A 498,389-nucleotide genomic window follows, 5' to 3' on the forward strand; every position below is an offset into this window, starting at 1 on the left:
GTTGCAGTGATGGACTGGTGAAATTAAAAGCCTGGGGGGAAGAGAAAAGTTAAAGGCTCCACATTACGGTCGATTGTGACACCACGTCGGTTCCAATATAAGTGGGAAGATGGAAAAGATGTCCACCCACCCCCCTCAAGCCAAGTCAATCCACACCAAAGATGTTCGTTTACGGGCAAAACGAATGCACTGAAGGGTGAAGCCACAGCAGAGATATAGAGTTTCCCAAGGCACAGGAAAATACTTCCAAAGGCTTCTGTCTGGGCAAATGTTCTCAAAATGAACCGATTTACTATTAAAGGAATAGTCCACTCAGAACTCTTTTACTCTGACCATGTCCATACTAATATGTTTTAGTTGAAAAATACTCATGTTTTCCCTCAAACAATTCACCATAAACATATTCAAAACTGGATAAAAACAATGACTGGTTTACACTGGCTATTCAAACTTTGCGACTATTAAATATTTGGTATAATATGAATGTGTGTAGTATGAATGTAATCTGGGTGTACATCAGCCATGTTGGTTTTGTCATGTGACCTACAGCATCTGTTGCATTTCTTCACTGTCATTCACATCTCTTTCGTGGCCTCATGGGATAAAGTGTCCATCAGATGCACACTTCTTGCAATAAATTAGTAGGTAATTTGAGTTCTTTTCACCCACTGTTTTATGAATTCTCCGAATCCTATTATTTCACACTTTTCACCTACTATGTATGTAGTAGGGAACTAGGCAAATTCAATCTATTTCTTACACGCATCTATGCAGGAGTGAGATTATACAAACACTGCGAACAAGCTTTTAAACAGTTTAGGCAATGCTGATGCATATTTTCCATTATTTTGGATCTGATTTGTTGTGTTTGTGTGTTGAAGACATCATGGTAATAATTAGGAACTGGGATTGTATATATGATAAGTGAGAGCCAATCACAATATGCCGACGTCATTGATGTTTAAAATTTTCTGTTTGTGGTGGAGGTGAACAGCACTCCAGTGTGGAAAAGATGCATAAATGTAGCAAAACCAAATGTATTGATGTGGAAGTGGCTTTAAGGAAAGGGAAAAAATGGGTTCACAGAATGACCACAGGCTTTCAACACAATTAAAAACTTTACAAAAAAATAAATACATAAAATATTTTTATAAATATAAAAATACAAATATAATATTTACCTTTGTCTTTAACACTCTAAACGCTAATAATTTAATAAACACTGTTAAATGTATCACCAAAAAGAATATCTATTTTTGAAATGGATGAAAACGTGAAAATAATTTGGCATATTCGAATAACCCAAATTTTTATATCAGTGCATCCCTTTTCAATCACACTTGGAGTTTGATAGTCTGCGGTCACAACTGCCCCAAAAAATATAAAAGAATACAAATAATTATTTCATTGTGTTCCACAGAAAGAATAACAGCATATGGGTTTGGAATAACTTACACTAAAGGTTAAGAAAGAACAGAATTTACATTTTCAAATCACCTGGGCTGGCCCTTTAAAATGATGTGACAGCCTATGTAACTGCAGGAAGACTGTGTACTGTATCCAGTGCTATGACAATGAATCATGTACCTTTGGAGAAAAGCCAAGTATACTAAGGGGGGAAAAAAATCCAGAAAATGCTTATGTAATACAAGTGACCCAATGACAATGTGCGACCTAAATTTCCTAAAAGCCACAGTATATATTACCTGTAAGGTAATATGCTGATGCCTTCTTTTATGACCTTCTTTTATGAAAAGCAAACATAAATAACACAGATAACTTCACAACACAGTCATCTCTCTCCCTCCATTTTTATCCAGCAAACCTGCACCATACGCGACAGCCCCTCGCCCCTTTGATCATGTATAAGTGCAGCACTTCCCCCTTCAAATACATCCCTCCCTCCGCACACATGGCTCACCAAAGCCGTCTGTCATCCAGCCCTGTAACCGCCTGCACTGCTCACTAAATTAGATATCTCCTGAGCAAGTCCTGCTGCTCGCCTGAGCCTCATTGAGGAGATTGGTGGGCCTCTATCTTCTGAAAGATCTTCCCCCTGTTGAATAAGCAATGCGGCGTCCTTCTGGCCTGCCCAGGGCAACCCTCATCTGCGTTCTCCTCCGCTCCCCACCCCCAACAGATTGCCTTCCCAGCTACTCTCAGTCAACGCAGCCACGCTGATGCACAAAGAGTGGATGGGCTTAGCCGCCGGGTGATGGATGCATTTTCATGGCCATCTCTGTTATCTCCCTCAAACAGGTCCCTGACTTCATTCTCTTCCCTTTTCTGCCCCTTCTACCCTCTCCGCCCCCAAGCCTTTTATTTTGCCCCATTTTCTGAAGGTCAGTCATTAATACAACTGTGCATTAGCGCTGACCTCATGAACCCTTAACCTAAAAGCCTCAAACTTGAATATTGAGCATTCGAATCTTTGTTTCAGGCTTTCTCAGCTCAGGCTATATGCAGGGACCAAGTCTTCAAGGTCAAGGACTGAATGACCTGGACCCCAAATAATGCGGAAGGGCCCCAACTCATCATTGTCTCCATGGACACGGTTCAGCAAGGCCCCATGCACTGATTGGTTATGCGGTGCATCTTCGAGTTAATCAATGAGCTTCACTCAGGAAAAACCATGAAAATCTATAAGAAACTGACACTTGGGGCCCCACTGCTTTTTCACTCTTTAATCTATTTTAAAAACAAAGCAAAGAAAAACATGCACATTTTCTAAGAGATACAAACACAAATGGTCAAATTTAAGGTTATAAAAAACTGTAGAACTGCAAACGGGCCAACAACACGGAATGTCCACAATAACAGGAAATGTAAAAAATGTATTCATGTTTCATAGTTTTGAAAATCAATTAAAAAAAAAAACGTTTAGGCCTACATTAAAAAACATCATGTGGTGTAACCATTATAAATGTCATACAATTTTTGGGGAGTCACGCCACATGACATTTTACAACCTGAACTAACCTGGCCTTGTTAAATTACAGATATCTGAAATAAAGAGACTAACTAATTTTGTTGGTCGCACCACATGACTCGGCGCAGGCAAATGGCTGTTACACCAGGACGGTTACAGTATCTCCCTGACATTATACCAAAATATAAAATCAATTTTAATTCAGAAATTTAAAAAATGCTATTCAAAGAGGTATATTCAAGTCATTGTATGCATGCATGAGCCACAGAGCAGTTGAACACAGGGGCCCTGAAGCTTAATCCCAGCAGCAGACTAAACACAATAAATAAGTTGGAAACTGTTTTAACCGAGCTTGAATGTAGGTTCAAATATAAATTCTTAACGATCTTACTATCTAGAATTATGCCAAACATAACTCTTTTCACAGTATTGGCGACATTTTGTTTAACGTGTCCTCATTCATTATTAATGAATAAGTACATTGGATTCTTAATTAGTCAACCGAAAGACACTTCACAGTGTTATATTGTGTCCTAAAACAAAGAAATAAGGACCTGGGGGCTTTCATTGTTTCAGCCTTTTAAAAATGAAGAGTGCACAGAGCAGTGCCATCACAACCAAAGACTCAGAAACATACCAGAACACGTTCATTCTGGACAAGCTTCTTCATCACAAGCAATGGTGTTTGGCCCCAAACAAAACCCTCCTTCATTCCTGCAAACTCGGCATTTCGGGCCTCCCTCTCACAGCTCTGGAGTTTCACCAGAGCCTTGATGTATCACATATCTCTGTGTTTTTCCTGCATGGCCGTGTCTGAGAGCCAAGGGTCAAAGGGTGAAATAAAGCAGAAGCTATTTAAAGTATGACAGGGCCTTGAAAGTCAGAACTCGCTGCTGTCCCTGCAGCCATACTGAGGCCCCATCCAACAAAGGTGCGGTTTGTTACAAACTCTAAAAAAAACAAAAAGAAGAAAACAAAGATGCATGAGGGAGGATTATTGGGGTTCTCTTGACCCTTTAAGCCCCTGGAGAAGTAAATGTTTTAAATTTTTAACAGCTGGCCAAGTCTTCACACACAGGGAGTACGTGCAAGCGCCTGACATGCTCTAAAAACACACGAATATTACTGCAGTGTGCAGGCCATCGACATGCTCACAACATATACAGATCATAAATCACTTATTTGGATCACACATCATTTAATGGAAAAAAACCCCGGACACCATGCATGCATACAGAGACTGATCTTAAACAGATTAAATCTATATGCCATGTTAAATCATTTAAACTTGAGTCCCAGGCAAGATTTGCAATATTGCTTGAAGCAGCATTTTTTTCCCCCAATTGAAAGATAGGCTATTTTTCATTTACAGCAGGAGATCGAGAAATGTAGGCTGTGCGCCGTTTGCTAAACAGATCATCAAATCTTGTAAAGCCTGCTTAATATTTAAAGTCCTGGCTATCCAAGCTAATGGCACAGGGCAAGAATAAGCTATTATAAAGTCAATAGTTTTATTAAGACAAATGATGGCATGGAGAAGAGGTTATTCTGATTAGTGTGGTTCATGCTTTTTAAAGGGGCAGATGTACAATCACCTTTTATATCAGAAGAGCTTTCAAGTGTGCATTTCAATGCATTTCTCAATTTTAGTGATGTTGAATTTACAAACCAATCTTTTTTTCTTTCCTTTTTTTAAATCAGTTCCAAACAATTCCTTTGAAATGATTCACAAAGTGTTTATAAACCATTTGATATTGAAATGATAATTCAACATTCTGGAGAAATTAAACAAAAACTACAGTGATTAACATATTAAAATACTTTTCAATGTATTTCAATGTATAGTAATCAATTGGGTCTGCATAATGATTCAAAATTTTGAACTAGTTAAAACAAACTCTCTAAATACATTGATTTGAATGAACTGGAGGCTATGTTTGTAATTGAATAGCTTACTTTGTGCTGGATCCACAGTGTACAGTATACTGCCTACTATATTAACTCTTTCCCTGGCATTGACATAGAATATAAATCAAAACATTACCGAATTAAATGTCGACCCAGGACGAGCTATAGGACTGTGAAGCTTTGGAGGTTGATGGACTCAATCTACTCGTTGTGAATCGGATCCAGATGTAGTCTTTGACAAAAAAGTGATTTTCTCAGCTTTTTGCCTTTTTTTTTACGTTTTTTTTTTATTAAACACCCACATTCAAATGTTGATGAAAAAAAAAATCCATGAAGCTAGAATTAAACCTTTTTTTTGTTTTGTTTTTTTAATCAGAGGGTCTGTTCTTTCTTTTGATATATTAAATGTTAAAATATTCATACAACAAAATATTCTGGGGGCTATGAAACTATTGTGAAAATATCAAAAATGCTGGTACTGGCTGGCAACTTGTTTTCCAAAAACCACAGCGGGGAAAGAGTTAAATGAATGATTCAATGACTCACTCATAAAGACTTCACTCGGTTCATTATGGATCAGCATTTTTTAACAAATCTCTTCAATGATTCAATGACAAATACATTTTTTACTTTCACTTTCATCTACTGGTGTAACAATGTAATTGATGCAACCTTTATTTGAAGCGTCCAGTTAATTTCAAAGGGTGATTTACTATATTTTGATCACTACCGTAGACATCAGTGTTTATATCCCAATTCCGTTCTTTTATTTTATTTTGGCTGCTAACAACAGTAAAGTTCAGATTAAGAAACAAAGTGCAAAGAGTCATGCAGACAATACGGCAGCAATAAAACTGCATTCAGACAAATTATGTGACTTTTATACACATTAAATTAGTATTTTTACCATGTTTTGTGAGTCCATCCAAGCCACTGAGACTGAAGAGCATGAATAACCCAGCTGCCTCTCTTACAGTGAGTAAGCATGATACAGCATGTAGCCAAAGCTGTAGACTAAACAGCACATTAGCATCTCCAAAATCTTATGATCATGTAGGCGTTAATTGCTTTGACGCCCTAAATCTGGCAATAATCCTTATTAAACTCAACTTGCATGTGATTTAAAGAGCACACAAGCACATCTGGCTCACATCAGAGGTCATCATCAACCAGAATAGCAACCGGCTGCTAAAACATGGGGTGTTGCTTGAGCAATTCAACAGCAATCTACAACACTAAAGATCAACATTAATTTTTGGAGAATCCAAAGTTTCTTATTCTTTTGCATATTTATATCAAAGGTTAACTGATTTATACACAATTATGATTTCACATACTGAATAGAGAAAAGCTTTATCTAAGAGAAAGATAACAATATCCAAAGCAAACACTTCTAATGGACCATCTACTCTTGCCTTGCTTCTCTTTATTTTTGTCATTTTCCACAACAAAATTTATGCAGATCGAGTCTTGGAGGGCAATTCCAAATCTTCAAAACAACACAGGCCCCTTTCAACTTTGGTCTTTTCCCTCTAAAACACACGCTCGCATGCACTCTGACACATTGACAGGCAGGCGGCAGGAGTCAATGCTGAGGTTGACCTCCATGGCCAATGGTTTGGTTCACTGAGTGTGAGGCTCCACAACAAAGAGCAGCGAACTCAGCTGGCCTGACCTTCCGTACCTCTCCTCTTCATACAGTATTTGGCCAACCAAGCGGGCAACACGAAAACAGAGCAAATGGACACAGAGCAACCCACTTTCACTTGCATGAGCTTTAATTGAGGTAGGGGCTACCTGATGTACTCTAAGAGTATATTTAACAATGTACTAAAAACGGAAACGTTTTTCCATTGCATTTTTGAAAAGTTTTGCATAGAGGCAACAACGTTGTTGAAACAATCCCCATTCACACGGATCTACAAAAAAGACTAAAAACGCTGTATTATGCATGCGGCTGTGCACATTCGCACTCACAGAGCGGTGAATACAAACAATCAAGATAAAGGTAAATAGTACATCTCCGCTGGTCGTAGTAGTGGTGCAGTAAATCTACACTTTGCTAGAGAAGCGTTAATAAGCTCAGTATCAAGCAACACAAACACAGTCGTCCGCCATTGTTGTTTTGGTCAAGTACTCGCGCACACCTATAGACTGAACACACAACACGCATGCGCATGACGTCACTGTTTTCACAAATTCGAGTTTTTGTAGTTTACACTGACGTCTTTAAAAACTTGTACTTTGAAACCTGTTTTCAAAATTTTGCGTTTTCAGGCCTCCAAAACACCATTGTCATGTAAATGAAAGGCAAAAAGGCATAAAAAGTTTTCTGTTTTTAGTGTCAAAGATACAGGTTTTCAAATGCAATGCGAAAGACCACCAAATATGATTATTCACATGAATAAAAACAAAAACACATAAAAAGGTCAGCTATATATTTCATTCTAAATACAAAATAAATAGCATAAAATCCTGATATTATGCAAAATTATAGGGCAATAAAAATAGTTGGCAACATCATTAAAATATCACCCGGAAAATGCTAGTTTCTATTAAATGCATGTATCCTTTTATTTGTATTATTGATGCAGAGAAGTTTTACAGAGAAGTTTTACAGTTAACCACAACAGCCTTTTAAAAAAAAAAAAAAATTAAATTGCAGATAATATAGAGCCAGTTTGATAACCTCCAAACTGGAAAAAATCTGTATATACATTGGAACGAGAGTCTACAGAGCAGTGATGATGCTAGAAAATTTCGTTAAGAAAAAAAAAGAAAGTGTAAACTAAAAATATGCGTTGAGGTTCTAAGGTAGAGTACATCTACATAAAAGTACCAATTAAGGAGGAGAATTTTAGTAATTTGTCTATTCAAGCTGGTCTGATAAATCAAGCATGGAATCAAATCAGAATATTTGAGAATATAAAAATACTTGAAGTAGTTATGGCCATAATAAATGGGCCACTGACAAAAGTGGGGGATGCACAATGAAAGAGCTAGTTATCATGCTACTGTTAGAAGTTCATGTTTGAAATCATCAACATTAACTAGCATAGCTAATGCTAACATCCTTGAAGTGGATAACAAAGTTTCAGATGACCTACTATAGGGGGATAAAACAGTTTGGGCTGCTTTTAAGCTTGTGTTGACACTAGGAGCTTTGACAGAAAGGAGTAGGAATTCCTCCCCAAACTTAAAGTGGATTTTCTCTGACCAGCAAAGGAGTATGCGGCTCTCAAGGAAGGCCCACTTGATAAAAGTTGAAAGACCCGTCAAAGAAACACTCAATAAATCGAGAGAACATTTGTTCTGCAGAATTGCATTTAAGGGAAACCTTGATGCCTCCAACTCTACTGATTCCATCTCTTGCTGTTGTCTTGTGTAAAGATATATCTGCCATTATGCACCAAAGAAGACAGTGGAAATATGAAATTTGCCAAATATGAAATAATAAAGCTAGTTCTGTGGTGCTCCCATAAGAAAATAATACAATCCCCCTAAGATTGTACAATTGCCAGGCCTAATTATATTATCAAAAAACTACACACTATGAAAATAATACTCATGATACAATGATGCAGCAAATAATAATGATGATGATGACTTCATAATTTATACTACAAAAGTATTTTCAAAAAGTAACTTGCGCTATGTTTCGTATTTTCTGGATCCACTGATGGCTGATGAGCGGCCCACATCTGCATGGTCCGTCAGTTCTCTGACGGTCTGTGTGAGGTGGATGAAAACCATGACCAAATAAACTGACAGAGCCAAACCTTTACCTCCATTCACCTGCTCTCCTCTCAGCCTGAACCTACAGGCTCTCTCCCATGTGTCTCTGTTTCAGTGCCAGAGCATTTGTATCAAATCACCTAATACGGACTAGACCTCACAGACAAACTCTCTTGTACTGTCATTTGCTTGGATTCAGACCAGCGCCCATATGACTGGATAGAAAGAGAAAAGAAATGAAATCTGCAGCCAAATCCCAATACATGTAACTTCTGCATTAAAGTCCATTTGGGAATCTAACTTCTAGGTAAGGCTGCACGATTAATCCATCAGCCGATTAACCAATCCAATCGAAATTGCAGCATGGCTTAGTGCAATTATCAAGTGGCAAAGGCTGTGATTTAATTAAATAGTTTAATGAATTAATGAATGTAGTTTTCTGACAAAGAAAAGCTTGGTTTAATGTTTCAAAATGAAGAAATTTAGATAAATATTAGTAGTAGTATTGTAATTTTACTGCTGTGAATTAAAATGATTATTATTATTAGTCAATGTTTTCAATACTCTTTATTTTACAATAAAAATATTACAAGAGTAATCTTTCTTATTCTTATATCAGAAAAACATGAATTCTTCTTACTTCTAAGGTGTCATTTAAGAAATGTAGTTGTAGAAAGAGAAAAAGATAAACCAGTCTTTTTATTTATTTTTCACAGATGAGATCGATTTTGTTTCTCGCACTCTATAGAGAAATGATAGACAATGAGATTATCGTTGTTTGTATTCTTAAATTTAAAATGGCACTTCAATCATACCAACGTCTGTTAATGTCTGTAACATATGCGACGACATGCCTTAATACCTCTCTGCAACATAAAAACACATCTAGTGCCATTACAGCAGATTCAGCTGCATACGACCCAGTTTACTGCTCAGCCTGCTGTTTTGTAGCATTTCAACCATTCAATTATGCTAATGTGAAGGTGCTGGTGCACAATGCTGAAAACATATCATTATTTAAGCCAGCTTGGGTAAAGAGCACTACTCCTGGATCAGACAAGCGAATGTCATTTCTCTGACGTAATGAACAAAATACTCAGGGAACATAGGGTGCTTAGTTTGAAGTAGTTTGAAAGCCTCTTGTACACCAAGTGCACGCATTCACTGTGGGGTTTTATAATGAGTTCCTCTCCTTTTTTGCTCATTCTGAAGGCACTGATAGGCACTGAATGCGGGCGAAATTGCTCTGACAGGAGCCGATCCAGCTCTTGCCTTTCGTTCATTATTTGTTTCAGATCAGAGAGAGATGTGGAGAGTCTATAGATCACAGTGTAAGCTCTACATATGCGTCCCTCTATCTCCAAGGCACACAGACACAGAGAGAGTGCAATTTACTAAGGCTGCTCTGAAGGATCAACATCACTTCAAAGAGGCCCTGGCTGAGTGCGCTGCCGCGTACGCCAATGTGGGTCTTGTAAGTGTGGGTAAACACGAGGAGATCACAAGCCTTCTAATAGCAGCCTGGATCTGAAGAGGTCCCCACCTTCTGCCTGCCTTTTAAATGTCGTAAGAGCTCGAGACACAGAAAGCCTCCGCTCTCATGTACATGAAGTACTTATATGCGACATTACTCTGAGTGCGGGCTAAATGTACGTGCGAACACCTAGGCATCACTGATAATGCATTTTGATAACCATACAGTATGACTTATCTGGAGATGAGTCGGGACCGGTTTTTGACATAAATATACTGTACACATACTTAACCATTCAAATGATTGGGGTCAGAGAGATTTGTTTTTATTAGGAAAGGATCGATTCAATTGATAAAAAGTAACAGTGAAGACTTGATGCTGTCACAGAAGTTTTCTAGTTTTTATAAATACTGTTCTTTTGAACTTTCTATAGATCAAAGAATCCTTAAAAATCACATTTTCCACAAACATATTAAGCAACTGTTTTCAATACTGATGATAATAAGAAATGTTTCTTGAAATGTAAGAAACGAAATAAGAAAAAAAAAATCAGCTTTGCAGTAATATTTCACAATATAACCATTTAACTGTTTTTTTATATCATTCTTGCTGATTAAGAGACTTCTTTCAAAAAAAATTTTTTTTTTAATCTTACCAACCCCAAAGTTTTGAACAGTTTTGTGTGTGTATATATATATATATATATATATATATATATATATATATGTGTGTGTGTGTGTGTGTGTGTGTGTGTGTGTATACACTCTAGTAATGTATTTACCATGCACATACGGTTTATTTAATTAAGGCCTACATTTCTTATATGGCGGTATTAATTTTCCAATCTGACGTCATTATTTCTACAGTCTAATTCTAAACTAAATATAAAATTGCAATCATCATACTACAGTATATATATATATATATATATATTCCTTTTCTTTAGTTTTCAGTGTTTACTTTTGTACATGTCTAAGGAGTCCGACCCCTGTCTTGTAAGCTGTACCTTTTAAAAAGGTCTATTTTCAATAAAATATTTTCAAATCAGTTTGGGCAAGTCTACCACATGGAGAAGGAAAGTGATTTCTTCACTGATTAGCTTAATAAACCATCAAACAGTGGCTTAGATGCATATGCTGTGAAAAACAACCCTGGGATTACTGGGAGGGATTGATAGCCTTGGATGTGATGATTCTTTCAAGCCATGCCACCTGATACACTTGACTTCCCCCAAAATCCCTGAGAGGAAGTGTAGTAAATAAACCCCTGCTTTAAAGCCAAACATCCAGATTAATTCAGCACATCCAGCAAAAATAATGATCGTATACCACTTGCCTTTTGTTTCTTGTGTTATGCTGATTTGGGAAATCCTGATAGGCTGATGCTCTCAGTTGTACTATAACCTTGTAAGAATCCAAAATGAGATGAACAACAACAACAGGCCTCAGAGTGGGTGGCAAAGTATTCCTCCATTGCATACATCAAGGTTCTCAATCCTAACATCTAAAGACTCAGGAACACTGACATCTATTGGCTCAGAGGGTTAACTACATGTGTTTAGGACAAACACTTTTATGTGACATCCATTCCTATTCTTCCTATTCCATACATTCACATTTACATTCCATTTCATTTTGTCTTCTGTTTTTGGGGGGTTATTATTATTATTATTATTATTATTATTATTATTATTATTATTATTATTATTATTATTATTATTATTATTATTATTCACCACCCTCATATTAATAAAATACAAGACTAAATAATAAATATACTACTGTCCAAATTTTTGGAGTCAGAAAGATTTTTTCATCAAGGAAAGTCAAGGATTCATCAAGAAGTATAATTAAATATAAGATACTTCTTATATTGATAGAATAATATATATTTAATCAATTATATTTTTATTTATATACACACACATACACACACACACACACACATACATATATATATATATATATATATATATAAAACCACATTAGATCACATTAGCCAGATCACATTAGCCAGACATAAAATTTTGTCTCTTGAAACTTCTGTAATCTGGCAGAACATTTTATATTCAAATAAAAACTGTGATGGAACTTGATTTTATCTACGCTTTTATCTACGCTGGATGCTACATACCAGAGCCAGGTGGTGGAAAAAGTAAGTGGAATTTGTCAGGCCAGCAAAAGTCTCTGAAGTATAGGAGTGCACGAAGGATAACTAAATAAGAGTCGCATATATGCATCCTCAGGCAAAGTAAATAAACACTGCAGATGGGACATTCGGAAAAGGGAGAAAAGGGAGAGCTGACAATTATAGGTTTGTCAGAAGTTTGCTTCATTGACATTGATCTCCATCTGTGGGCTTTTTACACCAGTGGCTGGAAGTGAAGCACTGAAGCCATGGTCGTTCTTGAACATGACACCATCTATCCCTCCCTCCCAGCTGTGAGTGCCCCTCAGTGCGGGTACTGTGGCGCTGGCAAAACCCCACCAGATGTTCCAGCTCTCCAGGGACTGATGGCAGGGCCTCCGATGAGGATAAGCAAATTGTCATTAGAGTCATTACGGCAAACGGGGCTTCATTTCCAAAGGCAGGTCACAAAGTTTGCGCTGCGCTTTGTCTCGCATGCCCAGAGTGGGCGTTGATGGATTTGTTGCCCGTGAAAACAGAAGGCCAAAATGTCCTCCGCTGCTGTGCTGGACTCACTGTGATACTGTATAGGGCTGAGGCCGCTCTGAACACAAACAAAGCATTGTGGGCCTGTCATACGAGAATTTGTGATTGCATTTCACACTTTTTGCTTTCTCTTTCACTCACTTTGTTTGTCTTTTTTATAGTTTTTGATTAAAGTCCTTTGCCTTAGCCAGCCTCATGCAGTGTCTCATGTACTAACAGGCATAACAAATACACTGTACACAAAAATACTGGAAAATAGAGACATGCACTAATGCTTTAGGATTTGGCTGACAATAGAAGGCAGCATAATGTTGCTACAGTACCTATTGGAACAGCTTTCAAATCTGGAGTGTATCTATTGTCAAATTTACATTTCAAAAGTGGCACAGAAGCGCTTCTGAAGCGGCATTTAGGCGTGTTTAATGCTGCTCAGAAGTGGCATAAATGCATTTACACAACAATTGTAACTGTATACTTTGATACTAGGGGATAAGGTGGGTCAGAGCAGTCATAATTTAGTGTGACTTTTATGCAGCATTGCATCCTTACAGTGAATTTTGAGCTGGCACAGAGTAGCCTTAACTTAACTGTGTAAAGATGCCTTACGGTGTCTTAAAATGCTGTCTAGGTAGGCAGCTCACTAGGTTTCGGAAGATAGCTGATGTTTGTTGACTCATCTCTGAGCCCCACACACCAACACAACCACCACACACACACTTTCTTTCTCCTAACTCTTTGATCTCTTTTTTTAAGCAGTTTGTGGTTGGTTGAAAAAAGGTCTTTGTTTGTGTGTGTTTGGGGTCGGGAAGCATAAATCTCAACTTTGTTAGGTGTTATCAGCGCAACTCCACTTTTGTCCTTCCCCGCTCCATCACTCTGCAATCTCTGCATTTATTATCAAAGCAGAGTCGATAAGAACAAACACAGAGCAGTTTGTCGCCACCCGAGACGGTTTCCATTGGAGGAGATGAGAGGAATACTTATCTTGTGGGGTAGATGAGATAAAAAAGAGAATATTCCTAGAGGAGATCAATAATGGTTATTCAGTCCAGGGTTCTACCATTGAAAGCAATGACGCTGTCCCAAGCCACTGCTGGGATATTGATTTCAATTTATTTTTAACTTAGTGATGGATATGGGACAAGCTGATAGAAAGGTATTGGTTGGATAATTACTAACATCTATTAATTGGAGGATGAGATGCAGCACTCAGTTTTTATTTAGCATAACAGCAAATGCAGACAGACTAGTCAATATGATGCAATTTAGCCGCTCTCACGTTCGTTGGATTAAAGAAGATAAAGAAGATCCCTGAGATATTTACATTCTAAAAAGGCTAGAAGTAAAAATCAGGACCCGCTGCTATTTAATCATAGCTCATTATGATAATGAGTATGGCTATATATACACTAACACTACCATTCAAAAGTTTGGGGTTAGTAAGATTTAATGGTTTTGAAAGAAGTCTCTTATTCTCATAGGCTGACTAAAACGCAGCAATATTGTGAAATGTTATTACTTTTCAAAAGAACAGTTTTCTGTTTTAATTTATTTTAAAATGTCATTATTCCTGTGATGGCAAAGCTGAATTTTCAGCATCATTACTAAAAGAGAACGTAATAAAACGAGAATCAACACTGGCTTGGCTGTTCGGAGGTGGCGAGAATGTTGTAAAAGCGACGTGGAGATGACTTTTTTTATGCAATTAAAGCATTATCTATTGTGAAGGATAATTTCATTAAAGGAGAATTTATTTTCAAGGAAGTAGCTTGCCTATTAATGGGTAAAGCCAAAGTAACGTCTTCAGCTAGTCAGCGTCTCTATAGCACGCATTGTGTTTATCGTGCAATTTATACGCAAAAATTTGTTTTTGCGTTCATACGCACTGTAAACCCCTTGGGTAGGATTAGCAGAGTGGGGTTCATGCGTATTATACGTTTGGGTAGGATTAGTGGTGTGGGGTAAGTGGGTGTAATGTGCGTATCATATGCACGCGAAAACTGCGAATTATTATGGACGTAAAAACTCATTTTCGCGTATAAATTGCACGATAAATACAGTACAATGAGTGCTATAGAGATGCATTTCATGAGTTTCGGCTGCAGCTTGAGATCCTTTCCATCTAAACTGGTTATATCTCTTAAGTCCAGTAGTGAATGTTTTATGAGAAGTAGGATAACCATATTCATCCGCACACTCACGCAGAGCGGAAGCACAACCAAAACAATGTTTCTCTGCAAATGCATACATTACATAGTTTACCTTTAATTATCAAAAGTAAAAAAAAAAATCCTCAACTCTTCAACCACACACACACACACACAAATAATCACATAAAGGTTTGAAACGGCATGAGATTGAGTAAATAAAGACAGTTTAAAAAAAAAAAAATTTAAAGGTGAACTGTCACTTTAAAGATTCACGATTTTCTTGTTTACAGATTTCTTTTAGGATAAATCAAATCCCATGTATCTACTCCAGAATCCCATTCCATGCTCGGCGGATTAACCATTTGTTTGTTCTTTTTGTGATGTATTTGGGCAGGTGAGTAGAGGAGCAGCAACAGATGGTGTTTATGAAGATAATCACCGACAGCCTCATCTGAATGCATGTCAGACCAGCACTTGCCTTTTGTGGGGAGAGAAACGGGTAACCATGACTGCTTTGACTGCGGTACATCAGGGACTTGGATAATCACTCCACCCCCAGCATCATTTTGCAACAGTCAGATAGACGGAGCAAAGCAATCGAGGAGCGACCGGCTCTTGAACGCAAGCATACAGTCGAGCCATTAAATTTAGATGGTAAGGATCTGCCCTTCAGGAGTGTAACTATCAAACACCTGCCTGTCATGCAGCTAATCTCCTCGCCTCATTGGCTTTGCTCGGCGGTTAATAATTCAGTAACTGAAAGATTAATTGTTGCTCATTCAATTAACTTAGCCTCTTTTTAGTAGTTTTATCATTCTGGTAAATGCAAATGCTCTGCATGACTGAGGGGCACAATGCACTCCATGCTGAGTTCAGTGCAGTCTGTCACAAACAAGTTCCTTGCAGTACTGGTGACAGAACAATAAGTTCATGAATTGTTGAATTATTTACAGTCATTATTTCTTAAAAGTGAAGATGCATTTCCTACCACTTGTGTTTTCACACTAACCTACTTTACACTAAACTTTCAGTGACACAATGAAGATTACTTGAACATGTGTTGCATTTTAGCATAGATACATAACATTTGTTTTTGATATTCCCTCAAGTCAAGTTTTTTGGATTAATTTGAACTCATTTTTAACATTTTGATTTTGTAAACATTCTACAGTATATACACACACAGTCTGTTATGATCAGCTACATACCAAAGAACCCAATTCAATTCTAAGACAAATAGGGTGAATCTTACGAAAACCCTGGTCACATTTCAAAACAAAAATCAAAAGACAAAAACATGCATAATTATAGTTGCATGAACAAACCTTTTTTTGAACAAAACAGGACCTTTTTTTTCATTGTGACATTATTTTACATAATTATGGATGTTTCCCCTCAAATTCCCTAAACTGTAATTTGTAATTTAATTTATTTTATTTTTTTATTCCAATTATTCTTAATGGTGATTCTCATTAGATTAAATTCATTGTAATACATTTATGTTTATATATGATTGATATTTGATTGAATCTGCATAAAATTGGCACTGGCAGTACAAATGAATTTTATAACCATGATGTTTAAATATTTATGCAATATCTTTTTCTTTTTTTTTACATTGGGATAAAATGTATTCAGGACATATTCATGTTCATAATAATTAATGTTATTGAACATATTCTTAATAATTCATGCAGGTATAAAAAAAACCTCTAAATACATTAGGATTAATAAAGACAAATTGCAATGCGTGTTTTTGTTTATTTATTTATTTTTGAATTCCCATTATTCTTAATGGTACTTCTCATTAGATTCAATTTACTGTAATACAATTATTTTTTATATTAAATGTGATTTGGTTAAATCTGCATAAATCAACAGTACAACAGATATTACTATGTTGTTTATAGATAAATTGAAGATTGTAATAAGATTGTAACACTCGTTGTGTTCATCGAGGTACTGTATGTTTAAGTATGCCTTGTTCATATTCAGTCCCTTAGGAATAAAGTATGCATGTTTACGATGTTGACCTGTCAACAACACATCAGTGGCCTTTTCTGCTACCAGACAACACCCTGGGAGTCACAAGAGCAAACTTCATTTTCTTACACAGTTTGACAGCATAATCACTTGATTGAAGAAAATCTCACTTCACTGTGGGAGATGCATAAAATAAAAGCACCACGATCCTGTTTCCTCCCCCTCTCACCTACAGTATATGCAGCAAACTCAGAGGCAACTCTGTGCAGCCAGAGTGCTGTGGTTTTTTAGGTTTAGTCTTATTCGCTTAGGGTATTAAGTTCCAAATTCTATCCAGCTGGAGAGGGGAAACCAACTCATCTACCTCCCTTGGTTCCCCCTAAATAACATTAAAAATATCCCACACCACTCCCTGCCTTCCACTCCACACGCTATTCAGGGCTTAAGTAATCGTCCATCCTGGACGGTAGAAAAGATTTGGAGGTCATTCGGCTAGTACGGCTCACATAGAGAGTGAAAAAGCGAATGAAAGAATGAAAGAAAGAGATTGAACGAGGGGGAACGAGAAAAACAAGGGGATAGATTGCAGGCAGGCAGGTGCAATCCACACACATACGAGGTGGCGATTAGGGAGTGTGGGGCCCTGTGTGGGGCGAGGGGAACATCTGTGCCTATACCAGCCCACACAAAAGAGGTGGAGGGCCTCTCCACTCTCTCCATTCCCCAAAACCAGCCAGGCCTTCTCCAAATAGGCCAGTCTCAATCACACAGACTAATTTAGAGCACTCAGCCCCACAGCTCATTAGCATATGAAAAACTGCAAGGCAGAGTGCATTATGGGTGTAATACACAACATTTGACTATATATGCAGGCATGTGATCGCAAAGTGCTGTGTCAAATCCTCTTTTCCTCAGTCTAGAATTTATTTCAGTTTATAAATTAAGAAAAAAACTATTTTGAAAATCTTGCTCACCATAATAATACTGTAATTGTTTAGTTAGTTCAAATGAAATCGTGAAACAAACTGAAAAATGCTGATATAAACCATATTAGTCGATGGAAGAATTTATTATTATTATTATTTAAGATTAATATTATTAATACTGTAAATGTTTTTAGTGTGTTTTATCATACTGCTACTGCCACTGCAGTCACAAGAAGCAGTGTGTCACAGTAATTTTACAATATTTAAGAGAAAAGGGTTTCATATTGTGCATTAACCATGGTAAAAATCACTGTAACACATGAGCTCTTGTGGTTTTAACAGATTCATGTCAGTATTTTTAAGTATGTTCACTTTTTTGATTTTGTAAGATCACTCCCTGTTTAAATGAGACAAAAAAAAAATGCCAACATCTATGAGCAAATGGATGGATACCTTCAATATTATATTAAATGAACGGCATTTAAATTAAATAATTCTGTGATTTAAAAAAGTCTTTGCACAATTTTTCTCCTTGAATTTATGGTGTGTTGGATTTTGATGTGTATCTGATTTAAAACCAGGGTCCCTTGTGGAAAACATTGGGAAACAGATAGGTCTTATAATCAGTACTGATATAACCTATGCAGTCTAGTCATTTTTTGACATTGAGGTAGATATGTGCAGACATAGCAATGCATTATGCATAAATCTATGGTAATGTGTTTCAAAAAAGAAAGGTTTACATGGATAGAGGATAATTTCTCTTCTATAAATGTGGCCTTAACAGCATGAAATACCAAAGTTACTAAAACATTTAAAAGGCTCTTCCAAACTACTGACACCAGAGCACAATAACAGACAAATATGTCAGGAGAATCAAGCCTTTATCATAAAACTTGCATACATACATACATACATGTTCCATAAGTCAGAAAAGACTAGAAAAGATAAAACTGTAAAGACTCTCTAACACATCTCACTGAGAAAACAATGTCTTTTTTGTATACTAGCTTGTTTGTGTGATTCCAGATCAGGCTAAACTGATAACTATTTGGTCTTCTAGGATTTAAATCATATTAACCAAGATACTGAGATTGCATCATTATGTTTAAACTGACAAAATATTTGTGTGAGAGACAGTAAGACAGTGTTTACCTGTCCAGTAGCTAAGCTAACATAATGCAGAACTGTTAATGATGGGACATGCTAACAGCTAAAGCTATAATCAGCTAGATCTCACCATACTGACATTTCCTATTTTCTTTGTCTGTTGGCGTGATGAAAACATATCTCACAAACACACTGTTATGACCCCAGATCTCCCCCATCATATTCATAGTGGGTTTCTGTTACCGTCTTTTATTTTCTCATGCTCGCTCTCGAAATGCGAATGTGTGTTCTTCAAAATATCGATATAAGCTGGGCCTAATCCTTCCACTCTGACGGCTTCAATGACAGAGGCACACCATCAGATAAAGAGGTCAATGAACTGAAGCCGCCATCCCTTCATTCTGAATAAATGGGGTGCAGAGAGAGTGCACCTTCAGCATGAGCCACACTACTCTGCTCATAATGAAAACCTAATGCATTTTGGATCCTACGGCTGAATCTTATGGGAATATTGAGCCATGATATTGTCTAGTGACATACACTGCTATAATTCGTACGTCAATTGGAAATTGGCGAAAAATGAAAACATTTTCAGTGCCCATATAAACACCACGATGCAGCACATTTTTTAGCATTATAGTCTACAGGAGAAATTATTTGTGGTCTTGCGTAGATAAATGAGAATTACTGGAGACTAAAGCTGATTCACAGGGTCCCGAGACTTAAAATGCACTGCAATGTCATAAAACACAGTCAACAATTAAATCTCCCACATAAAATCCGATCTTCTTTGATGCGTTTATGGACTGGCAGTTGTCGACGAGTGAGAAAGTTGACATGGTACACTTTAAATCTCAAAACAAAACGCCGAACAGAGGAGAGTCTGCTGGCAAAAAAATAGAACAGGACAGAGCTAAATTGCCATATTGCTATCTAACAGAGTTCATTGTAAAGCATTATGTATTGTGAAGGGTCAAATTCATTCGAAGTCACGCTAAGCAAAACGTCCTTCAGCAAAATACATGCAGTTTTGTTTTTTAAACGCTAGAGGGCCAAAAGTTTTGTAGTGTAGGCCTAAACCTTTAAATAAATATACTATATACAATACATTTTTATTGATCAAATATACAAATATTTAGCCTATATGTCGGACAATTGGAATGTACCTTGAGCATGCAAAGAATGTGTAAAAATGCAGACATCAATTTATTCTCTCAATGTTTTTGTAAATCAGCTCTGCGAGAGGCATGGCAGCTTTCATCATTTTTAAAACAGCAGGAGCTCATGATTTTCCGTAACAAGCGCTGGCAAACCTACTAGGTTTAAGGGAAACAAGTGAGGGGTATGTCTTCAGAAATCTGATGAAAGAGTCACTTTTTTGGCATTTCCTGCAGCTAATTCCACTGGGATGACATCAAAAGTTTAGTCATAACATTATGGATGTGGCATGAGGCATAGCTGAAATATGCAGATGATATCATTTGGTTGTGGTTGCGAGAATGCTTACTGGGAAACATAATTTGATTTACTCATGCATGGTGTCACTCGGCATGGAGCATCACAACAAGGAACTCGGTCATGCACTCCTCAAATGAGCGTCTGGTGCTAGGCAATTACTGGAATCAAGAGACAGGATTTGTACGAGGAAAGCATGTTTACCTTACATTTACATTTAATCATTTAGCAGACGCTTTTATCCAAAGCAACTTACAAATGAACCTTGGTACAGAACTTTTAAACAAAACATGCCGCTTTGAACATTCCACTCATTATTGTTTATAAAAGTTCATCTGGATCAGCTTCAGACTGAATTGAATCACATCAACATTCTACTGAACATAAAGATCAGTATTAGCCTACTCAGCCAACAAAAAAAATGTTCTAAGAATGTTTTGCTATACTGTTCCTATTAAGTTATGAAAACGTTATATTTTTGAATATCAATTAATAACACTTAATAAACTGGACTAACATTCAAAAATCATTTTGCAAACATTATGGGAATGTTACTTTTGAATGTTCTCAAGAATTTGTAACTGTCACGGGTGGTTGCAGGTAAACAGGCAAAGATAAAGAAAAAGATTCCAACACGAGTTTAATATCAATAATCCTCAGAACAGGCAAACAGATGGGAGCAACACACAATGACAGACTGTGAAGACAGAACTTAAATAGTGACTCAAACAAGATGATTAATAGAACACAGCTGAACCAAAGAAACTCATAATGACGGTGACCATGGAAACAAAGGAGTGGCAGGAAAGCAAAGGAACACATTAGAATGAATGAAAACAAACTAAAAGTCCATGATAAAAGTCGAATAAAAGTCCTAAGGGCACGTTTACACGACAACGATATGCTTAAAACTAAGAAGTTTGTCCTTTGAGTTTTCCATGCACAGACGACACAATTGTAAAAACGATCCCCATTCACACGGATCTGGAAAAACGACTAAAAACCATGTATTCTGCTGTCAGACCATTAGATGGCGACGAAACACTATAGACCAGTGTTACTCATTGCGCGGCTCGCTTTAATTTGTGGCTCGCATGGCGGTAAATATAATACGTTGATATGATAATGCATTCACTAGAGATATTTCATAAAACCATTAATAACAAGTAGGGTTTTAACATAACCCTTTAAAAACTAAAAGTGTCAGCTCTATTACAAATAATTTCGATCGGATTGAAAGGGGTGGTTTATCGAGAGAACGTGAAAAAACTTGATCGACTGAAAACCGAAACTGAAAGGACGACGTATGACGCGCTGAACGTGCTGTTCTCCTGATGAATAAAGTGTCCCATAAATGAGTGTCCTGTCATTCTATAATTCTCCTTTCACTCAGCATCTGTGAAGTGAAGCAGGACAACGGCTCACCAGTCCTTGTTTCAGATTATCATACAGACGACTTTGGGCATTTTTACTGCGTGATAAATACAAACAGCACGGCACAACGGTTCATATGTTCATATTCCGATTTGAATCTTTTTACTTATAAACACGCACATCAACCCGATCATGTATCACATCACGATGTTTAGCGTTCATGTAAACTACAATACATTCAGATTCATCAATCGGAATGAATTCAGTCCGACTGAAACAAAAGTTGTGCATGTAAATATCCAGTCTCTGCAGAGATGCCAGTTATATGGCGATCTTTCCAGCTCTTAACGCTGTCGCTGCATGTGCTCTTGGTTGGTTAGATAGGCCTACAAGATATGCTAATGTAGAAAAAAATAACTTAAGGTCATTCTGGGATGAATATTTTCTGGAAATCCCTTTTTTTGTTTTCTTTTTTTTTTCATTAAAGGAAATCATCTTGTCTCAGTTACAAATGTGACTGATAAATCATAAATAATGTTGTTGTTTTTTTCACCCTTTTGTATTTATTGCATTGCATATTGTATTGTTCAGGGGTGACAGATTGATAGGCAGACATGGTATTTATGACTGGATGTAACTTTTTATACTTTGCGGTAAAATGGCTCTCCTACTGACTTTGTCCTATCAGTGCGGCTCGCATGAAAAATATAGTGAAGACCACTGCTATAGACTGAACACGTAATATGCATGTGCATGACGTCATCGTCTTCAGAGAATCGCGTTTTTGTTGTTTACATGGAGACCATTTCAAAAACTTTCACTTTGAAACCCGTTTTCAAAAGTTCAGGTACCCAAAACGCTGTTGTCGTGTAAAATAACCCCAACAAATAACATTTGTGTGCTAAAGTTTTGAGAACATTATTAAGACCAGATAACTTTAAATTAATTTTCTATTAATTTTACTGGAAGTAGAGCTGCAAGATTCTGGATAAATTGAGATTAAATTGAGGATAAATTCTGGATAAATTGAGATTCTGGATAAATTTTAAAAGTACGTTTCTCCCGCGATTCTGAATAGACAACTAAACAAAATAACATATAATTTACTAGGTTCTGACAAAATGTTAACTGCTGCAGTCTATTTATAAATATATATATTTAAATATATTTAAAAATGAATAAATAAATAAAAATGTTTAAATGAAAGATTCAATGACTCACTCATACGTCACTTGTTTCATTACAGGATGAATCAGCATTTTTGAACTAATCTCTTGAATGAATGATTCAATGACAAATCAGTTTTTTAACAGTAACTTGTAAAGATAGTTATTTGAAGCCCAAAGTTACTTTCAAATGGTGATTGCTTCTACATCAGTTTATATCCGAGCTACACAGAAATAATGAAACTGTGTGGTTGAAAAGACTTTGAAGCTGTTTCATACCTTTACATGAACTGCTTTCTCTGGGTCAGCGACAGCGCAAGCGCAGATCTGAATGCTCCGATATGATTTAGTCAAAGGTTTAATAGACACAGGCGAATCATTGTCATTTAGGATCGAGATCGCGTGGGTTACTGAATCAAGACTGCGATCTTTTAACGATTAATCATGCAGCTCTAACTGGAAAAATGTTTGTTCATGTCCTGTTAGCTTAGGGAAACTAAGCTAGGCAACCTAGTACTTAAATGCAACATTTTGTTACAGTAAGAAAGGATTAAAAACAATAAACATTTATGAAACTAATGAATGCATTTAAATAAATGTATTGATTGTCTTAAATATTCATTCTTGAAAAAATTCAACTTTAATAAAGGCATAAAAGTATAGAGCCATAATATTAATGTGAAGAGCAATATTTTTTTTGATTGTTTTTTTTTTTTTTTTTTTTTGAAACACACTTATTTTGATCCCATAAAACAATTCTGTGTTCCATAAGAAATGTTACAGAATATATAAATATTGCGTTGAAAATGGAGTCGGGCTGAGCTGCTTTTTTGCGCCACGTTTTGGTAAATACATGTCACCAACCCATCAAGATAATTCAAAACACAGTTGGTGGGCTAAACTTTTAAATAAAACTTTAACTGGCTAGTTCAAATAAATGGGTGAATGTTGTATGACTATTTGTGCTGATAGAGGCAATCAGAACAAGCTAGCTTGAGTGAGATGGATGTTTTGGTTTCGGCAACAGCACAAGGAACAGAAAAGGCAGCTTGGCATTGGAGGTGCAATCACTCAACTGAGACTTTACTTACAGATCAATACATTCAAGCTGGAGGTCATCAGAGGTATTGCTGTTAGCCTGACCGCAAATGCAACACAGTCAAAGGAAGGCAACAACAAGTAGTCTATCCATCCCCCTTTCAGGTGATCTACAGTCCAATTTCTTTTTTCCCTCACAGTATTTCATCATATGGGTGGTCTCATAGAATGCTGAACTCACTTAAAGATGTCCTTCAGTTTGCTAAATGTGTGCTCAGTAATTTTTACTTTCTTTAGACTTTAGACTTTAGACTCTTTCGCTGAGGTTTTTCTGAAAGCCACAATTTTGACATTGATACCATGGGAAAAAACTGCCATATAGATTTTTTTATTTTTTATGATCTGATCATTTAGCAGCAGGTAACCAATTTTATGCTGCTGTCACTTTAAGACATGACACACGGATCCATTATACTGTTACATACTGTATGCATTTTCTTTCTCAACTGGTCATGTTCACTCAAAACATACTGTAACTGATGAATACTCTCCAAGACCGGCATTTTGACATTATTTTTTGTATTTGAATGTTTAAGCGCAATAAGCAGCGGAAAAACTCAATTTTAAACTGAGAGGTGGCTTTATGTGCGCGCACCTGTGAGCACGAAATCTGCGGGAATGAGTAAAATTATGCGCAATCCCACGCCGAAATTCAAGCCCTGTAACACGAACAATATTCATCCAGAGCAAATGAAACGAGTGAGTGTGGGAGGCAGGCTTGTGTGTCAAATCGCTGTCGGAGAGATGAGAGCGCGCAACTACTCTGCACTTGGTTTATTATTTCAGATGCCTTTTTAAAAGACTTCAATTGAAAAATGTATGTATTATATATAAAATTCATCCCGCCAAAGTGGCAAAGTGACTGCGTCACACACCACTGCTGAAATGCACCCGCATTTGTTTGGTGTTAATGTCAAGCTCTGGTTGTTTTCTACATTCTGGTACTCATGTAAATTACTCAATGTAAAGCATCTTGTATTCAGCACAATAACAGCCTGATATTGCTTTTGACAGCCTCTTCGCTTCCCTTCTACTCTACATCCACTGTGCAGTTTTGTTAGCTTACAGATACAACGCTGACAGCATGGCCCGCCTGTACCTCATTCTGCATATTTCCTAGCTTCACTAATTAATAGGAAAGCCTGGGATTACAGGAATGATAGATGGCACAGTTTTGCAGGAGAACTGTTGTAAGTGGTTCCAAAACCCTCAGGGAAGATGGAAAACTAGGGTAACATCCAATTTGATCTTTTCAAAAAATCATGCTGTTTCCAAGGAGAAAAAATATTCAAGAGTATGATATTCATAGAGTCAAAAGAACATGCAATAAACTCGAAGTCTAACAATGTTTTATATATATAGATATTTTCATGTGGCATGACAGGAAATCCTGTGTGCATTCAAATAAATCTATCTGATAACATCACAGAATTGCATTTCCCCCTTTGTTTCAAGCTGTTCAGATGTGGGAACCAGAAATTCCCTGTCTTTTATTCTGGGCACAAACCTTTCTTTCATGATCCAGGCGGCAGTGGAAGGTCTTGACCCCTCTTCCACAGCCCTCGTCTCCTCAATACCTGACGCTTGGCTTGCCTCCGCGTGGATTATTGCAACACTCCATGCAGGCACTTTGATGTAATAACTATGTGCAACTTGAAGGTAGAATGAAATCTCACCTGATGGAACACAGAATCGACAGACAGATGGGTGGAACATTTCACCACAATACCTGCAACCATCATGCAACAGCCGCTTCGTTTACAGAAAATAGAAGATTGTGCAGATCGTGATTTCCACTTTTTGCCTTTGGATAACATTTGAAACAACTGTACTTTTGCATGTTAAGAGTATATTTTTCCGCCAAAAACAAGATAAACTTTTTTAAAGATATAAAAAAAAAAACGTTCAGAAACATGGATGGATTCAATCGTGACAAACAGAAATATTAGGATGTGCTACCAATGACAACATCAAGGTTAGGGGTAATTCTTAGTACAGTAGTTATGTATAGGCAATCTGCACTGTGATTGACATGACCAATGAAATTGTTAGAACCGGCTTGGACCGGTTTGAGGGAAGAAAAAACAGTAAAAAGCATTTTTCTCCATTCACATATAATCAAAATAAAACTTCTTTGTGTTCAAACTTTTTTTTCCCCAAATAATTTTGAAATATTGAAATAAATATCTAAATATTTCATTTATTTTCATTAAAAATGATTGTAGTGTCTATTATTTCTTTATTATAGTGTCATGTGTGTTACCATGATGGTGTTTTGGGTTTGTGTGCATAACACGGTGTGCACCTTCTATACTGCATATTAGTATTTACCTCAGCTTGTTGAAAAGTTACTTGTGACAAACTTTGATTCCCTCTTTTCCAGCAGTTTTATTATAATGGATGTCAGTATGTAAAAAGTATACAAAACAGATTTTAGCAGCATGGCCTTGCTAGCAGAAAATAGCTGTTGTTGTTGTTGTTGTTGTTTTTATCAATATATCCAGAATTATTACAACCACATCTGTAAAAACGACAAGATTTTAGCACTGCCTATTTTGTTTTTGGAGGGATCTTAAAATGTTAAATGGACTATTTTTCCCAATCTGCTGTCTTCCGTTTATTGTACAATCAATGTGAGGTCTTGTTGTGAACATTACATTAAAGTAATCTGGAATCCTCACATACCAATCAATAAAAAGTATATGACATTGAATTTACATGACATATGTATATGTTTTACCTTTGTCTTTAGAAGCTGGAACTTTTTATTCAACCACCTGGACTAGTGTGGAAATTGTGCTGTCTAGAGAAATTACTATTATACAAGAAAGTGATGGCATGGGGGAAAAGGAAACCAGACGAAGAAGGTAAGAAAAAAACAGCAAAGCTTTCCTCTTGATGGAACACTGTGTTCCAGCTCTTCAGAAGTGGTCAATTGACTTTGAGATCAGTTTTTTCTATTGTCTAAAATGGGTAAAACCACATCACAGTCCACAAGTCCATATGTGTCTGTCTGCCTTTGGAGGTTTTCGGCACTAAATAATATTTGACTTTTCTTCTGTGGAACTTTCCAATAGAGGTAATTCTTCAGTCAATCTTATTGGAGCCGAGAATAAACCCTGGCTTTGGTTTATTGATCCCTTAGAACTATCAATAAAATAAATGAGGTAATTTTGTTCGGAAATCCACAAAAATGTGTTGTCTTTAACAACTTCATCTTTACAACAGGCAATTAATGTTAGCTGTCCTAGCAGGCTCCACTTACACACTTTGATCTGTTTGCGAGTGTCTAAGTGTCACCTACTGATGGATTCAATGGATCAGGTTTAGCTGATGGCAGCAACAAACAAATGGACGAACACAAAGTCTGAAGACGATGGGTAATTCACTAAGAATGGATTGCAACGACTGATAGTGTCATTTATTTGCACCAAATCCACTAAAGGAATTGACCACAATGCAAATTACCCAAATGCGTTGTGCTGAACATAATTTGCAAGGTACAATTATCAATCTTGTTGCTCCGCTCTGAGTGCTAGGTTTGGTAATAGAGCATGCAGCAGACTAGCATGATCTGGCATACTTTACTGAGGCCATATGGAATCCCATCACATGAATGCCTCTTTAAACGCTGAAAGTGTGCTCAACCAGACCTGGAATCTGAATATATACTGTTTTTTAATGTATAATAAGAAGCCTCTTATTCTCACCAAGGCTGGATTTAATTTATTAAAATACAATAAAACAGCAATATTGTGAACTATTATTGCAAATAACTGCTTTCTATTTAAATATATTGTATTATTTATTTTATAAATATATATTTCTATACTATAGAGTTAATATATTAATCTTATTCTACTAAAGTAAACACAAACAGCTGAGTTTAAGATGCTGTGTGGTTTTAACACTTCACAGCTGTAGATTTTCAGATTAATTCGGTTAAAGATCAATTAACTTCATTGCAAGCCTTATACAATATGACTTGCTCTTGGTCTGCCATCCCAGCCACTGCACTATTTATTGTAGTGCAATAGTCTTTGCTAACGATGAGAAAATAACCCATAAACACCTTTGAAATCAGTTGTCTTGAAAATGATGCAAGCGGTGTATTAGGGCTCCTTAAATGGAGTCCAGAACGAGTCCTGAACAGCCAAATACCACTTGGGAAATAAACATCTTGAAATAGGCATGGGGCCAGGAAATGGATTTCATTGCAGAACTAATCAACAGGGCCATTTTAAGAGGGAACGATTTGGATTGGATCTTTACTGACATTAGAGTTATCAATCTGTCTCATGCCAGCCAGTGTAATTTGATCCTTGATGTCCACACCAAAGCCTGACAGATGTCAACGGATCCAGCTAGGACTTGTGAAGCAAGTTTGTCATGCATGCGGGCTAACCAGAGCTAGTCGTTTATCCAGTGATGTGGTTTGATTGGAATTCAGATGATCTTTCACTAGTATCATAAGCAATCTGTCAGCACATTCAAACACATGTCATGAGTGAAGCTGGATTCTGTTTAGACTTCTTCACAATGCAGAAACTTAAGCCATTTATTCCATTGGCAGCTAAAGAGAGTTATGCCTCTTGTAAAGCCGCTGCATCAGAAAAGGGATACCCCATAGTGTGAGAGTGAATCCGTAGGCTGAACTGAATTTGAGGAGATCTGAAGACTTGGGTGAATGCATGTCTTGCCAGTACATGTCAAACTTCAAGACTGTCCCATGATTACATGGTAACAATCTCAAAGCTTTTCTCTCCTCCTTTGGTTTCTCATTGCGCAACTTTTCTCTGTGCATGCTGAGACACACAGGGAAATATGAATTATCCATTTTAAAAGCCATGGATTAACTTAAATATTGTATAACAGGGTTTTGAATGAACAACTGGGTGAACACATTAAACCTGAAGAGGTAAATGAACCATAAAAAGACTACTATTTCCAAAAACTAGAATACACCCTAATTTATATAACCAAATTTAAAACATTGCAATGAAAAGCTGTTTTAATAAATATTCCTTTATAACAAAGACACACATGAACTAGAACAATGAACATATGGATCAATTGGAGTTTTTGTTGGCTGATCTCTCATTCACTTGTCTGCTTTATTTCAGCAATCACACGTAATGAAAGACTTTCATTGCGTTTTGCATCTGGTCTTTTGGCAGCAGTTGCTGAACCTGAACCTCGTGTTGGACTTTTCTCAAGTTGGCGTGAAAAGTGTTAGCATTTACTGTTATCATGGCACATCACAGTTACTTTAAGCTCGTAATACTATTGATCATTCACAGATTTGGATTTGAAAACACTCATTCAGACCGAACAGTGTGATATTCTCATTATTCACACATTTCTGTAAGGAAAACTGGTGTTTTTAATAGATTATTTGAGGAAAAAGGGGGCAGGTGCACACTGAAACTCCTCATGTTTTATGCTTCTTTGACAAAGAAAACCCCCTGAATATCCTGTTGTACTGAGATCAAGAGCCGTACTTTTTAATGTGCCACATTCTAATCTTATTTATGCAGCGGCCAAAATTTCCTGGTGCCAACTACCATCAAAACCAGCAGCTTTGATGCTTGAGCCAAAGCATTAAAAAAACTGGATTGTGGTAGTGCCTGTGGAAGTGCCAGGTGTATATCACACTGTAATTAGGCCTGAAATTAATTAAATCTGGGTGTACAATACTGTGTGCATATTAAGCTAATATTGTAATGCCAGCATCACAAGTTTCATAATGCTATCTGACCAGAGCAACTACATGAAAAACAACATTTTATGGACAGGTGTGATTCTTAGATGATTTTTCTCTACATCAAAAAGAGTGCTTCAAATCTCTTACCCCTTGCAGGCGATCCCTGAAAATGAAAGACCCACTTTTATCATCTGCACATGTTTTGGTGTGTCAAAGTATCCCATTTTCTTCCAGCGTGTAATAAGTTGGCGTTTGGCACTCAGCAGGAACAGCTCTGAGGTACATGAAAATGACCTTATTATTTCCCCTTCAATGACATCATTGCTCATCTGCAAGGTGTTAATTTGAATTTGTGGAAGTTTGTGCGACTGAGCCGTTTCCTTAAAATGACTTTAACTGTTCTTAGGCTCTGTTATAACAGGCCCACGGTGCGTTATCTTGAAAACAGACGATACATCTTAACTAGAATTTCCAAAAGAAAAAGAAAAATAATTACAAAACACCAGATTAAATTGGCCTCATGTCAGTATGACAGTGGAAAAACAAAATATTAATCTTTGAAGAGATGAAACGGAGATAATTACAAGCTTTGTTTTGTGAAAATTGCAACATTCAACATTAAAAGCTCTCATTAATGACAACAGCTGATATATTGATACTGTGCAATTACAATACAGAACAGCCAAAAGAAAGAAAGAAAGAAAAAAAGTATTGCCTAATTTACATACTATGAAATAATCATAGTTTGCAGCCTTAAGAGGGCTGTCAGTATAAAACCCTTTAGAGAATGATGCCTCATCTAATGCTTACATGTAATTCAGAGCAGTGCAGAACACAAAAAGAGAAGATCCATAATGCACAAAAGTCTAATATTCATTCTGCATTATTAAGGTGGTTTTATATTAAATATTAAAATGATAATATGCTGTTTTAATATTCATAGGACTGAACTTTTACTGAAATATTGGTGAAATGCTTTTATGTGCGCTTGGCTGCAGAGCTGGTCTGATTAAATTTCATTGTTTGATCACCTTCTCGTGCAATGAGGGTGAATGAGTTGAATTGAGTCCAGGTCTCTGTCTTCATACAAGCTGACCTTTGATCATGAATCTAAAAATGCTTTTTTTTTTATGTTCTATTATAATTTATTGTGTATACAGTACAATCACACCAAGGATGGTAACTATAACGACAACGATAAGATGCAGTTTTAAAAATCGTTTAAGTCCACACCACAACTAAAATGATAACGGTACAGAGGAATGATATAGTCGGACTCACTTTTAAAATGATTTTTCCCAGCTGATGAACAATGAAAGCTTTGACAGCCAATCAGAATCCATCCTGCTTTAAAGAGCTTGAGCATTTAAAGTGGCAGACGACAAAACTGCAGCAGGCACGTAGAATAAATAGAATGTTAGCATGCGTTCATGTGGACGCTAACATAGTTATCATTATGGTTATCTTTATAGTTATTGTCACGTGCTCTTCTTAAACAAATAAGAACTTAAATATGAAAGTAACTTTAAATACTTCCATTACTTTGCCTATTTTTCTCCAACGGTGAAAATAATTCCATAGATTCCAAATGAAGCCAAAACAGAATCAACCTTGAGCAACAAACTGTACAGAGTTTGTTCAAACTTCATTCGTGAATCAGTGTTTTGAAAGCATCGGTTGAGTGATCGATTCAATGACTCACTAATTAAGGCTTAATCCCTGAATGAATCAGTGTTTTGAGCAAAACTTTTTGAACAAATGATTCAATGATTCGATCACTTGTCGATATCTATTGACAATGTAATTTGCAAAGAGAGTCACATAAAATCCTTTTAATTAATATTATGGACTTAATATCAGCACATATTCTTATAATAATCTCATCTCATTGAATCAATAATGGTTTATTGAAACCTACCAACTGGCAACTACTTTCGGGCCAAATAAAAATGAGGGCTTTAAAATTGCAGTGATGATCTATGTGTCTATCTATCTTTATTACAATGAACTAAAACAAAAGATAATGAAGACAACGAACAAAAAATAATCGACGAGGAAAACTAAAACGTGACAGGTGAGGAACATAATCGGTAACTGTGGAAACAAATGAGAACCTAATCAAAAACTATGACAACCAAGGAACAGACACAGAAACCGTGAGCTGTGTCTCCCAGAGGTCGCATCAAGGATGTCTAATTTCAGGATAGTAACCTTTACATTCCAAAGTCAATTTATGCTTCACAAGGAACAATGGTCAATTTTATAATAGTTACTTTTCTTTTTCTTTTTTCTTCTTTTTTTTATTACCATATTCCACCCTCTCTCTGGCATTTAAAATGAAATGACATTTGTTTTGGTATAAGAACTTTTAGGGTCAGAGTGAAATGATCAGGCACTTATTAAAAAATAAATTTAAATAAATGCTGGGGTCGTCCTTGGATATGTGGATTTCTAAATAATCTGGTCCTATTATATAAAAAGGCCTCATGTTTCTGTTATAATAAGTACCAACATGAAGACGTGGGTCAGCACAACACCCCTGTGTTACTATAGTAAAGATCAAGCCTTTTTTTTTACTGCGCTTATCACGAGAAGCCTTTCCTTAAGCCAATGTGTTCACAAAGTAACTTTTGCATTCAGAAAGGGTGAACCTCTGTTTTGGGTCTTGAGAGAGTGCTCTAATTGGATTATAGAGGGGGTTGAAGCCCGCTTTATTGCCTCATTGTGATATTTTAGAGTCAAATGAAGCTTAGGACTAACTGCTGGGTTACAGGGTTGAATGGATTACTGTGAAACACCTTGACCAATTAGAACAAGGGCAGGTATAATGCTGGTTCTTTTCCCAAAAAAAACGACTTAACACGAGACTGCTCTTGGCATCTGACTAATACGCCCTCATTAACTGACAGCGACTCTCATTTGCCATAGAGCAAACTCTTCTTGATCTTCTTTCCCTCATGAAGGTAACGTGATCTGCCTTAACCTTGACCTCTTCTCCACTGAGAGCTAATCAGGCTCACCTGTGAGCTTTTCCCAACGGCTAGAGAGCGCTAACTCAGCAACACATGATAAGGTTTCGATCCCTCAGGTAAATATCAGAGGCCAAGGACCCTCCTCAAGATGGTCTTGGAGCCTGAGTGAGGCTTGTGGGATGCAATGAGGAGAGCTGTTGTTCTGCTCTCTCGCTCATGAAAGGCTCTGGGGGGAAAAACATTAGCCATGCTCTCTAACATCCATAATGTTGTCTATTGCAGCTGAAAGGAACCAGTATGGGTTACTGAATGAATAGTAGAATCCAGTTGAGGGTAGTTAAATGTCATTGTAGTAAGAAACATCTCTGACACATATTTATATGCACACATTTGATCCAGAGAGCAAATACAGAGAGAATTTTTAATAACAAAAACTGAAAGGATTAAATATAAATAAATAAATGTAAAAAAAAAACCAAATAAATCTTTGTAATTTAATTGTGTTTACTTAAGTGAAATGAATAACAAAGTCCTTCCATTTGTCATCATATCTCATTGACCAGAGAAACCCTAAAAGAAAAAGTGAAGGACTGACATAAAATAATGAATAAAAATATAATATAATTTTACTACTGTAAGTTGAGGACTACATTCATGATCATTCAGTTGTTAAATAAATCTGAACATATTGTATAAATCATAACTATAATGTATTGTTAAAATATAACACGCAGAGAAAACAAAAACACATTCATTGGTTGACTTCCAAACCAATAGCGTGAGTCTGGATGTGAGACTACCAGTTTGATCAAACAATTAAAGACACGTTTGAAATAATTGTTTAGAAATCAATGGCTGAATTTGAAATTGTATATTAGCAAATGGAGTGGTGCAGGGATGACGTCAAAACCTGATGACATCAATTAGCTAATGGTTCCTCCTCGAGATTTTCCAATGGGTTTTTATAATGGAGTTTTCCAGTTTATGAGTGAAATAAGGTCTGTGGTAAACAACTTGACGTTACTTGAACATGTTGCTCTACATTGTAAATTACACACACCCATATCAAAAACACATTTTTTTAAACTGTTGTGTTCATTTAAAAAAAAAAAAAAAAAATGTTTCTAATAAGTAACTACAGTAGATAAGAACATTTGGGGTGTGAGTGTGTGTGCTGTTTACATTGTAGAGCAAAACATTCAAGTATAGTTAAGTTATGTTTACCACAGACCTTATTAGATTACTCATACATTAAAAAACAGCATTATTAAAAAAAAAAAAAAACATTATAAAATCTTTAAAAAATAAACATTTTATATGTATGTAGAGTTGGGTGTCGTCTGTGTAACAGTGGTACGGCACACCAAATCTATTAAAAATTGACCCCATGGGTACCATGTACTGTATAATGAAAATAATAGTGGTGCAAAGATGGATCCCTGGGGTACACCACAATTGAGATGGGCCGCCGAGGATGAGTGGACACCTAAACTAATGGAAAAACTTCTATTTGACAGGGAAGACTGGAACCATTTATGATGCCAAAAGAAAGTTCCAGGCAAGATAAAATAATCCTATAGTCAAAAGCCATAGTGTTGCCGGCGTCTGTAGTCACTAAAATGTCATTTAAAACTTTTAGAAGGGCAGATTCAATGCTATCTACCTCCTCATTGTTTTTTATATATATTTTAGGCTGAAATAGTAAGAGTAGTAGTGTGCTACTCCAACTTAGGTCAGTATTTTTATAACTTCAGTTTGCCACCACTAAAGCACATAAATCGCATTCTTTACCTTTGAATTAGAGGAGACAAGCCTGACAAGGACAATTTACAATACTGTACGTTACCAGAGCAATATTCTCCTGAGAGGGTTTTTGGCCTATTTTTCAAAAAACAATAATGATAATGACTTTCTCCTGATTTTGAGATGTTAAATAATTATGATTTTGCCAAAGGTCAATAATAACACAACTGCTGACATTCTCATTTGGTATATTCTAAATTGTTAAACATTGATCTATGGTTTAATATTTGCCATCCAACAGGCACGCCAAAGGTTTTTTTTTTTCTTCCTTTGACAGAGAACCATAATGCGTTCTGACATGCAAGTGATTATTTAAATAAGGAATGACAGTAAACGCATATATGAGCACAGAAAATGGGGCTCAGCCAGTTGAGATGAATTGCTAGATTAGGATTCACAACGAGATCGAATAAGAGAGAACATGAATAATATCAAGGCAGAATTAAGGAGATGCACCCATTAAAGTAGTTATGAGGTTACATAAGCAAGCTAATTTACAATATGGCTGCCAGAGAAATTGAATACAAAGGAAATAGTAAATTATGATGCCAAGAGACGCCCAAAGGTGAATGCATTTGCTCGGTGAAAGAAATGAAACAACTTCATCCTGCTGTTTAATGTGAGAACATATCCGCAATATATATATATATATAGATGAGAACCCTGCTGAAAAATCCAGCATTGCTGGTCACCAGCATAAGGTATGTTTTGCACGCTGGTCTCAGCATGGAATACTGGTTTCTGGTGGACCAGCGTACTTTGTCTTTTGGGTGCTGATATGATCCCAGCAAGATCACAACAAAACTTGCATATGTGTTACATATCATGTTCCTTAGAGTGTGTTTTCATTTTCCATATTAATTTTAATAAATTACTTAATAAAGAAAAACACATGTTGTTGGTTACATATATACAGAGTAAAAATCCTCAGTGTTAAACAAACACTGCTCAGTTTTCATATGGTCCCAATCTATAGAGAGTAAAAGTAACACTAAAGCATAAACCTGCGGTTATCAAGCAGAATCACTGAAGATAAGAGGAACACAAGAACAGAAGAAATGAGAAGAAACACAACACCTGACTTGCAGCCACACAGCCTTAGATGAAATCAACTGCAAATAAAATGAATATCTCACCAGAGGATGATTGAACCACTCGAAAAACAGCATTAACATATTCACTTATTACAAACCAGTTTGGCTTTATTTATTTCATATACACGTACAAAGGTTGTTGAAGCCCTTTAGTTGCATCATTGCATGGGAACTTGGCCATTTAGTTTGGTTACATTAATTCTGTTTCAGCAATTGTTTAAAGTGCATGCTATCACTATTGACGACAATATTTCATGTCCCTGACTGCAATGACATACTTTGTGCACTTTTTTTGGAATCAGTGACTGACAGATGGATTTTGACACATGAGTTCCCAAATGAGTACGAGTCTTTAAAAACAGCAACTTTCAGTTTTTAACTTTCATGTCCCATTGAAAGAGCTCTTCTCATAACCCCTGTTTTAAAAAAAAAAAAAAAAAAAAAACTATTTATGATTATGCTTTTATTAGGCTTTTTTCTTGGTTTTCATATCTCCCAATGTTTTTGATTTGGATTTGTGTACAGATCTTTTGAAACAGGAGACAATTCCTTTGATGCTTTTACCAAACGTTTACCAAACGTGAAACGTTTTACCAGTATACCTGTGACATTGATTAATAATGTAATCATATAACTAAAACAATAAAAAAATCAGTTCTACTTTCAGCAGAGGGAGTAAAAGAAATTGCAAAGTTATAATCATATAATTCAATAAATCATACGTTTTAACCTTATTTTGTTTTTCCTTTACATCACTATGTTACATGTAAAAATATGCAAGCAAAAAACAATGCTTGTCCCCACAACACTGCTTGCATACAGACAGCTGGCCTGCTCACACTCAACCCTGCAAGACCATGCTGGTGAACCAGCTTCACCAACTCCGTTTTGCTTGAGAACAGCATGAATATGCTTGCCCACCAGCTGGACCAGCACAATACCTGCAATATAACTGCACTAACCAGCATAAACCAGTCTGGACAAGCATGGAATCTATGCTGGTTAATGCTGGATTTTTTGTTTTTAGCAGGGAAGGCTTACATTGAATGTATAGAACGATGCTAATCACACTGCATTATAAAACTAGATATCTTTTTTCTGTGCTTAATACAGTCTTAATGTTTCATTAAACTCTTAAAAGTGCTTTATTTCTCAACGATTAAAATTAATATATTAAGCATAATTCATTTCCCATAATGCATTGCTGATGGGATATGAGGTCAGATCAGGGAAACTCTGAATCACCTTCCATTAAGATCAAAGAGAAGACACACTTTGGCCATAGTACCCACAATCCCACCTGCTTCTCCTCCTCCTCTCCGCTCAGAAGCTGTTGCTTTGTCACTGAGCCATGGTATCCCAGCATTCCCTAATGAGATTAGATGGCCACTAATGAGCGCTATAGTGGGTAAAAGCAGCTGTGTTGTGAAGGTCAAACATTTCGCTACAGATTGTGCTGTTGGACTTCAAGAATCATTAACTAATAACCAACAAATGATTTATGAGAGAAACGGAATTTTTGTTGGCCTTTAGGCAGGGTTTCCCTTTCTTCATCCTATTTTTAATGAGCATGAAAATATGGAAGTGATACTGAGATCTGGTGCAATAACATGCAGTGAGCTGTATTGATTAAGAAACTTGATATTATTTTGGCATATGTTCACACGGCATGCATTAGATAAATCAGTTCAGGTCTGGATTCACCTTGAGTAAGTAAATGTTTAACAATATAAGGCAAATATGTTACCTATGAGAAAAAAGAACTTCTTTTATCCTGTTGTTTTTTTTATGATGGAACATAATATTTGCTTTTCCAGACTGATCCTTCCAGTTCGACTGCTCAAAAGTCACTGTGTATACACTATCGATGTGAGGTCATACCATTTTTACCACGGGATGGAAATGCAATGAACTGTTGACCTATATTGGATTCAAGACGAGAATTCATCTAAGATTTCCCCCTGTTCAAACACTCATGTTTAACCCCACTGACCTTTCATCAAGAGAAATTAATTTGCTTTACTGTCACAGGGAAAAAGTTGCATTGCTGGTGAAATGTTCACCCGAGAATCAGCGATTTTTTATATTGACATTCATTTTTGATTCTGAAAGAGTGTAAATCCCCTGTTAGCCAGTAACCTCACAGTGCAATTTCAGTGAAATATAATCAACATGCAATTTGCTAAGTGGACAGAACTATCATTTTTGTTAAATGCGCATATTAGCAAGGCAAATATTGCTTGTCACAGTGTTTCAACTGAAAGCGTCCAATACATCTCCCTATCAGAGCTGAAAGATGCTTGTCGCAGCTAATGTTTTCTGTCCACAATTGTTGCTTGAGTGAGACCACAGAGATGTTGCATAAAAGCCAAGACTGTGCAACATTAACGGTCTTTATATTCAAACAATGAGTTTTTTTAGAAAAAAACATGAGAAAAAAAACACGTTTTTTTTTTAAAACGTGAGAAACGCAGAAAATCATTTTTTGAAAAACACAGAAAATCGAACCTGATCCGAATTTTTTTATGACAGTTTTGGAGGCAGTGTGCAAGCGTGATTGACAAAACATGAGGTCGTATTTATTTTTTAACGTGCGAAAATTTCGGATGCGAATTTCGGACTCAGTGTGCAAGGGCCTTTACCCTTAAACGCATAAATGTGTTGCCAGCATCATAGCGTAAAAATACAGTGTGTTACTGTTTTTGAAATTAACAGCTAAATACCGTTTTGTCAGCTACAGCTATATGCTGTTAAATTACAGTTTTATACTGTAGCTGACAAAACGGTATTTAGCTGTTAATTTCAAAAACAGTAACACGCCATATTTTTATGGTATGATGCTGGCAACCACAGCTGCCAGTAGTTTACCGGTTTTTTTTACAGGATTATTTTTTACAGTGAAGAAATCATGAGGTAATTATAATTATTTTGCTCTACTGACATCCCTAATGATAAAGAGCAAGAAATAAATATATTAAAAGAAATTTAACATTAGTACACCTAAAATTACTCTTATAGTTGGCAGTTCCGCTTATAGTTGAACAAAATATTAATGTTCATAATAAATATAATACATTTATTATTAATATTTATTATTAGCATTACAAGTAAATCATATTATGTATTAACTTATTACTACAAAATAAATATTCCCTAGATAATACTTTTTGGAAACCAAATTAAATAATTGGCTTGTCTCAGACTGTAAAGCCGTAGCCAAAATCATTGTATAGTCTGCAGTCTAAAGAAAATGGAGATGGAGGTGACTAATTATTCAACCGTTATTTAATCCTGAGTCTGATGTTTGATTGCTCCTTTGAGCACATGCATTTTTTAACAGACTCTCTCTTAACTTCGCTATTCAATCACTGTTCAACTCTTTCTCACACACACACACATTATCAAGTGTGTATCCATTTAGCTCCAGGTTCAAAGCATCTCATGAAACAAAATTAGTTTCAAACACGGGACGCTGGCCTTTAAAGATGTGTTTCACAGGGCTGCTAAGACTTACTACTAGCTTTTCCTCTGACTTGGAGAACTTTGACGTATGGGCTGTGCAAGGTTTTGTGAAGCTAATGAAAGTATGGGCTCCTCTATTAACCTCAAAGAGGAAATGGGAGGTAGTTTGATGCATTCAGATTGGCAATAGCCAATATTTCACCACGACAGGCATTACCAATGAATAATTAAGTGTTTAATATAATGTTCGCGAAGAGAGGGAGATAAAAGAGGGTAGCATGGAAAGGGGAATGATTAAACTATAATTGATTATCCTTAAAACCAATGCACTATTACAGAGTTCTCGATAGTGAAAGTGTTTGTGTGTTTGTGTTCAGAAAAAAATGGCTTTTTGATGGCACTGTCAGGGCAGTTGCAGTCATTAGCTTTGAAAACTCTTATATGTGGAATTCAGAGGCCTGGCTTGTTGAGATCATGAAACTTTAAGTGGGAAATTTATACCGGAGAGACCGCCCACCCTGGCAGTGACTCGTGAATGCCTGGGGACACGTGTTTTCACAGGGCGCAACACTGGACTGATGTGGCTGGTGATAAATAGTTAAGAATCTAGGGTTGTTTGCACTCTGACAGCTGCGAGAGCGCTGCTCAGTGGCATCACATACTTGAAAAGGCAGTTTGTAGATACGATAAATTCATATTAAATTACGACTGTGGGCTAAATCAGTATAGTGTGAAGTTATAGGTGGTAGGACCACATCAATTATTTATATATTTTAAAGATATGCACTACCTATGTTTACAAAACTTGTGTCCTGTTTTAAAATGTACAATTTGATCTTCAAATAAAAAAAAGGAAGGAAGAAGTTTTGTGGAACATAATATCGGGAACAGATGTCATGTCTCCGTGAATGCTAGATGTTAAACATTTCAAGAATGTTAGATTATAATTTTGATTATTTATGACTAACAGTCTGCTCTTCAACATATTATGTCATATATGCAGCTTAGTCAAGGATATTTCATTAATTAAGAAAATAAAATGTTGTCTCAGATTAAACATCAGCTTCGGCTTCTGTGACTTTACATGGTAATTTAAAACATATGTGGTCTATTACAGCTAAACCAGTCTAAAAATATCGACAGGTTCCCTGCTAGGAATCAGTCCACTGTCTCATGGAATATACGTCGTCACACAGACAGAGGTCAGCAATTTCCATACCTCAAATTAGTGACCTATGGCTTCCTGTCCTGCATATATGTCCTTCTTGTTAACCAGCTGACAGATTTTCATGCATATTCATAGATGCATATGGTCTGCCAGAACGAAAGCGTCTCATCTCCTCAGATTCCGCCGAGTAGCAATGTATGAAGACACTTCATTAATGGATGTACTAAACGAAGCGTTGTCTTCAATTTCTTGCTTTTGTGTTTGCATAAACAACGGCTGATTTGAGTGTACGCTGCAAATATACATTTCTTAATCACTATTTGTGTCATTTTACAGTGAAAAATGATCCACAATTCAACCAATAAGCAATTGAGAAGGCAATTTTGATATAATATGACTTGCTTTTAGAGAATATATCTTGCATTTAAAATGCTGGTAACACTTTACTTTGATGGTCCACTTTAGACATTCTACTAACTACGTAGCCAAACCTTGCTACTTTCTGTTATCTGCTAACACTTTATTTTGATGCTCCCCAAACAGACATTCAACTGATAAGTAACTTTGCAACCACACTACAAACCTGAACCCTAACATAACAGTCTACTAATACTCTAATGAGAGGTAGTTGAAATCCATTTGCAAAATGACTTAGTTAGTAGAATGTCTAAAGTTGACCATTGAAATAAAGCGTAATCTTGTATTTCCTTTGTTAAACCTCACAAAATTTTGATAGATTTTCACTAGAACAACAAGTCTGAATATGTTACACAATGTTAATTTTAATGTAAACTGATCTTTTTTTATGGATTTCTTTGCGGGGGAAAAAAAACTCTTAAACACAGAGAGAGAGAAAAACCCTGACAGGTAACAGCTGCTGGGCTGAATGGAAAGCACATGCGAGAATGCCATTGCTAAGACATGGTACTTTGTTTCCTCAGGGCTAATCAGACATAGTACATAATCATTCAATAAAGACAGGGCAGGATGCGGCAAACTAATTGCACTGTTGTATTTTGGAATCCAGGGCTGAATGGCATAGAAAGATATGTTTATCCACAAGCCTTAAAGGGTACATAACATGCACAGTTTCACCTAATCTCATGTTAATCTTGAGTACCTATAGAGTAGTAGTGCATCCTTAATATCTCAAAAAAGTGTTTAGTTTTATTATATTTAGAAAAGAAAAATACAGCTTTCCGATTCTCTCCGGAAAAAGCCGAGGTCCTGGAGGCGGAGCTATAGAGTCAAGCGGTAGTTCTTGATTTCCAGCAAAAGACAGAAATCTGATCCAGTTGTACTTACATGAATGGGGTCTTTTATCACTGGGACCGCTCCACGTTTTAATAGCAAACGATTTGCAAATCCAGCGTCGACCTGAGCCTTGTTAATAAAACATTCGTCACTGAAACGACCAGAACACACAACCGCACTTCCTACACTCCGTTGCTGCCCCGGAAAAACAAACTGCATCCACTGTTCCTGTAACACTGGGTTCTTTGGAAAACTGAACACGGTAAGCTTTCCCTCACATCCAAATACACACTTTTTTGGAGACATTCTTGAACAAATCCTATGCAGCGCTGCCGATGATTTCCTGTTGAAGCGCGCGGTCTCGCTCTCCTCTAGTCGACGTGCTCGCGGGCGAGATTTTCCGAGAGAAATGCTCATATAAGGAGTTCCACTCTTATCTACGTCATTAGATCCACGATCTAAAAAAAAACAGCCGAAACTTGTACCAACCCGGAAGTAAGATTTTCAGCATAGAAATTCTCCGTTATTCGTCCAAAATATTTTTTAAAAACTTTGCCCATGTTTAGCATAGCATAGCATCTCTTTAACACTGTAAACAACTCTGAATACATGAAACACCATTGTACCCCCCCTTTAACCCTGTGATGACTTGTTAACTGATAATGAATCCGCATGGTTTGCTTGATATGCTTTGTAGCTTCACAGTCCTTTAACTTCATAGTCTTTGACAAAACTGCCATTTTATTTTTGTTCAAAATGTTACTTTTTTTATTCACCTTAACCACACTTAAAGGGTTAGTTCACCCAAAAATAAAAAATTTCTCCCATAATTTACTCACCCTCAACTAACCCTTTAAAGGAGAACTCCGGTCAATTTTAACATTGAGCTCATTTTTTTGTAAATTTGGAGTGCTGTCAGTACAGAGAACAACGACAAAAATCGGTGTTGCCTACACCGTGTCATCCTCTTTTTAAAATTTGCACCCTGTTGACTTCAATGGGGCAAGTTTTAAACCTGCTTTTAGCCTCTTAACATCCTTGATGTGTCATTACAAGTGCACAGGTCATGTGAGTGATTCCTTCGGAGTTAACACGGGTGAATCTGACTGCTGTAGATGTGAAAGATATGAATAAAAATGATGTTTATTCAGCCAGCGCACATACCTGTATTTACATCCTGTTTTCGGTCGAAGTCCATAGTAATCGATTGTCGAGTTCACGCGCATGATCATAGGTACTAAACCAATGAGCGTGAACTCGACAATCGATTACTTTGACCGAAAACAGGATGTAAATACAGGTATGAGCGCTGGCTAAATAAATATCATTTTTATTCATATCTTTCACATCTACTGCACTCAGATTCACCCGCGTTCACTCTGAAGGAATCACTCACATGACCTGTGCACTTGTAATGACACATCAAGGATGTTAAGAGGCTAAAAGCAGGTTTAAAACTTGCCCCATTGAAGTCAACAGGGTGCAAATTTTAAAAAGAGGATAACACGGTGTAGGCAACACCGATTTTTGTCGTTGTTCTCTGTATTGACAGCACTCCAAATGTACAAAAAAATTAGCTCAATGTTAAAATTGACCGGAGTTCTCCTTTAAGTGTTGATTAAAAAAGAATGCATGAAGAATGCAGAGGCCCTGTTCTTTCTTTTTATATATTGTATGTTCAGATATTCATATAACAAAATATTCTGGGGGCCATGTAAGTTTTGTGAAAGTAATCAAAGAAGCTGGCGCTGGCTGACAACTTTTAAAAAAACACTGGTGGGGAAAGAGTTCATGTAGCTACTGTACTGTACATCAGGTTGTTTATGCAGTCAACACTAATAATTTAGGATGTGATGTCTTTTAACTCAAATAAATTAATGTGAGATTGTATGGTTCACAGGCACATTTCAATTACTATTAGCGAGCATTAGTAAGGTTCAGTCACATTAACAAAGAAGGTCCATTGTCGATTATCAATAGCGTAGCAATGCATGAATCACCGCTTTCACTTCCAAACTAAGCAGCTTTATATTGGTAAATGCAGGGAAATTGCAAGTTTAAAGTTTAAAACCTCATGCGAATGATTGTGCAGATGCTTATAGAGATGACTGCATTTCCACATTCTTCTGTAGAATACAAAGAAATTGCGAGCAAACGCAAAGTTTCTTGAGGGAACGCAAAACATTTGTGAAAGAACGCAAACGTTTTGCGTTGGACACAAAGTTCCCTTTTGTGGTAGAATTTTGACGCTGCGCCATCTTATATTGTTTTCCATCATAATGTCCCTTTAGAGGTAGGCCTTCAATAAACATGCTTTCATTCATACACGTAATTTTTTGTTTGTGTACAAAATGTCATCTTTTTTGCAAGTACAGTACAATATGTAAAAGGTACCCAAAAAAAACAGTTTCATGTTATTTGCAGTTTCATGTTATTTACATTTGGTAACATATCGCAGGATGTATGTGTCCTTCCAGTGACTAGTCTTACACAGGACGTCAGTGGCATGGATATTTATGTCTCTATGACTGATTCTCTCCACCAACAGAGTTACCCGAGACAGGTTCAAAACCTGTTTGACCAAGGTCGCGAACTGTGTCATTCCGGTGCTCAAGGTCCACGAAAGCGTCCTAGAGCACATATGTGCTTGTCTGTGGCATCGCTGCCTTCATCTTGTTGCGGTCACATTCAGCATGCACTGTGCCGTGAGCTCCTCTGCCAAACAGGTGTTCCATCCCGGCTAGGCCATCAATCTGCCCACGGCCCATCTCTGTAGGATTCAGGGTTAATTATCATCAAATAAGCCATTAGAAAGAGTGATGAAAGGGAAGGGTAAGGATCCTGGGTTTGATAGGAAACAATGGTGTATAGATAAGTGGAGATAGATATTACTCCATGTTGTCGTGTTAACTGGATCAAGAGCTAATGCGGTTCTCTGAAAGAAAATGATAGGATCTTCTAGCCCTTTCTTAAATGGATCCCATCCATTAAAGGTAATTGCAGTTCAAATGTAAGCACATAACACATTTCCCAGCGCCTTCTTCCAGATCTTGACACGGGGTCTTATCGTTCTCATTCCAAATAATTTCACAATCTGCAACTGGTAAATGCCATTATGATTCTTTAATGTGCGTAATGTATTAATTGGCATTAGCCTTACATTAAGATCGCGTAGTAAATTATTCTGTGGCATTAGATGACACCTGACCTATTGTAAATTTTACACTGTGCTTAGGACTTCATTTATCTATGCAGTATCCCTGTGAATATTTTAAGCACCCAATTAAATACCAACTGACCTGAAGGTCTAAAGCAGCCCGAGAAAATTGAGCTGTCTGGCTGGTTTGGGTGCTATGGTTGTGTTTAATCACGGTGGTCTTTGGAAGTTGGAAGAAGCTTGTTAGGTGTCCTGGCCTTTCAATACCATCAAAACAATTCTCTCACTTTCATTGGGTTCACTTAAAAATACAGAGCACTAAAAAATAAAAATTAATTTACTCACCCTCATGTCGATCCAAACCTGTATGACTTTCTTTCTGTAGAACACAGATACAATGAAAGTCAATGGGGATCAGTTTTGAATTTCATTGTATGGTCAAAAACAGTTTAAAAATGTAGTGTTGTGAAGAAATAGTCAAACAAGTTTTGAATGACATGAGCAGTGTTAGGGGTAACACATTAAAAGTAATGTGAGTTATGTAATCAGATTAAAATTTACAATTAAAATATCTGAGTTAAATTTTCGAATAAGTAACGAGAATGACTTTTCCCCCTCATGGATTGACTGACAGAGGTGTTGATGCAGAGGTGTTGATGGTTGTTGTAGTTCTGAATCTAGACTAAACGTGAGCAGGCATTTACCCATCTCACTTGCTCAAAAACAGATTCAGTATTCCTCAAAATAACAATAAAAAACAGTAAAATGCAAACTCGGAATATTCAACGCATTCTCATCCTAGGGCGTCATATACTGACGCTTTTGACATTTCATCTACATCGAACGCACATGGCACCCTTTAGCATCAATATGACACGCACAGAGCTTTGTTCGGTTATGGGTAGGTTTAGGTCTGGTGTAGGGTTAGGGTTAGACCGCTAGGAGGCGCCTTCTGGCCCATATCTATCTGCGTCTCATATTGACGCTAAAGGGTGCCATGTGCGTTCGATGTAGACGAAATGTCAAAAGCGTCAGTATATGACGCCTTGGGATGAGAACGGGCTGGAATATTACGCAAACCAGTAATAACTACATTTTAAATAACACAAAAATACTTTATACTTTTAGGGCCCTATTCAACCTGATCTCACGGCAATTCGTAACAATTCAACAAGGTGGCTAATTCGTACGAATTCATACGACCTCACTCGTACGAATTAGTACGATTTTTGCTAAATCGTATTGCCCAATTCGTATGAATTCATACGAATGACCTACCCCTGACCCCGCCCCTAAACCTACCCATCACGTGGGTTTAGACAAATTGTACAAATTCGTACGAGTGAGGTTATACGAATTCGTACGAATTGGTCGTGATATAGTGTTGGCCCTATCCTACACCCGCGCGACGCAAGTGTTTTTTGCTAGTTTCAGCCTGACGCAGTTATCATTTTCACGTCCTGCGCCACGTTGTTTAAATAGCAAATGAATTTGCACCCATCTGTTCGCCCATGGGCGTGCTGGTCTGAAAACAGGGTGTGTTCTAGCGCATTGTTGGTGCGTTGCTATTTTGAGACAACTGAAATAGACTGCGCCATTGACCAACTGAAACCTGGTCTAAATTCAATGGATAAAAACACCTAATCTTATTTCAGTTAAATTCTTCATTTTATGCAATTTTAGCACTTTATTTAAGTCATTTAAAAAAAAAACATAAATATTTTTTTTTTTATCATTTCATTTTAAGTCATTTTGCGGTCCCTATTTGACCCCGGCCCCCTAGTTGAGAACCACTCTAAAGCTTCACCTCCTCAGTTAATTGGAGTGTTTTATGATAAATTCTACATTAAGAAAGAAAGATTTATATAGTTTCGAGCTGATGATGTGATTTAACATATAGATTTGCACAATTACCCTCTCTCGCCTGTGTTTTCTGACATCCACGGCTTCACTTCACTGTTAAAAGCATGCCATTTTACAAGACAGATTCCTTTGTGCCATTCTCATTAAAGAAATGATATGGCTACTTCCTAAAGAAATGTGCTATTTGTGTAAATCTCAGCTCATAAATACATTCGCATGTAGTCATAATGAAGAACGGCTATAACCTCCTGTTTAGCTTTAAAAATATATCAAAGGGTAACAAGTCGCTGTGAATTATAGGTCACCCTGCATTGTATGAGACACAATAAAAATAAATCAAAGCATTTATGTTTAATCACCACTTGCCGTAATGCAATACCTGCTTCATAGATGCTAATTTTAGCTGTCAAGAAAATGTGCTAGCTATTCACCAAATGTGAATGTTGTGAAAACCGCATTCGAAATCTCCCAATCGCAACGTTTCAAATCCATGCCAAACGTTATCATTCAGCGGCCAGCTCTTGTGGCGAACTCGATTACCTTAAACCTCTAAAGAACACAAGGAGTGATTTAGAGCGAAACATTTTCACAAATTGTGCAGGACTTCACATGCGCTCGGCCAATGGACTGCCGTTCACCCTCCTTTCAAATCAGGCCCACTTCCAAGTTTCCAGTTATGAAAAATGCCTGGGTAGGGGACTATCATTACAGCAATCATTCCTGTCTGTTGTATCCATTTTGCTTTAAATGTACCTCTAAAGCTCATACAGGCATTTCCAAAAGCACTATCATTTCAGTCAGACTGTGATCTCCACTGGCAATCTGCATTTCGTTGAACGTGCGTGTGGATGGAATAGAAACCAGACACCTGTCTCTCCACAGTGGGACATTAAAGAAAAAAAGAAAAAGAAAAAAAAAGCCGCACTTAATTCTCCGACAAGCCGAGCATATCAAAGCAGTGTGCGCTCAGACCTCAGATTGCAATAGGGATATCATTTTAAAAAGGGGGGACAAACCATACCTTCCAGGCCTCAGGGCCTGATAATCATCATGTCACCCATCGCTGTGGTCTGCAACAGTAATCTTACTTTCAGTTGATTGGCTGATGCCATGACAGCTATTGGACGACTGGCATATGGACAAACACAATATGGCTCTGTGAAACGGAAAGCTGTCAGTGAGCTGTTCGGCAGGGTAATGTTTTTTTTAAATAGATCTGAACCTGAAGTTTCAGGCTAATTTTCAACTAGAAGCCTTAAAAGTCATGCAAGCTTAAACTCAATCTTCTGAAGTGGTATAAATGATATCTCGAGAAGGAAAAAGGGAAGGTCTTAGTGGTCAACTACTTTCTTTTGAAGTCTAGAACAAGCTCTATGTGTTCAATTGGAGACATTTGGAGTTTCTTACCATTAGTCATTTAAAACTCATCTGGATCTTGAGAAATGGGTAGTTGATGTGAAATGCTTTAGGAAAAAGTTGACATGTCATGCAGTGTGGCATGCTGTGCTGCATCTGAAATGAATTCTTATGTAATTATTATGCATGACCTTATTTTAATTGAGACTACATGGAATATTAATGTATGCAATTAATGTAGTTTTAAAAATGCATTTGTCACAGCACAACCATGATGGATAGTTCAGTAAAGAAAAAAAAAAAAAAGAACTTTCTGTCATCATTGCCTTAAATTTTTTTCTGTTTCTTAAATCAAGTCGTCATTGTTTCTATACTCTGTATAAATAGACATATAATACTATATTCATAAGGACGTTTATGGTGCTTTTTCATCATTTTGGAGCTGGACGAGTGCAGTCCCCATTCCCTTTGATTGTATGGAAAAGATTGGCCAGAAAGAATGAGAAAGAAAGTCATACAGGTTTAAAATGATATGAGGCTAGGTAAATAATGATACAAATTTAAATTGGGGGTGAATGTGTCCTTTGAAATGACTAGTGAAGGTAAAAAGGTTTTGAGAAAAAAAATAAATAAACAACAAGTTAATAAAAAAATATACTATTTATTTTATTCAAATAAAACACGTTTCCCCTTACCAATACACTACTGTTCTGATTTCCAATTTTTTATGTTATGGAAAGAATATCTTATGCTCACCAAAGCAGCAAAATACAGTAAAAACAATAATATTGTGAAATATTATTGCAATTTAAAATAACTGTTTTCTATTGTAATATATTTTCAAATGTAATATGTATCTGTCATGGCGAAATTGAATTTTCAGCATCATTACTCCAGTCTTCAGTGTCACATGACCCTTCAGAAGTCATGGCGCTAATGTAACATTATTATCAATTAATTATCAATGTCGAAAACATTTGTGCTGCAATTTAATGCATCCTTGCTAATTAAAAGTAATTTTCTTTCCATAAACTGACCCCATACTTTTGAACACTAGTGTGTGCATATATACAGGTGCTGGTCATAAAATTAGAATATCATCAAAAAGTTGATTTATTTCAAGAATTCAACTTAACAGGTGAAACAAATATGTTATATAGACACATTACATGAAAAGTGAGATATTTCAAGCCTTTATTTGTTATAATTTTGATGATTATGGCTTACAGCTTATGAAACCCACGAAATCAAAATCCCAGAAAATTAGAATATTACATGAAATCACACAGTAATTACACAGTGATACCATGGTCATTGAACCAGGTTTTGGTTCTTTTGGCAGTGTGGGCCGGTGCAAATCCTGCTGGAAAATGAAGGAAGCATGAAGTGCTCTAGAAATGTCCTGGTAGACGGCTGCGTTGACTCTGGATTTAATAAAGCACAGTGGACCAAAGTCCTCTTTTCTGATGAGAGCAAATTTTGCATCTCATTTGGAAACCAAGGTCCCAGAGTCTGGAGGAAGAATGGAGAGGCACACAATCCAAGATGCTTGAAGTCCAGTGTGAAGTTTCCACAGTCTGTGTTGGTTTGGGGAGCCGTGTCATCGGCTGGTGTTGGTCCACTGTGCTGTCCACTCAACGCAGCCGTCTACCAGGACATTTCCAGAGCACTTCATGCTTTCTTCAGTAGACAAGCTTTATGGAGATGCTTCCTTCATTTTCCAGCAGGATTTGCACTGGCCCACACTGCCAAAATAACCAAAACCTGGTTCAATGACCATGGTATCACTGTGTAATTACTGTGTGATTTCATGTAATATTCTAATTTTCTGAGATTTTGATTTCGTGGTTTTCACAAGCTGTAAGCCATAATCATCAAAATTATAACAAATAAAGGCTTGAAATATCTCACTTTGCATGTAATGAGTCTATATAATATATTAGTTTCACCTGTGAAGTTGAATTCTTGAAATAAATCAACTTTTTGATGATATTCTAATTTTATGACCAGCACCTGTATATATATATATATATATATATATATATATATATATATATATATATTGTATTGTATTTTTTTTTTTTTTTATTCATTGACACAAACATTCATGGATGTTAATATCCAAACAAAAAAGCTACAAGTGAGATTATGTGATTAACTCATAAGGGACTCATAAGAACACTTTAAAACAACATCCAAGCTCACAAACCCACATCATACAGTCGTTGCTTGAATCTGTAGCTTTATCCAACTGGTTGTTTGTCATTGCCTCTCAATTAGAGAGCATCTGTGAGCTCCCGTCACCATGCTCAAGCCTGGAAATTCATAAGGAGCGTTCAAAGCATAGCCAAAACATGAAGTCTACAGCCCGACAGCCAGCAAAGTTCACAGACGTGCTGTGAGTTTTGTGTGGCCATGTTCTCCCACAGAACCACTAAACTAGAGGGAAATATGAGGTATAAGCTCCTTGGATACTCCCGGAGAGAATATAGCTTGTGTGAGATTTTAAGACGACTTCATTTTCAAAGTCTTGCTATTATATGGGAACATAATTAACATTTCCCCATCAATTACAGTGGAGTGGAAGCACAGGGATCCAGGCGGATATGCTTAAATCAGCCTTGAATTACTCTCCGCTAACTTCTTATTTCAGCTGAATTTTGATGAGCCTGTCTGGTCATTTATTCAAAAAGGCTACAGAGCACTTGTTTTGAGTGCGACCTGGCAATAGCCACATGAAGGGAACCTTTGATCAGGGTCCTTGTTGCTTATAACAGTCGATGCTTGCGGTATATGTAATATGTCTTTTTAATTTCACTAATCTGAATGAGTCATAATTAGTTTGTGACAGAAAGACAAGATGATCAAGAAAAGACATTTGTTTCCTGGTATATTTTCTTTCTGATGTGTGCTTGATTTGAAGTGAAATGTGCAGCCAACCCCCTCTAGTGGCCGCTTGTGCATTATATCATCACCTTCCTAAAATAATTGCCCAAGTCATTTTGATGATCATTTTATTTTAGGAAGGTGACGATATGTAGCAATTCTCAAATTTAAGCAGTTGCAAATCATTCACTCCTCGGATACATCGAGTAATCATCAAGAATGCCCTCTAGGGATTGTTCTGTCCTTGTCTCACTAAATCTTGCTCTGTTTCTTCTCATCAATGTCCGGAATACATGCTGTGCCATGTGCCGGGGATAATAAGAGGGTGTGATTGGCTGAAGGGTCCGGCGTGCTGCAGGAAGTGACTGAAACTACATCTAAAACATCAATTCATACTTAAAGCTGTGATGAATCCCATCTATAGTTTCAAATTAAATTTCATTCTGTTTCTCATCCATTTTAAAGATGGATACTGATGCTGGCAACATGTGTGGGCAGACCCAGCTCCAATTTGATCATTTTATCTTATTGTGAGGAAAACAGTTGGGTGATGGATACCATCTCATTACGATGGGAAAGTGAGAGTTTAATTTCCTGTACATGTTCCATCTTTATTAATGTCAAGAACAGCGGGTTGTCAATTGCATTAGTGCTCTGTTCTTGTGCTAGGCATTGTGCATGACACAAACAATGTATTCGCACTGAGCTCTGACACACACACACACACTAAGCAGCCGTGACATATTTCACCATCAGTTGTGGAACAATTGATTCACTTTTACTGCAGTCCCCTTTCTTACTATATTTAGATATTCTCAGTGAAACATCTCCAACTGACCTGAACTGAACCCAGAAATCTGAAAAAAAAAAATATTTATTACAGTGTTAATGAAAGGAAAGACAGAAATGCCAGCGTCTTCATCATTATGAGGGTTACTTAAAATATATTCCAGTAAAAATTATTCATACTAAGTATTATTAATACAATATTTAAAATGTTAATAATAACAATAACAAAAATCAAATAAAATAATGATATACTGTAATCCAGAGTTGCCCAAACGCTATACAAAGAGGGCTGTGGACTGAAAGTAAATTCTGTATTAGGGACCATTTACACCCAAAAAATGGGAAACGTTTTATGTGTTTTGCCATTCATTTACACGACAATGGTGTTTTGGGGGACTGAAAATGGGTTTCAAAGTGCAAGCTTTTGAAACCGATAGCGTTATCGACAAAAATGCTAATTTGTGAATACGTTGACATTACATGCACGTTCAGTCTGTAGGCACGCAGTGTTTCTTTACAAAGTGACATCGCCATCTACTGACCTAGCAGCACAATAGTCGTTTCCGTTGATCTGATCAAAAAAACCTTCTGTTTTTAGTACATCGTTGTCAGTAAACGCACCCTTACATCCAATATTATATTAAAATGTCATGGCGAAAACACAACATTTATTCCCTAACTGGCAAAAATCTTAACTGACATTCACTCTATATTTAAATGACCAAACAATGCTACCAGCAAGTAAAATTACACAGTTTTTCTTCAAATATCTTTGAAAATCGCACTCAATGAAAGCATTTTTGTATTGGCCATTACAATGATTCAGTTTGCTAACCGTTTCAAAAGCATGAGCGTATTTGACCCATGTTACTCCCCAGCCTGACTAAAACGTGCAACGCTCAGAGTGTTTTTCTTGTTTTGTGAAACCTAAAGTGTAAGGGACAGGACTGAGCGCATAAGAGAGTGAGAGCGTGAATGAGAAAATTAGAGAGAGAGAAAGAGAGAGCAGAGTAGTAGTAGTTGTTCTCCTTCACTGGCTGCCTGCAGCAGCTTGTATCAGGGACTCAGGGGGCCTGCAGAACTATACCCAGTGTGCCTGATTATTACCATGCTAAATTTATATTGATTGCTGTAGCTTAAGAGCTAAATTCGAGCTATTCCCTAGACGCAGTCACAATATATGGTCTGAAGTGATCTGGTAATCCAACTACAAGACATGCAATGTGTTTGTCATGTAATAAACTGAGCTACGGTCCCGAACCTCAACCTCAAAGAATCGTGCCGGTTGAGAGTCGGGACAATGGGCCGAGGGAGGTAAGTTTTCCTCAGCACTTGAAGTGAGGTTATAACTGTCCTCCTGCAGACACTTTTCATCACTTCTATGCATATGTGTTTGCCCTTGACATTATCAGCAGATTTATGATGCCCTGAGGTAGCTAAATAGTGCTGAGATAGTGAAGACAGCGGCCTGCAGTTGTCCGTCGGCTATATTTGCACTCGTAGAGGAAGGAAAAAGCTCTGTAACAGAGCATGCCCTCGGGGAAAGCCCCTAATTAAACAGTGATTAAATTAAGGGCCAATGCGAGTGAAATGCACATTGATTGACAGGCAGCTCCTCTCGCATTCACTTTCTCCTGGGTTTAGATGGAGTGTGCGGAGTCGCCAGTAACTTCTCTGGCTTTGGTCTCTGAAGACGTTCAATTAATCCATTTTAGCATATAAATGTGCATGATTGTGATTCTTTGAAACTGTTTTCAACCTGTTTGGGACTGAAACTTATTAACATATCTGAAAGAAACATTTCCAGGTCATCTTTATGCATGCTTGAGGCGAGTCACACAATCAATGTGTGGAAATCACCTCTAAAAATCTCATTTAGCAAAAAAACTGTGGCCTTGAAATTGGTTTAGGAGTCAAATAGGTGCCCGGTTTTCATAGTAAATTCTCCCTTTATTTGTACACCGATTTAGATATTTCGTAAAAAGTGTGGGTTCAGAATCAAAAGCTATCAAAAGCAAGAAATGTTTGACCTTAAACGTTTTAAGTTGAGTAATGGTAAGAATGTCCTCTCCTGGTGTCAAACAAATTCAAATTGTGGTTTATTGATATGGATAGCAGCTTTGCCTGTTTCTTGCGATATAACTCCATGCCAGGTTTCGAGCTCAATAGTGCTGATATGGATTCTGAGACCAAATGGCACATCTGCACAGCTCATAAAGGAATCATAGCCAGGATTTATACAGAGATACATTTACACTGTCTTAAATTGAAATCTAGGTCCCAGTACATTTGTACACTTATAGTCTTGGGCTCTCAAAGATTGAGGAACAAATATGATCTGAGAATCCTTCTGGGTTCTGGGGGGAAAGTGTACACCAAGGTGCTTATGATTTAACAATAAAACACTCAATGTTTGAAGAACTTAAAAGAAAATTGTGATTAATCGTGATTAATCACATAAGTTTGTAAATGTGTGTGTGTGTGTATAATCTTGATTAATCTATTTGACAGCACTAGTTTTAAGTGAACTTAAATGGCAATATGCCATGACTTTGTCAATATTTTATATATTTTATATATTATTATATATATTTTATATTATTTTATGTATAACTACTTACATTACCAACGCTATCTCACGACCAATTCGTACGAATTCGTACGAGTGTTAAAAAAGTGGCTAATTCGTACGAATTCGTACGACCTCACTCGTACGAATTTGTACGATTTGTCTAAACCCACGTGATGGGTAGGTTTAGGGGCGGGGTCAGGGGTAGGTCATTCGTATGAATTCATACGAATTGGGCAATTCGTAAAATATGTACGATTTAGCAAAAATCGTACGAATTCGTACGAGTGAGGTCGTATGAATTTGTACGAATTAGCCACCTCGTAGAATTCGTACGAATTGCCGTGAGATCAGGCTGACATTACCATTCAAAAGTTTGTCTTTTATAATGTTAGAAAAGATTTAGATTTCAAATAAATGCTTTTGAACCGTATATTCATCAAAGAAATCAGAAAAAAATGTACGGTTTTCACGGTTTTTACAAAAAAATTAAGCAAGCACATCTGTTTAAAACACTGATAATAATAAGAAATGTTTGTTGGGCAGCAAATCAGTATATTAGAATGATTTCTGAAGGATCATGTGACACTGAAGACTGGAGTAATGATGCTGTCAGCTTTGATCACAGGAATAAATTACATTTTAAAATGTATTCAAATAGATAACAGTTATTTTAAATTGTAATAATATCTTTTTATAATCTTTCTACAGACCTCAGATTTGTAAATAAAGTGTATTAGCTTCATGCAAACTCTTGCCTTTATTTATTGCTCATGGTCAAAAGTAATGCCTACCATAAAATTACAAGAATCAAACTCACTTTCTATACTTAAAATCTGATATATCAGTACAATCATAGAAAAGCTGCATCAAGATGCATTACTTCTGCTTTTGAAACCTGAACTTCAGAATAGTAAACAAAACACAATCTTGTATTCCTAATTTTTGTTGCGTTATTAACTTAATGTAAGAGTCATTTTATATTGCAGACTTACTCCTATTTGCTATGCTGGTGTTAGAGGATAAATGTGCATATCCCAGAAGATTGCTCAGGAAATGAATCTAATATTCCTCAAACTCAGGAAGCGTTCTGAAAGCGGAATTGCTGATGTAGTGCGCACTGCAGCGGGGAGCATGAGACAATGCTTTGCATGTGCTGGCCTAATGGTGAGAGTGATGCCAGGCCTACTGACCTCATCAACCATGACATTTACTACAGCGCCTACTGCTGCGTTCCTCCTTCCTCCCACAGCGCATAGCAAACAAACACCACTAACCTGATGTCCATGTACGCATCATGTACAGCACCCAGCCGGTAATGCCTCAGACTCTGAGAGCAGGCAGCGAGAAAAAAAAAAAAAAGGAGAAGAAAAAAAAAAAAACCTACAGACTGCAATCTAGCCGCGAAACTGAAAACTAATCTCTAAGGAAGGCTGTCAAGTCTGCGCGCATAACGCTCTAGTGGAATTGAGGCTTAAATGCTTCATAAAGCTTTCATAAATATGCAATCGGTGGGCTAATAGCTGTTGCTAAAACCTGCCTCAGCCCTCATTATCCAGTGGGAGCCCATTGGGAGCCTCTGTGGTGCAAGGTACAGGGGAATATGTTTTGCATTTGCCCCTGCTGAATTCAGCTCCCCCTTAACAAATTCCTTTTGATCTGGTACCCAAGTCATAGCAAGAGAAGATATAATTTCAAGAAACTGTGCCAGTTACGGTGAAACACTGCAAGACTTGCACTTTTAATATATAAAAATAAGTTCGGTATACAGTTACTCACAAGGCAGTTATAATATAACCTTATTTTATTACGCATCTGCCTGGAATGCTTAATTCTGATTGGTCGGTCGCAACATTCTGCAGTCAAATATTTTTGTATAATGATTGTTAAAGTGTATAATTGACACAGCAACTGGAAAAAAATATGCTTTTGGGATTCAGATGGTGTAGTTACTACTTCTACCAACTAACTAGACCATGCTGCTAACTTAGGAAAACCTTGAGCCATTGTGATATTTTGAAATATATGGGGGGTTAGGACTGGTAAAGCATTAAAAATATATTACTTATCAGGGCTAAATGTTATAAAATTATGCTCCTAAAATTTCCTTCTAAACCACTAAAAGTAAAATTTCTTAAAGACTACACAAATGTTTGAATGGTTACAGAGAAAAACTGTGAATCGTACACAAATATGGTGTATTAAGACAGCTTTGCTAAGACAGCAAACTCATGCAGAAACACATGCCTCGATGCTAGGAGATTCGTGATAAATGAATGGTATAGCTTTCAACAGACCGATGGCCACCAAAGCGCTTTACATATTGCCTAAAGCGCTATGAAAACAATGTGTCCTAAAATCTTTGGTTGTCTGACTGCATAGAATAATAAAGTTGGAGTATAAAGTAAAAAGTTGGAGTCTGTGCCCATCATACACAAGCGATTTTTTGTGTGTGAAGTATATCAACTCCGACTGGCCAAAATCTGCAGACTGGCTCTGACTTTTGGTGATTAGCATTCGATTCGTCCAGACTTTAAATCGGGGCATAAATATGTCCAAACGTCATGTAGTGCATTCCATTCATAGTAAATATGATGTTTACAATATTTACAAATGGCAGTATGTAAGAAACAAGATTATGAACCACAAATTTAAATGCTAAACTAAAAGTTGCAACAGACTTTCATTACCTGTTTGTCTGTCTCCAAGCACTCACCAATTAAAATATTGGCCACGTGTTTCAAAGACCCGCCGCTTTGCAATCAGAAGAAGGTGGACCAACCAGTGATTGAAAGCCAACTGTCCAATGAATAATTAGATGACATTTTGCAATGCAAATTCCATGTATTAAGTTTTTACAGCATGACATCCGAGCTGGACCCAAAATGACATGTTTAGAGGTTGTAATCACTTTTGCAGTAATAAAAGTATTACGACATAAAAGTAATAAACCTGACCCTCAATAAGAACTTAATTTTTACTGCAAACTGGTGCATCAAATAGAGTGATACTATATTGGACATTATAATTTGTTTGGAATGTGAATAAAACAGGGGTAGAAGACTTGTACCTTGGCGCTCGTCTCATCTGACAGTAGATCAGCGTGCCCTTGGTTTCCAGTGAGTAATGCTCATCAAAATGGTTGTATTCCTCCATAAACCTTAAGTCTCATACACAATGAGAAACGTTGAGGTATAGGTTGAGAGACCATTTCTCTTGACATTCACAATGGCAGGCTCATCAGTCATGCTGTCAGAGGCTAGTTTGGAATTTATGAGGAATAACGATGGGTTGAAAATAGACGAAAGCCTTGCTCGTACTTCTGTATGGAGTGTTGTATGCTTTGCTTGACCCGGTCTGAAACTCTATTTCTTTCCTCCACTGACCCCCTTGGGCTGATTTTTCATTCAGAGTGATTCCAGAGTTTGGTGTCATATTAAAGTTATGGGTTTGTGAGTGCCAGTAGGGTCTGGCTGTTGTCGTCCGGAAAAGGTTGAGACATTTCACAGGGTGATTTGGAAAATGTTTTTACTTAAAGCTGCACACAGACATAAAGGCCTGGTTTCACAAACAAGGCTTAGATTAAGCCAGGATTAAGCCTTTGATCAATTAGTCGATTTTATAAAGTGCACTAGAAAACAACATCACTGGAGTGCATCTTGAGACAAAACAATATCCATGACATAATTTAATTGCTTTCAGTTAAAACAGCTGACATTGACAAACATGTACATTGAATTTAGAGATAATTGTCTATATATTTTCTGAGAGTGTCTAGGGTAATTTCAAGCCTATTTGCCAGTGGTTCTAAATCAGGAGCCCTAAAGGTGACTTAATGAATTAAAATGAGCTAAAAATCAAGATATTCATTTTAAGATATCATTTTAACTAGTCTCCTCAACAAACTGAGTTTCCACTGTCTTGAAAACTTGGATGTGTGAGGTAGCCTAAATTTAAAAGCTTGATTTCTAGACATGAAAAATTGCAAATCCTTATCCTTAATCCTAATCCAGTAAATTATGAACAGCTGAAAAAGTCCATGGTCATTTGAATATTGTTGTGGACAATGGGATCTTGAGACATTTGATTAACGTGGAAATTGGAGCGTGTTGCATTGTGGGAGAGAACTACATCAATTGCGTTTTGTTCTATTGCCAGTTTACAAGTGATGAGAATCACTGACTCAAACAACTGATTTAAGATTCAAGAAAGAGTCAAGGTTCATTTAAAAGCTTTTTTTTTTCTTTAAAACCAATGAAAGATTCTCATTTTGTAAGGATTTTTATGCCACTTTCAATCAAACTCAACTTAACTTGACTAACTCAACTTCCCGAACATCTACGTATTACATAAAGAAATTGGTTGTTTTCGGTCCGGTCCCCTGTGTTGGGTTGTTGTGGGAAAGAAAAAGGAGACCAAAATTCAAAATGTGTCTTGTAAGACTTAGCTGAAGGGCAAAAATTGTACTCCCCATCCAATCGCCTAGTTTACTAGACTTTATTGCAGAGAGCTAGAGATTTACTTTCACTGTTTTTTTCTAACAACGAAATAGTGAACATTCGAGTCAAACTAAGATTGATGGACCAATGCCACAGACATGATGGAGGACTTGTCATATGTTCCAATAAGAACTCACTGTGCAAATGCCCCTCCAGAAGCTCTGCCATTTGCTTCTGCGGTAGTTGTTTTTCTCCTGTTGTTTTCTCCAGAGTTCAGGGACACTACATTGTCTGGCCGCAAACAAACCTTAATGTAGACAGAGCCAAGTCGGCAAATCTCGGTGAGTACACACAGCCAGACCCCCCTCGCCTTTTCAGCTGGAAGTACACAGGAGAGTGAGGCATTTTTCAATGCATTTAGATGAGACCTTTAACAAAGGTCTCTAATGCAGATATCAATGATCCCTGAGAGAGGCTATTGGAGTGAAATTGGCTGACGGGGATGTCACTGCTTGCATGAAAAATGATGGATCCAATTTGTCCGCTTCTCTGCTCCATTCCCGCAGCCTCGGTGCAAGGCTACATGAAGAGTCTTTAGAGGAGGAAGAGAACCAATAACAGGGCCTGTAGAGTTGCCTAACAAGTTAACTACTTGAATTGCCACTTTACCTCCAAATTTATCAGGCTGTCAGTGGGACCGTAGCAAAATATGATGAGTCAATGATCGCATCCATGGAAATAATAACAGCCTTTGGTTTCAGCCAGGCGACAGAGGGAGTGTTTCCATCAGGGCAAACATTTCTGATAATTCTGCTAGAAAGAAACTCTCAGTGCCCTAAAACACTATCCCTTGAACTCCTAGAACACGTCCGGAAGGGGTTCACCACTGACATGGTTATTTTAATGGAGCGACTCCAGGAAGCCCAGTGATAGAGTGCTCAGCATTGCGCCCTTGAGGGGAAAGGTAAATTTGTGAAGTTAATCACTTAATGAGGCTAATTAAACATGGAGAGCTCAGGTGTAATGAGTGCCACCTCTGTGCCTGCAGCAAATGAGTGTGATTTCTCTCTCTGGGCAAGAGGACGACAGCAGGGTCTTCTCTGTTATTTACCCCACAACCAAGAATGACCCACTTAGGTCATTCAAATAGAGATCCCAAACACCAACTGTGTTTTGGGCAAGTATGGGCCTTCAGGCTACAAAATCAGCCATAAAACAGCAACATGTGGTTATCATCACTTAAACCCTCTCACATTTTGAAAGAACTATATGCTGAAGCTAGAACTATGCTAGCGCTAGGCTAATGCTAAATTCTAAGCACAAACAAGCCTTTTCGAGTTTTCACAGCAAAGTGATCTTATAGAAAACACCTAATCCACATTGGTTTACCTTGATATGTAGAACGGCTCATACATTTATGCAGCCTATATGTGACCCTGGACCACAAACACTTTTTTAAAAATTGAGATTTATACATCACCTGAAAGCTGAATAGATAATTTGTTTTATCCCAAAAAAAAAAAAAATTTTTTTTTTTTTTATCCTTTCCATTGATGTATGGTTTGTTAGGATAGGACAGTATTTGGCCGAAATATAACTATTTGAAAATCTGGAATCTGAGGGTTTAAAAGAATCGAAACATTGATAAAAATCGCCTTTAAAGTTGTCCATTTATGTTCGCGATTGCTGCATTCACTCACAAAAATAAATGTTTTATATACACTCACCTAAAGGATTATTAGGAACACCATACTAATACTGTGTTTGACCCCCTTTCGCCTTCAGAACTGCCTTAATTCTACGTGGCATTGATTCAACAAGGTGCTGAAAGCATTCTTTAGAAATGTTGGCCCATATTGATAGGATAGCATCTTGCAGTTGATGGAGATTTGTGGGATGCACATCCAGGGCACGAAGCTCCCGTTCCACCAGATCCCAAAGATGCTCTATTGGGTTGAGATCTGGTGACTGTGGGGGCCATTTTAGTACAGTGAACTCATTGTCATGTTCAAGAAACCAATTTGAAATGATTCGAGCTTTGTGACATGGTGCATTATCCTGCTGGAAGTAGCCATCAGAGGATGGGTACATGGTGGTCATAAAGGGATGGACATGGTCAGAAACAATGCTCAGGTAGGCCGTGGCATTTAAACGATGCCCAATTGGCACTAAGGGGCCTAAAGTGTGCCAAGAAAACATCCCCCACACCATTACACCACCACCACCAGCCTGCACAGTGGTAACAAGGCATGATGGATCCATGTTCTCATTCTGTGTACACCAAATTCTGACTCTACCATCTGAATGTCTCAACAGAAATCGAGACTCATCAGACCAGGCAACATTTTTCCAGTCTTCAACTGTCCAATTTTGGTGAGCTTGTGCAAATTGTAGCCTCTTTTTCCTATTTGTAGTGGAGATGAGTGGTACCCGGTGGGGTCTTCTGCTGTTGTAGCCCATCCGCCTCAAGGTTGTGCGTGTTGTGGCTTCACAAATGCTTTGCTGCATACCTCGGTTGTAACAAGTGGTTATTTCAGTCAAAGTTGCTCTTCTATCAGCTTGAATCAGTCGGCCCATTCTCCTCTGACCTCTAGCATCAACAAGGCATTTTCGCCCACAGGACTGCCGCATACTGGATGTTTTTCCCTTTTCACACCATTCGTTGTAAACCCTAGAAATGGTTGTGCGTAAAAATCCCAGTAACTGCAGATTGTGAAATACTCAGACCGGCCCGTCTGGCACCAACAACCATGCCACGCTCAGAATTGCTTATATCACCTTTCTTTCCCATTCTGACATTCAGTTTGGAGTTCAGGAGATTGTCTTGACCAGGACCACACCCCTAAATGCATTGAAGCAACTGCCATGTGATTGGTTGATTAGATAATTGCATTAATGAGAAATTGAACAGGTGTTCCTAATAATCCTTTAGGTAAGTGTATTTACTGTAGGAAATTTACTAAATATCTTCATGGAACATGATCTTTACTTAATATCCTAATGATTTTTGCCATAGAAAAATCGATCATTTTGACCCATACAATGTATTGTTGGCTATTGCCACAAATATACCAGTGCTACTTGTGACTGGTTTTGTGATCCAGGGTCACATATAATCTATCAGTCAAATTTGATGTGATTCTGGACAAAGATTTAGCCTCAAGCTTGTAGGCCAAAGTAGGCGAACAGCATTTAAATGCTTTTTCCCCCTCATATTCCTTACAAAAAGTAATACCATGTTAGTCCAAAAGTGATGCTAGCAAATGGTAAAGTCATGGAACTTTCATATATACTATGGTAATGAATGTTTACCAAAGTAAAAAAAAAAAAAAGAAGATATATAGTTATAAATATATATCTATATTTTAGGCTATTGATAATGCTACTCCTTAATTTATCATAGACTATTATTTGTAATACTCTCTGTCTCTGATGATTCTGATCCCAATCACAGCATCAAGTACATTTTGATAATGAGGCAGATAAAGCACAAAAAAAAGCTGAAGCAAATAGGGTAAAACAACCCTTGCCCTCATTCACCCCATAAAGCATTGCAAATAAAAGGTTTTTCATCAGACAATAATACACCTCTTCATAATATGGCAGGTGACCGTGTATTGTAAGGTTGTGACTAAAATATCTCTTTGATTTACACTTATTCCATTATTAGCCTGTCTTTGAAGTGACCTGAGAGCACTCGCTAACTCCTCATTACGCAGACAGAAATTAAACTCTATAGCTGTAGAGGACTTTGATGTTTCCAGACACCCGTGAACCTGGGAGCAAAACATTGTACTCCCTTACATCAGATACAGTGTTCGTCCCTTGGGGCGGTACATTCATTAAATGTGATAGGAACAGATAAAAGACAATGTCCTTCCCCTTGTCAAGATTAGGTTGAGGCATTGGGTGATGTTGCAGTGTGACTGAGATTGTGATTTTACAGACCAAAACATCCCCTGGGTAGATTTACATATGCATACATAAAATTCATAGAGCAATTATTGACAACGCTGCTGTCTGATGAGATTTATTAGATTGCGATTCACTTAAATCTGACATATCTTGGAAACAGGGCAGTATGCATGACAGGAAAATGATGGCCTTCATAAAACATTATATTACTGCAATGAAATGGCATTAATCTTTCATAACATGGGTCATCGTTGTATGCTAAACAGATTTCACTCTGGCAGGACGTTCAGAGGAAGGGCGGGACATGGGCATGTAGAGACATTAGTATACATGTAAGCTAAATGCACAAAAGGTGAAGCGGGTTCGTTTTCGATGCAGCCATAACTATGAGTCAGAAAATTCAAGAAATTTCCCAAAAACAATGTAAAACAAAGAGTCTGAGTATTGGATCCCTTAGGAGTGATGCTTTTACATGACATTACTTGTGATGTTGTACAGTTCTCAAAATCTGTTAAAGTAATCAGTGACATTTTCACATTTTAAATCAATACAACCACTGCACTGTATTCCATTAAAATGATATGCTAACATTTGTATCACCATGATTTTGCCAAAAGACATGTCCCTGGATCAACACATTTTGTCCGGAAATTTTGTCCTAACCCTATCCTTACCCCTAAACCTACCCCTACCCCATAAGTTATCCCTAAAATCAGAGGGAAATGATAGGTGAAAAAAAATGATGTAGAAGCACCTAACCCCGGTTGTAAGCCTAATCTTGACATAAACTATAAACTTGTCACTCAAATCTGATGTTACATTAACATTTATGCATTTGGCAGACGCTTTTATCCAGAGCGACTTACATTACATTTCAAGGTACACATTTACATTCTTATCAGTTCTTGATGATGTTGATCCAGGAACATACTGTATACTTGATGAAATAACATTCAACCATTTGCAATAACACTTAATGACTTTGTAAATTAAATGTAAAAGTCAGCTTTGAATATTCAAATTAGTATGCATTAAAATGACCTCTCCTATAGGAAAACTACATTGAAGTAGTCCTGAGGGTTACACTCCGAAACATGTTTTTGTTCAGGATTCACCCTTTGACATTAAGCGTGAGAAGCAGCGTGGCCATCCATGCAGCTAAGCAGTAAAGCTCAAATGCAAATGGCACAACACTCTGCTCCAGTGCTGCCTCATCAGTTCTGACACCCTGCCGGAGTGGTAATCTGTGAGCCATATGCATAGCAAAGCATCATGGCCATCTGCCCTGGGAACACACGCATCCATCTTCCTGCATGAGGGACACAGGTTTGTATACATGTAGGTCCTGAGGATATCGGGAGGGTGAGAAAGACAAAACAGGAGAGTGAATGTGAATACCACTGCATGGCTCCCTCTGCTGTGCTAAATACTGTTCACTAATAACAATCAATATTCAAAGCTGGGAATTAAAGGCGTAGTCACTCATATCGGTCCAAACCTGTATGATATTTCAGTCTTTACCATATAGATTTCAAATGACAAATAAGCACCAAAACGGCAAAATAAAAGTGGTCCTTATGCTCTTGTGCTCTTAATGTCAAGTCTTCTGAAGGTGTATGCTGGCGTTGTAAGGTTTAATACATCATTAAGTCTAATTTTGTGAATCACTCAAAAGAGTGACTCTCAACTGTCTCAAAATAATGACTTGTTTATTGATCCAGTTAAGTTGAAATTTAGTGACTCGATTCAAATAATGATACTAAGCACCAGTTACAGAGCAAGTTGATGGTGAATAAACAATCAGAGCATAATTGTTTTTAGGGATAGTATTTCTTTAATGAGGACAATGTAGGTTAGAATACATCTCACAACATTCCCATTCCCCTTATTATCCCATAATTTCTCAAACAGACCAAGAAAGGTAAAAGAAATAATTACTAAAATTAAGACCAGCAATATTATTGATTTGACTGTACTGAGACAATTGGAATGAGAACTAAACTGAGCTGGACAATGACATCACAGTTTTCTACAGAATTGAACTCTGTTTGCATCATTATTTTCCTGTTTATCCATTTTAAGCTGCATTAAAGTGCTAAATAAATAAAAGTGACTTGACCTGACTATAATAGTTCATGTTTTATTAATATAATATAAATAAATGTAAAGGGTGTTAACACAGGTCCATACCTAATGCCTACATGTCTACTTGAGAATGATGCAGTAAACCTTACCAGACCAAGCTAAGAATGATATCACCACAGGCCAATCTGATCTCTTTTATTTTTAGAATATTTCCTCAGAGCATCTAATCAGTGCGCAAGGCCCAGCAACACCAACGTCTCCCTGCCTGGAATCTTATCATACACTAGGGGCTTTTATCCCTTCTTCCAGTCATTAACAAGGAATAAGCAGATAGCAGTCTAGGAAAATAAATAAATAAATAAATCCATCCATGATGTCAGTGCTAAAAGGGGTTTTAAGGAGACCTGTAAGTTTCCAACAGTTCCCGAGATTCATGGTATTTCAATTAAGGAAACACTTTTTTAACCAAAGGAACAGAGTGCTTTCAGTTCAGCTGTGATCAATTTGAGGACTTACATAACTCTAAAATGTCTGCATATTTCAAAGACTCTGCTCAAGGTGAGCGAACACAAACTGGGGTTTGATACTTTTGGTTAGGCCTTTAATTAACTGAAAGTGAAGCTGTAAAGTAGGTTTAAGATGACAGCTACACAATGCTCTGAGAAAGGTTGCCTGAACTCCTGCTAATAAGTGGAGAATATATACCAAAGGTGTGTGACATGATCCTCTACCATCTGGCAGTCATCATAATAAAACTTTTAGGCAAACTTGACATGATGACTCTTTTTTTTAATGAACCAAGTTAGAACTTTGCACAACATCAGGTATTTATTATTTCATTACTGACAACAATTTTAGTCAAATATTAGGGCTACATTTGACAAGTTTTGCTGCCAGATGATAGTTATGACACCTACTTCATCTGATTATAAATATGGTGATTATCTCTAAGGTGGACACCCGACTTGATATATTTACCATCTGAATCTAACCACGTCATGTCAACAAATAGAAAGGTCAGCCCCAAATACCATACTTTTACATATTCTTACGTTATTTAAAAACTATTGCTTTAATTACCTTGAACAAAACTGAAACTGGGGGCATGGCCTAATGGTTGGAGAGTCAGAAAAGTAACCCGAAGGTTGTGGTTTCGATTCTCAATACCGGCAGGAAATGACTGAGGACACCGAACCCCCAATCGCTCACCCGGACGCCGCAGTGAATGGCTACCCACTGCTCCGGGTGTGTGTGTCCATGATTTTCAGTGTGTGTTCTTTACATACTGCTCCTAATGTATGTGTACTAACTTGGATGGGTTAAATGCAGAAGACAAATTCCGAGTATGGTTTACCCTACTTGGCCTTCATGTGTCTCTTTCACTTGAAAAACAAGACCTTTGTCTCAAAATATAGTCAATAATTTTATTGGTTCTCATTTGCTACATAAATCTACAACATTTAAAAAAACATAAAATATTAGATCATATTAGCGCAGAATCAACTTTGAGTTGCTGTCCGGGATCGTGTCAAGGATCAGCCAAATTTCCACGTGCATCGTCAAAAGCGGTTGTTAAGAAAAGTGCTGAGCTGAAGTTGTATGCCATCTAGTGGTTTAAAAGAGAATAAAGTCAAATGAGCCTTTTACCCCGGTGCACCTTTAAGGCCAAAGTACTCTTCACTTTTTACGAGTATGTGAGGGTCAGCGTACAGTGCTCATGACGCGAATTTCATCATCAGAAGAGTACACAAGTACTGTACCGGATTTTTGTAACCGTGGGTACTTTTTTTTGCAGTAATTAGCTTATCCACAAGGTGGCAACCGGGTCCTGGGGGCGTCGATTCACAAGGTAGTCGAAGAAAAACTGCATAAACAGAACAGACCAGAACGCAGGCAAGCTACAGTGACAGCTACATAGACGAGAGATTGTGCGAAGAGGTTTGAAAGTACCCTCATTTTTACAACTCTAACATGAAAGAATACAAAGATATTTGCATGGGTTGTAACTCGTGGTGAGAGATTGCTCAAAACTATGCATGCGTCAAACACCTGTGTACTGAGTATAAGTCAAAAGAAGTATACTTTCTGCTTTAGTCCCATGGTACCCTAATATTATCTGAGATCAATTTTGGTCTTAGTTGAGCTGATGTTCAAACTACTAAAAGCAACAACTTGATACAAAAGCAATTTTTCATGTCCAAAAAACTCAAGGCATATCAAGTTAAATTAAATATGTCTGTGCGCATCATGATATCATACACAATAACCATTGATCTTAGAGCAGACGGCATGTGACATGTCAGACTATGTGACAAAATAAAGTATGTTGTCCTTGCAATGCCAATGCAGAGCTTGTATGATGTCATAGTCCACTCTGACAATGATGTGTCAGAACGTTTTATCAATCACAGAGTAAGTTATCCATACACCCATTTCACAAATGAACAAAGCAAATTAAACCTCAGCTTCTGGCCCATTAACACAGGGGTGAACCCAAGGATTTAGGAAGGATGTGTGTCCCTACACTTCATCAAAGTGCTTTTAATAAGAGCATTCCGTTGAAGGCCAAGCATTGTCCTTCTAAAAGTGCCACATTTACATACTACAATTACGGAGCCGAGAGCCAAGACAGCCTGAGAAATTATTTTGCATTCCCCATTGTTGCGATGACGTTAAACAATGATATAAACCATGACCTGCAGGTCAATCATTAGTCCCTGTTCTATACTTGTCTGATGCTTTGCAAGCCACATGTTTAATTTGTTGATTCATGGCATTGTGGTCCATTCAAGGGATTAAAACCTCAAGCAAGAACCCTCTTATTAAAATACTGGTTTCATATAACCTCCCAACCTCCAAAAAAAGTTAATGCGATTAAAAACTAAAATAATTTATCAAAAGTGCCACGATGGTTCCAGCACAAGACCTCTTTTTAACTATTAATTCTTGCAATTAGGCAACTTATGAGTGTGAGGGCCCATCAAATATTCATAGTGATGCATAATTATGTATTACATTCCAGACATAAGAAGTTATATATCCACAGTGGGCTTGTCAAGATAAAGACATTTTTATTTGCTTTATAAGACTGTTTCATCTCCAACAGGGTCTTGGTGGATAAAAGAGCCTTCTCTGACACAACTGCAGGGGTTCTTAGTGACCTCCCATAATAATTCTATCAAGCATAAGACACATGAACACTGGTAAAGTATTCAACACAACAGGCAATCCCAGTATCAAAGTGCAGAGAATGCATCAAAGGTTTACCTTAAAAAAAAAAAAAAAAATGAACCACTGAGCCTGTCAACAAGGGGACAAATAGAGCCCCAGAATGAAGCTGTAGAACGCATTGTGTGATAAATTATATATTATGGTTATGCCAGTATTGGAAGTTATTGAAGGTCTCAATTGTGCCAGAAGCAAATATGGAACTCCAACTACAATGGACTTGCTGAAGAAGTTTGGCTTTCATCTTGAGATATGCTTCAAAGCTTGCTTCGAACAGAGCAAACTGGCAATCAAACTAATGTGTAACCAGGCAGTTGTGCACTTCACCAAGCCCATCATCAGAACAGCAATGGATCATACAGAGACAGTGCCGTCTCCTCATATCAAGCATTCAAGGTCTTTGGAACATGTTATTTTTTCCATGTTGAAAGCTATGGGGAGATGATTTGAGAATCTTTAATGTCTTGCATGTGACATGTGAAAGAACATCCTCTTACTTAAAGATCCATCTATCTGAAGTCTTTAATATATAGAAATAAAACAGAATTCTTCAGTATTATTCCTGCGTCTTGTTCAACTCTTCGTCTTGGATTTCTAATTTATAAGGACCAGTGTTGGCGAAAGTTACTTTTAAGAGTAATATGTTACAATATTGTGTTTCTCCCTTAAAAAGTAACTAATTGAGTTACTTAGTTACTTTTTGGAAAGTAATGAATTATGATACTTTTGCGTTACTTTTTCTCACCTGACCTGGGCTTGCTTCTTTGTTTTTTAATAACCCCCACAAAAATTACATTGGCAAATGTAAAGTACCTTTCACACCGAAAGGCTGGAGGAAATGCACATTAACACCTGCAGTGTACAGTAGAGGGCGCAGCGCAAACAAACCTTTCAGCTGTGCTGTGTCATTCTGGATTGAAGAAGAATAGGATGCAGGAGAAACAAGTTCATCACTCTTACTTCAGCAATAAATAAATAAAAGAAACACAAATGTGATGTTTATCTAAAGTCATTTTTGCTTATTCATATGGTTGAACTGGATCATTAAAGATCAACAGCTAAGACATTTTAATAAAGTGAGATTAAATACATAGTGTTTTTGTGTTTTTTTGACATAATTATTGCAGGTTCTTCTAAATGCTCAATGACTTTTGATTCAGTACATATCTGTTATTTAAAGGCCATTAGGTCCGCAGTTCAAAGTCACTTTTTTCTTTTCTGAACAAATGCAAAAATGTGAAATATAAGGTCTGAGCGACAAGTTCTAAGTCATAAACAGATAGCTCCATAGACTACTGATATGACATTGTGCATTAATTATTTATTATTAAAAATGTAGAAACTTTTTAAATGAAGAAGAAGAAAAAAAGAAGAAAACAAGGTTAAATCATTCAAAAATCATTTGGGGTTAATTGTTTGATAGGACATGGAAAGTGACACCACAACATATGATACACCTCTACACATTTGATTGCCCATATATTGCATGATTGGTGTTAATTATTCCTGTTACATGAAAGAAGATACAAAATGGTGTGGTACACATTGCAGGTAATACTACACTAAATGAGCTCTAGGCCCTGGCCCCAATCAAAAATCCAAAGAAAACATGGATGTACTTTTACATCTGTCAAGAGTTTCCTGTTTCCAATGGTCACTGGAGGGCTGCCATCCATTTTGAGGTCTGGTATGGATTAGACATTTTGATATTAAACAGGCAGGTTTCAGAAGTCTTCCTCTTGAGTAGAATAGCAGATTTTATTTTAGCTTGAGGGAAAACTATTCTAAATTGCTCTTTAAGTCTTTGTAAATAAAATTCTAAAACCATTATTTATTTGTTAATCTGAAAAGATTTTATGTTAACAAAAAAAAAAAAAAATTATTCTTGGCCCCAGACCTCATTCAAAATCATTATGGATTATATTATATGGATATACTGTATATTTTGGCCAGAATATTCACGCAAGAATTTCCCTTTAGTGTCCCACTGAAAAAAAAAAAAAGAGATAATGATAATAATAGAATAAAGGTTTGAGACAACATGAGAGTGAGTACATTTTTATGTCAGGGGTAACTGAAAAAAAAAAAAAAGACTACAGAGATACTAGAAATCACAGCTGTGAAATGTCGGGCGGGCACAAACAAAATATCTCGCCTCTATAGTGTCATTCAGATGTTTATGCTACCATAGCTTGCCATGAAAACATCTAAATGACTTTATATCTCCAAGTTATTGCATGAGAGATAAAGCTATTAAAGGAATGGAGAACAAATGGCAGTTAAAGGCTAAATTTACATAGAGTGGAGAGGAAGCATGCTGAGATGGTGTTTGGTGTCCATCAAATGCTGGATAAGAGTGTTGTTATATCCACCCAGGAGGCCATGCCTGCATTTGCTATGCTTATGGCTTCAGCCTATAGATTTCTGGCATGGACAATATGAACTGGATAAGTCTGATGGCTCCTCAGCTCCCATGGACTTATGGGCTTGTAAGTGTCTACACTTGCATCCCAGCGTATGCAGTATGAAATCTTAGTATCGTTGAAAACAATGTCATTTTAGTATTATTGAGCTACTATTATAGTTTTGTATTAATAGTTTGAATTAGTTTTTATTATTATATTTTATTTAACATTTATTTCATTTCATTTCAAATAACAAAAATGTTCAAATGGTTTTAGTTTTAGTTACCTTTCAAAGTTTGGTACATGTTCAATATTTAATGAATATCAATGTGAATATTAATAAATAATCTTAAATCTTAAATCTTCTTAAAAAGACTAAAATATACAATAAAAAAATCCAATCCAACATGAAAAATTATCTCATACAGCATCAGTAGCTGAATGGTGTCGAAAATACTATTTAGTGATCAAGACCTATGTGACATTTGTGGAATGTTAATTAGTAATGTGGAGCTTATTAGTGGTCTCTTTATAAGTGTATCATGTACACTTGCTTCCAAGGAATTTTGGCTGTGGTTTGACCAGGCATTTAGGAACTTACCCTTTAAAAACTAAGACATGTGCGATCATATTCCACACTTCTTTGAGGACATCTCCTCCCCCTTGGTATCCTGAAAACATAAATCAGAATCTTATCCTTTGATCTAATTACATTTCAATGCAGTATGATCCTCATTTAGTGAAGCTGTCAAGTTATGCCTTAAAATGATATATTAAAGTCAAGCTAAAGCGGCTTTTGAAGTGAAAGGAAAGAAATATGGATTTTACTCATGCACTACCATATGAGTACTATATGAATGATAATCAGCTCATTTGAGATGTTTAACAAAGTTATTTTTTGTGTTTCTTCTATTTGGATTACATTTTATGAATGCACTAATGAGGACGTTAAATGCTTGCAACTAAAATGAAATGAGTTTAGATCATTTTCACAACTATTGAAAGACACTGTGTATTTGGTTGGTATGTTAAAGGGATAGTTCCCCCGTAAATGTAAACTCTAACATTATTTACTCAACCTCATGTTGTTCCAAACTCATATGATCTTCCTTTTTCTGTAAAACACAAAGTTTTGATGAATATTCTGCTGATTTGTTTTTCTTTTCAAAATGCATGGGGACCAATATTATCAAGCTATAGAAATGATAAAACAACAGAGTGCACGTAAAAAGTGGTCTATTAATTTTAGGTCACTATTCACTATAAATGTAGCTTGACAGCTATGGTTTCATAGTATGGAAAAGAGCAGCTTGAACATTCTTCTAAACATCTTCTTTTGTGTTCTACACCAGAAAGAACCTAATAGAGGTTTCAAAAGACAAGTATTTTTTATGAAAAAAAGTATTTTTGTAACAGGGATTCAAGATAGAGGCAGGGTTTTCTTAAGTGGTCCAACGGCCAACTGGACCAAACCTGTGCATCTTCATCCGATTAATGACCATCCTCTGTCTAATAAACAGTAATTGAATGGTCTACTGCAGAGGACCTGTAAGCCTGGGAGAGCTGATCGCAGCCCGTTCTATCGTCTGGGGGTTGATTATGGTTGACCTTGTGTGAAGCGCACTTTGAAACAGTGAGTCTAGGCTGGGAAACTGTAGCTAGAGAGCAAAGCAGAAGATAAATGAACAGATATTGTATTGACACGGCAAAAGGAGATCAATAACGTGATCAATATCTATTTGATTTTTATCAGAAAACTCTGTGGAGGAGGAAGACGATTGATCAAACGTGCCAGGGCACATCGGCATATCTAACAATATTAATTAAGAAAAACTGCTTAGGTGACTGATTGCTAAATCAGTCAATATTGTTAAAATCAAAACTAACGATTGCTGCATTCAGATGTGTAGCCTTATTCTTTCTCAGGATGGATTTACTGTAAGCTTTGTACTATAGTAGTTGTCTTAACATGCTAAATGAGTCCATAAGCATAGTTATGATGATAAAAGTTATTAGAAGGTATAATAATTACTTTTTAATATTATGTTGTAAATTATTGTGATTGAATCGAGTCAGAGTTCTTCATTGTAATGAAAAAAAAAAAAACTCATTCAAAATATTAATAAATAATTTAATGGTATATAATGATAATTAAAATTAATAGAATTATTCATTTCATAACAGGGGCTCAGCTTTTTTCTTCTTTTTTTTAAACAGCAACCATATGTAAAATGAAATTGGACAGACAAAACTTACTTCCTCTGATTTATGTGTAAGTTAGCTTAGCTTTTCTTTTATCTATGGGCTGGGGTTCAGTGTGTGTTAATGCAAATCAAAAATGGCATCATTTCTGTTAAGAAGGCTGTTCTGACTAAAACACTATCATATAATTGAATCTGTTCATCAATAAAAAAGGCGCAACTCTAGTAACAATAGCAGGGGGAGATATAATTCAAAGGCCCGTCAACGATGAGGTAATATTTATTTTGACGCATGACTCATATGTAGTGAATGAAATGTTTAAGAAGCTTTCAAATATATCATGCTTTTAAGAAGCCTTCTTATTTTACATGCTTTTAAACATCAGAGGGTCTAAAAGGATATGAGCACTTTCTCAGCAAAGCAGCACTTTTACATTATGATTGCTTACTTAGCTCAGGTTCCAGCACAACAAGATACTTGTTATGCTTTGTTCTCATGTGAACACAATGCAGCTCCCATTGTAAAATATATCAACTGGATGACAGCGGATTAATACCGTCACCTCGATAAGCCTCATAATAACTCATTATCACAAAATATCTACGCCATAATATACACGTTACTGTCAGATTTTTATTAAATAGATCTCTCCGAGGGTCATAATCAAGCGTTATGATGCAGGATAATAAACACGGCTGGACAGGAAAAGAAGAGCGTGTCGCAGCTATGTGTGCAATGGGAATACAAGCCTTCAGCGTGAGAATATTTATTGGACATTGTTGAGTGCTGGGGAACATGGTTAATGGTTAACATTACGCAGTCCTTCCGAGCAAGAGCAAGATTAGCACTTACATGTCTTTAGTGCCGGCACTGTGAACGGTCATAAAAAGGACCCCTCATCTGCTCTTGTAAATCAAATCATTTTTGAGCGGTGATGATGGTTCTGCCAATTAACTGAGGCCGGACTGGTGAAAATTACCACTCACTAATACACATGATCCACTCCTGAGATCTATAGCCTTCCTCGATTTGGCAATCTCCATACAGGACTAAATGTGATAAGAAATGAATTATTCTATTGATGAGGTCCTTAACAAGGTAATAACCGCACTCCCCAGTCAATAATTATTTCGATAAGAATATCTCTATTATGAAAATGCAGACTGCAGCAGAAAGTCACAGCACCAAAACAATACCCGGTGGTGTAATTGCCTTTGTCTGAAATTATAGTTTTCATTAAATGGAATGCTGCATGTTATTGATTGTTTAAATAAGACTCGATATCTTCCTGTTTCAAAGCACTGTGAAATTGCATGGCATTGTAATATTCCAAAGCATTGTTGTGTCTGTTCATCAATGTTATGAGATTAACACTTTAACGAGTCAAGGACTATTGGCCACAGTAACTGCTGTATCTAAATGGACTAATTTTATGGGGTTAGAACACAGACAAAAAAAAAGCAAATCACTACCTCTGTCATCGTGACCACATCTACTGTGTGAACAGAACGGAGAATGGAATAAGATAGACTTATGCTGTGTTCCATTCATAGTCGATGTGGGCTATTCCTATTAAAGCCATAACCTAGCTAACAGGAAATGGTCTCAGAACATTGGCTATTGTTCTGGCAAGATTTTTCTCAAAATTCTGAACAAAGATTCTTCCAGTAACGTTAAAAGGAACATTTGTTCAATGTTAACTGGTCTTTAATAATGTTCCACGAGTCATGAGCTCCATACCTTTGGTTCTGGTTGATCTAATGACTCGTCCCTGCACTCTCCCTGGCTGTTGAGTTGGAGGTCTCCTTCTGACTCCTTCACACTTAAAGGGATAGTTCACTTTGAAATTAAATTTTGGTATGTTTTAGCTTACCTCAAGGGCATCCAAGATGTAGGTGTCTTTGTTTCCGCAGTAGTTTCAATTTTGATATTTTTAGGTCAAACCGTTCTTGTCTGTCAGTCGTATAATGCAGGTCTATGGTCACTATCTGAAAGAGCATGCACAGAGAAGTCCAAATTAAACAATTCCCCATCGTAAGTACACATTGATGGCCTAAGACACGAAACGAGCGGTTTGTGTGAGAAAACGAACAGTATTTATATAGTTTTTACCTCTACACAACCACGTCCAAGTGATCTGAGGGCGCGCGCGCTTCCTGCTGTGTGACGTGTGCGCGCGTTCTGGCTTAGTCTGCGCAAGCGCCGGAAAGTGTAAAAGCGGTAAAAACGCTTTTTTAAATACTGTTCGTTTTCTCACACAAACCTCTCGTTTCGTGTCTTAGGCCATCAATGTGTACTTACGATGGGGAATTGTTTAATTTGGACTTCTCTGTGCATGCTCTTTCAGATAGTGACCATAGACCTGCATTATACGACTGACAGACAAGAACGGTTTGACCTGAAAATATCAAAATTGAAACTACTGCGGAAACAAAGACACCTACATCTTGGATGCCCTTGAGGTAAGCTAAAACATACCAAAATTTTATTTCAAAGTGAACTATCCTTTTAAAGTATGTTCTGAGATCTATTGATGGGCATTGAGTTTAGGTTTACTAAAGTACCTTCTTAGAGACTGGTCAAAGCACAATAAAGAACACTAAAAGTTAGAATAGGCTGATCTGACATTCAGATCCTATGCTGAGAAGGCATTGCGCAAACTAAATTGTCTTTGACCTTGTTGGTTTTGGAAGGGTATGACCTTGATGTAGCAGTTGAATTTGGATGGGTTGGGAAGTTTTTGGCAGGGCTGTCACCACCACATTCTGGTCGGGGGTCTTTGTAAGAGTTTTGTTCCTCCTCAACTTCTTTTACTTCCATCTGTGGGAGAATAAAGTATTCAGCTTTTTTATTGCTGCATCCTAGTTTTGGTATTCAGTAAGTATATTGTATATTGGTTGTCATCTTCACCTGTTCTATGGGAAGATCCACCTTCATATTTTCATCTTCAAGGACTTCAGATGCTATTACTGCCTCCATCATTTTGTTGGTGGCTCTGAAGACACTTTTTTCTGGAGAGGGTGATAAATCCTGATTACATGCTGATCATATGTTGGATGCATCCATCAGTATAAACAACAAATGCAACCGTATGCACTGTAAATTGAAGCAAATTTTTTAAAGTTTGAATAAAACAAAGATTATTGGAGTACATTTTACAAGTCTTTCTAATCATTTCATGTTTAATTTAAGTTTAGTTTAAGTTACTTGCTGTTTCTTCAAAAAAAAAAAAAATGATTAGCTGTCTGAGTGAAAATTGTTCAAAATCCTTGATGACAGAAAACATTTATAATCAGAAGATTAGAGACAGCAGCAAAAAGCAGGATCAGGTTGATCCATTAGAAAGAACCTTGAGACACTGTTTCCACAACTGAGTTTCACTGTTCACAGCGCACATAACAAAATGACATTGTAAATGGCCAGGCTGTTGGGGCTAACTACAAATCAATTAATGTTTGTTACAAAACGATCAATATCTTCTCTCAAAAAGCAGAAGATTAACACAGACAAAGAAAAAACCTGTCTATAGATGGACCGTCTTGTTTCGGCAGACAAGACATGAGGGTTCAAGTGATAAACACTCTTCAGCATTACCCAAAACACTTCGCATCAAATCAAGTTCGTCTGAGCTCAGCACTTCACAAAGCATTTAATGGGCTTTCTTGATCCTGAGATGCAAACTGCATTGGCTGGTGCCTTTGATATTCAAAGGTAAGACAATCTTGGCTAATGATAGGCTGACAGCAGATGCACTCCTCCTCCAGTAGGTGATGGGAATGGCACTCGCAGTCATGGCATGTTTGATTACCCCTCGGCAGTGATTGATGTAGTTAAAAGGAGCTTTCTTGTTTTATTTTTTTTCGTTTCTGCCATTAGGAATGGCATTATGTGGATCTTCTGCCCCATGGGACATGATCAAGTGTCCAGAGTAGGTATGAGCCTTCATCGGGGGGCTTTTATAAGCATGGCTGCAGACATACCGTCCGAGGCTAATGCGAGATCTGCATGAGTGAGGGAAACTCAACTCCATCACAAGGACTGCTGGCTCGGCTCTTACGAGTAAAGTGATGGCAGCTCCGGAGCGCCTGCAATTATTCACTGAATGATCTCATGGCATGTAAAAGACACAATGCACTTGCTCAGTCAAAGTCTTGTTCAATTCACGCAGTTTACAAAAGTGTCATGCTCATTCACATGCACCCCCTCATATTTGTGAGCCAAATGGATTTTGAATAGAACAAAAAACAAAAAAGGTATAAACAACAAATAAGAAAAAAAAAATACACTTTAAATATATACCTTTTGATTAAAAAAATATAAAGATTAACAATTATTTAAATAAATTATTGAAGTGATTAAATAATAAATTATATTATATTATAAAAAGTATCTTATGCTCACACAGCTGCATTTATCATTTATTTGATAAAAAACTACAGTAAAATAAGTGTTTTCCACTTTAATATATTTTAAAATGTAATTTATTTAAAAAATATGAATTACTTTAAACATATTGTATAATTTATTATGCAACACACTATCACTAAACAAATAAAGGTAGCCAAAAAAACCACTAGTTACAATATAAGTCTCTATGCAACAGAGTGAGAGAGACTTGGTGAATGAAAGCAAAAGAACAGAAACCAATATAGAGAAAAATTCTGAGAGAATGAGAGAGAGATTTCTAATGAATAACTTATGAACATTTTGATTACCTATCAGAAAAAATGGAAACATTTTGTTTTCCCAGCCAGAGCTAACAAGGCACTTGCATACATTTTAAACAAAATGGCCTGATTGAATTTATCTATGATTTAAAGCCCTTTGCAGCATTTGAATCTATGCTGAGCTTTAATATTCCTCTCACAGGATGGCATTCTATCCAAGAATGAGAGCGTATTTCCCTAATGTAGGTGGGCTTTAGAGAACAGCCTGTCAATTCAAAGCAATTTGTGGCGCGCACACACGCCTGCGCTCGCTGTATTGCGCCGCACACATGCAAGAGTACAAGATCCCTCTTTTTTGCCACTCTCTCTCATTCCCTTAATCATAAATGCATCACAATCACACAGCAGAGATGGTAAAGAGAAAGATGGAGAGAAGGGAGGAAAAAATAACACTTCTACAAAAACAACAGCCACAGCGCCTATCAGCAATTATGTAAAACGCCTGTATCTGGCGAAGGAAGAGCAGGGAAATGGAACTCCAGGGAGACCGAAGGAAACGACTTGCCACACTCACCCGGCGTAGCGAAGAGATCTGGGATTTTCGAGCCCTGCCGGGGCAGTTTGCCGTAAAAAACGACGGAGCCGGCTATGTCCACTCCTTGTTTTGCGAACTAAGGGTAGAAAGCAATCTTCTTTCAGACCATACATGGCTTTGATTTGATCTGATGCTTAAAGTGTGTCTACAACCCGCTGATAACAAGAAACAACTGTGTTACGAGCACAGCTCGTTCTTCCTCTTTTACTCTCTTTTTCACATTTTCCATTGACCTCAATTTTTCATGAGCTGATATGCTTTGTAGCTCCCCAGCGACCGGCACGGTATTGAATTCATCTGGTTCCAATACATCCCATGCACAACCTATCAATCACCAGAGAGCACAGCAAACTAATCATTTATTGATGAAACAGGGCAGCCATGAATTTCTAACTGCGATAGTCTTATTTATCAAGCCAGATCAAACAATGAGGATCCAAACAAGCTTTAAAAAAGAAACTTGAGGGGGAATAACTTATTCTTCAGCAGACAGCAGACAGTTATTGATGATGAAAAAAGAAGACTGGGGCACTGGAGACAGAGAGAGACAGAACAGTGGGAAGAGGGGTTTAGAGTGATGCTTTGACAGCAGGATGCATGTCTGAATTAATACTCCCACAAAAGGTAATTTTCTTCCAGCAGGCAGTGCATACCGGATCTACCATTGGGAGCAAGGTGAGCCATTTCTGGCACAGTGAGGGAAAGAGAAGGCTTAATACATTTTTCTCCTGCTCTTGCCACTGTTAGTTGGCTCCATAGAGAGGCAGCATGGGGGTACTTCACTGATCTCCGTCTTCCACTGCTACACACTTCGGGCAATGGTGTTTGCAAGCCCACTAACATGGGGCCTGGGGAATACAGTAGCTGAATATTTGTTCTACACACTTGCTTTTTTAAAGCAAACTCTGCCTGACATCCTTTTGAATTTGAACAGCTGTTGGTGGGCAAAGGAGACATAGCACTGCCAAAAGTTCTGCTGCAATTCAGTAAGTCAGAATTCATTCAGAATTCAAGTTCATCAATGAAACTTTCAGGATGAACATGCGGAATTCCCAATCTGAAAACTTTGGGGGAAAACATGATATAAACTCAAGAGGTTGTTGTGAAAAATAAGCTATACAACTATATTACTGACAGTAAGTGAGTTTTTGAAGAGTTCAAGGTCAATTTTCATTTAATCCCAGCTTCAGACAGCCTCCCAATGGACCATCTGATTCATGTTGAACAAAACTGCCAACACCACTCAAAAACTGGCAGTTCCAATCTGATTGGCTGGCTACGCAATTTCACTATTCCATTGAGATTCACAAGTCCGCCTGGAAACAAAGACATGTTTGGAAGGTGCTGGGTTAATACAATGAGTGCTTTTGCAGAAGAAATGACTGGATTTGCCTGGATGTGATGCCAGGTTTATGCCATCCAATCTTTGGAAAATATACTCAAGAGTTTTGTTTGAAGTACTCAGTGGAAGATAAACCAGATACTCACGAGCAGAACTGTATATTGTGCTTTGTATATATTTAATGGACACAAGTTTCATAGTCCAAAAACATATTTGGTATCTTTGAAGTTTTTTGTACAGCAGTTTGCAGACTTACAGTGCAGTATAATTTTTTGAATGAATGAGTTTCTATCTATTATTGTGCCATCTATGGTATCTATTTCAGATAAAGCCACATCTAAAAAGCATGAAAAAACTAAATAAACTGTGGTTGGTCACTTTACATGTTGGTCTGACTGACTCTTCACATCTCAGAACGCGTTTCTGCTTTGAGACGAGGGCAGTGGAATGGGGGAAAAACGTCTCGAGACGCGTTTTTGAAAAGTTGAACTGATTTTAACTTGAGCACCGCGTTTTTAGAACGTGTGTCATCCGCGAGACGCTGCAAAAGACACAAGACACGAGCGCAACGTTTATACGTGTCCATCCAGCGCGTTTACATAGAAAAACAATGGAAAAGTAGCGCACTGGAATGGAACAACGCGTTCTGTGTGAACGGACAGCTAAGTGTGCGATTCTTGACCAGACTAATGCCGCCTTCACACGCCATCAAAGTTTTTTTAATTTTTACTTCTCAAGTCGTAATTGAGTTTTTCACGTTCAGATGCTTTGTTGTTGGAAAGAATATGAATCATGGAGGCAGGGCCATAGCTAGCGTATCCGGTGCACTAGATAGCCATTTTGCAGACAATTCTTGAATTTCGGTCCAATAAATGCTGTATTCAATGTGCACCAAATGGATATTTGTATACGTAAATATACATGACTGTAACGCCAAGAAATCAATGCAGATGTTGTGTTCTCTCCTCCATGTTTAAGGTTTATTGCCCATCCTTACTTGGAAACTTGGTAATCAAAATTATCTCCGAGTTACCCAGTCATAAATATGACTTGAGAGGCCGATCATGTCCAATTTCTGGCTAGGAAACTTGCATTTATGATAATTGTGATGCACATGACGGAAGACAGACAAAAGTTTGGCTAAAGATGGTTGCACACTGTATGATTTATAATAGTCCTTTAAGACTTTTTCTTGTCAGACTGTCGACGAACATGTCAAACTAGCGATCAAAGACTTCAGCTTTTGGCCTAGGAATCTTTTAGGATTCTCAACATTTGTCTCAGACGGCAAAATCTTACAGTTTGAAAGTAAGTGAGATTTAAGTAAGGTGGAAAGTCTCAGTTCAGTTTGTAAGGTTAAAAGTATGTAAAGCCAATATTGTACCTTTGATAGACAAACAAGACTAATCTAAGGCCCATTTTAAACATTTTAAACAGGACGACACCAAAACCAGGAGTAAACAGGGTGGAAAACGGTTTGATACATCTGCATGAAAGTGTTAGGTATAAAAAGCAAAAGGTCTCAGGTGACCACTTGTGATGGGATCTGCTGATACGGATCTTGATACCAGGCTTACACAAGAACAGGTTGTAGTTTCCTTTATACTAACTGAATTATGAAAGTACAGCATGGGGGATTGTATCTTCAATCCAGAGCTATGTAATAATGACTCTGAAGCCAGGCGTGGAAGACCCCCTGATGTTTCAGCGAAACACTCCCCCTGCCTGCGTAGGACATGCCTGACAGAGAGCAGCTGGATGGGTGTCTCCACCAATCCCCTTGAGAAAGCAATGTTTCTTCAAAACAGGAAGCCTCCACAGGGACAGCAGCGGGTCTGACTTGAGCAAGTCTTCGGAGATATGAGACAGCTTCGCCCTGCAGTGTCACAGAAAGGGTCTGGGACAGCTTTACTGCCTCTGCATGTCACAGTCATGGATTTGTGGCCGCTAGTACAAGGGGGTGTGATCATCTCGGTCGCTGTTGCACTTTTCCACCCATGTCAACTTTGCTGACACCTAGCTCAACATCTGTTAGGCCAGTTGGAGAATAAACACCAAATGCTGTGCTACTGCTTTCATCTGCCGGTGCAGTGCCAGCTCTGTCACATGGAGAAAAAAACCCAACGGAGATTTCTAATAATACACAGGCCCCTCCATGCTGTTTACATGACAATAAAATATAGGCTTAAATATATTGTATCGACTGCTTAAAAATGAGACAGATTCTTCCGTGTTCAATTTCATAATCAAAATATTTATGTTAGAATGACATCATAGGATAATGTAAGCAGCCAGACGGATAAAGAAAGGTGTTTTGGTAGAGGTGGTTGATGGAGACCAGAGATGAGTCTTTGTCTCCCTCATGTGGAAAATACAAGATCTGTAGAGAGGATGCTACCAAGAGGAAATATCACGTTTTCTATTGAAAGAAAGCATGCATAACTTGCGTTTCTTTTTTTTACAAATATCTTTTCATAAACTTTACATGCTTTTTAGTATAAAATATTCAAACTTTTTAATTTTATATGTATATATGCTACCTTTCAATGTTTTAATGTATCTTATGTTCACCAAAGCTGCATTTATTTGACTGATTACAATTTATAATGAAAATTTGAGAATTATTGAGAATTATTATTCTTTCATGAATAGAAAGCTCTAAAGAACAGCATTAATTTGAAATTCATTTGTTTTCTATTTTAATATACATTTTAAAATGTTATATATTCCTGTGAGACTTCAGTGTCACATGATCCTCCAGAAATCATTCTAATATGCTGATTTGGTGATCCGGTAACATTTATTATTATTATTATTATTATTATTATTATTATCAATGGTGAAAACATTTTTGTGGAAACAATGATACCATTCAAACATTTGTGGTAAGATTAAAAAAGAGATATTAATGCTTTTATTCATCAAGGATGCAGCTCAAAAGTGACAGTGAAGACATTTATAATGCTACAAAAGATTTATATTTAATAAATGCTTTTATAAATTTAATAAATAAATTTAATACATTTAATAAATGCTGTTCATTAAACTTTCTATTCATCAAAGAATCCTGAAAAAAGTATCACCATTTCCACAAAAACGTTAAGCAGCAAAACTGTTTTCAGCATTAATAATAATAATAAATGTTACTTGAGTACCAAATCGGCATATTGTGATTTCTGAAGGATCACGTGACACTGAAGACTGGAGAAATGATGCTGAAAATTCAGCTTTCACATCACAGGAATAAATTACATTTTAAAATATATTCAAATAGAAAACAGTTATTTTAATTTGAAATAACATTTCACAATATTACTGTTTTTACTGTATTTTTGATTAAATAAATGCAGCCTTGGTGAGCGTAAGAGACTTCTTTAAAAACAATAGTAATGTTTCCAAACTTTTGGACAGGTTCTGTATATTTTAATTGTTATTAAAAATGTTTTGTAAAGAAATTTAAACTATAAAATATAAAATACAATTTTTTCAAACATGCAAACATAAGACGCTAGATTTAAATCCACCCAAGCTCTAAATGTTCTTAAGATCATGAGAAACAAATGAAATAAAATGCATCAAATCATTTATCTGGTAGTGTTTGAATTACCATTACATTCTCTGAAGGGAAAACTAATATGTATTCAATTGTTTGTTTTCCTCTCAACAAATACAGATTACGGGTAAATGTAAACAGATTATGGAACAACACCTTGGAATGTAATGACACTTTGATGAGACTTTGATTGCTATTCCATCTTCATTGTATCAAAGATAATTGGCCACTTTCTTCAAATTATTTCCTCCACTCAATGAAGCTGATGAAGCATGAGAAATCAATTAGACAAGTTCTTTCCCTTCTAACATCAACAGGCAAACAGTTTGCTGTCATTTCTCTTATTCACAATAACCAGATGTCTCAAACTTTACTTTGGAGAGCTCCGGGTCCCAGTCCACTAAGTGTGTATTTTTTCTCCATCACTTATTTGCCAGGTCTGGCTCTTATTGTAGTCTGGACCATCCCAAAAGCATCAAGTCAACACGCGCACTATCACAAAACAATTTATCCTCATTCTGTGGGTACAGGGGAGGGTTTCAGCGCCTTCCCCCGGTGAGGGAATTCGGCTCTCACTTGATCAAGTAACACAAACTCTGAGCGTTGGGACAGTTTGAAAAAGGAGAGGTGAGAAGAACTCAATACCTCCTACAGACAGTGATTGATGAGGGGAATGCACCCGAGCCCAACTCGCACGGACACAGATCAGCCTGATTGGAGACATGGAGATCCTGTGACGGTAACATTTTTCTCAAGTATCTGATCTTCAGAACTAATGAACAGTGGTCAATTTATATCTGGTCCGAATTGAAATTTTCTCACTAACTGGGTTCAGTCAGAGTGGAAAGAGATGGGTGATCATCAAGATTGGTGTCTTGTAAACTAGTTCAGGACATTAGCTTGGTTCTATATTTAATCTCCATATAACTGTTTAAGACAGCAAATAATACTAATGTGGAAGTCTACTAATGTGGCAAAAACACACTCGTTTTCCCTGTGTTCATCCCTGCCTTCTGAAGAATGAGCCTATTAGACACTGACAGGCAAAATCAATGCCAGCGTTTTCATTAGATATTTAAATAATATAACATCACACGCCCATGCCATAACATGCGTATTTTATCTATGAAACAGTTTGATAATATTATTTCACTATCCTTACCAAAGTTCTGTCTTGGTTTCCTTTTTTTAGCACTGGAAGAATGCCATTGTTGATCCTAAAAAAAATGGGGAAATGGTCACTTAAAGAAATAGTTTTTATAAAAAAATCTGTTATCACATTCTCATCCTCTGGTTGTTCCACACCTGTTTGCTTTCTTTGTTTCATGGAAAACAATAAAATATTTTAAAAACCAGAATTCTGTTTTATCATGTCAGTTCTGGCATTTTTTATTAATTCTATGGTTTATTAGTGCAATTTAAACAATGTATTTGTAATGTTAATTTAATTAGCAATTTACAAATAAGTTTACTTTATCTCTAGATTCTAGATTTATTGTCTTTTTTCTATTTAATATAACCTACCATTCAAGTTTGGCGTCAGTAAGATTTTTTTTAAAGAATAAAATACTTTTATTCAGCAAAAGTGAGAGTGTGTTACAAATTATTTTTATTTCAAATCAATCTTGTTCTTTTGAACTTTCTATTCATCAACGAATAATGAAAAAATGTCAGTTTCCACAAAAAAAAAAAAAAAAAAAAAAAAAATATATACTATTGAGCAGCAAATCAGTGTATTCGAATGATTTAAGGGTCATGTGACACTGAAGACTGGGGTAATGATGCTGAAAATTCGAAATGCATTTTAAAATATATTAAAATTCCAATTTCACTACATTAATGTTTTTTACTGTATTTTTGATCAAATAAATGCAGCCTTTGTGAGCGAGTGACTTCTTTCAAAAACATTACAAAATCTTCCCAGCTCCAACCTCAAACAGTAGCCTCATTTCTTCACATTTCTGCATAGAATCAATCGCATGGCTTCAGAAGTGGAATATTTTCCATAGTCTTTCTCCTTTCGTACTCCACGGAAGAAAGAAAGTCAAACAGGTTATGAACATCAAAAGGTGATTGCAAATTGAACTACAAGAAAGTGCACTAAAAGGGCATTATACACCAGCCATTGCAATTATCTTGTCTTATAATCTTCCTTACACGTCAGTGAGGCTGTGAATTACTCCTTTGCATGGAACCAGATGATAAGGCAAAGACCTGAACCTCTCTGCCCCTACAGCAACATAACAGTGGTTGTCCTTCAGCTCATACGCTCCACGTAAAGGCTTCCCATTCAGCATGCACAACCTGCAAGGATTGAAACCGCTCAACATTCTCTTTCATTTTACACATGTACATTTCATGAATGAAGCACATACCTGCGCACAGCTCCAGTGCGAAGGTGAACTTTCTCGGTCACCATGGCCAATACGTTTTCCCAGCTGGCGAGCGTGTGTTTTGGAATCAGCACCCGTGCTGGAGGAACCAAGATATCTCCATTGGTAAAAACACTACAAAATATAACCAGATTTGGAACTCACTCCACACATTTGTGCTTCACTGATAATTAACAACATTTGAGAAAATGAGATGCCATTAGACATAAATAATGAAATAAAGCAGAGAACATTGGTCTGATTTTATACCATTAGACGGTATTATAGACCGTTCTAAAGAATTAAACTATGCCGTATTGCCTGAGGGTTTGCCATTGAAGACTTCCAATAGGGACACATTAAAAGCAGGGCTCACTTGATGGTGCACGACTCATTACTGATTCTCTTCCATCGAGCTGGGACAATTATTCTGCTGTGAACTACAGGTTGGATCTGCAGTGGAGACAAATGAACAGGACCCCGCTGAGCATCACTGACAATAACTGTTCCACTACTCATTTAGGGCACTTACACATCTGGTTTTCTTCAATTAAATGCTATGTTGGTTGTTGTGCAGACGGAAACAAGGAGCTAAAAGGGTGACAGACAGTGACATATAGTGCCATAACCTCAAGCAAAGTCACTCTAAGTGGGTATTTTTATGATTATTGCTCTATTATGGTCCACTGCATTTTGGTCTCTGAGGAAGGTTGTAAAAACTATTAGCTTAATAAGTCACTTCAAATTGTCCAAACTTTTGAATAGCACCAAGCCTGCGTCTTCTTGAACTGCTGAGTGTCTTAACTGTTTTTATGCCTGAGACCTCAGTGATGAACATGTAAAAATCATCCATTTGGATTATACAGTTTTAAGTTAACATAAATTAATAAACTCAATGTGATGTATATTTGTCAGTCATATGGAAAAGAAACAGGACAGATTTCTGCACTCAAAAAAATCATGGCATAGTTTATTATTAATTATTTGCATCTATTTGATTTGACTTAAATAATCATATTTTAAAATGCATTTACTCAAAAAGCTTAAAATCTTTTAGTGGCCGTTCACACGACATCATGTAAAACTTTATATGCGTTTTAGCCGTTTACATGACAACGGCGTTTCAGGGGCTTGAAAACAAAAACATTTGAAAAAGGGTTTCAAAGTGCTAGTTTTAAAAAACTATAGTTATTGTCTGTAAACTACAAAAATGTGCTCCTACCTGAGACGCGAGAAAAGGAAAAGAGGATGCACAAATAAGAAATGAGAAATGTGTTCAGTCTATAGGCGCGTAGTTTCTTTACAAAGTGACATCGCCAACCACTGGCCTGGCAGCAGAATACAGCGTTTTTAGTCATTTTCATGGATTTGTGTGAATAGGGATCGTTTTGTAGCCTGGGAAAACCCAGACAACTTCCGGCAAATTCAGATTTAGAGCTAATTCAAGCCCATTTCCATGGCCTAGAAATCGAGGCACCAATCAGAAACGTTGAGGCGGGCTTTACACGATGACGATCGCTCTGATTGGTTTTAGGTCTATCCAATTGCGCCCAGAGGCATTTGAGCGACGTCCGTTCAACTTTTAAATACATTATTATATTCAAATTGCAAACACATGAGGACAGTCTCCATGAAAGACCCACTGGCAGATGAACGTGCTACTACATTTCTCTCCGAAACGGTAGGAAATTAAATTAGATTTAATAGAGGATTTGAACTGTGACACGATGATTGACAGGGCAGTTTAAGTGACAGGATGCACGCGACAGATCCGTCCGATAAAGATGACGAAGTAGTATGTCCCAAAGCTTGCCTACTTTTTTGCTACACATTCAAAAGTAAATACCTTTTCTTCACAAAAAGAGTACATACTTTTATGGCGTAGTGTAACTTAGGCGAATTGGGACGCAGCATATGTCTTTACACGATGACGATCGCTCTGATTGGTTTTAGGTCTATCCAACTGCGCCCAGAGGCATTTGAGCGACGTCCGTTGGTGACGCCCCTTTGGAAATGATTTGTCTATGGAGCTTTGCCAGACCATAACTCAGTTACTACTGAGAATGTTCTGGTTTTAACCAGGCTAATCGTTTTGACAATGTTGCTGACTGTATGCGAAAAATACAAAGGAAAACTTTGACATTTTTAGTTGTCTTGTAGCACCCTAAAATATAAAAACGTTTAATTTGTTTTGGTCGTTCATTTACACGACAACGGCATTTTGGGGGCCTGAAAACGCAAACTTATGAAAACAGCTTTCAAAGTACATAATACAGTGTTTTTAGTCATTTTCGCGGATCCGTGTGAACTGGGATTGTTTTGACAATGTTCTCATCTGTACACGAAAAACGCAAAGGAAAACCTTTCCCGTTTTTAGTACATTGATTTCGTGTAAACGTACCCTTAGATAACAAATATACTATTTTAGTATTGTGGTGCTTATACTATGCTACTGCTCATTATAGTACACCTTCCTGCAGAGTTTTGCTCAAACTTCAACGAAAAGCACCTGAACCAGGGTTTGTATGAAAATTACAAGCAGGTGTATGAGCAGGAAATGAAAATTGCAGGAAGATAGAACTCCAGAGCAGGTCTGAGCACACTTGTGCTAAATTGTGGCATTGGTAATTATCCAACAGATAAATTGTTCAACAGCTGTAACCACTTTTCATTAATACATCATATAAATAGTCACTGCATTTAGTATAGGAGTGAAAAGAACAATTTGTTTCTTTACTTCAAAAAACCTGTGAGGCACATTTATTGACCGAATAAAGATTGTAAGCAAAGCGAAGCAAAGATAGCTTGTAGAAAAGGAAAGGAAGCAATTTGGAATATGACATTACTGTATACATTAGAAAATTAAAAAAAATCAGAGGGGAGAGCTTAAGTAGCACAAATCATTTGCAAAGAACATGTAGTGAATGTTGACTAAATCATTTTGTAAAATAATTTTATGAGCAGTCTGCCCCATACATAGGCTCCCTGATAGTTTAAAATGGAGTGAAACAGCTGACTCAAATGGAGATATCAACACACGTTCACTTTATGGTTTTCAGCAACAAAAGGAATGAAATCAGTCATCCGCTACAGTCTGGAGAAACCTTTCTGTCTGAGAGATGTAGCAGAGTCAATAATGATGTAGAACTGCAGTAATGATCATACTGCAAAAATGTTATGATTCGCCTCAGATATTTGCTTTCCCTTTACCGTTCTGATTTATTTACTCAGACAAACTCACTGAAAAGAAAAATGATTTAGATTATATTTCAAATATAGTATGATAAAATGCTATGAACACTGTAGCTTCCAAGACTCTTACCGGTTCACTTTTCTTTTTTGACGGTTTCTGTGGTATGTGATGATAGCTATAAAAGAGATAAAATATATAGTTAACATAATAAAAAAACATAATATTGTTAATATAAATATAATATATCAAGTACTTAAAAAGTAATATTATTTCCATGCTTTGAAATGTAATTTAATAATAAAGTAAATGTATGTGTAAGGCACTATTACACTATTACAAATTACACAAGAAAGTACATCTGATTGAAAAAAAGTTCATCCATTTAGAAACTAAAATAAGCATTATATTTCCAGGTTTAAGGCTGTTGTAAATTCCATATTTTTCGATATGAGGAAGCTGTACAATCAGGGAAAGCTTCATGAGGATTGCAATAAATCACATGCTTTATTGAAAACAATAGCCTTGATACAAGGTTTCATTGGAAGTTATGCTGTGTACCCATTACATGCATAAACCCAAACTAGGGCCATCGGTCCAAAGTCGGCCTGTCATGACTTTTGATTTGGCCCATCATACTAAGATAAAAAAAAAAAAAAAAAATTTTTAAAAAACCTTATTGGCCTATATGTTACGCCTATTAATTTAGTCTCTCTCTCTCTCTCTCTATTTATATAAATCTAAAACTCATCTGTACAAGTGACCAGTTTTTGATTCAAAACCAGATGTTCACTGAAAGATGATGCTTCTCTGTTGGCAAAGACCGTATTAGCCTACTATAAACCCTGTATTAAACTGCTAAAATTATAATTTAATTCATAGTTTAATGACAATTATTGATATTAGCCTACAGATTCAAAACCTAAAAGTAATTTATTTAACCCCAAACCACATCAGTTTGCTTACTCTGTAATAGTTTCCGTACTTATTATAATAATTGCGCCATTACCATGTGAATAAAGTGAACTTACTCCAGTTGTTTCAGTCTCTCTGCTCCGGCTGCTACATATCTCTCTCCGTGCACCAGCTGCTCCAGACCCAACACCCTGTGACCCTTGTTAGGGGTGTAAATGTTTCGCACTGCCCCAAATGGAGCGGTGATGCCTCGAGTGACAGTGTTCAGAAAGCTGTCAAAAGTGAAAGACTGGCGTTGACTGATGACAAACCTTCGGCCGGGGTAAAAAGCATCTCCGTTCCGGAACACAGTAACCGTTTTGGTTGGCGGAAGCTGTGAATAAAACCCGCGTCCAGACATTATGAACCAAACCAATCCTGCTGTAACCCACGAGGAGGTGCTGAAAACAAAATATGCAGTTGTAAAATAAGAGTTTTTTTTTTTTTTTTTTTTTTCGTGTTCTTGAGTCAGTAGCCTAGATGTTGTTTTGACGAGATTTAGAAAATGCCAAAACGCAAGAATTTCCAACTAAATTCCCTTTCAAACTAAAAGGAAGCGCCATAACTGTTTCTTTTTCATTTGTTGACTCTTTTTTTTTTTTTTTTTTTTAATTGTTCTAGTTGAGTCTGTGAGGTAACTGGAGATTTAACGGCGGCGGTCAGGCATTACCTAAACCACACAACCTTACAACCACCAAACAATTGGTTAAATTTTAATTAGCATATTACTTACTCATGTCGTAGCAGACACTGCATTGCAGGACATCTTTTCAAAAATATCAGTTTCATCTATAGGTGTCAACCAGATTTTTCCTGTTTTGGTGGGTTAATAGCCTAACCTATTTAAATTAGGTAAAAATAAAAATAAAATAAAAAGTTAAGGCACTAACACGAGTGATATTCTCACAATAGAACATTATACAATGTCAGTGACAATAAGTGGGGGGGAAATGACCTGCTACTAACCTAGCCTATAGTATTAATGTTTTTTGGGGAATCGTGAATATTTTGGACGTCCTCTTCATCCTCTGAACTTTGACCTTTTTAAGTAGCCTACTTTCACCTTTTGAATGTGCTATTAGCGTGTGATACATGCATTCCCTGTGATCTTTGTTCAATAAAAAAAAGGGATCATGCCATAGTGGTTGCAATGGCATGAAATAAATGGACACATTTGTATTATCCTGATGAAAGGGACAAACATTTCATAGGCATCTGGTAAATTAAAGTAAATAATAATATAATTAAAGCTGAACCCTTTCATATTATTCATTAGGTTAGAATTTGTATAGGGTTTCTTAAAAAAAAAAATCTTTTACTGAAATGACAAAGGAAATTGTCACCATTTAAATGAAAATTCTGTCATCATTTACTCACCTTCTAGTTGTTCCAAACCTGTATGAATTCATACAGGTTTGGAACAACATGAGGGTGAGTAAATGATGACAGAATTTTCATTTTTGTGTGGACTATCTCTTTAAGAATGACTGCCATTTCTGGTCAAGCTGATTTAAACTAATTAGCATATTTAAGTTTTTTTTTTTTTTTTTACAGTCTATGGTCACAATATATAGTTTAGCAGAATATGTTCCTTGTGCCATTGTTTGATCTGACAGGCAGTGTAATATAACAGATAAGTTTACACAAGCATGTCGCCTGATTATGTTTTTAAAGTTCATTCATTCTAAAGGGGAGGGGGGGATGGTAGCCTATACAGTTAGCCACTTTGCCACAAATTAATCAGATTTCCTGCCTTCTGTTATATTTTCATGCATAGTTAATTCCAGGACAGCTTGACCTTGTCATTGGCAGCACACACAGTAAGTGCAGAACGGCAATGAGAGTGTGTAGAGCCAGACGTGACCACTAGAGAGCGCCAGATTACAACTCTATCAAAATAACTCCACAGCCTCAAGAAAAACAGCAAACCTTAAAAGGAGTAGGCTACTGAAATTTTATTAGTGCCTCAGAAAAACACACATTGAAAATACACAAAAACTTACTACTAGACAAAGAATATATTAGAAAAAAAATTTTGTTCATGATATACAGATACAAGTGTTTATTTATTGTTTATTTACTAAAATAACAGACATATAAAATATATGCCGTATAATGAATCCCTAATGTATCTATTATGTTTTAGAAATAACTTACCATATTAATTAAGATTACACAGATTTAGTAGGACTAGGAGCAGTATAAAAAAAAAAATCTCAAGAAACTAAACAGTGTTACTAATTATGATATAATATCATAATTAAAGCAGTATGGGGAAGTTGACAAGAAGTATGGACATAAACGTTATCATTACAGTATGTGTATATTCTTCCATTCATATTTTTTTTTAAATTAAATTCATCCCAAAGTACTGAGGGAGGAAACAAATGGACTTCTTTAGTTCTACCATAATTTCAGGGGACGTTTAATACCACTTTAACACAAAGCAAATAATGTATATAAATCAGCTTAATATGATAGGCCGTTTGTGATGGTGTTATTTTTTATTTCTTAAAATAAGAAATGGTGATGGTGATCTTATTTATTTCATTTATTATAATAGATAATTAAGAGAGAGAGATTAAATCCGTGGAATATAAAATTGTAAATATAATAAGATAAAGAAAGTCTTGTTTGTCCATTTAATTGATGACATTTATACTTTAATGTAGTTTAGTAAACTAGATGTCCAACTATCATAATAAAGTTGTCCGAGTCTGCAATAACACCTGGAAAATTGTAATTGTCTGCATGTGTTTATTGATCTGTATAATGTATATACCTGTTGTGTGACAAATACATTTTAAAAGTAAAAAAATTCCAGATAGTCTCTTAGTTGCGGTTTTTAAAAGGCATGTGCAGTATTGTTCACCCGCTTTGAGGTCATTCATTAGTTTATTTTTTTATTTATTTTTTTTAAAGAAATGAATACTTTTATTCAGCAAGGACATTAAATTGATCAAATGTGCCAGTAAAGACATTTTACAATGTTATAAAAGATATCTATTTCAAATAAATGCTGTCCTTTTAAAGGTTATATTCATCCGTTATATTCATTCAACTGGTTTCAACAATGATAATAATAAGAAATGTTTCTTGAGCAGCATATTAGTATGATTTCTGAAGGATCACGTGACACTGAAGACTGGGGTAATGATGCTGAAAATTCAGCTTTACCATCACAGGAAAAAAATATAATTTATTTGTAATATTATTTCTGTTTTTACTGTTTTACCTTGGTGAGCATAAGAGGCTTCTTTCAGAAACATTCAGAATTCTTACCCAACTCCAAACTATGTGTATAACCACATTAACTAAAGTCATTAACACTTTATTTTGACATTCTACTAACTATAAGTAACTTTGCAACTACATGTCAACTAACTCTCATTAGAGTATTAGTAAACTGTCTCCATAATTTACATTTATGCATTTGGCAGACGCTTTTATACAAATCGACTTACATTGCATTTCAAGATAGACATTTTACATTCTTATCAGTTCTTGCTATCCCTGGGAATCAAACCCATGACCTTGGCATTGCAAGCGCCAATGCTCTACTGTTTGAATTACAGGAAAGCTTACAAATAAAAATTAAATTCTGCTAATGCTTTATTTGGATGGTCCTCCAACAGACATTTTATTCTGCTAACATGAACCCTAACACCTAACTCTAACCTACTGACACTCTGATGAGAGTTAGTTGACATGGAATTGCAAAGTTACGTATAGAATGTCTAAAGTGGACCATTGAGATAAAATATAACCTAACTGGATGTTGTTTTAAACAGTTTTACATCAAATATTGCATGTCACACTTCTAAAATGAGAAAAGCTATAAATGCTGTACCTTTTTCATTGAAATTTCAGCCTTTTTTATGCTTAAGTATTTAAACACTTCTGATTGACTTTCCGCCCAATAGATGCTCCATGAAGTCATACTGCGTCCTTGTCAAACTCACACACAAAGTACATGGTGAGGTGACAAGCTACATCAATCCACTCGCCTGAAGACACCATCTCGACGCAGTCCTCGTCATCGTAAGCGTTGTTTGGCTCGCCCTCCCTCCACTTGCTGAAAGTGGTCATGGGTGAACGCTCCACATACACAAAGTGGCCTTCCCGCTCTAGGTCGTTGATGCCGATGTACACTCGACTGAGGCCAGCTTCGGTGACGTAGGCAGCGATGGCTCTGTTAGACGCCTCATCCTTGGGCATGGCTAGGTGTCCACCTCGCCCCTGACAAAACACCTCCGCATCCCTGGAGCGCTTTTCCTCCTTCACCAGCAGATAGACCTTGCTGTCTGTCTCTTTGATGCCAGCGACAGCTGCAGGGGAGGGCAGTGCTGAAAAATGAGGATCTGAAATTCTATAATCACACCGCAGCAGCCAGCATTCACATAAGTGCATTCTGACAGTCAAACAAAAGAGCTTCTGGCGAGTGGCTAAATACTTTTGTCTAGGCGTATTCACCCTGCACATCAAAACGAACAACTGTGTGAATCAACTTCACGTTATTGTAATCTCATGAACGCTGGTTGAGAGAGCAAACGGTTCATTCTTTCTTTTGGGCATACCTTTTTTAATGAACTTCAGCTCACTGGTTAATTGTGCCACTTGATTATCCATTTCACCAATCATTTTCCGTAAGGGTGCACACTCACAGGGGACACCTGGGGAGACAAATTAAATATGAGACCATCCACACGAGCTCTCCAAGCATTAAACCGATTCCTATTTTATTCAAACCAATTATAAACTGATATGAACTTAATACTATTTTAGCAACGGTTACCTGGCTCTCCATTTGGGCCCTTAGGTCCTGGATCTCCCATATCACCTTTTAAACCTAGAAATATGTACCATTATTAAGCAGTTAGACCAAGCCTGATTAGTTTCAGATTTGTAGTTTTTTCACAAGCTTGCCTTTGAATCCAGAGGGACCCATCTTCCCATAATGTCCAGGACTACCTTTTTGGCCTTTGACTCCAGGGAGACCTGAAAAATAACATATTTACTTAATACGTACAAAAATAAAACGCATAGATACGAACCAAAGAATATCCCTAGAGTTTGATTCCCTTGTTTATCAGTGTGTTGAATCATTAAAGGCATTTATAAACACAAGTCATGATCCTGGCTCACATGAGCTCAACTATGTAAAAGCAAGATAAGGGAAGTTTTAGGGGCTCCTGAAAGTGTACACATTTGGCAGCTCCCCTCACTTGGTTTGAAAATTTTGCAATTTCTTCTGCCATCAAAAACTTCCTTACGAGTTCATATAGAACTTGAATCATGTAAGTGGATAGTAATTAAAAAGCATGAGATTGAATTTGATGAACCTCTCAAAACAGTTTAGTATTACCTGGCTCTCCAGATGGCCCTAATCTCCCAGGTTTCCCAGGTGCTCCTTTCTCTCCTTTCTCTCCTGCTTCACCTACATGACAACAGGAACATTTTGAACAGTAACAGACAAACCTGTTCAGAATAGCATATATATTTGCACTGTTGTTGCAGTCGTGCACATTTTCTGTATGCACTGAAAACGCTACCATTATGACCTAGTACTTATATATATACAAATATGCAGTATCCAAGAGATTAATCCACACAATTTGAGCTTCCATGTCCAGTGTGATGAATAGATTGCCAAGAATTAATGGTGCGTTCAAGTCATCCTGGGAAGTTCGTACGTATGAGGTGGGAAGTCGTGTTTACGACGGCAGGAGCGTTCAAGTCACTTTCGTCTGAGTAAGATGGCGGTGCACTTTCTCTTAATTAATCACAAAAAAATACAGCAAAGTTCTTAAACTCTAGTTCTAGAAAATGGAGAACAAAGAAATGTGCATCAGGTGTGCTTTGCTTTTTTATGTTTTTAATTCATTTATGAAGCCACTGCAAACTTTATCGTTACATATTACATTGTTAATGCCATCATATTCTGTGCAGGCAATTAGCTTACTTCGCTGTAAATAGAAAAGCCTGATAATATCACTGTTAAATACCTTTAAGTATTGTGGTATTCCACCATGTTTCTCACTGACACGCCCCCAACTCGTAAAGATCGGGGCTTAGAGAAAATCCCGAGCTTCCCACTCGTATTTACGACATTGTGGTGGCGTTTATGTGCGTTCAACTAAATACGATCTTTACGAGATGACTTGAACGCACCATAAGTCATTTTCATACAAAATCCTAATTATAAATCCCAGTAAAACGATAGTAGGCCTATTATAGGCCTACTGCCTTTTTTGAAAGAAAGAAATTTTATTCAGCTAGTATGCATTAAATGGATCAAAAGTGACAGTAAAAACATATCCGTCAAAAAATCCTAAAAAAAAAAAAAAATTCCAAAAAAATATTAAGCATCAGAACTGTTTTCAACATTAATAATAATAAGAAATATTTCTTGAGCAGAAAATCAGCATATTAGAATGATTTCTGAAGGATCATGTGACACTGAAGACTGGAGTAATGATGCTGAAAATTCAGCTATACGCCACCACAGGAACAGAAAGAGTTATTTTGGTAACACTTTATTTTGATGGTCCCTTCTGTTCATTCCGTTAAAGGAGAACTCCGGTCAATTTTAACATTGAGCTCACTTTTTTGTAAATTTGGAGTGCTGTCAATACAGAGAACAACGACAAAAATCGGTGTTGCCTACATCGTGTTATCCTCTTTTTAAAATTTGCACCCTGTTGACTTCAATGGTTGATCATGGTTTAGTTACCTATGATCACGCGCGTGAACTCGACAATCGATTACTGTGGACTTCGACCGAAAACAGGAAATAAATACAGGTATGAGCGCTGGCTGAATTAACATCACTTTTATTCATATCTTTCACATCTACTGCAGTCAGATTCACCCGTGTTCACTCTGAAGCAATCACTCAACATGGCTGGGCACTTGTAATGACACATCAAGGATGTTAAGAGGCTAAAAGCGGGTTTAAAACTTGCCCCATTGAAGTCAACAGGGTGCAAATTTTAAAAAGAGGATAACACGGTGTAGGCAACACCGATTTTTGTCGTTGTTCTCTGTACTGACAGCACTCCAAATTTACAAAAAAATGAGCTCAATGTTAAAATTGACCGGAGTTCTCCTTTAACTATAAGTAACTTTGCAACTACATGTCAACTTATTCTAACCCTAATCCTACCAGTCTACTAATACTCAACTAACACTCTAATGAGAAACCGTTATTTTAAATTGCAATAATATTTCACATTTTACTGTTTTTACTGTATATTTGATCAAATAAATGTATTACATTTGATTAAATTAGTTAGCGTTATTAGTGTAGATGGCATAATGTGGTGTCATTTATTTGTAGTACCTTTGAGTCCAGGGACGAGGATCTGAACTGAGCATGGTTCTTCTGGCATGTGCTGACCATAAACTGACCTCATTAGTGTCAAACTTACCATGCAAGCCACCAGCTTCTCTCCACCCATACTGGAAACAGAACATTCATGTTCGTCTACAGTCAAATACTAACACAAACGTCAATGCCATGTTGATTGGAAAATGTAGTAGCAGATTATTGGATTCACAAATGCTTCAGTGCTCATAAAATGGAACAAGTGGGACTCAATAGACGATGTCTCCACAGTCAATTAATCTTGTGATAGACATACAAGCACAAACAAGTCATACTAACAGCATTTGCAAAGCAAATACACAAAAGAGCACAAAAAAATATATATTTTCCCCAAACTATCTCACCGGCCACCTTCATTTCAAAGTCGACACTCGAGAGTAAACAGTCACACCAAGACGTCTCCTGTAACTACCAACTTTAACATCTATGTTGTCTCGTTGTTGCATACCACCTGCAGGACAACGTATTGCTTATGAAATGGACTTACTTTGTGTTGAATTTCAAAGCCCACTATATAAAATGCAGCAGTCCCCGCCAGTATATGGATCCAAGTGAGCTAATGGAGGTTTGCTCACTGGTGGTCTCTCTGAAATTTTTCATCACACACCCTGCAAGAAACAGGCCTGAGAGTGAGCAAGAACGTGTAAACACAAAGATAAGAGCGGCTCTGCAACACTCCTCTCTGATATGGGAAATTTCCATGGGAAAATATCAGGGTCAGTGACAGAACGACTCTTAACACATTCCTCACAAATTAAGCATCAAAAGCATTCCCAACTGTCACAAGTTTTAGTTAAGATAGCGTTAAAGGAAATAAATTAAATGTATTATTTATATAGGTATTATATTTTTAGATGCTAAAGCCAATCATAATTTTATCTTCACATAATGTATTACAATTTAAAAGAGCAGAAAACATGGAAGTTACAAAGAAGCATGTTTAATTTGAGGTCACGCATGATGAGAAAAGCTTGGGAACAGAAATGCTGCAGTTTGTGCATTGGTGCACAGGGAGGCAGTAAATATTTGCCGGAATTCCATCTGGAAAAATCCAGAAAAATGAATGGACTCGTTCCTTGTGCTGCAGGTGCAAAATAATAATAATAAAATAAAATAAAGTGTATTGGCAAAGCCATTATCAGACAGTTTTATATTATATTATATTATATTATATTATATTATATTATATTATATTATATTATATTATATTATATTATATTATATTATATTATATTATATTATATTATATTACACACTGCCCGGCCCAAAAGAAAGTCACTGTTTGGATTTAAAAAGGCAAATGCTTAAGAGTCTATGATTGGATCATTATTGCAGTGATTATTATGTTTCTAGCATGTTATATGTTTGGCAACAGTTCTTCTATCCCTAACTTATGGAGTGTGTAGCTTTTCATTTCTTAATCAACCATGTAGGAAGACACATCATGGCAAATCTTGATGGAAATAACATGTAATATAAGAGATAACATTTCCACTAAGAGGTGCATCAATTTTTGGTCAAGATGTTTTATTGACAATGCAAGAGTTTAGCACTCTGTAAAGTCTCGTCCAGCACATCCTCGAGACTTTCAATGAATTCAAGGTCTGGACTCAGAGGTGTCAGTTCATGTGTGAAAATGATTCTTCATGCTCCCTCACGATCATTCTTTCACAATTTGAGCCTGAAGAATCTTGGCTTTGTCATCCTGGAATATGGCCATGATGTGTCTTCCTAGTTCCTACATGGTTGTTTAATAAATGAAAAGCTATACACACCATCATGTTAAAGAACTGTTGCCAAACATATAAAATGCTAGGAACATAATAATCACTGCAATAATGATCAGTGACTCTTAAGTATTTGCCTATTTAAATCCAAAAAGCTACCTTTTGTTTGGCCGGGCAGTAGGCTATATTATATTATATTATATTATATTATATTATATTATATTATATTATATTATATTATATTATATTATATTATATTATAACTTCTAATGTTTTCATTTATTTTTGTTGTAATTATTTAGCTTTTATTTATTTTTCTTCCGAATATTAATGAATTCTGTTTTGTAGTTGTTGTAAAATGTTTATTTTCTCGGTTGCACTATAAACCCCAAAATTCATTTTCTATTGCACTGTACTTACATATGAGTCACATGTCAGTAACTGACAATGAGGATCAGAACTACATGTGCTGCTATTTATATTCACAGTAAACAAACTTAATAAAACCATTTAGATGTCATTCACCTCCAGAGCTCTATTGTGCTCTTGTGTGTTGCTAAGGAATATCCTTCCCTTGGTAACCAAAACTAACATAACGGGATGAGGAGGAGGAGGAGGGGGATGGGGATGGGGAGGGGGAGGGGGAGGGGGAGGGGGAGGGGGAGGGGGGATCGATCCCTTGAAATTGTGCTGCAGCAGTTCTCACTCTGACACATTGCACTACAGTGACATTGCATGCTGAGGAAACGCATCTTATTTTTGTTTATAGGGTTATAGGGTTATACTGTCCACTGCATATACTCTACCGCTCAAAAGTTTGGCGCCAGTAGGATTTTTTTATGTTTTTGAAAGAAATTTCTGATGCTTACCAAGGCTGCATTTATTTGATCAAAAATAACTTTTCTATTTTAAAATGTTTTAAAAATGTAATTTATTCCTGTGATCAAAGCATCACAAAGCATTTTTAGCACCATTACTCCAGTCTTCAGTGTCACATGATCCTTCAGAAATCATTCTAATATGCTGATTTGGTGCTTAAAAAAACATTTCTTACAATTATCAATGTTGACAACAGTTGTCCAGCTTAATATTTTTGTGGAAACCATGATAAAAAATGTTTTGGATTCTTTGAAGAAAATAAAATTAAAAAGAACAGCATTTGTTAGATTTTTTTTTTTTTTTTTTTTTTTTGGTAACGCAATTCATTTCTTTACTGTCTTATCATTGATCAGTTTAATGGTCCTTGCTAAATAAAAGTATTCATTTCTTTAAAAAAAATTGACTGAAAAAAAACTTTTAAACAGCAGTGTACAGAACTACGGAGCCCCTAAAGCAGGGGTGGGGAACGTTGATCCTGGAGGGCCATTGTCCTGCAGAGTTTAGCTCCAACCCTAATCAAACACACCTGAAGCTAATCAATGTCTTCAGGATTACTGAAGTTGCAGGCAGCCAAATGTTTTTTTTCAGGGTTGGAGCTAAACTCTGCAGGACAATGGCCCTCCAGGATCAACGTTCCCCACCCCTGCCCTAAAGGGACATGCTGATGGGAAAAAACTGTATTACAATGGTTTTGTGTTTGCTTGAAAAATGTTTGCGTTTCCTCGCAAAACCTTTGCATTACCCCAAGAATCTTTGCGTTCGCTCTCAAAAACCTTATGAGCTCTTTGCGGGCGAATGCAAAGTTTCTCTGGGGAACGCAAAACATTTGCGTGGGAACACAAAAGCATTGACAAATCTCATTTTTCTTTCCATCACCATGTCCCTTTAGGGGCTCTGTACTGACATTAGCACATATGTATGTAAGTAAATAAATAAATGTTCAGTAATCTTTCTGTAACTATCTAAATGCTGACAATAGATTTAAATTCTCCTTAAATGGGACATTTTTATTTTCCTTCAATGATAGCTTAACCCCCTCTGTTTTGTCTGACTTTGTCTTGACTCTGAACCGGATAAATTCTGAATTTAAAAAGTGTGCTGTTGGATGTTTTGCTCTTGAATTCTGCTCCACTAAGGCTAAAAGCCTTCTGTGGAAGAGAGCCCGGAGAGGACAAACCTTGACCAGCGGAGCATGACAGTCATAGAGGCCTGTCTGACTTAAGGGCACCTTCAGAAAGATGGCACTTTGTGCTGTGTCAGGATCAGGAGGTTGGCAGGCGGCTAAGCCGCCGGATGTAATGCCCATTCAACCATCTCATTAAACTTATTTTCTTGAAAGATGAGTGAATAAATCACGCTGTGCAAGGGTGTCAACCTGAACTTCTTAATCAAGGGATGCATTGCAACCTACGAGCTCAATAACCTGCATGGAAATAGCACTTTCAGAAACTCTGTACTGACTAAAAAATAATAATAATCTTATATAATCAGTTATGAATCATCAACATATTTTGTTCACTTTTTCTATATTTAACTTTTTTAATTTAATATTCAAATACATATGCATGATATGATTTAAAAAATGATATATCTAGGGTTTTAATAATGCTTTAAGTTTCTTGGCTCATCTAGATGTTTCTTTTTCCTACACTTTCACATTATGCAGGCCTCTTCATCACAATATGCCTTGTGTTCACAGTTTACACGTTTATATTATGTGTGCTATGAGGGCTATTTTAAGCACAAGAGGAAAACAAAAGCCATTATGAAAGACAGTGAGCAATAAGACAATAACTCAATAATAGTTATTAATTCATGAGATCATATCATGAGATCGTATGTGTCAAATTAAAGTAGATAAATGTTTTACATAAGGGTAGTTAATCATAATGTCCATGGGTCAAGATTTTTGGTTAAAATATTGATATACAATTTTTTTCTTTTTTCTTTATTCGGATCCCCATTAGCTTCCACAAAGTGGTTGCTATCTTCCTGGGGTTCACACAGCCATACAAGACAAACATATACAGATAAAATAAAACCAAGAAATAATTACACTAATCAAATCATCAATGCATCTTAGCAGTAGCAGCACATCAAACATACAACATATATTTACATATTTGTAAGCATATCTTTACGTTGTCTTCTAAATACATACATGCTTTTACGTTATTGTAACCATATTCCAAGCAACAAAACCTCAATAAAGGACATTTTTTTTCATGAAATTTGTGTGTATAAACCCACATATACAAGTTTTTCAAAGAAGAAACAGGCTGTATGATACTTGATTAGCAGTTGTAAATGTAGTTTATCCTTCACTAACAGCCATGATAATTTTCTATAACAGTGGCCTGAAATGGCTGATGAAGCACTAACCTAGCTGCTCTGTTCTGAGCCACCTCAAGTTTTTCTCAAATGCGCTTGACGATATAATTGGGCAGTACTCAAGATGTGATAGCTAACGATTGCACCACATCTTTTAAAACCAAAGATGGAAGAAACACAGAACATTTCCTGGCCACAGCTATACCTTTTTCCCATATTGCTTACTATATAATCTGTTCAGACCAAGACAGCACACTAAGTTTCACGCCCAGCATCTTAACACTTGTTCCACTGGAGTTCCACCAATATATAAATTCAAGTCATCAACCTCAGTAATATTATTTTTGTTACCAAAAATGAAAAAAAAAAAAAATTCTGTGTTTAAAATATATTTATTAGTTCTAACCCAGTTCGTAATTGTTTGCAACTCCTCATTTAAGTTCTTCTGAAGCCGATGTATGTGCTGCAGTAAACAGTCGAGTCATCTGCATACATAACTAAATTAGCATTATCAACAACACACAGTAAATCATTTATAAAAATAGAAAATAAAAGTGGACCTAAACAACTTCCCTGTGGAACACCGCAGTAAGTATTTTTGGTCTCAGAAAAAGATCCATTATAAAATACATTCTGTTTCCTATTAGAAAGATAATTTCTGATCCAGGCAAGGGCTGTACATGAAAAACCATAACATTTCAGTTTGGCAACAAGAATATCATGGTCAATAACATCAAAAGCTGCTGTAAAATCTAAAAGAACAGCACCCACCAGTTTCTAATCATCTAGACATGCTAACCATTCATCTGTCATGTGTATACGAGCAGTACAAGAAGAGTGCCCTGGTCTATAAGCAAGCAATCCATTTATACTAAAATAATGTAAAATTTTGCTTAAAAGTAATCTTCTCTAAAATCTTACTCAAAATAGGAAGTATACTAATATACTAATCCTAAAACTATTGACTATACATAGATTTATATTAATTTAATCAATTATAAATAATTTGTTTTGTATTATAAAACAGTGAGTGTCAGTCCTGTTTTCTGATTGGTCAATACAGCATTCCGGAATTGAAAATGAAAAGTTCCAACTAAGATATATGACACACCTGTCAACCAAATCAATGGATAATTTATTAACATTAACAAATTGACAAAAAAAAATTGTTGGTAAGATATATATATTTTTTTTTAATAAAAATGTTTTCTGCCTTCAATATTCAATACTGAATGTTTTTGCAGTATGACTTTTTTTTTTTTAAAGGAAAAATTTTCCATGCGCTTTGTCAACTAATATGAAGTCTGCATAGTAATGATAATATACATAGGGCCTACATACATAAACACACATATACTCAAATAGGATTTACGTGTGTGTGCGTGCGTGTTGTATGTCTCATCGACTACCTATAAATGTTTTTTTCTCTTCAGTTACTTTCATTATTTTGATGATTAACTGCGATGTGCAATGGCACGTGAAACACTATATGACGTGTAAGTGTGTGCGATCACTGTGGCGTGTGTGTGCACAGAAAGCGATGTATTTGGTCTTGATATAAAAGATGATTACTCACTGCATTTTCATATTACTCAGACACGCTGTAAAAATCATCAGAATATCAATGAAGTCGGAGTCCAACAACCTCACACCTGCCACAATGTGTGCCACGAGCCATTACATTCTCACACAGAAACATCCATTTATTTGAAGCAAAGGAAAAGGACTCTTTCATCTAAAAGCGTTACCTCAGAAGCATACCCTCCCGTTCATGAAAACGACATGCAGTGAATTCTGATGCCTTGAGGAATTGATCATCAGCCCGGGTTTATTTCCCTCCGACATGATAATGGTGCTTTATTGCTGCATTGTAAACTTTTCATAGAGACCATAGCGCTTATCTTTCATCTGATGACTCGACACAAAATTACTTTGCAGTGTAGACACAATGCCTAAATCGGGAGCCAGGATATTAGCTGCTGGTGAGCCGGTGACAGATCTGGGGGACCATGCGTTTGATATATCATTTCAGCAAAAACCTTCAGGTGAAGCTGTGCCTTGATGAGTCATCATATAAATAAAGAACAGAGAAAGAATGAGGGAGAGGGACAGACAACGAAAGAGGGCAAACAACATCAGGCACCATGAACATATGGAAAAGATGACTTTCATTCTGGGTTCAATACAAGTTATGCTCAATCAGCAGTATTTGTGGCATAATGGTAACACAAGGTCACAATAAGGCACTTACAATGGAAGTAAACAGGGCCAATTTCTGGATCATTTAAAAACAAATTTGAAGCACATCATTTTATAAAAGCACTTACATTAATTAATCTGTGAAAACTTGTGTAAAATTTGAGCTGTAAAACTGTTCTTGATATTTTTTAGTCATTTTAATGTTTTAGGCATTATGTTGTCATGGCAAGTCATACAATTGGGTATAAATAATACACATAAAAGGTTAGTAATCTTTTTTTCCACTAAAATCATGTCAACACATACTGTTTATGTCTTGTAGAAAAACTACAGAAGCCCTAAAAGGTCATTGGAGGAAAAATTATATTGCAATGCTTTTGCGTTCCCCCGAGAAACTTTGGTAAATTTCTATTTTAAGATGTCATTGTTACAGTGTAATTATATATTTAAGTACTAAGTAATAATAATGAACAACATGTAGCCTACTTACTATAGGGTTAGGGTAGGATTAGGGTTTGGTTAAGGGTTAGTTGCATGTAACTATGCATCATTTACTGTTATTACTATACATGTGACATATGTAACAAGGACACTGTAAAATAAAGTGTTACCGAAACTTTTCACTTGCTCGCTAAACCTTTTGCGATAGGAATAATATGAGGTGGGAGGAAAAAAAGTCAATTTCAGTGCTTCTGCAATCAAACGCAAAGTTTCTCAGGAGAACACACTAGTTTTAAGAGAACGCAAACGCTTTGCGAGCGAACGCGTTCTTGGGGGAACGCAATACTTTTTGCAAAACAACGGACATTTTTAGCTGGCAAACACAAACGTTTTTCAAGTAAATGGAAAGTTTCTCAGATGAATGCAAATGTTCTGTGAGTAAACGCAAAGTTTCGTGGGGACGCTCAAAATGGGGAGCTCATGAGCAACATAATACCACAAATTTTACTGAACGTAACTTGTATTGAACCCGATACATTCTTTTAATAGGCAAATGCCCATTTCCCGACTTCAATGGACATTAAATCAGCAGTGTGACATCTCACTCTGAAAATAACCAGACCAACCACCATCAATCACCATTGACACACACCAGGAAAAACAGACCTTTTGGAACCTTAAGTGCCACCAGGGTGAATAAACATAATTATAATGTCAAAATGGGAACACAGTGTAAATACAAACTCCCTTGTACTCTCTTTTCAGTTGGAAAGGGTTTAACTAGATCATCATCTGGCATCCAATCGAGTGCTATCCGAACCCCAAACCCTATCATTGGCTCTTATATCTGTAATCTCCACTTCAGAGGTAACAATTTTAGCAAGGGGATTGGAAATGAGTGGCTGACCCAGTATCAGCTGTCCTCTGTGTCTTTCCTTCACTCACGTGTCAAAGCAACGAACAGCACTCTATTAACATGAATCTTTCCAGCATCGTGCATCACCTCTCCAACTGCTGGAGATCATTTCTCTCACCGAGCGGCACATATTGCAGATTACGGTTGCCAGGTTACTTCGCACCAACATTCTAAATGTGGGCACATGCTTCAACCCAGAAATAGAGAAAAATATATCAGATGCAGTCTAGTTAGAGATCACTCCTTTGACTTATCGTAATGGATCGGTAGGGAGGGGGCAGTGATGCAGAACTCTTTGCAGTTATATAGGTCAACACCCTGAGGATGGCTTTTACAATTTGGGGAATATATACAGTATCATTCGAAAGTACATTGCTTTAAGAAACTTAGGCTTATGTAACCATTTACAACTGAGATCTGCATTTCCATACATCCCGCTTTAAAAGTGTAATTAAATAAGGCTATCAACACATGAAATAATGTGGCGCTACTAAAGAAATGTGCAAGTGTATGAATGCAAAAATTGAAACAATTGACTTTTTTTTTTACCAAAGGACACTGCGCTTCATGGAGCTTTAAGATTTTCCAGAGAAATTTGCAGACCGAAGCGAGATAATATGGCTTCTCTGTCCCTTCTTTTGCGAGCTCTCAGTGGAAAGAAGCAGAGACGGAAGGGGGTGGACACTGGAATCTGTTCACTGGCTTGTGGGAGCTTGAGATTTCTCTCCTTAGCTTGAGGCTGGTTGGGTGGTGGTGGAATATCATCAGCTCCAGAAGGCTGGCAACGCTCTCAGCTTGGTGTAGGCATCGAATCTACAATCTAACAGATCTAGGACTGACTCACAAAACACAAGCCTGAGTGAAATCGTTTGCGTAGTATGGTGGAGAATGCGGGCAGCGCCAATGGCTCACAAACTGCCGTTCGTATCCAACACAGTAAAACAATTCAATATCTAAGTGTGTAGTTTTTCACAAAACAGCTTTATCAGATTGGTGGAGAATCTGTTGAAGCCAAAGGCCAGTGGAAGAAGAGTGCCCCCGTTCCTCGATGGGTTAACTAATTCATCCAAATTGAATTCCACTCTCTGAACAATGTTAAAGCCAGAAACAGATCAGAATTCCATCTGACCGGTTAACGGTAATTCATTTAAGTCTCTCCCGTCCCGTGGAGCTTTACTCAGTCTGTGGAGAGCGTTCTGCTAATGCATCCATCTGAGAGTGCTTTGACATGATGGATCAGACGTGTGCTGATAGCTTATTTTTCAAACACAGAGCTAAACAAAATGCATGATGTACTGTACAGATGTACTGTATGTGCATCTAAATATTTCCAATGAAAATGATTCAAATTTGAATGCTCAGTATTATAAGACAATTCACAGAAAAACTTTTCTACCAAAATGCAACTTGCAAAGCGATTAGGTTTGACTTTGAAAAGGATGGTGATACATGTTTATTTAAATGTGTAGACTGTATATAGAAAAATCTGTATTTAGTTTCATAGCAGTTTCCTTGGAGAATAAGACTAAAAACTATAAAGAACACAGTAAGTCATCAGATATGACTACTCTTTCTCTCCAAACCTCAAGATATGTTCAGCATCTGATCCACACTACAGTATGAGTTATTAAAGAAACAAGCTGTCACAACAAGCTGTTCAGCAGTCTAATTGGCAAACATGCTTATTTCTCAGTACTCATATTCTGTCACACGAATTTTGTTGTTTATAAGCATCACTTGTATTTACATGTAAACTTCTGGAAATCAAACTGCTTTGAAAACAGAGGTCACCCAGAGGGTTTGTGGCACTGAGCTGTCATGAAGATTTGATCAAATTCTGTCATTATTTATTCGCCCTCAGGTTGTTTCATGTAATTGTTTTTCAGTGGAAAAAAGAGCATTTGTACATCTCTTTCCCATACAACAGGGTTTCCCAGACATGTGTTTGTGAGAGTTTTTTTTATTAAATCATTATTGAAAAAAATAGAATAAATTAAACACTTATTTAAAAAAAATTGTCACGGTCGGGTGCAGCAGAGATAAAGCAGGATATAAGTGCAGCAGTCCTTATTTACAAGTAAACTCAAATCTTTCCAAAACAGATTCTCAGGAACAGGAACAAGATCAGGGACATGAGCAGAACAACAAACCTCGTAACAATGTAGAACTGACAGAGAACTGAAAGAAATGCAAGAGTTAAATAGACAGCAAACAGAGGAACTAAAGAGACTAATTAACGAGACACACCTGAACTGAAACTCAAATCAAATCAGTTACCATGGATACAAACAGGCAGGGGACGGAGAAAGACTGAATTCAACACACTGACAGCAATACAAACATGAATCAAAACACACACAACATGTGGCAAAAATAATGGTAACACTTTACAATAAGGTTTCATTAGTTAACATTAACAAAGAATGAACAACACTTCTACAGCATTTATTAATTAATGTTAATTTCTACATTTACTGATGCATTATTGTTGTATTTGTTAACATTAGTTAATGCTTTGTGAACTAACATAAACAAATATTAGCTATAGCTCTATTAATATTAACAAAGATTAATAAATATACTGTAACAAATAAATTGCAAATTTTTAGTTCATGTTAATTTATGCATTTACTACTGTTAACAAATTGGACCTTATTGTAAAGTATTACCAAAATAAAACACAAAAAAGATTCAATATTTTGTTTACCTGCAGGTCATATGGCCATTAAAAACATCAGAGAGCTGTGGACATGCAAATGCATTGTTAAATTATTGAAATATACAGTAAACCTAAAATCTTAGGAGGTACTTCAAATAAGTATATTAGGACAAAGGTGTTTAGCAGACCAACATTTTGGGAATACCTTCCATACAATGACAGTTAGTGACCCTGCCTGTTAAGCTCCAAAAAATTACATAAAACACCAAAAAAAGTACCAAAATAGTATCATAACAGTAGATCATATGACTCAACCACTATTTTTTTTCTTACATATTTCTCTTGCATAGAACAACCTCCTGGACAACAACCAGTCTGGTTTCAAAAGCGGACACTCAACTGAGACGGCTATTGAAGCTCGGAGACTGGCAAGAGCAGCTTCCAAATCCTCAGTTCTCATCCTGCTGGATCTGTCTACTGTGTGTGACACAGATCCGCCAGTCAATCCTAAAGACAAAGGGCATCTCTGGAACCGCACTCCAATGGTTCAAGTCTTACCTATCCGACGCATCTCATCCTGCCTGACAGACATTTCTTGCTAGATGAAGGAGCACCACCTTCAACTAAATCTTGTGAAGTCAGAGCTGCTTGTGGTCCCGGCACACCCAACACTACACCACAACTTCTCCATTCAGCTAGGTTCATCATCCATAACTCCATCAAGGTCAGCCAGGAACCTTGGAGTTGTGATTGATGATCAATTTAACTTCATAGACCACATTGCTAGATCTGCCAGGTCCTGCAGATTTGCCTTATACAACATTAGGAGGATTAGGCCCTTCCTATCAGAGCATGCTACACAACTCCTTGTCCAAGCGCTTGTTCTATCCAGACTGGACTATTGTAATTCTCTCTTGGCTGGTCTTCCAGCTTGCACTGTCAAACCTCTGCAACTGATCCAAAATGCTGCAGCCAGAGTGGTCTTTAATGAGCCGAAGAGAGCATGTCACACCTCTCCACACAAAATTACACTGGTTGCCAATTGCCGCTCGCATCAAATTCAAGGCACTGATGCTTGCCTACAGAACAACCACTGGCTCTGCTCCCTTTTACCTAAACTCATTATTTCAGACTAACGTGCCGTCCAGAAGCTCGCGTTCTGCAAGTGAACGTCACCTCGTGGTTTTCTCTGACCTTTACCTTGACTGTTCCCTGCTGGTGGAATGATCTGCCAAACTCAACCAGAGCTGTTGAGTCTGTAGCCATTTTCAAGAAACCACTGAAGACACATCTTTTCGGCAACATTTGATCCATTAATACTAACACTTTCTTTTCTCTTCTCTTCTACTTTATGGCTATAAAAAAAAACATTTTTTACATATACTACGTTAGACTAAACTGGGAAGGGTCACAGCACTTACATATTGGTGTCCTATTGTGAGTTTAACTGCTTCTATTGCTCTCCTCATTTGTAAGTTGCTTTGGATAAAAGCGTCTGCTAAATGATTAAATGTAAATGTTAAATGTAAATTTTCAAAATCCTCTGAAGCAAATATTACCCACATTTACATTCTTCAAAATTTGTATTAATTTAATTATTTATAAAATTGTTTATTTATTTCTTTTTTGTTCCATAGATGAAAGAAATTCATGAAACAAAATGAGGATGACAAAAAAAAAAGGACAGAAATTTCATTTTTGGGGTCAAGTAAATTTACTTTTTCAAACAAATGTACTAGAGACAAGTATAGAGATACATCCTGCCTTGGGTCGATATTTCTACATTGCATACAGTAGATAGATGAACTGGTGTGAAGTTCATGTGTGAGGAGAGAAAAAAAAAAAAAAAACCTGCAATGTTGTTAGTTCCGACTGAGGAAACAGCCTGAAGGTGGAAATGGCAAGAGGAGGATGATGAGGTGAGGAAGGAGACACAGCATTGTCTGATGGCATCATTCTTACAACACTGTGGTGGAATAAGGTGGCAGTTAAAGGAGCTCCAAGCACAAGATGTCTGGAATAGTTTATAATGGATCCAAATTTCGACATCCTTCTCTTTCATGCCACTGCTGAGAGTTTTAGAGTAACACATAGAGTACCATGTTATCTGTCCATTCTATTTTGCTGGACTTCCAGCGACCTTGCGTTTTAGTGTTTCCCTCTTTATACACTGAGAAAATTGCTCTGAAAACAGTCAACAGTGCATCACATTACCTTTGCCCTCAATTTATTCACTGTGAAACACCTGCAGAACACAATATGACACCTTGCAAATGTGTTGGGAGAAGCAGATTCACTCTTCCTCGTGATACGATTCCCAATCATCTGGATGAAAATCACACATTCGTACATGTCCTGACACCGGCATCTTGCTCACTTTGACTAAGTACAAATGACAACAAGAATGTGATGAAAGTGCTGGGTCAGATGGCTGTATGCGCTTTATGGTCCTCGAAGTGTCGGAATGATTACTTGAATTTTGATCATGCATTTAAATGCAAAGTATGGCCATTGATCTTTGCTAAAGATGACTTTGGGATGGTTTCCCTAATGCAGGCCGGATTTAATCTGTGTTTGGGAAACTTTCATGGCTGTTTTCCCAGATGCAAATTAGCCAATGTCCAAGGTTAAGTTTCACAGACAACAGTGATTCTTCATTCATGGTTTTTAGCCCAGAACCAGCGCTTAATCTGTGTCTGGGAAATTGGCCCACATTGTCAAGTCACATAATATCTTATTGGCATCTTTAGAACGAAAAAGAAGTCAGTGAATACTTGTGTTCAGATGCCATTGTCTCACCCTTTTGGGCCAAGATTTTGAGAGCATCATTACATTACAGTTGTGCTGACAAAACTGCACCAATCAAGATATAGATCAGGCTTAATTGCTTGCATTGACAGTAAACTAAACAGAGGCTATTTTCATAATTCATCAGAGCCCATTAATGTACAAAGATTTACCACTGCCTGATGATTTATGAAGCTCTCAGCTCAAGTCATTTTAAGGTGTAAACTAGCCTACTGATGGCAGACCAGTGAAGTTGAGCCTCCAAACCACATTTCCAATGCTTCTGGACAAAAACAGACTCGCCTTCAAGCCAGGGACTTTCAAACTGGAGTCAAGGGACACCCAGGGGGGTGTATATATTATTACTGTTGCTGCTGTTGTTGTAGTTGATGAATAGGGTTGGGAATAGAAAATTGATTCCAATTGCATACTTAAGGTCAGGAATCGGATACTTGTTATAAAATAAAAAATTAGATTCAGCTGCGACAGAATGCTTTGCAAGAACACACAGAATAAATGTTTGATATAAAAAAATCATACTTAAATTTTCTTACCATGTTATATTGATCATTTTTGACACAGCATTGATCAAAAGTCACAGTAAAGACTTTTACATTGTTACAAAAAAAAACAACTATATTTCAAATTTCTATTCATCACCGAATCCAGAATTTTTTTTTATCATGGTTTCCACAAAAATAATAATCAGCACAAGAATTTTAAACTAATAATAATTACAATTGTTACTTGAGCACCAATCAGGATATCAGAATGATTTCTGAAGGATCATGTGACACTGAAGACTGGAATAATGATGCTGAAAATTCAGCTTTGCGGGCACAGGAATATATTACATTTTAAAATGTAATCAAATAGAAAAAAGTAATTTTAAATTGCAATAATATTACTGTTTTTACTTTACTGCAAGAAGCCTTGGTGAGCATAAGAGACTCATTTCAACCCCAACCCCTTTGACCCCCCTAGCTGTTCCTTGTATATTTGGGTATCCTTGAAATGAAAGGCATGAAAAGGTATAAAAACCCTTGTTCTGGGCGATATAACGTAAATCTTGTGGTATGAAAACCGGCAGATTGTAACTACAACAAATCTAAAGTTACATCATATGTACTGATGCAGCGTCTAGACGAGAACAAATCAATAGAATATACAAGTTTCACTGCAGAATACTTGATATTTGACTACAGAGGACAAAGGATTGAAGGTGCCTTCATAGTGTCAAATGGCATAATGTCTTACTGTACTTCCTGTTGTATGTGGTGGCAGACGGCCAGAAGGGAAACAAATTATATAAAGGCCGAATTTAGATAGGGAAGAAATAAAATCGTTGACAAAGAAGAGTTTATTTTAGCTGAATCAAATGATTGCTGAGGGTCAGATGTTGGAGGGCATGTCAAAAAATTGATTTTCAACTTGGACTATGTATTTCTGTGACCTTGGGAAAACTATAGCTCTTATTCTGTTTTCCACTCTCAAGACTCATACGTTTATGCATTTTATAGATCTTCAAAGGTGTTCTCGTGATTGAACACCACACAGCGTTTTCAATCCTTCAAGCCTACTATTACGTCTGCAAACAAATTATAGAACTGTTACAACAGTAGAAAAAAGGATGAGGGGGGGGGGGGGGGGGTGAAAGTGTTAAGTCAAATAGATGTTTGGGAAAAACACATATTTACACAGAATCTGAAACTTTTTTATTCAATTTTGTCCATACGGCTGTCAAGGGAAGAACACAGAAGCATTGTTCATATTCACAGCGTGGCTGCAGCTGGAATCTAGGACAATAAACTGATAATGCTCCAGCTTCAAGCCAGGCCTTCAACCCACTCCAACTGTCCCATAAATACATCTGTGATCTTCAGTTTTAACTGTGGTATATAATACTTGACCTTCGAGGGCGTAATTTCAATAGGCCATGGGGCAGACCGCTCTGTTTGATAACTGATAATCAAATTTCAGATTCTATGACTACATATGAACATGAGAAAATGCAATCATGTTAACCAGAGGTAGGGAATGAGCAGCGGAAATGTTTATCACGACTACAGCAAGGCAACACACTGTATCAGACATCAGCCGAAGCCTTTCAGAAATAAGATTCTCTTCAGCTACAGAGCAGTTTCTTTTAAAAGACTGCAGCTTTTATAGGATTCGTATAAAACATCCACCATCTTCAAAAATCCCATTGAATTACCGTCTCAGTGTTCAACAACATTTAAAATTTAAAGACGTTGTAAAAAAAAAAAAAGAATCTTCCGATGATGAGGTGCATAACAGGATGACTGTGAAGGCAAATCCTTGAAAATGGGAAACTCTTTTTTGTAGAGTCATAAAGCTTTCAAATTACAGATGGGACTTTCTATAAGAAACTGAAAACATGTGACCTAATGTGATATTTTGAGAAAATAATTTTGAATGTTATCATTTTATATGTAGACCTATATATAATATTTATTTCGTCAATATTGCTCAATATTTCATATATTTGGCAATATTCGTCTGTAATTTAGATTACCTTTGGTAACACGTTAACACATGTACCAAACATTTTTTTTTTGCATGTACAGATGACAAAGTTGTCAAAATGATCCCCGTTCACACGGATTCACGAAAATGACAACAAAAAAAAAAGCTGTATTACGCATGCCAGGCCAGTAGTTGGCGATGTCCCTTTGTAAAGAAACACTACTGATCTGCGCACATATGCATTCTTTTACGATTGTAAATAATGCGTCTCTGCTGGTAGTAGTAGTGGTGAAGTAAATCTACTTTATAAATTCATTATCTTGAGCAGCACAAACACAGTCCTGTGGTCCGTTCTTCATACCTCACATAATACATCTGAGATGGTTTGACAGATGCCAGATCTTTTAATCGTGATAACTGATCTCTGGATAATTTGGTTCTTCAAACGAATTTGCGGATTGAATTAAAATTTGGATTAAGTTGTCTGAGATTACAATGTGATCTTGTGTTCAATGGAAAGGGCAGATCATCGATACTAGAACCCATGATCAGCAATGCAGCGATTGGCTGATGGCAAGACAGCAACGTACCGACATCATATTAAAAAAACAACATCATACACCTGACGAAAAACTTGACGAATTTCTGAACTTTTGTAAGAAAACAGCCAAATGACCAAATATAAAAGTTATAATTGTTAAATGAAATGTGTACTGTTTGTAACATGATTCCCAATGATTTCTAGAATTTGTACAAGCTTTAGATTTGTTATGTGACAGCAGAAATAAAAGTTTGAAAGCACAGCATCAAGCCACTCCCATAATAGCTGTCACTGTACAAAGTAATGCACAGCTTATGCACGAAGAACCTAACAATCCTCGATCATGTAAAATCCTCAACAGTAAAATCCAGATAACCATGTACGAAGAACAGGTCCCTGTAGTCCACCATTGTTGTTTTGGTTGTCAAGTACTCGTGCATCCGTAATACGTAAGCACATGACATCACCATTTACACAAATTCACGTTTTTATAGTTTACATAGAGACGGTCAAGGTATCATTCTCAAAAACTTGCACTTTGAAACCCGTTTTGCGTTTTTAGGCCCCAAAACTATGTTGTTGAGTAAATGAATGGCCAAAAAGCTAAAAGTTTTCAGTTGAAAACGGTGTCATGTTAATGCCCACTTAATTCTCAGACACTTATAAAATAAAGAGTTACACTTTATTTTAGTGTCTTTGTTACACTGTAATTATATATTTAAGTACTGAGTAATATCAAGTAACTACATGTACTTACTATAGGGTTAGGTTAGGGTTTGTTTTTGTTTAGCATTAGTTGCATGTAATTTATAGTTATTAATATAGTAACTGCATGTAACATTTGTAACAATGACACTGTAAAATAAAGTGTAACCAAATTAATTAATAAACAGTCAAAAGATAATCTTTACATACATACATTTACATTATGTGATGCCTAAATTCACTTTAAAATGACTTCATTTTTAGTATATTATGTTTGATTTTATTTAGACAAAATTAGCCATTCAGCAGTTTTTGGCAATAACATGAAAATAATTGTTGACATAAAATAATTATTGCCAATGTTAATATGACACTTTAATAGTGCTGCATTTTCAAATGTGTTTTTGAGCATTCAGTGTTCTGCTGCTAAGTCACAAGTAGTTTGGTGAGCACATATTTAGTTGGTTTGGTAAGCATATGTATATTTAGATTGCCCTCCTCTTTTCACTTTTTCTACATGCAGACATTATATAACCAGACAACCTTTGCTTCAGTTTTATAGTATACTTAACTTACGCCCACCTATAGGCGCACATTCCAATATGAAGTGTTCAAAGCACTCGAGCTGCGACAAATGTGGCTTTCCTGAAGATAATTGGCAGCATTAGGTTTTGTACTAGGGAAACCAAAATGATTTTTTTGATGAACCACTGTGCTCAACAGGGCATTGTGGAAAGCAATGAAAAGAACATAATGAGGTATATGTATATAAAAGAGAATAATTGAGTCTCCTGAAAGTCTTTTGATGTGGGAATAAAGTGTACATCACAAGATTAAACCACAAAATGAGGGGAAATTAGTACAACACAATAGCGTCAGCAGGGACAGTATTGACAAAAGCTCTCAATACTTTATAATTCACTCCAGTACACTGCTTACTCAGTGATTACATAATGAAGGTCACGTAATTGTTTCGGTTCACTTCTACTGTAAAGATCACTTTTGATGACAGACAGTTGTCTCCTTTGAAAACTTATTTTTTCCATCTTCGTAATATTGCACGTCTTCGATCTCACCTCCACCAGGCGTTCTGGCTATCCGTGGCATCACGTATTCACTTTACGGTTTTACTTCTAATGTTTAAGGCATTAAATGGTCTTGCACCTCCATATCTGTCTGATCTACTTTACTCTTACCGCCCTGCCCAGTCCCTTAGATCAGCTGAACTTGGTTTATTGTCCATCCCTCGTTTCTGGTTGTCTACTGTATAGGTGGAAGGTCATTTTGTGTTAATTCTCTTAAATTATGGAATTCACTACCCCTTACACTTCGTAATATCTTATCTGTGGCTACATTCAAGACTCAGCTAAAAACATGTATTTTGGATAATGTGTCCTTATGTGATTGTAATGTGTGTGCGGGTGTGTAAATGTATTGTTATGTACAATGTAAAGCAACCTTGAGCTACGGAAAGGCGCTATATAAATAAAACTACTTCTTCCTTTCTAGATGCCTTGCAAGACGAGTGACTGGTTTGATAGTTTATATTTATGGTTTGGCTGATTTTATTATCAGTAATTATCAGAGCAGTCAAACACATTTACTGTAGTTTAAGAAAAATTGATTATCACGTCACCTCCCGCTTAATATTTCCTCTGTCAGGGCTATTTTAATTAAGAGGTGTGTAGGTGTACATACTGTAACTACATGAAAATCAATAAACTTGTCTAGGAAATTAAGGGCATTCACTCAAGAGGCCAGAGCTGAACACCTTTTCATATAAAGGAAGACATTATTTCTGTGCTTGCATTCACAATACCAGTTCTGGTGAAACTAAACATCAAGTAAGTTGTAGAACCTTAACCCTACTATTTTAGGAGAAAAAAAAAAAAAAAAAAAAGAAATAATAAATTCTGAAGCATTTACTAACCCTCATGAGGTTTCAAACCCATATGCTGTGAAAGATGAAAGGAGATTTTTTTTTGTGTGAGAATCTTCACACAGTACTTCCATACAAGCCTTCATAGGGAGACATTTTTCAAGCTCTAAAAAAAACACAAGAACTGTAAATGCATCATAAAAGTGGCCCATATGGCACGTGCGCTATATTTGAAGTCTTCTGAAGCAATATGATTTGTTTTTAACGATTCCAGTTCCTTTTAAAGTCAGCATGAAATGAAATTTGCGAGTCTTTTCTTCCCTATTGTGAAGTATATCAGAGTGAAATGGCTTCTTGAACAAATAAAAGTGCAGGGATCAGAGATGAGATGTCGCTGCAAGAGGTTATTTTAAAGATATGTTAAAGATTATGACGGCAAAGGAATAAAAAAAAAAAATGCTGTGCACTGATACAATTATTTATAATAAACATTGCAATATTTCATAAAAAAGAAGAATTGTCCATTTTAATTTCATGGTGACTTTTAACGGTTCCATTAGTGGTTCTTTTAATAGGCCTAGCCTACTTGTTAGGAATATATATTTGTGAAAAATAATTTAAATTCCCTTGTCAAATGATGGTACAGTATAATGTCAATGATGAATAAATGTAAAACAATTCTTGAAAAGGGTGTATTTATAAATGTGTGATTCGCTTGTCATAGAAGCTCTACTGAATAAGTGCATCTTTACACATTGTCGTATGAACAACTAGTCTGTAATTACACTGAATTATGTATCACATTTAATTAGTTAGTAGTTTAATTCACACACAAAAACATCTCAGATTTATTCCTTCTCGGACTACTCTGGTTGCAATGTATATGTTTGATTCATTAAAAATACATTTATGTTGTCTTATTTGGATCTTAATCTTATGTTGTAAAGATCTGCCAATTTTTTTATAAATAAATCTAATTATAGAGGAAGAAGAAAAACAACAACAGCATAAGGGTTTGCAACAAGCAGAGGGTGAATTTATTTTTTAGATGAATTAAAAGGATGATAAAGGTATGGAGGCACTAAGACCCAGAGGACAGCACTCAAACTAAGATCATGGTTATCAAAGCTCCAACTTTTGCATCAGAGCCCTATAAAAAGCAAGAACCCTGCGACCGCCTATCAGTGAAACCTAAGAAAAACTGCCGCTGCTTGCAGGCAAACTATCAGCCTTGTGAAGATGACTCGAGTGTGGACGTGAAGAAAGAGCAGCACTGAAGACTGATGCAGGGATGTTCTCACACAACTTCTGGGATGCTTTATATTGTGCAACTGTTGTGTTCGAAGCTGATTTTTATTTTTCTTATAGACCGAAGTTTGAGAATTAAAGAAGCAGAAAGATATCTTTGATTGTCAGAACAAAAACACCAACGAGCGTTTGACTGCACCTGATGATAGAGCTGACAGAAATCATGAAGCGAAGAAAATATTGCTTTATTTTCAAAATATGAAAACATATGTCTTCAGGGATGGAGCGCAGCGGTCAATTCAAGCCAACACCTGCCCAATTCGAGGTTTTAAACAGCTCGACCGGCACAAATGTGACTTTAACACCTAAAACGGACGAAAAACAAGAAAGTTTCGCTTTCCAAGTCACCTTGGCATCAGTTCTCGGTCTCATCACTATTGCAACGATATTAAGCAATGCATTTGTCATCGCCACCATTTCCCAGTCCAGAAAGCTCCAGACCCCGGCGAACTTCTTGATCGCATCCCTGGCCGTCACGGACCTTCTGGTGTCGGTGCTCGTGATGCCCATTTGCGTGCTGTACACGGTCACTCGCGAGTGGACGCTCGGACAGGTTATCTGTGACATTTGGCTGTCCTCAGATATAACCTGTTGCACCGCTTCCATACTTCACCTCTGCGTAATCGCCTTGGATCGATACTGGGCAATAACGGACGCGGTCGAGTACGCCAAGAAACGCACCCAAGCGCGCGCCGCGGGGATGGTGGCGACCGCCTGGGTCATCGCCATCTCCATCTCCCTGCCGCCTTTCTTCTGGAGACAGGTGAAGGCAGGGGAGCTGACCACCTGCTCGGTCAACACGGACCACATCTTCTACACTATCTACTCAACTTTCGGAGCTTTCTACATCCCTACGCTGTTGCTCATCGCCCTGTACGGGCGGATTTACGTGGAGGCGAGGAAGCGCATTTTGAAGCAGTCTCCCAAAAAAGCGGGGAAAAGACTCACTTCGGCACATCTCAGCACTAATTCACCCGCTTCGGTGGCTTCGACCTCTCCTTTGCACTGTGGAAGGCATGACCTCTGCTCGGACACTGGGTCTCTAGGCAGTGACAATCAAATTAGAGTAACTGTGTCCGATTCACTATTGGAGAAAAAGAGAATATCGGCTGCGCGCGAGAGGAAAGCCACCAAAACCCTGGGCGTTATTTTAGGAGCTTATATTGTGTGCTGGTTGCCGTTTTTCATTTACACATTGCTGGTTCCCCTCTGTCCATCCTGCTTTTCCCCAGAACTCTTTGACTTTTTCACATGGCTTGGCTACGTCAATTCACTGATCAATCCAATAATATACACCATGTCGAATGATGATTTTAAAAAAGCTTTTCACAAACTCATAAGATTTAGATGTTGCAGACGATAGTAAAATAAATAAGTATAAGGGATCATGGTTAGTCAGTCGGTCATTAACGCAAGTGTTATCACGGAATGCTTGATTCTGATGCTGCTATAGCCTACGTTTAAAAGGGATGGTTCACCCTAAAATGAAAATTCTGTCATTATTCAACTCACCCTTATGTTGTTCCAAACCTCTATGGTTTCTTTCTTATGTTGAACACACAATAAGATATTTTGAAGAATGTTGGTAACCAAACAGTTGACGGTAGCCATGACGTCCATAGTAGGAAAAAAATACTATGGAAGTCAATGGTAGTGTCAACTGTTTGATTACCAACATTCTTTAAAATATATTCTTTTGTTTTCAACAGAAGAAAGAAAATTTCATATTTGGGTAAACTATGCCTTTAAGCTGGTGATTGTTGCTCTTTTCCTGCAGGGCTATGAAGCAGAGCAGTTCCATGTCACTAGTCCCACATCACTTTGCCACATTAGTATTTTTTTTCAAAGAGCCATACAGCATAGAATATTAAAAGAAGCAGACAACAAATACCCAACCAAGCATATAAATGACAGACAACAGGATAAAAATAACAAATTATTCCCATGTTTGTAATTATGCTGTTGCCTATTAACACGACCGAGAGCCACAGCAGATGCGAGTAATCACACTCCCTCCCTCTCGCTGCTTAGAATCAGCACAGTTCTAGTTCTACTACTTCAAATAGTGATCCTATTTTAATTAATAACAATGGCATGGGTTGTTTCTAAACAAGGTAAATGAAAAAAAATAATAATAATGTGTTTTAAGGATGAAAACTTGAAAAAATGGAGAGGTAAAAATCTTCAAAAATTGTAACTTGGTAGCGACGGTATAAGCGAAACAATTGACTCCGGATCTTTGAATTATTGGAAATTCACGACATGCCATATTATAATCCTAATAATGACCGTCTGACTGCACATTATCACTTGTTATACACGACTACTTAAATTAATAAATAAATGGATATTGAATAATTACTGAGTTGATATTTTATTCGTTTACTTGTAAAGATGGCAGAGACAAAACACAAGCACAGTTATGTAGGAAACAGGTTTCAGTCAATCAGACTGAAATCAGAATCAAGAATCTCAGAGAGCCATGTAATAATCTGTTAAATGGGCCTCGTTTAACATAGTAGACATAGGCTATATTCCTTCAAACAGAATGTACAATGACTTTGGATTTCTGAACAATGCTTTGACAGCTTGTGGTCAACCAGTCACTTATTAATAATGCAAAAATTGTGTAAAAAAAAAAAAAAAAGCTTCATTGTCTTTATTCTTTATTAAATGTGCAATTAAAATGCTCTTATGTGGTCACTGCCTATTGCTGCTGACTGGTCTTAAGCGTAATAAATAAGATGGGTAATCCATTTTCTTGTGCTCACATCCAGTACCTCTTTCTTCCTGTCTTGGTTGATTAAACAGTACGAATATGTGTTGCTTGACTAATGAAAACAGGCCTATTAATGATTCATTTTTACACCTGTTCTTGCTATTTCTTCCCTTGTCCAAGCTCCCAAAAATGTGGGCGTTTTGGTCCTTCATTTCCACTCAATGTGCATTCTGAGATCAAACCAAGTAAGCAGAGGGAATAAGGTCAAGTCTTCACTGTACAAACAGAAGCAGTACAAAAAGAGTTCAAGTGCATTGGACACAGTTAAACTGACCGAGGCTCTTAAGATTTAGATATGAATTGAGTATTTCTAACCCAAATTGATTTACCTTCTCCTCAATATGCTCATAAGTTATATTATCTGTCACTTGACAGTATGAGAGATCACAGAGTAACTGAGAATGACACGTCTACCGCAGGAGGTGAGTAATACGTCAAAGACGTGCCAGAACAGGGCAGAGGAGGAGATATCGACCTATTAAGCCCATATGGAGGTGACAGTGCAAAGTCGCAGCATTTCATGAAAAGGCATGTTTGATATTTCCCACAATTCTGCTTTTTTCACACTAAGCCTGTGCTTCCTTCAACCCTGTTTTCAATGTGTAGTCATGTTGGATATTGATTTAGTTATCATGCTTCAAAACCTCCAACATCAGCAGCCACTGAAATCGGGGACATATTTAAGCAGGGGGCCAATGGACTAGAAACTGACATATTAGCATGCTTTTTTTGGACTTCCAGAGCGCAGACCCTTTTAATGCCTACGAATTTGATGTGAAGTGAGTTTTAAAGACCTAATTTTGTACTGTTACAGCTTGAATTTTTAACAACATGCAAACACCCGCAATAAGTGTAAGCTGTCCTGTCAGAGCCGTTTAACAGTGAATCACAAATCAGCTCTCAGAAAGCAATGGTGATGGGAAAGCAAGCAACATGATGGCATAAATATTTGTTTTTAAACATATTGGTCTTTTTTGAGTATGCTGATTAATATGCCTTTTATCATGAGTAGTATTAGTATAAAATGATTTGGAGGCTTGGAGGAGCCGTTAATTATTCGTTTGCTGGTTTAATTAATTTGAATTTAATCTCTTGTCTTTGTCATTTATCTTTTCTCCTGAGCCCATTAAAAGTCGTAGGTTTAATACTATGCAAAATCAACCTTGCATTTCTGTCTTAAATCGTTGTTGTTAATGAATGTTTGTTTTTTTATATAACTAAAATTGAAATATTTATAGCATATGACTCATCTGAAGTTTAAGTTTATTGAAGTCCCCCCCTCCCCCTTTATCCTTAATGTCCTCCAGGGATGGAACATTAATCACGAGCAAACAGAGAAGCACTCATTTGCAGGCATATGATGAACACTTGACTTTGATAATATATGACCTTGATATAATCAACATACAAATCATTCTGACATATGTTACACACATGACCTGCATATGCAGTATGTCTGAGCATGCCTTGCTAAAAATCCATGCTAATTACCAGAAACAGTCATCAATCATTAAACTTATGTTTTTAGCTTTTCTGGAGGTTTATCTCTAAAGGTTTCATCTATGGGGGATATTTTTTCACGTCCGCTATTAAACACCAACTGTTCCCTCACAATTTAAACACGCCAAGCTGCTTTGCAATTACACTTTACCTTAATTGTGCTAAATGGACCATATGTGTGTATGTAATGACATTAACATGTGTTCTCAGCTTAATGTTCAAATTAGTCTAACTGTGCATACTTATTAACAGTGTTGTGTAATGTTGAGCAACCCATAATCAGATTACTCACCCTCATGTCGTTCCAAACCTGTATCACTATCTTATGTGAAAACAAAATTATTTTACATTTATTTTACATTTTTTATTCAAACGGAAATGTACGATTTTCAGAAGAAGAAAAAAGTAAGCATAAGCAAATAACACAAAAACATACAAATTAGATTACACGAAGTAGCCACCAATTTGCCACAAATGTAAAATACGATTGCCATGAGAGTGTTAGAGTTTCTTTCTTTCACTGAACACTAAGAAAGAAGTTTTGCAGAATGTCCTGGCTGCTCTTTTCTTTACAGTGGATGTGAAAGATTAACTTTCAAAATTAGCAAAAGAAGGACAATAAAAGGTGACCATAAAACTCATGTGCTGCATTTCAGGTCAACCAGAGTGGTGAATGTGATTTCACCAAGAACAATATGTTCCTGGATCAACATCTTTGTAGATCCTGGAACAACATTCCAATGAACCAATCAGATTTGAGTGACAAGTTTACAGTTTATATCAAGTTTAGGCTTACAACCGGGGTTAGGTGCTTCTACATCAGTGTTATTCACCTATCATTTCCCTCTGATTTTAACTTGTGGTTAGGGTCAGGTTTAGGGGTAGGGATAGGGTTAGGACTATGTTTTCAGACAGGAATGTTGATCCAGGATGAACAAAATCCCAAAATTTGGCAAAATCCCGGTGACCCATCTGAAGCCCTGCAATAGCTTTGTGTGAACAACATAGCACTACTTACTAGACATTTCACTTTGAAAGTGTCGCAAAATGTGCAAGAGGTAACATAATATAATTTAGCAGAAATGTCGCCACAGGAATTGTTTTCCGATGAGCCTGGGATGAAAGAACTGATCTAAATATCAGTTGATTGCTAAAAAATCTCTTTCATGTTCATTTACATTCACAAATGGCATCAAGACACATGACGCCAAAGCTTAAATATTGGTTGCTTCCTCACACAGAGCTAGCATATCGCTTGAAAAAACTATTATATTTTTAGAGTTATTACACTGACAAGAGTAAATGACAACACAATTGTCATTTTTGGGTGAACTATCCCTTTAAGAACATGTGTAATTTTCCATTTCTCATACTCTCTGCTCAACAACAGCTACAGATCATGTCTGTACGTCAAACATGCGTCATGCCTATTACATTCTTTACTAAATATCTTTTTTTCCCTGAGCATATCTGCTTAGAGTCAACATTTCACAGTTCAAACATCAGAACTGTCACTCACGGAAGGTTCTGTCCCTCTTTCCTGCAGTCTTGGGTCTAGTTGTGCCTTTATTCCTGCAAAAAGAAAAATGCACCAGCACACTGCATTCAATGTCTGAGATGGTCCTTTGCAAAATATATACTACTGCTCATTTTATGCTCACTTAAGTAATATTAATGCCTAAAAGTCTGCACTTTTTTTTTTTTTTTAACCTTTTCTTTAAATGTCATTCCTTGAGATTGACAAATACCTAGGTTTACTTGTTGGCGTGGCTTATTATCAGCCTAATACTTCATGGCTTTATATCTTTGCTGCGCCTCTGCATTATTCACCTCAGGATTACTAATTAAATATGAAAATCACTATGTTCAAAAACAAGACATTATGTCAGGAAACATTTAGTCTTATAAATGCTATCCAGATAATGAGTTTACCACAGGGCATTAATCCATTATATTTCTACATGGTCCATAACAGACAGCAATCATCAGTTCAGAAAATGTCAAGACAAAAAGTCATTAATTTTGCTCCAAACACTCACTCAGATTCAGAGGAAACATACCTCTCTGAAAGAGGTCTTCATCTTGACTTCTGACATTCATACGCCTTAGGGAAGAAGTCCGCTCCGTAACGTCAGCATCTTTGAAGCGACACGTCTTGAATGCCACGTTATTCCAGCGCCTTTAATGACAATTCCACTTTTAAGCATTCAGTATAGCATCCGTCTTATCTTTCTCAAGGATATTTTGACATTTGAAATGGCAAAATCTTGTCTCAAAGGAGCAGAGACTTTGCAAATAATGCGTTATATAATCTGCAAGGGTCTGGCCTGCTGTCTCACCGTTCAGAGAGATTTTAGTCGTTTCAGTTCTGTTAGCGAATTAGCGCTTTCTTATGCAATGTCACTTATTAACAATTGAAGACATAATACAGTAAAAGCAGATCTGCTGAGGGAAATGCTCACACAGAAAGTCGTGGATGGATAAAACATGATGAATATCTGCTCTTCATTTACAAACATTTACATATAAAATGTAGAGGTCATCTTTATGATCACACGATAATCCCTTCACATCGGTGGTTTGGCGGTGTCAGCAATTCTGATTGTGCCTGTGCGTCACTGCATAGCAAAGAGACTTGACTTTCAACGTGGTTAGCATAAGCGAGTGGATCAAATGTGAAATGGTCGTAATCGCTATAGACGATATTTAGATTAGATGTTGACCGTTTTTTAAGTGGTTGATTCTTAAATTATTACATTTGGACCCCACATGGCTTGCTGAAAAATGGAAGAACTTTGCAAATAATGACATCAGACAAAATTGACATCAAGATATGACAAATGGGATGACATTTAATGGCACATGTTGAGTGTAATTAAAGTAGATGGGGTCTATTTTACAACACAACCATCTTTTTTTATTATTTAAAAAAAAAAAAAAAAAAAGGGGAGGGGGGGTGTTTTGTTCCAGCAGGGTCATTTGTTATATAAATCTATGAAATAAAAATGTCTATACTTGCATTGTATGGTTGGAAAAATGTCCCCTAATGCATCTCAGTAATTGTAAGAGCTTTTTCGAATCATGTCCATGGGGATATTGTGTTTTCTCTTATCAGGACAAATGACGGTGGCATTCATGGATAAAACCACATATAATTTCTCTCAGATATGAAGCATGCTCATTTATTGTAAGCTGTTTTCCTATGTACCTTAGCAAGCATTCAGCATCAGGGGAAATATGTTTGTCTATTCGTCCATTTCAGTGCTGACATGCTGCAACACAACCAGCACTGAACACTGCTATTCTGAGAGGACTGACTCGTATGCAGGCGTGTAAAGTACTTGAGTAATTGCACTTTATTTCTATACTTTTACATTATGGCATTCAGACGCTCTTATGCAGAGCGCCTTACAAAAGTGCTTTAGCATTGCATACGAGACCACTGTGATTAACAGATGGCAAGCAAGCAATTTGGAACACTATAAGCTAAAAAGCATGGACAAATAAACAAGCACTATTAGAACAATAGTCCTGTGAGTTATAATTTGAAGGTAATCTTTTACCCAAGTTGAGGGTGAAAAGTATGTTTAACTCATTACAATTTCCTTTAGTAAAATTTAAATATTATATATACACTATATATGGTGGTATCATGATCTAGAAAATAATATTTAAGCAGTACACACTAATCTTCAAAAGTTTGGGGTCAGTAGTTAAAAAAAGAAGAAATTGACAGTAAAGACATTTATAAATGTAACAAAAGATTTATATTTCAAGTAAATTCAGAAAATTAGAAGTTTCTATTCATCAAAGAATCCTAAAAAAAAAGTTTTCCACAAACATAATAAAATTAAGCATCACAACTATTTTCAACATTGATAATAATGAGAAATATTTCTTGTACACCAAATCAGCATATTAGAATGATTTCTGAATGATTATGTGACACTGAAGACTGGAGTAATGATGCTGAAAATTCAGCTTTGCATCAGAGAAATAGGTTAAAATATAAAACACACACACACACACACACACACACACATATACATACTACAAAATTCAACTGTAACATAACCTAACACAATTGTAAACACAGTAAATGATTAATCTATAAACTACTATATTAAACAGTCAAACTATACTACTGTATAAAGCACATTCTGTTATTTAATATTCACCAGTTTCAGGTAGGCAGGTGTGCCCTTGAGCTATAGCACAATGAGAAAACCCAGACTGAACAGGTTTCTTTCAGTGCATCAAAGTTACTTTGATATGAAAATCTCTACTGTCTCTTAATTTCATCAGTCAGTTTCAAACTATTTTAACTTTTAAATCCCTACGTACAATGAAGTGAGTAAACTGTTTTTGCTTTTACTCAAGTATGTTTTGGCTAGATACTTAGACTTTTAATTTCCCATTTACTTTTTGAAAAATGATGTCAGTTCAGCCTAACTTTCTGTTTATAATAAAGAAAACCGCAATGGCAAAGCAACCGGAACGATGGTATTAAAATAAATTAAATTTGATTGGCCTCGGTAAACGCTTCGCTGTTATTATGTCACACCAGCATGTGGAAGCGTTATTTGGTCAATGACTTGCATTAGTTCTGAGAATGCTTTCATTTCAACATGACATCAAATCTTCAAGGACGCTGCATTCGGTCTGCTAGGAGCGAGAGTCAAATTTGAAATTCTTCTCTCCATAGCACAGAGTCATTACTCTGGTCTGCTGAAGTTTCCTGGGGGCAGCGCATCTCAGCTCTTCATAGCACATATAGATTTAGATTTGGCTTCACTGGGCACAGTCATAAATATACTTCTGGAAAAAGCATTTTGCAAGGCTGTGTGACGCTTGTTTGAAAAGGGGGATTTCTGTGATTTCAGTGCCTCCGTTTTGAGTCATGCTGATGTCAGCCAATGGTCACTGTAACCATCTATTATGCTTCTCATTTTCAGAACAGATGGCCATATTCAGGGCAATTTCCACTGTTTACAATTCACCTTGCATGTACTCTAGACAGCCGGCCATTTATCAAAGCAATCAGAGTTGCTGTTCGCTAATGGCTCGAGTGAAAGTGCGCTTCAATGACTTCTTTCCTCAGATAAAACCGGATTGAATATGGTATATTACAAATGCCCTGTATTCACTGTATGATTATATGCTTATATAGCTGCTTATGATATACAGTCATGGTCAAAATTGATGGCACCCCTGGTAAATATGATAAAAAATGGCTGTAAAAAATAAATCTGCATTGTTTATCCTTTTGATCTTTCCTTCAAAAAATTCGCAAAAATCTAACCTTTCATTTAAGTAAAATAATTGAAATTGGGGGGTAAATCACATTATGAAATAAATGTTTTTCTCCAAAACACGCTGGCCATAATTGTTGGCACCCCTAGAATTTTTTACGAGTAAAATATCTCTGAAGTATATTCCCATTAATATTTATCTTTTTAAGCACACCAGGGTGACTAGGAACATGAAACTGTTCAGCTATGACTTCGTGTTTCACAGGAGTTTAAATATGAGGAAACACAAAGGCCAAATTCCCTTGCTCATCCATCACAATGAGGAAAACCAAAGAATGTAGTTCTGATGTGCAGCAAAAGATTGTTGAGCTTCACAAAATAGAAAGTGGCTGTAAGAAAATATCTAAAGAATTGAAAATCCCCATTTTGACCATCAGGGCAATAATTAAGAAGTTCCAATCAACTAAAGATGTTACGAATCTGCCAGGAAGAGGACGTGTGTCTATATTGTATTAATGGACGGTGAGGAGGATAGTTTGAGTGGCCAAAGACTCTCCAAGGATCACAGATGGAGAATTGCAGAGATTAGTTGAGTCTTGGAGGTCAGAAAGCCTAAAAAAAATTATCAAACAACCCCTACATCACCACATGTTGTTTGGGAGGGTTTCAAGAAAAATCCTCCTCGCTCCTCCAAAAATAAACTCCAGCATATTCAGTTGTCAGACACGACTGGATCTTCAAAAGGGACAGGATTCTATGGTCAGATGAAACAAAAAAAGGGCTTTTTGGCAGCAAACCCAGCAGATGTGTTTGGTGCAAACAGGGATAAAAAGTACCCCATGCCTACGGTTAAATATACTGCTGAATCTTATATGTTGTGGGCCTATTTATTTGCTGGAGGTCCTGGACATCTTGTTCAGATACATGGTATTATGGATTCTAGCAAATACCAACAGATAAAAAATCAAAACCTGACGGCCTTCTGCTAGAAATCTTATAATGGGCCGTGGTTGGATCTTCATTCAGGACAACGATCCAAAACAAACATCAAAATCAACACAAAAATGGGTAACTGAGCACAAAATGAAGCTTCTGCCATGACCGTCCCAGTCCCCTAAACTGAACACTATAGAAAATGAGTGGGCTGAACTGAAGAGGAGAAGCACCAACATGAACTTGTGAAACTGAAGGATCTGGAGAGATCCTGTATGGAGGAATGGTCTCTGATCTCTTGTCAGTTATTCTCCAAACTCATCAGGCATTATAGAAGAAAACTCAGATCAGTTATCTTGGCAAAAGGAGGTTGCAAAAAGTATTTAATAACAGGGTGCCAACAATTATGGCCAGCGTGTTTTGGAGAAAAATATTTATTTTATAATGTGATTTACCCCCCACTTTCAATTCTTTTACTTCAATGAAAGGTTAGATTTTTGTGAATTTTTTGAATGAAAGATCAAAAGGATAAACAATGCAGATTTATTTTTTACAGCCATTTTTTATCCTATTTATCAGGGGTGCCATCAATTTTGACCACCACTGTATATGGTATATGATATATATATATATATATATATATATATATATATATATATATATATATATATATATATATATATATATATATATATATATATATATATATGGTGTTGAACAACAACCATGAATCAATCTATTGTTCAATAATGGAAACATACAAAAATCAAGAATGTATACTAAAGGGTTTGATGATTTTCTGTTTTGTGCACACACACACACACACACACACACACACACAAAAAAAAAAAAAAAAGGTTTAATTTAATTAAAGTTTGCCCCCTGGTGGTTTCAAAGCAGGCCCGATTTATAAAACCAGACCTAAATCTCACAAACTTGTGTTCTGTGTGGTCTTTTCATTGCATGTTTGAAATATTGAGCTCAGTAACATTATTGATTTTCTTCGTCTCGCCCACTTTTTCCGTCAACAAGGTCTCAATCAATCACAGAGTATCTGAAAACATGGGTGAATGACCATTGCAAAATAAGTAGGTTGAGTTTGATAACTCAGTCATGACATGAGCTGAATCTCCAGGCAAAGCAATACCCAAGATCGCCCATAGGAGAAGCCTGGAGCTGCAAAAGCTCAACCTATGAGAGAATCGGCCGGTTGCTTAAGAATCGGCCACATCTGTCAGAAAAGCTGTCCATCACACAATATAACACAATTATAATATAATCATTTTCCTAAAATGAGCCCGAAGGAGATTTTCTCATTTGGTACTGCTTTCCTTTTAGATTAAACCACAGCTGGAGATCATAATTATCATAGTAATGCACACATTACCTTACATCCTAAGTAGCAGATGATTATCTTCAACATGCAGTTCCAAAAAAAATAAAATAATAATAACAATAATTAAAGAAAAAGTTATGTTAAAGGGATATTTCACCGCTGGAAATATGAATGTGTATTTAAATTGGGTAATTTATGTAGTAGAAATGTGAAATTATTTTAGAAGTTGGTGCCTTCTAGACTTAGTCTCGCTATCACCAGACAAGCTCAATCTTTTAAGATTGAACATTGGTCTGGGGAGTCTGCTATGTATTTTGACTCTGTACGCAATTGGATAGTCCTTCAACCAATCAGACCAACGATCCGGGTAACTCCAGGCAGGAAATGTGTAACCAGACGTGTTGATCAGCGGTTTGCAGAAGCAGCAATGGAATCAAGCGATTTTTGCAAGTTATGCAAAAAAACATGCAAGTCAGTGATATTTACACCCACTCGAGCGATTTGTTTGCTAAAAAGAAGCCATTGAGCATCATCGAGAGGATAAAAGGAATTGGACAGAGCCGAAACGGCTCTGGAATTGGATTGGATTAAACCCGCCAATAGCACGCCAGGTGGACAAGCCAGTTTGTGATTGGTTCCCGCAAATTTGTAAAGGAAGCAGCAGAGATAAATGTACAGGTTTCCAACCTGAGCTGCAGGGCGAAATCAAATCGCTATTATAGACTGAGAAAAGCCAAAAAAATTATTTTTGGCTCATGTGGATGAAAGACAACAACTCCTAGAATGCACTTGCTTCGCTGTTCTTCCCTTAAAGGTCCCGTATTATGCCCCTTTTCACAAGATGTAAAATAAGTCTCTGATGTCCCCAGAGTGTGTATGTGAAGTTTCAGCTCAAAATACCCAACAGATCATTTTTTACAGCATGTTTAAATTGTCATTTTTTTGGGCTCAGAAAAACGCGCTGTTTTAGTGTGTGCCCTTTAAATGCAAATGAGCTGCTGCTGGACGACCCAGGGGGCGGAGCTTCATGAGCTCGGGCTCAGTCTCTCAGGACAATTTCATCTCACGGAATGATGATAATATCAGAAACTCTCAGTAACGGTGTTCATTTCGAGTCGGACAATAATGCCTACAGAGTCAGAGTGCTGTATAGAGATGAAACAGGTATAGTTTAGTAGTTTAATTACGGTTATTATAACGTATTTGTCATCTGCTTGTATGTATCCATTATTTATTAATAGCCTACAAGTCTGCTGTCTGAATGATGATCAAACATATACTGATGAGTTTAATAAAGTTTATTGTACATCACACAAAAGATGAAGCGTCAGTTTTACTTCAGAAAATCACCGTAAGAGCTGAGTAAACACAGTAAGTTATAAGAAGTGCGCAAGTACATAAACGAATTTCGGTAGAGTTGAGGGAGCATTCCTGTGGGTGGAGGTTAGTCAAAAAACTGTTCTACTGACGTCATTAAAGAAGGAAGTAGAGGGATGTAGTCCAAACGGGCCGTTCGATGTAGTCAACTTCTGTTAAATAAAATATCTCGCTTGGCATTGAACTTTGAGCTTTATAATTTTACAGATATTATTTATGCTCTAACAGCAACATTACACACTAACTAAAGTTTGAAACATGGAATCACGAAGAACGGGACCTTTAATATCCCTTATTCCCTTATCCCTTCCCTTATTCTTTTAATAAAAAGAAATAAATAAATGAAACCATATAGTTACTATTATCATTTTTATTCATATTTTGAATGTTTTCATATTTACTGTTTTAATTTTAATTAAAGTTATTACTATTTAATATGTCTATATAGTTTAAGATTATGTTTATGTTGTAAGATTAACATCAAAAATTTCCTGGGCTATAACTATAGCGAAGCCTACATTAGAAAGGCATGTATCTATAAATATCTATATATTATACAAATCATCTAATCTAAGGGATTTAGGTGGAACAACTTTCGAAGATCTCACATGCAAAGATGAAGGGATCATATGTATGTCACCCAGCATGGGGCGAAATAATGAGAGCTGTATCCTGGGATTATGACAGTGAAGACTCAGTCAGTCACTGTCATCCATCAATATAAAGCTTTGTCAGAGGACGCACGGAAGAGAGTGTTCTGTCGCAGCAGAGATGTGCTGACTCCAGACAGTCACTCACACCAGGTTAATTGAAGTTCACCCTTTTGATTGGTCAGTGATGGAACTCATTAGCATAGGTGAGAAGGTCAGCCTGCTTTGCATTTGAGCTCATTTTTACCGCTCTTAATAGAATCAGGTTCCCGAAGACAATTAAACGTAGAAAGGTCGGTCGACTGATTTTCCTGACTTTCAGTGCAAGTCTGCTTGCATTAGCGCACAAGTATTGCCGGTATATCCCTGGACTTTTCCTGTCACCTAATTATCTCTACTATTAGACAGGTGAATTTAAAAGCCGCATTGCAGGGATCTGCCATTGAGCCGAGCTTCTTAGTCAGAATAGGATTTTCCTCTGATTCTGATTTAAAAGCAGAAAATAAGAGCAGGTTAGGGTGTCATGATTGTTTAGTGGAATCCAAAAATCTTATTTAATAAGTCACAGCCCATTCTGAAAAGCTGGGATCTAATTTGAAAATTGAATGAATTTCAAAAGCTAATTTAAACAGGAAATACATGGAAAGGCAAAAAATAATGTTGGCACATAAATTAGTCTAAAATAAAAAAACTGTAAAGTATAGGGGCAGATTTACTAACAGCTTGCGCCAGTGCAAACCCTCTTTTGGTGTTAAAAAACTACTGTCAGGTTTTACTAAAGAAACGCAGTGAAAAATTTGTGCTGACATTATTTTTTGCGGGATTATTTATCTATTTATCTATAAATTATTTATCTTATTGCATATGCATTTGTAGGAGTATCCCTTTCAGACACAAAATTTATAGGAGGAGAGTATTTAAATGAATAATGAAGGGTGATTTACTAAGTCAATTTACTAGTATTAGCGTCATTATCCATTCTGAAAGCATACATGGTTTCAAGATCTTATTTGAACTGATTTAGATTTTTTTTATATTATATTATATGACTGAACATAAAACCAAATAAAACAAACATTATGTTTGCTAAAAGCAATTAAATAAATTCCAATAAGTAACAGAAATAATTTCTATATGGAAAATAAAACATTTAAAATCATTTACTATGATTTTACAGTAAGGTGTAGCTAAATTGGCAAAAACCTGTTTATTGTAAATTTTTGTACATTAACTTTTATTGGAACCTAAACTTTACAAATAGGCTACAGCAGATTAGAAACTATCCTGTTTGTTGCTATTTATTTATTTATTTAATATACATCTATACATATTATTAGTAGTCTAAGTTATTAGGACAATCATGATCATCATTATTTCTTTTTAGAATAAACACTTCAACTTCACACTTCAAGATGCAGTGCAGAAGAGAGTTTTTCCCCCCTCAGGCCACAAGTGAAATGAGCAGCAATTATTCATAGCCCTAACTAGATAAAAAAAAAAATACTAATAATAATAATTAAAATTCTCATTTCCAGCAGGGGTTTCAGCTGGTTACAAATGGCCACCAGCCTGTTCTCATTATCTCTTGAAAGTTGGAATTTCAACTTGCACGGTCCAGCGACGTGGCAGGTCTTGAATGGATTTTGAGCTGCGGAGACTTATTTATGGCTGTGAAATTTAATAAGCAGGGTGTGTGTAATCCTCTTCCCAGCTCAAGCAGTAGGCCTGGGGACTAACATGCATCACAAGGGTACGACAACACACGCTCAGTACACAGATCTGGCCCCATGATCAATGGGCAGAGCCTGCTGTCTCGAACAGGGGGAGTAGAATACTGCGTTTCGGCTTGGCAGCCACAAAAGCTGGCAGAGGGCTGAGAAACTTGTGTCGAGTGGGCCTGACTGAGAGAGACGGGGCGTCGGGCGGACTGGGAAGAGAGCAAGTACGCTAGTCGAGTGGCTTGTGACCGAAGCACGGAGGCTAGCAGATGCTGGTCCAGAAGGCTACTAACAGGATGAAGATAGTCCACCACGTGGGCCCACAGGGATTAGGAGTCAGTGAGAGGTAAACAGATTAGTCCAGGAAAAGAGGCAACGCTTTTAACCTCATCACTCCCCTCACACCCTGAAGAGCATCTTCCACCCACACGCACACTTGAGACTAAATCGTACCCGAGAACCTGTACCATCTGTCAGGAATACCACCCAACCTACAGTAGTGCCCACACACAGCCCCGTCCATGGAAACCTGGACACATAGTCGATGGAAATTAACTCTTTCTCCCTTGGATGTCAGATAAGTCAATACTGTCTTTTCTGTCCAAATGAGCAACTTTACATCCAAAAGGACATAATCTACTGCAACATGCCATTGAAAACAGGATTATTCCTCATTCTGTTCTTGTTTACCCTCCAAGCCACCAGAATCAAAGGTAAGTCGGTGTTTGAACGCCGTTTGAATGCTATTTGCTTGTTTTATTCAAAGAAAGTCTTAGAATTCAGCAAAAACAGTGCTTTTGGTAATGTACAACGCCTCAGAGCTGCAACAGCCTATGCGATTCCTCACACAATAGCCTCTTTCCGCCCTCAGTGATCGAATGAGCTTTTAAATATTTTAGGAGCCAATTTGTGAGGACATAAAAGAAACCCAAAGATTTTTCTTATGCAAAACAAAGCCTTATGACAAATCATTTGATAACATTTTTGTGGCACGCACGCCATTAGCGCTTCCTTTTCGGTGCAATATGCTTGTGTTTTGCTAACATTTCATGCGAGTTCTGAATGCCTCCAGTCTGGCTGCAGTGTTCAGAAGCTCCATTCATTAGGAGAGGGAAACAAAAGGCATTCTGTTTGTGGCCGTGTGGAACGCTAATCTTTTCTGGCTTGTAGCTTTGCTGTGGGGCCTCGCTCATCGCTTCAGAAGTACAGCTCAATTAGCATCGCCGCCCCTCATGTCTGCACATGTGTTCGGCAGGCTCACAGACAGCAGCGGGACACATGATCAAATCACTCACCCTGGTTTATCTCTGAGAAATTGCAACAGTGGCCCAACATCTGCTCATTTGCTAATTAACAGATGTGGTCAGATGTTCTCTGACCCTGAAACACATTGTTGAGACCCTTGTATCTCGGAGTGATCTGCTAACTGTCTTCCACTGTAAACATCTTTTAATAAGGCCACATGTGGCTCTAGAACAGGACATCTTTTGTGTCAGATCAAAATAATTAGACTGAAGGTCCAATCTGATCTGACACCAAAGTCTCAGATGAATTACGACAATAATTCCTATACATACAATTCACTACTGTTTCCAGTTTAAATGAACACGAGTTGCAGTAAAACACCAACTTGTATTCCCTTTGGGATAGATTATCCATTAATTAAGACTTATTTTCGCACAGTTCCTTGCACAATACCATGTTATGACCTTAAAACACTTTTACCAGCTCCATACGTATGGTTTTTCAGACATAGTAAATTTGCTCAGTAGCTCACCTAGTACAGTAGCCTGGGAAAACCCAGACAACTTCCGGCAAATTCAGATTTGCTCGAGAAGTAGTCTGGCAAAGAGCTCATTCAAACCCATTTCCATGGCCGAGAAATCGAGGCACCAATCAGAAACGTTGAGACGGGCTTTACACGATGACTGGTTTTAGGTCTATCCAATTGAGCCCAGAGGCATTTGAACGACGTCCGTTCAATTTTTAAATGCATTATTATATTCAAATTGCAAACACATGAAGACAGTCTCCATGAAAGACCCACTGGCAGATGAACGTGCTACTACATTTCTCTCCGAAACGGTAGGAAATTAAATTAGATTTAATAGAGGATTTTAACTGTGACAAGATGATTGACAGGGCAGTTTACGTGACAGGATGCACGCGACAGATCCGTCCGATAAAGATGACGAAGTAGTATGTCCCAAAGCTTGCCTACTTTTTTGCTACACATTCAAAAGTAAATACCTTTTCTTCACAAAAAGAGTACATACTTTTATGGCGTAGTGTAACTTAGGTGAATTGGGACGCAGCATATGTCTTTGCACGATGCCGATCGCTCTGATTGGTTTTAGGTCTATCCAACTGCGCCCAGAGGCATTTGAGCGACGTCCGTTGGTGACGCCCCTTTGGAAATGATTTGTCTATGGAGCTTTGCCAGACCATAACTCAGTTACTACTGAGAATGTTCTGGTTTTAACCAGGCTGCTAGTACAGCTTTGCACTTGCGATACTCGAGTATCCGTGAAACGTTAGTCATGATAAACAAGCTCAAAGAGTAATAGAGCCCAATTAAAATGGCATGGTTTCATCAGCAAATTGATTATCTCACGTTTGCTTTTGTTAACACTATCAGTTAGGTTTACGATAAAGGTTAGTGTAGGTAGTACGTTATTTTCAAACACAGAGCTATTGCAGCTTTGAGTCCAAGATAAATTTCCTGAAAAGGACAAAGTATAATTTTGCAGAAATGTCGCCACAGGCATGTTTTTTTTCCAAAGAGCCTGAGCTGAGATTGCTACAGTTACTGAATACAATTTTCTTTTTTTGGTATCCAAATTTGTTTAGCCCAGGCTATTTTATGCTAGTTAAAGGTAGGGGCTAGCAATAACAAGTTACCTTTGAAAACATTAGATCTCACCCTCCCTTCAGAGCGTCTCCAAATCTACGCCTCCTTCAAAACACATGAACGCACACACTCTAAAAAATGATGTGTTGGATTTACTTAAAATATATATGCACCATTTTTGCATCATACTTTTTAAGTAATCCTAACTTGTAATAATTTTACTTAAAGTTAATAAGAAAACCTTTGTTATATGTACTTAAATATTTGAGTTCATGCAACATTCTTTACTTAAAAATATAAATACGTATAACAAAGGTTTTCTTGTTAATTTTAAGTAAAATTATTCCAAGTTGGGATTACTTAAAAAGTGTGATGCAAAAATGGTGCATATACATTTTAAGTAAATCCAACACATATACATTTTAAGTAAATCCAACACAGTGCAGGCCATGTGAGATCAAAATAAATCTTAGTTGTGTTAACTTAACATTTAAGCTCATTTATAAATAAAAATAAGACAATTAAATGAATTAACATTTTTACTTAACATTTTTAACTTATTTTAGATCTTCAGCTATTGGTCTGCTTACTGCACTGCTTTCAATTGTTTTAAAATAAATAAAACATGCAAATCACACACAATAAAGCGTTTTCACTTTATTTTTTTGCCACAGGCTGCAAAGCCTGAAACCACACATCATGAAATATACAACAACATATGGCAAATTGACAAATGGAAGTTCACTTACAACAGGTCACTTTTTCACCCTTTGCAACACTTAAAAAGATTTTCTGTTGAGCCACCTTTCATGATGATCCTCAATGTGAGCTGTTCCAGTTCCTCTTCGTTCCCATGAGTATCCTTAAAAACAAAACAAAAAAAACAGCAAATCTGCATTTACTTGCAACATCACCTGCTATTGTTCAGATTGTCGCGAAAAATACATTGCATTGAAAATACATTGTATTGAATCACAAAATTAGAAAGAAATTTATAGAATTTCTATAATGTAAGTATAATGCATACTTGCTGAATAAAAGTATTCATTTTGTTTCTTTAAAAAAAAAATAAAATAAAAAAAAAATCGAACTGACCCTAAACTTTTAAATTGCATCTTAAAATATATTCAAATAGAAAACAGTTACTTTAAATTGTAAAAGAAATTCACAATATTACAGTTTTTGCTGTATTTTGGATCAAATAAATTAAGCCTTGCGAACAGATGGAACTTCTTTTATAAACATTAAAAAAATCTTACTGGTTGTGTGTGTGTGTGTGTGTGTGTGTGTGTGTGTGTGTGTGTGTGTATCTATATCTATATAATTATTATTTTGTCTGTTGATGAAAAATCTATCTAAAAATAAAAAAAATAATAATTAAATGTTACAAATTAGTCCATTATTAAATGCCTATAAATATAAAAAATTAGTCTATTCAATAATATTGATTAATATATATATATATATATATATATATATATATATATATTTTTACATTTTTACATTTATTCATTTAGCTGACGCTTTTATCCAAAGCGACTTACAATTGCTATATGTCAGAGGTCGCACGCCTCTGGAGCAACTAGGGGTTAAGTGTCTTGCTCAAGGACACATTGGTGTCTCACAGTGGATTCGAACCCAGGTCTCTCACACCAGAGGCATGTGTCTTTGATAATAATTTCGAAGGTTTAATAGACAGTCGTCGTTGTCATTTAGGAATAATATTGTGCTTGAATCAAGATCGCCATTTTTTTATGATAAATAGTGCACACATATGGAGCTGTAGCCAATGTGTTTTCGAATTTAATATTTATACAGTACGTTAACGTTACCAAAAGTAACCCGCGCAAGGCCACAGGCCGCCCCCATTTCCCGCGATCCATAGAGAATATGGGAATATGTAAACATGCAAAGAACAACTTATATGCATATATAATAAATGACAACTACATTTACTTAAAAAATACTGAAGTATAAGCTACGTGACAACTCGTTAATGTAAAGTACGAATTTCTCCGTGCGGGAGAGCAAGCCTCCCAATAACGCCGTCTGAATAGTCATCTTAATGCAATCTTAATGCATACGTGCCAATGCGATGCATGGTCATATCCCACGAAATAAACAATAAATACTCTGACTACTATAAACACTTATCCCTACATTCGATGGAAGCTCACTCGCTTAATAATTCAAATAAAATATAGCCTATGTTTTTGAATACTCGCACACAGTCACTCATTTCATAGGCTACATCAACTAATATGTCTACAAACGTTTTCATAAGTATTCGTAAGTAACACGTTTCTTGTTGAAAATTCATAGCAATTCTGAAATTCAGTTTAAAAGTTAATTTCTTGACCAAAAATGCAATAATCTAGTGTAGCCTACCTTAAGTGAAAAAAGTTAAGCTTACCTCTTTTCAGTGTCTTCATCACGTTGCGTTTCAGAAAATCTTCACCCACTAACACAATAAACAATAAACAAGTGTTTAGCCTATTAATGTTAAAACGTCAAAATCTAATATTTTACTAAGTTTATAGAAAGTTAAGCTTACCTTTTCACCATCCTCATGTGCTTCACAAAATGGCTCCAATTTTTTGGCTGGAAAGGCATCACGGGAAATTGCATATCACGTGGCTCGTATAGTTACTTAAAATGTTATGCTAGATTTACTTAATTTTGACGCAATTGTTATAGTAGTTGATTTGACTTGTGTTTTTTCATTTTATTTATGCATACATTTAAGTTCACCTGGTAACTTATATTTTTGTGTTACACACACTATATATGTTAAGTAGAGGTTGAAAAGTTATGAATACTACGTTTTTTTGTGTTTAATCTAATTACTTTTATAAGTAATGGTTGTTCAGCCAACGAAGCGTTTTTTAGAGTGCACAGTCCGCAAAGCATCACAAGAGACGGAGTTAAATTACCTCATGTCTCAAAAATAATAATGAACGTAAACAACTTACAGAACTCTTACTTGTACCAGTCTTAGTTGACTGCTGCAGATTCATTTCAGCGTTGATAGTGTTGACATAGAAATGCATAAAACCAAGTCTGAGGACATGAACAGCTTCAGGTAGAACTTCACAGGTTGCCAACTCGTAATTACAGTTACGACATGGCATGAATGAAGCATAAGCTCGTTGTTTTGGTTCAGGTGGAACTGTAAAAGGCGGCTGCTGTTTGTTTTTGGCACTTGGTGACTGTCTGTGTACAACTCAACGTGCGGATGACGTGTGATGTCTGCGCGAGCAGGGTGCGCGGAGATATGGAAACACATATGTTGAGACTTCCACAGAAGATATATGTATAGGCTACATATTTTGATATTTAGACTACTTCTATTATTGATTGCTATCAGGATGTGAAGAGAGTTTCAAAAGTGTTTATAAAACAAATTGCCTACCCTACCTTTAAGTGCTAGTTCAGTGGTTATGCAATTCACCAGCAGATAAGCCTGGTCAACAAAGGACATTAACATCCAAAACACTATTTACAGGTAGCGTATACCTAGCTATGCTGTGCTATGCTATTCAGAGAAATCTGCTAATGTACATGATAAATCCTGTCTTAGTGAGGACTGATCGCATGCTTTAAAAGATTCTGTAAAGCAAGATTACACATTAGGCTTTAAAAGTTATCAGCAGAATGTTAAAAACAGAGGTATGTGTTTAGCCTCTACTATACTTATATCGCTAACGCTATTACTTGACTACTAACTAAGCTTATGCTAATCTGCGAGTGGTAAACAGAGGTCCAGCGAAGTCTGAGGGACCCCCTTGCTGAGCCTGGCTTAATGTTTTAAGAAGCTCTCTGAAGTTTACCAGCTGGTCACACAACACTCCATTTTGAAAACAATAGAGGCCATAAATCCTATAATCCCTCATGGTATGACATTGCTTTGATTTGAACTAATATGATCTCAGTTTCTCAAGATTTGTTGAAGTGTCTCAGATCTTGGAGGGGACAAACAATTTGTCTGTTTTTTAATGGATCTGTGAATGTAGCATCTAAGAGGAAATTATATGCCATAACTGCTGACGAGACAAGCCATTAAACTAGCCAAAACTGTCTTCATTTGATGTAAAAACGTCCAGATGTTTTTTTTTATATGAGCTATTAACTGTATAATTGTTCGATGCTTCATTACTAAAGCAGGTAATTAAATGCATCGTTGTCATTATGCAGTGCATATGTTCACCGTGACAATGATATGAACTGAAGTTAATGTAGTGAGCTTTGCTGTCGTTCTAATTTCAGGACCATCCATCCTAAACTTCACTGTTATGTAAATACCAGTAAAACACCAGGTGCAAGTATATATGTGGCCAATGACCGCAGGTGCTGGTTAACTCGAACAGCTCTGGCCATACCTGATTAGGTAACAGGTCAGAAGATGGGTCACCTTGAGTTACTTTAATACTCTTAGATGTCAGCATGAGTCTTCAACCTGAGGGTCTTTAGCAAGTAAGATCTTTGAATGAAACATCACTGTAAAAAATGTATTTACTGACCTTAATATTGTTCCAAAAATACTTGACTTCTGTGGAACACAAAAGGAGATATTTTGAAAAATGTCTTTTGTCCATACAATGAAAGTCAACAAGGTCCAACATTGTCACCCCACTGACTTTCATTATCAACAAAAACAGTTGACCTATCCAGTTTAATTGCAGTAGTAAACTCAGTACATACACATGTACCAAGCATTTTTTTTTTTGAAGACTTTCTTTCAGCTTTGAATTTATGTAAAACTTTATGTGGTTCCAATCAAATGCAATTAGATTAATACAAATAGAGAGCAGACCTTTGCAACTCTTATCTAGTGAAAGCACTTAACATCTGCCTGGATGGCGTTATAACCAACTGCTTGACTTAGGCTTAATCCAATTAAATGTTCATTCAGCATACTAATCATAGACTTAAAAGGTTTCAAATGGTCTCTGGGCTAGCGTAATTACATGAAGTGTAATTATATGATCCATCGGCTTACTATCCTTAGGTAAAGTCAATCCAACTCTTCTGAAACAATGAACACACGCTGTTGTTGTGACATTTGCAGAACTCACGGCTGACGACTTGATTCTCAGGATCAGAAATGTGAAGTACAGGCACTTCCTGGAGACTCCACAGCCAATCAAACAGTCGACAGATGGCAGAGATTCACTTTCTCTAGACAGGCATCGAGCAAAGAGATCAGCGCTGTTTAGTACGGGGGTGAAAGTCTGTCCTCAGGAGAGCATGGCGGAGATCATCACCAGCCATAAAGCCTACTACAAACTAAGAGGTAGGACAACTTCTACCCTAAACACCACAGGGGACGGAGCCTTGAACATCAGTGCCAAATTTGCCTACAACACCTCAGATCCTCATAAATCATAATTAACTTCCCAATCATTTTGCAGCCTTCTGGGAGATTAAGGATCAAGCCGAGCCAGAAAAAAAGTGGCTCTGAGCCAAGAAGTAGTGTCCCTACTTTTTTTTAGACTTTTTTAACTTTTTTTAGACTTCTTTTAGTGTTTCAGTGTATTTTTTTGTATTTATACAGTAAAATAAGGCAAGGAATGTAAAAATAAAAGTTAAAAATTAACTTGAAAATATTGTTTGTTTTAATATCTAATCTAATTCTCAACTTTATACACTAGAGTTCAAAAGACTGGGGTCAGTGACATTTGTTAAAGATTTCAAATAAGATCTATTTCAAATCAACTTTCTATTTATCAAAAATGTAACATGGTTTCCATAAAAATATCAAGTGGCATGTTTTCAACTTTGACGATAATAAGAAATGTTTCTTGAGCACCAAATCAGCATATTAGAATGATTTCTGAAGGATCATGTGACACTGATGACTGGAGTAATGATGCTGAAAATGTGGCTTTGCCATCACAGAAATGACTGTTTTACTGTATTATGTGGTGAGCATAGGATAGCCATGTTCAAGTGACCATAAGATATAAGCAAGAGGCTAATGTTCAAAAACATCTCACCAAGCCCAAACCTTTGAATGGTAGTGTTTATGAAACTAGTTACATTAAAACTGTGAGCTGATCAATAAACAAATCCAGTAATCATTTACTAAAAATCATGTCGTTCCAAACTTGTATGAATTCTGTGGAACACAACACTAGAAGTTATGAATAATGTGCTACTTGTTTTTGCCATGTGATAACAATGAATGTGGACAGAAGCTTTCAAAAGGATGCAAATCCAGCATAAAATTATCATAAAATTAGTCAACATGAAGTCAAATGTGTTTGGAATGAAATGATAGCGAGTAAATAGGACGAAGTGGCAATTTATGCTTGATCTGACCATTAAAAATGACTTTCACTGGTGTATTCTAATGCTGTCAGGTTGATTTAGTCATATTAAATAATATTTTTGGCTTGAATAAAACCAGTTAATTAAGATAAAACCACATGAATCACTATTTTTGGTTACCTGACAAAACATTTTAAGCAGATAGCATGATATTAAATTACTGGAACAAACAAGCTAAAGGTGAGGCTTATTTATTTGTCAGATGCAGTTAAGAGATACTCTCAATTAGATGTCCATAATAACTGTGTTGGCAAAATGAGATAATGGCAGAAAATGGCTGCATACTAAATACTATTAAGTATGTTATGCCTCTGTCAGCGGTGCATATAATTAATTTTAGGTGTCCTGGCCTGTTTTTATCAGGTCTTTTCTGTTAGTCCTCTCAGTCGTCTCAACACAATTCTCTAACAGCCTTCTCTAAATAATTCCCATGCTATTTAACAGTTTGTCAAGAAGCTGTGTGGGAGGCCTTCCGGATCTTTCTTGACAGAGTTCCTGACACCATGGAGTACCAGCAGTGGGTGTACGCCTGTCAGAGAGACTCGCTTTGCATGGAGGATCTGGCCCGAAATTTTAGTAGCACACGGGAGCATCTTGACATGGTAGCCAGTGTAAGTAGCTTCTTGTGTCCGACTGCCAATTCAGTTCAATCGTCTTGCCAATACAGCCCAAATGTGCCAATATCATTCAATTGAAAAAAATGTTTTTCTTTCTGTAAATTCTCAAAGAGATTTATATAATTTACAGAGAGTGGATGCTCAAGATGAACAGGAGAGGTAAGAATCCCGAAGATGATCTTGAATTCAAGGGCCTCTTGGTTTCAGTATTCATGGTATGGCGATTTACTTGTCTTCATTTTTAGGGCCCAAACCCTTCAGAATATCTAGAATGAGGTCACCTGACTAGTGGGAGATGAGAAAATCTCAGTCTGTCCTTTAAAAAACAAAGTTTGTTCATATTTGGTGACCTAGCTAAACACTGCTCTCTGACCTGATCCACTTTAATAAGAGGGATCTGTGCCCAGACATATTACGCTTGGGTGTTAGAGCCACACAAACATACCCGGGCTTATATGCAGTAAACCCTTTTATCGGGGACAATGAATTTTATTGCATTTATCATTCTCGGATTGATTCATCCCTTCTCAACATGTTTTCAATTATTTTTAGGGCTCTCACACCTGCACCAGGCGAGAAATGTAAGTCCTCACCGTCCGAAAGAGAAAAAAATATTGGTTGATCTTATAAAAACACGACTGATTGATGGCTTTTTATGCTTCAGGTTCAAAGAGTCCTGCTGAACTTTTCATCATTGAATCTGACAGCGTATGGCCACTAACTTGTGCTTTTTAGAATATGCGCTTAACATACTGATGAAGTTAGAAACAAACAAATTGACTATTCTCTGATCTGATAGGAAACTGGGGCACCAGATGCTGTCCCTCAGAGGATGGAGGAGCACATTGTGGAGTTCAGCGTGACTGTAGTAGACCCCGTCTACAGCGCACTACTGAGGGATCCAGGCAGCCCTCAATATGAAGACCTCACTCGCAATCTTCACGAGCAGGTTAGGCTAAATGATTATTAACTATTAAACAAATGCCATTTAACTTGGATTTTCTGATGTTTTTCGAGGTACAAACAGAACCTAATGAACTAATTATGAGAACATTTATCTAAAAATCTCAAACAAATCTATCAGCTATGTCATATAATTACACAGGAAACAGGAGCATAATGACTTAAAATGTTTTTTAAAAGATCTAGGCTATACATCTCACCAGAGCCTGCATGATGTTGTTGAACTCAAAGCAGGTGAAATATGTAAACAGGAACATTGGAACAAGAACACAGCTATGAAAACTAATAAAAGACATAAAAAGACCTTTGATCACCAAAATGACATTTTATCTTTGGAAAAAAAAATCGTCATGCTTTAAAATAGCTTGAATGTAACTCTACACCCTTGCCTCATTTAGAATATGCGGTTCAATGAATATGCAAATTAGCCCTACCTCCAATCACTCACACCAGACCAGAGCAAGCGTGCCGCAAAAGTGCTAAAAAAAGTGAAGCCAAAGCGCCTCGATCGCCCCCCCAGTGGCTGGTCCCAGTATAGGTTATAAACCCCGCCTCTCCATGAAGTCTACTGGACGTGATGGAAACTAAACAATCAAATTACACTTCAGATAGATTTTTTTCAAACATGTTTTCTGTCATTTTAGGTAGTTTTTATCACGTTGATCTAAGTTTAAGTGTTCGGGTATTTTTTTTATATTAGTTTGGTATTAATTATTTGATGCTATAAAAACGGGAATGTGACGTCATGATTGATAGCTGTGATTGACAGCTTCTCTAAACGAAGTAGCCACTAAGGCACCAACAAACTTTTTGGGGGGATTTTCAGGAGGAGATTGGAGCTTAAACTTTAATTTCTACATGTCCATAACTGTATATTTCACACAGTAAATTTTGTATTAAGTGAGGGCAGGACCTTAATATCGCAGCTTTACTTCCTGGTCACTACTGCGCAGAATCAGGTCCCAAATCTGCACAAGATGTCAGTGCCATATTAGGACTTTGGCGGCTTCACTTTTTACCAATGGAAGAGAGTGAAGGGGCGTCGTCCATCTTTTTTTACAGTCTATGGTCCAGAGATCCACTCTTTGATGATCACACAATGATGTGACAAGGTAGTTTGTGACATCAGAAACACCAGCGATCTCAAACCGCGTTTTTGAGACTGTCTTTTTGTCATTGCAGTTTTAAGGAGAAATACTTAGTAACGGTGTTGACTTATGAATTTGCACATGGTTTGTCTTAAAGGTGCAGTGTGTGATTTTTAGCGGCATCTAGTGGTGAGGTTGCGAATTGCAACCAACAAAAGTTACGGTGGCCGACAGGAAAAGATGTCATCGTCTGAGACAGCAGAGAGTAGCCAGTTAAGCAATGAGGTTTCATTACAAAGATAAATAAAGAAATTATGTTTGCTTTATTATTCAGTAAAACGATAAGTTATTGCGAATATTATTGTTACTTGTTCATCATTGTGTCATGTTTTATTCGCTGACTTTAGCTAGCTTCTTTGCACGAAGAACAGCAATAGTGACAGATCCTCCTAAATATTACACAATGCACCTTTAAAGCATATTAAAATCACCACATTAAAACAACATTAAAAGCTTGATTTTCACCACAGGGGGACTTTAACTTAATATATAGTTTAATCTAAATGAAGTACTGAATTATTGTCAAGGAACAGCTAGTTTCATGGGTAGTGAGTGATAACTGTAATTACATAATTCTGAGAAAATAAGCAGAAATAGTGCAATTGTGTTAAGAACATTCTAGAAAACATCTCAAAGTGTTTTTGTTGGTTGCCATTTTAAAAACAAATAAATAATAAGCCCCAGTGGTTGTCTATTTCTCAAACTACATAGACAAGGCAAAGACAAAGTTATATAGTACATTTGAAAGTAGCTTACCGTAAAAGATCAAATTACAGGAAATCCAAACAAGAATTGAGTAACTTCAGAAGGTAGCATGAGATTAGTTTAAAAAAAGACTAGAGCCATGGCACATGATTTTACAGCGTGGCAGCATGTCTGACAATCCATAATCTGAGGTTTTGACCTACCATACAAAGATTACTGAATATTGAAATAAAAAAAGAGATGTCTAAAAATATTTTTCATTTACACTTCTGCAGATGCTGCATGTATTCGACAAACTTCCTGGGTTTAAAGAGATTCGAGTGCTGGGATTTCGGTAGGTTGATGTTGGAACTGTGGGATTCACAGATATATTGCAGTCCATTGAACTTGAAAATTGTATTTTTGGATGGGTAATTCTCTCACAGGGGCAACTTGGGGTAAGTATTTGAAGAAATACTTTGCAAATTGTGTTCAGAACAACTGTGTTTCAATTACTGTACCATTATGTTGTGTTGAACTGTAGACTGAGTAGTATACTTTTGAAAATTAACCCTCATGTTTTGTTGAGATTGACTTTAGAGTTCCAGAAACCACAAATGCTTTTAAATATAAAATACATTCAAATAGAGGGAACATACAATGTGTACAATCAGTTCTCATAAGATTTGAAAAAGTCTCAACCTCAAATGTCAGTGATAATTATGATTATTGAGATTTTATATGGGCATTGAGGTCCTTTAAAGAGAACAAGAGTGCTAAGGTGAATAACAAACCTCTTACAATTCCCTTCATAACATTGGTCAGAGCTGGAGGTGTTGCAGCGAGCTATGCTGTAGTGTTTGAGACTGATGGGACACAGGCCATAGGTGACACAGACTCCACAGATGAATATGGCATAGAGGGAGTCCTAAAGAGCATGGTGGTCAAGGCGCTAAGTGAGGACACATCACTTCCAGTGGACGTGCTTTCCCTAACTTTCGAACCAGGTACACAAAATCAATATAATCAATATAAAGGCCCTAGACAGACTACAAATATTTAACCTTACCTAAATCGCCCTGTACAGACTCTTCAACAGCAGACAAGCATGAAAACACAAGATCCAGTACTGAAATGAGTAAAGAATCGAGATTTATACCTGGGGAAATGAGTACACAGTCCACAAATGTCACCTCGGAGGAAACTATTGCACCTTCTGGAAATGTGGGCAACTTTTTTGGGGATCTAGGCCCTGATAGGACTCAAACAGTTTCGGGTGAGGGTACAGAAAGGAGTGATGTACATAAAGTACAGGTACTTGATACATCGTCCCATGTCCCCACACTAGCAGTAGCCACAGAGCTAATCAGCAACTCCCAACTTGAGGGTTTTAAGACGGCAAGTCAAATCACTGAAGACACTTTAGCTATCAAAGGTACATTTCTCATTTGTAGTGAGTAGTGCACAAGAGCACCTACTTCCCTACTAAGACCCTTAAGCTATGAATGAGAAAATTAATTTTAATTTCACATTAGATTCCAAGCACTTTAAAATACACTCTCTGAAAACGGTTCTTTGTTTTCCAGGTTTGCCAAGAACCACTACAGTGGATTTCCTATCAAAGTTGTCTGATGTCCAAGAGACTGTAGGAAATGAAATTGTTGCCACGGCTCCACCACTGGACTTTGAATCTTTTGAAGTAGCAAAAGTATCTACTTCAGCTCAACCTGATATGGATTTTGATATGACACCAGAGGCCATTCCTGCAGAGGCAACATCATCAATCTTGACATCCCTAACCCCTACTAAGCGAACTCAAGATTCTGTATTTCAAGAAGATGACACAATTGGTCCCTCCAAACCTTTAGAGACCTCTACTGAAGGACTTCCTTCATACCCTACCAGTTCAGTTGATAGCCCGGAGTTGTCCCCTTCAATTGACCTTAGTGACCACATCAAGTCTCCATCTGTCACTGCCACTGTAGATACACTCCATCATGTTGGACCTACCAGTCCAGAACCAATTCTCCCTGAAGCTATTCCCTCTGCGCTAACGCCCACAGAAGACCTCATTTCACACCTGACCCCGGACAATTTCCTGGAGGAAGGGGGACAGACTCTCTGGACAGTTTCACATCCCCCACAAGAAGGTAGTACAGATAATGGCAGAGACACACAAGAAGATGTAGAGCAGTCTGATGAGGACGAGATTCTGGACTTTGGGAGTGGATTCCCCTCAGAGATCGACGAGAATCCACAATCCTCGGCTCATCCTCTAGGTTACGTTACCACTCCTTCGATGATGGCTTCTAACCAGGCCAAAGAGTTAGTGGTGTTTTTTAGTTTACGTGTGACTAATTTGATGTTTTCTGAGGATCTTTTCAACAAGAGTTCCCCCGAGTACAAATCACTGGAGAACACGTTTCTTGAACTGGTAGGTAAACACACTTCTGTCTTTGACTTTCTCTTGATACAAGCCTTTTTATCCTCCCTTTGTTGTTAGCTTTACTTTTTTTTTTTTTTTTTTTTGTGCCACAGTGCATGCTGGGAAACTGAATAGATAAAGTGTGTAATTTGTCTACAGTGTTTTGACAGATGGCATCTGAGAACAGTGTTGTTCGAAATGTAATATGCATTTTTCTATAAAGCCAATGTAAAAAGGATTTGGGTGACTGACAGAAAAACTGAATTACATTTCTGTACATTTTGTGCAAGGATACTTACTTTGTCACTTCAAATGTTTTTCTATGAACTTTTGTTTACCTTACTTTTCAATTTCAACAGAAAAACACAGGGTGAAATCATGTATGGTCATTTCAAAACATAATTATGCAATCTCACACAAGCAAGAGTGGTGTAATACTGAATATCGGCACAGCTACAATTAGGTAATTACAATTGTGCCAATATACCGATAGATTGTTAGTGTGATATTGCTTTCATACATTAGTTCACTAAACTAGAAGTAAAAACTGAGTAGCTTAAATTTCAGACAAAATTTTGCCAGTTGTTCCAAAACAAACCAAAGCATTAAGCTTTGCATATCACCAAGCAACATAGACTTGAACAGCATATGAGTGGAGCCATTTTTCCTCCCAGTTCAAAATGATGTGTAATCACTCCGCTCCAGCTCCACATCCTTTTTTCCATTTTCTGCACCCCGGTCACTCTATGCTCACTGGAGAGAAAACCTGCCCAGAACAATCCAATTGCAACTTTTGCTTCAACTTAAAAAAAAAAAAAAACTACTCACCCAAGGAGAAACACTCCACTTCCACTCGACACCACTCATATACACTCGCATACAATGTGGACAAGAGTATTACAAACATGGAACTTTTAGAACAGCTCTTAGCCAATCTTACTGCATTTTCACATCTAAGTGTTGTTGTTTTTATTCAGATTATATCTTATAATATCCTGTTTTCTCAACTAGAGACAATTCTCTGAACCAAGCGACTCGCCAAACCCTGAGGCCTCTAGTCAAGAGACTGAGAGAGAACAGAAGATATTAGCCACAATACCGGTACATCTATATCCAAGCTTGAAAAAGCATAATCAATCACTTTTTGGCACTAGATTCTGCACCTTCGTCTAATAACTTTCCACATCTGATCTTACTGATCAAAATAACCATGTTTAATAACTGCTGATTAATGAGCTCTCTAACCAGCATTAACCAATGCTAAATGCTTACTCTATGGCTTATCTGCCCAACCTGCAACATATTTTTGGTACTTGTTTAATTCTTGGGTGTTGCCTTATTGCTCTGTGCATATTTTGGTTTCTCAGGATCTGTGCAAACTTTATTTGTGCATAGAATATGTGCATTTAAGCATTATAAGAGTATGTGCTCATATCAAATGCTAAACCTGTATATCTGTGAATAAAGTTTTTTTTTTTTTCTTCTTCTTATTTGTGTAAAACACAGAGGAAATCATTTCAAAATCCTGTTGAATTAAACAACCAAAAACAGAGCATGCCAAGAAAAAAAAAAAAAAAAAATTCCCTCATGGGACTTGCTGTCTAGTTTTGTTTCTCAGAACTGATTTTAGTTGGTTACGCAGCCTAATGGTTTAGAATTGTTCTTCGGTGAGATGTGTCCTTGAATGTAATCAGTCTCCAAATGTTATTTATTAGAGTGTTACATCAATGACAAAGCACTTTTGTGGATTTTGAAATTAACAGCTCAATGAATTATCTATCGATAAATTACAGAAACGTCTGTTTGTCTGTATGTCTGTCTGTCTGTCTGTTATTCGCATATCTCTCGAACCGTTAGTCTGATGGATTTCAAACTTGACAGGTGTCTTGCTACGGGCACGAGTAAGTGCAGTGCCAAGTTTGACGTTGTTTGGATGAGAAATGCAAAAGATATCGTTAAAAATACCAGTAAAAGAAGCACTTAGAAGGTTGTGGTTTAAAAAGAAACATTCTGATATAAACACTCTGTCAGCTACACTGTTTACTTCTGAATATTATATTTTATTCACGGCCATCATTTGTAGTAACCTATTCACAAACTGTTTGCTCAAGCGTAGCATTTTTTCGGAGTTCACTGTGTAGCCTGCCCCCTGAATCATTGCGTTTACTTCTGTATATTATATGTAAGGGATAATAGGGAGGCGGTTGTTATAGCGAATAGAGCATCACAGTCCCGCCCACAGCCGGTTCCGGTTCCGGTTCCGGACAGGCTGAACGGGACCCCGACGCGAAGCGGAGGGGTCTTGAATCAGCTTGAAGGGGTATTTATTCGCTATAACAACCGCCTCCCTATACATTATCCCGCTTATTACATGGCTACCTACCAAATAAATCAATAATTTGACACAAAATATTGATTTAAAAAGGAGTTTATTAATTTAAAAACGATTGTATTCCTTCCGTTAAAGAAAATAGTCCGTTCCGTCTCTACGGTTGCGTCCATAGCAACGCTCTGTTTTTCATGGCAACGGTCTGTTATACTTCGCAGCGGTCTGTTATCAAGAAATAACAGACCGCATTCTACATTGGAATTCAACCAAGCCATGTAATAACTATGTATAAATTGCGGGAACGTCTTTCTGTCTGTGTGTGTGTGTGTGTGTGTGTGTGTGTGTCTGTGTGTGTTATTCGCATATCTCTCGAACCGTTAGTCTGATGGATTTCAAACTTGACTGGTGTCTTACTACGGGCATGAGTAAGTGCAGTGCCAAGTTTGACGTTGTTTGGATTAGAAATGCAAAAGATCTTGTTAAATATATATCGATAAAAGAAGCACATAAGTAGCATTTTCTCGGAGTTCCCTGTGTATCCTGCTCCCTGAATCGTGTAGTTCAATTTTCCACATTTATTGTATGTCATTATGTCAGTATCAGTATTTGCTTTCTACCATGCACAAATAAAAATGTCAGTGAACTTTTGCTGTGTAATTGTAACAATGAGCACTCAAACACACCAAACCAACAATTACTAAAAACACACACAAAAACTGATTTTGCACGGGCATTTTGCACTGCTCCCTGATTCGACGCGCTTATTCATTTGTGGATGTTAACTGAATCTGTAAGTCAGCTATGCTGTTTACTTCTGAATATTATATTTCATTCTGGTGCACTTAACGTTATCGCTACTGTGTAATAGTAGCCTATGCTATTCACCAACTAAACATATCCCATTCAATGCATTCACAGTCTCTTTCACGGGCACCAAACCAACAATTACTAAAAACACACACAAAAACTGATTTTGCACGGGCATTTTGCACTAGTTTGTAATAGAAGCAAAACACAGAGAAACAGTAGCTACTTTTTTGGCTCGTTTGTGAATGGTTCTGGGTGAATGCAATCTCTTTTAAGATACATATTTAAAATATTTTTTAATAGTCAATCTAGAGTGGCCCAGACTGGTTTTCATGTGTGTTAAAGACTATAATAATGACTATTCCTAACTGTTTTAGTCTGCAGTTTTATATGTTCATAAAGCACAGTTCTAAAGGGGACTACTGTACAATTTATCATTCTGTTCCATAAGATATTGTTTTACTTTTTTTTTTTATTATTTGTGTGAATCCTAAGATACAAAACTCCATTTCCCAAAATAAGTGGTTGCCCAAACTAGTATTGTGTTGTAGTTTGTCGTGACTAGCCTAACGCCAGTACTATGAGACCTTTTGGATTATCACATGAACTACTAAAAATCTGGTCAGGAACTACTCTGGTAAGTATCTGGGTGAAATGGCCATCAAATTGGTTTATTGATTCATAAATGGGCTTTCAAAGGGTAATTTGATAATCGCTAGATATTTATGTTCTTGCAATTTCTGCAAAAAATAGATTTTTCACTGTACACATCAATTTCGCCCATTTATAATTCAACGTTTTTGTCGCTTTTGTAGAGACAACTGTAATATGTTAGTCCTATACTAGGTTTGCATTGATTTTAGCCTCTCGACCTTGTAGGATGCTCATTTACTCCTGTCTCTACTGGTTTGTGTAGCAACCATCTCCATTGGCCATGGAGACCAAAAAAATAGTTTTCATTTAAATTTTAATGTTTTAAAAAATATATTCATAAGTATTAAACATATTTTAAAATTATAATAAAAATAAAGAACAGAACAGCACTGAAAGAGATCCCTATAAACCAGTAGATACAAGGCACCATGCTATAGAGTGTTAGAATCAGTATTCAAAAATAGGGATACACTACAATTCTGCTGCTGCCTGTGATAATTCATTAATTTATTAACCTATTTGGAAAGGAACACTACTGTATATATTAGCTGATTCCTTCTGTCCTGTGATGACAACAAAATGTCACGACACTGGCATCAGCCAGACAGTAACATTGATTGAGACTAAGCTGTGAGTCAAAGCCTGCCCTGTGGGGAAGAATAACACCTGCTCTGCCCTGGCACTTAGCCGAGAGGTGAGAGGTTGATTATGACTGGCAGATAAGGTCTACCTTTTAATACAGATTATCTCCTGTTACACATGCACTTAGTTAAATACAACATCATCTCAGGCCTTCAGGCCTTTTGTTCTCCTACTTGCATTTGTATTTATTTATCTTTTTTTTAAATACAACAGAAGCCTTTTCTCCTTTAACTATGAAATGCTTAATAATATTTTAAAATAAATCAAATTTAAATTAAATAATTAAACAAAAACATTTTTAATATTTAAATATAAAATATGAATTATATTTTGAAGTGAAAACATTTGTTTTTTAATTCAAAATTGTAAGGTTAAATATTTAAAAAGGCTTTTCGACTTTCAGAATTGTTAATTCCTCATTATCTATTAACTAATTAATTAATAAGGTTTTCATTTTAATACATTAAACAAAATATCCCATTAAACAAAAATACCAAGGTGAAAATGGTGAATTATTGAGTAACATTTTCAAAACGCTAATAATCTATAAGACTCTTGTGCAAATGTCATATCCTCAAGACTTCTATCTTTTGTTTGACTGGTGCAATCAATCTCTTGAAATCTTGAGCTTGAGATGAATGACTGAGCTGCTATGCCCTATTTCTCCTGAACAACTGTCTTTATCTCTAACTGGCCCTCCTCATGCGGAATGAAATGAGCATTGAGAAGATTTTGCATATTGTAATAGGATGAGAGACAGACACTAGCCAAAATCGTTTAGTTTCGAGGAATTGAGGAGAATTGCTTTAGAATTGACAATCCCAAAAGTTTTGCATCTGAGTTGCATTACGTTCATGCACAATTAACCATTCTGCACTAGTCAGCAATGATGAAAGAGAAGTCGTAACTCACTCAATTTCACTTTTATCTCTACTTTCCCACAGCTCCTGCCGTATCTACAGTCCAACCTGACTGGATTTAAGGAGCTGCAGATTCTGAACTTTAAGAATGGCAGTGTGGTGGTAAACAGCAAGATGAAATTAAACAAACCAGTTCCGTACAATGTTACGGAGAGGGTGCAGTGCGTGCTTGAGGACTTCTGCAATGCAGCGTCTAAGAGATTGGATATGGAAATTGACTCCCAATCAGTGGATGTGGAAGCAGGTAAGGACGGTGTTGAAAAGAGAAAACAGGTAGTTCCTCTAAAGCAGAGGTGTCCAATCCTGCTCCTGGAGGGCCACTGTCCAGCAGAGTTCAGCTCCAATCCCAATTAAACACACCTGAACCAGCTAATCAAGGCCTTACTAGGCAATCTAGAAACTTCCAGGCAGGTGTGTTGTTTGAGTTAGAGCTCAACTCTACAGGACAGTGGCCCTCCAGGACCGAGTTTGGACACCCTTGATCTAAAGGGATAGGTCACCCAAAAATGGAAATTCTGTAATGTACTGACCCTCATGTCGTTCCAAATATCTATGACTTTCTTTCTACTGTGGAACAAAAAGAAGATAATTTATTTTAGTGTGTTTTAGGTCACACTTTAGATTAGGGTCCAAATCTCACTACTAACTAACTATTAACTATGATCTTTGCCTCAATACACTCCTAATTACTGCTTATTAATAGTTAGTAAGGTAGTTGTTAAGTTTAGGTATGGAGTAGCCAGGATAAAAGTCCTTTTCAAGAAAAGTCTGTTAACTCGGCGGCCATATTTGCAACATCTCCGAGCATCTATTTCAGGCATCCAAGACCAAGTCCTATCTATTCAAATGGGGGAATCCTTAAATCTCAAAAACTGCTTGCCGAACTCACAATTAAATGACATATTTCAAATTAGCAACAAAATCTGATATGAACTGTCCCCTTTACCAATCAGCGATTGGCTCTTTAACTTAGAAGGCAGGACGTTTTCCCCCATTTTGCGAGTTGCAGATTCTCCCATTCATAAGTAATAGGAGTGAACCATCTTTCCATATCTATAGTCTTTGGTAGGATTAAGGGATGTAGAATATGGTCATGCAAAATAAGGCATTAATATGTGCTTTATAAGTACTAATAAACAGCCAATATCCTACTAATATGCATGCTAATAATTGGACCCTAAACTAAAATGTTCCTTTTTTTTGTCCATACAATGAAAGTTAATTGGGGTCCAAATGTTCTTCAAAATCTTCTTTTGTGTTCTGCAGAAGAAACTAAGTCATACAGGTTTTGGAAGGACATGAGGGTGAGTAAATGATTTTCTAAAATGATTTTAATTTTTAGGTGAACTATCCTTTTAAGAAAGTTCTGTTCACACTGACTGCGATTTGCTGTAAAAAAAAAAAAAAAAAGGCCCAGAAGTCATTAAATTTCAATGAGACTTGCCAATTTCACCAGACCACATGTTAATTATTAGCAACAACTGATTCCTTGTCAAATTAAAATCTCATCTTATTTTTATTTAAAGGGATAGTTCACCCAAAAATGAAAATTCTGTCATCATTTCCTCACCCTCAAGTTGTTCCAAACCTGTATGAATTTCTTTTTTCTGCTGAACACAAAAGAAGATATTTTGAAAAATGTCTGTAACCAGTTGATGGACCCCATTGACTTCCATAGTATTTTTTTTTCCCTACTATGGAAGTCAATGGGGTCCATCAACTGTTTGGTTACAGACATTTTTCAAAATATCTTCTTTTGTGTTCAGCAGAAAAAAGAAATTCATAAAGGTTTGGAACAACTTGAGGGTGAGGAAATGATGACAGAATTTTCATTTTTAGGTGAACTATCCCTTTAACAACGCATCTAATTTTTAATGAGATTTTCGAATGTTATTGGCATCTACAAATTCCACCAATTATATTAGGGCATCCAGACCTTAAACATCCAGCAATAAAAATGCTGTCAGTGCGAATGGGGCAGAACAGTAAACAAAATCATCCACATTAACGTAAAGGGATACCAACACCTGTATTAAGTCTTTAATCGTCTTTGTCTGTCTGGCTGCAAGTATTCCAATCCAATTAGTTCTCATTGTCTAATCCAGCCGATCACGTCGATCCATGTAAGTTTACGGCGTGTAACGAGTTCTCCCGCTGCGTGGTGAACACGTTAACCACAGAGCCCGAGTGTCTGTGCGATCCGGGCTACAGCACAGTAAACGGCCAGCCCTGTACGAGCATCTGTGACCTACAGCCGGAATACTGCCTGAACGGAGGCCAGTGTGAAATTATACCAGGACACGGAGCGACCTGCAGGTACGTTAACATGATGACCTCTGAAAGAGAAAATTGATGTCGACGAACTGCTGCTTTCCTTAGAATTCATTTCAATGGAGATTACAAGGATGTAGGGGAAAACCAAAACCACTTGAGCATACAAAGTTCTTCACCTGCACAGCCAGAAAAAAAATTTGCATAAAGTATAGGGATACAACAGCTTGTCAGTGAGGAAGTACCTTTAAAATGTACACATTTGTACATTTTGTGCTTTTTACAGTTTTTCTCGATTGCTTAAACACATTTCTTGAAACTATGCCTTCGTATTCTTAAACCAGTAAACACAATAACGTCTCACCCAACTCCCCAAACATCCTATTTTCAGGTCAAAATGAAGCTCTACACTTAAAACCATTCACTCTTGCAGAAAAACCAAACTTTGCCCCTCAGACATCACACACAAGCCCTCACAAACACACACTACAACATAGTCTTACACACTGATGCAATACATTTAAAACAACATTTCCAAAACTGGTAAGTTATGTTGCTTGTGGTTTCCCCCCCTCACAAACTTTTTCACATGATGAACACAAAAGACACAACCAATAGATACATTGGCACATTTTTATTCATTCATGTACTAACACAGTACAACACACACACACACAAAAAAGTGGTCTTTGGTCTGGGTCAGGCCAGAGAATCTCGTCCACATCACAGGCTATATTGGCCCTAGCCAGGCAGCAGGGGTAAAATCCTTTTGCATGCCTGTTCCCCGCTGGCACACATCAACTGAAACATTTGGCAGGCTTCTTCCATTTCATCGTCTCTGTGTCCTAGAAAAATAGAAGTACTGATTACTGCAACTGTAACACATCATTTTTACAAAATGGAAGCATTCAGAAAACTCTATCTGTATGTGAAGCAATTTGATGCATTTCTTTTTATTACTGTATAGTGCAACCACTACAGTACATGTATGTGTTGTAACAGCACAAAGTACAGCTCTCAAAAGACACAGAGCAGTCTGAAGCACTGTACCTGTTTTTCTCCCGGAAGGTTCTTATGATTGAGGCGACGGTGAAGCGACTCAAATTTGGCCTTACTCGTAGCCCAGCCTCCCTCATAGTCATACCATGGACAAAGACATGGACAACTAGAATGTCTTGTCTCCTTGCCCTTCACCTTCCTCCTCCTCCTCCACTCCAGTGTCCTCGACCTCTTCCTTCATGTCTTTCTGGATCCATTGTTCCAAAACTGAATGAACTGACTCTGGCCCTTTCATCTATCTATTGAAGGTTCTGATTTGTGTGTGATGAATTTTGACTCTTAGTGTTTCCACTTGGGTAATTGTATGCTAATTTAGCTGAAGCTGTGCTGACTGAAATTGAACATTGAAAGTGAACAATATTGAATGCTAATGCTTTCTAAATGACATCATGGTGTAGGCAATGAGAAATGTGAGAATTTGTGTGTAGAGTTTTGCAGTGACAGTTCAACAAATCTGACTTGTGTCAAAACAGGGGAATAGTGTTAATAGTTTAGGGAAATAGGTGTGCTTTTTGATAAATGGCGTTATGGTTTTGAAATTTTAGTTCAAATGCCTGGTTAAGCAATCAAGAAACACTGTAATACCTTAGAGCATATTAGTATGGAAGCTTGTTTCCGCCACTAAATATAAAATAAAAAAAGTAATTGCAACTTTTTATCTCACAAATATGACTTTTTTTTTTTCTCGCAATTGCGAGTTTATATCTCACAATTATGACTTTTATCTCAGAATTGCGTTATATAAACTCGCAATTGTGAGTTATAAAGTCAGAATTGTGAGATATAAACTTGAAATTCTGAGAAAAAAAGTCAAAATTACAAGATAAAAAGTCTTTTACAATTATCTTTTAAATTGTTTTATTCCGTGGCGGAAACAAGCTTCCATAGTAATACGTACCCTTAAGGTACTATTATGAAGTTCCTTTATAGGCACTGACCCAGTGACAGGTTGTGGTCCATTCATAAATCCGAAAGATCTTACCTTCATGCTGTGGACATGCATTACAAACCAGAAGAAAGAACACAAGGAGTGCAGCGCTGAAAAGGGGCGGGGCTACATAAGGTCTATATGTTGGACGTTTTGCAAATTTTAGAATTTTCCGAAAATTTCTGAAACTTTCAAGTTCCTGGTCTCCTTGTCCCTTTTCACTATGATATTTAGTTATTTGTGTATATATCAAAACAATATTTGTTTTGCTGAAGCTGATTTTTTTTTTTCCATTATTAATAATTTTTTTAAACAATTTATTTGTCTTTGGTGTTAATTGTCACTGTTAAAAATATGTATTGAAGTGCCCCTATTATGCTATTTCAAAGGTTCCTAATTTTGGTCTCCAACAAAATCTTTACATGCATCCAAGGTCAAAAAACACTTAAATTTTTTCATAATATACATTGCATATAGACTCATGTCTCAAAGAGTCTTAAAACAGTTGTTCAAAGATTCAGTCTCTCTAAACCCCTCCTTTCCAAGAGCCTACTCCGTTCTGATTGGTCAGACGACCCAGTCAGTTGTGATTGGTCTACCGCTTACAGCTCGTGTTGGAAATGAAATGCCTATTATCACCATATCTGAATTTCAGCTCCGGAGGCTTCCTCTGCGCTTGTTAACACAGCGATACGAACAGAAACGAAGGCGTCGGCTTTTCCATATTAATTCCAGTGCGAGTCCTCAATCCTTTTGAAGTAGATTTGCAGTGCTAAAAAAATCTTATTCTCGCCATGTCGACAAAACAAACCTTCCAGGCCTCAGCTATAACTACAGTGTTTGAGGACAGGTCAAAGTATACGTTGTTCGCGGGCAGTCAATGAAGACCATAGGCTGCCATTAAGCAAATTTGTTACATTATTACGTAGGTATGTAACAGGAAGTGAGACAGAATTGCTGCCGATTCGTTTCAGCAGCTCAGAATCGATTCTTTCTTTCAGAAGACAATAACTTTATTTGTTGTGCACTTTGATCTTCAAAGCATTGCAGAGCTCTTACATTTACAAAAAGCTATATTACACACTGCATGAAAGGTAATAATCGAAAAAGCATAATAGGGGCACTTTGGAAAAAACTGCCACATTCCTATGCATGCACACTTCTCTAACATGTTTTCTATCAACCACTTTTAGATGTCCCGTAGGCAAATTCTGGCACTACCACGGAGAACGCTGCAATGAATTGGTGTCTGTGCCCATTGACCCTCTCCTTCTCGTAGCCTGCATGGTGGGAAGCCTCTCAGTGGTTTGTGCTGTGATAGGCATCTTGATTTTCATTAACAAGAAATGTATACGGACCAGAAAGAGCTTGAGACTTGTGTAAGAAAGGTTTTCTTTTTATTTAGACATTTGATTTTTCTTTTCAGATTTGGATTTGCAGTGCTGACCCATTTTAAACTTGTTGGTGTTAAGACCTGATTTCCTTTGCATTGTAGGCGTTCACAATCTGCATTCCCCTTTGGTAATACTATGAGAGTAAATCCAGTTTTTGAGAATGACGATGGGGTCTTAACACATGTGTCGAGCATCCTCTGTCCCATGAGCTCTGACTCAGCCTCCTTACAACACTCAGGCCAAGGCACATTTCGATCACTTGAAAGTATACAACTTAGTATTGAGGTAAAGTTTACAACCAAGAAGGTATTCTTAATGATTTATTTATTTAAATCGATGTCATGACCGCTACTAACATCCATAATCAACCCATGATTAAATCATATCTATGTCCTTCGTTTGAGATTCTAATCTGACAGATTTTTTGTTGTTGGCATATCTGACTCAAATCGACTTCGTTTTTTGGTATCAGAATAGCAAAAACACTAAATCTGATCCTTACAAATACGATCCAAAACACATCCATATGGAAACTGAAATCGATTTGAAAACCAAACCAAATTTGTGTGCAGTTTGGCAAAGGGAAGTATTATACAGAATATACATTAACTTCAGCAAAAAATATGTTGCTTTTGGTGAATCAGCTATTTTTTGAGGGTTTCTTTGTCTAGAAGAAACTAAAGGCTATAGTAAAATCCATGCATCAGTATCCTCACCAGTGTTAACACACTATGTATTCATAATAAAATAGATTAAGAACAGTGATATATTTTCTTCTATAACAAGTTACAGACACAATGTATTCAAAACAGACATACAAAAGAAATCCACTATTATTCTTCCGAGCCCTTCAAAGACACAACATTAAGGAATGATTTTCCTAAGAGGACACTAGAAATTATGGACAGCATGCATGGGTTTTGCATCTCATTTAGACTAGTGCATCTGTAGTTGTCTAAATTAATGATATTATGAATATTAAACTTTTTTTTTCCAGCAACAGATGTTTTGCTCATCAAAATATTGACCGATGGATATAGTGCTAAAAATGTACCTTGCTTCGTCGCTTAACAAGACTTTGTCTCCACGGCAAAAAAAGGTTCAAGGTTGATTGTGGTCTGTCATTCCTTTCCCAGATCCCCAGACAACTCTACACCAGAAGATCAGAAAAGTTAACATCAGAAATGGTTGACTTACATCAGTGTACACCTAATGAGGTAAGCTGGTGTGAAAACAACCAATTTGATTCAAACAGCAACCGTAAATAATCACGACAGCTTGATTGATTCTATCAAGATGATAAATCTTTCCCATCAAAATGTCACCTATCAAGAAGAGGAAATAATATTGATAAAACTAGATGTTTTGCGTCCTTCCCATCACCAACGTTCAGTTCCAATTACATTTTTCTTCTACAATCTCAGAACCCAAATAAATATGTCTATGTATTTCAAACAAGTTATTAAATATATAAATATCTTGTAATGTAATGAAAAGCAGAAGCAGCATTATTTGGTCTAGTAGGCTTAAATATTTGTCATGGATGAGAGTTGATGCAAGATTTGTATTCATTCAAGTGTGACTTAATATAATAGGCCACGTTGATTATTCCTGAAAGTAATCCTCTAGTCCTCAAGTGGAATTGTTAAATTAGCAGTGTAAACTATGAAGGATTTGTAAACAATAGAATATTAAACAAAGTATCAGCTTTACAACTAAAATATTAAGGCAATATTGCTTTGTTTATCAATGAACGGACTCACCTGAGTAACTTAATGTAAGTTAGGCTATTTTCCGTTCGAATAATTACTTTCTTGTGGATTCTGACAGTTTGATAAGCTCACAAATCTTTAACTACTAGTACTAAGCACAAACAAATATAAAATAACCTACTAGTTTAAATTATGAACTTTAAATTACATATTAGAAACATTTCATACTGAGTGATATTTACCTCCAGCGAGTAAAACCGTATCAGCGATATTGTCTTGACGCTCACATTTCGATCGTTGTCTGCTGAACTCGCAAATGCACTGTGGAAGCAGTACGAACGAAAAAATAAATAGAAATCATACTTCTTGTTGTTGTTTTTCTTTCATTGTACCACAAATTATGGCAAGAAAACATGTCTTTCTACTGAGTTGTCCTCCTGCACGCTGAAACAGACACACAGCGACTATTAGCCTACCGTACGTTGATTTAGCATTAGCAACAAATTACCCTAAATGAGGGATAGGTCGTCACTCTAAAATAAAAATGAAGTCATTATCGACCATAAAAGGATAATTTTTAAAAATGTCTCGCTCATGCTCGTCCATATAACGTTAATGGCAGTGAATAGCGACCAAAAAAAAAATAAAAATAAAATAAAATAAAAAAAAACCTATGATTCTTCAGACTGCTAACGTTAATTAAACCAGACACATCCAAATAACTTAGCCTGTCTTCTTGTCTTGAGCATATTTGTGACGCCTGTTGTCTAGGTAGGGAGTTTGTTAGGCTTGTGGACTCATTTGGAATTTACCTAGAGTTCACCACCTAAACATTTAATTGAATGAATTAATGAAACTTTTAAATATGTATTTTATTGGATCTAATTTGGACACATTGGCGATTCTGGTGAGCTGCTCACTTTGCCCTTAAAGGGATAGTTCACCCACCCAAAATTGAAAATGTACTTACCACCCTCAAGTTATTCCATACCTGTGTGTGTGTTTTTTTGTTTTTCATTGAACACAAAATATATATTTTGAAGAATGTTGGTAATCAAACAGTTGACGGCCGCCATTGACTTTCCATAGTTGGAAAAAAAAATACTATGGAAGTCAATGGCTACAGTCAACTGTCTGGTTACCAACATTCTTCAAAATATCTTATTTTGTGTTCAGCAGAAGAAAGAAACTCAAAAAGGTTTGGATATACATTAGTGTGAGTAAATTATATAAAAAATTGTCATTTTTGGGCGAATTATGCCTTTAAAGTAGTCACAGGAAGGTGTTCTGCATTGCCATTGTACATAACACATCTGCTGATGATTTTGTGTTTTTCTTAGCTTCTTGAATGACCAGGTTGTTTTTCTTCATGTTGTATTACAGACGTGGCAGATGTCCAGCAGGTCCTCTTGCTGTGTTTTGAGAAGTCCTGATAGTGAAGGCTTTGAAGTGACTGTTTTATGATGTCCACACACTTTTTTTTAAGCTAAGCATGGCACCAAAGCTCTTCACTGCTATTCAAGCAACTCAACTTTGCTGGTTTCTCGTAGACATTTGGTGAGTTTGATACAACCACTCTACTCAAGAATCAGACATATTCTTGGACAACTGAAGGAATACCTCCAGGAATGGGGACATATGATTTAGATCACTCCTTAAGTTATTTTTAATTGTACCTGGAAAAAAAATGTAAATTGTATATGAGACATGTAATGTGTTGGATGCTTTGAATACTTGTCAAAGGTTTGTTTCCTTCCTCACAATGAGGTATTTATTTACAATTGATACATTGGGTTGTATCTTAAATAGAAAATAGATTCTAATCATCTTTTCTAGTCTATCCTCAGTGTCCCAAAAAAAGAAATTGAATGTTAAGTATTTCTGTAACTCTTAATGGTATCACTTGGGGAAAAAAGACAAAAGTACAGGTATGTGGGGATGATATAATTGTTTTTACAATAAACCGAAAAAAGTATTGTAGAATATTTCAGCTGTAAAATAAATACAGTAATTTCTATTTAAACTTTAATGTGCGAATCATTCATGTTGACTTCAAAAGATAATAGTCAGTGTCCCTCAGTAAAGCCTTCTACTCCTAATAACCATTATAAATGCAAAGATCTAAACATAACACGTTTTATATGGAATGTATTTATTTTGGTCTAGTAAAGTGATTAGAGCAACAGTGGCCAGTCAAAAATAAGAAAATCGGAGTATATTTAACCCAGACACATCAAAGATAAATTGACAGATAAGAAACAAATATCGATAGTTTGAGATGACACGATTTCAGTTACAAAGGGTTCAATGGAGAAAAACATTAGCAAATGAAAACACAAAGTCTGGGAATAATGACAGCAAGTTGATCAAATGCAGCAATTTGGTCTGTGCCAAAGTTTTCCCAACGTTTAGAATGTTATTGCATTTCCCATTACTTCTGTTCTTCAGGCAGTTATTATGACCAAATGAGAAAAAGGGGTCAGAGAAGCACATAATGAGACACTCCGTAGTACAAGCTCATTTAAACGAAATATTTCCTTGAATTGGTACATACATAAATGTAAAAATGAGAGAAATCTACCACACACGCCGACAGAATTCACAGCAAATCATTAACAAAGGTGCCATTATCACTTCACTGAACAGAAATGAATATGCCCTTTAGCATATCACCATGATTTAAGTACAAAATTGCTGAGCAAAACCATGCACGACAGCAGTGACTATCCTTTTTTTGAACTGAAGCCGCTTCAGTTCTGATAAATTTCTGATGGTGCATTGAAACCGCATTTACAAAGGTGAGACAAAATATTACAAGCTAATGTATTCCAGTGCATGTTCCTCATTAGCCTTTCCCAACATCATCTGATAAGATTAAAGATACTTTGACTAGTTATTCAATGTATTCAAATATTAAATGTTGCTCCACAATAATGACCATTTAAGTCCTATAATAGAATTTTATTTTAAAAGGTGAAGTGTGTAATTTCTGCGGCACTAGATAACAGAACTGTGGAAAAAGGTCTGAACACCTGCCATTTGTCGAACAAACAGATGGTCCCACCCCTAAACCCACGACATTGGTTGAGCCAATGTTGCTCGAGCTGAACATGGAGCAGTGTTATGTCTGATCACTGTTATCTTATTTTAAAATGCAACAAATGACACCCATCACAGAACTGTCTATCGCTGCACACTGAAATGTGTCCCTTTGTAAAGATTACACCTAGTGTATTTATGAGCAGGTTTACATGAGTGTAACATTTTAATAACATCCCTATCAAATGAGACATGAATTAGGTCTGAAAATCTTAAGGCATCTCTGAGCAACAGGTTCAAGAAAGGCTCAGATTTGTATGAAAACTGGTTTCTACGCTCACAGCAAAATGAAGAACAAACTACAAACAAAAAGTAAATTAGACAGTAATTGCTTCCACTAGAGTTGTACAGCCCTTTGTTTTAGCTACACCACGTTACCATCTACATCTACACATGTATAGATAATGTGGTCCAGGAGGAGAAACGGGCGATGTTCACTTGAGAAGGTTCTGGAGCATGGCGGTCGCGTAGGTCGGTCTGGCCTGCTTGCTTTCGATGGCGTTCCTAAGGTATTGGATTCCGCCGCAGCGCTCCCAGATCTCCTCAAACTGGCGGGGGAGGATCTCCGCTCCACGTTTTCGCGTGAGCCCGGTCTCCTCCAGACTCAGCTCGCACATCTCCATATCGTCCTTACCTGGATACAGCAAAAGATAAAAGGCACCACGCTATGCTTAGGTGCACACCTCCCATCCGCAGATAAGAGTCATATTTTCCAGTGAAGCTTTCAGCTATTTTATCTTTCAATTCTGAAGAATTCATTGTTCACAGTAGTGGAAAATTATTGTTTTATCTTATCAAAACATTAGGTAGTACTGAGGAAGGCCTTTGGTACCTGCTACCAAGAGGATCGGCTGCTTGTCTGGATGAAGCTCCATCTGCCTGGCGATCCAGGGGCCGTCAAAGTGAGCGTACCACCAGCCTTTCTTCTTGTTCTGGGGGTCTTTGTACTGATCCGCAGGCCTTATGAAGGGAATGCGGAAGTAACGTTGCTGTCGGTTCATTGCGATCTCTTGCTGCCGGGCTGGGACAGGTGGAGCAGGGTTCTGCTGGGCTGAAGAAATATAACAGAAAATATTACAATATTAACGATATTATAACTCTTTCTAAACTAATTCTGATAGTGGAGCTTGTCCATTCAAATTGTGTCGCCATGATTCTAGAGTGTTGGGATAAAGTAATTTTTAGCATGTTGCTATGCACTTGTTCTGAACGGTCCAACTAGAGATCTGCACGGGATGGATTGTTTTTAGTCCCGCTCCATCAAAAAAATGGACCTACCCACAACTTTCAAGTTTTGTCCCACTCCTGTTGCAAAAGCCTGGTAGAGATCTACGCACATGGACTTTCAGTGTCACTCTGGTGCCCTTATTCTATTTTTTTCCAATTTCCCCCACACACAACAATTCAGACATCACCTTGTTGCAGCAGGCAAGGTCTCCTATATGCCGTGTACAATATAAAAAAACACTGATAATATCCAACCCTGCACCAGTAAACCATTTATTTTTGTAGCTAAATAAAGGAATATGATACAAACCAATAACATTCTGTACCTTAAATTACTCCTTACCCACTGCAATGGTTTTTGGTTCTTGTGCCAGACCTTGCTCGAGGTGATCTGAGAGCCTGTCACGAACCGGCCTAACTTGAGAACTGAACGGTGACATAAGTTCCGTGGCTTTGGTTGATCTTGGTTGATCAAGCTCCACTATTTTCATAACTCTGTATTACAGTCATAATGTTTCCTTAGGTACCATTAGTCTTTTGCATCTGACCTTTACTTCAACTGCCCACCTTCTATGCTGTCAGTAAATAGTTTTGTTTTTTGTTTGTTTTTGTTTCTGTTTGTATTCCAAATGTAATGCGATATGCAACTGCAATCACTCATTTCTTGGACTGGGCAAATGTCTATTGTCCATTTATGTATGAACTGATTATTTGTTCTTTACTGTCATTGTGAAGCGTCCTTGAGCTTGGGAAAGGCGCTATATAAATTAAACATATTATTATCTTGATTCCATAATTCAGCATTTTCTGCCATATCTCCTCAGTCTCTTTTCCATTGCAAGCTCTCCATAGAAGACCATGTTGCATAAGACATTCCCGGTCTCTATATTAAACTCAAGTCCTTCGTTGATGGGACTCCATTCACAAATCTCCTCAATGTGACGCATGCTTTGAGGGATCATTCATGTACTTAGCACAAATGGTACGGTATGAGTTACACACCAAATGAGGGTTTGTTCAAATCAAATCTTCATATCAGACCATCTATTAATACTGTATGCTCAAAATACATACCAAGTACGTCATAAACTGAAGTAGGCATTTTAAATCCATCATCCCTAAGGATCCCTAAGGAGCAGATTGAGAGGTTGGCATAATGTCAAGAAAGTTCTCAGAGAGGTTCTCTGCACTTTAATATTGACTTTGTAAAGCCAGAAGCCTGATTTCATCTCTCGGAGTGAGGCAGCATAAGCCCCATGCACCTGATACAAACACTCCACTGTTTGAAGCTAAGACACATCTGAGGATTTGACAACAAGAGAGGCTGGGAGTTTGAAGTGAATCTGCAGGTCACGCAACTCTAAATCTTCTGTTTGTTCTGCACGAGCAAACACTTTAAAAAGCACTAAAGTCTTCCAGCAACCAAACACAGTGATGTGCCTTTCAAGCAGGGAAATAAGCAAGAAGTTTGATTTCCTTGAAACGGCTGTGGGTGCCTTTAGATGTGCTTCTAGCTGTCTGCATTATGTGCATCACAATTCTAACGCTAATCACAAAATGTGCTGCAAGGAACTTGAAAAGAACATCAAACAATAGTGCACACTCAACCTTGAGAAACAACTGCAACACACACACACACACACACACACACACACACACACACACACACACACACACACACACACACACTCACATAAGAAAGAAGTTCAGAGTATCGGTCCAGAATAAATATTATGCTGAATCACATTTTGCCATTACAAATGAAATCATCAGCTACACACGACTGCACAGAGCAATCTGTATTCTGTTGTTCCACCACCATGCAGACCGTTCTCTTGGGGAAACGGATCATGTCTTACCATAGTCAGTGACCGATTTGGGAGCCCTCATCTCTGTGTCTGTATTTCGTTTCTTGTTCTTTGATTTCCAGGCATGGTACACCTTCAGACGACGATGAAATTCTTCTCGACATGCCGCCAGCAACTCTATATCTACATGGGTGAGAGATCATACAGTCAGTACTGCATTGCATTGTCACGCACAGGCTGTGAATTACACAATGGCCTTCGGGGGCGGGGGGCGGGCACATACTATATATATATATATATATATATATATATATATATATATATATATATATATATATATATATATATATATATATATATATATATATACACACACACACACACACTACAATAGTAAATGAACGAAACCTTCACTAAATAAACTGTGTGCTCCTATTTCAGTGCTGTTGTTAAGTTGAGGATATTTTCAACAAAGTTTTCTTCATACATTCAGTTTAACAGCATTTAAGAGGGCAAATTTTATCATTCAGCTGTGTATATGCATTTTAAACACATGATGTTCTTAGTCCATGCAATAAATGCACAGTTTTATAGCCTTCATCTTTATGTAATTCAACAGCTCAGGTAAAGTTAATGACCCATTTCAGAGGTGGCCAAAATTACGATTTAAAATCAGTCAAAGCTAGAAACGTATCTTGTAAAGCTTACTGGTAAAGCTTCATATTACAGGTCGACTAATGTCAGATGGCACTGCCATCCACAAACTAGATTGTGGATAGTTATTGCATTGAATGCATTTATTTGTATACTTGTTGATTATTTTTCTGTTTTTAAAAGTAAAATACCTGGCCACTAGAATGCAATAATTATAAATGAATATGAATAAAATACACAACCACAAAATAGCAACTTGAAACTTGTTTAAGTGCATTGTTCCTTGACTAAAAAAATATGCATTACACGCATGAAAATATATTTTTTATAAAATTATAGGATTTGTAGATTTACAATTTAAATTTAAAATTTAAAATCTTAAATATTTAATATATATAAGATTTTTAATCTAATTAAAGATTTTTAATTTATGCCTTTTTAGAAGCTTTGTCAATAAGCTGCTGTTTTCCATACAACAAAAGTGAATTTTTATAGGGAATGTCAAGCTCAATGGACAAAAAAGCACCATAATATTATCATAAAAGTTGTCCATACGACTTGTGCATTAGATTCACTGTAGTTACCATCAAGTCTTCTGAAGCTATACGATAGATGAGTAATCTTGCCCTCCGCCATTAGTTCTCAAATCTCGTTAGTGAATGCACATATTCAAGCTTTGAATGTTCATGACCAGAAATTATTTGAGAGCTACAACAGAGTGAGGCTTCACAGAGGTTTTCAGTGAATAGTGACTTTGAATCCAGACTAATTTCTGAAAACTTAAAATATAGTCCACAAGAAGATTTATGGTGGTTTTTGGTCATTTTTGGAACTTGATGGCCCGTGAGTGAACACTATATATTTTTTCTTGTGAAAAGGAACATTCTGCCAAGCATCTTGTGTTTCATAGAAGAAAGAAAATCATATGTGTTTAGAATGACATGAGGGTGAATAAATAGACAGAATTTTCATTTTAGAGTAAACTATTCCTTCGAGTCTATAAACACCTGAAAATTAAAGCAACATGACAGACCAGAAAGTAAAAAAGGAGTGAAGTCCTTGTGTTTTATGGTTCATAAATAAATAAATAAACAAACAAAGAGATCTCCAAATAAAAAGTTAGCATTTATAATTCATTAATTCTTAAATAAATAAATAATGGAGTGAGAGCAAGCTGCAAAATCAGTCACTTTGAAAAAGCCGTACTGCTGCAATCTCTAATCATCATGCTAGTTCCTAATCTTCAAAATATCACATGCTAGTCCCTCCATCTTACAAAAGAATACATGTTAGTCTCCAAAATTACATGTTTTTTGACATGAACAGCTTCAGGTAAGCAGGAAGTTCTGAGATCAGATTGAGGGGACTGATTGCTCCTACCACAGGAGGTGTTGATGGCGTCTCGCAGCTCAGCGTACTTCCACTTGCTCAGGTCGTACTTCTTCACCCCAGCTGCCACCTTGTTGGCCTGCACCTGCGCACCCCTGATATAGCACAGAGGAAGAACAATTTTGAGTTTTTCTTAGCTTCATATCTCTCCATAGGCAAAGATTCTGATCGTTCTCCTACGCTCCTGTTACCAGCTGCTAAACGTTCCCTAGGCTACAGCACAATCAGATGATTAATTGGCCTTCTACTTACCTGGAGATACATTCTCTCTGAAACTTGTAATGACATGGAAATAGCACGGATCATGCCAAATTAACACCTCACTGAGCAAATTAGATACAGCCTTGGCAACACTGTGCTGCAACAGTTAGGGTGGTTAATGGCGGTTAACGACGGTTAATGGTGAGCGAGGGAAAGGCCACATGCGAGCTTTGCGAGGGTTTTTGCAGTCCTGACTCCCACGGTGCAGGGAGCTCCAATCAGAGCAGGGATTGTCTTTTTCTTTACTAAAGGCGCACAAGGTCTGTGAGGATCTATGGGACGATGGCCAAAACATCACCACCCAAGAGCTATGACTCTAATCACTAAATCAAACATCATTAAATCCAACAATTTCAAAGCTTGTGTACTATGTGATCATGACTGTGAGCATGTGGATTTTTGATATGGTTTCAGGTGGTCCTGGGTGGCCAAAGAAAAAGTAAACAGCTGGTGATACCAATGGCACTTTTAGTAGAATGTTATGTGGTTGCTAAGGTGTTCTGAATGGTTATCATCATATAAGGTAGTTGATAAATGTCCTTAGAGATCGTTGGCTTGTTGCTAGAGTGTTCTAGGTAGCTGCTCAGGTATTGCTACTGTAGGTGGTCATTGTGTTTATTAATGTGTCGCTAGGGTGCTAAAGGCTGAAATACACTACATGACGTTTAACATCTGTTTTAAAAACAGATTTTAAAACACTGGGTATCATACACTTGCGGACTTTGTAAAGTTACAAACAGGGCCCTAAAACTAACTTTTTACCATACCTGCTAATGGCCTGTGACTTAAGATTTACCAGCCATAAATATTTTTTTACCAGCCATGAAACTGTTTTCGCATACAGCAGCCAGTTTTCAGGTACAGACATTTAATAAAGTAATCAAATGTAAAATAATCACAGCATATAATAATCCCTTTCGAGTCTTCTTGCACTTAAATGTTTAAATTGGCAAGGCTTAAATTTTTGTGACGGCACAGCACTGGCCCGTCAACTGTTCCGAGCGTCATTCACGTTTGTTCACGTTCATGTTCTCACAAAATTGGTTTGTTAGATTTCATAAAAATGTTGGCAATTGACACCGTTTCATTTACTCGCCAACACCGATTTTTACTCGCATTTGGCACTTGGCGAGTGTTAATTTTAGGTCTTGGTCACAGAGGAAAAACTGAGCATGATACACTAAACGACTGAGGATCACACACTACCAAACTTTCAAGTCATTACGAACAGAACAAATTCACACAGAAACACGTGCCTTGTTGCTAGGAGATGTGTGTCAAATGAAAACAATATGTGTTCTAAAATCGGCTCAAAATATCAAACATGTTTAATATCTTCCGACTGGATGGCATCAAACTTTAAAGCTAAAAAAAAACAAAAAAAAACACGGAGTTTGTGACCATCACTAGACGATTTTCTGTGAAATCTGTCAACTCAAATCTGCAGACTGGCTCTGACTTTCGGCAACTAGCGTCAACTTGTCCAGACTGTAAATCGGGGCAAAAGTTGTGTAGAGTATTCAAGCCTTGAGTGTTCTAAGTGGTTGTTCTAGAAAGAACTTAAGGGTTTTATGTTAGAACGGTGTTGTGTTAGCGGCCAATAGTTTAGCTGGACAATAACTTTATTCTAGAGCTGCTGTAAAGCCAAAACAATCTCTGTAACTTTAATTTCCTATTATCACTGTAAAGCCACTTTGAAACAATCTATGTTGTTAAAAGCGCTATATAAATGAAGGTGACTTGACTTGACTTGTTGCTAGGGTGTTGTGTGTTGTTACCAGTATATGGTATAATGGTATGAGTAATAATAACGATCATATAATAAAGCACCACGAATGATGAACTCTGATAACCATATGAGAGATTGTTGTTTGTTTAGGTGACTTCAATAACAAGCTCATCATTCCCAACCAACTTAAGAAAGACATGTGATCTCCTGAACCAAAGCATTACCACAGAAGACAATTATTCCAGTACCTGAGGCCAAGATTTAAAGTCATAAAGTGATGAATGATGATGTCACTCTACAGTCTTAAAGCAAACTTTCTCATATAAAAGCAGTGACAGGTGTCCCAGAAGAGGCTGAGGGTTGTCAGTGTGAGCAGTGAGTCTGGGAGGAGCTCTTGCATGGCTGAACATGGTGACACTGGATGTAGGGACACTCTGTCGACTCTGACAGCTGTGAAGAGCAAAGCTGCTTAACGGAGACCCTGTGAGAGAAGTCACTGAACCAGCAACCCTGCTGATTAACTCACTCATACAGGTGTAAGTGGAGTGCTAACACACACACACACACACACACACACACACACACACACAGGAACAGAAGAGAAATGTTAACACTAGCGCTGGAGATGCTACTCATAATTCAAAATAGTCCAACTACACTCAAGCAAACATTTTTAAAAAGTAGTTACTACACTACAAATTACAAACAAAAAGCATTGAACAACATTAAAGCTATTTAAGGGGAAACACCTTTAAAAATATACAGTGGCCCAAAAAAATATGAGTCAATGTTATTGAATGACATATAACAAAATTTCAGGCCAAATGGCATTTATTTTTAAGAAAGCATTAACATATTTTACAAACATTATATTATATTTATATTATATTATATTAAATTATATTATACTTTGGGTTGTTAAGACTTTTTTTTTAAAGAAATTAATAATTTTATTCAGCAAGGACACATTAAATTGATCAACAGTAAAGACATTTACAATGTTACAAAATATTTCTAATTTAAATTAATGCTGTTCTTTTGAACAAACATATTTTCCACAAAAAAATATTAAGCAACACAACCATTTTTTTAACATTAATAATAATAAGAATTTTTTCTTAAGCACCAAATCAGCATATCAGAATGATTTTTGAAGGATCATGTCACACTGAAGACTGTAGTAATGCTGCTGAAAATTCATCTTTGCCATCACAGGGATGAATTCCATTTATATATATATATATATATATATATATATATATATATATATATATATATATATATATATATATATATATATATATATATATATATATATATAATTTTTTTTTTTTTTTTACTGTATTTTTGATCAAATATGCAGCCTTGGTGAGCATAAGAGAACACATTAAATTTTTTTAACAAATCTTGCCAACCCCAAACTTGCTTGTATAAAGTAAACAAATGTGTTTGAGACTTATTTTTTACCATAATTTGTTTGCAGATGTCACTTGGTTTGATATGTTATGTAAAGCAATGACATTCATACATTTTAAGCATTGCTTAATTCTTGTGCTGTGTTGAAAACCCTATGACACGTGATGCTCCCCATCAAAAATGACTAGCCTGCAAAAAAATGCTTATAAATCTCTCGTTATGCTACCAGCTCTCGCGTGAACTCACATCAGAGGCCCACACTGAAGAAAATTATTAGTTGAATAAAGTTTTTTTTTGCACACAAAAAGTATTCTCATCGCTTGATAAACTTAAGGTTGAGCCGCTGTAGTCACTTGGACTATTTTAACGATGTCTTCACTAACTTTTCTGGGCTGGCAGATGCAATTACCTAGCAGCCTATGGAGGAGTGATCCAGCTTTCAGATTTCATTAAAAATATCTTAATTTGTGTTCCGAAGATGAACGAAAGTCTTATGGGGTTGGAACAACATGAGGGTGAGTAATTACTGACAGAATTTTCATTTTTGGGAGAACTAAGCCTTTAAGACAGTTAAGACAGGTTTTGTATTTATTTTTGAAACTGTTTGATCGTACGCCTCGTTGATCTGAGCCTCACCGATTTGAGGATAAAGTTCATCTCTGTGAAAAAGAAAGCCTGCAATACTCAAAATAGTTTGTATTTGTGTACATGAACGTGTGTGTGCGTGTGTGTGTGTGAGAATGTGCGCGGATGCAGGAGTGTGCATGTATCCAAGCATGCACAGGTCCGAGGCCTTTATTTTTGCAAGCCCACATGTACATATGTGAACATGAACATGATGAACAAAACCATCTTTCCTCTTTAAAGCAACCGTTCTCAGTAAACACTAAACACTATAAAAGTTTCTTTCTTGAGTGCCATCATCCAGAACTGAAAATGTCCATGCTGAGAGCTTGCATTCAATTCCTATGAGCAGGTGCTGTGCTTGATGCATATATCCAACATCTATTTTGAGGCAACAGAAGTAAATGGAAATAGGGTTGTTGAGGTCCCAAGGAAATAAGATTGAAATGGACCTATACGAGACCTTTAGAAGCTCCCAAAGACTCATAATTTCTTGGTATTTCTTTTTTTCTTCTTCTTTTTTTTTTTTGAGAAACCAATCTACAACAAATTTGTAACATTTTCTGAGGAAAATGTGAGTGGAGTTTGACTGTAAAAGAAATTGCTGCCACAAAAGTGTTCTGAGTGTTTGCCAGGTCATTGCTAAATATGACTTTTTTTTGTGAATTTTTGTGCCCGTTTTATCATTTATCAAACAAGATAATTGTAAATCTGTTATTTAGAAAAGTTTCTCAAAAGCTATACAATTTGAGTTATCATTCCTCAAAAATATTGCAGGCTGAGTTGCACACCAAAGTGTAATATGTAGTGTTAGGGGCTTTTTCAAAGTATGAACAACAAACACCTGTAAGAAAAACCTAACAAAAAAAAAAAACTCCCAAGGACTACATTTGTGTGTCCTTGATTTCATTGGTAGGCAAAAACAATATTAATTCTACAAATATAACCACGTGCTAAGTCTCTATTTAATCCAAGAATTCATTCATGTATGAAGTATTTAGGTTAATTTCAAAACTAAGAATTAGCCCATTGTTTACTGTGACTTTCTATGAGTAATCCTCTATCTAGGTTGTGCTGAGATTACGGGGACAGGACGTGACTGTGGGTGAGTGTGGTTAGACTGAATGAAGCGGAAAATCAGGGGAAAAAAGGGCCTGTTCTATGTCTTACATCTCTGTGAAGAACCAAACACCTGTGGTACCATCACTGGAGGGGAGAGGAAGCACAAAAAAAAAAAGGTTTGGATGACAACATGGTCTTCTTAGCATCAAGTTAGCATGTGTAATAACATCAAAAGAGCCTTTTATTTTATTATACATAAAGCAGGAACAGGCGACAGTTCTTTGTCCACTTCCATTAACTAAATGAAATATGACTCCCGAGTGCTGCACCACAGGCATCTCGTGTTTCTGTTTACCTGCTTTTGTAGAAACACGAGTTGGCCGCATTAAAAATGATTCATGGCATTTATGTAACGCTGTCTGGCAGAACCTTGTTCTTTGTTTGTTGTTCTGTCGCGGCTCGGGACCATACAGGCTCTTTTCAGATGGAAATCCCCATATAAAAACATCGCTGATTTATGTGCGTTTTATGAATGGCAACATTCCGGCGTGGAGTCTTTCTTTGTATGATTTCACCCGGTGACGCTGTTTGTCGACTTTATTATTATTATGTTGCGCGTGTGTGTTCGTGCATACCTGCGCAAGCTGGGGTCCATTTGGGCTTCATCCTGGATGAGTTCTGCCTCGCTCTGAGCGATCCTCATGGCCAACTCTCTGTCCCTCCTCTCCTGCTCCAACATGGCCTGTGTCTGAGTCTCTTCCTCTCGATCCAATGCCAGCTGCATCTCAAGTTCAGCCTGGAACAACATACATTCCCACAAATCAATAATACGCACACACAATCTCAACACCTTTGGCGTTTACCACACCTGTGCCTTCGTTCTGTTCCAACTCGATGGAAACACAGAGACATGAATTTAAATGGGTGCCAGTGGGGGTGCCAACAGTAATGACCACATATTTGAGCTCAGAGTGTTGAACTGTGGTGGGCCAAAGAATCCGAATGAAGCTGACATTATTCCAGTTTTAAAACAAGGCTTTTGGATGCCTGTTTTTTGTGTGTCCTCAAGCAAAAACTTGTTTGTGAGCCAGTTTCACTACACAGATGCTGATTGATTAGCTTCATCTACATTTTGCTGACAAGCAGCCAGCTTGACCAGCACTAAACAAGGACTCATCAGCATAACCCAGCCTGGACCAACATGGAAATTCAAGACCCAAGTCAGACAGGACATGTTGAAGAACTTGTCCCCTTTCTTAAAATAGCCAATATATGTTTTTTACATCCATGAAACATAACATGCTACCAGTGACATTCGGCACACAAATTTGGATATGCCCATGAGTGCTAGAAGACTTTTTTTTTTTTCGTTTCCGTTTTCCTGAAAGAGAAAGTCATTTTAAAAGCCTATACCTGCTAAATCCCTGATGTTGCTGACTTTCAGGAGGGCTGCGGAAGCTTTTTGGTTATAACATTTCACTGTCAAATCAACATGATGATGTTTAAGGCAGGCTACAGAATTCCCTCAATCTCCCCATCCAGTGGCGTCTGGTACATTTGAGGGAAGAGAGATTAGCAAGGTGGCCCTGCCCTAGACACACTGTGACCCATCTATAGCACTGCCCACTGAAAGGAAATTAAGTCATTACACTGCTGCTGTGTGCTAAGGTCTGATTAGGCATATAATCGAAGCTGTACTGCAGCCAGCCGGCCTGGGATTCTATGTCTAGACTGTGTTAAATGAAATAAATGAAAAAAAAAAAGAAGAAAAAGATTAAAAACAAATAAAATGAAAAGCATGGTTTTAGATGTGTAAGAACAGTCTGGGAGAGAGTCCAGCAGCTTGGTCCAAAAGCATAGGTATAAAACAGCAAATGAGTGGTAGAAGAGGAAAGCTTAGATGGAACATTTTCATCAGAGAAAACCTCGGAGAGAAAGAAGTATGATGCAGGCACTATTCTGAGGAAAAAGCAAGCTGAGGAGTAATGCCCATTTATACAAAGACATATATATATATATAGAGAGAGAGAGAGAGAGGGTTACTGCACACACTGGTCATGATAAATCTGAGCTATGAATCAAACTGCAAAAAGCAGGAGAGACGTGGTGGAAAACAGAGTGATATATTATGGCCGAAAATAACAGTGATAAAGATTTTATAAACAATGTGACAACAGTCTTTGAGTGAATTGCAAATGTTTTCTGTTGCAAAGGTATTCAATTTATTCAAGGATTCAAAAACAATTGTATTTTCAGGTGATAGAATAAACATTGATTTTTTTTATGCTTCTATTCTATTCTGACTGAGGCATTATCTGTTCCATTTTCTGTAAACAAACAAATAAATATATATATATCTCTTTTTACAGAAAATGGAACAGATAATGCCTCAGAATAGAATCATAATAAAATAGACAATTTTAATAAAAAAGATCACAGTAGCAGACTTTTAATAGAAGTGGCACAGAAAAAAAATATTTAAAAGAAAATACTTCTTAAAAGACTTATATAAGGTCTCATTCATTAATATTAGTTCATGCTTTATCTAGCTTTATCTATCTAACACTATTTTTGATTAATCGTAGTTGATAAAAATATAATTGTTCATTCTTATGAGTTCAAAATGCCTTAATATTAACAAATTGATTTATTGTGAAACAATGTTAACAAATACAACTTTTCATTTATTGAAATGTTATTTAATTAAATTAACTTACATTATAAATACTGTGGAATAATGTGTATGTTTGTATGTGTGTGTCTCAAAATAAATCTGAATAAAATGAATTGTAATAGTAAAGGTCACAGTAAAAGTTAATAGAATAGAATAGAATAGAATAGAATAGAATAGAATAGAATAGAATAGAATAGAAAGTAGCACAGAAGCTTTTTATAGTGTGCAACAGTTTTCGGTCAGCATGGGCACAAAGCGTCTCTGCAGGGCGATTCAACAGAGGAAGCAGTGCAAGGGAAGTCAGCCAAGCCCCCAAACACAGCATCACCATCAGGAGAGAAGGGACATAGAACTTTCCCTCCGCAGACACAGCATAATCCAGCCCCAGGAGGTAGGCAGGGGCTGATGAATAAACCCATAGGCCGCTGTGACAGCTCAATACAGTCATGATTATGCCTGTAGAACAGCCAGTCCCGGTCAGCTCCGAACATGCCAGCGTGAGACGGAGTGGGCATTTGGTTTGCCGAAGGAGACGCAGAGGAGAGGAATCAATACACAGAGGGAGCACGTATACACATACACACCTGCATGACTCGCTCTTCCTCTTCTCTTTTCTTTCTCTCCTCTTCCTCCTGTTTCCTTTTCTGCTCCATCTCGGATTTCCTGATGGAAGAAAGATTGAGGGAGGACCGTTAATGAGTTACTCCGGTCTTCGGGGAACTATTCCTCCTGAATGACCCACAGGAAGGGATTTGAAAACACCCACATGTGGATTCACAATTGTCACACAGAGAAAGTGGACCGCATCTAGTCTTTGTAATGCGAGCAAGGCCCTTCAATAGCAGCTGAAAATGAATAGTGCGTGGTGAGCGTTGCTATTAAGTGTTGCTATTGTCATTTTCATAACAAAAGACCTATATATATATATATAATCTCACAAACAGCAAACCAAATCTACTGCGATTTTCTTTGTACTATGTTAATCATGGATTCGGGTATTTACATATGCATCCTTGGGAACCCTAAGACCTTGAAAATAGGGAGATTTGAGTGGAATTGGGGGCACAGTAATGATACAATTTCCGTTGAATGTTTAGCAGCTCACAGTAAAGGTGTGTGATTTGCATTACACTGGGCGAAAACACAGAAAGTCTCAGAGCGCTAGAGAATTTTTTTGCATTTATCATTTGTAATTTACATCTTTAATTACAATTGATATGATTTACATGATTCTTCAGAAATCATTCTAATATGCTGCAATCTGCATCCCCAAGGATTCGGACTAAGGACGGGGCTACGCCAAAGAACTTTTCTATACAACTAAACACAAATCATTGTAGCTCGCTACCATCTGTTAATACTTTACGGAATAAATACCATGCAAACTTCACCTGCCCTCTGATCCCAAATAAATCCCAAATTTTCAATGTGGTTTCAGAGTTTTGGACCCCACTGTATAAAATTTCAAAATGTATCTGGTAAGTTTGTGTAATGGCATCTAAAAGTTAGCTTTAAAAGCTTCTACTGAAAGCTTGAAACAAAGGAAATCACAATATATTTTATAAGGAGTAGGTTCAATTTTATACTGGCATGGCAGACAGCATTCTTAAAAAGTTCTCCACATAGAAAGTGCAAAGAACTTAAGGTAATGCAAACTTGTACTGTAGTTGTTAATGCAAGCCGACTGGAGTTGTACAGTCAGCTAATATTGGCTCCTATAAATGTACGAGGTAAAAGCAGTACCTTTCAATCAGTAAAACATGACGTGACAGTCCATCTCATGTACATGGGATTCAGGCTCTTATTATGATTATATACAATATTAGTGTTATATGAAATTATCATTAAAGCTCTTGCAGGGTGTTCTTGCAAGAATGGAGCAGCAACTTAGTATATCACCACCACTACTTATCAAGCTGTGATCTAATCCCATTTACGATAAATAAAAGCTGGTTTCAAAGGTTTGAAATTTTTAACCTGTTGCTTAAAGGGCTATATGTAGAATTCAGAAACCCTTGTTATTAGCAACACCGTACAAGAGACTGAACGTGATTCAAGTTCTTTTTCGTTCTTCGTGTAGAAGTAAAAAGAAATTCACTCTGCTGAGAGTGACGGTTAGATGAATATGTAAAGATGTGCTGTGCGCTTTGATCTCAATAACAAAATAAACGCAACAAAAATGACAGCAGTGAGAAAGAGGCAGTTAAGAAATCTTCTGATCATAGGGAATGTGGATATGTTTGCACAAGCTCTGCAATTGACCGGCATCATGTCGACAGATGAGGTGATTTAATTACACTGTTATGGTAGTTTGATTATAAAGTATATATTTGAGATTATAGACTATACAGATTGGGCTATGTGAGACCATGGTTTGAATTAATTCCTTTTCTTTGCATGACACATTGACTTTACAGTATAGAGTCCGGAACATTGTATAAGCATTCATGTCATGTGTTATTGAACGGAAGAGAGGCTCTCAAGAGCACGAGTAAACATCAAAAAAAATAAAATAAAAAAAAAAGTCATCCTTCACATAAAAATCAGTCTACAGGCTTTCATAAACAACCTAGGAAGTCAGGAAAGATCTTGTTTTTTAAGTTTCATTACAAGCTGTTCACATATTGGCAACAAAAAAAAGCCATTCATACATGAAAATTCTTACATATAGCCCCTTTAAATGAACAGGAATGTTTAAAATCGTCCACAATTAAATCCAGACAATAAAGTAATCCATACGAATGGGCTCCAGGGTGGACGGGCCACACCAAACATTAAATAACAGAAGTTGCTATTGTTGCTTCTGTTGGTGTGGAACTAGATATTTTTTTGACAAGATAAACATAGAAACATAGTTTTTTTTTCTATAAACATAGAAATATCATCATGACCTGATTCATGAAATGATGACAGATGCTATCCATGACAGCAGGCTCTGGAGAATGCATAAGAGAGAGCAGGTCAAGCCGAACCCTCCAGTGATGTATTAATCTTTCTGCCAATCCCCTCCTACACCCTTTTTTTTTCAGCTCCTGTTCTTCTTTCAAATGTACTGGGACTCTGACCTAATGTACGGGTTACTCTGTTTGAAACTTGTGACGTGACTCACATGCGGCGGTCTTCTTCCTCCTGTTTGCGTAACTGCTCCTCCTCTTCGCGTCTCTTCCGCTCTCTCTCCATCTCCTCCTGGATGCGCTTGAGTCTCTCCGTCTCCTCCTGCTCCTGCTTTTTCTTCTGCATTGAGGAAAGGAGATGCTCCGAGCGTTTCACCAGGCCCTCATATTCTTGCTCGATCTCCTTGCGACTCATCACCGTGGACTGAGAGACAGAAAGAGTGTTAAAATTGATTCGATTTGATTTATTTGAGTATATTTTAGTTATAATGTCTGCTTTGCCTCCATATGAAAGAAATTTTATAGGGCAGTGTTTCGGCAGACCCATGATTCAAACCGGTAACTTGTCTTTTTGAGCTATTCATTACAAGAACAGGCTCATGAGAGTCATTCTTTTCAGAAATAAGTCAACTGGTTAAACTGGATGTTTTTGATTCACTAAAAAAGAAGGGGCTCTTAAGAGTTACTTGTTCAGACTTCACTGGTTACATTGTATGCTGAACTCAATAGAAAGACAAACCTATGAGAGCTTCAGTTTTTGATAGAATGAAAGTAGATGTAAATTTATACTGCCAAGCTCCAATTGGGCAAAAAAAGGTCAAAAATGAATCATAAAAGCATTTCATACAATTAAACGACAGCGATTAACTTAGCACGGCCACAGCTTTTCAGGGGTGGATATTCTATCTATGTCTATCAAAAACAGGCAACGTTCCAAATGGGATGAATCTGCATTCGTCATGGGTCATGGCCACCATTATAGAAGAGTCATTCCAAACTGAAGTGCTCAAAACTGGCCACTTCAAAGGGCCGTTCGAAATTAAGGATTTCGAAGGGTACAACTGGTGGACACTTCGCTCCTATGTTTCTTTGTACAGGTTTAATTTGTTTGGCACGAAAAAAATGGCTTTTCTACTGTCAAACAGCATAAACAATTGTGCAACGATAGCTCCTCCTTAATTGGCTCGGCAAGGTGACGCAGAAGTGCTTTCCAATGAACAGTGTTTTGGTCCGCTACACCCTTCATCCCTTTGATTGCTCTCACTCTAGAGGGTAAACACTTCGAAGGGATTAGGGCATAGGGATGAGCCCTTCAGAATGGAACGCCGGAACAATGTCGTTGAGAGTCAGCTCGCTTGCAGATGATTTGGGAATTAATTACTTAAAAATGCATGAAACGAAATGCTGAAACACAAAATACAACAGTAGAAGATGAGTAAATAGTGAAATTACACAGGGCCAATCTACCCAAGTGTAAAAAAAGTCAGACAGTCGATTTGTCATAAATATTGAAAAGAAAGGGAAAAAAGTGTAACAGATGCTTTCTCCATATGCAAACTGGCTAAATAATGTATTTTTTGTATTTAATGGAGAAAACAAATCATGGAAGTTCAATGTCATGAAAAATAACAAGCGCTATTTAGACTATTTCCGATTCAGAGAGATTCAGAGATAATTCGAGATATTTTGCTTTTGGACAATCATTCAGAAGTTTAGTTGTTCATGTGGTCCACCACAGAATCTGATTCAACGCTTGCATTTTGAGATTACTAGCAAATGAAACTCCATTCACTCTCTGCCTGAATACCTAGTATCCGAATTGCATGTGCCATAACAAGACTTTTTTTTACTATAATGTTAGGAATTTACCAAAAAAGGAGGTTTGTATGTCACAAAACAGTTTAGTAAGTTTGACGGACAGTATTACAGATAAAAACAAGACAGAGCAGCATATTCCCTGCTGGTGGAATGACCTGCCTAACTCAGCACGAGTAACTGAGTCTGTAGCCATTTTCAAGAAACAGCTAAAGATGCATCTTTTTCTTCTACACTTGACCGATTACTAAGAACACTTTCTAATATTTCTGTTTTCTATATTTAAAGTAATAGCAATAAAAAACCTTGCTACGTGTACTGTGCTAGACTAACTGGGACTTGTCGTATCATTGTGCTTGTTTTCAACTAAAAAATTATGCACTGATGATGCAAAAATGGTAAAAATCCATGTATATTTAAAAATGAGATTTTAACTGACAGAAAGTGTTTCTGTGAATTACCTAAATTTGATCGATTTCTCATGTTTATTATAAGAAGACTTAGAATATAGTGTGTCAGTCATATATTTTACATTTATGATGCTTTTGTATACTTTTTGAAGCTTGACTGTATAAATCACTATACACTTTAATTGTATGGAAAACAAAAACTTGGACATTCTACTTAAAATACTTAATAATTTACTTAGTAATTCTACAGAATAATTTTGTTTATAAAGAAAAAAAGTAAATAATAGGAGGTTGAAACAACATTAGAGTGAGTAAAATATGACAAATGAGGATGGGCCAATTGGTTGCACTCTAGTGGTAGTGGCTTTGCCTCCTGTGCTTCGTTAAAAAAATATGAACAGTTTCGCATTTCAAAGTGTAGAAAGTGGCAGCAACTCAGTGGTAACTCGTCATCTCGACGACAGTGGCAACGCTGGGCCACATGCACCGCAGTTGTATTAATATCCTGCAGATATTCATTAAACCTGGATGTGGATTTTGTGCCATCTGGCAGAGCACCAGAGGAGCGTGGAGGGATGCGAGCATTGTGAATGATCATTGTACCGCAGGGGGGCAGGTTCTCAATGACAAGGTCCGTCTCACCCCCTAACGCTAGATGAGTTAGCGCTAGCGTTTTGAATGACAGCCATTGACACAATCTGCATTATTAGCCAGGGAGGCCACAGTAATCTCCAGTCCAGATGGTAAGGTAATAGAAGGCATTGCCAATCAAAAGCCAGATGCTAATCAAAAAGTGCTATGCTAATAACAAAGAGGGCTATCACGGGTGCAGAAGTGCACAGTGCATCTCATTTAGAGGGAGGAATGAAGTGTTCAGGTAGAAAAGTTTCAGCTCTTGTACCAGCTATCTATCAAGGAGAGGGCGCAATGTCTCTCGAGCTCCCTGTCAATAATGCACTCTGCGAGTCTCGAGTCTGACAGATGAGGTTGGGCTCCACATAGAGAATACAACAATGCATATACTGCATTCAATCAGCCGCAGCTGAAAGTTCGGGGAAGGCAAGAAATGAACACTAGAAACGGCATAATGCGGCAAAACCTTGAAAATAGTCTTGACAGCATGTGGTGCGAATGTCAATGATGATCTGCAGACTCAGAAAACTCATTGTCAGACTGTCGAATTGCATACTTTGTATTTATTTACTCCGCTGTGAACGCTAGATTTTCTGCTGAATTAAATTAAGTGTCGGCTATCTTTCTTTTTGTCCCTAGAAAGAGACAACTCTAGAGACTCGAAGCTGGCAGACAATTCTAGCCACAGCTTTAGACCGCCTTCATCAGGACATGGAAAAACACACACCTGTTGAATTATGCATGGAAACTGATACACGAACGAAGGCTAAGAAAAGAGCTACACCGCGTAACATCATTGAGCTTTGTAAGCTGGAGGAGGTGAAAGGGGGTTTGTCAACCTTGGGCGGTTTTCCAGTGGAAAACCTCACCTTGATCTTGGCAATGAGGGCGTCGGTGGAGGCGGCCAGTTCCTCGACCTGTTTGCTCACTTCCTGTTTACTCTCTTTGAGTCCATTCACAGCCTCGTTGAACTTCTCCATCCTTTTCTTCAAATTTTTCACCTTCACCAGGCCATCAATACTGCCATGAGAATAGAGACAATGGTGTTCAATTTTTTGTCCAGTCTATTATTTATTAAAAAATATATATAATTTTGTATACTTTAGCATGTTTTTTAACTTCTTTATTAAATTCCATCTCGATATTTTGCGTGCAAATGTCAAATAAGTAAATAAATACAACCTATATTTTTTTTTTCAAGGTGTAATAAAAGTATAGGTAAAATAAGTAATATTTTCACAATATATGAGGTAAAGGTTTTAAGATCTTTTCAAGGTGTAATGCTGGTGCGTGTATACCGAGTCTTGTGTCTTTTCTTGCACAGCCACATGCGAACCGTCTTCTGAATCTTGATGCAAGCACTGGCCCTGAATCTCATTTTGTTCCTCACTGTGGCAAGTGAAAGAGAGAGGAAGAAGATACTTACTCATCAACAGCATCAAACTGTAACATTGCAAAGGTGAATGGGAGGGAGTAGGATGCTACTAATTGCTTTTTTGAAAGGCAGTTTGCTGGGGTTATGAAGGGTGACGTACATTTAATAACTGACAGTGTGCACCACTGGACCTTCTTCCAGCGGCTGCACACCAGCCACTTATTGACCCGTTTTACAAGCTCGGCCAGGTGCTCCGGATCAGACTTCATGATCTGGTCGAACTCTGCAAACTGAGGCAAACACACACACGTTGAGATTTATGTAGCGGCATTCTGGTTTACGAGGTTGAGCGCCAGTTTAATGAAACAGTATAGCGGTTTTAACAGTCTTGTATTATTCCAATCCTCATGAGAAATATTGTGAGAAATGATCACCTTCCCGGGGCGGAAGAAAACCCTGGTCAAGCCAAACTTGTAATCGTTCTCGTTGAGGCCCAGCGCTTTAAACAGAGCCTGCAGAAGGAGACAATACAATCAGACAGTGGAACACATGCTTTATTAAATGACATTTAGAGATCAACAAGAATGGCATTACGGCTTCGGGCCAGTGCTTACGCTATTACGTTTCAGAGTATGTTTTAATTTTTTTTAATGCCTTGCAAACTTAAACATTTGATTTTCTGTGCTGTTTTTTTAACATTATTGTGAGAGTGACTTGTGAGTAATCAATTAGAATGATTTGAAAACTATCAAATCAGTAATGTTTTGCAATGTATGCCACTTCTCAGCAAAGATTTCCATCACAGTGGACCAAATTTTCCAGCTGTTAGTGAAAATTGTCATTTTAGGGTTGTTTGGGAGGAAAAAACAACATTTAATGAAAAATACAAATATGCTCCTAATATGTACTTGAATGAAAATCTGTCCTAAAGGCCTGGCAGAGAAAGCAGAAGAAAAAAAACATTTTGTTGAGCCTTGATTATTCTCTAGACATTGCATTACAAGCATGATGCTATAATTAATTTTCAATAATTGCCATCAATCATTAATTGCAGCCTGCTCATATACTGTATTAGCGTGGAATCCAATTTTACATTTTATGATGAAGTAAATACTTTATATTTAACCGCGGGGTGTATGATTAAAATGCAATTTGACTTCCAAATGTATCTGTAACTACTGATGACAAACCACCATAATTTATCATGGAAATCAATGAGGGATTACTCTGTGCGTGCTTTGGAAAAATAATATGAAAGGTCATATAGTCTTTTCTAAAAATAATCCAGCAAGCTATCATCGATCATACTAATCCTAATTACATACACAAGAATAACAGCTGAAAAACAATCAGAATAGAATGAGATGTAATGATAAAGATCAAAATAAACAATAAAGGTTTACTTTGCAAAAGAGTCGAGGATCAAGCCTTGTAAGCTTGTTGGGCATGTACTGCTTGTACATGTTGTAGAGCTCATGAAACGGAGCTCGGGAAGGGAAGCCACCCTGCATCAGGTCCAGCACTGATACCATGCCTGAGAGGAGAGAATAAGTACAGATAATGTAGCCAGTAAGGATACAGGATTTGCTGCATTGAAGGCTGGAGCTAAAGCATCAACCAAGTGTAAAGGAAGATTCAACATCTTATTCTTGTGCAGTCAACCTGTACCTGAACACTGTGAGCTTGCCTTTGTCAACAAAACTCACAGATTGAGCAGTATAAATTAGGACATGAGTACTTAGTTGCTAGTAGGCAAGTAATTGACAAGTTGATGAGTCTACATTTACCTCATGTAATGCACAACTAGTCAACAAAGGTATCAAACTAATTGGCTAAACAACATGTCAGTGCAATTTCTAGGCTATACTCTTTTTATGTCTCTTGCTTGAAAGTTTATTTCTAAAACTTTGCTAACATCCTATTAAACACAATAACACAAACCTTCAAAACACCCTTGTGGTAACGCCACCTCAAAAGATAATGAAAAATCAGTGGAGCTCACATTTAATATGGCCACTCCATAGGCAACATCGGGATTTGTAAAAAAAAAAAAAAAAAAGGCACTTCCAATTGATGATTGCTGGGTATTTGTGGAGGGTTTTCTTCAATTGAAATATTTGAAGCATTACCACAAGGGCTGCGAGATGAATTGGATAGTGAAAAAAATACACCTATATAATCATATACACACCCGAGCACTGCAGTTGAGACAGAATTTGAGCTCCTTCAAACTGGTGGCTCACCATCTTCAGATTAGGCTTCACGCAACGGATGAAACTAGAGCCCTTTACAAAGCACGAGACGTTATTACATGTGAACAGAGAACAAACAACAATATTATATGTATAGTCAGCATGACAAGACCATTGGCTAAATGTCCATAGGGTCTGGTCTAGAATGGACCTTTTTCACATATCCAGGATTGGAACATAAAAGTCAAGTTTTTTTTAGAGGTACACGTTGAAAAGTTTGGGGTTGGTAAGGTTTTTTTAAATGTTGTTCACCACTTATGCTCACCAAAGGTGCATTTTTCCCCTCCCAAAAAAATACAGTATACAACAGTAATACTGTGAAATATCACTACAATTTAAAATAACAGTTTTCTATTTTAATATGTTTTCAAATATAATTTATTCCTGTAAATTATTCCTGTAAATTCAGCAAAACTGAATTTCAGCAGCCATCACTCCAGTCTTCAGTGTCACATGATTCTCCAGAAACTATTCTAATATGCTGATTTGGTACTTAATGTTTTTGTGGAAATGGTGATGCATGTTTTTTCAGGATTCTTTGATAATGAAAATTCAAAAGAATAGCATTTATTTGAAATAGCATATAAATCTTTTGTAACATTATGCATGTTTTTACTGTTAATTTGAAACAAATTAATGCATCCTTGCTGAATAAATGTTGAAACTTTTGAACAGTAGTACAAATAGGAGAACATAGTAAACATTATTTGTGTTTCCACTATTGGATTTCTACAACTTTCCAAAAGAGGAAAGGAATATGGCAAAAAAAATAAAATATTTTTTTTTTACACCACAGCCGCCTTGACTAGTTTATTTGTATTTAATGCCAGAATAATATAACATTAATTGAACAAAATAAAATATAAAATGTTATGTATAATGTATAATGATTTACTTTTTTTGCATCATTGCAGTCTGTGAAAAAGTCCATACAGCTTCTGGCCAACTTAGACAGGTAGATACAGTCATGCGAAGTAAACAACCACTTTTTTTTTCTTTTTGCTTTAATGTTTCATTTACCAGTGCCATATATCAGCAACTGTCATTTTGCATTTTTTGCTGTGCCGCCTGGTTTGCGGCATGCATTAGACACACTCAGTAATAATCAAAACAAGTGGCTAACATTTTAAAATAACAAATGAATAACATTAAACTCATTACTCACTGTACTGCGAAGCTTTTCCAGTAGAAGATTCAGTTGGGTCTATGAAATTTGATCAGAAAAGAAATGTGAGAGTGAATCCTGTAAATTTTAATTAAGAGCATCTTTTTTTTTTTTTTTATAATAATTTTAAAACACACAATTGTAGAGTTGTACTGCCATGCAAATGGTATTACACATTTTGGCACATATAGGAAGTAAAAGACATGCATTATACTGGTGATTGGTCCAGTTACAAAGATCTTTTATCTTATCGTGATGGTGACATAAATGACATGGTGATGTGTTTACAGTGAGAGCTCCCTAACAGTATGAATTCCTTGTGTGTGATTTCTTCAGCAATGACATGAGAAAAAACTACAGCAGAGACTAAAAATGTGGCAGCCACGTTCACACAAAGGCATGGCAATGGACCAAGTGGGTGAAGGAGAAGGGTGGGAGAAACTTAAGATCAACATTTGTTTATGAGGTTGCAGGTTACCCTGTGGTGCTGGCACTGAATATTTCAGCCAGGCTTACCCTACAGAAGCTTCAGTTTTTTTCTCTCTTTCTACATTTATTTCAGCACCAGAACTTTTCACAGGGAAAGGTTGAAGAAACAGGAGAAGGTCTAAGAAAGGAGGATTGAGAAAGGGCAAAAGTTAGAAGGAAAGGAATTAGATCACCAGGTAAAATATCAATTGTCTCTCACAAAAGCTTTTAAAACCTACAACTGTCAAGAAGAAGAACAAAAAGAAAACATATAGCCCTGTAAAACAAAATCTACAGCGGTCCAAATACAAAACCTTGAGGAACTCCTGATCTGAGGAAAGCCTGTAGTCTTGAGGGCTTAATTTTTTTTTGTCATATCTTCAGACTTATTAATGCCTTTGACAATGTGTGTTTTCTGGCTATCAGGAGAATATAAGCTAAAGGGTAGATTCACCTTGAATTTGTTTCCCACACTGATAAAGCTGAGTTTGCCAGCCTTCTGCTTTGAGTCCTTGGAATTGGAGTTGTTCTCAAAGAGATCCCGCACAAACTTGTCCTTCGACTCACACACCAGGCTCTCCAAAGACATGTGGAGGGCGTCATTATTCTTCTCCACAAACTGGGTCTGCTCACACACATACACAAATCCCACAGGGCATAGAAATAAACACAAAGTCAGCCACACACACAAAAAAACAACTTTACCAAAGGGATTCCCCCAAGTCCCCAATTGTTTTTACAGTGTGGAAGAAATTAATTAACCAATGTTAAAGACTATCACATTACAGAAATAAAACAACACAATGGTTTCTATACATAAAATAATTCAGAATGAACTGAGTGAATTGGGAACTTACAGTCTCATAGCACACGGCACCAGCGAAATGTCTTACGATGAAACCTTCATCATCTCTCAAATTCCTGTGGACTGTAAGCTTTGACTTCCTAGGCACCTGAAAAAACAGCCCACAGAGAATCCTTAATTGCAGCTGTATGGTTATGATTTCCCTCATTTTTGGGTCTTGACATTGATGGAAGGTCAGGGTGAATCACATAAAAACTAGAAATGCCCAGGTCATATATAAATCACATATATTAAAATAAATAAAATAAGAAATAATATTTTACATGAAGAAAATGGAGTCTAATTATGCATCATGACATATTTTTAATAAACATATGCACATTAATTACTCCAAAAGCTCTGTAGCCTAATATAATGGCAAAAAAAGTATATGTATATTTGTATTTATTAAATACAAAAACAACTAAAACAAACTAAAACAAACTAAAAAAGTACAAAAAGGCCTGTTTGCTGTAATAAGTCATGTTGAAATACACAGTTAGATGAGGGATGATGTCTCCCTTAAGAACAGTGTGAATTTTTAATTTTATTATGTTAGCCAATAATGATGCTTCATCCAATATATTGTTAAGGTAAATTAGCAATAATAACAAATTGAACTCTTTTAAAACAAAATTGAAAATCATGAAAAAGGGCCATCTTTTCCAACTATAGAAAGTTGACTCCCTACCCAGGTCATAATATGTAAATTACATTTACAATTTTTTAAAACCGTAAATAATTTGAAATACTGTTTTGAAAGAACAATGACAAATCAAATGAATCCCAAAAAAAGAGATACATCGGAATTGAACAATATAATTTTATAGATACGGTCTATTATTTTCAATTATCCAGCAGGTTATGATGAAAAATTAGGATGTTTGAAATATACATCAAAAATTATTAAACCTAGGGTCTAACTTTAACTTTCCACTTCAAATCAAAACGCAATACATACATTAACAATGTTCTGATGTTCAAGATTAATAAGAGAATCGCTATTAAATAAATGTGCTAAGATGAGATTCAGTGACAGCTACAGTCAAAAGGAAAATTAAACGTGTGTGTAGGGTTCATCTTACTCCATCTTCCACTACATATTAGGCAACTATTTTTAACAATATTTTCAGATAACTTCAGAATGACACTGAAGGCCCAGTCAAATTGCAGAAAGTGAAAATTGATTGGGTGCTCAGAACTAAAGATATTTTTATTTATTTATAAATAAATATTTTACTCTGAGATGCTGTACAATACTATCCTGCAGACTTTCCAGCTTTCCTTTGCTATATATACAGTAGACTTGGCTATTGAAAACAACCAAACCATAGCTTACAGTGAGACGGAAGTGAACTTTGTGCTTGCTGTGAACTGTCTCTGCAAAGTGCTGATCACTGGGCTGGGGAAGACGGTTCTCCTCATCCAGAATATCCAAGATACCCACCAGCTTTGCCTCAACCAGATCTGCAAAACAAAGTCACAGAGACGAGTTCTGGAATGACGACACAAAGTTTCATGCGAACGAAAACGAGGTGAATAGTGATTTAATATATTCAATCTCCCAGCAGAAGGTATTATACAAAATGAAGTAGAACTCAGGAAGTTTAATGGACGAATGCAAAGTCGGTGGGCACACATGGACCTTTTTGATAATCAGTGTGAAGGCATACGTCGTATGCATAATTCATCTGAGACGTGCACAGGTGAGAGAGGTGCGGATGCAAGCGCAGTCATGTATTTGCATGAGCAGACACCCGAGGATAAATGTGAGGTGATTGATGAGGAGACGTGCAGGGAAAGGAGCGGCGTGTCCATTTGGAAGTCACAAGGACATGTGTTGCATCACTATCAGGAGAATTAGTAAAAGCAGAGCTCATAAATGGAAAGCAAGTCTTTCCCCTCGGAACAGAAGTGACATCTGCGGTGCAGGTGTCGCGTTCCTACTTTTTGCACAGCAGACACCACATCAGAGGCGAGATGTTGTGTCAAGCCACCTGCATACTGTGCAAACTCACACAAGCTGTTGAGTTGTGACGGCTTGGGCAAAAAAAACATAGGTGGTTTCTTTTGGCATGCATAGGAAGATCTTCGATAAATCATTTGGGTTAAAATGTAGGTCGACTTAAAAGATAAAAGGTATTGGTTCTGAATCTGATACCTTCGGACAGCAGACTTCGCTCTGGTGATGGTATTTGCATTCAGTGAACCGGGGGAAGATTTCACAGTGTGTCCTGAGTTTGAACTGACTTTCTGTTACTGATGGGTGATTTGATTCGGACTGCATTGCTCGAGAGATCACTTTTAGAGCCGACATCAAAAAACTAAAACAGTGTGACCTCTTCATCTTATCTACTAAACCCTCCAGTGGGTTCAAGAGTGAGAGAGGTCATTCCCAGGATTCAATCCTGTGTTAGTTATCTCAAGCACCCAGCATGCATTTCTGCTGGAATATTAATCTTCGGCATGTTTTGTCAAGAGATTAACAGACATGGCAATGTATACAAATAACTATGTTATCATCATTTGAAGGCCATAATTTGAGAAGAAATTACATTTGCATTGTAACACATTTTGGATTTAGAGACCCTAGCATTTCCGCGTATGGAGGACTTTATATTGCCATGTATGGGCCGTAGCGCATCCAGTAATGATTGAAATGGAGGAAGATCATTATTCAGTGCCGAAGGGACACTCACCTATGCAGTCCTGATTATCAACATAATGAACTTCATTCACTCCCAGTCCTTCTTTCTGATACAGCTCTTGCTCCTGGGAAGGAAGAGGAAAAACAAAAACTAAGTAAATGTGCATTGGTTTTTGCTAAAAGTGAGAAAATGCTTAACTTAATCTGCTGGAACAAGAGCATTTCAAAAGAAGTTAAACTGGAACTGTTAAATCGGAAGAGTAATATGCTTGCAATTGAAAAAAAGATACATACAGATGAAATAGCTTCATTTGTTAGTTTTAAGGAGGGCATATTTATGATTCACTGATCGATACAAAAAATCCCAATAACATTCATGACTCACCTCTTTCAGTATACGTTCATTAAAAAACTGCTGCAGCTTTTCATTACAGTAGTTGATGCAGAACTGCTCGAAGCTGTTGTGCTCGAAATACTCTGAACAGGAATATTAAAAAAAGCATTTTATGATTCATGCGCTTGGTATGTCTCTAAAGGCATTTAACATTTACACTATTACAGAAACACTGTTAATGAGAAGCAATTATCGTTAATCTTAGCACATATTCTCAACCTTATTTCTGCATAAGACATGCTAATAACTAGTGAATCACTACGTCTTCTATATATTCAATCAGTCATATTCCATGCTGTTTATTTTAAAGTTTAACATTAATGGAATATTTCAAGTCACAGTTACAGTAGCTAAACTCTATTGACAGACAGCATCTGTTATCGTGGGAAGTAATTCCAGTTTGTATAAACAAAAAAACAAAAACGGACAGTTATGCACTTAAAATGGAGATACGCAATTCCCATAGATGTCTATTGTACAGCATGCTTACCCAGTAATTAATTACTAGCTACTAATTAACATCTTCAACAGTGTAATTAGATTACTGTACTAATTACTCTCTCTAAAAAGTATTGCATTACTTATAAAACTGCTCTTTTAATTCATTCAAATAAATAATATAAAATTGCATAAATAATTCTTGAACTGACCAAAGTATTCATAGAGAGAAGGTTCCATTAAAAACAAACATTTTAAGATTAGATGTTAAATTTTGATGTTAAATCCACTATTGTTTTATATAGAATTTTTCTATAGTCCATAAAGTATTTAATGCAATCACATGAGAAGTAACTGTAATTAAATTACAGAAAAAAACCTTTACAACAATCCCTTACTTTGTTACTTTGGAAAAGTACTTAAATTAAATACAGTAATTAATTACTTTATAAATATGTTTTATAATTTTTGACAAATTATTTCGACATCTTAATTTATATTTAACCAAGGATATTTTTAAGTGTTTTAAGATAGTCAAAATAGCTCAGAAAGAACTCTGACATTACATATAGTAGGGTCAATAAGTCTGAGACAACACGGAAAATAAGGGAATCACAATCTAACTTAAACATGAAAATAAAGGATTAAAAATTTTAAAAAAATAAAAATTTAACTAAAAATCATTGAAACATAAAATGAACAAGAAATATTTAAGATTCTGCACTACTTCAGTTCCCAATCAAAATTAATAATACCAGATGTTTCGCAAGTGGTCTCAAATGTTTGGAGCTCACTGTATTGAAGACTAGGTTGTCTCATTTCTCAGATGCATAATTTCTTAGGTTGACATGTTTGAAAATTGAAGAGCCACTGAGATTCAGTGTAAGACAACGTGACCCGTCCATTGCGGCTATCTCAAAAGCTCACCAAAGCCAGCGATGTCCAGCACGCCGATGAAGTTGGAGGACGTATCAAAGGGAAAGCACTGGTTGACCCGTTTGACCACATGATCAAAGAGCCGGCTGTAAACGGCTTTGGCGAGAGCATCGCGGGCATTGTTGGCCTGTTCCACCTTCAGAGGCACCCTGGAGAGGAGCAAAGTGGGACAGGAGGAGTCAAAATCTGGGCCAAGGCTTCTGCTAATGTCGCCTCATCAATACATGTCCATTCTGTTTTACTCCGTCCAACTTTGCACTCTTAAGATAGTTGCTGTTTAAGCATTCCAAGCAAGATATGTAAAAACACTTCAGGGGAAAGCAGAATTCCAACGAGAAATAATTTTGACTCAAAATTTAATTTATTCTATTCAATTCCATTATGATAGCAGATGCTCAAGGCTGCTGAAAAAAAAATCACCTCTGTTTTACAGTCTAAACACATTATTGTCGGGTCATATAAAGTCAGAGGACAAACGAATATAAATGAGGTCTTTTTTGTGTCAGTGAAATTGTTTGGTAACAGTATAAGAGAGAAAATTAGTGTTGTGTGTATGTGCCTTGTATTTATAGGGACAAAGGTAAATTGGGACAATTTTCTGCTTTTCTGAGTGCTAACGGCAAATTTTTTCTTGTTTCCAAAAATGACAATTACATAAATTCTTAAGACTATGCAAGAAAATATGTTTATATTTGGCAAATAACTGGGTGTAAAAGGCCCAAACTACTTTTAACGCAGAAATATATATATATATATCATCATCAAATGTATAAAAACCAATTAATTGGTCCTTCAGAAGATTAATTACATAATTAAACTGAAAACTGTACAGGGAAAAGGTTCAATTCAAACATATTTTGCAGTGGATGCTTTGATAAATGTATATACGCAATACAAACAGCACTTGAAATCCCGGTGTAGCTTAAAGGGCTCGAAATGCAACAGCCAAGCGATATTACATGAAAACACAATAAATCTCAATAACACACGCCTGTTAAAGCAAAGCAGCTCATAATCACAAGCCACAGTGGCTCCCCGCAATCCTCAGGAGGTGTAGGGATACCGGCAACTATCTGAAACTTCAGAACTGGATGATAAAAACCTTCTTGCTCTCTTGAAGATGCTGTCCCGCTGTGGGAATACCTGCTGTGTGACTCTTATTGCCTGCACAGTTAATAAAAGCTGGTCTTGGCTCACAATAATCTCTTCGATCTCGAGTCTGCGAGATTGCTTTTCATTAACTCGCTTTTATGCTATTAATGTATTCCCTCTGTAGCGTGTGAGTCAAGAAGCTGCTGTACTCTTTCTTCTCAATGTCACCTGCTTTTGTTGCATTTAACAGATTTTTAAAAATCACAATGCGGCTCTGAAATGAAGCTCTGTCAGGCACAAGCTGCTGCCCTCTCCGGTGTCTATCGATGTGAATTGCAGGGGTCACCGTAGCCTTGTTTGAATACAGTCTCCATAATTTTCCATGAAATGCATATTGCATATGTACGTGGTTGTGCATCTGTTCCCAGTCAAATGAGGAGGGTAAAACCTCCTGTGACTTTGATTCTCATCATACCTAAAAGACCCTAGGCCACTCCCTCAGACAAACATCCATTATTCATGCAGTGCAAACACTCCCAGTCCGGCATCTGTGCTTGGTTAAATATTAATCCACCGAGCGCTGCCCTATCATTCAGACGCCACAGAATATAAAACCCCACCTGGGCAACAGAGAACGGAGCATACGATTCAATCGAGGCAATCAAGTTTTTCCAATTCCTCTCCCCTTTGACAATTGGTGTGTGCAGTAATTGGACTGTGGGTTTTACATGTTGAAAGCTGAGAAGAATTGGGCTTTTGTTTCACAAACTTGCAAACCTGAGTCTTATCTTTGACCATTAGGAGAAGAAGTGGTGTGGAAAAAGCTCATTGATACCTTCAAGGCCTCCTCTCTTACGTAATCAAAAAAAAAAATACTTCCGTTTAAATTCAGAAGACTTTCGATGGCAACTAGACTATTACGGCCCCTCAGCCAATTTAGTCTCTGCCACATTTGATTAAACTGACCATATCTCTAATGGAAAAGCTGCGATTAGCTATTTTCAGCTTTCCTCTCGTCTGTGAGCGGGCGACCAGAGGATTCATTTAGTTATGTGAATGCAAATTGGGCGAAATGATGAAATGTAATACTAGAAGACGTTTTGCATCGCAGGGAGATTAAGATGTGAGGAGAGTGTGTCAAATACCAAGCAGGGATCTGTGCTGACTTTTGATTTGTCTTTTGATCATCATTTGGATTCAACTACAGATCTAAAACAAAACAAGCTACCCCCGGGCCACTGGCTGAGCCAGATGTTAAGGTAAACATATGGGGTCACTCACTTGATGACTGTGCCTTTGGCGCCCCCTGCAGTGGTGAGCATGACCCTGGTGGTGAGGCTGACTCTCAGGTCGTCCTGGTCCAGGCCGAGCAGCTCAGCGCAGTATTCCAGAGTCTGACTGGACTGGTTCTTCAAAATGCAGCCACCTGAGATCAGATCCAAATTCTAATGGTATCTTAAAACTTTGTCTCATTATTTTTCTTATGCAACGTCTACATAGCACAAAATTCTTAATGTTTTTCAATTTACTGATACATTCGTAGCTGTTAATGACCTGTTCTCTCATTGTCAAATTAGATCAAAATATGTCAGTCAACTACAGACTAAGATAAAAGAAAAATCATTAAAAAAAAAAAAAATCAGTATATCTTTATTGAAGAATTTCTTCTCTTCTGTGTCAGTCACCTACGCTGTACACAGAGAAGAAACTCTTCAATAAAGTCTGTTATTTTTGTTTGCTTTTTGCACACAAAAAAAGTATTCTCGTCGCTTCATAACATTAAGCTTCAACAAGGTGAACAACTGGAGTCACATGGACTATTTTAACAATGTCTTTACTAGCTTTCTGGGCCTTGAAAGTGGTTGTTGCATTGCGGTCTATGGAGGGGTCAGAAAGATCTCAGATTTCATCAAAAAGATCTTCATTTGTGCTCTGAAGATGAACGAAAGTCTTACGGGTTTGGAACAACTTGAGGGTGAGTAATTAATAACAGAATTTTCATTTTGGGGTGAACCAAGCCTTTAATACAATTTTTGACAAAAGTTTACATTTAAAATGGCATTGTGGTGCAACCACAAGTTTGAGGTCGTACTAAAAAAAAAAAAAAAAAAGCATACATAATGTTTTTTTTTGTAGTACAACCTGAAACTTGCCATGTCCTAAAAGGCCAAATTATCAGATATTTTAAGAGACCTACTGATTTTGACAAATGGTCATGAGGGTCTGCAGGATTCCTCTTTATGATATCACCATTTTTTGTTTTGTTTTTTCTGCATAATTTTTTTTCTCCTCATAATACAAGATTATGCCAAACTACCTAATTTTTCTTTCATTCTTTTACTGAGTTTTTTCTCCATTATAGACCTTATTCAGAGAAGTGCCATGAGATATTTTTAACATGCATTTAAAATACGTATTTAATGACTTTTGAGTATTTTGTTGTATTTTTATTTTCCTTTACAAAAATAAATGAAATGTAATTTGTATTAAATAATTTGAGAGACTGTCTATGCAGAAACATCTCATGGATGCACTGGGACGCATTCTCAGTGATGTATCTGTCATTTTATTTTGCATATAATAACTTTTATCACCAGGCTTAATAGGACCATAGACATATAAAACACGAACAGGACTACCAAATTACCCATCACAGTTTATGGCTCGATGCAAGGAAATCACTTTATGTGACGCATCCTATTGACCGCAGTCTAAGAGCTAAAAGTGTGCAAACAAATCTATAAAAGCACACTCCTTCAATCTCCTATCTCAGCCATTTACAAAAATATGTGTTCATACATAATAGCCTTCAGGTCTCCTGTAAGACCTCTATAACATTAGGATCCATGTTTTCCAGCTAAAAGGTGTCTCAGGCCAGCATCTCCATTGTGAGTGGGGAAATGGTGTAGGCCAGAGCAGTAAAAGGTGTTATACCTTCAGCAGAACAGGAAAACAAATCCGGAGCGCAAGTCTGGTAACACTAGAAGAACCCCCACAGCAGCTCCCTAATGAAGTCTTTTGAGTTGGAGAAGGGGTGTGTGTGTGTGTGTGGGTGGGTGAGGGAGTTTAATGAGGAGAACATCAGCAAGTGGATGAGCTAAAAAAAAATAACACTTCAGACAACAGTGACTTTTCCCTGACTGAATGCAGGTAGTGCAAATTCTGTATATATATATATATAAGCTAAATTGGTCATATTTTGAAGTCTCTTACCCTGAAGGAAATCAAATATTTCTGATCCAAGTGTGACATGATGAAGCAAAAAGCGATAAATTCTATCTCTTTTTTACCCTGACTGCGACTGCAACTGACACACAAGACATTTGCTGTCTGTTTGCATGGTTTCTAGTTCCGTGATGGACAGTCCCTTCCAGAAATTAAATCTCACTGGTTTTATATTTAACATGTTCTAATGTGATTTTGTCACTTTATGCAGGACAGAAATTTACTTTACGCTTGAAAGTTGTCGCATCATGCCAGGTTAGGTCATCAAATAAAGGTATTTTTATACAGATGCTGCATGAATGGCTACCAGAGGTGCTTCCTGTCTCTTCGAAGTCGATATTGCCGAGATGAAGGACGCCAGCCACCACTCTGAAGAGATTGAGCTTCTCTGTGTCATCCAGGCCGATTCTCTTCATGGCAACCACCATCCTGTTGAAGTCTCCCAGGTCATCCAGCAGAGGGTCCTTCAGAGCACCCACTTTCCCATGCTACGAACACAACGGACCATCAAGACAAACGGTTCCAGAATCAACAACATCCACACGTCACACGAGCCTCAGAAGATCAGATATGTATACTGGAGGACTGTATACAGATCTAGATCTCTGATTAAAAGGAGGAAAGGAAATCAAACCACACCTGAGGATCAGAGTGTGCCAGAAGTTCCTTTTTATATTATATTAAAAAAAAGATGATTTTGTCATAATTTATTCACCCTTATGTAATTCTACACTTGAATGACTTTCTATGGAATGCTTTATGCTGCTGTTGTATGGGGAAAAGAGCAACATAAACATTCTTCAAAGCTTCTCTGTGTTTAAAGGATACAAGGGTGAGTAGATGACATCATTTTTATTTTTGGGCAAACTATGCCTTTAGGTCACTGACGTATCGATAATCTGCAGTCTGATGACACAACAGATCACACCACTCTGACCAACGCTAGAGCTTAAAAGCTGTTCCATACCCATGACTACAAGCACCTCTTACAAAACTACTTATTTCACAGAGAAAGCCTCATGCATATTAGCTTGCAGACCCATGCACACACTAATGATCAATTTCATGCACAGAAACCCAGAAAGCCAAAGAATGTAAAGCATGAAAAGAATTTAGAAAGAAGGACAACTGGTAAAACATCACCTTATGATCCTGAATTTTAAGAAGATCAGGGAAGGCAAAGACACACAATATTCAGTTACAAAAATATCGACAAACATTATGGTTATTAGAAGAGTGAAGCTCTGTTCCAAAACCTACATAGGCAGCATTTTAATGACAAACCAAGCTTTAAAATAAGCTAAAACATCTAAAAAAAAATCAATATATAAAACTACATTTATGATTTACATTTTTTTCCTCATTTTTATTCATAACCCCAGGGTTCTCATGGTCGTGGAGAGCCTGGATGTACTGTATGAGGGAAATTTTAAGTGTGATTTCTAGACCTGGAAAAGTCATGGATATTAATAAATTATTTTTTTTAAATGTATGAATATAAAGGTTTCTGGTTATGTTAAGCTATAAAATATGTGGGTAGACATTGCTGAGAAACTGCTATTTGTGAGTTAAAAAACTGTAATCCCAAATGACAAAAAAACAAAACGAAAACACGTATGGAATATAATTATAATTTATAATTAGTTTATTTTATTATTTTGAAATACTGCTACTAATTTCTGTAAATATGAATATACTCAGCTTTGTCATTATAGCAGAAGTACAGGAAATATTTTGGGGGGCCTTTGAATATTGTCTTTGACAAGGGGAGGCTTTGTAGTTTGAGGCGATTATAAAAACATAGTATTGTTTAAATTTTAAAGCAGCCTCGTACATATCTTTTGTTCGGAAGGCAATCCCTGAATGCACAAAAATCATAAATACACTAAAATCTAATTCAATACCAAAGAGTATCGCTAAATATATTTTAAAACTAATGTTAAAAAAAACTATTTTAAAACTAATGTTTATGTGTGCTTTGTATTTTTATGCTTATTAGATTATCATGCTGTTAGTTTAGCAGCATGCTAATCTAACACTTGGAATCAACAGTAAGTCGAGTCAATTTGATTTCTATTTTTGTGGCGCAGACTTGCTACCTTTGTAAAGAGTCCAAATTTAGTCACTTAAGAGGTTCCACCTTGATTAGGATTAGGATGCAGTCTTAAAAGACTATCTAAACATGAGACCGCTCACTAGGTTTTGGACCAGAGCCTGATTCACAATTAAAGATGGATTGCATATTTTAATACCGACCTAAAATCATTATGAGATTCAATTGTTCAAGGATTATTAAAAAGGAGACAAAAAAAAAACAACAACAAGAAAAGTACCATCTGTGAATTTGGGGTAAGAAAATAATCTTAGATTTTCATCTGAAAATACATTGAAACAGACGGTGTTGAGCTAGCAAATGAACTACTGCACCGACAGAAACAGCAGCTAATGAATATCTCATCACCTCCACAGGGATTCAACACAACGATGATTTATAATAATGGCCCTTGATAACAATAACATCAATTGATGGGCTCAGTCTCCAGAGAGGGCCGTGTGCAAACACAAGAAAACAACGCTGGAATTTATTACACTTTACATAATTCATCAAAGATGTGAACTAATTTCTGAGGGTAACTAATTCTATTTGAGGCAAAAAGGTGATCCTGCAAACTTCAGAGATTTTGACTGCGGTCAAGGTCTGTTCACTCAGCACGTCCCCTAGTCTTAATTTTTACTACATGAACAAAAGGAACTGTGAGGATTTGATCATATATCAAAAATGAATCTGAAATCTTAACTGCAGCTTAGCTTAGTGCTGTTTATCACTTTAGATTTGTCACAAATGTTAATCAACACAGAGGAAGAAGGAAAAGATTCATCACAGTACTGCCCCAGAGATTCCTAAACAAAGATGATTCTACGTACCTCAGTACTTTTCCTGTTTTGCATGATCTGTTTATCCGAGTCCTTGTTTGCAAAGTATCGCGTGCAGCCACGATTCAAATACTGAGTGAACACAAACACACAATGATGAAAGTTAACAAACGAGAATAGAACCAGCAGAAACACATTCGTAATCATTGTAAAGCAAATATGCCATCTAGTGGCACATCTACAGTTTCATGGTATATCATGTATATGAGGGATTGAAACCTCACATATACAAAGGTTTGAAATCAGATAACCTAAACTAAGTTATTAAAGGATTTTATTGGATTTGATAAAATGCTTCGCCACTTCATTTGCCACTGTGCTTTGATAGTCTGCTTGCTATGGTCACAGTTGTTAGGTGGCTTTTATTGCACCAATTATAACAGAGAGTATCGAAGTTTCCAGCTGAACCAAGTGTCTAGGCTTGGTAAAATGATTTCCAGCTTCCTGATACACAATTCAAAGGAAACTGACCCGGAAGTTTTCCGGAGAGTTGAGATGAAGCCTGTTCCTGATGTCCTCCGATGCCCCTGCGCAGAGTCTGTAAAATATATGATAATTTCTCTCTTCTGGACTCTGCATGCAAATCCGAGACTTCTCCAGCAGATAGTGTGAAACAAAACCGCCCACAACTGCATTCTGAAGACACGATGAACACAATTAATAACTACATGAAGTCTTACAGAGGACACACTCTTGTCTTCAGACTAAGACAAAGTCTACCTTCTCATTAAAATGAATTTCCACAAACTTTCCAAACCGACTGCTGTTGTTGTTCCTGACCGTCTTTGCATTTCCAAAAGCTTCAAGCAAGGGGTTGGCTGCATGGAACACACATATTTCAAACACTGATTTTGTATCATATGCAAAAATCAAACACTACTGTACAAGACAACCAGTTCTAAGTGTCTTTGGAGATCCTACCTTCAACAATCCTCTCATCTATATCTTGACCTGTTCCATAAGATGTGGTTAAATACCTGAAATTAAACAGATACAGTATCAAGAAATGATGACATTAATGACAAAACTGGTCCAATAAAACATATTTACTAACCATCAACATTACTGAGCACTGCAACATTCAACTATTCAAAAGTTTGGTAAGATTTTTTAATGTTTTTGAAAGAAGTCTCTTACTTAAAATATTTAAAATAATGGTATTCTGAATATATTTTAAAATGTAATTTATTCCTGTGATGGCAAAGCTGAATTTTCAGCATTATTACTTCAGTCTTCAGTGTCACATGATCGTTCGGAAATCATTTGAATATGATGATTTGCTCAAGTAATATTTCTTGCAACATTATTACATCAGCGGAAAATTTATCATCAGAAGTTTATTCAGGATACCTACCCATTTTTTTCAAGATGTGAAATAATCATCGTATTAAGTTACCACAATGAATATTACAATGGGTCTTTATGATTTTGAGCAGTTTCAAAGACATAATGTATTTTTATAAAAAAAACAAATGCTAAATATATTTTCATATCTAAAAAAAATCTCAATTCACCACTGGAAGGTGTGTGTGAATGAATGAATGAACGAATGAATGAACGAATGAATGAACGAATGAATGAATGAATGAATGAATGAATGAATGAATGAATGAATGAATGCATGAATGAATGAATGAATGCATGAATGAATGAATGAATGAATTTGGACCCTTGTATATATGTATGAAATTTAACTGAAGATTATGATTTTTTTAACTGAAGTGTTTTCATCATTCCATAAATAGACTGAGAGTTATCACACCTGAGAACAAACTTTGTGTTTTCTGTTTTTCCAGCACCAGATTCACCAGACACAATGATGGACTGACTCATCTTCAGAACCTTCATGTCTCTGTAGGCTTTATCCGCTGAGACAGAGAGAGAGAGACAGACATTTGTCAAAATCACTGTCAATACTGTAGTTACCTTAAAAAAATTCTACAAAAATAAAGACTTTGTGCTTAGAATTAAATCCTCAAGTGTCCTATTAGACAGACATTCATATGTCCACTCACCAATAGCGTAGACATGAGGGGGAAGTGTCCCCAAAGAGCGTCTCTGATAGCTCTTAATGGACTCTGGGGAGTACAGTTTCGGGATGTCGAAATACGGGTTCACAGCAATCAGGATGTTAGCCACAAAAGTCTAAAATAAAACAAACAGGGTCCGAGAACATTTGAAATGTTCATTGTTGTGTGTGTGCTTTTGTATTTACAGTTTTACATATTTTGGGCAAACAGGAAGTCCCGACCAATAGTTGACAAGTCAGACGGCTCAGACGAAGAGCAATGTTTTAACCGCTCTCACTCAAAGCCTCAGACTTTCAAGTTAGCCACGCCATGCGGAGCACCGCTACCTCACAGGACCTAATTAAGTGCATTGGGCAACTTGATAGCGTCTGGCCAGGATTAGCTGGGTCATCTGAGACGTGCAGTCGCACTAGGGCAGGGCCTGGGCAGTCTCCTGACAGCCTTGTGCGCTGTGCTGATGAGCGTGCGCTGACAGCTGGACCGGCGTCTCTCAGATGAGAGGCTAATAAGGGCCGTTGGAGCACGACAATAACATGCCCATCAGCTCCGTACCTGCAGGCATGCTTGCCAATGAGATCTGTGGGGTTTAGCATGAAACTGGAAGCCCTGCACTGCCCTGAGGTGACTGTTAAGCAAAACATGTGAATGCATCATGCATTTGCATAAATGGCCCAAATCTGTTGAAATTTAAAATGTAGTTTCATTAGAAGAGGCGTTAATTAATCAGAGAATCAATTTGTTATACATATTTAAAGGTGATGTGTGTAATTTAAAATGCAAGTGCAAGTAGTGGTGCTTTTAAAAACATAAACCTATTCTGTTCATTTGAGCATCCCAGCCTGCCCAACATACATTGGCTTAAACTTAGTGGTGCGATTTTTTCCGTTCATTTTCCCCATAGTGATTTAAAAAAAAGACTATAAGCTATTGTCCCAAACATGTAGAAATTTTTTTTTTTAACTGCAAATTTTTGTTAATGTGACCGCACCTTAAGTCTGTACAATTGGACCATGCTTATGTTATCCACTGGCCAAGTAATTGTGCACTTGCGTAGTTTTGGCATTGGAAAAGGCATAGAAATTATGAAAATCAAGAATTCAGAACAAGCATTTGACTTACATAGATCAAGTCTTTGCTGTAACGGACACGGATGTTGTTTAGAAGAGTGGCCTCATTCAAATACATAAGAGAACCTGGAAGCCAAGTAAATATAAGCATATCAATGAACATCATAAGCTTAAGTATTTAACGTGATACTATTGGCCCCAAAGAAGTTATATACTTACAGTTGTCTTCAACGTGTTTGTTTACATCATCCTCAGCAGGAAAAACTTGACTGATGGGAGCCAGGAACGTCTGTAAAGTCAAAATGAGCTTCATCAACTTTGTGACCTCTGGCCAAATGAAAAAACTGGCCAAACAATAACTGGCTACATTCACTATTTATCCATATTAATTACAAGTCCATATAGTTTACATCCACACAGAAGATTAATGAGACAAAAAATAAGTAGATTATGGCAGCCGTTTGTTCTCTCACTTCCGAGTCTATCTGGTTACTTTCACTGAGGTGTGAAGCTATAAACACTCAAGGTCTTCATACATTACGACTGCGCAAATGACACTGAAGAGAGGTGCTAGGTCAGCCATGATTGATTGTGTCTAATGGCAGCCATAATGCGGAGAAGAAACAGTAAAGTCATGTTAATGTGAAAGGTGAGAACATAAGCTGTGAAATCCATTACATGACACATTATAAGACACCCAAAACTGCCCATCACATCGGTGCATTATTCAGAGCGAGATGAGACAAGCTGACCTTTCCCAGAAAACCCATCTCATCCATGCTGACGTTCCTGCTTTGCGTTATTCCTCCACTCTCTCATATTTATATAAGCCATTTAGATTAGTAGCTCACTGGACAGATATTATCTGCCTCAATGTCATCAATATCAACAACCTCTTTGACCTAAAAACATTCACAACCTTGATACTGTATATTCTAGTGGGAACTTTTCACACATTGTTTACCATTTGTTAATAAAAGATAATGGACCAATGACAAATCAGAGAGTCAATGATAAGGAAAAAATGTAAATCTATAGTTTAATCAGAGAGTCAATGATAAAGAAAAAATGTAAATCTATAGTTTAAAAAACACAGTTTTTATACTGTTTGTATTCATGTTGGTTTCGAAAAATACCTTTTTCAAGAAAAGTTAAAAAAAATTGAAAGTCATTTGGTGGAATCATCAAGTAAAAATCATCAAGTAAAAAATGTACAACATATTTTCCATTCTGTAATCATGATTTAACGTGTGTGTGTGTGTGTGTGTGTGTGTGTGTGTGTGTGTGTGTGTGTGTGTGTGTGTGTGTGTGTGTGTGTGTGTGTGTGTACCTACTTAACTATATTTTGGGGACAAATTTGTACCCAGAAGTGACCAAAACCTGACCTCCAATCAGGGATGTATGTGTGTGTGTGTGTGTGTGTGTGTGTGTGTGTGTGTGTGTGTGTGTGTGTGTGTATAGGTTTTCTAATCTTCTGGTACATTTTTCGGAAATATCCCCCTCTACACACACAGTGCCCCCATCTCTAAGGGAGTGTGTGTAAGTAGTTGAGACACAGGTGGATTTTTTTCTTCTAATGAATATACCCTGAGTGTAATGTGATCCGCACACCTGCAGCAGGTAGAGCTTATTACTTATTCAAAGCCCCTGCAAGTGACACCCTTACGTGGCACAGCACTATTGCACATACACATGTTCTCACATTTTACCTATTGCTCAGATACCTGGAGGCCTTTTATACACATCATGAAGTTAATCATGCGTGTGGTGGGAAGGATTCACATCAGCAGAAACGCTGATCACATGATCGCCCGAGGTACGCTGGGCTCAGCCGAGGATCATCACAGGTGCTTAGCAACTAATTTTTCCTTCGTATCAACATATGAGGCTTGATAACATGGCACAAAAACAATAGCTGCCACCCAGGGGCGCAACTACCCAGTGTCAGAGGGGTATGCAGCAACAATTTTGGCAAAAAAATCACAGCAAAAAAACTGTGCCATGTAATGAGTGAAATAAGTACAAAATTGTCATTTATTAATAAAATTGAACTATACTTCACATTGATGAATCCACTGCTGAGTGGACCCCTGTCCCTTTAGGGGGGTTCGGGGGCATGCCCCCCCGTAAGAAAATTTTGTGCTTTTTAATGTTGAATTCATCAATCTGGTGCACTTTACATACATCTGACTGTTTATATTTATTTATATATGTGTGTGAATATGTGTGTACATGCACATGTGTAGGTATATTTATAGGTGTATGTGTATGAATGTGTTTTTATATGTGTGTATATTTCATGCCCGTATGAGGGTACATATGTATGTTGATATGTGTATGTGTATATGTATGTGTATTTACTTTTTCCATTTATTTGTTGTATTTTTAATGACTTTTTTCTTTTTGTTTATGTACATATTTTTCAGGACCCCAGGAAGAATAGCTGCAGCATGGCTGTAGCTAATGGGGATCCTTTCAATAAAAACTAAAAACTAAAAAAAAACTAACTTTGAGAGTTCAAAATTAAAAGCTCCAACCCATATTCAGTATGCAAATTAAAGAAAAATTCAAACCTTTTTTAGTAACAGTGTCTGTCTACATTACACTACTACATAATAATAGTTATAATATTAATCCCATGATAGTAATAGCCATATATTGTAAATGCACTGAAAAATAAAGGAAACTTTCATAATTAGTTTTGTACTAATTTCTATACTTCACATTAAAGATGTGATTGGGCCAGCCCAGTGTCAATCAAGAAAAGAAAAATGTCAACAAAAAAAAACTAATGCTGACTGTTTTTTTTTTTGACCAATGCATTACAACGGCACTAACCCAGCGCCACCAATTAAGCAAAACAAAACGAATGGGCCGCCGATGTACGAGTTTTATGGGCCGTTAAGACAAAGACAAAAAAAAAAATAGCCTATTAGATGTAGCCTATCGGCCCAAAAAGCACGTCGGCCCATCAGGAATCTAGCCTACATGCGTGGACGTCACACTTTAAATCCTACCAGTTGCCTTTGACCATCCACTTATTTCGCTGCTGGCGCATCAATTGACATGCCATACCCTTTTCCCTCTTTCTTTTTCTATTTTCAGTCCCGACAGCTTTTTTTGCTGTATCCATCTTTTTCGACTCGTACCTGCTCGCTCAGCGCTCACGGCGCCCCCGCCTGCTCCTATTGTCCCCCCCTCTATGTCAAAATTCTATGATGGAATCTTATGAATATCCTTCTCTAGCCTGTTAGTCCTCTAAAAAGTTATATAACATTGAGGAAAGGCAGAAATTATTTAGAAACGCACAACAGCAGCCACATATAGATTTAAAAAAAAAAAAAATTACCATCACTTTGGCGCCCCCCTGGTGCTGCACCCCTATGCACTGCATATAGCGCATACCCACTTTTTGCGCCACTGCTGCCACCTGCTTGGTCACCGGTTAAATGCTCACAGGATAAATTTCAAGGGCAGCAAAGCTGACGTCTTACCTTTCCTCTTTGATTGAGAGGTTCTATAGTGAGTGCATCCGCACCAATGTCCACTATCATGCCCAGCTGGAACCCGTCGGTTGGGTGGGGCGCCCACACAGGCTTCCCATCCTCCATTGCACCCCACAACTACACCGCAGCTCTGGAAGACACACACAGGGTTAAGATTAAACACTGACTCGGCTGACAGCATGCAAAGCTTGTTCAAAAGAAATGTAATTGTGTTTTGTTTAACACAAACCATGTGACTGACTATAAACAAAATGTCTTTTAGATTGCAGCAGGTGGAAGCCAACAAGGTCATCTCAAGTCAAGTATAGATGATTGTAATGAAAATAACAAAACAACTTGTTACATTAGCCACTTCAAAGTCTTGATATGCATAATGTACAAAGCAAACTGAATCTAGAACTCAGAAGAAAATGTGAGTGGTGCTTTCCCACGCAAAGCTCACTTCCACTATCTCAGACATTAGAGTATGATTGCATTTTGAGTCGCATTTTGCCTCCAAGTAGCAGTCGCATGGAACAGTCAAATTGGTCCTGAAGCTGCCGTTACTCTCCACTTCTTCACCATTAAATAAATGAATAGTGAGTTTATCCTACAGCAGGGTCAAAATATATATACTGATTTCTCGATTTTAACTGATTCCTCTTTTGGTGAACGGATATCGATTCTTAAATCCAAAGTATCGATCGATCTTTTGGTCTATGCTGTTTTAAGTTGGTGAATGAATGAAACTTTGTAATGTGCCTCTATTTTGGTATGAAAAAAAGTCCTTCAAATTCTATCATTTTTAAGAGATTTATTGTACAATTAAGACAGCTTTTTTTATTATAACGAGTTTTCACGAGAGTGCGATTCAGTGAGCTTGCACTAAAGACAGCCTTAGTGTTTCTAAAGGTAGGGTTCGTCTCTTGCTTTCTGTTTATTAACCATTCACAATCTGAACACAAACTTAGTTTTCATGCTGCTAAGCACACTGCAAAGTTTCTAGATTGGCAACCGTATTTAAATGCATGATTGAATCGGAAACTGCTGTGATTGACAGGACAAAACAAAACGGGACATCATTTTTTTTTTTAAGTCCAAATAATGTATAGTTCTACAAAGCTATTATTATCAGAGTTTGTGAGCAGAGCGTAGCGGGAGCGGATCAGTGAACGAGAGGGTAGCGTCATTTTTCCAGTTCAACACACCATGTTACAGAACAGTAAGGCTATTGCAAACAGAAACAATTATACTGTACTACTACATAGAAATTTCATGTCGCCGCGTTATAAGCGGACTTTGCTTTCTTGATGAGCGTGAGCGGTACATGAATGGAGCGTTCGCACAGGTCGTGAGCTTGTGCATAGAGCAGAATATTGAGCGGAGGGTCACACACGTGATATAGTCCAGACATTTTATGAAAAAAGGTTGAACAAATTGCAACAGAAGCAAACTCAACTGATTTTGTATCCTCAATATGTCCTGAGTAAGGAAAAAAAAGTCCCGAAGAATCCCATTAGGGGAAAGTTTCAAAAAGACCCAAATATAGCCTATTCATTCTTTTTCTTACGTGAATAGGGTAAAAATGTTAACCTTTAGATATCACCATGAAAATTACTGAGTTGATTACTTACATCAAGACAAACAAAATTGTATTACAAGTTTTTTTTAATTGTTTGTTAACATGGACAAACAGCGCATAATCTAATTATGTATGTGCTAATTTGCATAAATACCACAACAGATCTAAACATTGGGTATAGCCAGGAGAAAATGTCTTGTTGAATCTTGGTGACACATAACAGTAAATTACTTAATGTTAAGGTCTGAATGGAACCCATTTAGGCTACCCATGAGCATTAATACATAGAGGCAGGAAGAAGTACTTTAAACCAGCCTTTATTAATTATTATTGCAGAGATGGGGTTTGGGGCTGGGTCCGTGGGACTGTTTCTGAGGATTCACTTTTTATTTGACTTACCTTTTGTCTTCTGCATTCTCCTTACCATTGTCTCCTGTTCTTCCCTCAGACTCGTACCCCAGAAACAGTCCCACGGACTCAGCTCCAAACCCAAAAATGATCTCTTAAAAATTAATAAAGGCTGGTTTAAAGTACTTCTTCCTGCCTCTATGTATTAATGCTCATGGGTAGCCTAAATGGGTTCCATTCAGACCTTAACATTAAGTATTTTACTGTTATACGTCAACAAGATTCAACAAGACATTTTCTCCTGGCTATACCCAATGTTTAGATCTGTTGTGGTATTTATGCAAATTAGCACATACGTAATTAGATTATGCGCCGTTTGTCCATGTTAACAAAGAATTTCAAAAAACTTGTAATACATTTTTTGTTTGTCTTGATGTAAGTAATCAACTCAATAATTTTCATGGTGATATCTAAAGGTTAACATTTTTACCCTATTCACGTAAGAAAAAGAATGAATAGGCTATATTTGGGTCTTTTTGAAACTTTCCCCTAATGGGATTCTTCGGGACTTTTTTTTCCTTACTCAGGACATATTGAGGATACAAAATCAGTTGAGTTTGCTTCTGTTGCAATTTGTTCAAGGTTGACCCACATTTTGGCTTAAAATGACTAATAACGGCGAGAGCGAGATAGAAACCTGGGCGCTGAATACTGAGGGACGGGACAGGTTGGGGCGGCTTATATTTTCGGCTTTATTTTTCTCTTTCAAAATGTCAGTGCATTCCTAGTAGAAACATAATAATTTTTTAATAATTAAAAAGTAATTATTATATTGTTGTTATCATAAAAACTTCCTTATGTATAAATTAAATGCAAGAAGCCTATACAAAAATCTGTTAATTTTAAGCTTTAATTGTATAGTGATGTTCCAACTGGTGGTCCCTGTTTACAGCATTAGTTAGGAGATATTTTGCAATGTATTGTACTGATACATACCCCAATTGATCAGAATTCAATTAATTGAATTCAGAATTGAATCGCAAGCTTGTGAATCAAAACTGAATCGAATCGTGAAATTTGTGTCAATACCCAGCCCTTGTATATTCACACCAAAAAATAAATAAACCCCAATATATCTGAAAGAAAACAGTAGGTTTTCTAGGGGCTAAACAACATATAATTATGTAATAACTATAAAATAATTATTTTGGACATAATTATTTATAACCGCCTGTTTTACATTTACACTTATGCATTTGGCAGTCATTCAAAATGACTTGCATTGCATTCAAGCAATACATTTTTCTAATGCCTGTATTCCATGGGATTCAAACCCATGACCTTGTTTTAATATAAAGCTAAGCTATACAGTTGGAGCTACAGAAAGACTACTATTTTACAGATATGTGTTAAGTGTCTAAAGATTAACGTTAGTGATGCACTTCCTCGCTCAAATGAAAAGGCTTTTTAGTCTAAATAAAATGCTAGTAGGATTGTAAAAATAATTGATTTGATTATGATCATTTGATAAAATGAAGCAAACACACGGTAGTTTGGGCTCATTTAACTTCAAATGGCGATAATGTTAATTGCAAACATTGCTAAAACAGAAGTTATTGTTGGCTGTAGAGTTTCATATCTTGTCACAGTGAACGCTGAATGCACGTAAATGGTAGCCTATCATGGTGCTCATAGTTGCATTGTATTTTAAAACACAAGTGCAATGTTTGCAATTAACATCATCACCATTTAAAGTAAGATTATCCCGTATGTAAAGGTGTTTTTTTTTTTTTTTTTTTTTTACATGACTATTAGGACACGAGTAAAGTACAAAGCTTTGTTCACAAAATAAATTATTGGTTAGAAGGCAAATGTTACATCGTTGCCATGGTAACATTTGAATCAATGACGAATGAGAGAGGTACGTGAGCCTTAACGAGGCTTTGTGTTCTGTTTTGAAGGTTGGTCACTCGATTTTTCTACGAATTTAACAATATTTTGTGAGGTATTACACTGGACATGGAATCTCTTGTTTCTTTGCCCAAAAATCCTCACCGTCACATTCTATATTTTTTAGAGGTGGGCATAGATCAATTTTTTTAATCTAGATTAATCTAGATTAATTTTGAAATTAATCTAGATTAATCTAGATTAAAATGGCTCATTTGAATTCTGCCGAAGGCATTCAGAATATGTGTGCTACCCAAATAATGACTATTAGAACGGGTTTCTCAAGCCAGGTGGCGCATTAGACCAGGGGCTAATCTCCTGTTTCCACAATGCATCACAAACTGCTTGAGAAAGCTGTTCTACTCATAGACTGTAAAAGGTTACTACTGTACTGTTACCGTCCGTAGGCAACATTAGGTAGGCCTATGTTATTATCAACTACTATAGGCTATCAATTAGGGATGGGCGATATGGCCTAAAATCCATATTGTGATATACATTGCAGCCTCTTGCGATAACGATATATATTATAATAAAACCATTTCAGAACAGGTTACACAGACCCTGCTAAACAACTGCTAAATGTATTTTTTTTTTTTTTTTTTTTTTTAAAGGGTGTATGTAGTTTTGAGAACATATATTGTGCAAAACTGTAAGTATACAACATAATTTTGCAGATAAATAAAATTTAAGTACACTGCAGAGACTTAAGTAGGTCTAATGTTTATTATGGCTTGGAGCTTATGAAACCACAAATTTAAAATTAGAATATTATCTAACTGATGTCTTTTCAGTTAAAAAGAAACACAACAACGATTCTTAAAATCGGGCGCTTTTAATAAAAAGAGATTATGTGCTACACCACTCACTAAGATATATTGGGAATAACGTTAATACGCGCGCTGGTATTCAGTGATGTGTTTCGTTTTGAATTTGAGGTGGTAGAACGGATCACACTGGATCGTGTGTTAACTTACCGAGCTGTTACACCACACAGTCTACGTCGGACGGCTTAAATCCGAACCAAGTCCAAATAATGGATGTTGCACGGATCTTTTACACCAGCTTTCACTTTCAGCCGTGTTTACTTAAGATGACGACGAATATGATGCGTTGCAGCCGGGTGTTCCTCGCGGCCGCGGGTAGATTGCGTCATCATAGCTTGTGTAGCTTGAGCCAGCTCCCAACCCAACTTGGAGAATAGATTAACGGCGATATTTTTTTTATCGCGCGATAAGAGTCTCGCGTTAACGCAGCGCGTTAACGCCGATAACGGCCCACCACTAATATTTTTGCTTATTTTCTTTGCAATGTTTATTTTCTTCCTTTCACTTTTAATCCATATTTTTCCATCTTTTACTGTGGCACCTTTTTACTTGCTAAAACAAAAGATGGCATTGGTTCCCTAACCTAACCTAATCATTTTATAGAAATATCTCATGGCTTTCTCTCGTCACATTTAATTGTAACACAGTTTGTGCTTGTTAGGCAAAGCAAGGCACGTCAAGTTTATACGGTATCCTGGACATGACATGCTGGGGGAAAATGAAAGATAATGTGGCCACGAATGAAGAATCCGTTCCCACATATTTAATTTGTTTCCTCATTTTAGTTAAAGCATGGCCACGTTGTACTAATTTGTTGCTTAGTTTTAATTTACAGATTAAAGGGAACAAATTAATTAAACGTGGACCGAAATAATAAGTTGTAGGAACGAATTAACAAGTTGTAGAAAAATTATTTTTTATCTAGGCTATCTATTTTTCAGCATGTCGTGTGCAGGGCTCTGACTGTACTAGTACAATGCATTTGACATGCGCTGGTAATTCAGTTCCGCATTCCCCGTAGCGCAACATGTAAAATAAATGTCCTGCTTGTGAGGAAGATAGCCTATAATTCCCTTTTCTGCCCATTTACAAACAATTTCAGTTGCTTTAAATAACGGGCGAAAACATGAAGATATGAGACAATAGATGCTCTGTCCTGCTCGTGTCCCAAAGCCCGATAGATAATGAAATAATTGTCTTTGTGGGGAAATATAATTAAACTTGACTTAGTTGCTACATTTTTAAGTGTTCAGTGTGGTTTCTACTTCTAGGCCATTTTGAGTAGGCTAGTTGTTTACAGGCCTTCATCAAAAGAGCCCATGCTTAAGCCTCAATATAAGTGCTTAGACTTGGTCACTTCATACATTTTTGCTGATCAGACTAAATCCCATCATGAAAATACCAAGTGTGAACACCCTCCAAGATGCATACGAGAAGGATAGCTATCAGATCAGATTACATCAGCATATGGAAGTCTGAACCCCACAATCATCACATGAGTCAGATGGGGGTCCCCTTTTTAAATCATCTGCCAGTTGAAAATCATACAGTTTGTTCAAATCCATTAGTCTAAGTATGAATATTAATTGTGATATTCGGCTTAGCAAACACCACTATGGTCTAACATTATTATGAAAGGTAAAAATGTGCTCTTTTATGCCACTTAATGATGTTTTGGAAAATTAGGCCATTTTCATGCAAATGTGTAATCTACTGTGGTTCAAGGACTGTGTCATCTCTACAGCAGTTCTGTTGAGGTATTTTAGTCTCCTGGCCTGTCACTCCATGTGTTTTTCAATGATCTTGTTATTCCTCTAAGGTATGGGCTTATCCTGTAATACTCTCCTCTTGAGAGAACAGCTGGCGGCCCTATCTGATCACTCTTTGATCCTACAATAAACCAGACTTCTTACACTGTTCAATATAATTCCCTTTTTAAAATTGATCTGAAGCACTGGATGACAATGACATCCGTTAAGATCCATGAGATCCACTGCGTGCCGCAGACTGCATGACCTGTAACTGAACTGCTGTCAAAGTCTACAAAAGTAATAATGGTTAATCACAAGAGCGTTATTATACCTGCCAAGAGAACAGCACTGAGTTCACGTCAAAGACGTCTGGTGTGTGAGTGAGGTAGGACGTGATAACTGCTCGAGGTTTGGTGCAGAGCAACATTTCCTATTCTCTGGCCTGGTCCCAAGAGTTCCCCATGGCACAATTATCAACTGCCAAGCACACTAACTAACCTCATTATATGCTCAGTACTGTATGTGCCAATCACTCGAGTCTCACATGAGTCTTTTGAAAGGAACAAAGACTTCAGAACAAGGCATTGGCATATGTTTCAGGTCTAAAGCATTGCTCATCAGAAAACTATCTGGCACATTACATGTTTCTGAAAGCTTTGTTCTGTGCTGAATCGGTCTTGGGAAAATCAGATGTTTGATACGTGCTAAAAACATAATGATCTGTTCATTAAGCATCTTTGTAATGTATGCCTTTGTAACGTGTACTTATAAGGTGAACATATTTATGGAGTAGAAGTTAGAACTGGCTCTAAACCTTCTGGGCAATAAATTTCCTTCTTGACTTTTCCATGACTTTCTCTGCTCATAATGGATAAAGAGTTTTAAAAATAAAAATAACGAACAAACTGTTTATGGAGACTGAACTCATACAGAGTTTTTTTTTTTTAGCCAATTAAATATTTTTGGGATGACCATAAATGTGTAGATGTTGTTTTTCTTCATGACCTTTTAAGATCATTTCAATTTCCAAGACCTTCTCAATTCTAGAAATCACAAGAACAATAATAATTTAAATGAATAAAATAAAACATACTAATTTAAAATAATGATATTCTGAAAACTAAAGTAAATAACTAATATATAATATACACACACACACACACACACACACACACACACAGTACTTAAGCACATTGGTGTTTTCACCAATAAAAAAAGTTATTTATATCTTTTGCTGTATTGTGCCAGTAGGTAATATCGGTTTACATTTCCAAACATTGCTTTTGCCATTAATTGTAATAATCTGGTAAGATTTTTGTATGCAAAAGGAGTCTGACAACAACCAGTATGTTCCACACGGAGATCTGATCTCACCATCATCAAATCCACCTGGGATTACATGAAGAAACAGAAAAAACTGAAACAGACTAAATCCAGAAGAACGTCTCCAACACACTTGAAGAAACCTTCCTGCAAAGCTTCCTGAAAAACTGTGAAAGTAATCGAGGACAAAAGCTATTTTAAACACAAAGGGTGACGTTGCCACAGTTCTTCTGGATTTAGTCTATTCATGTAATCCCAGATGGACTCGATGATGGTGAGATCAGATCTCCGGCTGGTGTCAGACTCCTTGTCCTCAAAACCATTTTTTTGGGTGAAAATACTAACGTGCCTATTTTGCACATTGTGTGTATGTGTGTGTTTAATTTAATCTTGTGTGTGTGTGTGTGTGTGTATGTATATATTATATATATATAATTTTTAATGTTGCCATCTCATCAGGTTGATTTCTCATTGTTACACCAAATCCATTCTAATCCATCTAAATCATGACATTAACACAGAGTAACACTAACATGCTACTTATCAGATGTGACCCTAATATGACCAATGCAATGGAAAAGGGAAATCTGAACATACTCAAAGACAAGATGAGTCCAAAGTTAATGTGGCACAATGCCCTTTACTTTGATTTTCCAGGATTTAAAGGAGACATATCATGCTTTTAAATCGTTCCTTTTTACATATAAATCATACATTTGTAGTCTATATAAAGCGGAACTGCAATGCTTGGGTCTGAATTCCTCATTATTATAGCTCCACAGGCCCCTTTTCTACCCCTTTTCTGATGTGCGTCTGAGAGCAACTCGTTTTGATGCGGTCTCTTTAAATACAATTGAGACACTTCATACCCCGCCCCCTCTCCAGGATGCAGAGGTTCAACTCCACCCCGTTCGGCCATTTTTGTAGTTTGATAGCAGAGATACGATTATCTAGCCGCACAGAAACTTTTTATTCACACGTTATTAACAAAATGTCAACAACGGAAGACTTGTCCAGCCAGCCTTACATGTTCGAGCCAGAGTCGGAGCCGGAGCGAGATGAAAATGAAGACGACGAATCTGCAGAACAACGTCTTCATATGGATGTATCGCATGGTGTGTTACTGTATTTACACATGAAACTTTGGTCTTCCGACCTTTTACCACCGTGTCGATTTATTTAGATTAATATGTGCGAGGGAGAGAGAGCAAGACAGCGTCTAGTTTGGAGACGGTGTCTTGTTTACACTTTCGCCTGGCTCCGAAGAGAGAGAGAGTGCGTGCGCGCGACCGGGTCTCTCTATCTCTGTTCGTTCTTTCAGTTAAACATGCGCGGCAGTTCATCTACATTAGACGGTGTAATGAAGCGTGTGGGTTACTACATCCAACAGCCGAACATTTTAACTTACCCTCTTGTAACTTCTGCATCTTTTAGCTTGGACTACAAAATTGCAGCGAGAAATAAAAATGGCGGATTGCTCGAAGTGTTGGGCTGGAAGTCAATGTCCTTATTTGGCAGTTCCGCTGCAAATACTGTGACGTAATAGTTCACAAAACGTCATAGATAACAGAAAAATCGGAACAGGTTGAAAAATAAGGCCAAAACTGAATATAAAGATATCAACGAAGCACCTGAAGAGAATAATTTCAACTTTTCTGTACTTCTAAACACTCCAAATATACAAAAAAATGCATTTAAGGGCTAAAAAAGTGGATTTAGCATGATATGTCCCCTTTAAATAGGATTACGAGCAGGCAACTATATGTAGAGTATTATGGTTCCCACAGTTAGTCATTTTAGCTAGCAGATCCTAATGTAAACAGAATGGTTCCAGAAAAGGAAGTAACATGAAATAAAAAATAAAAAAATCTGATAAGCTACACCTGTACAATTTATCCGGAAGAACTGTGAGCAACCTGAATCCAGATTCAACCAGTAAATATTACAGATCTTTTAACGGTTCAGTTCAGTTGTTTTTTTATTTTATTTTATTTTTTAGATTAATCTTTATCATCATTTCTTATATATGTTTAAATATTCTTCTAATGTTTAATTAATTTAATGTTATGACATTCAATTCAATTAATCATAATATGCTGGCACATTTCATTTTGATAAAACCTTTATAATTATGTCACAACAATGATGACATTGCATTAGGGATGCAATAAAAACATTTTATAGTTATATTCTGTGCAAAATTCTATATTTCATGAAAGAGAGGAAGGCTTTGTTGAAAATGCCTGAGACACTGAAACAAATGATATGGAGATGAAAGAGAAAATGAACTTAGGACCTCGGCACTAAAGTTGCTTAGCAACACGTAAATATGGGTGGCAATCTTTCTAGTGTGGTGCAAAAAGAAAATCCATGCAACAGCATGCAAGACTCCTTTTTTAAAATAAAATAAAATAAAATAAAATAAAATAAAATAAAATTAAATTAAATTAAATTAAATTACATTTCCACTCATAATGAACTCATGTCTTTGGAAATTTCAAGGCATTCTTGGCAAGCCTGGCTGGGATACAGTCTCTTCCACAAGAATCAACAGATCCAAAATAACAACACAACTGCGAGGGCTCCACGTTATTGTGATAGTCGACAAAAGGCATTTCTTTTCCCACATTTTTGGCTAATCGCTTTTTCAGTGAGATGTTCATAGAGAGATGAGTAATTGCACATAATTACGTGCATGCTGATGGCAGCAGTACAGACGTTGTCATTGGAGATGGTTCGGGGTGAAAGGGTTGTGTGAGTTTCCTGTACCACACATTTTTAAACCCCCTCCTTCCTCTGCTCTTGCTCTCTTTATAGCCCAGAGGATATGGAAAACAGGATGCAAAGAGCCCAGTGTTGTTGGGACTTCCAAAGGCAACATTTTACTGTGTTTTTGCTGGGTTATAAATATTCAAATGAGTGTTCAAATATATATATATTTTTTTTAAACTTAATCAAGCCAAATGTTATCAGTTAGTAAGCAAGCTTCCAGTTGGTAGATAAAACTAACATGATTTCCACACATTAAAATCCTGATTTTGAAAATTAGTTAAAATACAATTTCCATAATCACGTGTTCTCTGCAGGGAAGGTTGGATATTTTTGCATTGTACAAAGGCATGATGACATTTATAGAAATACAGGGCAGCTGAGAGTGATTGAGCGTTTTTTGTCCCATCCGGGTCATTCCATAAAACAGGTTAAATTTGATATAAAATAATCTAAATCATAAAAAAAAAGATTTAAAAATCAACATGCTAGCTTTTATTGCAATATATATATGTATATTAGTTTTGTTAAAATATGTATAAAAGATGTATGTGTTTTTAATGTTAATCAAAAAACAAAAGACGAAGAAAAAAATCACTCACCGCTCTTGACTGAATAACTTTAAGGACTAATTAAGGATCTTTAATTTATACAGTGAAGAATATGCAGTGTTATTTTACATTTGCTTACTTTATTAAATTTCTGTACCTGAAAACTACTATTAGGCCTACTGTAAAAACCTGAAAAGCATTGTTTATTACATTAATTTGTATCTTTGTTATATTGTATTTATTTGTGCTTTTGCTTGTAATTTGATTATTTGGTCTTATTTTATTATTGACAGTTTACTTGTCTTTAATACTGTTTTAAATGTATAGTAAGGTAATTTTATCCTGTCGTATTGAAATTGGAATAGATAAAATGTTCACTGGTATCTAAAATTAATGTTATATATATATATATATATATATATATATATATATATATATATATATATATATATATATATATATATATAGCCTATATAAATAAAAGCTTTTCATTTAAGTCAGTGGACATTTAGTGGAAAGACCTGTGAGAGATTATAAAGGTGGAACCATTCCGTTTAACCAGGACAGTCGCGCATGCGCAGACACCGCAGTTTACAGTCACCTAATAGTGCTCGAAGCATCCATCATTCATTTGATTGAAACACAAATAAATAACGTTAACTTGGCCCATGATGTCCACGACTTCAAAACACAAAATGTAAACTCTTTAACAATGCATTCAACTAGTTGAGTTTCCATGACATAAAGCCTAAAACTTACTCATTTTCTAGAAAACTTTGGTCACACACTTAACTTATCAAAACAAAGCAAAACTCTGAGTGGAAAACCTAAATAATATCACTAAAAAACAACCACGAGTAAAACTATGCATAAATATAACTATAAAGCATGTAACTGATACACAAGAAGCTTTATGAAGCGCAATAACAGTAAACTGCCCGTTACTATACAAAAGTCACAATTAAAAAATCCCGTGTTTTAAACAGAATTTAGCTTGTTACTAAATTAAATGACATGCGAAATTAACCTGCCGATTCACCGGACTAAAAATATGGACTCATTCATTAGCAGCATGCTAGCTCGCTAATGGAAAAGCAATTAAACAACTTACTGTAACACCAAACAACAAACCTATATCTGCTCTAAATAAAAGCCACAAAATAAATAAAGTGATTAAAGTCACTCACATTATGTGTAAATCCGGTAATAGCAGCTGTCTTTGTGGACAGAGGAGAGACAGACTGTCCCGTTTAGCGGTGACAGATTCCCTTGATGTCAAATATTCCCTTTTCCAAAGCCGCTGTCCTTCCTCTCAGTAGTGTGTCCGGCTTCAGACTGAAGTCCACAGGAATAACAGCGACCTCAGTGGTGACACAGTAGCAGTGACTGCTCGACACAGGCTGTGTCTCAAAACACAAGGAACTGCACATCTATACAGCTTTTGTGAGCGGCATACAGTAAGCGCGTGCAGCGTTTTGGCCATTACAGGCGCGCGCAACAATTTGCACCTCATAGGCTCGCGCAGAAGCAACTTTAGGAATTACCTTGAAGCCCCAACATGCTGCCTAGGTAGACAACTCACTAGGCTTTTTGAACACAGCCTCTGCATGTATCAATCTAACGACCTGACTGTTAACCCTTAACACATGGTCAACAGTTTGCTTACAATAAAAGTTGAGTAATGCAGAATGTTAGGTTATACAATAATTATTATGACTATAATTTATATGATATTATATTATATTACATAATATTATGTATAGCCTATATCAATGTAAATGCCTAATTGTAATATAATAGACTTTTTTTCCAAGTAATTTTTCTCATCAGCTCACAAATCATGTTGCTTAAAAATAAAATAAATTAAAAAACATCACATGGTCTGAAAAAAGCAACAACAACAACAACAAAAATCTCTACATGGTCTTTACTATAATCTAAATAGATAAATAACTCACGTTCCTAGAGGAAAATACTCACAAACAGGGACCAGGTCTTGTAATATCAAACCAATATTATCAAGCCTCAACTTTGTAAATGGTAAAATAATATTCTAAGAAGAAATCCCACTTGAAAAAAGCTTTATTGAAGATCAAAAAGTGTCATTTGAGGGATGAAGAGAAAGTCAAGAGATTCCTACTGGATTGTCATGGTTACTAAAAGGTGTGCAACTGATACAAACTGGAGACTCATTAATATTTTAAGGGCTTGTAATTCAAAACTTATAGAAGTATTCCTAAGTTGAAATCTAATCCCTCATTGAAAGCAGACTTTGTGTTTGTAAATCTAATTAGGACACATGATATCTCACTACGTGGCGCTGTATCAAATTTCCGAGCAAAACAGCTATGAGAAAAACAGTTTTAAAGACTTAGACTTGAAATGTTGCTCAGGGAGTTTATACAGGTTAATAGCCTGCAGCGTCTCACATAATCATAAAGCATATATCTGATATTAAACATCAGCTCCTACAGAAACAACTCAAATTTCAAAAGAGGTTGAAACAGGAGTATTACAGTTATGTCATCTGGTAAGCCTGAAGAATCATTAATTAGATTTAATGCCACACTGACTTTTGCATTTCCCAGGAGTATTGCAGAGATAAAAACAATCGTACAAGGTGCGCCAGAGCACATATGCCAGTAACACAACAGAGGCGAACAACAGCTTGATTTCCACTGCATGTGGACACTGTGACTCTCAACGTTTAACACATTATATGAATGCTTCATAAAAATAACGAGCCTATAAGCCTCGTGAGGAAGATTGCTTGAGTCAATCCATTTCTGGAAATGGCACTATACATTTATAGGGTAAACCTACCAAAAAATCTGAATAATTAACCAGAAGTGGTACACAAATTCCACAGTGAACTATTAAAATTGTTAATTAAAATAAAATACAAACTTAAAATACCAAAACGAAAGATATTTAAAAACATTTTTAAGTTGAACTAAAAATTACTAAAACTCAAATCAATTTAAATTAAAGCTAAATAGAAATAAATATATAAACACAAACTAATAAAAATTATAAAAGCATAAACTAAAATTAAGAATGAAAATATAAAATTAAAAGCTAATTCTAAATATTTGTATAATATTATAGTAAAAATGCTTTTTATTATATAAAAAAGTATTTAAATAAATATCTAAATAATAGTAAAATAACACTAATATATATATAAATAAATAAATAAATATATATATATATATACCACATTTTTTTGGCTGTATAGTATACTAATTATTATTATTATTTATTATTATATTTCTTTTGTTGAATATTTTTCAGAGCCCACTCTGTGTGACTGGATATTAATTTATTATTAAACATTAATACTATTAAAAATCCAAAAAAAAAAAAAAAAAAATCTAACAGCAAATTCCCAATTTGGGTTTGCCCTCCTTATACCCTCAGTGGAAACCAATCCCTTAAAAACATTTCAGCTTAAATTACAACTCATTCCATATGCTGCTGGCCTGATGGCAGATGGGTAATTCCACAAAGCACTGAAGTAATAACTGAGCGCCGAGTGAACGATCCACTCAAAGAGTCTCATTAGCTCTAACACTTCAGAATTAACAGAGATAAAGGAAGTTTCTCATATGGAGAACACAGCAGGGATGCAATCTCAAGAGGGGGGGGTCGTCACAGGTGGTCGTTTTCAAGGTTTCAAAGTTAATCTAATGATACAAGCTACAGTGTGAGGCATTTCTTTCAAACTGAGAATTTAATGAACTTTCTGGTCCTACAGATCCAGTTTATTTTGTACTGTAGTTCTCAAACGCGCAACATTGTGCACATTAACCCCTTGAAGGACTGTTACTACTTCAGACATCAATATTCGGATTGGTCAGCCAATATTTACATTTGGTTCCCCTAATATTATAGTCTGAAGTACACAGGGATCAGATGTTACATTATGGTCCAAAAATCCTTACCCGGGGTGGAACGCGGAAATACATCAAGCATTTCATTTTGAGTATTGGGAGGCAGACGCTCATCTGTCTTGATCGTGCAGGATGCCAATCTGACCATCTGTGTGTGAACAGCCAAAAATTCTGCCGTCCAGCAGAGACAGAAGCAAATTAAATGAGTTTAGAATATGCATTAGCCATTGTGGCAAGCAGGGTGGAGCCGAGAGCTGCGAGAACAGCACAAGGCCGGTGGCGTGATTGATAATGAGCGTTGTATCTCTCACTGAGGAGCTACGCAAGAATTAAAGCTGGAGTGACGACAGTGAAGGACAAAAGACCTGGATTTACGTTGTGTTTTGTTTATGTGTGTGCAGCAGTCGTCCATGAGGGGCTGATGCTTTTACTTTCATTTTGGAATTAAAGTATGTGAAACGTTCCCTTATCAACATACCTTGCTACAGCCATGTTCTTGGGAAAATATTTATTCTTTCATTTTGTGTGTACTTGCATTTTGAAATAGAACTGGGTCCTTCTTTTCTTATTGCTGTGGCATTGATGTGACTTCCAATCTTTAAAAAAAAAAAAAAAAAAAAAAAACTTTTCTATTTGAATATGCAGACAACTATGAGTACAATTTCCCTGAATAATTTACAGGATCGCTGTGCGTTTGAACATCTCAACCATCTCAAACATGTTTTGCTGAACACAAAAGAAGATATTTTGAAGAATATGGGTAACCACTAACCAAACAGTTGATGGACCTCATTGACTTCCATAGCAACTTCCAAAAAAAAAAAAAAAAAAAACGCTATGGAAGTCCATCAACTGTCTGTTTACCAACATTCTTCAAAATATCTTCACTTGTGTTCAGCAGGAGAAAAGGTTTGGAACAATTTGATGGTGAGTAAATGATGACAGAATATTAATTTTAGGGTGAATTATCAAGGCAAGACACTACAGGTGAATAGATTAAAAATGAATAGATAGCACCATAGCTTCCCCAGTTGATGAATCCAAGTACATTAAGACAATTGTTTTGTATTACAAATGTTCTGAAATGTTATGTTTAAATATGAAAATGATGCATTATGACCATTAAATATGCACCAATTTGCATTAATTTCCAGAACAGAAATCAAAACATTAGATAAAGTTCAGAATTCTTTCATTTTGTTGAAATATTTAAGTTTTTTACAGAAGGGATTTTGGATCTCTCTTATTATCTTTATTTAAGATTAAAATGTTATATAAATCAACTTTGAAGACTTCAAAGTCTTGCAAGTTTGGAGATTGTGCATGAGCAAAAAAATTATTCTGAGAAAACTGCCTTTGAAGATATGCATTATAATTTAAACCTACAAATGCAAAAAGTTGCAAATGTAATAAAATTAACATTTAAATGTGTATTTTGGATGTTTTCTTCCCACTAGTCTGAAAGAAGACAAGTTATGGAAGAAAAATTATAGCCCAAAATCTTAAAACTTACCATTGCCTGGGATTTTTTCACAACAAAAGAACAAAACAAAACCTCAAATGTAGATTCAGCAACAGGTCCTTTTATTTTGATTCTATTTACACATTATTTTATTGAATTTCAAGAACAAATCATCCATTTCCAAAGCAAATAACTTATTCATTTTAATATTATTAATTTAAAGCAGCAATCTTTTGTACATTGCTTTTGTCTTTCCTATAGGAAGAGGTTGAGATTGTAGTAACATGAAATGGTCTGTAGGAAGCGATGGCGTGACCTTAAAAAAAAAAACTTAAGCTGTTTGCTGCCTGTGTAGTCTGAGAATGAGCTGTTTGATTTGCCCCCTCTTCCTCTTCACTGTCCTCCGTGAAAACCAGCTATTCAGGTCCATGTTGTTATGGAAAGTTTGTGGTGGGTCCTAAAAAATGATTAAGAACAGTATTTTAAATTGAGAAAAAAAAAAAAAAAAACATGTTCACGCTAACATCTAGAAAGAAACAGATGCTCATCAGTGAAAATACCTTGAGGAAGCTCTCTACATACTGTAGGACGTAGATGCCACAGTCTGTAAAGTTATCCTGCTGTGGGACGAGGGGACTCCATCCTTTCATCGCTTCCTTTCCAAAACTCTGCTGAGAGCCCATTTTGACCTTCCATTCCTCTTGTAAGTATCTTGGATATACAGTGGTTATAATATAATAAGTGGCTAGAATGGCAATAGTGTCTTGTATTCAATTATCATAAACATTTTTTTTTTTTTGTGATGTATTAAACATTTTATTGTGCATTCTGCCATTTTAAATATGCTCCCCAGGAAAATTTAACTGGCTGGATAACATGGATGAGGTTTGGTCGGTTTAGGGGCAGATTTCCATTTTTATGTCAGCGACGAGTCCTTGGAATTGATTTAAACAAATTACTCTTTCTAGGAGGCCTATTCAAATGGCCTCCAATGAGATTTGAATGTGGTCCAGTGCAGGAAAGATTCGGCTTTCTAAGCAGCCAAACTCTCTCTTGAGGAAGACAGCTTTTTGTCTCACAGGAAACGGTCGTTAATTAGAGACATTTGCTGCCTAATGCAGGATACAGAAGCACCAGAGAAAATGTGAGCTCGCTATTAGCGGACAGGTGCAAAAATAATCGACCACTTGAAACAGAATAAGATAATTACTCTTGGAGTATCTGCACCACTGATGATCTTCCACTGCAAGTGAGGGAGTCCATGATGAGAATGCATGGCCTACAAACACAGACAGAGTCAGTCAGTAAGTCAGTCAGTGACCGTGTACAATGAAGCATTTCATCGACTAAAAGAAGTCTTACTGCCATCTAGTGATGGGTAAAGAGAACGTTATTTTTTAAGGGCATCTGAGGGAGAGGAAATGTCCTTGACTTACTGTTTAGAGACACTGTTAAGGACAGATCTGTTCTTGACAGCCTGCAAATCAGAAATAGAAAAGGTTTTCAGTGTTTACTGATTTGTTAGAGCAATAAAGAGATTAATTCACATTACCTGATCATCATCCTCAGCCTCAACATCTGAAAGGAAGCAGACGCTCTGCTCCAATTCGTCTATGGGGGACAAATAGCCATAATGAGGCATAATTATCATCACAGAAAATTATTTTCACTCATTCCTCAGAAGGTAATGGAAGTATACTGTTCAAAAGTTTGGGTCAGTAATATTTTTTTGTTTATTTATTTTCAAGACATTAATGCTTTTCTTCAGCAAGGATGCATTAAATTGATCAAAAGCGACTGAGGACATTTACCATGTTAGAAAATATTTCTATTTTAAATAAATGCTGTTCTTTTGAACTTTCTATTCAACAAAGAATCCTGAAAGAAATTGTATCAATGTTTCCATAAAAATATTAAGCAGCACAACTTATTCCAACACTGATAATCATAAGAAATGGTTTTCTTGAGCAGCAAATTGGCATATTAGTCTGATTTCTGAAGGATCATGTGACACTGAAGTCTGGAGTAATGATGCTGGAAATTTGCCATAACAGGAAAAAATTACTACATTCAAATAGAAAGCAGTCATTTTAAATAGTAATATTTCACAATATTACTGTTTTTGCTGTATTTTTGATAAAAAATAAAATGCACAACAGAATTAAAAAACATTTTAAAAAATATTTCTGACCCCAAATCTTTGGAATGGTAGTCTACGTGGTCCCAGGTAACAGCAAAAAAGCTTTACTAAATCATTTATGCATTTCATTTTTAAACCCTCCAGAATGCTGGTCCTGGACCTTTTTTTATTTTTTACTTTATTTTTTATTACTCTTTGGTAATAATTATGCCTCTCATGCTCTCAATACATTTTAACTTGTATGAAGTACTTGCAGCTATGCTTTCAAAACAGCATTTGGCGTTTATCTTAGCCTTGACCCGTAGACTTGCATCATTCCTGTGTTTTTACATACTAAGTAAAAAAATGTAAAAATTCACACAAAATGACACATAGCTTTACTTGTATTGAAACGGTGCTGTAAGTTGTTACAAAATCAGCGACCAAACAAATGTGTTACTCAGCGCTGTATCATGGAACAGTTAGAATTTCCATATTCGTTCACTCAAAAGACCAACAGCAAAATAAAAGATAACAGATTTTGTCCTTTACCTACATTACCATTTTGAACTGGCACCACATCGGTTTTCTAAATTACCTATGGATTGACTCCAACTGGAGAGCTGCTTTGAGGATTTTGGAGAGTAGAAGAGGGACATGGGATTGGGGGGAGATTGATCGAAAAGATACTCCACTGAATGCCTTCGCCCATTGAGGAGAAGATCACTGGTCTGTGAAATCTTGCCAGGAAAACAGATGACAGCCAGGTACCAGTGAGCCCTTAGGAGACATTGCAAAGGAAGATATGCTCTTTATTTTTACCTAACTTACACAACCTAAACATCTGCAAGGACATTTTAATGGATGCAGGATGTGCAGTTTTGTGAAGAGACTTACATTTGATTAATCGGGACAAATATAAAGTCCTTATCAAAAAGGTTGACATTCCTGGTCCACGTTTTCACCCGATTGTGCCGGCACTCCTGAATGCTGTGGTACGGTGCAGTGTTTACACCAATTATAATTAAGTATTTTTACAAGACTGTATTCTATACATACGATAAACCTATAGCTCCTGGAAGCCGTTTGGGATCCTCCTGAGTGAGATGATTGAAGAAGAACGAACTGAACACATGGCACTTGGTGGCACCCTCCTTTTCCTGCTGCTCGCAGACCAAATACCTGGCCAAAAACAAGATGTCATTACAGTGCCAATGGACAAAAGTATATTCTACTTTGTACTTTTACCACTTCAACCTTAGATAGAAGTCCAAGATCACATCGTTTAGGAATTCGCCTTCCTCAAGACAGTTGAGGTCCTCTTCTGTGATAGTTAGACCTCCTTTAGCTGGAGGAGGTGGGTACACAACCAGTCTACAAAAAGATGGTGAAAACAGTTATTCTAGATAAGAACAATCACAATAAATGATCATCTCAGTTTTGGCCAGTCAACTGACTTTTTGATTTCCTTTTTGGGCGATGAAGGGAGCTCTATCAAATCGTCCTCATCACTGTCTGAGACACTGAGGGTTGCAATTTCACATCGATGGGCATCAGCAGAGGGCGAAAATGGCACCAAGGCCTGCTGAACGTTGAAAGAAAGAGCTAAACAACTGAAAAAGATGTTAAAGGCAGATTTATATTGCTCTATTGTGTGATTGGTGCTCAAAGATTTATATTTTATTGAATCTGTGTTAATTTGACAGGAACAGGAAAGGGCCAAGTAAAAAGAAAGTAGAGGTGGAAGGGGAATTAAAAAAGGACAATGAAAGAAGGAAAGGAGCAAAAGTACAGAGAAATAAGTAAAAGGACACAGAAATGGGAAGGGAAAGGAAAGGAAAAGGAACTGAAAAGAGGAAAGGAAAATTCAAGGGGAAATATCATGAAAATCTGACTTTTTCCATGTTTAAGTGCTATAATCGGGTCCCCAGTGCATCTACCAACCCAGAAAACGTGAAAAGTGACAACCCATTAACTTTGTTTTGGTAAGCCTTTCTCTGCAAGCATGTAAAAAAATAAGCCGATGTGATTTCACTTCTCTTCTGATGTAGGAAGGGGATCTTATTATAATATCACCGCCCCTTAATCTGCACGTTTCCACCCACGGCACCGCCATTTGGTTTTCGCAAGCGACAACAGTGAGTGTAACCAGTTCTAACGCAATGGCAAAAGTTAAGAGCAAAGCATGCAAACTGTTCTTTTGTTGGCTGCACAGACCAGCACAGAACACTATTTGACAAAAAAAAAAAACAGCTGTCTTATAAAGACCTCAGGAATCTGTGTCAACTTGTGTAACAGTTAAACATGATGGTATGCAAGTCGATGAGATGAATCAATGTAACTCCACAACAACTACATAAATGTTTCCGCTAGGCTTGCTACGATAGTTGGTGTTGACAGTTATACCGGTGTTCAGAAGCGACCCCGGATACGTCACTTGCCCCCCACGATCATTTTTTATTTTTATTTTAATAAAATCATTTGGTTCAGTTAGAGAACAGACACTACAATTAAAAACTGAATGTTTCTGCTTGATAAATCGTGAGCTGAACGAGAGTCGCAGCACAGATCAGCAACAGGAGTCAGATTTCATTTATCACGAGAGTGAGGAGCTGACTAACAAGATGATGGAGCAATATTTGGTGTCAAATCGAAAAGTAAAAGCGACTATTCATTAAGATTAATTTGGCGCTAATTTGAAAGCGAAACTAAAATAAGCACGGGCGCACAAGCATTCATAACAGTGCGTGTCCACAAGTGCGGAGCGAGCATTTTCAGTTCATTCCTATGGTAGGAATTAATTGAAACGCTCGCTCTGCTACGAACCTTATGAATGCCCATGCGGATGTGCACATTTTAGTTTCGCTTTCAAATTAGCAAAACTTGTAAGCCCGCCGGTGATACCGGTATTACCACACTACGATTAACCGGTGGGAAAATATCCTCACCGTCACATCCCTAGTATCCACTAACCATTCAGAAACGTCCAGGTGAAGTCAAAAGTTGCAACCTCTTCCTGAGTCTCTCCATAAGGCTGCACTCCACCACACACAAAAATGGAGAGTTTTTGCTCACACCCAAAAAGGGCAAATTTGACAAGCTATAATAAATTATCTGGGGGGTCTTTTGAGTTGAAATTTTACAGACACATTCTGGGGAAACCATAGATTTACATTACATCTTGTGAAAAGGGCCATAAAATGTCACCTTTAAAAGGAAAAGGGACATGGAAGTAAAAGAATACACAAATGGGAAGAGAAAGGAAAGGGAACTGAAAAAAGAAATGGAAATAGACGTAAAAGGACAAGAAACAAGAAAGAAATAGGAAAAGTAAGTGGAAGTAAAGGGAAAGGGAAATTAAAAGAAACATTGAAGTAAAAAGACAAAGAAAGGGGAAGTAAAGAAAAAAGGAAAGGAGAAGTAAAAGTACAATGATAGTGAGGTAAAAAAAAATTAAAGAGAAAGAAAAAGAAGAAAGAAAATGAACTGAAAAAAGAAATGCAAGTAGAAGGACAAGAAAAGAAACAAAGTAACAGAAAAAGAAAATAAAAGGGAAATTAAATTAAATGAAAAAAGGGAAAGACAATAAAAGGGAAAACAAAAACGTAGAAGTATAAGGAAAGGCTAAATGGAAGTGGAGTGGAAATGGAAGTAATGGGGAAAGGAAAGGAAAGGAAAGGAAAGGAAAGGAAAGGAAAGGAAAGGAAAGGAAAGGAAAGGAAAGGAAAGGAAAGGAAAATAAAATAAATTAAATTAAATAAGAAGTTTGAGAAACCTGACTCATGACAGGAAGATCATCCTCTTCAAACTTAAGCAAGGCGATCTGAACACAGCAAGACAAAATAGATGTTATTGGACAGGACAGCAGAAAGAAAGCAACAGCACTGAGTAAGATGACAGAAGAGCACTAGTCTTTTTTAGGTCCAGGTTTGTCTTAAAGATGCACAAAATCACTTAATTTTACACCTAAAGAAAAGTAAAAAAAAAATACAAAAAATAACTAGTGCACCTGTAATCCCCATAATAAATAGTTACATTTATTTAAACTATGAATGGCTAATGCCAGGATGTTAAACCGTAAGACTTTCTTTTAAAAAAAGGGAAGGAAAAGGAAAAGGAATAGGAAAAGAAAAACAGGAAAAGGAAAAAGAAAAACAGGAAAAGGAAAACAAAAAAGAAATGAACATTTTGAGAAACCTGACTCATGACAGGAAGTTCATCCTCTTCAGGCTGAAGTATAGTGATCTGAACACAGCAAAAATAAAGTATGTTTTAGTAAAATAAAGTAAGTTTTAATAAAGTACAAGACAGTAGAAAGAAGGCAAAAGCACTATACACAGTAAGATGACTGAAGAGCACTAATCATTAAGTCCAGATAGGTCTTATAGATGCAAAAAGCTTTTACACCTAAAGAAATAATAAATAAAAAAATACTAGTGAACTTTTAATCACCGTAATAATAGTTATAATAGCTGTTTATTTGATCTGTGCATGGCTAATGTGAGGACATTCAAAACCATATGACAAAAAATAAAAATAAATAAATAAATAGGATTGGAATGTCATGAGGGTGAGTAAATGAAGACAAACATATTTTAACTGCATGTCTTGACCCACCTCCTGTTTTTGGGCACAGTTGTGTGACTTCAGTCGTTTACTGGCTTCTTCAAATGACAACTTAACTGGAAAACAGCTGATGTTATGACACTTGCCCATCTCTGTGAAAATTTCCTCAAGTGTGATTTGATCTGGGAGTGTGAGCTCATTCTCAAAGATAAGGACAACATATTTCTTCTTTTCATCTGAGGAGAGAATAGAAACCGTTTTACATCATTTAAATCTCAAAGCAGGAATATCAGTCACATTTCATCATGGATAGAACGCTGTGTGTTCATATTTGCGACTCACTCCTGCCCTGGCAGTCACACCACACACTTGAATCATCTTCAAACATGTCAAGCTGGACCTGCAGGTGAAGGCATATCTCAGGTGTTGTGTGTAGAAACAGGGCCGGCAGCTTCTGCACGGTGCACCATTCACAAGCGATCACATCTGATGCTTCTATTCGTCCTGTTTATGAAAGAGAAGACAAAATGTAATATTATTAAGACCATGAATCATTGCATACTTTGAATGATTGCAGTTACTCAAATGAATTTTCATCACTTTAGTATACGTTGAAAAGTTAAAACCTATTCCAAATGTTCATTTTTGAGGAATCAATCGTGAGCGTGTTCACATGCTTTACCTTCATTTGCAATCTCAATGTAATCCACTGTAAACTGTAAATGAAACACACACAGTGTATGTGATTATATCAGATGTTGAAGTCTGATCTATTTATTATGCATTCAGTAAACCTCTAATCAATATTACGGTGCATTGGGAGGTCAGAGCATCAGATCTTCTTAATGTCTTGGTCAGCGTTCCAACTTTAAAACATCTAATGTTGAGTGTAAGACTCATTCTCTGTGCAACACATTTCTTTGCAACTCTGACACGACGGACGATGTTTCCAAACTGTTAGAGAAAAAATGGGTGCAATCAGTTTTAAACTGAAACCAATGTTAATTATTAAATCAAAATATTATGAGCACATATTTTTATTTGTTTTTCATTTTATACTTCATCTCTCATTCGATATTTTCGTTGGAGTTGTGTTTCTGGAGACGAGTCATCAATGAATTCCTTAAAAGTGCTTTTCTTGTGATCCACAAAAGCATCTGTTGGCAGATGAGACAAAAAAAAAAAAGTTAAACCTTGATAAGGCTGACATTTGAAATAGAAAATTTAAAAAATGTTTTTTTTGACAATTTAACAAAAAAATGTTTGCATATGTGTTTTTCATTGAGTATCATTTGATACATCAGGCTTTTATGGTTCATACCGTATAGTATAATATAGGATTATATGGAGCTCATACTCTAGGAGCAAAAAAACAACAACTAAATTTTAAAATTTGCAATTTGGTGCAGTTGCGGATATTTACGGCTAAGAAGCAAGGTGAAATTCTGATCGCTTGTAATGTAAATCAATGACATCTTTATAAAAGTATAGCACTATTTACATAAAAGCATTTAATTATCACATGTCACTCTATACTACTAATAATATGTCTTAGTAAGATGATATGTAAATGCTTAGTTTTATGATTTTTGTGGGGACAAAAACGTTCCTCAAAAACCTGATGCATCATATTTGATACGCTTTTTTTATGTGAAAATGTATTTCTAATGAAGTAAACCTAAAGTTGCTTCAGTCTAGTAAGTGCTAATTTTTAAATAATTACTACCAATATAAAAGTTATACTTTATAAAAATCAGTAAAGATTTCACAGCAAAGTCATGTGTACCATGACTGGAAGAATTCTACTAAAAGGTCTTTTAATTAAGTATGAACTATCAATCAAACGACAGAGTGCAAGTAGTATGTTGGGAACAACAAGTTTTTCACCAAAGTTTTTATCATGGTGATCATTTAGAGGCCTTAGAAATTTGCATATCAAATAAGATACAGTAGGTAACTGTGATCAAACAGCACAGGGCTGGGCTGTTTTTATTGATTCTGTGATTATGCTAACCATTTTTTAATAAGCTACCTGTGTCAACAGATGAAAAAAGATCTTCATATTCTGTATCCATCAAGCTGTCTGCCAGTATGTCTACGGTCTCCTCCTCTGCATTACTGGACAACGCATCTGTACAAATCCCAGTTATGATGCAGTTTGAACTACAGTACCACAACAGCGATAAGGAGGAAGTATTATAACCAATGACAGGCTTATTAGAATGCAAAAACCGTTCTTACCTACAGAATGACTGTTGGTAATCGGTTTCCTATTGGGACAGAGTCAATAGTCACATTCATTTTCTTTAGCAGATCAATACAGTTCACTCCCTTGACCATTTTTGTGATGCCACACCTTGTGTCGCTCCACCAACTGGACGGCAGCGTGAAGCTGAAGCGTTTGAATGGTTGTTCAAAACATCGTGTGTAAGGTTGAGCTTTGCTTTTAGGGTTGACCGTTGAGTGAGGCTGGTCACTAAAATAGACATATATAAATTTATTTGATAATGTATACGAACAAATTCATGTTTGTCGATTTAAGTCGTTCTTAAAATACTCACGGACGTATTGTTCGCTTTGCGGGCAGATTGAAGCCGATGGCGTTTCCCTTCAACGGTTTGATTTTGTTTTTACGATCTTGGCCAAGTGGACGTACCTTGTCCAAACACGGAAACATGGAGATAACATAATGTACAGCAGTTAGAGTGAATGTGAAGCTTACCTTAATAAAATAAAGTACGTTAACAAGAAAAAGATAAAACATTTCGTTGTTGGCTTCCCTAACTTATATCCTTCAATGATTCGCCAGAGAACGCTATGTTAACTGGCGTCCAGTAACGTTAATTAACGAGTTTTACCACTCACCATTTTAGAGTATTTGTTCTTTTGGTTGGCCCTCCGACCAACAAATAAAATTTAAAAAACTCTCAAACTTTACGTAAATTAAACGCATCAGTTACTCTGATGGTTGACAGCTGTTTGTTAGCGGTTGGGATTTTGATTCAACCCAGTGAATCAAAGCTTTTGAATCTGTTCAGTGGCTTTTACATCGCTACGGTGGAGAAGTGTTGAGTGAGTCATTGAATCATTTACTTGATTCTTTAAAAAGCACCGAATCTTTTACGACCACGGGGAACTACATAAATAGTGTTTTCCCGCAACTGACAGCAAATTAGATATATGGATTTCATTCATTTTGTCAACTGACTTTTATCAAGCTAAAAGACAACAAAATAGTACAAATAAATAAATTTCGCTAGTTCACTCAGCGGATTCTAGTTCTGTGCCGAACCGAGTCTCGTTCAGATTCAAATCAAAACAGCGACTGACTCGTTCAGTTAAAGGGACGTTTTAAGTCCAACCAATGAAATGCTCATTCAGAGCTCACAATGGATTTAAATTAATTCATTAATAAATCGAGGGGGTATATTAGGAAAAACAACAACTCAAATAAATCAGTAAAATCAAAAGATAAATAAACACAAGAAACGTGAAATTAAATATTAAAAAAAACCCGAAGCTTTTTTTAATATAAACAGAAAAAAACGATCAAAATAAATAAACAATAAAGATTAATTGAATAAAAACATTCAAATGTTTACAAATATTAACATTTTGCAGCTCTCCTATTTTTTTAAAGTCGTCATGAAATCAAAATTGACCCTATTTACTGTGCCCAGATCATATTTCACTCCAAAACAAAACAGCAACAACTATATTTTGCATATTGTTTGCATTGACATTATTCAAAAGAAATTAAGCACATTTTTGTATGCCATAACATTTTACTTACCCTTTTATATTCAGTTTTATGAAATGCATGGACAAAACTGTTCTCATGAAAGTTTATTTACTCAAAACAATTTAAGCAAACACAATTATGGCCATACAGAGATACAAGATGAGTCCGGTTCTCTACACAGAGAGAAGCAGATTCAAACCAATGACTGTGGAATCTAGCATCACTGTTTAATTTAATCAGGGCCTTTTACAAATCCGCTATGTTTTACAGTTAAGAATGCACAGCCCTATGCTATTCAATAGCTGAGCAAAATAAATACAAAACAAAACACATAAATGCAGCAACACTAGCAGCAAACGTCAGTTCAATTCGACATGACATCATCTGATCAGTAGTATCACGTGTTTGATTACCACTAAAATAAAATGTACACACACAGTAACAATAATTACTGTCCCTCATGCTCAATGGTGTCATGAACACTAGTTGAATATGACGGTAATACCACTTTCCATACTCTTGGAATATGATTTTTAAACAATCACTCAGTTGTCAATGTATAACATTCACATGCTCCCTGGGTACAAGCAAAACAACCTGTGCCATAAGTTGTTGTCTCACACATTTTAAAGCCTTGTTGACACATTTTAATGTCTTTTTTCCCTTTTATTTACGCTGTCACTGGCCCATCCATATTTAAAAGCATAAAGTCCTCTCTACAGCTCAGCATTTATTCACGTCACTGACAAACTTGATGTCAGTATCTTGGCAGATATACTGTAAAAGATTCATGAGTTTAATATTACTGGGATCCTTCCTGATGGTGGTGTCTGCTTTTTGTTTTAGTTATTGAAGGAATAGTTAACTTAAAAATGAAATTCTGTAATTTTTACTCACTTTCATGTCGTTTGCAGATGCAAATGCACCATAAAAAAATTAAAAAAAAGTTGTACATATGAATTTTGCGCTCCATTACAAGTCTTCTGAAGCATTCTTATTCAGAGAAAATATTGACAACTACTCTAGCTGTCCTTGTTGGAGAATGTAATTTTGATTCTTGAATTAATCATTCTTTTTAATGAATCAGTTAGATCTGTTTGAAAAAAGTCTGAATGAATCTGACTGATTATTGACTCAATTATCCAGTCACAGGTGTGTTTGACGCTTGGAAGAAGCTTTAAGAAGACTGGGAATATAGTGTATGAATCGTATGGACCACTTGTATGGAACATTTGTGTTCTTTTTTAAACTTGGAAGCTTCAGTCTACATTGAATTGAACTTTTTATTCCATGGAAGAAAGTCATAAAGGTTTGAATCGACATGAGAGTGAGTAAATGATAACAGAATTGTCATTTCTGAGTGAAGCATCTCTTTAAAAGTGTACAGTCAGTGAGAGAGGCAGACTGAAGCTGGAGACACAGATGGATGGCGTGATGCTGATCATTTCATACTAAAAGGAGCCAAAACAGACCTCAAAGAAAATCTCACAATGAATAACTGCATTCCAGGTGACAATTTTCTTCATTTTCTTTTTTTCTTTAAAAACATTTTTCCTGACACAATATTTACACTTTGTCTTCAGTCCGTTGTGCTACTGACAATCTATGATGCCTTTTATTTTCTTCATTCTCTATGTCGATATGTAAAACATGCTGAGACGGCTAGGACGTGTCGTTATTGGTGCTACAGTCTGGATGGGGGTGAGGACCAAGAGTGTTTGTTGATACGTACTGTATGTAGTGCATAAACCAGCGTCAGAGGACAAACAGATAAGAGTATATATACATTTGTAGGAAACCGAGGGGGATATTAACAGCGTGCGAGAGGGGGGAGTCATTCAAAGTGGTGGGAAGAGGAAATGGTAAAGGATCACGACCATGTGGAAAAAATAAGGAGGATGCTCAGTATTCGTCCTGGTCCAAGTGGGCCTGCTCGTCTATTTCATCATCTTCTGGCGGTGCAAAGCCATCCTGTATGAAAAATTAGCAATTTTTTTTAGAATGATCACTATAGTTGTGTCCCAAATAATGCATTATACACTACAGTATGCACTTATACACTATGTACTTAACCGTGCAGTGTATGAACTTTATAAGGTGATTTTAAGGAGACATTAGAGTGCACGAAGTGTCCCACACTGCACACTTCGTTTTTTCAGATAATTAAGTATTGTGGAATACACTACTAACATTATACTACAAAACGTCATAGAATAGTGCATAAGTATGCGAATTCGGGCGCAGCTTATATTAAACACTGAATTGTTCCATGTTTTCAAAAGCATAACAGTGACTAGTGGTCAGCTGATGTTTTTGGCAAAGTTTTGGCAAATATCTAGTGAGAAGTAGGCCTGAGAGATACAGAATATACTGATTATCAATGGCAGTACTTTAAATGTTTTTAATGCACTTTTATTTTGCCCATTTAAGTTTCTAAAGACTGACTGTCATTAGACTAGTTTTGTTAATTTTAGGTCACAATTTAATAGTGGCTCTAATTAAAACATCAGTAGCAACATTTCATGTCCATTTCAATAAATTGAATCTGATTCTGAAGCCTCAGCTTGGCATTTTTCATATATTCATATACTGTTGTCAGTAGATTTTGGAACTGACAGCTTTTGCCTAATTTCAGATAGTTTGGAACTCGAATGTCACTTAAATTCTGATTTCCAAGATGGCAACGACTAACAAGCACAATGCAAAATTTTATGTAATATACAAAGATCTCAGATTTTTGGGTTAAAAAAAAATTATATATATATACAGTGCAATGCATAAGTGAATACACCCATGCTAAAGTTGACTAAAAAGAGGAATAAAAAATCATATTTTGGAAATTGAACTTAATGCCTTAATTAAAAAAATTAGGAAAAATCCAACCTTTAAGGACACCAATTTTCTTTGTGAATGAATAATGTATCGTAAATAAATAAATGTTCTTCCTTAAAATACATGGTGCATAAGTGAGTACACCCCTATGTTAAATTCCCATAGAGGCAGGCAGATTTTTATTTTTAAGTATTTTTTTTAAATTTTTTTTTAGGATACTATGCATCCTGATAAAGTTCCCTTGGCCTTTGGAATTAAAATAGCCCCACATCATCACATAGCCTTCACCATACCTAGAGATTGGCATGGTTTTATTTCAGTTAGCCTAATAGCTAGTTTGATTTGCATTGAGAGATGATCTTATGGAAAGTACTCCATGCCAATCTCTAGGTATGGTGAAGGCTATGTGATGATGTGGGGCTATTTTAATTCCAAAGGCCAAGGGAACTTTATCAGGATGCATAGTATCCTAAAAAATTTTTTTTTAAAAATACTTAAAAATAAAAATCTGCCTGCCTCTATGGGAATTTAACATAGGGGTGTACTCACTTATGCACCATGTATTTTAAGGAAGAACATTTATTTATTTACGATACATTATTCATTCACAAAGAAAATTGGTGTCCTTAAAGGTTGGATTTTTCCTAATTTTTTAAATTAAGGCATTAAGTTCAATTTCCAAAATATGATTTTTTATTCCTCTTTTTAGTCAACTTTAGCATGGGTGTATTCACTTATGCATAGCACTGTATATATATATATAGTAGTATTTTAAAAATACTATATTTTGTGTTCATAACTTTTTAATTAATTAGCATTAGAGCACGAAATCAACTTTTGTTGAGCCATGGCGCCATCTTGATGTGTACATGTGACTGTTTTGCGTGATTAACAGGAACACACTGAGGTCAGAAATGGGAAATTTGTCTGACTCTGGAACACAAAGGTGCGGTTAGCGGAATTGTGTTAGATTAGCAAATTTCACAGGCTAACAAGATCAATTGTTTATTGTCAATAGTGTAGCGATGTATGAGGCAGAACGCAGATTTTGTAACAGTAAGTCACAGATTTCTGTTGGTCAGTGCGGTGAATCTGCGTGACTTACTGTTGCGAAATCTGCGTGGAGAAATTTTTTGCCCTCACGCGAAATTCCCAATTGGATTGATTGCTATTGAAACGACTGGATAGCGCATGTAAAAATGAGCAGAACTGTCAACTGAACACGGTTAACATCCGATACAAATTGACCAGATATCGCAATTATGAATCAACCTCATGGATATATCAGTCAAATTATTATCAAAGAAATGTCATTGCAGTACCTCTGTGGCATACAGAATGTCAATTATCCTGCTCAAAATGGGGTTGTTTTCAGGCTCGTGTTCTTGACAGATCAGTTCAATGTCTCGAAGTTTGCTGAAGTAGAAATCTCTCTCCTTTTCCAGACCGTCCACAGTTAACTTCAGCTCCATCAACTTCAAAAAACAAAGTAAAAGACAAAATGTAAGCCACTACTCATCAGAAGATGACCATTCCTTGTTGGGAAAAAGTTAGTATCAATCTATATCCCTTGTTTATTTCAGAAAAATTCAACCAAATGCGATTATCTTGACAGGTGGGATAGGAGATCAGGAATGGTCTGAAGAAAATGGGAGAAAAGAAAGATAAAAATGACATATGCAAAATCTACCTACACTTTTCTTTCTATACAATTTTATATCTTCAATCCAAAGTATTCCAAGGTAGAGTAAGACTTCCTTACCCTCCCGGGGACTCTACCTGTTGATTAAGCTCCATGATTTCAGCATCGCTTGTCCCGTTTCGGGCATGTGTGGGGTTCTTCCTTATGGTGGTGGTCACCCTCTGTGGTGTGGGCATGTTTTTAGGTACTGTTGGCGATGTTCTCTGAGGCCCTGAAATTGGAAATGTTTTGCATTTAGCTACAATAGAAAGCTGTTCAGGAAATGTACAAACTGATCAATGCAATTTTAGATTATTTTTTTCATTTCTATCAGCTTCTTTAAACAAATTTACTGTAGCTCTGTTCCAAACCATAGTGGGCAAAAATGGGCCCTCATAAGTGACTGATCTGAAATGTTCTATAAACAACTAACGGTCAATTTTAAAAACTGCCTGCCATCTTGGGTGATTTTTTTTTTTTTTTCAGTAAGCTTATCACATTGAATTATACTGTATAAGGTGATGTGCAATATCTTGTTTGGGCATGCATTGAATAAGATCATTTTGAAGCCTAATTGTTTGCACATCTTCAGGAATGAACCTATGATGCATTTAAATGCTAGGGTGGCAGCTCACTAGATTTTTGAACAGAGCTAATGATTCACTAAAATGAGTTCACATAAAAAGAGGTTCAGTAAGATCAGCCTTTAATAAGCTACAGCATGGGCAGTTTGTTACCCCATTACTTTGGTTAAGCCTGTGTGTGTGTGTGTGTGTGTGTGTGTGTGTGTGTGTGTGTGTGTGTGTGTGTGTGTGTGTGTGTGTGTGTGTGTGTGTGTGTGTGTGTGTGATCAAACACTGTTTCAAAAGCCAGTTATCCACTGTTATATCTGGCAGGTTTAACCAAAGTCAGAGAAGTGTGAAGAGATGTGACAACAAATTAAATGGAGGTCACATTCCCAATCCACCCCAACAATCAAAAAAGCTGTCGATTGTCAGCAAATTAGGACTCCACTTTTATACCTCTGTTGGGGACTGTTTGCTTCCAGCCCTTGGTTATTAACCCTCTATTGTGCAATCAACCCTTTTTCATCAATTTGCAAAACTAAAAGATCATTTAAGTGTTGTTAATGAAGGGATGATTTTACTCTGTTCTGGTTTCCTATCAAAAATATGATTCACATTTATTAGTGAATAAAATTCCTTTTAAAAAGTTAGCTAAATAAACAAACAGTTGAATAAATTAGTCATATACATTTTTTGCACACTAGTTTCTTAAAAAAAATTGTGTTTTTGAAAAAAAAAGTCTCTACTCATGAGCCACATTTATTTGATCAAAAATACAGTAAAAAACAGTAATATTGTGAAATATTATTACAATTTAAAATAACTGTTATATCAGTGGGTCTTTTTTTAATGTAATGTATTCCTGTGATGAATTTTTAGCAGCCATTGTGGAAAAAGTGTTACTTTTTTAGGATTCTTTGAAGAAAGTAATAAAAAAAAGAATTTAGGTTATTTGAAATAGAAATGTAAAAGTCTTTGCTGTAATTTTGAATAAAAGTAATTTCTTTAAAAAAAAAAGTCTTACTGTCCCCAAACTTTTGAATGGTAGTGTACATAATGGGAAATTGCTTAAATGCTTTTTTAAGGGGAGTGTGTGTAAAGTATATATAGAAACTACTGCAGTGGTGTTGTTTTGTTGTTATTGTATTATTAAATATTAAATACATTTTTTTAAATATTCTTTTTTTAATTTACATAACATTAAAGTAAAATTTAAATACAGTGCTAACTACTGCTAACTAAGGAGAAAGTATTTTAGTTTCTGTCATATAATAGTGTATTTTTGTCTTTTTTATATATATATTTTTGTTTTATTGTTTATGAATTTATTTTTTTCGAAATATAGAGTGGTGCAAGTGTGTCGTCAGAACCTGGAAGTCTAATTTGGAAACCTGGAACCGCTGGTTCCTTGACATTTTCCTATGGAGTTTTTCAATTTCTGAGAAAAATAAAGCCTGTGATAAACGTACCTTGAAGATATTTTGACGATTTATATTAATATATTTTAATTAAAAAAAATACCAACATTTTTGGGTAATTATTCTTAGATATTAGTAATAAGATCAATTTTATGAGAAACATTTTAATTAATAATGTTTACATTGCTTTCATAATGCATGCAATAGAGGGTTAAAATAAATTGCATGGTTTGTGTAACTCATTCCGGGTGACTATATAACTTTACAATGAACAATAAAAAATGGGGATGAATAGGACTGACCAAAGTCACACTAAGCAAGCAATGACCCTTTCAGGACAGCACATGACTATTTGTTAGTACTGATATTAAGAAGGCAGTTCTTTATGCAGTAACACAGAGCTTTTTTAATCCTGAATTCCTTGTATTGTCATTAATGAAAGCGTGGGCATGGAGTAAATCATTCTGAGGCCCGTGCACAACCAGCTGCTTTGCAGAGCACGCTGTCAATCACTAGAAGCTCAGCAATCAATGCAGCAAAAGGGGCGACAGAATCTGGACATTACCTGAGGGACCAGTTCTCTTGGGTTTGTAGGAAAAGTGTTCACCTGGATTTGGTGGAGGTGCCACATCTTGGCCCTGTCTAGCTTGAAGGGGATCATACTCTTTTCCGTCATAGTTGGCATCAAAGAATTTTTTAAACCACTGGACAAATTCAAAGTTGTCCTGGAATTTTCCTTTCACTAATCTTTCCACAGGAATTATCTGGATAACAAAAGAAAAAGAAAAAAATCATTAGATCAATATTATACTGAGCTGTAATCTAGAGGTGTAATTTTTTATAATTTTCTCCCATCCTAGGAATTTCTGATATATTTGATACATGAAATGAAATATTAGAAACCTTCGCTTGTTTCAGTAATATTTTCAGATAACCTGACAAGCGGCACCAAACACCAGCAGACCTGACTGATCACCTTATGAACATCTGATAAACAAAAATATACATTTAGCACTATTGTTTCCATTAGTTAACAAACATTATACAATGCATATCACATATTATCAGCCAAACTTGTCGAACTAATTTTAATTTTTATAACTATTTTAACTAAGTGGCTTAATGTTCATGGTATTGATGAAAGTTACTTCTAATTTTTTATTAGAGATGTCTGTATTTTAAAAATATTAAGGTGAAGGGCTTGCTCATAAATATTACTATAGTAAAGGAATGGCTTTTTGGGCTTCAAAATCTCAATTACTATTCACTCCCAGGATATTGTTTTTTTAATATAACTCTGATTGTGTTGGCTGAAAGAAGAAAGTCATATTCACCTAGGATGGCATGAGAGTGAGTAAATTATGACATAATTTTCATTTTTTGGTGAACTAACCCTATAATAATTTAATTTAATTTAATATTTTAAATTAAAATATTTAATAATCACACAATAAACTTTAATTTTCATACCTACAGGACGCTTTTTTGTTCAAAAACTATTTTTATCATTTTTAATTTACAGGCAAAAATGCTGAATGTAATATTTTTTCCTTCTTTATTTCTGTATTGGCTTCCTTTTTGTTTAAATACATTTGAAATCAGTTTCAAGTTTTTTACTTCTCATGTACCTTATATGATATTATGCCAAATATTTTGAGTTTCTATTTTGTATAAAATGTGTAATATATAAATAAACATGTCTTGCCTTCATTGTAGCTGATATTGTTTTAATAAATGAGCTCAAATTAGCTTTCATTTATATTTTATAATTGAGTAAAGATAACTTGGTTTTAGAATATGAGATGTATATATAACTTTTTTTTTTTTTTATAAATATGAGATGTATATAAAAGCAAATGTGCAAATCCAAGGATCCACTAACTTTATCGACGTTCATCCTCTTGAAAGCTGCCTGGAGTACTTTGAAGTTGTGTATAAACTCATGTTCCAGTTTTGCTTGAAATTTCACTTTCTTCAAAAGAATGCACCCTGGGAACAACATGTCCATGAACTGACAATAAGCCGCCCCTGAGGACAAACAGCAAAAGAGAACATAGGTCAATAGAGCTCATTCAATGCATGATAAAAAAATGTATTTGATAAACATGCATGCATGCGATTTGTTAACCTTATTGGTGTCGAGTGATAAAGAGTGCAAAGTCAATGCTTTTATTTGACTGATTACACAGGTGGAGATAAAAACACTGAGCATATGTAATCTCTTAATATGATCAAAAGCAAAGGAAAAGAACGAATAAGAGTGCACTAGGGCAGCTGAGTGCCATTCATGACATAAAAGGCAAAAACACTTAGTGAAATAAGGCAGTATGTATGACCCACCTGAACTTAATTGTTCGATTTTGGTGTAGGTGAGCTGCATCGAATCGTTCACCCATGCCAACATGTCATGTCGGCTCAGGTTCTCGATGGTTACTGACGTGGAGTATACATTCACTGCCATCTCCTGCAAAGAAAAACAATAGGAACAAAGTCACTTTGCAATTTTAATACTCTGACCATCTGTATATTTTAAAATATTAAAATTTTCATCATTTCAAGTTTATATTTTATATCCTGAAATTATATCTTATATAATTTTACACTTAAAACATTAATTTCATAGCATAGCAGGTAAAGGCAAATGCTTTGAATATGTGTCACCGTGTCTGCAATGTGTTTCCATATGGGTAATAAGAAGTAATATTCACTTCTTCAGTAGTCAAACTGCAATCACACTATGCGTTTTTCAATCATCCAGAAATAATCCATCCAGATTAAAGTGTTTCTGAGATGTTTCTGACATCTGCTGCGCCCTGCAGACTGCATGATGGAAATGACATCCGTAAACCTTCAGCATGCAGAAAACACACACATCTTCTACAGAGAAACAATTTGTGTGTATTTCACAGCGTGACGTTTCTAAAGCTCTGATTCTTAAGAACTGGGACAACATAACCTACAAAACAATGATTTCAGCTCCATGTTTTGAAATGTCAGAACATTATAAAATATAGTGTTGTTGACTATCGTATCGTATTAAATGCAATAAAACCTTTGTGTTTAAATGTTTTTATTTGGTATTTCAGCAGAAGATCATTTGTAACTATACTTTTTTTTAAATACAAACAAATATGCATGTAAATAAAAGTTGACATAAAGGTATTAATAATTGGACAGAAAAATAGAAAGAAAAAAAACTACTACTAACCAAACAGAAAACACATCCAACCCAAAAACTCAACCCAAAAGTGCTATCCAATGGTAAAAGCAGGCAATGAGGCATGATAAACATAGTAATCACAAGCTTGCAGAAAAGAAATAAAAGGGGACCAAACTTTGCCAAATAACAAAATCTTGTCTTTTAGGGTATGGGCCTAACTAATTCTTTCTAAATGTAGTGTACCAGTCAACTTTGTCAGTCATATTTTAAGAGTTGGAACTTCGTTTTTTCTTCCAAAACAAAATAATAATTTTTATTTTTAAGATAGAGAGTTTTAAGGGCAGAGTTTAACCTATATGAAACAAACTGTTGTTGTTCCAGTGTAAGTCTCAAAAATTCTTCAGAAACTCCAAATGTATCATAAACCCCTTTTAAATGTATATGTTTTAGAAATCAATTTGACAATCTTTACAATTTGTGAGTTGACATTATGACTATGACACGGAAAATATTAATATGATATTACCTGATTATAATTGTTTTCATATACTGTATATCTGACTGTGTTGACAAAAAATTAAGGTAAAACTTTGGAAATTCATAAAGGAAGCATTTTTATTAACCTCTTTTTTCTGTCAGGACATGTTGCTTTAAAATATACATTTGTATTACATACTATAACTAATGTAGTATTATTTATAATATTCTATATGAAGTTATAGTCAAAGAATAGCTGGTTTTCGGGATATTTATAATTTTTTAATATAATAATTTAAATTAACAATAAATAAGCTGAACCAGTCCTTTTGTTTTGTAACATTCTAGAACATTCTAAGATCATCTCTGATTTATGTAGCTATTTTTAAGTTATAGGAATTATTTATTTATTTATTTATTGCTTTTTCTCATGCCACCAAATACGTGAAAGGCAAAAAAAGTTGAAATATTATTATTGAAACTACTAATAATGGCCATTTTATAAATAAAGTTTTACGGCGTGTAAATTACAAGCCTATGTATTGCATTAGGTTGGTCAGGACAGGAGTCTGACCATAAATATGAAGAAATGAAGTCGTGATTGACAGGTGACAGGCTTGTTTTATATTCAGCTGCATATATTTTAAACTGTCTCGTGCGCGTTTTACTGTCATATGACTGTCATATGTCTTGTATATTATAATATTCGTATTTGTTACAAACAAATAATTTAGTTTCATGATTACTTATCTTTTGCAGAAAACGATATTTTAAACTATATTACTGTCTCTGTCTGTGTGACTCCCATATTACGATGGGAGTCACACAGGCCCTATAATAACGCGTTCTGTTTATTACTGATATGGCTCTTTTGTTTTTGTGTACATAAAATGTAAACATAATTTGTGCGTTTTGCTCTATTAAAAACAGCACACTAGCGTACAGTGATACGTAATGAACAAACGGTCCATTATTGTGACAGTTTCTCTGCAGGCCCCGCCGTGCACGAGCAACACTAGACTAGACACGCTCGAGACATAAACGCATAACACACAGACAAAAGACACCCATTTAATGTCATACATTAGGAAGAATTCCGATTAAGTATAACATTTTAACAATATTCTACTCACTGTATTTTGCCTGCGTCCTTTCCAATGTTGATATTACACTGGCAGAAGGCAATCCGCTGCTACTGTGGGTTGCCAGATATTATGCGCCGCTGCTGCCTAGTTACGGACACTGACAGCGCACGATAGCGCCACGCTCTCCTGCAACACACTGGCCTTCTTTGCGCATGCGCCCCGCCCCTTCATCATAAACGCAAGTCTTTCATAATACAGCACGTTAGATCTAAAGGAACACAGTTTGCTCTAATTGTGGGAAATCCCCCCCCCCCGATATATAAGCCTTATAGGTAACACTATTTTACAGAGTCATTGTTACATATGATAAACCAAACCAAACCCTAATCCTAACTATAGTAGAGTAAGTGCATGTAGTTACTTAATATTACTCAATACATAAAGGTATAATTACAGTGTAACAAAGACACCTTAAAATAAAGTGTATCCGCCTTATATACTGTTTGTTAATTACTTATGAATTAAAGTTATTTATGTAAGTATAAAGTGTGTTTATTAAACATTTATACAGTTACAGTACCAGTTAAAAGTTTGGAAACATTATTATTTTTAGTGTTTTTGAAAGAAGTCTCTTATGCTCATCAAGCCTGCATCTACTTAATATTGTAATAAAAAAAAAAAAAACGTAATATTGGGAAATATTACTATTTAAAACAATGATTTTCTATTTCAATATACTGTACTTTAAAATGTAAATTATTTCTTTGATGCAAAGCTGAGTTTTCAGCATCATTACTCCAGTCTGCAGTGTCACATGATCCTTCAGAAATCATTCTGATATGCTGATTTATTATCAATGTTAGAAACAGTTGTGCTGCTTAATTTTTTTTTTTTTTAATAGGCTAATCTATGATCATTTTATGAATGAAGCAGAAACTAGAACTAGATCAAATCAGCATATTAGAATGATTTCTGAAGGATCATGTGACACTGAAGACTGGAGTAATGATGCTGAAAATTCAGCTTTGATATCACAGAAATAAATTATATTTTAAAGTATATTCAAATAGAAAACCATTATTTAACATTGTAATAATATTTCACATTACTGTTTTTCTGCATTTTTGATCAAATAAATGCAGCCTTGACGAGCATAAGAGACTTCTTTAAAAAACATAAAAAATAGTAATTTTTCCAAACTTTTGACCGGAATAGCAGATGCATATTCAATGTTTAATTCTATTCAATAATACACGTGGACATGAGGTTGAATGGGGTTTATTTGCACATTTTCATAAGATACATATTACATTAATACGTAATAAAACTGTAGTGCACACACAGCTCATATTAAAAAAATTGAAAAGCATACTGAAAATCCAGAATAAAAAATACATGAATATTTAGCACCAACAGAAATGTTCTTGCCATTCTACTGCTTGTGTCACTAGAACACTGAGTTGTACAGCTAAAGTTACTGTGTTTCAAATGGTCTCTACGGAAGTGCTTAGTTAGACATACATGAACAAAAAGAACACATGCATCAGTAAGCTGTCTGCTGTCCTTTAACTAGGGTTGGTTAGTGGTTGTGGAACTTATTGATCAGAAGTGAAGCTGAATTTTTCTGACTAGCTGTGGACCATGCAGATCAATAGTCACTAATACACAGTGTTAACGTTCAGTGAACAACCGATGAATTACACTGTCATTACGTTCAGCTAACAGTTCATTCTAGAATAAACATAAAGATATACTGCAAAATTATGCCATTTGTTATGAAGAATAACTCATAATAGTAAAAGGGAATGTAGACTTCATTGATTGAGAATAAAAATCATGTCAGTTAAAAATGAAAATTCAATAAAATTATAGATTGGTTACACAACTAAATTTGACATGTAAGTAAACAATGTTATTCTTAATTCACATTTTAGGAGGTCAGGTACGTGTGCTTATAAACGACATTAAGAAAATTAAAAATGTTCCATATAAATTACTTAAGCAATACAAGTGGCCTGTGTCATGACAGAAACAATCAAATATCTTGTATTGCCTTTGAATGATCAGTATTTTAAAAAAGTAAGAAGAAATATTAACACCTCAAAACAAAGCAAAAATGTTTTGTAACTGTACCTGCTGTCAGAAAGTGTCACTGTAAGAGTTGTACTGTAAGTGTAGAGAGGCAGAATGCTAATGTACACAAGTGTAACTCAAGAGATAAACACTGAGGTAAATGTATAGTCATCCGCCAACACATTAAAATAGGTAAAATATTAAATAACTTTACAATGGTTCATATTTTCAAGCCATGACCAACTACACAAACTAATAATGTTCCCATTCTTAAACAAAGTTCCAGTTTCTATCTTTAAAATGGTTCAAACGTCAACATATGTAAAACGTACTGTATATGCAGTAACAAAAACTGTTAGTAAAAGGGTCTGTCATTTATTTAGCACTACAACAGTGTTGTATTTGAACACAAACTTCACTAATTCATTTGACTGAATATTAAGAACAAAACACCCTGTAACACTTTGTATAACCAACTCTCTCACAAGCATTTCCAACATCTACCTTGCTTTCCCAATTTCCACACAAATATATCGGGGTTTTTTTTCCTTGTACACACATATTTATAAAAACACTGGAGTTTAGGTGCAAGTGATTAAAATTAAATAATGTTCATCAGATATGAGGTTGTCAAAAACGTAGGTGTTTAGTTTCAGACTTCTGTAAGTGTTGATCCAAAATGTTACCAGATTCCACTAGAACGACCACCAGGTGGAGCCAGAATCCGCGCAGAAGCTCTCTTTGGAACATTATCATCAATTTGGGCACCTATAAAAAATATAGAATGACATTTTTCATATTAAAGTATTAAGACATTTGGGCAAAATGTCAATGAAATTGTCAATTAAAAATATTTTTACTAAAACTTTATTGGCCTTAACCCTCTGGTGCTTTTACGTTGCAGTTAAAAATGAAACTTTTTCAATTAAGTGAACATACAATATTTTAGTTTTTCTTGAATATTTTGCATCTTTAGGGGATTTCATGATACTAAATTATATTTAGTAGTTATAATCCATTTATTACAGGTTAACCACTTTTTGAGCATAGACCTGCAAATTAAATTTCCAACTTAAACTAAAAAAAAAGTGAACTTAAAAATCCATTTTTATATGAAAAAAAAGATAGAATAAATCCAGAGGAACTGTGGCAACGTCTCCAAGACACACCAAACATTGATTTGATTTAGTTAATAGAAGTTAACTGATACATAAAATCAATTTATGACATTATTTTTGAAAACATCCTCACTTTACAGCATTTTTACACAAATACCTAAAACATTTCACAGTACTGTAGCTTTTCTGGTGTCTAGGAGACGTTGCCACGGTTCTTCTGGATTTAGTCTGTCTCAATTGTTTCTGTTTTCTTCATGTTTTGATGGTGAGATCAGATCACACCGGCTGTTGTCAGACTCCTTGTGATAACAAAAATCTCACCGGATTATTACATTTAATGACAAAAGGAATGTTTGGAAAAAGATATAAATAACTGGCTTAAAGCCCTTTTTCTTTTGGTGAAAATACTAATGTGCCTAAGATTTTTTGCACAGTAATGTATATATACAACATGTTTTAATCTAAAACTGCGAGAAAATCAAAGCCATAAATCTAAACAAGTTCTGTTCCAAATTTGAGGTTGATATCTCAAAAAATGAGCTTTCAGTAAGATTGTTTGAGCCCAGTACCAAATGTTTCCACTAGATGAAATTTGTTTCCCGTCTGTTTCCAATGCTGTCATTTTTGCCTCTGAGTACAAGTGTGACAATTTTTTTCAGGACCATTTAATCTTTTCAAATCATGTCCATGATTTGTGTGTGTGTGTGTGTGTGTGTGTGTGTGTGTTTGTGTTTGATCACATAGCAAGTGCCAAAAGCAAAAAACAAAACAAAAAAAAAACGTTCAAATTTTCTGCCAAAAATGTCATACAAATTAAAAATAGGCTTCTTTTTCTTTATGCAATTTACAAATTTTGGTGTCAGGTATGACATTTCTTTGAGAGATTTACATCTACAGTCTTCAGTATGGTTTATGCAGACTACTGTACCAGAAAAACTAAAGCTGGACTCATGTAGGTCTCTCATTCCCCCGTGGCGCGTGCAGGGTCGTGGATTCATGTCCCCATCTGCAGGGCCCAGTTCCTTCTTCCCGGAATTTTGCACTGTCGCTACATCTCCAGTGTACGGGGTGCGCTCCACCCCCTTGAGTGCTTGACACTGAGGGTAGAGGGTCACAAACAAACTCAGTCGAGGCACTGCGATGCACTGTCATAAAAACATGACTGTGTTTTGAGTACCTTCTCCCGCTGCACCATTTTCTTGTACAGGTAGTCAGGAAAGGTTCGGAGAGGGTAGAACTTTCCTGAGCCCTCAGCACAAGTGAAGATGCCATTTTCATAGACCACGCGACCACGGCTGATGGTCACCAGGGGGACGCCGTGACAGCGTAGGTTCTCGTACAGATTTACATCACCGCCCTGACACTGAGTGGTCACAGAGATGGTCCTACAGACAGACAAAACCATGTAAGAAATAAGTGGACTTTCATTTTACAATGAATGCTATATGATATAGATAAATTAAATGTTATTGGATTCTCAGCTGATTTGAATTCAATCCATAATTCTGCATACCTTGTTGATTCAGGGTCCCAGACTACCACATCCGCATCAGCTCCAGGGATGATCCTGCCCTTCCTAGGGTAAAGGTTGTAGATCTTTGCAGCATTGGAGCTTGTGACAGCAACAAAACGGTTCTCATCCATCTTGCCTCCAACCTATTAAGAAAGAAAGACAGAATGAGCTAAAAAAAAAAGGTTTATTTTAAACTTTGATGCATCCGTCATTTTCTGTCTTCTCCATGTTTTTTTTTTTTTTTTTTTTTTTGTGGTTTGTACAGCAACTTAACTAATTATTTTATTTTTATATCAATATATGAAGAGTTCAGATGCAAAAGCCTCTAAGTGCCATCTGAAATTTTCTTCTAGAATGATAATTTTTATCAAACTCGTATATTTAAGTTAAGTAATTTCACTTAAATGACAATTAATAGGTCATTTGCATTGCCATTTAAGTGAAATTACTGAACTTAAATATACGAGCTTGATAAAAATGATCATTCTAGAAGAAAATTTCAGATGGCACTTAGAGGCTTTTGCATCTGAACTCTTCATATATATTATTGTTATTTCATTTATATATTATTTGGATTTTATATATTATATATTATTTGGAGTTCAAAAGTTTTTTACGTCCAAAAGGATTTTCTTTTATAGAAATAAATACTTTTATTCAGCAAGGATGCATTCAATTGATTCAATTAAATTTATATTACAAAAGATTCATATTTTAAATAAATGCTGTTCTTTCTTGAGCATATCAGAATGATTTCAGAAGGATCATGTGAAACTGAAGACTGGAGTAATGATGCTGAAAATTCAGCTTTGCCATCACAGAAAGTCACATAATGTGCAGTAACTAATATTCGTGAGCTACACTTCCAGCATACTAAGTGTGAATATTAATGAATATCATAACTTTCACCCACTTTATCTACCTCATTTAAGACCGATTTTAAGAATCCTAGGTTGTCTCTTAATGTGCATACGATCCGGACTATCCCATTAGTTCAAATGTTATAGAAATGCCACATTCATTCATGCATACATTTTTGACTAATATTGCCCACAACCATTAAGGAAGGGGTTTATGATCATTCTCAGTCAACTTTAACGAACAGTCACTTCGTAAGATAAGTAATAGTTCACTAAATTATACATTTTTCATAAATTAATTTTTAATCAAAATGTATTAAACATTTAATCATTAAATTATTAATTACTCTTTGATATGAATAATTTTTAGTTATAAAAAATGTAATGTTCTGACAGCCCTTGATGTCTCTTACAGCCCTTGATTTTTTACTTTACTTTAATCATTAAAATTCACCATTGTTCTTCCATATATCATGCATTAGTAGATCATGGTAACCACAAGTAAAACCATGCATGGACTATAAAAAGTTATAAAGTTTAGTTATAAAACTAGAGTATTTGTAATGAAAATCAGTAGACTAAACACATATTACTGTAATATTCCATTATTCCTATAATACATTGTAATATATTATACATGACTATATTATTATAATAACATCCAATACGAATATACCACATTTCGCCACAATACCATGGTTACAGTTAGTGTTACTATAGTAAATCCATGGTAAATGTTGGTGATTTATGGATTGCAAAGCCTTCTAGCTGGATCGTTGTGGCACAATGTTTCTCCTGTTTTCCACATTAGTATTGTTAAGAATGTCAGCACTGTTTCATCTGGATTTATACTAGTTTAAATCACAGAGACATGGGTTTCGTAACAGAGAATTCTGTGCCGAATTCAAGCGCTTCTCCCTGGATTTGGCAGCACTGTTTAATAATTACCGCATGATCGAGACCTGTCTCGATAAATACACCTGCGTGGATGACTAACTTGTAATACTAGTCTTATATTAGTCCGATTATGCAACCAGGCATTGGTTGATGTTAATTTGTTTGTATTTATGCAAACAAATGGAGGTCATTAATGGAAATTCTATTTTAGTTGCAGCATCAAAACTAGAATTAAATTAATCAAATTTCACAAGCACTGGCCACAGAAATGTTGGTATTGTAACAACGCTAGTCAGCAGCGTAGCTTCCGTCTTGAAATGAAACCTACCACTCCCCGCTCCCACATAACGCTCATGCGGTCCTGCACCCCGGGAACGCCGTGAGGGATTTTAGTGAAGTCGTCTTTGCCCATCGCCTTCTGTTTAGTGGTGAAGGGTCGGTGGTCCGATGTCAAGACGTTCAGAGTGTCACTACATCACAGCGAAAAGACTTTTTATGTGACTGCATGGGTATATGACTAAATGAAGCTACTCAATTAGTGAATCCGCTTACTTTCCCAGAAGGCTGAGCAAGTAATTGGGTGTGTTGGGGTCAAGTCTGAGCGGTGGCACAGTGACGAAAGCAGCAGCATGGGCCCAGTCCTGGTGGTAGTACTGCATCCCATTTAAGACAGCGTGAGCAGTGGTGGTCTCTCCATGCACCACTTTCCCTGCCGGCCATTCACATATAGGTTTTCAGAGTCACCATATGTCATTCACTTATAAAGATTCAGGTGTTGTATAGAAGTTCAAATAAAGGTTTGTGAGTAAGATGCACTAAGCATCATTGTCTGGCTCTTACCCTGCATTTTAGCTGATGCTAAAACATCCCCTGCTGACATGCTGGACACATTCACAAGATATATGGGACAATGGGCCTATGAGACAAAAAACAGACACATTGATTATGAACACATTTAGAGATCTTAAAACAATTCATCTGTAACTCAACTGTATGTTTTGTCGCAGAGTAATGCTGGGTCAATCGCGCTGCCATCCAGACATTCTGTTTCACACTGCATGTACAATTTACTGTATGTACATACATGTATGCTTTAGCTGTGAAATAACAAGTTTAGGGTTAGTAAGATTGATTCATGTTTTTGAAAGGAGTCTTATGCTCATCAAAGCTGATCAAAAATACAGAAAAAACTGTATATTGTGAAATTAAAAATTTAAAATGACTGTTTTTTTTTTTACTTGAATATATTTTCAAATGTAATTTATTCCTATAATGGCAAAGCTGAATTTTCAGCATCATTACTCCAGTCTTCAGTGTCACATGATCCTTCAGAAATCAAATGGTTTGGTGATTTGGTGCTCAAGTAACAGAACTGTTGAAAACTGTCGTGCTGCTTTTTTTTTTGTGGAAACCATGAAACATTTTTTCAGGATTCTTTGATGAATAGAAAGTAGAACAATTTAAATTACTTTACTGTCTAATCCCAAACTTTTGAATGGTGGTACATCATTGCATTATAGTTATATGTTTTAGTAAGAGCTGTCAATTTTTTTTCAAGTTTACATTTGAAATTAATTAAAAATGCTTAATGTTAATAATTTCAACATCATTTTAAATACATCAACACTCAAGTACATCATACTCACTCTGTTAGCGATGGTGATGGCTCGGTGGACGGCCTCTGCTTCCAGCTGTGCATGGAGAAAACACAAGTGTCACCAGTGAAACCTAATGATAAACAGACGCTTGAAAGTATTAATAATCCATGGAAATGCAATATGGAGACGGGAAAGACAAGGAGCTGGAGATAAAGAGGCAGCGTGACTAATTTCTTAAAGGAAAACCATTTCAGGGTTACAGGATTTGAATGTTTATTTTACCTCCTCAGGTCTGCTTATCTCAATGCCCTCCGGTCCACTAATGCCTAGATCCAACGCTTCTCTGGCACCCTTATGTGAATAAATACAATAAAAACATGAGTTAACATGATATATCACGACTATGCAGGGAGAAGGACATGATCTTACCTAGACAGCATTTTAAGTTACTGTAACGGCATTGTGCAATGATCATTATGAGTGATATTTGTGGCATCATGTGATGTTGCTGCCTATGTACAACTCACTGAGTTATGGAGCAGAACTTATTTCTATGGTACATACCTCAGCAACCAGCTCTCCATTCTCCGCATGGACACGGGCCACAGCACCGATGTCTTTACAGTTCTGCAGGGCCTGGAACAGCTCGCTGTCCCTCAGCATGTACACGTCCTTATACGCCATGAACATCTGAAAGGAGTTCACCCCCTTGTCCCGCACCAGCGTCTCCATTTGAGCCCTAACCTGTGATGCAAAAGGGACATCAGTCTCAGAATGAAGACGAAAGTTATAATAGGACTGTAAATTCAATTGAAATCTTAGCACATTTTTCCTGTTCCTGTCGTTATACAAAGTTTCAAACTCAGCAAACACAGACTCTGTACCTTTGGTCCCCACCAGGTCACTCCAACATGAAGAGCGTAGTCACAGCAGGCCTTGGCATCAGCGTGAGAGCGACACTGTTCATAAGCATCAACCAATGATTCATTCTTCTCTGGCAGCACGTGACCAATCACCATAGTGGTGCCTCCAGCCAGAGCAGCCTGGAAATAAACAAACAACAGACTGGCAGCATCAATACCAATCACTTGGTTTAATGGGCCGGCGACAACATAACATAATACATGTCCACAAAAGCTTTGCATGAAATTAAATGTTACATAAAACATTAATCAAGGTTAAATTACACTTGTATTTGAGAACTGTATTCAAAGGTATTCTGAATGGTCTCTTGTCTGTTCTGGGTGGTTGTTAGGCATTTCTAGGATGTTCTGTTTATTATTATGGCATTGCTAGGGTACTCTGGGTGGTTGCTAGAGTGTTGCTAGGTCATTGCTGGGGTGTTTTGGTCGTTGCTAGGATGTTCTGATTGTTTCTAGGTCATTTCTATGGTGATCCAGTTGTTGCTAAGGAATTGCTAATCTGTTAATTGCTAATTTGGTTGATTTAAGGTGTTCTGCTGGTTGCTACGGGAGATTGCAAGGCATTTAAAGAATGTTCTGGTCATTACTAAAGCATTGGTAGGCATAGACTGAAAAAAAATATGGACGACGCCCCTTCGCTCTCTTCCATTGATGAGAACTGAAGCCGCCAGTGTCCCGATATGGCGCTGACATATTGGAACTTGAGTCTGCGCAGTAGCGATCTCGGGACCAGACCTGCGCAGTAGTGAGCAGGAAGTAAAGCCGCAAAATCAACGCTCCGCCCTCACTCTCGCAGAATGCACTCGGGGAGAGTGGATTCTGCACACTTTTTTAAAAATTGATTGCAGTACGACAAGAGGCTTGTTAAAATAAAGTAAATACAATCTCCTCAGTCCTCAGAAGATCCCGAAAAAAATGTCCGTTGGTGCTTCAGTGACTACTTCGCTCTGAGAACCTGTCAATCACAGCTGTCCATCATGACGTTACACCACAGCATCACGTAATTAACTAAAAACCAACTTATTTTTGAAACGGACACTTGAACTTACATCAGCGTGATAAAAACGACAGCAAATGAAAGAAAGCACCTTTAGAAAAAAGATATTTGAAGTGTAGTTTAATTGTTTAGTTGGTCTCATGTCCCGTTGAATAACACGGGGAGGCGGGGCTTATGACCTATACTAGGACCAGTCACCGGGGGACGATCGAGACGTTTTGGCTTCACTTTTCAGGGCGTGTGCAGCACGCTTGGTTGTGGGTGGTTGCTAGAGTGTTGCTAGGATGTTTTGGTGATTGATAGGTCATCGTTTTGATGGTTTCTAGGATGTTCTGATTGTCTTTAGGTCATTGCTAGGGTGATCCAGTAGTTGCTATGGAAATGCTAATCTGTTTAATGTTCTGGTGGTTGCTATGATGCTCTGATTATTGCTAGTGAATTCTTATACTGATTTAAGGTGTTCTGCTGGTTGCTAAGGCAAAGCGGTGCTGTTTGGGTGTTCTGTGAGGTTGTTAGGCATTTAAAGAATTTCTGGTAATTACTAAAGCATTGATAGGGTGTTTTGGGTGGTTGTGAGGGTGTTGCTAGCATGTTTTTGTGATTGTTAGGTCACTCCTAGGATAATTTGTTTGTTCCTAAACTGTAAGGTGTTCTGGAGGTTGCTATGATGCTCTGATTGTTGTTAGGGTGGTGGCTTAGGAATTGATAGGGTGTGATTTAAGGTGTTCTGGGTGGTTGCTAGGCATTTAAATTATGTTCTGGTTATTACTAAGGCATCGCTAGAGTGTTGCTAGAGAATTGCTAGGATGTTATGATTGTTTCTGTGTCATTGCTAGGGAGATGTGGTGATAGATGGGCAACTGCTAGGCTATTCTAGTAGTTGCTAGGATGTTGTGATTGTTGCTAGTGTGCTCTGGTTGTTTCTAGGACATTATAGACATTACTAGTGTGTTCTGGGTTGCTCTGATTGTTGCAGTTGAATTGCAAGGCTGTTGTTAAGGTATTGCTAGGGTGATGTGGTGATAGATGTGCAATTGCTAGGCTATTCGTATAGTTGTTAGGATGTACTGGTTGTTTCTAGGTCTTTTCTAGAGGTGATCTGGTGGTTGCTAGGGAATTGTTAGGCTGCTTTTACTGTGTTCTGGTGGTTGCTGGGATGCTATTGTTGTTACAGTAGGGTGTTCTAGTGGTTTCTAGGGCATTATGAACTTTACTAGGGTGTTCTGGTGGCTGCTGTGATGCTCTGATTGTTGCTAGGGTGTTACTAGGGTCTTCTGGTGGTTGCCAGGGCATTGCAAGGCTGTTTGTTAGGCTGTTATGGTGGTTGCTAGGAAGATCTGATTGCTGTTAGGGTGTTTGGGTGGTTTCTAGGGCATTAAGTGCATTACTATCGTGTTCTGCCGGGATGATCTGATTGTTGGTAGGGAATTACAGTGTGGGTCCTAAGATAATAACATTAATTGCTCATAATGCAATTATGCATTATGCTTAATTATAATAATTGTTATAATTATTGGTTAATACAATTATTGTTAAAAGACCTTGTTAAGTCTGTAACAAAGACAGTGTGGGGTCTAAAATAATAATATTAATTGCTCATAATGCCTTAGCAAATGCCACCAATTAATATCCCACTTTATATGTCTGACCCTAATATTTTACAGGGAAATCCACAATTAGGAGAAAGCTGTTTCTCAGTACAAGAAAACAATGATAAATAGTAATTCAACCACAAAAATGGTCCTCTTTACAAGCATCTCTAAGCTGACACATGCCGGGCAGCCAGATCCACTGAAGGGGCGTGTATTTGTGCACCATTGTTTTCTAGCACAATGGCACGAGTGAAAGGCTTTTGCAGCAGTCTTTGCAGCAGTGCTCCAGTCTCTATGGAAACAGAATCTGATCTCCATTTGTCTCTGCGCCTGGCGAGTCTTATGGCGGTAAGCGGGGGGGAGGGGGAAGAGAATGCCACTTGTGTTGCCAAGGCTAACAATAACAGTGCCGATAACAACTCTTTATTTGTCATCTCAGAGCCTGCAGCCCTCTCTGAATAAGAGCGTGTATGTATTTGTGATGGTGAATCGTGCCTTGCGGTTGATGGAGGCAGACTGTGAGTGTTCAATGCTCACTCTTGCATCTCAGTGTCTGCTAAGTGACCCATGGGATTTATTTAGGCAGGGCAGCTGAAGCGAGCACATCTCTGCTTTTGAAGTATTTATAAAACATGAACAAATGAATGTGACCTTAAATGGATGTTACGTCACACATTGTATGAAATCACTTGTCTAAAATAAGAAAAAACTCATACTGCTAAAATACATCTTACAATGAAAAGAAAATCAAAACAATATTTAAAACATTTTACACATTTAAAAAAAAAAAGACTCTATTAGTAGTACTATTAGCAGTTCTTCCATACAAGTCACTTTTGAGAAGAACTTATTGAGTTGCTGTGAGATAAAAGGCCCCTGGCAGATGGTGGGGGCCACTCAACGAGTCCAAAGCTAAAAATCTATCTTTTGCTTCTTTTGCTTTTTCTCTATATGTCCCAATTGGAACCACATGTTATTTCACCTTAGAAGTGACAAAACTACAAAGCCTGAAGCCAGTTCAATAACCTGCGTTTCAAATGTTAGATTGAACTAATGTATGAAAAAAGTAAAACCCAATGTACGGTGCACCGCACATGACATGCAGGGGGAAAAAACAACGTAAAGTGGCCATGAATTAAGAATTCGTTCCAACAACTTTTCTCCCTTACTGTCTGTTAATCGTAGCCATGATGCAACTGAATTAAAATTAGGTAACAAATTAATAAAATGTGGCCACAAATTATCGATTACAAATTCTTAATTTATGGCCACAAATTCCCACAATATCTAGCAAATTTTGACCGTTTTTAGTGATGATAAAATGATTTTGGTGCAAGCCCGATTCAAACCTACGTTACCCACATGAGCACCATGGCACTTAGAGCATGTACTAACTGCTAGGCCACAAATATAGCACAGAACTAGGGAGCTGGTGTCTGATTAGATAAATTACTTTAAAACTGTATAAAACTGAATGCTTATTTAAAATAATGAAATAATGCTGAGATATTATTTTATTTTAGTGGGGAATCACAATATTCTTAACCACAGCATAAGCAACATAAATCAGTATTTTACTTCTATAATGTGACATATTTCCAAGTGAAACATGATATTTAAGAGAAACAAAAGTAGGGTGGGACTTGATTGTATCCACTGGTAATTGAATGGATTGTGAAAAGACTGAGGTCTTGATGATGTTGTTTAGAGGCGGAGCAAGAATTTTTTTTTTTTTTTTTTTTTGGTATGACATGCACTTATAAATAATTCCCAATAAAACCAATAACATGTATTATGAACGTATGCCAAATTTGAGTTTGTTGGAAATACCTTGGTGCCGCTGTAGAAGTCATCCACTGTACAGGCGTTCATGAAGCTCTCGTTCAGGTGAACACTGGTGTCAATGCCCCCCGGAAGCACCAGCTTTCCTGTGGCATCTATAATCTTGGCTCCACCGGGGATCATCAGCTCCTTGCCCACCTGCTGGATAATCCCATTCTCGATGTACACATCTGCTTCTTGTGTGAAGTCATCGTTCACCACTTTACCTCCCTTTATGAGGATGCGCACCGTTGCTGAGCTGGAAGACATGGTTCAACCTAAAAGAATCAAAGAACAGAGTGTTGATGTGTATTATATAACTCTACTTTATATAGAGTCTCCACACCTTTTGACCATTAAGCAGCACAACCGTTTTCAACATTGATAATGTTTCTTGAGCACCAAATCAGCATATTAGAATGATTTCTGAAGATCACATGATACTGAAGACTGGAATCACACAAATAAATTACACATTAATACAGAAAACAATTAATTTGAATTGTAATAGTATTACTGTTTTTACTATATTTTTGATCAAATAAATGTATCCTCGATGACTTCTTTCAAAAACATCAAAAAATCTTACCGACCCCAAACTTTCGGATATACACACTACACTACTTTACTTTCATATGACCATGGGAAGTGGGAACCCTGTTTAATATAGGCCCTATACTTTTGGAATAACATCACATGACTCAACGAAGACCTTGCGCTAATCTATTTTTCCACGTTTGAGCTATGGAAACCAACTGTATCCTTACTTGACGTCCAAACAGGATCAATCATGCATTGCATAGCCCAAATGTTCCACAACATTAGGTTAAAGAGGTTACAAACCATTACGCCATTCTAGAATCTCACTTAAGCGAGTAAACTGACACCAACATGTGTGATTATCGTCAGCTTGGCATGAGTAGTCACATTATCGACTCCAGCTCTAAACATGTTAATTACATGTGAACATATTAATTATTCATGACATATTAAAGCAATTTCAGCGCTGCAACAACATTCCAGAAATGTTGAATCAACAAAACCTCAATATCCAAAACACTATATAAGTGTGTAGTAAATCATATTAAATTCTCAGAAATGATCAGAGCAATTGTGACCCAGATTTTCCAGCGTTGCATGCCCAGGGATGTGGGATTGTTAGCAGGAAATGTATGTAGGCTAGCAGCTGTTGAAGCACATTCCCTGCAGCACGGCACTTTCTTATGATCTAATCCCAAGTGAAAGCATGCATGCGAGTCTATGCTGCAAAGCGAGTCGGGGGCAGGTGGGTGCGGCATATTCACAGCATGGCGCTGCCCAGGGTTCCCCTCCACCCTCTGTTCTGAGCCCCTGATGGTGAATGGCGTGTGTATGTGTGTGCGCGAGGAGGGGCTACTATGGAGCTGGAGAATAAGGGTGTGTCCTCCTCAGACATCCTACTATAAAAAGAAACAGTGCGGTGCATGAGCTACATCTGTCCTGTCCTCACAGCAAAGCCCGAAGAAAAATTATTGGAGCATTTGTTCTTTCGCCATGACTCATGGAGGCCTTCCTCAGGAATGACCCACTTTTGAACCGTGCCATATTCCATGAGATCCAGATGGCACTCTTCTGGGTAATATGAAGTAGATGAAAACTTCTGATCTGTCTTGTGGAAGTAACTTTCCATCAATAAAATGGATCGGGCTGGACATTTAGTGTGATTTGAACCATTAGAGCATAAATAATCAGTGCCATTATTTAAATATTTTTTATATATTATATTTTTCATTGTGGTATTGGGAAAATGAAGAAATTAATGCAATGGAATGGAATACATGTAAAAAAATAATGTGAAAAATGTATGGAATGGAATACAAATAAAACAACAAACAAACAGAATGAAAAATACCACATAAAAGGAAAAAATACAGTGAAAATGGCTGTTAGATCCAGTGGGAAAATACTTTGTTTTTCAGAGAAGCATGCAAAGTCACGTGAAGTGTAAACATGAGGACAAGATGTATTTTATGAACATGTACACATGCATATTCGTGCAATGCAGTGCATCGATAACGTCTTCTGATAAGTAGATTGGATGCACGAGGCTTCATTTAGAAGCTGATGATGATGGTGATGATGTAGACTCATCCCATTTGGACCTTGTCGAGGGTGTCACACAAAGGGGCGACCAAGCCCTTACTCCACACAACATACTCAATATGTCTCAACTCAAGGTACCATGGAATGGCAACATGAAGGATATTAAAACGGCTTCATAACGGAAATATCAGATATCGGGTGTGAGCTCGCGCTTATTAGTGTTTATTGCTGGTGGGCTCGCGCTGTTTATGGACACACGACATTCACGTTGATCGACTAGATTTGTATGCATCGTTCAATCGATAATTAAACCATTAACAACTCACACTAGGAATGATATAAGACATAACACGAGACACAAGACTGGGGAATTCTTTCCATACCACAAAATTACACGATTCCGAGTCGAGCAATATATCACTGTGCTAGTCAGTGAGGATTTTCATTAAATAGCTTACACATAAATGGAAAATAGCTTAGTGCACTTACTTCCTTTGTTATATCCTTAAAAAGAGATTTTCCTTCACTTTCAGCGCCGGGGAACAATAAAGCCTGTTAGACGGGCAAGCAGGCAGACACATAGGCAGATGCTTCGGTTGGTCCAGCCCGGTAAGGTAAACCGTACGCTTGCAGCAGCATCCAGACAGTGAGAGCCGGGCGTTGACCAATCACAGGCGAGATACACGGCTATGGCCTCAGCAGCGGCCAATGGCGTTGCAATATAGGCGTGTCCTGACGCGAGTGGTACGTACCATTTATACAGATTCACAGGGGATGGAACTGGATCACTATGCCAATGTGGCAACCATGCAAACCAGACGATTAAGTATTATTGGCTGTTTTATGTTCATACATATATACATAAATATAAAAAAACAAAAACAAATATAAAGTATTATATATAAATATAGATTTATGTAAAACTAAAATAACAGAAAAATATTAACACATTAAAATATTTTATATATGTGTCCTTATACAGTGAGGAAAATATGTATTTGAACACCCTGCTATTTTGCAAGTTCTCCCACTTAGAAATCATGGAGGGGTCTGAAATTGTCATGGTAGGTGCATGTCCACTGTGAGAGACATAATCTAAAAAAAAAAAAATCCAGAAATCACAATGTATGATTTTTTAACTATTTATTTGTATGATACAGCTGCAAATAAGTGTTTGAACACCTGAGAAAATCAATGTTAATATTTGGTACAGGAGCCTTTGTTTGCAATTACATAGGTCAAACGTTTCCTGTAGTTTTTCACCAGGTTTGCACACACTGCAGGAGGGATTTTGGCCCACTCCTCCACACAGATCTTCTCTAGATCAGTCAGGTTTCTGGGCTGTCGCTGAGAAACACGGAGTTTGAGCTCCCTCCAAAGATTCTCTATTGGGTTTAGGTCTGGAGACTGGCTAGGCCACGCCAGAACCTTGATATGCTTCTTACAGAGCCACTCCTTGGTTATCCTGACTGTGTGCTTCGGGTCATTGTCATGTTGGAAGACCCAGCCTCGACCCATCTTCAATGCTCTAACTGAGGGAAGGAGGTTGTTCCCCAAAATCTCGCAATACATGGCCCCGGTCATCCTCTCCTTAATACAGTGCAGTCGCCCTGTCCCATGTGCAGAAAAACACCCCCAAAGCATGATGCTACCACCCCCATGCTTCACAGTAGGGATGGTGTTCTTGGGATGGTACTCATCATTCTTCTTCCTCCAAACACGTTTAGTGGAATTATTACCAAAAAGTTATATTTTGGTCTCATCTGACCACATGACTTTCTCCCATCTGACCACATGACTTTCTCCCATGATTTCTCTGGATCATCCAAATGGTCATTGGCAAACTTAAGACGGGCCTTGACATGTGCTGGTTTAAGCAGGGGAACCTTCCGTGCCACGCATGATTTCAAACCATGACGTCTTAGTGTATTACCAACAGTAACCTTGGAAACGGTGGTCCCAGCTCTTTTCAGGTCATTGACCAGGTCCTCCCGTGTAGTTCTGGGCTGATTTCTCACCTTTCTTAGGATCACTGAGACCCCACGAGGTGAGATCTTGCATGGAGCCCCAGTCCGAGGGAGATTGACAGTCATGTTTAGCTTCTTCCATTTTCTGATTGCTCCAACAGTGGACCTTTTTTCACCAAGCTGCTTGGCAATTTCCCCGTAGCCCTTTCCAGCCTTGTGGAGGTGTACAATTTTGTCTCTAGTGTCTTTGGACAGCTCTTTGGTCTTGGCCATGTTAGTAGTTGGATTCTTACTGATTGTATGGGGTGGACAGGTGTCTTTATGCAGCTAACGACCTCAAACAGGTGCATCTAATTTAGGATAATAAATGGAGTGGAGGTGGACATTTTAAAGGCAAACTAACAGGTCTTTGAGGGTCAGAATTCTAGCTGATAGACAGGTGTTCAAATACTTATTTGCGCTGTATCATACAAATAAATAGTTAAAAAATCATATATTGTGATTTCTGGATTTTTTTTTTTTAGATTATGTCTCTCACAGTGGACATGCACCTACGATGACAATTTCAGACCCCTCCATGATTTCCAAGTGGGAGAACTTGCAAAATAGCAAGGTGTTCAAATACATATTTTCCTCACTGTATATATATACAGCCTCTGGTGAGAGAGACCCGGGTTCGAATCCACTGTGAGACACCAATGTGTCCTTGAGCAAGACACTTAACCCCTAGTTGCTCCAGAGGCGTGCGACCTCTGACATATATAGCAATTGTAAGTCGCTTTGGATAAAAGCGTCAGCTAAATGAATAAATGTAAATGTAAATATATAATTTAAAAAATGCAAATTACTATTACATGTAATATAAATACATACAAAGTGTTACAAAATGGACATACAAAAAGGAATACCATACTGTATTATTACTATTATACTATTACTAATATAATATGTACATGGACGAATATATATAAATTGTCCACATACATGTTATAATATTATATTATACCATTTCTTTCCAGAATATTATATTGAAACCATAGATATACATTTTATAAATTAAACCAATAATTTAATCATATGATTATTATATGGTAAATACTTGTAAGAAAAACAAACAACTTTTTCACAAAAAAAACAATACATTTATTCAAGTGTTCTCCAGCACAAGTACATAAGGAGCCTTTTTTTCTTCGTTCTGGGCACATAACGAAAGAAAGGGGGAGAGGTGGTGAATGATTGCTACATTTGCTGTATGAGCTGATTGCAAAAGAAGAGAAGGCCTGAAAAAAGTTTATATGATACAACAGAGGTCACAAATATCAACAGTGTCACTGAGATATACAGAAAACCTGTTAGGAGAGCAAACAAAAGGCTGTTACAGCCATATATATATATATATATATATATATATATATATATATATATATATATATATATATACCCAAATAAAGCAAATTAAATTGAACAAAACAGAGAAGAAATAAAAAATTGAAAATGAAAAAAAAAAAAAAATTGAAACAAAAGAGGATGGAGGGCTGGATATATGGCATGGAATGTAGGACTTAGAAGCAATTCTGCCTGGATATTAAGCAAGTACATGTTAACAGCAAAATTTATTACATTTTTTTTTTATTTCCCATTATGAGTACATGATTTCCCACAGATAAGCACCAACTACAGCAATGTCTATTCTAAAACAATATAAGAATCTTTCATCATTTATCATTTTTTCAAGTACAAAGTTAAAATGCCTTTGTTAATATCTTTATATGAGAGAGTAAAATAATAGTGCTTCTCCAATACTACAAGAAACAAACGGAGAAAAAAAAAAAAAACAATCATTATCAAGACAAGTTTAATTCTTTTCCAAATAATATATTTTTCTCAATTAGATAAAATGTTTAGCACCTTAGGACACACCTACAATCCCTCTCTTAGTACTTAAAAAAAATTATTAAAAAGCTAATTGAGACACACTTTTGTATGTAGGGCTGTGCAGTAAAGATGGGACAGTTAAAATCACTTAGCGAACTCATTCTTTAGTTTTATCCCCCGTTCGACACATATAAATATGAATTACAAAAGACACCCTGCTGCTTTATAGCTTATGTCAATTAGCCTGTTGCCATTTTGTCAATTACCCCCCTCTTGCGACTTTAGTGCTGTTTTGATTCTATGATATATATTAGCAAAGAATTATATTTGTACATCTCATAGGTCATTTAAAAAAAAAAAAAAAAAAAAGCAACAGACAATTTCTATGTACAAAATGTACAAAAAGAAAAAAATCTGGGCATTGATAAAATTTGGAAAATAAAAGAAGAAACTTTGCTGAACATGACAAATGTTAAGGTATGTAAGCAGTGCAATGCCTTAAATAAAAAAAGAGCCTAACAAGGTTGTCATTAGAGCCCGTTTCTAACCAAATTCACAAATTTAGCCTATATAGCTTGCGTGATAACTAAATTATTGACATGGTCAACATTCACCATTTGCAAACATAATAATGTTTTCAGATCTACGCTAGGGACCAGACGTAGTTAACGACCGTGCGATGTCATACACAGACACCCCATCCGACTACTTTTCCTACAGGGATATTTAACAAACACACTCACTTTGGGATTATATAGCAGTAAGAACTGTGAGCAGACACTTTCTCGACGCGAGTTATGATAAAGCGACTCCATAGCACATGGAAACATGAGAGGGGTGCTATCTGAATTCGGCCCCTTCACCACCGGCACGACAGATGGATTTATTCTATCCTAGCTCATTCATTCACATCTATTGGCACAGCCCTACTGTACACAACAAAGTATTACCTTATATAACGGCAAAAATTTCACATCATTTAACAGAACAAAAAAAAAAAAAAAAAAAAGGACATTTCACAAGAATCAAGGAGAAAGATAAAAAAAAAAAAATATCAAAGAAAAAAAGAAGTATACATATACAAAAGTGCTCCATATTGTTGGTAACACAGCACAAAAAATTGCTATAAAAAGGTAGAAGAACATTGTGAAGCCGCACCTTTAAAGATTTGCACCTGACTGAGAATAGCATGCGAGCACCGCAGTTGAAGGTTGAAGGTTCACCTGGCCGACAAAGGACCGACACCATCCTCCCTGTGGCCGCCGCGCACGCCAAGAGTTGTACAGTAATGATTCTGGTCTGGGTGACACTAGAAAAAAAGTAGCTCACCACAGCCTTTGATTTCAAGGTATAGATGACAAAAACATCACCGCCCATGTGGCTGGTTCCATGCGTTCAGATTGCAGGCATACTAAAGGAAGCAGACCTCAAAGATTGAAAGGCTGAGGTGTTTTTTTTTTGTTTGTTTGTTTTTGAAAAGAGCACCAGAGAATATTGTACAAAATGGCTGTAAAAGATATAAAATGAGATGTGGTAGACCTGGCTTGATCTGTGGTTTTTTTTTTTTTAAGTTTCAGTCATTCGTTTAACCTGGCGACACCACAAAACATGACCCCATGATCTTGTTTGAGTAGTAGCACCACATGAGTTGCAATGTTTTTCACCACCTTGAAGCACCATATTGTCACCTATTACAGTAGTACCTTTATTACCTTCAGTTGTGTATATAGAAACTGTAAACAAAGAGGTATTTGTGATCTGGTGTTTTGGATTGGTTAAGACAAAGCTCCCCTGACACTGAAAGGAAGTCTTTTTCCTTCTCTCACCAAGGCTCAGACGCTGGAGGAGAGGAAAGACGCGCACCGTGAGAATTAGAACGATCCGCGACCCGATAGTCGAAAAACTCAAGAGTCGAAATGATTGAGCGAACTTAAATGCTATTTCCGTCTCGTCGAATTCCTCATTTCTGCCTCGAATTGTAACCATCTCTCAGTGCCTTAAAAGGAGGCTGTGCCTCAAGTATAGCTTGCACACATAAATCAATTCAAATACTGGATAACACTGCTAAAAAGTAAAATGGATAATAAAAAAAATTAAATAGAATTTTAAAAAAAGAGTCAATTAATTCCAAACCAGAAGAAAAACCCAAAACAAAACATGAAATACCTTCTTTCTTTTTTTTTTTGATGTCGACCTTGCAAATAACATACGAGAGCTCGGTTTTGAAGCTCTTGGTATTACATCGGTTTAGATTTTTCTCATCTGTACTGGGTTTGAGTTCAGACGCAGGCAAAGTACTCTTTGAGTGGTGCAAACAAGTGACGGATGACCGGGACGCTCCAAGACCTTCCCAGCAGCCTCTGCCTGGCCAGACGACTCATGTTTGACACGTCTGTGTAATGGACAGGGAAGCCGAACACCCTAACGGCCAGGAAAAAGAGAAACGGGCAGCAATTTAGTTTAAATGTATTCACAAATGCGACACTCTTGTGATATGCATAGATTGTGAATAATCTAGAACAGTGCATAATATTTGTATTACAGAGATGGCCTATAATTCAGGACGCATTAAAGGACATTACATTGATAAAAAGTGACAGCAAAAACTTTTATTGTTGCAAAAAAAAACTTTTCATTTCAAGTAAATGCTGTTCTTTTATTCATCAAAGAAGCTTAAAAACAAGTATCACGGTTGATAATCATAAGAAATGTTTCTTGAGCAGCAAATCAGCATATTATAATGAATTATGAAGGATCATGTGACACTGGAGTAATGAAAAAATTCAGGTTTGTCTAACACCACATGTTTTCTGTGGTGTGTGTCTTTTTGCTTTTCGGTCTCGACAGTCCACTTGTGATTGTATCCCCAAAAAGGTTTTTAATATCAGGTGTAAATCGAGCCAGAATCAAATGTAGCGAATCAGGAAATAACATTTTGTTTGTCAAACCATTTCATTGTGTTATGGATAACATGAGACATTGTATTGATTGTATTGTATTGATATGTGTTTATTTTCTGTTCTACTGAGTAGGATATGATTTCAGACAGCCAGTTGATGACTGATGATTCAATAAATTTGAGATAAAATCACTGTTCACTGGGGTTGATTAAATGCCACTGGCTATGTTTTCATCCAAAGTTGCGAATTTAACATATAAGCAAAATTGGAATATCGCATAAAAACACATCCAACCCATATGTTCAAGAGGACAAAATTGTCGCTTCCTGGGAAATTGGTGCAAAATATCTGTATTAAAAATCGGGGAAGCCACTGTGGCTCTTTTTTGTACATCATAAATGGCCTGCGCCTCAAAGCGTGCAGACGAAACGCAATAAATGTTGTGATGTTGTCTTGCGTTTGGGAACACAATCGTGTAAGACAGTTCTGGGAGGTAATTGTACCCAACCGTTTTGATGACAGACTTTGGCTCAGGCATTTCAGAAAAACATTTGAGATGCTGTGTGATGAAATTTGTCCACTGGTTACTCCATTTATCAAATCACATCCTCTGTTTAAGGACAAACATTTTTGTTGCGCATCGAGGGGATTATTTGGTAAATGTGCTTCCATCGGGGTTTAAGCGCATGTCTTTTTATCGGAATAAAAAAAGATAATTTTTTCTTTTTATGCACTTTTTTTTTTTTTAAATGTATGCACATATTAGCTTTAGTGTTTTTTATGTGATATCCCAAAATTTGCATAAAAATAGGTGGCTGGAAACATAGCTAGTGCAACATTTCACATTTACATTTAGTCTTATAGCACATATATTTCAGAACTTTATAAAAACATTTGGTCATACCTCTCCATCTCAGTGCACCATAAGATGTCCTCTTTGTCATTCATGAATACAGGGAAGTGCTGGTCTTTGCCCTGCTTTATGGAATTAGACCGTGTGGTGATGGTTCGCACTTTATCAAACTGTAAAAGATGTGAAAAGAAACTGCTATTTGTGTTGCTGTGTAAAGCTTTATCCAGAAATCAATCGAGGGTTTGTCTAAGGGGTACCTTAGCTGTCCTGCCATGCTCCAGACAGCCTTGAAGGTCCAGTTTATCAGTGCACATGGCGGACAACGGTCTGAGAGAAGAAGGATATAGAGAGGTGAAATGACAAAGTGAGAGATTAAATAAAGTGAATGTAGAGTCCACGTCTAACTAACCTGTTCATGCCAGGCAGGTTGCCCCAAAAGTAGCGAGCTCTGTGGGCAGCAGACACCTCCTTAGCATCGATCATCACTGGGTTGCACTATGATAAAAAGACAATATAATATTATATTGATTTAAATTGATAATAATTCATTAAAATACATTCTGAGCTTTTGTAATATTGAGCTAGCAAGCATATGAGGGGTTAATTTGTTCCTGCACAACAGGTCACTGTACCACTAGGTGGAAGCAAAAACATACTGGTTTATATTAAATCCCCACTGACAGTACAAGTCTTAAAGGGGTGGTATAATGCCCTTTTCACAAGATGTAAAATAAGTCTTTGATGTCCCCAGAGTGTGTATGTGAAGTTTTAGCTCAAAATACCACACAGATATTTTATATAGCATGTTAAAATTGTCCATTTTTGAGGGTGAGCAAAAACGCACCGTTTTGTCTCTGTTCCTTTAAATGCAAATGAGCTGCTGCTCCCGGCACAGAGGGCGGAGCCTCAAGAGCTTGCACTCACACAGACATGCACTGAAAATTTCAAAAACTTTTAGCCTTTTATGTTCAAACCGGATTCAGACAATGATGGAGAAACTCAAGAAGAGGTGACAACATGTAGACAACGTTTCTGAATGGTTAGTTGATGAATTTATGTATCTTATAGCTCTCTTCTAGTCATTGATTAGCATATTCTGTCTTGATAATCTATAAATCGTGTTCCGGGGGCCGGGTTTATGTAAATTCTAGGGTTGGTGATGACACTAACCCGGGAGGAATGTCGTGTAGTCCCTACCAGCCGTTTGTTGTAGTCCTTAAAAAAGCAATTTCTTTAAAAGCAAATATCTCCCTTTGCTTTGAACTTTGAGCGTTGTTACTTTGCAGATGTTGTTTATGATCAAGCAGCAACATTACACACTAACTAAAGTTAGAAAAGTTAATCATAATCAACCACACCTTTAATCGTCATGTTAAATTATGGCCAGTTGCATAAACTGCTAGTCTTACAAGTTAGTAATCTAATTTTGTTCTTCAAGACCAGTCATAACTTTAAGGCAGTTATATAAAAAGGAAGATTGGTCTAATTTGAATCCGAATAGTAAGACTGATTAGCCCTAACTAACTGCTAGTTGGCCAGACTATTTCTAAACTTTGCAGCTATGTTTATGAAACATGGTCAATTGTGCACCTCTAAAAAGCGTGAGATGTCCCTCTTGTCACTGACGCCCATGGCCACCACATTCTCAAAGAGCCAGAAGAACGGCCTGTTATCTCCCTCTTTCGGTCGGGCCTCATGTAACAGCCGGTAAAACTCGAAGAAGAGCCGACCCGTGCCCTCTGAAAGAGTGTGATGGATTACAAAAACAAGATTGTAAGACAGAAATTCAATGTGACAATTATCATTAAAATGTACACAGATATGAACTGTGTTGTAAAAATAAGTGAAACATCCAAACGTTTGGGGATGGTAATTTTAAATGATTTGAAAGATCAAAAAATACAGTAATATTGTGAGATATTGTTACAATATAAATGTACTTTTTTCTATTTTCATATTTTTTTTTAAATGTAATATATTTCTGTGATGACAAAGCTGAATGTTCAGCATCACTGCTCCAGTCTCACATCACATGATCCTTCAGAAATAATTATAATATGTGGATTGGCTGCTCAAGAAACATTTCTTACTATTATCAATGTTAATAAAAAAAGTTGTGCAGCTTAACCTTTTTGTTAAAACTGTTAAACTTTTCTTTTTTCCCATTTTTCAAAAAAAGTAACAGAAATCTTTTGTAACATTATAAATGTCTTTACTGTCACTTTTGATAGATTTTAATGCAATCATTTTAACCAAAAAAATCTTACTGACCCCAAACTTGTGAATGCTAGTGTAAGTGTGAAACACTGAAACTAGTCACATCCAATTAAACTGACTAAGACTAGAACACACAGCTAAATATACTCCTACCAAAGAGACCTTTTCTAGCTGGATTCACTATGGAGAGGTCATTGCATGGGCTTCCACCTATGACAAGATCAAACGGCCCCCATTCATGGATCTGTGAAATATTGAAATAAACATGAAACATTGAATATAGTGATGAACATAAGTGTATTAAAGGTGCAGTATGTAATATTGACAGCTAGTGGTTAAAATGGGTACTGCAGTCCAATTGGCAATGGAAGGCAACAAGCCTTGCACTGTAAGTTGATGAGTTAATTTATCTGCGTTATCTGACCCAGTTTGTTTGCTTGCATCCATGGCTGCAATAAGTTTTCCGCCAACTGGCAACCCAGGGTGTAGAAGTACTATTGGGTAAATTCAGTAGCACCTCAATGCAGTACACAAGATCCGAGGGGAGGAGTCGGATCTTATACAAGGGGTGGAGATTGGTAGGTTTAGGGGTGGAGATGGGTAGATTTAGGGGTGGGTTTAGGGATCAGGGGGTGGAGATTGGAAGGTTTAGGTATGTAAGGTGGGAGGAGTTGGATTTTATCCGACTCCTCCCCCCGGATTTTATGCTCTGCAGTGAGGACCATCTCGGTAAATTGCCAGTGGATGGGATCACACAGACCAAAACAAACAGACATTCCCAAACGGAAGGCACATTTCGAAGTAGAATAACTGGCTGTAGCATTGTTTTTCGAAGAAACAAGTGTGTGAACTTAGCATGTTTCCTAAATATCTGCAAACATATTATGGTTTTCTTATGCTTTAGTAGTACAGTAAAAAAAAATTACATACAGCACCTTTAAGTATTTTGTTAAGTATGAACAAAGACAGTACATGGAGGAGAAAGACCATTTAAAGAAAAACAAAAGACAGGGTTTCTGCAGGTTTCAGTAAGTCAAATTTAAGACCTTTTTAAGACATTTTAAGACCATAAAGATTGAAATTTAAGACCTACACGACGCATTATCCGAGTTAGATAGATAGTTACCTCAGGATCATTAGAGTATCTATCTTTCTATCTATCTAGGATTATCTGATGTGTGTGTGTGAGAGAGAGGGAGAGGTAGATATTTTTTAATAGAAAATTGTACTTTTGCATATTATACTGTAAAAACACAATTATTGTTGATTTTAGTTGATCATAGTTGATCATAACTAGAGAGGAAATGATGAGATGATTAAAGTGACCAAAATTATCACGGTTATCACAGAATCCTGTTCAAAAAGTACTAATACTACAGAATGAAGTCAATTCAACAAGTTTTATGTCGAAAAACAGCAAATAACAAATTGATTAGCATCAATATGCAGTTTTTGTTTACGTAAACATTAAAATACCATTAAAAATGATGGCCAGGTTTTAAAAGAGTGTCTTGCAACATGTTATCTACTAACATGTACAAGTTCAAATAAAGTTTTGACAAAAAAGGTTTCATACAAAGATAAACCTCATATTTCAGCCTTTAAATAACTTTTTATAAAAAGAATGAGTCAAAAAGATAAATTACTGACATTTACACATTAGCTTATATTTATTAGTTTGGGTGCACCTCCATCCTTCATGTTGACTGAGCTTTCAATGTTGTTATGGAAAGGGGTGATTGGTTGGTTCCTGTCACATGACCTGTGGTGCGTTTGCGGCATTCTGAAAAGTTTAGATCTCGTTGCGCCTGGTAAAAAAATTAGCATGTCGCTTCAATTATGAACAAACTTGAGCGTGCAAAAGACGCGCTATGTGAACGGCCTCTGGCGAGCTAGCTCATATCAAGCCACGAGCTATTGGTAGCACGCGAGCGACGTGTTGGAGACCCCTGCTAGAGCTCCGCTTTGTAGGCTACAACTCAATACTTTTTTGCTACTTTGTAATAACTTTCTGCGGCCAGCGTTTCTGGAAATGAACGAGGGTAAACACTTTTTAAGAACTGACTAAATGAAATTTAAGACCTAGGATGAAAATCTGGCCATTTTTAAGACTTTTTAAGGCCTTAAATTTAAAGTTCAGAATTTTAGACTTTTTAAGACCCCGCGGAAACCCTAAAAAGAGAGATTGTCAAGCCGACAGAATTTTAAATCATTTTATGGTACCATTTCAAATTCGAATTCAAGTAGATAAGAGCTGTACTTTTAAAAAGAAAGCTGCCAATAAGTTACCAAGATGGTAAACCCTGCCTTGAAATAAACTTTGTATGGAACAACAGTAAACTAAGGTGAAGGATCATACTCACGTGTTTATGGGTGACGTTTCTTACATCTCCCACGTACATAATGCGTCCTAGGTGCCGAACGAGGCCCACGGTGATGGAGTCCTCACACACTTCTGAGGCCACGTAACGCTCCACCTGGATACCCAGCTCCTTCAGAACCAGTAGCCCTAAAATAATCACAAACCCAACAACAATCAAAAACTAAAATAGTTTTTTGTGCTTATTGTTGGACACTGTAATTATAGTATGTCTGAGTATTAGTCACATGGCATTTACGGCTCAAGTGATTGGCTCAAAACAACCTGGGAGCAGAACTGAGCGCCTATGAACAAAGATGGGGGGAGGGGGGGTGTCCTGCGCCAGCTAAGATTTTCTCCAGGTATAATAAATGTCTTTGCTTCATACACACCTATGATGACCAAATCTCCTTTAAAAGTTGACAGCTTGCTAGGTTTAAACGTGCAGTCACACCTTTTTCTGGCTAAAACTGTCCAGCAGAAAGTTGGTAAAACGTGGCGAATCCACGTGAACAACTTGAACCTGATGCGAAATCTGCATGGGGAAATATTTCGCACTCACAGTAAATTCCAAAATCAGTACATTCCTATCCAAATTGATAGGATTTTGCTGAAATCCTGAAAATTCACAGAACAATGGTATATGTGAACACATCTTATCCAGTTTCTTGATGGATTTAAAATGATATGATAGTGGAAGTTTCATTGAGTATGTAGTGACCAGAAAAATCTTTCTTTTGCCTGCCAAATAAGCATACGCCACATAATAATCAGGCTTTAAGTACGAATATGGACCATCTAGGGCAGGGATTGGCAAGGTTGGTCCTGGAGTTCCTCTGTCCTGCAGAGTTTAGCTCCAACCCTATTCAAAATACCCGAACAAGCTAATCAATGTTTTCAGGATTATTAAGGCTAAAGGCAGGTGAGTTTTTATCAGGGTTGGAGCTAAACTCTGCAAGACAGTGGCACCTATCCCTGATCAAGGGTCAAAAAAACTCTGCCGTTAATCCTCATAGTAAAAATCACACATTCGAACATATGCAGTACAGCACTATCGATGTGCGGCCAGTATAACAGTTAAGCTAAGTGCACTTTAAAAGCCAGGATGAGTGTAACGTGATCAGCACTATTTTCTGCTGAGAGGATGAAAGGAAGGGCGGACATTCTTCACTAACCTGTTGCGATCCCATCAAAAAGTGACAGGACACGAATCGGTTTTCTGTTCTCTGCCAAAACCGAAGGGTAGAGCTTTGGTGGTTCCTGAAAGACAAGAAAGAAGATGAAATGAAGGAGGGGGGACAGACAAGAAGGACAGAGAGAGAGAGACCTTTAAATCACACTGCTCTGGTAATGAAAGAGCGCCTGTCTGTACATACTGTCTGTATCCAACAAAGAGGCCTTTACGTTAAACCAGTCCAGTAACAAGGGGTTATTGTTGAGCACCTGTACGCTAACCGCAGTATCACCGGCCAGTTTCATTAAGCATTTTCTTGTGATTAAGTGTGGCTGCTTATCTTTGGTCTTTGTTAAACGTTGTAGTATTCAATAACGCTAACAATAGCAACCGCTCGCTAACCTGTGCTGTAACCCATTTAAAGAGTGGGGTGTGTAAGCTAAAACTCTATGATGTTAAGATGTGTACTCAATGCACAATGCACTGTGACTGTAACACTCTCTGGCTGCTCTTCAAGCACACTGGCCGTTATCCAAGCTGCTCTTTCACATGGTCTGGAAAGCAAATGGTTTAGGAGTTGTATAATTACATCATAAAACTCTCAAACCATTCACGTTTATACTGTAAATCACACCGGTTTTGATTAAAAATGGTCACAGCTGCTCAAACAACGCTACAATTGAAGAAGTCTAATATTTATGTAAATAAGAAAAAACATATTTATTAAGGTTGGGAATCTTTAGTCATATAGCATGCTTTCACAATGTGATTCCAAAAAGGTTTCCATGATTTTCCATGACTTTTCCAGTAATTCATTATTACTGGATATGCCTTTTCAAAAATCATTGTATAGAGACTGCACTGAAAAAGAGTAATTTCTAGAAATTATCATTTCTAGAGCTGAATATACTTTAACTAGAATAATCTATATTCGCTACGGAATTTTTCCATGAATTTTCCAGACCTGGGAATCATATTCAAAATGTAAAAAAGGGAAAAAAACATAAAATATGAATTAGTGAGTATAGAGGAATACTGGGCATACATGTTTGCAAGAATACATTAAATTGATCAAAAGTGACAATGAATATGTGTACAATGTACAACAAATATTTCAAATAAATGCTGTCCTTTTCACTGTTCACTGTTTTCAACACTGATAATAATAAATGTTTCTTGAGCAGCAAATCAGCATATTAGAAAGATTTCTAAAGGATCATGTGACACTGAAAACTGGAGAAATTATGCTTAAAATCTAGCTTTGACAACACAGGAATAAATTACATTTTAAAAACATATTAAAACAAAAAACTGTATATATTTCTGTATATTTGATCAAATAAATGCATCCTTGGTGAGCATAAAAGATTCTAAAAGACATTTTTTAAAAATCGGTAGTAATCATTATTCATGCCTAGAATGAATTGTGAGATTTGAAAAGGATGTTTTTTTTTTTTTTTTAAACAAATCATTCAGTTGCACCAGTGCCAGTGAGATTCAAGGCAAATGCTTAACACAGTGAACTGAAGAGCTTCTCTGACAATAGAACAGTACTATAGAGTGCAACAGTCGGGTTCCGGAAGTAAAAAAACTCCATTCATTTTCTTTATAGGGAAATTTATTTTGAAGGATAACTTATAAACCTTTAAACAGACCTAATGAGCTACGAGGTTGTTAATCCATGGTATTTTCTTCTGCTGTGAAAAACTACACTACCCATGATGCTGTACAGGAAATTACACCAGTCAGAGAGTCGAAAAAAGCAACATGCACCAAAAGATCTTGTTAGCTCCGCCAACACCCATGAAGCATAATCGAGTCGATCTCTCTATGCTCTCAAAATACTTAAATGTTTGTATATATGCATATTTTTGCAATAAACCTAAAATAGACATTTTTTTATATATACAATCAACATTTGTAAATGAGCAGTTTTATGTTTCTCTATAGTTTTTAATTCAATTATGCTGTTCGCAATGCTTCATGGGATTGCAGTTCTTTCCCTTACTAAAGCCGTTAAGTTCACAGTCTTGTACCTTTTTATTTTTGTAAGATTTTCAAATACTTTTTTGCTTCAAATCAAAGCTTGTTCACCTTGTAGCTCATTGTCTTGGTTCATGGCTTACAACTATTTAACTAAGACTTTATTTAAAATCCCTATGGATAAAATGAATGGAAAAAATACTTCCGGAACCAGCGCCGCTGAAAAAGTGGGTGACGCTAATCCACTCTATATGGGCTGTAACAATTGCTAAGGTCGGATTGTTCAATGACGATTTTAAGGTGGAGCTTAGCAACAGGGAGAGTTTACTCTCGCAGTCTTCAGCCGACATATATCACTTACAAAGTCCTGGTCATGATTGTTGGCAAAGAAGTGCTGCAGTCTGCAAGTCCAATCTGCCCGGCGCTGCAACAGCCCATACTGAGTCTTCGGCCCACACATATAGCAATTCCACGGGTCTTCTTTAATAGCTGTCTGCGCCGCGCCGGGCCCCACCAACAGATCCACACATTCCACACAGAAACACCTGCAAGAGACCGAAAAAAACAATGGAGACACCAATGGGATTGATGCAGGATTGAAGTACAAAATGTAAATATTACCTCATCTCACCTGCAACAGTTATTGTTTCCGCACATGAGCACTTCCCTCCCTCCACAGCAGATAGTACAATACGACTGGTAGCCATCGTCATCGTATTGATACGCACATTCTAGGAAGCAGTTCTAAGTAAGGACAAACACATCAAATATTAATTAGTTTGTATAGAAGAATAAATGGTTGACTAAAAACGTGGAATTACAGAACCGTTCAAAAACAGAGAACGTTTTGTGGCAGTTTATTGATTATTTTTGATTGTGTTTCATTTGTTTAAAACAGAAATCTATACGATATACTTGCGAGATCAACTCATTAAAATATGTAATCTCATATTTTACCATTACAATTCTTGCTAGTATTAAAATGATGTCTAAGGGCCCTATTTTAACGATCTAAGAGCATGGTCTAAAGCGCACGGCGCAAGTTCACTTAGGACGTGTCCGAATCCACTTTTGCTAGTTTAACGACGGGAAAAATGGTCGGCGTGGTCTAAAAGGGTTGTCCCTATTCTCTTAATGAGTAATGGGTGTGTTTTGGGATTAACGTGCGTTAAACCAATCAGAGTCTCATCTCCCGTTCCCTTTAAATGCCAGTTGCGCTAGCGCCATGGCAGATTTGCTATTTACATGACGAAATTTGATAGCGGAAAGACCGAACGCGTTTCCAGAGTGTTTCCAACAATGCTCCTAAACACACCTCGTTTTCAGACCAGCACGCCCATGGGCGCACAAGTGGGCGCAAATGCATTTGCTATTTAAACAACGTGGCGCAGGACGTGAAAATGATAACTGCGTCGGACTGAAACTAGCAAAAAACACTTGCGTCACGCTTGGTGCTGCATTGTGCCGGGTGTAAGATAGTGTTAAATGGTTGATATTCAAAATCTACACTATTCTCTAAATAAATAAGAACACTAAGGGATCACAACATTATAATGTACAGTATAAAATATGAAACTACTCATTTAGATTTCTGTTAAAGAAAAAAGTGTAAGATAGTACTACTTAATGACTAAATTTAATCTAAAAAAGTACTATTTAAATAAAAGAAAGGTGTAAACAAGTGTCCACAATTAAGCATACAATATATGATAAATTATAAAATATAAAAAAGTACTAATAAAAAATAAAAATAGTAATTAAAAAGTCACTAATATTGCCTGAATTTGAATACTAAACACAATCAGTTCCAATAAAACATTTTTTTTTAATAAAATTGCATTAACGTTACAATTATCGTACTCAACTAACTTTAGTATAACTCCGTACAGCTAACATCTTTTACTCCACTAACAAACAAACTGCATTAACTAACAACTGCACTGATAACTAAATAACTGGCTGTATTTACAGTATGTGCGATACCTAGTTTGTTGACTGACTTTGTCTTAGTATTTGATTTTTATCTATCTTACTGGCAGAATGTTTTGCCTTAATATCCCTGCAGATGATTGCATTCAGAAACCAGTATGTAACATTTGTTAGAAGTCACTGACAAAAAAAGCATCTGCCAATAATGTAAATGGACATGACAAAATTACAAGTGGCGAAACAAAGCAGCGCTTTAGGAAGTAGGAAGCAGGAATTTCCTGGCTTTTACCTTACAGCTTTGGCACATTCCGCCAATGAAGAGCGGGTGCTCCAGGGAAACATTAAGGCTGCCACAGGACATGCAGATGTCTGGAAGTGTTCAAAGAGAGAGAGAGAGAGAGAGATTTTACCAGAGACTAACACTGACAGTCAGCAATGAATGAGCAATCTCAATGTGTATGTGTAATACATGCCTTCAATGTTTCTACATTTTTGACGAACTTCGAATACAAGCCTCTCTGAAAAACAACACACAATAAAAAAGACATTTTAATATTGGAAACCTTCCCAGTGTTTCAGACATTTGGCTCATTTCAACTTGACTTCTTGTTTAATGGAAATTCTAGTGGTTTACATTTGCATCACTTTGGCAATTATGTAATATTCAACACAATGTTTTACTAGCATGCCATGAATTTTATGAACTGAAATAATGTTGCTAATTGTAGTGGTACTACATATTAAATATGTCAGAAATAATTGATAACAGACAGCTGAATTATTGAAAATCTTGAGCGTTAAACTGAATAAAAAATGAATTCAAGGTTTGGAGTCATTTATTTCAGTTGCACACTAATGTTAATCTCAAAACACACTAGTTCATCATACTAGTTTTGACACTAGTTCAAAAGTGTTGCCCATGCAAGGTAGAATCAAGCATTCCAAAGCAGCAAGAGTGCTGTGAATGAATGAATGAATGAATGAATGAATGAATGAATGAATGAATGAATGAATTAATTAATTAATGAAGCATTTGTTGTCTACTGTTCAAAATGTTTAGGTCAGTAATTATTATTATTATTATTTTAAAGTAATACTTTTATTTTAAACTTTTTACACTTTTGGACAGTACTGAATATTATATTATATTTTATATCACTTAAATATTTTTGTTATTACATTTAATGCACCACTTTTTAGTTTTTTATTAAATATGAAGTGTAATATTTAGTAACACTTTATTTTAAGGAGACGTAGTTACACGTTAGTACATGTACTACTTACTATAGTAATAACAGTAAATTATGCATAATTACAAGTAACTAACCCTAAACCAAACCTTAACCATAACTCTATAGTAAGTACATGTAGTTAATTAATATTACTCAGTACTTATTTTAATAAGTACAATGTAACTGTCACATTGTCAGTCTGTTTTGATTTCAGTCTTTGTCTGTGTTCTGTCAATTAGTTCAGTTCTGTCTTTCTCTGCCCCCTGCCTGTTTGTTTCTATAGTTTGAGTTAGATCCTGCTTCCTCCATCTCTGCAACTGGTTGTAACAGAGATGGAGGAAGCAGGATCTACGTGCAGCAGCTTTATTAAACAAAAAACAAACTCAAACTTTAACAAACAGATACTCAGGGACAAGATCGGGAACAGAACAACCAAAACAAGTAACGTTGTTACCAGACAGAACACAGGGTTTACATAGGCATTAACATGCGATCCCCGTGATCCAATCAAGCAGTTTGGATCATAAGCCAATCAGGACACGGTGCGTTTACACCTGTCCACATCAAGTGGCTTCTGTATCTGGATAACAGATTGGATCTCGTATTCCCGCGCAAAAAAAAAAAGGATGGCTCCGGTGCAAAGTCGACCTGAAGTGGTGGGTTTTCTTTTAAAAACAGTTTTCAGTCGGGGTACACTTTACAAATCTCACAAAATGAGGAGGATGAATAGGCTGCAAGTACTAATAATGTGGATAGATGCCGTAATGGAAACGGTACAGAGAAACGTATGGGTCCGAGAACGTTGCCAGCTGTGGTGGGGAAAATGTGCGTTCTTTACAGAAAATGAATGGTTCTGCAACTTTCGGGTGAGAACTGCGAAGGCAAACATTTCAGTATATTTGCGATGTACTTCGCACTCGACTGTATCGCAAAACCACACGGCTACGTGCAGCACTTCCTGGAGAGAGGAGGGGGAATAATGACAGTGGGCGGGGTTTTGTGTGACGTCAACCTGTGAATGCAGACACGATGGCTGGATTGCGTTTACATTACACTGAGATCCGATCACAACGTGTCCTGGACAACCTCCGAACCTGGACACGCTGATCAGATAACACTCCGATCAGAAGCGCGTTTACACTTGTCTTTTCCCAATGTGTATATGGACAGCATCCGGATACAGGTTGCATGTTAATGCCAAGTGTAAACGCAGCCATAGACAAAACTGAAGAGCAAATTAACAAGACACACCTGAACTGAACTAACAATCAATCAAACACCATAGAAACAAACAGGCAGGGGGCGGAGAAAGACAGAACTGAACTAATTGACAGAACAGAGTCAGACAAAGACAGAAATCAAAACAGACTGACAATGTGACAGTAACCTTAAAAGAACTAAAGAGAAATAAAAAAAACATTTGTATGAACTCCTGAATTGTTTCAAGTGGAGTGAAACTCTTGACTTTATGTAACCCAATGTAAAGGAGATGGTGCAAGTCTGCTCCAGTTTACCTCTATTTGATTGGTTAATAAAGCTCCATGCTGATTTAATAGCTCCTCTCTTTATTACTACTGCTAGGTTTTCCTGCCTTAAAACATGGGCATACATTTTCTTATTATAACAATAACAAAACAATAATATGCAGGTAAAAGTTTTATCTGCAAAAGCTATGTTTGAACATGTGCCATAATTCAATACAAAACGTGTCTCTTTAAACTGGCAGGATTAGCCAAGACCCCTGTCATAGTTCCAGACACACCCTTCTGTGTTTACTCTGCCGGCTGAGCAGATGAGAGTGCTAATCCTGATTTAGCATGTGTGGGTGTGTGTTTATGAGTGAGGAACTCTTTGAACTCGCTGACCTCCTTCAGTGAGAGAGCTCACCTCGAGTCCGCTCGTCGATGATGTCTTTGACCTTGGGTTTCTCTGTGGCTGTGCTCTTGCGGGGCTTTTTTGCTGGTGGGGGCGTATAGGCCGCCGCCTCCGGCTCCACCCACATCTCTGGATAAACTTCCTTGTAGGGGTTACGCTCCTCTGAAAAAGGCACAATGGTACATATAGCTATTCGTTAATGGATTATGTGGTGTGTCTATGTAAATGTCCAGAGGTCAGGATTGTATAGATTTCACCAGTATTTTCTTACAAGCTTAATTCCTGGAGGACTGGCATGTGTACAGGCTTAAGGGATAAACAAGTGCACTTAAAAGCCAAAATTCTCAAAAATCACTGAACCGAGGAACAGTGACCATCTGAAGTCTCACCAGATTGCACATTTCTGGTTAAAAACAATGTAAAAAAAAAAAAAAAAAAAAACGATGAAGAAAAGATGAACTCACTGAAACTATTACAGCACGGAGAAACTTTCCATTTCAAATTGAAAAATAAAAAGTGATTAACAAAACGTGATATTTTAAAGAATCAGCATGCATGTCTTTTCCGTTCAATGACAAATCATAGTGACCACGACTGTCAGCAACACCAAAAAAGGTTCCTAAACCTTTTCGTTCACTATATTCCAAGCCTTCTGAAGCCATATTGAGCTTTGTAGGAGGAACATGCAGAAATTGAATTCATGAATCACTGATAACCTTCTCCTCAAGTGAGCTCTCGACCCAATCATTGAGTGATGGAGTTGGGAACAAATCAGTTCAGTTTGCGAACCCCATCAACTGGTTTAATGAGAAGAACAGGCTCAAATGAACGATTCAATCACTGATCCAATTCTCATGTTCTATCAGTGATTCATTCACAGTGGTTCTTGAGTTAACAGTTCACTGGAGGGGAAGTTATAACGGCTTACATTTTATTCTGATTCTCACAAAAAAGGTATATGTGGAAATCAGAACATGGGAACACTTTCATGGTGCTTTTTGTGTTTTTTTTAGGGCTGGGAAATGATTAATCGCGATTAATCGCATCCAAAATAAAAGTTTGTGTTCACATAATACTTGTGTGTGTACTGTGCATAATTATTTTGTATATATAAATACACACACATGCAAGTAAATATTTAAGAAAAATTTGTTATTTATATATAAAATATTTATATCTATTTATAATACAAATTATATATAATATATATACAGTATATTTAAGCAAATATTTCTTAAATATATACATGCATGTGTGTGTATTTATATATATATACAAAATAATTATGGACACTACACACACATATATTATGTGAACACAAACTTTTATTTTGGATGCGATTAATCGCGATTAATCATTTCCCAGCCCTAGTTTTGTTTTTTGGAGCTTAACAAATTTTGTCACTAACAATTGTCATTGTAATAGAGATACATGAAAATTCTATAAGTTTGTGTACCACTGAAGTCTCTGTTTGTGTCCCACTGAACAAATAGCAGCACATGAGAGTGAGTAAATGACAGAATTTTCATTTCTGGGCAAACCATCCCTTTAAACAAGCTTGACATTTTCCTTTGCAAAGCAAGCAGATATATGTATATCAAAAAGAAACCGCAGCGGTCTTACCTTCAGGCGGCTCTAAACCTTTAGGTCCTGTGGGTTGAAATCCCGTCATGGCCCATTCAATCATCTGTTTGTTTTGCATGTCTACTGACTTAGAAGTGTCAGTATCGTCACTCTCCAGGCATGTGAGGAAGGTTTTGCCTGCTCTAGTGCTGGCTGCCTGCAAGGAGGGGCATTCAAACGTTTTCTTTAGATAGATTTATGCTAATCTGAGATATTAATTTGCAATACAATATACTGGGGAACAATCAACTAGAGACAAAGAGCTTTGTTTATTACTTAAACATGTACCACAAATGAATTCCTACCTGTAGCACCTCAAAGATGGCTTTCTTATACATTGGTTGTTTATTGTAGGTTGGCTGGTGAAAGGCGTTGGTGAAGGAACTCAAAGGCAACAGTTTCTCAACACAGACCTACCAGAAAATATTAAAACAAAACAATACAACCTCTCTCAACAGCAATGGTAGCATAATGTTGAGTACCAGAGAAAAAAATTGTATTTGCGTGAACTTGAACTTAAACTCATCCCCTTAAGTATTGTAAGAAAAAATGATGTGGACGTCGAAGATCTCAAAAATGAAGTTTATTACAGCAATAGCAGTGGCAAGGTACACGAAGCACCTTGGGTTCACCGGCGTCAGAAATGAACCCAGAACATCCAAATCTTAAACCTTTTATCATGTTCTTAATGTAAATGAAGTTGCTCTTGTTGCAACTGCTGTGGTCTGTATGTTAATGAAGTTGTGACACCCCATTGTCTGAGAAGGTTCTCTGTGTCCCACACCCAGTCCCATTCTACAATTGACTACCATTTGTTCAGGATGTGATCAACCCAAATGGTGAAGAAACAATATAACTTGACTTTCTTTCATCTCTATGATAATTAAGCCATTTTGGGGATGAGCTCATTCTAAAATATATTTTGGAGTGGAATCTGGGTCGAGGCAGACAACAATTTCTTACAGTATGAACTTGTTTTATACCTTCTGCCACAACAGTGAATACAAACTTACCACAGAAAACTTGCCGTCACCAAACCACATGACCCATCTGGTGCCTTCGGCCGCCCGGCTACGTCCAGTCATCAACCAGGATACAATCCGTCCAGGCCACCAGGAGAATCCTCGTAATTTACCCCACACAAGCTCACCAATGCCGAAACCTCGGCCATCCTGCAACACACAACCACAAAAGGGATCCACTTGTTATTTCGATCACTTCACATAAATACAATAAAATGTGTACTGTTCATAACCTAACCTTTGTCTTTTGCATTGTCTTTTAATTTCTCTTTAATGAATGTATTTTTATTTATTTTGTACTGCCTTGACTTTCAGTCTGTATAATAACTCTTTGGTGATTGCTACTGTATAAATGGGCAACCCTGAATCCTGCCACTTTAACCGCAGTTGTTGTGCTGAGATGCTGGTGTATCCATCCTCACAAGGTGCTTTTGAACTTTTAAGTCTAAAGGTCACATTTACCGTTATTCTGCAAATGTTTTTGTGGGTGGTGAGGGTGAAAGATATCCACATGCAGATTTTGCAAAGGGTTCACATTGATTGTGTAGATACTTTTGCCCACAAAATTTTGCAGAAACTTCTCTAATGTGACCACACCCTAAGGGCAAGAAGATGTACTACTATAGTTTTAGTATAGTTTCAAATTACTCCCAATCAACAAATGAAACAAACCCTTCAGCAAAAGACAGACCCGATTGTTTAAACCTGGCTTTCAAATCTGGTTAGCCACACAAGTTCCAGGATAATCCTGGGATTTCTCAGAGAATAAATTGCCTATCAGCAAGCAGGTGTCACTGTCAAAAGTTACATTTCTGCTTTGATAATGAAACTAAATTCACTTTCTTTGAACAACAGAAAATCTGACGTTTATCCTGGATCTTATCCTGGCTAACCAAATAAGCCACAATTGCAGAACGAACTACACAAACCATAGAAGATCTACAGCATACTATTTCAAAATGATCAACCCTTAGCCACAATGATGATGATGAGGAAGCTCGTACCTCGTACTCTGACTCTGTGTCAGCGGACTTGGATAAGGTCTTGTCTCCATCCCCTATAGAAACGGGCTCTGGGGTGGTGGCAACGGTTGGAGAGGCTGGATCCGTAGGCTGCTGCTGCTGCTGTTGGAATGGTGGAGGTTGCTTCTGAGGAGAAGGCTGGGGTTTGATGTTGGTCTGAGGTTGAGCTTGAGGCTGTAGCGGTTGCTGCTGCATTGGCGGCGTTGGTGGAGGAAAAAGCAGTGGGACGGTGATTATGGAGCTCTCTTTTTGGGGCTCCGACTCTACCTCGCCATGGTCCTCCATTGAGTTTATCACAGACACCAGTTTCGCCTTCTTTTCTGCCTGCAACGTAGGGAACAGCGGGACAGGAAGAGGAGGAGGTAAAGCACACAGAACAGCAGTGGCTTTCCTGAGAATAGTACAGTTCAGCGCTTGAGTAATGATGACTGCTCAGTTTGTTTACAGTTCTTTAATCCCACGTGCCAACACAAATATCCCCATCCTCTTGATAAAGCACAAGTGCCGCCCCTTTGAATGTGATAAGTGGCAGAAACCTGTGAAAACAGTCCCCTTTTCATTGCAGTGAATGCTGTTTGCGATCACTTCGTAACAATGAGTGCTCCCCCCGTGGCTGTGATTGATGCGCGCTGGAGAGTTCAGCGAGTTTGTCCAACCTGACTATAAGCTATTAGGTCAAAAACAGAGGACACGAGCCAAGCCATGACTTAAGCAGCTCACAGCAAATCCCCAACAGCTGCACCTCTCTCGTCCTCTCGTTCTCTCTCACTCGCACGTGAATCTCTTTCACAGCTGTACTTTCTCTGCTGCTGGGGTCCGACTCCATCTCCAATTACACTCACACACACGTGAACCTGGCAGAGTCGCCCATGTGTGTGTCTGTGTGCAGAGAAAACGGTTGGATCCGTCCCCAGAAAGCTCTCCCTATGTCTCTCTTTAGCTAACTCCCTCCATTATGGTGGCTATACATTCATATAAGCCCGCAAAAGGGGGAGAGAGGCTCTGGAGCCAAGAGCTCATGAGTGTGCATGAATAGACAGTATGATGGTGTGGAGTAGAAACATGTGGCCACAAATCAAGAAGCCCCACTGTAGTATATAAATATCTGCATGGCTTCACTGGCTGCTTCGATGAGCTGGGCCATATGTGCCAGGCTGTTTATCTTTGACAGCGGTTGATGGTGGAAAGAGTATTTAAATGTATGCAAGCCATTTTGTGCAAATGAGCATGTATTTATCTCTGCAGGACTGGGCGGCACAATGGCACTGTATATACCAGTGGTTCTCAACCGAGCCTAAGTAAACTTCCAAGGGAGCTGCAAGATGTCTTAAAATAGTCATTTTTAAAATGTGTATAGCGCTTTTCATAATACAAACAAGTTGTTTCAAAGCAAACAAGTAAAGCGTGTTTCGCAACTTAGCAAATGTTTCTAAAGTTGAAGAATACTGTTCTATAAACTCTGGAAATGTGCATTTTAAAGGACAAATCACAACATCCATTTAGACGCAGATTGTATTTGAGCCGCAATATTTATAGTTTCTGGTCCAATGAATACAAGCGGTTTTGTCAGTATTTAAAAAAAGAAAATTGCTGTCCACTACACCCAGTCTTCAATGACACCCAGCCTTAAAACAACAACTGAGAATGTGGAATAGAGGAAATATAAAGCTGTGACATCAGCATAACAATTAGAAAGCTAATTCCATGTTTCCTGATGTCCTCTAGTCTAGAGGAAGCCTGTACAAGGAAAACTACAGAGGACGTAACACAGAGCCTTGGGGGACCCCATGCTTTATTGAACTAGACAGATTTGTTAGATTTGACAGTTTCTCATTTACACAAACAAAGTGGTAGCAGTCAGAGTGGTAGCAATATGGAATATGGATTATATAAAATGTATAACTTTTTTTTTACAAAGATGTAAAGAATGTCTGTTGTAACAAATGGATCCAAAAAACATTTTTTTTGTTTTGTTTAAAGGAACAATGTTTTGAAGTTTAAATCACTATAAATTAGTTGTAAGTACTTTTTAAAATAAAAATATTTGAAAATAAGCACCTTTCATTTCAACAGTTTTACAAGTACATATATCAGAGGCTGTGCAAAGGCGCCTACGAATATTGACTTTGACAATGGGGGACCTCAGAGGCACAAAAGTTGACACCCACTGTTACATACCACGCAATTATAAAAGTGTTTAAATGCTGCTACGTTATTACCATATTAGATATATTTATGGGGCTATCAGAGGGCAAGACTGTTACACTATTTTCATTCACTTGTTTTTTTAATGAATGCAGTACTTTTAATTTCAAAAGTATTTAAATAACTAGAGTATTCAATACTACACACTATTGTAATGGTTATTCAATATATATAATCATTGTTGCATTGAATTTCCATCAAACACTACTATATCGTGATGTCTACTGTTACAATTACCTATAATATGTATATACGATTTTTTGTCATACACCAGTGGCCTGATTTAACATTGGTGTAATCTTAGTCCAATCATTTGAAGCCAAGCATATAAATGGGATTAAATCAGAATAAAATTGAAATCTGAACTCTTATCTAAGTAAAAGAAATTCTTGAGCTACCCATGACTGATTTCATCTCACATGCTTGCGGCTCTGTTCAATCTAAATGTACACAATTTACATTCCACACAACGAGCTGAACTCACCCTATGTGAATGGAGAATGATAAAAACACCTGCTTTTTATATAAAACAGACACATAACTTCTTACTATCTACGCCTTACGTTGTCAAAGCTATCATAGATACCCCAAGACTTTCGAAACTGCTCACAAAAAATGACAGAGGCGGCCAATACTGCAGGCAACTATTGTGTATCAAATTGTACAGTGAGTGGGAGAGAAGAATGTCAACACTGGGGGATGGAAAGGGTTATTTATATATTTTTTAAAAAAATGAAAATATCAATAGAAAACTGACTCCCCAAAAACTGGGGGAGGAGAGGAAAGCACTGTGGCTATAAGTGAGATTTGCTTCTGGACGTGCTTTTTTTCCCCCCAGCTGTAAATGCCCCTCTTCAGGGGCCTCACTGTAGCGAGTCTGGCTCTTGAAATTGAGGAAAGGGGAGATGAGAAGCAAGGAAAGGGGGAGGGTTCCAGGAGTACAGTACTTTACAGTCTTTGTCGGCCACAAACACACAGCCCAGCTCAGGAATAACAACATATATAAGCAGTATGTCATTCACAAGTGAGAGCAAAGTTGTTGTGCACAAGTATAGAATAAAGTATTATATGATACTGCGAAGAAAAAACACAACAAACAGCAACTATTAAAAGAAGTTGTACTATTGTACAATATATACTATTATATTATTTTAATACATTTATTAAAAATTAAGATTATTAACAATTCTAAAAATAGAAAGTTTCCTATTTGACGTTCTAGTTGGCTGTATGGCGATCCACTAGAAAGAGGAACAAATAGGAAATAGTAGATTAAAAGCTTAAAAACAGATATTGAGGTGCATATAGAGAAATAGTTTTTGAAACTAGTACTAGTCTTACATTTTGTTAACCATCTCTCACATACCCTCCAGCCACTGAAGTAATGAGATTTAAATCTCTGACTTTAAATTTTCTACATCAGCACCAAGAAAACTTACTGCTAAGCCACTACAGGACTAAAAATGTGAATGTACTGTAATGCTATCTTTAAAACTTTAACTTAAGCAAAAGAACACAACAGAGAATAATATAGAAACTTACAGTACTAAGTGATAAGCAAACCTTTTTAGTTTCAACTCTTATATACATTGAGCAGTACTGAATGTTGAGAAGGGTAACATTGTGATAAGGTGTTTTTAAGCTCTATGTTGAAACTGGTGTGCTGTATTATAGTATAGCACGGTCTTTAGGAGCACTACCTATATCTGAAAGGAAACACCCATGGCCTTAAGCTTCTCTCCACATTACAATGATTAACCAAGCCTCTTTACTAACCAAGCTCCTCCTGGCAAATTCCGTTTTTCCAACCTTATTGTAATTATTTATATACCATGACATTTCAAGCACAAGCCAATTCCACAATCAACTAATGCAGATGGATGTTTGTATTTAAGACCTTCGTCCATGTTTGGCCCTTTGAATGTGTTGCTGTTCATATGACATAGCCATGAAAAGACAGCATTACTTAAACAATATTCTTTTATGACACACAGGGCTCACTATAAGGACTGCCTGAGGCCAGTGTGAGAGAGTTTCGGGTCAGCTGCATTGTCACTATGGCCCTAGTTACCCCTGGTATTAAGATGCGTTTTGGTCAATCGGATAACAAGTGGACGACGCTAAATACAGGTGTAAATGTGGTCTACAATGTTTTGAGCTTGTACACTTCTGACTACTTCCAGAGGTAGTCGGAAACCCATTTGACCTGATTGCTTTTGTAGTGTAAACGCTCACGTCATGGTCGAATGTGTTCGAACAGCAGCAAAAGACCACCTACTCTCCACCTACTGTGTAAAAATGATGGGAAGCGCGCTAGCCAGACAGGATTTAAACTTTGTCGGTTGAAGCCCAAAGTTTGAAGACGGAAAACGTACCAAGCACAATGTTCTCTTACCATTTCTGATTTCTAACATGCACTCACAGAGTTCAGCGTGCTTGCAGCTATCAGAACGTAAATGAAAGCTGCTGCTCTCCGTACATGTTTCTGTCATCTTCGGACGCGTTCATATCTAAATTGCGCAAGCTTATTTTGTCCATTAGATTGAAAGATCTGAAAAAAAAAACATATATTTACTCGCCCATAGACCCTCCCCTCGAAGAAATCAGGACAGAACTGGTTGAAAGTGGACAAAAGTGACAGATTAAAACAAGGTGTAAACGGGTATGTGTCTCCCTCGTCTACCTGTGATCCGATCAACCAAGACGCATCTTAATACCAGGTACCAGGTAAACAGAGCCTATGTCACACATTTGTTGATCATATACATGTACGTTTAGGTCTTACAAATTTAAAAGTTTGGTTTTCTGTGGCAAAATTAATATTGTCATTGCAAAATTGTGCTGATATAAATATGTCAACAGGCTAATCTTATCAAGCTGGCTAACAAAAATGAGTTGTTGTTTTTTAGCAAGAATGAATGTGGTAAATCCAATATTGCAAGAATGATAGTCTTGGAAGCATTAGTTTGGGTTATAAACAAGTCTGTATTGTCACACCGCATGCAGTGTAAAAAGTTATCAAATATTATAATAATTATATTATATATAAAACAATTCTAAAAAATATATTATATTTAAGTGTAAAAAGCAAAGCTTTTCGAACACAACTGATGGGGAATCAATCTGAGGAACATAACATTTTTGGAAACTGTTTTCAAACTAATAAATGGTGTTTCTCTTAAACTTTGAACAATATGAGGAATTAATTCACTTCAAATGCTGGCGGCACAGCAGTGCACACTGAAATTCCAACAGGCAGGGGATGAATGGCTATCGCCACTGTGTGACAATCGCATTTATTTTGATGTGACTTTGTGAGCTATTGAACAAAGGCTGTTCACTTTTTAGCCTCCCAACTCCCAAGAGAATAGAGGATGCATTTTAGTTTGCGATTGTGCTGGGTCCTTTAAAGAATCTGGTAATTAGCAATGCAGCAGAGGTCAGGCATGCTAAAAGAGTTTTAATGCAAGTGCCTTATTGTTCAAATCTTCTCTTTATTTGTTCACTTCCAAGTTGCTCAAAATGATTTTAGTCTGAAATCTGTAATTTCCTTAAGATTGCAAACTAATCGTGAAAAGCTGAAGTGTAAAAGTCTGCCTGTTTCAGTCTGTGCAGCCTTGACTCAGAGTACGAGCGAGAGCTGGCAGCGCACTAATCACACGCGGTTCGTGGGTTCACTCGGTTCATTCATATTTGCATACCCTTAAAAAGACACACACAGCATTTCCGTTTCAACACAAGCCACAACTGCCGCCAGTTTTACGTGTTTACGGTGCCGACCCAAATCTGACAGATGGAAAAAAGCATTTGTTCTTTGTTTTCAAGCTCAAAAGCAAAACTTCCCTTTTATATAACTCTTAAAGCATTAGTTTGAGCTAAAACATGCTACGTCTCTCTGCAACCCGACTATAAATAACCACAAAAAACCACTGTCAGATCACAGTACTATTAAAAACCAAGTATACGTGCACAAAGCCAAAGATATGCCCTATGCACAACATCCTGCAAGAGGTAGTAAAACAGGAAATACATTCAGCTATCTGCAATCCTACAAGCTAGAAAAACAACCTTTTTAAGCAAACTATTTTGTCTTGTACTTGCAATGTTTTTAGCCCGGTCCGGCACTCTGGGTTTAAAGAGAAGGGTTTCCTTTAAGCTACCCGGGGCAGATGGTCCGTAACAAGTCTCCTGGAAATACCTGAAGTCAGCATATTCCTCCTCCAGCAAGTCTACTCAGACATGCACACTGTCCCCTGCGCTATCAACAACAAACAAGCCAGCCGACCTACCCATACACGCCTGCACTCGGCACTTTAAATCCAACGTGTGAGTCGCTTTTTTTCTTGCCCCACTCTTGGCTCAGTGGAGACCGCTTCAAAAAAAACAAAAAAAAAGAGGAAAAAAATCCCAGAAAGCATGAACATTTCTTTGTCTGGGAATTCAGGGTCAGGTGGTTCCCAACAGGAATTCTGGTTGGCTAGAGAGGACTTGCAGAATTTTGGCTGCTGTCCAGGAGGCTGTCTTGCAAGCAGCGCTGGAAATTCGCTGTAAACCTCATCTTCACCCGTATATCCATAGTACGGAGTTCATTTCCACTGCAGAGAGAGTAGTGAGGGGAGAGGGGGAGGAGTGAAGGGAACTGGATGGGGGTGGGAAAGAGGAATCTACTGTAGCGTTGGGTACTTATTAAAAAAAAAGAGAGAGAGACATGATCCCCCTGGCTCAAAGAAAGTGAAAGCTTGGTTTTATACCCCCCTCTTCTAGGCTAACAAAGCTCTGCTGACTGTATGCGGCTCAGGCCTCGTAGGCAGAGGAAGGAAACATGTCAAGGCCCCTTTCAAAAGGGTTTCCTGCTGCATTGTTGAGTCCGATGAAAAGCGCTTCGAGACAACATGACTGTATAGACCTTTATAGAGCAAACATAGCTATGACATGTTACGATCTGCGCTCATCCACAATGTGCCTATTCAGAGAAAAAGAAAATTCCCAGGCTCCTGACGGAGGATTCCAGCTCTCTCCGTGAAGAATGCGAAACGCCCATCTCTCTGGAATTTTACAACGTCCACTCACGAGACAACTGTGTGTCCGGCTAATTTGGTCGTATTTCTGGGATCTCTGACACTTTTATGGCTTATCCTCAAACACAGTGTGGAGAGGGGCAGAGAAAAGAAGAAGGCGGGGGGAGCTCGATGTCGATTGGTTGGCCTCCTTTAGTTACCGAGGAAAAAGAGCGTTATGTAACAGAGCAGTTCTCACAATATAGCACAGTGCCATTAGGAAAACTGTCAACAACCTGCACCTGTAATGGTACTTGAGCGTCGCGATAGCGGTGGGTAATAACTGAAGGCTAAATTACTGATCTTCATCAGTGTTTCCCAACCTTTTTTGTACCCCCACAGCCCTCAGTAAAGGCATGTTCATATTAAGAATGCTAACTATAACAATGACTATAACCATAAAAAAAAGTCCACAGGAAGACACAGGGGAACAATACAGTTGGGCGTTTCAAGACATTTTTTCCAGTTGATGAACCCTAAAAACCTTTGACAGCCAATCAGAATCCACCTGGCTTTAAAAAGGTTGAGCATTTAAAGCAGGAGATGTTTATAATAAACTGAACGCAGTCATCTGTTGGTGTAGATGCTAATATAGTTATCTTTCTAGTTATCGTTCATGATGTGAATGGACCTTAAGGCTTCAGAAAACCTGTTTTGGTCCCACTAGAGGAGCAAAAAAATCAGTCACTTCACCTTTAAGTCAAGACACATCACAACAATTCAGCCCTGCACGTGGTTGTAACGTGTATACAGATTCACCATGGCACAAGACAACTTATCTAAAAAATGTTTTAATTATGATATAACCTTTGATTTTCTTACTGAAAAGGCACTTTACATATGGAAGGGGGGAATCTCCTCAACCACCACCAATGTGCAGCATCCACCTGGATGATGCGACGGCAGCCATACTGCGCCAGAATGCACACAGAACAGAGCAGACGGAGTAATGAAGGCCATCAGTATATATTGGGGTTTGTTTTGAAGGCCATGATGATGAACACAGGCCAACGGGCAATTTTGGCCAGGATGCCGGGGTTACAACACTACTCTTTTTTCGACAGGACATCCTGGGATTTTTAATGACCACAGAGAGTCAGGACCTCGGTTTAACGTCTCATCCGAAGGACGGTGCTCTTTGACAGTATAGCGTGCCCGTCACTATACTGGGCTGTTAGGACCCACACAGACAACAGTGTAAGCACCCCCTGCTGGCCTCACTAACACCTCTTCCAGGAGCAACCTAGTTTTCCCAGGAGGTCTCTCATCCAGGTACTGTCCAGGCTCAACCTAGCTTCAGTGGGGAACCAGTCTTAAGCTACAGGGTGATATGGCTGCCGACACTACAGTCAGTAAAGTAGATCAATAAGTGTTACAATACAACAGTACAGTGTCCTAACTGGGGGCGTTCTTAGGGGCTGTGCAACCGTTGCAACCGCACCAGGCCCAGCCCTTTAAGGGGGCCCCACATCCTCTACTCACCCCGCACCATACAAGGTATGACCCCAGCCCTAATCTAGAGCAACTAGTCTCCAGTCTTTTTTTTTCTTTGTCTACACAAAAACGCTCAGTCAATCAGAACTAGATATACACCAATATAGATATGTTGATAATATCGAAATATAAAAAAAAAAACAAAAAAAAAAAACCTGTTTTAGGTTACGTCAATGGGAAGCTAAACTGAAAATACAGGAAATATGCATGCACAATTAAATACTGGATATTTAATACAGATACATTTTTAAAAAATCTCTTATACTGTATCAGCCAATAATCAAACTGAAAGAAAACAAAAAACACTTATCTGTAAATCAGACTGTTTCAAACTCACTCATTAGGGCTGCCATTACTTATAGGCAGCCTCTGATTGTTCACTGCCTTCTTAACGGACAAGTCTGTGGTTGCTCACAAAGAGGAAACCAGGAAACTGTGAGAAGCAGCCAGATGTCTCATGAAATAAATGGTACCTTCATGTGATATCAAATGACTCATCAAATACACTTGGCTTTCGCAGAGTTTATTCGGCACGCTGTCGCCCTGGCAAACGTTCCTGCTATAATAGAAATGCTGAAAGGCTCCCTATCGCTCTTCCTCTGGGACAGTGGTGAGCAATGGTACTCACCTCCAACTTCCACTTTGCCAGCAACTCCTCCCTGGTCCTCTTGCTAATGTAATAAGGGTCACCGGCCTGGAAGGTTACTCTGGGCATGGGTCTTTGACGGAGGCTGACTTCCCAGCCCACACCCCCACGGAGCCTCCCGCGAGCTCCCTGTTTAAAGGGACAAAAGCAAAAAAAAAAGGAAAAGAAAAAATTAACGACTTTGTCTCTCTCTCTTTTAGTGTGCTTATCTATCTGTGCGATCCTTAATAAAGGTAGGAAGAAGGCGGTTAGTCTGCGAGTGATTTTGGAGCGTTTTGCGAATGGGCTGGTGGGGGACTGGCAAACTTGGGAACTCATCGTTGCAGAGAGGGTTCGAGCGGCCCGACAGATAGATTCCCCCTCTAACCTCCAATCTGGACACGACCAGTGGAGAACAGGGACCCTCGTTTCAAGCAGAGGACCAAGTGTATTTGATAGTTCACCATTAGTGTACCATTTCTTTCATAATCAAATGACTGATCCATGGTAATGTCACCTTCCTAAGATTTTTCTTCTGAGATCTTCAGCGAGTAACGGTAAAGGTCGAATTTTCAGACAGAAACACCCAAACGTACAAACATATATCACACACAGGCACACAACAGGAAGACAGTGTTACCTCATTCTTTGCAGAGTCCCCACCCTCGTCTTCCTTGTGCTCCACGTCTAGAGGGAAACAGCCACAAGAACAAGCCATTACCTGAAATGTTTCTGACAGTCCGGATTTGTCGCAATGGAAATCTGTCTTCATCAATCTGCAGTATGAGACCTCAATGATATTTTTGCATCAACAGAAAGTTTCACAAGGATTTTATGTAGAAGAGCAAGCATGAAATTGCCAAAATAAACTATTCTCATTTGTGTGCAAAGTTATTAACTTGATAAAGGGTTTAAATAAATAGCTGAAAAGCAAAAAGAAACAGAAAGAAGGACCATTTTAGCTTGAGGGCTTTGTGTTACTGAATAAAAGTCCTATGAGAACTTTAGAAACTGAGTATTAATGTCAGTCAATCACTATCAAAAAGACCTATTGGGTTACTAAATGTGTACTGTGAAAAATGCCACAGGGCGATATGCAATTACACATAGTATGATGGTTTCTTTTTGTGAGGCACCAAAATATTACCATTTGAAAAATACCACTGAGATCTATAATGCATATGTGACTGCATATGTAATGGATATGTGAGCTGTACAATCTCTCTCATGATTGGCTGGACTGTAAGCATAAAATCTGATTGACTGATTAAAGAGGAAATGGTTTAAAATGCATTAGTGATTTTGTCAGAAACATCTATGGTAACAAAAGTGTGAAGAATCAATATGTATATACAAAAACAATGTTGTGAACACAGTATTTGTGTATTATGAATTGTGCTTTGCATGTCAGATTTTTGAATGAGACTTTAGGTTATAACTCCGTGAATCATATTATTTGAATGATTGTGAAGCTATTCTGGTTCCAATCTCAACACAACAGCTTTACTTTTCTCTAGCTTTAATTTTAAAATGTCCTCCTCACCCCATAAGTCATTTCAAAATGTTCCCCTTAAAATGTTAAAGAAAATAAAAATCCGCCAAGTGTCAGTTCAGAGTAAATATTGTATAAAATAAGTGCTCATTCATATGTTATTGTATCGGCCACACTGCTCTAGATATTAGTATCGAAATGAGCCATTGAAAATACCATATCACTCGACCACTGCTTTTTATATCAATATACTCTTTCATTATTTTCAGTATTTCCAAAAGGTTTAAATAGCTTCATTTTTGTAATGGTCAGCCCTTTCATAGACTCCTAACAACAAAAGAAATTGTAATTATACTCTTACACACAAACTAAATTATTGCAAACTGTCAAAGTCAATCAAAAAATGCAGGATATGGCGTGACGTCAACATTGAAAGTAGCCAACAATGACTGTGACTCATTATCATAGCGGTTTTGACATCTCTGAAATTCACACTGTTTTTGCTGCGGGAGAGCCCCCATCCAACCAACACAATAAACTATTTTATAATTTTAGACTTTGTACTCACAGTAGGCTATACAGAAGTTTTCAGTTTTTATATTATTAGTGATGGTGTTTTAATTAGCATGTCATGCTTTAGCTGTCTGTCTGAAATATTGCATCATACACAAATTATATAGCCCTACACATTTAGATACACAACTTTCGACACTGTGTTGTGTATTCCTATAGTTCAAATAGTAGAAAAACAGTGCCACGGACGTGGGTTTGATTCTGAAACAATGCATGAATTGGTGAAATGTCAAATGTGTCTCATTGTGTCTTTGATGGCAGAGGCAGAAATATTGTGTTTTTCAGATGCCGTATCAAGTTAAAAATATCCCAATTCATTTCATTGTGCTCCATTTAGCTGCTTTTGAACACCGCCAAGAAACATAAAAAATCTGCAGATTCAATCAGGACCTAATAATGATTAACAGTACAACAAACTAGTCTGTCTGAACAGTAAAGCATTACCTTTGCAGTCAATAAAAAATAATTAGTAACAGCCTACTATTTTTGGAATAACTTCCCCAACACTATCATACTTTCTTCTTATGCTGTTCATCTTCTGCAGATTCCACAGCGCCACAATGAATCCTCCCAAAATTCTCCTTTTTTGCCCTAGCATTGATTTATACTCTTGACGTCTCCACATACAAAAGGATGTAGTTCATGCCTAAACAGCTTTGTCTTGGCTGGGTTCAGCAGGTTAGGTCGAGGTTAGCCAGAGGCTACGATTACCAGTGACCTGAAACACTAGCAGGGCTATCATGATGATTCATGATTCAGGAGTACTGAAACTCCCTTCTAACTAGGGTTTGAGAAAGACAACATTACTGAGAGCTCAACAAAGCTTTCTAAAAGCACACCCACAATTCCAATACAGCATCAATAAAACATGGCCCCTAAAAAGCCTTTGGAAGATTCATTCCCATTCAAGTCAAAAACCAGCTACAAAACAAATTCACTGATTTACTGTAGTGTTGTATAGAGAATCTGACAGAAAAGTATATTTCAGCAAACCTTTCCTTTTTGCTTGAAGCTCAACATTAGCATGATATTCAGGTCAAAAGTAACGTTTACCATTAAAAACTTTCCCATATCAAAGGGCCAGTGAGCTGTTCTCCTTCTGAGAGGAGAAAAAGATGAGCTGTCAACTCTGTTACATAATAAATATGAGCAATTAAGGACATATGTTTATTTGCTAAACGTCAATTCAGCAACGCCAAGATCATGGGTTTGATTCTGAGGGAATGCATGAATTAGTGAAAGTGGCTTTAAATCTAAATCACTACTAAATTAAATTGTATGTGCATTTCAGCAACAAAAAAAGTCAATAAAATAAAATAATCTCTCTGAAATGTTGCACGTATATAGCCATGCACATATAGATAGACATCTTTAACCGCTGAGTTGTGTTTTACACTGTTTATTTTTAAGGTGGCAGAAGTATTGTGTTTTCCACATACTCACACTTATTACTTTTTTGCAATAAAGGCTTGTTCACACCAAGCTGAATGTTCAGTGCAAACAATTTGGTGTAATAAACATTTGAATTTGAATCTACACCTGTTAATTCCATACTTGACTTAATAAACTGCATTATGAAAGCACTTTTCTGATATAGCCTATGCCAAAAGCACCAAGGCATTAAAGAGCCTTAAATGATGAGTGCATGAAAGAGTCCAAAATACCTAATTTTGATAATCATTAAAGGAATAGTTTACTTAAAAATTCTGTCATCATTTACTCACCCTCAAGTTGTTTCAAACCTGCTGAACACAAAAGAAGAATGTCGGTAACCAAACTGTTGATGGACCCCATTGACTTCCATAGTAGGGAAAAAAATACTATGGAAGTCAATGGAGTCCATTCAACTGTCTGGTTACCGACATTCTTCAAAATATCTTCTTTTGTGTTCAGCAGGTTTGAAACAACTTGAGGGTGAGTAAATTATGACAGAATTTTCATTTTCTAAGTGAACTATTCCTTCAAGTATGGCCAAATGAACAGGGCAACTTCTTATAAATAGATATGTGGGATTTAGACCAGGCTTACAGGCAATCTGTAACGGCATATTCATAATGTCTCTATACTGACATGATGCCAAAAGAAGTAGACAGAACCCATTTTAATAACCCACTAGCCTAAAGAGGATCTGTTTGAAGTCTATCAAAGCTCCATCACCCAGCCACATCACAACACTTGAGCGTTGAGAGGCCATGGGCAAAACCCGAGAGCTTGTTTTCTTCACAAGAGCCATCAAAAGCCTGCCAGGGAAGTACCACACACACCCAGCCAAAACAAAAGGCCTCGACCCTCGAGTCCTCTTCACATTTACATCATGTGCAAATACTCTCTCGCTGCATCTTTTTTTCTCTTCCTCTTTTCTCTGTCGCTCGACAGGAATAAGCAACCCGTCGGTGTGGTGAGGAAGGGGTTCATTCCGCCGAGACTGCCAAGGTCAATGGGTTTGTGAGCGTGGTTGGCACGCTGTGCCCATTGAGCCTCCAGCATGCCAGTTTGTGCACATGCCAGCCTACGTGTTAAGAGCATTCAGTTCCATGTCGCTGGACTGAAGTCCATCCTGCGTCCTCTAGGTAAAAGGTAAAAAAAGTGACACAGGTACCGGCAGATTTGCCAATTCTCTGTCAAAGCAAGATGGTTCTTTTTGACTCTAAGGAGTTCATGAATCAATAAAATCTTTGGTGGGATTGAATTAATGAATGACAAAGGTGTGTAGGTGTGATTATCTTTTAGCGATTGTATTGTATAATATTGATCAGCATCAGTGTTGAGTTAATGAAGTCTGGCAAATCGAGGTTGTGATTTTAAGACAGCTTTGTTGTTAGTATCTTGTACTGAGCTTGGCAAATGCAGAAACTGTCTTCAACACATTGATCATAAACCCAAGAGCTGCCCTCTTTATTAGAGATGCACTGGACGACTGGCCATCAATCGGCTCTAAACACACGATCGGCAACCAGATGTTTTTTTTGTTTAATTTTGGACAGTCTCTATTCTGGACTTCACAAACTGCATTGCAATCATTTCCCAAAATTTAAGTAGTGTGGAAATATTATGATGATAACACAGGCAAGAGACGGGAGAAAATACTGAACCATACACAGCAAGCTCAGTGTTTGCGAATCGCGATGCTCGAAATATTGGAAGCAAAATATAAATATTAAATTGAGGATGCAGGTATCTCTGAAGGTAGCTAACTGTCTTCAGAAAAGTTTCTATGGCATTTTCTTTTCCTCTTATATCTCTGTATAATGCCTATTTAAGTGTTTTATAAGCACAGCACTGCTTTGTGTACAGCGGTAACCAACTCTATTTCGCTGCTGTTCCATAAGCGCCACCTACTGTCAGAGAGTGAATTCGCTCTCAAAAGTTTCCCAAACAGTACAGTCAAAACAACCCTGCAAACACGAAATACTTTCTTTATCCCATATGGTAGCAGTCTTTACCAAAGGTTTCTCTCTTTCTAAAAATCTTGGTATTTTGGTCGAAGATTGACCACACTATGGTCCGACGATCCTAGAGGGGCAGAGAAAGCACCTTTAACATAGCCAGAACTCTTCTCCAATACTCTTGAACTGCCACATGAACAGTTGGAAAATAGTGTGAAATGACAATTGGGACACCTACGGGACAGGCCACGAGTCCGCAAGTCCATATCAAGTGTGTCATGTGTGGCCGAAAAACCCTTAACATACTGATTCAGTCAGTGTAAATGCACCTTTATAGCACTGTTAGCAGTGCTAACAAACAACATGCTTTGATTATTTGATATGTGACGCTTTACTGGATTTCCAAAGTATTATAAATGGAGTCTCTAGACTTTATAGCATTTTACATAGGCCTACAAGTTGGCGTCTCTCATCATAAAGCGGGTTAAGGGAGACTGATGTAGGATCAGTGTGTAAGTGCCCTGGGCATTGTGCCATTCACCTGGCATGGCCCCCACTGAGAGAGTGGCCACAACACAGACCTGCTGTCTCTCTGTGCACTGCACACAATCAAGGCAGGCTGCCAGGATGGAGACGGCACTGTCTACCCAGCCTTCACTTACTGCTCTCATCAAGGTCAATGCCTGACCCCAAAGTATGGAAAGAGAGAGAGAGAGAGAGAGAGAGAGAGGTCTGATAATTGGCATCGCCATCACACTGGAACACAAAATTTATTCAGGAGCATCGCTGCACCACCACTGATGAACCTGCAGTGCCACGGCAAAAAATACATATTTTAGCCAAGCTGTGAGCTTGTGAATTGTAATATGTGTTAAAAATGGAGAAAAAAAAATGCTGTGCAATAATATATAGACAACTAGTAGTCAACATAATTTGTGTTGTCTTAAAGGCAGGGACACACCAAACCGACACCAAAGAAAGCTGACTGTGTTGTCGCCTCGCGTCACAAAAAAGCTGTGTTTGAACACACCGAAAGGACTACCGCCCACTATCAGCTAGCACACGCGTTCTGCGCCTGCATGTAAGGAGATATCTGTCTATTTCTGCAGATAAATTTGTCAATATTCGTCATTCAAATGCAGGCTGCACACACCGTTATCAAAGCAGCGTGTGCCGTCTTGACTTCTTTGTGCGCTGTTTTGCTACTATTCTCGTGCGCTGACTTGTTCTCTAAACTGAACAACAAATCAGAGTTCTCTCTCTCGCCGACCGCCCAACGCCGTTTCTACATGTTGAATCGGCCCAAAAAAACCAACGCCGTCCGACTAAAGCCAACGATTCACAAACAAATCACTTGATTTGTGCCATTTAACATGAACATGTGTATTCATTACACATGAAATGAATGCTTAAGTTCAGGATAATGCAGAAAGAGCCATTCTGTACTTTAATGTCAATGTGTCATGCAAAGAAAAAGGGATTAATTCAAATGAGAGTTTTACATAGCCAGATCTATATAGTCTATAGTCTCAAATATAATTTTTAATCAAACTACCACAGTGTATTTTTAATTACTACATCTGTCGACATGATGCCAGTGAATTGCAGAGCTTGTGCAAACACATCCACATCGCTATGATCAGATGCTTTCTTGCTGCTGTTTTCTCACTGCTGTCATTTTTGTTGTGTGTTTATTTTGTTATTGAGAGGAAAGCGTGCCGCACATTTTTCCCTATTCATCCATCAGTCGCTCTTTTAGAAGCGTGGATGGCGTCTGGATGTTGTTAACTAACAGTATATCTCTACAAATGTATTTCAAAGTTCTTTTTAACTTCTAAGCAAAGAATGAAAAATAATTTTGCTGTAAGTATATCAAAACCTTGCATGAGCAATAAGTTGCATGCTGCAGTTCACTTAATGGCCACTGGTGTCGCTAATAACAAGGGTTTCGAATAGAATAACACTTGCTTATGTATTTATTCATTTATTATATAAAAAAATGTTCAAAGTTACATGGGTGAGTGAAGTTCTAGATGTTCTGACTGTCCTGTGATATTAAAACAACACTTCAATAAATAAAATAAAACCATGCGAATATAGTGAAACTTAAATTGGTGTGATTACTGACTGGTTGCTCATATGACTAAAAGTGTAAAGTGTAAAGATAAACATTCAGAACACATTTGTGGTGATAAATGGTATTAAAAAAACAAATTCAAACAAAATAAACAGAGAAATTCACAGAGGGTCCTCGCACTAAATATGCCCTAAATATGCTGAAAAAAAAAATGGATATTTGACAGGGGTAGTTGGTGCCCCCATTGAAAAAACAAAATCCTATAAGAAACGCTGCTGGAGAGAGACTCTAGCCAAATTGCTTCTGTACACACAGTGTGGGAGGCTGATGTCTTTTGTTTGCAAATTAAATTTTTGGGAGCATAATTACCCTGATTTTCATATTAATGCACTCATTTAACAATAATTATTTGTCCTTCAAGTCAATGATGGCCGCAAAGCCTCCAAAACCATTTTAAAATACTACTTGTTTTGTGACTAAATATTGCATTTTTTCTTTTTTTTATTATGATGACAAGTTCTTGGCCTTGGGCCCACAAATGGCTCAGTAAGCAGACAGCTGTGAAACTAAGGAAGGTTGAGCATAACTCACATTTAGTGGGCCGCTCCAGTTTCCGTCTCCCTCGTTTCTTGCGAGGCAGAGTTGGCAGTGTCTCCTCCTCGTACTTCTCCGAGTCCTGGCTGGCGACAAATCCGTTCTCCAGGGATGGGCTCAGGCTTGAATCAGAGGAGGACTCAGCCCGACAGCCCGACTGGCGTGGGAGCCCGTTTTCCGCAGCATTCTTGTCCAGCGTGGGGTGGCGACCATCACACGATTTGTTCTCATGCCTCTCTACATCTCCATTCTGAGACTGCAAAGTCGACTGGAGCTCCGCCCCTTTGTGGTGCTTAGCCACACCCACCCGCTGATTCACTGGCCCGTGTGAACACTCCACCTGCAGCACAAAATTACATAAGACTGTCATGCATTGCTAGCCTATTATTATAAGCAGCTCCCTATGGCACAGTAGATTCAATATTTTAATTATATTTGCCCTCTAGCACACAACAAACCAAATAGCTTTTCATTATATATAAAAACTATATTATTAATATATTATTATATTATATATATGTACCAGAAGGGGAAAATAAATAAATATAAACTCAATTCAAATAGTCAGATCTTCTTTAGCAACCACTCTGGCGTATCAAGCAAATAGTAATGAATTTGACTCATTCTAAATGTGTAACTTGAGTAACGAAACTAAGTGGTTTTAGCTGATTCATGTTATTGTCGTGCAGCAGCGTGTTGTGCACATGACATTATCATATGAGAGGTCTGAATCTGACCTGGGTCATGTCTCTGTCCCATTCCCATCTCACTTACTTCCTTGTCAATCCTGTGCTATCTTGTAAATAAAGGCAAAAAGGCCCAAAATAAAATAAAATACTTTAAAATGGTTATGAATCACATTATTCTAATTAAAGAGTAAGACCCAATTTGCAGTAAAAAGTCAAATCTTTAATTTGCAGTCTAGGCTCCATCTTTCATCTGCTCTATATGAGGCCATTTCCGATGTCCTTGCCTTGACATCTAAACTATCTATCTGAACCATCTAATCTAATCTGCAACAAAGACACGGAAGCTCTCTTCCTACACATTAAGTGTAATGGGAGTACAATGTTTCTATGCATCTGTCTACAAAGAAACACAAAATAGCACAATAACAAACTACTTCTACCATTACTGCAGCATGGGAGAGCTTCATAAACAACACAATTATCATAAAAGATGCTCATATGTGACCCTGGATCACAAAACCAGTCACAAGGGTCAATTTTCTGAAATTGAGATTTATACATCATCTGAGAGTTGAATAAATAAGCTTTCCATTGATGTATGGTTTGTTAGGATAGAACAATATTTGGCCGAGATACAACTATTTGAAAATCTGGAATCTGAGGGTGCAAAAAAATCTAAACATTGAGAAAATCGCCTTTAAAGTTGTCCATGTTCGCAATTTTGCTGCATCCACTCACAAAGATATTTTTTTGATATATTTACAGTAGGAAATTTACAAAGTATTTTCATGGAACTTGATCTTTATTTAATATTCAAATGATTTTTGGCATTAAAATATTTTTTGAAAAATTTTTACCCATAAAATGTATTTTTTGCTATTGCCACAAATATACCCGTGCGACTTGTGACTGGTCTTGTGGTCCAGGGTCCTTGTGGCTTTGTGTCTTCATGAGACGAAATTATGTCTGATTCATGAATAAATCATTCTTTTGAGTCAGATCTTTTCAATTAATCAGATTATCAATTTCATAAAACCAATCTGTTATATTTTCAGTTTACCTTTTAATTTTAGTCATTCTGATGTGTGCTTTTGTCATTTTTTTTATATTTCTACTTCAACTTATTTTTTAGTTGCCAAGACAACATTTCAAATTTTTAAGTTATGATTTTTTTATAGTTTTATTTTAAATTAACAATAACACTGATGATTCACTCACAATCAGACTCATTTGATTCTCACTGACTCAATGATCTGGTTAAACCTCACTGGAAGGACAGATTTTAAGTGAGTAACGACTTAAATTTGGTGTGTTCCTCACATAAAGTTAACTTCAAAAGACTTGGAATAAAGCACACAATTCATTTGAACCATTTTCATGATGCCATTTTGAAACTTTGAAGCTTCAATCATCATTTACTGTAATTGCATTGAAAAGTACAACCAGCACATTCGTAAAAATGTCTGCTTTGTATTTGAAAAAAAGCTTTGGTTATTTGAAAAAACTCCATTAATCACATATTTTTCTGTTTACTTAAAGTTTTGTGTCAGTGACACAATTATCATAAAAGTTGCTCATATGTGACCCTGGATCACAAAACCAGTCACAAGGGTCATTTTGTGCACATCCCAGACACATTTCTCATATACACCACTGTTCAAAAGTTATTTTTATGTTTTTGAAAGAATTCTCTTATGATCACCAAGGCTCCACTTATTCGATCAAAAATACAGTAAAAACTGTAATATTGTGAAATTAAAATAACTTTTTTTAATTTTAATATATTTTTGAAATGTAATTTATTCCTGTGATTGCTTAGCCATTACTCCAGTCTTCAGTGTCACATGATCCTTCGGAAATCATTCTAATTGGTGCTCAACATTTCTTATTATTATCAATGTTGAAAACAGTTGTGCTGCTTAATATGGTTGTGGAAACCGTGATACGTTTTTTTAGGTTTCTTCAAAAGAACAGCATTTATTTTATAATAGAAATCTTTTGTAACATTATAAATGTTTTTGCTGTCTCTTTTGATCTATTTAATGCGTCCTTGCTAAATAGAATTTTTATTTATTTTTTAAACCTTACTGACCCCAAGCTTTAGAACGATAGTGTATGGATGGATGAAAATGCTGTCAAGTAACCTTATTTACACAAAGGCCCTGTGCTGTATGTCTATATATACTGTACAGCAAGCTATTAATCTACAACCTCGACATACATCATTTATTGGATTCAACCACCTGCTTAGCATGTCCGCGGAAAGCCAGACTGACACGAGAGGCTGGCGATACTAGAGACAAACAGACTGGGAGCCCATGGAGAGCTGAACCGCCAATCTGACAGTGGCATTTCTCTTTAGTGGAACAGCTGCCGCTTCGCCTCACTGCCTCGGCTGTCAAAGCCATTCTCATGAAAGAGAGATCGAGCTGTGATCTGACACAACACAACCGTTACTCTACTCCAGTGAAAGGAAAGACACAATCTCCCGAAGCAGCTGCTGGATTGTTGGATCTTGTGTTCGTTCTCAATCAGGAGTGATTGTGTCACTGTCTTGTGTCATGTGAATGATGACAGAAGGTTTAAAAACAGTCAAGTTGTTCAACATCATACCTTTGATGTTCTAACCTGTCGCAGCAAGACTTTGGGTGGCTTTGGAAAACTTGACTAACAGTAGGGTTACAGCGACGTGCCGCCCACAAATCCTGGATTCGGAGTTTCTACCTTCATACAGTATATTCTTTCAGTTTGCTTCATTTTTCATTTGACATTACAGAAGGGAGGTGGTATGGGAAGAATGTTATCCGTTCGTCTGAGGGGAGTCGGTTGGCGCTGTGAGAAAAACATTTTTAAGACCCCCGAAGTCTCTTTACAAAAAAAGAGTCCATTAGCGTCACTAAGACTATTGCAGTTAGATTTAAATGAGAATTAAATACAACAGACATGAATAATCTCTCAAATCTTGTGGCTTGTTGTGGAGTGGTATATTATTATGTTTAAGTGATTTATGGACTAATTTGTGGACTTATGATTCTTGCCTGATGGAAATGGGGGGAGAAATTCCATAGGCATTAAGGGAGGGACTCGAAACATTCTAGAGACCAAAATATCATTAAGAGGCTCTTGGGACAGAAAGCAGGGCTACAGACCAAAAAAAAAAAAAAAAAAAAAAAAAAAGTCAGTGAGAAACAAATCTGTCTGATTTGTGAAGATAAACTGATTCATCGAAAAAGAATAATTTTTCAAGATGTTTATATTTCAGGAAACAGATCTAAATTCTTATCATGAATGGTTATTTATTGTAAATGTGCACCAATTTGATGACTGCACTCTAGAAATCATAACTGAATGGGAAAACATATAAATATATATATAAATATATAATAAAATTATGAGCTGATAATGGCTTCAAAATGTCAAAACATACGATTTCACTTGCATACGATTCAACAATATATATGTTTTGTGATACATTTTTAGAATACTATTATTACCCAAACACAGCAAAAATATGTTGTGAATATATATCTTTAATTACACATTGTAATATGAACAACCAGTCAGTACAGACTGATAGGTGAGTCTCAAAAACCTAAAGTATACATTTGGATTCGGGTTCATTTCATTCAAATCTGTCATAAATTACAAATGGCTGTTTTGTGAGTCTTTTTTACTGACTCATTAAAAAGAACTGATTCATAAGGGGCATTTTTTGTGAATTGGGCATTGCGAATTTTTTTTCTACCGAGATGATGTCTAATGAACCGCATATGGACACACATATCTTCTTTTATGTTCCACAGAAGAAAGTCAGACGTGCGAGTTTGGAACAACTTGAGGGTGAATAAATGATGACAGAACTTTCATTTTTGGGTGAACTGTCCCTTTAAGAAGGCCATAGCAACACCCTAGCAACCACTCAGAAAACCCTAGAACCCACATAGCAAAGTCTTGGCAACCACCCACCTCACCAAGCATTGCAGTGGCACGTTTTGCATGGGAAAGTTACTGTACATAACAAAATTTAGACCTTAAGTCCTACTGAATCCAAAAATGCCCGGAAAATTGTGAAACAATGGCGCTGGCTGCAGTCCAGTGATCAAAACAATGTGGTATGCTTTGATATTAGCACCTTCCTTATGTGACCTAGAAACAAATCCCCCTCATGTGTATCTGCCGCACAGGATTTTGGAAACACGGATGGGGTAGAATAGGGGGGTTGCTTTGCAAGTCAGACGTCCGAGTCTAAAATTAGCACTGTGGAAAACTATGCTATTATTGTTCAAGAAAAAAAAAGTTCCGGTCATCACTTTCCTGATATGTCACTTAGAGCCTCGTCTTCCTCAGGAGGTTTCACAACTCCAAGGCATTTCAGCAAGGTAGTCAAACATAGAGCGCTAACACAGTTCCACACATCAGCACTGAGCACCTCTATGAGAGATGACTCAAACATCATTCTATCTGTCTTCACATGGCTTACATTTCACAGAGTAAGACATCGCTCTCCTTGCAGGACCGCAATTATCTGTTGAAGGAACGGGATAGGAGGATAATACAATCAGAAAGTCCTCAGGGGAAGGCAGGAGAGGATGTAGGGCAACCGAACATCCACATGCCCTGACATGCCCTCACTAGATTAATTATGGAAGAGCGCGGATTATTTTCAAAAACAGGAATACTGGGGGGGGGGTTGGACGTTTACCTAGGGACTGGACATAAAAAAAGAACTGACTTACTCCCAAATTTCACAATGTCCGGGACAAAGGTTTTATGACTCCTCCCTAAGACCCAATGAATAGGCTAAACTGTAGATGACCTTGGTGAGGTACCAGGAACCGGGACAACATTTTCCAATTGGTTCCTTCCCTAACAACAGCCCTGAGTTGTTTGAGAGGAAGGTGCAAAACAAGCAAGAGCACAATACACTGCAATACACTGTATGCATTTTTTTTTTTTTGCGACTTGCACAGCGTTTTATGTTAGACTAAGATAAATTGTAGCCAAGACATCTAGTCACAATTCAGCGCTGACAAAGCCAGTCGCACACTGTACGAAAAACAGTGGGACGGGAGCGTCTTTCTGTTCTCACATTCTAAAGATCAAGGAGACAGATGAGGCAGATTGTGAGAAGTGTCCAGAGTTTTATGCTAGATTGTGTGATAAATTGTAAACTGACATCTATCCACGATTCAGCTAGTCGCACAAGTTCAGAACTCAACCCCAGTCCAAAACAGTGAATCACCATACAGGCAAAAGTTCACTTTAAGAATGAACAAAGTGGCGTTGATTAATTCATCAACATTTCTAAACGCACACATCAGTTATTGTAAATGGAAACTCAACCAATGATGTTCATCCTCGTATCTCGCACGTTTGAGCTTCTATAAGAACCAATGAGGTTTGTTCTCGCGATTCAAGCAGGTTTGGTAGAGCTTGTTTATGTTCACTGATCACTGACATGTTTATATGTGAATAAAAGCCTAAATTCAATCTGTTCATCATATAAAACATCTCATGTCTCACAAAAAGGCTCAATTCGTATGGATTAGTTTTATGATCTCTTTATGAGCTTTCTGAAGCGTCAGAAGTTGTGTAGCTGTCAATGGAGGGACAGAAAGCTCTCAGATTTGATTAAAAAAAGATCTTCACTCGTGTTCTGAAGATGATCAAAAGTCTTACAGGTTTGGAATGACATGATGACAGATTTTAAAAAAAATTGGTGAACTAACCCTTTAAAAACAGTGCAAACTGAAAGAAAAAGTGCAATCTATATTCTAATATTTCTCTATATGAGGCCTAGACTTTATTCACAAAATGAAGAGACAAACGTGTTACTGAAAAATGCACAATAAGCAATCTTCCAGACTAGGGTGAAGTTAGTACAATGATTTGGGACAAATTTGATTTGACAAATTTTGGAAAAACTATGTGAGTGGTGCTCTGTGTCCTCGCAGGATTTTGAACAGCTGTACACTCATAGAAAACTGTGTGTTCAAAGTTCAAACCCTCTGAAAAAATACATAATTTATGATCACAGATATTTGTCTCAAATGGAAAAATCATGACTAAAATGGTTTTTAGTGCATTGCTATGTGGTTGTAATGCCCAAGTGAAGAGCGATATTTTGATCCCCGGGTCTCTTCTTCAGTCTAAGTCTATAGGAAATCGCACGTTTGATCAATTTCAAACAATTTGTCTGGTGCCCACGTGTCAATACCAGCAACCACGTTTGGCTGTTTACCCGTTCCCAACCACTGCCAAGACTAGCGCCTGGTGGATAAACGAAAATAAACCCAATCCCTGGGGAAGTTGAGTGTTTTGTGGTTTGGTTGAGTGTTGAGAGCTCAGTCTCTAGGATACTCACGGAGAGGTGCTTGCGCTTACGGCCAGGCCGTCCAACCTTGCGGACAGGAGCGCAGAGTGAAGGCATCTCGTCAATAATCATGGTGTCCATTCTAGAGCTCTCATTCTAAACAGACAGAAACACACAACATTAACCATCACTGTTCAACCAGAGCCTTTACTGGATCAAAATCAAGCTCTCTGCATTTAATTATGTGTGACTCGGCACTTGGATTATAATGTGGATTTGAGACTCGTCATTGTCAGATATATTGTTCAGAATGATTAAGTGGCTGATATTTGTCCATTTTGGTCAAATCTAAGTTATTGGAAAAAGATCAATAGATAATAAACAAAAAAAATATTTTTAATTTTAATAAAAAAATTATTTCATTACACTTTTCAGAATACATTTATAATAACTACACGCTGTTTAAATTCCATTGTTGTTGTTTTTACTGGAGATACACAATATACATTTACCATTTCTGTCAATTTTGACTTTTTTTTATTTATCAGTAACAGTAATTGGATATTTACAGATTCTTTCTCATTTCTCCATTTTCACATTTAGATTACCTTCGCATTCATCTAACACTCACTTAAATTTAATCTTTAAAACACAAATAATTCAATAACACTGTAATATATTTCAAAATATCCATGAATATCCATTTTTTTTACTGTAAATTATGTTGTAATGCCTAAATTTACTTTAAAACAACTGATATTAGCAATATATTTAGTGAATTTAGACAGTTGAGTTTAATATTGGCTATTTATCGGTTATCATACATAACATGAAAATAGTTCCACATCGACCACAATTATAATATCAGTCAGTTCATTCTTAAATTTTACAGTTTGTAATCTTAACCTTTACACACCAAAATATGCCAGCACACACCAAGACTTGAATGAAGACCATACTACATTTTGTGTTCACAACAAGGTTATTTAGATAATGAGAAAAGCCAGCTTTTGAATGGCATCTTCTTTTTAGCTGAGATAAAGTGAGGGGTGATACAGCTGTGAAGAGATTGGGAACTCTCTGAGCTCTCTCTTGACACAGTTACAAAGACATTCAGTGGTTCATTCTCTCCCCTCATTCACTTTCTCTTTGTTTAACACAACCGTGTCTTCCCTCCACAACAATAGCTACTCTTCATCCAGCCAAGCACCCTAGGGTGAATGGGAGAGAAAAGATGATCCTAATGTAGCTGCAGCTTCAGGGCTGGACTGAATGAAACCACCGGCTCTGAATCAGAATGCTAATGAGGATGCTGTCCCAGTCTGCCATGACTACTGAGAAGTCCAGCATGGCCGAAAGATGGCGGGACTTATCATTAGTGCATAATGAAGCCGATATGAAGCTAAATAAGCAGAGTACGAATGGCATCTCGAGTTTCAAGATAAGCATTGATCAAAGATGCCTATATATGTACAATTCAAATATAAAATAACAGTTTCTACATGAAATATATATATATACTGTATATTAGTGCCGTCAAATTGATTAATCACGATTAATCACATCTAACAAAATGTTTGTGAATATATATAATATGTGTGTGTTTACTGTTTATATATATATATATATATATATATATATATATATATATATATGAAGAGTTCAGATGCAAAAGTCTCTAAGTGCCATCTGAAATTTTCTTCTAGAATGATCATTTTTATCAAGTTCGTATATTTAAGTTCAATAATTTCACTTAAATGGCAATGAAAATTACCTATTAATTGTCATTTAAGTGAAATTAACATATATATATATAGATAGATAGATGCGATTAAACGTGATTAATCGATTTGACAGCACTTTAAGAAACTGATATTTTATACTGTATTTGAATTTAATTGTACACATATATAGTATATACACACATTTATACATTAGGTTTTTTTGTAAAAAACAAAACAAAATGTATGTCTATTCATTTAAAATCATAGTTCTGGAGATTAATGCTCTTTTAGCATTCTGGTTTTCCTGTGAATGTCTTCCCACATTTATGACTGCCAAATCCTGCTAGCCTCACACAACCTTCTCATTACAATATACAAAATTACAAATAAACGAACAAAAGGTTTAAACAAACAAAAACAAAGGGTGTGCACAGAAATCGACATTGCCTTGTGTGAACTCAGTAACACTGTCTCCATCTTTGCTCTATTTCTGTCGGCAGCCGGTTATTTAAGGCAAGAACTGTTGCCAAGCAACAGGACTATGAGCGTAGCGCGGGTCCATGGGTGCAGGGGCGGGGAAGAACGAAATCCCCTGTAAGTCAGGCATACGCCAGCCTCTCCTACACAAACCAACACCCACGTCACTAAACACAGAGCAGACACTATCTCTCAGAACAATTCACTCATGTTTACTAATTATGTTCACCGAAGCCTCTACACTGTCACCTGATGGCCCTGCGGTGGAAATTAATCATGTCAAATTATAATGATATATTGAATGAAATATTGTGTATGCTATTGATGGATTTGAGGAGAGAGTTAAAGGGATAGTTCACCAAAAAAATGTTATTCAGTGGATCATAAAAGAAGATATTTTGAGAAATGTCTCAGTGGTTCTTTTGTTCATACAATGGAAGTCAATTGGCCCCAAAACTCTTTGTTTGCCAGCATTCTTCAAAATAGAATGTTCCATAGATGAAACAAACTTATTCAAGTTTTCATTTTTGAGTGAACTATCCCTTTAATTTTGACGTGAAACGTTAGAAATGGAAAATGGAAAATTAAAATGAGACGATTCTGCTTTCTTCTGAAAATCAAATGTTTTTACAAGTAATCCATCTTGTATAAGGTGGCACATTCCACATTTTGTAATTTCTCCATGGGGGTTTTACCTGTGACTTCATCAACAGAGGAGACCATCTGAAACCATTATAAATGAGGACTCAAAAATGTGCAACTTTGCCTTGTTCCATTGTGACTAATGGCCGAATGTTATACTGCGCTCACACTATGAAATAAGTACCATAATTACTATATGACTGGACTGAGCTGTTCACATCCTCGGAATTATGAGTTTATATAACACGGAAGTAAGTTTTTTCTGTGAATGTCCGAGACTTCCGATTTATTAGCCGCTATTGGGAAATAATAATATATCTAACTGCAGTAAACTGTAAAACTGTTTGCGCTACAAACCAGCGTGTTTATAACTAAGTCAATACATTAAAATAATAAAAGCTAAAAAATAACTGGAAGCGAATGACACCGGAAGCCAGACACATTAAAATTACAAATGACTGCGCCCTCTCTTACTTGAACAATAAGGTGGATAGCAACACTAGATAAAACAACAAGTAAAAGTCGTTATGCAAATGCTTTATTAATAATCTTTTTATTTATTTATTGTGACATTAGATAGTTATTTAACTCTGTGCTAGCTGAATCAAACCGTAATGTATGTCTTTAGTTTATTTTAGATTATTCTTGATATTAGGACTAACAATAATACATTATATGAATGCATAACAGAAATATTATAAAATGACTGCTTAGCGGTCAGGTGGTACAAGTGTGAAGTAGTGCTGGCATCTAACACACACACATATATATATATATATATATATATATATATATATATATATATATACACACACACACATATATATTATATATTTACAAACTTTTATGTTAGATGCGATTAATCGATTTGACAGCACTTATCAGAAGTTTACATCTTGTAATTACTAAGTCAGAATCTTGTAATTACGGTAATTCCAACATGCATTGAACGTAATTTTATGCCACCTAATTAATATAAAAAAGGATCATGAATATTAATTAGGCGACATAAGGATTGCATGCTGCATGAAGAGTAACATTACATCATGTGACCACCACTTTTCAAATCATTCCAGCGACCCTGGTCATCTCTATGATGAGTAAATATACTAAGTTTCTAATTTAGAAGGTTTTGATTTCATTGTCGTTTTGTCTTCAAAGCTAAAGACTATTTACAAAAGACCATTTTTGCATATGCAAAGTTAGCATAAGGGTTTTAAAAGCCTTGACACTTCAAGTGACAGATATGGTAACTAGCCTTATTTGAGTCAGTCCACAGCAGGCCGATCATAAAAATGTCCAAGGACTCATTAACCTCTTACCATTTGATTTCCGTTCGTGTCACAGTTGAAGTCGGAGCTCTTGAATACAGGGGCGGTGGTGACTGTGTTGGACGGCATCTCCAAATGAGTGACTGTTGAATACAATGCAAAAGTCAAAAAAGGTCAAAAATAAAATGTAAAAATTATGACCCTCCTTCTTTAGGATACCCTGTGAAAAACAACACCACAATCAGAAGACACAGCACTCAAACATAACATTCAGAGTATCAGAATTATACAATCATTATGAGATCCCTCGTTTCACAATAAAATGTTGCTCTCAAATAAGTGAGATGAGATTATTTTAAAAGTATATGTAACAGACTTCTTAATGTCTGATAAGTGGTTAAAACATTGACATATATGCAAATCATTGGGAATAAGAAATTAATAAGATGCACATTCAGTCCATGCATGAGAAATCTACCTTAGTTAAACCTAATTTTTCTGTCTAATACACCAGATAATAACGTACTGTTGAGCTGTCTCGTATTCAAAATGTATGCATTCTCCTACTGCGACATGAAAACCCTTCTCAGGGGTGAAATATGAACTCTTCGCTTTATGGTATTTCCTATTTTTCTCCTCAGAGCAGTTTTAAAGGCATATGTACATTGTATTCTTCACTGCCATGTATGTGTGCTTCACTGTGCTCTCTGTACAAGTAGGACACCAAAGTCCCATGAAATTAGATTTAGAGGTCAATAAATTAGGCGAATCTATCGTTAAAGGAATAGTTCACCAAAAATGTAAAACTCTGTCCTCTGAATACTTTACTTATTGTAATGTCGTTACAAACTTGTATACCATATTTTCTTCCAGAGGAAAACAAAAGAAGAGGTTTAACAGTATGTCCACGTTGCTCTTTTCCAGACAATGAAAGTAAATGGTGACCAGGGGCTGAGAAACTCCAAAAATAACAAAAAAAACCATCATACAAGTCACTCAAATGACTAGTGTGCTATATTCCAAGTGTTCATTTGATAACTTTCATTGTAAAACAGACCACAAAAAAAAAAAAAGTTGTTGACTCTCAACTCTCATTTGATGCCAAACTACATTAGATTTCATATGTTTTGTAATCAATCAAGATGCCGAAATTTGAATATGTATAACAAATGAAATTTGAAAGTTCAAATCTATAGCTTCAGAAGACTTGAATTATAGACCAAAAGTGCCACTGGTGACCATTCACTGAATGACGGTATTTACATTTTTTGGGAGAACTATTTCTTTAACTCTTACAAAACAATCACACTGGTAACCATACAGTAGTTTCAACAGTACAAACAATAAGTAACTGGTATATTTTGACGTAAACTCTGGTCTCAATAGTAAAATTATACAAGGGCAATGGCGAAAGTCATTAATATTCAATAACTGGGTAAGATGTGTCACACAGGTACCCAATCACAAGGTGTTAATTGATCACATGTCTATCGCAGTCTTATAAATGCATTAAAAGCTTTATAATCATCCGCCTACTCGGATTATTCGGCGCTATTAAATGACAGTCATTTCCAAACGGCCACGGCGGCTTAAAAATGAGACCCTCTCCAAACCTAGGTGAGCTGCCTACCTAGACAGCACTTTTGGGCATCTTAAGCGTGTCTTTTGCAATTTTTGGGCATCATAAGCGCGTGCGAAACGGAATAGTGTCCGCAAATGCTGTCTAAGTAGGAAGCTCGTTAGGTTTGAAACACATAGCCATTGTTTCAAATCGAGCGGATTGACGAGGCGCCACAAATGAACGCTCATCAAGTTCAAGCGCATATCGCAGTGCATTAATCACACATCTGTAGGACCAGGAAAAACCACTGGCCACATCTAGCCGCCCCCCTCCGTACCGTCCCCAAAAAAACTGGGAACCCCACGGCGGAGACTTATTTCGATGGCGGCTTTAGGTTTTACACAAGCGGATCGCATTGTTAATTACCCGCTTCGCCAAGTTCCAGGCCTGACCCCTTTATGGTTTCGCTGACTCCCGGATCCTCCTTCTGCTTCGCTCCCCGTCCTCCACCACCTCCCCAGCCGGCCAGCTCTCCTCCAGATGCTCCGCTCACACTCACACTGCAGAGGCCAGCGCTCCGGCAGCAGCTCCGCGCGGGTCCTAGAGACAGTTGATTTAGGGTGTAGAGAGTCATAACTGAACCTTCACCCATATCTATTTTCTAAATCCTATAGATCTTATTGTGAACGATTATGTATGTATGTTTTTAATCAAAACGTCTGGATCCTCCAGTGAAAACAACACACTTCTCTTTGGTGACGTATGCGGGACATCTCCAATCAATTAGTCAGCTTAAACCCCATTTTTTTCAATAATCTGTTGCACTCAGATGTAGGCTACAGGATGTCACAATGTGGCAAAAAATATCTGTCCTTCCGTTTCGTTGTGACTTTAATTAAGACCTTTTGGAGGCTGCTGTTAAGCCTACATTCACACAGAGGCAGAACACAGTCTTGTTTAAGAGTGCTGCATTATGTTCACACACAGTTCGGTTATTGATGAGCGTGGCAATATCATCATGTATTCAAGGAATACGAAATATTTACTTTTTCGCAAATGAAAACGAGGCTGTGACATATAGCCATAGCGTCCATTCAAAGGGTAGCTACTTTTGTGTGCTAGCTAGGGTACCGAACATTTAGCTAATGCAGCAGTATTGAAAAAAATGTTTTGGAAAACATTTGTTGTGAAAATTAGACATGCTGTTTTACCTTAAAGTTGGAATGAAATGGAAATCCACCCTATTTCTGTTGTAGTCTGTACATGAAAAAAACGAAGAGGGAAACTTTTCTGTTTTTACTAGCCTAGCCTACATCATTTGTTGAGTAAACATAGCCTCAGTCTTTTGTTAAATCAATGTGTTACTTGCTGTTTCTTTGTATTCATTATTTGTGAAATTTACTTGCAATTTCCGAGTGAAAGTGAATTCTACACCAATTTCTTTTTTTCAGTGTTTAAAACTGAATAAGAGAAACTGTAATGCTCATTATAGGCTTAACATTAAAAGAGCCTGTCACATTTTTGATAGACGATTGGAAGGCATCATCTTGTTTACACAGTAGCTGGAACAGGCCTAAATAATAGGCCTGGAAAAATTTGGTTTAGCATAATTTGAGCTAAAGATACAATCTCAGCTGTACTGGCATAACTGGAAATTGGAAATAGCTGCCTGGGGGTGTTACAAAGATGGCCGCCAATGCATAGACTTGCCTTATGAGTGATTTATGCATTAGGTCTATAAGTCCCTGAGACTTTTTCAGGACAAGCCCATTTTAGGTAAACATGTTCAGTAAAAAAGAAATTGGGAGGGAGGGGGTTGGTTACGAAATCTCACAGAAAACTGCTTGTGCATACAAAACAAGTTATTCTGCCTAACTTTTACTTTTGTGTTGCACAAAAAAAAAAAAAAAAAAAGTCACATGAATTACATGGAAGTAAGGAGTTGGGAAAGGTACAATTTTCATGGTTGTTCGTGGCCTAAATGTGTTGTAATTCAGTCAAGGCTGCTGTATATGTGACCCCTTAATCACTTTAACAACAGGTCTGAACTCAATCCTATAGGAGCTGATATACTGTATAACTATTATTCAGTAGACACACACACACATTCATCGCCCTTTGAAGTTTTTCTTTACCCTTTAATAGTTTACAAAAAGACATAGGGGTGACGTAAACATAAATACGGACATAAACCATTGCAATAAATGATTGTATACAGCAGCAAAAACCCTCAAATGAAATAATTAAACAGTGTTTGTGGCTTCAACTGACAGTTGGTTTTTAAAAACAATAAATGCACAAGTTGCTGAAAAAACTTGTGGTCCAGATTTAGTTTTTGAAATAGTGTTTTGTCAAACTTTGATAACATAGGAGGTCCTCTGTTGGGGGCCCATCTGTAACATATAAATCCGCAATGATGCTTGAAATTGATTTCAAGCAGGGTTCCTTCCTCTTAAACTGTATTGTATTTCAACCATTTAAGGCACCCCATAATTAGTTGCCCTCTCTGTGGGCTGCTTCAGTAAATTCATAATCAATAAATTGTGGTTTAACACACACAAATACACAGAACAAAGACCTAAAAGACACACTACAGGTTGGCAAACAGTTTGGCACAACTTTTAAAGGCAGAACAATATTTTTTTTTTCTCCAAAAATCACAGGTAAATAATGACTGCATTCCGACTAAGTCACATACTAAAACTCCTATCTAAGGGCTGACTTGCACATGTGCAGAATTTTTATTTTATACAGCACTTTATACAGTACATCTAGGCACACACCTACATCAGAAGATTGCATTCATATTTGTAGCAAATGTTGGAACATAATCGAACTTTCAAACTTGCCATCTGAGAGTATTTCGTACGGTCATTCAAGTTGTAAACTAAACAATGCCATTAAATTCCCAACTGTATTTTATATCCCTTTTCATTGAATCACAGAACAAGCATTATGATCATGTAAAAATCGATTTGAAAAGCAAATATATAAGATTTCACCCACTATAACAGAAGCGACACTTTGTTTTCCAGTGTAAAACATTGAATGAGACCTCACTGTTCATAATGTAGCCATTCAAAAGACCTCCTTGTGCAGAATTACAAGCATTTTAAAAAGTATTAAACGGTGAATGAATCATTACACCTACTGAGACCCTCATAAATGTCAAAGAATCTTAATATTCTACACCAAAACTCACTTTAAACTGTTGCTCAATGGATTTATCTAATTTAACATTCAAATGTTAGCAGTCATAAACAAAAGGTATTTTTTAAATAATGGTAATTACCTAACAAAGAACAAATCACTAGTATAATAAAGCCACATATGTATAATAATTAGAGAAATGTAATTATTGAACCTGAATTCCTTCTGATTCAAGTACAGTAAGTCGAATTCATTCAAGTCTTCCTCATGACGATAAAGCTTTAGACTCTTAACACTGCAACACTACAGAAATTCTACTTTGGTAAATCATAATTATGACATAAAATGTCGAAATTATGACATAAAAAGTCAAAATCATGACTTAAAAATTATAACAATTTTTGTATACTATTTGTGATTTTTCTTTGTCTTATGACAATAAAACATCATGATTTTGACTTTTTATCTCATAATTATAACAATTTCGATTCTCTGTCAATTTATTTTAATGTCAGCTTTGACTTGTCATAATTATGACACTCTCATAATTGTGACTTTAATTATTACTTGTCACAATTTGGACTATTTATGTAATAATTTGAACTTTTTACCTTATAATTCTAACTTTTGTCATCATTTCAGCTTTCATGTCAAACTTTTGACTTTTATATCATAATTTTGTTTCATGTTATAATTATTACTTTTCATCGCATAATTGTGACATCTCATAATTTAGAGTTTTATCGCGTAATTATGATTTACCAAAGCATTTTTCTTATGTGGCAGAAATGGGCTTCCGTACAATACCGTTTCTGTTTCCCACCCTCAGCCATTCCATAAAGATTTTATGACCTGTGCTAATCTTTGACATTTGACCTTTGGGAGGGTCAAAGTAAATTCCACCAATTTGTTCACAAGTATTGCTACCGTGTTCCTCTCTCAACAGTCCCTGAGCACTTGTTTCATTTATTTCACACAAATATACACAATAACTGAACTCAATAAAGCTTTTGAAGTAACTTTTACACAGAGACGTGTGCACTCAAAGATGGCTGGCAAAGCTGGTTTATGGATATACGGAATCCATCCGCATTCCATCAAAGTCCCTTTATGCTCTCCAGAAATACAGAGAGATACAAATGCGGTACTCTAAACTAAGAGGCAATACTGAAGCGCTAAAACAACGGCCACAACGACGGGCTAAACTTAACACAGAAGCAGAAATCCCAGACAAACGGCGAGCTCTACGAGACGTCCCTGATATATGGTGGTTCTGATGCGTGTGATGCAGAAGCAGCGGTTTGATGATCAGAGGACTATAAGGAGCGACGGAGCAGGCATAAATGTCGCATGCAGAGCAAATACAAGCCCTCTCCATCTATCCAGCAGAGCCACTCCATGCATTAAAACACAAAAATCATCACTAATTATACAAAAAAGCTTCCTGCGTGGGGAACATCTGGAAAAATAGCTACAGCTTATATCGATCTGAGTGAGTGACGTCATGAAGATGCACAGTGCGTTCGTTTCAGAGAGTAGTAATCACAAATTCATAAAGGTTTTTTAAGAAAGCACAAACAAGCCATTCTCATGGGTAACATGATAACAATGGGTTTATACAGATAGACATAGAGCTATATTTATATTTATTTATATATATATATATATACTGTATATATTTATATACTTCCTAATAAATACAACTTGCTCTGTGCAAGATGTGATGAAGAGTTTTTTTTCACATAGTGAAACCCAGTTGGGGAAGAGCATGCATTTGTGCGAATGCCAGGGAGGTTTTGATGTCGCTGGTTCTTTCCTGGGGCTTAGAATGAAGGGGCGGATTGCCTTTTCCCAGAATGCTTCAGCGATGACACTGGACAAAACACAAATTTAAGGTTAGGGGGTCATGACGACGCCACAGCACATTACACATTAAACTTTGGCATTAAGGGCAGGACTAGTCAATGCTCTCAATTATACTTACATGAAATATTCTATATTCTTTTACTCTGACTCAGCTAGAAGAAAGAAAAGAGGCCTTAATCAAAAAATTGCTAAAATTTGTGTGTGTTTAATCCCTTTAAATAACTAAGGATGCACCGATATTAAAATGTAACTCTTTACTGTATGTTCTAATACTGTACTATTTTTTACGGCTTTGTCTATATAAATTAAAACTAAAATGCTAAAAACTCATTTTTTTTAACTGTTGCAACTCAAGTTAATACATTTAATTCTTTAAAAAAAAAAATCTCTTATGCTCACCAAGGCTGCATTTATTTGATCAAAATACAGTAAAAACAGCAATTTTGTGAAATTTTAAATGAACCGTTTTCTATTTGAATATATTTTCAAATGTAATTTATTCCTGTGATGGCAAAGCTGAATTTTCAGCATCATTACTCCAGTCTTATGCGTCACATGATCTTTCAGAAATCATTCTAATATGTTGATTTGGTGCTCAAGAAAAAAATATCTATATTATCACAGTTGAAAACAGTTGTGATGCTTAATCGTTTTGTGGAAACTATGATACATGTATTTTTCAGGGCTCTTTGATGAATAGAAAGAACAGAATAGAAATCCTTTGTAACATTAGAAGTGTCTTTACTGTCACTTTTGATCAATTTAATGTGCCCTTGCTGAATAAAAGTAGTAATTTCTTTAAAAAAGTAGAAAAATCTTACTGACCCCAAACATTTGAATGGTAGGCTATGCAAAATTGAAAAAAATAAAAATATATATATTAAATCTCCACACTGTAAAAAATAAAATAAAATAAAATGTGGCTGCAATTAGTTAACAACTTAAAATTTGTTGAGATAACTTAAATATCCAACTTAACTAAAGTTAACTAAACTTAATATTTTAAGTCAAGCACAAATACATAGTTTAAGTCGAAACAACACATTATTTCTCATTCTAATGTTGAAATTTAAGTTGTGATAAATAATCACAATAATTTTGTACAGTGTAATATCGACTGATATGTTGCTGATATATTGTGCATCCCTATAAATAATAGCTTGGTAGCTTATGGAAGACAAATGATATCAGCTGTTATTCTAAGAGGACATAAGTAAAGGAATAAGGGTGAAATGGCAAACAAGGCCTTTGGGACTCACCCTTCTCCCTTCCATTTCGCAAATTCTCCTCTTCATCCTCCAGACCGTCATCCACTGTGAGATTTACAAACGTTAGTTACCACAGAAATCATGAAGTATGTACTTAGAGGACAGAAGCAAGTTTACAAGAGTACCTGAGTGAAGTTCTTTCACTAGTGACGACATAGTGTTTGTGATTGAGTCTGCAGCCACCAAAAGATCATTACGGAGATTTCTTGGTACACCTGGAAGAAAGAAGATGATTTTCAGATCACAACAACCAAAGCTAAAAAGAAAGATATCAACAAAAAATGTATTTAGTGATTTCAAATTTCAGTCTATTCCTCACTCCTCACCTTCTTAAAGATTGAAAGTATCCAGTAAAGATTGTCCCAGTATCCATCTACTTTTAATTGTATAGGAAAGATCAGCTTTGACATTCTTCTAAATATCTCCTATATACATCTCCTATACATCTCCTTTTGTGTGGATGATCATGTACAGTGCTATGCATAAGTTTAGACACCCATGCTAAAGTTGACTAAAAAGAGGAATAAAAAATCATCTTTTGGAAATTGAACTTAATGCCTTAATTTAAAAAATGAGGAAAAATCCAACCTTTAAGGACACTAATTTTCTTTGTGAATGAATAATGTATGGTAAATAAATAAATGTTCTTCCTTAAAATACAGGGTGCATAAGTCTGGACACCCCTATGTTAAATTCCCATAGAGGCAGGCAGATTTTTATTTTTAAAGGCCAGTTACTTCATGGATCCAGGATACTATGCATCCTGATAAAGTTCCCTTGGCCTTTGGAATTAAAATAGCCCCACATCATTACATAGCCTTCACCATACCTAGAGATTGGCATGGAGTACTTTCCATAAGATCATCTCTCAATGCAAATCAAACCAAAACCAGCTTTTAGGCTAACTGAAATAAAACCATGCCAATCTCCAGGTATGGTGAAGGCTATGTGATGATGTGGGGCTATTTTAATTCCAAAGGCCAAGGGAACTTTATCAGGATGCATAGTATCCTGGATCCATGAAGTAACTGGCCTTTAAAAATAAAAATCTGCCTGCCTCTATGGGAATTTAACATAGGGGTGTCCAAACTTATGCACCCTGTATTTTAAGGAAGAACATTTATTTATTTACCATACATTATTCATTCACAAAGAAAATTGGTGTCCTTAAAGGTTGGATTTTTCCTCATTTTTTAAATTAAGGCATTAAGTTCAATTTCCAAAAGATGATTTTTTATTCCTCTTTTTAGTCAACTTTAGCATGGGTGTCTAAACTTATGCATAGAACTGTATGTCAATGGAAAGCATCAGACTTCTCACCCTGAGAGAAGGCATCCAGCACGTCATCTCCGACCCCTGCCAGGCAGTCCTGCGGTGTGTGTGTGGGGGTTGAGCCGGCCGAGGTGGAGCGGATGGGCATAGGCATGGTGCAACTGGCACTGTGGCTGGGCGATGAGTGGGGCGAACTCCCCGTCTGAGACTGTAGGAGGGGGGTGAGGGAAGAGAACGCAAAAATTTCACTAGATGTGTAACAACCTGAACCTCCATTGGTCCCTCGCTCCCCAAGAAACACTGGTAAAAAGCTTCTACTGCAGACATGGCTATAGATATCAGATCTATTTCTTAAGGTTGTCTCCATGTAGTGCATTCTCTGTGCGTCTTTGGCCTGAGAGCTCACTGAGCAGCATGCAAGTGCCATCAGAGGAGCAAAAGGCTGATGGAAAAGGGCCGCACTGTCTCACAGATTGATGCTGAGCCCAAGGCCTGTGGCCCAGTGCCAGGCAGCAGATGGCTGGCCAGACTGCAGTCACATTAGACGTGAGGTGCTTAGCCTTGATGAAAGGAGAGCAGGTCTCTGATATTTGGCAAGAAGACATGCGGCTCGTGGTCCCTCCCTGGGTCACAGGAACAAAGCAGCAGGACTTGACTGGAAATGGGAGCTTCATGTCCCCGTTATGAGGAGCAGACGTGATAGAGATCGCCCAGAGAGACAGTCTGCGATAAGCTCATGCGATATCCATGCTTTATTCTCATTAGGCAACTTTCACTTATCAATCATTTTGTAGTAGTAAAGTATTGGAACAGTCTCTGTTAAAGAAATAACAATTCTGTGATCATTTACTCATCCTTATGTCATTCCAAACCTATATGACTTACTTTGTTTTGTGGAACACAATGGACTGACACGCCAACAAAAAAAAAAGATAAAAAGTGTATGAAAGAAACGCTATAAAAATTCTGGCCGATAATTATTTTCATGTTATAGCTAAATACCGCTGAATGTCTGATATTAAAATTCTATACTGTTTTGTCTAAATAAATGTAAAATAAAACACTAAACAACTCAAATCAATCATTTTAAATGCTGAAAGTGTATTTAGGCATCACAACATTAAAATGTACAGTCTTAAATATGCATATTTATTATATTTACAATTTCAAGATTACATTAAAAAAAAATTGTAGTAAATTCTGAGTAAATATTTTGTAAGCATTAATTTCAGCAATTTTATATATTTATAAACTGTATTTATATATTTTATAAGTCAATATAATATAATATAATATAATATAATATAATATAATATAATATAATATAATATAATATAATATAATATAATATAATTAGGGCTGTCAAACGATTAATCGCGATTTAATCGCATCCAAAATAAAAGTTTGTGTTTACATAATATGTGTGTGTGTGGAGTATAATTATTTTCTATATATAAATACACACACATGCATATATATATTTAAGAAAAATGTGTTATTTATATATAAAATATTTATATATAATATAAATTATATATAATATAAATATATATACACAGTATATACATACAAATATTTCTTAAATATATACATGCATGTGTGTGTATTTATATATAGAAAATAATTATACACCGTACACACACATATATTATGTAAAAACAAACTTTTATTTTGGATGCGATTAATCGCTTGACAGCCCTAAATATAATATAATATAATATAATATAATATAATATAATATAATATAATATAATATAATATAATATAATATAATATAATATAATATAATATAATATAATCATTTTAAACACTGTAAGTGAATTCAGGCTTCATAGCATTATAATGTACAGTGTTACAAATGCATATTTATTTGCTAAAGGTTTCACTACAAGATACAGTTGATTGTAATACAGTCAAAAGTCACAAAGATATTATACACAAAGATAAGACATATAATATAATATATAATATAATAATGTATGCATTATAACGTACAGTATTAAAATGCATATTCATTTTGAGATTTGATAAAGATAGCATTTATCAGTGTTACTATTTTTTTTTTTAAAGATTAACTGTAAGTGAATTTTAGGTGATGGCAAAGTCATATGATTCATACGGACTAATTTCATTCATAGTATTTTTGTTGCTTTTTTTTTTTTTCTGTCCCATTCACTTTCATTGTATGGAAAAGAGCGCCCTGAACATTCTAATATCTCATTTTGTGTTCCATGGAAGAAAGAAAATCAGGGTGAGTAATTGATGACAGAACATTTTCTTTTTGTCAGTGATCCTCTCCGTTTTCAGCGCTGTGCAACCCATCAATCTTTTACCTGTTAGCTTTATGAAAATGTCTGTGTTTTGCCATACACAATACATAAGTTAGCTCAAACCTTTGCAGCTGTGACCCAGTGTTTACTCCAGAATGTTTGAGCTGTAGTAAAGGAACACTTACTGCCTGTTTCTGCTCTTCATCCTGTCAGCCAGAAGATGAGAGATGATAGTGAGTGAAAGCAGACACGCCAAAGACAGAGGTGGTGGAGAGAAAAAAAGTGAGTATAGAATGAGAAAATAAATGATGTTGTCATACATGCCATGGGAAATGAAGAGCCAAATTTTTGTCCAACAAGTATCGTACCTTCAGCAGCCTCATGAGACCTTCCAGCTGGACCATCAGTTCTCTCCTGCTCTCCTGCAGGGCCGACATGCGCCTCTCCAACTCGTCTTTTCTGTGTCTGAACAAAATGACAAACAAAATGAAGAAATGAGCCACCGTGTGAATCATAAAAATCAATGACTGCCAAATATATAACTTAAAGGTCACATATGATGGAAAACAGGATTTTCTTTGCTTTTTTGAAATGAAAAGCTCCTTGTACTGTTCATAATGCAAATCTCCCTCCACAACCTACTCATTCACTTTATGAAAACTAAGTGGGAAAAATGGCTCATGGTAAAACGGTATTGAATCCAAAACCATGAGTATAGAGGTTATTTGCATACACTATTCTTAAAGCTGCAGAAGAGAAAAAAACAGCCTTATATGGCTCAAAAAGACAGTGGAAAATGGTCATGTAAAATTAAAAATGGGACAAAAGTGTAGAAATATGACCCCTTTTTGGTCTTTTAAATCTGCTCAGATATACACATAATGTGGTTAAATCTCCATTAAACTAATACAAAGAGGGAAAACACATAATGGAAATGAAAATGTGCCCATTCACTCGTCTCATTAAACTAACATATTATTAAGGAAACTACAGTCATTTGGCTCCTACATGCCCTCTGGTGCCCATAAAAGGTACTCCGTTTAAATAACTAAAGGGAGCAAAATCCCATCCAGTCAATTTAAAATTGGTTAAATTCCCAACAATCTCAAATGTTCTGAAATGCTCTGGCTAACTCTGATTAACACTATATCCGTTGTGTTATTTTTCGTGCATGTGTGTATAAAGCCTATGTGTAATTGTGTTTGTGTACCGTAGCAGTCGTAGCTCTGCCAGTAGAGTGGGGTTCTGCTGGGCTTTTTCAGGGGTGGGTTGAGAAGCCTGTTCATGTTCTAGACGTAGGCGCTGGATTTCTTGCAGGATCTCCCTACATACACATCGCGCACAAAAAACGGCACTTACTGAATGCACTCAATTCATGATCATTATTCTTTTATGGGATGGTAAATATGAATACATAATGAGTTACTTTGAAGAGCATTTAATAATGGTAACAAACAAGCATAGAGTAAAAGCTCTGACTGCATATGGGAATTTAGAGATCTGTAAAACATCCAACCGTTCAAAAACCCACCTGTTTTTATTCTCTAATTCTGCGATGAGCTGCCTCTGTTGCTTATTAGCATCAAAGTTGAAACTCAGATCAGTTGGAGGGCATTGCTGAAAGACAAAATAATTAGAGAAGTGTATTACGAATCATGCACAAAACTAATTAGAAAGATGCTGTTAAATGAAGGCATCAAGTTATGGGTGCATAACAGCCAGATGTACAGTAAAAAGAATGTCAGTAAACATGCAGTTGATTTTCAATAAATTCCACTCAATGAAACAAATGTGTACTCTTGTGTAAACTTCATTAACAAGACGTTCTCGCCCGCCCCTGTAACGTATGGAGAGGTGTAATTTGAGTGTGTTTGTGAACTGAATCTCACAGTGGAGTTGCTGGCCTCCGCCGCCAGACGAGCGGCGTATCGAGCGATGAGACGGTGTTCTTCATCCAGTCTGCTGGGACTCTCAAGGGTGCTACTGTCCACACAGAGAGAGAGAGAATAAGAAGAAATACATACAGCAGGAAGAAGAGAGTGGTGAAGCATGAGACAGATGAGAGCAGATGTGAATTCCAGACATCAACGTGAGTAATGAAACTTCTGAGATGATAGATGACCATCAGGAAAAGATTTTGGAGAAGCTACTTTGAAACTGTGGCTTATTAATATAATATAATATAATATAATATAATATAATATAATATAATATAATATAATATAATATAATTAGGGCTGTCAAACGATTAATCGCATCCAAAATAAAAGTTTGTTTTTACATAATATATGTGTGTGTACGGTGTATAATTATTTTCTATATATAAATACACACACATGCATGTATATATTTAAGAAATATTTGCATGTATATACTGTGTATATATATTTATATTATATATAATTTATATTATATATAAATATTTTATATATAAATAACAAATTTTTCTTAAATATATATGCATGTGTGTGTATTTATATATAGAAAATAATTATACTCCATACACACACACATATTATGTAAACACAAACTTTTATTTTGGATGTGATTAATCGCGATTAATCGTTTGACAGCCCTAAATATAATATAATATAATATAATATAATATAATATAATATAATATAATATAATATAATATTCCTTTTTCACATTTTCGTGGTAAAAATATGCATTTATATGCATTTATTATACACAGTCAAGATCAATTATATTATATTATATTATATTATATTATATTATATTATATTATATTATATTATATTATATTATATTATATTATAAATTACTACAACAGCTACTCAATCTACAGGTCATGTTACATTCAATTTATATATAAAACAATATAAAATTGTATTAATATAATATAATATAATATAATCAATATAATAAATGCATCTTTTTTACATTTTGAGAAATCAGCAATTTTATATATATATATAATTTTTTTATATATAATTTTCAGCAATTTTATATACAGTAGTCAACATTTGAACGGGATCAAAAAAGTTCAGCAAAGTTGTCCTAAGACAAGAATTGTATTTGTGTACAATTTCGATGAAAGGTTTTGATCCACTTTACTGTACATATATTATACATAAAAGTCAAGATATAATATAATTTTTACAATATATAAATAAAATACAATATTTTTAGTACATTTCGAGCACATTTTGTCAGTTTGTCTGGATAGAACACAGACATGTGCAGTGGATGCATAGGCTCTGGAGGTGTGTTTGGGTCTTATGTTATAGGGTCTGGCATATGGCTGGAGCAGATGATGGAGCATATGTTTTTCTTCCTCATTAAGTGCTCTACAATTAGGAGTGAATCACGTGCGTATGTGTGAATATGCGTGTGTTCTGGCAGTTAGATACCACACACACAAACACACACTCATGAAAATGCACACGCCACATTCATCAATCAAAAGTAACACAAATATTATATTAGTCTGATAATACAGCAGGATAATAAATGAGTTGCATGGAGGTTTACTGCTGTGTCAGTCCCTGTGACCTGCCTGAACTCTCACCGTCTCAGGGGAGTGATTCATTAGGAGGGTTGTTTCGATGCCAGACGTTTCGCAGACAGACATGGTGTTTATAATAATCAGTGTCACGCTGAGAATTATCCACTGGAATCCACTTATTGATATGGCACTCTGGCAACGACTGTTAGGCCCTTATATTGACACTTAAAGGTGCACTATGTAATTTTTCCTCATTAAAAAGCTATACACAAAGAAATGAAGAGCACTTTTGGCAAATATGTTTAAAATGATGTGCACTCATTCGAGATATGAATGGACTAGAAAAAAAAACCTCACTGGGCAGAAAAGGCTGTCTGTGAATAACCTTGGAGCAATAAATATAAATTTATTGGAGCAATAAATAAGTCTTCCTTAAATCCTTTACATGCAAATATCCTCAAATAAGATCCCAGATCACCTGATAATTGTGGACTCTTGCAAAACAGTTTAACATGGATATTTTATAGTCTTTACACTTTTATTTAACCTCTGTCCCAACTTTTTTTGGAGTGTGTTGCAGCCACCAAAATCAAAATCTGTTTATATTTTCAAAATCAAATGAATTGTTGATTTGTACTTTTGTCAGTTAAAGGATAATCCCGGTATTTAACACCTTGAGTCTATTTTGTAGTTTGTTTTGGATGAACTAGAGTGGTGGACACAGAAATGTTGACGATGGGTCCTGTCTCGACTTTTTGACTCGTTTAGAATCGTACTCGGTTACCAATGTAACCTCGGTTCTCTCTAGAAGAGGGAACGAGTATTGCGTAAGTTGCTTAGCGTAAGCAACTTACGCAATACGAGAGAACCTCTCGTAAGAGAACGCCTTTGACCGCTTCAGAGTGGCTGTCTATGGGCATGCACAAACATGTCCTTAAAACAACCCTTAACGTTCGTTTTCAAAACTGTGCAACTCACCGAGTGGTTAGTGGTGTTCGTTGATGATTAAAAACAAATATATCGGCGCAATGTATGATTTCAATCCATGTTATTTGCTATAATGGAACTATTTTTTCAGATACCTTACAACCGCGTATAAACTTCCGCTCGATATTTGAGTCTGAAGCGTTAGCACACTCCCGACCACTTGATGGCGACAACCACTTTGCCGTACAAGGACGCTGTACGGAACTCGGTGTCTAGCGCATAGAGCACAGTTGCTCTGCTCACGCTAGCCTTCTGAGAGACGGAGAACTGAGCAAAAAGACTACAACCAAATGTAAACAGCCCCCTTTTCCGTTTCCGGTAGCGCAGTAATATCAACGAGCAATGAGTCCTCCAACGAAAATCAATGGGATTTTACAAAATGACAAATAAAACACGACAGAAACTGTATTTCGCTACGCTACTTGTTTTTAATCATCAACGAACACCACTAACCACTCAGTGAGTTGCACAGTTTTGAAATCGAACGTTAAGGGTTGTTTTAAGGACATGTTCGTGCATGCCCATAGACAGCCACTCTGAAGCGGTCAAAGGCGATTCTAAACGAGTCAAAAAGTCGAGACAGGACCCATCGTCAAAATTTCTGTGTCCACCACTCTAGTTCATCCAAAACAAACTACAAAATAGACTCAAGGTGTTAAATACCGGGATTATCCTTTAAATAAAGGCTAAAGACCATTAACAAATCACAGATTTTTGATTTTATTACATTTTACAAAATGTCCCAACTTTTCTGGATTTGGGGTTGTAATGATGAACAGAATCTAAATTTTATAGACAGAACATAATTTTCCCATGTGTGTGATCCACCTTCCACACAATGAGAACAAGTGAAAGAAATCAAATGGAGCATTAAAGTTTGGTGGCATGCATGCTTATTCAATACAATCCAAAAAAAGAGAAAATACTGTCAAAAACTATTCAAATCACCACAACTTTACTGCCTTGACAAATTTATGTAGTGACAGTGTGAACGTCAGGCATTCATATTAAATATTAACCAATAATCTACTTCATATATTTATTCGTTTGTCAAAAGAATAGTGTACATTGAAGTCTTAAAGGCGCATTCAATTCTAAGGGTCAAAGAGAGGGTAGATGACAGCAAAAAGAACCAAACCATAATATTTTCCATTCTAAATGACCTGACAGAAAAAAATACAAATAAAAAAGTATACCCTGACTCCATCAAATGCAAAAGTCAATAAAGGACACGGAGAGCATATCAGCACTCTCTGTAGAGCTAGACTGAGAAGCGAGTCTATGATTTCATATCCAGTGGCAGGTGGTCAATACTCACTTAACTTCAAATTAAAAACTCATTCGGAGCAAATGGAAAATGATATTTCTGTTCTGGCAGCAAGACTGGCCATGACCCAGCGGACGATAAATTCTACGCAAGGCCACTTGTCCTTGAAAGCCCAACCCGGTAAATGAACGTGTGCTGGAGAGGGTGCACCGTCAGCAGAGAGACTCGAGATTATTGTCCCGCCTACAGCTTTGATGTCCCAACAAGGCCATGCAATTACACCCAAACTGAGCTAGAGAGAGAAGGAAAAACTTCTTATGGAAGTTCAAGGCCCAAAAAGTTTAACACAAAGTCTTGTTGTTGATGTTTTGAGAAGTAAGGGAGATCAAGGGCTGTTGTCACATTTTTTTTTACATTTTCAACTTTCTTTAGAGTGTAATGTTGCTCTTGCAAAAGGCCTGCAAAGTTACACAACACAAAGTCACTCCCAAAGGGAGTTATTCTCCATTTCAGTGAGCAGTGCTGACTCTGAACTCCTTCAAACGCCTCAATTGCAGTCTTGAGTTTTCTTCTAGGAATGTACACATCACAATATTCCTCATTTAAATAATTCCCACAATACGTGAAAAAAAAAAAAAGAAGTTGTCACCATGTCCGGATCTAACTAGGTCACGGTAAGGGCGTTACATTTCCCAAACAAGCTCAAAGCGGCTGACCAATCACAATACACTGGTCCAAACACTGGCCAATCAGAGCACACTAAGCTTTTCGGAAGGAGGGGCTTCATAGAGGCTGGAACTAAACAGAGCGTTACTGACAGACTGGGAAGAGAGGAGCTGAAAAAATGTCAATAAAATATGTGAACATTCAAGCATGAAAACCTCTTCTAGTAGACCCCAAAAACAAAACTTTGTAAAAGGGCATAATATGTCCCCTTTAAAACTATTTGCCACCCTTTGATATAAAAATATATGCCAATAGTAAAAGTACAATAACATTTTTTATTATTCTACTGAATTTAAAACGAGAAATCATGGCGTTACAATCTCCTGTTACGGTTGTGGGCAATTGTAACACTATCATATCATTAACCAGCTTACTTGCAAAGAAAAAATATGATTTTAATTGATATTAATAATAAAGATTCATTGTCAGTCTCATACAATAGTAATTATTTAGCTGGATTTTATAACATGCATTATTTATAATATGTATTTTTAAATTAAAAGTCTCAGTCTACATTATAATTTTTTTTTAAATCCTAAAATCCTTAAATGCATGAATTTTCTAATGAGTCCAAAATAGGTCAGAACAGTATTTAATGAAATACCATTCATTACATATTTTTAATATTTGTTCATTCTTTTTTTGTGTGTGTGTGTGTGGAAAGAAAAACTTATTTTTCTCATGCAGAGAGAAAACGTTTCTGTGCATGTTACAGTTGCCCTTGGTCTTCAAAATATATTAAATTATATATATATTAAATGAATGCTGTTATTTTGAACTTTCTGGAGGAAAAAATGTGTTTCCACGAAAATATAAAGCAACACAACTGTTTTCAACATTGATGATAATAAGAAATGTTTTTTGAGCGTTAAATCAGCATATTAGAATGATTTATAAAGGATCATGTGACACTGAAAATGTAGCTTTGCATAAATTGTATTTTATAATATATTATGGAAAACAACAATTAATTTAAAATTGTAATATTCTACAAAATTTAAACGTTTACTACATTACTGATCAAATGTCCTTGGTGAGCATAAGAAACTTCTTTCAAAAACGATTAAAAAAAAATCTTACTGTCCCCAAACTTTTACATTTTTTGATAGTTCTTTAGTAATTAATAAGCAACACTTCCTTAATGTGGAACAAAATAGGGGTAACATTTTAGTTTATGGTCCAATTCTCACTATAAACTAGTTGTTATTACATGTAGCACGCATATTACTAGGATATTGGCTATTTCTTAAAACTTATAAAGCACATATTAATGCCTTATTCTGCACAACCATATTCTATATCCCTTAATCCACCCAATACCTAAACATAACAACTACCTTACTAACTATTAATAAGCAGTAATTGGGAGTTTACTGAGGCAAAAGTCTTAATTAATAGTTAATAGGGAGAACTGAACCCTAATCTAAAGTGTGACCATAAGTAACTAGAATCGTGAAATTTTAATCTTGGTATAAAATGATATACTAACTATACTATTATTCATTAACCACCCACAATCCAACTTAACCTGTTGATAAATGGACCAACCGTCTGTCTGATAGTCTGCCGTATCCTCCATATAACAAACCAATTAAAACGGACCTGAAAGATCGGGAATTGCATTCATTACAGATTTTGTTGATGCATTTGCAGCATTACCTGATTTACATAATTCCTTTAGTAAATGAAGTGCTAAAACAATGCAGATAGCACCTGCAAATAAACTACCTCAGGATAACCTTGGGCTGTAACCCAGACTGAGATGCACCAAGGGTTCACAGGCAGCAGCCAATTTCTCGATTGAATGCTTTTAGTCTTCTGTGTAATTTCACTGGCATTGGTATCGACTACTAAAAATCATCACGACACTAACAAACGTAATCAACTGTGGCGGGTTGAACGCAACATAATTACATAAGAATGCTAAGGAGCACTCCTTGTGTCCCTAACATCTCCATTTTGGCAGACTCCAGTAAACAAGACTCGAGACGAGAATTAAGTGAATTATAATTCTGCATAAATTGTTGGCGCCCCAGGCATTGCCAGCACTTGACATCCTGCTCGCATAGACAGCGTGTTGTAACGTAAGATTGAGATATTGGGTGAAAGGTTCAAGCAGAGAGACTGACAGTCTGTGTCTTTGATTTCATAAGCGGTGGCGCGTTATTGATGGAAGCGCAGATGAAACTAACATGTACAATCTCCCTCGACCACAGGCCTCATTTAAATGCGTAACATCTCCGATTGCCCGAGGTTAAAGAGTCGAGTAGAGTCAGCTCCTTTTAAACTGAATATGATCATCTTTACGGTGAGGGACTTCATTTAGGGTGAAGTGTTTACCAGTGCACTAGTCCTGCCTTGACGCTGGGCTATATTTAGAGCAGAATAAACAATAAGCCAACCTCTCTCTGTGCAAAACATGTCACATCTGGTCCATTAAAGTTATTTGCCGTCGCGACACTCGTTGCTCCGAGACTCGATAAGTATTTTAGTATTCACCTGATATTCAGTACTGTCAGTGGCCTGACACAATGACAACAAATGCAACGGCTTACCTTATAACATGTGTTCAAACGAAGGCGGACGGCACGAGAAATCCTGTGAGAAACAGGCTGCTTTGGCAGCGGCTGTAAATAAATGGGGAATGGTGGATCATAAAGACTGAGATTGAATTTTCAGCTGATGTAAATGTTTGCGTCGGAGCTCACCAGTGTAATAAAATACAAAATGTTGCGCAATAAACCATGGGTTTCTGAAAAGTTTTTTTTTCAAACAAATTGATCAAACCAGGGTGCGATACTTTGGGATTTATATGTCATTTATAAGCTCAAAAAGTAGAGCATGGCACTAGAAATGCCAAGGTCATGGGTTCAATTGCCAGGGAATGCATGAATAAAATATGATAAAAACTGATATATCTTGAATGCAATACAAGTCGCTTCAGAAAAAAAAGTTTGCCTAAATGTAAACTATAAAAGCACCTTCGTTTTCTTTAAACATCTTTAAGATAGCTGACGATTGTCAACCATCATATCTTCTCATGTCGTTCCAACCCCATGTGACTTTCTTTAATCAACAAAACGCAAAAATTTGGTAACCAATCAGTTTTGGTTGCCTTTGACTTCCATTGTATGGACATTTTATGTTAAGTCTCTCATGCAGTTGTGGAACGACATGAGGGCACTGGAGTAAATGATGACAAAATGTTCACTTTTGTGTGAACAATGGCTGGGAAAATTTCAATGTTAAAACTTTGAAACTTCCGAAACTTAAATTTCACACTATTCCTCAAGAAGGTTTCATATGGCTCGAGACGATGGGTCAAATTGACTACTTTTTTTTACCACTATTTTTTTTTTTTTTTTTTTGTCATTTTTGGAACTTTACAGCATCTTTCCTAATTAACTTTCATTCTATGGAATTGAGCAGCATGAACACTCTACCTAAACTCTCTTTGTTTTGTTCTATTGAAAAATGAAAGTCCTACAGATCTGGAAAGACGTGAGCGTGAATATGTAATAACAGAAAACTTCACAATGCCGGAAAGACAAGTGTTAAATGACAACAAGCAGAGGCATTTGTCTTGGGACCCTGGCCATGTGTCAACAGCACAAAACAGAAAAAGCCATTCTGACCAACTCTCTATTTACAAGATAAGGCTCTCGCTCCATGAGAGTTTATCTTCCGGATCACCTTTGGGCTGCAGCCCAGCTCAGGAAGCGCAGAGGCTTCGGAGACAGCAGGCCAATTTCTCGATTCAATGCTTTTAGTCATCTGGCTTTAAAAGGCAAACATTCAACCTAATTCTGCAGCGATGCAATAAACATTGAAACAGTCCACCCAGAGAAAGATGCTACAATCTTCTACTCATCCGCACGCAGCATAATATCAAAACAAGCTATTTTACATAACAGGCTTAAGTGGGGGAGCTTGAAAAACACACACACACACACACACACTCAGCATGCAGACTGAAGCCTGTATGGAACGCTTACCTTTTTGAAGGCGTGGGCGTCCCGGGGGAAATGAGAACGGTATCGTTCATGTTGTTGGCCACTGGCCTCAGCTGACTGCAAAATTATAGAGTTTGAGTCAAGCATAGCCACAAACTTATGCCGCTCTAAGCTCTCCAAACGCGCAAGGGGACATCAAACCGCTCTAAGAAGTCATGTTATTTTTGAAGTACACAGTTTGAGTGCGCGTTAAACCTCCTCGTCATAATCGCCTTCAAGATGCACACGTTTTAATTTAATGCTATTTGCCCAAACTTAATTAAGTTAACGAGAGGACAAAAGGGTTTAGAGGAATTCTAATTAAAGCTGAAGAAATCCGAGAAGGTTGGGAGAAACAGGAGGGGGTGACATTGCAGAAGGTAATTTGTGTGAGTAAACAGTGCCACGGGATCCATCTGGACTCGATACCCGCCAGTCCTGATGTACACACATGATAGATCAGATCACTTCCTTTCATTTCATAAGATTTCAAGAAGTTTCAAAATATTGACATTAAAAACCATTTTGTCGACACACTCTCATCGCAATTCGAAACTATTTTATGTTTTGGCGAATTTGTGGTTAATTTGCGTAAATTTGCACACTTTCGTAAGATCTGCTTACATTCCACTGATGGTTAGGTTTAGGGGTGGACCTTCATTCTTACATTTCTTTTTCTAAAAATCATACATTTCCATCACATTGTACGAATTCATACGAAATCACCACTTCATAAAATGGTTACGTTTTCTCATGAGATTCGGTAGGCTTTTGTACATACAAAAACAGACCTACTGAAACGTCCCTTCCTTATCAGTCACTAGTCTCTTATGTTTATTGTTTTTTGACTGATTAATATTTAGGATTTTCCCTAAATATGCCCACAAGGTCATTTGTGACTAATATATAGGGATTTAAGAAAAAAAGGTGTTAAAATACACACAACCAATTCCTGATTAAGCACAACAAAAACAAAACATCTATATTCGCTATAGAACTTTCCAGAACTTTTGTAGGATTTTTTTACTTTTTCCGAGCCTGTAACCCACAATTTTAAAATTCCTTGATATTTCCAGGTTTTCCATGACTGTGGGAACCCTGCTCATATTGAAGACGTTTGTTTACTGCAATCCAAAATACAATCTCTTCAAATGAAACGAAACATCCAAAGGATTCTTAGTTCAGTCAATCAGAGGGTCGGTGCATTTGTATTACTGAGACGTCCTAATGTTAATGTTCCCTGAGGCTGCTAGCGTCATGTCACTCGACTCGTGGAACACCGTATTTCAACTGGAACATCCTTCTGAGACCTTGAATGAAATAGTTACCAGCATCGAGCAAAAGTGATCCAACACATGGCAAGAAAATCATGCTGGACATTTACTATAACTGCAAGTTAAAAATACAAAAGTCTCCTTTGTTATTTTTAAAGCTCTTCTGTTCAATGCAATTACTCACTCACCCTCCCGCAAGGCAAAGAGTGTCCGTCTATGAAGTGGCGAGACGCAAGCGGTGACCGCTCTGTCCAGCTGCCTGTCCTGTTCTGTGCTCAACTGAAGGAGCATCTCAATGCACAACACTGCTGCTGTCTCCAAGGAAACCTGACAGTCACGTGACACGGTGACGATCCAGACACACTCTTACTCGCTCCTCTTCTCTCTCTCTCCCCCCGGCTCCACCGTTTAGACGCACACACTTTCCGCCACTCACAAATAGATGCCATATTCTTCCCTAAGAACATTTAAATTTCTCCAATCTTTATTTCCAGCCACCCACATTAGTCATAATACAAAACAATCCCTCTTTTCCAGAAGAGAGCTTCATTTACAACACAATTCCTATACAGAGCGTTGCCTACACAGCAACAATAGTCTCATACTTCAAGTGCAAAACTACATATTTTCAAAATTGACTGGTTGGCAGTTTGTCTGACTTATATAATGAGGCTGGTTTAGACATATGTTTCATACATTTGATAATATTTTCAAGCCTTTTCCAGACAATCACAAAGTGAAAACTGATGCGATACTCCAATGCCATTTAGTTGTGTGTCAATAACTGTTATTATCTACGCCGTGGAAAGAAATGTTAACAAATTGGACAGACGCTAAATGGCACAACTGTTTAAAGGTCATTTCCGGCATATGACAGAATTTTGACGCTGATGTGTGAATGGAAGCAATATGGATAAAAGACGGAAAAGCCATTGTGTGTGTGAATGGCACATGTGGTACATTCACTTGATAAATTAATCTAGCATATTTTCTGATATAATGGGTTTTGTGTGTAAACATGGCTGGTAGAAATTTTGTTTTGGAAGAAATTTGTTCCAAAACCAGTGGTTTGAAGGAATTAATTTTGATAGTTGTAAAAAAATATATATATTGTTTTATTAATTAAAAATATTAATTGAATTATACATCTACTGAACTATAAATAGCAAAAAACACCAAGGGGAACACTGAAGAGAATTTACAATAATATTTGTATATTTTAATATAATAAAAAGTAACATTTTGTTTTGACTTGAAATGAAATGTCAAAATTATATTAAAATCAAATAAAAATTATTTAATTTAATTGAAAACTAATTTGATACTGTATAGGTGTGACATATGACAGTTTAAATATAATTATATGAAACTAATTTTAATAAATCTAAATGGATTTGTTCTATAATATGACTTTTTTACTCACACAGTGTACATAAATATATAAAACTTTATATTTTAGGGAGGGAAGAGTTGCAAGGGGATCTTTCACCACGATTTCAACTGAGGGGGACCACAGCAAAAACCTGCACCGGCCCCAGATACCCTATAATTATGAAAAGGTAACAAACAGATGCCACCCCATCACTTCAGTCACTGTATCTGGACTCTTCAGCTCTCATTTGAACCACATAAGCCACATCTGAGCTAATCTCCAACCACTCAAATTCATCAAGCAGATCAAACCAGGATGAAACCGTCTTCTAAACTATGATTAGCAAACTTCGCTGGATTCAAAGCCAGAGACTGACGAGTCTTAGATGTCAGACGTGCTACGAATGTAGATTTATTCACTCATCTGATGTCCTGACCACAGCAGAGGGGGAGGCAAAAATCACACTCACGTCTTTTTTATGAGGTCAAATGAATTACATCAAGGGCCGTTCACAGCCACTCTTCTCCTCTGGTTAATTACAATGAAGTGAGTACTTTCACAGAGCCTGAGCTGGAGAAATATGGAGCATCTAATATCCCGTCTCTGCTGAAAGTTATCAATGCATGACCTGCCAGTTCCAGCCTGTTTATGCCTCTGGTTCTGGGACCATGGCGCACACCTGCAGTGAAACATCAGTGTTTTATGACCTTGGCTGTTTATTACAGTCACTGTCTATTTCAGCTGCATTAATTCATACTGATTAAGCAAATAAAAGAAAGAGGAATGGTGTATGCACATTGACCTTAGTGACTTTCTTCATTCTTGGCCTTGTTTTGCTTGTGCATCAGTGCAAACTTGCAATATTGTGCTATAGCATGTAATTAGTTGTGAATGATCATTTTTGGTCTCAAACTAATTCATAGTTCAAAAGTGATCAATTGTATTGGGGTCAATGGCATCGTAATCATCATTAAAAAAAATAATAGTTTTTTTCTTCTTTCAAATATCAATTCCTAAACATCAATACATTTTTGGGGAGGCCCAACACATGGCATTGACTTGGCAGACTGAAGTTTTACCACATAAATACTGTAATATTAATTGTATTTTCACATTCTTAATATTATTCACATATATAGCAAAAATAATTAATAATTAATTATTGATTGATTATGCCACACTGTTTAAGATTTTAAAAGAATTTCATTTATTCAATAAGTCATTTTTCTTCATTATGATATCAGGACAGTTGTTTCACTTATCGACATGTCAAAAATATCAAAATGACTTTTAATTCATAAACTAAGAACATTTTGCATTTTTTAATTGATTATTAGATCTGAGCAAAAAAAAAAAAAGAGTGCCATAGACCAATTTAACATTACATACAACCCACGGATATTCTGTTGACGGTTCAAGAAAACGTTATGCTTTGCGCATTTTGATTCATTTATATTCACTGCAAATTAGTCAGAGACATCTGTCCCTGCCTAAGGTTCAGCATGTCCTAAAGAACTCTGAAAGGCTTGCCTTCATATGCCATCAGCTGTCAGAAAAACAACATTCCAGTAGGTCATCAGAGAAATTTATCTCACTTAAAAAACAACAACAACAAGGCTGTCACAGAGTTCCTGTGTCTGTTTGATCAGGCAGACATGATTCTCTCTGTTCTGACCAATCAGAAGCAGGCAGCCTGCAGCTTGTGACAGTGGGATGTGGAGGATCATGTTGATGGATGTCATATTGAGGTCAAAGCCAACATGAACACTATGCTGACCAATTGTGAGGGGCAGTAACGGGGCAGTAACACTGATCTGCCAACTGCCCACAGTACAAGAGATGGTCATGACGGGGCGGAGCTTTCATGATAATAGAGGATCATGATAATAGTGTAATAATTAGGTTAAAGAAATTTGAATAAATTAAATCCAAAATAAAATATCAGCCAGAAGGAGTTACATCCCAGAGTAACTTACAACGGCCAGCAAAGAAACCTAAAATGACAAATGGGACACCCTGCGGACTTGAGGACATAACAGACATGCACGTGGCGGCCGTTGTAAGTCCACAAGACTGCAAGTGCACATGAAGTGTGTCATTTGGGACAGGGCCATAGAGTGGCATAGGGATGATGAATTTTTAGAGACCAACCTGGAAGTTTCATCACCCTGATTCCCTCGACAAAAACCCAATAGGATTTTCTATTGGCTTTTGGATTATTGCAGAAAATAAGGTCTGTGACTAACAAAAGCTTACGATTCTTCACAAATGAACACAACTTTTATGAATTTTGAAGAGTAAATACAATAGGCAGAAGTCAAAAGCTAAATGTAGGCTTTAATCAAACTACTCCAGTCACATGACTTCAACGTCACCATCACTAAGTTTCCGACAACTCTTTCAGTCTTTGTTTAAAAAAAAATCACTGAAAGTTTGAGAAATAATAGTTATACAACACCATAACCTAATTTCAAACATTTAACCAAAAACACATTAAAAAAACATTGACTTTGGGACGATGGAACCGGAAATGCTAAAATGCTTACGCGTTTCCAGGCTTTAGCCAACAAAAATACGTCATCCCTGCATTATTACGTAGGTTTGTTGTACATATCACAGCAGTTCGGAAATTAAATGTCCTGTGAGTGGCGCTACAATGCGCTATTGCATGTGAAAATAATATGCAACCACTAAACCCAACCTATAATGTTAACAAAAGCAAACGAGAGATAAACACATTTACTGAAACAAGTATGCCATTTTAGCTTGCTTACAATTCTCTGACCGACTCGAGTTTCATGGGACTCTGAGCGCTCCACATTGCAAGTGCAATGCTGTACCAGGTGAGCTATCGAGCAAGTTTACTATAACAGAAATCTACCCCAGTGATCATAATATGTGTGAAAAGGAATAAAATGTGTTGCCATTTTACTGCCTCTAGAGTTCATTTCAGTGAATTATATGTATAGATACGTTTTTGGATCAAAAATGTAAAGGTAGAGGCATGTGTTTCCAATGAGTCTAGGTTAGTAATACAGTATGTGCATTGCCAAGTTTAACTAATAATATAACATGACAACACTGATAAGAGTTATCACAACAGAACCATTTCCTTCAATACCCAATATAAGAATGCATTCATCTCTGAGCTGAGGGAGATTGTCAATGGAACAGACCATAATATCTGTCCGAGTCCATAAAAGTGGGATTGTAACATTCCACAGTCATAGTAAACAGCAAACGCCGGAGGCTTGAGATTGATTTAGCACTAAAGGGATGGAGTGGCCCGCAGGCACCTCAAACTACATTTAGATAAGTTAGGAGGACAATATGTGACAGAAGGAGAAGCCACACAGAGTGCATGTTTAATGCATACAGGAAATCATAACCTCTTTCTTACTTTTGTAATATGTTAATGGTAACATTAGCATTAATGGTAACATTAGCATTAATGCTCATTAGCATTACTAGGACATTGGGTGTTTATTAGTACTTATAAAGCACACATGACCATATTCTACATCCCTTAACAATTAATAAGCAGTAATTTAGAGTTTATTGAGGCTAAAGTTGTAGTTAATAGTTAGATAATAGTGAGAATTGGACCCTAATCTAAAGCGTGACCATGTTAATTGTCTTATTTTAAAGAATTTATCTGTGTACATTAAAGGGGAAAAATGTATGTCTCTAGTCTTTTATCAAAACTTCACTTACATACTTTTCTAATCTAATTCCTGATTCATTCCAAAATGTGTCACATTACAGAAGTTAAATGGGTTTTGAATGCTATTTCATGTCTTTAAATTGTGTAAAAAATGTGCTCTGCATTGTAATCAAGCTCTGATATTCATCTATTCTAATTCAACTCGTTCACATCTCTAATTGTCGCACGGCCAATTGAAGAAAGCATTACGAAAGTCTCTTGCTCTCTTTTTCCATAAATAGGAAGGGTTATTTGAAAATAAATTGCTACAAGTCATTCACACGAGGACTATTTGAAGCTGATGCTATTTGAGTGGTACAAAGGGATATTTCAAGAGCAGTTTTAATTGCTTAGCAATCTGAATGTGAACTATAAATAGACGACGCTGGCAGCAGAACTCGAGCTGGCAAATGTGCCCTTTGGTCACAGTGAGTTCAAAGGCAATCTCATCTTTAAGCCTGAATCTCTTCTAGTTGTTAATGAGATGGTAAAATTTAAACATGATGAGATACATTATTTTGTCATTGATTTACATACAAAATTGTGTTTAGAATATAATTTAGAACAGATCTAAGGAAACATATATAGCCTGGAAATCCAGACCCAAATCCGAAAGATTAAGGGTCTGGCATTGAGTAATGAAAATCGCCCAACTTGAGGGGCGACCAATCACAACAAGCCCCATACGCTTAGCTACCAGCAGAGCTAACTGGTAGATTAGACTCTTGCCGTATCCGGTCGGCGAAACAGCAAAAACGTCCTATGCAAAGGAACAATTCAAGCGCCGTCTTCTGTTCCTCTTTTAGATAAAAAGCCAAGTTTCAAACAACTGGTGTTCATCCATAGCCATGTTTACTAATGACTTCGACGTCGCAGCGCTGTCATCATCTGTTTAGCTCGCCTCTGGCCCGCCTAAATCAGATAACCCGATGTGATTGGTGCAGCTCGGATACAAGGGCATAGTTAATGAGCATCATTACTCAATGCCAGAGTGACTCGCTGAGCAAATTCAAATTGTGCTCTCGCGAGAACTCTGGATTTCCAGGGTAGGAAACATATACACTTCCTGTGTAAGAAAAGAGGCCAAGCCAAAAACGGCAAAATATTAGGGGTCTTTTAATGCTCAACCATTTTAATCACAAATCACTGGTCAGGAAATTAGCAAGAATTGTACAAATACTGTATATAAAGTAACTTAGCATCCAATAGCCTTTCCTTTTGTTTTCTTTAAATGTTTTAAGCCGTGTGGGTAAACTTGCAAACAGCTTTTTACAGGAAGAAGAGTCAGTGTTGTTCCACTCAATGTTAAACAGTTCATGAGTAGCTGAAGAATGATTTAGTTTAATGCGAGACCAAATTTTCACTATAAGATTCAAATCTGGACTCTGCCCAATGTTCTCAAGCAACGTCTTGGTAGTCTTTGCAATTTGAGTAGGAGCAATGTATTGTTGTAAAAAGAAAAAACAATCTGATCATTCCCCTCTTTAGTTTTCTTTAGAAAACTTTTCAGTTGTGGGAAGCAAGCCATTCTGCAATATTCGCCTGTACTTTAAAGCATTAAATGACTTTTCACAGAGAAGTAGCTCACCAATACCGGCAGCTAAAAAGGCTCCTTGCACAATGACAGCTCTTCCTCCCTGCTTCACTGTGCTAGAGATGCATTTATAATTATATTTCCCAGCAGATTTTCGAAGACGCCGCTCTGGAGCATAGCCATGCAACTCGTGTTTCATTATGATTCATTATTATGACTCCACACAGAACTTCCCATATTCTGCCAAATACTTCATTCTGTCTTTGATGTTTTTCTGAGACAGCAATGACTTAAGTAATGCATTTGCTTAAATTTTGCTAATTTCCTGAGCAATAATTTGTGTTAAGACAATTAAAAGCTGAGTGTTTAGCCTTTGTTTTTTTTTTGTTTTTTTGACAAGGAGTGTACAAAAATACATATTTAATCTTAAAGATATCTTAAAGAGATCTTTAATTCTGTATAAAAACCAACAGAATGCACATGCTTTTAAAAGTTAGATGCTAAATAAAAAGCCCTAGACATCCATATGCATGTATACATTGTGGAAGAAATTTAATATGTTCTATATGTGTGCATTTTCTTATATTCATAGTAATTAGATTAAGGTAGTAAAATGCACGGGGATTGCATGTGGAGTCTCATGATTCTCTGCTACATTGATGGATCAAAGAACTGTTAATAACCCTTATGAATGTATGTATGTGCATGACCTTGTATACGTGACTTGACAAAAAGTAATGTGTGATTGAATTTATGACCGAGACAGAGGGGCTCCACTCAAGGGTAGCAGGAAAAGATGGCTAAGAAGTATCTTTATTTGTCCTAACGAAGTGTTAGTTATGGCTAAGAAGTATCTTCATTTGTCCTAGAGAAATAACCTTGGGGGGGGGGGGGGGGGGGGGGGGGGGGGGGAGTAGGGACTATAAAGAGGGAAGGATGTCCGTCTCTTATGGTCACACTCTGCACTATACTTTGTATGACTTTATGATTGCTGACCTTTCCTTGCAAGGGAATAAATAATCTTTAAAAGACAATTGTTACATGTTTGTCTCTTATTCAGTAATAGAAAATTGTTTGCCATAACAATTTGGCGTTGTCGGCAGGATTCCTTGGATGTGCCTCCTGGACCCGAGAGCGGACGGTGACTGATCATCCTGGACTGCAGTTCCAGCCCTACCTCATAAACTAGAGAGGGGTCGACCGCAAGGGCCCAAGAGTGACACCACTGGAATCATCAAAAGAACTGAAGTGGCGTAAGCTGAGACTGGTAAGAGACAAAGTCTAAATTGTTCGATTTCAAAGTGCAGATTAAAAACGTGCAGCCTTTGAACTGGGTAACTTAAAGATATTCAGAAAATATATAGGCTAAATACAGTATAGCTTTATTGTACAAAACCATCAAAGTCAACACACAAAATTGAAACCTAGAAATTATGCAAATAATGGGTACAATAAAAACAGACAATTTGAAGTCAAATGAAAAATTATTGTTGAAGCCAGTAAATGTTCTGCTATATAGGCTTTAAGCTTGACTGTACTGGCAGGCCTTTAAAGGGGATGAATTTGAGTTTTTCTGTACTAAACATTCAAAAAATGTATCTGAGAAGTCATTCCCTTCAGAGTATTGTCACTAAAAACATTAAAGCTAAATATATATATATTTATTTTTAAAACAACATCTAAACTAGTTGACTAGTAAGGAACTAGAACTCAGATCACAAAGTTTTGTTCTGGAGTGATTCTACATCCACACCACTAGGTGTCAGTATAAAGTATGTCAATATGTCTGATGATTCATAAGCCGAAATTAATTAGTATACTTTAAATGTTTATAGATGACTCTACAGACAACATGATGTGCTATTCGCAATCTATTTTAAGGTGATATGAGTAAAAAAGGAAAAAATTACACACTGTACTTTATTTAATCCAACAGAAATTAATTGGATTATGAAAGTGGGCATTACAGTACAGTATACACCAGAATGGTGACTGAGGTTGAAAGTAAAAAGAGAATTTATGATTCGTCAGTTAAATGTACAATATGTGACCACCCTCTAGTGGTTAAAAAATAAAACTGCATGCATGTTGAGGAAGAAATTTTTTTGGTTGTGCTTCGCTCTGCGTGACTGTGCGGATGAATGTGGTAATCCTGCTAATAAAGAGGCTTAGAGATAAAAACCAGTTTCGATAGAAAAGATCTCAATCTGACTAGCTAACGTTACTGTAGCTTTACCTAATAATAGACACGATATTTCCGTGAAAATAAATTCCAGCACAGAGCTACAATAACCCATAATGAAATTACCCTTCACAATAGATAATGCTTTACAATTAACTCTGTCAGAGAGCTACATAGGGCAATTTTTTTCTGTTCAATAAAATACCTTACTCGCCTGCTGAGTAATAAAAACACCATATCCACGTCGCTTTTACAACATTTCGAATCCCTCAGTTCTTGCCATCCCTGAAAAGCTAAGTCAATGTTGATTCATGTTTTATTACGAGCTCTGTCGCAGTCCTGTTTTGCCAGCAGACTCTCCACTGTTCGACACTTTTTTTAAACGGGTGATTCTCCGGAGGTTTCTCGCTCGTTGACAACTAACCTATGCTACTCAAAGTAGCCGCAGCAACTTTTCTCTATTTATGGATATGACGAACACGCACGAGTGAGTGACGCAATTTCATGCGAAAACCATCCTGATAGGTCTAAAATAAAAACACTTATAATAGGCTTACCATAGTTAAACACCTTTTGGAAGAAGGATTGATGACGTATTAACTAATTATTTAAATTTTGTTCATTTAAAAAATTGTTTTACAGTGTACCTTAAAGGAGAACTCCGGTCAATTTTAACATGAGCTCATTTTTTTGTAAATTTGTAGTGCTGTCAGTACAGAGAACAACGACAAAAATCGGTGTTGCCTACACCGTGTTATCCTCTTTTTAAAATTTGCACCCTGTTGACTTCAATGGGGCAAGTTTTAAACCTGCTTTTTAAGATATTAATAAAAGTGATGTTAATTCAGCCAGCGCACATACCTGTATTTTCTTCCTGTTTTTGGTCGAAGTCCACAGTAGTCGATTGTCGAGTTCACGCGCGTGATCATAGGTAACAACACCTATGCGCGTGAACTCGACAATCGACTACTGTGGACTTCGACTGAAAACAGGAAGAAAATACAGGTATGTGCGCTGGCTGAATTAACATCACTTTTATTAATATCTTTCACATCTACTGCAGTCAGATTCACCGTGTTCACTCTGAAGGAATCACTCACAATGGCTGGGCACTTGTAATGACACATCAAGGATGTTAAGAGGCTAAAAGCAGGTTTAAAACTTGCCCCATTGAAGTCAACAGGGTGCAAATTTTAAAAAGAGGATAACACGGTGTAGGCAACACCGATCGTTGTTCTCTGTACTGATAGCACTCCAAATTTACAAAAAAATTAGCTCAATGTTAAAATTGACCGGAGTTCTCCTTCTCCAGTCATTTTAGAGGTGGAGAAAAGTATTAGATATAAAGGATTACAAACTTTTAAAAAAAATTGAAATAATGTGCAAAAATCTATTGTTCAATAAGACCAGGAATGTTGGAACGTGCATTAAGAAAGTAATCAATTTTGCTATTGATTTAGGTGACACAAAAATAGATTTAAAAAAAAAGTTGTAAGCTGTCTTGTTGGCAGTCATCCAGCATTCCTTTGCTGCAGAAAGAAAGGGTCAAAGGGAATGTTTGAGAGAAACATTTGGTTTAAAAAGCTTATATATCTCTATAAAGATGCAGAGCGGGATCCTCGAGGGGATATGCCTCAGGTACATATTAAATTTAAAACTCCATCAGTTTTAGTGCAGCTATTCTCTGCCAACTCAGAAATGCCACTGGAGCATGACTGTGCACTTCAGCTATTATTTTCGTCCCCACAGGAGACCGTCTGCCCGGCTGCCATCTAAGGACTGGTAAATCTTATTTTTACATCATATTTCTGCACTTTATAAACAGCACTATGCACTTTGTTTTGACTGCTGTGATGTTGGTGACACGTCTAACCTCAAGGTCAGATTTTAATGCTGACCACCAGTTATGCAATTTATCAAATGATGATTTTTAGCATTGTATAAATTCACATAAAATAATGAATTATACATAAACTACCATTCAGATTGTATTTATTAAAAATAAATACTGTGAAATATTATTACAATTTTAATATATCTTAAAATTCCTTCAGAAATCAACCTAATGTGCTGATTTGGTAACATTTCTTATTATCATCAATGTTGAAAACAGCTGTGCTTTGAAACATTTTTTTCAGAATTCTTGGAGAAAGTTCAAAACAACAGCATTTAACAGAAACAGAAATCTTTCGTAAAATTATAAATGTCTTTACTGTCCCTTTTGATCAATTTAATGTTTAGATTTTTTTTTTTTTTTTGGTTAAAGTTTGATTATTTTGGATATTTTCATTAAAATGATATGCCATTACAAAACTGGCAAAAAGTATGAATATGATGATTGCAATCATTTTCATAAAAAGACAAGGATTATGACTAAAATAAATGATCACAGACTACATTCTTACATTCATATTGAAACATTTTGGTTTACTGCTGTTCATTTTCCTCACCCACAGTTCAAACACTGTGTGCATGATGATATAAAATTATTTTTATCAGAGCTGATAATACTGGTATTTTACATGGTTCATAATCAAACAACGCTGGTGCTTCATCAGAAACATAAATGAACACCGTAAATCTGCTACACTTTCCCTCCAGTGGAGGGCACATATGTTCTGTAGTTTTATGGTCTTCATCAATCCTAAAGTTCGTGTCATTTAATGAAAGTACTTCTAGACCAGAGCCTGTTCCTGAGAGCGAAGGTCTGGCAAGATTGATTCAGCTCCCCGATATTTATAATTCAGTAAACGAGAAAACTGTACCCATATACTGTATTTTTACACACAATATCTTTCTTCTTGGCATTTCCTAATTACATTTCTTTCCCATGACAGATCTGCAGATCAATATTCTCTCTCGCTATAGAAATAAGAAACAAATACTGTGAAATTTCAGACAAGAGGACGTGATTACAATTATTATGACCTGACTGCAATATACACATTTGAAAACGTGCATGAGAAGTCTAAACCGAACCGAAAGACCTGTCTGGATCAACTTGGCATTCGTATACCGTAGCCGATGTGAGTAGTTTGGTCAAAGTCACGCAGAAATGCAGTGAATGAATGATATGAGATGTGCATGTAGTGTAGAGCTGAGAAAGGGGAATGTGATTGGATAAGCACTCCAGAGAACTCACGTAGTGTGTGCGAGGTCCTGAGGTCTTTCCGCTGCCTCTGGGAACACGGGATGAGGAGGCTCTCCCATCGGCATGCAGCCCAGTGATTTACTGATGGCATGGCTGAGCTTCTTTGCTGGAGACTTCTGTAAAACGAGCGGGAACAAAAAAATATATATACTAAAGACAACCAAAAAATGCTTACATAGAATACAATAAAATAATCATTTCTGAGTCAGTCTGTGATAAGAAGCCACATCAGTTCAAAGACGGAAGTTTTTTCAATCATTCGACTGATGCTAGAACGTGATTTTGGAGTAAAATATGCTGTTATTCTCATAAATTGCAATTTGCCGCTGTGCTAAGCTAAAATGGTTAGCATTTTAGTCTCCTCTAAATGAAATCACATAGCATGAAAATCTTAAAAATATTCTATAAATCTCATTCATTTACAGGGATAGTTCACCCAAAAATGAACATTATTCTGCCATTATTTACTCACCCTCATGTTGTTCCAAACCTGTGTGAATTTCTTTCTTCTGTTGAACATACAAGATTATAACCAAAGTCAGTAATCAACCAGTTGTGGGGCCCATTGACTTCCATAGTATTTTTTTTTTCCTACTATTAAGTCAATGGGGACCAGAAACTGTTTAGTTATGCATATTCTTCAAAATATCTTCTTTTGTGTTCAACAAAGGAAAGAAATCCATACAGGTTTGGAACAACATGATGGTGAGTAAATGGTGAACTATCCCTTTAATTAATTCTGACGATATAACAACAAGCTGCCAAATGTTTTCTTTCAAATGAGTCTACAGTGTTTGAAGTCCAAAGGCTTCATGAACTATGTATTTTAATTTGGGTATGCCATTTTATGGATTTGGGTTCCAAATGGGGATGCAAGTTAACAGATTAAGGTATTAGTTGTGTTGTTAAAGCTTATTTAAATACTGTTGAACTTCACAGTATTTTCTCTCTCCTGTTTTTTTTTTAGGCAGTGTCAAAGCCGACCAGAGAAAGCCAGAGAAAGCCCCAATTGTTGTATGCAATGGTGTGATTCATTGGCTAAAAAAAGAAAGCAAAATAAACAAAGTAAAGATGAATTTGACAGATTTTTCAAGGTTTCTATAGATATCGCGATATATCGTTACAGTGAATTCTTTTGGCCACGTTAACCGTAGTGTGAAAAATCTGATATCATGACAGCCCTGTTACATACAGTACTGTATGTTTCTGGAAAAAAAAAAAAAAATTCTAATGGAATCCAATTATATGTAGTTTGGTGGCATAAAAGGGGAATTAATACATATTTGATCTGTACATAAAAAGTCGCAGACTTACTTCCCATGTGAAGCTGGAACATTTGATATAATTTAATGTAGAAATATATTTTTTATTTATTTCATATAAGTTAATGAAAAATTCTCTTTGATTCAGCAAAATCCTTGTTCTGTGGTTAGAAAAAAAATCTTTATCGGAGTGGAAAGAACGAGGGAGGGGGAAACTCTTATAATTGGATTTGGGAGGCAGTGCAAATCGTTTCCCAAGCTGTAATTTCCAGCAGTGTGACTGAGCTTTGGAACAACGCTTGAGTATTAAAAATGTAATCTATATAACTCATTGGCTTAAAAACATGAACCCCCTTGAAATCCTGAATTAGAGAAGAATGACATTTAACAGAAAACAAAATACTTGGTGCTCATCCATCCCTGATTCAAGGCCAAACAATTTTGCAATAAACAAATAAACTAACATTTGGGGTCAGTAAGATTTTTCAAAAATAAATTCATACTTTTAACTGATTCAGCTAGGACATTTATAATGTTAGAAAAGATTTCTATTTTAAAAAAAGCGCTGTTCTTTTGAACTTTCTATTAATCAAAGGATCCTGAAAATAAATGTATCACTGTATCCACAAAATTATTAAGCAGCACAACTGTTTTCTACATTGATAATAATAAGAAATGTTGCTAGAGCAGTAAATCAACATATTAGAATGATTTCTGAAGGATCATGTGACACTGAAGACTGGAGTAATAATGCCTAAAATTCAGCTTTGATCACAGGAATACATTACATTTTACAAACCTTAGTAAATCGCGCTGCGTGATTCATTAAAATACTCTCCTCCTATAAATTGTGCGTCTTAAAGGGAAACTCCTACAAATGCATATGCAATAAGTTCAGCCGCAAAAATAACTGTATCCACGCCTTTTCACTGCGTGTCTTTAGTAAATCTTGACAGTAGTTTTTTTTTAATGCCAAAAGAGGGTTTGCGCTGGCTCAAGCTGTTAGTACATCTGCCATTATATAGGGTAAAAATGTGCTAACATTAGCAAACAATCAGTTTGAGTTATTCAGTGTTTTAAGCAAAATAGACAAATATAAAGTCTAATAATGTGTCCAGAAATTACAGTTTCAGCCAATAATTTTCCTTGGAGCACTATGCTGAACCTAAGACGGCTTCTGTGATTAATGACTTCAATTTTGTTCTTTCCACTATGAATATAGAGTATTATAATTATGTACCGTTATGGACCGTTTATTGTAACTTTAGAGCAATATAAATCACCATTCACTTTCATTATAAGCTAAAGAACAGCTTGGTTAATATGCATAACATCTCTTTTTTGTGTGTGTTTCATGGAAGAAAGAAAATAATGACACGAGGGTGAGTAACGACGGCTGAATTTCCGATTTTGGGTGAACTATCCCTTGAAAGTGATGGTACGTACCCATGAGGAGTGCTCCTTCATCTGGTGCTGGTTGCTATGAGGGCCGCTGGCATGACCACGCCAGAAACAGCTCTGACAAAGCTGGTAGCCATGGCACTGCTGGCAGCGGTACCGGAAACCCATCATGCTCTCACTCCGGCAATACGAACATTCCACTGGATGGAAGACTGTGGGACACCAGCACAAAGGGTTTCAGGCATTCGCAAGCCTTGTTTTAGTCATATTTTGTGAGTGAGGTGTCCAGACGTAGTGGGCGATGGGAAATAAGTCATTAAAAACCCACATACAATCTCACAACCCTTCAATCGCAGCACGTACCATTCTCTACATTAGCGAGTCGGTGCATGAGAGGTAGCCATACAAGGTACTGCGGGGGTGGATCTGCCATCAACACATCCAAAAACGTATTCAGCAAGATCTTCTTCTGGCAAAGCACAGATAAGACACTCTCAGCGAAAGCCTCTAAGTCTTCCAGACTGGTTGAATGAGATCCCGATCGTTTTAAAGGGACTCTAGCTGTTATTTGAAGCAGATTAGTGTACTCACCTGCTGAGGGAAGCATGTTCTCACAGAGTGCTCGGTGTAGCCAAACGAAGGCCCCTCGAACACTGCCGTGGGGAGCTTCAGCACTTCCCTCAGGAACTGGTCAAATTTGGCATAGACCATCACCCCATTAGAGTCTGATATTTGGGAAAATATATCTGAAAGAGAAAGAAGTGATTTTAAGTTATGCTATGTTGTGGATCAATATTTATAACCATTCATTAAAAAAAAATCAAAAAAGTCCATAAAAGTGAAAACTTATTTGGGGAAAAATGCATTATTGTGCATTAATATTATGCATTATTAAAAATTTCCAAGATAATATAACATGATGAAACCGCACTTTTGTACTGGTGTGATTTCATCAAACAATGCACACCATTTTGAAAAGAACTGCATATACAGTTAAAATAACCTGTTGGGATGAAAATAAATATTTTTTATTTTAGATTAGTGATAAGATGCCTTTTAATACCTTTAATGAGTATTCAGCAAACATTTAAGGGGATAGTTCACCCAAAAATCATCATTTAAGTTGTTCCAAACCTGTATGAGTTTCTTTCTTCTGCTTAAAACAAAATAAAATATTTTGGAGAATGTCAGTAATCAAACAGTTGATGGGCCCATACGACTTCCATAGTATTATTTTTTCCCATACTGTGAAAGTCAATGGGGCCAATCAACTATTTGGTTAACCGTATTCTTCAAAATATCTTCTTTTGTGTTCAGCAGAAGAAAGAAATTCATACATGTTTTGGAACAACTTGAGGGTGAGTAAATGATGACAGAATTTTCATTTTAGGGTGAACTATCCCTAGATTATTTTGGGAATTTAATTTTAGGTTCAATACACATCATGTACAAAAGAGGGAGCCAAACTCTCAGTGAAACGTCTTGCATAAAAGCCCTTGTGTATAATTTTAAATTAAAAGTTTGTGTACATGTCCCCAAAATAGACTTATTTTATGTCAAATCACATTTCATGAGCTTAGTCTATAAAATGGAGTAATACTGACAGTTTAGTAGAAAGAAATGTAAAAATTTAGCAATTTAACTACCTGAATACATTCAATGCTAATCAATAACATTATGTACAGCATATGAACTCCAGAAAATATCCATAGAGTCTTTGTAAAATGATTACTGTTGAATAGCTGTATAAAAGGCATGATACTCACAACGTAATTTGTCCAGTATTTTACCGCCACACATTGTAGCTAGCATTGCCTTCATAGCAAACACTGTGAGTTTCCCATGGCCTTCACTGAAACACAAACAACACATTATCATAAGACATTCTGTTATATAACAATTCAAAGCCATGGGGTTCTTTAAATTCCAGTCAATGTTTGGACTACACCAATCTTCATACTCTTTATATACAATCTTTTGGAAAAATGTGTGCAAACAGATCATGTTTGACTACATGTTAATAGTGTTAGAACAGGCCCACAGCCCCACGGCCAAACACCTTATTGGTACTTTTCAGTCCAGTGTTGGGACGTAAGTAGCCTAACTGAAAGCAGCAATGCTACAAACTAAACTACATTTTTCTGTAGCTTAACAGCAGCTCTTTTTGTTTATTGTGTAGCTTTTTCAGTTGCTAGCTACTTTTTTCAACAGCATGACAAAGCTCATCGCCCTTTTTGTCACATCACGCACACACAGCTTTATAACCAAGCAAGCTAAAATGTCCTCTAGCTGATTTGTAGTGTTGAAAAGTCTGATTCAGTGAATTGGTTCGTTTGAATGATTCATGTAAATGAACCGGTTCAAAAACGACTCACTAATTCATTTGAGTCCATGCAGCAGCAAAAACATTACTGTTTGTCAGTTTTTAACTTTAGTTGTGCTTAGTGTAAATTTAAAAATTTATTTAAAATGTAATACTGTCAACCCTGATTGAGATAATTTAATAACACTGTTAAATGTAATCTTGCAAATGTGAAAATGATTATCCAAATATCCACTTTTCATACTGTACATTACAATGTTGCACCATTAACAATGATTGATTTTTGATTTTAGTGTTTTATTTTTATTTATAGTAGAAAGCCCCTCAAACAAGAAAAACAAGATATTGTGCTGAACAAAAGTAAATGTGACCAGATCTTTTAAATTTGACCATAATGAGGTGCAATATCTTAGTAAGTAACATAATTAAGCTATCTACCTTTTGGAACAGCCATCACGTCGGAAGCGTGTTAACGGTGTCTTAAAATGCTGCCTCCGTAGGCGGCTCACTATGTTTTGGAAAAGAGCATATGCCTTCCAAACATTCACTCTTGTCACGATGCATATGACTCACAGTCCATCAGGTTTGGAGGGACATACTGCCACAAGGGACCCCCTGAGAGAAAAACAAATCTCCCTCACTGACAACACACCTGTCATAAGTGGCCACGATGAAGTTTAGCAGCAGGCCGATGGACTGCTCCACATTTATCTGGTGGGTGGTGGGCAGCCGCTTGTTGAGCTGGTAGAAGATGGAGGACAAAATGGTCTCCAGGCGTGACACATTAATCTCTGCGTTGTGGTCTAATGTGCTCAACCCATTGTCACGGAAAGCTTCGATCATGTTCCACACGTCCACCAAGTGAACTACGACAGGAAAAGTATACAAATGAGATGATGAAAAACAAGATTTTTTAAAAAAAATTTCCATAGTAGAACAAATGTACTTGATATACAACCAAAGTGACTTCATACATCACAAAATACATAAATATGGCATTTTAAAGTAAAGAGAACTTGTAAAAGGGACTTACGGTTGCATCGTTTCTGAACAAATCGTAGCTTACATGCCGTCCTATATGTTGAGAGACGAATTACATCAAAGTTTTGTGCCCCTGGGGAAAATTCCATGCATCAGTACTGTCACTTTCACAAATCTGACATTATTTACTCATCCTCTTGTTGTTCCAAACTGTATGACTTTCTTTCTTCCATGGAACATAACAATAAAGTAAACAAGGATCCAGGCTGTCAAGCTCCAAAATGACAAAAATCCACCACCTGTCACATTAGCCAATTCTTGGCAAAATTTTGTGGGCAAACAAAGAGCCAATAGCTTCATGGGCAGTGCTCTGACATATATAGCACAGTGACTCTGGCGACCCACATTCAATTCCCGGCTCGAGGTCCTTTGCCGATCCCGTACCCTTTTCTCTACCCCATACTTTCCTGTCTGATCTCTACACTGTCCTGTTCAATAAAGGCATAAAAAAGGCCAAAGGGATATCGCTTTATATGATGAACAGATTGAATATAGGCTTCTATTCACATATAAACATTCATCAACTCACACATCAGTTATGGTAAACGGAAGCTTAAGCATGTTTGCTTGACGTGCGAGAACCAATGAGGTTCATTCTCGTGTTACGCAGCGCGTTTGAGCTTCCGCAAGAACCAATGAGGTTCATTCTTGTGTTACGCAACACATTTGAGCTTCCGCAAGAACCAATGAGGTTAATTCTCGTGTTACGCAGCACGTTTGAGCTTCCGCAAGAACCAATGAGGTTCATTCTCGTATTACGCAACACATTTGAGCTTCCGCAAGAACCAATGAGGTTCATTCTCGTGTTACGCAGCGCGTTTGAGCTTCAGCAAGAACCAATGAGGTTCATTCTTGTGTTACGCAACACATTTGAGCTTCCGCAAGAACCAATGAGGTTCATTCTCGTGTTACGCAGCGCGTTTGAGCTTCAGCAAGAACCAATGAGGTTCATTCTTGTGTTACGCAGCACGTTTGAGCTTCCGCAAGAACCAATGAGGTTCATTCTCGTGTTACGCAGCGCGTTTGAGCTTCCGCAAGAACCAATGAGGTTCATTCTCGTGTTACGCAGCACGTTTGAGCTTCCGCAAGAACCAATGAGGTTCATTCTCGTGTTACGCAGCACATTTGAGCTTCCGCAAGAACCAATGAGGTTCATTCTCGTGTTACACAGCGAGTTTGAGCTTCAGCAAGAACCAATGAGGTTCATTCTCGTGTTACGCAGCGCATTTGAGCTTCAGCAAGAACCAATGAGGTTCATTCTCATGTTACGCAGCACGTTTGAGCTTCCGCAAGAACCAATGAGGTTCATTCTCGTGTTACGCAGCGCGTTTGAGCTTCAGCAAGAACCAATGAGGTTCATTCTCGTGTTACGCAGCGCGTTTGAGCTTCAGCAAGAACCAATGAGGTTCATTCTCGTGTTACGCAGCGCGTTTGAGCTTCCGCAAGAACCAATGAGGTTCATTCTTGTGTTACACAGCACGTTTGAGCTTCCGCAAGAACCAATGAGGTTCATTCTCGTATTACGCAACACATTTGAGCTTCCGCAAGAACCAATGAGGTTCATTCTCGTGTTACGCAGCGCGTTTGAGCTTCAGCAAGAACCAATGAGGTTCATTCTTGTGTTACGCAACACATTTGAGCTTCCGCAAGAACCAATGAGGTTCATTCTCGTATTACGCAGCACGTTTGAGCTTCCGCAAGAACCAATGAGGTTCATTCTCGTGTTACGCAGCGCGTTTGAGCTTCCGCAAGAACCAATGAGGTTCATTCTCGTGTTACGCAGCACGTTTGAGCTTCCGCAAGAACCAATGAGGTTCATTCTCGTGTTACGCAGCACATTTGAGCTTCCGCAAGAACCAATGAGGTTCATTCTCGTGTTACACAGCGAGTTTGAGCTTCAGCAAGAACCAATGAGGTTCATTCTCATGTTACGCAGCACGTTTGAGCTTCCGCAAGAACCAATGAGGTTCATTCTCGTGTTACGCAGCACGTTTGAGCTTCCGCAAGAACCAATGAGGTTCATTCTCGTGTTACGCAGCGTGTTTGAGCTTCAGCAAGAACCAATGAGGTTCATTCTCGTGTTACGCAGCGCGTTTGAGCTTCCGCAAGAACCAATGAGGTTCATTCTCGTGTTACGCAGCGCGTTTGAGCTTCCGCAAGAACCAATGAGGTTCATTCTCGTGTTACGCAGCGCGTTTGAGCTTCAGCAAGAACCAATGAGGTTCATTCTCGTGTTACGCAGCGCGTTTGAGCTTCAGCAAGAACCAATGAGGTTCATTCTCGTGTTACGCAGCGCGTTTGAGCTTCCGCAAGAACCAATGAGGTTCATTCTCGTGTTACGCAGCGCGTTTGAGCTTCCGCAAGAACCAATGAGGTTCATTCTCGTGTTACGCAGCGCGTTTGAGCTTCCGCAAGAACCAATGAGGTTCATTCTCGTGTTACGCAGCGCGTTTGAGCTTCAGCAAGAACCAATGAGGTTCATTCTCGTGTTACGCAGCGCGTTTGAGCTTCCACAAGAACCAATGAGGTTCATTGTCGTGTTACGCAGCGCGTTTGAGCTTCCGCAAGAACCAATGAGGTTCATTCTCGTGTTACGCAGCGCGTTTGAGCTTCCGCAAGAACCAATGAGGTTCATTCTCGTGTTACGCAGCGCGTTTGAGCTTCCACAAGAACCAATGAGGTTCATTCTCGTGTTACGCAGCGCGTTTGAGTTTCAGCAAGAACCAATGAGGTTCATTCTCGTGTTACGCAGCGCGTTTGAGCTTCAGCAAGAACCAATGAGGTTCATTCTCGTGTTACGCAGCGCGTTTGAGTTTCAGCAAGAACCAATGAGGTTCATTCTCGTGTTACGCAGCGCGTTTGAGCTTCAGCAAGAACCAATGAGGTTCATTCTCGTGTTACGCAGCGCGTTTGAGCTTCCGCAAGAACCAATGAGGTTCATTCTCGTGTTACGCAGCGCGTTTGAGCTTCAGCAAGAACCAATGAGGTTCATTCTCGTGTTACACAGCGCATTTGAGCTTCAGCAAGAACCAATGAGGTTCATTCTCGTGTTACGCAGCGCGTTTGAGATTCCGCAAGAACCAATGAGGTTCATTCTCGTGTTACGCAGCGCATTTGAGCTTCAGCAAGAACCAATGAGGTTCATTATCGTGTTACGCAGCACGTTTGAGCTTCCGCAAGAACCAATGAGGTTCATTCTCGTGTTACGCAGCGCATTTGAGCTTCCGCAAGAACCAATGAGGTTCATTCTCGTGTTACGCAGCACGTTTGAGCTTCCGCAAGAACCAATGAGGTTCATTCTCATGTTACGCAGCACGTTTGAGCTTCAGCAAGAACCAATGAGGATAATCCTCGTGTTACGCAGCACGTTTGAGCTTCAGCAAGAACCAATGAGGATAATTCTCGTGTTACGCAGCACGTTTGAGCTTCAGCAAGAACCAATGAGGATAATTCTCGTGTTACGCAGCACGTTTGAGCTTCAGCAAGAACCAATGAGGATAATCCTCGTGTTACGCAGCGCATTTGAGCTTCAGCAAGAACCAATGAGGATAATCCTCGTGTTACGCAGCGCATTTGAGCTTCAGCAAGAACCAATGAGGATAATTATCGTGTTACGCAGCACGTTTGAGCTTCAGCAAGAACCAATGAGGATAATCCTCGTGTTACGCAGCACGTTTGAGCTTCAGCAAGAACCAATGAGGTTCATTCTCGTGTTACGCAACACATTTGAGCTTCCGCAAGAACCAATGAGGTTCATTCTCGTGTTACGCAGCGCGTTTGAGCTTCAGCAAGAACCAATGAGGTTCATTCTCGTGTTACGCAGCGCGTTTGAGCTTCCGCAAGAACCAATGAGGTTCATTCTCGTGTTACGCAGCGCGTTTGAGCTTCAGCAAGAACCAATGAGGTTATTTCTCCTGTTACGCAGCACGTTTGAGCTTCAGCAAGAACCAATGAGGATAATCCTCGTGTTACGCAGCACGTTTGAGCTTCAGCAAGAACCAATGAGGTTATTTCTCCTGTTACGCAGCACGTTTGAGCTTCCGCAAGAACCAATGAGGTTATTTCTCGTGTAACGCAGCACGTTTGAGCTTCCGCAAGAACCAATGATGTTCATTCTCCTGTTACGCAGCACGTTTGAGCTTCAGCAAGAACCAATGAGGTTATTTCTCGTGTAACGCAGCGTGTTTGAGCTTCTGCAAGAACCAATGAGGTTATTTCTCGTGTAACGCAGCACATTTGAGCTTCAGCAAGAGGTTTGTTCTCACACGTCAAGCAGGTTCAGCTGAGCTTCTGTTTATGTTCACCGATCAATGTTTAAATGTGAATAAAAGCCTTAATAAAATCTGTTCATAATATAAAGTGATCGAGTCTCTTCAGAAAATATGGGCTAAGCCCCTTTTTAAAGTGTCAAAGTCTTAGTTGCCTAGAGACTGTCTGGAGAGTTCAATGGAGGGACAGAAAGCTCTCAGATTTCATCAAAAATATCTTAATTTGTGTTTCGAAGATGTTACTGGTGCGATTGCTCTGTTAGTGCGGTTCATTTGAATAAGCGTGAACACTGCCATCCAAACCCTGGTGAGCACCAAACAAGCGGACCCAGACCCCTGAAAACATGGGTCTCAGTCACCTTGCAAACGAACTCTGGTGCTGTTCGACTAAATGATAAAATTTTATTTTTGGGAGATCTATCTTTTCAGAAATGTGTATTCTATGATATGCACAAAAATGCTCTCATACTTTGTGAATATATACAGTAAAGCAGCTATGTAATATTTGTACTGCATAGTTTTAATTTGCCCATCAACCTGGTTCTGGTGTTTTCTCAAAATCAGTTTTGCCTTCCAACCAGAGACGAAGATTGTGCCAGTCAATTGCCCTGTGGCAGTGAAGGGTTAATAGGATTCGACAAGGCCTCTGTGTATGCGTGTGTGGTGAATTGTGCAGGAAATGTTGTTAACTCTGAAAGCAACTCACTCATCTCCATGAAGAGCTGTCTCTTCTCCACCATGGACTTGCTGCTTTTACTTCCCTCTTCAATCATTCTACACAACACAAACAGTCCATTTAATACCACAGCTTAACCACGGCCTCATTACGAACACGCAACTCACACTAACAACAAAAATCACAAGATAGCATTTGAATATGTGCCTGCAAATATTTTAACTGTATTTCATAAATAATTTACAGAGAAATGTAAATGTAGCAATTAGCAATGTACAGCTAAAAAGAAACAACAGCAATACACCTATTAAATTAATAGTTTTAATCAAGGCTTTAAGCAAGACTCAATCTATATTCCATATTCATATTCCTGGATCAACATTCCAATCAACCAATCAGCTCAAATTCTATGGCTTTTTACTAGCATGGAAGTTTGCATATGAATTAAGTGTTGTTGAGCTAATTATTAATTTAACCAACGTTTAAGTTGTTAACTTTACTGCTTCGAAATACATGCTGTTAATTAAAACACTGTAGAATCATTAAGTTACTGTAAGAATAAAAACAATATTATAGCTATAACAGAAAATAATTTCATAACCGCAGTGAAGCCTAAATGACAAATTAAGTTGTGTGCACATGCCTTACAAAGCATAAATCTGTATCCAGATTTCAGAAGAATTATTTTGACATTTGTAATACAAAATGTTGAGGTGTCTCGTCTGTCAGCTGATATTCGCTACTGTAATGAAGATGAACGTAACTTTTAATAAGCAGGGGAAAGTCCCAGCTTTAAACAAATAACCATTTAAATGTTTAGGACGTTTGCGTTGTAAGAATATACAGGTTAGCACTAAATTTTCTGATAGGAATGTTGTTCGGACAGGAACATGTTTTAACTTGGCAAAATCACGGTGACTGACTGGCTTTAGCAAACTCATGCATTTCTTCAGTACATGGAAACCCCTGAACACTCTATTACTCACCTGTCAGGTTGGCTGGGACTCAGAGAAGGTGATGCAAAGGAACCAGGAAGCTCCTACATAAGGAAAAACATTTTGATGTTGACATCTGGGGAAATACCCCTCCCCTCAATCCAACCCACACACAGATACAAAAATAAACCCTGGAATAAATCCCCAGTTCACAAAAGGGCATTTGAGTTCTCTTGCTCTATGCAAGTGCTGATTATGTATGACAATAGTGTCTGTACAGGCTGCATCCTGAGAGCTAATGAAACAAGAGCTGCAAAAGAGCCACTTTAGAGACAGGCAGAGAACACATCAGCAATGAAGGAAGAATTCGTACTATAATGACTGTGAAAAGGATTACTATAATATATAATAGATTAGCATTTGCGGTGAATAAAAGTAATGTGCAGAGACAAGAACAACTTAATGACAGTGTGTGTGTATACAGTATATAATGGATATAATATTTAAGTAATATGCAGTTATTATTGCTCTCAAGTAACTAGTACTTACATCATCAACAAAGCATTACATCAGCTGTAAAGTCACATTTACTTACTTTTTCCATAAGTGGAAGGGATTTTTAAAAAAAATTCAACTGACTCAACTTGTGAATCGTTTCAACAAAAACATTCATTTACTAATTCAGTGACCATTTCTGCAGGTTACAAGTTGTGTGAGTGATACATTAACCATTCACTCACCCATTCACAACCTTTTTAAACAAGACTTTTTATAATTAAAAAATGTGTAGAATCTACAAAGAGAGTGTTTAAATATAAGCGTTTCTAAAAGTTACAAAAATGCAGATTTATTTTCCCAAAACTGCAGAGCAAAACTTAAATCATGCGAAACATTCAGTTCATCCACGATCAAGTTGATTCATAACAAAATTTGTTGTCCTGTTCAGCTGTGAGTCTTCAAAACAGCGACTGGATTAAGAATAGCATATTTCTATTTTTTATTTTAGGTCTACTATTTCTGCCAAATCTTTATCTACCATATATTTATATACAGAGCTTTTTCAAAGTAATTAGCCACTCAGCATTTTCACATCGATACCATGGGGAAAAACTGCCATTTTAGGTATAGATCCATTACACATGCGTTTTCTTTTTCAACTATTTATGCTCACGTAAAACATAACTGACCGTGTTTACATGAATACTTGCCAAGACCGGCATTTTGACATTATTTTGTGTGTGTATTTGACTGTTTAAGTGCAATAAGCAGCGAAAAAGAACTCTTTGGGTGTGAGCACAAAATCTGCAGGAATTACTAAAATTATGCGCAATAGGCACAATCCTACGACCAAATTCAAGCCCTGCAACACCAACAATATTCATGCGGAGCAAATGTAACGAGTGAGTGAGGGGAGGCGGGTTTGTGTGTCAACTCGCTGTCGGAGAGGTGAGAGCGCGATAAAGCGCAGATGGTATCGTGTCTATTCTGCATAAAATGAGTTAGTTTCTTAGATTTTAGTATCGATATCGAAAAATCTATATTTTTTGACAACACTACATTTGCTATTGCTGTGATCTCATGTGAGTGACAGCCTGGGTGTCCCGCCCTCACACCAGTAAACACATCATAAGAGAAGAGAAGAGACGAAAGAAAGTTATTTTTGATTAAAGATAATGAGGGCATGTGAATAAGAATATGCACAGATAAATCATTTATAATATTGCAATATTGTCCATTTTGATTTCATGTTGACTTTAGTGACAGGAAGGCAGTGGGAGAAACTTCAGTGAACCAAAAATATATGAGTCAGTGCATGGAAGTGAACAAGATTCGTTCACATACAAGATTCGCTCAAAGGCACCGATTCGTTCAAAAACACCACTAGAAAGCATTATGTCATTCCTGACCGTAAAAGACACTGCTGACGTTATGACTTCTGGCTTCAAATCATCCCGTCCGTTTTGCTAGTCTAATCGCATCTTGCAGTGCTACTACTGAGTGAGTGAATGTAAGGCCCACTGTAGAAGATAGAAGTAATACACCGCACCTCTACAATGACTCGCGCTTTGACGTGACTCAACGTGAGGATTTTGATTAACCATCGGAAATACACTCTGTATAAACACTCATAGCCTATTTAAAATAGCAATACACCCACAATGACAACGTGTAAGCATAATGCACACTGCCTTATTCAAATTTTTAACTCTATATGTATTGAATGTTAAATAAATAAGATGCTATCAGGTGCATAAATACATATAGATCCACAAGATGATATTCTGAGGACGCGTTTGGTCGTGTGCCCTGTTTGTATTTGCATCTGAATGTGAAAGAATCATAAGCGGATGATCTTACCAGCGAGAGGAAATCACGCAGGTCGCGCGACCATCATCAGCATCTGATGAGAGCGATCAACGGTCTCGCACTCGATTCCTGGCGTATCATCATCATCTTCATCATAGCTGTCTTTAGTTCCACTTGTTTTTTGGGGTTTTTTTTTTTTTTTTGTTAATATAGACTTACAATCACCGACCTAATAATACGCAATTTGGTAGCGCTGCGCTTCCCCATCGTCACATTTGTGCCGTGGTTACCGTTCGTTCCGTTTGATTCGGTCTTGTAGGAACTGCAGCACAGGCTGCGCGAGCGCTTCTCTGAGCATCAGCCAACAGCAGAGGACAGCAGAGCACTCCTGCCTTTCCCATTACTGGTGCATCACTATTGCTCTTCATATGCACGATTATTACAAAGCCATTAGCCGACCGTTAGTTTTATGCAATGCTGTGCAATGTGCTTGCTCAAATATTGAGCAGCTGTATGCATTTATGCTTATTATGTCTACGTCAGACACATAAAGAAGATGTTTATATATCTAAAGGGCCTTAATATAGTGCTAAACAAAACAGAATAAAAGTCCTCTAACCTAGGCATACATTGTTAAAATCACAACAGTGTAAAAACTGATCAGTTGACTTAACTTAAATAAATTGAGGAAACCCGCTGCCTTAAAATTATTAAGCAAATAAACTTCATGTGTATTGAAAAAATGAAGTTATGTGAACTTGACAATTCCACATAACCTTTTTTTTTTTTCAATTGCGCATTAAGTTTATTTACTACTTAATTTTAAGGCAACAGATTTCCTCACTTTTTTAAGTTAAGTCAACTGATCATTTTTACAGTCAATTTAGCCTATTATTAATGGCATATTCTTTAAACTGCATGTGAAGATTTTATGTAATGTCATGTTTTGATGACATGCAATTTTGATGACATTTTGGATGTTATATGGCTGGGTTTATATAAAATGTATAGTTCCAGTCCAGAGGCCAGTTGCATAGATTTAGCCACTATGTTAAGATTGTTTCTTAAATAACTAGCAGTTAACCAAGAGATAATCTGTCTAACTTGTCCAATTCAGATTAGATTGATCTACCTTTTTATGTAACAGTCTTTAATTAAAATAATATTTTAGTGAAAATTTGTGCTCTTAATATTTTTAATAATTACAAAGTAAAAGTAATAAAAGCTGTACCATATTGAAAATCAGCTGAATTATATCAAAAATACCCCATCACTTCATTTGTTTTACAGCATTTTATTCATATTGTTTCTTGATAAAATACACTTTGCTTACAAGTGCTGATTACAATTACTATCTTACATTCACCTTTATTTTACATAAAATATTTGACTTTTAAAACATAAAATAACACACACTGTGTTCTGGAATACCAACACCTCCTGCACTAAGAATCACAATCGTCTTATTTCACGGTTCCGCAGGGGAAAACATTGACTCATTAATTACAAATCCGAGTGTTTTGTAAAATGTCACAGGCATATAAGGTTGGGGACAGAGGCAGTGGTAAGTCATGCATTGCAACTCTATCAAATGAAATGAAAGCAGTAAATAAACAACGACAGTCAACCACTGGTGTTTTCAGGTCTGACAAATTAAAATATTTCCAAAGACCCAAATATCAGTTTTTAAAGATTGAAATCAGTTCTAAGGCCTATTATAAATGGAAGTATCACAGTTATGTTCAATGAGTCTCTTGAATGTTTATATGCTGCATATGTATATATATGTAAATGAAAGCGATAATTTACCCATTGAAAACCAGTTACCCGAAAAACAATCTCACACCCAAAGACATTCAGCACAACCCCACCACCACGCTAGTAAATGTTATTCATACAACACAAACACTATAACCAGATGGATTTTTTTCTTTCTGTAATAAGCTAGACTTCGAGTAATCAATAAAGTGAGCTGTAAGTGTCACACAGATATTATTAGTCAATTAAAAATCCACTGTGAGGGAACATCAATTCATTGCAGGCAAAACTAGCCACACATAAAGACTATCACAAGGGCCCTGGTACAAAAAAATGTGTAAAAAGTTTGTACACTTAGTTCAGACAAAGGTATACCAAAATGGGACAGCCAATATAAAGATATAGTAAATACCCTGTTTCTTAAATGTTTCGTAAAATGATTTGTATATAGACTTCTTTTTATTAAAATATATTACTTAAAATATATTACTTTGCTTAACTAGACAGACATTTAAAACAACAATTGATTATCTAGTTACCATAAATTGACTTTGGTATATTACCAAGCAAATCTTATCTAAAATTCGTTTACTTTTCTATTGCCTGGAAGGCAGACGATTAAAAAAAGACTAACTCAAAGATGCAACAAGACTTTTTTTTTTTTTTAAGATACAGTACATAGAACTATTGGTATCAAAATGTATCTGTTTAGCAGAATTGTTTCAGGACAGAAATTGAACATTATTTCATGTTGCAATATGATTGAAATTATGATTTATGTTGGACAGTATTTCTCAAACAAAACCCCAATCAGACAAACGGATATGTGTAGGCAAGATACAAGAATGCTTTGTAGAAAATGTTTGTACATCTCAAATAAAGTCAGTATTTACAATATAAAAAAACTTCATATAACCTCCCTTCTGAGTGTTTAACTTCATTGCTCATATAGTTTATCCCTAAAAACTAAGGTTACTGGGAATACCTACTATTCCAATTAGAGGCAATGTCATTCATGTGACGTAAACAACTCAAATGATTAGACACAGGCTATTGAAATGATTAAGACCTGTTTTTTTTTTGTTTTTTGTTTTTTTTCTCCTGAGAGGGTACAATAGATTATTTGATTAAGAAGTGCTTTAATTCTCTTTATCCTTACAAGTCATTTTTTGAAGGTATAGCAAAGGTAAAGTCATTTTCTGAACATAAAAAAAGTGCAACCCTAATAAATCCTATTTTTTCTGAAGAAAATGATGTAAGGGGCAAATGCTCTTAATTTTATAAAATGTTGTAAATATACAAATTATTGCCATTATCAGCATAAACCTGTTCTTACATTCTTCTCTAAAGTGAAACCCACCAATGTAAGAGAAGTGCAAGCCTGTTAACGTATTTGACAAAACTCCCTTCTCTCCCATAAATAACTTTTAACAGTACCATATAAACCTAGTAACAAGGCAGGTTAATATATTAGGTTTACATATTCACAGTAATTCTGGAAAGTAATTGGTATTTCAGTTGTGTGGTTCTTTGCTTGAGTCACAAAGGCTAAAACCAACCGAAAAAAATTTGTTTTGCAGGAGAAGCAAACACTAAATATTGATGTTATATGTTTCTAATCCAGCAAAATAGTGTGAATTGTGTCTAAAAGATTCATAATCTGAGGGGTAGGGGCAGTGGGGGCATCATTTTTAACATCTACAAAAATAGTAGTATATTGATTTCCATTTCTGAAATTGTTACAAAAATATTAAAGAAAAGAAACAAGCCTTAAATATTGCCACTATTCAGTATTGAGTCTAAAGAAAGGTGCTCAATGAATGAGAGGAAGAATTATTCGGCATTGCACGATACATGCCTCATATTCAACTATTCTAATTGTCTTTGTGCTGTAAAGAAATGGGGCAAAATGGGGCAAATTCACTAAACAGTTGCGCCACTTTTGAGTGCTGCATTTCAGCACAAAAACCTGCATCTTTTTCACTAGCCATTCGCAATCCAGTTTAACCAGGCGCTTAAAGCACTGAAACGGGTGTCTGGATTGCAGTAGTGCAACCATACTGAACAGTCCAAGTAAAGCTGGCCATATCACGGAAGTCTGCTGCATTCTCCACAACTAAGTACTCAGAACTAGAGGTCTTCACGGGTCCACTTGGATCCAAAAAACTGAGGTCCGACCCGAGCCGGTTCAGGTCCAAAACTTTGACGAAAACTTTGGTCCAAAACTTTGACGGACACAGATCGGGTTCGGTATTAGTGGCCTCGGGTCTTGGGTAATTTAAAATAAATATGCTTTTTCAGAATGGACCCGAGAAGACCTTAATTCTTTTAAACTATGTCGGGTATTTAACAAAATTTAATTATTTTAAACAATTCTAATACAAGACTCACTTTTTCTAAGATCTCTCTTAATCCATGCTTCTATGTGCAATGGACTCTATCCACAGTTGCTCCAAATCTTTGCCTACCGTTTCAATGAGCACCGTCAGCATGGATTTTAGACTCACTGCTTGCAAGATCTTCCATGGATTATGGTGAGCAATGTCAACTGAAGTGCCATCTCTCACACCCTCTAGTAACAAGGAGAAAGGCTTTAAATCGGATGTTTCGAGTTATGTCGACAAGTTTGAGGGCAAGTATTCTCAAGCTAACAAGCTAGCTAGCTTCATTTGTAACAGTTTATATTATTATACGTTTAGTTTTCTGTTTAACCAATAATATAAAGTATTAATAAATAAGTAAATAAATAAATTAAAGTAATGGAGCAGTGGCCAAATCAGTCAGCAGGACACCATTTTTCCTGACTGACTGCGGGGCTGCAGGCTGTGAACACATCAATGCCGATTACATTCGGGTCCAGTCAGGTTTGAAAATAAATGGCGTAGGGTTGGACTCGGGTCTAATTTTATCTGGTCTAACTCGGGTCGGGTTTTTATTTTAAACAAATTAATTCATGCACGTCGGGTTTGGGTAAGTGATTCGGGTCGGGTGCAGATTTTAGGACCCGAGAAGACCTCTACTCAGAACTGACTTACAAGAACAGCACTTGTAGCTGGCCATGTTTACAAGCAACATTACCTGATATGCATAATTCCTTTCTTGAATCGGCCACTAAAATAGAGCAAAATGTACGTGCAAATAAGCAGCACTATTAGCAGGTGCAATTCATTCTTAGTGAATTCCCCCCAAAGAATAACAGCACAACAGTCTTTCTCAAATGACAATGGACACATCGGACAGCGAGAGCGTCATTGCGGTACTGTTGTAACATTTCTGCTATCCTCACTGCAGTGATTGTTTTTTTGAATTAATGAACGTGTTGCAGTTTATCCTCATGACTATTATCGTACCACCAAACATGAGACACATAGTTTGGATGGACCAATGCAATCATCATGACAGAATGCGCCACATCCCTTGCACATAATCATGGCCTTCAGCCGACAGTAGCACTTTGATTGGACGTCCTCCATCCCAGAGGTTTCTATGTAGGCTTGCTCAGGTGAGGTCTCACCCTGACCGCTCTGATCCAGTAAGTGACCTGCAGGTATGGCAGTGACAGTGACTGAAAAAGACATCATACCTCCACTAGCCGTTTCACCATCACCACTGCAAGACACAGTAGGAGAAGTTGGAGTGTCAGCCATGCTGTGGTTCAGTGCATTAGGGACAGACATGCTGATAGTGCCACCATACTGAGGTCCATTATGGGCTTTCTGAGACATAAACGTGCGTTGGTGACAGTCACTTAACTGATATCGCTCTGTTTTATCCTGTATACTGCTGCACATATCAAGCTGTGTTCTTGAGCATATTTCTTTGGTTCTAGTAGAAGTGCTGCCTCCTCCTTTGCTGGATAAACAGCTCACTGATGGAGATTCAGACTTTATATCAGAACAGGGTTGGGATGCCAAACCATCATCTGGTTTATTGATGAAACAACCCTGCTGTTCCACTTTGACCCTTGGGAAATTCAGGTGCCCTTGAGAGGTGGTGTGAAACCCTGCAAGTGATTCTGTCATCCCTTTCACACTCTCCTCTGCTTCAATTTTCTCTTTCTTCAGGTTAGCAAGGGCAGAGCTGGTATTACAAGCTAGGTGCGGCCGTTTGCTGCTCTCGGATACTCTACCGTATGTGGAGACATTGAGGAGGTAGTGTCCTGTCATAGCTGGCTTAGATAACCTCTTCCGTCCAAAGATTCCTAGATGGACACTCTGGTCTAGGCTGCTCTCAAGGTGACCTAACTGACAGGATTGAAATTGAGAAGGTTGACAGTCTGAATTGGTGTGCTTCTGCTCACATTTGAGCCTTAGTGGATGGAGAATCTGGTCCTGAGTGCCAACTTTGACCAACTTGTCCATACTTCCGACTTGCATCACAGATGAACAAAAAGGAATTTGGTTCCCCAATTTACTGACATCTTCTTGGTTTGTTGGGCTATCATTTTTAAACCCAGCAGGGGTGGTACCAAGGTTCTCTTTATCTTTGGCAGATATGGCCATAGACTGAACCTCCACCTTGGCTAGTGGCTTTGGGAGGATCTTTTCTAATGGAACCTCTTTACCTTGAAGAAGCTGGGTGACCAGAGGATTGTTTGCTGGGATTGAAGAGATAGGTTTGGTCACTAACGCTGCTGAAAAAGGTGTCTGCTGTGGTCTCTGGTTTTGTGCAATTGTGTTTGACATAGTTAAGTTTCCTGCCTGACTTGAAGGTGCTGGTGTCCCTCCAGGACTGAGGAGGTTGTGTTGATCCTTGCCCATTGGGTTCAATGCGCACTGAGTGGTTTGCGACCCCATCAAAGAACGATTTTCTTTTAAAAAACCCTGTGCAGTGAAGTCTAGTACAAAACTGGGGTCTGTGTGACCAGTAAAACCTGAGGAAGGAGAGGTTTGTGAGAGTGTCACTGTGCCTTCAGGGGCCGGAGATTCAGAGCTTAGCTTTATAGGCGACACAGATTGACTTCTGCTGCTTGCTGGTGAAAAATCTTCAGACAGGGACCGAGCTGGAGAGGGTGTTGAGGTACCTCCAACTGAGCCGGTTCCTCTCGAGGAAGATAACCCGGCTGCTGCAGCAGCACGCTGTGCACGTGCTAACTGGGCTTTTGCCTTGATGTCAGCTAGAGTGCGCGCACCAGTGCGACCAGGCCGAATGCTAGGTGGTGTCAAGGGAACAGGAGTCCTTGGAGATACCTGCTCAATACCGGCAGGGGCAGAGAGAATTCTTGACACTGAGATCTGCAAAGAGAGAGTTTAAGTGTTACTATCAGAGCCAAAATTCCACTGAAGTTAACATTTAATGTCAAAAAAGTTCTTTCTGTGGAAAAACTCCATACCACGATAATAGGGTGTTGTAGGTGGTTGCCAGGACATTGCTATTGTGGTTACTAAAGGGTTCTGGGCCAGTTTTAGCATGCTGTTATGATTGCTAGAGTGTTCTCGATAGATGCTAGTGCATTCCAATGTGGTTGCAAGAGTGTTGCTTTGAAAATCTCTCCTCAACAAGTCACACAATATGTGTTGCAAATAAAGTAGCACAAATGACACTTATGAATACACTGGGTGTGACCCTTGTCAACTGCTTAAAACTGGCAGTAACTCATCAAATTGCACCTTATAGTGTAGACAGTATCAATGATTATAATGGGCTCTACTGGCTTTTGATGCATTGCATCATCACTCTCATCTGGTGTAATCAGGGTGTAACACTGCAGTTTAATACTTAGGGTGAATTTAGTTTTTTTTTTTTTTTTTTCAAAAGAAATAAACCTAAAACTTACTTTGAGAGGAGGTACTCTCTGTTCTACTTTTTCTTTATCTGTCACAGTGGATGACGTTTCTGATGAAGAGACACGGGGCTTCTTCTCTGTTCTTAGCTCTGTATCCAGTTCAGTAGAGAATTTTCTCTTCAGAGGCTCAGATGTGACAGTGGTTATTGGGGATCCAGCCTTATTGCTCTCCGTTATCTGTTCAGCGTTACCCACAGGACTTTCCTCTTTAGTGGTCTGTGTCTCCTTTCCTTTCGAACAGGTGACTACCGCTTCCAAAGGAGATGCTGGGGGCTTACATGTGATCTCATTCTCCAGCGTTTTCTCACTGCAAGGTTTGGGATCCACTGCTTTTTGAACAGAGGACTCTGAAATCAATTCTTCCTGTGTATCCTTCCTCATGTCTAAAGATAAACGTGATTGCTCTGAAGCAGGAGGTTTGACTGGCTCTTCAGGGAAGGCATGTGTTACTGTTGATTTCACATCTCTGGATCTCAACTCCATGTGGATGACCTCTGTCACCGGGTTTATCTTCTGAGACTCTTTGACAATCTCTGGCTTTCCTGATAGGACTGAGCTTTTAGCTGGTTCAGGAATGTCCATGGATTCTGTCAGCTCTTTGGATTCCTCTATACTCAGTCCAGAACTGAAAAGCAAGAAAAGACTGAAGATTAGCAAAAAGAATATCAAAAACAAAACATCACCATCACCTACGATACAGTAAACTAATGACCCACAACTAAATTTTCCGGCCTCACATTGATTGGATACCAAAATAAGGCATAGAACTTCATAACAGGATTCACACTGTAAATAATGATCGTGATTTTAATGGTAAAACACTGTAAAAATTGGTCTTCCTTTTAATATACAGTGAATAACTAATATATCTAACCTGTAAAATTTACAGTTTTTGGAAGTGAATAAGAACAAGTCATTGTATAATTAACAGTGAAAAAATGTAAATTGACATTTCCAGGATTCCCTGCATGACTCTTCACATATGATGTATTTTTGTTGAAATAACTAATTTATGAAATTATGTCTTAGGTTTTTCTAATCAGTTATGTATATTAGGGTTTAAGTTATATCTAACGTTCTTGAATTAATGTTTATTGCATTACTTTAGTGTCCTGTGTTACTATGATGGTGTTTCGTGCTTATGTGAACGACACTGTGCACCTTTTATATATTAGTATTTACCTTCTCAGCTTGTGGAAAAGCTGCTTGTGATGAGCTTTGATTCATCAAGTGACATTCTCATCACCACCTGTTTTTGGTGGTTGTCAGTGTATTACAAAGGTACAAAACAAATATTAGTACTTCAATAGGTTGGTATATTAACATAATATCAGTTAATTTTTTTTTTTTTTAACTGTAAATTTAAGTTAACTCTGTAAAACCTAAAATGTTGCTACCAGATTTTTTTGACACTAAATTTCTGCAACCACAGCTGCCGTTTTTTTTACCGTTTTTTTTTTTTTTTTTTTAATTATAGTGCACGATATATGTCAGAGGCACTTAATTCGGTGAGTGTGACAGACCCACAAGTAACAAGTGGCAATATTTCAGTAACAGAATTGTACACCCCCTGACCTTCACAATGTTCAGATTGTCTTTTTTCAGTATTTCCATAAGGTGTGGTGGCTGACTCACTGTTCACCATAGTAGCTCTCAAAGAAATGCTCTTTCCAAAGTTCCACCTTCTTTTCCTTCTCAATTTCTTGCCGCATTCTCAGTCTCAGCTCTGGGGTAAACTCACCTGAGAACACAGTTAAGCATAAGCCACATACAAATATTGCAGATAAATCTGCTTATTACAAGTTACCAAGTAACTTTTTCTTCTGTAAAAAGGTTTACTCCTAAATAGTTTTACTTTTTTCTTTTTTTTATATGTCTTTTGAAAAATGCTTAAGAATAAGTACATTCACGTTAAATGAAGTCTCCTTTGATATTGCCTCCTTATGGGGGCTTCCATGTTGAGATCACATGACCTGTTAAATACTACTTATTTTATCTCGATAACCACTCATTTGCTGGACACTTTCGGTTGTGGTGTGGAATAAATTAAATGGGAGTGCAAAGAATACCTCCAAATAGGGTATTTCTATAATTGTGACCAAAAACATTTGCTTATGTGTGTGATGCTGTATCCACACTGAGAGTAAAAAATGTCAAGACCAATGATGTATCACGCAGTGAAATTATAACAAAAATTTACTTAGTTCACATTTAAGACAAGAGAACAATAACTGACCCTCTGACAACCTCTCCTTCCAAGATTGTGCTGCTGATGTGAAGAATTCATTGTTCAAGGCAGAGCTGGTCACCTTCAATGCTCCATCTATACTAGCCTGCAACAAAGAGAGACCACTCAGCACCACAATTGGTTCATCAATAACAATCAGTGATTCATGATCCACAAAAACATACTGTATGTTGAACACAGCAGGGTTCTTCTGCATTTCACTACCTGCTGGTCAACATCTGGGAGCATCTTAAGAAGCTTCTGTTGACACTCTGTAGGCAACAGTGAGAATGTGTGCTTGTTGATAAGTGCTCGCAAGTTGGTGTTGACAAGGATGGAATCTGGTGTCTCAACATCTATCTCACACTTGGTACGCCTCAGTTGTCCTGAAAAGCCAAAGCGGTGGGATCAGTTACACAATCTCATGTGCTGACACAAATGGCATCAATCTGTGATGATACTCACTGGCACTGAGCCGACTGGAGCGCTGAGACACCTTTCGGGCACCAGTCGCGTGGCACACATCTGCTTTGACAGAGGAGGACGAGCTGGAGGTAGAGTTCTGTGGACTGGCAGGGCGGCGCTCTGTCTGTTTCAGCTCCCAGGCTACAGCAAACAGACATACGGTTTTATATTTCTTTTGTATTTACATAAACCATCAAAAGTTTGGACACACCTGAAGAACATGCTTTTATTTCTTATATCACAGTCAGAAAGGTCAAATTTACAATGAAAAATAGTGCCTAGTGAAACTGTAAAAATGCGGAAGTAACAAAAACAGTATGTACATGATTTGGAGGAGTCACGAGCCATGTCTTTGACGGTCTTGAGGAGCAGACGTGGGCTTGAGGCGTTGGGGATTCCACATTGCCGGCGTTGATTCCTCTGCTGCTGCTGTTTCAGTGCCTATAAATGAAGAAATGGAGAATGTCCATAAACCCACAGATTACCTAACATAAGTCATTTCTGTGTTGCCAACAAAGAGCATAGAGGCTCTCTCAACAGCATAAGGTTTAAACCAGTCAGCAGTGGTTATCATAGTGGGTTTATATAGTTTACCTTTTAATGAATTTTCTTAGGTTTTCCAACAATTAAGTTGTAATTTAAAAAAATATATAATTTAATTAATTATCCATATAGGCATTACCACATGGTTATTCAATATATAAAGCATTTTTATGTTGAATTTCAAGCAAAAAACGAACATAATGTGATATGCCGTTATCGTAACAAAAAATACCATGAAAATAAGTCCCCCTATGTTATTTGCAGCAATTGTTATTTATAACTTGAGAGATAACCAGTAATAAGAGGTGTAAATGGCAGCACCTGTTTGAGGGCCTTCTTGCTGTGTTTCTGTGATGGGGACATGAGTTTGCTGCTGGAGACTGACGGGGACGAACAGCGAGACTGTGGGGAGGACGGCTGAGACTGCAGTTTTGTTGGCACTGCGAATGATTGGAAAGCAATACATTGGGTATATTTGGACATCTGTACCACAAACACAAATAAACAGGCATATGCAAAAACTTAATTTCACTCTGTGACAACTCATTCAAGGTCAATTTAATACAAATACACAAGTTTGCAAATACATCGAAAAGTACACTATAAGTAAATTATTACTTTTAAAAATGTCTGAATTTTTTTAATATACATTTTCATTATAAGTTGAGTTGTTATCTTGCAGTAAACACTGCTTTTCCATGACCGCTATAATTCATAAATACACTTTTGCTGGAAAACAAATACATACTGTGTGAGGATTTGTTTACAATTGCCAACTGCAATCCTTTCTTCCTAATTTTTCCAAGACTATTACAAGTCATCTTGACCTTATGACACATTTAAATCAGCAGAATTCTCAAGTCAGAACAGAACCACCAAAAAAAATAAACAAATTATTTCACTGTAATATTATGAATGGTGCAATATAAATAAACTTTCACTTTAACTAATAGATCCATTCAGTCAACTAAAGCACATTTATAAAAAGTTGTTATGAAAAGTGTTTTCAAAAAATGCTTGATCAAACTAACTCTCATGAATTATATGCTACTGCTGCAGTAATTATTTCCTGGTCTTTGCTGAGTTAGTTTCTCTTTCTGACACAACAATCCTCATCTTCTCAATTCACAACATTAAAGTTTCATCAGCATATTAAGACGAAAGTGTTACTTACAGTACTTGGTTCTGCAGGAATTCACTCTATTAGAGTGCATTATTCTCAAATACTTAGTTAAAAAGTTTCTACAAGACAGCTTGAGGTAAAGCCTGTGTTTGTCTTGATAACTTCGTAATACTCTCAAATATATGAGGAAGTGGTATCAATCTTGCAACAACAAAAAAAGAGAGAGAAAAAAAGTAGAATTTCCTGTTTAAAGGGTGTTCTGCATTCAAAGAATATTTTGACTTGAAAAGAGCAAACCTACAATGTAAGGTCATTTATACACATATCAGAATCAGCGTATGAGTTGACATACATCATCTACATATTCATCTACATCCCATAACACATGAGTCTTGATATCTAACAGTGATCATGGGACCATAGGTTACTGATACATTTACATGCAGTAAATCCTTTATACATACACAGATATACTGTACAAATTTAACTACAATTTTATATTTCTTCAAATCTTTAAATATAAGTGACAGACCGATATATTTTAGCAACCAGGTGTCAGTTTCAAAATCTACTGACAGGTTTTTTGTTGAGTGTAAATGCTGTTTAAAATTATTGTTATTTTATAATTGTTATTTAAAAAGAAATTATGTGATCAACTTATTTTCTCTTGTTAAATTGCATTACAGTCTACATTACAGTATATGTTGTTTCACAATCATGCCCTGTTATATAGATCATCTGCACTGCTCTTTGCTCTTTAAAAATCATAACAGTCGACTTCTAATTAATATAATCAAGCGACTGGATATAATTTTACAAAATATAGGTATGCTTTTACTTTGTGTGGATGTTACAGACTGTCATGACACAATATACTTCACCATATAAAATATTTTTTATTATTAAAAAAATAAAAGAGACTTCTTTCAAAACCATTTTTAAAAATCTTAGCAAACCCAAACTTTTGAACTGTAGTGTATGTTGCATTTAAAGAATGTAAATTTATGTTAAAGGGGTGGTATAATGCCCTTTTCACAAGACGTAAAATAAATCTCTGATTATGTCCTCAGAGTGTGTGTGTGTGTGTGTGAAGTTTTAGCTCAAAATACCGCACAGATATTTTTATATAGCATGTTAAAGTTGTCACTTTTTGAGGGTTAGCAAAAACGCACCGTTTTGTGTCTGGCCCTTTAAATGCAAATATGCTTCTGCTCCCAGCACAGAGGGCGGGGTTTCAAGAGCTTGTGTGTTAGCAGCTCCTATTACCTCAGGCAGACACACTAAAATGACAGAAACTGTTCTGCCTTTTATGTTTAAACGGAGTCAGACAAAGATGGAGAGACTCAAGAAGAAGTGACAACATGTAGAATGCAACAGGACGTTTCTGAATGGTTAGTTGAATTTATGTTGCTGATGTGGAGTTAACTATCTTCAATTAGCATATTCTGTCATGATAATCTATAAATCGCTCGTATAGGAACTGTTGTGAGATGCACACAGAGTGACTTTCTACTGCATGTGAAAAGACGGATGCTACAGTTTGAGCTTACTCACAAATGTGCTTTGATGTGCGACTACAGCACATCTTCCTCTTCCTCTTCTCATGGACTGCGTGTTCCCGGGGGCGGGGTTTATGTAAATTTGAGGGTTGGTGATGTCACTAACACCGACTTTTTGTGACTTTAGCTTATTCACCGTATCCCCCAGAGTTAGATAAGTCTATACATACCATTTTCATCTCCGTGCGTGCCGTAACTCTGTCTGACGCACCCACCGCTAGCCTAGCTTAGCACAAAGACTGGAGGTAAACGGCTCCAGCTAGCATACTGCCTAGAGCCCTGCACGGGGCAAAACATCCAGCCCTAACCGAGACCTGGCCCGTGGTGTTCAAGCCCTAATCCGGCCCCAGCCCGATAACGATTACAATTTTTAAGCCCGAATCCGACCCAAGACCAACATCAATATCACTTAAAGCTCCCTCTGACACGCGCTCTCTGATGCGCACTGTCTCTGCTAGACGCAGACACAAACGCACACGCTACTAGGTAAAATTTTATTATACGCCTCAAACATAACTACCATCACCGACAATTATGCCCACAAATATTAATACAGAATGTCCATTACAGAGAAGCATAAGCATGCAGTAAGTTATAGAATATTATATAGCCAAATGTGATCCAGCAGTAAATAAAGATTTACGACCTACCTTTTTTTGATGTCAAGTAACTTTACTGAAGAACAACGTTTCAAAGAACTCTTCGCCAACTGGCTAACGTTAAATAATAATAAAAATATAATAAAGAAAAAAAAACTGAGGCTCATTCACTGTTTATTCGCGAGTGTTGTGAAGAAAAAGAATAGCATCCACTGTTGAAGGCTTCAGGCTCATTGTTTGTTGTGGTAATCAAATCAAAACTCTTTCAAAATGCAGCTTTTCCTGAAGTATTGGGAACTTTTAGTAACTCCCCACGCTCCAACTTCTCCCTAATGCTCTCCATGGTCAACTGTCACCTAATGCATTGAACGTGCGCCGCGTTACTCGTGTAATCGCATATTGCGTTGCATATTTATAATATTATTCATATAACAATATTTCATACAGTAGCCTGCGCTCTGCATGTATATTATGGGCACGATGAAAGGAGAAAAGCTAAATGAGCCCGAGTCCGACCAAAGCCCGATCTGTAAAAAAAAAAAAAGACCCGACTGCTCCCAATAAGTGACAAAATAACGCCAAACATTTTCCTATTTACATGTTGTGATTTGTATAGTCACAGTGTGTACAAATAACAAGGTCACATGAGACACAGACATCTTCTAACCGTATACATAGGGAACTATATTCTTAGAAGGCGAAGCACTGCTACTTGGGCGGAGTGATTTGCTCGCAGCACTTGAGAAGCCCCGTGGTGAGGAGCAGAGAGTTCGCTCAGAGATGGAGTAAATCACTCCGCAGAAGTAGCAGTGCTTCGCCTTCTGAGAATATAGTTCCCAGTATTTATACGGTTAGAAGATGGTTGTGTCTCATGTGACCTTGTTATTCGTACACGCTGTGACTATACAAATCACAACATGTAAATAGGAAAATGTTTGGCGTTATTTTGTCACTAATTGGGAGCAGTATGCTAGCTGGAGCCATTTACCTCCAGTCTTCGTGCTAAGCTAGGCTAGCGGTGGGTGCGTCAGACAGAGTTACGGCACGCACGGAGATGAAAAAGGTATGTATGGACTTATCTAACTCTGGGGGATACGGTGAATAAGTCCCAAAAAGTCGGCGTGTTCCTTTAAATCAAATATCTCCCTTTGCTTTGAACTTTGAGCATTGTAACTTTGCAGATGTTGTTTATGCTCAAAAAGCAACATTACACACCAACTAAAGTTAGAAAAGTGAAATCATACTCAACCACCCCTTTAAATGTTAAAATACTTTGTCCTATTCCAGTTTAATATACAAGAACAAGCCTTTTGTATGGTATTTCATAAAAGTGGAAGTGCTAAAAATGGAAATATATCAAAATATTGTTCTGTTTCAGTGATCCAAGACAGGCCTAACCAGTGGCATGATTTTGGAGTGAAACTATCTGACCAATGACAGACAGGGGGAACGTTCGGGTGCAGAAATGACACACTTTGCTCTAAGTTTGGCTATTCAGAGCTAATAAAAAAAAATGTGGTACCTCTCCTCTTCCACCTTTCTCTGCGTCCATCTTTGCTGTAGGTAGTGGTGCTGGTATTTTCTGAGCATCGGGTATCAGACATGTTATCACTGCTGTCCTCTGAATCCTCTTCTGACAGTTCCTTCATCACATCTCCAATGTCCTTCTGCTCACATACAAATACAAACCATACTCAACAGATGTCAAACACTAATGTGCATAAAACAGCTCACTTGAATCTGATCAATGTTAATTTATACATTTAATAAATCATTAGGAATGTGTAGAGCATAAATATATAGGAATTTGCTAGTTTCAATTGAAACAAAAAAACACATCATTGACAAGTGTGGCTTGTTATAGTAATGTTAACGGAGCATTAATTAATTATAACAGCAAATGGTACAGTAAATATTCATGCCATTCAACAGAGCTGTAGTAACTTCAGAAAACAGACAAGAAATAGGAAACCGGCATTTACATTTACTTTTATTCATCATTTGCCACTTTTATCAAATGCAACTTACGGTGCATTCAAGGTATACATGTTATTAATATATACCTACATTGTATGTAAACCGTTTGTAGTACATATGAAAGCGCTGTATAAGTGCCTCATTCATTCATTCATTCATTCATTCATATTACCTTCAGTGTATAGACTCCCATTCGACCGGGGACCTTGTAGAAGATCCCTTCATCTCCACGTGAGTTTGTATGGAGCATGGCATTGAGACAGGCAAGAGGGGAAGTCCCACTAAAAATAAATTAAGCAAATTAAATCAGTCACCATCTTTACACAAATGAAAAGCAGCAACAAAGATCACAGTTCAGTGGTTGGTTTCCAGATATTTGTGCATGAATGTGAATATAAATTTAAATTAAAGGGCCATATTATGCCCTTTTACAAAGTCTTGATTTTTTTTTTTGTGGGTAGGGTGGGGGGTGGGGGGGGTCCTACTAGGATAGGTTTTTATGCTTGAATATTCAAAGACATTATTTTTCACATTTTACATTGTTGCAGCACCTCTTTTCCTAGCCTGTCAGTAACGCTCTATTTAGTACCTGTCTCTATGAAGCCCCTCCTTCTGAAAAGTGCAATGTGCTCTGATTGGTCAGCTGGACCAGTGTGTTGTGATTAGTCAAATGCTTTGTGTGTTTTGAAAATGGCACACACCTTACCATAACCGTGAGTTTCAACACTAGTAACACAACTCAACCAGGCCTCGCACCTTTTTTTGCGTATGCCTTTGGCGGGAATTATTTAAATGAGGAATATTATGATGTGTATGTTAACGGAAAAAAAAACTCAAGACTGCAATCGAGGCGTTTCAGGGAAATGGCGCTCACTGAAATGGTATTGAAAGGGGGTGATTTCTGTTGTATTTACAGTATATACTATTATAGTTTATTAATATTTTGAATTAGCTTTTATTTTTATATTTTCTGTTTTCCTTTTAATATTAGTTTAATTATTAGTCATTTCTTTATATGCTTTTGTCAATTTTATTATATTACTTTTTAGGTTTAATTTATTTTTATTTCAGTTTTGGTTTTAGTTGAGTTTTTGTTTATTTCTAGTTAATATTTTAGTGCTTAATTAATGTCACCAAAGCAACATTTCTAATTTTATTATTTTATTTTAGCTTTATTCCAATAAACAAAAATGCTTTAATAGTTCTACATTGTAGACAGTTTTGTTTTGTATAATTTGTTTTTCTTAGAAAGCAATTTTTTGAATAAATAATCGTAATGATAAGCTTAAGGAGGCTAAACAAGCATTCAGTACATAATGAAACATCTTCAAACAGAGCAAAACTGCCAGAAGCACAACAAGCCACTAGCCATTTCAGAGGACAAGCACTATGGTCAAAGCCATGGCCATTAGGTCCTCGCTCTTGGGGTTTACAGAGACCCTTTGCATGCTGTCAACTGGGGACATGTTAATAACATGCATAGGGATTGGCTAATGGATTTAAGTTAGTTGAGGGGGGGAGGGTGCACTACTGTATAATCTTACCTTCTGGAAGACAACAGAGAAATGAAAAAAAAAAAAAGAAAAGAAATGTGATAATTAGATACTTTGCCACATTAAATTTTGCTTTGGAAAAATAAAACAAAAGACAGTAAATAAAACATAAAAGGTATATGACCTGGTACAGTTCAGGGGAAACCTGCACAATCTGAACTAGAATGTTTGTTTGATAAAGAAATTGCTATTTTAATAAAGAAATACTCAAGAAACATCTGGAGAATGACCTCACCTTATCTCCTTGAGCCTTTCTCTCTGAATTACTTGCAGGATCTCTTTATGACTCATCGGTGTGTTGGGGTACTTCTCGAGCACCTGCGAACAGTATTACGGGAACAAGTGAACAATTCAGCAATGACTCACTATAGCAGTAACCGCAGAGAAAGGATGAAGTAGATGGAAATGATGGTCAGTCTGAAAGGAGGTTTGTTAGACAGTAATGCCTTTGAATTCTATCATTAATTGACCTCAGTGAAGCAGACAATCCCGTTCTGTGAAACTAACCTAGTTCTTATTATTGGGTCAGAGAAACATGTTAGTTTGGGTGAGATACTTTGAACTACATTCAAAAGTGGTTGTATTTTGAGAGTATGGGACACGCAAACAGACCATCTAATGCGGTACTCCAAACTGAACTTGTGTCATATCGATCACAAGTTCAGTATGGAGAACCGCAAGGCTCAGTATTAGGACCGTTGCTTTTATTCCTGTACATGCTACCCTTGTGAGATATCATTAGGGAGCATGGCGTTAGTTTTCAACATTACGCTGATGATACTCAGCTCTATATTTCTTTTTGCGCCCTGATGAAACATACCAATTCACTAAATTAACAGAATGCATCACTGATATAAAATATTGGATGATAGGGCTGGGCGATATGGAGCAAAAAATATATCTCGATATATTTTGCTATATCTCGATATACGATATATATCTCGACATCTTTACAGGAAAAATAACCCCCCAAAAACTACTGCAAAAACAAATATGCCAAATACCACAAAGTCTTTTTTTATTGACGTGCAAATAGGTAGGCAGTTCATGTAGGAACAAAGTGCTTCTGTGACATTAAAAAAAAAAAAATCCCTGTATACAAAAATAATAATTTAACTGTAAAATAAAGGAAGACATAATACATATTGCACTATTTTTTAATAAACCTGTATAGAAATATCATTACTAATTTTGGCAAAAAAAAGAAAAAAGAAAAAAAGCCATATATCCCCCCAAAACTGCACAACTGTAGAGTAAAACATTAATTTAAAAAAAAGTGATCAAAATGCATCTAAAAATTGACATGATTGTTACAAAATCACACTGTCTGGGGCCTCTGGGGAACTCAGAACAACTGCTAGCATAAAGTTTAAGGTAAAAATAGCTGCCATTAAATTACAGTATCTTACTACTATGCAATTAGATAAACTGTTCATTCATTACATCACTTTACCTCTGTCTTTATCCACCTTTATTCTCTTCTCTTCTTTTTGACACTGTATATAGCAGAATAGGTAACTTAGGCTAATGCTAATTTATAATGTGTCATGTAAATTCGGCCATCCGTCACAATCAGGAAACTTTCACCGTATCTAGACCTTGCGCGAGCTGCCAGGCCCGTTTCTACAGGGGAGCATTTTAAGTGTGAGTGCGCCCTCAAACAAAAGCAATGCGGCGAGAGGCGACGCTACACAAAAAAATAACCAACAACAACTGATCGCGCGCGCGCGCTGTTTCTGACGCACTTCAAGCACTCGCTGGGCGGGGAAATGTTGTGCCTGACCGGACTCGGGGAACTTGGTTGAATGAGACAACACGCGAGGGGAGGGGGAACAAAAGCAAGGAGGCGGAGGAGGGCGGGGGCGAGCGCGAGCACAGCACAGAGAAGGCAAACAAGCAAATTGGCGAAATCAGAATTAAAAACAATATATCGATATATACGATATGTCAAAATCCATATCGAGTTTAAAAAATATCTCGATATATCGTAAATATCGAGATATCGCCCACCCCTATTGGATGACTAGTAATTTCCTACTACTTAATTCTGAAGAAAAGAGATTCTAATTATTGGACCAAAAACCTCTGCATGCAATAACCTAGAATACTGTCTAACACGTGATGGCTGCTCTGTCAAGTCTTTGTCGTCAATTAGGAACCTGGGTGTGCTCGTTGATACCAATATTTCATTTGAAAGCCACATTTCTAGCATCTGTAAAACCGCATTTTTCCATCCTAAAAATATCTAAATTACGACATATTCTCTCAATGACAATGCAGAAAAGTTAGTTCACGCATTCATGACCTCAAGGCTAGATTATTGTAATGCTCTACTGGGTGGTTGCCCTGCACGCTTAATAAACTCCAGCTGGTTCAAAACGCAGCAGCTTGAGTTCTTACAAGAACCAGGAAGTTTGACCATATTAGCCCGGTTCTGTCAACACTGCATTGGCTCCCTATTAAACATCCCATACATTTTAAAATCTTGCTAATTACTTACAAAGCACTAAATGGTTTAGCCCCTCAGTACTTGAGCGAGCTCTTAAAGGAGAACTCTGATCAATTTTAACATTGAGCTCATTTTTTTGTAAATTTGGAGTGCTGTCAGTACAGAGAACAACGACAAAAATCGGTGTTGCCTACACCGTGTTATCCTCTTTTTAAAATTTGCACCCTGACGACTTCAATGGGGCAAGTTTTAAACCTGCTTTTAGCCTCTTAACATCCTTGATGTGTCATTACAAGCGCACAGCCATGTGAGTGATTCCTTCAGAGTGAACACGGGTGAATCTGACTGCAGTAGATGTGAAAGATATGAATAAAGGTGATGTTAATTCAGCCAGCGCACATACCTGTATTTTCTTCCTGTTTTCGGTCGAAGTCCACAGTAATCGATTGTCGAGTTCACGCGCGTGATCATAGGTAACTAAACCTATGCGCGTGAACTCGACAATCGATTACTGTGGACTTCGACCGAAAACAGGAAGAAAATACAGGTATGTGCGCTGGCTGAATTAACATCACTTTTATTAATCCTTTTCCTACTACTAAGCACCCAAACTCTGGAATAGTCTTCCTAGCTTTGTTCAGAAAACAGTCACACTCAGTCAGTTTAAATCTAGACTAAAAACACAACTCTTTAACCTGGCATACACATAACACATTATCAAATTCTATTATTCAAATCAGTTAAATGATTGTTAGGCTGCATAAATTAGGTCAACCGGCACCGGGAACACTTCCTATAACACCCGATGTACTTGTTACATCGTAAGAAGAATGGCATCTGCGCTAACATTAGTCTGTCTGTCTTATCCTTATCCTGAGGTTACCGTAGGCAGCCGGATCCGGTCCATATCCAGATCAGATGGTGGACCTGCACCTAGACACGACCAAAACGCAGCCCTGAATGTCAGCACAGACCGTATCTACAAGACAATCCCATGTGAAGGCCTCGTCGACATGACAGCCATCGGCACAGATCCTCAGCAAAGACCACAAGAACCAGACAGGTCCTCCGCACAGACCCTATGGCCAGCTTCGGCTCCATACCGGCGGGATGAATCTGATCTTCAAGCAAAAGGAACTAGATGAATATTTGAATGCTACCGATCCCGATCTGAATTCTGACTTGTGATGCAGCCTGAATCATAATCACACCGTGTTCGTTTGCTGGCCAGAAAATATGTCACAGAATAATAATCTGTCACATAAATAATTATTATGTCACAGAATAATAATAATGATGAATAATAAGATTTATAACATGCATTTAGAAAATAGAAAGGGTGAATTTTCATTTTATGTTTTACTATGTGTCCCAGTTCATTGTACTTTAAACCAGGGGGTATTCCAGAAAGCAAGGTTATCTTACCGTCAAACATTTTTCAATCTTTTCGTTTAATAGGCTAATCTTTACTAACTGTGAATAAGAAAAATATTGTTTGTTTGATGCCAATTACTTACTTTAAAAATGTATTCCGTTACAGTTACAAATTACTTAATTTTAAAAAAAGTATTCAGTAATGTAATCCAAGCACCACAATATTAAAGTAATGTAATCTACTTTATTTTGGATCCACACATCACTACGGTCAGTCAATATAGCGTTATTATGTCAAAATACTAATTTATTTCGCTTTACGTGAAACAAACCATTGAAATCCTGATAGTATTCCGACTTTTTACAAAATGTAACTATAATCTGTTTACTTAGTTTTTTGACGAAACTGTAACGAATTAGTCACCAGGTATTTGTATCCTCATTATTATGTTGTTACATGTACAGTATTCCATTACTCCCCAACCCTATCATATATAAATATATTAGAATAAAATAAACATCACCTTATTTTAATAGTGCTTACTTGCTTACCCGGGTATGTCACATAACCTGTTTTCAGGAATACCCTGGCCCCAGTCAAGTCATAAGCATTTACACTACTTTTTATTTAGATTTTTATTATTTCTGCTGTAACTTGCATTTCACTTATTACGAATAGGACGGTTTTTTATTGTAAAAGCATGTGTCCAAGTTCATTGTACTGTAAAGCTGTTATACAGTCATGACATAAGCATTTTCAGTTTTATTTGCATTTCTGCTGTAACTCTTTCGATCATTACGATTAAGACAAAGAGACAGTTATTGGTCAAATGTGTGGTTGAGCTGTTGACCCGGACACTGCGAGTTGGAGATGTCCAAATCCACTCGTTCGAGAACCGCTGACTGATTCAGACTAACAAATAGTTAATTCAGATTCGTTAACCGATTCATCAAAAATATCCGACTGAAGACAAACAGGTGCATGATCAAAACCTGTGAATATATGTGAAACTTCAGTCTGAAGTCCTGAAGGGACACTTGTATCTCAGAAGACAAGTTCAGTTTCAGTGTCTCGCATATTACAATCTGGGTCTAAAGTTAAATGCAACAGCAATGTGGAAAGTTCGTCTGAAATCAAAATACCATTTCAAAACAACGATTTTAACGACGTCAAAAAGTAAACATGCTCTGTTTGACAAACTCGCGGTCTCTAAAGACACAACATGTTTAAGCGGGCGGTGATTCTAACCGTTTACAGCAGAAAACACTGAAGATTTCATAAGCAAAAAGTAATATTACAGTGTCCTTGACAGGTTCATGAAAATACTGGGTTATTTTTGTGGGTTAGGTGAGCTGAGCTAAGCTAACTGGCTAACCAGCGAAGTGTCACTAGTCTACATAAGCGCGCTAAGCTGCCTCGCGCTTGCTAGCAACTGACAAGAACGTCATGCTACAGACGTTTCATCAAATCACTTCCCGGATCAAAAAAGTTCCCAAATGTTACGTAAATATGGAGAAAACCAGTTCATGCATGCGTTATGTCATGCTTTATAGTGTATGGATCTAAATGCACTTTGGCAACACCAACTGAAACCAGGCCCCGAAATGCATACGCAATACTTCGCCTACACCAGCGGGTCATGAACTCATAAACACAGTTGTACAAGTGGGAGCACAAGGCGTAAACAAGCTCTCAAGAAGTCCTCTGTTTTACCGTTTTGGCGGCCTCTGCCCACGTCCTCCCCTTTTTCTTCTTCTGTCTCTCCCTCATGTCGGCGGTCGGTCGCGAAAAATCGACCAGGGTGCTGTAGAAAGTGTTGATGTTGCTTTAGTTACCGTGCTAGACCTGCCATCTCTGCCATATTGGGTTTTTACTGTAACAGACAAATCATGTGACCCTCTGGGAAACGTCATTTTACTGTACGATGACAGTTCAGGGGAAACCACCTACCTTAGGCTAGTACTCTCTCTCCATTGTTTTCATTTGTATAAACGTTTCAAACTCCAAACAAGCACACACGCTTGCACATAGTATCACTTTTAAGCGTTTATACCGATTAAATTACATTCAAGGCATTTTGCAGATGCTATATCATCATGCATTTACAACATAAGCTTTATTTTCACATGTTAGATTACAGTGGTCAACAGAAGGAACATATATTTAAAAGTTAGCCTATGTGTTTATGAAATGTATCTTAGACTTCACTTTATAGTAGTTGCATGTAGGCTGTAATTTCACTAAATAACAAAATACAAAGCAAGTGGCAGTTATTAACAAAATTATTATTAATTATTATGTTACAAAAACATCACAAGCATAGGTTTTAAGCAAACCTTTCACAAAAACTAGTTTGTGAGGGTATAAATTATAAAACAACAAATGCACTGCAATAGATAAGGAAAAAACTATTTGGACACTTTCTTCTAGTGATGTTTAAAATTAAAGCCAACGTGCACTTTTTGCGAGCAAATAGGTTTTACACATTGAATAGCATTTTTGAATAAGTATGAGTAAAATGATATTAGCAAACATAGAGAGATATGAATACTCAACTCATATTAGTCTTTAAAAATATTCTACAAATAAAAAATAAAAAATACATTGGTGCAGGTCGCCCCCTGATGGGTGGTGCCATGTTGACACCACATGACCAGCCATGTTACGTTTTCATAAAGCAGAAACTTGCAGCAGTTCTGATATTGTGTTTTCTGGCTTGGCTCTTTGATGTCAGCTGAAGTGCATTCGACTTATAGTTGATAACATGTTAATAATGTAAGTTATTATATAAATTATGTTTATCAGATTTTAAAAACATCTGAATGTAATATACCTAATTACCTAAATGTAAATCTACCCAAATGCTTCAAAATGAATGGGCAAATTAACATATATTTGAGGCAAATTGCAGGAAATTCTAAATTTGAGATTAATTGAGACCATTTATTTTAATATATTGACAGTGAATTAAGAATTGTACAGTTGTTTTCACACAAACACTAACCTGAGTTTTAAGAGAACTAAAATTAACTCTTAATCTGAAATCATCTTTACTGATGATTGTATTCAGGCTTACACCTACCACATTAATAGACCTTTTAAAAGCCTTAAACAAATTAGAAAACACCACTGTGCAAGCTGGAGAACATAAATTAACTTATATTGAATACATACACTTCCATTCCTGTCTTATATGGTCCTCAAATCATGAAACATAAACACACAAACGTATAATGAACACCTTTAATGTAATAAACTGCACCTGTGGTTATTACATAGTGACATCATGTGACTAACTGACTAAAAAAATCCCATGACAAGTTGGTAATCATAAATTTGCAAATATAAATATATAAATTGCTATGAAAAGTGAAATTAGTTTTGAGGATTAGCATTTGTTTAGAGTTGTCATTTGGTTTGATATTTTGTTCTAATGCAATTCAATTATTAAATGTTTAAGTGTATGATTGCCAAGCTAACCTTATTTTTTTCTGTTTCATCACTATAAGAACATGAACATGTATTAATAAAGTAAACAAGGTCAGTTTTGATTTCATGATAATCTTAAGTGTACAAATAATACATAAGCATGTGTGAAAAAGGTTAACACTGGCTCTTTTGCCTATAGCCTAAACTTGTGTTTAACCTCCCAGAGTCATAAGATACAGTCATATGAGCTATGGTATAATGGTTTTATTAAACAAACCCCTTTTGTGCCTTTTTGTTTTTTCATATGGAAATATGATGTTTTTCATGGTTTGATATTCAGGTTTGTAGAGTTCAGGATTTTAGTTATACTTATTTCAGCATGTCTTCGTGCTATAAGACCTCAGCTACTTCTAAGCGATACTTGTTATGTGATAAATATTGAGAGATCCGTTGTTTATGATACATTTATTGTTTGCATTTCTGTTCAAGAATGACATCACAAGCTTAAAAAGGATACACTAGCTTTTTTTCAAGTATACAGGAGACAATTGTGCTTAAAATAACTAAGCTTTGATGCTAACAAATTAAAGGGTTAGTGTACCCTAAAATGAAAATTCCGTCATCATTTACTCGCCCTCATGTCGTTTCAAACCTGATAGACTTTCGTTCATCTTCGGGACACAGATGAAGATCTTTTTGATGAAATCTAAGAGTTTCTGTCCCTCCATTGACAGCTACGCAACTACCACTTTGACTCTTCAAAAAGTTCATAAAGAGATCGTAAAACGAATCCATATGAATTAAGCAATTTTATAAAGAGACGTAAATGCTTTGTGCAAAAAACATAATTTACCATTATTATACAAATATTAATCTCCAACACGCGTTCATGCAACGTCTGCTCTCGCGTCAACACGCGTCGTAGTGCTCTCATGAATGCATGTTGGAAATTAATATTTTTTAAATAAAGTGGTAAATTATGTTTTTTTGTGCAAACAAAGCACTCGCATCGCTTCATGAAACTGAGGTTAAACCACTTGGGTCACATGAATTACTTTTATGATGCCTTTACTACCTGTCTGGGGCTTGAGAGTGGTAGTTGCGTAGGCTGCCAATGGAGGGACAGAAAGCTCTCAGATTTCATTAAAAAGATATTAACTTATGTTCCGAAGATGAACTAAAGTCTTACGGGTTTGGAACGGCATGAGGGTGAATAAATGATGACAGAATTTTAATTTTTGGGTGAACTAACCCTGTAAAATGATGAAACAGACAAATATCATTGCTTAAAGCTCATTAAAACAGTGCAAAGAATAATTAAGTGTGCTTTCTATGCTTGCAGGCGTAATACACTGTACAGGCTCATGGTTGGTAGGTTGCTGCACAAGCTCCCATTGCTGAGGCTGGGCATTGGGGCCCCGAGGCCCCAGAGCTGGCTGATGAAGAAGCAGACCGACTTGGCCCTTGGTACCTTGAGGAGGAAGAAAAGAGCAAGGTTTAAATGTGGACAATTCATTTTAGCTTTCTGTGTAGCAGCTGAATTATGTACGGTATATACAGGGTACTCACCACGATCTAGCTTTCATGACCCGTGATGCAGTCGACTTCTTCCTATAATGGACAAAGTCACGAATCAAGTCTTGGGTTCTTATATCTGACCTCTGAAGATCCAAGGGCACCATGGTGGGTGGAGAAATGTCCAGCTCCAGAAGCATGATGTTCTCAGCCTGTGCCAACAGAAGATTTTTTTTTAGTCAAAATAATATACACTACAGTTCAAAAGTTTGGGGTCAGTAAATGTTTTTTTGTTTAGTTTTAATTGATCAACAGTGACAGTAAAGACATTTATCATGTTACAAAAGAGTTCAATTTAAAAAAAAAAATGCTGTTCTTTTGAACTTTCTATTCATCAAAGAATCCTGACTTTTTTTTTGCATGGTTTCCATTATATTAAAGCTACACTGTGTAGGATTTACTCCCATCTAGCGGTGAAATTGTATATGACAACCAACTGAATATTACTTTCTAGCCCCTCCCATTCCGAGGGCGTTTTAAGTCCTACGGTGGCCGTATTATTTCAAATCTGCCGGCAGTCACGAGTAATCTCCCCCTCGCATTCGTCACGTGGCCACTGAGAGTCAAAATGCGAAAGGCGAAGCTTGAATTTCCAGGTATGTCCCTCTTTGGCTAATGTATTTTCAAGATGGAGGCGCAACATGGCTGCCGCCATTCGAGCAACTCGCTCGTATGTATTCTAAATGGCAGATTCTACGCTTACGAGAATACTTAATTAGTTGGTTGAACTGATTACACATTAATGAGAACGTATCATTTTGAAAGAACAAAGTGTTTTTTGCTAAAAATCAACTTAAAATATTACACAGTGTAGCTTTAAGAAATGTTTTGAGCACAAAATTAGCATATTAGAATGATTTCTGAAGGATTATGTGACATCACAGGAATAATAAATAGAAAACAGTTATTTTAAATTGTATTAAAACCTCACAATATTACTGTTTATTTTGATAAAATTTAAGTAGCCTTGATGAGCATGAGAAAAACATTAAAACTCTTACTGACTCCAAACTTTTGATTGGTAATGTCTTTTTAAAATTCACAAAAATTTAATTATTATCATAAAATGCTTTCGTAATGATTGAACGTTTAAAAAATGATTAATCTCTGTACAATACCAACCCTGTATCTAGAAGGAGACCCGGTTGCCACGGCAACTTGAGCATACTGACTAATTGGTCTCTTGTATCCCACTACAGAAGTTGGCCTTCGTCGAACAAGAGGGGAGTTACTGGAATATAAGAGAAAACAAAACATTGTAAGAATATCATCCTCGTGGTCCTGTAATGTTTGGAACAATGTTGTTCTTTCACATACTTTTCTGAAGGGAGAAGAGGTAAGACTTTCCACTGGTCTTCCTCGCTATCAAAGTTGAGACGATTTATGATCTTATTCTTTTCCTCTGGAGGAATGAAGTTCTCAATGATCAGATTTCTGGGGAAAATGTGACAAAATCGAAACCATTCAGAGAGGAGCTTTGTCTTTTTGTAGTTTATTTCAGGACAAAACTGTGAAGATAAGTGGGACGTACTTGAATTTCATCTCTCTTGTCAGCTCATTCATTGTCTGCTCCAGTTCCTGCCTCATTGTGACATGTTCATTGATGATATCGCCAATCTCAGACCTCACCAACTGCAGCTTACTGTAAAACTGAGAGGAGCAAGAGGAGTTCTTATATTTCACTCAAATATAAGACATACAGTAGTTGCTGTAATATATTAAACATGGTTAATACAATGTACAGAACTGCAAATATAACCATGTTACAAACCTAATTTAAAAAAGTGCATTCAAAGTGCATTCAAAATGTGACAAAAACTGACTGATAAAACACAAGCTAAACAAGGAATCTAAAGGAAGTATGCCATGCCATGTTGGGTTCCAGAATTAAACAACTCCATAAGGAAATTGATTTTGAATGATAACTTATAAACCTATAGAGACTACGATGTTGTTAATCCATGGTATTTGCTTCTGCTAAAGCCATCAGCCCGCATTATTTCAGCTCATTTTAAATTATCAGTGGAATTCCTGGTGAAAAACTACATAACCCATGATTCTCTACAGAAAATTATACCAATCAGAGAGTCGGAAAAGCAACATGTGCCAAAATAGCTCTTTAGCTCCGCCCACTGAAGCCAACTGAATGATGCAATCGTGTTGTTCTCTATACCTTCTCAAAATACTGAAATGTTTGTATATATATATATATATTGCAATAAACTTAAAATATAGTTTTTATTCATATAATCAACATTTGTAAATGAGTAGTGCATGTAAATGAGTAATACCCCACTTGTGAAAGAAAGTTGATTAGGGTGTTTTCTTTCAAAGGCGGTTGCTAGCAAGTGGATAAATGGGAATACAGAAGTTGTCAGGGACTTTAAACGTCTTCATGCCGAACAGGAAAACTCATTGACTTTTACAGTCTTGTTGTGTTTACACTCACACTCTTGCAAACTATTCTTTCCAAATTACAGATTTTAAATAAAGACTGAAAGAGCTGTAGGAAGATTAGTGATGGTGACATTGAAGTCATGCATGGTGTAGTTCATTTATGGCATTACTTTAGCTTTTTACTAAATATGATTGTATTTAGGCTTCAAAATTCATAAAAGTTGTGTTAATTTGTGAAGATTATCTTATCTTGATGAACAAAACGTCTAAGAATCATAAACTGTTGTTGGTCACGGACCTTATTTTCTGCAATAATCCAAAAGCCAATAGAAACATCCTATTGGCTTTTTGTCGAGGGAACCAGGGTTATGCAATTATTGTACATTATCCAACTTGTTACATGACAAGTTACCAAATAAATTAATTCCTGGGTATAAAATGATTTGAGCCAAAATGATTGAATTATGTGAGAAAACAGAGACTATGAAGTGATAAGAAAGACATTAGCACAGTCTAAGAGATGTTTGACTGTTTACAGTTTAGCAGTCATTTTAGAAAGATATATGACTGCAGATTGCCATGACTGCCTAATCAGGATTGAGTATTCATTACAAGTCAGAATTGCGAGATTCTGACCATTTTTTTGACTTTAGAATCCCCAATTGCAAGTTTATAACATGCAATTGTGAGAAAAAAGTCCCAATTTTTTTTATTTTGTGCCGGAAACGAGCTTCCATAGTGTGGAGATGAATTGTGACCTTACGCACCTTTCTAAGTTTCTTCGTCTTAAATTCCACCTCTTGCTGTAGAGTGGAGAACGTCTCTTTCAGTTCAATCGTCTCTTCATCTTGATCAAACATCAGCTGCTGCATCTCTCTTTCCTGTCTATCCTAGAAGGATTTATCGCACACATATGAGATTCTAATCCTTAAAGGATATTTATGTTATGTATTATGATCTAGATATGCATATGTCTAATTTTGTACTACAGTTACCTGTTCAGCAATCTCCTGCCTCGTCAGTTCCAGCATTTTCTGCTGTTCATTGGTGTGGTCAATGATGTTTTTCCCTCCAACCAGAAGCTTACTTTCCATAACCTACAAAAAACCATGGCACACAGTAATGATATGATTTATGAATGATATGGTGTATAATTTTCATGAAAAGTCATGTGGAAATAACTAACCTTGTATTTTTCAATAATAATTTCCATAGCTTGTTGCTCCTTCAGCAACTCTTCCACAGTCTTTGCTTTCACGTCTACCGTTCCAAGTTTCCTGCTAATATCTGGCTTGTAATTGGCAGAGGTCTTGGCCATCTGCTGCTTCCACCAATATTCCTCCACACTCTCCTCCCGAACTGTCTCAACGACCCCAACCTCTCCATCTCTCTGAGTTTCCACCTCTCCGCTACTCATACTTCTCGTAATCCTCATACTGTTTCTCCTCTTTCTCCTCCTTTCTTTTGCCAGCATCCCTCGTTCCTCGAGCTGTGCCTTTAGGCGGGCTATTTCCTCTTGGAACTCGCGGAGCAGGGCGTCTTTGGGGTCCTCATTGATCTTTGGCTTGTTCCTGATGTTCTTTGCTCTGTTGGCGTACCTCAGTGTGGTGAGAGTCTCCTCATAGTGGCATGAAGCTGGTCCAATGGTGGCCACCATAACAGTTTTAGCGTTGCCTCCGAGGGAGTCCTGTAACAGCCGGGTGAGCTTGGAATCCCGATAAGGAACATGGGTACTCTTCTCATCCACCAAAGCCGAAATAACATTTCCAAGAGCGGAGAGAGACAAGTTTATCTTCGTAGCCTCTTTAAGCCTTCGTCCCTGCACACCTGTTTTGCTTTGCCGCTCACTGCCGGCAAGGTCCACCATGTTTAACTTTCCGACACGAATGTGGTCCTTACCATCAATCCCCATTTCGCTGCATTCAATGGTTATGACAAAAATCGCATGAGATCTGGAGCTACGCTCGTTCATTTTAGTGAATCCGACAGATCTTGATTGGTTCCCCAAGTTCATGACATGTTCGATCTCCTTTATGTTCTTAGTCACCACACACGAGAGATCTTTGACATAGACGCCCAAGTCTGGATTTTCCTTGATCTCCATTTTTTTATTGTTGTCCTTGCAAAGGAGGTCTCGTATCTCTTCTTGGTATATTTCGAAGTAAGACACTCTCACGAGATACTGTTGGTTCTGAGATCTAGATATGTGAGTGAAAATATGCTGAAATGAATTTGGGATGACTCCCCTCGTCTCAGGGTTTGTGGGCACACCTTCCATTGTATATGTTTTGCCAGTCCCAGTTTGCCCATAAGCAAATATAGTTCCGTTGAACCCGTGCAAAACAGAGTCAATAAGAGGTTTACATGCATAGTCATACAAGTCGTATTGTTTTGAACCCACGTCATAGACAGCATCAAACGTGAATGTTTTTACGAGGCTTCCGGATGATTTGGGATTACGCACGCTCACCTGTCCCAGTCTGACATCTACTTCAACAATTCTTTCTCGATTCATCGCCTCTTCCTTCTTGTTTAAAGGGCGGCACCGCACCACCACCTTAACCGCCTCTGATTTTTTGCCAATCGACATGGAGCGTGGTCGCAATAGGCTATTTCTCTTCATCATTTTTATGATAAAGCCTTTACGTCTTTAATATTCTGCAGTGTTATGGACGCAAGGAACGATTAAATAAAATACGCACATTCATATGCAGGCTACAAATGCGCGTTTGAATGCAGCAAAATGTATGTCCGTCACATGAAAAAGTGAGCGCAGATCATCTTGGTCCAACGCCATCATTACAGTCCGATCATGCATCGTGTCTCGCGCATCTCCTCTCAGTCTCCAGCTCTGGCTGCACAGTGCACACGCCCTGCTCCTCACAGACAATAGGCAGAGCGCGCTCACAGGCGGCGTGATGCTGATAGGTAGATCGCGTGTTTTCTCTCTGCGTGAGGTGTGACGCATTCGGTGTGGGTTATAATTATTCAATGATAAGATTACTGGTGATTACGTTATTAGAAGTCAAGTCAGTATAATAGAGCAAATCATTGTATATGGCTTAAACAGTTCAGGCCTATCAATAATTAGGTTATTATTTGACTAATAACCTTCATGATTGTTTGGTTTGAGACGTCAAGCCCTTTAATAGCTTAAAACATCATTTACGATAAGACTGATATACTTAAATTTACAATGGAAAAATGGCAACTATGAATTTTACCATAAAAACTCAATGATGATGATACAAACAAGCCTTATCTTATGGCTTTTTTTTTGTGAGTGCATACAGTGGCCTTCTGTATAATGCATAACTGTACGTAACTGTATAGGCACTAGTCTAATGTTAATATGTTAATATGGGCCTTCAGTGGCTACCACCATATTTGACCTATTAAATCAGGACATATTGTGTGTGTGTGTGTGTGTGTGTGTGTGTGTTTGTGTATGTGTATGTGTGTGTGTGTGGGTGGCCTGGTAAACCCTACATTATGGGGACAAAATGTCCCCCCAAAGATGGCAATATCCCAAATCCTTGTCCTTGTGGGGATATTTTGATCCCCATGAGTAAAACATCTTATAAATCAGACTAAGTGATGGGGTTTTTTTTTTTTTTTAAAAAGTCTACATGTAATGTAAAAATACAGAAAGTTTTCTGTGATGGGTAGGTTTAGGGTTAGGGGATAGAATATACAGTTTGTACAGTATAACATCATTATGTCTGTGGAAAGTCTCCATAAAACATGAAAACACATTCATGTTTTACACACTGTTTCACCCTTTACCTGTTCAATTCTGTCAGATGTCCTCATTTATATACATCTGACAGAATTTTATATATAACGTGTGTGTGTGTGTGTGTGTGTGTGTGTGTGTGTGTAGGAGGAGGAACATGTTAAAAGAAACGAATGAAAAATTATAAAAATTTGCAATTATAATACATGTTTACCTATTGTATATTTTTTTATTATTTTCTTACAGCATCAGTGTCCGTGTCCCCAAAAATAATAAAATAAAATAAAATAAAATAAAATAAAATAAAATAAAATATAGTCAATCCGAACAGGTAGGCTATTAAATGTTAGTGCAAAGTAGGCCTACTGATTCAGAATTACAATAATTAAGTTTCTAGGTAATAATGATGATCTTTCTTTATTACCTACTTTATTTCTTTTGTAAATAATGTATGCACACCTTGGAGTAATTTTCATTCATTTGCACTGATTGCTATGATTTGCATTGTCCAACCGACAGCAGAATGTGTTCTCACTGACCATGTGACTCCGACTTCAGCACACAGTTATATTCGGCCAATGGGGACGCATGGGACTGCGCGTCCCCGCTCAGACCGTGTGGAGAAGTTTACCGGTCCGGGTGCAAAGTCTCAAGTTTCGTTTAACTTCTCCTGGAGATTCACGAGCGTCTTTTATTCCATCCCCAGTCTATGGCGGCCGGTGTCTCTCTCTAATAAGTATGAATGAATGTTTCGCTGAGCTGAATTCTTTAGTGCGTGCGTTGCGCAACGGATAATTCGCAAGTTGCCATTAGCAACAGCATTTACGCGTTTATTTTCAACATTAATCTCTTGTTTATGACAAAAGTTCATGCCATAGACATCTAAACCTGTTTTTGTATGTTATTTTAAAAGACTATTCGCTAAACTAAATATCATTTTATTTGCCGCTGAAGACAAAAATGGGTTTGGGACAGAACCGTGTGCGTTTGCTGTGTATGCTGTCTTTAACGCTTGTGTTTTTCATTGTTGAAGTTGTGGTAAGCAGGATAACAGCATCTCTCGCAATGCTGTCAGATTCTTTTCATATGCTGTCGGATGTAATAGCCTTGATAGTGGCTTTGATTGCCGTGAGTTTTGCGGAGACAACTCAAACCACAAGTAAAAACACGTTTGGATGGATCCGCGCAGAAGTGATGGGAGCTTTAGTGAACGCCGTGTTCTTGACGGCCCTCTGCTTCACTATTCTGTTGGAAGCCGTCGAGCGCTGCACGCTGCCTCATGAGATTGAGAATCCACGCGTGGTCATTTGGGTTGGCGTTGCTGGTCTACTGGTCAACGTACTTGGTCTTTTTCTGTTCCACGGACACGCGGGGTTTGGAGGGCACGGGCACTCTCATGGTGGTCACTCTCATCGGGGACACGGACACTCTCATGGTCACAACACAAAAAGCAGACATTATGAAAAACCAATAAAGGCGCATAAAGAGGAACACAATCTTATGATAAACAGCAGCAGTTCTCAAGGAGATCAAACTTCTGATCTGAAATCAGGTAGGTGTTAAAATTAACTTTTGTAAAAAAAATAAAAAAAATTTTTTTTTTTTAATATAGCCTATGCTTTTTCATTATAATTGTATTTAGGCTACACTGCCCATCCAAAAAAAAGAAAGAAAAAAGTCACTGTTTGGATTTAAATAGGCAAATGCTTGTAAAAAGTGAACAGTTGGATCAACTTAAAAAAATTACTTCAATTGGTAACACCTAAAGAATTTAAGGTTTCTCAACTTAAATTATCACGTTTTACGTTTACGTTTTACGTGATAATTTAAGTTGAGAAAACTTAATTTCTTTAGGTGTTACCAATTTAAGTAATTTTTTTAAGTTGATCCAACTGTTCACTTTTTACAGTGTATGATTGGATCATTATTGCAGTGATTATTATGTTTCTAGTGTGTAGCTGTTCATTTCTTAATCAACCATGTAGGAAGACACATCATGTCAAATCACCTCTTGATGGAAATAACATCGCAAGTTTATTTCCATTAAGAGGTGCATCAATTTTTGGTCAAGATCTTGTATTGACAATGCAAGAGTTTAGTTTTAAGTTAGAGTTTAATTCTAAATTTTAGCCTGATGAATCTTGGCTTTGTCATCTTGGAATATGGCCATGATGTGTCTTCCTACATGGTTGTTTAATAAATGAAAAGCTACACACTTCATCAATTAATGTTAAAAAAACTGTTGTCAAACATATAAAATGCTAACATAATAATCATTGCAATAATTATCTAATCATAACCTCTTAAGAATTTGCCTATTTAAATCCAACAGCGACTTTTTTTTTCTTTCTTTTTTTTTTTTTTTTTTTGGCCGAGCATTGTAATACAACACATCCATGTAAAATTAAGGGTTCTCACAGTCTTGGAAAACCTGGAAATATTGGGGAATTTTGCATTTTTTATTGTCATAAAACAAACAAACGTGGGAATTAATAAAACCTAAACAGGATTTCCACAGTCCTGGAAAATCTTTAAATATCAAAAGTATGATTTCAAGGCCTGGAAGAGTCATCAAAATGTACAATATCTTAAAAAGCTTATTGAAATGTTTATAGTAAACATAAATTTGTGTAGCTATTTTGTAGTTAAATCTGTATCCAGACATCACACACGACTGGAAAAGTAATGGGAAAAACATTGAAATGAAGAAAGTGTGGGAACGCTGATATAAAACTCTTGACATTTTCAGTGCTATTGAATATTTTTTTTGTTGTTTTTGTAGTTGTTGCCTCTTTTAAGTGCAATTTCTATACATTTTCTAGTTTCCTCTTCGTCTTTATTTTTATGATCACTTTGTGGTCTTCCTTTTTTTAGACAGCCTGAACATCAGAATCACGGCCAACGGCTCATTGGAGGACCTGGATCGCAGTTCTGAGTCGCAGCTGAACATGCGTGGAGTGTTTCTGCACGTGCTCGGCGATGCATTAGGCTCCGTCATTGTGGTAGTCAACGCCTTGATTTTCACTTTTGTGTGGACGCCATGCCAACCTGACGAAATCTGTTTCAACCCCTGCCGTAGCACCCACTTGACTGACCATCAACATGTTAATACCACAGTCCTGCTGAGCATATCCAAACCGCACGACAGGACCCCAAGAACCGTATCTGTAGCCGGACCATGTTGGGTGCTTTATCTGGACCCAATGCTGTGTCTAATAATGGTGTGTATTTTGCTCTACACAACTTTCCCTCTCCTAAAGGAGTCGGCACTGATCCTCCTACAAACGGTTCCCAAACAGATCGATATGCACAAGCTGAATGGGAAACTACGGAGCCTGGATGGTGTTATTGCCGTTCATGAACTGCACATCTGGCAGCTGGCTGGGTCTCGCATTATTGCAACCGCTCACATCAAATGCGCAGATCCAGCTACTTACATGGACGTAGCCAAACGCATTAAAGACATTTTCCATGACGAAGACATCCATGCTACTACTGTTCAGCCAGAGTTTTCTTCCATTTCTGAAGGACCTGGTGATTCCCGGTGTGAGCTTTCCTGTCAAAGTCAATGCAAACCCAAGCTATGTTGTAATCCGACTAAAAGGGCTAAGCCAGAGTCGGAGCTGACCAAGATTAAAGAAAAGACCTGCAGGCATGCTGTCGGATGGGCCGATCAGAAGGAAGTGGAGGAAACTGTACATAGTACAGAGATGGAATCAACAGTTTAGGTCAAGAAGGACATTATTTGCACATGACCACTTGCTCACAGTCGCAGGGAATGTGGGAGATTAGGGCAATTGTCTGGATTATTTCAAATCTTCTTATTGCACAAGTATGTCTCAGAGTGTTGGTTTTGTTGAACCCAAAAACATTAGATTCCATGCTGTGTTCTGCATATAAACATGATATATAAAAAACAGAATACAATTTTTTCATATTACGTTTGTTGGTTCTTATTGCTGGCTATAGATAGATATTAAAGGGTATAAATAAAGACATATTGATGCATATTAATAGCAGATATTTATTTTTCATATGTATTACACTATATAATCTATTAATTATAATGATCATGCACTTTTGCCAACCAATAGAGGCGTATAGTGGTGGCCAAAAGTGATGTCCGGAGGGGATTGGTTTGGGGATTTATTTGTTAATGACTTTAATAAATCAAAATATGATGAAAATATTTTATATTTGAACTATAAGGGTAGAACAAAATACTAAACTTGATTAAGATTAAGACTAAATTATTTGACAAAAAAGTTGTAAACTACAACTAGCGTTTTTTTTTTATATATATGCATAGAAAAGCAAAAAGCTCACAGGAAAAAGCATCCATTAACTACAACATGATCAGTTATTAATATTTTGTTGGTTCTCTCTTGTTTTTGCATGTGTTAATAATCATAGTTGCTTTATATGACAGCCTGGACAAAAATAATGCACAGATAACACAAATGACTTCAAGCACAACTACGCAATATGCTTACAAAATCTTAAGCAAATATTTTATAAATTAAGCAAAAAGTGAAGGTCAATTTTTCTAGGCCGGACATCACTTTTGGCCATTACTGTACATGCTAAAATTACAATAAAAATACAAGTTAGATTTTAATCTGTCTATTATGGCATTGTAAACATTTTGAAACATATTTGTGGATTATTTTTTAAATAAATATATAATGCTGTATTATATTTTTAAACTTATTTTATTTTATGCTTTTATCTTCTCAAGAAAATGATTAAATTCCTCAAGACTATTAAACTCCTCAAGATTATTATTAAAATATACATAAATATTATAGGATACATGTTTTTTTTGTCATGCTGCAAAAGGAACTCATGCATGTTAATGTGTCTGATGTAAAGTCATCATTAAACGGAAGTTGCGTAATTTCTTCCCTATGTGACGTGCATATACATATATATCCAAATGAAACAGCTTCTCGAACAAGAAAAAATGTAGGAAAAAAAGACCAAATGATTGGATCGTTGTGGTTTCCTATTGGTCGATCTCATGTGAGTGACAGGTTGCCACGCCCTCACACCAGTAAACACATCATCAGAGAAGAGATTTTGCTGCAAGAGGGAGGGGAGGGGAGGTTATTTTGATAAAAAATGACAAAAATTAAAAAACATGATGTTCATAGATAAATCATTTATTATAAATGCAATATTGCATTTAAAAGTCAATTTTGATTTCATGGTGACTTTAAACAGATGCAGCAGTCAGTGTTGTCCTCACACAAAATGGCAGCTTGTTCCTTGCACAGCTGTACAAACAGATCATGTCTTGAATGGACCTTGGAGCTACACTCGCACATGAGCACACAATCACTGTGATAAGTATTTAGTGACTATGTTGAATTCTTTAAATAGATTTCTACTCTTGTATGGCCATATGATGGATCAGGGGATGTTTGTTGTGAAACAACAGTATTGGGATAAGGGTGGGGAGCACTTAATGAGGACAGTGTGATGCAATCAGTAAAGCAGTGTATGGGGCCCTGTTTCAAAACAATGGAGAATGGTTCTTATTCAGTCATTGCACAGTCTTCAAATCAATTCTCTATAGGATAACAGACCTGATGCGTGTCTACTATTGTAACAATTAATAATTGATTGACCGTTATTGACAGTTATTCAGCAATCACAAATGTAGCAGTCTTGTGCTGTTTGTGTTGCTGTAAATCCGTAAGGAGTTTTTTGCTTTTTAAAAAGGTTAAAAGTGGAAAAGTTCAGTTAAACTGCTGAACTGAGAGTATGATGAAGGGGCTGGGGATGACAGAGCTTATCATGTGAGAATGGTCCCGAGTTCAGATGGAACGTACAAGGAAAGTACAAGCCTTACAATGAGACCACTGTAACACACAAAAACAAAATATTAAGATAAAAATCTGCCAGAACATAGTTCAGAAATGTATTGTTATTTATATTTCTTCCCAGTTAACACACAACATACAAGCTGGTCATATTTTGGTTATATGAACTTAGGTACAGAATTTGTCTTGGGAATGACAGATACAAGTCCCTCACAGTGTTCAGAGGGACTTTGAGCCACCCATTTAATCCCACCGGTCACAAAAGTGACCGTAAAAAAATGTTTCATTTCTAAGGCTATAAAAATGTTACTAAATGATCTATCAATGCATTTCCAGCAGATATTGAAATACAGTAATAAAGGGTCTCAATGAAATATGTGCAATGTCGCATGTTTACTGTAAATTGTCACATGACCAGAGCTGTTTACTTCCTGTTTGCGCCAAGAGAAGAGGATGGCAGCAAGAAAGCTCCCAAAGAATATGTTAGTAAAGTATGTTAACATATAGGACATAGATTTTTGGTACACATCATGTTTAAGGTGTCTAGTATTGATATATGCATTTGCAATTACTCAACTTTTTTTAATGTGGTCATAGCACTCACAAACATGTCAACGGCAACAATAGTGACCGGTAGTATAACCCATTGTATCTACATGCTAAGACACATAGGCTAACTGTTCTATCTTACTTTCTGCTGCTACCTAACTTTCTACCTAATTTTACACACACACACAAACACACACACACACACACGCATGCACGCACACACACACACACACAGAAACACACACAGAAACACACTGCACAGGTCAAAAACACACACACAAACACACTGCACAGGTCAAATAGACCTATATTCAGACTGTCCAATGGTTGATACAACACACACACAGAAACACACACACAGACACACAGACACACACACACACACACACACACACACACACACACACACACAGAAACACACACACAAACACACTGCACAGGTCAAATAGACCTATTCAGTCTATCCAATTGTTGATACAACATACACAGACAGACACACACACACACACACACACAAACAAACAAACAAACAAACAAACAAACAGACAGACAGACAGACACACACACACACACACACACACACACACACACACACAAACAAACAAACAAATAAACAAACAAACAAACAGACAGACACACACACACACACACACACACACACACACACACACACATTGTTTGAACCATTGGTGCACATGGTCCTCCAGAATGGTTCGGTAGTCCCTACAGTCCCTATGGTAGGGAATGCCATGATATTGCAGCCCAAACCATTATTGATCCACCTCGTGCTTCACTCTAGACAGCAACAGTCCGGGTGTTAAGCCTCTTTGGGGCTTCACCACACCGTAACTTACATGGATGTGGGAAAGATAGTGAAGGTGGACTCATTACTGTCATCAGTGAACAATGCATGTTTCACATGTTTCCACAGCTCAATATTTGCACAATTGGCGCCAATGAAACTGACATTTGGCATTGGCATGACATGAGTGACCAAAAGTTTGGCTATAGCAGCCCGACCATGAATATTAACTTGTGGAAACAGGAGAGTCAGTGAGTTTTTTTGTGTGTGGATACCACTGTCTATGGTGGATACAGTCTGTGAATTGAGTGGTAAAGCCTTAATTAAATCTCTTCATCACAAGCGATCGAGTCTCTTTAGAAAATTTGGACTAAACCACTCGATTTATATGGATTAGTTTTACAAGCTCTTCATGAACTTTTTGAAGCGTCAAAGTGGTAGTTGTGTATGTCAATGGAGGGACAGATTTCATCAAAAAGATCTTCATTTGTGTTCCGAAGAGGAACACAAATCTGTCGGGTTTGGAACGACATGAGGGTGAGTAATTAATGACAGAATCTTCATTTTTGGGTGAACTATCCCTTTAATGCAAACGATTTTGTTGCGTGTTTGCCATCTTGTGGATGCATGTCACATTGCAGGTTTACAAACGACTATGGTGATGTTTATAGAATTGCAACTGATTGCATATCATGGTTAATTTATTTGACTTCAAATAAAATAAAAGTTTGGCTAACTGAAATAAAATAAGATATAAAAAACTTAAACTTATTTTAGTTCATTTTTAGTTATTTTATTTCTTATTTTAATCATTTAACTTGAAAAATAAACTAAAATGAAAACGAAAAAAAAGAATGAATTAACATATGAGCATTTTAAAAACAATAACTAATAAAAAATGCAGTGCAACCAACTGGTTGGCTGTACATAATGTACTGTATGTAAAGGGGTCCAAAATGCTTGTGTTGCCGAGTTTGTCTAATTTGATGCAACATAATATTTTTAGCATAACAAATTCAGTAAAAAAGTTCAATAAAAAATGTACACACTTCTAAATATGTCTCTATTTTGCCGTTATCCAGCATGATTTGAGAAGCTTTAGGCAATTTTAGAGAAATATATACATTTTAGAAATATATCCACCCATTCCCAAACCACTCATCCTTCTATAAATAGCCTATATAATTTATGTAATTAATACAAGTACATTTAATTGTTTTTATTCGTCTGCTTATTTCTAGGTTTAACTGAAAAACAATACAACAGAGGTTCAAGGTTTATCAATGAAATTTTTTTTTTTTAAACCCACAACAACAACAGAACCCACAATATAATGAATTATTATCTGATGCGGTCATGATATAGAGTCGGTGGATTGGATGTGTTCAGGATGTGTTCAGCAGGTCTCTGGCAGTATAGAAGTGAAATACTGAGACACTCCTCCAGTCTTCCGCTTGCTGTCTGTCATTACACACATTGACCTCCAAACATGGCCGGCGTACGAGCCCTCGGTTCCCTCTCCAGACTCACAACCAGAAGATATACACTGTTTCCAGGTACTTCACACCGCTACAATCTTTCCTTAAATGACTATACATCCCTATTGCATTTCGCTTTAACACTTGCGTAAATAAACCACTGTGGAGAGTCATCAGTCACACTTCACCGAAGTAGCTTAGCTCACCTGCTAATTAACTCAAGGTCCAGTGATCAATGTTTTGTGACTGTTTTAAGTTTCACGCGCGTGCTTTTTACTTTACTGCGCGTGCAACGAAACGCGCACGTCTATAAATGCTGTTTTAGTTTAATTTAATTTATTAGCTTTAGAGTTAACGCAGTGACATGTTGTTCCCATTCAAAAAAGATTGCCAGTGCCGGTCATTATCTTATAATGCATGAAGACATTTTTTTAATTAAATATTTGGTATATAGACGAATTTAACGTTTTTAATAATCGCTAACGCCAGAGTTGTTGTCTCTGCCGTTGAAAACTGGTTTAATCGAGGTTGGTTTAATGATATCTGCTAATACATCTCTGCATCTATAAGTATTATAGTTAAATTATGGCTAATATGTCGGATTTGTTTACATAGAGCCTTTACATTCATTTCATTATGTTTTCATCATTACTGAGAGGTGTATGACATTATCACTATGGTTGTAGTGTAGGTTAAGAGGAAACTAGGTTAAAGTTCATCTGTGGCTGTACTTCTGGAGTCATGTCCTCTACTACAGGCCTGTCTACATTCTGCTGTGTGTAATATATCTTCACTGTCTGTCTTCCAACTTAGCCTGATATGACCCTCACTGGTTAGAGATCGTTTTATATTAGGTATTAGCCTATGATTTCTGAGTCCATTTCTGTGATTTTACCTTCACATCACTATTAACTTTTTTTTTCACCTAATAAAGGTGTCAGCAGGCGGACCTTTAAAGTTGCTGCTTGTATGATGGGTAAAATATTTCAGTTCATAAAGTATATATATATATAGTGTGTTATGTTTTTTTTATGATATCAATTATTTAATGTATTGCATGCTTTTTCATTTTCATGTCTTTTCGATATTTCCTCAGCTCGTACACACGTAAACTATGAGGTTAAGGGAGATGTAGCTGTGATCCGTGTGAATGATCCCAATGCAAAGGTAATAGTTGTCTTTGCAGCCACGTTAATGCATTCAAATGATATCGTAATATGTCATAATGTGTTTTTTTTGCAATGTCTAGGTCAACACACTGTCTATTCAAATGCAAAGGGAGATGACAGAAGTTATGGATGAGATTTTGGGAAACAATGCTGTCCAGGGTGTTGTTCTCATCTCATCCAAACCCGGCAGCTTCATCGCAGGGGCAGACATTAAGTCAGTATCAGAATTCGGGAACACTTTATTTTAGGGTCCAGTTCTCACTATTAACCAGTTGCTTATTAGCATGCCATGCATATTACTAGGATACTGGCAGTTTATTAGTGCTAAATAAAGCACATATTAATGCATTATTCTGCATGACCATATTATATATCCCTTAATCCACCCAATACCTAAACTTAACAACTACCTTACTAACTATTAATAAGCAGTAATTAGGAGTTTGAGGCAAAAGTCATAGTTAATAATTAGTTAAAAGTGAGAATTTGACCCTAAACTAAAGTGTGACCCAGAATTCCTAATGTGTTTATTATTGGTGGTTATGGTGATCATTATCAAATACAGTGCTGATATCTTACCTTTTATTTTTCTGTACCATGTATTTAGCATGATTCAGGCCTGTAAGACTGCAGAGGAGGTCACTGGCCTTTCTCAGGAGGGCCAGAGGATGTTTGAGAAGATTGAGAAATCTCCTAAGCCCATTGTCGCTGCCATTAATGGATCGTGTCTTGGTGGAGGCTTAGAGGTACTGCATTCATGTTCATATGTCACCATTTTTATCCACCCACCCACAGGGCGAGCATAGGATTACTGTAACATTTCTGATGTGATTTTAAAGTGCCCCTATTATGCTATTTTAAAGGCTCCTAATTTTGTTTTGAAGGTCTCCTGCAATAGGTTTACATATATCTAAGGTCAAAAATCACTTTAATTTTCTCATATTCATTTGCAGCATTACTTTTTTTCTCACAGTGTCTGAAATTACATGATAAAAGAGAGTCTTTTTTTAAACCCCTCCTTTCCTCGAGTCTACTCTGCTCTGATTGGTCAGACGGCCCAGTCTGTTGTGATTGGTCGACCGCTTACAGCGTGTGTCGGAAACCAAACGCCCATTACAATATCTAAATTTCTGCTCTGGAAGCTTGATAAACAATACGAACAGTAACGATGGCGTTGGTTTTACCATACCAATTCAACCCCGAGTCCTCTTCCTTTGGCAGTGTATGCAAAGTGGATTTGCTTTCGCAGCACACAAAACAGCTGAAATGTCGACAATACCAACCAAACTCTTCCAGGCCTCAGCAACAACTACAGTGTTTGAGGGCATGTCAAAATAAACGTTGTTTGAGGGCAGCCAGTGAAGACCATAGGCTGCCATTATAAAAATTTGTTATAAACCTACATAGGTTCATACAGGAAGAAAGACTGGAATAACTTGCGACTCTTTTCAAGCAGTTCAGATCCATTTTGATCTTTGAAACTTTGCAGACCTTACATTCACAAACAGCTATATAACACACCACACTTTAAGAAAGTGTTTGCATTCGTTTTGTAACTTTATATAGACAAATATCTGATTATTATAAACTGATACAAACAATAACCTATGCAATAAATTAAACAATACATTTGCCTAAATTCAACACAAAAATTGTGCATTTAGTTTTACAGACAATACAAAATTGATATTGTGTTTTATGTGTTTGTAGTTTGCCATTGCCTGTCAGTACAGAATAGCCACCAAGAGTAAGAAGACGGTCCTGGGCGTCCCTGAGGTCATGCTCGGTCTTCTGCCTGGAGCTGGAGGAACACAGAGACTGCCCAAAATGGTCCGTAATATGCCACAGACACGTTTCATAATTATTATTTTAATTGAATCTTCACAACTCAAGTGTGGTTGTTTTTACACCTTTGCTTTTATGTAGCTTGGTCTTCCCAGTGCTTTTGATATGATGCTAACAGGAAGGAACATCCGTCCAGATAAAGCCAAGAAAATGGGCCTGGTTGACCAGCTGGTGGATACTCTTGGTAAAACATTTTCTTTGTATTGCATTTGTGTGTGTGTGTATATATGTAAAAAATCAGGATTCTTTGATGAATAGAAGTGTTCAAAAGAACAGAATTTATTTGAAATGTATATTTTTTTGTAACAACATAAAAGTCTTGTCACTTTTAAACAATTTATTGCATCCTTGCTAAATAAAAGTATTAATTTCTTAAAAATAACAATAAAAACAGGACCTGGACTGAAGAGTCCAGAGGAGAGGACTATTGAATACTTGGAGGAAGTAGCTGTGGAGGCAGCCAGAGGCCTTGCTAACAAGAAAATCTCACTTACCAAAGAAAAGGGCTTGATGCAGAGTGAGTATTTGCAATGGTCGACTACTAGACGGTTGTAGATTCAAAATTTAGACATAAGTTATTTAGGCTTTTGCAAGATTTATATTTATCATCTTAATCAGTGTATATATATATATATATAGCATACTTTTGCTTTATTGCTTTAATTAGTATATACAATTTTTTCCTTGCAGAAATTCAAGACTACATCATGAGTTATCCGTTTGTGAGACAACAGATCTACAATACAGTTGAGAAGAAGGTCATGACACAGACCAAGGGACTGTACCCTGCACCACTGAAAATAATTGAGGTTTGATTCTGTGCTCAATGGAGTTATCATATATCATAGTAGAAATAGCTTATATTGAGTTGATACCTGTTTGTTTTCTCTTTCAGAGTGTGAAGGCTGGTGTTGAACAGGGTCTGACTGCAGGTTACCTGGCTGAGTCACAGGTGCTTTGAAAATGTGTAAACTGTATTATCGTACAATAAGACTAAGGCTAAGATTTTTGCAGTTGACTCGTAGTTGATCATTTAACCCATTAGTCAACTTGTTGCACGTTTATCATATTAATTTAATCACTTAATTATACACTTACCGGCCACTTTATTAGTCTTCGTAGCGTAGATTCATCAAGGTGCTGGAAACATTCCTCAGAGATTTTGCTCCATATTGACATTATAGCATTATGCAGATTTGTCGGATTCTGTATGTTTTCAGTTACGTAAACGGCCCCCAAGGCTCTTCCCATCGACTAATGTTTGAACGACTTTTAGGGGGCAGCCTTTGAACACTCAATCTAGTTCTGAATTATTCCACTTGACTACACTTTGAAATCCTCTTCAAATCCTCATTTGCATCTCTGATCTGGTGATTTTTTTGCAGGGGAATTACAACTTAAATTTTTTAAAAACAAAGCATTTTGAATTATCTGCTAATATTCATTTAATAATATTTGGTAACTGCGAAAGATAATGTTATGCGTGTAGCATAATAATCTAATTATGCACTTTTTATTTCCTTTACAGAATTTTGGCAAGTTAGCTATGAGCTCTGAGAGTAAAGCACTTATTGGCCTTTACTACGGTCAGGTCGCATGCAAAAAGAATCGATTCGGAACCCCTGAAAAGGAAGTAAAGTATGTATTTTCTTTTTCTATTACTATATGTAAGTTTGAGGGAAATTTACAGTTACTGCAATTTATAAGCAGCAACTTAAGTGTTACATCTATTTCCTGTAGAATAGTAAATTTATCTTGCATATTGATTTTCTATTTTTAGAACACTTGCTGTCTTGGGAGCAGGTTTGATGGGTGCTGGCATTGTTCAAGTGTCTGTAGATAAAGGCGCTCACATTATTCTTAAGGACACCACACTGGAGGGACTCGGTCGTGGAGAGCAGCAGGTCTATAAAGGGTGAGTATTAAATATACTGGAACTAGAGATGTGTGACGATTCGCTAGCAATCAAAATAGAGTAAATCACCTTTTAAAAGTAAATTGATTCGTCAAATAAAGATTGTATCAGTTACACCAGTAGGTGGCGACAAGTGACTGTTAAAAAATATTTGTAATTGAATCATTCATTCAAGAGATTTGTTCAAAAATACTGATTCATCTAGTAATAATACAAATGCATTCTTTTTTGAGTCATTGAATCATTGTCAAACAGTTTTATTATTTATTTTTTATTTATTCATTCAAATTAATTAAACATTTTTAAATAGACTGCAGCAATTAAAATTTTGTCAGAACCTCTACTAAAATAAATTACATGTTATTTTGTTTAGTTGTCTATTCAGAATTGTGGGAGAATCGTGATCTCTATTTTAAACAGAAACATTGTGATTCTCAATTTTTCCAGAATCATGCAGCTCTATCTGAGGGACCGTTTACACGACACTGTTTTCAACTAAAATTGGGAAACTTTTTAATGCGTTTTGGCCGTTCATTTATACAACAATGGCGTTTTGAGGGCCTGAAAATGAAATGCAAACTTCAGAAAACAGGTTTCAAAATGCAACTTTTCAAAAACGAGACCGTTATTGTCTCTGTGTAAACTAAAAAAACGCAAATTTGTGAAAATGGTGACGTCATGCAAATGCGAATTACATGTTCAGTCTATAGGCGCGTACGTAGTGTTTCTTTACAAAGTGACATCGAAACAGAATACAGCGTTTTTGTGGATCTGTGTGAACGGGGATCATTTTGACAATGCTGTCATCTGTACGCAAAAAACGCAAAGGAAAAACGTTTCCATTTTTAGTACATCGTTGTCATGTAAATGTGCCCTGAAATAATAGATTCAAAATGACAAGTAGATCAAACCCGTAACCAAAGTTAAAGCTGCTTTGATGTTTTTCCCCATATTATTTATTTGTATGTATTGTATTTGAAAAAAATGGTGGTATTTTTATATATTTTTTTACTTTTTTATTTTAATTCCAAAAAAATTTTTCAGGCTAAATGACAAAACTAAGAAGAAGAGCATAACATCATTCGAAAGGGACAGTTTTCTGTCCAACCTAACGGGACAGCTAGACTACAACGGCTTTAATAAAGCCGACATGGTCATTGAAGCCGTTTTTGAGGATCTGAGCATCAAACACAAAGTCCTAAAAGAAGTTGAAGCAGTAAGTTAATATTAAACAAGATCAAGATTTCAAACTCTCTTACATAAATAAAAAACTTTTGATGATAACATATTTTGTCATTGCAGGTGATTCCTCCACATTGTATATTTGCTACCAACACATCTGCTTTACCAATCAAAGATATTGCAGCTGTGAGCAAGCGACCTGATAAGGTAAGAAACTTTGAATGACTTCTTGTCCAGCATGTGAGAGAGTTTGAGATTATCTCTAATTTGTGATTGTGTTTTGTTTCAGGTAATTGGAATGCACTACTTTTCTCCAGTTGACAAGATGCAGCTACTGGAGATCATCACCACTGATAAAACCTCCAAGGACACAACAGCCTCAGCGGTGGCGGTCGGCCTGAAGCAAGGCAAAGTTATTATCGTCGTTGGGGTGAGACACTGCATATTCTTCCATCAATCCAGAATACACGTTTTACAGGGGCCATATTCACAAAGAATTTTAAGGCTAAAAGTAGCTCCTAACTGGCGAATTTAGGAGCAACTCCTAAAATAATGGGCGTGTCACTCGTAACTTTAGGACTCCTAATTTTTTTGACTAAGAGTAATTCACGAAGCATTTTAGCCCTAAAAGTAGCACCTAAGCCTGGGACAGCTTAAAAGAAGTCGAGAGGACTCCTAACTCACCAAGACCCATTCACAAACCGCTTTTTGTGGCATTTCACGTTGCGATGTTTTGAAATGCGTATGCGGCGGCTACAGGAGCTTCCAATCGCGAGGGAACAATTTTGCATTGTAGGCATAACTAGGGATGCAATAACGCCACCAACAACAACCAAAACTAGGCTACTCATTGCATGTAAACTAATTGTAATGTTTCATTGTGAATCAAATTAAAATGTTCTTCTCTTTGCAAACGTAGGCAGAGGCATATAGTGACAGATTAATTCAATAATGTTGCAAAGATATTGCATCAATCCATATGTTTCATTAGGCTACTAGGCTATTTGTTTTGCCTTACTCTTTATTCATTTAGGCTATTTATTCAGTTATTCATCATCTTCCGTCCTTCGCACTACTTGTGTAGTGCACACATTCTCAGACCTGTCACCTCAATCATCATCGTAGGGGAGGTGTTTGGAATCATTCCCGCGTTACAATCATCAGCCAATCAAGGTGGTCACTTCAGTCAAGCTCGTGCATGAGTAATGACGTCATCCATAGCAACGAAGACTCACTCTTAGTTTAGGAGTTGTCATTTTTCTTTACTAAGAGTAGGTCTGAAAGGCGTTGTGAATAACTTTTAAGAGAAAACTCCTAGCTAAAATCTTTTAGTGCGATTTAGGAGTACTCCTAGTGGTAAGATAAAATGCTTTGTGAATACGGCCCCAGATCTACAATCCATTAAAAGATATGGGATGGAATGGCTAATTGCAATGTTTGTCTTCAGGACGGACCAGGATTCTACACAACCAGATGTTTAGCTCCCATGTTAGCTGAGGCAGTTCGTGTATTGCAGGTTTGTGTGTTTCTATTTGAATTATTAATTTGTTCCCATCTGTTGTAAAAGTCTTATGTGCAAAAATCAGGCTATGGTGATGTTCTTCATAGAAACACACCTGTTCTCTACATACAGGAAGGTACTGACCCCAAGAAGCTGGACTCTCTGACCACAGGCTTTGGCTTCCCTGTGGGTGCTGCTACCCTGGCTGATGAAGTGGGCATTGATGTGGCAGCTCATGTGGCCGAAGACCTCGGCAAGGCCTTCGGCTCCAGATTTGGAGGGGGAAATATTGAGGTCTTGAAGACCATGGTGGAAAAAGGATTCAAAGGTACATTCTTTAGCTTAAGCAAAAGCACACTTCAGTTTCGACGCGTATGTGTACAGATGAATGCATAGCCTTTCAAAGTAGACCCTGTTTGATAGCATGCATGAAAAGTTTCATTCTTGACCTGTAAGTGTGCTTTCACACTGGCAGTTTAATTAGAACCAGGGCATGGGTTGCATTAAAAATTGGCAATGTGAAAGCTGGGGAACGAACCCGAGGTGGTCTGAGTTCAGCTGCACTGGAACTGTGGGGTAATTCGTGTGAATGAGAAAGCGACTTAGACTTAGAAAATAAAGATATTTAATGACTGTCCTATATGGTATATACTGATGACTGTACTATAGACCAAATATAATGCTGAGATGAATGTTGTTTGAACCATTTATGCTAAATATGGTCAGAAAAATCTACTAAATCTATTTTGAAATGAAAAATGTGCAGGAACCCTGCAGGAATGAAAACAAATGTTCAAATGATTTGAACTGTTGTTTAACAAAACATCAAATGTTCAGCTGACAAAACATCTTTCGGTAGACAAAAAAATGACATGATCTCTGACAATTCAGTATGGCGTCTACCCTGATTAATTCTGTTCTTTGGGTTTATTGACATTAACATGTTCAGTATAATTGCCATAAAATATTTCTTCTCAATTCACAATTTAGGCCGGAAGTCGGGCAAGGGCTGCTACATCTACCAGCCAGGACTTAAAACCAGAGATGTGAACCCAGAAGTTCTGGAGATTTTGGAAACATTCAAGCTGGCGCAAAATGCTGCAGTGTAAGTTGCTCAGACTGTTGTTAAGGTTAGATGTATTTTAATTCGTAAAATGACTTCTCATCAGGACAAATGCAGTGTTATTGTTTTGTAGTAGGATAATGCATAGTTTATCATCCAGCAAACAGTATTTCTGCTCAATCATCACTGCTTCTTTCTGTCGCTCCACCCAGATCTTCAGACTCAGATATACAGTACAGGCTGGTGTCTCGATTTGTGAATGAGGCTGTTCTGTGTCTACAAGAGGGCATCCTTGCCAGCCCAGTGGAGGGTGACATTGGGGCAGTGTTCGGTCTCGGCTTTCCACCCTGCCTTGGAGGTGAGATTCTAATATCTTGATTTATTCTTTGGATTTTTTCTTTAAAAACTGTCCTTTTCAGATTAAAGGTGCTATACTGTATGTATTTGTAAGATACCATAATATGTTTGCAGATATTTAGGAAACATTCTAAGTTCACATACTTGTTTCTGTGAAAAACAATGCTACAGCCAGTTATTCTGTGTCGGAATGCCTGTTTTTGTTTTGGACCGTGATCCCGCCCACCGCCAATTTGCCCAATAGAGTGCAACAGTGCCCTCCCCCTTTTTCAGAGGCGCTGGTTCAAAAAAATTTTTTATTGTTTTTTTTATTCGTTTTTCCCATAGGGATTTTAAAATGGTCTTCGTTAGAGAGTTATAAGACATGAGCCAAGTCAATCAGCTACGAGGTGAATCCCAACATTACAAACTTTGATTTGAAGCAAAAAAGTTTTTGAAAATCTAACAAAATAAAACAAAGGTACAAGACTGTGAACATAACGGCTCTAGTAAGGGAAAGAACTACAATCCCATTAAGCATTGCGAACAGAATAATTTAATTAAAAATTAAATAAATAAAAAAACTACTCATTTACGAACGTTGATTATATGTATAAAAACAGTATATTTTAAGTTTATTGCAAAATATGCATATTTATATACAAGTATTTCAGTATTTTGAGAGCATATGGAGATCGTCTCGATTACTTCATTCGCAATGTGCTTCATGGGAGTGGGTGGAGCTAAAGAGCGCATTGCTTTTTTCGACTCTCTGATTGGAGTAATTTTCTGTAGAGCATCACGGGTTCGGATGCCACTGTTAAACACGATTATTTAAAAAAATAAGCTGAAATAATGTGGGCTGACGGCTTCAGCAGAAGCAAATACCATGGATTAACAACCGCACAGTAGGCCTGTCTCTAAATGTTTATAAGTTATCGTTCAAAATCGATTTCATTATAGAGAAAATGAATAGAGTTTTAACTTCCGGAACCCAACTGTTGCACTCTATAGTACTTCGACCCCCTGGGTTGCCATTTGGCGGAAAACACAGCGTATTGCAGCCATGGAAGCCAGCAAACGAACTTGGTCAGATATCATTGATTCTGCCCAACCTAAAAAGCCTTGGCATCCATCTAAAAAGCTCTATGACCAGAGGCATATTAAAACTCGTATAAATCAACTCATTAACTCATTGCCTTCCATTGCCAATTGCGCTCGTTCCTGTTGAGTTTCCTCAATCTGGCAACCGTCGAGTCTGAGGAGGAGATGGCAGGGAAAATGACTCTCTCCAATATTTTTAATTTGGACTGCAGTACCCATTTTAACCACTAGCTGTCAATATTACATACTGCACCTTTAAGGTATATCAGCATTCAGTCCTTTCATTATGTGAATTGTCATTGCAGGGCCCTTCAGGTTTGTGGACTGCTTTGGTGCAGACAAACTTGTGGAGAAGATGAGAAGGTTTGAGGAGGTCTATGGGAACCAGTTTACTCCTTGTCAGCTGCTGCTTGATCACGCCAAGGATCCAAGCAAAAAATTTCACAAGTGACTTCAGCCGTCATGTGCCATTATGACTTCATAGAAGTTTCAGAGATTTACGTGAAAAACGAGCAATCGATTGTGCACTTAAAGCAAGAGTTCAGAACGTCAAGGGCCTTTTTGTAAATGGAAAGGAAATAACAATCCCCCCCCCCATAAGATGCCATGTACATGACTAATATTCAGGTAGACTTTGGCCAAGTGATAGCCTTCAACTAAATTAAACTATTTAGTTTTTGGGTTGTGTTTGTATATTAATGAACTCTTTAGGTGAAATTGTTTTCTAATGGTTGTGTACAAATAAAATGTACAGGCAGAGACATCAAGCACGTTCCATTACAGCCCGGGCGTCAAAAGAAAAACCCTAATGTATAGTCCAAAAGCACTTGTCTGTAAAATAATTTTTCATTTCAGCAAGCGTCGGTACTTATACTCAATCTCTCTCTCTCTGGACATAGAAAGTGGCCTCAGAAAAAAAAAATGTCAATGAATTAAATGAAATGTTAAAGTCTTCTGTGATTTATGGTGTTTTTATTGACTCTGGGTCTGGAGACGGGTACATCAACGTCTCCCCTAAATGTTGTTCGTTTGTAGTTTACCCTAGACCGTGAATTAGGAACGTAACAATTGGGGGCTCGTCCGGGATCAGCAGCACGTGTCCGTAATCTGCACAAACAACGGAGAGATAAAGGACCAAAGAAAACAAAAAACACCAGAACACAGAAACACATTAAAGAAAAACGCACGTCACAAGACGTAACAAGTGGGACCATTTAAGCATTGTGAACTTCTTTTTCTGATGTAACACTTATTTAGATGTTCAGAGCTGTTTTGATACGTTTCAAATAGGGTCATAATATGTACTACCTACTGTTCCAAAACGTGTATGAAACGTATAGTCATTTTATAATGACAAAGCTACAAGCTTGATGCAATTATATTAAAATAGGATGTATATTAAAATATACATTTTGATATTAGGTTCAATTTAGCTCTACAGCTTCTTTATAGTGACTTGAATATTGCAACAAAAACAGTATGAGAACATTTAATTTAGTCCATTATTGTAGCTTAAACTGTCTCTGACTTTCCTAAATGCAATAAGCTAAATTGAGTAGAAAGGCCATTGTTATTGATGGGCTATTATTAGCTTTTTCTTACAGAGAGAAAACTGATTCTCCTACTGGGGGCGCTCTTTTGATCAATCAAATCAATTCTAAATAATACATAAATGAAATATACACCCAATCTGGAAATATTTGCTAATTAATCAACTTGAAGTTGTTTATTTTGTGATAATTACCATTACATTTACATTTACATTTATTCATTTAGCTGACGCTTTTATCCAAAGCGACTTACAATTGCTATATATGTCAGAGGTCGCACGCCTCTGGAGCAACTAGGGGTTAAGTGTCTTGCTCAGGGACACATTGGTGTCGCACAGTGGATTCGAACCCGGGTCTCTCACACCAAAGGCATGTGTCTTATCCACTGCGCCATCACCACCCCATTGCTGATTATACAATATTCCCCATACCAAGCTGATTATACAATATTCCACTTATTACACTGCTACTTACCAAATAAATAGGGGTGTAACGATTCGTTTTAACAACGATTCGATTCGTATCGCGATTCGTGGTTGTCGATACGATTCAAGGACGATATTGGTTCATTTAGAACGATACGATCCGAAACGATTCAGTGACTTGAAATCGATTCAGTGACTTTTTAGCCAAAAATTCTTGTAAGGGAATCAGGTATCAATTAATTATGGATATAAACAAACAAGTAAACAACAATTAATGTCAAATGCATTCACATTTTATTTGAATAAAGTAGGACTGCACGATTATGACAAAAATCGTAATTGTCGATTATTCCCTTGATATTATAATTGTTCTTGTCAGGTTAGACTATAATCAAAATTTTGTAGCAATAAAATATTTATTATACACATTTTCCATATTAATTTAAATTTATTTATTTAGTTAAATCAAGCTTTTGATGTAGTAAACCGATTTAAATAATTATTAATATGTAACTCTTCTAATTTTTTATAAAATACAATATTTAAACTGACAATCAACTGTGAAGTATCTTAGCTCCGCCCATTAGATGGCGGTAATGCACAATGATTGCAAGCTGCCAATATAATTTACCGAAGAAGAAGAAGAAGAATCCTGCCACCCGGAAGTTTCCCATTGATGATGTTGGCGATTACAACGCACTGATTTGTTCGTCCATTGCGCTTCTCTCCAATAGGGTCTGGCTGCAGACCTGCACTTGCACTCTCAGACTTGCACCCTTCTCCCTCTGTCTGTCTAGCGTTCAGTGAACCGAGTGACCGAGAATGTGAGGCTGTCTGAATTGAATTCCCCATTCAACATGAAGAAGAGAAGCGCGTGACTGTGAAGTGAAGTGAGGTGAGGAGAGTGTGTGATTTCATCAGGATGCTCAGGCTGTTCGCGGCGCTGATGATTGTTGGGCTGCTGCTCGCCTGCTTCACTACCTGGCTGTTTGACAGCTATGACACCGCCTGGCACCCGAAGCGCAGTTTACACCAGTCCAAGAAGATCAGCCCACCGTTTCCCAGCGGGCAGCGGGACAATATATTTTGGTTTGTGCAGGTAAGCACTAAGCAGTGAATGAGAGAGGTCATGATAACGTGTCACACTGTCATTAGGCTGTCAATGAGCTGATCATGTGATCGATGGGGGGTGGCTTTTATTTTGTGTTCTATCATAATTATTTATCCTTCGTTCAGGATTTTTGTGCGTAAAATGTACATTTATAGGTGATAGAGTTTACAGTTAAAGGTGTTACAAAAATGAAATGAACAATTATTTGTAAAGGACACATATCGCACAATTCCAGTGTAATCAATTATTTGATTTAATATTAAAGGGGTGGTATAATGGCCTTTTTACAAGATGTAAAATAAGTCTTTGATGTCCCCAAAGTATGTAAGTGAATTTTTAGCTCAAAATACCCCACAAATATTTTTATATAACATGTTAAAATTCTCACTTTTTGAGTGTGAGCTAAAACGCACCGTTTTTGTGTCTGTCCCTTTAAATGCAAATGAGCTGCTGCTCCCGCGAAAAGGGGGAGGAGCTTCAATTACCTCCTCACACAGACATGCACTGAAAATTTCTAAAACTTTTAGCCTTTTAACTGAAGTCAGACAAAGATGGAGAGACTCAAGAAGTGACAACATGTAAAATGCAACAGGACATTTCTGAATGGTCAACTGATGAATTTATGTAGCTAATGTGTAGTTATCTTCTAGTCATTGATTAGCATATTATGTCTTGATAGTCTATAAATCATGTTCCCGGGGGCGGGGTTTATGCAAATGTTAGGGTTTGTGATGTCACTAACCTGGAGGAATGTCCTGTAGTCCCAACCTGCCATTTGTTGTAATCCTTAAAAAGCAATTTCTTTAAAGGAAAATATCACCCTTTGCTTTGAACTTTGAGCGTTGTAACTTTGCAGATGTTGTTTATGCTCAAACAGCAACATTACTCACTAACTAAAGTTAGAAAAGTGAAATCATAATCAACCACCCCTTTAATATTAACTTTTCTATTGTCATAAGAAATATTGGCTGGGCCTACAACTCTAGTCTTAAGATTTTCCTCTAATGAAAATTTAGAGGATTTAAAAAACTAGTCTTTGGGATGTGCTGGAGATAAGTAAACGTTGTGATCTCAACCGAGCCTGATGAATCTTGACATTGACATCCTGTAATTATTCAGTGGAATATGACCATGATGTGTCTTCCTACATTGTTGTTTAAGAAATGAAAAGCTACACACACTTAGGGTTAGAAGAACTGTTGCCAAACATATAACATGCTAGAAACATAATAATCACTGCAATAATGATCCAATCATATACTCTTCAAGTCCCCCTGTAGTCAATAATTGTTTCCTTTAAAACTCATCTTTGATCACCAAAATTACATATTTAAAGGATTTTTCTTATTTGAACTTTTTTTTTGGCCGAGTTGTGTATATTACGTTATACATTCAGTATTTTTATTGTAATAGAATCACACAATTTCAGTAAAAACAATATGTTAATGCTGGGACACAATTTCAGCAAAAGGCATTTTATAATATTTAATTATTTTAGAGTAAATTTGTTATATATTTATTTAGAATAACTGTATTATTAATCTGTTAACAAACGGTTAGAGCTACAATTTTAGATTTTACAATTTTACAATGTCTTTCACATATAAATCACTTGGGGGTCCTTTTGGCCCGTTGTACCTTGTCATAGAAAATAGTTCATAATTGGTTCTTCAAAGATGAGTAAGATATGACTCTTGGAATAGTTATTTTTATAAGAACAACTTAATAAAATTAAATAGAAGGCTTAATTTCTGTGTGTGTCCTTCACACACCACAACACAGTACTCTAACTCTACCATTACGTTGGTGTGTATTTTGATGAAACTAAATTTTAAAACATTTCTTTGAGTGTAGACTTTCATAATTTGTTAATGGTCACATCAATTTGTGTCATTTTTTGTGTTATAAAATAGTATATTTGAAGAGCTCAGATGCAAAAGCCTCTAAGTGCCATCTGAAATTTTCTTCTAGAATGATCATTTTTATAAATCTTGTATATTTAAGTTAAAGGCCTAGTTCACTTTGAAATTAAATTTTGGTATGTTTTAGCTTACCTCAAGGGCATCCAAGATGTAGGTGTCTTTTTTTCCGCAGTAGTTTCAATATTGATATTTTTAGGTCAAACCGTTCTTGTCTGTCAGTCATTTAATGCAGGTCTGTGGTCACTGTCTCAAAGAGCATGATATATACACTAGATGTCGCCTTGTCTACGGCAGTTCATTGGAACGAATGTCTTTAAGGCGATGTCTAGTGTATATATCTATGCACCAGTCTGCGTACACGTCACACAGCAGGATGCGCGCGCGCCCTCAGATCACTTGGACGTGGCTGTGTATAAGAGGTAAAAACAATATAAATACTGTTAGTTTTCTCACACAAACCGCTCGTTTCGTGTCTTAGGCCATCAATGTGTACTTACGATGGAGAATTGTTTAATTTGGACGATGGGGAATTGTTTTAATTTGGACTCTGTGCTTGCTCTTTGAGACAGTGACCACAGACCTGCATTAAATGACTGACAGACAAGAACGGTTTGACCTAAAAATATCAAAATTGAAACTACTGTGGAAAAAAAGACACCTACATCTTGGATGCCCTTGAGGTAAGCTAAAACATACCAAACATTTGCATTGCCATTTAAGTGAAATTATTGAACTTAAATATACGAGCTTGATAAAAATGATCATTCTAGAAGAAAATTTCAGATGGCACTTAGAGGCTTTTGCATCTGAACTCTTCATTTATTTATATGAGAGAAAGAGAAAGAGAGAGACCATTTAGCATTTTTTTATCTACTATATGACATACTGGAAACAAAAAGCATGTCGCGGCTCTGATGTGTATGTACAGTGTGGATAAAGCCCTTATGTTATAGTTTGTATGGTTAAACATGAAACCTTCAGCTGTGTACTAACTCACACATAAGAGATGCCTCCTCTAATATCCCAGTGACACTTGTTCTATAAATAGGCAAGTAAGTTTTATGTGTGAGATTTCCAACACCCACTGTTAACTACACACAGGCCTGCATGAAACTCATTATGAACTGTTTTCCAACCGTGCTGATTTCTCTGTGTAGGTGTCCGACATCCATATCAGTCGTTTCCACGATCCGAGGCGCATTCCAGACTTCGAGAGGTTCTGTAGTGACACTATTGATGTGATAAAACCTGATCTTGTGCTGGCCACAGGTGAGCTAAAATATGTTAACTTATTTATAGATAGAATAAGATTTTATATGCAACATAAAACACATAAACACGCATGTGTCTTTTACTTCGACTATTTAACAGGTGACTTAACAGATGCGAAGACTGAGAGTAAAATGGGCTCTCTTCAACATGAAGTGGAGTGGCAGGCCTACCACAACGTCCTTAAAAGATCACGAGTGCTGGAACGCACAAAATGGATTGACATTCGAGGAAACCATGGTGATTATTTATGATTATTTATGATTAAGGATGAAGTTTTGAAAATATCAAGGTTTACCATGGGTTTACCCTAACACTCCAACCTGATCTATTGGACCTGAACCTGAACAATGTAAATTTTGTATGAATTCATACGGTTCATTTCACATTATACGGTTTTTAGAAGAAAAGTAAGCATGTAAATCCACCCCTAAACACAACCCTCACTGGGGTGTAAGCCGATCTTACAAAAACAATTCATTCGAATTAGCTACCAATTCGACAAAATGTAAAATAGTTACGAATTACCATGAGATTGTGTTGAATACTCTGCCTGTCTGCTGTAGGTCAGTAAAACTGATAGTTTTGCCCCAAAATCACAGCTGAAGCCACAGCAAGAAAGGCCTTGTCCACACTAATACATTCTCGATTGAAAACGCATCTTTTTCTCTCCGTTTTGGCCTTCTGTCCACACTGAGGGTCTGTTTACACAACACTGATTTCAACTAAAAATGGAAAACTTATAATGCGACGCCATTTTAGAGGCCTGAAAACGTAAGCTTTTGAAAACGGGTTTCAAAGTGCATGTTTTTGAAAACGATACCGTTATCGTCTCCATGTTAACTATAAAAACGCAAATTTGTGAGTACGGTGACCTCATGCGCATGCAAATTACGTGTTCAGTCTTTAGGCGCGTAGTGTTTCTTAACAAACTGACATCGCCAACTACTGGCCTGGCAGCAGAATACAGCGTTTTTAGTCATTTTCGCAGATCCGTGTGAACTGGTTCGTTTTAAAATCGTTTTATCATTATTGTCGTCTGTTTTAGACCGTACGTGGAATGGCCATTTTGAGTGCGACCTGGACTCAACAGAGAGTGGTGGGACATTTTACTAATAAAATGATCATGCCAGTAGCCTGGCTAACGTCAGACCTCTTTCTCATTGAGACGTGGTCTGGGAACCATATGTTAATTTTCTCGTATTTGAGGCGTGGTTTACGAATGCCCAGAGCCGTTTATTGGGCGCTATCAAATCAAATGCGCCTGTACGTAGCTCATAGCCAATCGTTTCAATTATACCAGATGACGTATGTAGAGCGGCAGAAATTGGACGAGGAAGAAGACGAAATAAACTTGCGTTCTAAACCACTTCGAACACTATCTAAGGCTGCATCGAAAGGTAACTTCGCGTCTGATGCCATGTTGGATCCATAGATATAAAAAAACTGCTTCGGTGTGTCGCATAGACGTCGTCATCGTCTTGCTGCTCCCTCCCCGTTCTGTGATTGGTTCCCTTTTTGAGGGGAAAATCTAGTCCATGGTATCTAGGCTGCCTAGCAGCGTGAATGGCAGCATGGGGAAACCCAGGCTATCGTGCCAGTAGAATAACGTGAGAACTTTATTATGTCTGCTCTCTCAGTATCGCCTAGTGAGCTTTTATACATGCACAGTAATGTGATTTAATTGTTTTCAGATGTTTCAGTGTGGATGTGAAATTTTTGGAAAACGCTAGTGTGGATGGAGAGCATTTTGAAGTGTCAAACGTATCCAGATTAAAGGGATAGTTCACCCAAACATTTTTGTCATCATTTACTCACCCTCATGTTGTTCTAATACTGTATTTTCCATCAACTGTCTGGTTACCAACATTCTTTAAAATATCTTGTTTTGTGTTCAGCAGGACAAAGAAATTCATACACGTTTGGAACAACTTTAGGGTTAGAAATGATTTTATTTTTTGGTGAACTATCCCTTTAATATAGACGTAACCGAATGGAGCTTACATACAGTTGCATATTTCAGTGGGATAGGAAAAATATTTTAACATTGCAAAAATGACCCACTTTAGCTTTGTTTTCTATTGTCAGTTGTGTCCAGATTTCATCTTAGACATGTCTGAAGGTTTGGGTGGGAGATCTAAATAAAGATCAGAATTGAGTTTCCTCTTCGCACGTCATTGTTTGTCAGGGACAATAATTGTACATCTTTGTCCCAGTGTCTGTTGGCAATAAAACAATTAAAGCAAAGACAGCTGGACACTATTATGTCACACTAATGACTTGAAATGAAGCCCAGCTCTATTAAACAGGATATTGCCTGCTTGTTGACACAAGAACAAACTTCGGTGGATTAATGACAACTTTGCCATCATGAGGCTGCTTATCATCTTATTACTCTAGTTATCTTGATTTAAAGGGATAGTTTAGCCAAAAATGAAAATTCTGTCATCATTCAGACAGCCTTGTTTTAGTATATATTAATATTTTGAGTTCACTTTTGTTTTTATATTTTTATGTTAAAGTTTTAATCATTTTTAATGTTTTTTTTTAATCTCATATTTTATTTTAGCTTTATTTCAATTATCGAAAATGATTTTTTTGGGGGTTTATAGGTTTAGTTTTAATTAACAATAACAACACTGTTACTCAGCTACTCTTCAAACCCATATGATATTTTATTTGTGTCTGTCATACACAAAAGGAGACTGAATGTTCATTCTGCACTTTTCCATAAAACTGATTGCGATAATATACGATAAAATACTCATACACTGCATTCCAAAACTTCAGAAGCCATTTGATTACTTTGCATGAGAAACAGACTGAAATTTAAGTCTTAAATTATACTTTAAGAATTATATTTCGCCATAGTTCTACTGACATATATCCCTTTAAGCTTCTTTTTACAACCAACCAGATGTGAGTTTGCAAAGGCAAGTCAATACTAAAACAGAAAATGCTATGCAGCACAGCAGAATCACAGCCAATCAAAATACATGTTTAATATACAGTTAATGTTTCATCTGGTATAAGTATATAAATATTAAGGTACAAAAATGGCATCAGCATCTCTAATGAACTCGCATAGCTCACATATCATTTTTCCCCTATTCCCATTATCCCATTTCCCCACAGGTCGTGTAACTGGTATTATATTACGAAAGCTGCCAGACATGTAATAAGAGCTCCATTATCAGTTATTTTGTCCCCACTCTTCTTACATTTCCAGGAAATCTTGACTAATATTCTCTTCTTGTCTCCTCAGATGCCTTTAATATTATTTCTCTGGAGAGCGTGAACAATTATTACAGGTCTGTACAAATATGACCAATGCAGAACATAATGGCTATAAAGCTACACAAAGGTTCAGATATTAAAGTCGACATAAAAAAAATCCCTTTACTTTTTTAATGCACGTTTAATAGTCATGTGAAATGACTTTTCCAGTCAGACCAGTTATACAAGATTTACACTGACTTGTCAACTGTTTTTTTTATATCCGTTTCTGAATACTTAGGAAATACTCTGCCAATCAGAAAGTTGGATCCTTCCACTACATACACAGAACCCCCTTTGGGAACTACTCGTTCATTTGTGCTGATGCCACTCTGACCCCTGGACCCAAACGGCCCTATAACTTCTATGGGATTATCGATCAAGTAGGAGATATGTTCATTTTAGCTTTGCTTATGTAAATGTAGAGCTGCACGATTAATCGTTAAAAGTTTGCGATCCCGATTCAAACACCCACGCAATCTTATTCCTAAATGAGCGCGATTCGGCTATGTCTATTAAACATTTGACAAGTACGATCACAGCGAACATCTGCCTTTGAGCCAGAGAGAGCGGTTGTCATGTATTGGTATGAAACCGCTTCACAAACTTTTAACCACACAGTATAATTACTTCTGTTACAAATATCCATATTATCACAGAATTACTGGGATTAAAGTTTATAGTTCTGATATAAACACTGATGTCTATGGAAGTGATCAGAATAGAGCACTCTTTGAAAGTAACATGGCGCTTCAACGACTGTATCAATTACATTGTTACGCCAGTAGGTGGCGACAAGTGACTGTTAAAAATATATTAGTCATTGAATCATTCATTCAAGAAGTTCGTTCAAAAATGCGGATTTATCCTGTAATGAAATGAGTAAGTAATGAATGTTTGAGCGAGTCATTGAATCATTCTTTTTTATAATTCATACAGATTAATTAAACATTTTAAATAGACTGCAGTAATTAACATTTTGTTCAGTTGTCTGCTCGGAATCGGCAAAAAAATCGTGATTATCAAGTTATCCAGAATCGTGCAGCTCTATGTAAACGTGATGACAACTTTCTCTTTGGACTGAAATATGAATGTTCTCCATAGACTCAGATGGACATGTTGGCGACCTTTAGAGAGGAGAGCTTGAGCAGTAACAAGTCCATCTGGTTTGGACATTATACCACATCTACTGTCATCTCTCCCTTCCCAGGAATCCGAGAGCTCATGAGGTTTGGAGAAATCTCACAGTAACTCTGTCATCCAATGCGAATTTTTTTTTTTTTTTTTCACTGATATCTGGCACAAATCATATTTACTTATGTTGCAATATGCTTATAAATAGTAAAAATGTTTGAGATATGATTTGGGTATTTTTGCTTAGCCAAAACTTTGACTAAACAGCATAAGGTTGTCAAATATGATTACAGTTTACAGTTAAATGTTTTAATATATATTAAAGCTGCAGTCCGTAACTTTTTCCCCCCAGAATTTATATAATAAGCGAGTACATCATGAATCTATTTTCCAAACCGTGTTTTTGTCTTATCCTGAATCACTACGGTACACCTATAATAAGTGTTTATATTCAGACTATTTTAGACTGGTTCAGGTCATACCAGTGCGGAGTAGCCCAGTACCTGCATGACTCGTCATAGACATAAACAGAGAGAAGTAGCTCCGGCTACACTGTTCTTCCGCAAGACACATGCAGTTACGTTTATTAACCGCTAGAGCGTCAAAAGTTACGGGCTGCAGCTTTAAATGTAATTTATTCCTGTGATGGTAAAGCTGAATTTTCAGCAGCCACAGCCTTGGCAGGACATTATTGTGTACACAGTACATAGTGTCTTTAGTAAATGCAAGCAAATGGGTAATTGCAGCCTATAAGTCCATTCTTTTCAGTGCAAACACATCGTATTCTGTTAAACCTTGGAATTTCATCCGTTGTGTTTTTTACAGTACAGCCGTAGCGTATTTGTGTGGGCACCTACACACACTAGGAGGCTTCATGCCAGTACTGCACAGTCGACATCAAGGAGGCACGATGGAGTTAGAGCTGGGAGATTGGATGGAGAACCGCAGGTAAGTTCACAAAGAACGAGGCCCACACTCAAGGGAATGCCACACGATGTAAATATAGCTGACTGTGTGAACAAGTACAAGAACAACAGCTGATATATGAGGAAGATATTTTGTTGTGCCCTAACTCTTATATAAAAAAAAAAAAAAAAAGGAGTCACATGCAGTTCTCCCTTGGTTCAGGTACAGGATATTGGCTTTCGACCATGACCTGCTTAGTTTCTCTGATTTGACGTTTGAGGACTGGCCAGCTGTGCTGATCACCAATCCCAAAGACGCACAGTACCTTCACCCAGGAGTGGAGCCTCTGGGTCGTATCCGCAGTTCCACGCACATCAGGTGTCTCTGTGTGTGTCCTCTTGAACCTTCAAGAACCTTCACCAAATGTTGATTAGAGCTGCACGATAAAATGAGAATCACAATTTTTTTGTTTCAAATAGAGATCACGATTCTCCCATGTTTCATGTTAAATGTTAAAGGGTTAGTTCACCCAAAAATTTCAATTTTGTCATTAATTACTCTCATGTTGTTTCAAACCCGTAAGACTTTCGTTCATCTTCAGAACACAAATGAAGATCTTTTTGATGAAATCTGAGAGCTTTCTGTCCCTCCATTGACAGCTACGCAACTACCACTTTGACTCTTCAAGAGATAAAGTAAAAGTAATCCATATGAATCGAGCGGTTTAGTCCAATGATCGCTTTATATGATGAACAGATTGAATTTTGGCTTTTATTCACATATAAACTTTCAACAACCAATGAGGTTCTTTCACGTGTTACTCAGCATGTTTGAGCTTCAGCAAGAACCAATGAGGTTCATTATCATGTGTTACGCAGAACGTTTGAGCTTCTGTTTATGTTTGATGATCAATGTTTATATGTGAATAAAAGCCTAAACTAAATATGTTCATCATATAAAGTGACTGATTATCTTAAAAAAAAATGTTTACTAAAACGATCAATTCATATGGATTAGTTTTACTATCTCTTTATGAACCTTTTAAACCGTCAAAGTGGTAGTTGCGAAACTGGAGGGACCGAAATCTCTCGGATTTCATTAAAAAGATGAACGAAATTTTTTCATGAATGAACATTATTTCATGAACGAAAGACTTACAGTACGGGTTTGGAGCGACATATGGTCAATTGTTTCATTTCTGGATGAATCAATGTTTTTTAACTAATCTCATGAATGAATGATTCAATAACAAATATGTTTTTTAACGTCACTTGTCGCCACCTACTGGCGTAATGATGTAATTGATACGATTGCTATTTGAATCGCCAAGTTACTTTCAGGTTACTTTTGAATGTTGCAGTGTGATTTGGTCATAGGTTTATTAGACACAGGCGAATTGTTGTCATTATGAGATTGCGTATGTGTTTCGAATCAAGATTATGATCTTTTAACGATTAATTGTGCAGCTCTAAACTTATGAATCATTATTGTCTCTCATCTGAACCTCACACTGTCTTGTCCCGTCATACTAAAAATGCCACATTTTGAAGATGCACTTCTTGTTGCTGAATGTGCCATGTGTCGGGTTCTGTAGGGTCCTGGCTTTTTCTGAATCTCCGATCACAGCTGTGTATGTGAGTGTGGATGGAGTTTCACTGGGAAAAGCGGTCAGCGCTGGGGATCCTTTATATGTGCTGCTCTGGGATCCAACTCTCTACGCTACTGGACTGCACACTATCAGAGTAAAAGTGGAGGTAGGTAATGATTAGGTAATCAACCCTAAGAATGAAACTTTATGGTGCAACCATTCCCTCAAACCACGTGACTTGAGGAAAGTTTTTATTTTTCTTAACAACTGGACAATCAAATTCTGTCTGGTTGATGATAAATTGAACAAAAATTCCCATAGACTTTTTAAAGGGAGGAATATCTGGAGACAGAATATTATACAGATAGACTTAAGCAACCACTTAGAAAACACAGAATAGCAACATGCTTAAAACCACACAGAAAACCTTAGCAACTGCATAGTAACACCCTGGCAACCACCCAGAACATCATAGCAACCTCAAAACAACATGCTTAAACCACTCAGAAACTTCAATCACATAGTAACGCTCTGGTAACCACCCAAAATATCCCAAGCAACTGAAAAGCAACATGCTTAAACCACTTAAAACATTAGCAACCGCATAGCAACGCCGTGGCAACCACCCAAAATATCCCAGCAACTGCAAAGCAATATGCTTAAACCATTCCAACCTTAGCAACCACATAGCAGTGCTCTGGCAACAACCCTGAACACCCCAGCAACTGCAAAGCAATATGCTTAAACCACTTAAAACCTTAGCAACCGCATAGAAATACCCTGGCAATCAACAAGAACACCCTAGCAACCTAAATTAACATGCTTAAACCACTTAGAACCTAAGCAACCATATAGCAGTGCCCTGGCAACAACCCAGTACACTTTAGCAACATGCTTAAACCATTCAGAACCTTAGCAACCATATAGCAATGCCCTGGCAACAACCCAGTACACTTTAGCAACATGCTTAAACCATTCAGAACCTTAGCAACCATATAGCAATGCCCTGGCAACAACCCAGTACACTTTAGCAACATGCTTAAACCATTCAGAACCTTAGCAACCATATAGCAGTGCCCTGGCAACAACCCAGTACACTTTAGCAACATGCTTAAACCATTCAGAACCTTAGCAACCATATAGCAACGCCCTGGCAACCAACAAGAACACCCTAGCAACTGCAAATAAAGGTTTATAATAATAATAATAATAAGCTGATACATTCTAAAATAATGGCTGCCTTAAAACTCACGCTGGGGGGTCAACTGCTGGTGTTTTAAGAGAATGGCCCAGTGGGAGCTTTTCTCACCTGTTCTCTGTCTCTTTGTTCCAGGACTCGGCAGGTCGCTCAAAAGTGCGAGAGCATCACTTCACCCTGGAGGAGGACCTCACCCCCAGCTTTGGCTTCATGCAGTCCTTCATCCTCCTCACAGACCACTACATACTGGTAGGAAAATGCAAAAGACAAAAGTCATGGTGTGGTACTGAAAAATTAATCACATCATACACAAATGAGTGTTTATTTCACTCATTCTTTAAATGATCAAAGCTTTAAAAGTGTCATAATTCACATTTTTGGAGATGGATTTTCATAGATTAAGTTTGAAAGTCTGGATCTGGGACAAGAGTACAACAATAAAGGTACTGTTAATGAATATTAAATGCATGTGTTCCCACAGGCACGGATTGCCTTTGTGGCAATAGTATTACTAAACCTTGGTGGACTTGTACTCTTCAGATTTATGCCTGTATCTTCAACAAGAGGTATTTCAGTTGCTTTAACGTATAACAAATCTTCTGTCCTGTCTTCATAGTGCCAAAGCATAATTGACATTTCACACTATAAACTCTTCTAATTTATCAGGGCTGTCTTCTGAAGCGTGGATCTCCCTGCATCTTGTCAGTAAGAGCAACGTGTTCTTCTACTCTCTGCTGCTGTTCAACCTGTGTACAGCATTAGGTAAGTCATTGCCTGGCACCACTTTTACAGTTTTGCACATTGATAGAACATAATGACTTAAACTACCACTGTAGAAGGCCTGTGATCATTATTATACAGAAAGAGAGAAGTATTTTTTTTTCAATTCAACCATTCAGAAGAGAGAATGAATTATAGATAATGGCATAATTGTTATATTATAGATAACTGCCTCTTAGATTTATAAATGCCTATAACTAACCCTTGACCTGCATAATTCATTGTAAGCAACAACAGATATATTTTCTTCAACATTATCTTTATTGATTTTAGACACTAAAGAAAAATAAAGAAAAAAAAAATATATATATATGCATGTCAAAACATTGGTACAATAATATCATGACGTGAGTGATGTTAAACCAGGTTACACAGAAAATAGACTATTTGGATCAGGTTCCATACTTTGAAAAAATTGACAATTCCTGTAACCATTGTTTAAAATTAGGGCTTATAAAATCAATAGAACTGTAAATTTCAAATTAGATAAATTAAATAGAAATTTATACTGGTCATTTTTGACCCAAAACATAACAGGTGTAATTTTTTTTAAACAGTTCACAAATCAAAAATAAAAATTCTGTCTTAATTTACTCTTCCTTGTGTTATTCTAAATTTGTATGAGTATTTCATCTGTGGAACACATTAGATATTGTTTTTATAAAAACAAAAGTGTTTGTTTTTTTGCCTATACAATGAAAGTCAATGGGGTCCAAAAAATCTTCAAGCCCCATTGACTTTCATTGTATGGACAAAAAAACCAAAAAACACAAATGTGATTTTCTTCAAAATATCTTGTGTTCCACAGAAGACAGTAAGTCATGGAGGTTTGGAAGGATGTGAGGGTGAGTAAATGAAGACAGAATTTTCATTTTGGGGCAGACTATTCTTTTAAGCAGTCAGATCCACAGATGTGTTTTTCAGGTGTCACTTTTATTGTGAATTCTGAAGAAACAATGAATAATCATGCTAAATATAATTATGTAGCCCTACTTGGCTTGCTAAAGAGTTCAGTGAAGACGTGTCAGGATGAACTCAGTTGCAAGGTGTCCTTGCAATTACTGTGAAGAAGGAACATTGTGCTTTGTCTGCTGGTTTTTCAGGTCCATGGTTCATTGGGGAAGTCATAGATGGACACAATGGAGTCTGCTTTTCCTTTGGCGTGTTTGTGGATGGGCATTTCCTTGAAGGCAGTCTGACATATGTCGTGGGAGTCATGCAGGTAATTCAGGATTTAGGGTTGGGAACCGAGAACCTGTTCTTTTCTGAAATAACTGGAACCGTACAAAATTAGAAATAGAATTGACTGTATAACGCTGAATGTCACAGAATAGGACTGTATAATTAATATATGAAAAAAAAATACATACATACATTGTTGTATTTTCAGCATCTGGTGTCTCACTATACAAGGACATGAAAACATAAACTTATGTTTACATAAACATAAACTTAACTAGCTTTTCACCATTTTGTTTGATAAAATGAATGAGAGGCCTTGCTGTATTGTGAATACAATCACAGCTGAAGGGCATTGTTAGGCACAACGCAAAGTACCTTATTGCTTTTAAGGTAACCACAAATTACAAATATGGAAGCCGAAAATATATGTATTAATATGTTGCTCTTTTTGAAGCAAAAACATTAAATTCCATCCTTCAACCTGAAAAATAGTCCCTGACAATGACAGTAAACGGCAAGAGAATGTTCCTAGATCGATGTAATGCCTCATCTAATAGACCTCAAGTAAAAACTTTATTTTTTAACACAATATATGAAGAGTTCAGATGCAAAAGCCTCTAAGTGCCATCTGAAATTTTCTTCTAGAATGATCATTTTTATCAAGCTTGTATATTTAAATTCAGTAAATTTCACTAAAATGGCAATGAAAATGACCTATTAATTGTCATTTCAGTGAAATTACTGAACTTAAATGTACAAGCTTGATAAAAATGATCATTCTATAAGAAGATTTCAGATGGCACTTAGAGGCTTTTGCATCTGAACTCTTCATATATTTCCACTCACATACATATGCTTAAACCAAAAAATGAAAATTATGCCATTAATTACTCTCATGTCGTTTCGAACCCATAAGACTTTCGTTCATCTTCGGAACACAAATGAAGATTTTTGATGAAATCTGAGAGCTTTCTGTCCCTTCATTGACAGCAACGCAACTACCACTTTGATGCTTCAAAAAGTTCATAAAGAGATCGTAAAAATAATATTTTAATGAGACAAGATCACTTCATATGATGAACATATTTGATTTAGGCTTTTATTCCCATATAAAAATTGATCAGATAACATAAACAGAAGCTCAACCAAACCTGCTTGACGCGTGAGAACTCTTTCACTCTTGCTGAAGCTCAAACACGCTGCGTAACACAAGAATGAACCTCACTGGTTCTCGCACATCAAGCGAACATGCTTGAGCTTCTGTTTACCACAACTGATGTGTGAGTTGATGTATGTTTATATGTGAATAGAAGCCTAAATTCATCATATAAAGCGATGGTGTCCCTTCAGAAAATTTGGACTAAACCACTCAATTCATAAAGATTAGGTTTACGATCTCTTTATAAACTTTTTGAAGAGTCAAAGTGGTAGTTGCCTAACTGTAAATGGAGGGACAGAAAGCTCTCAGATTTCATCAAAAAGATCTTCATTTGTGTTTTGAAGATGAACAAAAGTCTTACAGGTTTGGAACGCCATAAGGGTGAGTAATGACAGAATTAAAACTCTCAGCATGAGAAAACGTTCATTTTCCTAACTCAAACCAGAAACTTTCTTACAATTCCCAACGCTAACTATAACGGGTGAGTCATAACATGCCGTCTGTCATCCACAGGTGCTTTTCTTCAATATGCCTCTCACTTATTACCTCTGCTGGAGTCTTCACCACAGGTGTCGTGGCACCAACTTCCGCTCACAAATCTGCCGGCCGGGCTGCCGCTGGAGGGCGCTGGCCATGCACTTCGGCATGCTGGTCCTCATGATCTGGCAAGCCTATTCTTGCTACTTCCTGCTGGAGACCTACGGGCCACTGGCCTTCTTCCTGTCTCCCATACGTACCTGGGCCTTTCTCATGGGCCTGCTGTTGGTGTACAAAGCATGGTGGGGAACTCCTCCTCGTTTCAAGACCAACCGGCCATTGTGACGCTGAGAGGGGTCTTCATCTGTATCATTGTGACAGACATTGTTTTGTGCCAAGCTCTTCCCTCCTTTCACCACTGTCTTCACAGTCATCAAATTGCCAGTCATTCCCATTACATGTTAGGATAGAGAAAATAGCCTTTAGTTAATATACAAATCCGTTGTGTGGAGCGATGATGTCATCACACGTGGATGATGGAGCCGTTTACAACCTTTGACACTCAGACACGTTGGTAGTTTTCATAGCCAGTTCCCACCATTGTGAAGCCAAGCAGTGTTGAAGTCCTGACAGATGTGTGTGGTTAAGCATACCTGTCACTTTGATAATCTGCACATTATGTTCTTGTCAAATTATGTTTGTTTTTATGTGTGAGGAGCAATCAAGAAAGGAATAAGCCTGCCTGATATTCTTAATGATTCTGCACAAAACTGCCACTACACAGAGAGGTCATTTAATATGGATCTCCTCAAATGTTTTTAAAGCATATATCACACTGTAAAGAGGGGAAGATAGCTCTTTCTCAATTTTCTTACACCTGTACACAATAATATGTAACGGTCAATTTATGTGACGAAGCTGGCCATTATCGCAAATTGTTTCAGACAGAATTGTTTCATACACCACTCCCACCAATGAAAATAATTTTAAAAAAAGCCGAAGCATCAAGCTTAGCATGTCACCAAGCAACAAACAGATTGGAACTGTGTATGTGAGCATAATGGGACGCTGTTCAGCCAATCAGAACCATAATGACCAGCATTATCCCCACTTATTACATGGCTACTTACCAAAATACCCACATTTTATTATGCTAGGAAAAACTACTGTCACATGTGGGGCATGAAATTGCCTGAAATAATGGTCATTATACAAAAATATTTGACATTAATTGCCAACATTGACCAGAATGTGTCAGAATTATAGGGTTAGTTCACCCAAAAATGAATATTCTATCAATTTCTCCCTCTTATATTGTTCCAAACCTGTAAGACGAAACCTTCGAAACACTAATGAAGATGTTTTTACAGAAGCTCAACAATACTTAACGTACAAGAGCAAACCTCATTGCTTCTCAGTTTGAGCTTCCATTTGACATATTTGATGTACGTTGATCGATGTTTATATGTGAATACAAGCCTAAATTGCGATGGTGGATTTCTTTTAAAATGTCCTTTTTGAACCTTTTAAAGCATGAAGGTTTTTGTGGAATAGCCTTTGAATGGAGGGACAGAAATCATTACAAATATCTTCATTTGTGTTTCAATGATAAACAAAAGTCTTGTGGGTTTGGAGCGACGTGAGGGCGAAGAATTGATGACAGAATTTACATTTCTGAGTACGTTTTTTCTAAATAAGTTTTGGTATGTAACTCAAAGTAAGCCTCTTCACTGCCAAAATATAATCCACCATCTACAGTGGAAGATTTTATCTACAATTTACTCAAACCTATTAAACATTCAAATGCATATTCCAAAAAAAAGACTGTTCTCTCAAAAGGAAGAAACCACTATATTTATATAGATGAGCATGAATGTAGAACGTTTTTGTACAATGCACAATGGTTCGTAGTCACAGTTAATCACTAATGGCCACTTAATGATACACATCTAAACACATGCCAGACATTTTGGCCTGCTAAAGTGCACGTGCCCATAGCATATAGAATAAAACACATGGAAACAATCAAATGTGCACAATTCTGTTACATTTATTAAAGAAATGTTAAGCAGCTCTTTTATAGTTGGTTTTGCACAGTTGCAAACCACACAAACCTAAGGACAATGGCCATTTTGCCCCCATAATCCACTTGACAAGTGACAGAAAGAGCTGTGACAAGAGTTTCTGGTGGATTCACTGTTTTGTCAGGTCACTCAAGGTCTCTGTTCTCTCTCAGGAAAGTAAAGACTTGAACAATAGGCTGCTCTAGTTTGTCTTTCAATGACCTGAATGTTATTTTGAAAGAGTTTTGTTGCAGTTTTAAGGCACATTATAGTGAGAATGAACATTTTTAGAAGATTCAACATTTACTCAGTACTTGTAATTCTAGATTTGTGGTGAACCAATAGGATTTTGAATGTCTGATGATGAAATATCTGCTTATATGTGATTTGGTTTTAATTACTGTATTGAATTTTTAACTTATTTTAATGTATGCATCCACATTGATATTGTAATGTATATTCCTTCCAGTTGTTCTGCACTGTTTTTATGGGCATTCTCTGTTTCTGTGATCATGTGATTTTTGTAGTTTCACTGATGTTGGAAAGTGCTGTTCACAAATATACGAAAAAATATATATTTTCAGTGAAAGATGAATACATATTTACTTCTACACATTTTCTTTATTCAGATTTACAGCTGACATGGTTGTTTTTCGACATGAAAATGACCTCAATTTATATGTGTCACATTTCTGCAATCATCTTGCATTGGAATTGATTTATCTGGCTGTATTCATGTACTGTACAACAAAGTAAAGGGGTTTCATATTGTGATTTTCATATTTTGTGGCGTCTTTTTCATGTAAAGGTATCAAAGAGTTTGTAATCTTATTGTCTTAAAAAAAAGATATATATATATATATATATATATATATATAATACAATTAATTTACTTGTAAGAGATAAAGCTAACCATTTTCAAACTAGCCACCATCTTAGATTAGATTAGATTCATTTTATTGTCATTGTACAAACATACAATAATTATTTATTTATTTTTATTTTTCAAAATTTTTAATTTAAATTTTTTTTCATCTTGATATCTGGCACATATTCTGTTAAAACATTTGTGGTCAGTAAGAATAAAAAAAAAAAAAAGAAACTAATACTTTTACTCAGCAAGCATGCATTCAATTGATAGAAAGTAACAGTAAACAGTCATCCAAAAAAATACTGAAACAATTGTATCACAGTTTCCACATTAATATTAAGCAGCACGACTGTTTTCCACATTAAAAATAATAAATATTTCTTGAGCACCAAATCATATTAGAATTATTTCTGAAGACTGGAGTAATGATGCTGAAAATTCAGCTTTGTCATCACAGAAATAAATTACATTTTAAAATATATAAAATTTGCTGTTGCAGTTTTACTGTATTTTTGATCAAATAAATGAAGCCTTGGTGAGACTGAGACATAGTTACATTTATTTTCTGAACAAATTATATACATTTTCAGTGGCAAACCTCAAGCAGTCTTTAAATCAAACTTTTGTTAAACAAAAAAATCTACTTTTAATCAAACAAAATGTTAAACTTTTGATATGTTACTGAAAACCGACATTAAAATTAGTTTAAAATGGAAATTTAGAACAAGGCCAATTTTAATTTAAATTCATTTTATTTTAAACTTGTCATTTATCTGATGCCTTTATCTATAGTGACTTCCAGCTCACTTAAAGGGACAGCCCCACTGAAGCAACATCAAATGTTTTTTCAATAGAGTGCTTCTTAGTAACCTTTGGGTTACCAGTCCAGATTCTTAACAACTACACCGCAAAACTCCCACAAGGCCTCCAGATGCAGATGCTTGTGTCAGTCTGAAATTTTGACAACTTGTTTACCTACGTTGCCCCCGGTCATCATGGAGCAGAACGCCTCTGAAATATGCAAGTATAGTATTAATATAATAAAAAAGGATGGTTCATGCAATATGTATGCAGAGTACATGAGAAATTAATGACAATAACACACACTCACCTCCCATGTTTTCTATACCAGTTACAACAGTTTCCAACACCTGTAAAATGAAAAGGGGGAATATGGTGAACAAAAGGTTTGTAATGTTTTGGAAACATGACTGTGGTAGATTTACCTTTATCTGGCCCATCTTTACCCAGTGACCGAGCTGCATAAGACCTTCTTCATGTTTCTCCAAGTAGTTCAATACAACAAATCTCTCCCTGTGAACATATAGTGCGTACAAGTTGGGAATATAAAAATGATATGGCTGTCAAAAATAAAACAGCTATTTCTGTGATTAATATTTCCTGTATAATGTGTTAAAAATAACTCAACCGTGGCTCTCTGTGAAACACCCGAAAAAAACCTTTTTTGTCTGTGCGGATGGTCTTATTGCGCTTCAACGGACAAACATGAAATTGTCAAAATGCCTGTTTTTGTCAAGTATCTTTGTAAGCACAGTCTTAAATGAGTTAAAAAGTTTTAAAGGGAAGTAAAGAGTTGGAGAAAGTCAGATTTGTGTCAGATCTGTGTCATGTGCGGCAGGTCTTAAAGTGACAGTAACCTAATATTCCTGCTGCTGTCTGTCATTAATGTTAATCAAAGGACAAAAGAACAAGAGAAAATCCCTCACTGCTCTTGATTGGATAACTTTTGTAGAAATAGTCTATATTCAATACAGTGAAGACTGTGCAGTGTTATTTTACTTTATTAATTTTCTGTACTATTTCTTACCTGAATATTACTGTACGACCTACCAGAAAATCTTAAAGCAGTGTTTATTTCATTTGTATCTTTATTCTATTGTATTCATTTGTGCCATCACTTGTAATTTTGTTTATTTGTTCTTATTTTATTACAGACTGTTTACTTCAACATACATACTGATGTTTGAACTTTATATTAGTTAGGCTAATAGTTTTTGTTGTGATATTAAAATTGTAACTGAGAATTGTGAAATTTCACTGGTATGAAAAGTGTTGGTCTCATTATTATTATTTATAAAAATACAATGTTATCTGGGTCAAAAAGGTTAAAAAAACAAAAAAACAAACAAAAAAGATGGCTTTCAATTATACTGTATTGATGAATGCCAATAATTACTCATTTCTTTCCCAGAAATTGAGAAAAAAATGGATAAATCACAATTATTTTGTAATAGATTGACAGCACTAGAAAAATTCATATAAAGAAAACCACAAACATACAAATGTATTAGCCAACAAACTAGGTCCAACTAGTTTCTCTCTGATACCTTGTAATGTTGTTGCGACGCAAAGCATCTTGGGTATGCTCACTTAGAGGAGGAGGGTAAGGTACATCCTTATTGTACTGTGAGATTTGGCCGCACAGGATCACATGACCACCGGGATTCATCTACACAGCATGAGAATTGCACTTTAACACAAAAACAACCCTCCGAAATTGACCCAAAAAAAAAAAAAAAAACATTGTAAGAAGGCAGCACATACTGTGAGGACTGTACCTGTGATATAACAGCATCGCTGATGGGACCGCCTACATTGTCAAAGTATACATCAATGCCTCTGGGACACTGCTCTCTCAGCGCTGAGCTGATATCTCCAGTTCTGTAGTTTATCCCTGCTGTAAAACCCAGCTCCGTTACCAAGGTCTGGCATTTCTGGTCGGAACCGCAAATGCCCACGACTCTCTCACAACCATCCAATCTGCCAATCTTGAACAACAGAGGAGAGAATTAAAATAAAAGGGCAAGGACAGAGCAAAAATGATTTAAGTTTTAAGAATGTATTATGCATGAAGCACATAGTTTGACTTATAGCACTCTATATAATACCAAATGAGGTCCGTTTACATGACACCGTTTTCAACTATATACGGAAAACTTTTTATGCGTTAACGGTGTTTTGACCAATGACCATCCAAATGGTCATTGGCAAACTTAAGACGGGCCTTGACATGTGCTGGTTTAAGCAGGGGAACCTTCCGTGCCACGCATGATTTCAAACCATGACGTCTTAGTGTATTACCAACAGTAACCTTGGAAACGGTGGTCCCAGCTCTTTTCAGGTCATTGACCAGCTCCTCCCGTGTAGTTCTGGGCTGATTTCTCACCTTTCTTAGGATCATTGAGACCCCACGAGGTGAGATCTTGCATGGAGCCCCAGTCCGAGGGAGATTGACAGTCATGTTTAGCTTCTTCCATTTTCTGATTGCTCCAACAGTGGACCTTTTTTCACCAAGCTGCTTGGCAATTTCCCCGTAGCCCTTTCCAGCCTTGTGGAGGTGTACAATTTTGTCTCTAGTGTCTTTGGACAGCTCTTTGGTCTTGGCCATGTTAGTAGTTGGATTCTTACTGATTGTATGGGGTGGACAGGTGTCTTTATGCAGCTAACGACCTCAAACAGGTGCATCTAATTTAGGATAATAAATGGAGTGGAGGTGGACATTTTAAAGGCAGACTAACAGGTCTTTGAGGGTCAGAATTCTAGCTGATAGACAGGTGTTCAAATACTTATTTGCAGCTGTATCATACAAATAAATAGTTAAAAAATCATATATTGTGATTTCTGGATTTTTTTTTTTAGATTATGTCTCTCACAGTGGACATGCACCTACGATGACAATTTCAGACCCCTCCATGATTTCCAAGTGGGAGAACTTGCAAAATAGCAGGGTGTTCAAATACTTATTTTCCTCACTGTAACTGGGATTGTTTTGACAATGTTTGTATGTAAAAAAAAAAAAAAAAATCCTATTTCATAATAACTAAATCTCTATGTTTTAGTAGAGAAAAGGCCAGGCACACATTACCTGTCCAGCAACTGACCCACAAGCTCCAGCTGCTCCACTGATGACCATTGTCTGGTGAGTTCCTGCAGTCACATGACCCTTCTCTCTCACACCTAACAGCGCAGTGAGGCCAGGCATGCCTACCGCTCCTAGCACATATGACAGGTGTCCATCTACCAACTCTGGGTCAACCTGTAAGAACGAGTACACCACACATCATAAAGCCTCATATCCATATACATCAGAGGTCTATTTGATCTAACTTGATAAACTATTTGATAAACATTACACCTTTTGTAAAAGGCTGCCGTCCATCACATCGTAGGTTTGCCAATGCCAGTTGAAGGAGGTGACGATATTGCCCACAGATAATGCCTTGTTCTTGCTGGCCTCGACTACACCAACTCCACCTCCATCCACACACTCATCTAATCTCCATGGCAACAGGTAGTCTGCTCCAGTATCATCGTTCATGCGACAGCGCTGAATTGAGTTTGGTGTTGTATTGTTTCATAAATAAGTGAATAAGTTAATGCTTGATGATAATAAATTAATTCAGGCTGATATTTGTTGTGAATAATATGCATGCGTGTGTATATATATATATATGAAGAGTTCAGATGCAAAAGCCTGTAAGTGCAATCTGATAAAAATGTATTGCATTGCAAAAATGCATTGATAAAAATGATCATTCTAAAAGAAAATTTCAGATGGCACTTAGAGGCTTTTGCATCTGAACTCTTCATATATATATATATATATATATATATATATATATATATATATATATATATAGCCTATATATATATATACACACACACTCAAACAAAATAGACAAGTATGTACAGCTGTGCACTCACACAGAATAGAATAGAATTAACAGGGAATGGAATGAAGAGGTAGGGTATTGTATTTACTTCATGAAAACTCAAATCACATATAAAAGATAATAAGAAGAAAGAATTAATGAATCAAGGAAGGTCATCTCACCATGTACGGGTCAACTGAAAGAAAGAGTGTCCGGACTAACACTTGCCCTTCTTTCAACTCGGGGGATTTCCTAATCTCTTCTACACGAAAATTCTCTGGAACCGGATGACCATTTTTTCCTGATCATACAGGGAAAACCAATGAACTGGAGACCCTTGCATTGCAGCACAGTGACGTCCTGATTAGTGGACTATGTTGTTAATTAAGTGTAAACTAAGCAAAATCATCAACATGGTTTACCTGGTCGGGAGCGCAACACAACTCTTTTAACATTTAACATTTTCCTTATTTTTTTATTTTATTACTCAAGGTTTTTAAGACTTATAATGCAACTCTCAAAATCGTGCTCGCAGCGACTGCATTTCTTCCTGATATAATCACATGACACCCAGGCGCTCGTCTGATTGGCTGCAAGATATTTAAAGGACTGGTCGCATGTGCTGTGATGATGGGAAATCAGACTCACGAATCGGTTCTTTCGAACAGTTCGTTTCAAAGAACCGGTTCTTTTTTATGACTATATGGCCTAGTTTCAAAGACAGGGTTTTACACTAAGACAGGATTAGGCCTTAGTTCAATTAGGACATTTAAGTAGCTTTTTTAAACGTGCCTTAAAAACATTAGAGGTGTGCATCTTGAGACAAAACAATGGCACTGATATATTTTAAGATATTTCAGTTCAAGTTGCTTTCAGCTCAAACATGCATTTTAGTCTGGGACTAGCTTAAGCCTTGTCTATGAAACCGGGGATATACATACTATACAACAAAAATCATAAAAAATAATAAGCAGATTCACAGTATTTTCATGAGTTCATGTAAGTTTGTTGCAGCTTTGAAAAAACATAAAGTCATTTACAACCCAACTTGAATTTACATTAAACAGTACTAGAATACAGCCCTGTTTTAACTCAAACGTTTTATGTGCATCAATAAAATGCTATTATTAGCAGCTTACTCGTCGACAGTTCAACGAGTCGGAGTTGAGAATCACTCGAACCGATTCAGTCCGATTCGTAAACGAATCGTTCAGACGGTTCTGAAGGTTCAACAGAATAAAAAAACGATCCGACTCTAAAGATTCGTTTACAATTCGGAGATCGCGTGTTTACTCTGAGCACTAGTGCAAATCTTTAACATTCGATTCCTTATGGGATCGAAGGCCTATTTTGTCACAGTACTTGTTTCAAAGGAGACATGACATTAGATGTGGAGTTTACATTCATTGAACTCGAGTAGCCGATGGTAATATTCATATGTGATCGTAAATATGCCACAATTTTACTAAAGGTGTCTCCTGTATTGAAAGTGCAAGAGACAAATGACATCACTGTGCAATTTGCAGCGGGTGGCGCTCTTCTTACCAACGAGGAAGTGACGCTACAGTCAAAGGCTTAAAGTTTTTTTCCCCCTTTTTTTTTCTTGAAAGCAACACGAAAAAGATCTGGATCGCTGGAGAAACGTCGCAGATGTTTTTACAGGTAAGGTAATGCGCAATAAGTCATTCTAACTAGATCCAGTTCGTATGTATTTCCCCTCGTAAAGCGTTTATTTGATGAGTTTCTGCAGGACGTCGAAAGAAGATCTTGCTCAGGAGCATGAATTCGATTGGGTGGTTCCATACTTTTGACAGAAACAATTAGATGCGCTTTTACAGTCATTATTACGAATGGAGAACCTTCTTCATACGTGCATAATTGCACGAGCGCAGCGAGCATTGCAACTACACATGTGAGCGGCAACAGAAAGTGCTTATCGTTAGAACAGTTGTCTTGCAACAAATGTCTAACGATCTGTTTGTCTAAATGCATGCGTTTCCTTTAAATCAGTGATGGTGTCAGCAGCGCGTCTGTCAGATCTGTACCTGCATAATGATGGATCATGTTACTGTTGTGCAACATTTGGTGGTGTTGCAACAACTGTGTCATGTAAACTTGTGTCAGCCTCCCCCTAAGAGGCGCTTACAGACTGAGTGCAGTCCTTTTCACCTAGGACAAAATGTAATTGTTTATGTACTTGCAGTTTGAGATCTGGGAATCAATCATGCATGCACTGTAGCTATTAAATAGGATGCAGGCACGCGCCCATCTGTATTTTACGATTAAGCATGCAGTCTGCATGCATAAGGAACTTGCATCTAATTCCAGTATTGTATGAGAATAATGTTTTACGCATCCGAATAGCATTCAAGGTATCAGATTTTTTTTTTTTTTTTTACTGAGGCTGGTACACTCAGCACATGCCATACCCGGTGAATGGGTGGCATGTCTGATGGCTTTGCACTTTATTTTAAGGCACAGCAGAGAGAGAGAGAGAGAGAGAGAGAGTGTGTGTGTGTGTGTGTGAGAGAGAGAGAGAGAGAGAGAGAGAGAGAGAGAGAGAGAGAGAGAGAGAGAGTCAGTCAGTCAGTCCACAAACTGACACGATGAGGCCTATGGGTGTCTCCTTACTCTCGGCAGCACATGCTTGATCATGTCCGGGCTGCTGAACCTCTCCACGAATGTAGAAAAGGCATGATTGGAGTTACAGAGTCCAGATTCAGAACTTTCACAACCACTGTAAAAGGCAGTCTGTCTTGCCTTGACACTCTGCTTGCTCCTACATAATCATGTTCACAACGTTCCCTTTTTATATTGATAACAATCAAATCAGTGAGAATGGATTAGGGCTATTGTCTGTGCGAATTCTGTTGGTGTAACATAAATGGAACTGTAACTCAATGCTTTTTTTCCTCAAAGTTTCTTAGATTGTGATATAATATATAATCTGATACATGTTAGTTAACTGATCCATAATTTATCCTTAAACTGTGTAAATTGGTGTCTAGTTCAAAAAGTGCTGTTACAACATATCCCAGCGAGTTGCGGTAGTTGTAACCAGGGTGGAGGTGCACATAATATATGTACACATACACACACACACAGTACCGGTCAAAAGTTTTAAAAATTACTATTTCTAATCTTTTTGAAAGAAGTCTCTTATGCTCATCAAGTCTGCATTTATTTGATAAAAAAATACAGAAACCATGATTTCTGAAGGGTCGTGTGACAGTGACATTGAAGACTGGAGTAATGGCTGATGAAAATTCAGCTTTGCAGCACAGAAATAAATTATATTTTAAAGTATATTAAAATAGAAAACCATTATTTTAAATTGTAATAATATTTCACAATATTACATTATTTTCTATATTTTTTTAATCAAATAAATGCAGGCTTGATGAGCGTAAGAGGCTTCTTTCAAAAACATTCAAAATAATAATGTTTCTGTACTGTGTATATTACTATACTAGTAATTTTCACGCGCAATACTGCATGCTCCTATGTTGTTGTTAAGTTGAGGATATTTTCAACAAAGTTTTCTACATTCAGCATTAAAGAGAGCAAATGTTATCATTCAGCTGAACGGTGTATATGCATTTTAAACACATTATGTTTTTAGTTCATGCAATGAATGCATGCCACTGAATTTATAGCATAGCTTATTTAATTCAACAGCTCCGGTAAAGTTAATGGTATGACCCATTTTAGGGGTGGCAAAAATTATAGTTTAAAATCAGTCTGAGCTAGAAAATTATCTTCATATTTACAGGTAAAGCTTCATATTACAGGTAGACTATTTCCAACATCTTGTTTTGCTGTTCTTCAGGGGGGATCCAGCCTTATTTAGGGGGGCCAGACCCCCCCCCCCCCCCCCCCCCATAATTTGCACCCTGGTTGTAATAAAACATGGATGTATGTATAAATGTTATGTATACATGTTATGTATAAATTTGTTGCAGCTAATCTAATCAAAATAATAATAATCACACCCCATAATCACTCTAATTTAATTTTAAACATTTTAATTGAAAATGGTAAATATAAATAAGTATAATTTTAATTCAAATGGCAGAGCTAAAACGCCTCTAAAAAATTTAACATAATGTTTGCTTTTGTCACTCTACACATTGGTCTACACATTGTACAAAATGGGACAGTAAAAAGCTTGTACAGATATTTAACCTGCTGTCTGATCCATCTTTTAACATGATCACAAATTAAAATAGGCTAATACAATTATAGTCGTCTTTTTTGTCCTATATCCGGTATAGTTTTACACTATATTCACCTCAGGAGGGTGGTAGTCATGGGTGATTTCCCATGTATCTAATTTCTTACTAGTTAAACGTTGTCTTGAGTTGCAACACACTCCCTGGTCCCCCCAATCCAAACAACCATGCAGTTTGTTTGTTATGAAAAACATATAAAATGTCTCTCATTTGCTGGTTTTCCACTGGTTTCAACCACGTGTGTCTTGTCTTTTGCTCTCTGACCACATCTGAAATCACTGACTCGATTCAGGTATGAATGGGGATGTTTAGTACATGCCATGTTCTGAAGAACGTTTCCCAGTGACGGAATTTCCCGCATGGCTTGTGCATTTGCTGTAACTCACAGCGCCCCGCATGGAAGGGGAAAGACCTTATATGGCAGCGGAAGTGGGTGTGGCCAACAGGACAGTAAGGGATCACAAGACTTCAGCTGAAAGAGAATGTGTTGTTCCATACTCCGTGGACGAGTGAACTAGATTGTTTTTGAGCGATTTGATTCGCATGCGCGTGCAATAGTAACGAAATCGAGTGCAATTGTTTTGGAAAAAGCCTCGCCATTTTGTCAAAGAAGCCCTCCATTTCTCGGTGGTTTCACTTGCACAAGGATCTACCTCTTGACTTGAATATTACTGGAGTGAGGTCAGCATTGCATGACTCAATCGTGGATAAGCAGCATGCAGTCATTTCTGTACTGTTGCATTGGACCTTGGCTTGCAGTTGTTCTTTCTTAGGGCGACGTGAAGCGCAGAAAATAACTACGGTAAGGATTCTTTTTTTTAAATGTATTATTTAATGCTTAAGACATGTTTAGCTAATCGAAACCATGCAATTGACAATCCTTCGCAAGTTGTTGCAGAATATTCTTCGCATCCGAGCGTGCGCTGCGCGAGGCTCGATCTTACTCCCGGGTAATACTGAAAGCAAAAAACTAACTCCCAAATTACATTCACCAGAGTTGACAACTAGGAACAGACAGGACGGGGGCATGTCATTTACCACTTTTATTATTTTGCTGCTCAAGCATGCTTCATAGTGTGTATTGTTGTCTGACTTTGTTGCAGTGTGACACGGAATTAGTGACTGGATAATCCCTTTTCTGCAACAAAGGACTTCTGGTAAATAGCGCTGAGCTGGCTTCACTGGGAAGGGGGGTCCAGGAAGGGCACCCATGTAGTAGCCTATGCAAACACACTATCTGTGTATCAAAGCCTTGAGCTGTTTACCCAGACGGGGCGATTTGAACGCGTTACGACGCGCCATGAACGTTGCGTTATACTAGTGTGTTAAATGGATGGTACGCGCACAAAATGTTCTGTCATGTGTTGTTCAGAACCCGTGTGACTTGCTTTGTGGAACACAAAACAAGATGTTATGCAGAATGACACGCGTCTTTTCCACAAAATGAAAGTGAATGTTAGGCTACTCTCATTCTGCATAACATCTCCTTTTCCACAGAAGAAGGACAGTCACTCAGTTTGGAACGAGTAAATTCTGACAGAATATTGATTTATTCTTTTAAAAGTATATAAACTTGTAAAAGGCGGCTCGAGACCCCGTCCTGTGTCTACGCCCCCTAGAATGCTGTCTAGTTAGGCAGCTCTCTAGGTTTTGATCCACAACCACTCTCTCTGATGGGAATTCGCTCATGCCTCAGCACTCGAGTCTGTTCTGCATTCGGTCGCGGTTTAAATTAAGAAGTAGGTTCGATTAGGTAACCGTAGGCTACTTTAAGTTACAAGCTTATTAAACGCGTTCTCTTGTCAACTGTTAAAACCCTGGCTTGTGTAACCGTGCGTCGCTTGCTCATGTTGATGTAATGACATTCGTGTGCTTTCAGTGAAAGAACTGAACGCCATGCGCTGGATTTATCCAATAGGTATTGTAATTCACTGAAACGTGTTAGGTTAAATTGATCTGTCTTATCACTTTAACTGGACGTTGGTTTGGTTTATGCAATTGTTGTTTACATCCTCGCGCTGCTAGGGGTGTTTTTCATTGCGTTGCGACACCCCTGAAAATACTGCATGAGTGCTTTGAGTATGTAGTATTGATACACTTTACTATGTTGACCTTAACGATACTTTTTTTCCTACTAGATGATTTGGCCAAAAATGTAATGTAAACAAACACGACTGAATGTTACTTTTGTAACATTACTTTGTAGAATTCTCAGTGCTGTAGGTTGATTTACTCAACGGCAACGTTTTTTTATGGAATATTGCAGTATTTATTATAAATGAATATATAAAATTAATATGCCCTCTTAATCTTTAATCAAAATAACGTCCCCTCCCACTTGCAGTGATCTCTTCTCTTCATTGATTACGTGTTTACTGGCGTGAGGGCGGGGCAACCTGTCACTCATATGAGATCACAGCAATAGCAAACAATGATACAAAGATCCAGTCAATTATACATTATTTAGATAATTGGTCAAAAAAATAAATCTGTTGAATCCAATTATCTTTCATAGAACTGAATAACGAGTAATATATTGATATTAAATATTAATATATTTTATGTCCAATTTTAGTGTGTTACTTTCAATAAAAATGTGGTTGTTTTTTTATGGCTTGTATTTTTTTTAAAATTCAGTATCATTAATTTCTTTAGAATTCCATTAAAGTATAATATTAATACAGTTATACAAAAAAAAAAAAAAAAAAAAAAAAAAAAATTAAAATAAGAAATGGATCATTTGGGTTTGGCCAAGAATTTTTAATTCAGTGTATCCCTAATAGTAAGTGTAGATAAGGCTGTGACAGGGCCAGCCGGTGGGGTTTTGGTTTTGTGGGTTAAATAAAATTATTGTTTAAACACTTAACTGCACAGGTAATTGTCAGTTTGATCATTATTCTATAGGCCTATCTATATTGATGCACTGCCTTCACTGAAGCACATACAATATCGCCCACACACAAACATACAGGAGCATAGAAGCTTCTTATCTACGTGACATTTATATTTTATGCTGCATTGCACGAGAAAGTGAAACTGAATTACCGGCTTGTGTGAAATGCGCTATACAAATAAACTTGAGTTCCATAACTTCCCTAGTGAATACAAACTGTGAGATGAAGTCTGAAAAACAGTTCGATGTTTCTGAAGCTAATAAACGCTTATATAGCCAGATCGCAAGACAGAATACAAAGCCGACATATGGCTTAATCCAAATTTATGGGCTTGTGTACCCCTCATTCGCCAAAAATTCAAGTGTTGCGATATTCGCAAAATAACATGGTTTCTAAACGGTTATTTCTTTTGTAAACATAGCTTTGTACTTAACTTGTTTCCCAATATCTACATAAAACGGCAACCATCATATGTGCAAATTTATTATTATTTTTTTTCATACCACCACCGGTGGTATCCTGCCACCATGGTGGTGCAGTTGTCACGCTCACCGGCACAGCCCTAAGTGTAGAGAACATTTGTATTGGTCATTGTAATAAAACAAAAACCCATGGGAGATGTGCACTACAGTGATTTTACCACAGGTAATCTGTGTTGATAAAAGCAGAGACGCTAATGTTCAACAAATAAAATTATAAGAATGAACACAATAGAGGATTCCTAATGAATATAGATCACAAAAGAATAATGTTAAATCATCAGGTAGAGATCTTATAATTAGTGTAGTTTATAATTTGTTTGCATACGTATATGTATCTCATTTAAAAAAAATGTTTTGTTTTTTTTATGCAGATATTTGAGATTATTCATTTCATTATTCATTTGGCTGCTGCATATATGCATACACGTATAACAACAAGCCCTCCATGATTTGTGAAAGGAGGGTATTTCAGGTTAATGGTACACTTTTATTGATTTTTAAGTTAATATTTGGATGCTGCTAATGAACTATGGGGGGGGGATCACCTTAAACATTTTCATTGTGAAACTAGGCTAGTACATTTTCACACTCTCTGTGGGATTATGTGTGCAACTGTACCTCTCTCATCATCTTACTCACTTTCACTGCACACGATCTAGAAACAATTATTTGCAGTAACATGCACGTTTCCCCCCTACTTAGTTAGCATTCTTACATATGTGTCCTTATAGTTTGTTGGTTGCTAAGAAAAGTTTGTTAACTTTCTGTGCATACTGAACTTATTTACTTGCTTGAATGCAGTTTGTTCAACATAGTTTTATCATGTGCACTAAGCTGCTAATGGCACAGCTCCCCCAACCCTTAACAATTCCACCTTTCCCTTTTAAATCCTTTCTCTAGGGCCCTATTCATGAAGTTGCTGAAACGGCTATTTCAATGAACCCCCACTAAGCCCAAAGTACTGACTCTGAAGGCTAACCATAATATTTGTGACCACTTTCTTCTCAGGTTGTCTCCCATGAATAAGCAACAAGTTAACCTAAAGACTTCTCAACCCAGCTTGGCATCCCAGGACCTGAAAAGTTGGCAGTGAAGAATAAAAACAAATAGACATGTTTGAGCTACACCATACCGAAACTACTATTTCTGCACAGGAGATGCTGCAGTTTTGTATTTTAAAGCTGATTTGCATTTCTACTATGTTGAGTAGGTTTGGATGACCATTGACTGCCAAAATACTGGATAAAACTAGGGTTCTTTGTCTAGGGCGATACTCTGAGACTTTTCATTAAACCAGAGAAAGCTTAGTGTGGTTTGGGAATTTGAACTTGTCTCCATAACCACCCACTCCACCACTCCCCAGAACCTATATTCATGAAAGTCATGAGTTTGCAACCTCAACCGAAACCAAACGCAAAGAGAACGGGCAAACGCATCACTTTCTTCAACGATCAGGGTGTGGCAATGAAAGAGGCCTCTCAGCATACAGAGGCCTACTATGGCATTGGGGTCCCTCCCTCAGGGCCAGGCCATAATGACAGTGGAGGTGTGGAAGGCTCGAATGCAGAAGCACCACATATGTACCTCAATTCTGTCATTTTCAGCCCAGAGAAGGGTGATCAAAGTCGTGGGCACTACCAACAGACGGTGCCCATGAAGTGGTCGCATCAAGACCCGTCTTTGCAGCCCCAACAGCGACCAAACAATTGGTCACAGGGTTTAACAGCATGGTCCCAAAACTATGCCCCTTACCTGGGGGCTCAGACTGTATTTGCAAAGCAGATGCATGAGGGCATGTCAGTACAACAGCAGCAGCAGCCCGAGCCATCGACTATTAGGGCAACTGAAAAACAAGGGGCTAACATAAGTGGACAGACCTTCAAGGACACGACCAAACCTGGCCGGGGCATGGACTGGGAACAGCAGCAAGCTTTTCAGCAGACACAAAAGCCTGGAATGTTAAATCCACAGCAGCACGGACAGTCCACTGCTGGAAATTCCGTGCTGCAACCCTTTCAGTTAGCTTTTGGACAGCCCAAGCAGAACTTGGTAGCAGGTTACTATCAGGTAGTTCAGGGCAATCGGACCTTGCCAAATTTGAATTACAGTACACAGACGAATTCTCAGCATCATCTTCAGCAACTACAAGAACAGGAGCAACAGCAAAAGATGCAGATGCAGCGACAGATGATTCACCAACAACGGCAGCAACAGCTGGAACAGCAGATACGACAGCAGCAGCAACAGGTACTTCAGCATCAAAAACAGTCACGACAAATATTGCAATCACAGTTACAGCAACAAGCACAGCAAATAAATAAGACTCAGCAACAGCAACCACAACAGCATATGCAACAGATTCAAATGCAACTTGACTTGGCGCAACTGCAAAAAATATCTGAGCAACCTCAACAAAACCAACATGTATTGGAAAATTACTCTGATGGACAGCAGCCACATGCCCCTTCACTTGATCAGCATCCCCCGTCATTACCAGGACAATCCCAAGAGACCACTAATCCCCCATCAACACAGACTAAGGATTCTGTTCCTCAGCCTCCTGCAACTGGACCCCAGCAATCCACTGAGAACCAACAGCCTGGGCCCCGGAGATCACGTCGGCTTTCAAAAGAGGGTGGAGGCCCCGCCTCAGATAACCCATTTGTCATGCCGGCTGATCTTCATGCCCAAGGCACTCAGAACGGGGCTTCTGAGACCATTGCGGTGCAAGACATCCGGGCCGCTCCGACAGGTGTAATCCAGAGCACACGCCGTAAGAGGAGGGTGTCACAAGAGGTCAACCTGGAAACCTTGGCTCAGAAGGCTTCGGAAAGGGAATCTCTTCCCTCGCGGAATGTCAAGGTAAGACAACTGACTGTTTTTCAGCCAAGTATAAAGGAGAAATTAAAATTCTGTTTTTGATAATTCATTGTTAAATAGTCAAGATGAAAGGTTGGTCTGTGACTTGTTCACACTTGTTCGGTTTGCTTGGTTCGTTTGGTCCGGACCAAAAAAAAAAGATTTAGTACTGGTCCAATTAGCGTTCAGATTGTCATTTTTATCACCGAACCAAAAAATACCGAACCTAAAGGAATAGGGATATGTTCACAACCTGATTGGTTGGCTTTTATGACGTATTGCCTATTTTGAGACAGAACTTATCGAACATCCAAAACAATGCTGTGTGCTAGGATAAATGCGCTCTTTGTATCTGCGTAGCCTGCATATGATGGAATTTTGACCAGCTGAGAACTAGTGAAGAGCTTATAAAATGTGTAAAGGAGTCAAAACAGTGGCAGGAATCCCTCCGTCACACACACAAATGATCTGCTAGAAGAAGACACGGTTCTGATGCCTGTACTGAGCTGTGGTGGGAAAACTCGCTACTATGATGAGAAAAAAATCGTCCTGTTTTTGGTTTGTTTGCATGTATGGTGGTCCGTGTTGCGTTCATATTTCATACGAACCGCACCAGAGTTTGTTGGAAGCGGATCGAGAACCATCTTTTCAGGCGTCTCGTTCCGCTTGTTTGGTGCGCACCAGGGTTCGGATGGCAGTGTTCACACGTTCAGATGAACTGCACTAACAGAGCAATCGCACCAGAGTTCGTTTTAATCGAACCAAACATGCCAAGTGTGAACACTCCCTTAATCACAAATTACCCTTAGCCAAAGGAAGTTGACATCATTCTCTGCTTAACATTCTACAGTGAGGATGCACAACCTGTTTCAAATGTGTACAAGTTCTACAGGTTTCTCAGTTGAAACAGGAGTGTAAAATTAGTAAAGGACTGACACCGACTGTCGTCATCAGGTCACATGATCCAATGAACCAAACAAAAGCCTTTCCACACATATGCAACCACTATCTCCTGACTGACTTCTCATACAAATAACAGCAAGTGCACCCCACCCTCAGCCCACTGGCCTTCCTGTATACTGATGTACATATAGAGCTGTATTTCCTTTTGTCGAAATCCAAAAGCACAGCTCTGTCCATAACTCATTTTAAATTTGTATTGTCACTGAGTTAATACTTGCTTTGGAATGGAAGATTATAAAGAGATTTCATCCTATTGCATCTATGGACTAGTGTTAATTGCTTGGTTTGTTCGTTTTATTGCGCACAGAGAATTACCGCAATTAGCAATCAAGTTTAACGAGGAGATCTAAGTGTTTCTGGGCCACACTATTTAGTTCAGTCTGCTTTTCTTCGTTACGTATTCTTCCTTTGAAAAGGACAGCAGCACTCCCTAAAGACATCCAGCCGAGGATAACAAAGAAAGGGTGTGTGTACATATACTGTTGATCTGTGGGGCAGATAATGCACAGAACACAAAGTGCAGTCCCGTAAAGAGGCTACAAATCTCATGTCAGCTGATTCCAGCTCCTCGAAAGGAGTAGGTGCATTAGTCAGTGAGGTTTTTTTTTGGTCTCCTGGTGACGACGGGTGTCAGTTAAACCTTCCCTACTCCAAACACAGGCTGAAAAAAAGCTCTTGCTCAAGGGTGAGTGAGCTGCAAGGGCTTCATGTACTAAGCTGAATACCTCAGTGGTGCCAGCAAGGCCAGAGTTTAGATAAGACAGGCCACATCCTCAGGGATTTCTAGATTTTCACGCAACTTCCAGTTAGTTACACTGTACTAGTGACGCATATTTCATAGTATTTTTACACAACGTGCCAATGCAGTTTAAGCAGTTTTCTTTAATGCCTTACTTAAAGTTAGCAATGAGGGAAAAAAACAGGAATTGTTCCTCCCAGAATACTTTTTTCTGACCTGAACATAGTGTTTTTGGGGTTTTGAAATTGACAGGCATTGTGAAATTGCTAAGAGTGCCATTTTTGTATGGTTCTTTTTTAAGTTCCTGTTTTGTGTAAAAGTATGGATGCAGTTCAATAAACCTAACATAGAAGGAACCCCTTCTGTAATCGTTAACTTGCCTACTGGAGAGTGTCTGGTTATATTGAACCTGAGGTTTTCTCCTGTGGTGGCATGCCAATGTGTTATTCACTTGTGACACCGATCTATACATCCACGTGCAATCTGTTGCTGGTCTGCAGGGCAAGATGTTTTATCCTGGCGCAGAAATTAGGTCACAGTTGATTCATTAAGTTGTTTTTGAAAATAGACTTCAGTTAACCTCATTTCCTGTGCTAATATATCTTATCAGCTTTTAAGCACTCTCTCATTTCTCATTTCACATGCATATCATTTGTACCTACAGAGCAGAGGAAGGATGCACTCTGCTGAGATTTAGGTATTTTGTTTAACCATTAATTTGACACTGTTAATCATGTGTTGACAGCAAGAGCCACACAGGCCCTGGAGCCCCCCTGTTGCCCCGACAGGTCCAGGTCGAGGGGCAGCTGAGGTGGAGCAGATGAGTGCCAAGCGGCCTAGAGATGACAGCCTCATGCCATTGGTCATTCCAGTATCTGTGCCAGTGAGGCAGACTGATTCCTCATCCCCGGATCATGAGCAGGCTTCCCTTTCAGCTAGTTGGCCATCACGGCCTTTGGGCACCCATGACATGAGCTGCTCCGATTACAAAACCTCTGTGATTGTTACACGACGACGTTCACTCCGGAACTCTCTGTCTGAGAGCTCAGGCCAGGTGAGTTCACAAACTGACCTAATTTATCAAAACATTTCTATGCCCATGACAATCTCTCTTTTTGCCCTCTGATCTATTCTATTCCCATCTGTTAAACCCTGGATTAAAACGCCCCGTTAATCCACAAATTCCTCCCGACCCCCATGTCCATTCTCTTCACCCTAATCCAACCTTCCCCCACTACATTTCACTTACAGATTTAGGATTTCTGACAAGACTCACCAAGATCACCCAGATTGCATATGGTGTATGTATTTTTTCCACACTATCCAGCTTACCAACATCTAATTTCTTCTACAGAATGGTGGAACTGAGAGTGGAAGTGAAGCTGATGCCAAATCGGCCAAAGCCAAACGACGGCCTCGCCCAGAACCGCTCTTTATTCCCCCACCCAAACTTGGCACTTTCATCGCTCCACCGATCTACTCCAGCATCACACCTTACCAGAGTCACTTACGTTCACCTGTCCGATTGCCTGACAACCCCCTCAACATGCCGCCTTACACTCCCCCGCCCATCCTCAGCCCGGTTCGAGAGGGTTCGGGTCTTTACTTTTCCACCTTCCTGTCGGCCGCTGCTGCTGCTGCAGCAGCAAATAATCAAGGGCTGCCTCCACCTGCCACTCCCAAATCTGCAACCCGCAGCCTCCTGCGCTCCAGTGAGTTCCCTTTACTGTCTCTACAAAGTACACAGATCAAATTCGTGAAGTACTACTTTAAATGAGTTCAGGTAGTCCGTTTAGAATTGAATGATTTGAAGTTACCAAATGCAACCTAAAATGAAGTTCTGTTCCAAAACCTAGTCGGCTGCCTAGATGCTAACCTTCTAATGCAGTGTTCTAACTGTATTACAATCTTATAAGGGACTGAAGAGATTTCTAAACAGTCACTCATGTGCATCACACAAATAGCACTGCCCAGGCGAGGCGCTTGACTGACTTAACTTGATGAACAGTTGCTTCCAGTGGGATTAGCATATTTTGCTAAGATAACAACTTGATATTCTAATAACTCCTCAAAATAGTCATTTTTTTTATTTAACTGGAAAAATGCTTAAAATTTTTTGGAGATTTTGCAGTCGATAAAATTAAAATGATCTGGATCCACCGTCTGATTAGGCAACCGCAGAATGCATTAGACATGCTATGCTGCCTTTTAATTAGATACTCAAAATATTGAGCAAAATGAGGTATCTTAAAATGAGCTGCTTACTGTTTGTAAAAACTTTAAACGCTGTCTAAGTAGGCACCTCATTAGGTTGTGGAACAGACTTAGTATATGTTGCAACAAGCTAGGATATGTGCAGTTAGACATAATTGTTATGCATATCATGATTAGGAGGACATATAATAAGAAACAGTGTTTACTTTGAGTCTAAGCACAGTCTTTTTGTTTGTATATGTTCAGACAGCAGTGATATTACCCCTCCAGTTCTCTCTGCTATGAGTGAGGCTACACCTGTCAGCATTGAGCCGTAAGTACACACGCTATTCAAATAACACCCCCACACATTGCGCTTCATTAGTTTCCATAATTAGCTTACGCTTCTAGCCATATAATAATTTTTTTCACTTTATTAACCTTGACTTTTTTTATTTTAATTTTGCTACTTTAATACTAGATTCCATTCAGCTGACTGAAAGTCAGTGGTCTGATTAGCTGGCTGTTTCCTCTTACTGTTTGGATGGCAGTTATTACTCAAAATAGAAGCCCAGAAATGACTTTCATATATTTTCTACAGAGCTGCAGCTTTACACAGCATAAAAGCACAACTCAAGCCTGCTGTTGCATTTATGCTGCTGCTTTGCTTACACACTGCTCATGCATGTGGTGTAAACGGGCCTTACGGTGCAGATATGTTCGCATTACTTTATTGTAATGGTAATCTGTAGTCTGCAGATGCAAAATTCATGGTTACAGTGGAGCTGGTTGGGGAGCTGTTATGTCATGCGCAAGTCTCTCTGTTAGTGTGTTAAAGGGAAATGACATCTGAATGGGTTTCTTGGATCATACATGGGAAATTTCAGAGCTCTCTTTTCAAGAACAGAGTAGGAGGGGGATGGTAGCTGAGCAGATAGAATTATGGGATATCATCTCTGACTGGTACCAGCTGGTTTATCTAATGGTCAGAACAGTGTTCGGTTGAAATTCTTTCTCTCTTACACGCATACGCAGACACAAACTCTCTGTGAATGGCTGCAGATCCTTTCATTTTGGAGTTGGCCAATGCACCACGAAAGCACATCCTGGAACAAAATAATAAAGCACAATCTGTCTTGCCTTATCCCCAGACCTTGGCAGTCAAATACTAGAACATTTGGCTTTGGAAAACATGGGGTGTTAATTTTATGCAAAGACCCATGGTCAGAGTCTACTATCATGAATGCTTGATTTCTCCACAAAAAAAGAAAAGAAAAGAAAGAGATGACAGTGAGGAGCAATAAATTAATTCAAACAGCAGTCTGAAAATCTTTGATAGTCTGATTCTGATTCAGTTTGTCGCTAGTGGCCCAGACTCGTTTAGAAACAACACAAACACCTGTGGAATGAACTGGAATGAAATGAGTGGAATTTCTCATTTTATAGAAGTCGTGCCTCATGTTTAGCTTCCAATAGCTTCCAATCCCTGGCAACAAAAGCTTTTGGAGATTCATTATCTTTCTTTATAGTTTCTTACGTTCTCAAATCATGCTCATCAGGCTTTGCTCAAACTTCATATTTACTGTTCTATTCCTCATGCGTTTGGACCCCATTATTTTGAACAAATCATATTCATTTTGAGTGGATTGATACAGCAACCTGTTTATATTCATTCTCTCTTTTTCAGTCGGATAAACATTGGATTGCGGTATCAGGCGGAGGTCCCAGAGCTGAGAGAGCGCTCGGCAGCGCAGCACGACCTACACAAGGCTGAACTGGTGTGGGCGCCACTGCCTGACCTGGAGGCTAATACTCAGGAACAGCAAAGAGGTTTACAAATTACACAAAACCACATTCATTTCTCTTATTTATCTCTTATTATTATTTAATCAATTCAATTAATGAAAGGAAGTTGCAGGATTTTTTTTTTTTTTACAGCTTGCCTTATTAAATTATAACTAGATCTGCATGACTGAATGTTTAAGTCTGTCTTTTCCTGGACATTCTGTGTGTCCCAGCAGTGGATGGCCTCATGCACCTGGCGTGCTCGAGTGCGTTGTACGGAGGAGGGACCAATCAGGAACTGGCTTTGCACTGCTTGTATGAATGCAAGGGTGAAATCATGGTGAGTATCATATAATGCAGTAGCACATTGGGATAGCTTAATTGCACTTCCTCCTGTATTGTATACCAATCAAACCGGTTTACACTTGGCTGCTTCTCAAACTGCTGATTATTCAGAGCAATGGATGAAGGGTTTGTCACATGAGTGGAAGATTAAATTATGTGGAATTATTTTTTGGATTTAATTATGTATTACAAAGCCTGAAAAGACAAAGTGTTTATGTGACTAATGCATGCAAACACTACATGCACAAGGAAAGTGAATGTAAATGACATGGTCTGCATTGTTTCCTTGAACAGCGTTTTACTTGTGGCCATTCACACACAAACATGCATGTGACAAAGCTATAAATTTAAAGTCCAGGCTCTAAATTTCCTTTCCAGCTAAGATCTGAACAATCCCAAATTAATGTTGAATATACATTTCAGTAAAAATGCATTGTACATTTTGGTAACTCTTCACAATAAAGTTCCATTTGTTAACATTAGGTAACCCCATTAGGTGTCATGAAATAATAATGAATAACAAAAATATATATAAATATCCAATTGTTCACTCACTGTTAATCAGTGTTGCAAAGGCTGCGGTTTTCCCGTGAAATTGGACTACTTTTCCACTGTTGCCTCAGGGTTTTTTTTTGTAGCAACCCCCAACCCTAAAAGCGCATCATCTACACTCTTAAGGCCTGTTCACACCGAGGACAATAACTATAATGATAAAGATAGTTCTTAAAATCATATAAAAGAATAGCAGAGTCCACTCCTCAACTATAATGATAACGGCACAGAGGAACAATAACGTTGGAGTCACTTTCAGAACATTTTTTTCCAGTTGATGAATGATAAAAACATTGACAGCCAATCAGAATCCATCCTGCTTTAAAGAGCACGAGCATTTAAAGCTACAGACGACAAAACTGCAGCACGTTCTTAGAACGTTATTTTCAGCGGGTGTAGATGCAAATGTAGTATTCATTATAGTTAGTTATCTTTTATCTTTTCGCTGCATTTGAGAATCAACAAGCGACAAATAAACTGTACTTATTTATAATTCCTGTGCAAGTACATTGTGAAATGCATCTTTTCATGCGATATGATAATTGAAATACATTTAATATTGATATATACAATTAATTGTAAATAATTTGATTGCTTAAATAGCATATTGTGTAAACAAATCTATTTGTTAAATAGCCCTAGCTTATTCATTTATGACAGCTGATTGGCAGTCGAGGCGAAACCAATGCAGCTGCATTCTGCTAATTGATGACCCTTGTTATATGAAAACACAAACAGTGCGTGTGCTTTGATAATTCTTTTCAACGTTCGCTCAGTTGAGCCAGCAGCTGCAACAACACAACAGCCAGCCGCTTACTGCTGAGCTGTCACACTGCCGCCATAGCAACCACCTGTCAATCACAGGCTTGTGTCCAGAACCACACGCTGAAGATGACTGAATTATGTGCGTTGCATTTCTAAACCAAATTTTAGTCATGCATTTGTTACAGTGCAAAATAACATGCTGTTTGTTTCTTTGTGGTTTATGTCACATGTGAACAACTACTGCAGAAAATGAAAGTCAGCTCGAGACTCTGAGTGGCGTCTGTAAGGTTTTTGGTGTCTACTGAGTTTCAGTGATTACCGAGATGTACTGAAAATGGTTTGATGCCATTGCTTTAAATAGTGTTATCTTGTTGCATCTTAGGTTTTGTAATGCCAGGTTGCTAGACCTAGATTGTTTGTTGCTTTGTGTTTCGTGCAAATGAGTAATTTGTATTGTGCCACTTGCAAACATGGTTTCGACGTAGATATTTTGAAAGATTAATTGGTACATAAGACAGTAATGGGCTTCAGCAGAAAATGTTTAATGCCAAACGGGTTGTCCTGCAATGCAATGATCTGTCATGTCATGTTAAAGTTTATTATGGGTTGTTAATGCCAATTCAGAAGTTGACCATAACCCTGGTTCCCGCCAATATGATTTTTCACTTGGCTTTTGGAATTATTGCATCTCTATTAGAAATCTACAAGTAAATTTTAAGCTGGAATGGTTTTAAAAGCATGAGTTTAAACAACAAATCTCTGAAAGCCGACTAGATGCATTTCCCTGCTTGGTGTGATGACATTAAGGCCTGGTTTCACAGATAGGGCTTAGATTAAGCCAGGATTAGGCCTTAGTTCAATTAGGACATTTAAGTAGCTTTTATGAACATGCATTAGAAAAAAAAATAACTGGTGTGCATCTTGAGACAATACAAAGGCAAATGGCATATTTTAATATATCAAAAAAGCTCAATAATGCATTTTAGTCTGGGACTAGGCTTTTATATCTTTTATATTAAGATACTTCTTTTGCTAAGGAAAAAAGACTGGAAAAGGATTTTACTCAAGTTAACTCATGCATATTTTGATGCAGAAAAAATATTATATTATAAATGTTTTGAATATTCTACCTCAGATTTGAGAAATGTTCAAGAAGTGATTGTCATGTTCTGACGATACAGAGTAGTTTAAAACCACAATTAACTGTGTCTGGTTTCTACATCTTTCACTCAGGAGCAAAGATCTGTAGTGCTTGTCAATTGCCTCGTTCTCCGTACAACGCTCTGTACACATCAATAAAAGTGGCAAAAAGGCCGTACATAATAAAAAAGCACACGTTAGAGCTCGTTGACCCAGAAAAAGATGGTGCCCTCGATTTATCGCGTCCTGAGAAACTGCATGGAGGAACGATGCAGAGAGAACAAAAAGGATCATCCAGCGACTTGCACAGCTGGGATAAACGCCTGCAGCAAAAAGCCTTTTACACATGTTGTTAAGGATATAGCGATGGTCTAGCAGAATTGCATCTCTCCTGCACTCATTAATCTGTTCATATCAACTCTGGGACATAGCATGTCCTGTGATTCTCACACTTGTGACCCTGTCTCTATATCACACCGCAGCCAGTTGTGTTTCCTCAACCATGCTAATTTTACTTTCTTTTTCATTTTCATAGGGAGCCCTCGCCTGTCTGTTGTTAAAAAAACCCATCTTTCCCAAAGCGCACCCCTTGGCTGACTACCACTACTCTGGTAAGTCCCTCTCACCGTCAAACACACTTTCCTTTTCTTTCACCTTTTTTTTTTTTTTTTTTTTTTGCCGGGGTGACGTGAGTTAATCCGTATGGCATGCGGTCCCGGTACCCCGTCACCCCCTGCGCTGGCATTCCAAGCCATGCTCCCTGTCTCTGTTATAAACAAAAGCAGCTGAGGAGTGGAGTTCAGCGGAGGGGAGGGGTTCGACTGAGAGATGGGTTGACAGAGTGGGTTGCTGGGTAGAGTATGGGAGTGGGTGAGAGGAAAGGAGGGGGAGTGTCTGTGGCATGTTGTTAAATCCTGGGTGAAGACAGCGGCATCATTGTTTGTCTGGACATGTGTGTGCTGGCTGTTTGCCCTCTCTCTGTCCTTTGTGCGTGAATGTATTTGTGTTAGCTGGTGGGGGTGGTCTAGAAGCAGCTACATGGTATCTGATTGTGTGGACCGTTTGTCTGTCCCACACAGGCTCTGATAGCTGGACGCCAGAGGAACGACGGATCTTCAACAAAGGCATCGCTGCCTACAAGAAGGACTTCTTCATGGTTCAGAAAATGGTATGTACAGGTTTTAACAAACCCCTAACAATAAGTATCAATCACCCACACAAATCATATAATGCAGCTTGAGGATGTGTGCTATTACTTTTCCAAAAAGTCTCTGTGTTGAAGGTGAGACATATATAGGGACATATTTATTATAGAGACTTGACTATAGCTAGTAAGTAACCATCTAGCAACTAGGGCTGCACTATTGAAAGCTTTGAAAGTTGAAAAATGCAATATGTGATAACTCATTAAATACTGCGATGTGATATATATATATATATATCTATCGCATATCGAACTCTTCTTATATATATATATATATATATAAGTGCCATCTGAAATTTTCTTCTAGAATGATCATTTTTATAAAGCTTGTATATTTAAGTTAAGTAATTTCTCTTAAATGACAATTAATAGGTCATTTGCATTGCCATTTAAGTGAAATTATGAAGTGAACTTAAATATACGAGCTTGATAAAAATGATCACTCTAGAAGAAAATTTCAGATGGCACTTAGAGGCTTTTGCATCTGAACTCTTCATATATATATAAGAAGAGTTCGATATGCGATAGATATATATCACATATATAACATCCCTACAACTTCTGAAAGTGAACAGCAGTGTTTTACTGTAGCATAAGAGCATAAGCCTACATTAGGTTTATTTAACAACAGAAACTGAATAATCAAATGTAAAAATAAAACACTGCTTAGTTTTCACTGTATGAATTAAATATATACTGATTCTTATTAAAGCCACAAAAGTTATTCAGCCAAGAGCAGTGAGTGATTTTTTCTGTCTTTTGTTTATGACCACAGTTATTGCAAGCCGTTGCGATATTCATATCGCGATATATACATTTGCAATATTTCGATATATTGTGCAGCCCTACTAGCAACCACCCAGATCATCTTAGCAACACGCTAACATCCACCTCAAACATCCTAGTAACACTAGCAACTATCTAGAACATTCAATCAACCACATATTAACAGATTAAAAGCACTTAAAACATTGTAGTGCCATCCTAATAGTATTGCATAATATACTGGTACTAGAAAGGTATCGTGATACCCTGCTATTAAAAACAGTACGGTTCCACATTTTTTTAAGAATGACAGCATTCTAAGAAGAGCCGTATTTCATAATTTGTCACATGTGTGACAGTGGCACGTGTGCAGAGCTCTGCTTCCACTCCCTGCTGGGATTAAAATATTTCCACACAGCACATGAGAAAATAAAGCGTCGGTGTTTAATGTTTAAAAGAGTTAATAAGATCAAGAAGCTTAGAAAAAGAGCTCATAGGCGCTGCTTGCGCTGCCCGGAGTGCGCGCAGAAAGACACCTTTCAGACAGCATGCAATCACGAATGGTCAAAAATATGTCAAAATACACGTCCTGGCTAGTATCAATGCAAACACAGTCGGGTGTGTGTTAACTGAATGTAAACAGTTAAGAAAGAAATCGTGTGTGTGTGTTCCAGTGTATTGGAACCATGTGTCAGGTCTCTAAGTGACAGCAGCCTAATAAACCTGCTGCTCTCTGTGTAATTAATGTTAATCAAAGTAAACTTTAATCTATTTATTAAGAATCAGTGTTAAGGTAAATCATAGAGTTAAGTTTTTTTTTACATTTATTTAATTTATTAATGCTACTGTTAATTAGACCTAATGTACTCTACCTGAAAATTTTAAAGCACTGTTTATTTCATTTGTATCTTTCTTATATTGTATTTTTCATTGTAATTTGCATCTTTTCTTATTTTAAAGATAAAAGATTAAATCATTTTAAATATATTTTAAGATAAAATAAAATAAGTATATTGTGATATAAAATTACATAAAAATATTTTGGTCATATCACCGTCCCGACCGGCCGCTACCCCAACCTGTTCAGAATTGTGAAAGTGGTTAGCGAATGTGATTGATAGTGTTTTTTAAAATACATTTATAAAACATTACATTTTAAGTTCTGTCATATTATTAAATGACTTTTACTGGTGTTTTAGTTTTTTGCCATGGTATAGATTTAGGATTGGTATCACGATATTTCAGTTGGGTATTGCAGCGAAGTCATAAGTTTGGTATCGTGACAACACTACATCCTAACATAAACCCAGAACATCCTAGTAAAACATTAGCAACAAACTACAACACTCAAACAACCACATAGTTCTGGCAGTCCAACTTTTTCCTGAACCCGGAAGTCTCGCAAATAGCAGAATTATTCTTTACAGTCTCCGGTGTTTCTAGTCAAATTAGTGTATTTTCATAGCCAATAATGTAAATCACCACTGACACCCTAGCATTATAGCAGCAAGTTCTAGCTAATGCTGAGTTGTTTTCATGTTTGACTTGAAGGTGAGCTCCAAGACGGTGGCTCAGTGTGTGGAGTTTTACTACACGTATAAAAAGCAGGTGAAGATCGGCAGGAACGGAACACTCATATATGGAGAAGCAGAACCACCAGAAACTAAACCCACAACAGAGGAGGAAGTGGACAATAAAGTGAGTTCCTGTGTCTTTGTGCGTACGTGCATCTGGTTGATTTGATTCTGTACTAACTAGTGCAGCACCGTAACGCTTCTTCTCCATCAGAGTTCACAGAAGTTTGAATCACGGAAAGACGACGAGGAGAGCAGGAAGTGGGATGTGTCATGTGACAGGAAACAAGAAAGCAGCCCGGGCAGGGTGACACAATCTCTACAGGCCACTGAAAATGTGAGTTTGGGGAGATTTGTATAAAGTTACATGAGGTTGCAAAAAATGCATGATGCCTACAGAAAATTAAATTGTTTTAGTTCTCCAGTGTTCATCCCCAGTTTTGGGCTATTTGAAATAACAATAAAAAAAACTGGTTTGCCAGAGAGGTTTGTGTAGTTTAGCACTGTAGGATCTTTATAGCACCATCTAGTGGTATACTTTCTTACAAGTTTATCCAATGTAATTTATAGTACATTTATCCTGTTGGAGGAACCCAGACTTAACTTGCTGAAGGGCACAATGGTGAACACATAGATGGGTTTGAACTTACAACCACAGAGGAAGTTCCCTGTGTCTGATATCTGTATGCGTTCAGCTGTGCTTGTTTATACTAACCATTTGTTTCCTGTTAGGCTCCTGCCGTCTTAGTCTTAAGAAGTCAGGAGGACAGCACTAAGGATCCGTCCACGTTGGGGGTCAGTCATCCTCCTCCACCACCACCACCATCTAAACCTCGCTCTGAAACCACAGGCCGGAAAAGTGTGGCTGGCAACACAGGAAAAGGACAAACTAACCAAGAGGGTGAATTTCCCTGCAAGAAGTGTGGCAGGTCAGTTTATTGGGATACACACTCAGTTTTACGCATTTACTCAATCTACTAATAGTGTAACATTTATTTAAATGTACCTTATTTTATTTATTTACTGAATTTAAAAAAATTAGATAAGGTACATTTAAATAAATGATTTAAATGTTCCTTTTTATTTATTTATTAATTCGTTTAAATGCATTTTATTTGAATAAATGAAATACAGTCAATTTAATTAAGCAAATATGTAATTAAGTATATTTATTAATAAATCAGGTACATTAAAATAAATATTTAAATTAAATAAATGAATTTATTTAATTGTATCTGTGTTGTACTGTGCCATTAAATGTTTCTGTTTATCACAACGTGTGAACTACAGTGTTGGGGAGTAATTAACTAAGAGTTTGCAACACTTTTTTTGTGTTTATTTGTCAGTTGTGTGACAGTAGTTCAGGTGTTTTAACAATAGTGTAGAAGTAAAACGCTAGCTTCTCCATCAAGTAGCATGTAGAGTGACAAATTTTAGTTTAGTTTTTTTACATTGTATTGTGTATTCAGCTTTACAGTCAAGCAAACTGAGGTAATAATCAAACACACTTACAAAGGTGTCTTGAATCTATTTTTATCATTGGAAATCTGATTCATAGCAGATGGTTCCTGTAGATGTTTCTGTTAAAAACTGAAACATCACATCATTTTTTTTCACCTTTGTTGCCTTTGGCTTTTGGCTTGCTTAGTTGGGGACATTAAATTTAACATTTAATTTAATATTAAACAATAATATTGATCTGCCTGCATTGACACCATTATATGAGAACTGAACTGAGCTAGACAATGACATGACGGTTTTCTCCAGAGTGGCTATATATATATATAAATTAACTAAAGTAATTAATTAACTTTTTTACAACAAAAATGAAACATCACTGAACTTACTTAAGCTGGACTGTGACGCTATTTTCTTCTGGAAACAAACTTTGTTGCATTATTGTCCTGTTATCTCTGTGAAGCTGCTTTGAAACCATCTGTATTGTAAAAAGCGCTAAAAAAATAAATGTGACTTGACTTCAAAAAAAAGAAAAAATATTCACAGATTCAGTTTCTGGATAGAAGTCCCTGTGCAACATTTTATGTCTTTTTAGCAATGAAATCTTGTTAAATTCTGCTGTTTATTATTGTTTTTAATTATATGATTGGTTCATGAATCTGACTGATCTGGTTCTCTGGTCCAGCTCATTGTTCTACAGTACATGTCTGGTTTATGAGCAAATTATCTTTTTTTTAGTCCCTTGATCCAGATCATAAAACCCCGTCTGTACGATGCTGTGTTCACAAATCTGGCTGATCCACTTCTCTGGTTCAGATCACTGACTCATAGATCTGCATGTCAGATTCTTCAGTGAATCATTCTTTGAGTCAAACTTTTGCATTATATCGGTTGATCCAAGTAACAAAACCAGTCTGAATGATCGGTTCACAAATCTGACTTATCCAGTTCTCGGGTTCAATTCATTCACTCATTAATCTTCAGGTCTGATCTGTGAGTAATTTATTCTTTAAAGTCAGATGTTTTCAATTAATCTGTAAAATCTGTAAAAGAAAAGAAAAGGTCTGAATGATTATTTCATGAATCCAACCGATCCAGTTCTTGGATTCAGCTTATTATGAACGAATCATTCTTTTGAGTTGGATGTTTGCAGTGAGTCAATTTGCAAAACCAGATTGGCTCACGAATCCGGTTCTCGAGTCCAAATCACTGACCTAAAGATCTGAACTCTGTTTTCTCCAGGATCTTCTTCAAGGTGAAGAGCCGCAGTGCCCACATGAAGAGTCACGCTGAGGCGGAGAAGAAAGCAGCTGCGCTCCGGCAGAGGGAGGCCGAGCAGCGTGCGGCAGCCGCCTTGTTAGCCGCCCAGCAGAACGGAGCGATGGGGGATCAGGGCCGAACCAGGAGAGCCAGCAGCGACGACTCCTCGGAGGAAGAGGAGGATGCAGATGATGAAGACTGGCACTAGCTAACAATCTCCTTTGTATGGCAGAGAAAAGACTTATTTATTTCGATTTTACCAGCCAACAAAATCCCATCCCGAAAGAACAGTTTCAGGGACTAACTCACTCCCGTCGAATGTTTGTGTGAGTGCGTATGTGTGTTACGTGTGTATATGAGACGGACAGAGACCGATGCTGTAGGAGCATTCAGGGGCTTCATGTTCAGATATAGGGCTATTGGGAGTGTAAGCCATGCCATCTCAGTGTGAATGTGTGCGCGCACGCGTGTGTGTGTCTAAAAAATGCACTTTCGGACTCATCCAACACACACTGATCTGACCGCAGCACATCTATCCAGTGTCTGCGCACAGAACTCTCTCCGGTGAAATGAACTATTACGGACGTAGACGGACACAAAAGCAAGTGTGCATGCGTGTTTAGTCTTTTCCTCCTTTTTCGCAATGAAAACGACGGCATCGTTCTCTTCCACGTGACTGCCAAACGCTTGCACAACTGTGCTTGTATGCCTGGTCTTGATCTCCAGTGCTGTAATTTTGGGCTTTCTGTTTTCAGCATTTAAAGGTATAGTTCATCCGAAATGAAAAATTCTGTCGTTTTTCTCACCCTCATGCCGTTACAAACTTGAATGACTTTCTTTCATCCGTTGAACACAGAAGTTTAGTGGAATGTTCATGCTTCGCTTTGCCATATAATATTGCTTAAGGGCTTTCAATTTCCAAAAAGATTTTTTTTTAAAAAAACTTAAAAGTTACTCCAGATAACTATTGTGCCATATTCCAAGTCTTCTGAAGCCAAACAATAGGTTTGTGTGAGAAAATCTTGACTCATCTCGAAAGTGTAGTAAATGTTAACGAAACTATTAAAAATCATAATTTCAATTGATATAAAGCTGAAATAAAATATAAGTATTAGATGAAAATCTTAAATGAACAAAAGACTGAAATAATATAAGATTAAGTTAAAGTACTACTGATACTTACACTGACACTAGAAAACTGAAAATAGCTTTAATAATTACAATAAGTAGGCCTATATATTATGGTAATATAAATAATACTAGAATAACACATGGGATTTAAGAGCCATGGCAGAGTATTTTTATGGAATAATGACTTAAATTGTTTTATATATATATGAACATTCAGCTTAACACCAACTTTAATGTTTGCCGTCAGATACGGCTTTGGAAAGACTCGAGGGTGATTAAATGATGTTAGGATTTTCCTTTTTGAAAAACTATTCCTTTAATATGAAATGGTGACCTCGCTAATGCCTTCAATGTTTTTGACACTTTCTATCTTTACATGACAATCACTTTTTTCAAAGGTCTTTTTTTTTATACTCGGCAGATTATAACGGTTGTCCTTGATATAATCATTTATTGTTGTTATCATTACTGTTATTATTAGCTTTGTACGGTTTTATTACAATTATGTTGGGTTTTTGTTTGGGGGGGTGGGGGTGGGGGGCGGCATTCTTTTTCTCATTTGACTTTTAGTTTTAGACGTTTGCTACCTGTGTTTAAGTGAAGATTGCATATACTTGCTGAGAGCGTGATTTATAAAACCACACTGTAAGTGCAATAGCAATAGTGGGACTTTTGAGTTCACTCCCACTCCAATTTTTTTTGTTTTAATTTATTCTCAGCGTCTTTGAACAAAAGTATTAGATAATCAACTTATGTTTTAGTGTAAGAACAAATGTGAGATCTGATGGTTGGTGAGTTTAAGGGCAGTTGCAAGCAGCTTGGGTTTCTATCTCTCTACTAGCCAAACACTTAAGCACTTGGCTTTGTCTCCATGGCAACAAAGAGTCTTCTTTTAAAGGATAGGCACACAGGGGATTTCACAGCCAACAGTAACAGCTCCAATTATTGCTAATAACACAGAAGTCTTCTATGCAGTGTGTGTGTGTGTGTGTGTGTGTGTGTGTGTGTGTGTGTGCACGTGCGAATGCATGTGTGGCTGTGTTTATTTGCATGCATGGTTGTGAGTAGTTGATGCACCAAAACAGTTTCAAACTCAAAGCCAAGTGAGAAAAAGAAGCTTCCTAGAATATTTAATGTCTTTTTTGTTATTTTTAAAAATATATATATTATATATACTTGTTCATATATGTGAAAAGACTGGTTTGCTCTAATATGAAGATACGGGCATTTGTTGAATGATTTAGCCAAGCTTTTTGTTATTGTTATTGTTGTTGTTATCGAGAGATGAATATTCAGAAAGGACAGTGAAATTAATTCGGGGAATGTTGTAAGGGTGCACCTCCTGTTTCTGTCTTTCATTCAGCCAAGGGAAATTCTTCTGTAGAGGAATATAAAGTATGAAAAAGGCTTCTATAACTGTATGCACACTTTCTATGCTATTTTCATATGGGCTTGTACACTAATGATGGCTGTGGAAAGAACTCTGAAGTGCTTTTTACTACAGTATAACTTATTGTGTTTCAGCTGTGTTTTTATCATGTGTTTTAGAATAATAAATAAGAAAAAAAAAACACAATAAACATGACAATATTTGTAACAGTATTTGGGGAGGAAGAGTGTATTATAATTGGCAAAATGATGTCTAGAGGACATGAATAAAAAAGATCAAGATAAGAATTTATGTTTTTATTCTATTTGTTTCTGCAGCACACTGAATGTCCACATGGTGGCATTGTTGTCTACCTTATTTTTCACACTAGAAAAGCTACAGTGATCATATGAAAATATGCAAGTGAGAAAAAAAATCGTATGAATGAAATTAATGAAGTATAAACCATTGGTTCATAAGAGAAAATCTACATAAATGTGAAAATAGAATAGCAAGTGAGGCTAATGGAAATGTATAACTGCAGGTTACATAACTATTACTGAAAGAACATCATAGCAAGTTTAAATGCAGGGTAGGCAATTTGTTCAATACATTTTTTTTTGTCAAGCTGGTTGAAAGTCTCGCATCCTGATAGCAATCACTAAGTTAAGTGTGGTTTAAATGTATTTATATCTATATATATCATCTGTGGAAGGCGTACGTTTGTCCAATTCGGACCGAATGCAATGATACGATGTCCTACCTGCCTGTCAAAGTATGTATTTTCATAGTTCTGCACATCTTCCTCGTGCAGAGATCACACAACAGCATCACATTTCATGTTTGGATGGTTTGACAGACATCAGTCACCGAGCACCGCAACCGAAACAGCAGCCACCTTTTACTGTTCCTCCTGAACCAAAACAACGACGCTACTTTCGCCACTATTGGGAAGAGATGGAAACCCGTGACCCAGTCGTGACTCGAATTTATGGTTTTCAATGGCACTATCAATGCGGAATTGAATCTGCAGCAGTCAGGTGGTACAGGTCAGTGCTCTTTGAGTTGTTTATGTTCATTATTATTGTAATGTTATGTGCTTTGAGACATAGTTTAACGCCGTCTCTCGTGACGCTTTTGTTTGCACCCTGTTGTGTGTTAATGTGTTTTGAAGGAGGCTCTGAAGGGAGGGTGAGACCTTATTTCAAAGCTAGCTTGCTATTGCTAGCCTCTCCGAAAATGGCCTACATTGAAGTAGGTGCGTATGTCAAATAATGAAATGTTAAATGTGAGACTCACCAAATTGATTCCCGTTCCTTTTTGGAACAGAAAAGTATTCCATAATGATGAATGAAAGGAGTTAACTTTACAAATCGAATGATAACTAGACTTTGGGGTGCTAATTTGTGTCTAACTAAATTAACATATTCTTAAAAACTATGAATACAACAAAATGCCGTAAATTTCAGTTTTTAACAAAACAAGACTGACATGGAAGGCTTAACACGTCAGAACCTTATCACATAACCAGATCAAATCAAATACAGTAAAATGAAATAAAGAAATAAAACATTGGGGGTGGAGGGCGTTGCATTTCATACTGCATTTCTGAATAAAACAAAACGGTGTGTGTGTGTGTACATGATTCACATAACACACAGTTAATTGTGCTTAACTTTGCTCGGGATTTCAAACGTTTTTTCTCTACCACTGGGTGGCGCCAAGATCTTCCAAATAAACCTTCATGACATCTTGCAATCATAGACAGTATCCAGTTGTTTCTGTTTTAAGCATCCATGCAGATGGAAACCAATTATGTAATTTTGTCCAGAACATTCCGATAGATTAACAAGATTCATCTTAGCTAAATATGTGCAAACAAACAGAGTATTACAAACAAATATGTCACTTTATACCTTCAAATGAAAGGGTAGGCCTACGTTTCACAGAGCTGTATTTAGCCATGCGTGCATATGAAAAGTCAGAGCAAACTTTTACTGCAAAACCAAAACCATTTGTCTTAACAAAGAAATGTTGAGAACACATAAACACCACCTGCACACTGACCAGAGCCACCAATCATACATCCACCACATACTGAGGTTTGTTGCGATGATGAGAAACTTCTCGTAGGTGTGTTGACTGTTGCTGCGGTTCTGTGCAGATTCTGGGCTGTGTAGGTAAAGAACTGACTGATGTATTTCAAAGTGTGCACCAGGGGATTTTGGGAGAGACAAACGAGAACAGTGTGAGGTGGTTTCGTGCACATTCTCTCTCCCTTTTCCACCCACTTGGAAGAGATGCAGAGAGAATATGGCCAACATAATCTCTGTCGAGAGAAGATTGCAGTTTTTCTTAGACAACATATGGAAGCAGTCAGAGATCATAGGGGATCAGTTTTGTCTTATAGAAGGATACACAAAGGAATCTGCAATGTCTGCAATGCAAACTTCAGGTAAAGTGTGTTTGGAGGAAATTCCACCATGGCCATTTGTAACAGATTTGATCGGTTTGTTCATTAATCAGTGGAAAGCCCACAAATCTCCATCGCTTGGCCTGATGTCCCTCAGGGCATGTTATAAAAAGACATCAATACAAGAGAGATGTTTACTGGCATCAGATTGAGTGGTCCTGTAATTTTGTGGAAAGTTGTGGAATCACGCTTGAAGTGTATGGAGGAAGAGCTGCTTTAAATATATAAATCTTGAAACAGATCCACTTAACAGATGTTTGATGAATCTCCTGACTGGCTGAATCTCAAAAAAAAAAAAAAAAAAAATGTTTAGGTTCAACACACTCTCATGGCAGTTCATAACTGTTTTGCAATTTGAATTGAATTGGTGGCAAATTTGTATTTGTAAGATCTTTTTGTAGATTTTTGCAGGATCTCAAACTTTTTTTTTTGTACGATTTGCTTATGAGTGTGTATTTAGGGGTGGACTTTCATACTTGTTTCTAAAAATCATGTTTCAGTACATTTTCTAATGAAATCAGGTTGCCAGGTCACATTTTGCTGAAGCTCAAAAGAAAAAAAAAGAAATCAATGAGAAATTATATAAAGAAAATTACTGTATTTTGATTACCATTTATATTTATTTATTTATTTTCAGTGGTGATTCTCATTACCATAATACAGTAACTTGTATTAATGTTTTAATGGAAAACAGCATAAAATTAGTACAACAAATACTATCTTTTTTTTTTTTTTTTTACACATTTTTGTAATAAGAATGAGATTTTTCTTGCAAATAATGTCACCATACAAAAATATATATATATTTTAAATTTAAATTAAAAAGGTCATATTTACTGTCTTACTTTTGACAGATTTTTTATGATTCACCTGCTCCAGAAAATATCATGTACACTATTGTTTTTCTAATGTAACATATCCACTGAGTCATAAACAGTTGCTGTGTGTGTGTGTGTGTGTGTGTGTGTGTTGTGTACTGTTTAATGAGTATAACCTCTCTTAGTAATTAATTTAATAGACACATTGCATCTTGGGGGAAAAATACTCAGAAGGTAGTGGACCAGAGGGAAAGTCTTGCAGTTAAATTCCCGTTATATTTACAACTAAACCTACAATTATAGTGTAATTTGCACTGGATCCCATCTTGTTTTATCACTTTCTTAACAGAAGGACCGTGTAAAAGACAATGGGAGGCTGCCTGCAGGGAGGAGTTCGGACTTGAATTTTATCTTTCATTTTCAGTCTAATGGACCCTTTTCACAGAATGCGTTTCCACAGTTATTCTAGTATTTTTGTTTATATTTTCATTAAAAAAAATTATTTACATTTATAACAGTATTCTGTTATCATATATTACATATTATAAACTGTATACTTTTATTACTATGGCATAAAATTACAGAGAACTGGTTAACGCTGCTGCGTGCATATTTAATTCATTTGCTATTAGAGCAAATGGAAACGCAAAAAAAAAAAAAAAGTTGTTGTAGATTCTGTAGATTCCACTATAGAAGTTTACCATAATTTATTACAGAATGTCAAAGGGATCCATTTTGGAATAATATCCACTGTTTTTCTTACTATTTTTTAAAAATAGTATGCAGTGTAGAGTGTATAATGTGCAGTATTGTGTAAGTATCCTATATTTCAAACATAGTGCAAACATAGTGCAAGGATATTATCACATCCGGCCTCTGGGATTTTGCAGGAAGCCCACCCTGTTTGCTAATTAACACAATAAGAAAGACAGATGTGCACCCCTCACACCTCGCAGGTGCCCGTAGATCCTCTCTCACTCCACTCTTATTAACACACACTGACTGACTCATTAAACACGATGAGAAATGTGCAGCTCATCGCAGCAGATTGCTTCCAGCCTTGCTTCACCGTTTGTGAGGAGAGAGCAGCGAGTGAGTGAGGGTGGATACAATAAGATCAGACTGAAGGGACAGAACATTTAATTCAACAAATATTATGTTGTGCCAAAAGAGACGAGGACCAGATTCAACATCAAACCACAGCTTCTCCCTCATGTCACATTCTGGCAGGGCTGTCTGCAATCAATAGAACTCTGTTGTACTTTCTCGGACAAATTTATGCGCTTGAAAGATTTATTTGGAAAACCTTTTGGAAAATTCATTCCATGTTGAATGGTCTATCGTTGCTTTAGTTACAGCTTCTCTGAGCTCTGCACAATGAAACTAATCACACAGTAATAATTTATGCTTATTGTTGATTATTAAGTTTTAGCTGCATAACTTTTTGTAATCCCCACAAAAAAATCTTAAGAATTTTCACTCTAATCCCATTATATTACTCAAACAAGTATTAAACTTTGACATGTATGATACTTAAAATCATTCATGTTGTTCAGAAGAGATGTGCTATTATTTTTCTAATTAATCAGACTTATGCTTTTGGCTTCATGGAACAGGCAAAAAACTATATATTTAGGCTACATGAGCCATATGGACGTAAGCCCGAATTTCAGATAGACTTTGAAGTGGATCCTTCGACTCGGGCCACCTAACAACTGCTTACAAACATGCTAACAAACACTCCCAACACCTTAGCAACCCCATCACAACATGGTATACAACAACCCAAGAGCATCCTTAAAGTTATAATACTTCACTTAAAAATTTAAATTCATTTATTCACCCTCAAGTTGTTTCAAACCTGTATGGATTTCTTTCTGCTGCTGAACACAAAGAAAGATATTTTGAAGAATGTTGGTAGTATTTTTCTTCCTTTCTGTAAAAAATAAGTAACCATGTTGCAGATTATTACAGTACAGGGAAAGCACTAAAACTGAAAAGACAAAGTAGGGACATGCTTTGTAAAAAGGCCCATTTGAGAAACCGAAAAGAAAATAAGTAGTGTGCTGTGGTAAAAATGTCATTTTTAAAACAGAGGATAAGCTGAAATGTGCTGGAAACGGTATGTACTATTACTTGTTCCATGTAGTTGGCTACAAACTTTTATATGAATTCCATAACTCGTGACTCTGAGCATCTTAATAACACATAAAACGGCAGTGTTATTCTTGGGCAAATGTAATAATCCCCTTTGGTCCGTTGCATTGTACTGCTTGCCCATTTAAAGTCACTTTCACCAAAGGAAACTTGAAAAATATCCTTTCATAAAACCGTTGAAGGAAACTGTGCTGCCGTTGCAACCCCGATGAGTGAAGAAAGCGAGAGCTTGATAGGCTATACAAGGCCATGCAAATTTAGATTAATTGGCAGTTTCTCTATTTGAGTATGTATACCGGTATGCAAGTTTATCACAGATAATAGTTTCAGTTCTGTTATTGCATCGAAAAATCTGAAATTTCCTTCCTGTGGGTTGCAAGTGTGAGGGTGTGTAGGCTAACCTGCACAGCTGTGTGATCTCAATTAAATTACTATAAAAATAGATGCATTTCAGTATGTGCGCGCTCAATACTTCTTTCTCTGAAAAATATTTTAAATAGCAATGCAGGGAGCAACCCCTTTCTGTCTGTCTCATTCTTTCATTCCAGATCTCACCATGATAAAGGATCGTTGTTCAGGGGCAAATGCTAAAGAGAGACATGCTGAGCCTTGGCCAAGTCACTCACTGTTGGTTTTTGTTTGTGTCTGTTACCATAGCGACCGCTGTCCTCTGACCCGCCATCAGCCGATCTGTGTTGGATGGTGGGAAGGAGTTGAAGGGGTGTAGGCACACAAGTCAAACAGTCACAGACTGGAAGTGACACTCCCTTTTGAAGCTAGTCACCTCAAAATGTATGTGGGATTCAGCATGTGTTCATTCTGGTATGTTACCATATAAGGGTATTCTAAATAATTCAATAGTTACCGATTAACCCTTCAGGCAGGTTGTTTCCTGGTCTGCCATGATTTGGAAGTGGCTGGACTCTGAGGCATTACTCTAAATTAGCACTGCTTGCATGAATCTGTTTCATGTTTTTGGAACTGTGTCAGTGATGATTAGTTTTTCAATATAAGCTCAACATCTGTTGCTTCACCTCCTTTCAAAGTGGAAATTGCTCTGTTAAAGAGCCATTTTGTATGGTGGGGCAAAGGGGGTAATATTAACACTCGCCAAGTGCCAAATAAAATAATAATAAATCGCCAGTTTTTGGCCTAAAGCTTTTCTTCTTCTCCACGTGAAATATTTTTCACACTAAAATGAAAACAGAAGTAACAAAATCATGATGTATCATCATATATATGATGTTATAGGCTAAGTGACACATTTTGTCACAAATGTGTAGGAAACTATCATTAGCTGCACTGACATGGGCCCTAATAATCCTTTTGTAACCACATCAGTCGGAATGAATTGGCCAAATCTTGTAAGATGTGAATTAAAACTTTTCTAATCAGTTCGATAGGAAATGTAAACCGAAACTGGAACGTTCTGCGTATGTGCAGTGACACAAAAATAGCGCAATGAGTTGGCTTCGTCCGAAATCGCATACATCCCTACTATATAGTAGGCGAAAAACAAGGGAGGGGGGTTTGTGGGGGGAAACCACAAGCAACATAACTTAGAAGTTTTGGAAATGTTGTTTTGAATTTATTGTACCAGTATGTAAGACTATGTTGTAGTGTGTGTGTGTTTGTGAGGGCTTGTGTGCGATGTCTGAGGGCAAAGTTTGGTTTTTCAGCAAGAGTGAATGGTTCATTTTGACCTGAAAATAGGATGTTTGGGGAATTGGGTGAGAGGTTATTGATTTGTGTTTACTGTGTTTTGAGAATTCGAGGCATAGTTTCAAGAAATGTGTTTAAAGCTACACTGTGTAATTTTTTAAGTTGATTCTTAGCAAAAAACACTTTGTTCTTTCAAAATGATATGTGCTTATTAATGTGTAATTACTTCTACCAACTAATCAAGTATTCTCGTAAGCGTAGAATCTGCAATTCAGAATACATACTAGTCGCTCGAATGGCGGCAGCCATGTTGCGCCTCCATCTTGAAAATACATTAGCCAAAGAGGGACATACCTGGAAATTCAAGCTTTGCCTTTCGCGTTTTGACACTCAGTGGCACCGTGACGAATGCGAGGGGGAGATTACTCGCGACTGCCGGCAGATTTGAAATAATACGGCCACCGTAGGACTTAAAACGCCCTCGGAATGGGAGGGGCTAGAAAGTAATATTCAGTTGGTAGTCATAAACAATTTCACCGCTAGATGGGAGAAAATCCTACACAGTATAGCTTAAAGCAATCGAAAAAAACTGTAATATAAGCAGCACTGCATAAGCTTTGTGTGCTTGACGTCTCCTGATTAGGACCCAAAATAGATCGATATTAAGTCTGCTTTTTAAAACAAAGAAAAGAAGCAGTGGTAGGAGAATGGTAAGTAGGTGCCAAACTCTGTATATTTGTGCAGTGTCTGTGTGTCAAAAGATCAATTCTGATTTAAAGCTTGTGACATATAAATGCACACATCAACCCGACTTTATTTAGTGTTCAAGTAAACACTATGTTCAGATTCATCAATCGGAATGATTTCAAACAAAGTGTCCGTGTCAAAAGGATAATAAATAAAAAAACAATGCAAAAATTTGTTTCATGGATGGACAAAGATATTTATAATATATTTCATCATTTCATTTGAGGAAAAAATGTGAGGGACAAGAAGAGGTTTCAAACATACATTTAATGTATAATGTTCAGTTTATTTATAAAGAGGTCTTTGACTAGTACCCCAATGAAACATCATTGTGTGCTGCTATAGCAGACAACATTTCAAAAAAATAAAAACAGATTATACAAATTAGTACTTTCTAAAACATGGCATGGCTTGGTCATTTTGTCTTTGGTTTAACAATATGTGGATAAAAATAGTGGCAAAAACAAAAAACAAAAATCAAGCTCTTCTAAAATCAAGCTTATGGAGTCAGCAAAGCCTGTAAATGGAAAAGAAGAGTACAGTTAGTGCATGTCACGTCATCTACTTTAAGTATAGGTTAAATTGATCATTTTTATTTTGTAAACTCACCTGTGCAATTGCCTATTTGAATGTGTGGCTCTCAGTGCCGCCACGTCCAAAACCTGAGGGCAAAAAGAGAATTAAAATTAAACATTCATTTTAGGACACTGAGAATTAAAAACACAAAAAAAACTCTCTGGATAAGTGTAAGGGAGACATTTGCATTAAGTACCACTGGATAATGCAAGAAATTTGAATAAATTCACGGGATGAGAGATTGTACTGTCCCACAGCTGTCCCCAGTCCATGTGATTATGAGGTGAAGCAGTGGTCTATGTCATGTGATACTCTAGTTTAACAGTAACCCTATACAGCACAGTAAAATAATGCATTGTAGGAACGTACCTTTAGGTCCAAAGAGTGCAGCGTAGCATGGGTTGTTACAATAGGGCTTCCCCTCATGCTGTGAGGTGAAACACATTAGTCAGTACATTAACGGACTTGAACGGGGGCTATTATGCAAGACCTTCCTCAAGACATAATACTCTGACAGCCCAACCCACTGAAGTGTTTATGTAAGGTAAAAGTATGCCAAAAGTTAACTGGACTCCATTAAGTCTGCCTGGAACATTAATCTGTCCCAGTAAGAGGTTGGCAGTACGTGTGTAATTCTGCTACTGACTTACCTCTGCATGTGAGCCAGCCGACAGCGTCTTGTTGCATTTCTCACACTTCAGACACGGTCTATGCCAGTCTTTGCCAAGTGATGACACTCTCTCCGCTGAAACATTAATGATAAACATAATTGATTCATAAAACCACATAAGCCAACATGGATTGATTTCTGCAGAATTGCAGTGCACATTATTTACTAAATTTCCCAGCCCCTTATTCTTTATTTATTTAATTTTTTATGCATTTTGTAGACGCTTTTAACCAAAGTGACTTAAATTGCATTTCGAGGTAGGCTATATTTTTTATCAATTCCCAGGGAGTTAAATATTTGGCTTTAAAGGTACTGTACCAACCCCTTCCCCCTCCAGTGATGCCAGTTCTTAGCCAAAATATGTAAATTGTTTAATAAATATTTAAAGGGATAGTTCACCCAAAAATGAAAACTCAATTTTCATTTACTTTTGTTGTTTAAAACCTCTGTGACTTTCTTCCATTGAACACAAACGACATTTTTAACAACGTCTCTGACTTTTTCTGACTTATAATGAGTGAAAGTCAATGTAGTTCAGTGCTGTTTTGGACCCCATTGACTTCCATTGAATAGACAAAAACAGTTCAAAGTTCTTCAAAAGATCTTCTTCTATGTTCTGAAGAAGAAAGAAAGTCAAACAGGTTTGGAACAACATGAGGGTGAATGAAAAATGACTGAATAAATTTTTTTGGATGATCTATCTCTTTAAATAGAGGTTTTAAATTTTGGTTGGAATCATTGGTGGGAATAGGATATTTATTTAACACAGTTTAACGTTTAAATCCATTTATCTGAAGTGCAAAGATTTCCTCTAAAAAGTCAATGCAGAATGTTTGTTTCCATCTGGGCCAGTTTATGACCTCATCGACAGCTTGGAAGAATCTAAATGATCACTCATTAGCCGTAAAGTTGTTTTAACAAAAAGAGTCTGGGGAATACATAGTCAATCAGACGTGGGAAAATGAGTTGATTTGGAGCCATTATGTAGTTCAATTAAAGTCATGATGAGCTTTTAATGTCAACAAAGCTCAATCTGAAGTCTCAAATCTGGCAGATTTTCTCTGCAGTCCAGCGCGCTACAAGTCTTGTCAGATTATTGTGTTCTCATGACGGCGAGAACATGGGTGGGTGTGGACGCTGTATGCAGGACACTCCCAGAGGAATTCTTTCCTCCCTTTCCCTTTAAAAGGTCCATAAAGAAGTCTTTATCTGCAGCCCTCAGCAGAAAGATTTCTCCAAACAACCCTCATGATGAACATCATAAAAGAAGTGGGAAGGGAAGACAAAGTCATGCATGCTCAGGCGTCTCCAGTTAGGGGAGGTGCTCGATCGTGTCTTTTACGAGGGAGGTTTTGGGCAAGCATCTATATCTCATGGACGCCAAAGACTGTCTGAAAGCATGACCACTCTGAAAGATGTCAGATTTATGGCTTCAAGAGAAGAGCTTTGTTTGGCATGCAGAAACCAAAGGATGGACATAGAGCAGATTAACAGTTCCCATCTGTGACATACATGTGAAAAATGTGATGAGGTGATGGCAAAGACCCCAGACACCAAGTGATGCTTCATACTTTATGTAGTAGGCAGAGTGTTGAAGGATAACACATAACACTACATAATTCCCATTGTTATGGACTACCGTGAGCGGCTATAATTGCATATAGCAACAGCTGTAATAAGAGTCATACTCATCCCAGCTCAGCTAGTCAGTCACACTACGGTGGATGACACAGGAAAGTCTTTTGTTTAGTACTGGACTGTGAACTCATGATCCAGACATACTGGGAGAGAATCAATGGTCCATGTGAGAAAGAACATTTTTAAAGGACAAACAAGGCCGAAAGGAATTCACCAGGATGGGTTTGGGCCCTTGCAGTGCTGCCAAGAAATAGTTTGGTCATCTGAGCCACACCTAAGACAGTAATTACTTAACTTCCCTCAGTCAAATACACAGAGGAGACAGTAATCTCTCTCTCTCTGTTAATGCTCTTTATCAATGCAAAGTGTCCTAGACTGGGTGTAAAGTCTACAACACAGAGATTTGTAATCTGCAGCTGAATTACTGCCGTCTTTATTCTGCGTGTTTTGTTACATAACATATAAATGGAGAAACTGTTTCTCATGCAAAGAAGAAGGAATTGGGGGGGGGGGGGGGGGGGAACATTAAATAACAGTAGTAATAATAATAAAAATAACAACTATCATTATTAATATGATTTAATATCTTATTTATTTTAAATGTTTTTTTCAATTACTTGCAGAGAATTTTTTTATTTCTCAGAATAAACATTTCAGAGTAGCTAAAATGTGATTTTTTTTCAATGTTAACATATTTCCACTCAGAATTTAAACTATCAAAACTTTGCTCTGTTTGTTTAAGCGTCCTGACCAGCCAGACAGAGCAACAGTGACTCATACCAACTGTGTGATTTTGGGGCGGTACTATCTGTTTGACTGACCAATAGGAGAAGTTTGAGGGGAGTGTTTGGGAAACCTGTTTAAAACTGTCATTATTATATTATTACAGATCTGTTTGATGTTGATAAAGAAAAATAATAATGCCACACTTTACCTATAAACTTGCAAGTATTGTAATTAAAACAAATCTGTGAAAGCGAACCACAAAATTTTCCGTCTGAATTTTCAGTGCCTTTGAGTTATGCCATACTTATATATATAAATTGAAATTACACTTCAGAACACCCACTTTTTATTTGCAGTTTTGGAAAAGCTGGAAAATTATGTTATTTTGATTATACCAGTATCTAATCTCTATCTTATATCTTCACGGTGGATTTTCTCTTTTCATCTCTGAGAGGCTGCAGTTGTTAATGCTTCCATACGAACATTAAATAAGTCAGAGTGAAGAAAGACCAGCACCAGCCACATGAGGCAGTTTTGTAAGATGGAAAAGTTACAGGTTTAGAGAACACTAGCAAGAACAGGATGGATGATGGTGTGAGATGCGGTATAAGGGCTTTATCTTACTTCAGAGAAAATGTACATGTAAATTATATAAATACCAGATTAAACTTTTAATTAAATGCTGGCTTTGGCATTTTTTTTAGAGATCGATTTTGAGTTTCAAAGTGAATAAAAACATCGGTAACTACAGTGCTGGATGATGGAAACCTACCACAAACAGCCTGGCATGTTTATATTGGCTACAAATGTTCATTAATAGCAAAGAAGAAAAAAGTAGAATGGTCTGGACAAAACAGCCCAGACTTGCAGTATGAGAGTCTCGGTGGAGAAGTTTGGCATGCTCAGAAACTTTAAATATTCACAAATTAATTTTTATTTTCCATACATTTACCATATTATTTCCCTGTAATTCTTTGTTACAGATACATATCTGATTCAAATAATAGCCAAATAATAGCCTAAAGTTCTTTAAACCATTGTCTTGTTGCCTTCACAGTATAGAAGTTATTCAAATAGTTTGTTTGAATACACAATGCAAAAAGGTTACTTTACAATGTAAAGCCGAATTTGACATTGCCATTTGCATTGTTAGCCTCGGCTGTGCTGACCCCTCTCTGGTATTTATGTTATTATTATTTCTTTATTATTATAAATAAAAAATAATGTAAATGACACATTCAAAGTATGATATATTTTCTGTATTTCAAAACTAAATTAAGATTTAGTCTAACCACCCTACAACAACATACAGTAGCCTACAACCCAACACTTGTGCAACTCTCTATTACATTTAAAATAGTTTATTCAAAGTTTTTTTCTATACTTTATTCTTCATAACGGTTTTATTGCTGCAAACATGTCTGCACAAGCTAATTTTGTGAAGGCTGTTTTGCAAAAGTTTCAAGCAGGAAATAGTGTCCACATGCATCAGTTGACATCTCTCTTCCTGATTAATCCCTCGTGCAGTTGCATTCAAACTAGTTTACACATTCATTTAAACATCGAAATATTTATAATAAATTATACAACAACACTACTTTGACCGTCTTTTCATCCTTTTCCTTAAAGTAAAAAAGTAGACTGTATGTAAATATGAATATTTCACTGGAGTCTTACCGAAGTACACTTCTTTCTCGCACTTGGGGCATTTAGGCATGTTTGCGGTGATTTAGTTCCTCAGAGGAGAAAAGTCCAGCTTGAATAGAGTTGAGATGGAGTCCACCTGCACACTGCCACGCCTTTGGTGTGAGACTATCTACTCTGCAGCCTTATTTATAGTACTGTGGAAATAGTTTGCACACGGTCACCGAGAGCGCGAGAGAGATAGAGAGCGGGAGCGCGCGTGTGTGCGTACACGAGAACGCGCCTTGATTCATCTAGATACTCTTCGTGGTTTTTACTCAGTAGGTTATTTATTTGGCTTTTGATTAACAACGGAGATTCATTGCGTGTGTGAATAACCTCAGGTTTCCGCTTAAAGCAGATGACTTCTGTGCTTGTTTGAAATGAAGATGGAAATGTGACACACAGATTAGAAATATGATCCTGTACTAGGTACAAACCTTCATTCCATTCAGAACGATTCTTTTTCAGAAGAGACCATGCTGAACGACGCATTCATAATCAAACAGCCATGTAGAACGTTGGTGGCCATCTGATGTCTTCATAAAGTGCCAGACATGCTGGTCATCACTATTTTGTGTTTTTAAATAGTTTGTTTTTACACAGAATAGCCAGAGACAAAAGCACATTTACTAGGCTACTTTCTCATTCATTCACTATTATGAATCTGGCGCATTAGAACTGTATGTGTATGTCTTTGAGTAGCTATTTCATGAATGCCTATGCGTGTTAACATTAAGTAACATCAGTATTTGATAGATCAAATATTTCCTGAGAGGATATAGGTGTGTCTCTGCCTGCCCAACCCCTGGATTGATAAAATGCACCATGGCAACTGCTCAACATGTTTTGAAGGGCAGCGAAATACATCATTGATGTACAAAATTGAGTGTCATTTATGTATCAGTGACATTCATTTATGTATCAGTGACATTGATCCATCAATGACACACACACACACACACACACACACACACACACACACACACACACACACACACACACACACACACAGAGAGAGAGAGAGAGAGAGAGAGAGAGAGAGAGAGAGAGAGATTGATGTCATTGTATGCCTGTTTAACCTGATGAAATGACATGACACATTGTGTCTGGATCCATTAATTTATTCAAAAATATTTTTAAAAAAGTAATTCATACATGCAATGACTTCAATACACCTGTACTATGATCAACATGTTTCTGAATTAAAATGATATCCTGATTTAATAATGAACTGATAAATAAATATTTTATAGGTATTTTCAGAAAAAAAATAAAATAAAAAGGAAGCAGTTTTTTATATTAATAATATTTGAAATAAATCTGTTTAGGTTGTGCAACCAATATGAAGAAAGCCATAAAACTGATATGATATCACACTCATACTGTAATTTTGTGTCAAGGTCAATAAGCTTCTTAGAATATCAGAACATTATGGTTTTTATGAATTAAAAAGTCAAGTTTTTTTATTATTATTTTTTTACTTTTTATCTTTTCAAATATGTGTGCACTCACAGTTTAAAAATCCCCAAAATTTAATTAAAACCTAATGTCGGCATGAAACGAAAGTTGAGGTACGGTAGTCTTTTCTTTCCTATTGTGATGATCTAAGTGAAACGAATAAATAATTTGTGTACAGATAAATCAATTATAATAAGCACTTCAATATTCAATAAAAAAACAAAAAAAAACAAGAATTGTCTATTTTGCTTTCATGGTGACTTTAACATGAAAAACGAAGTGGTCACAGACTGTTGGACACCACTGTAATATATTGTATGTTTGATGGAACTGGATAAATATTCTGAATGTTCTGATCCAATCTGACTTCTGACCTGTAACGCTGCCTGAATCATAATCATACACTGTTCGCTCGTCGGCCAGAGGAGAACTGGCCCCCGACTGCTGAGCCTGGGTTCTCCCAAGGTTTTTTTCTCCATTCTGTCACCTGATGGAGTTTTGGTTCCTTGCCACTGTTGCCTTTGGCTTTTGGCTTGCTTAGTTGGGGACATTTAATATTCAACAATATTATTGATCTGCCTTACTTAAGGTGGACGATGACGCAATTTTCTTCTAGAAACAAACTTTGTTGTATTATTTTCATGTTATCACTGTGAAGCTGCTTTGATACAATCTGTATGGTAAAAAACTCTATATACTTGAGTTGTTTGTGCACTGAATAGGAAGATAAACTGAATATGTATGCTGAATATGAATGATTCTTGTGCCACAGTATGTGTATATAGCTGCAGCCCTCTCTCTGTCTCTTCTTTCCTGTGTTTGATTTATCTTGACAGCTCTACCCTCAGCTAATACATAAGCAAGCTCCCAACTATCATGCCACCCATGTTTACCCAGTCATGCCTGGCCACTGTTTCGTCTCAGCAGGCTCCAACTGCCAGCAAACAACCCACCCGCCGTTTCATCTCTAAAGCAGGCCTGTGTAACTGCAGTCCTGTTCACTGGGCTTTCCCAGTGTTACACTGTGAGGTTCACCATCAAGGGTTTTCCACTGATCTTCATTTCCTCCCTCTGTTGACAGTAGATCCAGCAATCCATGCTGAGAGAGAGATTTTCCTGCCAGTCTCTTCCAGCTCTATTATCATTGTCTGCTTACCATCACCAAGAGCGTTATCTGATCTGGACACCCTCATTGCTCGCTTCCCTCAACTGTTTATTTTTAAACGATGAATACGGATTAAGCTTTAAAGTTTGTAGATTGAATCATCGTGGACTTGCCTTATCATTTTACATGACTGTCACATAAAAACAGAGACATGCGTTAGAACAGCGCTACTCGTGAAAAAAGATGACCGTTCACACCATAGACCTTATTCAGAGCAGCGCCATGACAGGTATGAAAGCAAGGTATGTTTTCAATGGCATTCGCTGTAAAAAGCTAAATAAATCTCCCTGATTACTTATAATTTTCCAACGCTCATGTGTCTGGAGTTTTTTGTCTACTGAAACTTCTTGGAAAGATATTTTTGCAATGTTTCGTCAGCAGAACAATCCAAAAACATTAAATAACAGTACAACCCACTGAAAAGATGTGTCTATGCCTCACTGCTTCACTTTCATTCCCGTTTAAAATCAAAGATGGTGCTGCTGTGAATAAGGTCTATAGCCTTTTAAAAAAAGATGGACAGTGTGTCTCCGCTTCCTTCCACTGTAATATCCCAAAATATCACAGTAACGGTCTTGCCGATTACGTCATTCAGAGTCATTCCGAGTCTGCGCTCAATCGCAAGCACAGCTGTGAATCATGGCGTTACATCCCATTTTATAGCATCAATTAATTCAATAAACCAAACCTATTAGAAAAATTAACATATAGAATTATGATCTATACTGCAGCCAGCCACCAGGGGGGCGATCGAAATGCTTTGGCTTCACTTTTCAGGACTTGCGCGGCACACTTGGTTCACACTAAGAACGATAACTAAAGATAACTATAACGATAACTATGTTAGCATCCACAACACACAATAATGTTCTGTTTATTCTAAGTCATCTACGTCATCTGCCGCTTTCAGTGCCATTTTTAATGCTCATCAATTAAATCCAGGATGGATTCTCATTGGCTGTCTCTGTTTTTATTGTTCATCAGCTACAATTTTTCTTTTTTTGCAATCATCTAAGTCTGTCCAACATGTGATGATGGATTGTTATCCATATGAAAAGGAAAGAAAGGAATCAAAAGAAGTACTTGGCAAATTTAAACCAAACTTCACTTTAAAAAAATACTTTTGGAGCAGCATTGAGGAAAATATATACACTGTTAATTACATTTTTGAAAGAAACAGGCCTGATGGAGTGAGTATAAAAGTAAAAAAAAAAATATATATATATATATATATTTATATATATATATTATTATTATTATTCCCCTTCCCCCTCATCCTGCCAAATCTTCGGATCCACACTCCGGTCCAGTAGGTGGCGGTAAAGCACATATAAGCTGGTTTGCCAAACGCCCCCCAAAAAAACCCTAAGAAATCATTTTGAAAGTGTTTCCAACTTTATCATTAATCGATGTCGTTATAGTTGTGGTGTGTAGACTGCTATTCTTTTAAATTTAGAATTATTTTTTTGCACTTTAACTATTTCTTTATCGTTATCATTATAGCATTGTACTTGAACAGGCCTTAACTCTGGAACTGAAAAAGCTACATTATATTGAAAGGTGCTGAGCTCCAGCCGCGCTACTGAAAATACAGTAAGTTAACAGAGTTGCTTATTCCAGCCAGTTACTCCGCAACACTGCATCGGTCAATGGTCAAAACATTCATACGTCTCTGAGGGAGCACTATTGTAATCGGTCTGGCAGCCAACATTTGGCATTAGCAAACTGCCGTGGTTCACAGATCATTACTCTAAAATGCTTCTCTTATAAGTAACTTGATTTCCTGGTGTTATTCTCTACAAAACGTCAACATATCATATTTTTGGCATAATTGCAGATCGTTTTGTAGCGTAGTGGGCTATTTGTGGGAGCCCAATGCCAGTTCGATAGATCAGGGTGTATGAAAGTGAGAGAGAGAGGGAGTGCAGTGAAAACAAACACAGACGTCTGTGATTAGGCAATCAGGATCTGTGGAATAACAGTTTTCTGGACTGGACTCATCTCTGCTGAACACAAAGGGAGGGCTGGGATTCAAGTAATGTGTTCTTTTTGTGAGCTGAGAGCAGACAAAATGTTATAGCTTGTCAATGAGTCAAAGATGAGGAGGACACACACACGCACACACACACACACACACACACACACACACACACACACACACACACAAACAGACAGTCTACAGACCTTGAGGGTGATTCTTTTATTGCCCATTACTGTTGCATCACATGTACACACAGCAATGATGATGTCAATATGGGTGGGTGGAGATGTTGCCATAGTAACTCTGTTATGGGTGAGTTTGTACCCTTGATTGACAGCTGAAAGATTTTTATGTCTCTGTCAACACACGATGTTGAAAAAATAAAATCACGGACATGTTATTTAACTACTTCACAATTACAATGTCACCATTCTATTCATCTCAGGCTTACTGTACTAGCTACAACACCTTCTCATGTACGATAATTTCAACAGTTAACTGTCAATACAGTTAAAATGGTTTATCTTGGAAAAGTTTCAAGATGGTTCACACAGCCACAGGATTGTTAAACTCATACTTGTCAACCCATGTTTAAGTAAAATGGCTTATTCCTCTTTGTAATGTAACCTGTTTGTGTTTCAGCCCTAAAGTATGTGTTTATTTAAGAAATAGCGGGAATAAAACATGATTAAATTAGAATAAAACAAATATTCAAAATATGCAGACATAATCGGTTCACTTGGGACTGGTTTAAATGTGATAATCTCAAACGATCATCATTAAGCTTCAGTTTTGGTGTGGCACACTATGGAAAGAATACAACTATTTTCTCAAAAAGAAGTTGTTTCCTTAGCAACCGGCTGTTATTTGTCATAGTTTACTTCCTGTGCCATGGTAACAAGAAATAAAACAGGATATGATGAGCTTGCATGTGTTTTGAAGAATTTAACAGTGTTGCAACCCGTTGCACTGCATGGCAAGGCAATTGTATCATCCCATGTCTGTTTTTATTGCTAGACAAATATTTAAACATGTAATCAAGTTAGACAGCATAATGTATTTGATTAGCTTACTGTCGTTTGTTAACTAAATGGCAAACATGTTGCATTAAATTTATGCTAGAACAGAAGAGAAAACTGACACCCTTGGAAGAAAAAAAAAAGAGAGAAAGGAAAGAACTGTTTGTTTCCTTGTACTTCCTGTGTAATTATTGTGAAATTTGACTTATCACAGTCAGTGCATACTGTGGCTGTGCATACTTAGTGCAGGAGTTTCACGTTTCCCCTTATTTACTACCACTAAAACTTTATGGCACTGAGCTGTTCATGATTTGGCACCAGTTTGGCATTAAACGCCCGTGTTTCATGCTGGGGTGTAATTGACATTTCTTTTCCAAGGTAACTGTTGCCTGAGCTGATGAGGATTTTTCCAGTATAATGGGCAAATGTTGAGAGAGCATGTCACATGAAGCTGAGAAGTGTGATATAATCACTGGCAGACAGACACCAGCTGGGCGAGAAGCGAGTCCCTGCTGGCCGTCAGCAAGCTTTAGTGCTCGACACAATGCTTGGGTAAACGTAACTGGGTTTCCCTCATTAACGTGAAAAAATTAACAATGAATATCTGATGCAATTTTTGCTGTCTCTGTGCTAACATTATTATAAATAATAAACAAAAAATATATACAGACCCTTTCCAAAAAATTTGAATATCATGGAAAAGTTTATTTATTTCCATAATTCCATTCAAAACGTTAAACTTCCATAGATTATAGATTCAGGGCCCACAACTTAAACGATTTCAAGTATTTAGTTGTTTATTTGTACATAATTTGGGCTTCCAGCTCATAAAACCCACGAAAACAGGATTTCAAAAAATTTGAATATTACATGAAATCACACAGTAATTACACAGTGATACCATGGTCATTGAACCAGGTTTTGGTTCTTTTGGCAGTGTGGGCAGGTGCAAATCCTGCTGGAAAATGAAGGAAGCATGAAGTGCTCTGGAAATGTCCTGGTAGGCGGCTGCGTTGAGTGGACAGCACAGTGGACCAACACCAGCCGATGACATGGCTCCCCAAACCAACACAGACTGTGGAAACTTCACACTGGACTTCAAGCATCTTGGATTGTGTGCCTCTCCATTCTTCCTCCAGACTCTGGGACCTTGGTTTCCAAATGAGATGCAAAATTTGCTCTCATCAGAAAAGAGGACTTTGGTCCACTGTGCTTTATTAAATCCAGAGTCAACGCAGCCGTCTACCAGGACATTTTCAGAGCACTTCATGCTTCCTTCATTTTCCAGCAGGATTTGCACCTGCCCACACTGCCAAAAGAACCAAAACCTGGTTCAATGACCATGGTATCACTGTGTAATTACTGTGTGATTTCATGTAATATTCAAATTTTTTGAAATCCTGTTTTTGTGGGTTTTATGAGCTGGAAGCCAAAATTATGTACAAATAAACAACTAAATACTTGAAATCGTTTAAGTTGTGGGCCCTGAATCTATAATCTATGGAAGTTTAACGTTTTGAATGGAATTATGGAAATAAATACATTTTTTGGAAAGGGTCTGTATATATATATATATATATATATTATTTTTTTTTATTATTTTTTTTTTTTATTAAATGTTTTTGTCTTTCATCATGAGGATGTGGCCCCAGACAAATGTTTCAAATAGTTTCCCCAAATTCATCTGAAAATTATTCAACCCGCTGAATACAGGTGCTGGTCATAAAATTAGAATATCATCAAAAAGTTGATTTATTTCAAGAATTCAACTTAACAGGTGAAACTAATATATTATATAGACTCATTACATGCACAGTGAGATATTTCAAGCCTTTATTTGTTAAAATTTTGATTATTATGGCTTACAGCTTGTGAAACCCACAAAATCAAAATCCCAGAAAATTAGAATATTACATGAAATCACACAGTAATTACACAGTGATACCATGGTCATTGAACCAGGTTTTGGTTCTTTTGGCAGTGTGGGCCGGTGCAAATCCTGCTGGAAAATGAAGGAAGCATGAAGTGCTCTGAAAATGTCCTGGTAGACGGCTGCGTTGACTCTGGATTTAATAAAGCACAGTGGACCAAAGTCCTCTTTTCTGATGAGAGCAAATTTTGCATCTAATTTGGAAACCAAGGTCCCAGAGTCTGGAGGAAGAATGGAGAGGCACACAATCCAAGATGCTTGAAGTCCAGTGTGAAGTTTCCACAGTCTGTGTTGGTTTGGGGAGCCATGTCATCGGCTGGTGTTGGTCCACTGTGCTGTCCACTCAACGCAGCCGCCTACCAGGACATTTCCAGAGCACTTCATGCTTCCTTCAGCAGACAAGCTTTATGGAGATGCTGACTTCATTCTCCAGCAGGATTTGCACCTGCCCACACTGCCAAAAGAACCAAAACCTGGTTCAATGACCATGGGATTACTGTGTAATTACTGTGTGATTTCATGTAATATTCTGATTTTCTGGGATTTTGATTTCGTGGGTTTCATAAGCTGTAAGCCATAATCATCAAAATTACAACAAATAAATATCTCACTTTGCATGTAATGAGTCTATATAATATATTAGTTTCACCTGTTACGTTGAATTCTTGAAATAAATCAACTTTTTGATGATATTCTAATTTTATGACCAGCACCTGTAGAATCCCTCACAACAGCACAAATCTGTAAAACAGGTGTTGTCTCAAGGACACCTGATGCAACTCAACAAGGGCTTCATTAGTTGCAGATTTCAACACATGAAATACCTGAACTGGCTAGGTTTGTTGAGTGTCATGTTTGACTGCATTTTAGAAAAATGGCTAAGTCAAAAGAATGGTCTAAAAAGTTAAGAGAATATATCATCGCCCTTTACAAACAAGGAACAGGATACAAAAAAATAGCGAAGTCACTAAATGTTCCTAGAGACACCATTGGAAACATAGTTCGCAAGTTCAAAGTTAAAGGAACAGTGGTTGCACTACCTGGATGGGACAGAAAAAGGAAGCTATCAAAGGCTGCAACTATATTTCTGCAGCAAGACTTGGTGGCAACAGGCACTGAGGTTTCAGCTTTCACAGTAAGGCGCGTACTAAACACATGCGAACAAGCACAAGAAAAGTCAGCTACAATTTGCTCAAAATCATATAAATAAGCCACAGACGTTTTTGGATTCTGTTCTGTGGAGCGATGAAAAAACTGGAACTTTTCGGCCCTATGGATCAGCGGTATGTCTGGAGGAAGAAGAATAAAGCATGTGCTGAAACAAACACTCTTCCTACAGTTAAGCATGGTGGTGCTCTTTGATGCTCTGGAGCTGCTTTGCATCCTCTGGTACTGGAAACCTGCAGCATGTGGAAGACAAGATGGATTCATTGAAGTATCAGGAAATTCTAGGAGAAAGCGTCATGCCTTCTGTAAGGAAACTGAAGCTTGGGCGTCATCGGACCTTCCAACAGGACAATGATCCCAAGCATACCTCAAATTCCACCAAGGCTTGGTTGCAGAAGAAGTCCTGGAAGATTCTACAGTGGTCATCACAGTCACCTGACTTGAACCCCTCAGAAAATCTCTGGTGGGATTTGAAGAAGGCGGTTGCAGCATGCAAACCCAAGAATAATACTGAACCGGAGTCCATTGCTCATGAGGAATCGGCTAAGATTCCTCAGAAACGCTGCCAGAAGCTGCTGTCTGGTTATACATCGCGTTTGCAACAGGTCATAACAGCAAAAGGGTGCTCTGCTAAGTACTAAAGATTCTTGAAATGAAGGGGCTGAATAATTTTGAGACTGCATAAGTTATTAAAAGTAATATTTTCAGTTGAATTTGGGGAAACCACTTGAAACATTTGTTGTGTTGAGCTATTTCAAATACTTTTGTTTGATTTGTTCATTGAAAACAGCTGAAAGTGAAACTTTTATCCCATTACTTCTGTGATATTATGAATATTTTTAAAACAGAAAGGACATTTGAATCGCGATCGTGTTCGCTTTCTTTTAACCATTAATCATGCAGCTCTAGTAGAAACATCAGCATTAATTAAGCTTATAGTTTCATAACCTTGAGAACAAGGTTTGTAACATCACAATTAAACTGTGGAACTTTCAACCCTGTTACTGTGGACCCTGTAACCATCATATTTTCCATTCTAAGGTAATGTATAATTTAATGTCATAATGACATTATTAGTTAAGTCAAGTTAAAATCTCCTTTTGTTTCGATGTTCCCCTAACGACAAAACATCAACCCTGTTACTGTGATTTTTTATAAACAATTGATCATTTAAAAGTGTTTTTAAAGTAAAACTTTATAATATTCCCCACTCAAAGTCAAATTACAACTATTGAATGAGAACTTTTTAGAAAACTTTAAAATAAAAGTAGTTGAAAGTGAAAAAGTGCCTAGAAAGTGCTTTATAATTGCCTAAATAAATGATTTACGTTCGTTAAAATGTTATCTATGAAGCACACCTGAGTACTAGACTCATTTTTAAATATTAACCACAATCTCAGTGAAATGTGATATCTGAACTGAATTTTTTTTTTTAACTATACTTACTGTATTTCAGATATTGCACACAAGCAGAAAGCAGAAAATATCATCAGACAAACCATCAGCTTCGTAAAGTGCCAAGTTTCCATGCAGTTTCTGTTTTCACTCACTTGATACGTAGTCTAGCAATAGGTAAATCAAAAGTAATCTGACTGACTTTATTTTGGCTTTACTTTACATCAGAGAAAATTACTCTCATATGCAACAGTACAACTGGTTGAAAAGCCCTGTCTACCGAAAGAAAATGTTGAAGACAGAAATGTTACATTTTGCAGGATTTCAGAGGCAGATCAATAAGCCTCAAAGTGCATTTATTGCTGGATTACCGCCACAAGAGTACCACAATCATCCACTTTACTGTGACACCGCCTTACCCTTTCTTGGCCATATATACTACCATAAATCCATTGATACAAAATCAGACATAATATTTGGGCAGACCACATATCCACACACGGTTTCAATTATGAGGCCACCAAGCCACAGATGGCATAGATCAGTAACACAAATGACCAGGAATACAAGTTTATTGGTGTCTTGGTAAAGCTTTGAACTTGGGGATTTTCTTCACCATGTTCTTGCAATAGATCTCCAAGGCTCATACATTTCAGGCAGGCAGGCATGCAGTTTCCATTTGTGTACTCTGGAGTCTTCATTAAATCAGTTTATCAGCACGGAAATGACTGTGGTTGCAATGGAGAGAGTTTGGCGTGGGACACGCTGGTTATGTCATAATGGAGTAATAGGCTGAAGGAAAGCAGAACATACAGGAAAACGACTGTTCGGTAACCATGGTAACCTGCCACTGTTATACAGTATCAATTCCCTAATCCATAACGTTTAGGCATTTAACACCTACCTGTAAAATAAACCAGTGAATAATAGAGTGAGAAAACTGTCAGCGCACCGAAGAGAAAGATTTAAGGATAGTAAAACTTTTATTTTAAGCCAATACTCTGGCATGCCTCAGAATAAACTAGAATGAATGAAAGTGGTTTTATATGGAAACTGTGCAATTTAAGAATCGCAGACTGTAGGACAGCAGGAAAATGTCCTGTGGATCAGTATCCTGGAGAAGCGATCATGCTCTTCTACTGTATTTGGCACTGCTCCATCATTGTGCTGCAACCAAAGGGAAATGTTTAAGCCATTATGTTGGAGATGGGTTGATGTTTGTTCTTCTCCAAAAGCCTCTTTGTGTTAAAATCATTTCCAGCATAAAATGGAATGGTTTTTATTTGAAGGGTGTAGTGGAAAACTTTATGCTGATAAGGCTCTTAAAGATTTTGGCTAATGTATCACAGATCCTAATATTATAGTGGTTAAGTAATCATTAAATATTAGGCTGGGGATTCTGTGGTCGCATGTTTGTGAATACTGTTGTTGTTATAAAACTGGCCCATTTAATATGGCATTACTGTGGAAACAGCTTGTAAATCCATGTCGTGAAATAAAGGACTCTAAGGGGAAAAGGAATGAGAAACACATTATATTTTGAACTCTAAATCACTAAAAATCTGTCTATTCTCTGTCATTATGCCTTATGGAATCCTGTGGAGGTCCTCTAAAGTGTCTCTGATTATTAAAACAAACCCATTTTTATAACAATTCATTTTTCTTTGTTGATTGGGTCTGAAAATCCACGTTATACAACAGTCCTCGAGTTCTTCCTCGTTTAACTGTTTGTATCGCTCTGCTTATTGTCTGAGACCAGGACAGCTGCAGGTTCAGAGTAATGGGCATGCCAAAAGAGTTGTTGCGAAAGATAGGGGCGCATCGAAAGGTACACAATGCTACAACAGAAACTAACCCCTAACCCTACCCCACACCCTAACACAGGGTTTCTCAAACTCGGTCCTGGAGGGCCACTGTCCTGCACAGTTTAGCTCCAACCCTGATCAAACACACCTGAGCAAGCTAATCAATAGCTACGTTTACATGGACACAATCGGATTGAAATCAATACGATTGATGAATCCGAACAAGGTGTTTACATGAATGATAAATAAAGCAATCGGGTTGAATGTCTTCAGGATCACTAGAAACTCACAGCTAGGTGTGTTTGATCAGGGTTGGAGCTAAACTGTGCAGGACAGTGGCCCTCCAGGACCGAGTTTGAGAAACCCTGCCCTAACAGGTAGCATTGCCGACCAATTGACCTTTTAGAACGTCTCCTACTTTTCAGCACACTTTTCAGTCTATTTCTTCAACCTGCAGATACCCACACTTGTGTTTGTGTGTTTCAGGCAGACTGCCTGTGCAGAAATAGTGTGCATTTTTCAGTGACATTGTTACATTGTTATGCCAGTAGGTGGAGACAAGTGACTGTTATGAACTGATTAAAAAACACAAGAGTCCATTCAGGAAAGATACGCTATTTATGAATGACCTATTGAATTATTCACTCAATCGACTCCTTCAAAAACACAGATTCATTAAAGGAAAAAAACACCGTTTTTTCATATTAAACTATGTTATTCCCTTAACTAAGACGAGTTGATACATACCTCTCTCATCTCAGTGCGTGCACTCAATCGCTCTGGCGCGCGGCGACACTTTGATAGCACTTAGCTTAGCCCAGTTCATTCATTAGGATCCAAACAGAGATGAAGTTAGAAGCGACCAAACACCTCCACATTTTCCCTATTTAAATACAGTTACACGAGTAGTTACACGACCAAGTATGGTGACACATAATAAAACGTGGCGCTTTTCTAAGCGGGTAAAAAGGATAACTATAATGTATGGCGGAATAGCACTTGGGAGCACTTCGACTCGGCGCAGTCGAACTGCATCCAAAATCGCATACTTCCCTACTATATAGTTAGCAAAAAACAGTGTGACAAAAGAAGTATGTCAGAATTCACTGTTCTCATAAAACAGTAGGCAAAAATTACCTGGATGACCTACTACTTCCAGCGAGATTGTGAGGTGTGCATACGATGGACACTTTATGATCCTATGAGGCCATGGGAGAGGATTTATAAATGGCGGTGAAGCAAAGCAACTGACGCTGGCAAAGTAATTGTTCAAAATAACTATCTACTCAGTATGTGATTTCGGAGGCAGTCAGTGTCTTTATGAGTGAGTCATTGAATCATTTACACAACCGATTCGCTTAAATACAGCGATTCACTCAGGAGCAACACACTGTTGCTCTGAGACAGAAAGACTAATTCTGCTGTGGCTTTGTTTGAAACTATTTTCACTGAAAAAGCAATTGTGTCTAAAATGTAAGTTACTAAAACTGTTGCATAAAAGAAATGATCACACTTGTAATTGTTCTGTTCCACTTGATATCAGCACGCATTTGTTTACGCATGACAACAGCAAAATTGCGAGAGCGATATTGTTTAAATATTTTAATATTGTAAAAATGTCCAATCAAAACTACACAGGGCCTGACCTGAAAAAAATACAATAAATTATTGATAATAGCTATTCTTTTTGATATTTAGCCTGTTACAAAATGTTTATTCAGTTGCTCTTTTCACAGATAGATGTATTGCTTGTTGTTGTCTTTATTTGTCCCTGATTAATGCAGTGGCCAGTTTCAAGCTGTGAAATGAATGCACTATGATCACCTATACTTTCCAAAATTTGGTCATAAAATGGTTTGTGCATTTTTAATATCTTTGCAAATGTGATGGATCCCCTTTTTGAAAAAAGTGGACATTTTGAAAAACACTTTTACCACAGGGTGGTTTCGTTTCCACAACCAGCGTTTCTGACTCCTTGGACCGACTGAGCGCTGATTGGGCACAGTTCTCTCTGTAACTTGAATTAAACTTGTGTGGTTTAATATGTTCCACAGGTTTGGACGTCTTCTGATCTGGTTCTTTGTTGGCTGCCGTTTTAGTTGCTAATCAAGCGCTAATCACATGTTAGTGTACTAACAGATCAAGAGAGATTTTCTGAGGTCATTTTGAGGGCTCATTTGTCTTTTAAAATTAGAATCAATGTTAAACAGAGACCTCACTTTTCTTAGTGGCCCCTAGTTAATATTAGCCTAATCTTTCTCCAGGAGGAAAAAAGAGGGAGGGTTTGTTTAACATGCCTGTTGCATCAAAGAAAAAGAAAAATAGAAGAAATATTCTGGAATGCTGAATGTCTGAGAACCTTCTGTCTCCATGGAAACCGTTGCTCAACACAAACAAATGCTGATTCGCTCTCCAGACGTGAAGCGAAAAGAAACGTTTTCCCAAAGGAAAGAGTTGGACCAAAGGGTTCCTCTGGTGGGTTTATGTGGGAACTCTTTCAGACCACTGATGAATTCAGCCAAGTCAAAGAATAGCAGAGCAGCTGCTTTATCTATCGCAGGACGTTGGCCATATTTCAGTCTGTCCGTCAACCCTTTTTTAATAGCATTTATCAAAGTATACTGCTTCTACAAAACTGGACAGAGAAAAAAATAATAAAAGACTAATATTAGAGTCTCTTTGCCGTTTTTGACCTATTATTGCAAGGCAAGGTTAATTTAGGTTGTAAAAAAAATTATACTTATATTAATAATTCATGATATTTGATAATGAAAAAAAAAATTGTCAAACTTACATTTTTTAACAAATATTTTTGAAAATAATGGACACATTTAATCATATATGTAAGGAAAATGTCTTACTATTTTTATTAGAATTTTTTTCAAAACCATATGAAACAAACATGAATACAAAGAGTACATTTCCAAGAACTTGGATGGTGTTTTAAGCTGGATTTTTAAAAGATTTTTAATTTTTATTATGGGCAGTCTTATTTGTTATTGTGGGGGGCTGCAAAGGCATGTCTACAGAGTGCTGGGTTTTGATGGCATCCATGCACAACTCTATACTGTTTACTGTTGCTATTCAGCTGCTAAGGTTTTCAATTGAAGTCTATGGGACTGTAGGGTAAGCAATGTATAATGTTATATTAACTGGGTGTTGCCTCTTTGGCTGCTGTACAATTATTGGTTTTGGCCTTGAAGAAGAGTGCTTAGTTTGGCATAGATCATGTCTTCCCATGATTTTGAGGTAATTCTACAAAAAAAAAAAAAAAAGTCTTGAACGAAAAATGTGCATGAACTCCCGTTTGTCACTTTATTATATGTCTAAATCAGTGTATCAACCATTTTAGTTTGTAACTGAGGAACAGATGAGGAACATCAAAATAGAAGACTACAGGGATGGAAAAGAGTCTGGGTTGGATTAATGGTGGGAATGCAGCCCAGTTTAGATGCTGGGATGGAGAGGCAAACACATAACAGGAAGTTTAGTGGCAAAAGAAAGGAAAGATTGAGGGAGACCTGAGGAAGGGCCAGAACTGTCACATAATCAGTTTAACAGCTTTTCCCCATTTCTTCAATGAAAGAAGGAAGTTTCGGTTTATGCTGGTTGTCTTCAACTGGATTGTTTTAATGTAGAATATAGCTGTCCGTCTTTGCAATGATCAAGTTGCCTCCATAGTCTTTGACTGTGTTTTCAACACAGATTTTTTTGATTGTCTTTAGCCTGTCCAACCTACTACAAGTTTTGCCGTCATGCAAATGCTGTTAGAAAGTTGTTGTTGTAGGCTTTGTTGAGTAAGTATGGTTCAGTGGACCATGAAGGTCAGCCACTGTCAGCAACCTTGTGTGCCTTAAATATGGTTTTGTGTTTCATAATGCAGGGCATATATTTGATTCTACACAGCACATTCCAGGTATGGTACACTTTGATGTCCCCCCTGACATGAAGTAACACATTTGACCTCTATTGCACCCTTATTTATTTTTTAGGTTTTTTGGAATATTGCAATATTTAATGTAAATAATTTTTCTGTGCACATTTATTTTTAAATCCACATGCTCTCGTAATCTTTAATCAAAATAACTTCCCCTCCCTCTTCTCTTCTCTGGTGGGACAGCTTGTCACCACTCTTGCTTGCACAATCAAGTGCAAAATTTTTTTCTTGTTCAAAATCCGTTTAACGCAGTTATACATCACAATAGGGAAGAAAATACAAAAAAACTTTAATTTGCACCTTATTTGTGGAAAATACCACTCAAAGCAAGACTCTGAAGTCTCACCATTGTAAATGTTTTCTTTTTTAATTATTATTTTTGTGTGTTCTCATGTTTCCATTTTTCCACTCAGTATCCACAGGGAATGTTTTTCCATTGTTTTTTTTTTTAAAGTCTGACTTCCTAAGTTTGACAATAGTCAAACAGTTCTAGCTTGAGGAATGAAAAGACAAAGAGATCAGCATATGGAGGAGTTTTATGTTTGGCTTAACTGCACAGAACGGCTCAGCTTTACGGTCAGATCTCTGAGTGTGGTCATCTACAGTGCCATCAAACAGATCCATTAGATCAGCGATTCTCCAACTGTACTTCAGGGAATACTTGGAAATATTTGTCTTTTGCTTTGTTAAACCTGAAACAAAATAGTACTTTTAAAGATACAATATGTAAGATTTTTGCATTAAAATATCCAAAAACCACTAGACAATTTTTTCTATATTTTGTTGACTGTGTACTTTTAAATTTTTTTTTATTTTTTATTTAAACATTTTTACAATGTTTAAATCAAGAGAAATACATACTTTTAACCAGTGAAACAACTCGTGTCTTTGTGTCGCCTGTCAATAGCGTCATATATCCCTACCCTCAGCTGTCAGTAGAAACTATGGGAACACAGTGCGCTTCCTGAAAAAATGCAGAAGTATCTAGTGGTGAAACTAACATAATGTGCCTTTAAATGATTAAAAGTAATAATTTTGATAATTGTATTGGGTAAGTTACATCTTCAACAGTGTAATTAGATTACTGTACTAATTACACTCTCTGCAAAGTATTAGATTACTTATTACATTATAAATCCCATATCAACCTCGAGTTGAACAATACAAGGATAGATTAAATTCTTTCATATATACAATTGAATATTTTTTTCTTAAACTGACCAAAGTGTGTAAAGGGAGGAGAAGGTTACATTAAAAACATAAATTATGATTGTTTTATATAGAATTGGTTAACACTTTAGAGTACTGTTCCGTCATTAATGAATAGCTACACAGAAACAAATGAGTAATTAACACTCGAGTAACTACTAACTAGCAAGAAACTCTGATTAATGAATTAGTCAGTAATAGTGCTCAGTTGAATGTGGTAGTTCACTATTAGCTAATCAGTAACTACTATTTTTTTCATACTTCTAAAAAAAAGGAAACTAAGAACTACAATATATAGGTTGATAATATGAATAATGTATAATAATAATAATAATAATTCATTTTATTTATGGGCGCCTTTCAAGACACTCAAGGACACCTTACAAACAGTAAAATACATTAACAATGAATATAAACATGAACAAAAATTCTGTCAATCAGAATAAGAACAATCTATTCTAAAAAAAATTAGTTTTAAGACATGATTTAAAAATTGAAAGACTACAACTATTTCGTATGTCTTGAGGTAAAGTATTCCAAAGACTCAAAACGGCATAACTAAAAGCTCTACATCCCATGGTGGTCAGACGTACATTGGTACACACGTACACACGTACACACAACAGAGGTAAAACCTAAGAGAAGACCTAAGAGATCGGGTAGGTGAATACACATGAAGTAGTTCACGCAAATATGAAGGTGCTAGATTATGGAGAGCCTTATAAGTGAAAAGTAACATTTTAAATTGAATGTGATATCTAACTGGAAGCCAATGGAGTTGCCTTAAAAGTGGAGTAATGTGCTCAATGAACAATATAATTCATTCTAAAGTGGAGGTCATGGTAACCCACTAGTAAGGACTCAAGTATTACCAAATCCTTCAGAAGGAATTACTATTTGGATCAGCATTCTAAGCTTTTGAGGTTTTTGTATAGTAATGACTCAAGTGTTTCTACATCCTTTTAAAGGAACTACTAATTACTGGGATCAGTATTCTAAAGTGAAAAGCATGTTAACTCCCTTGTAATGGCTGCAAGTCATTGTAAACTTTTGAGGTTTTTGTACTTTTTTTTAAGGTTTTGAATAGTAATTCCTTCTGATGGATTTGGTAATACTTGAGTCATTACTAGTGAGTTACCATGATCTCACTTTAGAAATACATTATTTATATTCCTTTGGGATGTATGAAAAAAGTAGTAGTTATTGATTAGCGAATAGTGAACTACCACATTCAAATGAGCACTATTACTGACTAATTCGTTAATCAGAGTTTCTAGTTAGTTAATAGAAGTAACTATGTTAATAGCGCGTTACTCAATTGTTTGTGTAGTTATTCATTAATGACAGAGAATTGTTATATATTATATAGTATTTAATGCAATTACATCATAAGTAACTGTACATTACAGAAAAAGGTTTATTTTAAGGTGTCATTGTTACAGTGTAATTATATATTTAAGTACTGAGTAATATTAAGTAACTACATGTACAAGGGTT

The 498,389-nt window shown here is 37.0% G+C and overlaps 18 protein-coding genes and 1 long non-coding RNA gene across 44 annotated transcripts; 6 read left to right on the top strand and 13 right to left on the bottom strand.

The window, feature by feature from the left end:
* Positions 1–74,803: 74,803 nt before the first annotated feature.
* dcdc2c (doublecortin domain containing 2C) lies at positions 74,804–89,366 on the bottom strand (the record flags this gene model as incomplete). The annotated part of the gene is made up of 11 exons (XM_079854138.1): positions 74,804–75,152; positions 75,243–75,343; positions 77,574–77,670; positions 77,776–77,918; positions 81,234–81,330; positions 83,652–83,706; positions 84,647–84,793; positions 84,865–84,996; positions 85,238–85,314; positions 88,184–88,229; positions 89,083–89,366. The coding sequence occupies 11 exons, from the start codon at positions 89,364–89,366 to the stop codon at positions 74,961–74,963; spliced, it is 1,371 nt and encodes a 456-aa protein (XP_079710264.1). The 3' UTR covers positions 74,804–74,960.
* A 1,580-nt stretch (positions 89,367–90,946) lies between these two features.
* colec11 (collectin sub-family member 11) lies at positions 90,947–97,000 on the bottom strand. Of its 3 annotated transcripts, none has more exons than XM_079853164.1 (7): positions 96,880–97,000; positions 96,348–96,466; positions 94,371–94,442; positions 93,932–94,003; positions 93,801–93,854; positions 93,583–93,678; positions 90,947–93,333 (listed from the first exon to the last, which is right to left on the bottom strand). In XM_079853164.1, the coding sequence occupies exons 2-7, from the start codon at positions 96,463–96,465 to the stop codon at positions 92,942–92,944; spliced, it is 804 nt and encodes a 267-aa protein (XP_079709290.1). In that variant the 5' UTR covers position 96,466; positions 96,880–97,000; the 3' UTR covers positions 90,947–92,941. The 3 variants fall into 3 exon arrangements, with proteins under 3 accessions (XP_079709290.1, XP_079709289.1, XP_079709288.1); XM_079853163.1 differs by having other exon boundaries at positions 90,947–93,351; XM_079853162.1 differs by having other exon boundaries at positions 90,953–93,366; positions 96,880–96,944.
* Positions 97,001–117,143: 20,143 nt separating this feature from the next.
* htr1b (5-hydroxytryptamine (serotonin) receptor 1B) lies at positions 117,144–119,944 on the top strand. The gene has a single exon (XM_079854311.1). The coding sequence runs from the start codon at positions 117,460–117,462 to the stop codon at positions 118,612–118,614; it is 1,155 nt and encodes a 384-aa protein (XP_079710437.1). The 5' UTR covers positions 117,144–117,459; the 3' UTR covers positions 118,615–119,944.
* Positions 119,945–123,639: 3,695 nt separating this feature from the next.
* Positions 123,640–140,796, bottom strand: LOC307148004. The gene is made up of 3 exons (XR_013819396.1): positions 140,723–140,796; positions 140,168–140,196; positions 123,640–123,709 (listed from the first exon to the last, which is right to left on the bottom strand). It is a non-coding gene; the product is annotated as an uncharacterized lncRNA (long non-coding RNA).
* Positions 132,946–162,557, top strand: impg1b (interphotoreceptor matrix proteoglycan 1b). 2 transcript variants are annotated; one of them, XM_079853161.1, is made up of 18 exons: positions 132,946–133,509; positions 140,716–140,940; positions 142,422–142,588; positions 142,725–142,753; positions 143,147–143,175; positions 143,259–143,302; positions 143,394–143,543; positions 145,686–145,744; positions 146,215–146,396; positions 146,477–146,665; positions 146,976–147,823; positions 148,826–148,915; positions 153,191–153,410; positions 155,272–155,482; positions 158,618–158,803; positions 158,920–159,103; positions 159,955–160,035; positions 161,914–162,557. In XM_079853161.1, exons 1-18 carry the CDS (start codon positions 133,341–133,343, stop codon positions 161,992–161,994), a joined length of 3,144 nt encoding a protein of 1,047 aa, XP_079709287.1. In that variant the 5' UTR covers positions 132,946–133,340; the 3' UTR covers positions 161,995–162,557. The 2 variants fall into 2 exon arrangements, with proteins under 2 accessions (XP_079709287.1, XP_079709286.1); XM_079853160.1 differs by having other exon boundaries at positions 133,227–133,509; positions 146,477–146,824.
* A 1,183-nt stretch (positions 162,558–163,740) lies between these two features.
* myo6b (myosin VIb) lies at positions 163,741–219,015 on the bottom strand. Of its 4 annotated transcripts, XM_079853157.1 has the most exons (33): positions 218,866–219,015; positions 206,587–206,728; positions 203,312–203,381; positions 203,145–203,218; positions 202,011–202,140; positions 201,758–201,863; positions 200,917–200,972; positions 200,716–200,813; positions 200,467–200,631; positions 199,987–200,067; positions 197,369–197,549; positions 195,118–195,262; positions 192,736–192,893; positions 191,362–191,453; positions 191,029–191,101; positions 189,669–189,796; positions 188,343–188,438; positions 187,940–188,110; positions 187,018–187,056; positions 185,792–185,885; positions 185,004–185,134; positions 184,035–184,112; positions 183,761–183,890; positions 183,524–183,614; positions 183,095–183,245; positions 179,583–179,791; positions 177,058–177,136; positions 174,435–174,595; positions 173,908–173,943; positions 168,699–168,802; positions 166,716–166,847; positions 164,462–164,680; positions 163,741–164,263 (listed from the first exon to the last, which is right to left on the bottom strand). In XM_079853157.1, exons 2-33 carry the CDS (start codon positions 206,701–206,703, stop codon positions 164,064–164,066), a joined length of 3,795 nt encoding a protein of 1,264 aa, XP_079709283.1. In that variant the 5' UTR covers positions 206,704–206,728; positions 218,866–219,015; the 3' UTR covers positions 163,741–164,063. The 4 variants fall into 4 exon arrangements, 3 of the variants coding, with proteins under 3 accessions (XP_079709283.1, XP_079709284.1, XP_079709285.1); XM_079853158.1 differs by lacking the exon at positions 173,908–173,943; XR_013819395.1 differs by lacking the exons at positions 163,741–164,263; positions 164,462–164,680; positions 166,716–166,847; ... (3 more) ...; positions 177,058–177,136; positions 179,583–179,791 and adding an exon at positions 187,534–187,624 and having other exon boundaries at positions 183,224–183,245.
* A 4,139-nt stretch (positions 219,016–223,154) lies between these two features.
* On the bottom strand, positions 223,155–232,753 carry senp6b (SUMO specific peptidase 6b). Of its 6 annotated transcripts, none has more exons than XM_079853817.1 (22): positions 232,584–232,753; positions 232,280–232,374; positions 232,075–232,194; positions 231,960–231,988; positions 231,751–231,849; positions 230,778–230,875; positions 230,529–230,672; positions 230,401–230,434; positions 230,061–230,222; positions 229,770–229,954; positions 229,350–229,397; positions 228,928–228,975; positions 226,610–226,734; positions 226,410–226,526; positions 226,212–226,334; positions 226,050–226,142; positions 225,751–225,932; positions 224,586–224,644; positions 224,470–224,510; positions 224,244–224,312; positions 223,594–223,744; positions 223,155–223,490 (listed from the first exon to the last, which is right to left on the bottom strand). In XM_079853817.1, exons 1-22 carry the CDS (start codon positions 232,584–232,586, stop codon positions 223,365–223,367), a joined length of 2,151 nt encoding a protein of 716 aa, XP_079709943.1. In that variant the 5' UTR covers positions 232,587–232,753; the 3' UTR covers positions 223,155–223,364. The 6 variants fall into 6 exon arrangements, with proteins under 6 accessions (XP_079709943.1, XP_079709942.1, XP_079709947.1 ...); XM_079853816.1 differs by having other exon boundaries at positions 226,610–226,737; XM_079853821.1 differs by lacking the exon at positions 229,350–229,397.
* A 1,452-nt stretch (positions 232,754–234,205) lies between these two features.
* On the bottom strand, positions 234,206–244,893 carry mapre3a (microtubule-associated protein, RP/EB family, member 3a). Of its 2 annotated transcripts, none has more exons than XM_079853165.1 (7): positions 244,728–244,893; positions 242,298–242,421; positions 241,840–241,985; positions 240,523–240,721; positions 238,072–238,205; positions 237,615–237,767; positions 234,206–235,431 (listed from the first exon to the last, which is right to left on the bottom strand). In XM_079853165.1, exons 2-7 carry the CDS (start codon positions 242,416–242,418, stop codon positions 235,363–235,365), a joined length of 822 nt encoding a protein of 273 aa, XP_079709291.1. In that variant the 5' UTR covers positions 242,419–242,421; positions 244,728–244,893; the 3' UTR covers positions 234,206–235,362. The 2 variants fall into 2 exon arrangements, with proteins under 2 accessions (XP_079709291.1, XP_079709292.1); XM_079853166.1 differs by having other exon boundaries at positions 240,565–240,721; positions 244,728–244,877.
* Positions 244,894–245,942: 1,049 nt separating this feature from the next.
* On the bottom strand, positions 245,943–260,756 carry dpysl5a (dihydropyrimidinase like 5a). Its single transcript, XM_079853525.1, has 13 exons — positions 260,643–260,756; positions 258,081–258,349; positions 253,623–253,781; positions 253,303–253,482; positions 253,021–253,089; positions 252,787–252,831; positions 251,981–252,056; positions 251,693–251,849; positions 251,469–251,610; positions 249,384–249,526; positions 249,048–249,255; positions 248,799–248,967; positions 245,943–247,520 (listed from the first exon to the last, which is right to left on the bottom strand). Exons 2-13 carry the CDS (start codon positions 258,339–258,341, stop codon positions 247,435–247,437), a joined length of 1,695 nt encoding a protein of 564 aa, XP_079709651.1. The 5' UTR covers positions 258,342–258,349; positions 260,643–260,756; the 3' UTR covers positions 245,943–247,434.
* A 2,960-nt stretch (positions 260,757–263,716) lies between these two features.
* Positions 263,717–314,946, bottom strand: dnmt3ab (DNA (cytosine-5-)-methyltransferase 3 alpha b). 5 transcript variants are annotated; one of them, XM_079854253.1, is made up of 23 exons: positions 314,791–314,943; positions 312,855–312,946; positions 308,741–308,845; positions 301,685–302,027; positions 294,206–294,252; positions 293,569–293,715; positions 284,167–284,508; positions 283,154–283,312; positions 282,446–282,553; positions 282,141–282,297; positions 280,530–280,679; positions 277,884–277,928; positions 277,700–277,779; positions 276,113–276,225; positions 275,843–276,026; positions 273,500–273,584; positions 272,329–272,474; positions 270,128–270,209; positions 269,339–269,487; positions 268,158–268,243; positions 268,006–268,075; positions 267,800–267,918; positions 263,717–266,416 (listed from the first exon to the last, which is right to left on the bottom strand). In XM_079854253.1, the coding sequence occupies exons 2-23, from the start codon at positions 312,930–312,932 to the stop codon at positions 266,275–266,277; spliced, it is 2,937 nt and encodes a 978-aa protein (XP_079710379.1). In that variant the 5' UTR covers positions 312,933–312,946; positions 314,791–314,943; the 3' UTR covers positions 263,717–266,274. The 5 variants fall into 5 exon arrangements, with proteins under 5 accessions (XP_079710379.1, XP_079710378.1, XP_079710380.1 ...); XM_079854252.1 differs by having other exon boundaries at positions 270,119–270,209; XM_079854254.1 differs by lacking the exon at positions 293,569–293,715 and having other exon boundaries at positions 270,119–270,209; positions 314,791–314,946.
* Positions 314,947–319,216: 4,270 nt separating this feature from the next.
* dtnbb (dystrobrevin, beta b) lies at positions 319,217–367,024 on the bottom strand. 7 transcript variants are annotated; one of them, XM_079852879.1, is made up of 22 exons: positions 362,112–367,023; positions 359,805–359,857; positions 358,849–358,916; positions 353,867–353,947; positions 353,486–353,699; positions 352,277–352,362; positions 351,102–351,256; positions 350,874–350,979; positions 350,556–350,722; positions 347,839–347,963; positions 334,635–334,709; positions 326,080–326,173; positions 325,722–325,807; positions 325,401–325,514; positions 324,559–324,655; positions 324,376–324,396; positions 321,969–322,128; positions 320,774–320,863; positions 320,640–320,693; positions 320,206–320,226; positions 319,499–319,532; positions 319,217–319,387 (listed from the first exon to the last, which is right to left on the bottom strand). In XM_079852879.1, the coding sequence occupies exons 3-21, from the start codon at positions 358,913–358,915 to the stop codon at positions 319,519–319,521; spliced, it is 1,827 nt and encodes a 608-aa protein (XP_079709005.1). In that variant the 5' UTR covers position 358,916; positions 359,805–359,857; positions 362,112–367,023; the 3' UTR covers positions 319,217–319,387; positions 319,499–319,518. The 7 variants fall into 7 exon arrangements, with proteins under 7 accessions (XP_079709005.1, XP_079709006.1, XP_079709004.1 ...); XM_079852880.1 differs by lacking the exon at positions 320,206–320,226; XM_079852878.1 differs by lacking the exons at positions 319,499–319,532; positions 320,206–320,226 and having other exon boundaries at positions 350,874–350,976; positions 362,112–367,024.
* asxl2 (ASXL transcriptional regulator 2) lies at positions 366,309–385,443 on the bottom strand. Of its 2 annotated transcripts, XM_079852873.1 has the most exons (13): positions 385,424–385,443; positions 385,187–385,346; positions 379,885–379,967; positions 378,269–378,377; positions 377,642–377,786; positions 373,160–373,278; positions 372,619–372,736; positions 372,296–372,436; positions 372,056–372,216; positions 371,840–371,936; positions 371,239–371,344; positions 369,595–370,228; positions 366,309–369,052 (listed from the first exon to the last, which is right to left on the bottom strand). In XM_079852873.1, the coding sequence occupies exons 2-13, from the start codon at positions 385,241–385,243 to the stop codon at positions 367,160–367,162; spliced, it is 3,663 nt and encodes a 1,220-aa protein (XP_079708999.1). In that variant the 5' UTR covers positions 385,244–385,346; positions 385,424–385,443; the 3' UTR covers positions 366,309–367,159. The 2 variants fall into 2 exon arrangements, with proteins under 2 accessions (XP_079708999.1, XP_079709000.1); XM_079852874.1 differs by lacking the exons at positions 377,642–377,786; positions 378,269–378,377; positions 379,885–379,967; positions 385,187–385,346; positions 385,424–385,443 and adding an exon at positions 374,013–374,135.
* A 1,915-nt stretch (positions 385,444–387,358) lies between these two features.
* kif3cb (kinesin family member 3Cb) lies at positions 387,359–393,740 on the bottom strand. Its single transcript, XM_079852684.1, has 8 exons — positions 392,061–393,740; positions 391,870–391,971; positions 391,642–391,764; positions 390,009–390,127; positions 389,795–389,911; positions 389,600–389,708; positions 388,472–388,629; positions 387,359–388,373 (listed from the first exon to the last, which is right to left on the bottom strand). Exons 1-8 carry the CDS (start codon positions 393,498–393,500, stop codon positions 388,265–388,267), a joined length of 2,277 nt encoding a protein of 758 aa, XP_079708810.1. The 5' UTR covers positions 393,501–393,740; the 3' UTR covers positions 387,359–388,264.
* A 1,466-nt stretch (positions 393,741–395,206) lies between these two features.
* On the top strand, positions 395,207–398,622 carry slc30a1b (solute carrier family 30 member 1b). The gene is made up of 2 exons (XM_079853762.1): positions 395,207–396,162; positions 397,485–398,622. The coding sequence occupies exons 1-2, from the start codon at positions 395,571–395,573 to the stop codon at positions 398,336–398,338; spliced, it is 1,446 nt and encodes a 481-aa protein (XP_079709888.1). The 5' UTR covers positions 395,207–395,570; the 3' UTR covers positions 398,339–398,622.
* Positions 398,623–403,187: 4,565 nt separating this feature from the next.
* On the top strand, positions 403,188–414,339 carry hadhab (hydroxyacyl-CoA dehydrogenase trifunctional multienzyme complex subunit alpha b). The gene is made up of 20 exons (XM_079852875.1): positions 403,188–403,342; positions 404,199–404,240; positions 404,361–404,431; positions 404,514–404,647; positions 405,041–405,179; positions 406,144–406,263; positions 406,360–406,462; positions 406,673–406,795; positions 406,969–407,087; positions 407,174–407,230; positions 407,807–407,916; positions 408,059–408,193; positions 409,238–409,409; positions 409,496–409,582; positions 409,665–409,805; positions 410,823–410,891; positions 411,009–411,204; positions 411,867–411,981; positions 412,152–412,297; positions 413,685–414,339. Exons 1-20 carry the CDS (start codon positions 403,276–403,278, stop codon positions 413,828–413,830), a joined length of 2,292 nt encoding a protein of 763 aa, XP_079709001.1. The 5' UTR covers positions 403,188–403,275; the 3' UTR covers positions 413,831–414,339.
* A 1,650-nt stretch (positions 414,340–415,989) lies between these two features.
* On the top strand, positions 415,990–434,197 carry tmem62 (transmembrane protein 62). The gene is made up of 14 exons (XM_079852951.1): positions 415,990–416,453; positions 419,545–419,656; positions 419,759–419,896; positions 422,922–422,967; positions 423,174–423,315; positions 424,037–424,161; positions 424,892–425,014; positions 425,195–425,350; positions 426,567–426,726; positions 427,894–428,007; positions 428,240–428,324; positions 428,425–428,520; positions 429,642–429,760; positions 431,393–434,197. Exons 1-14 carry the CDS (start codon positions 416,277–416,279, stop codon positions 431,699–431,701), a joined length of 1,902 nt encoding a protein of 633 aa, XP_079709077.1. The 5' UTR covers positions 415,990–416,276; the 3' UTR covers positions 431,702–434,197.
* Positions 434,198–434,826: 629 nt separating this feature from the next.
* Positions 434,827–439,539, bottom strand: ptgr2 (prostaglandin reductase 2). The gene is made up of 9 exons (XM_079852952.1): positions 439,386–439,539; positions 439,146–439,264; positions 438,447–438,638; positions 438,177–438,347; positions 436,870–437,079; positions 436,639–436,760; positions 435,517–435,604; positions 435,402–435,441; positions 434,827–435,301 (listed from the first exon to the last, which is right to left on the bottom strand). The coding sequence occupies exons 1-9, from the start codon at positions 439,423–439,425 to the stop codon at positions 435,237–435,239; spliced, it is 1,047 nt and encodes a 348-aa protein (XP_079709078.1). The 5' UTR covers positions 439,426–439,539; the 3' UTR covers positions 434,827–435,236.
* A 956-nt stretch (positions 439,540–440,495) lies between these two features.
* Positions 440,496–465,374, top strand: mideasb (mitotic deacetylase associated SANT domain protein b). 3 transcript variants are annotated; one of them, XM_079852953.1, is made up of 13 exons: positions 440,496–440,625; positions 447,580–449,433; positions 451,878–452,186; positions 452,487–452,844; positions 453,593–453,659; positions 455,013–455,155; positions 455,344–455,450; positions 458,448–458,523; positions 458,992–459,080; positions 461,433–461,579; positions 461,670–461,792; positions 462,188–462,384; positions 464,156–465,374. In XM_079852953.1, exons 2-13 carry the CDS (start codon positions 447,946–447,948, stop codon positions 464,379–464,381), a joined length of 3,330 nt encoding a protein of 1,109 aa, XP_079709079.1. In that variant the 5' UTR covers positions 440,496–440,625; positions 447,580–447,945; the 3' UTR covers positions 464,382–465,374. The 3 variants fall into 3 exon arrangements, with proteins under 3 accessions (XP_079709079.1, XP_079709081.1, XP_079709080.1); XM_079852955.1 differs by lacking the exon at positions 440,496–440,625 and adding an exon at positions 443,621–443,997; XM_079852954.1 differs by lacking the exon at positions 440,496–440,625 and adding an exon at positions 443,640–443,997 and having other exon boundaries at positions 455,347–455,450.
* A 9,404-nt stretch (positions 465,375–474,778) lies between these two features.
* On the bottom strand, positions 474,779–480,222 carry crip1 (cysteine-rich protein 1). Its single transcript, XM_079852961.1, has 5 exons — positions 479,818–480,222; positions 475,757–475,851; positions 475,476–475,533; positions 475,140–475,192; positions 474,779–475,047 (listed from the first exon to the last, which is right to left on the bottom strand). The coding sequence occupies exons 1-4, from the start codon at positions 479,855–479,857 to the stop codon at positions 475,152–475,154; spliced, it is 234 nt and encodes a 77-aa protein (XP_079709087.1). The 5' UTR covers positions 479,858–480,222; the 3' UTR covers positions 474,779–475,047; positions 475,140–475,151.
* Between the last annotated feature and the right edge of the window lie 18,167 nt (positions 480,223–498,389).

Source organism: Squalius cephalus, assembly GCF_949319135.1.
Source record: "Squalius cephalus genome assembly, chromosome: 20".
Classification (NCBI taxonomy): domain Eukaryota; kingdom Metazoa; phylum Chordata; class Actinopteri; order Cypriniformes; family Leuciscidae; genus Squalius; species Squalius cephalus.

Coding starts and splice junctions, on each gene's coding strand:
- senp6b (XM_079853816.1), bottom strand. Junction 232,195..232,279: donor GCAAAGCGAACAATACGTCC/GTGAGTATTTTA, acceptor TGTCTATTTTAG/TGACCAGCCTCACTCAACGG. Junction 223,745..224,243: donor GTGGTGCAGATACTCCAAGA/GTAATTATCTTA, acceptor TGTATATCCAAG/ATACTTACAAGAGGAATGGA.
- slc30a1b (XM_079853762.1), top strand. CDS start 395,571: ATGGGTTTGGGACAGAACCGTGTGCGTTTGCTGTGTATGCTGTCTTTA. Junction 396,163..397,484: donor AACTTCTGATCTGAAATCAG/GTAGGTGTTAAA, acceptor TCCTTTTTTTAG/ACAGCCTGAACATCAGAATC.
- hadhab (XM_079852875.1), top strand. CDS start 403,276: ATGGCCGGCGTACGAGCCCTCGGTTCCCTCTCCAGACTCACAACCAGA. Junction 406,796..406,968: donor AGAAAAGGGCTTGATGCAGA/GTGAGTATTTGC, acceptor TTTTCCTTGCAG/AAATTCAAGACTACATCATG. Junction 409,583..409,664: donor TGAGCAAGCGACCTGATAAG/GTAAGAAACTTT, acceptor GTTTTGTTTCAG/GTAATTGGAATGCACTACTT.
- asxl2 (XM_079852873.1), bottom strand. CDS start 385,243: ATGAGGGAGAGACAGAAGAAGAAAAAGGGGAGGACGTGGGCAGAGGCC. Junction 372,437..372,618: donor TCGTGACTCCTCCAAATCAT/GTACATACTGTT, acceptor TGTTTGCTGTAG/CCTGGGAGCTGAAACAGACA. Junction 370,229..371,238: donor GAGAGCTACTATGGTGAACA/GTGAGTCAGCCA, acceptor CTTGCTTTTCAG/TTCTGGACTGAGTATAGAGG.
- crip1 (XM_079852961.1), bottom strand. CDS start 479,857: ATGCCTAAATGCCCCAAGTGCGAGAAAGAAGTGTACTTCG. Junction 475,852..479,817: donor CGAGAAAGAAGTGTACTTCG/GTAAGACTCCAG, acceptor TTAATGTTTCAG/CGGAGAGAGTGTCATCACTT. Junction 475,193..475,475: donor TGCACTCTTTGGACCTAAAG/GTACGTTCCTAC, acceptor TTTTGCCCTCAG/GTTTTGGACGTGGCGGCACT.
- myo6b (XM_079853157.1), bottom strand. CDS start 206,703: ATGGAGGATGGGAAGCCTGTGTGGGCGCCCCACCCAACCGACGGGTTC. Junction 203,382..206,586: donor CTCTCAATCAAAGAGGAAAG/GTAAGACGTCAG, acceptor TTGACTTTACAG/ACGTTCCTGGCTCCCATCAG. Junction 195,263..197,368: donor AGAGACAGGAAGCACCTCTG/GTAGCCATTCAT, acceptor ATCTGATCTCAG/GTGGCTGCATTTTGAAGAAC.
- dnmt3ab (XM_079854252.1), bottom strand. CDS start 312,932: ATGCCGTCCAACACAGTCACCACCGCCCCTGTATTCAAGAGCTCCGAC. Junction 272,475..273,499: donor TTTTGATGGGATCGCAACAG/GTTAGTGAAGAA, acceptor TGATTATTTTAG/GGCTACTGGTTCTGAAGGAG. Junction 269,488..270,118: donor AGCTAGAAAAGGTCTCTTTG/GTAGGAGTATAT, acceptor ACACTCTTTCAG/AGGGCACGGGTCGGCTCTTC.
- dtnbb (XM_079852876.1), bottom strand. CDS start 358,915: ATGATTGAAGAGGGAAGTAAAAGCAGCAAGTCCATGGTGGAGAAGAGA. Junction 350,980..351,101: donor GAACATGCTTCCCTCAGCAG/GTGAGTACACTA, acceptor GTGCTTTGCCAG/AAGAAGATCTTGCTGAATAC. Junction 350,723..350,873: donor ACTCGCTAATGTAGAGAATG/GTACGTGCTGCG, acceptor GGTGTCCCACAG/TCTTCCATCCAGTGGAATGT.
- mideasb (XM_079852953.1), top strand. CDS start 447,946: ATGAAAGTCATGAGTTTGCAACCTCAACCGAAACCAAACGCAAAGAGA. Junction 455,156..455,343: donor TACTCAGGAACAGCAAAGAG/GTTTACAAATTA, acceptor TGTGTGTCCCAG/CAGTGGATGGCCTCATGCAC. Junction 462,385..464,155: donor CCCTGCAAGAAGTGTGGCAG/GTCAGTTTATTG, acceptor TGTTTTCTCCAG/GATCTTCTTCAAGGTGAAGA.
- tmem62 (XM_079852951.1), top strand. CDS start 416,277: ATGCTCAGGCTGTTCGCGGCGCTGATGATTGTTGGGCTGCTGCTCGCC. Junction 424,162..424,891: donor GGAATCCGAGAGCTCATGAG/GTTTGGAGAAAT, acceptor TGTTTTTTACAG/TACAGCCGTAGCGTATTTGT. Junction 429,761..431,392: donor ATGTCGTGGGAGTCATGCAG/GTAATTCAGGAT, acceptor TGTCATCCACAG/GTGCTTTTCTTCAATATGCC.
- dpysl5a (XM_079853525.1), bottom strand. CDS start 258,341: ATGTCTTCCAGCTCAGCAACGGTGCGCATCCTCATAAAGGGAGGTAAA. Junction 253,090..253,302: donor ATGGAGAGCTGGTTGCTGAG/GTATGTACCATA, acceptor TATTCACATAAG/GGTGCCAGAGAAGCGTTGGA. Junction 252,832..253,020: donor AGATAAGCAGACCTGAGGAG/GTAAAATAAACA, acceptor CTCCATGCACAG/CTGGAAGCAGAGGCCGTCCA.
- htr1b (XM_079854311.1), top strand. CDS start 117,460: ATGTCTTCAGGGATGGAGCGCAGCGGTCAATTCAAGCCAACACCTGCC.
- ptgr2 (XM_079852952.1), bottom strand. CDS start 439,425: ATGTTAAATGTTAAAAGAGTTGTGTTGCGCTCCCGACCAG. Junction 438,348..438,446: donor ACGGCAGCCTTTTACAAAAG/GTGTAATGTTTA, acceptor TCGTTCTTACAG/GTTGACCCAGAGTTGGTAGA. Junction 435,442..435,516: donor TAAAGATGGGCCAGATAAAG/GTAAATCTACCA, acceptor TTCATTTTACAG/GTGTTGGAAACTGTTGTAAC.
- colec11 (XM_079853162.1), bottom strand. CDS start 96,465: ATGGGTGGAGAGAAGCTGGTGGCTTGCATGGTAAGTTTGACACTAATG. Junction 94,004..94,370: donor AGGGCCATCTGGAGAGCCAG/GTAATACTAAAC, acceptor GTTATTTTTCAG/GTCTCCCTGGAGTCAAAGGC. Junction 93,855..93,931: donor GGGTCCCTCTGGATTCAAAG/GCAAGCTTGTGA, acceptor ACATATTTCTAG/GTTTAAAAGGTGATATGGGA.
- impg1b (XM_079853160.1), top strand. CDS start 133,341: ATGGAAATTAACTCTTTCTCCCTTGGATGTCAGATAAGTCAATACTGT. Junction 140,941..142,421: donor AGCCTACTACAAACTAAGAG/GTAGGACAACTT, acceptor GCTATTTAACAG/TTTGTCAAGAAGCTGTGTGG. Junction 158,804..158,919: donor AGAAAGAGCTTGAGACTTGT/GTAAGAAAGGTT, acceptor TTTGCATTGTAG/GCGTTCACAATCTGCATTCC.
- mapre3a (XM_079853165.1), bottom strand. CDS start 242,418: ATGGCAGTGAATGTATACTCCACGTCAGTAACCATCGAGAACCTGAGC. Junction 237,768..238,071: donor TCATGGAGCTTAATCAACAG/GTAGAGTCCCCG, acceptor TGTTTTTTGAAG/TTGATGGAGCTGAAGTTAAC. Junction 235,432..237,614: donor ACATTCTGTATGCCACAGAG/GTACTGCAATGA, acceptor TTTTTCATACAG/GATGGCTTTGCACCGCCAGA.
- kif3cb (XM_079852684.1), bottom strand. CDS start 393,500: ATGATGAAGAGAAATAGCCTATTGCGACCACGCTCCATGTCGATTGGC. Junction 390,128..391,641: donor AGACGAAGAAACTTAGAAAG/GTGCGTAAGGTC, acceptor TGCTCCTCTCAG/TTTTACAGTAAGCTGCAGTT. Junction 388,374..388,471: donor GTCATGAAAGCTAGATCGTG/GTGAGTACCCTG, acceptor TTCCTCCTCAAG/GTACCAAGGGCCAAGTCGGT.